Source organism: Myotis nattereri, assembly GCF_964212035.1.
Source record: "Myotis nattereri genome assembly, chromosome: 1".
Lineage (NCBI taxonomy): Eukaryota > Metazoa > Chordata > Mammalia > Chiroptera > Vespertilionidae > Myotis > Myotis nattereri.
In genome coordinates, this window is record NC_138075.1 from 32,353,533 (window position 1) to 32,930,248 (window position 576,716).

The following is a 576,716-nucleotide window of genomic DNA, read 5'->3' on the forward strand; positions in this document are numbered from 1 at the left end:
GCTGGGGGGGGGGGGCGGGGGAAGGCATGATGTCACAACTGCATTATAAGGAAGCTAATGATTGTAGAAGAAAGGTACTCGTGGCCTCCTTTTGTTCTCTTTCTTTACCTTGTGACATTGCAGACACAAGTCCGGATGTTTCAGGTCAAATCTAAAAGGGTTGAACAGTTTTCTTGAGAAACCCAGTTCAGGATGACAGCTCACCGCCAATTGGCTGGCTCGAGACCCAGCAAGTTGGGAAGATCACACCAGGTAAGCAGTCTGTCCCCATCACATCCAAGTTCTGATCATGCTACTCACAGGCGGAGGGTTGAAGAAAGTCCCTTATTCCCAGGCTCGTTCAATTTTCTATAAATCCCTATAATAGTCTGACTCTAGAAATAGGTACATTGATGATACAGTGATGGATTCACTGAGGGTTGTTATAGGTCTCAAAAAAAAAATGAAACATTTAGTGAGTAGGATGTTTGTTTAAAGAACACTTTTTATTTTGCAGAAATTGGGAATGCTTTAACTTATTTTAGTATCATTTATCCATTTAATGTGCATCCTAAATGTCTCTGGCTATGTCATTATTTTCAGTGACATGTAAACTCTAAAGGGCAAGGATGATGTCTGCTTCATTTATTTTTTAGAGCATCCAGAACAATAATACCATGAACATGAAGTTTTCAATCCATTTGTATGCTGCTGTTGCAGATTTGAATACAAACTGTGTCCCATACTCATAAAGAACACTATTTCATTTTTAGTTTAGACTTTTAAGAACCAGAAATCATAGCATTATATGTAGCACAAATGTATACTTAATTAGTTTATTTTAATTTTTAAAGTATCACTATTCATTGATTTTCTATTACAAACGTCTGCTCAACGAAGAAAATGTGAAAAATGCTGAAAACTGTGTAGAGGAGATCCAATGTCATCATCCATTCCTGTGCTGGATGATAAATCACTTTGAACATTTTGGTATTTTTCCCCCTAAATGATTCATTTTCAAGTGCTATTAATATTATCTAACCCTTCGCTCATTTTAAGACTTTCAAAACGATTCTTCTCCCTGCGATTTCCATCCTTTCAGCTCGTGATCCAGTGTTCTTTCCAGGAAGAATTATTGCTTTGTTATTTCTCACTGTATTGAATTGTATTGTGAGTTAAGGGAAAGAGTGTGCCATGAGCTACTAGTGGCTGACTCCTGTTTCGAAGGAAAATTTAATCCATCTTGCCCCAATGCATCTGTTGTCCTGAGAGCTAGGTGAACTACCTTTGACTGTTTCCCTAGGATTATGTCACCCACCGAGGTAACTTTCTGTTTCAGTAGGTGATGTTAAGAAACAAAACAACACCCTTTACGTGGATCAGTTTTGGAAAATAGAGACCTGCTTTATCTCCCAGGTCTTTGATGTGTTCAGTGGTTCCTGTAAGGATCTGCCTCTCTTTTGTGTTGATTGACAAGACCTTTCCTATATATTTGAGCAGTCAAGCAGCCCAGTAACAGAGGGTAGAGACATTTCCCCAGAGCGAGCTTCTACCACCCATTGTGACTTGCCGAGACCTTGGGCAAGTGTGAGCTCAAGAGAAGAGTTGGCTTCCGCAAGAGCAGGTGAGTGCATCTCATCTCTGTACCCTCCTTCCTCACGAGGGGAAGTCCAAAGAGCCCTGATAAGGCGACAGGTCAGAAGCAGGAGCTGGGAGATCCGGTTTGGAAATAAATAACTCTGCACCCTGTTTTAAGTGATAGTGAATTGGGGGTGTTCCATAAGTGCCATGTCCACGCTCACTTTAACATCCAGGTATGTTCTGTGTAGTGGGCCGAGCGTGAGGGAGGGATTCTGGCTCCTGAAAGAGCCCAGGAAATGACCAAGCTGCAGAGAGGACAGACTTACAGTGGACTGGGATTATGTGTTAGCACCCTCGAGCTTTCCATCATCTGGATTTAAATGGAATCACAACGAGGTGCCATGTCAGCAGAGGCACAGAGCGGAGGCATCGTGCAGTGAAGGGGACACGCTGTTATAGAAGGCCACCAAGTCAGGTGCGGGTTTCATAATATCTGTGCATGTCCAGGCTTTGTGGCGGGTTGGGCTAGTAAAAATATAGAAGGGCGTACAATTACTATTTACCTGCCTCCCCACCTCGATTCCACATCCATCCACGACACTGAAAATATAATTTTAAGCAAACATGTAATATGGCAGCAAATACAGTGGTTCTGAAGAAAAAGAATGTGTGTGTATCCATGTATTATCTTAGGATATGCGTAATTTGGGGTGTGATTCATATTTTGTGTTCATTTTGAAGAGACCATTGGAACAGCTTTTTTTTTTTTTTTTTTTTTTTTTTAACACCCAAGTCAAGTCCAGCAGTTGGGCCACAATAAGGAAAAGCCTGAGGTTGCCCCTGGAGGGCTGGGTGTCCAGTGAGCACCTGGGCCCATGGAATCCATACTGGAGTCAGTGAGAGGAAACGAAGGGCCCCTGTGGTGGAGTTCGTGGGCACCTGCAATTTCTCGGCTTATTTCTTCTGAAATGCTAAGGGCCGGGTCCCTTTGGTATCAGCCTCGTTGGCTGCCCCACGGAGGGCAGCTGGATCAGCTAACAGACTCTCTTTCCTCTCCCTCTCTCGGGAGCAGCATGAAGCTGGCGTACCTGTTCCTCGGCCCCATGGCCCTCCTCCTCCTGGCTGGCTGCTGCTGTGTCCTCAGCACCTCCAGCGGGAACCTGCACACCTTTGTGGGCTGTGCCGTCAGGGAGTTTACTTTCCTGGCCAAGAAGCCGGGCTGCAGGGGCCTTCGGATCACCACCGATGCCTGCTGGGGCCGCTGTGAGACCTGGGAGGTGAGTTCAGGGCAGGCCCACTTGGCCTGATCTCTAAGCATCTGCTTTTTCCTGCGGAGTTTAAAAAAATACCAATTATTTTCCTGGCTGGTGTGGCTCAGTGGTTGCGTGTTGACCCATGAACCTGAAGTCTAGGTTTGATTCCCTGTCAGGGCACATGCCAGGATTGTGGGCTCGATCCCCAGTAGGGGGTGTGTAGGAGTTAGCTGATCAATGATTCTCATCATTGATATTTCTATCTCTCTTTCCCTTTCCCTTCTTCTCTCTGAAATCAATTTAAAAACTCACACAATTATTTGGCGTGCTCCAAAAAAACCCACCAAAAACCCTGAAAGAAACCCAATCTTGTCCCTCTAATAATGCATTGGTAAAATTAATAATTTTATTTGCGTGTATCTGTGTATTTGGGAATCATCTCTGGGAGGTTAAGACGTGCTATTATTCTACCCACTTTACAGATGACAAGGAGGAATTTGAGGGATGAGTAACTGCAGAGTCATGTTTATTCCTGTAGTGCAAAGGTGGGAATAAATTCTTGGTCCAAGCATGTAACCAAAACTCTCACAGTGTTCTCCCAGCTGTGATGAAGCCAGCCAAGGGACAGCCCTGAGCTGTATAGCAGGTGAGGGTGGGTCCTCAGTCCCTCCTCAGTGCTTCTCCCAAAGCCCTGCCTCCGTCCCACCCACCCACTCAGGATTATCACTGGCAGAACCATTAAGTTCCTTTATACTGAATTATATTCATTCCTTTCAGCAGCATTGCATTTCAAATGGGGATAAAAATCTCAAAGTTAGAACCCTATAGGGCTGTGATGAGGATGTGTTTGCTGGGTGAGAAGAAAGAAGGCTGTTCGGCACCCCATCAAATTACACTGAGTGACTGCTAACTCTTCCCCCTGAGCTCTGAATTGGTGATAATGAAAGACCAGCTCTGATCTTGTCACCAGCTCAGAAGTCATTAAGGACCACCCACTACTGCCAATTCAGTGCCCAACTTTCAAGGTCTGTAGCAATGTGACGCCTGGCTCTTTCCCCAGCAGCTATACATAGCCTGAGGTCTGGCCTTGTCAGATTGATTTTTAAAGGTTTTATTAAACACCCTTCATGAGATCTCACCTTCGGTTCTTTTTGTATCCTTTCTCATCCCCACCTGTCATCATCAGACTTCTTCTTTGAGGCCCTTCTTCAGAGCTGACTCCTTCCCAGGGGCCTTCTGACTCCCTGGTTGGCCTATGACTCTACCTTGACTTGCATCTTACTTCCTTGTCCACAATACAACTCTAGATTTGAAGTTTTTTCAGGATGAATGCTTGCACCTTTTACAGCTCTTGTCAAAGTCATGTACGAACAAAGCATTCATAAAGACCTGTTGCTTTACATGGGATTGACCTCTCCCTGGAGTTATGGTGTTAATCCTCTCGCTTAATCAACACCAACTGTTTAATTAGAAGCCCTTGGGCGCCACGAGAGGACACTGCCATTAGGAAAGCTGTCCTTCTGTTCAGGGACTCGGACAGCAATCTGCTGTCACTTAGACAAACGATGGCCCCACGACAGGGATTGGGTTATGGTGATGAACCTCCGAATTAAATGAAACACCAAATTAGCTCTATTTTTGCATCATTTAGGGGCTTGAGACCTAGTAGCCAAATGAAAATGTAGTTGCTAAGGATACTGTGGCTGTGACTTGACATCACACATTCTCAGGGAACTTCGACACCTTCTCATATTCAGGGTTTGGCCTGGTGGTGACCCCTCTGCTCCAATTCCACTTGGGGGCTCTTTGGAGCTCTTTCTGGGCCCAAGTCTCAAACCACCATTTCCCTCAATTCTGTCTTCTCCTTCTTCATTGATGAATGTCTTTAATTGGATCATGGTCACCCACAGGAGGTCACAGGAGAAACGGAAGCAGCAAGGCCATTAGAGACAGGATTCTCCTTGATGCTTGCTAGCTTTTATTTATGCCTTTATTGTGCTGTGAAAAGGGAGGTTACTTATAGAAAATAAATAAAAGGATGAGCTTTACTTTCCCAGCAATCTGAACATTTCTGAGATAAAAAGCACTTATTTTTGGTAACTTAACTGGGAGCACATCTGAAAATAGGATGTTCATGATGAGAAAGTGGCTGCATTTACTTTGAAGGTCGAACGTTGCTGAAAATAGCCTTTGCTCATGGCCTAGGTTTAGGGTTTCCAGATTTAGCGAAAAATAAACCCAAAACAGAACAAAACCACAATGCATTAAACTTGGATGCCAGAGAAACACAACTTTTGGGGGGGATAAGTCTGCCCCATACCGGCCTGCTCTGGTTGTGTTGGCTGTTGTCATTCTTTTATTTGACCATCTAAGGCAGTGGTTCTCAACCTGTGGGTTGCGACCCCTTTGGGAAACACATATTACAGTGGTTCTCAACCTTCCTAATGCCGCGACCCTTTAACACAGTTCCTCATGTTGTGGTGACCCCCAACCATAAAATTATTTTCGTTGCTACTTCATAACTGTAATTTTGCTACTGTTATGAATCATAAAATAAATATCTGATATGCAGGATGTATTTTTATTGTTACAAATTGAACATAATTAAAGCATAGTGATCAATCACTAAAACATTATGTAATTATATATGTGTTTTCTGATGGTCTTAGGCGACCCCTGTGAAAGGGTCGTTCGACCCCCACAGGGGTCGCGATCCACAGGTTGGCAACCCACAGGTTGAGAACCGCTGATCTAAGGGAAAAGAGGCCAGGGCCCTGACTAAATAGTCAGGTATTGCATGTGGAAAACATTCTTGCGGCACCTCGGTTGAAAAGCGCTGTTCTAATGGCTCCCTGTTTTCTACCTGTGGGGACAGAAGCCCATTCTGGAGCCCCCCTACATCGAAGCCCACCATCGAGTCTGTACCTACAACGAGACCAAACAAGTGACCGTCAAGCTGCCCAACTGTGCCCCGGGGGTCGACCCTTTCTACACCTACCCCGTGGCCGTCCGCTGTGATTGCGGGGCCTGCTCCACGGCCACCACCGAGTGTGAGACCATCTGACGCTGGCGTGGCCTGCAGCACGGGTGGCAGCCTGGAGCCTCGCAGACCCACTGGCATGGGCAGCACCAGCAGCGATGACCCCTGGATTCGAGGACTGTTTAATTTGGACCACACTGTGGAGGAGGTTGCCTGTCTCCCTTGGCTTCAGCTCAGGCACCAGGCCCGGAGGCAGCACACAGCCAACAAAATGCAAAGCCACATCTGTGCCTTCACTAGAATAAGTTCTCTGGTTCACACACCTGCAAATGAATTTTCCTCTACCTTGAAGCTCAGGACATAATTTGTATAGCACCATCATGAGTTTATAACATGCCAGTGGTTTCAATGCAGTGGGCGTAATTAGGAAATGAGGCTAGGAAGTCTTTAAATTCTCATGTCCTCCTTAATGACTGGCCTCCAATAGATTTATGACGAAAGGGCCAGAAATCAATAAACCACTGCTTTAGCCCCCTGCCTCCACCCCAAATCCCCCTGCAAGCTTCCTTAGAGAAAGTCCTCCCTCTCCTGGGAACTGGGCAATTATTAAAGCAGGTAGGGAAATGGTAGCTCAAAAGGAAAGGAATCTGGATTTGGGTGATTTTTTTTTTTTCAAGCAAAATTCCCTGGGTCCCCTCAAGGTCCTTAATAAAGAGGCTCCTTTTCAATAAAAGTTCTCTGAAACAATAGGGAATGGCAGCTATCATTTGCACTTAAAAACTTACAAAATTAAACTCATGTTTTTAGACTCATGGGGTGCTCTCCCAAAGCTATGCCCCAAATGATGAACCACAAATATTCTTTCCCATTTAGCCTATTTGAAATTGAAATTGTAATTTCTTTTAAACTCAGAAAAAATGTTTGTAAGGGGTAAGACTGCGTTGCTGGCTCGGGGAACGTGATTATGTAGCTGTTGCCCTCTCTAAAGCCTCTGGCAGCTGGTTCTCTGGCTCTTTTAAAACTCTAGTGCTTTGCAAGTGTCTTTAATTCTGACATTTTGGGGGTTGAAATTGACCTTGTTCCTTTTCCACAATATGCCGTAAGAATCTCATTACTGCAAATAAAGCCTGTCTTCTGTCTTTTGAATTGATGAGAACTTTCTGAAATAGTTTTTAATACACCTGGGACAACAATAACAAACCCTCTTTAAAATGAACCATGAGGTTCCTTGTACCTTCATGTAGGATGTTGTGTTTAGGAAGGAACACACAGAGCCGGCTGGGTAGCTCGAGTCCCTGAAGTTTCTATCCCTGACGCATCACCGCTGGGAGCCAGGACTCCTCTCTGAGTGGGGAAATCAAGGAGTCCCCATGAAAACAGGAAAGCAAAAGTTGGGAAGATGGTCAGGGATTGGGATGCTGAAGCGGACATCCGGGAGCAAAATCCACCCCCCTCTTCAGTGCAGGTCTGTGTTGGGAGGCAAGAAAGTCAACCGTAGCATGACAAGTAGTTGAGTGCCTGGGGCCTCTGCGCGGACGGTGGGCGGTGACAGGGGATAATACCGGGTAGCGCCCCTCACATGTTCTCAACCCAACCCTGGGCACGTCCCTCTGGACTTTTTGAGAGAAAGGGCTGCTTCTTCAGGAAACTTAGGGTGACGAGGCAGAGGTTATGGCTGGCCAGAATTTGAGAAATTCATCAGTAAGGGCCCTGGCAGTAAACAAATGACACACTGCAGTGGGACATTGAGGAGAGTTTGAGCAGAGTTAGGGAAACCAGCAAGGGCTGTGAAACACTTCTAAACACTTGTTTAGAAGCAATGGGCAGCCCTAGCTAAAGCAGTGGTCGGCAAACTCATTAGTCTGCAGAGCCAAATATCAACAGTACAACGATTGAAATTTCTTTTGAGAGCCAAATTTTTTAAACTTAAACTACATAGGTAGGTACATTGTTATTAACTTAATAGGGTACTCCTAAGGCTTAGGAAGAGCCACACTCAAGGGGCCAAAGAGCCGCATGTGGCTCTTGAGCTGCAGTTTGCCGACCACGGGTAAAGGAACAAGAAGGGGAAGTGACTATCAGACCCAAAGAGAACTGTAGGAGAGGGACGCATAGGAAGATGCAGCCATCACCACACTGAGGCCTGGTGGGGAGGGAGGCTGGCACACACCCCACCTCACTCTGCTCGCATGCCTGGATCTCCTGCCGAATCAAACTGGAAGGCAGGGAGTGAGGGAGCCCATTGACCCACTCCATAGATGCTGGCCTCCTGGGAAGCAGGGGCTATGTTCACCTGGAAGGTCCTGTGGACACGCCCTTCAATAGGCCATACAAGGGATGCACAGGTGAGGGGCGCGGGCGTCATGGGAAGCTGGATCCTGGAGGTCCTTTGTAGACGGGGTGATGGCAGGAGAAACTGCCCTGAAACCGGAGCTTCCCAGTGTCAGGGGAAGGGAATGGGGTTCTGGAATAACAGACCAGTCGTGACACGTGCCGTAAGCAGCGTTATTGCTGTACCGGCAGCAGAGAGCCTGGCAGCCAGGGGCCTCCGATCTGCAGGGTCTCTGGGGCTGTTCCTAGTTCGTGGTGTTCAAACACTTCCACAGTAAACACACATTGTAATCAGAAAAGTTATTAATTAACAGGAGGAGACCATCTCTGTCAGTGCTCAACTCAAATCCTTTCAAATGTCTCTCTTCACCTTTCCTTTCTCCTTCTCTCTTCCACTCCCCTCACTGCCACAAATATTTATGAACTCTAATTTTGTGCGAGGCACCGTGTTTGGGAAATAAAGCTAAAAATATTGCTGCATTGCATAGCTTTCTGGCCGTAAGCAGGACCCTTTTTATTAATGTTTTGTAATTCTTGTGTCGACCACACTCAGAGGCATTGCTGTTACCCTTCTTCGGGTGATGGCTCCAAAGCTCAGAAAGGCCAAGCACCTTGCCCCAGAGAGACAGCGGATAGACAGCACGCGCCAGGCTCCTCTGACCCAGAACCAAACTCTCCCTACGGAGCTCGAAGCCTTCTTTCTCTGAGTCATTCCTGCCCCAAGAAGCCTTTACATTTATTGCTGTCAGCCTCTCTCCCCGCGGATGAGCAAGTTCGCAGTTTCTTCTGGAGGCGCCTAATGCAGACTGGGGTTGTTTTAAGGAGGTTGCAAATTTTCTCTGGTTTCCTGTATAACCTCTAGGAAGACAATGCTTTACTGTTGCTCAAATCACAGCTGATACCAGGAGAGACTGAGCGGGGCGGGGGGAAGGAGCAGGGCCTCGAAGGGGAATTCGGGGAGACTGCTGCTGAGAGGAAGGTTGTGTGCTGGCAACTCGCTGCCCCAGTAATGTGAGCGCTGGCTGTAAGGGGATGATGGCCCGTGCTTGTAGGGGAGCGCTGGATAAAACCAACTCTCAGCAGCTCCCTACCCTGGGAAATACGTTTATTTTGCAATTAACAAAAGGTAAGGGGAATTTCCCGGACTCCCCCTCGCAAGAGCATGTTGGAATGGAGAGTATGGATTCTCACAGCTCATTCCACTTCTGGGTTTATTAGCTCCATGGGTGGAGATGAATGTGATTGTTTGAAGGTCGAGGCTGCATGGCTGGTTGTAGCGCTTCTGGAGTGAAGGGGCTGCTAAAGGCCTCCGAGGAGATGGTTTCTATTAAAGGAACAAGAAATAGGGAAAGGATGAGAACAACAGGAGCAGGTGCAAAGCACTGTGACTGGGTGAGGCAGAGACTTGTCTCCAATGGAGAAGAATGTGAGGGGTTATTCTATTCTCTGTCCCAGGTCCTCATTACTTGGAGTAAAACAAATAGTTCCTAAAGTTTTGGCTTTGTATTTGCCTCTAAGTTCTTCCAGCTGTGCCATTTCTTTAGCATACTGGGTAACTGAGTTAACAAAAACGACTTCCTGACACACAGAATCAATTACATGCTTTGACCTTGATTGCTAAAAAACTGGGGCTTCTGGCCCAGCTGGTGTGGCTCAGTGCTTGAGCGTTGACTTATGAACCAGGGGGTCATAGTTCAATTCCCACTCGGGGCACATGCCCAGGTTGTGGGCTTGATCCCCAGTAGGGGACGTGCAAGAGGCAGTCGATTATTGTTTCTCTCATCATTGATGTTTCTATCTCTCTCCCCCTCTCCCTTCCTCTCTGCAATCAATAAAAATATATTTTTAAAAAATTGGGGCTTCTGGAAATCATTCAAACCTGCAGTACAACCACTTCCCAAAAGCCAACCAACCAACCAGACAACATTCCCCCAAAGAGAAAAAAACATTTTATTTTAACAAAGAATATCAATATTACCAAAATGAGAATGGTAACTTTTGGGGGGGTGATGTTGAAGATAGGATTTTCAGCAAGGAACAGATGAAAACATCCCCAAGTTGCAAATACTATTATACAACTTAAAATCATTTGAAGGAACATCTGTTCACCTAAAATATACTATACACACAATAAAGGATATAGGTGCATCATAAACGGCCATTATCTTGAGAAAGTGTACATGCAGGATTATGCACTTAAAATAGACATTTAACCCTGTTTGTTTGCATGTTCTTTCTACAGGAAACGCATGAACAGACCATGCCCCTCACTGTGTTGGTCACGCAGATGCCTGAGGTGTCTCCAACACGGTGAGGTGCAGCTTCAGAGGAAGGTGAGCTAAGCTTCGAGGCGCTTTCAAACCTCCAACTTCCATTTCCCTCTTGGAGTCTGCATATGGAAATGAAAACATTTTGGGGGACCAATGTTCCTGCGTGGAATTAAGACATCCAGACTTTTAAAATATGTGGGAAACATTTTTAAGATGAAGATTTTGCTCAGCTTTTGGCTCCGGCTTGTGCGAGCTCAGAAGCTAATGTTGAAACACCTCCCCAGTTGAAACATAAGTACCAGGTAATGAGAAACCGAGTCCAGCTGAAATCGGCTGCAGATTTCAGCATTAACAAATCCAGAGCCAACTTCAGGACACAGCCAAAGGAACTACTGTAGCACCCGTTCACTCATGCCAACCTCTGGAAGCTGCAGACAGGTGGAGGGACAGAAGCCAGTGGGCTCTGATTGGGGGGTCTTCTTCTTTAGCACTTAATTCTTCCTTTTTAAAAATGTATTTTTTAAATTTATTACAGAGAGGAAGGGAGAGGGAGAGAAACATCAATGATGAGAGAGAATCATTGATGGGCTGCCTCCTGCAGGCCTCCTACCGGGGATCAAGCCCACAACTGGGGCATGTGCCTTTGGCCAGAATGGAACCTGGAACCCTTCAGTCCGTAGGCCGACGCTCTATCCACTGGGCCAAACCAGCTCGGGCAGCATTCATTATTTCAATGTGCTTCATTCAGTAGGAACATTTTTATTCAAATGAAGAGAGGCTCTCAGATATCTTGGACTGGGATTTCATGTTATTGTCATAGTAAAGGGACAGTGACTCAAACATTTAAAAATTACAGGTAAATAGATCCTTGAAGAGAGATTGATTATGGATGCCAGTTCTCTTGCCTTATTCATTTCTCCTGCAGGAGATAAACTAGACTTTGCTGTATGGGCTGGGGAAGGAAGTGGCTGTGGGTGTGCAGGGCCGTGGAGGCTGCCGGAGGGCAGGCAGTCCCCGTGTGAGACACTTTTGGCAGCTCGCACCAGTGGTTATGAGCAAGCAATCAGCGGTGCACCTGCAATAATGAACATAATCCTTGGTAAGACTCCGTTTTGGGGTTTGACTAAACCCTTCCAAGAACGCCAGCCACGTTGGGTAGCCAAGCTGCTCCCAGATGTAAACACTTTCCCAGTTTAAAAGCCTTTCAGTGTAACAGCATCTTGAAGACAAGTGGGTTCCTGTAGCCGAGAGCGTGAAGGCAGACCTGTCGGCAGGGCCAAGGGAAGCTGCTGCAGGGAGCAGAAGCCGGCCCTGGGCAGAGGAGGTGACGCCGTGAGGACTGGGTGTGCTCAGTGACATCAGGTGCTTTTTCTGCCATTTCCAGGGGCAGAGGGAGTGGCAACCCTCATGCTCTTTCTTCGTTTGTTTGAAGGGAGGTAGGATTTGCCTTCAGAACTTCTCCAGCAACAGTGGAAGTTGAATTAGAGACGGTAGGCTTCAGTGTGTGTGTGTGTGTGCAAGTGTGTACTTTTAAAAGGGCTCTTGTACACAAAGTGGGATGTCAGCGGGAGAACAAAGCTGTTCCCTGTGATGGTTAGTAAAAACGTGTTGACTAGGTGACTACAACTCTGGCCTGTGCTCGGGCCTGCAAACAGAAAGAACTCTGGGGAACGCCCTGCTGAGAGGGCGAGCAGTTTGCAGTCAATCTATTCTGGCATCTAGAGCGCTGTGTCTTAATGAGGTTTCACCAGAAACTTTATGCCTCAGAAATGGGTTTTATCTCCACTTTCTAACTTCATGTGATATGAATCTCTCTTATTTCTTCATGGAAAACCATTCTAGGGAGCATTTTTTTTTTTTTACCCCCCTATAAACACCAGAAAGGCGTTCAGAACAGCAGTCCTTCAGAGTTAGCAGATCTTTCTCTTTTGATTCCAAAACATGCCTTTTCCTTTTCTGCAGCTGGGCAGCACATGACAAAAAAAGAAAGGGCTTCCAAAAGCCTTCTTATCCATCCAGGAAACGAACAACTCAAATATTAGTTTAAGGAATACCCAGAAGGTAGCATCTGAGAGGCAAGCGAAGCTGACGGTTTCTTCAGCAGGTAATGATGTGTCTGGATGTAAAGACTGGTGATAAGCATGGTTGTCTCATAAATCAGCATTCTCAAATATCACTGTGCCCATGAATCACCCAGGGTCTTAGTAAAATGCAGATTTGGGCCTGGCCGGCATCTCTCAGTGGTTGAGCATTGACCTATGAACCAGGAGGTCAGGGTTAAATTCCCAGTCAGGGCACATGCCCAGGTGGCAGGGTTGATCTCCTGTGTGGGGCGTGCCTCTAGGAGGCAGCAAATCAATGATTCTTTCTCATCATTGATGTTTCTCTCTCTCTCTCCCTCTCTCTTCCTCTCTGAAATAAAAAAATAAAAATAAAATGCAGATTTGGATTCATTAAGTCTGGAGTGGGCCTGAGGTTCTATAGTCCTAACTAGCTCCCAGGAAATGCTCACGTTGTTGTTTCCTGGACCACATTTTGAGTAGCAAAGGGCTAGACAATGTTCCCATTTTCTCAGAGGCCTGGGGAAGGCAGTTTCCTTGACTGGTTGCTGGAGACACCCTCAGACTACCCAGAAATGAAAATAGGAGAAAAGACGAATGACTTAAAAGTCAGAATATGGCACAAAACAAATTGCAAGGTTAAAGAGAACATGAAATAAGATGCCATTGATTGTGATAAGTGGACATAGAAAAGCCATTACGTAAGAAGAAGATTGCGAGAGAGCCGACCCTGAGCAGGTCAGCCACTCTTCCCTTGTCAGGCCGTTTCCTCTGTGGAGATGACACGGGGAGAAACAGGGGCTGTTTCAATTGGGATAAAATCCTGCTGAGATGTCCTTACACAGCAGTTGCTGTTTACTCAGAGCAAAAACAATTTAAGTCAGGCGATGAGAAGAATGTAGAATTTTGAACCTTCTGGCTCAGGGCTCCTCTAGGGAGAAAAAAAAAATCCAATTCCTTAAAAATAATTGATTTAAAAAGTGGTAGTGGGCGGTACTTTCAGGTATTTACAAAGCTGCCACAAACATATCACCTTGCTATGGAAGAGTTTTTACTATTTCTCCAAAGAATTAACATGAACTCAAAAGACTGACTTGTGCAGGGTCCCCGGGAGGCTAAGTGGGCTCTGATGGCCTCTGGGCAGGACGCGGTTCTGGGCCTGGGGGACCCTCTCAGATTGCCCCAGACATCACATTCCTAAAACAGGGATCAGAACCTGTTCACCAATCAAAGATGACTGCATATCCTGGAAGGCTAGGAGGACGTGGCTGAAAGTGCAACAAAATTACTTCAGCTAGAGAGTATCCTGAAGTTTCCGAGTCACCCCAGAACTCAGAACAAAGTGAAATGACCAGGGTAGAACATGTTTAAAACACACGCACAAAATGACTCTGGCTTGTGATAGGATATTCCCTAAGGAGAAAAAAAAAAATAGATTGTGACCAAGCTTAATCATGCATCCCTTCCTCTGATTTCCTGTGGTGGAAGTTGAAAGCCAAGAACTGTTGTTGAATTTGCATCCCGCGAATTCAGAGACGAGCCAAACCCTCCCGGACGGACGGAGGACAGACGGACGCACTCCTGCCCCAACGCAGACAGCTCTCTGGGGAGCAGGGCCAAGCCTCTGCCGCCGCCGGGAGTGCCTCTGTGTAGAGACTGGTGCTTTCATCTCCTTTCTGGTCTTCGTTGGCCATGGAAGCACCATCCATTGTTGCTCTGTCTCATATGTGTGTGCTCCGTTATTGCTGCTGTGCATTTTACATGCCATGTTTCCATTCAGATATATTTTACTGGAGATGATTAAACATCATTCATACAAAGAACTGTCTTTACAGATATCCCGAAGTCATCCATTCAGGTTTCGAGTCATGTCCATTCCCAAGGAAACTTTCAAAATGCTTTATTCATTCATATTTCTCCACGAGTTTCCCTTGACTGCCTGTTCTGTGTTAGCAGAGACAGTGTGAGCGTTATGACTTGCCCTGATGCTAAAGAGCCCCCTATCCCCCAAAACCCAAAGAGCATTGCCCAGCATTTTGTCCATTTTTAATGCATTGTGGGGTGGGGTCATCGAGAATTATCACACAATTTACCCTGTTGGTTGACTCTGTCTAGATACTGGGAAATATGGAACGCCCTCCCTTCTTCCCTGTTCCTCTAGAGACCAGGCAGAAATGAGCAATTCTCTGGGAGAATTGTCAGGTGTGTGTGTTTGTGCCTTGTGTTTGGTTTTAGCTTTCTCCCCATCCTCTAAATATTTCCTTTAAAAAAAGTACTTAACTTCCTTTGTAAGAAACGCAGTGTCCCTGACCTTCTCATTTCTTGTGTTCCTAATGGTCCTTGAAATGAAAACACTGGGTTGAGCTTCCTGATTTGTACTTGTCAGCCTGCACAATGGCTCTTAAGAGAATACCTAGTGACCTGTGGCATTCTCTGTTGAGAGAAAACGCACATTTTGCATTCTGGCATCTAAACATAGGGGTAGATTTAAAACCAAAGACATACATGGTTAGGTAATCATCTCCAGTATGGTATCGACATTCCTTCAAAGCAAAACCTCAGTCTCTAACCTTCCATCACGTTGCTGTCATGGGTAAGTTTGCCTTTAGGAATGCAATACTGCATTGTTAAAGGCTTACCTCAAGTCAAATGTTTCTTCTTGAAGACCTTCCACTTTGCGAGATCATTGCTCAGAAGACCTCAATGCTCTAAATAATGACATTTTTTGGGCTTCAATTTCTGGGTTTAAATTTTTAAATTTTCTCCTTAAATTGTGAGCATAGTTGTGATTTATTCTTTACTACTGTTTATGTTTTATTTCATTCGTGGTGGTTCTGTGAAAATAGTATATGGTTATATTCACTTCATCTGGCACTTACGGACCAGAATCTTCCAAATGGTTCTTTGCATATCATGATCAGACATATTGTTATCAAAGTCTCATAGCTAAAACTCCCTTCTTGTCATATGTGTATGACTTATTTTTTGACTTCTCAGTTTAGTGCTTCCTGGTTTGGGGATGCTGTAGTTATTACAGTTATTGAGTAACTGTTCTTTGAGTATAACTTTTCTTGGCAGAAATCAGCCCAGATTTATTCCTTTGACATAGCTTTGATTTGTGTCTTAGTACTTTTGTATTTCTAAAATAGTTCAAATAGTCCATTAATTCTACCAAACAACCAATCATCTGATTGAAAAATATCGGTCAAACTAGTTATTTGAACCATTAGAGTTGGATTACATTACTGTATACTGTGCAATTAAATTAGGATTATATTACATTGTCTACTGTGGATTTCAGGCATATCATATGTCAATCAAATTCTTGTCTCTAGGTTAGATGGATTACCTTATGTATATTGACCTGAGTCATGTGTTTGAAATGTGGCTGGGATCTATAGGAAAAACAAATGCTATTCCAGTAATATACTTACCAATGTCCAACTTAATATCTGTGATAATGATATAGTATGGAGTTGAAGGGCACTGGGTGGGAAGTAGAAAAGCAGAGATCTGTCCCAGCTCTGTTACAAAATGTCTTCTCTAACCCATCTAGGCTTAAGTTTCCTCATCTGTACAATGAGGGGCTTGGACTATAGTTTCTGAGGCCTCTTCTAGCTCTGAAAAGTTAACATCTACCAGCAAAGGGAAATGGGTTGTCCCTTCTTGACTTTGGAAAATGGTGTAGAACATTAAAGGACACTTCTTCAGATTTCTATGCCTCTTCTTATCTTTGGTTGTAGGATATAATTGTATTCAATCTTCCGGCAGAAAATACTTTTTCATGAAATGAACTACCTCTTGCCATGAAACAGGATAAATGAGTAATTGGTGTAATGATACTAACTCATTTAGGTTGCTTTTTTCTTCATTATTTTATTCAATCATTACCTCATAAGACCTCTAGGAGCCTGTGTCCCACCCACACCTAACAGTCCCTCCAGGTTCTGGTTCCAGGAGAGAGCGAGTGTGACCTTCCCCCTGTGACGGAGGTAATCCCTGTGGCCCACGAGGGAGGGATGGCCTTGGAACCATTTGCCTGTCAAGTGTACACATCTGGACAATTCTCCTTGGCTGAGCAAACATATTGCTCTCCATTTTTCATTCATATCAGTGAAAAGTGAGAGGCCCTCCAATAAGATATAACTATGCAATAATGTAACAAAATTGGCTAATGGCACTTCATTTATTACAGGGCTAAATGCTCATTACTGTTCTTAAAGAATGAATTTATAACCTCAGCAGAGTTAAGTTTATACATGGTTGATTTCTTACAAAGGTAGAAAGTCCTTGTTTTCTAGTCAAGCTTTGACTTACAAAACTTTCGTTTTCTTTTAGGTTGGTGTGTGTGTGCGCGCATTTAAGAGAATGTTGAGCAACTAGATGGGAGAGAAGGGATACAGAGTTTGAAATGTGGAAGAAGGGAAAACACATTTCAGAAATTGTAAAAAACCACACAAAATCCAAAACACTGAGGGGGTGTCATGGAAGGCCTTAACAGAGAAGACCCACTCCATAAGGTCCTATGTTTATGTGCTTCCTGCAGGGGCTAGAAAGACTGGATTTTCCTAACGGAAGGAGTGTGAATCTGGAAATTCTTAAACTAAAATTGGTGTAATTTCATGCTGCAAAGAGGCACTTTGCTTATGCAATTGAAATAAAAAATAAAGTGCCTACCTGGGTGTTTCTAGGGTAATTGTAGGCAAATGAGAGTAATTAGAAGCCTCTGCAGTCTGTAATTAAAAGCTAGGGAGTAACGAACTCTGTGATAAAAGATCCCTGGATGTTTGGGAGAGACGTACAGAAAGGACACCAATCCTTTTTGGAGGTTTTTACTTCCCTAAGGCCAAAGTTCCCGTTCATACTATGAACACATGATTTTGAAAAGCAGAGTTTGGTCCTCACAGATCTAGCCTCTAAATACACATTTGGGACGATGAGTGTGGGAAAGAGGGAGAGGCAATATTTTAGTATCAGTTATACTTGGAAAATGACATTTAAATAGAATGGGAGCTTACATGGGGGCAAGCTGAGAAGTTCAGTTGTCCCCCCTTATCTGTGGGGTACACATTTCAAGAAACCCGAGTGGATTCCTGAAACCAAATCCTATGTATATATGTTATGGTTTTTTTTTTCCCCTATACACACATATCTTTCCACTTAAAGGAAGCACTTTACAGCTTCTCTTTGGCATGTCCAAATTGCCAACGTCACTGCTCTTGCGCTTGGGGCCATTATTAAGTACAATAAGGATGACTTGAACACAGCACTGCTCTCTCATGGCAGCTGATCTGATAACTGAGATGGGTGCTAAGTGGCCAAGGGCAGGCAGTATATGCTGTCCGGTGGATACGCTGGGCAAAGGGATGGTTCATGTTCTGAGTGGGACCGAGTGGATGGTTTGTGATTTTATCACACTACTCAAAACAGCATGAAATTTTAAACTTATGAGTTGTTTGTTTCTGGAATTTTCCATTTAATATTTTCAGATAGCAATTAACCATGGTAACTGAAATGGCAGAAAGCGAAACCACAGATGGGGGGGGGGCAACTGTACTTTCAGTTGAAGCAATAGGAAAAATTAAGCCTCTTTGCTTAACTTTTGGGGACTTTTAAACGCTTACTTTTTCACGCCCCATGGCCAGACCCTTCGTTTAGATCAGGTTATTACTGCGCATGGGAGAAAGGGTGAAGGCAAAGGAGGTAAAGGGAATGCAATGGGGAAGGGAGGGAGCAGGAAAGTCCACTTTGCTGAATAAAGAATATTTCATATGATAAGTCTGCCATATTCTCCCCCCCCCCCCAATCATTTGATTGAAAAGCAAAAATACTACTTTTAAAAACACAGCTCATTCCTAATTTGCCATGACGATATATAATACAGAAAAAATAAGGCTACCTATCAACATAAGCATTTCCAGGGTGAATCTTTGGCAAAAATGTAACCAGCAACAATTCATTCAACCAGGTTCCAAAATCATGGCCCTGAAATTTCCAAAGTCTTAACTCAGAAAGGTTTTCTTGTCTCTTCTTATAGTCAGGCATTCAGAGGTCCAAGTTGGTTCTAAAAGCTTTGGTAGAAACAGGCTGAAGGTAGAAATGAAGACAAAATACTTTGTCTTTAGGCTAATTTGGTATGGATTTGTAAGGCCCGGGTACGCTGGCAAATTAGTAAATTTCCTAAAAGAACACCAGTGACTAAGCCACACAGGAAGAGTAGCCGACTCAGTAAAAGAGGTTAGTACTGCAGTGCCATGTTTTGTAAAATACATTGAGTAAGGCCACCAGGACAGGAACCAAGCGTCTCTTCTGGTTTTCCCGACGATTTCCCATCAGCCGCACGTTTGCGGGAGGGGGCGATGCAGGACAGTCTTTGACTTGGCTGACCCCGCTCCGCATTCCCGAGGGCGCGCAGGGCGGGCGCTGTGGCTGCAGGGAGGGCGTGGCAGTGGCTGGCTAGTGGCTGTGCGTGGAGGCTCAGGGCGCAGAAGAAGCCCGCGGGTGCAGGGTCCCGCCCTCCTCAGGGCCTTGAGCTTGGTCGCAGAGGCTGGCTGTCCTTCTGGCCCGTAAGTGGGGTGGAGGCGGGTCTCACTCCACCTCAGATAATCGAACAGCAGCGGTGACACCCGGAGCAGCGTTTCTTTTTCTTGGGGTGGAAAATGGTGAAGATGGCTTCATCAAACACCGCCTTGAGACCTTTCTGAGTCAGGGCCGAGCATTCCAGGTAGCACTGTGCTCCGATCTTAAACACACAAGAGAGAAAGGCATGAGAGGAGAGACAGAAAGGCACCCTGGGGTCAGCCCTCCGCCCAGCCAAGGGCTGTTGCAGCTGGTTCCTCAAACAGCCTGGGCGGTGGTTTGGATGTTTGTTTGTTAAGCCTCACGCGAGGATATGTTTCCATTGATTTTTGGAGAGAGTGGGCGGGGGAGAGACAGAGAGAAACATCTCCGTGAGAGAGACACATCACATTGATTGGGTGCCTCCTGCACACACCACAACTAGGGAAGGGTTATTAAGCCTGCAACCCACATACATGCCCTTGAACATGCCCTTGACTGGAATCGAACCCTGGACCTTTCAGTCCGTAGGGCAACACTCTATCCACTGAGCCAAACCAGCTAGGGAGGTTGTTTTGTTTTCTTTTGCATTTCACTTGGCCTCTGCTATTCTGATTTTTTGTATGTTTATATCTTTTACTTTCTACCATTAGCAATAAATGGTTATGAACCACTTTTGGTAAGCAATGCATTCTGAAAGTCATCCATAACCATTTATTCCTTGTATAAAGTTATGAAAATAGAGGATTGTATTATGGTCTCAATATATTTTGTGAACAACAGGTGTGAGCATCCTCTCATTTGTACCCCGAATGTATAAATTGGGTACAAGTGAAATATATTTATCGCCTTCTGTACATGGTAAGGCAAAGTGTCAACTTGATTGATAAAACATGAGAAGAGAATGGGTATATGGTTTTACAGGTCATTCTTGAATACAATGCACTTCTGGTAAGGTGTCTCTCAGCAAGGTAATATCCAATTGATATTATTATTTGGTTTTGAGATACTTTAAAAGGCATATTTTTAAGCAGTTAAAACACCCAAAGCATGAAAAAATAAAAATCATAAAATGCACTTGCTAGAGACAACCTCCTTGTCAGTAGACAGTCTATGCATATTTACAGATAAAATAGTTTGTGCTTGCTTAGAGCTTTATTTCAAAGCCTTTAATGATTTCATACTATGGTATATTTGATAATCACAAAATCCCTGTGAGAAATATAAAAACTCAGGCCAGAACTATAGATTCTCATTAGAAAAACTGTAGGGCAAAGCAGACCATGTTTTGCCATCAACTTCATGAGGTACGTCATGAGAGGGTGACCTGGAGTTTTAAGTTCTCACAAAGTCAGTATGAGCCAACAGTTTGATGTGGGCCTTTAATATTAAGGACATATAGAGAAATGCTTCTATAATATGCTTCATATTACAAGAATAACTGAAGAATTAAAGCAGGTTTAGAAGAGGGTAGCTGAATGGTGAGCTCCTAGAAACCAAAGCAGATAAATGACTCAACCAGGGTAGCAAAACCACATGTCTATTAGGGCCAGTAGCTGATGCCAATGATAAAGCAGGGCTGGTGCGAGACGATAGGGAGTGGTGGGGATTGCGGCGTGCTGTGAAGTGCACACCACCTCTAGAGTTGGCGGTATTACTCAGCTTTGGGCAATGTTGCCATGCAGGAATGTTGGTTCACTGTTGCCCAGCTCTGTATTTTTCAAGAGGAGTTGGACATTTGGATTTTTAGTTAATGTTTACCAATTTTCAAAATGCTCTGTGGGCCAAGCAAAACACTGACGTGGGATATCTTTGGCAGCAGCTGGCCAGTTTGTAATGTGTGGACCAAAGAAATTTATGGCTTAGCTTAGAACAGAGTGGGAAAAGCTCCAGAAGGAACATGAACTGTTTAAGGACATCCAAATAGAAAGCGAAAGAACTAGACCCAGAATCTGGGTCTCTTCTCTGTGTGTTTTTTGCCTTGTTCCAAGACAGAAACTGTGACCCTTATCACTCAGCCAGAAGCTGGTCAAGTAGACAATCAAAGAAGTGAGGTTGTGCACTCACTTGAAAGCCCACAGATATAAAACTAAGCATGAAATAAAATTGTTCCGATTAGGTTTAGATATGCACTTTTTTTGGGTGTGTGTGTGTGTGTGTGTGTAAAGAATGGTTACTATCTGAGCCAAAGGAGAATATCCAAAGAAAAGATATTGGATCTTGAAGCTCGATTTTATGGCTTTCATTTGACCATGGCTTTCATTTGACCATGGCTTGACCTTTGAATTAGAACATAACTTTTGTTTTTTAATAATGAAAAACAGTTTCAAGAGAGGGATAAAAGGTAGAGAAATTTTCTTAACAATGCCATGAAATGTCATTTATCACATTTTGGGATTGTGTCCAGTGCTCGATATAAACACCTGTGAAAAGCACACTACCCTAGTGAACGTGTCAACCGAATGACTGCTTGAAGTGTGCTAGCTCTTGTCAGTCATCCTGAAAACTGCCCCGAAAGGGCCCTGGGGCCATTCTGTCTGGAATACCTCCTCACTAATGATCCCGAGCCTCAGCAGACTCTGGAAATTACAGGAGAGCTGGGCTGAGCTCGGCTCACACGTGGGGTTCTGGGCTGTCTGGTCCTACAAGATGGGCCAGGACACTCTCTCCTTCTCCCCCACGGTGCTGCTGAGTGTGTCACCATTTGCCTTTTGATGGTGCAGGAGGAGCCCAAACTTGTCTTTTCCAATTCAGACATTTCTGAAGATAATGAAATAGATCAAGGAATTACTGTGTCACTGGGTCACTGTAACATTATTTTGTACTCATGTATCCAGGAAGAGTAGCAGGCAGATTATGGGTGTGATTTGGGAGCCGTGTGTGAGAAACAGAACCCAGTTATGAGGTGAGTACTGTTAACCATGTATCAAGTGCTGTGAGGGTCAGAGGGAAGAATGCATCCTGGTGCAGGGAAAAGGCACAGCCATGTGATACGGATTGCTAGCAAACAAACACCCTCCCCCCCAACTAAAACAAAGCATACCATTTGCACCCTCAAAGATGCAAAGGGAATCTGTCTCAAGGAAATATTGCTTTTCTCTTCAAAAAAAATATTTTTATTGATTTTCAGAGAGAAAGACAGAGAGAGGGAGAAAGAGAAACTTGGATGTGAGAATGAAACACCTGTCAGCTGCCTCCTGCATGACTACTGCTCATGATCGAGCCCACAACCTAGGCATGTGCCCTGAATGGGAATCGAACCAGCAACCTTTTGGTGCACAGGACAATACCCAACTAATGGGTCACACTGGCCAGGGCAAATATTGCTTCTCTACAGCAGCTATGGCCTCTGCTTCTTGGTGCAAAGTGACCTACACAGACATGTATTTAGATTAGAACCAACCTATAAGAGCTTAGGATTTGCAGACCCTTGTTTAGATACACATGCTAGCAATCTGGAACATGCCTCACCAAGAGGATTTCTTTTCAGGAAAATAAAAAAGATTTAGGAATGTAAACTGAGCGAACACTTTTCTAATCAATCAATCTCTCTCTCTCTGTCTCAAAGCTTAATATGCAAATTGTCTCCTCGGGAGTTCAACTGAGAGACCAGGAGTTTGATCATTCGCTATGATGTGCTCTGACCACCAGGGGGCGGTGCAGGATGAAGGAAGGCCTCTGCCAGCAGCCTGTAGCCAGGGAAGGGAGGCCCCAGCTGGCAGCCAGAAGGCCCTGACTGGCCCTGGTCACCGGCCAGACCTAGGGACCCTACCTGTGCATGAATTTCATGCACTGGGCCTTCAGTAACTTTATAAGCTGGGACATTTATCAGAGGTGTGCAGAACATACAAATATCTGATAAGAAGAAATTGAAAAGAAATAAACAAACCCGCAATGACTAATCAAGTGGAAGAAAACTTAGTCCTCTTTCCAGGCTGTCCTTGCTGAGGTACAGAATAAGGGTGTGACTGGAAGGAATAGAGGCAAAGAGGTTTTTCCAGCTGTAGACATGTCTGAGAGGGCACACAGATTCAATAACAACTACAGTTTGCTGAGCCAGACCTTGTGTTAAATTAGGTAATTTAATCGTCCACAAGAACCTTATGAAGTAAATCTATCACCATCCTCATTTGCAGCTCATTTGATGCCCAGAAAAGGTTAGGGAACCTTCATCAGGCCTCAAAACTGAGACAATGATGGAGGTTTGAATTTGTTTGTTTCCAGAGCCAGAGTCTTAACCACTCTGCTGGGCTGTGTCTAGCCAGCGTAAAGATGTGGCTGAAAGAGCAAAAGTAATGAACAAATAGAGAAGGAAAGGAAAAGTAAGGCATTTCCTATAAATGGAGAGGAGAGGTTAGTGGAATAAACAGAGTAAGCTGGAATCTAAAGGAACGGCTAATAGCATGGAGGTTCTTTTTTTCTTATTTAAGAATTAGAAATGATACACAGAGAGGGCAACTTGAGAGCCAAGAAACGGAAAAAGAACTGAATGGCTTGTGTGAGAAAATCCATCTCTACAAATCAGTATTATCATCAAATTCTGAAAGAGGAAAAGCGTTTGTTAGCCCAATGAATCTGCTATGGATTTTTTTAAGACTGTACAGAGGAGATTACCAACTCAAGGGCAGGTAATGTGAGTGCATTCCTTGAGTCTGTAGGTAATATGGAGTGGTGGGAATTGTGGCAAACTGAAGACTCACAGCTTGTCTAAAACACTGTTTAAAACTTGTAGTTGATCTGAAAATGCTGGCTACTTAGGACAGACCTGATTTTTTTAGAAGCCAGAACTGTGTACATTTATGTAAAGTTTTCAAATTGTTCAACATTGGCCACTAAATCACATTAAAAGTATCTGTGTGGACTGATCAAAAGATTTATAGGTGAAATTTGGCCCATCACTTGCCAATGTGCTCCTTAGGCTTTAAAGAAGTGGTTCTCAACCTTCCTAATGCCGTGACCCTTTAATACAGTTCCTCATGTTGTGGTGACCCCCAACCATAAAATTATTTTCGTTGCTACTTCAAAACTGTAATTTTGCTACTGTTATGAATCGTAATGTAAATATCTGATATGCAGGATGTATTTTCATTGTTACAAATTGAACATAATTAAAGCACAGTGATTAATCCCCCAAACAATATGTAATTATATATGTGTTTTCTGATGGTCTTAGGCGACCCCTGTGAAAGGGTCATTCGACCCCCAAGGGGTCGCAACCCACAGGTTGAGAACCACTGCTTTAAAGGATGCTTTTGCATGTACTGGTCCCCCTATTTGAAAATTTTCTCCTCAGTCTCCTATGTTTGTCCACCTGACAAATATCCTTGTCCTTTAAACCTGGCTCAGATACTGACTGCTCCAAAATTTTTTCTCTGAATTCTTCTCCCCTGAATGAATCCGTTACTCCCTTTTCTCTAGTACATGCGTTGTATTTATTCAGTTGGCATGCTTTTGTTTGCCTGTCTCTCTGCTCTTCTAGCCTATGGGCCTTTTGAGGGCAGGGGCTATCTCTCTCCTCTCTGTAACGCACACCTCAGTGATAAAGTGACAGGTTTCAATGCCAACAGGAGAAAGAGGACATGGTATATAAAACCAACCATGGAGGGTAGCAGTGACTTTTGCCATCAGGGGGAGAGTAGTGAAGCCTACAGTTGATGATCATGGCTGAACGTCGATTACAGGATTTTTGCAGCAATTGTGCTGCTTTAACCCCTCCCCCGCCCCCAGTGCCTATTATTAACCCAGCAAGAAACAGTGTTGAAACAAAGAGTAAGAACAACAACATATAGGCACAAGGTGAAGAAAGTGGCAGGAAAGGGGGTAAAGAGGCCAAAGACAGAAAAAGGGAAAATGGTAAGTGTTTTAGTAAGAAATACCTTAGGAAGACTGAGCTTAGAAAATCATTTTTAGGTTGTATCAGGCAGAATTGGGAAAGAGACACACAGAGAATTATAATCTTAGAGCTAAAGTGTGGCAAAGCTCCTGGCACATATTGGGTATTCAGTCAATTATTGTTGAATATATCTAGCAATGTGGGCACACACAAATGAGCAAAGGATGGGAAAAGTAGGCTGAAGATGAGAAAATGCAATGATGGAAAGAAGAGGGAGGATCAAACAAGTACAGGGATAACAATGAATATTTATTATAAATTGGTAGAAAGTACTCATGTAAATGTGATTGACTTTGGCGTGTAAAAAATTATAAATATATATGATGCAAAGATATCTTTAAATATGAAATGCTATTTGAGAGCAAAAAGAGATGATAGATGAAAAATGCTTTGGAAAGTGAAAAGTACTGAACAAAAGGAATTGGATATGAAAAATGTCAACTTGCAAAGTGTTTAAGGTCTGGGGAGAATATGCACATTAAATATGGGCCTTAAGTCTGGCTGGTGTTGTTCAGTGGTGGAGCACTGACCCAGGAATCAAGAGATTGTGGTTTGATTCCCGGTCATGGCACATGCCCGGGTTGCAGGCTCAATCACTGGAAGGGGGCATGCAGGCGGTAGCCAATCAATGATGTTTCTCTCATCGATGTTTCTATCTCTCTATCCCTCTCCCTTCATCTCTCTATAAAAAAAATCAATAAAAACATATTTTTTAAAAATATGGGCCTTCAGCATATAAAAAGAAGCCCTGAATCTAAGGATTTCTTTTCAGATTAGGGGAGGGGAAAAGGAACGTTATGGTTAAAGCCCACTTTCATATCTCAGCTCTGTCACCTTCTAGTGGTGTGGCTTTAACTACTCTGGGTCCTAGTTTTCTCTAGGAAAGTGGAGATAATAATATACACGCCTCAAGGGGTTGCTGTGAGGATTAATGAAGACAAGGCATGTAAAGCATTGGCACCAGGCCTAGCACACTGCGCACACACCATAAATGCCAGATGTTATTATAAACTGCTTGACAGGAAAGTGAGGCAGCAGAGAAACTTAAAGCATCACTATAATTACATGAATTGTGATGAAACAAGTTAAGCTCTTGTTTGGTTTTCTTCTAAATTGGATCTTGTAAGCTAAACATTATTCTCTCCGTATCTGGCAGCAGATTTGTATGGAACCACAAAATACCCCAAAGAGCCAAAGCAATTCTTAGAAAAGAGAATGAAGCTGGAGGTATCACACTACCTGACTCCAAAATTATATTACAGAGCTATGATAATTAAACAGCATGGTATTGGCAGAAAAACAGACACACAGACCAATGGAACAGAATTGAGAGCTCAGAAATAAAACCACATGTATATGGGCAAATAATTTTTGACAAAGGAGCCAAAAACACACAATGGAGAAAAGAAAGTCTCTTCAATAAAAGGTGCTGGAAAGTCTCTTCAATAAAAGGTGATTTGGAAAGCCAAATCCAAAAAGAAAGAAACTATTATAGTTTGTCTCCATGTACAAAAATTAATTCAAAATGGAACAAAGACCTAAATATAGGATCTGAAACAATAAATTACATAGAAGAAAACATAGGTACTAAACTTTGGACCTTGGTCATAGGGAACATTTTATGAATTTGACCCCAAAGACAGGAGAAGTAAAAGAAAAAGTACATGAATGGACTATATTAATCTAAAATGCTTCTGCACTGCAAAAGAAACCACCAGTAAAATAAAAAGGCAACCAACTGAATCAGAGAGGTTATTTGCAAACAACAGCTTCAACAAGAGGTTAATATCCAAAATATATAAAGAACTCATACAACTTAACACCAAACAAACAATCCAATTTAAAAGAATGGGCAGAGGACATGAATAGACATACAAATGGCCAACAGATTTATGAAAAGGTATTCAATTTCACTAGCTATTAGGGAAATGCAAATCAAAACTACAATGAGAACCACCGCACACCTGCTAGAATGGCCATTAGCAACAAGATAGGCAATAACAGGTGTTGGAGAGGTAGTGGAGAAAAAGGAGCCCTCATTCACTGCTGGTGGGACTGTGGACTTGTACAACACTATGGAAAACCTGGCAGTTCCTAAAAAAATTAGGAATAGAGTTACGATATGACAAACAATCCTGCTTCTGGGTATCTAACAAAAAACCCTCAAAAACAGTTATTTGCAAAGATATATGCATCCCTATGTTAACTGCAACATTATTCATGGTGGTCAAGACATGGAGAAAACCAAAGTGTTCTCGATAGAGGATTGGATAAAGAAGATGTGGTACCTATACTAATAAAAGTGTAATATGCCAATTAGACCAGATAGACTGGACATCTTCCGGTCATCCGCTCCTCCTTCTGGACAAAGCCACAGTGGCAGGGGCTGAGGCAGAGGTGGTTAGGGTGATCAGGCCAGCAGGGGAGCAGTTAGGGGCGATCAGGCCAGCAGGGGAGGGTGGTTAGGGGCGATTATGCCAGCAGGCAGAGGCAGTTAGGGGTGATCAGGCTGGCAGGCAGAGGTGATTAGGGGGAATCAGGCCAGCAGGCAGAGGCAATTAGGAGCAATCAGGCAGGCAAGCAGAAGGGTTAGGGGTGATCAGGCAGGCAGGCAGGCAGGTGAGCAGTTAGGAACCAGCAGTCCCGGATTATGAGAGGGATGTTCAACTGCTGGTTTAGGCCCGATCCCTGCAGGCAGTCGGACATCCCCTGAGAGGTCCCAGATTGGAGAGGGTGCAGGCCAGGCTGAGGGACAACCCCTGTGCACAAATTTTGTGCACTGGGCCTCTAATCTATAATAATAAAAGCATAATATGCTAATTAGACCAGATGTCCTTCTGGATGACCTTCTGGACAAAGCCAGGGCTGTGAGGGAAGCCTGGGTCCCGGGTGCCAGAGGGAAGCTGGTACTGGCAGCCAGAGGAAGGAAGGCCTACTCTTGTATGAATTTCGTGCATTGGGCCTCTAATATATACATAATGGTGTACTACTCAGCCATAAGAAAAGGTGGAATTCTGCCATTTGTGACAACATGGATGGACCTTGAGAATATTATGCTAAGTGAAATGTCAGACAGAAAAAGCTAAGAACCATATGATTTCACTCATATGTGGGTTATGAAACTCATAGACACACACAAGAGTATGGTGGTTACCAGAGGGAAGGGGTGGAGGATAGTAAAGGGGCCAAACATATAAAAGAAGCCCCAAACCTAAGGGTTTGTTTTCAGATTAGAGGAGGGGGCAGAGGAACGTGGTGGTTAAAGCCCACTTTCATATCTCAGCTCTGCCACCTTCTAGTGGTGTGGCTTTAACTACTCTGGGTCCCAGTTTTCTCTAGGAAAGTGCAGATAATAATATACACACGTCAGGGGGTTGCTGTGAGGATTAATGAAGACAAGGCATGTAAAGCATTGGCACCAGGCCTAGCACACTGCGCACACTCCGTAAATGCCAGATGTTATTATAAACTGCTTGACAGGAAAGTGAGGGAGCAGAGAAACTTAAAGCATCTCTATAATTACATGAATTGTGATGAAACAAGTTAAACTCTTGCTTGATTTTCTTCTAAATTGGATTTTGTAAGCTAAACATGATTCTCTCTATATCTGAGAGCAGTTGCTAGGAGAAGCTGGCAAAAGGCAATAAAGTGGTGAACTCAGCCATTGTTCCTAAAATAAGTATGAAATGAGATGGGAGGCTCTGGAACGACTTCTTTTCAGAGGGAAAAAACAACTCCCCAAGTGAGAAGTCAGGCTAGGAAGCTGATGATGGCGGGAGACAGGCCTAAAGCAAGGGATACGGAAACTGCGCTCCTTGGAAAAAACCCTGCTGGTGCTGAGCATTGGGACCTTGTTGTGAAAAATGTGCAGCTGGGAATCACATACAACTATTTGTGGAGGCATATATTTATGCGCCTTTGTAAGGTCATTTAAGCTGGATGTTTGAGGAAAAGGTAGAAGAACCTATAGACATATCTACCCATTTTACAGGAGGGAAAATAAATAGTTGGAGGAGAGTTTACACAATGGTCAGGTGCGCAGGTGTGACGTCCGCAGAGCTGGAATAGAATTAATTGTTGGTGTTATTATCAGCTGTGTAAATCAAACTTGTTTGTCTTCCTAAGACTCTGTTCCCTCACCTGTAAGATGGGACAAACCCTATCTGCTTGGAAGAGTTATCATGAGGCTGAAATGAGACAGCTTGTGAAGTGCAGAGCATATACTAACAACTGCGAGAAAGGCTCACACTGGTAGTTGACATTACCATCCACAGAAGTAGGAAGCGTTCAGTCCCTCAAGTATTTGTGAAATATTCTCATGAATCACACCCATAAAAACAGAAGTTATTGAACTGATTTCTATTCAAGTGTATCGTGATTAGTTTTGGTGCCTATAAGAAAGTTTTAATAAGAGGAATGCATATGCTTTTGTTAATGAAGCATTTGTAGTTAATTTGTTCTTGATCAGTTTAAAAGGGTAGCTCCTATTTCTGCTTGGGGCATGCATTTTTCAGGGTTAGTTTCTCTAGAAAGTAAAAGAAATGTCTGAAATCGCTGGCCTGGGTTGATGGATTTGTGGCTAAATTAACGAAGGGTGGATTCAGCTTATGAAAAAAGATTTATAATCCTTTTGCCTATTTTAGTGTCTGTTTTTGCACACATCTCAGTGGTAATCGGGAGACAAAGATTTGGTGTCTGGCAAATAGCTTTTTAAAGTATTCCCCCGCCCCACCCCCACCCCCAACTCCCCAAATCACTATTCATGTTAAGAGTGAAGAAAGGTCTGAGAAAACAATTCCAGCTGTGAGCGAATGGCTGTTATCTGCAGCTTGGATTCTCCAACTAGTTACCTTTCGGTCTCTTTTACTCCACTAGGTGCTGTTTGTGACACCAGCCAGCTTCTCTAAGTGGCTGTGCATTCTGTGGTGAGAAATACTGAACAAACATAACCCTGCCAGATGCTTTACCTAAGTCTCTCCCAAGAAAACCACAAAATGCCTTTTATGGGGTCATTTAAATGAGTTACACCGATAATAAGCAGTGAGATTTACAAATACATATCTAATGACTCTCTTTATTCATACTAATATGGCAAATGGATATTCTAGAGGTTGCTAAATCACATGCTAAGTGCCTCAGCTGTTTGAAATTCACCAAGTTTCTTTCCTTAATGAAAAACAGATAATGCTGGCTGACAAGAACGCCAACCAAGTGGTCCCTTCTGGCCTGACTGGGACAGCGGGGAGAATATGAAGCGAGCGGAGGTTCTGAACACAGTGCACTTTAAGCGCAAAAGCCTACAAAGCACATGCCTCCCAAAGCGTACACCAGACTCTTCTCGGCGTGCAAAATTAAATTCCAACCCGACCCTACCGCCTTGGCAAGCTTCACGCCGTGCTCGTAGGTGAGCGGTTTCTCTTTCATATACAGCAAACGGGCCAAGGTTTTGGGGTCATCACGGAGATCAATCTGGCAAAAAACACACATGTGATAAACTCATTCTTCTTCTCAGGCATGACCAGGTATTTTAAACTGCGACATAATAGATATCTCCCCTCCCCCCTTGACATCTATGAAATTGATGAATTTTCTCTAAGGAAGCCCACACACATGCCCATATTAGGTCTGACCAGGACAGCGACTTCCTTGACAATGTACGCATCAGGCTTTCCTTGTCCTCTCCCCTTCAAAGCAGCTACCCCGGGGGCTGAGGGCTTTCTCCAACGATTCGGTGGCGGTCTCAGATGTTTTTGAAATTTTCTATTTATTTCTTAGAGCATTCGATAGGACATACAAGATAACTGATCAGTCTCATTACCTTACAGTGATGCTTAGTTGGTCCCACACTATATTATTCATTTTTAATAGTTTATTTCCTGGCAAAAGAGACATATGTTGGCTTTTTTAAACCAAATCTCTGCCCTCACAGGGATGAGGGTTTGCCCACGGTGAGGATATTCTAACAAAGATGCTGCGGGCTCTGAAGGAAAGTCCTAAGGAGAAATTTCCAAAGGGTTTGTTTGCTCAAGGAATAAGCATTCATCTCTTCAAAGGCAAAATGACTCTGAAAGTAGCATGTGTGTTTGGTTAGGTTTTATAATTTAATTAAATATTTTAGCTGCTAGGAAATCTCACTGTGTATGAGAACCCATGCATACATGAATGGGTGTGAATGTGGGCCCATGCCCTTCAGTATCTTTCCTTTTTGTGTCTTTGGGCTAGTACTTTGGGTTTAACACAAAGCACAAAATCTATTTAAAACTATAAAAAGTTGAAACAATATTTAACACCCGTGTGCAATTACTGTTGGAAATCCATGCAGCGGAACTTCATTAGCTTTCAAAACACTTTAAAGGCGTTCACAGTCGCAGTTTTGTTTATCTGGAATATCTGCCTTCACTTTGTTCTAAGGTCTGGAAGACCCAGGGGCTCACAGGTAAGAGAGAAGAGTGAATCTGTTTGCAGGAGTGTCACCAAGGCTTTCCTGTCATAATATGACCGTTCTGATTGCTGGGGTTACTTTGATATTCACACCTATTTTGTGACTTTCAAACAATCATGAAATTTAGATGATATAAAAAATAACAGCTGATAAGTATTAACATCCCCTCTTCAGTCTTCTGGCTCAGGGCTGGAGAAGGGTGCCAATTTCAAAAATTACTTGGTTATCTATATATATAAAAGGCTAAGTGACCGACCGTCCGACTGTCCAACCGGCAGACCGGTTGGTACATATGATACGCACTGGCAATACTATATAACAAAAGCCTAATATGCTAAGTGTCTGACCGTTCGTTCCACCATACGACCAGTCACTATGATGCACACTGACCACCAGGGGGTAGATGCTCTGACTGGTAGGTTAGCTTGCTGCTGGGGTCCGGCCATTTGGGACTGGGTGAGACAGGCCTGACATGCCCTGGAACCCTCTCTTGGTCCCTCCCCAGCTCTGATTGGCCCAGATAAGGGAGAGACCAGCCAGACATGCCCTGGAGCCAATCTCCTTTGGTCCCTCCCCAGCCTCTAAAATATTTCTTTTAATTAATTTCCTTTCAATGTGCATGAATCCATGCACCGGGGTCTCTAGTTTAAGAATAAAAAGCCAAGTGATTCATTTTTAAAGGTCACATTAAAATGCCCTGTTTCACATTAAATAGCTCTATTCTTTTCAACTATGGCTAAATAATTATGCAGACCGTAAGAACGGCTGTTTGCAGGATTGATCTCTCTGAGATCCTCTTCTACAGTGTTTGGTAGAAAAAGGATGTTCAAGAGATCCCCAAAGGGCCTTCCCTTTGTTTTTGCCACCCTCCCACCCGCCCAACCCGCCCTGCCATCGCCGCCTTTTATTTAACCTGGGTCCCGATGAGGACGTAAGGCACATGAGGCATGCAGTCCTTCAGCTCCGGGACCCATTCCTCCTGGACGTTGTGGTAAGAGGCAGGATTTACAACCGAGAAGCAGATCAAAAACACATCCGTGTTGGGGTAGGAGAGAGGCCTCAGCTGGTTGTAGTCCTCCTGTGGGGAGAGCAGAGAGGGTGTACAGCCTGGGGAGGGGGGTCCCGTTTGGTGCAGTGGAATCCTGACACAGGCAAGATTCCATAGACCCCGTTCCTTCCCCTGCCCCGGAATCTGGTGCTTGCTTATGTCACTAGAAATAAAGGAGCCATCAGTTAGGAGACACCTTTTTGTTGTGTGTGGAGATGATAAATTGCTCCCTTTTAAGATGAACTTTAAAAAAATATTTTTAACAGCCTTAGTGAGATAATTTACATACCATAAAGTTCACCCATTTAATGCGCATACTTCAATAAGGATTATTGCAATTCTGTCACATTGGAACTGTGTTGTACTGAATATGTTTTTAAATTAGTGGGCCATTGGCCAAGGCATAGAAACTCTCTCCTTATACAATTTTTAAAAGTTGCATTTAAATTTAACTTAGAAGAGCTAACTAAAATGCAAAACAAAGAGTTGAAGAATTATGTTGTGTGAAGGTTTAGAGCTCAGAATTTGGGATTTGTTTCTAAGTCTACCTACCACCATAGGGTGGCCTAATAAATAAAATGCCAGTTTAATTGTTTTCTCCCTAGAGACTTTTCCGACCAGAATATGCTAAGAATGCTCCTTTCCAGGCCATAACCTACAACTGTTTATGACATCTGCCCTTTTCATGTATTCCTCACACCTGGGGTGTCATAAATGGAGCAGGATCTTGCTGATTTTTCCTCATGCCCCACTTGTACTCTGTCCATGGCAAATATTCCATAAATGCTGTTGACTGATTAGATGACACTGGTCTTCAGTGACCTGCAAATGAACACATGGCTTTTCCATGGGTCACTTACTGCAACAGAATCATCTGGGGAGCTTTAAGACCATCCTGATGCCCTGTTAGCCAACTACCTGCCCTTACCCACTCTCCTACTCTGGGGCAAATTAAATCAGAATACCCGGCTTGCATATCTGGGTATTTGGACTTCCTTGGTCTGGAGTTGAGAACAGTTGTTTACATCATCATCATCATCATCATCATCATCATCATCATTATCTTCACCATCAGCTATATATATATAATCAAGGACTCATTCCTAAAGGCATTGTTTCAAGCACTTACATGCATTATCCCATTGAGTCCTCACCACTGGAATGATGGTACCATCACTGTCCACATTTCATAGAAGAGGAAGTTAAGGTTAAGAGAAGTTCAGCAACTGACAAATGTCACAGAACTATTAAATATAAGGATGGGATATTTAGCCTGAATCCAACTCTAGCTCTTAATCGTGACCACACGATTTGCTTCAGAACTTTAAGTGGCAGATTAAACATTTTCTTGAAAATTCAGTTACCCAGGAATCTTAATATAGACTCATGCTTTACCCAGGGAGCGAAGAAACTTAAGAGACCACAGGGTATATATAGTTATCTATTTCATGGCCTGCATCTATTAGAAAACACCACCAGATGGCAGCAAACACTGTATTTTTAAAACCTCAAAGCCAAAAAACAAAACACAACCGGGAGGAATGTCACAGCAAGATGAGGTAGGAGCAAATAACTGGTAGTCGGAAAGGATCATGTTTATTTGACTTTCTACCCAGAAGCTATCAAATGAGTCCCTCCAGCTGAGGGGCTTCTGACCGTGTCCTTCATTGGACCTTATCCTGCTCTGTATTCTGATCTCTCTTCTGTGGAAACGTTCGTCTTGCTGGGTTATTCCCTTTAAAAAGATGTATTAAGTGCCTCCTGAACATCTGTCACTGTGAAGGATGCTATAAAAACTATAGAAAGTGAATAAGAATTGTCAATCCAGTCGGGGGAAAGAAATGAAAATATGGGAAACAACTCAATTTCTGTGGAAGTGAGACGGGTGAAGTATTTCTTGTTCTTTGTTAGCTCCATGATCACAGAATAATGAGAATCTTGATTTGACTGAATGATCTGACAGTCAGTACCGTGGCTCCCGAAAGCATGGTCCCCGACCAGCAGCATTGGCATCACTTGGGCGCGTGGTGGGCATGTCCACTCCAGGCCCCGCCCAACCCTCCTGGAGCTGAGGCTCTGGGGGAGGGGGGCTGTACCCTCAGTGTCTCTGTGTGCCCTCCAGGTGACTCTGGAATCGTGTTTCAGAGACACGGGTTACCATGCTTCCCTTTCCCCTCAGCCGATTTTGTAGTTTAAGAAACCCAGGCCTAGACAGATGCTCTAAGTGACTGTATTGGGACTAGAGAGCAAACATACCTTTAAAGAAGCCTCACACCTGGGCCGTCTGGGCTCTTTCAGCCCCCATTTGCCACTGGCCAGAGCTGTGAAATGTGGCAGGGGTTGGGGGTTAATAACAGGGACTCCTGGGGACTGAGAGCCGGGCAGTGGGAGGTCGAGGGATGTGAATGTGTACCAGCTGATAACTTCAGTGGCTTTTACTTGTGACGGAGCACATTGTGAGCCTAGACTGGAGGCTGAGATGGTGTAAAGGGCTGAGAGGAGTGGATAAAGAGTCTAGCTGGTATTTGAAATTGAGAGTGGAAGACCAGTGCTTGAGTGCTTCTTGAAGGGACAGTGTTTTAATCTAAAAGAACAACTCAGATGGGGCTTTGGAGGGTTAAAGTGGACAAAGAGGCTGGGGTGAGGGCTGGGGTGGGAAATCGGGGGAGGGTGTTACGGGGGGATCTGGAGCAAGGTAGGCTTTGTACTTCCCACCTAACTTCACCCCAAGGCAGGGGAGTGTTTGGTCTGAAGGCACACCTGGTGTTCTGGGGCGAGTGTGGGTGACTATTAGAAAAGCTCAGGGACCAGCTTAGCATCAAATGGTGCAGGTGGCGAGTAAGACCATTAGACCAGCCCTCCTCAGACTTTATACACATTTGAATCCCCCGGGACCTCGTTAAAGTGCAGATTCTTATTCAGCAGCAGGTCTGGGATGAAGCCCAAGAGCTTGCGTTTCTCACCACTTTCCAGGTCAGGCTGACCCTGCTGGTCCCGGGACCACACCTGGAGTGGCAGGGACAGTGCATCGCACATTCCTTCCGCCCTGATCCCCCAGTCAGTTGGAAGTAGGAGTCTGCTTCCAAGTCTTCTGGGGTTTAGGACATTTATCCCAGATTTTCAGCACAAGTCTCATTTTCACATTATCCCACAAACACACTCATAGCTGTCAGGCTTGGCTTGGAAAATCTTGGCAACATACCTAGGGCGGGAGTGTGGCGCAGCGCTTAAGAGCATGGGCTAGGGAGGCACATTCTCTGGGTTCAAATCTCACCCTGCCGGTGACTACTGTGTCATCTTGGGTAAGTTCTCTCTGCCTCAGTTTCTTTATCTATAAAATGGTTGGTAATAGTGTTGGCCTCATAGGACTCTGATGGGTACAAAATGTGTTAATATTTGTAGACCACTGAGAACAGAGCCCTGAGTGTAGTATGTTCTTTAGTAGTCAAGAGTCCATCCTCCATCCCATGCCAGCGATCCTCATTGGATAGCAGCACTGAATCCGAAGTGAGCTTTTTATAAACTGAGTAGTAATGAGACCCAATTGTTTACATGCTCTGGTCGAAACTCTGATTCAACGTCCCTACAGATTCATTTTTCAAAATTTGGGGGGGAAGTAAGATCGTGTCCTAAGGTTACTTGTCATGTGGGGAGACTGCCATCTAACCCCCAATTTGCACACTTCTAAAACCACATTGAGATGCGTGTGATTAAGAAAGGGTGGGTTACTCATTGAGAAAAAACAATTATTTTGAGGTTTTAGGCAAACTTTCCATGGAGGATTGACGCCAGGTCCTGTGCTCCAGATGGCCCCACTGGGTGAGCCAACAGCGAAGGGGAAGACTGCCATCCTTCCAAGTAGACCCTGGGTTGCCATTAATGAAGCCCAGCTGTCCTTGGCACCCCCCTCCCCACATCTGTTTCATGTCTCTGCAGCCCATTGGGAAAGGGGGCTTCAGAAACCAGGACTGGTGCAGGCCTGGCTGAGGCATGCAGCTGATCACCTTCCTGCTCCCACATGCTCATGGTCACTGGTGACAGATAAGCTGCCGTGGGCTGTGGTTTCTCAGTGACACACCCATTCTGTGCTTGCCCACGTGCCAATCCTGCGGGGCTTGCATCAGGGAACTCTGGGATGTACCCTGCTGAGAACCAGACTCCTGACACCAAAAGATTCTTGTTCCTCCCTGGCAGCGCCACCAACAGCCACTTTTGCAGATGTTGCCTTTGAGATATGTCCATCCTGGAGTTTGGTCCGAGAGGCCTCAATCTGAGCAGTGCTTTGCCCATATGTAAGCCAGGGCCTACTCAGAGAAGGAGGCAAGATGTCTTAGTACCATGGCTGGCTCCACTCTAGGTGGTGGGAAGGGGTGGGAGGACGCTGGGCGCAGAGCCATGACCTGGGAAAGACCCCTCTCCTAGCCTGGCATTCCTCAGCCTGAGAAGGGCCAGGCGTTGCTCCAGCGTCCCCACCCCAGCATCCTGCTCTCCACTGGCCTCTCACGATGCACTCTAAACAACAGGCCTGCAAGCACGTCATGGAAAAGTCGGCTCTCGGATTCTTTGAAGCTGAGCCAAAGACCTGAACTCTAGAGATCCCTTTCAGAGAGATGCTCAGAAATACACTCCTAGGGGCATGTGCCGGGCAGGACGAGGCGGCAAGACCTCGAGGGATCTGGCTCACAGGCCTGGCCTTATTGCCTTTCCAGTGTGAGCTGAGGGGCAACATGCAGAGTCACCCTGAGAAACAGCCCTCATTTCATCGTCTAACCCAGTGATTTTCAACTGGTGTGCTGCAAGTATTTTTAAAACAAGCAATACCTGACTAGTTAGGGGCACTGACACTTTCCCCTTAGATTGTCAAATAAAAAAGTGACAAAAGCCAACACAATAGCCGTCCAGTGTAGCTGAATCAAAATTACACCTATTTTTTTTGTCAGATCGGCAAAAAGTGTAATATAGTCTTTGGTGTGCCCCAGATTTCTGGTAATTAGTTTATGAGATGAAAAGGGTTGAAAATCTCTGGCCTAGCCTAATGTTTGGAATTCTAACTGATGAAGCAGAGTTCTGAAGACTGTTTGTAAAAGACTCTACTCCAAGTCCAAATATTAGTTTGTTTCAGGCTTTGGGGAGAGAGCTAATCTCTAACAGCAGCTGCCATGTGCTGGCAGTGTATGTGTGTGACTTCATTATGAACTGTCTTTATAAAGCAAATGCTTGTCTGGGTTGTCAAGGGCTGGGTTAAAGTCTCAGTTGTGCCCAAGGCCAACAAAGTGTGGCCAAGTGGTGGAAATCAGGTCAAAAGATTTGTTCAGGGGTAACTTTGAGGGTAGAAATAATGAGTTCCTATCAATTTACCTTTCAGAACACGTGCTTTTTGAGGTTGGTTTCATCAACTTTGACCCAGAGTTAGCTCAAGCAAAGATGCGGGACACTGCTTCTTGGTTTATTCATGAAATAGAATTATGCACAGCAAGCCATCTTGCTGGGAACTCTATAGCCAGGTTCAGTGACTTATTTCCTTTTTGTGGTTCAAAAAGGAATCAAGTTTGAGATCACGGCTCTTTCTTACTAGCAACTCTGGCCAAATGAGTATTTTTGAGTTTGTTATAGATGTTCCTTAGCCACATGACTGCAGCAACATTACTAGAATGTAACTGAGGAGGTGACTACTCTATCTGAGGCAGGGAGTGGAAATTTTGGGACAATGCTTCTAAATTAAATTTGTTATAAAGACTGATTGGCAGAGTCATAGAACCATGGGAATCAACTCAGGTAATATTTTTCACCCCCTCTTCCTAACGCTAGAAACCATGCCTCAACCACCAAGGACTTCTAGAGGAGTGCTTCTTGAATTTTAATGTGCACATGAATCACCTGGGGATCTTTTAAAAATAAATTTTAGAATGTGGTAGGTGGAGGTGGGGCCTGAGATCTGCATTCCTAATAGGGTCACTTGTGACATGGATGCTGCTGGTCATTGGACCATATTGTGAGTGACAAGGATGATGTACAGACCAGTAGCAGTATCACCAGGAAACGTGTGAGAAGAAACTGGGGCTGGGGCCCAGTGGCTGGTTTTTGTGTGATTGTGATGCCCGTTCAAGTTTGAGAACTGGTCTACAAAATGAACTACCTGTCATCCTTAGTGTAACAAATTTCAACATTTAATAATCCTTTACTGCTGAAAGGTTTCCCTTAGGTCTAGCTTCAAATCATTTTGCTTAATTACTCTATTCCTTTTAGCCTTTCTTGGAGTCATCTTTTTTATTTTTAATCCTCACCTGATATTTTCCATTGATTTTCAAAAAGAGGAAGGGAGAGAGAGAGAACAGTAATTGGTTGCCTCCTGCACGTACCCCTGTTGGGATCAAACCCACAGCCTAGATCAGTGATGGTGAACTTAAGACACATGTGTCAAAGGTGACACGTGAACTCATTTTTTTGGTTGATTTTTCTTTGTTAAATGGCATTTCAATATATAAAATAAATATCAAAAATATAAGTCTTTGTTTTACTATGGTTGCAAATATCAAAAAATTTCTATATGTGACACGGCACCAGAGTTAAGTTAGAGTTTTTCAAAATGCTGACACGCCGAGCTCAATAGGTTCGCCATCACTGGCCTAGCTCGTTGCAAATGCAAATGCCCTGATTGGAAATAGATCCCACAGCCCTTGTGATGCACGGGATGATGCCCAACCAACTGAACCACTGGGCCAGGGCTCTTGGAGTCATCTTTTAAAGTTCCTAACCATAGAATTTGAGGCCTAGAGGAAAATGTAAGACATGTTCTGATTCTTTTTCCTCATGTTTTACGTTCCCCTATGAGCCTTGTCTACCTCTGAGCTTTCAAAGTAGCTGCTGGAAAACATTAAAGTGAAAGTTAAGTTGAAGAAATACCTAAAACCATTTGTTGTTATATTTTATCCGTGCTCATCACTTTCCCTGGTGTCAGAGGTTTAGGTCATTCTGCTTTCTTCAATTTGGTGTTTAAAGATATTTTTGCACTGCCTTAGAGCTTCAACTCCTATACTAGTATTGTCTAAATTTTTTTTCTATAAAGGACAGAGCAGTGGGAAAGAATTGAACTCCACACAAGCTTTTAAACCATTTTATTGAATTTGAAATTAAATAGAGGCCTGGGGAGGTTGTTCTGGGGACAATTAACGCATAGAAGCTAACAATTGCATGGACTGCTATACAAGAGGGAGGGTATGAGGGGCACAGAGCACTGTTCAGAAGGCACGGGAAACAGAGGTTTCAGAGTCAGGCAATAATTCTCGCTGTACAGAACTTTGCAAACTGGATTTAATATCTATAAAATCTGACTATAGGGGAGAAGGCTGTAAACTCCTCTTTCTTTAAGGCTTTGAGTCCCTGATGAAGGGGAACACACCAATGATTATGTGATTGGGTTTGGCAACTCCAGACCAAAGAGCAGCGTACCCTTCTTGCTGGAATGCTTTCTGGTGGAGGAGTAGCCAAGTATGAGATGCACTGAGGCCCCTGTACTTAGCTCAGAGGAGACAAACCAATTTTCCCATACTGGGCATCTGGGGGTATCCTGTCCTAGTTCTGTGTCTTGGTATTAATGTGAGTTTCCACTTCCTGAGAGTAGATGGCCCAAATAGCCATCTGCTGATGAGTGGAAACTGGATGCTCTTAGAAGCCTTGAGTCTGGAGCTAAATTTTCTAGGTTCCCCACTTCCTAGACCTGCCCAACATTAGCCTTTGATGTCCCACAGACATTTGTACAGTGGTCCTTGAATGCATACAAAAAGCCCAAATAAAATTCCATTTACTATTTTTTTTTCTAGTACAGAGCTTTCAAGTTGAGCAGAAAGACATATATCCAGATAATTGGGGGGTGGGGGGCGGGAGACAAATGTACTAGTATAACTATAAATAACAATTACCAGGAAACTCACAGTGGGAAAGAGTATGGTCAGATGTTCACTCCAAAGGGCTTAAGATGTAAAACTAAACAACCCACTGATTCTGACCTTAATAAATGACCCTTAATAAATGACCCAAGACATATGGTAACAAAAGCTCTATCATAGAAATTGGCCCACAGCTATCAATTGCTTAACCACTTCCTCTCCAACCCATGAATTTATAACATTAGAAACTTTTCATAATGAAGTATAGGGTGTTAGGAAAGAAAGTGATGGTGGCATTTTCACCAAGTAGAGCAGTGGTTCTCAACCTTCCTAATGCCGTGACCCTTTAATACAGTTCCTCATGTTGTGGTGACCCCCAATTTCATTGTTACAAATTGAACATAATTAAAACATAGTGATTAATCACAAAAACAATATGTAATTATATATGTGTTTTCTGATGGTCTTAGGCGACTCCGGTGAAAGGGTCGTTTGACCCCCAAAGGGGTCGTGACCCACAGGTTGAGAACCACTGAAGTAGAGCATGTGCTAACTGATTAAGTGTTGAGAGTTCGAGTTCATTTCTTTACGTTAATGGTTGGCCAGGTTTTCCAACTTGAAGAAACATATCTGACAGAGTGAGAATATTTCAAAACTCTTAGAGAATTGAGAGTCAACTTCTAGTTATTCAGTTATTCACTTCTGGAAAACATCTAGTTCTGGCTTTTCTTTCTCCCAACACTTAGTCTATCTTCTTCCTACCCCTCACTCACTATCCCCTATCTCATTCTGAACATTTTCACAGCTCATTAGGCAATTCAAATAAAGGGTGGGCAAAGAATATAATGCAAAAATATAATGGGTGAAACTCAAATTTGAAATTGACTCGGTAATCCTAGATCTGGAATTGGTATGGGTAGGAAGAACTTGAGAGTCTTGGCCAAATACATTCTTTTGGTTATTGTTAGCCATCAATCAATGAATGAATTATTATTTTCCTATTAACATCTTGAATCATGAATGGTTTGGTTTTTTGTAATTATAAATATTTTTAAGATATTAAGAATATGCTTTGGTTGTCATTTAGGTAGATAATAAATTTGCCCCCAATGATCAGAAGAGGTAATATCTATTGAATGAACCAATATAATAAAAATAAATCAAGATAATAATAAATCAAGATAGTAAAAATATACCTGTCCTGCCGTGTCATACAGTCCGAGCAAGTGTTGCTTGTCTCCCACGGTCACAGTAACTAGGGGAGAAGAGAAGAGGAGAGCCCATAAATACAAGCTTCAATCAGGAGCCTTCACATTTCTCTATGCCAACATCTCTTTGGGCAGCGAGGATAGGCATATGCCTCATCCATGTATATTCTAAACCAAGATGACAGCATGATTTCCAAATGAAAGACAACCTTGCGCCCTAACCAGTTTGCTCAGTGGATAGAGCGTCAGCCTGTGGACTCAAGGGTCCCAGGTTCGATTCTGGTGAAGGGCATGTACCTTGGTTGCAGGCACATCCCCAGTAGGGAGTGTGCAGGAGGCAGCTGATCGATGTTTCTCTCTCATCGATGTTTTTAACTCTCTATCCCTCTTCCTTCCTCTCTGTAAAAAAATCAATAAAATATATTAAAAAAAAGAATAGAAAGACAACCTTGGGCTGCAGGAAGAGTGGATGGGCTGAGCCAAGTCCAAGTTTTTCAGATGAGATTGTTATTGGGGGAAGTTGGGGTATCATTTTCCCCCTGACTGCCAGGGTTGGAGTCCTTATGATATCTGGAGAAAAAGAATTTTCTGAGACTTGCATGTGAAGATGAGTGATTTTTATTTGCATGGGATTACATCCCTGGGTTTCTAAAGTCCCATTTCCCTTAATCCAGTCCTGGAAGAAGTATAATTGGGGTTATAGTAGTAGAGCTAAAAGCAAAGCCAGTGCCCAGGGTTTCCTTTCCATGTTGCAGCGGGGTCCAGTTCAGCATCAGGTTAATTTCAGTCCATTAGTTCATTGTGTGTGGGGTCCACATGGCCTGCAGGTGAGCCAGGAGAGCACCGCCCCCCTCCCCACAAAAGAGTCCCAAGAGGACAAAGAGAGAGAACTTCTTTGTTCAGGGGATTAAATATTCCAAAAATCTTGCCCTTGCAGTGGCCACACCCATTCTGGCCAATGACCTATTCCAGGTGTGACTGACAGGAAGTACCCTCCCTATGTCACCCCAACTTTACTGGGCATTTGTCTATCTTCCCTTGCTGGACCCCTGAGGGGTGCAAAATTGTAGCTTCCTGGCAAAGCTGCCCAAATGACATGCCTATAATACTTGGCCTTCCCTTTGCTCTTTTCCTGTTATTAATAACTAGATTAATTACAATGATATCAAGATGAATATTATTGGTGACACTAAGGCACTCTGTAGACTTCTCATTGATTCTTATTAAGCCTTAAAATATCAAGCTCCTGAAGGAAAAAAATGCTGAACTTTTTATTGGTTATTTTTTCATTTTGTTTGGTTTGAGCCACCTTTCAGGACACAGAATTGTGTAAGCAATCTGTTAGAAATGTCTGTTTTTATCTGTCTTTGAAATGTTAATAAAAATCCCCAAAACAAAGAATATTAACCCAACTGCATATTTTATAATCTATAAGGCAAAGCAAATAATGAAACAAGATGGACTTCATATTTATTTTAAAGAAGTTTCTTAAGTGGAATATTCCTGTGCTTTAGCTCAACTGGTTCATTATAATTTTGAAACTCAGTTGCAGGAAGACATGTTGTATGGGTACAGTTTCACATACCTAAAGGGTGTGTGTAGAGTGAAAAGTGGAGAGTTTGATTTACCCAGCAGGCCTACTGCTTTGCCAAACAACTGTATCCAAAAAATGAGAAGTAATAGAGGGATACCATCCACTCTGAACATGTCTGGAAATGAAATAAAGTCTCAACTTGAAACTAAACTGAGATTGAACAGATTGAATGCATAATACACTTCTCTTGGTGAGTGGAAAGAACAAACTTAGATTTCTAAAAAAATATTTAATTTCTCTTTGGAAAAAAGATATAAAATAATAAAGGAGAATGTGATTTTTCCTAGTTGATTAAAAACTGCAAATGCAATGTAAAGGTGCCTTCTACCATTAGCTATGTAGGAAAGAGAAACTGAATTAGCAATCTTTTATTTTTATTTACTGATTTTAGAGAGAGAGGAAGATAGAGCTAGAGAGAGATCTATTTGCTGTCCCACGTATTTATGCATTCATTGGTAGCTTCTTGTATGTGTCCTGACTGGGGATCAAACCCACAACCTTGGTCTATTGGGGCTGACACTCTAACCAACTGAGCTACCCAGCCAGGGCTGAATTAGCAACCTTTTAACCAGTTAACTGCCACGATATTTTGAATTTAATTAAAAAAGGTCCACCGCTTGCGTCTATAGACGCCTATGGTGTGCAAATGGTTAAAACCCTGTCTCCAACATATGCCAGCCAAATTCTCTAGTCTGCTGATTTGGTACTGATTTTACTTTTATTTATTTTCAGATTGATGGGCTACATGTATGCAAAGTACTTCTTAAGGGGCTCATCCTTTGCAAAGCACTCGTTTAAAAGCACTGCCTCCACAGACACTGGGGATTTTTTTTTTTTTTTTTTTAAATCTACACAAGTCCACATGTGTTAAGTTTGACAACATCGCTGTAGCCACTCAGCTTTTAAACGTGCACTTTAACGTGGTGAACCCAGCTCCATCCAACCCTGGTGACAACACTGGCAGAAGGGATTTTAAACCTTTTTACGTCCTTTCAAACGCCAGGCTAGGGTCGGGAGTGAAGGTGAGCCGGCGTGGCCCTCACTCTTGGTCCTGCTCTGCTTGCTCTTCCTGAATGCTTTTGCTGAAGTCCAGCCCTATGTTCCTGAACGCTGCCTAAACGCTTCCTTTCGTGGCCAACTCACTACCTAGTCTCGGATCAGGAACCAAGGGAAGAAATCCAGCCATTTCCAGGAATTTCCTACCTCTACCAAGCCCAGGGCATCCCAGGGCAGCTGTTCCAGGGACGCCCGTGGGCCATGCCACGACCTCCAGGCCCGGAGCCTCCTGTGGCGCAAGCCCTAGCCGCTGTCACCCCAGGCTCCACCGAGAGCTGCAGACATTCCTGAGCAATGGCCCTGACCTTTGCCACGGGAGCCCTGAAGCTCCTGCTCGGGTTTTCAGAGAACCATTCCCTCAGCCCGCTTGTCCCCAGGCCTCCCCGTTGGCAGCGGTGGGGCCAGCGCCAGCCCAGGAAGGGTGGGCACGGGCCGAGAGCCTTCTCTTCCCTCTGGCCTCCCCCCTCCAGGGGCCTTTGCGAACCTGGCCTCTCAGTACAGGGAGTAGGAGGCCTGTCGGAGCGTGGAGAGGAGGGGTTACCAGCAAGATGTGGTGCAGCATAGTAAACGCCATGCCAGGGCAGTGCGCACAGGTTAGGTCGAGCTCGCAGGAGGGGTATGACTGTGCGTGCGTAAGTGCGTGTACGTACGTGTGCATGTGCATGTGCATGTGCGTGTGCGTGTGCGTGCTGTGGGGCGTGGGAACGCCAGAGGGGCACTGCTGGGTGTGCGCATGCGCACTGCTGGAGCGCGGTCAGAGAGGGCTCTCCGGAGGAGGTGTGTGAGCTCAGGCCCCAGGATGGCCACAGGTTCCCCAAGGTGCATCTACCGAAGGGATAAGGGCGGTCCAGGAGCCACCAGGGTGTGCTGGGGGCGGGGCACGGGGTGGCGCACTAGCTCCCTGGGGTGCATGGGGAGATGGGGCAGAAGAGGTGGGCATGCAGGGTGGGGCTATGCTGATTCACGAATGCAGCCTTTATTCGGAAGGCTTTGTTGATCAATGAAAGCCCCCAATTCTCCCCCCCCCCCCCCAGAAAGTGAAAGAGAAGGAATGAAAACAATATCCTTGGGTTCTGGCAAATGGCGGGAAGATGGAGGGTGTCATGTTGGAGTAGAAGTGGTGTGGTTTTCAGCTCTGCTGGGCAGTGGCTGTCTCCTCTGTGTGCTTGGCCAGCTCTGCTGGAAGAATCGAAAGGAAGGGAGCAGGGCTTGTGCCCCTGTCTCTGGAAGTTACTTTTATTCTCTCTTTTCTGCCCTTTCATTTTCCCATTCTATCGGAAGATACGTGGATCGCACAGTTGATGGCTATATCGGAAGATACGTGGATCGCACAGTTGATGGCTAGAGAACATCTAGGGACAGCCAGAGACAGATCCAGGCGTTCATCACAGATGTGGGTTGTCCAAATGGCTTTGTGAGCCCTTATCTTGGACTAGCAGTGGAGGCCTTATTGTTGCCAACAGGCTGCAGTGTCCTCTGAGGCCCCTCAGTTTGGAAATGAATCAGCCACAGCAGCACAGAAGGCAGGTGTGCCCTAAAATGCTAACAGTAAATGTATTGAGGTTGAAAGAGTAGGATCTAAGTCAGGTGGGTCTCATTACAATCCTGCCTTTGCTATTCGCTGTCTTTGTGACCTTGGGAAAGTCACCTAACATCTCCGAGCCCCTGTTTCCTTATTTGTTAAAAATGGGGATAACGTTGCCTACCAAAGGGAGGACTTGTGAGAAGGAAATTAAATGAGAAAATGCCTTGCACACAGCCTGGCCCATCCATAGTGGGTGATGAACAACTGTTCTTTTCTCTCCTTCAGCAAATGCTTATTAAACCTCTTCTAAGGACAAGTCTCTCTTGCTCTCCACTGTATACCCAGTGCACATTAACTGGCACATAATAGGGTCTTAATATTTGTGAATTACTGGTCACTTTCTGTCCTAAACAGTAGCTATTTAGATACTTGTCTTATATCTCCAACTGGACAGGAAGGTCCTTGAGAACAGGATTCCCATACCCCATGTCACACACAGTACGCACACAGATTCTGGCAAGCGTAGTAAATGCTGAACACAGAAATGGAACACCAGGGGCAACTCAGGCAGAGGAGAGTCCTTCAAACTGTGCAGACCTGCAGTCTGAGGCTCCTGGCAAGGCCTAACTGCTGGGAAGTGCCCGCAGCCAGCAAATCTGCCTGGCAGACAGCAGTCAGGCTGAAATCCCAGATCACCTTCTCTTCTCAGACTCTTAGCGTTGTTTCCGAGTTTAGAGAGGTTTTAAAGAGAGTGGGTTATATGACATGCTCAGACGGTTCTCTCCACAAAGTGTGAAAGTTTTCAGTGACCCGTTAAGTATGTAAAATGGAGGCCTTCTTTGTAAACCTTTTGCTTCCTTGTGGTTTTTCTTTGTGCAGATTGAAGTGGCCTCTGTGAGTTGGAGTGAAGTCTAAGTCCTGGCTTTGATTTCTTTCACCCAGAGAGAACTTACCCCCCTCAGCAATTCAGCCACCTCACAAAACTCCGTGTCATTTGCAGGATGAGGACGTGTTGTCATTCCCTGTAAACCAGCTCAGCCCACCAGTCTAGCCCATCAGCAGCAATAGGAACCTGGTTTAAAGCCCCTTTCTTGCTGGCTGGAGGGCTGGCCATCTCAGCTGCCAAGAATGGGCTTTTGAAATCCATCTTGTGAATATATCATGAATCCTGAAAACTCGAAGGCTGAAAATGTCAGGCCACTTAGGAGGAAGCCTTGAAGTGCCCTTCCATTCCCAGCATATAGCCAGCTGACTGCATCACTCATGTCGACTGTATTCTATTTGGCAGGTAGAATGAGGCAGACCTGATGAGGTGGGTGGATGTAGTACCATAAAGGTGCTATTTTGGAGGAAGAAACACTAGATTATAGACATAGCAAGAAATAGAATTTTAAGAAAGTTAATAACATGACTCTCATGGAAATATAGGATGAGGGTATGTCAAAGATTTATGAACTCAATAATGAGAGGACCAGTAAGATGATAAATCTTGTTCAAAGGGCATTTTGAGGAAGTGGGCATACATAGGTACTTAAGAAGCAAAATGTTAGAATAAGATGGCTACATTCAATAAAAAACTGGTTACTGTCCTGTGGAAAAGATAGCCTTTGGTGTTTTCTTTTATACTAAACAGTAAATATTGGCATCTCTACCCAACAAGATTTACAAGTTAGCATGCAGCTTCAGAAAGTCTAAGCTTTTAGTTAATAGTAGAATCAAATGAAGGTGTATTACCCTAGATTGTTACTTCTTGGGGGAGGGTGTTAAACACTGCCCTAGCATGACATTGGACATTGGAAAGACAATTGCATGCACTTTGCCTTATATCGAAGTTTCAGATAATTTTTCTCCATACCTGAATTCAAGTCCCTACTTTACTACTCATTTGGAGATATGCTGGGCAACTCTGTATGTCTCCTGAAAAATGAACAAATCATGTTTACCCTAAAGATACATAAAAACTCTTTATACGTTATTGAGAAGTCAGGGGGTAAGCATCACAGCAGCTTGTCTGTGTCTGGGGGTGGCAAGAAATGGGGGTTTAAATGGAAACTCACAATCCTGACCCTCATCATACTTGCTGATTGGATATCTTCAGCAGCATCCATTGACCACCGCCACCCCCCGCACCCCCTGTGCGCCCCCCCCCCCCCGTCCTCCTCTGAACTGACCCTCATTCGCTGCTCTGCTTCCTTCCTAGAAGATCTTGTCTGGGACTGACTCACCTGGCACCAGTGTCCACTCTTGGGGGAGCTTGTGTGTGTTTGTGACCTGGTTTAAACCTCCCAAATATGCATGCACATTTTATAAGGAACCATTTTATAAGAAGCCTCTGGGATGAGAGTCACCTCAAGTTAAAATAAGTTAGAAGCAAGTATGAAACTAGAAATAAACAATACATTTTCATAAACAGGAATGATGGCAAATTCCTTCCTGGTGAGGTATCCATCTCACATACATGATCCTCCTAATGTGGCTTGAAACCCTTCTTACTCATCTGCATGGCTCACCTCAGCCTGCTCTTTTCCCTTATTTGCTAAGAATGCTTCTTGTTTTCTGAGCAGTGGACTGTGTGTGTGTGTGAAATAAAAGTTGCTTGTGGCTCAGGGAAGTCTCTCATTTGATAGGCTGACACGAGGTCCTGTTTCTGTAGAACAAAGAATGAGGAGAAAATCTAATAAGCTTCCTGAAAATCTGTTAGGACTCTGAGCTGAGGGCTTGCTTTTGTGAGGTCTGTGTATTCATCCTGCAGTAACGAGAGTCCGTTTGAACAGGGTAATGCATCTGCCATGCATCCTCCCTCCCTGGTCATGTTTCTTTGATCTGTTAGGTATGCCTGTAGTTATTCCAAGTTGAAACCACCCGGAATTTAAGACAGAAGAACTGGTTGGAGCCCTCAGCTTATTGTGAAATAACTCTGGGGCCTTGAGCAAGTCATAGCTTCCCTATGTCTACATTTTTTTTTTTTTTTTTTACTGGCAGAATGGAATTTACTGAGGAGCAGAGGAGATCATGAATATGAAAATTTTGTACACCAAAGCTTACACAAATGTAAGGTGGCATACGGAGCACATGGCTTCTTAAGTAACAACACTTGGGAACAGAGGTTGCTGGAATGAAGTGGCACTGATTCTGGTTGTGGGAGGCTGTTCAGGAAAGATCTTTCCTTGCCAGTACTTGTTTGATGATGGAAGAGGAGGAGGGAAGGCGTGGAGAAAAGAGAAGGGGAGGACTTGGAACTGACTGGGGATGGGGCCAAACCGAAGACAGAGCCATGATTCCATGACATCCACATCCTGGAATTTCAGAGACTTGCTTGGCCTCACCCTTCCTCCCTCAACATTCGCTTGGTCTCCATGTCCTGCCAATTCTACTTGCTAAGTATCTCCAGAACCTAACTCCTCTTTCCCATCTCTGTAGCTACCTCACTGCAGCCCCTTACCCCCATTACAGAGGGCTCCCGGTCCACATTCATTCTCCAGACTCCATCTTCTGTGCTGCCTTTTCCTCACTGCCACCAGTCCCACAGCTGTGGCTCCGTCGTCTCTAAGATACAATTCAAATATGTACCTTCAAGAGTGCACGCAATCTTTGTAATCTGGCTTCTGGTTTACCTTTCCAGATCTCTTTTATTTTTTACTGTCCTACAATCCAGACTGATTGCAGTCTCTGTTATACTCATGATGCCTTTGCTTAAGCTGTTCCATGTTCTTGGGAAAAGAAATTCTAGAATGCTTTCCTTACACTTGTCAGCCTAGACAACTCCCATGACCTGGAAAACTCACTCCCATAACTCCTCTTTGATGCCCGCCAAGTACCTTAAGCCCCCTTTCCATGCTTACTTGCCCATTGGGCCATAAAGTGCTGTGCGTTATTCATTCTCATGTTCCAGCATCTAGAATGGGCCTGGCACGCAGCTCCATAAATAGGGGTTGAGAGACTGACAGTGCATTAAACTTCAACCAAACTAGAGGTTTTCTCCGAGGCATCTGTTTTCTCTAGATTAATCTTTGGCATTTCCTAAAGGGTTACCATGCGTGTTCCTGGACACTAAGGGGCAGGATGGAGTCACCAGCGATGACATCCTACCTACACTAATGCTGGCCTGCTTGTTGTGAGGGGATGCCATGGAAACGAGGCTGTCCTGAATGGCCTCTGTGCTTGGGGCACTTTCCCACTTTTCCAGGCAACTTTCACCAGCTCCAGGGCTGCCGACCCCAGGCCAGTGAGGCAGGGCTAGGGGCAGGGCTCCTGCCAAGGTGTCCTGTGGGTCACTGTGACTGCAAGTTATAGTAGTCAGACTTCCTGGCGGCAGCCACAGAGTACAGGGAGCGGTCTTTTCATTAAGACTTTGGGAAGAAGTGACTGCATTATAAATGAATCCTGCGTGTGGAGGCTTGTGGTCTGCAAACCAGAGCATACTTTTTTTTTTTTCAGGATCCCCTGAATAAAGAAATCTTAAAAAAATAAATGCAAGCTCCTTTAGTCATGTTCATACATGGCTAGGAACCCACAAGAATCAAGCTGCCATTGAGGGATGGTAGAATAAATACCTAAATTAGAGGCAGAAACTTTAGGCTTTAGCCTCCACTTTGACTGGTAATCTAAATGCACCTTGGCAGCCACCAGGGGAGTGAGTTAAAAACACAGATTCCCTGATTGCACACCCTACCCCCAAGATTCAGAGGAAATAGGTGTGGGGTAGGGTCCAAGAGTCTGCATTTTGATCAGATTCTCCAGGTGAGTGATTCAGATCTGAACCTCAGGCTCTTCATCATTAAAATTCTGAGACTAATAACTCAATTACTCTATAGTATTCCATCCACTTTAGACAGGTTTTGTGAATAATAGATGAAGTAACGTAAAGGAAAAAAAACCTTAAAATTTATAAACTCCTACAGAGAGATTATCTTTCTTATTATATCTGTCTCACAGTACAGAAGTAGGCAGTCTGTTTGTAGCAACTCTCTCCCCTTCTTGTCTAGAAATAATCACAGAAGAAATTCAAACACCAGGTGTTGATGTAAGTGGAAGAGTGTGTTCCTACCAAGAGTTTTTAAAGAATTATTAGGCTCATAAAAATTCTATCAGGTACCAGCTATAACTAGTTAGAAAAAATGATGGAAAGTATTATTTTTACGACAACAACAAACGCTATAATGTGTCTAGTAATGTGCAAGACCTTTAAGAGAAACAGCACAGGAAGCACTTTGTTGAGCTACATAAAGGAAGACAGATGGGGAAGCAGCTCATGGTCTTGGGTTGGAAGCTCTGTGTTGTAAAGATGTTACACCTCCCCAGTTAATAAGTTGAAAGTAATTCTGATAGGATTTTTGAGTTTGGGAGCTTGACAGAGTGATTATATTTGGTACATAAGCATGTTTACTAATCAATAAGGATAATAATTCAGAAGCAAATAAAGAATGAAGACAACTTATAAACAAACACAGGGCCAATAAATACTGGAGTAAAAAAAAATTCAAATTAAACAAGATGAAATCTTTGGCCTGTCAAATTGACAGAGACAGTGAATGAGACGCAGTGCTGGTGAACACGTGATGATGCGGCACTCGCATACCACTGCAGGAAACGTAAATTGGTTCAAGTGGTCTGGCAAACTGGCAGGATAGATCGAAGGCCTAAATGTGGGTCTATCTTTGACTCAGCAAGCCTTTTTCTGCAATGTACTCTCAGTAGTAATCATCCAAGTGCACAACAATATATACAAGTAAAGGCTGTTCATCAAGTGTTTATTATAGCTGACAGCTGGACACAACTTAGATATTCAAGAGTTGGTGATTGGTCCTCATCAGTTATGGGGAAACTTACTATGTAACTTTAAAAAAATATTTTTATTGATTTCAGAGAAGAAGGGAGAGGGAAAGAGAGATAAAAACATCAATGATGAGAGAGAATCATTGATTGGCTGCCTCCTGCACCCCCCACACTGGGGATTGAGTCTGCAACCCAGGCATGTGGTCAGACCTGGAATCAAACCGTAACCTCCTGGTTCATAAGTTGACACTCAACCACTGAGTCATGCTGGCTGGGCTATGTAACTTTTTAAAGAATATTGGGGAATGTGGTAAAGTATTGAGGATATAATGCTAGATGGTAGGAGATAAAATTCTACATTGTATATGTTAATTAGAAAAAGGATATTTGGGTGCCCAACAATTGTGGTTATGTTGTTGTTATTACTGTTATATACAGATTTGATTAAATGTCATCACATTTAAGTTAAATTGTCTCTCATCACTTGACTTCTACCAATTCTTCTTGGTCCTCTCTGATTTTGTCTTAGGCTTGTCTAGATTTACTTTAGGCTGTAGGGCCAACCTTGTGTTTTTATGAGTAGAACATGTGATGAATAGGTCTGCTGCAGTGCAGATTTATAAACCATGTATTGCAGAGCAGCTTATCTTTTTCAGAGAATTATGATGAACCACTAATATTTTACCTATACTTGCTTTTGGAAGGTACCAAGGAAATATTGTGCATTCGAAGATGCTAGAATCTGCCAAAAACACATTCACTGCATAACGAAAGAAGTATATGAGCTGTAAAGACAACAGCAGTAAATTGGTTCTAAGTATAGCCCTTTATTGACAATGTCTAGGCCTATCAAAATGAACTAATCAAGTGAATGAATATTTGGAGTGTGTGTTTCTGCTCTCAATAACTTCTTTTCCACAGTATTATAAGATAATTTGGAGATCGTTAGGAGATTGTTTCTACTGTGCGTGGTGGTTACTCTAGATTATACTTACTTGTCTGCCTGATTGTTACTCAGGATCCTAGCATTTTATGTATTTGTAAGTTTTTCTTTTTATTTCATTTAGTTTAGTCTAATATCCCTAACCAGAATAGGTGTTCTTTTCTGTAACTATATATATTTTTTTACTTTTTAATATTTGTTGGTTAATTATGATTAAAGAAAGATGTATGTATGACAGTTTGAGATAAACCAGTTCTTGGGTCCTTTCTGCAATGAATACTTGGGAGCCCATCTTGTAACTTTAGTTTCTCAAAGTTTATATAAGGTAACATCTACCACTTTTATGTCCTTGTTTACATATTTTCCCAACAATTGTTTTCCCTCCAAACATCTAAAAATAAAAGTATATTTTGGATGCTTATCAGCAATGTAAGGTCCATGGCTAACCAGTCCTGTTAAGGCGATCCGGTGAAAGGATACACTGAGTGTTGGTTACCATTGGAACCTATGTTGAGTATTGTCACTCAGAGCTAGGAGGCCTCATGAAGTGCTTGGCGCCTGGAGTCACCTGTGTCAATGAATTAGCAAGATGAGGCTTTGAATTCTTACCTCTTAGTTTTGCTGATGTTTTTCTGTTAGGTTTTAGGTGAAGTACAATCAATCTAGTAGAGTTTCTGTGCATTTTCAAAGATTTAAAAAATATAACAGATAAGTGGGGACCCATACGGTCTGGTCTCAGTATAGCTTCACATTCAAGGACACAACACTAACAGCCCAAATTCCTTCGAACCATTCTGACGTTAAGAGAAAGAGCAAGACGCCAACGGGGGGTTCAAGCTTCTCAGTATTTTTCACAGACTAGTCCAGCCTTGACCCAGCCCCCCTTCTGTGACTGTTCTAGTCTTCTCTCTGCCAACCTGAGAAAGACTAGGACTTGGCCGGTGCTCTCCTTTGGGCTTTGGACGAGAGGGAAGCTGAGTAGCCAAAGACGTTTTCTCTCCTCGTCTGAAGGGGGCGGGGTTGGGGGAAGGGAAGGACTATAGGCATTTATAATTTAACGAGTGGCCTAGTGCACGGAGTCTTGCACATTGAAGGAAATCAATTAGACGAAATATTTTAATATCACTATTCACCCTTTCTCTATAATAGAAGTGTCAACCAAATTCACTATCGACAATGACAGATTGAAACACATGTGTGCAATTGGCGCCAGCAAGAGCTTTATGTATACCAGGGGCTCTCAGCCTTCTGGCCCTTTAAATACAGTTCCTCATGTTGTGACCCAACCATAAAATTATTTTCGTTGCCACTTCATAACTGTAATGTTGCTACTGTTATGAATCATAATGTAAATATCTGCTATGCAGGATGGTCTTAGGTGACCCCTGTGAAAGGGTCGTTTGACCGCCAAAGGGGTCATGACCCACAGGTTGAGAACTGCTGATATATACACTGAGCGGCCAGATTATTATGACCACCTGATGTTTGTAGGCAAATTAGCTATAATTTTGCGCTGAAGTTGCTAGAGGGCCAGACCATTATAAATAGGGAAGCAGGTTGTTTACCATGACAGTAGACAGATCACAAGAATTTTTGTGTTTTCTGTTCTAAGGCTTGTGGCCAATCACGAGGATTCTTTAAAAAGATATTAGCTTTAAGAACATGTAATAAATAACTTCAAAGTGCAATGGGTATTTAATTTTAAAGCGTGCCTTTAATATTTCTGTAAAACGTTATTTGTACTCGTTCAATAGAAACTTATCTGGCCACTGGGTAAAGCTAGCAATACAACTACTGCTCTGCAGTGTGTTAATTAGACCTGCTTTCTGATTTAACTAAACTTTTTCCAGCTAGGTGAAGCACCACAACTTCTCTTTCAGGTAGTTGTCAGCAACACAGCAGTAAATATCAACATGAAGCAGATTATTATTGTAAATCACACAGGGAGAATAAAGGGTAAAATATTTAACTGCAGCAGTGTTTGACTATATTAGTATTCTGTGCAGTGAGAAAACCTGAAGTCATTTTCAAGGTCCACCATTTCTTCTTTTCTGTTGGGTCAAGTTTCTAAGCTTTCTAAATCTCCGTTTTTCTGACTAATGAAAAGAAAATAGGATTCCACTGAGTCTCCTATCTGCCTACTCCAGGACTTCTGTGAGGATCAAATGAGATGAGGCATGGGAAACCGCTTCACAGACATTTGGTTGAACTGTAAAATGTTTGCACCTGGCTATAAAGCAGGTCGTGTTCCTGGGCTGAAGAAATTCCAAGGAGGCTAGTCGCTAAGGAGAGGAAGCTGGGTGTTGCTATGTGACATCATTATCCAGCACCCACAGCCACTGTTTCTGTCATGGAGTCTTGGCAGCATCGGCTGTGATTTGGTGGGCTGTCACTATGGGTTGGTGGCGGGGTCTGTGTCCCACTTGGGGGAAACTGAGTGTTGTTTTGTCAGTGCCAGGTCTGCGGTGCCATTTCTCTGTAAATAGCCAGTGCACGTCGTGGCAGCTCCTGTGTTGAGCGTCTGCCCCCGGAAGTCAGTGCACGTCATAGCGACCAGTCAGACAGTTGGACACTTAGCACATTAGCCTTTTATATAGTATACTAGAGGTCCGGTGCACAAAAACTTGCGCACTGGGTGGTGGTGGTGGGGAATCCCTCAGCCCGGCCTGTGCCCTCTCGCAGTCTGGGACCCCTCGGGGGATGACCATCTGCTGGCTTAGGCCTGCTCCCCCGGGGATTGGGCCTAAGATGGCAGTCAGACATCCTTCTGGCAGCCCAGGAGCCCTCAGGGGATGTCCACTTGCCAGCGGGAAGCAGGCCTAAGCTGCAGTCAGACATCCTTAGTGCTGCTGAGGAGGCGGGAGAGGCTCCCACCACCACCACTGTGCTGGCAGCCATCAGCCTGGCTTGTGGCTGAGCAGAGCTCCCCCTTTGGGAGCACACTGACCACCAGGGGGCAGCTCCTGCATTGAGTGTCTGCCCCCTGGTGGTCAGTGTGTGTCATAGTGACCAGTCATTCCCAGTGGTTCTGCTGTTAGGGTCAATTTGCATATTACCCTTTTATTATATAGGATAGATACCCTTTCTGTGTCTCCAACACTTTTTTTTTTTTTTGCAGGTCAAAGACTCCTTTTCCAAGCTCTCTTAGGATACAAGCATCATATCTTTTTCCTGGAACCTAAAGACACAGAGCAGTTTACACTACCACATTGTCAAGGACCCTTGGGTAGTTGGGACTGCAGTTCCTACTAGACCAGAAGGTTCAAGGTTCAAGAGTAGAAAGGGGAATTTGAGATAAGATGATGGCCATCCTGAGCTATCACCAATTGGTCAGTAGAAAAGTGAGATTGTACCAGTGGAAGCCATGCGGACATGGGGTGGGGAGTGCATGTGTGGAGGTCTATAAAATCTTAACTTGATCAGCAGTACCCTGTTAAGTTAGGCATTCAGGACCTCATGTGGCTGTGGAGCTGTGGAGGAGGGGTATTCAGTGGCTTTGCCAGTAACTGTAGAGAAATTGTAATATCAAAGAGGAGAAAAAGAATTTGGATTTGCTGGAGACAAGGAGTGGTGGTGGAAGTGAGAAAGAAGATGGAGAAGAAAGAAAGGGGACTTGGGAGGGGTGGGTTACTGTAATGAGAACCAACCTTTGGAAGGCCACTGTGGGCTCCACTGCAGGGCAGATTCCAGGAGCTGGTTTAGTCTAGATATCTAGGTTGTTTGGGTCTAGCTCGGAACTTCCATGATATCTCTAGGGTTGCCCTAAACTGGCCTTATTACCAAGATTGCTTTCTGACCTGTGGCCTCTCTGTACTTTTCTCATTCTTGACCTATCACTCTCCAAAGGGAAAACCCAAACCTGTTCTGAAGGAATATTAAAGTCTTGATTTGAACTGGTTGTGGCAGGAAGAGTGATTAGGTCTGGATCTGGGCTCAGCTCTTTCATGAATAACTGTCAAGGGGGCCTGGGACTGGGTGATAAAGAGATGCTCATCATTTCTGTCTAGCTTATTCTTTTCTGCATGGAATTATATGCTCCTAAGCCCTGGCCTCCATTGAGGGCACTGGTAAAGGGAAAATGGTAGATGAAGGATGTTGCAGAAGACCTAAGTGTTTGCCTAGTGAGCAAGCCTGCACCAACATGTCTATAACCTTCACTGTATTCTGGTGACCCACCTTGTGATGCTGGTGCTTCTCCCTCCCCTTCCTATCATGAATTTATGATAAGGGCTGTGATAGTTCATTTTATGTGTCAACTTGACTGGGCCATGGGGTGTCTAGATATGTGGTCAAACATTATTTTGGGCATTTCTGTGAGGGTGTTTTGGGATGAGATTACAATTTTAATCAGTAGAGTACAGCAGATGTCCCTCCATAATGTGGGTGGGCCTCATCCAATTATTTTAAGGCCTGAAACAGGAAGGAAAAAAAAGGCTGACCCTCCTATGAATAACAGGGAATTCTCCGCCAGATTGCTTTGGGACTCCATTGGTACCATCAGCTTTCCTGGGCCTTGAGTCCGCTGACACAGCCACACTGCAGATTTGGATCTGCTAGTCTCTATAAGCACGTGAGCCAATTCCTTATAACAAAAGTCTCTTTCTCTATATATTCACATCCTATTGATTCTGTTTCTCTGGAGAACCCTGACTAATACCAGGGCTGTGTGATAGGACTGCACCGTCTCTCAGCTAGAGGACAAGTATCTAGTACATTGGCCCACTGTAGGGGTTTAACAAATGGATTTAACAAATAAAAGGATATGTTTAGTCACGGAGCTTTTTAGGTGAGAACTGATGCCAGTGCCAGTTGATGTATAGTGTGGTGGGTAAGGGACACAGGGATGAGCTGTGGAAGCATGAAGCTGATGAATGAGGTGTGAAGATGCTTTTCAAATGCCTTGCTCAACAATGACACAGATCATCCTTCTGTTAATGGTGGAGGAGGCATCCTTAGTGAAGCCAACGCAGGAGGCACTTCTTCAGCCACCGAGAAATGTGGCTCCAACACAGAGACAGAAAAGATAGCACACGGAGCAGCAGCCCTTCAGCTGAGTGCGAGACAGGAGAAAGCAGGGCTGGAGCTGTCTTCATCCTCTGCTGCCGCTAGAAGGTGCATTTGAACCATGAGGATGGTGGGTAGGGATGGGCGTTGGGGTTGGGTGCTGATGGTGGATCTTGTTGAAGTGCAGATGCTGATTCAGTTGGTCTGAGTGGGGCTTGAGAATCTACATTTCTAATAAACTCACGGGTGGTGCCCCAGCTACTGGTCTGCAGGCCACACATAAGTGACAAGGCTTATCCTTTCTTTAAACATGGCTCTTTGAGCCCCTCAGGTGGTTGACAGATGTGACGTCTACTCCACTAAAGCAGTGCAGGAGGAACGGACTCTAAGCAGTAGCAGGTGTGCTCGCTGTCACCTGCCCACTCACTGGTCTTCAGAAATTGAGGGGTCAAAGCCGAAGGCATCTGCTCTCAGGGACGCCTGCAGAGAGGGCTGCCGCTTTCTGCAGCGGAGATTTGAGGCCGGGAAGGGACTTGGGCCAAAAAAGAGGACTGTAAACCGACGAAATTATAAACAAGTAATCTTGAGGCCCGGAAAATGTTGCCTCACTCCCCTGGGTCATCATTGAAGGGAAATTGACCTCAAAATGTGAGAGCATGAGTAAAGGAGGGAGGCAAGCAATTTGGGCAAATGAGACCATAAAAAGGGCTGATTTTCTCAGTCATTTATTTCAATATTTCAGTAGATTGTACCCAGCAGCTTGGAGCATAATAAAAACTAATGTGTTTCCTTCTATATGGGGATTTCTGAGTATCTTTTTGGAGTTCTGTGACCTCATTTACAAAAGTGTGCTTCTGGACCTTAGGAAGCACCCACTGCTTGTCTGTCTGCCTCCTAAGGACATGGGTGGACATGGTAAAGTCAGACTAGTTTATCTTCTCCGGCAAGCTCCCTTCACCCCAATTTCTCCTCTCTGGCACTGTGATTAGTCTCCTTTCCTTTTCTCCCTTATCAAAATCTATCTTCTTTGCAGTTCCCTACACACTGAGGTTCTGCAAATGATTAACTGTGAACTCCTTACACCAAAGACAAACCTCTAAGGCTCAGCATGCTGTCTTGAAAATGATGCACATTCAATGGATACTTGTTGAATGAATGGATAGCTTTAGATGACCCCCACCCCCAAGGAGGATATTCATTTTAGAGGATCATGACAAACTGCTACAGCTCTAACTGGGATCCCAGGAGCAGCTGGCAGGCTGGCGGGGTGAGGGTAGGGGGTTAGTGGGGAGGGGGAGAAGTTTGTGGAGACTTGCAGCTTTTCTAGCACTAAGGAATAACAGCAGGAGGTCCTGGAGATACTTTCTGGCATGGATGCCAGGATACAATTGTAGAATTGAAAGTGATCAGTTCTAGAAAACAAGGAAAGCTATTGAGCCCATGGCTTGGTCTCACTCCAAGACAGACAGTGATGGAGTCTGGCTAGTTCCCAGCACTGCCAGTTGAGACGACCCTGATTCAGTCTTGAGGGACAAAAGCAGCCATTGAGGGTGTCAATTTCAGGGCCTGAGGGGAGCAGCCCAAGCCCTTGACCCTAACCTCTTCCAAGTAACGGGCTCCAGCATACTCGAACTGCCATGCTGCTGGGAGGACTGTGGGGAATGTTGTGAGAGCTGCACACTCTGCTTCCAAATCTGACTTCCCATCCAAGCAACAGAGAGAAAGATAGCAAAGCACACCTGCTAAATACCTTTCAGGAAAAACACCGAACAAAACTAGTGAGAATAAATGAACACTAACCATACCTCTTCAGACAAATCTAGTTTTGCTTTTAAAAAAATAAAGTCATCACATTGGCTGATCCTTGAGTGGTCAGCAAAATGTTTTCTGTTTTAGACTTTGGTCTGAGGGTCAGGTCTTCTGGTTCGCCACGAGGTACTGCATTTGTAACTAGTTGTCTTAGTTATATGACCCCAGGAAGAGTGAGAAGGGAGTAGCCCATCAATAAGTGCTGACCCATGTAAAAATAGAAATGGCTGGGGGGAAGCAGAGATAGGGAAGAAGGGAGCAGTGATCTAAACCAGTGAGAAAATACTAAACAAATGATTTAAAATATCTAAAACCTACATGCTTTTGAAGTACAGTTGACCCTTGAACAATGGCAGGGTTAGGGGTCCAGATCCCCACACATTTGAAAATCTGCCTATAACTGTTGATTCTGTAGTTAAGTCTCTGCATCAGGGATTCAACCAACTGCGGATCGAAAGCAGTATTTTTGATCTGTGGTTGGGAATGCATGCTTGGGAGTGCGAAGACATTGTTTTCCATTTATGGTGAGTTGCATCTGTGAATACAAAACCCTTGGATTCGAAGGGCCACATGTATTTATTGAAGAAAATCTGCATATACATGGACCTTATGCAGTTCAAACCCCTGTTGTTCAAGGGTCAACTTACTTAGGTGAGTGTACTTTTAGAAGATGAGGGAATTAAGAATTGCAGGCAAGTGGCAGCTGAATGCTCCTGATTAAAAGCAAAGTTTTGTTGTTTGCATGACACTACGCTGGATTCTAAAGACTTTCACCTTGGGAATTATAGAGGTCTTGACCTTTTGGTCAAAGGCAAGAAGAATAAACAATATGTATATTAAAAAATCTAGAGCTAGCAGTAGGACTAGAAAAATTGTCTAAAAATCCAGCCAAATTAATCTTAAATAGGTTTGGGGAATTTCCTAATTTCTCTGTCAAATATTACCTCATCACCTTCCTGTTGTTAAGAGATGCTTCTTATCCCATCCTCATATCCCTGTTAGGGGGCTGCTGGAGTTCTGGGGATGAGAATGGAGGCATGAAAGGAAAGAGAGGGAGAAGAAAAGAGGAGAGAGGGAGAGAGAGAGAGAGAGAGAGAGAGAGAGAGAGAGAGAGAGAGAGGAAGGGAGGGTCTTGGGAGATCATAGAGAGGGTGGTGAGTTCCAGGCAGGAGGAATAGCAAATAGCTTCTTTCATCAAAGCTGCATGCCAGAGGGCTATTGATTAGGAAGCAGTGACATTTTTCTTAGGGTTAAAATCAATTGTAGAAATATCCCTGGACTACTTTTCCAGGGTGAAAAAGTATTTTATATCATGTCTTCAGAGTGAACTGTTGGAATACATGAATTGGCTTGAATAGATGGTACTGGACTGGTAACAGTTCTTTGATATGGTTTTAAACACATGCCTAATTCATACCTTGGCATTCCACAGGGACCTAATTATTTAGTGTGACAATGGTAGACAGAATAATCCATACTCCCTCTCCCCCAGCAAAATAATTATCCACCTTCTAATTATCCCAAGCTGTGAATAGGTAACCTTATATAGTAAAGGAACTTTGCAGATGTGATTAAGTTAAGGATTTTGAGTTGAAGAGATTATCCTTGATTACTTGGTGGTCAGAATGGAAGAAGGGGTGAGAGGGGTGTAAAGGAGACCATGAGCCAAGGAATGAGGGCAGCCTTTAGAAGCTGGAAAAGGCAAGAAATAGATTGTCCCCTAGAGCCTGTAGGAATGCAGCTCTGCCTACCCCTTGACTTTGGCCTAGTGAGATACATTTCAGGTCTCCAGAAATGTAAGAGAATAAGTTGTGGTGATCTGTTCAGCAGCAGTAGGAAATGAATACAGGGAAGTTTATATGATAGACTATCTACCAGCTGAAATAAATGCTTTGAAGTGGATGATGTTTGGGGAAGAGGATGTCCTTTCCCTTGGCTTAACGTTTCCATGTGAAGGGCGTCACTTAATGTTAGCACTCGGACCTGCTTACTCCAAGGGGAGTGGAGACGATGGAGAATGGTCTGTTGGTAAATTCTGGAACAGTAACTGGGCAAACATCACTTTCCCTTTGAAATCTGCCTGCCTAGGGAAGTAAAAGCTCTGTTCTCTCTCTGTGGATACTTAAGCCTTTGTTTTCAGTGCTTTTTGTCATGGATTAGGAAGCCCACTGTTACCCATGGTCCTGAGCCCATCTGGTCTTTTTCTGTTTGACTCTTTTTTCTCTCTCTCAAGCAGGAAAAAAAAAGTGTTATTTTTTGACTCTCCTGAAACACAGTTCATCACATAGATATTATCTCTTTTCCTTGAGTAACTTATTTGTCATTATTTCATTTATTTACTATGTCTTGCTTAGTTCTAGAGAGTATTTAAGATGGCTTATAAGTACATTAGAATTAAAAATGAGCAGAGGAAAAACGAAGGATGGATTTATTGGATGCAACTGGAGTAAGATTAGATACAAAATACATATCGTGAGAGTGTTCTGGTGCTGGCACGGGTGAGCTTGGGGAGGGCCAACATTTGGCTCTGAGCTTCTTATCAGTCAAAGCAAAGAGGGTTGCCTAATTGGGTAATGATTTGTAGAATCATAGAATCAAAATCAAATGATTTATGGAATATGGCAGCAAAACACCAACTGGTTACTCAAGAGAAGCATAACTCTTCCCAGAACTGATACTGTGAAAAACTCTTTCCTATGGGTTTTTGTAAAGAGAATACTGACAGAATGTAGTCGTTTTGAGTAAATAGGGCTATCTTGTCCATAAGCTATTTCTGACAGTATTCCTCAGTGTAAGTAAGTGCTACAGTAAAGACATATCCCCCATTGCATTGAGAATTTATTGAAAATCTACTCTGGGTTGGGGAAAGGTTGGTGCTGGGGCATACATGGGTGAGCAAAACAGGATCATCCTTGTCTTCAGGGAGCTTATGGTCTAGAGGGGAGCCAGATACCGTACAAGTAATGCCACACGATGAAGGTATAAAATCAGGCACTAAGACAGCGTAAGACAGGGGACTCACTTTAGATTAGGGGTGAAGGACAGTCTCTTTGAAGAAGTGACATATAAGTTGAGACCTGAGTAGTAACTAAAGTGAGCAAGCAAAGAATGTGTGTGTGCGCAGTGAGATCAGGTGGTCGTGTGTGTGTGTGTGTGTGTGTGTGTGTGTGTGTGTGTGTGTATGTAGAATATTTTAGGCAGAAGAAAACACATTCAGAAGCACTGAGATGGAAAAGATGGAGGAAATGAAAGGTCAGTGTAGCCAACATGTACTGAATGGGGTGGCGGGTGGGAGTGAGCAGACAGTGGCCTGGAGAGCTTGTGTATATTGTAGCATAAGCAGTGGAAAGCCTTTGAAGGTTTTTGAGGAAGGACATGACATGTTATAATTTATATTTTAAGAAGCTCAACTCTGGCTGCTGTGTGACAGCAGGCAGGAGAGAATTAGGAGACTGTTGCAGGGGCCCAGGGAGAAGGTGATGGTGGCTTAGACCGAGTGGTGGCAGTGGAGATGTGATGTGCCTGTGGTGGTGGGGGCAAAAGCATGCACAGATAGGTGCTTGCTGTTGATCCAGAAAACATTTATCCCTATTGCCGAACTTGATTGGATCCTAAGTCAATTTTAACTGTTTCTTAGTGGACTATAGCATTTAAATTGGTTGCAATCACAAATTGGGCATGTTTCCTAGGAGAGACATATCTGTATCTCTAACAAGGTTCTACTTAGAGCAGTGTCTCTCAACCATGCCACACCCGGGACCAATGAAAACAGAATCTCTGGGGCTGAGACCTAGGCATAGATATATTCTAAAGCTCCCCAAGTGCTTCCATTATGTGGCCAAGATGAAGACCCGCTGATTGAGAGCAGTAGATTGACGATGAGGGGTGACATGTGAGTTAGAATGAAATCCAACATTCAAGATGATAAACAAGCTGGAGAAGGAATATTTTTACTAACGTGAGCCAACCCTTTACAGTTTTCTCTAGCCAGCTCTACATGGGAAAAATTAAATTGTAATTAGCTGAGGAAATGAACATCCTTGCAAACACTGTATTTCAGCATCTTCTGTCAAATTTATCTGAAACCTTGAACTTTATAAATAACTGTGAATTCTTAGGAACTGCATGAATCAACGTGCGGGCTAATTGGACTTGAAAGGTTTCATCTCTAAATCATTGCCAGAGGCCAGCAGTTTTGAGCATATGGTGGCTGCTCAGTGGTAGTTTTGAACAGAACAGTCGGCCTGTATCCTGTTGCTATGGAAAGATTCCCAGGGCTACACACTTGTTAGCCTTCATGTATCAGAACTGATGCATGCATGCTCTGAGCTGGTGGGTTGTCATCATCCTGCCAGTTCTTCAGAGGCTACCAGTTCTGTAAGGACAGGGAGTGTAGTGTATGTATCTTGTTCCTTCCAGAGTCAATTTCACACCTTCCTCTGTTTTCTAAAAGTGCCCGGAACTTCTCAGCGTTATGCAGTGGGCTCTGACTGGTTGTAGGTCTATAACGTATATCATGATCACATTAATTAGCTGAGTGTTGGCTCATGACCCAAGTCAGACCAGTTGGTATCAACAAGACTCAATTCAAGGCCCTTTATTTGAGCTGTAGGGGAATGGATCCTTTTTCTGGTTGGAAGTGAATGGGCAAAAAGGTAGATCCAGGAGCTGCTGGTAGCCATTTAGGAACTGTGAAAAGAAATATCCCTGAGAATGAGCCAGTCCTAGAAGGTAGGGCTAAAAGATGTTGTGCATGTCATGTACAAAGCTCCATCCGAAGCTAGGACTACCCTGCAACTTGCAATGATATAGGGACTGTGGCCCCAGCATGACAGCAAATGTTTGTTGAGTGAATGAATGGTAAACAGAGAAAAGAGAAGGATGTTAGGAGATAAAAAGAAATCAGTGTTGAGTTTATGTAATTGCAGAAGAAAAGTACATTATCTAAGAGGCCAAACTTTTATTGTTTTTCTGACTCTGAAATCTACTTAAAATAGCAAAATATGGAATTTCCTTCTGACTATCTACAATGGCAAAGGGAGCTAACATGGGAAAGATCAGTAATAAGTAATAAATCTGGCTGTGGGATGGACAGGAAGGAGCAAATTCTTTTTCCATAACACTAGTATCAAGGGAAATCTGACTCAGATTTAGGCATGTAAGTCAGTGACTTCCCAAACTGAAGTATTTTATCATTTCCTCAGCTTTACAAATGATTCACTTCATTTAATCATCTTCAATTTGACTTAAATTATTAACACTTTGCCCATATTTGAATTTGTAGAATCACCATATCATGAAAGAAAATATGTTCATGTGTTTCAATATACTTATCAAAAGATAAACATGTCTAGTCAGTGAACTACATCATAACTTGTTATATCCTAAGTTTTTGGGGGCTACAAAGATACTTAATATAAGAAATCTGTCTCATTTCACTCATTACATGTGGGTGAGAAAACAGCAAAAGAAAGATCTACCACCAACTTCTCTGATGATTTTTACCCAAGGATGTATTCATATATGAGAAAGAGACAATTCACTTTTATAAATGGGAAAAAAGATAGTTTGTATTTGCCAATGGAAGCTTATATAGTCTCTTCCCAGACAATATACAATGAAAATATCACCTTTTCTTCCTTTCCTGATTTCTCTCTCTCTCTCTCTTTTTAACCTACTCACAACACACTAGATTCTAGGCCTGCAGGAAAGAGGGAAGCAGAAACAGAATGATAAAAAGTGGGTAGAGTCTGCAAAGGATAAAAATTTTAATTTCAAATTTCATGCTTTGGAAATCTAAATACATTTGGTGAGCAGGTAACCGCCATTGGAGATGCTGCCTTAGAACTCTGTACTAACTATAGAACGGGCCCTTGTAAGTCCACTGCTTAAGAGACTTGTTGAGGGTCTAAGGCAGCAGTTCTCAACCTGTGGGTTGCGACCCCTTTGGCGGTTGAACGACCCTTTCCCAGGGGTCGCCTAAGACCATCCTGCATATCAGATATTTACATGACGATTCATAACATTACAGTGATGAAGTAGCAATGAAAATAATGTTATGGTTGGGGTCACAACATGAGGAACTGTATTTAAAGGGCCAGAAGGTTGAGAACCACTTACTAAGGGGACAGTGTAATGCCGAGTGTCCACACTGAGAGAACCTCAGTGTGTTATTTCAACACAGTTACATGAACTTTCGCTTAGTCTTCAGTCTGGTTACTCTATCTCCGCTTCATCAAACAATACGGGCCAAGAGCCATGTGTCTGTTGGGAGCCTCCCTGGTGATCACTAATTCTTTCTGAGCCCAGCCTTGCTCTGCATCCCCTTCTAATTCTGTCTCCAGACCTGTGACATGGAGCTTGGTAGCAACCCAGAGGAAAAGTTAAAAGGAATTTATCACTCCATTTCCACAAGGGCTGACTCTAAATCTTCTCTTATAAACCTGCAAACAGATTGTGATCTGAATTTGTCAAGCTGAATTTGCAACTTGGAATTTATTCCCCCTCATCCCTCAATGTTTGGGTTTCTAGGCTAGTCCACAACAGCACATAATAAAGCTGAATCCTTAAAAGCAGTAGAAAGTTTTCTTTTTTAAAAAAATTGAAGTTATTTGGGTGATATTGCTTAATAAAATCATATAGGTTTCCGGTGTAAAGTTCTGTAATATACCATCTGTATGTTGTATTCTGTGTTCACCACTCTGAGTCAAGTCTCCTTCCATCTCTATGTATCCCCCCTTTACCCTCTTCTACCTTCTTACTCTACATACTGTTATAGAAGAAAATTGTTAAAAATGTACCTTGAATCTTAGTGGTGAAAGAAAAGCAAGGTGCAGGAAATAGGAGGAGGACGGTAACAGGATTAACACTAGCTAACATTCCCTGAATACTTGCTATGTAGGCACTGTGCTAAAGCGCTTTACCTGAATTATCTCATTTAATAGTTAAGGAAAAAGAGTCTCAGGTTATACAATTTTTCCAAGAACACACTAGTTGTAAAAGATCTGAGAGTGGAATGTACGTTGGTCTGATTTCAAAGCCCAGGCTTTACCCACTATGTGGCTTCTGTAGAGATTCTGAAGAAAATTCTGGAAACTTACCAGGCTCTTGATGTCATTGGCTTATTATTAAGTCCAATTTTCCTAAACACTTAAGACTTTTTTGATTTTTTTTTTATTGCATGCTGTGCTTATTTTTTAGCTTATACATGAAATGTTAGAGGAGAGACTAAAAGAGAAATATTTTGAAGACCAAGATGAAAGATGGGGTTAGAGATGAGTGGTGAGAAGTAAGAACATGAAGAGAAGGCAGGAGGGGAAAGTGAGTATGTGAGAAGGTGATAGTAAACAGACATGGGGTTGGGCCCTTTCCTGGAGTTCAGCCCAGTTCCTTTGGTTGTTGCTAGCGGAGAGCTGGGAGGAGAGAGGAAGGAAGGGTAAGACTTTCCTAAAATGGGTCTTTGAAACATGGGGAATCCTTGTATTAACTATGGATCCATGCACTAACTATGGGACCTCCTTTGGGTTTATGGAATGGTTACATATCATCTATGTATAGCTACACAGTGAATTGCTGATTAAACCAGGATTAGAATCCAGGTCTATACAAATTCAAAGGCTGGGCTCTAACCATTTTCTTCTTTTGATGTCTCTGATGGTCTGAGCTACTGTGTGTGACTGTGGATATCTGGATGTCTTCTGTGACATCCCTCCCATTGGTGGTTATGGATCTTACCTTTTCCAGACCCTCTGGTTTATAAGCATTTGCCCATGAAGAGATCATAGACCCAGATTTATACACTGGTCTATACTTAGGTCAAATTTGGACAGTTTAAAAAATATATTTTTCTCAGTAATATATTCTGTGTATTAATGTGGCCAATGGAATCTTCTGCCTTTTTTTCCAATGAAGCAAAGCCATCTTGAACTTTTTCCCATTGTTGAGCTTACACCGTAATGACTCAAAGGTAAGAAAAGCAATGTTGACAAGTGACAGTACTGAGAGAGTATAGTTCAGTGATGGCGAACCTTCTGAGCTCGGCATATCAGCATTTTGAAAAACCCTAACTTAACTCTGGTACCGTGTCACATATAGAATTTTTTTTATATTTGCAACCATAGTAAAACAAAGACTTATATTTTTGATATTTATTTTAAATATTGAAATGCCATTTAACAAAGAAAAATCAACCAAAAAAATGAGTTCACGTGTCACATCTGACACGCGTGTCATAGGTTCGCTATCACTGGTATAGCTGCTTCAGTACCTTAATACATACAAAGCTCTTTAGAACTCGATGGAAGCCCTTTGGGTTTGGTGTTTCCACAGATGTTATTGAGGTGATGAAGAAATGTTTTCTTTTTAGTTATTCAGTGACTTGATATTATGCTGTGCTGGATCAATTATTTATTAATAATTGATAAGTTGTTCAATTTTATACTTTATATGTTCAATATTATACTTTTTTTCAGAAAGGGTCTAAAGGGGCTGGCCAAAACAAATACAAGATTTTGTTCAAGTAAGGAAATCAGGTGAAAATAAAATTAATGAAGGAAAACTTAAGCGAAGGCAAACAAAATGTATACAAAATGCACCATCTTAGCTCCTGTACACTGACTCATGAGAGGCAGACATAAATTTGGTCCTGCACTTTCTACAGTCAATGTGAAGAGGGTCATAGATGACTCTCAAAGTTTGTATAGGTCTATTATGTAGTTAAGGACACAGATGTGCTAACAGGGTCACACAGCTAGTAAGTGCTGGACATTGTATTTAAGTTCTTGTCTGTCTGACTCCAAGGCTCATGCTATTTTCAGTAAGCTGTGCTGCTTCTGTGTACACACAAATACCCATGTGTGAGCGGACTCAATCAGAGACAAGGATGACATCAAAGCTAAGGCTTTGCATGCTTGAAAATGCCTTTATTTGTTGAAAATTAATTTTTATGTAGTTTTGTGGCCTTGGGAAAATTAATTAATGTATTTGAGTTTGTTTCCTTGTTTTTGGAATTGGGATCTAAATACCTTTGTGCTACTGGTGTAAGGACTAGAGATAATGTGTATACATATTGCTAATATAATGCTTGATTGAGATTTGACAGGTGTTCAAAAATGATAGCTGTTAGTAAGTTCCAAAGCTGTGCCTTTTAAACCAGGCATTGCCATGGTTTGATCACATTTCTAACAGTCTCACCAATGCCAAAAATAATAGTAATAATAGCTAAAACGTATTGTCTTCTTGTGCTAATAGCAAAGCATTTTTTTTCTGGGTGTGTTGTATCTCAGGCACTCCACCCCAAAGCCCCTGAAGACAGAGCTCTCCCACCCCCTGTTAGTGACAGTGAGACTGAGGATGAGAAGTTAATAGAACCATCTGTTTTGGAAATGAATGTTGTATGTGTCCGAACAGGAATAGGTGCTATAAATCGATGGGTGCTATTCAATTGTAGGAGTTCACGTATAAAACCTGCTTGTTATGATACTACCCTTTTTAGCATCATTTCAAGTGATAGCACCTTTTAGACAGCTGTGTAAATGACTATGTTGTCTTAGAAGAGTCTGTGACTCTCACAGCCCAATTCAGAGTAGTTGTTGTTGTGTTTCCCGCATCATGCTTCTCAACCTTCTGGCCCTTTAAATACATTTCCTCATGTTGTGACCCCAACCATAAAATTATTTTCGTTGCTACTTCATTACTGTAATGTTGCTACTGTTATGAATCATAATATAAATATCTGATATACAGGATGGTCTTAGGCGACCCCTGTGAAAGGGTCGTTCGACCGCCAAAGGGGTCGCGACCCACAGGTTGAGAACTGCTGTTTTAAGGAGTCATGAGTTAAGCCTTCCTCAGTTGCTGGGGAGTTGTTTCATGGCAATATTTTTCAGGGTGTCCTTGCCATTTAGGCAAAAGATGATGTGGGTCATGGGTAGAATTCTTTGCTAATGCATCGGAAATACCAAGTTTCATGCCACCATGTCATTCCAAAGAGCAGAAGAACAGGAGGAGCTAGCCTGGTTCTCATGGGTGGGTCATTCCAATTGAGAGACTAGTTAATGGTGCCATTTGAGTTACCTCAAGACATACAGGGAAGAAATAATTTTCTTTTCTTAGCTTTTATTAGCACTTGTTCAGATTGGCAGTAGGGAGAGACTGAAGGTATATTTCATCACCTTTTTCCTTGGAAGTTATTTTTCAGATTACTTTAAGTTTAAATTAAAAAATATTACAAGATACATGGAACAGACTGACATCTGTCAGAGGGGAGGGGGAAGGGGGAACTGGATGAAAGAAGATGAAGGGATTAGCCAAAGGACATATATGCATAGCTCATGGACACAGACAACAGTGAGGTAATGGCCAGAGGGAAGAGGGGTGGGGGAGCTGAGGCTGGGTGGAGGTGAGCAAAGGGAGGGGTAGAAATGGGGACATCTATAGTCATGTCAAAAATAAAAATAAAGTAAAAAATTACAACAAGGAGAATTACTATAGTTCTCCATTAGGCCACCCTATCATTTTGAATATTTCTATACCCCTAGAATCCAGTGGGTTCTTTGTGTTTGGCGGTATCGATAACGCAGTATATGACCTCTATTGATTTGAACTGTAAAACTCAATAGAAAATGAACCTTTATTTTTGTATTGTTTGTCAGAGTTTTTCATTTATATAAAAATAATGTATATAGCAAATAATTGTGGCTATTTCATGTTGCATCTCTGAGTTATCTGTCTTATATAACCACAAACATAACATAACTGCTTGCATGGGTCTGTTGACAGTTGTATTTACTTTGGATAAGAGCTTACGGATTTTTCTCACAAAATGGGAGTGGGGAATGGCTTATTTACAGAGAACGATGGTGATTGCTTATGTGTGCCTTTCTATCAGGACCAGGCTTCTCATACAGGCAGAACAGAGGTACGTCTTCCTGCAGCATCAGCTCCCAACAAAGCAACCAAATAACACTTCATTTTCACATTAAAGCAAGAAGGCCATTATGGGGGAGAATATCAAATTCATATGGATATTAGAGATAAAACATGGAACATCAGAGAAATCTTTTACTTGCCATTACTGGATATACATTCCTCTCCTGCTCCCCCTTTCCCCCCCACCAAAAGACTACATTTGGTGGAAAATTTTGAGAGGTACTGGTGATTCTACTATGACCCTTTTATTCACTTGAGGGTAATGTGGTTTTTAAAAATAGTATCCTTATACCACTTATTCATTTAATACCATGGGATCTCCTGGCCCAAATATAAATGAGCTTGACATTTAGCTACTGAATCAACCAGTGCCTGCAGGGGATCTGCTTCTGCAGACCCCCTGCAGGCCTCAGGCTGACTTCCTAGTTGGCGCTGGATGCCAGCCTGCACTTTTTCCCTTTTCAGCTCTTAACAGCCTAACTAACTGCTCTGCAGAGTTAACTGGGCATTGATGTCCCTGTCGGTGACAAAGCTGCAGAAAGCACATAAAGGTAGTTCATGTGAGTGTCTTTTGCTTGTACTTGCGTTTCTTTATATCAATAAATCCTAAACCCTCCCTTTGAAGTGACCCCAAACAATTGGCAAGTCATTCTTCTGAACGTGTGCCTAGAGACAGGGGGGACAAGTATCTGTTTAAAAATTAAAAATAGACCAGCTGGCGTGGCTCAGTGGTTGAGCGTCAACCTATGAACCGGGAGGTCACGGTTCGATTCCTGGTCAGGCCACATGCCCAGGTTGCAGGCTGGATCCCCAGTGTGGGGCATGCAGGAGGCAGCTGATCAAAGATTCTCTCTCATCCTTGATGTTTCTATCTCTCTTTCTCTTTCTCTCCCTTCCTCTCTGAAATCAATAAAAATATCTTCAAAAATAAAGCTGACAAGTCATTGATGAGATTAGAAATCTCTTCTTCTCCCCCTCTTTCTCTTGAGTATTTATGACTGTACCAAAGACCTGGGAGGATGCTAATGATTTTTGGTCTTTACTTTTCAGAAGCTTAGAGGACAGAAGATCAATACTATTAGGATGGCTTTGCATTTTTGACTCACAGTTTAAAAATGCACATTAAAAAAAAGAACGTCGATGGCCAATGACGGTGGAAAGAATGCACATGTAGCGTGGCCCCCTGGTGTGCTTGCCTGGCCCCTGAGCAGCATTTTGTGAGCCACCTGAGAGCTGGCAATAACTTCACAGAGACTTCCCTGTGCAGCGTTCTCGCTGGCTGGGATTTATATAGATTAGTCATTATTTTTCATGAGCACCCTGGGAGGAAAGCAAGTGAAATATTGAGAGAGGACTTGCCATGGGTTGAGTCAGAAATCAAAAGCTTTAGGTACTTCAGTCCATTGTGAACACGCTCTTAACAAAACACAGTTTTTATCTCATGGAACCATGATCACAAATGGGAAAACAAATGGGGAGGAATCCCATGACAAATGTCTTAGTTACATTAACTGAGTTGAATAATTTGCCTTGAACATTCTAATTCCATGGGGAAAGTCCTGATATAACTTGATCTCATTATTTTTTCCTTGTTCTGTAAAGCTCGTAGGTATTTATGGAGTATCCTCTGTGAGGCTTAATAACAAGATCCTAAAGTGGTCCTCCAGTCTGTGGGCTTGTTTTCTTCTTGACAGCTGCTGCGGCGTATTGATCATCTGCTCCCTCCCTCACTGCTTCTGCTGCATGTCTCATGTAAATATTCCAGTATCTTTCATTTATCCACTATATCTATTCTGTTGCCTGGAGGCCTCCACATCTCCAGTCATATCATTTTCCCCCTCTGTGATCAATCAGCCAGCAAGTATTTATTTGTTATCTTGTTGTTGTGGCAGGCTTTGCAGGAATTAAGCTATAATTTCTAAAGGAATGGGGAAGACTTCAGTTCAAATTGCTTTGCATAGCAACCAATATAGTAATATTTCATGCCAAAAAGTACTAACTGGGCCTGGCTGGTGTGGCTCAGTGGTTGAGCATCAACCTATGAACCAGGTCAGGATTCAGTTCCTGGTCAGGGCACATGCCCTGGTTGTGGGCTCGGTCCCCAGTAGGGGGCGTGCAGGAGGCAGCCAATCAATGATTCTCTCTCATCATTGATGTTTCTATCTCTCTTTCCCTCTCCCTTCCTCTCTGAAATCAATAAAAACAATATTTAAAGAGTACTTAATAGTTTTGATGAAAATAATAAATACATACTGTAGAAAAGGATAGGATCTTTAATTTCTTTTAAACACAGCCACATAAAGACTATTCTAGAAAGAAAGTATTTTCTTATACTCTTAATATTAAGACATTTTATGATTTTTAAACCATGAGTAATATTTATTTCTTCCTATTAACCAAATCCAACTCCTTTATGGTTTTCTCAATGGCCTTATTTTCAATATTATAAATTATTCATTTGATCATTCTTCCATACTTTCATAGTACTTACCATACAGAATAAAATTATGTGACACTTTATAAGGGAAATGCAAGTCAGGGCCATTATCCCTGAGGACTGGAAACTGACATTCAGATGGCCACAAGGTTTCTATTTTAGTTCTTCAGGATTTCACATCTGGTCTTTCAGCATAGAGCCATCTTGTTTGATACTCTCCCCTTTCTGCTGCTCTTAATTCCAGAAAATATAACACAGGTTGGCGAAAAACCTTCTTGTTTCCTTCCCCTAGTCATCTTGAGAGGTCTGTTTTCATGTCTCTTTGTCCTGCAAGTAGTCACCAGTGCCCATCACAGAGAGACCCATCACAAAATTACAGCCACAGCACCCTGCCCTGACTCCCTTAACCCCTGAAATAGAGAAAAGTCCTTGACAGATGCAGAGGGTCAGATTCTGACAACTAAATTGGTGGTTCTGGTCAAAGCAACTTTCAGAAACAACTTGTAGCCATTTTAGTTCCCCAAAGGAGTCAGTAAAAGTATTTGGACTGCTGACTTCTAATGCTCTTAGAATGATATGGGAACCACAGAAATTCTGTGAGGCTTGCCCAAAGTTTCTCTGGTAACATGGGTCAAATTTGTTGGATGAACTCTTCTTTCTATTTCTACTTTGAAATGATTTATTATTCTTTGAATAAGTTATGGCCAGCAGTGTGCAATGACGTGGAAAGACCATGGGCTGAGTTTGGGTTCCCAGACCCCCAGCACCCATCCTAGGCTGTGACAGGCTGTGTGGTTTTATGGTCTGAGCATGGGATGGAATGTCAACTCTGCTACTTGCTTGTGTGTGATGTGACCGAGGACACATTTCTTAATTGTGCTTTATTGTCCTCATCTCCAGAAATGGAGAAATCAGAGTTACCTCCCAGGATATGTATGAATGTCCCCATCACAGTTCCTGAAGCGGGAACCGTGTTCCATAAACTCCAGGGTGATCGTATCATCATTCTAAGCATGACTGAAAGCACACAGCTCAAGACTTTCCCTGGCCTTGATTTCTCAAACGTTCATGTTATATGATCTGATGATGACTGCAGCTTGAACAATTTCCACAGCTTCCTAAAGGTGGTCTTCTCTGAACTCTGTGATTTTCCTTTGCCCCAGGAAAACAAAGAAACAGATGAGCAAACAAGCAAAATATTGGAATGACCTTTAATAACACTTCTAAGATGGACTCGACTCAGCTTTCTAAATATACCTGAACTCTGCAGTTTTCCCCCTAAGGTCTTACTTATGAGTTATCAAGAAAAAAGTTTCTCCTACATGAAAGATTTGTCATGCTAAGCTGGAATCTGCTGCTGGTGGAAAACAAGGCCAAGAGAGACCCATTGCAGAGATCCATTCTCAACCTTCTGGCCCTTTAAATACAGTTCCTCATGTTGTGACCCAACCATAAAATTATTTTCGTTGCCACTTCATAACTGTAATGGTGCTACTGTTATGAATCGTAATGTAAATATCTGATATGCAGGATGGTCTCAGGCGACCCCTGTGAAAGGGCCGTTCGACCTCCAAAGGGGTCGCGACCCACAGGTTGAGAACCGCTGCCTTAGAGTGAATCTAAAATGTGTTGAGCACAGCCTGGAGATTGCCAGTGCTTGGCAGCTGTAGGACCAGCAGGACAAAGCAGGGTGGGGGGCCAGCCAGGCTTACGTGGCAGGGAAAATTCCTTTCATACCTAAGTTGTACTTGCTCAAGAATGAGAAGCATGTGAAAAATCCCCTGACCTCACTGTGACGTGTGATAACAAGACCCGTGTGATGGAGATGGTCCGAAGATACCCAGCAATTAATTCAGCCTAACCTGCAAATGCAGTAGAAGTTCACAATTAAATCTGACTTACAAAATGTACATCTCCATTTCATCAGCATTTCTGTCACATCTCTTGTTTCTACCGTATTTGAATACAACTTTGGAGCTGAATTAACCTGAAGCTTAACAAGTGCATACTTGGAGGTTTTGACTAATTGAGCACTAATTGAATGCTATGTTATACAACTCTCTCTTGCTATTGGCCTACAAGGGAAACCAGGAGAATTTAAGAAATACTAATGACTCTCAAGAGCAGATCTGTTTTAATGTTTAAAATGAAAGTTCCTAGGAACTGGTAGTGATCGGACATTCATACTATTTTAAGTGTTGTGTAGCATACTTTGGAAACTAAAGGAAATTATTCTTTGTGAGTTTAAAGCTTTTTTTCTCTCATGAGATAAACCAAACTGGTTGATGTTTTGGCAGATCATACTTTTGAGCTTATGTCATCTTGTTTCCTGTTAGCGCCAAGCTCTTTCTTAGCAATAGAGAGACTCTGGTTTTTTTCTCTTGCTCATATTTTCTCTCATTTCTGTAGACAAACTATATCTCATGAAACACCCTCTTTTGTCTATTCAGTGTTCATTGAAATAAGGTTTCCGTGTGTGTGTGTGTGTGTGTGTCTGTGTGTGTGTGTTTCAAAGTTCTCTCTCCAAAGAGAAAGTTCCAGACCCTTCACTGCTTTTTGGCCACAAGAAAAAATTCCATGACACATACGGACTTGGGAAAGAATATCCCAAAAGGCATTCAGCTGGGTCATCTACCATCACAGCTGGTTCACTTAGCACATTTCGTTGACAAGGCTGTTTTAGAAGCAAAGGAACTATGTCAAGTGCTTCATGAGACTTGCATCCTCTCAGGACCTGCAGCCTCTCTTGGAACTTGCTGGCCATTTAAGAGATTCTCTGGAGTCGCAGTAAGGAGAAAGGACGTGGAAGTGGAGATTTGATGTATGTAGAACAATGTAGAAACAGTTTAAACTCTTTGTGAGCGCTGTGTTTAGCTTTTAAAACATTGAAATAGTTAAGAAATATGTTTATGAAGGAAAATTTCTTCTATGTGTCCCATATGCAGACTTTTCTCTTGGGAAATTATTTAAGAAAAAAAAGGATATTTTTAAAGAAAGTAATACATTTCCTTTCTGTGTTGAAAATAATTCTAAGCTGAAGTCTTTCGGTAGGTTCTAGAGTAGGGCTAGGGAAATCAATATTCTGATTTAAACACAGGTCCAGATATAATAATCAGAAACAAGCCACCCCTGTAGTGTCAACTTCAACAACACACTGACTTATGTCTAATCCCAAATGACCATCTCAATTTGAAAAAGTGTGTGTTGCAGCACAGGGCACAATTATCATTAAAAACCACACAAAACTTTTTTTAAAAAAGGATTTTATCCCAATTTTTTGTTTTGAAAGATTTGAAACATACTGAAAGGTTGAAAGCATGAACTCTATCACCCACCTAGATTCAACAGTGTTAACATTATGTCACATATGCTTTATTTCTCTCTCTGCACACATTCCCTCCTCCCCCGAACCATTTGAAAGTGAATCGCAGACATGGTGACATTGTACCCATAAGTACTTTAGCAGCATCTCCTAAAAATAAGAACAGTCTCCAAATAACCACTGTCATTATATACTAGAAAGTTACCCACAAAACTGTTATCATACACTAGAAAATTAACATTAATTTTCTCATAGAATCTAAAGTATTCATATTAAAAACTCCAAGTTTTTTTTTTTTAAAGTCAGGACCCAATCTGGTTAAAACATGGCATTTAATCTAGAGTGGTTTCTACCTTTGTTCCTACCTATGATAGTGTCTACTTTATTTTATTTTATCTTTTTAAAATAAGAGTCCAGGCCAGTTTCCCTATGGAAAATATCACATGTGGAACTAGTAATAGTTTTGATATGCCTTTCAATAATTTAGAATCGCAGAAGTAGCAGCCTAAGAACTTAGTTTAGTATATCAGTAAACCTATAGTTACCAAAGTGGTAAATGCTTTCACAATATAGAAACCACAGGAAATTTAGATAAAAAAGAATACATTTGGCAGGAAACATAATAGTATTTTGGGATCACAGTGTTTACAAGTTTTCTGGTTTTTAAATATTCTACAATCAGAAGAAAGGGAACTAATTTCTTTACCAGGCCATCTTTCCTCAGTGGACATGTTTTGCAAATGGCTGAGAATGCCAGTTTGAAGCCTGCAAGAAACACTGTGGTTAAAGAAAACAGTTATTTGTACAGCAGATAGTTATCTGTGGGAACAGGGACCTTCACCTTTCTACCCACATGTACAGGTTCATATACGTTTTTTAGAAGTGGTTCTAAGAAGTAGACTGCTTTCCTTGTTGCCCACTTCCCAGGCACTCGAATGTAGCTTTCTCCCTTCTGCTGTTGTCTGAATACTCCTTGAGATGATAATCTAGCAAAGTGTAGCTGGGGGGGGGGGGGGCGGGGAGGGAAGGGGGGAAATAAGACAGCTTTTCCTATCCATCCTGAATTTAACTGTAATGAGCGCTTATGAAAATTAATCTTTTCAAGTATCAAAAAGGAAGAAAGTATGGCCAAATACCCAAGAATGTAAGAATTTACTTGAGGCAGGTAGTAATAATTCTCTAGTTGAAAATGATTTAATGAAACCTATAGTGTGGGAAGGCTTTACCAAGAGAAAGAAAGTGTAGGTCTAGAAGGGACCCCAGGAAGTCATTTCATGTCATCCACTGCCTCAGGCATGTCAGTGTCCTAACCACCCAAGTACTGTCATTTTCTGTTCTCTCTACAGAGAGAGATTCATATATACACACACTCCATAAACTCCCATCCTCATTTCAGCGTCTCATGAACCAAACCAAGTTAATATTCATTCTATACTGGTTTAATATGTGGACATTTTGTGTTGTGTACTCTTCCCTGGATATTGGAAACTGACCAGAGTCAGGGAAAATGCAGCCTAGGAGATCAGATGTTACAGAAGAACACAGAAGTTGGATTAAGTACCTCTTCCACATGAAACACACACACAATAATAGCAAAGCCACAGATAGTTATTCAACACTGACGCAGATGTTGACACATTGGCCCACTTCATCCTCATGTCCTTGATGAAATAAGTCCTTATCATGTCCCCATTTTACAAATGAAGACACTGTAGCTTAAAGAATGTAAGTGAAGCCAAGACGAAACTGCCACTGAAAGACAGAGCTGAGTGTCTAATTTAGGTATATTTGATCCAGAGCACATCCTGACTACCTTTGTGTACATGCATTCCTACCATGGCTGTGCAACATAGTTATAGGATGAAATTTCGTAAAAGCACGACTAGTTCTTTGCCCACATAACCAGGAAAAACAGTAGTTCAAGTATGGCATGTTTTACAGAAAGTAATTTTGATTTGTTTGAGTAGTTGTAATATCACCCAGCAAGATGGTTGGGTTCACTGAATTATGAAATTGTTCAACTTTTCTGTGCTTATTCATAAGTATGCTCTAATATCTACTATAAAGGACTCAAAAAGTCAGAGCGAAAAGGTAGAGATTAATAAAAAATTAAGGAAAAACCAAGATATAAATAGAAAGATATAACTAGAAAGTGAAAACGCTTGTAAACTTGAATCATTCACTCAAAAGATATTTATTGAGTACCAAGCATTCTTTTAAATGCCAGAGATATAGCCCTCATCGTAATGGACAGATGGTAAAGAAATGTGCTGTGCGAGCGCATGCATATGTGTGTGTAATATATTATGTGGTGATAAGTTCTGCAAGATAAGTGGAAGTAGTTCATTATTATATAGAAAGACTGGGGAAGACCTTGCTAATTAAGTCACATTTGAGTAGATCTCTGAAGGAAATGAGCAGGCCAGTTGTATGGCTATTGGGGACAGAGTACTAGGCAGTGGGAACAGCAAAAGCAAAATCTCTAAAAGAGAAATTTACTTACAAGGAACAGCAAAGAGACCAGAATGAGTGGAGGAGAGAGAGTAAACTTAAAAAAAATACCGCTAATATTTTTTCTTTTATCCAAGTGCATCATCTTGTAGCTCCCATAAAGTGTTAGATAAAAATGGTAATAGGGGAATCCTTACCTTATTTTTGACTTTAGTGGAACTATTTCTAGCCTTTTCCAGTTAAGCATGATCTTGGCTTTTGGATTGAGATAGATAAGCAAAATACCCATGTGTAAGTGGTCTATTGCTGGATGAGAAACCACACCAGAATTTAGTGACTTAAAACAATGAGAAATCATTATCTCAGGTTTCTGTGGGTTGACTGGACTTGGCTGGACAGACTTTCTATTTTACAATATGTCAGTTTGGGCTGCAGTCTTCTGGGAGCTTGACCTGGTTGGAGCTTCCAAGACGGCCCACTTCTATGTGTGGTGGTTGGTGTTGACTTGTCAGGGAGCTCAGCTGGCACTGTTGATCAGAGTTTTAGTTCTCATTTTGTTTTTTTCATATGGCTTGGACTTCACAACATTGACATCTGGGTTCTAAGAGAAAGGAAGTTCTGGATTTTGATGTATCAGAAAATCAATTCCTCTTCATTCTCTTGGTCAAAACAGGTACAGGACCAGTCCAGATTCAAGGGTTGGGGAATGAACTTCACCTCTTGAGGGTGGAGTGACATAGTTATACAGGGAAGAGAGAAATTTGACTATGGTCATCTTTGGGGGCTATCATATAATCAATTCCCTATTGTTATTTAAATAGAAGTGTAAGGATTAATTATTATAATTCTTTTTCAGTCCTCATGAAGATGATCATACCACTTTTCTCCTTAGGCCTATTAATTTTATTAACAGATTATTCTAACAATAAAATATCCTTAAATACTTGCCAGAAACCTCTCTTGCATCTGCCTTTATCTGACTCTTCATGAAGTACTTAGCTTCTGTGCTCTGGACCAGGTCTATGGAGGCTTCTGACATCTTCAGATTATTCTCTTTTCTGGACTCTTTTATGTACATGGGCTATAGATCTTTTCTAGGTGTATCCCTCACTATCTTCAAAAAGTATACTTTTTGTTGGCAATTTTTGAGACCTATCACTAATAGGATCTCTCTCAGCTTCTTTCTACTCCCTTTGTTTCATCTGAGAATTCTGTTGTTTTAGGCATCATTTAAAAACATTTTGAAATATATGTCCTGATTTTACTGAAAATACAGTTTGTATTTTTGTTTTCTATTTTTTTTTTCTTTTGGAGGTTTTCAGGAAGAGAAAAAAACTAGATTTTTTCAATTATGGTTATATCAGAAGTCTCAATGAAATATTACTAATTTTACAGAAGTAAATATCAAAATATTAAATTGATTTTCACAAGCTCTGAATAAACATTTTAGAGTTGAAATTGCTTGAGAAGGGAAAGATTTTTGGTATTTATGAAACTCAAGGATGAGGTTATTATATGTTAATAATTTATCTTCTTTGGTAACAAATACAGCCCTTTTCTGGAAAGATAGAGGCAATTTATATTGCTCAGGGGAGAATTTATCTCCTGCCTCAACTTCCAACTATAGCTTAAAAATGTACCAATGATAATTATATAAGTGAGAAGAGTTGTTTAAGTGATAGTTGGATGCAATCAGGGAAAATGCTTTTTCTTGATGGAGTGCAGGGGTTGAGGAGGAATAAGGCTGGGAGTTAGCGAGAGTCCCCAGGATGTGGGTGTGGGATAAGGGTGCTCTTGAACTTCAGAAGTCGGAGAATGCTAGGGAAATCAGAAAAGAAGCAGACAAAATCTTTCAAACAACCAACTTCTGCATTGATCCCAGTAGGGACTAATTGCACTTATTAACTACTTAGAATTTGGTATAAAGCAGGCCTGGATTTTTGCAGTAGGCAATAAATTGTTTGAGGTATATTACCAACAGTAAACAGTAAAATTACAATTATGTCTTTAGAATAGAGTGCTTTAATATCCAAATGTTCTTACTGTGAGTCTTTTTAAGGTAATAAAAATGGATTTACATGCTTGATTAGAAACTATTTTTTCTGGTACTGCAGCTGGATGGCTTGGGCTGTGGAGACCCTTATACTCCCCTCCCACGTCTGCTGCTGAGATAACGCCAGCAGTTCTGAGGCGTTTCCCACCCACAAAAGCAACAAGCAACCTGTGTGCGTGAGGTACAGCACACAAAGCAGAGATCTCTGGTCCTGAGCCTGATTTCTGGCACTGGAGCATCCATGCTGCTTAGGCATGTGTAGAGGAATAAATAAGGATTGATTGCATTCCTAGGGATGTGGTCCTGGGGAACGAGGATGTTTGGTTTTATGCCGTTGCTGTACCTTGTGACTAATTACTTCTTATGTCATTCTATACTTGTAGTGCATTTAATAAATTGATTTATTACAAATAAGAAAAAATAGCATTGGATAGTGTTTTCTAGCACACAAAATGTTTTCATGTGCATTATGTAATTTGTAATTTCTTAAGGATGTTTGGCTAATACAGATTAGTTGCCTGGGGAACCTTACAACATTGTTATCAAGAAGACAGGTTACTTCCTAGATAACTTGGTTTCAATACGAAATTTCATGTTAGAGAGAGTTATAGTGATAATAAATTTGCTCAACAAGATATTTTTAGAGGTACTCAGGGTAAAATTGAACTATAAAATGAGACTATAGAAGCTTTAAGAGTGTTTATGGATAATACCATCTTCTCTTAAAACCAAACAAAACATGTTGCAGTCTATTTACGGGGATGAGGTTGAACCCTGATCTGGAAAAGCAGAATTGTGTAAGGGCAATACCTGAGGAATATTAATATACTAGTGTCCCGGTACATGGATTTGTGCACATTGAAAGGAAATTAATTAGAAGAAATATTTTAATATCGCTATTTGCCCTTTATCTATAATAGAAGTGTCAACCAAATTCACGATCGAAATTGACAGATTGAAACACATGTGTGCTATTGGTGCATGTGCGAGTCAACTTAGCCTTTTATATATATAGAATAAACTTGCTTAATTACCTGCTTTCTGATTTAGCTAAACTTTTTCCAGCCCAATGAAGCACCCCAACTTCTCTTTCGGGTAATTGTCAGCAACACAGCAGTAAATATCAACACAAAGCAGATTATTATTGTAGATCAGGCAGGGGGAACAAAGGGTAAAATATTTAACTGCAGCAGTGTTTGACTATATATTCTGCACAGTGAGAAAACCTGTAGTAATTTTCAAGTTCCACCATTTCTTACTTCTTTTCAGTTGGGTCAAGTTTCTAAACTTTCTAAATCTCCATTGTCTTGCTAATGAAAAGAAAATAACATTCCACTGACTCTCCTATATACCTACTCCAGGACTTCTGTGAGGATCAAATGAGATGGGAAAACGCTTCACAAACATTTGGTTACAGTGTAAAATATTTGCACCTGGCTATAAAGCAAGCCGTGTTCCTGGGCTGAAGAAACTCCAAGGAGGCTAGTCACTAGGGAGAGGAAGCCAGCCATTGCTATGTGACATCATTACCCAGTGCCAACAGTGACTGTTTCCAGGCTGGGCTGGGCTGTGGGCCGCATTTTGCGCCATGGCAGCGTCAGCTGCGATTGGTTGGCTGTCACTCTGGGGTGGTGGTGGGGCCTGTGTCCTACTTGGGGGAAGCCAAGCGTTGGTTTGTCAGTGCCAGGTCCGTGGTGCCGTTTATTTTTAAATGGCCAGTGCACATCATGGCATCTCTGCATTGAGCGTCTGTCCCCTGGTGGTCAATGAGCATCATTGCTACTGGTCAGAGGGAAGGACAGACACTTAGCCTTTTATATATATATAGAGAGATATATCTCCTTTCTTCTTTTTCCTATCAAGAGAGTTAGGGTCTCTCTCTCTCTTCCTCTCTCTCTCTCTCTCTCTCTCTCTACTCTCTCTCTCTCTCTCTCTCTCTCTCTCTCTCTCCCTCTCTCTCTCTCTCTCTCTCTCTCTCTCACACACACACACACACATACACACACAAACACCTCTTCTCTAAGAACATCTAGTTTTCTCATGTTACATGCATACACTGATCCAGTAGAACAGGACTCCAGGCAGATCCTGCTTTTATTTATTTATTTATTTATTTATTTTTTAAAATTATTATTATTATTATTATTATTTTTTTTATGAGAGAAATACTTTTATTTGGTCTATAAACAATCTTTTTTTTTTAATATTTTTTATTGATTAAGATATTACATATGTGTACCCTCTACCCCCCCCTCTCCCCGCTCACCCCCTCACCCCCCCGTTGTCCGTGTCCATTGGTTAGGCCTATATGCTTGCATATAAGTCCTGTGGTTGATCTTTCCCCCTTGCCCCCACCCTCCCCTACCTTCCCTCCAAGGCCCGACAGTCCAATCAATGCCTCTCCGTCTCTGGATCAGTCCTTGTTCATCAGTTTATGTTGTTCATTATATTCCACAAATAAGTGAGATCTTGTGGTATTTATCCGCTCTCCAGTTCCATCGATGCTGTGGCAAATGGTAAGAGTTCCTTTTTCTTCTTCCTCTTCTTAAAGAATACCTTTCAGCATTTCATATAATGCTGGTTTGGTGGTGATGAACTCCTTTAGCTTATTCTTATCCGTGAAGCTCTTTATCTGACCTTCCATTCTGAATGATAGCTTTGCTGGATAAAGTAATCTTGGTTGCAGGTTCTTGCTATTCATCTCTTTGAATATTTCTTGCCACTCTCTTCTGGCCTGCATGGTTTCTGTTGAGAAATCAGCTGACAGTCGGATGGGTACTCCCTTGTAGGTAACTGACTGTCTTTCTCTTGCTGCTTTTAAGATTCTCTCTTTATCTTTTGCTCTTGGCATTTTAATTATGATGTGTCTTGGTGTGGTCCTCTTTGGATTCCTTTTGTTTGGGGTTCTCTGCGCTTCCTGGACTTGTAAGTCCATTTCTTTCACCAGGTGGGGGAAGTTTTCTGTCATTATTTCTTCAAAAAGGTTTTCAATATCTTGCCCTCTCTCTCCTTCTGGTACCCCTATAATTCTGATGTTGGTACGCTTGAAGTTGTCCCAGAGGTTCCTTACACTATCTTCATATTTTTTGAATCTCTTTTCTTTTTTCTTTTTCGGTTGGGTATTTTTTGTTTCTTTGCATTTCAAATCTTTGACTTGATTCTTGGGATCCTCTTGTCTGCTGTTGGAGCTCTGTAAAGTATTCTTTATTTCAGTCAGTGTATGCATAATTTCTAATTGGTCCTTTTTCATGACCTCCATGGTCTCACCATACTCCTTGAGGGATTCATTAAATTTATCGGCGGTTTCCATAAAATTCTTGACAAACCTTATAAACGTGGCCTTGAACTCTATGTCCAGTCGTCTGGCCTCCTCCGTTTCTGCCAATTGTGACCTGTTTCTTTGTCTCCGCATTTTGGCTGCTTCCCTGTGTTGATAGAGTGGCCTGCGCGCCAGGTGTCCTGTAGGGCCCAGTGGCTCAGCCTCCCCAGTTACCTGGGGTGGACACTCTTGGTGCACTCTTGGTGCCTCGCTTGTTGTAGGATCACTGGGAGGAATTGACCTCCAGGCCAATTGGCTGTGGGAAGCAGCTGTGTCTGAAGTGGGAGAATGGACCCCCTCTGACCACTGGGTACAGTGGCTCCTGGATCTAAGGAGGTGCTAATTCAGCCCCTGCCTGAGGCCACACAGCAGGAACTACAAAGAGGCTCAGCTGTGAAGCAATGCAAGCCGCTGCGGGGCCTTGGGCCTTCTCTTGGAAGTTCCGGGTATTATTTTTTTTTTTATATTTTATTGATTTTTTTTTTTTTTACAGAGAGGAAGAGAGAGAGAGAGAGAGTCATAAACATCGATGAGAGAGAAACATCGATCAGCTGCCTCCTGCACATCCCCTACTGGGGATGCGCCCACAACTCAGGTACATGCCCTTGACCGGAATCGAACCCGGGACCTTTCAGTCCGCAGGCCGATGCTCTATCCACTGAGCCAAACCGGTTTCGGCAGATCCTGCTTTTAAATAGCACCTCTCTTGGGGAGTAAGGTGTTACCTAGTCATGGATTCCAGGGACAAAGTATTTCCTCTATTAGTCTTTTTTTTTTAAATATTTTTTTATTGATTAAGATATTACATATGTGTACCCTCTACCCCCCCCACCCCCCCGCTCATCCCCTCACCCCCCCGTTGTCCGTGTCCATTGGTTAGGCCTATATGCTTGCATATAAGTCCTTTGGTTGATCTTTCCCCCTTGCCCCCACCCTCCCCTACCTTCCCTCCAAGGCCCGACAGTCCAATCAAAGCCTCTCTGTCTCTGGATCAGTCCTTGTTCATCAGTTTATGTTGTTCATTATATTCCACAAATAAGTGAGATCTTGTGGTATTTATCCGCTCTCCAGTTCCATCGATGCTGTGGCAAATGGTAAGAGTTCCTTTTTCTTCTTCCTCTTCTTAAAGAATACCTTTCAGCATTTCATATAATGCTGGTTTGGTGGTGATGAACTCCTTTAGCTTTTTCTTATCCGTGAAGCTCTTTATCTGACCTTCCATTCTGAATGATAGCTTTGCTGGATAAAGTAATCTTGGTTGCAGGTTCTTGCTATTCATCTCTTTGAATATTTCTTGCCACTCTCTTCTGGCCTGCATGGTTTCTGTTGAGAAATCAGCTGACAGTCGGATGGGTACTCCCTTGTAGGTAACTGACTGTCTTTCTCTTGCTGCTTTTAAGATTCTCTCTTTATCTTTTGCTCTTGGCATTTTAATTATGATGTGTCTTGGTGTGGTCCTCCTTGGATTCCTTTTGTTTGGGGTTCTCTGCACTTCCTGGACTTGTAAGTCCATTTCTTTCACCAGGTGGGGGAAGTTTTCTGTCATTATTTCTTCAAAAAGGTTTTCAATATCTTGCCCTCTCTCTCCTTCTGGTACCCCTATAATTCTGATGTTGGTACGCTTGAAGTTGTCCCAGAGGTTCCTTACACTATCTTCATATTTTTTGAATCTCTTTTCTTTTTTCTTTTTCGGTTGGGTATTTTTTGTTTCTTTGTATTTCAAATCTTTGACTTGATTCTTGGGATCCTCTTGTCTGTTGTTGGATCTCTGTAAATTATTCTTTATTTCAGTCAGTGTATACTTAATTTCTAGTTGGTCCTTTTTCATGACCTCCATGGTCTCACTATACTCCTTGAGGGATTCATTAAATTTATCGGCGGTTTCCATAAAATTCTTGACAAACCATATAAACGTGGCCTTGAACTCTATATCCAGTCGTCTGGCCTCCTCCGTTTCTGCCAATTGTGACCTGTTTCTTTGTCTCCGCATTTTGGCTGCTTCCCTGTGTTGATAGAGTGGCCCTGCGTGCCAGGTGTCCTGTAGGGCCCAGTGGCTCAGCCTCCCCAGTTACCTGGGGTGGACACTCTTGGTGCACTCTTGGTGCCTTGGTTGTTGTAGGATCACTGGGAGGAATTGACCTCCAGGCCAATTGGCTGTGGGAAGCAGCTGTGTCTGAAGTGGGAGAATGGTCCCCCTCTGACCACTGGGTACAGTGGCTCCTGGATCTAAGGAGGTGCTAATTCAGCCCCTGCCTGAGGCCACACAGCCGGAGCCATGAAGAGGCTCAGCTGTGAAGCAATGCAAGCCGCTGCGGGGCCTTGGGCCTTCTCTTGGAAGTTCCGGGTCTGCTTGGCTGGGCTGTAGTTAGGTACATTCACATGCAAAAGCCTCTGCTGCAGCCTGGGTGGGGCGGGGTCTCAGGGAGTCAAAAGGGAGGAGAAAGAAGCTATGGCTGATTCTCCGCGCCCGGAGTCGTGCGTCTCAGTGTCCCGGTAACGGCTGCAAGCACCTCTGAGGGAAATCCGCCCTCAAGTTCGCCCGCTGCCGCCTGACAGAGCAGCCTCTCCCCGTATGAGTCCTGGGTCCCAAGAGACTTCCCGGAACCGTAGTTCAGAGCAGTCGGGAGCTTGTGATTCAAAAAGACAGCCGCGTCCTCAGGTGCCACCCCCTTTCCGCTCGCGCGAGCCGCCGCCGTACCTCTGCACTCAGCCTCCGCAGCTCCTCTGGCTCTCAGCGTGCTTTTCTTTTCTTCTAGTTGTAGAAATTACACTCAGCCAGCCTTCCTGTTGTTCTGGACGATGTTTGCTCCGTCCTTTGGGATATTTTTCAATTGTTGTGGGAGGCGACTATTTCCCGGTGTTTATCTATGCCGCCATCTTAGTTCCCCCCCTCCCCCCTATTAGTCTTCATCTCTAGAATATAAGGATCTTGTTTCTGAGACTTGATATTGAAACAAGAAAAAAGCAGAAATTTGAAAAATAATAGAGGAGGATTGTTGTCTGTACCCAAGAAAGGATCCTGATGGATCCTTGTGGAAAAAGTACAAGGACTTGAGCCCGAAAGAACTTTGTCCTTGAAAAAGCACAGAGACAGTTTACGTAATTTTCTCTTTCCATAGATTTGATAGGCATCGCTCAGGAGTGGACTTGCATTCTTCCTTCTGAATCACTGATTAACTCACCGAGGAAGAAAACTCCACCCTTCTTCATTCCTCTTCTATCACAATGTAATTTCCATAACTGAGTTTCTGTGATTCTCACATATACCATTAAAATACTTCTTACATTTTTTCCCTTAATAAAGGATAACATTTAAATGGTATTAGCATGAAATCTGGCTAATCAGGAGCTTCTTGTCAAATTAATACAGCATTGCCTTTCTTTGAGAAGAGGGGCCTCCCTTTCCTCAGAGGGGAAGCAAAACTCATGTACATACCAAAGCAAGTTTAGGGCCCTTCAAAAAAGAAGTAGGAGAACATGCAAAGACTCAATACGAACCAAAACCATTTTAGTGTGGCTCTTTCTTGAATACGTCATATATCTTTTAATAGTAGATTATTGATTTTAAGAACCATGAAAAGAAAAAAATGCATTAAATCTTCCAAAGTCACCACTTTTGGTTACTTCATTTAAAGGTCGTTGGTGCCCTTTTACAAAGAAGGAGAAAAATGTGAACAATTTTTAATGGGCCAAATGGGTCATTCTGTGGGCTGATTCATCTCAACCTAAAACTGCTCCACTTGGTGCTCTTTTTCTCTGGGTTTTGAGCTAATTGCAGGGTTTGTGAAAGTAACCAGATGTTGGCTGTGAAAGTGGAACTAAGTGCCTCTGTCAATGGAATAGAAATTCTCTTCCCCATTTCGTAGGCAATGGTCTTCACTGTTCACGACATGGTGACAGATGGGAAAGCTGAGGCAGTGATAATTTCACAGAGGAAAGCTATGATGGATGTACTAGCTCCTTGTTACAGTGAAGGCAAATAAAATGTGTTTTTTCAAATGATGTGTAGATCCTTTGAAAGCTATGAGTTGATTAATCTATATTCCTGACCTCCTTCCATAGCTTCCCTACTACTGTAAGCGCTAACACTTGGATATCAGTTGAAATTTTGGAAATGACTTGAGGACCCACACATATAAATAGGCACAATGTGAAATAACTTCTTTTACTGTGTACATTACTATGCTTCAGGCTAGTTTATAATGTGGTAGGGTCCAAAGTAACTCTTATGACCTCTTGTAGATAATTCAGGGTTTGTGTATAGGTTGGCACGAAGATTTATTTTTGTATCCAGAAAAATCCACTGAGTTCTAGATGACCTTGGACCGAGTTCTAGATTACCCTGGAACATTTCCTTTTGCAAAACTGGAATTCAATCTGTGGTTACTGGTGAAATTGCTAAATAGCGTGTTTGGCTGATGTACACTACCCTTAAGAAGGTTTTACTATGTTAACGGGCAGGAAGTGAATGAAGCATAAAAGTCAGGATGATTTGTAATCTGCTACATACAAATCCCAGTAATACTAGCTTGTCTGTTACAATGTCAGCATGAGTATTCACTGCTATAAAACACAGTGCTCTATGGTAACCACAGGGACCAAAATGTTTCCTGTAATACCAAAACATGTTTCAACCTAAGAACACATTATTTTCCTCATAACAAGGGGAAGAGACGTAAGATAGTGGTGATCAAAAAGATTATTTAGTCTAGACTTCTATATCCTGTTAGGGCTGCACCTAACCCTGTTGACAAGATACCCATTCCTGCCAAAAAATTACAAAAGCTACTGTGCGCTGGCTATGGGTTTGAAATACAAGTTGTTTGTGATGGACTTGAAGTGAATTCTTGAGGAGCTTCCCATTAAAAATGGGAAAAGAATGGGTTATATATTTAATGGGCGTTGGAAAGGTCTGGATGTATTTATTATCTCAGGATGACAAGGATGAAAATTTCCTTGGTCGTCAAATACATTAAGACTCATTATTCTGTGCATGATAATGAGGATTTCACTATCCTTGCTGAACTTGAGTGAGAGGAAGTGGCTTTGATCTGCCACCTGATTAATTTCACCTAAAAGGGAGGCTGGTATAGAGAGTTATTAGGAGGGTAAATGAATGAAAAGAATAGTGTAAAACCTCTACAGCAAAGTTTGTGCCTAATGTTGACACTTAAGATTGAATATTCACTCTGTCTCTTTTGAAAGTTTTGGTTAAAACCTGTTTATTTTTGAATATTCTTAAGGCTCTTATTTACCATCTTGAACTATTGCAAGTGTCATATGAAATTCATTTTAGTTGAGAAAAGAAGCATTTATGGCTCATAGAGCAAGCTAATCCAATATGATCGGAGGGGAGAGAGCATAGCCATTCTTCTCCTAACAACTCTTACTTTGACAAGTATAAAGTGCCCCATTATTAATATATATGAACATGTTCATTGAATTTCTTGCAAGCATGCCAGCTGAAAATTAGTACACTTTCTAGAGAATGAATGGCTGCAATTTATAAACATCACTTATAATTATTAAGAGGCTTATATCTGATATATATTAAGGAGATTACTGACTTAATGTTTTTTCCCTTAATTTATCTCATTATTTGAAAAAAATTGTACAGTATCTACTTTAAGGATTTAAATTTTTCTTTTTTTGCCTGTAGTATATGACATCTGAAAAACAGATATCAAATAGAAATCTTTAATATAATTGGGGAAACAACTTTTTGCCTAGTTAAATTATTCAGAATTCATAAGTTTGAAATTTGATTGGAAGCAAAACCTTTTGGAATTTTTTTCCCTAAAAAAATAAAATTGTTTTATATGTTTTAAACAAAGGCAGTACAATATTTCAGAATGTATGTTCATGATGCTTAGGATATATCCTTTTAGGATGTGGGAGGGTTAAATTCATCATAGAAAATTATCCTGACACTTCACACAGGCTTACTAACTTTAGTGTATTGCAGTGGTTAAGACTGTGAGATGCTTGGATGTCATTCATTAATTCATTCATTCATTCTATTAAGCAGTCATTTATTCAGTAGGCATTGCTGGGTTGTAGCCTCATTCCCAGGCACTGGGGACATAAAAGTAAATGAGACAGAAAGAACCTTGTCTTCATGAAGCGTACATTCTATGATGAGATAAGCAATGGGCAATTAAACAAACAACATAATGACTACAGAGGGAATAATCAGGTTTTGAAAGGGAGCCAATTTAATCAGGGTGGTCTGGCCTCATTGAGGAGGTGACATTTGAACTAGGTAGATTTGAATATCCATTCTGACACTTAGCCATGTGATGTTGGACAAGTTACTTCTCTGAGTTTCAGGTTTCTTGCCTACGAAATGAAGATACTTATTACCTGGAGATAATGTTAGGCTCAAGAAAGATAGCAGTGGTAACACAGGGCTCGACACATATTAAATAACTAGCTAATTACTATTTTATTAAGAAACTGTAAATATTGCTGCAAAAGGATCAGGAAGCAGGTTTGTTCCTTATGGTGCATTCTGCTTCGGCCGCACAGATCATTGTTTCTCTGTTGTTGGCAAGTAGAATCACATTCTAAGTCCTCATTTACTAATTTGCTTTAAAAAAAAGCTGGAGAGGCTCCAAAGGAAGGCTTGGTTCCTCACTAGCAAGAGTGCTTATCAATTGGTTGTTCAGATAAGGTTGCCTGAGTCCCAGTTACGCAATTTCTGCCTCTTCCATAATTTACACGCCGTCTCTTTCAGGAACCAGATTCTAGTCCAAGTTGAAACTTTTTGGACTCTGAGAAATTGAATTTTAGGCGACTTTCCATCTTTTTCTCCTTTTCTCCAAATGTGAGGTCAAAGCATGAAGAACAGAAGGGTTTGCAGAAGGGAAACAGAAGTTTCTGTTCATTTCACAATAGTAGAGTTGGATGGAGATGGAAGAGCTATAACAGTGTCCAAGACAGACCCCCCCAACCACCCCAAGGATTTCAGGCCCCTTCCTGTTTTTTAAGACTCCTTTGCTCCAGAGGGTAGGTGTTCTCTGATTTCCCTCAGTGACCCTTCTGAAGACCTCAGTCTTGCTGATTATTGTTTTACAGGCAGCAGGCTCAGCCAACAGCCATTCATACTAGTACTTATAAAGCCTTGCTAATCAGGACTGCGGCTTTTCTCCCAGCAGCTCATGCTTGGTGCACCCAAGTTAGCCTGGTTAGTCTCCCTCCTGCTTGGTGCCCCCAAGGTAGCCTGGTTAGTCTCCCTCCTGCTTGGTGCCCCCAAGGTAGCCTGGTTAGTCTCCCTCCTGCTTGGTGCCCCCAAGGTAGCCTGGTTAGTCTCCCTCCTGCTTGGTGCACCCAAGTTAGCCTGGTTAGTCTCCCTCCTGCTTGGTGCCCCCAAGGTAGCCTGGTTAGTCTCCCTCCTGCTTGGTGCCCCCAAGGTAGCCTGGTTAGTCTCCCTCCTGCTTGGTGCCCCCAAGGTAGCCTGGTTAGTCTCCCTCCTGCTTGGTGCCCCCAAGGTAGCCTGGTTAGTCTCCCTCCTGCTTGGTGCCCCCAAGGTAGCCTGGTTAGTCTCCCTCCTGCTTGGTGCCCCCAAGGTAGCCTGGTTAGTCTCCCTCCTGCCCTGGTTTATAGTCCCCAATTATCTCTGTTCTGAGTCTCCAAGGCTTTCCCAGCCTCCCACCAGCCTTCTGCCAACATTTTCTAGTTCTCAACCTTGTATGTTCTCTTTCGTTCTGGGTCTCTATGTCCCAGCCATTGGTACAGATCTTTTTGGCAAGCACTCTGGTCCCTCATTTAGGAATTTCCTAGCTGTTTTTGAGCAGCTCTGAAGGCCTCTTCTGGTTTTATACATTTTCTCCTGTTAGAAACTATCAAGTCAAGAAATTATATATATAATTACATGTTATATTTATTTATAGAAATAAATATAAAATTTGTAGTTTTATATATATACACACATTATTCATATATAAAATTATATATGTATAATTTATATATGTTAAATGGCTTTTTTACTGATTGATGGTTGATTATAGAATTGTGCCTCTTAACTTGATTTATAGGCACCTTTATAGCATAAAGAAGGGGTTTTTGAACTTGCTAAATTACATTAGATCAAACTATGAACTTACAATCTCCAGATGGTTTTGAACCCTAACATGGGAGTTTCGTAGGGTTCATCTGATCAGGAATGCCTAAGGTTGTTATAGAAGTTTATATTTGCAGCTCTATTTCTTAGTGGGTCTGGTGTAGCAGCCCTGGATGACCAAAGACTGCATTTTTAACAGGCAGGTTTTTCTGATGACCAGGCAAACTTAAGAAATACAGGCGTGTCATTTGTAGTTGAGTAAACACCTGACTAAATGTGATGCTTAGGGAAGTTTATATTGTTATGTGGGTCTAGTGTATTTAATGTAAAATCTATTAAAACTGGTTTTCTCTTTCTTTGGGCCTGTAGCTCACCTCTCTTACAATTATGTGTGGCCGAGGGTCTAACTTCTCTCCAGTGAAACGTGAACAGAACTGGGGTGTAAGCAGCTGGTGGACCTGGCCCACCCATTACTCCTTGCCTTCACTCCTTCATGTCCTTTCATCTCTCACTGTCTAGGTACAGAGCACTACAAAGTCCTAGGCAACAGCAGAGTCACAAGATGGGAAAAAGTCCACCCATGAATGACCACATGGAATGAACCATCTCACCAATGTGAATACTTGCTCAGGTCTGTGATCTGAGCAAGAAATAGAATTCTAACAGTTTAAATCACTGTATATTAGAGCCTATTTGTTATAGCATCCTATCCTATCTTGTGTGCTGCCCTCATTAAAAAAAACCACTTAAAAAGTGTTGGCTTAGCCATTAAGTGGCAGGTGATAAAAAAAACAACAACACAGAACAGGCTGGAAAGTTAAAGATCTATGATCTTCTGTGGAAAAATATTTTACAAGGCTGTTTGTGAAACATGGAAGATAAACCTAGTTCATGGAGAGTTTATAACACTCAAAGGAAAGGTTGGGAAGTACCAGAATTCTTGCTGTGTTTAGCAAGGTGTTACAAGGAAGAAAAGAGCTGAATTTGTTGTTTTTAAAGCAGAGATAAATAGAACACATATTAATGGCCTTATACAATTGGAAAGTTGATTGTTTTTAAAAGATATTTATTTATTGTCCTGACTGGTGTGCTCGTGATTAGAGCATCATTCCGAGTATCAAAGGGTTGAGGGTTCGATTCACGGTCAAGGGCACGTGCCTGGATTGTGGGTTTGCTTCCCCCTCCCCTCCTCACAACCTTGGCACATTGGGACGATGCTTTGACCAACTGAGCTACCTGGCCAGGGAAAATTGATTATTTTGGGATTCCACAAATAAAAGATACAATTAAAAAAGGTTTGAGCAAAAAAAACAAACAAAACGGATTTGAGCAACAATATTAATTTCTCCATTTAAATAGGAGAATCATCTCTGGGTCAGAGATAAGACCCAGCAAGTATTGCCCTTCTATCTAAGCCTACTGCTTCATAGGGCCTCCAGGTAGCCAAGGTTAATTTGAGAGCAAAAGGCATTGGTTAGAGGAAGCAGACAAATAACACATGTTTAAGAAATTATGTCTAGAAAAGACACTTTAGTCTTAGATGTGGTTGCTGACACATGGAACTTACCAGAAGCCCAGTAAAATTTGGAGAGAGTTGTATTTCCAAAGAAACGTCAAGCTTGGATTAAATATGCTATGACTACAAAAAACACACACACCCAAAAACCACTTGAGCCCCCAAACTGCACAAGTAAGAAACAGGCTCTGAAGTTGTGCAGCCCCCAAGGAAAACATACCCTCTCAGGTCCAATTCAGATGTGAGTCCTACAGGATAATGGATGAGGAAGAAAAATCTGAAGAGCCTCGCCAGAGAACGTCAAGAATAATGGATGAAGGAATGCCTCTCAGACAACGGCAATAGGATCAATTCCCCCCACTTCCAGGGCAGGGTCTTCCCTGTGTTTGCCTTCAGGGTCTGTTATTGCTATGTGCCACCCATTCTTCCCTTTTCTGAAAGGGGACTGGAATATTTTGGTTATCCCATCCCCACCTGTCATTGTCCAGGGGGTGATTGCGCATATAGGACAGATAATTAGTCTTCCATTGGACCCCAGGAGCCACATCTCCATCAGATGGAAAGGACAGTGTGCCACCTGCAGACGCTGGACGTTGACCTGCTTCAGTGACAGGATGGGACCCCGGGTGGTTCCTCTTAGGAAAAGGGTGAGTTTGTTTTGCCGGTGGGAAAAAGTGTGCAAGGGAATTTGGTGACTGGAGAGTCTGATGCAGGCAGAGATGGCTGGTTTCCACCAAAATTTATTCTTCCCTCTTTTGGCCACGTAGGTGGGCTTCATTTCCCGGCCTCGCGTAGGGGGAGGTGTGGCCTTGTCACTAAGCTATCCCCTCCGGAGTGCTACTAGAATTGATGCCTGTCACTTCCAGACCTGGCCCCTAAAACTTTCTATTCAAGCTTCTCCATGTTCTTTCTCATTAGGCTGCTTGGGTGCAGATAACTGGAGATCCTAGGGTCACAGGATGCAAGGAGCCCAAGTCCCTAGATCACCACATGGAAGAGAGCAGCCCCACTGACTTGAATGCCCGCCCAAGACCATGACATAGCAAGGGACACCCTTAACTGCGGTGTGAATCCCTTACATGTTTGGGTCTGATTGTGATAGCAGGCTAACTAACATTCGCTTTTTGATTAATGTTATTAGCGTAAACCGATACACTGCTGACTTGTTTGTTTACTGTTTCATGGCCTTCACTTCTTCCTTTGCAAGGTATCTGACCTTGGGCAAATTGGTAAATATCTTTGTGCCTTGATTTCCTCACTAGTAAAACTGGGAAAATAGTAGCACCTCATAGGGCAGTGATGGCGAACCTATGACACACATGTCAGAGGTGACAGCGAACTCATTTTTTTGGTTGATTTTTCTTTGTTAAATGGCATTTAAATATATAAAATAAATATCAAAAATATAAATCTTTGTTTTATTATGGTTGCAAATATCAAAAAATTTCTATATGTGACACGGCACCAGAGTTAAGTTAGGGTTTTTTAAAATGCTGACACGCTGAGCTCAAAAGGTTCGGCATCACTGTCATAGGGTCACCGTGAGGAGGAAACCATCGATGTATGAAAATACAAGTGGGACTGAAGGACTATAGGAGTGTACAGTTGTCATTATTGCTATTAACATACACATTCTTATGGTGTTTGGGTTTCATAATTAATACTACCACATACTGAGATTGGGAATGCTGAACACCCTGAATGAAAGCTGTATTGTGAACCAAGACAAAATGCTGAGTGAATACGCATGAATCAGCTCTTTTTGTTTCGTGAACATTGGGCAAATCCAAAAGTTCAGAGTATCAGGAATGATGCCAGGCTCTCCATGACTCACAGACGGTCCCTACTGAATTCATGATGGGATTTATCCTGACTGCGCTACACCCGGAAAATTAACTGTTTGGATTCTGCTAACATACCCAAGGGGTGGTGTGGATTTTTTGTTTGTGGGAAAGTAAGTTTTCCGCCTGATCAGAACCTGTATCCTCACACAGTGGGCAGGGTCTCCACAGACCTATGTGATCATGTGCTCATGATCGATGAGAGAGACAGTCTCTGTTTTCTTCCCTGTCCTTTCCCGAGAGGCCTTGTGTTGTCCACCTTTACCTACATTTGTAAAACAGGCCGACTGTATCCAAAAACATAGACACCCAATGTACTGAGCCCAGTTTGCTATTTGACTCACAAAAAGAGAGAGAGAGAGATGGCAGATTTTGGGAAAGCCATCCCAGAGATAAAATACTGTTTACCTGAAGCCCAACCTCAACGGGCAGTTAAGTAGTAAAATTTACGAAGCATTTCCTAGCTGGTCAGCGAAGGGAGCCAAGCTCTGTGGAACTAGAAGCCTCAGTTGCTGGGAGCCTGTCCACTGCAGCCTGAATTGGTTCCAATCCTTGATTTGTGGGCAGCTAACACTGGGAGGTAGGCAGGTTCTCCAGGTGCAGTTTCTAAACCTGGGAGCATGGCTTTTCCTGGGTCACTCTGGTCATAGATATTTAATTTTCTTTCTTCTTCTTCTTTTTTTTTTACTCCTGAGAGAAGCAGTTCACAACTTACCACCTCTGCACTATACTTTTGCTTTCTGAGTGTAATTTCTACCCCTGGAGCCTCTGACCCTGATGGGTCTCATAGGCATCGCAGTGTAGACTGTGGAAGGAACTAACCATATAATTCCTGTCACTGTGCCTTTGGTGTAGCCTCCATGAGTCCAGAAAAAGCATTAGACACACATCACAGTGCCGTAAAAAAGAGATATTGGGGGTTTGGGTACCTACGAGACTGGGTTTTGAGCATCATTACATTTAGAAGGAATAGAGTGAATGATTCCACTGGCCCATTCTTGTCTCCCCCTTCACTAATTTCTTTTAGATTTGTGTCTAAAGTTAAAATCCTGGTGATTTATTTTAATGTCCCATGAGAGTTTGTTTAGGTTTCCTTTTGGCTTACAAAACATGACCCATTCTCCAGAGACTCTCAGGTGTCTTTAGAAGGAACAAAAGAGAAACGATTGAGTAAATGTTCTCTAGTGGGCAGAACTGTGTCACAGCCCTGTCTAGGCCTGGAGCTTTTACAATTTTCACTTTTTACTCTCTTATGTTATTTCCCCCCTGCAAATTGGACCCACCCCTGCTTTGGCCATTAACGTTATGACTGAATCTGCCTTGGACCCATCACCATTTAATTAGGTGGAAAAAGTTAGAACTGACTTTCAGATCTCTGTGAAAACTTCCTTTTACATATCACTCAGTTGATAGAGCAACTAGATTCCTCCCCTTTTCCATGAATTGTGTTAACTTCCTGCATAGGCAGCCTGAGTTTGCAAATAGTGGCTTAAAATGAGTTTCCAAACACAGGTGGTTTTCGACAAGCGGAATGGGTGATAGAAGAAAGAGCCACAGACAAAATCAACTCTGACTCTGAGAGTGATGGAAATGGTGCATGAGGTACATCTTTTCCAGATTTCAGCTGAATGGGCTTATTTCACACACCCACAAACATAAACATACAAATCACGGTCACAGTCTAACTCAACATGCAGTCTGACTAAGCTCAAAATGAACGTGCTATCCTTTTGTCATGTCTTGTGAAATATTATTTGCTATTGACCCGTCTCAGGGATGGGTTTGCTACAAAACTCAAAGCTATAGACAGGATAAAGTTAGAGTGGGAGAAGAAATGTGGTTGTTCCATGGTAAGATGAGAAAGCTCTAAAGGTTGTTAGGGCATGTTGGGCCATCCTGAGGGGAATGGGGAGCAGGGCCCAGACATATTTCTTAGGTATACCTATAAAAGGCATGGGTGACCCTTTCTACCATCATTCTACTGCCCCCAAATTTTAGTCCTAGCCCTTAGTTGAACTTGGGGCTACTCTGGAACATGCTCTTTACATAAGAACTTAAGTGTTTGAGTGTTCTATCCAAAATTTAGGCAGGCTTTTGGATATATGTAGGAATTTTAGTACATCCCATTTGTTACCAAATGAATTTACACATTTAGACTTACATATTTGATAGATCTGATATTGGCTACTTAGGTTAAGCAAATTCAATGATGTATATGTATCACAATTCCAGCAGAGATGAAATGATTATTTAATATGTGAACAAAATAGTTCATATGTTACATAATAAATATATTAATTTTATATGTTCATTCCTAAAGAGATATCTATGGGATCAGCAATTTGTTCATTTATTCATCAAAGCTTTAATGGACCAGGAATTATCTTGGAACTAAAGGGCCCAAAATAGGAAGGCATACTAATTCATTTATTCAATGCTTATCTATTGAGGGCCTATGTTGGGCTCTATTTTAGAAGCTGAGGGTAGAACAAGACAAAGTCTTTGCCCTTATGGAGTATACATTTCAGTGTGGGATACAAATGGTAAGCAAATATAAGTATAATGCCAGGTAGTACTAAACATTATGAAGAAAGACATAGCAGGATGAGAGGTTAAAGAGTGACTCTGCAGCCCTAGCTGGTTTGGCTCAGTGGATGGAGTGTTGGCTGTGGACTGAAGGGTCCTGGGTTTGATTCCAGTGGCAGGCACAAACCCGGGGTTTCGGGCTTGATCCCCAGTAGGGGGTGTGCAGGAGGCAGCCAATCAATGATTCTCTCTCATCATTGATGTTTCTATCTCTCTCTCTCCCTTCCTCTTTGAAATCAATAAAAAATTTTGGAAAAAAAAAGAGTGACTCTACATGTGTATGAATGTGTTAACTAGCATAGTCAGTGGAAGTTGAGGAGGATCTGGAGAAATAGTGTCAGGCTGGATACTATAGAGGAAGAGCAAATACAAAGTCTCCCAGGGAGGACAGAGTTGAGTGTGTTTGAAGAATATCAAGATGGCTGGTGTGGCTAGAGCAGAAATACCGAAGAGCAGAGTTAGTAGATGATGTTGGAGAGATAACAGGGACAAAGTCATGGAGTGCCTTGTAGACCATGATCAATGATGGGGTCTGAGTGTGATGGGATTGGAGGATTTGGGGCTGTGGATAATCCCCCTGCCAGCTGTGTGTAGAACTGACTATAGGGGACAATATTAGAAGTAGGGAATCTGGAGGTGTTTACACTAGTTTGGATGAGGAATAATGGTGGCTTGGATAAGAGTGAAGGCCATGGAGGTGGGGAGAAGTAGTCAGGTTTGAGATATATTTTGAATGTTAAGCTATTGGCAGAGGTTGGATGGAGAGGAAGGAAGGCATGGTCAAAGGAAGAAAGAATTTAAGGAGAGTACCAGCGTTTTTGTTCTGAGCAACTGGGTTCATGTGTTTCTATGGGGAAGCCTGCGGGGGAAGTAGATTGGGGGAAACAAAAAGTTCTGTTTGGGTCAGGTTAAGTTTGAGATGCCTGTTAGATATCCAAGTGGACAGTTGGATATCTGAGTCTGGGTCTCAGGAGGTTATTGGGGGCAAAGTACATATTTGGGAGTCATCTGTGTCTAAGTAATATTTAAAGCCACAACACAAGATACAATCAGCCAGGGCATGAGTGTAAATAAAGAGGGCCAAGGACTGAGCTCGGAGGAATGCTGGCACTTAGTGGCTGGGAAGAGATGGAGGAAGCAGCAGAGATGGAGAGAGATCTGCCAGTAAGGGCAGTAAAGAGCAGGAGAATGTGGTGTCTCTGAAACCAAGTAAAGAAAGTGTTTCAAGGAGAGTAACAAACTATAAGAAAAGACTCCAAGAGACCAAGTAAGAGGAGGACTGAGTACTGAACACGGATTTGGCAAGACATGACCCTTTCCCTCAAGAGCTCACAACACAGTGAGATTGGGAACCTAAGATAAACTGTTATCCAATGGTGGAAGTTGTGTTCTAGAAATGTTAACACATTTCTGGAGATGGGTTGAAGACGGAGCAAGGAGCTCCCGTTGGAGAGTCAAGGAAAGCGACGTGGAGGAGATGTACTTTCGGATTCTGGTACATGGGAAAAAGGGGAAATTATTAAGTCTCATAAAACTGAAAAAAAATTTTTTAGTTGGTTATTGATTTTTCTATAATCACTCATGCACAACTGATATTTCCTCTCCCAAGTGAATATCCCGCTATTATAATTCCGTGTGTACATATTTATCAATTATCAATACTCATGATAACTATAAGGCCAGTACACATACTCCATCACACCCTACTCCATTTGGAGGCTACTCTTGGAATTATATTTTTTCTTTGTTATAGTCTTTATCTTTTAGTGATATTTTAATTCCCTTTTAAAGGTGTGTGTCAGTGAAGAAACCCTATTTTAATTATAATAGCTATGATGTACCTACCACCTACCACCGTAAGGCACTGTTCTAAGAACTACATGTATTAATTTATCCCCCCCCCCCAAAAAAAAAGAAATCCTAATACCTCGGTTATATCTTTTATTCCTTCTGTGATAATTGAGGCACAGAGAGGTTGAGTAACTTGCTCAAGGTCACACAATAATGGCAGAGCCAGTCAGTACAAGAACCAGGCTGTCTGGCTTCAGAGCTTACCATTTTGAGTGGTATGCTATACTTCCATCCTTACTATTATATCTCTACCTTCCTGGAGTGGGCATCTTTTAGGGAAACCTATTCAAGGGATAGGCTGTCTTTGACTTGAACTACAATTTTCTAAAGATTCAGTAAATCAGTTGCATGCAGGTTGTCATTTCAGAATAGTCTGGTAGGACACAGGAACTGGATACCGGTTACTCCACATGAAGAAGAGAGCATTATTTAGTTTAGTTTTGTTTTAACAATTGGTTATAGATTCTCATGTGTAAGAATTTAGCTGATAGATTTAGAGGATGGTGTTAAAAGGAGCTAGAGTCTTTGTGATGGAGGAGATACCTCTATTGATGGAAATGTTCACTTAATTACTATCCTAGATGTATTGGCTCATGTCTTCATTTCCTTTGTAATCTAATTGAAAGCATATGAAAAGATTGCATACTTAAAAATGTACAAAGTGCCAGGCCAGTGTGGTTCAGTGGTTGAGTGTTGACCTATGAACCAGGAGGTCATGGTTTGATTACTGGTCGGGGCACATGCCTGGGTTGCAGGCTCAATCACCAATGAGGAGCATGCAGGAGGCAGTCAATCAATGATTCTCTCTCATCACCGATGTTTCTATCCCTCTCCCCTTCCTCTCTGAAATTAAAAAATATATATTTTAAGAAAAGGTACAAAGTATAAATTGGAACAACAATTTTTGGCAATGCCTACTATGTGCAAATGATTGCACTGGGTATAGTGGCTGTGATTTCTTGAGAGCTAAAATCATTGAGTAGCCAAAATCTTTAAGATGCATTGATGTTCAAATAACAATAAGTATATGCACAATTGAAATATAAAATAATTCAACTCTAGTGGAATTTAGTGGTAGTTCAGCCTTTGATCTCTAATGTTTTTGGTTTTGTTTGTTTTTTATTGGCTGACTTTATCTGTAAAGATGGTGTTATTCTCTTTCTTTCTACACTACACTGTAATTGCTTCACTCAAGGATGGGGATGGGATACATATGTTTCAAAAACACTTGAAACCTCTTCCTTTAGGAGATTTTGAGTTCCACCTTTGATTGAAACGTTCTTGAAATTAGGCACCAGCCAGTTTTCCTTTTCTGGCAGAAAGAGGATATGGAATAAGTAACCTTACAACTATCCTAGTAACTTTAAGTCACAGACCGCATAGTTTCATAATTTATTCTTTCCCCTCAAGGTGAAAGCCTATCTGTTCTTGTCTTTATTCTATTCTCATTAAAATATTCTTCCCTGGGCATAGTCATTATCCTAAATAATAAAAGGCTAATATGCAAATCGACTAAATGGGAGGTGTGTGTGGGGGGTGAGTGACCAGTGCTATGATGCACACTGACCACCAGGGGGCAGATGCTCAATGCAGAAGCTGCCCCCTGGTGGTCAGTGCACTCCCACAGGGGGAGCACCGCTCAGCCAGAAGTCGGGCTCATGGCTGGCGAGTGCAGTGGCGGTGGTGGGAGCCTCTCCCGCCTCTGTGGCAGTTGGACACCCGCCCCCCCTCCGCGCCCCCCCCATCCCCGCCAAGGGCTCCCGGACTGTGAGAGGGTGCAGGCCGGGCTGAGGGTCCCCCCTCCCCCCAAGTGCACAAATTTCATGCACCGGGACTCTAGTATTTTCAGAAAAGCTTAAGGGAGCCCGCATTCAAATTTGCTCTTAATTTCTACAAATACAGAAAACCGGCTGGGAAATGGACACTGTGGCTCTGTCCCTGTCTGCTCTGTAATATTGCCATAAGCCATGTAAGCTGAGGAGGGGCGGGGAGCCTTAGGTGATTGTTTAGCTCTGGAAAGAAGCTACTTCCTGCAGAAAGAGGCTTCCAAACAGCCACATAACAACAAAGCCAACACTCACACAGGTTTCCTGTGGGCCGCTTCCCCTCTGGGGAGTCTGACCCAGAGCCAAGGGGAAGGAAATGCTCCTCTTACAAAATCTCTAATCTCTGACAACTCACCAAACCGCTCACTATTTTAAAAAGTTATAAAATCGAGGCTGTTGTGAACTTCTGAAGAATTTCATGAACTTGCTTTTAAGAAATTAAATAAGACTTGTTTGGGAAACTAAGAGAAAAAGAGTAAAATGGAAACATTTAGATAAGAGATCACATTGATAAGCAGTCACACTACAAACTTTCGAACGCTTAAAAATATACATACCTGGAAGGATTAAGTCGTGACTACAGTATGTTAACCATCACGCTTTAAATTATCTTATCCCCAATTTTGTCCTTTGGGGACAGACTTTAAAAAGTTTCAGATTTTATTTTATCTTTATTTTTACTTTGTAAAACCTATCAATTAAAAATGTTTCCTTTCCTTCAAGATACAGATCGCCTGATAGATATTTAAACCCTTTCATTACTCTCCCCCGACCCACAACCCCAAGAAAATCAAAGCATAGTAGTACAGCACCAATTGTTACAGCAACATGACAATTCTGCTGCTTATTATTCCCAACATTTTCATTTCTGAATGGCCCGTGGTGAATATAGGAAAAGTGGCAAGAGCACTTCTTTCAACAGTTGTGTGGTTAGTGGTGATTTCTTTTCTTTTCTTTTTTTTTTTTAAGAAATTGCGATGCAATTACACTACATTTTAAAATATTCCCAATAAAAAAAGTTGATGAATCTCAGGCGCATTTCAGGGAATTTCCCCAGTATTATTCACTTGATTTAACGGGGGAAAAAAGTGTTACAATACAAATCGATGTTCCAATTGTTCTCCTAATAATTCCAGCAAAGTCCTTGGTTGTATGTTATGCTAAGGTACTTGGGTCTTGCCAGGCCCGCACCCAATACTGACACGAGAAACCGGCCCGGCCCCTGGGAAGTCGGGGTGCCGCCTCCCGCACCACGCACCCCGCGGGCAGGGACCGGCCTCCCGCCCGTCTCTTACCTGCATAGTGGTCGAACACGGTGGGCACGTACTCCTCCGGGAAGGCGTCGTTGGCGTAGCTCATCAGCAGGCAGGTCTTCCCCACCGCGCCGTCCCCCACCACCACGCATTTCAGCATCTTCTTCTCCTCGCTGCCCCCGCAGCCGCAGCTGCTGTCACTCTCCTTGCAGCTCATTCTCGCGGCTCCAGCTGCTGCCCCGGAGCGGCCGCCGCGGCTTCTCCCGCTTCTCCCAAAGCCCAGGAAGCACCAGGCTTGGGATCACTTTGCTTTACTTTGGGTCCCCGGGATCCTACAGACTTGTCGCAGGCAGCTGGCACATGCCCTCTGGCTCACCATGCTGGCAAAGGAAGGTGACACACACTTGGGAGAATCAGGAAAAGGGTCTGTCCCGTTTCCCTAGCACTGTGAGTCCAGAAACCCTCATTTTCACAGAGGACTAGGAGCTTCCTGGCAGTCTGGAAATTTCAACAGCCCGCGGGTTTCACTCTGCTCTCCCCCTCTCCAGCCTGGCTGCAGACACGGGATTTTGCTGAATCTTCCCCATTTCCCACTTCACAGCTAACATGGAGGAGAGCTGGGCTTTTTAATGGAGTTTCCCCCTTGCTTCCTCCAGCCTGCCGAGTGTCAGGAAATCATGGGTTTCCTGCTGCATTCCATATTAGGAACCGTGGGCTGGGGAAGGCTGCAACAATGGGAGCTCTGTGTGCGTGTGTTTGTACTTGTGGGGAACGCTGCCAGGACCTGGAGTGGGAAGGCACTAGGGGTCCCACTGCAGACTCAAGCTGTCAGACTTCCTGTTCGTCCTCTGCTGGGGAGGCTGTTTGCCTGTGGCTGGCTGGGAAGAGGCTGATGAAAGGGTGGAAAGTGGGGAGTACTGTCGGCCACAGAAAACAGGGGAATGGTGTAAGTGAGCAGGGAGAACCACACCAGCCCTTCTAGGATAACATATGACATCATCCCTCGCTGAGTCACCAGTTAAAAGCTCTGTAAATTAAAAACGGACAGTTCTTCACATACTTAAATGAGAAATCTTAAGCAATTCCTCCCTGCAATAAAGAGAAAAAACACACCCAAAACCCTTCCAGAGTTAGTTACATTGTTTCAAAGGGAAAGGTAGATCATAAGTGTAAGATGTGCATTCAGGTTTTTTTTTTTTTTAATGGATTTTTTACAGAGAGAAAGGGAGAGGGACAGAGAGTTAGAAACATCAATGAGAGAGAAACATCGATCAGCTGCCTCCTGCACACCTCCTACTGGGGATGTGCCCACAACCAAGGTACATGCCCTTGACTGGAATCGAACCTGGGACCTTTCAGTCCGCGGGCCGACGCTCTATCCACTGAGCCAAACCGGTTAGGGCACATTCAGGTTTGTAAGTTGCCACCGTTGAGCACGACGCTCAAACAAATGTGTACTCCAGACACAAGCATTTTTATGGTCGTAGCACATAAGAAATCCATCAGCTGTGGCGCATTTGCATCTTCTTTTTAGTGAATAAACACACATGTGCTTGGTTCACCCTGACTCTGGGAAATGAGTGTGTGGGACGGCTTTATTGATTTGCTTTAGGCCCCCAAATGCTGCTTTTACTTGGAGGGTCCCCTTTTTGATTTAGCCCCATCCCCTTGGGCCAGCCTGGTTCCCGTCAATTACAAAGGAGCCATTGGCAGCTAATTTATTTGTCTGTTGGATCACTCAGAATGAAGCCCCTTTGAAGCTCTGCGTTTGATTAACGTACTTGGTTTTAGAAAAGAAGTGGAACTCGGCAAATGATTTTGGCAAATGGGTCAAGTCCTTTTTTGATGGAGCAACTGTGTTTCTTTGAGATTTTTGAGCGCTGATTTTTAAGTATTCAGAATATCTAATTGATTTGAAGAGGTTTCTGTGTGTGTGTCTCTGTGTGTGTGTGTGTGTGTGTGTGTGTGTATGTAGAGGGTGGGAAAGAAGTCTCTATATATCCACATATATATATATTACTGTGTAATAGATACAGCCCAGATTTCTTCTACAGTTACATTTACCATAGTGCTTAATGTCCCAAAATCTTTCCTATAAGGGGCTGGTGTTTCAGTCAGGTTACGGTGTATCTACTAGGTTATGTTGCCATGACAAACAGCTCCCAATACTCTGTGATATAGAATAACACGTGTGTTTCTTGCTTACGCATCTGTAGTGTGTCTTTTTGTCACCTTCATTCTGGGATCTAGGCTGGTGGAACAGCCACATGGAGAACATGGACGGTAATCTCGTGGCAGAGGAAGAAATCAATGTGGGAGGTGGCACTGGCCATTAGGCTTCCTCCTGGAGACAACACTCAGTTGTCTACTTGTCAGGTGCTGTGCCTATGGGTTTGCCTGTGTGTAGGCGACTGCCTTTTCCTAAGCTCTTGTTAGAAAGTCTTACACGGGCTGACCACCCAACCTGACCCTTCTCAGGGCTTCAAACTGGGCCCATCTCTCTCTCAGTTGCTGGGCTGGCAGCACCCAGGTTCCAGGATGGCTCCATCCTGACTGCAAACCAGAGAGTGTTTGTGGGACTCTTGTCCAGGGGTCACAGGTGGTTTAGAAAACCAGAGGTCACTTAGGTGAGGTGGAGTTAGCAGTGCAAAAGTTGAATGGTTTATGCGTGGTGCCATTCTGAAGCATTTGAAAGCACCCATTACTGCATGTGATCTATATACTTGTGTTTTCATCCAGTTTACCTGAAACATCTGGAATATGGTGTAATGAAATTGCAGTTTGAAAACTTGTATTTTTCTTCTAGAAAATAGGCTCAAGTGTGAAAGTGGCAGCCAGATAAATCTGTGCAGGTAGAGGAGTGACTGACAGTGTCGAGAACTCCATCCTGAAGATGAACAAGACCACTTTGAGCGCAATGTGCTGAGACATGTTTGGCAGACCATTGAGGATTTCTGCCTTTGACCTTGTCCCTGAGACATGGCAGTGAATGTGACCTGGGGTAAGTACACCATTCAAATACCATGTGCTCAAACATGGCTGCCCAGCCTGAATTCCTCTGTTACAAATAGGTCCCAACCCACTAAACACTTGGTCTGGAAAAAAATTGAGAAATTAGATCAGGTAACTTTTTGCTACATCCATGTATAACCTAAACCTTGTGCCATCAGACACAGATATTCAAGTTCATGTCCATTGCCATGTGAACTGCAATTTAAGAGACAATTAGGAGACTTGACGCAACCAATTATGGGTCTTTTACCTCTGACTCAGAAGGTTGGTACATCTGCCAGATTGCATCGTATGCAAACATGGGTCAAGGCTGTTGAGGATGTGGGCTATATTTCTCAAACTTGTTTCATCATTCTTACTATCCCTCTCCCCCCCCCCCCACCATTGAATATGTACAGGGAATAATGTTTGAGACATTCATGTAAAAATGGCAGAAAAGTTAAAATTTTAATAGCCTGCTTATTATATGGACCAATTTGCCCATGTAAGAATAAATCTTTTTAAATATTAAAAGATCCACCTGAAGCAGAGTAACAGAATCTTAAAAAAAGAAAAAAAAAGACAATTCATCATTGTCCTTACAGGTTCACAAGTTTAAAGACTTGTGATTTCTTGCCACGGCAGAATGGTCAAGAATGTACTTTAATTCCCAAGGTTTCTAGGTATGAACTTAGAAGTGCTGTAGAGACCGTTTGCCACAATGTCCTTTACCAGATGCCTGTCCTTCAGGATCCTGGCCATGTGGAATGATTGGGGAGTGGTTTCATAGCCATTAATTATGTGGTTTACCTCAAGCACCAAGTTTACACAAACTTAGCAGCACACGGTGAAGTCTTGTGGGGCGGCATTTCCTGCTCATTCTAAGAGGCCTTAATTCCTTGGCTCCCTCTTGTCCTCTGAGCTTTGGCAAATGCCAACAGCACATGAATTTTGCCAAATGCCAACAGAACATGTTTGTATACAATTCTGACTCCTCTGATGGCTCCCGGTTTTGGTGTGACTTTGAAAAAAAGAGCCCAGACTTCCTCCTCTATTTTTCTTTCTTTTGTATTTGAAATTCGAAGCTATGCAGGGAAATAACGCAATAGGATCAGATACGCTGATTCTGGATTGGCCTCTGCCTAGGAGACTGCTTCAACTCTAATCTTAGGAATGTGCCATATTTCCTAGGATTCCGGATGCCCAGCCAGTCATCATGCGTCACCCCCATTCCAGAGTCAGGCCTCTGGTGGTGGTGGGAATGATGTGAGGCAGGAGGGGCTGCTAGTTGTAGGAGTTCTGACCTGAATCTCCCACTGGGCCCAAATCTCAGGATCAGTTGGGCAGTGTTCAGACTTAACATACTGTCCTAGGACTAGCCTGGACAGGAACCGCCCTCCCCAGGGGGACTGAGTCATTGCCTTCAGGGACACTCATTCCTGAACCTCGATATAATTCTGCAATTGATGCCGGTGTAATATAGCTCCCCTCACAGTTATGTTAGAAAGATCAAATGAGCGTTTTAAGAAGCAGAGATTCTTTTTTGAGGCAGTAGGGTAAGCCATTAAATCCAGGGTGTTCAGATGCCACCATTCTCCCCTCCGTGACCAGGGTAAATGTCATCATGGCACAGGTTCTAGCTGGATCTGGACATGGCCACCAGATCCTTCTCAAACCTGTGCTCCAGGCGTCTGTCGCAGACTGATTGGCATATAAAGTAAAATCCTTTTCTAACCCTGATCAACCTGCACCAGTTGCAGAAAGTAACTCCTTTTTTATAATCAAGGAGGAAGGAGAAAAGGCAGATTCGTCTTCTAACATTTACTACACTTGATCTTAGCCAAAAGGCTGAGAAACGATGCATCTTCTAACATTTAATGAACAACTATTGTATGTTAGACACTGTGCTAAGAAATTGTGTACACTTATTCCATTCAGTCCTTTCAGTAATCAGGGCGGCAGGTGTCACGATTTCCATTGTTCTTAAATGGAAACAGTCTCAGGCCCACGTCACAGAGGTGGTAGGTTCAGTGATGAAGCAGCGGTTCAAGTCCAAGTCTGAATCTGAAGGCCATATCACACTTGCTCATCAAGCCTTTTTAGAATCATTGTTAATAACCACTTGTTTTTATGATTTTAAATGTAGTGTATAGGTTTGGGGAAATGGCTGAAAGTACAGTTTACCATTTCTACAACAGATATTCCTTGAGTACTTACCAAGTACTGGGGATATTATGGTGAACAAATCAGATTTAAAAATTATTTTCCCATGGAACATACATTCTAGTGGGAGAAAGTAAATAATAAATAATGAGAGAGTAAATGTGTAAATTATCTTCATAGTGCTATGGGAAAATAAGACTGTAGCAAGATAAGGATAATTGGCTAGAGAAGAGGGCTGGGCCCTCAGAGACTGGACGTTTAATAGGGGATGTCTGATATGTGGGGGAAGAGTGTGTTATACAGAAGGACTAGCTAGTTTAAAGGCCGTAATGTGAGAGTATCCCTGAAATATCTGAGCTCCAGTGTGCCTTAAACAGAGCGAGTGATGGATAAAGCGATGCGGGGGGCGGGGTTGGGGGGGGGGGAAAGCATGGCGCCAGACTGAAGAGTCTTTTAGGTCATGGTATGGACTTTGGCCAAGTGTGAGGGGGAGCCACTGAAGGGTAGGAGCAGAGGAGTGATATGATATGATATGATCGGGTGTATTTTAAAAGGATCACTCTGGCTTCTGTGAAGATTGTAGGCTGTGAGTGAGGGGAGGATGAAAGCAAGGAGCTCGGCTGTAATAATCCAAGTGAAATATGGTGGTGGTTTGGACCAGGGAGGAAGTGGAGAGAAGAGGTCATATTCTGGGTATACCAATGGTCTAAAGGATAGGATGTAGGTTATGAGAGAGTAAGAGGAGTCGTGGATGAATCTGAAAGATTTTTTTTTTCCTGAGCAACTAGAAAGATGGAACTTCCATTAACTGAGGCTGTGAGTAGAGATTTGGGGGTAGGGAAGACCAAGACTTCAGTTTTGGGGATGGTGTGTCTATTAGGCAAACAGGGAGATATATGGGCCTGGATTTCAGGAGAGAGCTGGGCTGGAGATGTAGATCTGCTTCCCTGAAGAAAAGAGAAACCTCTTCAGGTAAGAGGAGCAAAGGAGATTGAGGAAGAGCAAGGAGAGTGCCTCCAGGAGGAACCCCATAGAGCAGGGATGGGCAAACTTTTTGACTTGAGGGCCACAATGGGTTCTTAAACTGGACTGGAGGGCCGGAACAAAAGCATGGATGGAGTGTTTGTGTGAACTAATACAAATTCAAAGTAAACATCATTACATAAAAGGGTACGGTCTTTTTTTTTTTTTTTAGTTTTATTCATTTCAAAGGGCCGGATCCGGCCCGCGGGCCATAGTTTGCCCACGGCTGCCATAGAGTGTGGTGTCCAGGAGGCCAAGCAGGGAAGGTGTTTCCTAGAGGCGGTAGTGATCAACAGTGCCGAGTGCTGCTGACGTTCAAGAGGAAGGAGGATTGACAAGTAACTGTAATGGGAAGGTAGTTTGTGATCTTGACAAGAATGGTTTTGATGGAGTGCGTGGGTACAGAAACCTGACCGGAGAGGTTTAAGAGAGGAATCAGAAAAATTGGAGATATTTTTCTTTCGAAGTCCAGAATAATAGCACAGTTTTGGGATGATGGGAATGTGTTAATAAAAAGGGAAAAATTGATGTCGGAGATAGGGAGAGAATTGTGAATGAGAGGAAAGGTGTTCACAAGATTTTGCAATGAGGGAAGAGATAAAAGATATTTCTTTATGATCTAATAATGACAGTTTTCTGTCATTGAAACATTCTCAAGTGGTTTGCTCAAGTGGTATATTTTAGTGATATCAGAATCTCAAATAGCCTGATCCATTACTTGAAAGCTGGCATATCAAGATTTTTAATGTTAAGGTTAAAATAATGGGATTTGTTATAAAGAGAATGATCTTCAGCAAAAAAGGCTTCATTGCTATGAGTGTAATTTTTTCCCTCAGTCCATGATGATGTTCTTCACTGGTTCCAGCAAGAGAAAAAAGATTAAGTGCTGTTGGAGTATTTTGAAAATCATATCAAAGTGCCGTAGGAGAACCTGAAGAAATGCTGTCAGACTTGGATGCTGTAAGAGTGGGGTGGGAATTGGTTCAAAGTGCTAACCTTTCTTTCAGCCTTATGTGTGATATGTTCCTTGAGTTAGCATCTGACAGAGCTTTGAAAGTGATCTTCAGTGAAAATCATGCCACAAGTTTTGGATCTTCTGCTTAATTCAGTTACGGGGTCTCTGAAAGATCCATCCTAGATTGCCATTCCTGATATCCACATTGTGACTTAGGATTTTAAAGTTTATTGGAAAGAAAATATCAGAAAATAAACCATCTATATGTGGACGGAAACTGATCTAAGTTGACATGGAATTGGATGTCTTCGTGAAAAATTGTGAACAATATTCTACTTCTCAGTTATACATAACCATTATTGTTTTTATTTTTAAACTATGAATTTATTATCTAATATTGGGATAAGCCTTTGTTTCTTTTCTTTTTTAAAAATGTATTTTTTTTATTGATTTCAGAAAGGAAGGGAGAGGAAGAGAGAGAGAGAGAGAGAGAGAGAGAGAGAGAGAGAGAAACATTAATGATGAGAGAGAATCGATCAGCTGCCTCCTGCATGCCCCCCATTGGGGATCGAGCCCACAACCCGGGAATCAAACTGTGACCTCTTGGTTCATAAGTTGATGCTCAACCACTGAGCCACTGGCCAGGGCCTTTTGTTAGTGTTTTTAATAAAGATTCTCCAGTTGTTGTATTGGGGAGAGAGGTACAAATGTGGAATTAGGGAGATCGATCAAAGGTTGGTTTGTCTACTTGAGAGATGATGGTTATTTGGACTGCAGTGGTGGGAAGGTAGACAGTAATATTTAACAGTTATTGAATACTTACTATAAGAATCCTATGAAATAGATACCATTACTGGTCCCAATTTTATAAGCAAGGAAACTGAGGCACAATGAGGCAAAGTAACTTACCCAAGGTCACACAGCTATGAGATAAATATTGAAATCCAAGTAATCTTATTCCATAAATCACGACGTTAGTCACTAAACTTACTTGCCTCTTCTAGATGGAGATGAGAAAGGTAGATAAAGATATATTAGCGATAGGAACAAGAGGGCTTGATATCTGATTGGTTATGAGAGGCGAGGAAGGTGGATAATGGAAAGATGACTTCTGGAATCGACTAGAAGGATTCAATATTAATTGAAGCAGAGGAAGACTGGAGGACATGCAGATTTGGAGGGGAGTTTGATAAGTGCAGGGGGATGCCTGTGAGACATCCAAGTGAAGACATATAGTAGGTCTTGGCCCATGTGGAATTCAGCTCAGGAGAGTTCTGGGCTAGAGATATCCATTTGGGAACTGGCCGTTTACTGGAAATTACACTTGAGCTTTGAGTTGGCCCACAAGTAGTGCAGTATTTGCTATAAAGTGCGGCCCAGTAATATGCTGAAGGAATGGATTTGTAGTGCACCGTATCTATATATATAAAAGCCTAAGTGACCGTTTGACCGTTCAACTGCTGACTATTTGACCGTTCAACCGCTGGACCATTCGACTGGTAGCTATGATGCACACTGACCATCAGGGGGCAGACGCTCAATCCACAGGCATGGAAACATGGAACAGACTGATGAATCTCAGAGGGAAGGGGAAAGGGGGAGGGTGAGAAGAGATTAACCAAAGATCTTATATAAATCCTAAAGGCCCAGTGCATGTGCACTGGTGGGGTCCCTCAGCCTAGCCTGTGGGGATTGGGCCTAATCTGTGCACTGGGCCTCCGACATCCCCTGAGGGGTCCCAAATTGCGAGAGGGTGCCGGCCAGGCTGAGGGACCCCACCGGTGCACGAATCTGTGCACCAGGCCTCTGGTATTATAATATGGATGTTAGGTGCTTAATAATGTGCACTCAAAATAGTCTCACTCCTCAGGAATTTCCAATGAAACAACTGTGAAAGAAAAGCACTTGAAAAATATCCATTTCAAACATGGGCATTACTACTTAAAATGTTTAATGAATAGCTCTAATGATCTGTATTTTTATTTTGCTAAGACATAAACATAATTTTTTTTAAAGTTATAGATCTCACCAACATTATTAATCAAGATGGTATTGAAAATAATAATTTCTTTTATATTCTAAAGTATTAATAACCTCATGTTTTAAAAGAGTTATACTTAAGCATTTTTAAGTTTATTAAATTTAAAGAAGAGTTATAAAAATAGTACAAAGAACTCCTATAAATTCTTTATCCAGATTCACCAATTAGTAACATTTTGTCACATTTGCTTTATTATTCCTACTCTCCTTATATATACACTAGAGGCCTGGTGCATGGAATTTGTGCATGGGAGGGGAGGTCACTGAGCCTGCACCCTCTTGCAATCTGGGACTGCTGGCTCCTAACTGCTTGCCTGCTTGCCTGGCTGACCACCCCTAACCACTCTGCCTGCCTGCCTCACTGCCCCTAACCACTCGCCTGCCTGCCTGATCACCCCTAACCACTCTGCATGCCTGCCTGACCTCCCCTAACCACTCACCTACCTGCCTGATTGCCCCTAACCACTCTGCCTGCCTGTGTGATGCCCCTAACTGCTTGCCTGCTTGCCGGATCACACCTAACCACTCTGCCTGCCTGATTGACCCTAACTGCTCACCTGCCTGCCTGCCTGATTGCCCCTAACCACTCTGTCTGCCTGATCACCCCTAACTGCTCAGCTGCCTGCCCAATTGCCTCTAACCACTTGCCTGCCTGCCTGATTTCACTAACCACTCATCTGCCTGCCTGGTCACCCCTAACTGCTCACCTGCCTGCCTGATCATCTCTAATCACTCTGCCTGCCTGCCTGATCACCCCTAACTGCTCGCCTGCTTGCCTGATTGCCCCTAACTGCTTGCCTGCCTGCCTGATCGCCCCTAACTGCTTCTGCCTTGGCCCCCGCCACCATGCTCTGTCTGGAATGACGTCCAGAAGGTCATTTGGCTGTCCAGTCTAATTAGCATATTATGCTTTTATTATTATAGGTAGCATTTTCTGAACTTGTGTTGCAGACATTATATATTCTTACTTCTAAATACTTAAGCATGTCTTTCCTAAGGATGAGCTCATTTATCAAATTCAGGAAATATAACATCTTGATAATTTGCAGCCCACATTCAATTTTCTAAATAGCTGTAATTGAAAAATCACCTTACAACCAACAATTTCTTCAGAACAATTTCCCCTTCAATAGAGGATCCAAACTAAGAACCTGCTTTTCATCTAGTTATCATGTATTTTTAAACCTCTTTTAATTTGGACAGTTTCTCAGCCTTTATTTGTCTTTCAAGATGTAACTTTTGAAGAATATAGACCAATGTTTTGTGGAATGCTCCTCACTTTAGGTTTATGTGATGTTTCCTTGGGGTCAGATTCAGGTTATGCGATTTGGGTGGGACTATTGTAGTAGTGAGGTGTATTCTTAGTGGATCATGTCAGGAGGCGAAGGTGCCAGCTTACCTGAGTATTGATGATGTTAACTTTCGTCACTTGGTTAAAATGGTATTTTCCAGATCTCCCTCATAATAAAATTATAATTTATTCCTTTATAATATTAAATTATCTAAAAGAGTTAAATTTTGAAGTAAGACTTGCCCCCTAAAAGCTATATCTACAACTCGAGATCTGGTTTGTTAATTGCCAGATCTCCAGGAGGAAGATGCATTAGCATCCAGATTATTTAACATACATTTCCATTGCCTTATTTTCCTTCTTTACGTGGATTTTAATATTCTCAGTGCCCTAAAATTTGGTATTGGCTTTTTTCCTTGTCCCCCCCCCCCACTCCTTTTTTTAAAAAAGAATATTTTATTTATTTTTAGAGAGAGAGGAAGGGAGAAGAGAGAAACATCAATGTGAGAGCATAACATCGATCAGCTGTCTCTTGCACACTCCCTACCGGGGATGGAGCCTGCAACCCAGCATGTACCTTGACCTGGAATTAAACCAGCAACCTTTTCTGGTACATGGGTCAATGCCCAACCAACTGAGCCACACTGGCCAAGGCTTCCTTGTCTCTTATTCCCTACACTTAGCAATCTCAGAATGCTAAACACACCTTAAAACATCAAGAACCTACTCATATAAATATGAAGAAATATACAACTGAGCTTATTTTCATTTTATTCTTGAGTTAAATGGTTATTCTCTCAGGCCTGTTAGCATCAATTTTAACACAAATTCTGCAGCAACCATTAAAAACATGAGAAAACAACATATTTGTGTAAAGCTTTATGCATATTTTATCCATTCTTATTTTATAAACTTCAATGAGTCATCCAGTATGAATTTTGGCAGACTAGTGTGAAATAGTACAGTTCTGTGTTTTTTCATTTGATAACATTGGGACACATTTTGCCTTGTTACACATCTGTTCAAAGCTTGCAATAAGTTTACCAAAATTCTTGCTGTATAAGGGCAGCTCTAAATGAGATTTCAGAGAGAATTCGTTTCAAGCATAAATATTTAAATAAAGCATTTGTGCTTAATTCTCTTTCATGAAAATTGGCTTCCTAGTCCTGTGTTTCCAGTTATTTGACCCTCAAATGAACTCCATTGGGTCAAAGACAATAAGGGAAAATTTGTTCCATTTAATCACATTTATCTTCATGATTGATCCCCAATGCAATGGAATGAATGAACCACATAATAGAAAGTATGTTTTATCTCTTAAGTACTATTCCAAATTTGCTAAAAATCAATTGCCTTATTTACTTTTAAGAAATTAAAAATATTGACTAGCCAAGTTGAAACAGGAACCTCACTTCATTTGGTCAAGAATTAAAATTGGAAACTTCAGAAATATACATTGCTAATCTGAGCAACTAATCCTAGTCCAACAGTAGGTTGGATGCTTTGAATGCTCTTAGATTCCTTTTCAACTAAAGTCACAATTGCATGAAATATTTTTTTTCATAGCCTTGAACACATTGTATCTTATAATAAGTTATAAGAAATTTCCTTGCACAACATTATTGTAGACTGTCTTATAGTATTCAACTGCAGCAAGATACTTTTTCTGTAGGGGATTATTGAAAGACCCTAATAATTTTATATTGTTCTTATCATTTCCTCTTTATGAAAAGAATATAAATTAATTCCAAATTGACCTCAAGCATTATTTAAAACTAAGGCTGAGAGGGTATATTAGTTAGATTAAGACTAAGGTATCATAACAAACAAACTGAATAACAATGTGACTTTAAGAGCACAGAAGCGCATTTCTCTCGTGTTGTAGTCTAGTGAGTCTAGGCTGGTGGGCAGGTCAGGTCCACATACTGATTCAGGGCACCACACTCCTTTTTCTTGTTTGTTTGTTTCTGCACTGTTATCTAGGATATTGTCTATATTTGCTTGGGTGAAGGTAGGTTTGGGGCCCATCCATGTTCCAGTCCTTTATAAAGGGAAGAGAGCATGAGGAAGTATATTTCCAATGACTTTAAGGTCCTGATCAAGAAATGGCACACCTTTATCCCGCTCACATTCTTTTGTCAATGGTCACTAAATGTAAGGGAGGCTGGGAAATGTAGTCTAGCCGGGCAGTTGTGTACCCAGTGAAAACTGTATTACTATGAAAGAAGGGGTGGACATCTAGCTCCACAGAGGGGACGGATAACTTGCCTAAGGTCACACAGCTAGTAAGTGGAAGAGTAAGTGGGATTTAAACACAGGTTCTTTAAATATTGGGTTTAAATATTGTTTCAGTTTTTATTGTTGTATAACAATGATCCAAAAAGGTAGTTATTTTTCATGATTCTGTGGGTTGGCTGGGTGGTTCTTCTGTTACCTGGAGTCACTCAGGTGGCTACATTCAGCTGGCGGGATTGGTTCAAGACTGGGCTCCACTGGAGTTGCAAGTGCGGTGCCTTGATGTTCTTCTTTTGGCTTCTTGGCTAGCTTGGGCTTTCTTACAGCACTGTGTTGTTAAGGAAGCATTCTAACCAGGAATGTCTAGGAGCATGGAAAGCCTGGCATTGGAGCCACACATCTTCACTTCTTCTGCATCCTTGTAATAGATTCAAGTCAGAGGGCCAATGCAGATTTAAGGAGAGGCTCCTGAGCTTTATGAGTGGAAAACTCAGACTGCAACAGGTATACAGGATGGAGCTACTGCTGTGACCATCTTTCTAAACAATTTATAACAAATACTAGGCAGTTCCACTTCTCAAAACCGAGGACTGTAGGAAAATTATAGCCCAGGAGATCCTCTGATTCAGGTCTGAAATTCATATAAGAGATAGGATCTGTGGTCTTCCCTTTTTCATTCTGCCCTAAGGGAAGGTCATGACAGAAAGCGCAGAAGATTAGATTAAGAGGCTGAAAAAGAATGTCTGGTTTTGAATGGGTGGTGCACACCACTGGCTTCCTGTGGCATTATGTTACATTTTGGGGTGTGTTCAAGGAACGAGGCGGCTTAGTTGATATGTCTTAGAGGGCACTCGAGGTTGGGAATAACTTCATCTGGGGTATGACCAGGAGATGTTCCCTAAATAAAAATACCTGGATCTTAGGGCTAGGCTTCTGTAAGAAGCAGAGAACCTCTCTAGAGCCAAGTAGAGGGGCCAGAGTTGTTTCAAGTAGGAGTCAGGGATCTGGAAGGCAGTCAACAGTGGGAAGTAAAGTTCATTGGGGACACTGGGCAAGGGGATCATTTGGGGTTGGGAGTATGGAAGAGGGGGAGATTGAGAAGAGCTGAGACCTCAGATGGGAATCTGAGATAATTACTCCTGAAATTTTTAAGGGTAGTGAGTACGTCCCATTTATCCTTAGAGGCAAATGAGTGTTAAGCATTTAGTAGATAATTATAGATGTTTATTTAAGTAAAGTAATTTTATACTGAAGAAGTGAGAAAATTCCTAACTAATGAAGTCTAGTAATAGGGGGTGCTAACAAAAAGGCCAGGAGGCTAGTTGGTAGTGAATGGTCAGAATTTGTGATTTTGAAAATCAGGGGGTGCTTAAAAGAGCCATGATTCCTCTCTGCTATGGTCTCTCATCTGATGGGAAATACAGCCTCTATGTGCCCATTTATGGGGTCTTGTAGGACTCTCGGGAAAAACCAAATTAATGACATAATGGGGCATTTTAAAGAGGTTTACAATTTATACTAAATTGTATAGCTAAATTCCCAAATCTTGAAGTTGGATCATGCCAGTTGTATTGAATTACTGACTTTCAAGAAGTAGTTCCACATTTTTAAGCCTCTTTTGATATGGTGTGCACCAATTCTGTAGTTCTTTTTTGTCCTTAGTTTTACATGCACTATCAAATCTAACTTTTAAATTTCCTCCCTTTTTTGTCACTGTGGTTTATCAGTTTAGGCAAAGTAAAATTCCTGTAGATTTTAGTGAGCAGCATTGCTAGCAGCTGTTAACTGGCTCTTATGTATACTGTCTAGTGTTTAAGATTTGTTGATTATATTAAAAAGTTCTGTATGGTTGAACCAAATTTGGACACATATACCAAAGAACAGTGATGTAGCCCTCGAGTTTTTGTATAAATTGTCTTTGGGGTTTCTATATTCCAGGGGTATAGATGAGAATCAGGCTAGAAAAACCTTCTCCTTCTGGTTATGAATAGAATAGGAACGATGTTTGCTCCTATGGTAACAATGACAACTAAAAACCCAGATTAAATTAAAATTATTTTTGTATGTAGAATAAATGATGAGGAGTGAACACAGGGAGCCTTAAAGAACTTTCTGAGAAAAAGTAAAAACAAAATAAAAATTGTATATTCAGTCATTATATTATATTCAGTGATATATTAAATATACTATTACATTTAATGACATAATGCAGATATATTATTAAATATCTGTATGTTTATCAGTAAACCCTACTTGTAATAAATCTGTGTTCTAATTTTTTATTAAAAATTTTGTTGTTGTTAATCCTCACCTGAGGATATTTTCCCATTAATTTTTAGAGAGAGTGGAAGGAAGGGGGAGAGACAGAGAGAAACATCAATGTGAGAGAGACACTTCAATTGGTTGCCTTCCGTATGGGCCCCGACCAGGGCCAGGGATCAAGCTTGCAACCAAGGCACATGCCTTTGATTTGAATTGAACCCAGGACCCTTCAGTTCACAGGCCAATGCTCTATCCACTGAGCCAACCTGCTAGGTCAACCCTGCCTTTATATTGCTTAGTAATCTATGTTGTAGTGGAGTAATGAGAAAGCCACAGATAAAGCCACAAGAATAATAAAAATGAAACCCTGTGGTTATCTTAATACAAAATTCTGGACATAATCATGTATATTCACCGACCATGCTGTAGTGTTCTGAAAATGGGTATCACTACTCTATTTCCATGTCACTTAGTACTACATATACCATGCTAGTATATATTACTTTAAAGGTTAGATAGTGAACTGCTACACAAATATAATAATTCAATCCTGAGTCTTGAATAATTAGATTGTTTTCTACTCATCATTATAAACAAGTACACATCTTTGTGTTCATTCCTAATTATTTTTAGGGTAGATTTTTGGAGCTTAAGTTCCTTTTGATATATATTCATTAATCTTCCCATTGTCTGCACCAGTATAATGAACTGTTGCACTGTAACTTTTTCCTTTATAAAAATTACCTGGAAAAAATGATGGTCTTTTCTATTGTTTTGTAGGCACATTCTGAACCGGGAAATGTGCTGTTTTGGATTTTAGAAAATCTAATCCAAGACAAAAGCATTGTTTGAAAAAAAGAAGAAAGGTTATGCTCCAGTGGAAAAGTCATGGCTCAGGTTGACCATCATGCTTCCTTCTTCCTGTTGACTGGGTTTTACTGGAATCATTACATGGTGTATTATGAGGGGAAAGAATGAGAAGGAGATAGTGGATAGTAGCTAATAGGATGAAGGGAATGCATGGAGACAGAGTCTAGGAACAGGGCAAGGCAAATTGAATGAGTCTGCCATGGTAGGAAGAATAATGGCCTCAAAGACGCCCACATCCTAATCTCCCGAACCTGCGAATATGTTACTAGTACATGTGGTAAAAGGGACTTTGCAGATGTGATTAAGGTATGGATTTTGAAATAGGGACATGACCCTGGGTTATCTGGGTGGGCCCAGTGTAATCACAAAGGGCTTTATGAGTGAAAGAGGAAAACAGGAGAATGGGATTCAGAGAAGGAGACAACAACAGAAGTGGAGGCCAGAGCCATGCCACTGCTGGCTGGAGGGGCAGCCTCTAGAAAAGGCAGGTAACCGAGTCTCCCCAAGAGCCTCTGGAAGGAACACAGACCTGCCAACTTCTTGAGTTTAGCCAGGGAGATCTAATTTGGGCTCCTTACCTCCAGAACTTTGAAACAATACATTTGCTTTGTTTTAAGCCACCAAGATGGTGGTAATTAATTATAGTTGAAGTAGGAAAGTAGTACAGATGCCAAATTGAATGGGGGGAGGGCGTTAGGAAGTTATGTGATTTGGAAGAATGTAAGATGTTAGCAAAATGAGTTTGATGTTTGAATGGAGAGACAGTGATGAAGAAGGTAAAAAGTATGTGTGAAATGGCAGGGAGGGGGTAGAGCAAAAGAAGGTTGTTACGACCCCATTTTTTTCAGCTCTATGTGATTTTCCTTCAGAGCACTGCTTGAAGGTAAATATATGTTTATGTGTTATTTATTTAATCTCGTCTTTCCCTCTAGATTGCAAACTCTATGAGGGAAGAGGATGTTTTGATCATCATAATCCCCCGAGCAGAGCTGAAATAGATAATAAAGAACAATAAAGACTGGAGTGAATGAGTGAATTGGAAGAAACCAGTGGGTAAATAAGAAAGAATAGAAAAATCTATAAGCAGGGACTACTAAAGTATGTCCCTAACATACTTAAATGTGATACTTGTCAGATAACTTGGGCTAACATACAGCAAAAGGCTGCGTCCATCTGTCCATCCATTTGTCCATCCATCCCGTAGGTTAAGTGGTTAGTAACACAATCAGTGAGGCGAGGGTTCAGCCAGTTACTGTGTGACCTGGGGCCACGTTATTTAAATCTTATTTTTGGCCTGTGAAAGAGAGACACTGATAGGGTTGTTGTAAGAATTAGATATAAAGCAATTAGAATAATTCCTGACACATAATCATTGATAAATATTATTCATTATTATTTTAGTTGAGTTAGATACATTTTGCTGTAGAAAGAAGACCAGGCCCACCACTTTATCCCTGAGTGACTGTGGCAAGACTTCACTGTTCTGGTTAGGGGAAGGGATTGTTCTAGACCAGGGGTTCTCAGTCTTTAATGCGAACAACCCAAAGGTCTTTTGAAAATGCAAATTCTGGAGTGAGATTCTGCATTTCTGAGAAGCTCCCAGCCAATGCTGATGGTGGTGGTTCGTAGAACGCACTTTGAGTAGTTGGGCGCTAGACAACCTCTAAGGCCCCTAATAGCTTCATTATCTCTGCTATTGATGCCACCCTGCTGTTTCCCAGGCTGTGCATTCCTTGCAGTTTGCATCAACTTTTTCTTTCTCCTCTTTGCCTAAGTCCAACCCTTTTTCACTGATTCATTTCTTCTTTGAAAATGTCTCTTAAGTGTCCACTGAATCTAAATGATGTTACAATGATTTAGAAAATTGATAAAACTACTCAATGGTGGAGCCTTTAAAAACTGTAAAGAAGTGTATAAGTGTCTAACCACTATGCTGTACACCTAAAACTAATCTAAAATATTATTGGATGTCAACTATAATTGAAAAATAAAATTAAAAAAGAAGTATTAACATGATAAAACTTGTAAAATTTGCAACCCATGAATATGACCTGGCCAGTGGGGCTTACTTGGTTGGGTGTGGTCCTGTGCGCTGAAAGGTGGCTGGTTCAATTCTCAGTCAGGGCATGTGCCCAGGTTTCAGGGTCGATCCGGTAGTGAGAGTACTGGAGGTGGCTGATCTGTGTTCTGCTCCCATGTTGATGTCCCCCCAACCTCATTTCCCCTCTCATATGATCTATACACACATATATCATGTATGGTTATATCTAAAAAGGAACTCACCACCTCCCCCCCCCCCACCCCCATTTTATATACAGAGAAAAAAAGGGCAAGAAGGAAATGCTCCACACGGGCTGAGTTTGGATGGAAGAAATACTGTTCTCTCTGGGTATGTATTATTTTTTCTTTTCTGTAGTTTCTTTAATGAGTATGTTTCATTTGGAAAATGAAAACATTGTTTAAAACAAATTATGATACTGGAATTCTTCCCACTTAAAGGCATTTCTGGGACCCTTAGGGACTGTTGCCCTCCTTTCTCTCCTAAATATCTATGCCTCTTTTTCATTCTTTATCTTCAGGCTTCGCTGACAACAAAAGTCCCTGCTCTCCAAAAGGATTTTTCACTTCATCTCATCTGTGAATAGAGACTTATCTCTCCCCCCCGCCCCCCCACCAGGTCTAGCCTGATGGAAGGGATTAACCTCTTTCTTAAATGATAACATGGGTACGGAAGGCCAGTCCCCACACAGCCAGGTCTCACTTCCAGTGGCTACTGAGGCCTTGCTCCGACTCCTTTAGGGTCGGCCTCACGTAAAAGGAGAGGGGGAGGCAGTGGAAGGATGAAGTCAGATGTCCAAAGACAGCTTATGCCAGAAGCAACTCGAGATGCAACTCCACAGCCGGGAAGCAAGCCAAGCAGCCAGCCACGTCCACAGCCGCTGAGTCTCCAAGGGGAACAGAGCTGTAGAGCCAGATGTTACTTCCAGAAAAAATTGCTGCATGAGACTTGGCCTCTGAATGGTGCATCTGTCCAACTTATCATCTCCTTGGTCATAGATAATGAAAACTCTGCTGGGAGGGCCTGGAAAAAAAAAAACCAAAGAAGGAACATAACCCAACAATGAAAAGAAAGTCACGGTATATATGTTTTTGCCAAAGCATTTATTTTGGAGTTCCTCAGATTTCTCAGCTTGGGTTCATATTGACATATCCTTTCTGGGAGGAAAAATGTCTGTCGATCAGCTTCGAATGCACTCTCTGCTTGATTTTACTTTTTATGTCCCGTAGGGTATGAGGAGGAGACTGGGTCATACCTTAGAGGAGAGAAGAAAAACCCTTCCCTCGCCCCAGATTCTAGACCTTTCCAGAATAAATCTTCTCTCACTGTTGTGCCACTATACTTTCCAGGTCTGCTGGCTTTGGTGGAACGGCTTGTTTACTACGTGATGAAGAAGGAGGAGGCTAGAATCTTGCCCGTGTTCCACACACGAGGCTGTGCCCTGCGCACGTCTGTGTTCACCTGGAGTGGCATCTTTTTACAAATAATACAAAGATGCTGCTCACTGGCCAAGCGCTGTGCCCACAGGTTTACCTCTGTGTAGACGGATGCCTTTTCCTAAGTTTGTGTTATAAAGTGTTATACAGGCTGATAGCCCAACCTGACCCCCATCTCAGGTCTTCAAACTGGGACCAAGTTCCAGGATGGCTCCATCCTGACTGCAAACCAGAGAGTGTTTGTGAGACTCTGTCCAGGTCTGGCCCCGAATTTTTTTCTCTGCTCTGATCTGGGAGGTTTTGCCCTGAAACCCACTTATACTTAAGATATAGAGCTTTTTCTTATTTTCTGAGCTAAATTGATAACTCAGACACATGCCTGGTACCTTGGTCCCTTTAGAGAGGGGGACCTGTCTTGGTCTGGTCATTGGCCTACCAGGGGTTCAGCAATGCTCCTGCTCCCCAGCCTGGTTGGTGATCCTACCTTTCTGCTTAAATCTCATCATATGACCCTCTCCAGGGCAAAACTCCTCCTCCTTATTCTACTTGCCTGTTTGGATGCTTCTGTGAATTTGTGTTATGTTCTGGAAGTCAACAGCTGCCTGTACCACTTCCTATCCCTGTTGCCTTAAATCCTCTGGGCATCCTATTCTGTTCCACGGGCTGAACTTGTCCTTGAGGTCTGGGTCTCTCCATTGGTTCAATGTCTTTTCTTTCCGAGGTTGCCTCATCCTGCTGATGGATGAGGACACATACCCGGCCATCCTCTGAGAAGTAGCACTTAGCTCCAGGAGGGGATAACTTTATGTGAGCAAACAACTGCTTATATGTTATAATGAATGCACCTTTCTAAAAATACCTCTCTACCAGGTGCGCAGTGTCTGAATTCTACCAAAGACATTGCCCCCTCCAGGAGTCCTCTGCAAGGGTAAGGGACAGTGACCAGTGAGTCACAAATACCTATGGCCATGAATTAGTAACACCATTGTGTGGAGAGTGGCTATAGCGTTTGGACAGGTTCAAGCCTCGGACCAATGAGAGGGCACGGTCCTCCTGTGACAAGGCCACGTGTAGGTCCCAGCTTGGAGGGCAAAGCCCTTCCAGCACAATTATAGCCAAAGGCTATGGTTGTAAGCTTGACCTTATGGCCCGAACCTGTGGCCCCAGGTGGCTAAGCGATGTAGACTGTGGGAGGTGCAGCAGGTGCTGCCAAAACAAAGCCTGATAGAGTTCAGCTGCATGTAATTGAGTAGATTCGAAACCCGCGAGAACATTATAAACATCTTGACCACGTCCTTGCTTTGCCTTGTGGGATCTGACTATAAAATAAAGACTCAGCTTACAGGCTGTGTCACTGTCTCTCCATCTGAAAACTGTTCCACCTAGCCTCAGCGATACTCTCTTGTTTGTTTTCTTTAATCCTTCACCGCCCCTCCTCAGGTTCATCACTTGCCGTGCTGAGTGCGGTTCACCATTGTCTCTCCTAACTATAGGAATCCGTGGTGGCAGGCTGGCACAGGAGGTTTAGGGAGAGCCGAACAGAAGAGGCCTGTACAGGAACAACTAGAGGTAAGTGCTGAGGACAACTTTTCCCATTTTTCTGCCTTTACCTGGTCTCAGCCCTGGGCTGGCAGCTCACAAACCTTTAGGCTTTTGTGGTTTGGCACATCATGGGTGTAGAGCAGGGGTGGGCAAACTTTTTGACTCGAGGGCCACAATGGGTTCTTAAACTGGACCGGAGGGCCGGAACAAAAGCATGGATGGAGTGTTTGTGTGAACTAATATAAATTCAAAGTAAACATCATTACACAAAAGGGTACGGTCTTTTTTTTTTTTTTTTAGTTTTATTCATTTCAAATGGGCTGGATCTGGCCCATGGGCCGTAGTTTGCCCAAGGCTGGTGTAGAGAGAAGATTGGAGAAAAACATTGTCCTTTAGGATCATTGGAAAAAGAAACAGAAACAGTATTTGGGTGTTATTTGGAAGTAGGCAGAAAAGCTGAGGAATGAGCCATAACTAAACCAGTTCACTAGACCATAATGTAAAATAGGGACCTAAAACATGGCCGTGTCTGACATACGTTAGGAATAAAGGTAGGGGAAGGATGCAGGTTCACAGGTAACTGAACTACCAATAGTTCGCACGTCTCTCACGTTAAACTTGCACGTCAGTGTTCACACTCAGACCTTCCATCGCAGCTCACCTCTCCAGGACAGCCTAGAGCAGTGGTCGCCAAGCTTTCAGATCTCACGGACCACCGGTTGGCAACCGCTGGCCTAGAGCACCTCACCTCCTTCATGTTCATAGGGCGATATAGGCCGATGGGAAGAGCCTAATATCTGATAGGTCACTAAACAGGAGTTGAAAACTTTCAGGTGGTTTTCATTCTGGGAGGTGGTGATCCAGAGGGGCTGGAACCTGGCTTTGGTGTCAGCCAGGACTGGTTCTTTCTGATCCTGGCTCACCCTCGTACTGGTTGTATGTACTTGAGTACTTGGCCTCGGCCTCACTTTCCTCCTCTGTGAATGGGTACTATGTCAGAGGGTATTGGGAGGATTGCATGGAATCATGTTATCACATGAGACGATACTGCAATGCTCCACACAGAATGTCCAGAAGAGGGTTTTTGAATGGTGCTTCTGTTTTGGAGGAATTCCCTGTTTTCCCAGAAAACAACCTGGTATTCCTGTCAGCAGTTTCTTGGATGTCCAAAGAGGTCAGAAAACTTTCAGTTTTGAATCTTCTGGCATTTGAGGATGTGAAATACAAAAGTAGATATATAGTTTGCATGATTACATTTTAACACATCAGTGCTGTTAAAACACACACACACACACACACACACACACACACGACTGTTATTCATATGATCCTGTAACCGTACAGGGTGGTCTGGAAGGGACCCAAGTTTAAAATTGGGTGGGGAAAGTATTTCAGTTCTGTTTGTGTCTTTCTATAACTGAATGTTTAACCTTATTTGGAAATAAGGTGAAAAGTCTAAATTTGAGGCTTGGGCTATTGGCCCTCCTAGGTCCTCATTTGATGAACCCCAACTGTCAGAGAAATCTGGGCTGCACAGACCACTATTCCATTTCTGCTGATAGAAAGCAGAATGCCTGCTGTTTTCCTGTCAGTATAACCTACACATGCGGTTTAGGCTGAACTCATCTTTGTTTCAGGAGAATCACAGTGTGTGGCACAAGCCCTGGACTGGGAGTGGCACTGCTGAAGGTTTGAATCCATGGACCAGTGTTAGGAGATGTGGGAGGTGCTTCTCTCCTCCAGGCTCCGGTGCCCTGTCATTCGAAAGAAAGGGCTAGAATTAGATCTTCCTGAGGTGTCCACTCTGTAACTGTGATCTCGTTTGTGCATGGAGTTTGCAGTGTGCATGGGGCACACTTTAAGGTTGACATGATCTAGCAGAGTAAAAGATTTATCTCACCATTTTCAGACCAATTAAGTTAATTATAAAAGGTAATAAGTTGGTAGTTAATCACTAAGTTAATTATACGACTCCTTGGAATAATCATTTAATGGTTATCTTTAGGTCTATTGATATCTTCACAAGAACGAAAACATCAGGGAAAACAATGAATCTGGAGATGAAAGGAGTAAGAAATCAAATATGAAAAGATCTATGGTTAGAAAGGGACCGATCTGGGGTAAAACACAGCAACCCCCAGGTCTTCAGATACAACTCCAGATCACATCAGATGTTTCTCCATTCAGTCCTTCACTTATTTTTAGCTTTATCTTCCTCTCCATCTACCTTTGACCATTCATTATTCCACTTTCATCTTTCTTTTTTGTTATGTTACTCCTCACCTGAGGATATTTTTTCCATTGCTTTTCAGAGAGTGGAAGGGATGGAGGGATGGAGAGAGAAACATCGATATGAAAGAAACACATTGACTGGTTGCATCCTGCATGCACCCTGAACACGGGTGATAATTGAACCCACAACCCAGGTATGTGCTCTTGACAGGGATTTGAGCCTGTGACCCTTCAGTGCATGGGCCGAGGCACTAACTACTGAGTGACACCAGCCAGGGCTTATCTTTCCATTTGGTTTATAAGTTCATTAGAGGCCTGTTGCATGAAAAGATTCGCGCAATAGGCCTTCCCGTCCCCTGGCTGCTGGCACCGGTTTTCCTCCGGCACCCGGGACCCAGGCCTTTGCTCCGGCCGGAGCCGCCTTCAAGCCGCCTTCAAGCCTTCGCTGCTCCGGCCGGAGCTGCCTTCAGTCTTTGCTCCGCCACTTCGTGCCTATGTATGCAAATTGACCGCCATCTTTGTTGGCAGTTAATTTGCATACCTCACTGATTAGCCAATGGGAGGCGTAGCAAAGGTACAGTCAATTACCATGTTTATTATTAAATAGGACGGTATATATAGAATGACTTGACTTAAATATATTGTGTAATGATTACCACAATAGTTAATGCCCATCACCTCATAGAGATGCAGGGGAAAGGAAAGGTGTTCTCCCTTGTGATGATAACTCTTAGGATCTACTCTCTTACATTTTAAAATTTATACAATATAAGGTTTAAAGTGGCATATATTGGAAGATTCTTGCACAAGAGAAAAATCATTTATGAAACAGTTATGACTTAATTGTTTCTCTTTGCCAACAGTGATCAGTTGGAAAGTAGAAAGATATTTTCTAGTAAATAACTTACATACTTGGACATGCTTAACTATTTAGATGAGGGAGGAGAAAAAAGTATATAACTTTATTTAAAGAGAAAATTAAAAATCTACATTTAAGGTGTTTTTGTGAAAGTAATTTATATATTAAAAATAAGAGAGATATGTACTCAGGGAAAAACATTAGAAGGAAAACAAAAATTATGCTGTGATTTAAAAAGTTTGAGAGAGAATATAGCCAGAGTCATTTAATAGAGTTAATTTCTTTAGTTTACTTGAATAAAAATTCCTTTTAGCTGGAGGAACAGATTTATTTATAAAATACTGTTCACATAAGTTTTTCAAAGATGGTGGGATATTTACTATGATTCCAGATCAAGACAGATCTTATGGTGGGTTATAGGTGTGTCAATCATGGCTCTCAAACTTCACCCTTAAGAGTTTTATTCCTTTAGGTTCCTGGAAGGTATGGTCCTTTATTTTTTAGTCTTTAGTAGAGGCCCAGTGCACTAAATTCATGCACTAAATTTGGCTGCTGGCTGCCAGCTGCCGGCTGGGGCCTCCCTCCCTTCCCCCGGCCAGCCCTGCCTCCTGGTCAAACTCCCGGACAACTCTCAGTCGAGGGGACAATTTTCATACTACACTTTTATTACATAGGATTCTTTTGAGGGCAAGGCATGGACTGGAGGAGGAGACAAAGGGGCATAATCCCCTCTATTTCACCAATGTAGCTAGAGAGCTGTTACAGGAGCTGTGTAGAAGGCTAAAGGCAGAGAAGCCGAACAATGACTTGTTAATTCAAATTCTGAGGGTTATCTTGATAAAAAGGGCAGGGAACTCATTCTTGGAGAGTGAATGCATAGATTCCAGGGAAAGGAGTAATGACCCGAAGTGCATGAAATACTTGGCATCATCATTCATAGAGATTTCCTTTGTTCAGAACTGAATCCAACCTACTGTCTCGGGAAGTCACGGAGTGAATCTGAGGAACTAAAAGTTCAGTTCATGCCTTTGCCTAGGGGGTCAGTGGGTATCTCTCTCCACCTAGTGGCCAGTGCCTCCCAACCACAAAACTAAAAGACAATTGGTTATTATGGCAAGGAAACAAGTGAGGTTTTTTGTTTTGTGATAGCAGGCTATCAGATCCTAGAATGAAGAAGATAATTAAGCATATGTTTGGAAAAACCAGTGGGCGGATTGATAATTAGGTTGGCTTGCATGGTTTCCATTGTGCAGTGACATGCTTTGCATTCTAGTGGAGCATGAGCTGTGAGGGATGGTTGCTGATTACGTAATACAAATGGAATTTAAACTTGTGGCCAATTTCATAATATCAGTTATTCACATGGTAAAACCCACCTTTTAAGGATAAAGATGAGACGAGATTTAAAAAATCTTCAATTATTAATTTGACATGAATTTTTAACATGAATTTTGGATAATCAGTCTCAATTATTGAGCACACTAGAGGCCCAATGCATGAAATTTGTGCAAGGGGCTCGGCTCTCACAGCCCCGGCTTCATCCGGAAGGTCGTCCAGATGGTCGTTCTGCTGTTTGGTCTAATTCGCATATGAGCTCTTTATTATATAGGATTGTAAGTGCTCAATAAAAGCACTTACTGAATTGAATTTAATAGATTCCGCTGTGCCTCAATTTTTAAATTGCTCTTATTGTTTCTATTTTCCCCAACTAAAGTCATATTTCATTAAAAACAAATATATCTTTTTATAATATGCAAGTAATGAGCATTTTTCAGTTGTTTTCATGCTGGTCTTGGCAGACTTTGACACTGTTGAATACTCCCTTCTAGAAACTTTTCTCTTCCCCTCTCCTCTGGTTGCCATGACACCACCCTCTCCTGCTTGTCTCCTACTTCCCTGGCAGGGTTATCTTTAGTGTGCTTTCCAGGGTCACCCTCCTTTCATGGCCTCTTAATACCACCGTGGCCTGAGAGCCTATCTTAGCCTTCTTCTTTTCTCCATTCAACTTGTCTTCCTCCAAGATCACACATGAATATTTGAACTCTAATGCAGATACTGGTGGTTCCAAAGTCTCCATTTCCAGTTCTCACCCATTCTTTCCCGAGTTCCAGACACAAACTCCTGTCTGTTACATAGCTCTACCACGACATCCTGCAGGCACCTGGGGCCCTATGCAATCCTAACTAAGCCCATTATTTTGCACCCTTCTGCTGCTTGTACTCTTGCCTGCATTTCTTATCTGATACGTGTCATTATTCAGTATTCTGGACCCAAAGGACAAATGGTGTTTGTTTTCTTACAGCACAGCAGGTTCTGATAACAAAATTAATATTAATAGGAGCTGTGCTTTATTAAGCAATTACTATTTTCCATACGTTGTGCTTAGTATTTCACACATTGTATCAGATAATGCTGGAATCCACACCGTTCTGCCTGCATCAGCTTGATTTTAGTGTAGCTGTAGTGAAACGTTCTATTCTTGTTGCCACCCTTTCACTTCAAGAACATACCCACCCCAACTTTCCTGCCTCTGGGCTTCGTCTGAAGCTGGGAAGGCTGGTCAGCCAGTGAACGAGCCAACTGCCAGGTTGTGAGGAGAAATTAAAGCTCCCAGGAGTGAACCTCAATAAATTAGGAGTGGGAGTTAGTGGATAAGTGTCCCCAAGCTTCTTGCAGAGGCACAGTGTTGAGTGCCATTCATTAAGGTACTTCAGAAGACCCCCTGCAGGATTGAGCCCTGGTTGCCCAGTCAGTAACGTATGGTTAGTGGGCTTGGTTTTCTCCCTCCCTTGCCCCACTCTCCTTGTGTCCTGGGAGCACCTCCTAAACAAGCTCCCTGAACCTGAGTCCTGTCTGAGACTCTGTTTTTTGGGGAGAGCCCAAACTGAGACACACATTTAATCATCACAACAGGCCTTCCTTTGTGATAATATTAGCAGTAGCCCCATTTTATAGATGAGAAAACCGAGGCACAGAGAAAGTGACCAAACTTACCCAGGGTTATTCATCCAGTAGTTGAAGAACTGGGATTTGAGCATTGGTAGTCTTACTCTGGAACCTTCCATCTGCTAAAACTGAGATCGAAGGGGCAAGTGAGAGAATAGCTGGGCAAGTGTAACTGATTGGCTGTGATATCTGCAGAGCACTCACTATTCCTTCAATGTCAAGAAAGTGTGTGTTTTTTTCTCAGCTTGTTCCAGTTTGGTGATGAGAATTCTCAGGAGATTTTTGGTTTATCTAGTAGAATGGAAAGATTCACAATGTTAATGAACAGTGCTTCTAAAAAGAAAACAAAATAGATGCGTATTTTGACAACTTTAAAAGATATTAATGTTGTACAAGGAAAAATATGCATGATTTCTGAAACTTTTGATATATTGTATACTTAAAGTTAATGCTTGGATGTTCTTATGAATCTCTCTGCTTTAAAAACAGAGGAATCCAAAATGTTTCCATAACATGAATAATCAGCTTCATTGTTAAAAGGCATTTTTAAATGTAGATAAATTGTGATCATTTATACTAATGTGCGATAAGAACATTAGAAACATTAGTGGTTCCTCATGAATTCTTACTATTTCAGACAAAGGGAGAAATAAAAAATGGGAATTCATTTACTTTAAAGTAGCAGATGGGTTTTGAAATATTATTTGAAATTGGAAATAGAATGAAGAAACAGAACCGCATGTTGCCCTAGGGCTTCAGATACGTGATCTCCTTCCACTTTCTTACAACCCTGTAAAAACTGTTGTAATTTTTCTCATTTTATAGATGAGGAGTTAAATTTAAAGATTGGACACACTCCCTTTAAGTCATACAGTTATTAAGTGGGACAGCTGGGATTTAAACCCAGTTGAGTGGCTACTTAAACAACACTCTCATTACATTGCCTGGGAAATAAAATATATGATCAGGATGCAAGGATTTTGTAGATGCAAATTTATAATGAGAAATCAAAATGTAGAAGTCTTTCCAGGTTGTATGATATGACACCTGAGGCAGAGGATGTGGTATAGGATATGCGCAAGCACCACTTTGATGGACCTTAAATTAATGTAGACAGTGACCTCCCTTGGAATAGCTACCTTTAAATTTCCTCCAACATTGTTCCCAGCTTATAGCTGTTTTTAGAGCACAGCATCTGAGTTAAGTAGCAGTGACAGAGATCATATGGCTCTCAAAGCCTAATATACCTCAGGTACTTTACAGAAAAAGGTTGTTTATCTTTGTTCTAAACTATTTGGTGGCTGGGGGTGAGACTTAGAGCATTGGTTTCCTATGGCTTTGTTTTCTAAAAATCATTTAAATGTTCAATGCAATTACAATGTACACTCAAATACTAATGTGCTTGTACATTTTTTGGTACATGTTACATTTTCTTCTCCATTTTCAAGATCACACTATCTTGAAACTTCTATCTTTCAGAGTCAGCTCCAATAATAGAGACAGGGATGTGAAAACAATTCATACCAGGACTGAGTCATTCTTTGCAAGCAATTTGCCTGGTAGGAATCTTATTAACAGTGGTAATGATGTTGTTGTTTTTATAGGTATAGTTTTTATTGATTTTTCTGTTTTAATTCATTCATTTCTGCGTTGCCGTTGTTAATGCCTTCCTACTGCTTTTTTTGGGGGGGTTTATTTTGTTATTCCCTTACAAACTTTTGAGCCCTATGCATTATTTATTTTCCTGTTTTAATGGTTAAGTATGGGTTTTGATATGTAATTTATTTTGTTACTGTTGCTTTCTAAAAGTTCTATAATTTCTCTTCATATTACCTGTTTGTCTTGTGAGATCAGGAATTTTTTTTTCTGGGTAGAAGAGTCTTCATTTTCTGAATTTGTAATTAATTGCTAGTTTTCTTTCATCATTATTAGCTAATATTATCTATTTCTGTTTACTTCTTAGAGATTTGTTAAGACTTTCCTTATAGAGTAATATGCAATCATTTTTAGTGAATGTTCCATAGGCACTTGAAGATAAGATATATTTTCTATTTCCAGACAGAAAACTTGGTAACATATCAATCAGATCTACATTATTGATGATGTTGTTTAGGTATTCTGTGTTCTCCATTTTGTTCAAATTGATCTTAGTCAAAGGGAGATAAATTTAAATCTCCTTTTGTTAGTACCTCATTATATCCTTCTGTAATTTCTGTTTTATGAAAGTAGCTACTCTGCTTTTTTTGTGGGTATAGATATGGAGGAAAGTTAGAGCAGCTAATGGGGAAAAAAAAGCAGCTCCCGATAGATTGCTGACAGTTGGTATCTTGCCTGCCTCTTATAGCTAGGCAATGATGTTCTGCTGTTGAATGCATATTTCACAGGGTGCCAACATCAGACGCATGTTGACCATGATAGGATTGAGTATGACCAAGTAAGACCAGTCCGTAATCATATGTGAGCAAAGGCAAAAATAAGAACTTGTACAAATCAGAAAAATGACTACATATGTCTGCCCCTCCCAGCTATCTTGAGTGACTGCTGCTTCATTACTGTGTTTATTAGTCAGGTTCTCCAGAGAAACAGAAATAGTAGGATCTATATAAACATGCAGAAAAAGGTTTAGTGTGAGATATTGGCTTACATGATTATGGAAGCTGAGAATCCTATGATCTGCCATTAGTAAGGTGGAGGCCCAGGAAAGCCGGTGGTATAGTTCTGGTCCAAATCTGAATGTGAAGGCTGAGGAATGGGGCTGGGAGGAGGGCTAGGGGGAACAGGGAGATGGTGCACGCCAGTGATGTAGTCCTGGTCTGAGTCTGAAGGCCCAAGAACCAGGAGCACCAGTGTCAGAGGGCAGGAATGTGCGTGTGCCCAGCTCAGGAAGAGAGTAAGTCCACCCTTCTTCCGCCTTGGTGTTCTATCCTGGCCCTCCACCTGCATGCTGAGAGTGATTTTACTCAGGTCACCAATTCAAATGCTGATCTCTTCTGGAAATACCCTCACTGATACACGTACCCAGAAATAATGTTTTACCAGCTATCTGGGCACCCATTAGCCCAGTCAAGTCAAATAAAATTAACCATCACTGTTACCAATGAAAGCTTTAGCCCTACTGTGTATTCTCACCGCCTAGATAGACATCATTAAGATACCTGGTCATAGAATTGTTCCTATTTGCAGACACCATCCATCCAGAGCTAAACCATACTTCCCTAAACCTTCCTCCTAATCATCCAGCAGGCCTCAATCCTATAACTTGCCGGGACACTTGGGGTGTGGCCTTCCTTGTTTCAACAGTGTCACTAAAACCAGCTGGTTGTTCTGTCTTCATTGTGAATTGTACCCATTGGCATTCATATTACAGTCACAACCTCTGCTTTTTAGGTATGTTTTTCTTTATCTTAATTATTTAAAATTAGTTTCAGGCATATCTTTTGTATATAGTACAGAACTGGATTCTGTTTTGGGAGACTATCTAAAAATCTTTTCCTTTTAATAACTTACTTAAGCTTATGTACATGTCTTGATAGACCATGTGTGTTTGGCCTTAGTTCTGTAATTTCATATTATGTTTTCTGGTTTATTTATAAAAGTTTTAAAAACTTTTACTATGTGTACCATTTTTCTTCTTCCTTTTCCGATTGCACTCTTTCCCCCCCCTTGATATTTAGGAAGTTTTAATTTTAAATCTGGGGGCTGCCTTTACCTGATACCCTCATTCCACTTTTATTTAAAACAATAACTATTCCCACATGAGAAGCAATGAAATCAAGCTCTGTTCTCTTGCTCAACCCCTCTCTTCACCTCTAATTTTAATAAATCTAATGTACCTCTCCGTTTGCTGGAGTTTGCCCTCTACAATTTTCCTAAAGAAACTTCCATGTGAACAGTATTTCCTGAGCTTTTGAAACTGCAAAACTATCATCAGTTCTGCTTGTTTGCACATTAGATATTTGAGAGTTGCTTACTTGCTAAAATTTACCAGTAAACCAAAATCCATGCTCGTGGTGATTTGCAGTCCCTGGTGGGTGTGTGCAGGGGCGAACATTTGCCACCTGATGTGCATGTCCCAGCCGAGGGCACACAGGGCTTCCCCTTCTGGTTTGAGCTTTCATCATGCAGTCTATTTAGCACCATTTTATTTTTTATTTTTGTTGGTGAGTTCAGTGTTTTAAATGGCCCTTAAGCTGTATGATGAAGTGCTGTCTGGTGATTTTAAGTGCAAGAAAGCTGTGAAGTATCTTGTAGAGAAAATACATGTGTTAGGCTTCGTTCAAACATGAGTTATATACTGTTTGCTGTGAGTTCAATGGTCTATGACCTTCTAGTCCTGACTTAAAAAAATAAGATGTTTTTGTACTCCTTTTCCCCTCCCTCTACTTTATTTTTCATTTTTGGTTTTCTCATTTCAGTCTTCTATATCCTCACTGTGCTTTTTATGGTGTCTGGTCTTCCTTTTATTCCTTATCATTTAGTCTTCATTTCTGAAAAAGCTTTGTTTTTTTCTCCTATTTCTTTTCCGAGTTGAGTGTTGGTATTGCTCCTTTGTAGTCCCAATTGTGGCATAAAAGCTTAACGTTCTCAGTTGGAATGTTAGGTTGTACTTTTTATCCACTTTGTGTCAGTATTTTTCTGGTTGTTTTCATTGTCTCTAAGAAGGCTTTCTTGCTCTTTTCATCTTTTTTTATTTTCCTGGTAGTATCTTTGTGTGAGTATAGAGAATGTCTCCGTCATCACTCATAGTTTAGTGAGGTAGTTTTTTGTGATGTTTAGCAGGAGCTCTTGTGGAAGCCGAGCCCCCGGGTAGATTTCTAGGCTCATAGCTCAAGGGCCTCCTCTCTGCGGCCCTAGCAAACGACTTAAAGCAGGGCCTCTTGTGTGGTCCCCTCTTTCTGGCATCAGCCTTGGGCTCACCTAGAGATAATCAACAAGAGATAGAGCCTCCAGGCAACCCATGCTTTTGTAATTTTTAAATGTGCTGGCTCTTTCTGAGATGATTCCTCCTCAGGCCTTCTCTGCACCCTTTATCCCTCCCTCCGGTTCTGCTCCATCTTTGGGCAGCACTTATTTGAAGTTTTATGATGTTTCTTTCTCCTAGGTTCATTGAGAATAAAATTTATGAGTTTAGTTTTCATTTTTCTTGCTGTTCTTTATGCTGGGAAGCTTCAGAACGAAGCCACAGTTGTGTTCCTACCGAACTCTTCGGGGTTGATGGTTCACTTGAATTAGAATCAATATGATATAGTGCTTGTTTGTCCTCAGATTCATTTGGGTTCCAGTCTTGATTCCCGGTCCCCCAGACCTGCAAGCTTGTCCCGAGGCCACAACTGAGATGATGAGTAACAGTTGGTTCGAAGAAATGTAGAGCTAACAATTGAGACTAAAACAGATTACTTTGATTTTATATTTATTTCTCTTTTATGCTGAAAATGTTGCTTCCTAGTGACATTTCTTACTTATTGTACTTAAAAAGCAACACTGGCAGCATTTTCACTAAAAAGAATACAGCTAAATGCTGTTTGCAATTCTGTGGCCCTTTTTTTTCTGTCTTTCATATACATTCCCAGAGAATGATAACTCAAAATATGTTTTTTTTTTCAAAATATGTTTTAAAATATGTTTTAGAGTCACTCGAAATAATTTTTCTTCATATGTTCCTATTATCAATTTGGTAGATTATTAGGTACATTTTTTTCAGTGTATTTGTACAGAGTATACTTTTTAACGTCTACTTTTTAAAATTATGTAAAAACATCAACATGGTTCCAAAATCAAAACAATAAGCAAAGTACATTCAGAGATGTAGCTTCGTCCTTGTTGCCTGCTCCCTTGCTCATCCTCCCCCATAGGGAACACTTTACTCATTTTTAGTTTATTCATCAATTGTTGCTTTTTTGATAAATACACATATTTGTATCTCCCCATGTTCATTCTTAGATAAAAGGTATCATATAATAAGTATTGTTCTGTGATTTGATTTTCACACCACGCCATAGCAGTATATAAAGTCTCCCTCCCTTCCTCTCTCTCCCTTGCTTTCTACCTTCTTTAAAATTGAGGTATAACAACATATATACAGTAAAGTGCACAAATCCTAGGCATTCAACTAATTGAATTTATTTCATACGTATGCACCTATGTAACCACTACAAGATCAAGTTATAGAAATTTATCACCACCCCAAAAGGCTCCCCTTTGTTCTCTTCCCAGTCAGTATTCCTAAAGAAAACCATTATTTTGATGTCTATTATCACAGGTTAGTTTTACCTATTCTAGACATTCATAAGAATGGAATCATACAGTATGTAGTCTGTTATACGTGTAGGCTTTTAACACTATGTCTGTGACACTTTATATTTTTGAGCATTTAGTAATATGCTCTTTTTCAGTACTGTGTAATATTCAATTGTGTGAATATACTACAATTTATTTATCTATTCCATTGTTGATAGGAATTTAACCATGTCTAGTTTTTTATAGAGTATTTTATTTTCATACGCATGACCAATTGTTCAAAAAACTATGGCTTCACTGAATTGCCTTAACATCTTTGTCAAAAGTCTGTATTTCCATGAGGCTATTTCTGGAATCTTTATTACTTTGGTCTGTGTCTCTCCTTTCACCAGAACTTTATTGTCTGGGTTACCAGAGCTTTATATTGTCTTGAAGTCAGGTAACAGGAGTTTTCTAGCTTTGCTCTTCTTTTTAAAAAATTGTTTTGACTGCTTTAGTTCCATTTCCTTTCATATAAATGTTTGAAGTAGCTTGTTGTTACCTAAAAAAAAAAAAAAAAAAAAAAAAAGCTAGGATTTTTACTGGGATTGTTAGACTCTATAAATGAATTTGGAGAAGGTTGACAACAATTATTGTTTTCAAATCCATGAATAGTGTTTATCTTTCCATTTATTTAGAACTTTTTGACCTAATTTTGATTTCTTTGACAGAGGTATGTAGTTTTCAACCTAAAGTACCTCTACATATAATGTTAGATTTGTACCTGAAGTGCTGTTATAAATGGAACTGGTTTATTTTATTCCTTTTTTTTATGCTTAAGGATTTATTTTTATTGTTTTTTTCAATATAAATTATTTAAATTATAGTTGAAATACAATATTAAATTAGTCTCAGGTGTACAACACAGTAATTAGACATTTATATAACTTACAAAGTGATCACCCTATTATGACACCATACATAGTTACTGCAATATTATTGACTATATTAATGGTAATGTTTCTTTAATCTCAACTTCCAATTGTTAATGGTATGTACAAAGGCATTTAATTTTTGTATATCGACCTTGTATCTTGTGATCTTGCAAACCTTAGTTCTAGGGGCTTTTTAGGTTGGGACTTTTCTGCCAAGACAATCATGTTGTCTGAGAATAGATGACAATGTATGGCTGTTGTTTTTTTCTTGTCTTATGGAATTGAGTAGGAATTCTCTTCTTTATGCTCATACTCTTCATATGGAGTTTAGTTGTTAGTCAGTGACTTGAGAGGAATTCATACACATATCAGGGGGCCACCTTCCCAGAGTTCCCTTCCCTCTGTGATTATAATCTACAAGTTCTAGCTACTTTGATTGCCCAGGCTCAAAACTTTTTCTCCATAGTTCACTGAGATCTACATATTTTTTCTGGGTATCTACTTGTCTGCTTACAGGAAACATAAAGCAATCTCAGGGAAAGAGCCAGATGAGGTGGTAAAGCTTGCCATCTGTACCTTCCTTCCTTTATGCACCAAAGCCCCTCAGACCCTGCCTGTACTCATTGCCTGCAGTTATTTTTAAGTATTTGTCTAGGTTTTGTAATGCTTTCAGTGGTTAGAATGTCCCAAGCCGAACCCCAAAGTATGAATATGCTCACAAAATACCCAAGCACTCTAGGTTTTCCTGAAATCTCCTGATAATATGAGTGCTTAATGTCAGTATTCTTATCTTTGCTCCTGCAGTCTGGTCCAGGTATTTTGACAACATCCCAATCTTTTATTGCCCCAGGAAATTACTCAAAAGCATTATTGAGAAAGATTCCAACCAAAAAGTTGCTTATTCCTGTTTCTAGCTGAAATTTCTATTGCCACTCAAAATTTTTATCTTCGACCTTGAGACTCTTGCCATTTTTTACACAATGCCTTAAAACTGCTTCCATTTGTCCAATTTTCCTCCTAGCCAAGTTTCTCCAAGTTGCCATACATGTTTACCACTTTCTGGCTTGCTTCACACCTTCCTTTGATGACTCTCAGTGCTTGCATTCCCAATTTGATTTCTGACTAGTTTGTTCCTGTCTTTTTCAAATTACAATTTTACCTCCCACGTTCTGGGCCCCACATAGAGTGGACATTTCTTCAAGGAAAGGACTTTGTCATCTATATATTTTGTGCCTATCTCAGATCTTAACAAAATCTGTTGGTTCAAAGCTACTCCGTAAAAGTTCTCACCAGTTAAACCATAACTTTATAGAATATCGCCTTTTAGTTGCTTTATGCATAGTTTTTCAAGATTATTTTTTACAGATGCCATTGGTGTTGAGCCCAAAATGAACTCCTTCTGTAAACAATCTGAAGCACTGAAGCTGCTGCAAGGGCACCATGAATAGGGTTGGTGTCAACTGCCCAGGTGGTGCTATAGAACAGACTTTACTGACATTTTCTCATGACCTTTAACTTCCAGGGTTTATAATTGCAAAAGTGAAATAGAATGCAAATTCTATTTCAGAAACTCATAATGCTGTTTTGGAAGCAGTTAGTAGTGCAGTATGCATGTTGCAAGTTGTTGTAGAAGAGCTAGGCTCCTGGGTCATCTGGTGTCATGACTGGGGTGATGGTGATAGTCATTCTGCCATGCAAAGTAGCGCTCCTTTGTGCTCCATTAATCCTTTGCCATTGGCCATCTTGTGAGCAGATTAATTGTGGTAGAAAAGTGCGGATGCTTTATAATGAAACTCAATTTATTCTGGAAATGAAGACCATAAGTGAATATTTTTTTTTCTTGTAGTTCTGATAGGACTTCAAAGTGAGAGACAGAAATAAATGTTAGGAATATCTAGAATTTGGTCCTAGAGATTGAAAATGATCACAAGCTCTTTGAATTACATTTCTGTTAACATTGGGGCCTGTTCCCTGTTCTCTCCACATTGAGGCTTCCTCTGTTGTCAGAGATTAATGTTCCCTCTTTATTCATGCAAAAAATTAAAGAGACATATAAATATGAAATATGTACTTTTCATTAATCAAAGTTTTAATTCATCTTCATCACAGACCTCAAAAGACATACATTGTTGGTGAGAATTAGAACTATCTGATACAGCTAATATGAAGTGGTAGGTAGCCTTATTTTAAATACGTAAACATTTTTATGGTAATCTTTATTTTCATGCTAAATGAGGAGTTGTGTGATGGGTGATGATACTTTCCCAATAAGAATCACTCTATTGTTGTTATTTTAAAAATATCTTTCCTTCTCTTGGTGGAAATAACATGAGTATTTTTGTTGTTATTGTTTTATTGTTTGTTTGTTTTTTTGTTAATCCTTACCCGAGGATATTTTTCCATTGATTTTTATTTTTTTTGAAAGAGTGGAAGGGAGTGGGAGAGACACAGAGAGAGAAACATGGATGTGAGAGAGACACATTGATTGGTTGCCTCCTGCATGTGCCCAAACCATGCCCCAACTGGGGCTGGGGATCTAGCTTGCAACAGAGGTATGTGCCCTTGACCCAGAATCAAATCTGGAACCCTTCAGTCTGAAGGTCGATGCTTTATCCCCTGAGCCACACTGGCCAGGTCGACAGAGTATTTGGTTGGAAATATTAGCCACATAGAGGGGTAGAAGGTGTGTCCAGGTGAAGGAAAATGGAGCTAATTTATTGTGATAATACAGTTGGAACTGCAGTGCTGTAAAGGACATAGAGATGATCTCTTCATGATTCTTAATGTACAGGGGAGGAAAACTGAGAATGAGAGTAGTAGTGGACTTGCATGAAGTCCCACCAACAGTTGGCTGATCAGGGATATAACCAGGAAAGCTACTCATTATCCCCTAACAATGGTCAGTACCCACACTTAGTGCTTGGGCTGCTCTTCAATGATGGGAGCTCCCCTAACCCCTCAGGGTATAGAGGAAGGGTTGATGGGAGGAATTCCTGCCTACGGTGTTCCATGACCCAAGGAACCTAGGGCATTCATACTTTTAACTGTCTTTATGACAAGGTATAGTAGTAGGTCAAGTGAGCACCTATGAAGGCACCTCATTCTCATGCAGGGTGTCTGCCAGTTCCCCTCCAGCTGCCTCTTCTCACACCTGTTGAGCCAGATCCTGTCTCTAAACCAGGACACAGCTCATGGGGTATTTCCCCAGAGGTAAAAGTGGAAGCACCGGCAACACCAATTCTAACACAGCTGAATTTTGCTGACTAGTGCCAGTTGGGTTGGCATTGTAAATAGAGGCAAAGTGGTCAAAAGTAGGGGTGTCTGGTATTTAAAAAATCTGTGGAAATTACAGAAATGATATATGGTTGAAAAACATTTAAATATCACCAAAGAAATCTCTTACTCTATCCTTCCTTCTTTGCTCCATGGTACCCACTGGCATCAGATTAATGAGATTCCAGCTTTTTCTATGTGTACAAAAACAAAAGAGTTGGGATTTTATTTTGTTTTTATAAAAATGAAGCTGTATTCTGCATACCTGATTTCCAACCCCCCTCATCCCTAACATTTTTTCTTGGATTTCACTTCATATAAGTACCTGGCTACATAAGAGTCCATAGTAAGGATATTCTATTATATATTATAACATTTCTGTGTTTAAGGGCATATCATTGCCTCTAATTTTTTACTTACAAATAAATACTAGAATGAATATAGCATTTCCTTTTGCTAAATCTGTAGAGGTTGAGTTTTTTGGCCAATGTATTTAGACATTTAAATTTTTCTAGATATAGTCAGTTCTTGGGGATTTGATAAACAGGTGAAAACCAAAGTAATGGGATAGATCTATGTAAAAGGTCTGAGTGTTCTGAGTACCAGAACATCTACAGGTAGAGAGAAGCTAAAATATTTGGCTTCTCTCACTCCTTCTGCACCAGAGCCCTGCAAGACCAGACTCAGACTTGGTGATTTGCTAGGAAGACATACAAGATTCAGAAAAGCTGCCGCAATCAGCAAAGGTAAAAGGCAATTAGGGTGAAGTCCTAGAGAAGTGAGCATGAGGTTTGTCCTTTCCCAGTGGAGTCACCTGGACACCCTTAATCCTCCCAGTTATCTGTGTGATAACATGTGCAAAGCATTGCCAACCAGGGGACTTACCTGAGCCTTGGTGTCCAGGTGTCTTGGTGTCTTGGTGTCTTGGTGTCCAGGGTTTTAGCTTTATGTTTCAGGTCAGTCTCATAGGTGTGCAGCACCCACGTGATTCACCTCAGTGACTCAGTTTCCAATCCCTCTGAGGTCAAATGGTACAGCATGACCCAGGACCTCAGGCATACACAAAAGGCATTTATCATTAGTCACATTGTTAGCACAAATCAGCTGGTCAAATGGATGCAGCCTGGCCCAAGGCCTCAGGAACATAAAATCACTCTTATCCAGCAGGCTGTTCTTTTTTCTTTATTGATTAAGGTATTACATATGTGTCCTTATCCTCCAATTGCCCCTCACCATCCCCCCACTCATGCCTTCACCCCCCCTGTTGTCTGTGTCCATTGGTTTAGGCTTATATGCATGCATACAAGTCCTTTGGCAGGCTATTCTAAGGGCTCTGAGGTTGTCTCCTTTGGAATGTGCAGGTCTTGGGCAACCAGGCCCAAGTTAACCCTCTACTACACAGGCTCCTTGTACTTTATTGGAGGGATTCTTTCATCATAGGTCCTTATGATCGTATTAAGGCTTGAAGGGGAGTTATTAAGGCTACTTGGAGGATGTTTGATCATGTTTTAATTTTAGGACTGAGTAATTTCTACTGCTTCATAAAAGGGAGCTACATAGTGGGGTCAGTGTCTGACCAGGGCTGACATACTTGGTTTGAGTTCTAGTCTAAGCAAATCCTGAATTTGAGTCTGGAGAGACCACCATTTCAATTCAGATCAGGGATTTGCACATAGGAGCAGAGTAAGACTTTTCAGGGCTGGAAAGGAAGTGATATGAGTCTAAGGGAAGATGTGCTTTTGGGGTATTGATCCTTGGTCTGGTGCGGAAGAAGTGATATTAACAAATGCTCAATATCCAACATTAGGTATTCAGAATATACAAACATTTGTTGTATATCTTCTCCCTGCAGATACCATGATATCCAAGGGTTGACAGAACCAACAACTGGTGAATGTGTTTAAGCTACCCGTCTAGTGCCTTGTTACAACAGTCCCATCAAATTAGTGTACCTCCAGTACCTGCCTCTTAGGGCATTTCTGCCCTGTCCTCAAACTCCAAGGCATAGACCTTTCTACCTTTTATCTTTATCTTATATTTTCCTATTCACCAGTCACTCCATAGAGTAAATGTATTTGAGTCAAAACAATAGGTCAATACAAAGTCATGTTAAGAAAATAATTGGATAGGTGGCAGGTAGACTGTAGCCAAGGAGTCAGCGAAGAAGAAAAATAAAGAATACAATAAGTAGAACAGTGTCCATTATGAAACCACGGCACCATTCAAGACTATTCAGTTTCAAGTAGGTCACTGGTTGGGATGATAAAGAAGGAGAGAGAGAGCTGATTCTAACATCTTTGTCCTGGGGTAGTTTGTTTCTTCAATGAATAAATGACTAAAACAATCCTCCATTATATTAACACTACCTTACTGATAAGTTTTGACATATAGTGATTTTATTTTTGTTACTGTCAATCTGAAATAATGTTTGTGATCAGTTTTCCGGCTTACAATATTTTATGCTTTATATAGTTGGCATAAAGATTTATGGTAGTTTGTTTCTCTTGTCAACATAAATTTGTCTCTGTGCTATTTAAGTCTTTGTCTGTAATTGGTATGTGCCTCTGGCTTACTTTTGGTTTCTGTATACCTGATAACTATACTGACATCCTCTTGTTTTTGGTGTGAGGTGCTCCCAGTTTGACTCCTGGTGTCTGGTAGGCATTCATGTGATGTGTTCCTGCCTCGCTGAGGCAGGATCTTATTGTGTTTTTACCACCTCTGACTCCATGAATCATTGCGATACATTAAAAATTGTAATTCCCAGCACCTGCTTCACACAGAGCTGCTCTTCCTTTCTCTACTAGCCTCCAAGGTTTTACACACAGGACGATACCCTCAGGATGAAATATGCTGCCCTCGTGCTCCTTTCCTCCAATTTCCTAGTTAGTTGTTTCCTTGAAAATGCAGCCTCTGACATGTGTGGAAAGCGATATAGTACAGTTGAGAGTGGTTAATCTGCAGAGTGGTTCCATTTTTGCATTAATGGAATTTTTGATCCAAAGACAACAGTGGGTATAGTGGACATTACTTTGCCATCCCATTTGTATTCTCTCTTTTTTTCTGGTATCAAATTCATTTTTTTCCCTATGAAATAAATACTTCTCTATTCTCTGATATGGGGTGGGAATAGGGAAACAGTTATTTCACTAGAGCACATTTTCCCAAAATGATGCCTTCGCAGAAAATTAGATACATTGAGAAAGTGGCCAAGGTGTAGCTTTGCATATCCTTATTCTCCCTGTGGGTAGAACCTCACAGTCAGTGATGCTGTTGACTGTCCCTGTGCTTTCTAAGGAGTTCCTCTCCCCTGGTTCTAGGGAGGAGGCAGGTGGCTGTGGCATAGCAGACCAGAGCATTGCATGCTCCCCTGATCACAGTCACTCATTCTAAGATGGGATGTGACCAAGGCAGAGCCAATGAGACATAATGTTCCCAGCTGAGAAAGAGATGGATGTTTTGTTCTGCACTTGAGCCCAAGAGAATATGATCCTGGAGCTGCTTAGGGCTCACCACATGGAGCCAGAGAGCCATTCCATTCAGCGAACACAAGAAAAACAGTCAAACATGAAGAGGACTTGAGTCTTAATGATATTACACAATCCTCTAGCTTGATCTCAGCCTGAAGTTTTATGCTAATGTGAGTTGGATTTCTCTTATTTGGCAACAAAGAAGCATTGGCTGCTGTAGTGGCAGAGTGTCTCTATACCTTGTTTTCGGTCTTGTGCCTATGCTTCTGGTAGCCAAGTGTGACCTGTAAGTCACCAATTATTTCTCTTTCCTCCTTTAACAACCTCACAGTTCTTGAAATTCCTTCCAAATTCTTAGCATACATTATCAGTCAGCCCTGGTTTTCTCTTTCTGGTCCTTGTAAATATTTAGTGGGAGGTTAGTGAAAGTTAATGAAGGGCACTTGGATGCATTTTTAAACTGGAATGGTGATGCTGATGGTTGAGCTTTATCAAATTCTCATTTAACAAACTTTCCCAGTTATCTAACGCTGGTCCCTTATTAATTAGGCTTTTTTTTTTCTTTTGGTTTGACCACATGTAGCAGAAAAACCAAGTGAGAGCAGCTTAATCTAATTTTCTCATGTAATGTGGAGCTGGAGGTAGGCAGTGTAGGGATGTCAGGGTGTCATTAGGGACCTGTCTTTCTGCTCAGATATCTCAAGTGTGGATTCTCAGTCTTAAGGGTGCAGGGACTTGACAGAATTTCAGACAGAGAAGAATAAGACCAAGGAACAAATATCATGTGTCAGCTGAATGAATACTTTAGGAGAGCATTCTTGGAAGCCCTACTGAATGACTTCCACTTATTTTTCATTGGCTTAAATTGTCACATGGCCATTTCTAGCTGCAAAGGCTAGAAAATACTCTTTCTTTCTTTCTTTCTTTCTTTCTTTCTTTCTTTCTTTCTTTCCTTCTTCCTTCCTTCCTTCCTTCCTTCCTTCCTTCCTTCCTTCCTTCCTTTCTTTCTTTCTTTCTTTCTTTCTTTCTTTCTTTCTTTCTTTCTTTCTTTCTTTCTTCTTTCTTTCCTTTTTTTTTAAAGTTCTTTTATTGATTTCAGAGAGGAAGGGAGAGGGAGAGAGAGAGACAAACATAAATGATGAGAGAGAATCATTGATCGGCCACCTCCTGTTTGCCCCCTACTAGGGAATGAGCCTGAAAACTGGAATGTGCCCTGATCAGGTTTGGAACCATTACCTCCTGGTTCATAGGTTGACACTCAACCACTGAGCCACTGGCTGGGCGAAAGTACATTTTCTTAATTGGGTACACGGGTGCTCTTAATAATGAAGTAAGAACTCTATTCCTTAGTAAGAAGGAATGGAGTTAGGCAGTTGGCTATATCATCTATAAGGAGAATAGATATTGATTGAATAGGTAACCAGAAGTCTCATCTATGGAATCCTTAATGCAACAACCCTTTGTGACATATTAACTGCCCTGTATCTATTCCTGTATTTTTTGGTGGTTATAAATATTCTCTGAAATTTTTGTTGTTGCTTTTGGCCTTGTGTCTCTTTCCTTCAGTGCCCTGTTCTCTGAGGTCTCTAAAGCTCACACACAAGTCACATATTGAAGGATATTAGTGGGTTGCAAGTTACTCATGTTTAGGATGGTATTTTACATACTTAGGCTGGACCAGTGGTCTGGATGGAGTCAGCTCTACTATCCTCTGAGAGTTGGTTGTTGAATTGTTCAGGAATTTTGCAAACTGGCTGTTAAAGCCATAATTAAGTAATAAATTATGTGAACTTACAATAAAGTGAATTACATTAAAAATATAGGAAAAATACCAGAAACTCATCACTTCTTAATTATTTTACTCCGTAATTACTGTCTATGTTCATGATGTTATTTATGTTTATTTTACCTGTATGGTGAAAATTAAATAATAGTGTGGTACTGTGCATTTCTTCCCAACTTTGCATTTAAAGACACCATGTTTGTAGGGACCATGGTGGGAATTTTTATATCTTGGACATCAATAAATCCTGAGTTAGTATTTTGTTGATTGTCTATCTAGACCTAAAAAAGTGATGGAGAAAATGTTAATAATTCAGATAAAACAAGTGTGCCGTGTTTTTAGCTGTTTCACTGTAAATAGCACAGAGAAACTGAGAAAGTATTATTTCAGTGTTAGGAAATTGTCTGGTTCAGCAAAGTTGTTCACATAAATGACAAATGTGAAATTTCAATATCTTAATTGTTTCACATTTATCCTACTCGCCAATAGTAACCAAAACATCAACTAAAATTCATGTCAGAATTACACCAAGAGAACTAATTGTTAAACATTAGACAGCAAACTGTGGCTGCAACATAAAGGGGAAGGAAGTCATGTTTCTGATTGCTAGAGTTGGTTTATGTTAGAAAGAAACATCAACGAGCCTGCCTTACTTGTGGTGTAGGAGTCAACACAACATCACTAGACCTGGACTCTACCTTCGACCTGCCTCTTATGCCCACATTGAACCTGCTCACTGAATCACTTCTCTAATATTCCTTACTTTGTGTGTGCTTTCTTAAATCCAGTTATCCTTATTTAATACTTTAAATAATATATGGTTGGTAGATCCTATGTGGCCACTCAGGCAGTGTGCCTCTTGGACAGTCACTAGTGTCCACACTCAGTGTCTCCCAGCTCCTCTTACCTCTCACTACTTGCTGAGAGATTGGCATTTGCAGAGCTTCTCCTTAGCTACATTTCCAGACACCCTAAAGAGCAAGCATGCAAGTTTGCATTGCAGCCTTCATATTAATCTGTATCCTTCTTACAGTGTACCTGGGTACACCAGCTTCTCAAAGAGTTGTTACTCTAAGGAAAACTATTCAAACTAAGTTGAAGTTTGTAGTTAGCTATTCTGAAGATAAGAGATGCAGCAGGAATCTTTAGAAAACTGGGTAGAGAAAATTGGACATGGTCCACCAGCTCAGTAAAATGGCTTTACTGAATCACTTTTCTTACAAGGTCATGATATTGTTAACTACTAAACTGGTGGTGTTTTTCAAATTAATAGAGACAAATCTCATTCATGTAGATGCCACTAATTTGAACAAAGGCTGGTTTGGAGTTTACCTGTGCGCCATTCCTAAAGAACAAAGATTACCAAATGAAGAGTCAAACAAGAAGAGAGGAGCAAGAGTACAAAAATTTTCCAAGTACTGTAGCAGAATACTTGTAAGTATCATATATTACAAATTATAGCTTGTAGTCTGGAGAGAAAGTGAGAGTCGAATCATTATGGGGCTTTCAGGGTCCCCTAAGGAGCCGAACTTCATCCTGTAGCTGTGGAAAAAATTGTTAAGGAAGAAAATAACTTTGGATGTTTGTTTTAGAAATATTATCATAGTTGTAGGAGGGAGGATGGATTATAGGGGCAAGTTATACCACCAAAGGATTTACTACAAAATGAGGAGGGTAGCTTGCAGGGAGCAGGGTAGAAAGGAGTAGGTTCGAAAGAGATCTACATAGGTGTTGAAAGTGACAATATTGACAACTTTTTGATGTATAGGTGATGAAAAGAGAGGGCAGAACATGACTGGCCAGGTTTCTGGCTTGGGCTCTTCATGGATGGGAAGATATTTCACGTGGGGAACAACTGAGAGAGAGCAAGTAGGGGGTGAGTGAGGGGATACTAGGTGTTGGGTGTAATTTTTAAAGGCGTAGATTTAGAGGTGCATGTGGAATATTTATTTATTTATTTATTTAATATATTTTTTATTGATTTTTCACAGAGAGAGAGAGAGAGAGAGAGAGAGAGAGAGAGAGAGAGAGAGTGAGAGTCAGAAACATTGATGAGAGAGAAACATCGATCAGGCGCCTCCTGCACATTTCCCACTGGGGATGTGCCCACAACCCAGGTACATGCCCTTGACCGGAATCGAACCTGGGACCTTTCAGTCTTCAGGCTGACGCTCTATCCACTGAGCCAAACCGGTTTCGGCGCATGTGGAATATTTAATTGGTGATCACCAGTGAGTGATTGCAAGTTCAGATTTGAAATGGGAGAGAAGTGCTGGGGATAGAAATTTCTGTTCATTAGCAAGTTGGTAATCAAACCCAAAGAAATAAAACATGTGAGGCAAAAAGTATAGAAAGCAGAGATTGTAGTAAATCAACATTTAAGAAGCATGTAAAAGATGAGGCCACAGACAGATGGAGAAGGGATTTTAGGGAGAGAAGGAAAACCAGAGTCATAGGACAATAACTGCCTATCTCATTCCTTGAACACTACTTCCTGACCAGGTGTTACCTTCACCTGGAAGCGTAGTGCCAGCTATCCTAAAAGTTTGGGCTCTTTATTAATTAGAAAACTTTTTGAGATTCATATGGATATGCACAATACATGCTAGAGCTCAAATAAATACTGATTTGTTTTCTCAAAAAAAAAAAAATTGGGGCTCAAGCAAATTGTTACCAAACACCCTTATCTTTGGTTATTGATGTCTTGAATTTGGTCTATTGCTTTGCCTTGAGACTTGGGTTCCTGAAGATGTCCTGTTTTACCAAGATATTTGGCCAATATATGACTTAAATAAATTACATAATCTCTCTGTAATTCAGTCGCTCATTTGGAAAATATCAGATAGATCAGTAATTTTTAAATTCCTTTTTTAAAGTCATAGAATTTTTTTCTCAAATGAAATATTTTGTGGAGCCTCAATGTAGTGAACAGAAAAAGGCTATCGCTGTTTTGTTTGAAGTTGGGTCAGTTGTGAACAGGAGCTCTGTCCTTACATATCAAGTTACCCACCTCAAAAATGTTTTTAGAATTAATGTTCAGCCTTTGCTTGTAGACCCAGATCCTGATAACTCACTTAAACGGAGAAAATGTGCTTTGGTCAACACCAAATATTTCTGAACTTTGACGATGGTGAATATTCGTTTGTGGCAGACACTGTTGGTTGCCTTTTCCTTGTCAATTCCATTTCTCATTTCTCCCTGTCCCTCAATTTTTTATTGTTGGCAGAGCTCTGTTTTTGTTTTATGGTTTCCTTTTACTGCTTAAGAAAAATGATCTTCTTCCCAGCCCCAAAGGATAAATGATAATTGGCCTAATTGAGGTGATCTTCCCCCTTTTCTTAGTGATTTGGTTAGGAATGGGTAGGGCATATAACTCAATCTTGGCCTATAGAACTGAGGGTAATTTTACTGAGGGGCTTCTTGGAAAGGTTTCCCTCATTAATGCAAAGAGCTGGATGGAGGAAATAATCCTGTTGTTAGCTGGATGTTGTCATCTACTTGTGATATCTGCAATGATACCAGTCATTCTGCGACTAAAGGGGATGGTCCAGCTCATGCATGCTGAGCATGTATAGCAGAGAGAAGGAAAGAACCTGAGTGTTTGAAGATGTTATTCTAAAGCTGAAATAATTGACCTGAAGCTGACTCAAAGTTACCCTATCCTTGATCTTGTAGATGTGTGACATAATACAATTCTCCATTGTTTAGACCTTGCTAGTTGGATCATCCATACTTGCAGCTAAAATGATCATAGTGGATTCCACTGCTCCCTGGTATAAAGGTGATGATACTCAAAACCCATTCATCCTTTGATACATTCAGTAAGCATTCATGAGCATGATGTGCCAAGCATTGCCTAGGTGCAGAGGATACAGTAGAGAAGGGCACAGGGATGGAGCTGACATCATGGGATGGTGTAAAAACAGAGAGAAGCTTAGTGTAGCCATAGCATAGCAAGTAAAGGGGAGGAACACTATGGATGCAATCAGGGCAGGGGGCATTCTAAGAGGAGGAGTTATGTGCAAAAGCACAGAACATAAGATAATATTGGTTTGGGGAACTAAAACTTTAAAAAGGAAACCAACAGTAACTATAATTGTATGTATGGATTGCGCACACAGTTTGGGGCGGACGGAAGAGATTAATGCTTAGAAATAAGGCTGATTCCAGGGCGAGTATATGGTTAATCATGTATACTACATAAGGTATTTAGATTTTGTGCTGTAACTCAGTTTGCTCGAACCCATGTCAGAGGAAGCTTGGATGCTGACGCGAGCAGGACTTTAGTTTAAATTCAACAAATAATTATTCAGAACCTATTATGTAAGCTCTGGGTAATAAAAAATGAGGCCAGACTCCCTCTGACCTCCGAAATGATCATCTTGGTAGTGAACACGAGACATGCAAACCAATAACTTCAGTACAAGGTGGAATGTGAAGCCAGAAGACTTTGAAGCCAGGAGATGTGGGAAATGAGGATGTTTCAGGGAAGGTGGGTGCAGAATGAAAGGCTCAGAGGGAGTTTTTGTGAATGTGCATGCGAGTGACTTTATTGTCTGTGAGACTGTCAGCAAGCGTGGGGTGCGGTCAGAAAGGGATGAAGACCGAACTTGTGAACACATGAAAGTCACTCTAGGAAATTGAACAACTGAAGACCTAGATGTAAAACTGATACATTAGAGTCAAGGTAACGATGTCACCACATAACATTTGGTTTTATGAAAGAATTCACCATAGACTAAGTAAGCAGTGCTCTCTTCAAAGACCAGAGAGAATGTTATTTAAGACCTTTTCTTTATACAGCTCGACAGCTCTCACACAAAAAAGGCCTTCTGTCAGCTCCACACACATGACACTAGCATTTTCACTTCACAGGTGCGCGTGGCTATACTGTGACATCTCATTTCCTGAGCCTGCAACTGTCTGAAACCAAAGACAAGTAAGGGCCTGCACTGAGGAGGATAAAAATGTAGGTAATGAAAAGAGATTAATAGCTTGAGCAGGTAGTTGAGTGGCTGCTTTAGGGGAAGCTGATCACTTTACTTCATAGGATAAAGATATTGTGATAATGTTGGTCAAAATCTGCCCCCGGGGAAACCAACCGCTTTTATCTTTACTGCTGTTGGTTGGCAAACCATTAGACTGTTTTTTTGTGTGTGTGTTTGTTTATTCTCCACTAAGTCTGGATAATACTATGAGCATAAAAGAGCAAGGTTAAAATTAGAAAAATTTTGAATTTACTTTGAAATCTCGTGGCACTATATCCTAAAGGAGAAGAAAAAGCACACTTGAGTTTTGACAAAACTTAGCTATTTTGCTAGAAAAAGTTGGGAGATTCATAATGTAAAACAGAGACATTATAATTTTGATAGTCTGGGATTCAGAGCACATGGGAGTAAGTTACTAGAAAAAACCTCTTAATACTCCTTTAATAACTGGTTCAAAGTGTCTAATTTTTACATGCAGAATTAAAAGGTGTGTTGGAAAGTGGTGTGGTTTTGGGGAATTCAGGTTTTGTTTCTCACCTGGTCCTTGTTCCCCAGGAACTGTATAGATCGGAGGAACACAGCATCATGTGTGAGTCTGTATGTTTAAAGCTTCTGCTAAATTGGATTTTTTGGTACAAATCTCGCAGAGGGATTTGTGGAATCCTTTCCAGATATGATATTCCATTATTGTAAAAGCTTTACTGCTCTTATCTTTGTGGGCAGAGGGTCAGAATGGACTGCATGTGCGGATTAAAATCAGCCAGCCCAGGAGCAGAATGAGCTGGGGTGGATTACACAAAACATTTTAACAAACGCTGGAGGTCCTGGCTTGCCTTTATCTTTTACCTCTGAGATTTCAGCAAATGTTCCAAGAACATCATTTGGAGGAAAGCAGATATCAGATACAACATTCCAGTAGCCACGAAGACTGAACTTATATAAAACATTGATCTTATTTTCAGGAACCACTTAACTTTAAAAAAAAATAATAGTAGAAATACTTTTTAGCTCTTCCTGCATTGGAGAAACAGGGCACCCCAAGGCTCTGACCTATACTCTACACTTTCCCCTCTGTCTCAAAGGAGCTCATTTCCCTTCCCCAGCTTCCTATGCAACCTGCAAGTGAGGATGTGGGCAGCTTCCAACCACACCTCTGAGCCGGCCTTACGTCCTGGGGTCATCCCACTGCCTGTGGTGCTCTGATAGAAAGTTCTAGAGCTGCCACTCATCCCATGTGACTAAAACCTGGACCAGTCCCTTTGTTACTAAATTGTTATTGCTAAAGGTTTTGTGGGAAAGTATTAACTGAGGCTATTGATAGCATGGTCTGGGATTAATAGAATACTTTTTTCTCTCACGTGTTGCAACCTAAGAACTGTATTGGCCTGCCAGTGCCTCTGGAGAATTAGTAAGAACACCTCTTGCCACCTCCATTCAAAAAGACAGATGTTATCTGTGCAATTAAATTATTAGTAAGTTATAAGTAATTAAGATTTAATAAGAGACAGTTTAAAACAAACCAACCAACCTCAAATTACAGTGAGCAGCATCTGACTTTTGAAGTTGGTAGCATAATTCCCATAAGTGGGAGAAATAAACCTCTACATGGGAGCTGATGGGGGAGAGGGAAAGAAAAGAGAGGAACACAGACCTCTGTCCTCTGGGCACATAAATCAGGGAACCTAGAGAAGATGGTCCATTACTGAGCCAAGCCACAGGGAGCAGAGAGCTACTGTGTTTTGCAAATGAAAGAGGGGGTTGGGTCTCCAGAGGGTTCCCTGAGGAGGAGAGTTGGGGAGCAGAGAAGCATGAAGCCTTTAGGGAATATCTAATGTTTAGATTATGTTTGACCTGCAGTACATAGCACTCAGCCTTCATGCCTTATGTTTTGGGTAGAAAACAAAGAACAGGAAGTTAGGTTGTTTTTTCTCTGACACAAGACAGGAAGGGCAGAGTAAGTTACTAGAAAAAACAACTTCTTCTACCACTTCTCCTCACCGTCCTGCCTCACTTTGGAGAATCCCTGGCAAGGATGTGCAAGGGAGCCCCCCTTTCACTGCGGCTGGGGTGGGGGGGGGGGTGGATGGGGGGGTGAGAAAACGCCTTCCTAAGCTCCAAGTGCCTCTGAGTTACACTGGGCTGTAGATGCCTGCTTGTTAGGCATTTTCAGAGGGAATTCTAGAAATGGGAATGGAGACTGTCCTTAGAGAATAATCTTTGGAGCCACCCTGACCTGGGCTGGAATCTTGGATCTGAAAATATAAAACTCTGTATGACTATGGGCACATTTTAAGAGTTATTTTTTTAAAAGTTTGACTTCTCACCTATGAATCAGGGACGATGATACTTTTCCAACAGTGTTGTACTGAATTCTGTAATATTTGTTAAGCAGGTGGTGCTGAGTTTGATACGTGACAGGTATGCAGTATATGGGACCTTATATTAATGCCAGTAGGTTGGGTTTCTATACTTAAACTTCAGGAAGTGCTAGAGCCGAGGCAGGAAGAATCATGGGAGGTGGCTCACCTGTTTCTCTTCTCCTTTCTCTCCTCCTTTTAAATCTTTATTATCATCTGTATTCCCTGCCCTGGCACTGACATGGAGTAAGAAATTAAGTCGGGAGGTAGTTTCAGGTGGGGAAGGAAGAAAGGAAAGGGGTGCTTAGCAGCAGAGAGAAATTTCCTTGTTCTTCTGGTCAAGGCAGCACTTCCTGTGCTCATTTGACTGACAGAGAGGGATGCTCCCTCTACCTGACCCTACTCCAATCCACCTGTCCCATCTGGCACCTCCGTGTACCTCTATCTCAGGCACTGTGCCTTTCTAACAGATGCCTGTTGGACGGAGGGTGAGGAAGGACAAGCCATTCTAAGTTATTGGTTCCCTGCTGTTGCTACTGATTTAACACACACAGTGTGTCCATGGCGCCCACTTCTGCTCTTGGTGCTCATTTCCTGCCACCTCTGGGTCCCTGGTACTATCTTCATAGAGGTTTCCCATGGTTTTTAGCCTTCTGAGTTCTGTTAACTTCTTCCTGGCTCAGTTCAAGGACAAGAAAGCCAATGCTCTGTGTTTGTCATCCTTTCCCCTCACTCCCTTTGGAAGTGTTCTTTTTTTGTATCTCTGATTCTGTTCAGATGGTACCCAGCCAGTGAAAACATTTAATTTTGTAATCAGTCTTTTAAATTTGAACAAGTCTCAGTATTATGGAACCTTGGCTACATTGATTAGGTTGGAATGGAGGGTGACTGATTTCAGATAAGGAGGAGCTCGATTAGGTGGTCATTCCGTGTATTAGAGAGAGATTTTTTAACTTGTGAAAGGAATCATTTTCGAAAAATACTTGCAAATTGTCCTGCAGTATAATTTGAGAAAATCGCAAAGTGTCAACCTTATCACTGGCTCTATAGGATGGGCAGTGTCCCAACCATAGAGGTGGAGACATGGTTTTTTTATTTTTTTATTTTAAGATCACAATAAAGGTGTAAAACAGATTATGAATGGGAAAGTAGTTTTTAAAGCATGATGTCAAATACAGATACTTTAAAAATTACTCATAGTAAGAGAATAATTACTATTACTTGATAAATGTGTTCCTACCATTTACTGGATACTCTGGTTTTTAGAACATTTTTACCTGCACTTAATGCAATGTTGAGGAAAACCCCCACACAGTGTTAAAAGTACTTGCTTCTAGTTTGAGCTTCCACAGTAAGCTTCCTTTTTATAGCTGAGGGGTCTATCCCACCAATGAAGGGTCTTTCGCACTACGCCACATACTCTAGGCCCCATCCCTGGCATGTCAGCCCTTTCTTGTGTCTAGATTTGGGAAAACCTCTTTTTAATAAATGACATGCATGCCAACATTTTGCTTACTCTTATGACAATGATCTAATTTATTTGACTTGATCTGTCATCAAGACTCCAGCTTGGGCTTAACACTTCATGTTCACCTTGAAAACTCATTTTACCACATCAATGGGTTTCACATTCAAGGTTTGTGTGGTCCCCCATGTAGTGTATTTGCCCTTATCTGTGATCACTGTTTAAAGAAAGTCCCCCAAAGGCTCAAGTCAGTCATCTGTCAAGAAGGTTAACCTTGGTTAACTCCTTGAATTTGTTTGCAGGACAACTGGCCTTTAAGAGATGACTATACTAGTACCAGTTGCTTTATTTAGTTCAGGGAATCTTCAAGAATCTCGTTCTATGAATTTTGTTGCTATGATTTAGTAGGATTGTGAACCTCTAGAAGTTATAACGATGCTCTTTTTAAAAAATCCTCACCTGAGGATATGTTTTACTGATTTTAGAGAGAGGGGAAGTAAGAGGGAGAGGTAGAGGGAGAGAGAGAGAGAGAGAGAGAGAGAGAGAGAGAGAGAGAGAGAGAGAAAGAGAGAGGGAGTGAGAGGGAAAGGGAGAGAGAGAGAGAGGGAGGGAGGGAGAGAGAGAGAGAGAGAGAGAGAGAGAGAGAGAGAGAGAGAGAGAGGAAGAGAAAGATATGAGAGAAATATCAATTGTTTACCTCTCATACACACCCCACTGGGGATTGAACCCACAACCCAGGTTTGTGCCCTGACTGGGAATCAAACTGGTAGTCTTGGGGTGCATGGGACAATGCTCCAACCCACTGAGGCACACCGGCCAGGTCATAACAATAATAGAGGCCCCATCTATCTACCATGATTTAAGCTACTCCAGGCCTCAGTGCAGCAAGATTCACAGTAGTCTAGAGACACTGCCTGGCCTAACAATTATATGATCCTCTAAAGAATGTTATACTTAATTGGAAAATAAAACACATCACAGCATCATTATAGTTTCTTATAGTTTTCTTTTATGTTCAATATCGTGACTTTGTAGAACAGTGTCTCTCTTTGATCTATCTGTAAAAAAATGTTTACAGATAAATCCCATGTGTTCATGTTGGAATTTAAGAGGTCAAATGCTACAAGTTTCAAGTGGATGAAATATGAACTCTTCAAATCTGTGTCTTAAAGTAAAATGTCTTAAAGAGATAAATTCCTAAGAAAGATGCACATTAAACTGCAACTTGTAATTTATTTTTTGTAGGAAGACAGCCATGGGTTATTTCAAGTTTAGATCATTTTATTTTGAATTTCTAAATATTCTCTGTGGTTTTCCAGGCACTTTGTTTTTGACTCCATATGTTCTTCAGTATTTTTTCAACTATGAGTTGGTGGCTTGCTTACTTTTGTGATGTCATACTTTTGTGAACGTAATAGTGTCTTTCATTCTTCTTACACAAAGGGGGTCTTACATTCACTGAGTATTATATGCTAGGTACTGTGCTAGGGGCATTGCCTACATTATCTTATTAGTCCATAGGAAATGCATTCTTCTTCTTCTTATGCAAATGAGGGGAAAAAGAAAAGAAAAAGAGGTTGCAACTTGTCCCAGCATAACTGTAAACAAATTAGTATATCACAGCACTTGGATTTGAATTTAGATGTTGGAGTCTGACATTTATGAACTTTCTACTAATCCACGTGTGGGAAGAATGTTTTAAAGAAGTCATCAAGTTATAGCAGTGTTCATAAATCTGGTGTGTGTATTTCATTATAGCTTGACAACTTGCAATAAAGATTTGAGGCATCTCAGAGTTCCGGTGTGTCTTGAGACCACAGTTGCAGAACCTGAACATGGACATGGTCTGACATGTACCTGCACCACTGCTTAGACAGCATGGACATGCTTCCCCTCACATGACTTTGGAAACAGAGATCCATCTTTAGGTGTTTTCCTCTGCTGACATCTAGTCCAGGGGTGTCATTGCTAAAGAATGCAAATTGGAATTTAGAAAACTCTAGGTTACCATGAAATTCTGTCCTGCTGGTATGACTTTTAATCACCATGGTGTTACCAGGTAGGACTGGCCCCAGAGCAGGTCTGCCTTGGGATGGCTGGTAATGTGTAGGTTCTTGACTTTGTGTAGGAAATATTTCACAACAAGAGTCCAGGTGATTTTGAGAGTATGTTTATTAAAACCGTGGACAGTGAAACAAAGGAAGGGCTTAAGGCAGAAGAAGCAACAGGAAAGAGAATATCAGATAAAAAGGGGGCCTTGGAGACAGGTTCAGGGTTGAGACTGGGATGAGCTGCAGCTTCCCACTGCTCCCCTTGTTGCAAGTCTCATGGAGTCCTTGGAGTTTAGGAGAACGGGAGGAATAAGGCATGGGTATGCTATTTCTTTGGCCTGCCAGAATCCTAGGGAAGATCTATAGGGGAGAGTCTTAACAGAATATTCATTTGATTTCCAGGTGTGTCCTTCAATATGTTGATTCATCAAAATGTGCATCTTTAGGGGTCAGGGGTTGTTTTCTGGATAGTTTCTTGAGGAAGGACCAGGACCAAGGCTGTGCTGCCCCAGAATGCTTTGGAATGTATAAACCATTTGCTCATAAGAGTACTTGGTTAGGGAAGATAAAACCCTGTGATTCATTAGTTGGCTGCAAATTGCTCCAATTGTTTAGCCTTTAATTATTTTGTCTCAGTTTCCCTTAGTCCACTTACCAAGGAATTCCCCAGGTTTCTTACTACCCTGCCTCAATGCGACTTAAAGTACATAAAGTATGTCTGCATGAGATGACGCCAGTGGTCTAGTTATAGACAGTTTTAGAAGTCAGCGCTCAGGACCCAGTTTTGGCAGTGGTCCACATCTCTCTTGGAAGCAATAGGAATCGGGAGGTTGGAACAATGGCAGGATTAGCCTTTTCATGCTCACTCACATTTTACACAGAAGAAGATTTTAATTAGCGAGGATTTAGGAAATGGGGGCTTTTTTAGGAGCTCCAAATTAGTAAGGTGGTATGTAAGTAAAATAACCTGGACAATACGTGGCTCTAAAAATTATTACAAATCTACCTTTGCCCGAATGAAGAGGAACTGATCACATAAAGTGTAGTAACTTCCTCTGCAGGGGAAATTTATGTATGCATTTAGATGGCTAGAGAGAAGTAGATCCATCCATCCATTGATTCATCAATCCATGTGTAACATAGAAAATTTAACAGCTGTAATAGTAAAATGGAATAAGTAGTACTAATAACTGGATAAGAAATTAAATGACCTTGATACTTGCAGTGACTCCAATAAGGAATTATCCTTGCTTTAGTCTCTTTTGTGCTTAAGGTCCTTCATCAGTAGAACAGTGGTATTCGTGTTTTTATAACTCTCAGAGAGTCAGGAATCAGAAGTTCTACTTTTATTCCTAAAACTTTTCCCACCTGTAAACAAAAGGGTAAATCAGAGGATCTTTAAGATCCCTGTAAATAGTACAGGATAAATGGAAAGAGCTAAGATTTAAAAATCTGACCTATGTTTGAATCCTGGCTTTATTCCTTTCTAGTTATACAACTCTTCTGTGCCTTGGATTTTGTCTGTAAGATGGGAGTGTAATATTATTTCATATGGTTGATGGAAATATTAAGTTAGACTAACAAACATAGCTTAGCACATTGTTAATAACAAGGGATTTTTTGGTGTCTTTTTTATGACTCTAAGGACTAATTGAAATACTAAAAGTTAGTATTATTATTGCTCTTGACTTTAATATTTCAGATGAAACTGGTCAAAACATTTAATATTACATGGGCCTATGGACAAATGCATTGCGATAAGCCATGGTTCAGAGAGAGAGATATCTTACTGGGCTGCCGTGGAAATTAAATAGGTAAAACATTTTAAAGTGATGTGTTGATTCCTCCATTCAAAAAATATTTAGTGCTGGTACCATGCTGGGTACACACTGGTGTGTAAAACTGGACGAGGCTCCTGTCTCCAGGAAGCTTAGACTCTAGAGTGGGGACATTCATTTTCAAAGTAGCACACTTCTCTAGTCCCTTGTCTTGGAACTTAATTAATCTGGAGAATTAATCCACATTGGATCCTAAGAGATACTGGGTATGGTAAGCTTCTGGTTACTCAGTATTGAGTCTGTCCTTTTGATTTAAGGAATCAGGAGGTTCACTCAAGATCCTGTTCACCCCAGTTTATCTTGAAGATATCTGTGAGCTGATAAAGGAAAGCAGACAAGAACTGAGGTCACCGTAGAGATTTGAGGACACCCTCTACCTCCTCATGGCCTGCCATTATCTCTCAGCTCATGGAGTCTTCTTGTTTCTGCTGTGGGTTTTTTGCCTCATAACATTAACTTCCCATGACTCACTGTGACTGGCAAGACTTCATGGCTTTGTTCCAGCTTTTGCTCACATTAGCAGTCTCATTATCTTAATAATGCCTACTTAAAATTTCTGAATGGCAACTTGGATCAACTCACCTTTTAGCTTCAAGTTACACCAAAGTCTCTGACCAACATGTGGAATGTGCTCTCCAGTCACTGGCACATTTTTCATTCTCTCAGTTGTGGCCAGGGCTGCTGGACTCTCAGAGAAGCGGTGAGTAGGAAGACCCTGGGGTGTCTACTGTGGCTTATCAGTCCACAGAATAAAGCCTAGATACAATATTTCTCCAGACCATCTGCTTTGTATGCACTGTTAATGTACATGTCTGTTCAGGTACCTGAGCTTGGGAACATGAGGCTGTGAATAAGTTACATACGGAAAAGTTGCTGAAATGTAATTAATGGTCACTTCATTGAAAAGTAGTCCATGAATATTTGGTCAGTAGATTCTATCGCTTGGTTAGTGACCACCCATCTGACCAGCTTTAGGTATAATGACAAAACTGAATGTGCAAAGTGGAGAAAAATACACTGGAATGGTAATGTCTCTGAGAACCAGGTTTGTTCTTAGGGTCTTACTGTCCAACCTCTTCATATCTGAGGATGGTCTCACTATTTCAGTTCACATTTGAGAATTAATTTGTTGAGGTGTAATATTGGAAATCACTTCTTTATACAAAAGCAAATATGAAATGAACAAATAAATTATAGAAAATAAAAATAGCTCTAAACCTGCCACTGAGCAATAACCACTATTTAAATCTTTGTGTACATCATTCCAAAAAGAGGGAAAGAATGTGTGCAAAACATGTACTGTGACATTCATAAAATTGGATTATACGTTTCATACTTTTGCGACCTGTTCCCCTCACAATATTTCTGGAATTTTTTTTTCCAATTCTCTAAATGGTCTTCTATTATATCTTTAACTAGAGGCCTGGTGCACAAATTTGTGCACAGGTGGGGTCCAGCCAGCCTGCCCTGTCCAGGGCCAATTGGGGCCAGCATATCCTATATAATAAAAGTATAGTATGCGAATTGTCCCCTTGACTAGGAGTTGTCCGGGAGTTCGACCAGAGGGTGGGGCCGGCCAGGGGAGGGGAGGGACGTCCTGGTTGGTGGTAGCATCAGGCAGCTGTGGGGAGGGAGGTAGTATCAGGCCGGAAGCTGGCAGCTGCTAGGGACACTACCAGTGCATGAATTTTGTGCACTGGGCCTCTAGTTTCCTATAAATAGAATAATATGTAGTCATTTATGACTGGCTTCTTTCACTTAGCATAATATTGTCAAGATTCATCCATGTTCATATTAAAATTTCATCAGTTGCCCAAGACTGATACTAATATTTTTTCTTCGTTCTAATCCAGATTCATGCAGTGCATTTACACATTTAGGATTGCTATGATTTCTTGATGAATTGATCTGTTTACCATTAAGAAATGTTCCTCAAATATATATTTAAAAGTTATTGTTATATTATTATTGAGTTTGGAAACTCTTTATATATTCTGGTTACAAGTTTTTATAAGAAATATGTATTGCAAATATTTGTTTCTGGTGTGTGGCTTCTGTATTCATTTTTTGATAGTATCTTTTGATGAGAGGAAGTTTTCATTTTGATAAATTCTAATTGAATATTACTTTTACTTATGATTTTTCCTTTCTATATCCTAAGAAATCTTTGCTTATCTCCATGTATCAAAGACATATTTTAAAATTTTATTTAACAGCTTTTCCTCTGCCTCCTCCCCTTCCTCCCCTAGCTCCCTTACCTTTAGCTTCCTCACTCCCAAGTTCCAAGGGCCCTTCCTTTACTTCTATAACTTGTTCCCTAAGTCGTTTCTTCTAGGAATTACTGCTTCTACCTCTGTGATTTACCAAATAAATGTTCTCTAAAAATTTTATTTTTGTTTAACAGCTTTACAGTTTTACAGTTTTATCTTTAATTTAACCCATCTCAAATTATTTTTGAATTAGGGGTTGAGGCTTATTTTTTTTCCATATGGATATTTACTTGTTTTCAGCACCATTTGTTTTTAAAAAATACTTTTCTTTGCCTATTGGGTAGCTTTGGCACTTTTGTTGAAAATCAAATGACCACAAGATTTGGGTCTATTTCTGTGTTCTCTATTTTTTCTGTAGATCTCTCGCTTTATTCTTATGCCAGTGCTATAGTCCTGATTATAATACTTCGTAGTATGTTTTAATTTCAAGGAGCTTAAGTTGCCCAACTTTACTCTTCCCTTTCAATATAGCTTTGGATATTCTAGGTCCTTTGCTTTTTCATATATATTTTGGCAAGAGCTCACCAGCTTCTACAAAGCATCGGCTGGGATTGTAATTAGAATTGTGTTGAATTGCTATATCAATTTGGTTATAGTTGACATCTTAATATTATTTCCAATACTTGAACATGATATATTGCTCCATTTTAGTTAGGTATTTTTAAATCCCAGCAGTAGTTCAATTACATTGCAGATGTGTCCTATATCTTTTGTTAAAGGCATTACTAATTATTTAATTTTTGATGCTATTGTAAATCATATTTAAAAATATTTCTGTTCCAATGGTTTGCTGCTAGTATATTCACCTTATTTTTGTATGTTGACTTCCTACCCAGAGACCTCACTAAGTTTATTTAGGATCATTAGGATTTTCTATGTAAGCAGTCATATAATTTGCGAATAGATTGTTTTCTTTTCCCCCCAATTTTTCTGACTTGTGTTTATTATTTATGCCTCTTTGCACTGGTTAGGGCCTCCATACAGTGTTGAGCAGATGTGGTGAGAGTAGAAGTCCTTGTCTTGTTCTTGATCTTGGGGAGGAGCATTAAATACTTCAGTTATATATAATGTGAGGGTATTAGATGCCCATTATTAGGTTAGAAAAGCTGTCTTTTCCCCCTCATTTGCAGATACATAGCTATTGAATTCCATTAAATGCTTTTCTGCATTGATTGATACAAGCATGTATTTGTTTCTCCTTTATTTTCTTTAACATGATGAACATCAGCAATTGATTTTTGAATGTAAACCAAACATACATTTCTAGGGTCAACTCCACTTGGTCATGCAGTATTTTCATTGTTTTGTTTTGCTGGATTTCAGTTTCTAGTTGTTTTTAAAAAATTTTGTAACTATGTTCCCGAGGGGATATTGGTCTTGATAAAGCCAAAGAAGACAAATTCCAGGCCCTTTTATAAGTTTGTAATGCCTACATTTAAATTTGAAAAGCGGTGAGAAAGGTGTTGAAAATTTTGAAAATTTGTATGGATTTACACATAAAGAAAAAAATGCTTACAAATCCTCTGTTGCAAATTGTCACATAGATTAAACTCACAAAGAATCAAACTAGAATTTGAGGGTTTTTTCTTTTCTTTTATGTAGCTAAATTCTGTATTTTCTTGAATATTCTTAAATTATTTTGAAAAAAGGACTAATTATTTTTTTTAAAAGTTAAAGTATTAATAGTTATGATTGCTTATTTAAAAATATTGCTTATAACTATATTTTTTATCATTGGACTTATAACTTATGTTCTTATCTTTTCTGACAAGTCTTCTTGATTTTGCCTTTCCTAAATTCAAACCCTACATTCATAATAATAAAACTACTAGGATGGCCTTTATGTCTAAATAATCTTTGAGTTTCCTGGAATGGCCATCAGGAAACACGAAGATTTTCTCCTACTTTATCCTTACAAAAGAGAGTGTATAGGAATAATTATGCTTGCTTGGCATTCTCAACATCTTAATTAATTCAAAACTATTGTGAGAGCTCTTCTGTTGATCAAACATTGCATAAGGGAACAATACATGAAACCAACAAATCAAGAGAGAGTTTCAGCCTTCCTAGGGTATTTATGCATGAATAAAAAGTGTTAATATGAATAGATCTCAATGATAGCACATCTTTCATATGAAAGTAAACATTATCACCTTCCTGTACAATATCTCCAGAAAGGCTTTGTTTCTAGGTTTTAATATTCTTTTAAATCAGGGGCAATCATAATACAGTTTATGGGATAAATTAAAGGCCTAGGGGTTTGACAATTTTCTCACTTTTCATAATATAATCTTTCTCCCAGCATAATCAGTGACTAAATCTTTATAAAATTGATTGTGTTATAGCTCAGTAGAAGGCTCGCCTCTCCTCCACTCTGGTATTTTTAGTTGTTATGATACATTAACTAGAGCACTTGGTATTTAATTTTATCATCCATAGGGGTTTCTGCCCCTTCTTTAAATTCACCTAAAGGCCTTTGGTGTAAGATTCAGACCTGGAATGTGTCTTCTGGAAGGAATACCAACATAATCTGAGTAAGGGCTGCAACAGGTTCTCTCTCTTTCTCTGTGCCCCCCATGCTCCCCTTTTTCTCTCTCTCTCTTTCCCTTTCTTCCTCTCTCTCTCTCCCTCTCTGCCTCTCACTCCTCCCTCACCTTCTCCCCGCTCTCTCTGACCCTCTCAGGATGTTCACTTTTGGAAATCTGTGACCATGTTGTGAGGAAAACATATCCAATATCCAGCATTAAACATTGGACAAGTGACTGAGCGAGCTTTACAATTATTCCAGTCTCCTTCAAGTTGTCCCAGCTGATGCCCAGTAAAGCCACGAGCTGTCTTTACCAACTCCTGCGCAGATTACAGATCCAAGAGCAAATTAAGTGTTGTTTTGAACCATGCAATTTTGGAATAATTTGTTTTGCTGTCATAATAACTGGAATTGAGTTGAGTTCTGGAATGTAGTAAGTGGAGCAGATATAGGGAACACATGTATAGGTAGCACTGACATCATGATCCCCACCAGGTGCCTGAGTCAGGACATCCAGAGCTGTTTGGTTTCAGAAGCAGAACGACAACATAAAGCAGGTTGCTTCCTTCCCAGATCATTGGCACATGACTCCCAGATTCCAAGAGCCACTGATTCCAAGAGCTTCTGTGCATGTTTTTGCTTTTTATCCTCTTTTTTTTTTTTTTACTGTTATACCTTTATGAAAACATATTAGTAGGCAGCACTGTTCTTTAGTTACAGTATTCTCAAACTCTTTATTCTTGACAATGACCAGATAGGTGACTAATTCTTTAAATACTGCAAAGTTGAACAACTCATACCTAATTGTTACCTAAGGAGGATCCAAATAAATTAAGGGAATATTTGGGATATGCTTCAAATTTTAATTATAATCTTTGACCCCGGAAGAGGTCTACAAAATGGCTTTGATATATTAGAGAATTATAACTCAGGGTAAGTACCACAAGAAATCTGTGGAGGGCCATTTCTACATATTGAAATAAACATGGATTTTTCGTAAACTAAACATAGCTTAAACATGGATTTTTCAAAAACTAAACATAGCTTAGCCAATTTGATAAATACAAACAGGTATAAATATTGTTTAATTTGAATTTAGTGATTACCCCCTTCCCCCAGCAACCCTCTCCTCTGCTCAAAGCCAGAGAGTGGTCTGAGAATGAGAAATGGCTCCAGCCTTTGCCCTTCCTTCCTTCCTTCCTTCCTTCCTTCCTTCCTTCCTTCCTTCCTTCCTTCCTTCTTTCCTTTCTTCCATCCTTCCTTATCTCTCTTCCTTCTTTCCCTTTTCCCCTCTCTCCTTTTTTCTTTCTCTCCTTCCTTTTAGGTACCAAAATAGCTGCCTCAGTTCTAGGCTTCATAATCTACCACTAGGGGAGAGAAAGAATGCTTCTTCCCAGGAGTGTTCAGTCAAGTCTGTTCACATCTCTTAGTTGTAAGTAATGTGGTCATCTTTAAATGAACCATCATGGGAAAAGTGGACAGGGAATGCTGATTGACTAAAGCTAAAGGGACTCCTCTCCTAGAATTGGTGACATAGTGCAGTTAAGACAATCTGTACCCTAGGACTGAGGTTGGGGATGGATTCTGCCAAAGGAATTTAGGGTACAATTGAGAAAGGAGAGGTAGCTATAGGGGGATGCATTTTAGAGAAGGAATGAATACACACACTATACATCTACTGAGTATTTACTCTGTATCTGGCACTGTGATGGAAAATGCTGCTACTTTTTTTGGCAGCCCTGCTGGCTTTTCCCCTGTTTTACACGTAGAATCTTGGACAAAAGAGAATGCAGAGAGAGTAAGAAGAGGATCCGCCCCGCCACCCCACCCCAAGTATGTTAAGGAGGACATGTTGCTAGCATAATCCTGAATATTGTTGTGAGAGCGTGAACCTGCTTGTAATTTAGACTAGAGTCTTCCATTTGATTTTTATTACCATGGACAGCTAAGTTATGTTAGTTGTACTTTGGGAAGCCACCTTTTTCTCCATTTAGACAGTGCTTTCTGTTCCCTTCCATATGGAATATAGTTTAAAGCAGGATGGATTTTGAGCATTCCTGAACAAAGGGAGTGGGATTTTTGAATCCGACATATGGAAAAATTATTTTAAATCTTGTAGGTGGTTCCAGCTTTTTAATCCCTGGTTTTATTTGAGCCTGATTCACCTTATCACACATAAGGCAAAGTGATTTGAGGAGTTATTAATAGACTAGAGGCCCAGCCCGTGAAATCTCACATGGTAGCCTGCCGCTGGTCACAGCCCTGCCCACCCACCCATGGCTGCTCCCCATGTTTGCCACCCCGTCCTCCCCCACCCCCCCCCACTGCCTTGCCGCTCTCACAGCCCGGCCCACCCACCCGCCACTGCTCGCTCTGTTCACCGCCCTGCCCACCTGCCCGCTGCCCTGCTGTGCTTGCTGCCCCACCCACCTGCTGCCCACCTTGCTGAGATCAGAGCCTGTGGACTGCGGGGGAGGAACCGAGAGGTGCTCAATGCACCTCATGGTGACCGGTCGTTTGGTCGTCCTGGTCGTCATGGACACTGGCTTTTTATATATATAGACTAGAGGCCCCGTGCACAAAAATTTGTGCACTCGGGGGGGAGGGGGGTCCCTCAGCCCTGCCTGTGCCCTCTCACAGTCTGGGACCCCTCGGGAGATAACGCCCTGCTGGCTTACGCCTGCTCCCGGGTGGCAGAGGGCAGGCCAAATCCCTAGGTGCAGCCCCTGGTCGGGCTCAGAGCAGGGCCGATTGGGGAGTTGGGGCGCCTTCCCCTGTCAGGCACAGAGCAGGGCAGACTGGGAGGTTGCGATGCCACCCTCAGTCATGCTCAGGGTAGGGCCGATTGGGGGGTTGGGGCACCGCCCCCTGTCACACTCAAGGCAGGGTCGATGGGGAGGTTGCGGCACCACCCCGTCATGCACAGAGCAGGGCCCATCAGGGGGGTTGGGACTCCGTACCCTGTCATGCACAGAGCAGGGCCAATCAGGGGGGTTGGGGCGCTGCCCCCTGTCACGCACAGAGCAGGGCCCATCAGGGGGGTTGGGACTCTGTACCCTGTCATGCACAGAGCAGGGTCAATCAGGGGGTTGGGGAGCTTCCCTCTGTCATGCACAGAGCAGGGCCGATTAGGGGGTTGAGGAGCTCCCCCCTGTCACTCAAAGAGTAGGGCCAATAGGGGAGTTGGGGCACCGCCCCCTGTCACACTCAGGGCAGGGCAGATCAGGGGGTTGGGGTGCCGCCACTGTCACACTCAGGGCAGGGCCGATGGGGAGGTTATGGTTCTACTCCATCACACACAGAGCAGGGCCCGTGGGGGGTGGGGGTTGGGGGGGTTGGGACACCGCCCTCTATCACCCACAGAGCAGGGCCAATCAAAGGGTTGGGGCACCGCACCCTGTCACACACAGAGCAGGGCCGATCAGGAGGTTGAGGCGCTGCACCCTGTCACACACAGAGCCGCAGGGCGATCAGGGGGTTTGGGCGCTGCCCCCCTGTCATGCTGATCCTGGTGCCGGGAGGCCTCTCGGCTCCACTGATCCGGGTGCTGGGAGGCATATTACCCTTTTACTATATAGGATAGAGGCCTGGTGCATGGGTGGGGCTGGCTGGTTTGCCCTGAAGGGTGTCCTGGATCAGGGTGGGGGTCCCCACAAGGGTGCCTGGCCAGTCTGGGTGAGGGGCTGAGGGCTGTTTTCAGGCCGACTGAAGCTCCCAACTGCTCCTTTTTTTCTTTTTCTTTTTTTTTTTTTATTCTGGGCCAGCTTTAGCTCTGGCTCCAGCTCTGAGGCCTCTGCTGCTGAAAGAAGGTATCTGGTTTGTTTCGGTTCTATAATCGAAACAATGTATAACTCCAGCTCTGAGATCCCGGGCTCGCTGAAAGCAGGTTTCTGGGGTTTTGTTTAGCTTCTATATTTGTTACAATGTTTCTTAAACTGCAAGCTCAGAGGCTGGCAAGGCAGGCGGGTAATGTTGGAGTCCTCCGTCACTGAAGCGAGCAAGCCTCATGTTAGTTTCAAGCTGCCTGGCTGCCGGCTGCCATCTTGGCTGGCAGTTAATTTGCATATCTCGCTGATTAGCCAATGGGAAGGGTAGCGGTCGTATGCCAATTACCATGTTTCTCTTTTATTAGATAGGGTTATAAAGCTCTATTGTGTTAATCCATATAATCTTACTCTCTGGAAATTTCATTCCAAGTACTCCTTTCCAAGGTTCCATAGGTACTTGAATGAAGATTTCTTAATTTTTTAAATTACATTTTGGTCAATCTTTCCATATTTTGAATGTAAATCATAAAAGTAAATGTGTCATATAGTGTCTGTTTTATAAGAAGATAAGAGTAATTTTCTTTGTATTTATTTTATGATTTTTATTTTTTAAGATATTTCTGAATATCTGGTTCAGATTTCACAAAATTTAAGAGACATCAATAGTAAATCACAAAATAAATAGGAATCTTACTACTGACAGTTTAATTTTATGGATTCTTATTGTGGGCTGAATTGTGAGCCCTCAAAATTTGTATGTTGAGGATATAACATCCAGAACCTCAGAATTATGATTGTGGGCCCTAGTACAGTCTGACTGGTGTCTTTATAAGAAGAGGAAATTTGGACACAGGATGTGTGCGCAGAGGAAAGACCATGTGAGGGCACGGTGAGAAGGTGGCCGTCTGTAAGCCAAGTAGAGAGGCCTCGGAAGAAAACAAACCTGCCCACCGACACCTTGATCTTGGACTGCCAGCCGCCAGAACTATGAGCAAATGAATTGTGGCACTTTGTTACGGCAGTCCTAGCGAAGTGACATAATCTTCTGTAAGTGTATCTAAAGCCAGGTTATTTCCTTGTGAGTTTAACTGAGGTCAGGGAATATGATGGATTCATCTGTGCTTCATCATAGGAGGAGTCTGGCCCAGGGTAGGTGCTGTGGAAGTGTTTGTTGAATTGAATAAACACAAACTATGTTTTGATCACGGCAGCGGCAGAGCAGCTGGCCGCAGCCTGTCTCTTTTCGGCTTCCACCTGAAGTTTCCGAACTGTTGTTTGTCTGCTTCTTCCTAAATGAAAATGGCTGTTTTCGTTCTTTCTGATTATAGAGGCAGTTGTGAAAACACACGCGCATATATAAATGTGTGGTCCTAGTAAGAATAATCTGCTAATGCATTCAAGTGTGATTACTTAGTTCCCTAAGTGAAACCCAGGAGCCCATCACTGAAAGTAACCGCCATTCAAATTTTGGTGTATATATCTCACAAGATTTTTTTTTGTCATATCAATATTGTTATTAATTTACTAGTAGCCTGGTGCACAAAATTTGTGCACTTGAGGGGGGGGTCCCTCAGTTATTAAACATTTTACGGCACAACACTGACCACATTGGTGGTGGTGGTGGTCTTGTCAGAATGTGTTATATTATGCAGATGAAAATCTATTTAAACAGATTTGATGTAGATATTTTCAAAGATGGAAGAATTGTCCCTGTCAACTATTTTAGTTGATTCATATCTTTAGTAATTGTCATCATTGCAAAGTTTTCAGTCCCCATATGGATTGCTGGATATAATAGGCCATGTGCTGTCCCTGTCCTTTGTAGCCTTTGTTACCTTAAGGACTCTAGTTTTCCATTTATATGTTTAAGTACCAACCTTACCGGCTTAAAAATGTAAGCTTTTAACACTACTCTCTCTGTTCTGTATCCTTTCGATGAAAAGTGGAGTTGGGTTGCAGCACAGGAGAGAAATTCAGAAGGGGAATATTGAAGTAACGACTACAGTAGGAGAAGAGGGAACCTGTTTCCCTGGCCACAGGCGCTGGCACCCTGGCCCACAGGTCTGGTAGCTTCTCTGGGTGGCTGCAGCCTGGGACCTCTGGCTGGTAGCTTGTCCATCTCCTGGGCTGCAGCCAGCCCCAGGTGCTGGTGCCTGGACCAAAGGTGGGTGGCTTCTTCTTCTGGGGGCTTCTTCTTCTTCTGTGCTTCCAGGGAGGGTAGTCAGTTAAGTGTCATGCAAAAATAGGCATCACCAATTGCAGAAGCTGGGTGCGGGGCAGGGAAGCAGTGGCCGGGGATGATGGGGGCGGCCGCTTCCCTGCCCCTGCATCGGCTTCTGCAGTCTCTGTCGCTGTCTGTGTCTGCTTCCCTGCCCCGCACCCCCCAGGCTTCTCCAATAACCCGCTGGTGGCAGGGTAAAGGTGGCCTCCAGAGCCGACCTTTGCCCTGCTCCCTGGCTCTTGCCTGCGCCTGTGTTTCTGATCACTGTCTTCCATCCTTCCCCTTTCGCCTCCCATCATTGCGAGTATGCAAATTAACCGCCATCTTCGTTGGCAGTTAATTTGCATATCGCCCTGATTAGCCAATGGGAAGGGTAGTGAAGTTATGGTTAATTACCATGTTTGTCTATTATTAGATAGGATTTCTACCTAAAAAATAAAGACTTTTCTATAGCATTTGTTGTTTACATCACTTTGTGTTCTTCCCCTTATCACTTCACTCCCACCTCACTTTCTTAGGGTTTCTTGAGCTTCCCAAATTTCCCCACCCGAGGCCTGATACACGAGCTCTTCCCTCCATTGGGACTGCTCTTCCTTCTATGCTTAGCTTCTTTCCCTCTAATTTGCAGCTTAAATATGACCTCCACAGAGAGACTTTTCCTGAGCACTTAATGTAAAGTGTGTCCCCCTTTACTTCTTTCTTTCTTTTTTTTTAAAATATATTTTATTGATTTTTTACAGAGAGGAAGCGAGAGAGATAGAGAGTTAGAAACATCGATGAGAGAGAAACATCGATCAGCTGCCTCCTGCACATCTCCTACAGGGATGTGCCCGCAACCCAGGTACATGCCCTTGACCGGAATCGAACCTGGGACCTTTCAGTCCACAGGCCGACGCTCTATCCACTGAGCCAAACTGGTTTCGGCTTTACTTCTTTCTTTGATCTCAGTCTCTTGTTTCTTTGTTTTTTCTTTCTTAGAACTTCTTTGACTTGCAAATATGTTGCTTGTTAATTGTTGTTGGTTTTTTTGGTTTTGTTTTGTTTTGTTAATCCTCACTCTGATATTTTTTCCATTGATTTTTAGAGAGAGTGGAAGGGAGTGGGAGAGACAGAGAGAGAAACACATGGACTGGTTGCCTCCTGCACGTGTCTGACTGAGCCTTCAATTGAGGTATGCACCCTAGACTGGGAATCAAACCCCTGACCCTTCAGTCTGCAGGCTGACACTCTAACCACTGAGCCAAACTGGATAGGGCTTGTTAATTGGTTTTCTTGCTTATTTTCTGTCTCCTCTTCTACAAGTCATGGGTGGATGCCAGTGCTGAAGACCCTTAGCCTGTAGGTTTAACTTCACTCAGAGGCAGTCTCAGGACCCACAGAAACATGTCCCCACCAGATATGGCCTTGCTGCCCTACAGCCAAGGTGCAGTGACTCTGGAATGTGTGCTAGGGGCTTGTAGCTTGTTGAACTGTAATTTTTATCTCATCTCTTCTCACTGAGCACCTAACCTATATAATAAAAACCTAATATGCAAATTGACCGAACGGTGGAACAACTGGTGGAATGACCAGTTGCTATGACGTGTACTGACCACCCGAGGGCAGACCCTCAATGCAGGAGCTGCTCCAGCCCGTAGGCCCTAGACCAGCCAAGGCAGGTGCTAGCGGAGACCCCCTGATCGCCCCGCCGGTCGCCCCACTGATTGGTCCCGATCGCCAGCCAGGCCTGGGGACTCTACCGATGCACGAATTTCGTGCATTGGGCCTCTAGTTCCATATAATGAGGCCTCTGCCTTCAGTTTGAGTTTGAATTTCAATGCCAGCACTAATGGTTCCTTGACCATAGATAGCCATTCCCAATCCCATCCCCAGCCATTGGCTGGGTGCTGCCTCTAATCCGACAGAGCTCTTCTCTACTTGTTCTTCTATCCCTCCCTGCCTGTTTTACCACCTGACAAAATATATTGCCACTATCTAGAGCTTTCTTCCATCCTTCACTCCCAGGTACACATGACACCTACACTGGAACCAAGCTCTCCCTTTGGATATTGGGATTTGGACTGTTCGCTCTCCAGTTCTATTGGAGCCAACCTATGGAAAGAGGAGTTTGTAGCCAAATAGTTCTGAGTTTGAATTCCGGTTCTGACGCTTACTAGCTGTGTGACCTTAGGGAAATTATTGACTTCTCTGAGTCTGTTTCACCATCTGGAGTGTGGGCTAAATGATATCTGTCTTTAGGAGTTGTGAGGATTAGTGATTACCTGTGACAAGCAGCTAATGCAGAGCCTATTACTCAAGCCTCACCCTGCCAGCTGCAGCCCCCTGTTCCTAGCTTCTTTCTCCCATGCCATTGCCCAGGATGCCGATTCTGGCCCAGGTTCACAGAGCTGCATGGGCTGTTCTTTCTCTCTTGATCTGAGCTGAGCTGACTTCTTTAACTTTCTGAGTTTCTGTTTTCTTTTTGGCCCATATTCTTTAAACAAAAACTATTTTTTTAACTGCCTCTGGTTTACACTTCTGAGCTACTTTGATCTATTCTTTCTAGCATAAGAGCCATTTGTTCACTTTTGAATGTAAGATGCATTCCATCGTGTTTTCAAAGAACCCTATAGACATCTCCAGAGAAGCTGGTCTGGTCTCCCAGAGATGCTGCACAGAGTGGATGGCATTCGTTACCTTCACATGCAAAAGATGTTCTTAGAGTTGGGAACAGTTCTTGCCCAATTTTAAGGCTATAACAGTGTTTTATACTGCAAACGGAATGTAACAGAATGGCCCTTTATGGTAAGAATCTTTTTTTTGCAATGACTTTTTAAATGCACCATTTTTTTCAAGGTTACAATTAGAATTACATGACCATATGACTTCTCTGGAAGGCACAAAGCTGCTCTCTGGAGCCCAGCCCCCCTCAGACACCTTGCCATGAATAATTTGAAAAATGGCTGGGATCCCATATGTTTCTTCATTCCGCCTAGATAGAGCTGACATTTGGGGATTTATTCTTAGAGTTTGCGTCTTTGAACATGTTTGGTTCAATTAGTCTACTGAAGCTGAGGTGGCATAAACTGTTTTTTAAAGAAGTGGTACCATATTCAGAACTGGATGTTTGAGACACAACAGATGGGCTTGTGATCCGGCTAGATTACCATTTATCAAATTTACAGTAAACCTAAGTGAATCCATAACATCTAACCCAGTTCATTAGAAAAGTAGATGCTCAAGCAATGCTAGTTAAAAGAAAATGAATAATAAACAACTAATAGCTGGTATTCTATTGATGTGGGGAAAGGAGAAAATTTAGATGAGTTGGAAATTATTTAATCTGAGAAGGTCAGATGTACTATGGAGTAAACTGTTGCTAATTTTATTTCCTGAGATGAAAGGTCAAAACTGCTTTACATAATTAAGGCTACCACTTTTGAGTATCTACTGTTACGGCTGTCTCTTGTTTGTATTTGTCTAGCATTTCTATTCTTTTTGGGGAACTATGCCTGTCTCCATTGTCAGTGAGATTATCAAACATGGTTGTGCCCAGCACATGCTGAAGGCTGAATCAGGTCCTGTATTACATGTCCCCTGCAACTGTTCTCAGTGTGGCCATAGACATGTAGACATATGACACAGGTAGACCCCATTAGGGTCTTCCTCTAGATCAGCGGTTCTCAACCTGTGGGTCGTGACCCCTTTGGCGGTTGAACGACCCTTTCACAGGGGTTGCCTAAGGCCATCCTGCATATCAGATATTTACATTACGATTCATAACAGTAGCAACATTACAGTTATGAAGTAGCAACGAAAATAATTTTATGGTTGGGTCACACCATGAGGAACTGTATTTAAAGGGCCAGAAGGTTGAGAACCACTGCATCTAGATTGAAAGCTAGCTATTGAGAAGAGAGGTTTCTCTTTGCACTGGGATGGTTAAACCCAGAGTTGATGAATCTGGGAACTAGCATATAGCTAAATGTTTAGTGGCTGACTTTGGCTGACTTTCAAAAAAAATGCATCGCATGCATCTATATATATAAAAACCTAAGCAACCTTTATGACCGAATGACCATAATGACTGGTTGACCCCTGGTGGTCAGTGTGCTCCCACAGCCAACCTCCTGCAGTCCTTCCCACCTGCTGGCCGGCCCCCTGATAGGCCTCGATTACTGGCCAGGCCAAGGGACCCCACCTGTGCACGAATTCATGCACTGGGCCTCTACTACACATATAAGCATATTTAAATTTATTATAAATTCTCATATGAAAGATATGTAACACATAATTTTTAAATAACATTAAACTATTCAGCATCCTTTATTGTAAATTCCACATAGGCCATTGCTACTCACAGTATAGTTTCACTGATTTTTGCCTGACTCTTGATGATAATGCAGTTCCAACATGAACATTGGTTGGTATTTTCTTTTATTTTAATGATAAGAATGAAATAGTGAAGATGTGTGCTAGAATTTACACGCTTGCCAATGATGTGAGTGACTTCTTTGTTGAATTGGATAATAGTTTTTGAAAACTGGTTGAATGTTTCCTCGGCTATTTTGTTGCTATTTACAATGTATTCGCTATACACATGAACACTTTTAAGTTTAAACGGCATTATTTATAATCTGCATTTTCTCCATCACTTTCTTAAGTATAGATAATCAACAAAGCAATGAATACAACTCTGATTTGTAGCATTAGCTGATTTCCATGGCTGACTTCCTGTTTCCAATGTGATAGCACTGAACATGGGGTTGGAAATTGGTATGCAGTAGCACACACTACAGAGAATTTACCCCATACAGACATAATAGATGCAAATAATCTCAAGAACATAGATAATAGTAAAATGTGGTAACATAATTAGGAAGTGATAAATTTTGAGTATTGCCTTCATTTTTAATACAATTTATTTAATTGCCAAATAACGTAATTTAATGCTTATTAGTGATTATGTTTAACAAGCTACTTGCAAGATCTCTGAAAATCTGAAAGTTGGCTCTCATAAGCTGGTCCCAGTACACTCCTGAACATGGGGCTGTTGTTGGGTGGACACTTCCCCCCCAAGGTGGAGAGGGCCTGTTTGTGAACAAAGGCTTCTCCCAGGGAAAGCACTGCTGAGAGAGACCAGCAGATGGGATCGTTCCCAGGGATTATGTCAGTTTTCTTTTTTGTTCTTGCTAGGTGGACCACTGACTAGTCCTGAAATGTGGAGAACTCTGTTTATAGTACTTACTTTCATGTCTTGAATGGCTGCACAATGAAGGTATTGTCTCCATTTTACAGGTGCAGTATTTTTGTTTGTTAAATGCTGTCTCATTTAATCCTCAGAACAATTTATAAGATGTCTGGATACCTGTTTTTCTTTGTTCTAATTTTTCTGATAAGCTGGGAGAAGTTAAGTAGCTTGCTCCAAGGTGGGATTTAAGTCCTGCTCTGTCTGACTGCAAGGCAACTTCCTCAGCCTGCGTTCTCAGCAAATGCAGGGTTACTCAGCAGTGAATAGATCAGCATCTATACAATGACTAAGCTTTAGGTCACAGGAAAATCTGTTCACTGGCTTCCTCTACTTCTCAGCTCCCTCTCCTGTTTGCCAGGATTCCTTGGTGCCCCTTTTCTGCATTTCTCAGGTACTTCACTATTTAACCCTTGTGTTCTCTCAAACCTAGAGATGTTACAGCTTAGGGAAATAAAAAGTGGCTCCTCCCCACTAAAAAGAGTCAGTGCTCATCTTCTTTCACAGATGAGCACACTGAGGCATAAAGTCCCTGGCCCCAGGCATGGAGGCACCTGGAACCAGACTCACTGCCCTGCTTCCTAACTGATGCTCATTTCCTCTGGCTGACTGCTGATAGGAAAAGTACTTAAAAATACCACTGTCTCTCCCCAGATGAATTCTTCAAATGCCAAAAGGAAGTTATGCTTTGGCCATTATTAATGCCCCATGACTCAAAGTTTACAGGGCATGATAATCACCTGGAGAAAGGCGATTTTATCAACCGTTCTGTCAATACCCACAAAAACGTGCCTGAAATTTGAAGAATTATCCTGAGTGAAAGAAGGCAGATAAATAAGAGTACACACTGCATTATTCCATTTATATGCCATTTTAGAAAATGTACACTAATCTATAGGACAGAAAGCAGTTCAGTGGTTGCCTATGGGCCAAGAAGGAAGGATTGATTGAAAGGGGCGTAAAGAAGATTCTGGGGGTGATAGGTATGTTCACTACTTGATTGTGGTGATTTTTTAACATTACAGATGTTAAAACTAGTCAAGTTCTACATTTTGTTTTTTAAAAATTATATTTATTTAAAAAATAATTTTCAATTACACTTTGGTTATAATATAAATTAATAAATAGTATATTAATTTCAGGTGTACAACATAGTGATTAGATATTTATATAACTTATGAAGTGGCTACCCTGGTAAATCTAGTGCCCATCAGACTCCATACTAGAGGCCTGGTGCATGAATTTGTGCACAGGGAGGTTGGCCGGCAGGCCCAGATCTAGTTGTGTAGATGTGCTGAGGTAGCGGCAAGCAAAGACCACAGACAGAGTGCCCCAAAGTGGCCTGAACACCAGCTATGCTCTGCGGTAGAAATACAGCTCTACTTTGCTGCTGGCACTCAGGCTGCCTCACTCTCCCTGGGGCAGAGTTGCTGACAGACAGACTGGCTGTCTCTCCTACCTCAGCCGCACATTTTCTTGGGGCTCACCCCCAAGCATGATAGCTGACTTCGGCCAATGGTGGCACACTGCTGTAGGAGCACTAGCCAATCAGCAGTTGGGAGCCCAGAACGGTGCAGGGCCAAGCTAGAAGTGGATGATGGAGCAGAAGGGTGAGTGGAGTGGTGTGGTGGCAGAGGTAGGATGTCGGTGGTGCTTACTTTACATCTTTGCAGTTAGGCTGCTGCCTTGCCCCTTCTGCCCCCATCTGAGCTGCTACTCTGTCTTGATCAGAGTCGTCACTCTCCTCCTGCAGGCTTCCTGGACCCAGATTCTCCGGTGCCCGGAGCCTTAGCTGGGGGATGGGGGGGACCACGGGAGGTTGACTGTGGGAGCGCACTGACCACCAGGGGGCAGCTCCTGCATTGAGAGTCTGCCCCCCGGTGGTCAGTGCATGTCATAGCGACCAGTCATTTCTGTTGTTCTGGTTATTCAGGCATATCGGTCACTTAGGCTTTTATATATATAGATTATTGACTATATTCCCTATGCTCAAATTCTACATTTTAAATATGTGCAGTTTATCTCTCTCTTTTTTTTAGAAAAACAAATTGCTTTATACTTATTTCTTGGATGTTTTATGTGTGTCTTTTTTCTGACCAGACTTTTGATTTTTAATGATCTATTTAAACAACTGACAGTGAACATTAAGTAGAAACATCAGTCAGTAACATGAAATATTAGTAATGAAAAGATAAAACAAAACCCCAAACCTGTAACTCACTAATGAGTCATAAAATCTATAGCCTTTTCCCATGCTTCTACTTACAAGTCAAAATATATAGTGTAGAAATCAATGACTATATATTTCTCATTATATATACATTTTCCACTGACCTTTATTTTAAAGATCTTTTTGAAATTTCTACACAGTTCTTGAATTTATCAATTAAACAAATATACATTGCTAGGCATACATGCAATAAAAATACATTCATTCATTTGCTTTGTGATAGACATGTACAAGAATGTTAGAGCAGTTTTATTCATAGTAGCCCAAGCTGGAAACTTCCCCAAAGCCCATCAGTAGTATAATGGATAAACTGTGATATATTGACACGATGCAATACTATAGAGCAAAGGGAATAAATGAGCTATAACTACACTTAACAACATGGATGGTTTAAAAAACTTAATGTATTGGAGTGACATTTGTTAATAAAGGTGTATAGGTTTCAAGTGTACAATTCTGTAATACATCATCTGTATATTGTGTGAATTGGTCAATTCTAATAGAATTTTGCTTACAATTAAAACAACATACAATCATCTGCCTGTTCATTTATTCATATCTAAACATTTGGGTCATTTAGATTTACTAGTAAGAATTCATAATTTAAGCCATTTTTGTAAATTTAGTTTTTTTCATTTGAATTATCCCCTGACCCTATATCATTGATATTCCAATGTGATGTAGGGAAAGGACACTGGACAAGATGTCAGAAGCACTGAGTTGGGCCTTGACTTGCCACTTACTGGCTGAGGACCTTCTAAAAATCACATTTAAAAAGATGTGAACAATAGGAATAATTATACCTGTTCTAGTAATCTCACAAGATGCTATTGAAAATAATGACAGATTTTCAGTTATGATTAGTATCCATAAATTCCCTTGGCCATGTGCTCATTAGGTTCTTTATAGATCTTATTTTGTATAGCTCTGTATTCATACCAAGAAGATTTTTAAGAAAGAATATTTTCTGATCATATTATGAATGATTTTTTCTCATTCCTTCAAGTTCTTTTTCTATATTATGCTTTTTGTATTGTGCGGGTGATATAGTTTTGATGTAATCAAACATGGTAATCTTGTTATTTATCATTTCCTATGCTCCAAAAATAATTTAGAAACCAATTTTAAATAGTTTTAAGTGTTTAAGCTGGCAATGTATTTGGAATTTATTATAGTGTATGATGTAAGGTGTGAGTAGAAATTAAAAATTTTAATTCGACACTAAACATTTCCTAACAGCACTGAATAATTAATAAATTGATTTATTTTGTGGCCTGCATGTTCTGGGCACTGAATCAGGGCTAAACAAACATATATGCAGAAGACACCATCTCTGACCTTAGGGAGTTCCCAGTGTAGGGCAGGAGACAGGTAGGTAAAACTAGCTGTAGATGTGATATAATTTCAATGGGGTACACTTTCTCTGCTTCCTGGGTGACCTCCAGGGCATGCAAGAGTCATTTTACTATGTTCACATCCACATGCCCACTGATTTCTGGGGACTTTTTCTATGCTAATGGACATCCCATCTCTGTAGCCACCCAACTCAACCTTTTCTTCTCTACAGCCTTATTGTGTCCCTTGAGTTCTCTCCAGGAGATGGGGCAGATCATCCTGTCTTGACTCTCATAAACCTATTGGGTTTATTTTGTTATTTTCCTTGGAAATCCAGGACTGTGCCCACATGGCAGCAGAGACAGAACTTCCTTACTCGGCTTCCTCTGCAGCTTATCTCCCTTCCCATAGCACAGAGAACTTTTTTCTCATTAAGACTGAAAGTGGGAACATGTGAGATAGCTGGTTCTGATTAGTTTTTCCCCAAAGCTTTTGGGAAACAGTATGATGCAGTGGTTTAAGAGGATGGTTAGGAATCTAGACTCTGAAGACAGGATACATAATCCTTGCTGCATCACATACCAGTTTTGTGACCCTATGCAAGTTTCTCCTGTGCCTCCATTTCATTTTGGTTCACTGGGAATAATTTAACACATACTGTAATACCTGGCACATAAATGCTTAATAAATATTTGCTGAACTGAATGAAATTCAATTTTACTCTATTAAAATTAAATGAATTAAATGAGAAACTGCATGTACTTAGAATAGTATGTAGCACCCGGTAGAATACACATAGCTTTTATTATAACAACTAGAGGCCCAGTGCATGAAATCTGTGCATAGGTGGGGTCCCTAGGCCTGGCCTGTGATCAGGGCTGATCTTCCCCGCCTCCCTGCCTCCCCACCTCCCCACCTACTGGCCTCCTCCTTTCCTTTCTGCCCACATGCCACCACTGTGCAGTTCCTGCCTTCCCTCCTCCCACACTCCTCATTCCCTCACTGCCCATGTCTGCCACTGCCCACCCCAGGTTCCCTGTCCCAGTCCAGGGCCTGGCCCCGATTGGGTGATCAGGGCCTGCCAGCTGGGGGGATGGAATTGGGGAGGGACCTGGGAGGTTGTCCCCTCCGGGAAAGGGGCCTCATCCGCTGCCACCCACCCCCAGTTCCCTGTTTCAGTCTGGGGGCCCGGCCCCGATCACCAATGGGGCTGCAGGCTGGGGACAGCTCCTGCATTGAGCGTCTGCCCCCTGGTGGTCAGTGAGCGTCATAGCGTCTGGTCATTCCGGTTCTGGTTCTGTGGTAATGATCGTGTAGTTATATATATATATTTTTTTCTTATTGTATTTCTGTTTTTCTAATGCTTAGCTTTTGAAATTCAAAAGCCAGGAAGAGGGGAGCATGGTGAGGAGCAATGGTGCAATGATAGCAGAAAGTAACAAAAAATATGGGGGTAGGGGAGCATTTATTAATATTTCAAAAATATCATCTCCTCATATGCAGGGTTCTCTTACCTAGGTAATTTAGTTCTGGCCTTTTCTCTCCCCAAAGCATCTTTTTTTTTTCTTTAAAAGAAATTGAAGTGTAATTGACATATAACAATATCTTAGCTTCAGAATATAAGGAAATGATTTGATATTTGTATATATTGTGAAATGATCAGCACAGTAAGTCCAGTTAACATCTGTCACAATACATAGCTGCAGTTTTGTTATGTGATGAGTTCCTAAAGTATCTTGTATACCAATTACACAGAGATTCCATCTCCTAAAATACTATGTCACTTTTTTACTCTAAACATGTCTTTCATTGCTACAGAATAAGCCCAGATTCATTAAATTGGTCTCATGAATCCCTAATTGTGCCTCCAATTCTATCTCCCATTTCTCTTTGTTAAGTCCGAATTATCTACTTTCTGTCATATATCATAAGCTTTTCTATTATTCTGATTTTCCTTTTTTTCTAGTTTCCCCCCTAGAAAGTCTCTCTCCTTCTTCCCACCAAGGACACCCATCAAGGAGGCAAATAGAGGCTGAAATATAGTCCATAATCATCTCACCTGCAGATGTCCCTCCCTTGGTCCAGTGACTGTCCGAAGGAGACATCTTCTCCCAATTCTCAAAAAGATACCAAAGTGGCAGCTCTGGTGAGGTGACACCTAGGGTTTTAGTGATGTTTGTTATTTGTTTGTTTTTGTTAATCCTCACCCGGGGGTAGTTTTCTATTCATTTTTAGGGAGAGTGGAAGAGAGAGGGAAAGACGGAGAGAAACATAAATGGAGATAAACACATCAATTGGTTGCCTCCTGCATGAGCCCTGACCAGGGCCAGGGCCAGGGCCAGGGAGGAGCCTGCAAGCAAGGTACATGCCCTTGACTGGAATCGAACTCAGGAACCTTTGGTCTGCAGTCTGACACTCTATCCACTGAGCCAAAAGGGCTAGGGCTATTTTTAAAATTTATAACACTGAGGGCAGTGCTGCAGGAGAGAAAGAATATGGTGGCATTAGAAGAAGACACAGGAAGGGCTCTTTACCTAAAGTCTTGGAGAATCAAAGAAGGCCTTTTGGAGAAAATACCTAATCTGTGTTCTGAAGAATATGCTTGGTGGTATAGAACATACGTGAAGGAAGAGAGAGAACATGGTAAGCATAGTTGACCCTTGAACAATGAGAGGGTTAGGGGTACTGACACTCCCATGCAGTTGAAAATCCATGTGTAACTTTTGATTCCCCCAAAACTAAACTAGTAGCCTACTGTTGACCAGAAGCCTTACTGTCAATTAACACATATTTCGTATGTTATATATATTATATACTGCATTCTTATAATAAAGTAAGCTAGAGAAAACAAAATGTTTTAAGGATCTTTTATCCTTTGAGACAGCATGGATGAACTTGGAGAGTATTATGCTAAGCGAAACAAGGCAGTCAGAGAAAGATAAGTATCACATGATTTCACTCATGTGGAATCTAATGAACAAAATAAACTGATGAATAAAATAGATCCAGACACATAGAAGCATGAAATAGGCTGACGAATTTCAGAGGGAAGGTGGGGGTGGGGGACGAGTGGGGGGAGATGAACCGGGGAATTTATATGCCTATATGCATAGCCCATGAACACAGACAATAGTGTGGTGAAGGCCTGGGAGGGGTAGGTCTGGGGTGGAGGGGGCCAATGGAGAAAAAGGGAGACATTTGTAATACTTTCGTCAACAATAAAGATGAATTTTTAAAGAAAAAAACAATCATAAGGAAGAGGAAATATAGTTTTTATCTAGAAAAATCACATAAAAGTGGAACCACGAAGTTAAAAACTGTGTTGTTCCAGGGTCAACTGCACAAGGAATAGAGAAGAGTGTAGGGAGCAAGGACATAAGAGGATGTGGGGTTACAGTGGAAAATGAGAGTTGAGACTGGATAGGGAAGCATGAGTCATACAGGAAAGGATAGAAAAAAAAGGACTAGCTAAGGGTTTTAGACTTTCACCTGGGGGCAAAGAAAACCTTGGGTGACAAATAGATTTTTGTTTTAAGAGCTTTAGTTATAGTGCAGGGTGAGGAATGAATTGGGGTGGAGCTTGGAGACAGAGATTGAGAGGAATATGGCAGGAAAATGCAGGAAGCAGGGAGACAAGTTGGAGGACTTTTGCAGTAATCCAAGTGAAAGATGAGATTCTGGCACTGTTTGTTACTGTGCCATAACCTAGTCTATCCTGACTGTTACAGATTATGAACTTTCCTTATGTACAGGGAATTAGGGGAATAATAATTCTCAATCCTGACTGCATAGGAGGGGCCTTGCTCTCGAGCAGTGCCAACAGTGATAGTGAGAAGTAAATACTTTTAAGAGATATATGGGAGGTAGAATGCACTGGGTTGGAATTGGGGGGATCTTTAAAGAAGCATTGAGGTTACTGATTGTACAACTGGGTGGATGGAGATGGCGCTCCTGAGATAAGAATCACTGGAGGGGAGGAATTTGGATATGTTGAATTGCCATATAGAGAGACCCACTCAGCACATAGATATGTGTGTCTAGAGTTGCAGGAAAGAGATGTGTTTGGAATCCAGAAATTTGTGGATTTCTGTATATTTTCATCTTCCCTAACAGGATTAGGGCCAGCAATCTCTGTTTTCAAACACATTACTATCTATGCAGCAAAACATATCAGTATTTGCAGCAAATGGGATAAAGAAAGAGGACAAATAGCTGCATAACAATTCAGGTCAGGCTTTTCCGATGAATAAGTTTGTGACAAATTTATGAAAAAAAGTTTAGGATTTCAGAGTTTTCAATTTCAGGAATGTGGATAGAAAAGTATCCACTTGCACTATCTCATTTAATTCTTATGCTGGCCATTTGCGGTAGACACTATTACTATTCTCTTTTTACAGACAAAGAAACTCGGGCATAGAGGCCACATAATCAGTATTCTGATTAAAATGCTGAAGTTGCCGAAACCGGTTTGGCTCAGTGGATAGAGCGTCGGCCTATGGACTGAAAGGTCCCAGGTTAGATTCCGGTCAAGGGCATGTACCTGGGTTGCGGGCACATCCCCAGTTGGGGATGTGCAGGAGGCGGCTGATCGATGTTTCTCTCTCATCGATGTTTCTGACTCTCTATCTCTCTCCCTTCCTCTCTGTAAAAAATCAATAAAATATATTAAAAAAAATAAAAATAAAATGCTGAAGTCACATAATCAGTATCAATACCAGGCAGTCTAAGATAGGAGAATGTTTCAAGGAGAGAGGAGTGGTGACATGGTTACATGTCATAGGCAGGTACAATAAAATTAAAAATGAAATAGCCTCACTGGATTTGGCAATTCAAAAAATGGCCTTTGGGAAGGCAGTTTCAGGAAAATAGTGGGGTGGAGGCCAGTTTCTGGTGGGTTAAGGAGTGTGTGGGAGACAAGGGAAGGGAGACAGCTACTACAGATTACTCTTCTGAGAAATTGACACAAAGGGGTGGAAGAGATGGAGCAAAAGCTAGAGCGAATTTAGAAAAAATCAGCAAATTAAGAAAAAATTATTTAAAAAATGTATATTTGTGTTGATTTCAGAGAGGAAGGGAGGGGAAGAGAGAGATAGAAACATCAATGATGAGAGAGAATAATTGATTGGCTGCCTCCTGCACTCCCCCACTGGGGAGTGAGCCCACAACCTGGTCATATACCCTGATTGAGAATGGAACCGTGACCTCCTGGTTCATAGGTCAATGTTCAACCACTGAGCTATGCTGGTCTGGCAAGAAAGCATTCTTAAAGCTTACAAAATGTTGCAGAGAGAGGAATCAAGGGACAGCCAGTAAAGTGAGGTCCCTCCAGAGGTTACAAGAGAATAGGATTCAGAGCTCTGGTGAAGCGATGGTGAGGAAATTGCTTCTTGTTCATCCAGAAGAAAAGGAAGAGAGAGCCAAGGCAAGAAGTTTAAGGATTGACAACATGACCCGTTCTCTGTGAGTCATCTTCTGAGACTGAGAGGTGAGAGGGTGACATCTGAGGTGTGGAGAGAAGAAGCTTTGAGAAAGCTACTGTAGAGTATGGAAGGACCATTGATTAGGGATGGGTAGAAGAATTGGGCTTCATTGAGAAGGGCAAGCTGAGTTTGGAGACCTTGAATTTATTGTGCATCAGCCTTGGAGGTTTTGTGATGCTTTCCTGAGATGTTCACCAACTACAAGTATGGAGAAACTCACAAATGGATATATTAGGGTTGGTCTTTGCTGGGTAGGTATAACCTACCTGGGAGTTGAGGGTCTTGGCACAGTTTCTAAATCCCAGAGTGCAGCATTGCTCTAGAACAGAGATTTCTAACCAGTGTTGCTGCAAGACATTTTAAAACACATAATACCTGATTACTTAGTCAGGGGCACTGACCTCTTTTCCCCTTAGGTTGTCAAATAAAAAATGACAACAGCCAACACAACATTAGCCATCTGGTGCGAATGAATCAAAATTGTACATATTTTTTGTCAGACTGGCAAAATATATATATTTCTTTGGTGTGCCACAGAATTTCAGTAACTAGTATAAGTGTGCCATGAGTTGAAAAAAGGTTGAAAATTGCTGCTTTAAGACAGTGGTTCACCACCTTGGTGCACATTGAAATCACCTTGGGAACTTTAAAGCTACTGATGTCGGAGTTACATGCTCAGAAATTCTGACTTACTTGGTCTGGGAGCTGTGGCCTGGATGTGGGGATTTTTATAAGCTCCTGTGTGATTTTAATGTGCAGATAGGGGATTATTATTCCCCTAATTTCCTGTACTGAAAGCAAGTTCATAACTTATATTAGTCAGGATAGCCTAGTCCAGTGGTCGGCAAACCGTGGCTCACAAGCCACATGCGGCTCTTTGGCCCTTTGAGTGTGGCTCTTCCACAAAATACCATGTGCGGGCGCACGTACAGTGTGATTGAAACTTCGTGGCCTGTGCGCAGAAGTTGGTATTTTGTGGAAGAGCCACAACTCAAGGGGCCAAAGAGCCGCATGTGGCTCGCGAGCCGCGGTTTGCTGATCACTGGGCTAGGCTACGATAGAGTAACAAATAGTGCCAGAATCTCAGCGTCTTAGCACAACAGACATGTATTTCCTGCCTATATAATGCCAATGGCAGGTCTAGGTAACTCTTCTGGGCAGCTGCTCGCCTTGTGTTCAGCATTCCATGGTCACTGAGGAACTGAGTACTGGCTCTCATCTGCTTACACCTCACCTCCATTCATATTTCATTGACCAGAACTAGTTTTTGGCCACAGCTCATTGCAAGGAGGTGGAAAAGGCAACTGGATGTTGGTGAACATTATTCATGACCAACACCTCCAGCTTTTGTTGTAAATGGAAAGTATAAGGTGATAAAAAGGCTTATTTACTTACAAACACTTACATAGTGCTTGTTACATGCCAGATATGATTGTAATGGCTTTCAAATAGGAACTCATTTAATTCTCATAACAGCCCTGCTAAGTAGGTAATTTTATCCCCATTTTATAGAGGGGGAGGTTGAGGCTAAATAATTTGCCCTAGGTTATATAGTTAGTAAGTGGCAGATGCAAAATTAAATTCCAGGCAGTATGGGTCCAGAGTCCAAGCATTGAACCTCTCTCCATATAGTACTACATCTTTATCCTGCTTTTGCTCAATTTAGATTCAGGAATGGGGTGCTGAGAGGGGGGAGGAAGAAGGCTATAAGTGTAAGCGGGTCTTTGCATGCAGAGGAATTGAGCAATGTCTGGATATTTCCCTGCTAGAGCTCGGGTAGGGCTCTGGGGGGAGGCAGAGAGTGAGACTTGGGGAATGGGCTGGGGAGGAGGAAATGGTTTGAACTGATACTACTGCTAAAGAGACCAACCCTGGAGGCCAGGATGGAGACCAACTTCTGGCACTTTCCTTTTGTCCTTTCTCTCTTTCCTCCCCTATCAGAGCCACCCATTTAGCATTCAAAGATTGTACTAGTATGTACCTCATACCTTTGCCGAGGCTAGCTCAGAAACAGTGCAGGGATGGGGACAAAAATCATCTCCCTGCAGAGTTGTGGGTAGGCCATTTTCACAGAAGGGATTAAATATCGTCAGACCGTACCTATTTCTAACGCATTTCCGAGAGTTTACATGTAATTACAGCCACTGACATACTATATTTAAAAATTCTCTAAGGAGGGGTGCTTGATAAAAGAATCCTCCAGCCAAGCAGCAGTAGTTAGAAACCGTCACTGCTTAATATATCAGCTTTCTAGGTCTTCACTTCTGCTTTAGCTGCTGTTAGACAGGAACCTACCTGCAGCTCAGCCAGCTTTCGTTCATTTCATGGCTGTGACCTGGCAGTCAGCGGACACCTCTGGGTACTAGAACTCTTGGTTCTCACAGACAACACCACTCTAATTGCAGTTCCTCAAGAGAGGAAGAAAGGACAAATGATTCTGCTTTAAAATGGAATGTTTGCCCTAAACAAACAAAAAGAAATCCTCCGTGTGACACTGAAGCCTTTAGATTCCCGTCTCTCACCTGTGAAGTCTTGCAGTTTGGGTATAACATATGGACTCTGTCTGCAAAATGCTTTTGGAATGCTGTATTGGCACCTTGCTGCCATCTGCCAGCACATGGGCAGCAAGTCCATACGGTGCCGCTCCATTTTCTTAAATTCTGTTTTGATTATGAGCTGTTGCAAGTTGTCAAGGGTTTCTCTTCCCTCTAGCGCTACAAAATGAATGATGGCAACAGAGGTCACTGGATGTTGCTGGTTATTACCACATAAGCCAAAAATCAGATCATTTTCTATTATTTACAAGGAGCTCTGGCTACAGGGTCAGGAGACCCGATTCTAGTCTCATTGCAGCCTCTAAAGCACCGTGTCATCTGGGACTAGGCACTTCATCTCTGAGTCTGTTTCTTCCTCTGTGAAATGAAAATTTAAAACGGATTAAGAAAAGTGTGTCAACCAAGGATTTGATACTTATAATTCCAATTTTTACAACAATTAAAAGAATCCAAAAGTTATAATGCTATGCAGTTATTAAGGACAAAGAAGAAAGGATAAATGCCATTTTAATTAAATCTGCAAATGTCAACGAGCAGGAAGTTCTACCAGTAACTGTGACTATGTCTTAATGGAGTCCGAAAGAGTTTCCTCTTTGGGAAGTGTGAGCTAATACACCCACAGAGGAGTGATTTAGAGCAGGGATATTTATACTGGATGGGAAATGCTGGGAAGCCGAGGTTTTATATTAATACCCAGAAGCAAGAGTGGGCAGCTGGTGAGGTGCAAAAAACATAGATTTGAAATATTTCCTTTTAATGTTGATGATGGATTTATCATATCACATTAGAAGTCTAGGATAGCAATCTATAAGTTATATATGCACATACTTTAAAAAGATTAGCCTGCCTGTTCACCACCCCAGTCTATGAATCGTTGAATAGTCTAGGATAGCAATTTTCAACCTTTTTCATCTCACGGCACACATAAACTAATCACTAAAATTCTGTGGCACACCAAATTTATATATATATATATATATATATATATATATATATATATATATATATATATATATATTTTAGAGGCCTGGTGCATGAATTTGTGCACAGGTAGGTCCCTTGGCCTGACCTGCGATTGGGGCCCATTTGGGCTGGGCCAGTGGGGAGAGGGGGCAAGGGCCATGGGAGGTGGGCCAACTGGCCCACCCCTGATCAGGTTGATCCGATCATGGGGGCTGGCTGTCTGGGGGGAGGGGATGTGGGTGACTGGCCAGCCAGGGAGAGGAACTGTGAAAGGTTGGCCACCGGCCCCCCCATTTGGGCTGATTGAGGCTGGCTGGCTGTGGGGAGGGACTGGGGGAGGTTGGCCAACCACGGGAGGTTGGCTGTGGGAGCCAACTGACCACCAGGGGGCAGCTCCTGTGTTGAGTGTCTTCCCGCTGGTGGTCAGTGCATGTTATAGCAACCGGTCGTTCTGGTTGTTCGATCTTAACGGTCACTTAGGCTTTTATATATATATAGATTTTTGCCAACTTGACAAGAAATTGATATACTTTTGATTCATTCACACCAGATAGCTATTGCTGTGTTGGCTGTTGTCCTTTTTTAATTTGACAATCTAAGGGAAAAGAGGTCAGTTCTCCTCACTAAGTAGTCTGTGCTCCTCACTAAATTTTAAAAATTCTTGTGGCACACAGGTTGAAAATTTCTGGTCTAGGACCATGATGTCTGTATACTAAGCTAGTGACCATGAGCACAGGTCATCTAAAACTTACCCGAGGTTTTTTTGTGTTTTTTTTTTAAACATTTTTATTGATTTCAGAGAGGAAGGGAGAGGGAGAGAGGCAGAAATATCAATGATGAGAGAGAATCATTGATTGGCTGCTTCCTGCATAACCCCCAATGGGAATTGAGCCCGCAACCTGGGCACGTGCCCTGACAGGGAATCGAACTGTAACCTCATGGTTCATAGGTGGATATGCTCAACCACTGGGCCATGCAGTCAGGCAATGGAGGTTTTTAATTTGCATTTCTCTGATGATTAGTGACGTTGAGCATCTTTTCATATATCTATTGGCTATTTGTGTGTTCTCTTTGGAGGTTGGGTGGGGATGTTGGAGGGATTGAGCAAAAGAGAAAATAAAAAAGAGAAAAAGCTCATGGACATGAACAACAGTGTGGTGATTGCTGACAGAGAGAGGGGGCAGGAGGAGGTGGAGGCGAGTATAGGGGGGATAAATGGTGATGGATGGAGACTTGACTTGGGGTGATGGACACATAATACAAGTGTACAGATGATGTGCTGTAGAATTGTGCATCTGAAACTGGTATAATTTTGTTAACTAGTGTCACCCCAATAAATTTAATAAAAAGGAAAAAAAACACCCAAAACTCACCCAAGGGGAAAATCCAACTATTTAAGGACGCCTCTCCAGCTACCCTCTGCTTACACACACCCTGTCAACTGCAGGGAAGGAGCTGTAACCTCAGCTGCATCTTTGACTCCTGCAGGAGGCAGGCGAACCACAAGGATCCAGTTTGTGCCCAAGTCCCTTGTTATTCAACTAAGACACCCGGTGTATTAGGAAGGCATTCTAGCTGTAGGGAAGATGCTTGCACAGTGCACCACCAGCAGTGCTTGGGTAGAAAGCTAAAATAGCCTACTGTTATTCCACAGAATTTCTTGATTTTTTGGTGGAAAGAATCCTAGCTGAACAAACTGCTCTTTGCCTCCAGTCAAACTCTGGGTTTGCTCAGCTGCCTAAGCTCTGTGAGAGCAGAGGAAACAAATGACCCCAAGCTAAAGCCCAGATCCTGGTTATGCATTTATGTCTCAGCCACAGACGAGGGCCCTGACTCTGGGGTGCTCAGGAGACAGAGTGATGGTAACTGGAGCCCCATGGCTGGTAATCTAGGGGGTTCCAAAGTCAGGCACCGCCCCTCCCTTCTTTTCCTTCAGGCTGTGGTCTGGCACTGAGCAGGAGATATTTCCTTCGACCCCCGCCCCAGGGATTCCCTGTGCTTCTGGGCAACGTAGCCTTGACCATTTCTAACAGGCATTACCAGCATATTCTGACCCCAGGAAAGGGGACACCCTGCCCAACTTTCCGTTTGCCTTCACTGTTTCATGCTTTCCCCCACCAGCAGCCTCTGACCCCGCCTCAGTGCACGTTTTGCCCCCCCCCCCCACCTCCCCCTCCCCCCGCCTTGACCCTGCTTATGCAATCGTCGGTTTTCAACAGGTCCAGGTGGAAAGGAAGTCTTCGATCGTTGCTTCTTAGACTGGAGCATGCAGTATTTACCTGGAAGGCTTATTGAAACAGATTGTTGGCCCCTGCCCCTCGTCCCTTCTCTGCCGTAGTAGATAGAGCCCCGTAATTTGCATTTCTAACAAGTTTTCTTGGGAGGTGCTAGCTGGTGGGACCACTTTGAGAACCACTGTCTTGGATAAAAAAAGATGCCGCGGTGTGAGCTCCTTTTCTCTCTTTCTCTCCCCGCTGCCTTCTCACCTATGCCATTTCCCCCTCTCAGTAGTAGATTTCGCCTTTTGCACTCCTGTCCCCGGTACGGGCAGATAGAGGGTTGTTAGGGAGGAATCCTGTGGGCACTCCCAGCCCTGCTCAGCTTTGCTCCCACCTCTGTCCCTGGTTTCCATCGCAAACGCTGCCCGCCCTCTCTGCGGTGGTGGGAATCATTCACCCTCTTTCCCTACTCCCAGCGTCAAGTGCAATCTGTTCAGCAACTTCGCAGCGGTGGCCGGACTCGCCCGCGCTCCAGCGCTCGCCCTGGGAAGCTCCCCTGTGCGGCCGCAGCTCCTGGCGCCAGACCAGCCTGGGGCGCAGGGGCCATTTGCGTGCGGGCGCTTGGCTCCGCTCCGCCGCGGGGTAGGGCAGGCGCGGGCGCTGAAAGCTCCAGCCTTGAGCTCCGCGAGCAGAGCCCCAAAGGGGGGAGGGGGCGCAGCAGCGTCAGGTGGCTGCTCTGCGTCCCTGCGCGCCAGTCAGTCCCTGCTCAGCGCTCAGCCTCCGCGGAGCCGGAGCATCTCCAAACCCGTAGACGGGTTTGGGGCTCGAGACCCCGCGGGAGAAGCCGAGAAGTGATCCTTCCGACTGCCCATTGCCCTCTCTGGCTCCTGCTGCTTCTCCCACTTCCTCTCCCACTCCGCGGCCCCTGGACGGCGAGTTTTGCCTCGATCTCCGGGGAGAGAGGAGTGGACCCGAGGCGCGCAGCCCGGCTGAAGTTGGGCTCGGCGGGGCAGCCTTGATCCAGCTGCGCGAGGCGGGTGGGCTGGGGCCGGGGGAGAGGAAGGCGCAGTGAAGGGGTCTGGGTCTGGCCAGGGGAGACGGGAAGAGGGGCGCTCGAGTTGGCTCTTCCCGCTCCCCCGCCCCGGGGCGCGGGGCAGGGGGAGACATGCTGAGCCCGCGCCCCGGCGACGGCCACGGCGGCTGCAGCCTCGGCAGCAGCTTGAGCAGCAGCACCGGCGGGACAGCGACAGCGGGGGCGGCGCAGGCGCATTGTGCCCCGCGGAGCCTGCAGTTCCCGAGCCCCGTGTGCGGCACCGCCACAGTCCGGGCAGCGGCGGCCGGGGGAGCGCTACTACCATGAACTGCCTGGTCCTCCTCCCCAGAGCTGCTCATCCGGGTCGGGCTGGAGACACAGTCTGGGGACCCCGCCGCCGCCGCCGCGCCCCCTCTTCTTTCGGCTCCATCTTCTCTTCCACCTTTTCCTCCTCTTCCTCTACCTTCTCTTCCTGCATCCCCCCCTCCCCCGCCGCGGATCCTGGCCGCCGCTCTCCAGACCCAGGATGCCGGGGGGCAAGAGAGGGCTGGTGGCACCGCAGAACACATTTTTGGAGAACATCGTCAGACGCTCCAGTGGTAAGAAGAGTTGCAGTTCACAACACCCCACTGCTGTCCTGCCCACGCGCGCCCCCCATCCTCCCCATCCCACCCCTCTCCCGGAGCCGGTGGGGGATGCAGACAACCCTACCTGGTGGCTTCAGCTACCAGCTGGACCTGATTTGGGGTGGGGGCAGGAATGAGGTGGTGGTGGAAAGTGAGTGGCATACCCTCCTCCCGTGCGCACCCCCTCCCACCTGTCCAGAACCAGGAGCCGGAGGGAGCTAAGGGGGAGCTGGCAGGGTGTAGGCACGTCTAGAGAACAGAGTTGAGTTTCAGTTTGGTGAGGGATGTTTTCTTGTCCATCCTCTTCCCACACCACCCTCCCGCACCCAAGGAGGTGGCAGAGACGGAACAAATTCTTAGAGTTTAGTTAACCTCAGTGCAAGGTTTCCCTCAAGTTGGGAATGACTGCAAAAGTGGCGACTTCATAAGATTCAGTCTGGCTTTTGGGCCCAGTGGGTACCGCTGAAGGGAACCTTGGACGAGGGAGAGGAATTGAAGTTGGACCTTATGAAGAGGGGACTTGAACAATGGGAAGACAGTTACCATGGTCACATTTGTGTTGAAAGTTTCTTTCTTTTCTTTTTTTAAATTGTGCATTGACTTATAATGATTCATATGATATTTGATTTGACTTAAACAGGAGCAATGTAGAAGGGAAGCAATAGCTTCTGTGCTTTTATAATAACTGGAGAAAGAATTTTAAAAATGCCATTTTACCTTGCTACTGATGTGAAGGTTTTCTTACCTTAAAGTGTCTTTAAAATACCACCATTTATGCATTTATTTCCTCCAAGATGCTCCGAATGGTGATGCTTATATAGTTCACATTTTAAGACCTTGTAAACTTTGCATTTTATGGAAATCTCTAGATCTTCTACTTGTTTTTAATTCTTTTACATAATTTTCAAATTTTATAAGGAAGATATGTAAAGTATCCTTTAAAGTGTCCCCCCCCCCACCCCCACCCCCCTTTAGAGGCCCGTATTTTATTTTGAGATCCCTTGCTTGGAGAATTACGAGAGAGACATTTCTGCATATTGATTAGTGTAGAGCTTAGAACAAAGCAATTGAAATCCTCTCTGTATTTCCATAACTGTTTATTTATTCATTTGCTCATTCATTAAAACAATATATTTTTGGGTGCCTTATACAACAAGACACTCTGTGGGGTCCTTTGGATAAAGCAATGATTAAGACACTTCAGTTCCGAAGAAGTTCCCTGCATAGTGGGTAAGACCAAAGCACCCTCAAATGACAGTAAATCATTAAATATAATTATGCTTTCCCTGAATTAATAGAATATATTATATTAATTCTTATATGAGGATCCCTTCTAGAACTAGGTTTGCACATATTTCCCCTGATTTGGGGACTATATATATTTAAATGTCCCAAGCTATTTTTCATAAAGTTCTGACGTGTAAGTTTATTTCTTCCACTGTGGTCAGTACCTGGTACTATACAAGTCTAGAGTAGACTTTCTGGGTTGAAAAAAAAAGCGAATTGGCCTGATCTAATTTAAGAAACCTATAATATTTTTTTAGCCATTGCAGTGTAATTTCAAATGTGTTTTTGATTTCTATGATGATATAAAGTATAAATTTACAATGGTAGGCAATTTCTATGTTTGTCTATTACCTTTTTGTATTCCTATTATTCAAGACCTCAAGTACAAGGGGATATTACTGTTAAAACAACCAGTTTGGGAAATTTGAAGGTTATTAGAATTAGTTATTTAAAATACGTGAGTCTTATTTCAGCTTTCTCATCCCCTTGAGTTATTTCAGAATAAAGAATAAAACCAAGGGCTCTCTGATGCTCTACAGGGTAACCAGAAGGTCCCAGTTCTTTGACTGAAGTTTACTAATACAGCATCTTTGAAACTTCATATACAGACCAGAACTGTGAGCGGGTTTTTAGATTACCTTTTATTTCAGACATACCATGAAATTGAGACTTACCTTGTGTGGCTTAGAAATATCTGCTTCTGTTGCCTCCATTTTACTTCTGCCATCTAAATGAGTGACTGTTCTGTCTTTTCCACATGTCATGCTTATAATGCTTCATTGGTTCAATGGTTCTTGCCATGGATAACACCTAGTTCAAATGGAAATTTATCTGTTTAGGCATTTTACATACCATCTCTAAGTGCTTATGAGTAACTTTTAATAACACTACTCAAAAGCTCTGAGCTGTGTTTGAAATGTGTTAGGTACTTACGGTTAGTATATGCACAGGTGTATGTAATAAGTACTGGAAAGTCTCAGAACCACTCACATAGGAAGAACCCTGGAAAATAAGAATCACAGTATTAAATTGGTCTACATATTCATGTGAGGGTTCCATTTCTATATGATTTGGCAGAGAAATAAATTCATTCTGAGAAATTGTTTAATTGAGATTAACAGAGAAAATGCTTTTCAGAATTCTCACAGATCGAGTTCATCTCAGTGAAGATTTCACTATTCTCTAAATTAAACATGTCAAACTCACAGCCCGCGGGCTGTATGTGACCCACAATGAATATTTTTGCGGCCCAGCCAATATAATGGTGTGAGCAGGTATTTACAATTTGAAAGGAACTTAGTCTCCTGTCAGATCCAGGATTACTGACATTCACCTTGGGTCAGTTTTGAAGTAATCACTGTGAATAAGATTTCCCTCAAAGCAGGAAAGATAGTAGCAGAGAAGAGATGCAAGTGTCAAGAAGAAAACATTAATTTTATCATTGCTCTTTTTTAAAAAAAATATTTTATTGATTTTTTACAGAGAGGAAGGGAGAGGGGTAGAGAGTTAGAAACATCGATGAGAGAGAAACATTGATCAGCTGCCTCCTGCACACCTCCCACTGGGGATGTGCCCGCAACCAAGGTACATGCCCTTGACCGAAATTGTACCTGGGACCCTCAAGTCCACAGGCCGATGCTCTATCCACTGAGCCAAACCAGTTAGGGCTATCATTGCTCTTATTCTTTTTTTTTTAATGCTGTACTTTTAAAAATAAACCTACATTTCTATGAAAATTGAAGCTTTTGTTTTTTTGCGGCCCACATGAACTTAAACCTTGTTTATTTGGCCCGTGTTAGCCTTTGAGTTTGACATGCTTGCTCTAAATTAACAACATTGAAAGCGAAGTGTTGGTAGAGCTTTAGTGGAAAAAGAAAGAAAAGGAGGCAGTACTCCCAATATGTTTAAGAACTGGAGAGATAGCCTGGGATTGTCTGTTTACCTTTACCCCTTGAAATGCGTGTCTTTCTGATACAACATCATTTCTTTCTTATGAAAAGATCAGATCTTTTAGTGAGAGTCAGATGACATAGAGACATATCCATAGAGATGCACACAGATAAACATATGGACCAGCGTTCACCTAGATACAAAGATAGATGCAGTAGAAAACCCTCTCTTTCTCACACACACAGAAATGTAGAAAGAAACAGAAATACAGAGGGAGGGAGGGAGGGAGGAAGAGAGATTAGACATGAAAGGGAAACAGACACAAAGCAAAAACAAAACAGGCTTATTTGTCCATGGATATCACTAATGAGCTGAAATCTCAGCCAATTAGAAAACCATCAGAGAACCTCTTGATGATGCAGAACCAAAGAGCAAGGAGTGTGGTATATTTGGGTATACTTTTTAAACATGAGGCATTCCTAATATAATTCCAAACTTCTCAGTTGCAATTTCCCAGAATAATGGTGCTATATTCTGTGCCCTAGAGTAGCACTGTAGCCTATTTGCTACAGTTATTTCATACCTCCTGATGTGGGATTTTTATTTTCCTTATTTAGTTAACTCAGTCTGTTATGGGAAGGCATTTCAGATTATTACTGGTGATTCAAAGTCTGTAAAATAAAATAATGAGGGCTATTGAGTAGGATGGATACACACACACTTTATAGACAAATACCAACATATTAGAGATATACTGAAACTCCTTCTTTCAGTTTAAAGATAAAAGGCAAGATCATTTTAGACCAATAAAAGGAATTCACTGATTCTTGGTATGTGATTCCAGTAGGTATAGAGAGCACATTATTACTCCAAGAAGTTGTAAAGGTCAAAAGTATAAAAAGCAAGGTTTAGATACATTATTTTTTTGGCTAGTAGCAGGAATAAATTGGTAGGTAGAAAAAGTTTGGGAACTATATAGTGAGTTCATAACACCATATAAAGTCTCTGGCCCAAAGTGCTATTGACCAAATCTGTGTCTGGAATATTATTAGGCTATCTTCCATTATTTTAATTTCAATTATTTGTGCAAGCTATTCATCAACATATATTAGGCTGTAAGGAGCAGTAAGCTCCTGGGTAAAGGGAAAAATTACTGAAATAAAACAACAGTTTTCAGGACTACTAGGTGGGAATTTTAGATTAGAGAACAAAACAAAACATTTCCAAGGTCTTCAATCTGATTATATCTTTGGCAGCACTTGCTATTCAGATGTCTTTGATTCCTTGAGAAGTCGGCAGAAGTGGTTATTTTGGGTGATGGTGAACTAGGTTGCCATTTTGAAAAATTATAATTTTGAAAATAATGTATTTTTATTAGAAATGGTGAAAAAAATGGGTATTTTGGGTATAAATTTCTTGATATTTTTTTCTTGGAAGATTTTCTTGAACATCGAAACCACTATTCAGGAAATATTGATAAAACCATGTAGTGTTTTAGAAGCATTGGTTTACTCAGATATTATAATGTACCTCTCCACTATGACGATATCATAGAGGTTGAAATTATACTGACAGCTTCCTAAATAATATTTACAAATAAGCCAGAGGATTGTCTTTTGCTTTAGAGCCCACGCTGCATTATATAACAAACGCAGCACTTTCCTGACTAGAGAGCTGGTTATCCCAGGACACTGTCGTCTTCATTAGAATTGAAGACGTTCACTGTTGTCTACCTTTTGCTTGCTTCCAGAAGTAGGGTATGCACAAAATCCATGTACCTAGCCATCTTTTAACTGCCCTACTAACAGAAACATACACAATATTTTTTTTTGATAGAAGGGAGCAGCTATGAGTCTTTTGACAGTCACTGCTTAGATTTCCCAAAAGAAATCCTTTAGTGTAGTCAATATTTATCTCTGGCTTTCATTGTTAACAATAGCTGTTTGCTAGCATGGACAAACAATATGTCCACGTTCTCCAGGGTCTGGCCTAGGAAAGGGTCCTATGTATTCTTCTCCAAAGCTCTGTAGTTAGGATTTACCACAAGAGGTCACTATAGGTGCTGTCACAGGTGAACCAAGGACTTATATTTTTGTTCTGTTTTCTTTCCTTTCCCCCCTCAAGTTTGATGGGAGGTTAAAATCAATGTTGTTAGTTGTTACCCTTAGAAGAAAATATTTAAAATGTAGGACATAGGAAAGTAAAACGGAGAAAAGTATTTATTTCTTTTAATTATGACAATCTTATTTTAGTTGATGGTGACCAGTGTTTTGTGACTGTATTAATGGGGTATTAATAAAAACAATTTATGTGAAGAAATAAATTTAAATAAATTTTAGACTAGCGGAAGATTTACTTTAGCAGATGGTGGTGATAGATATAAAATATAAAGAAAATGCCACATAAATAATGTTCACACTAGAAAGATGAATATACATACATGAAATACAGTCCTATTCTGTACTCAGTGGAAGAGGGAAAATAGATTTTGGCAATTTAGAGACTGCAGGACCAGCCTCAGACCACCAAGTTTAACTTAAAAAATCAAATAACTCACTTGGATTGAGGAGGAAAGTTAACCTTTATCCTGATCTTCTCTAGAAGTCTTTTTTTTTTGTCTACCAGCGCATATATATATATATTTTTGGGGTGGCGGCAAATTAAAGCACAATGAGTTTATTTTCACCTAGTTATAGCACTGAGAAAATAGAGGAGTTTTTCAGTGAAGCTTAAATAATCCCAGAATGAAGTCCCTTAAAAACAACTCCCCTCCTTTTGCTTGATCCTCATACTCTTTTTAATTAATCATTCATTAATTCAACAAAAATGTATTGAGTGCCTACTGTGTGCTAGACACTGATCTAAGCACTGGGGGTGACTAATGAACACAATGATAGTGATTTTTTTTAAAAAAATGTGAGGGCAGTGTACACATTGGTTAAGAGCTATAGGTTCTGGAGGTTTACACTAGAGTCCTGGCTCTGATATTTACTAGCTCTGTGACTTATGTATCTGTACCTAGTTTTCTCCTCTGTAAAATACAAGTAATAATAGTACCTAGTTTATGGTGTTGGAGAGGTAATATGTGCAAAGTGCCAAGAACAGTGTCTGGTATATAAGTATTAGTATCAGTGCTGTTAGTTATTATCATTATTTAGATGTTTAAATCTTTGAATGCACCATCTGTAATTAATGCCTTTACTTCTTGGTCACCCTTTCCTTTTGTATCTGTTTTCAACTGATTTCTCCTATACTGTAATGTTGAAGCTTCCTAGAGGGTTACATACAAGTGAGCATTCCTATGAATCTAAAGGCCTTTTATTTGTTCGTATTTTTCTGGCTTCATAGGATTTGAGACTGTGCTCCACTACCTTCTCCATCTCCATGTTCACCTTTTGGATTTCATGTCTGTACTTCCTCCTGCCCTTTTCCTTGGGTTCTCTTTCTGTTCCCTTTTGCCTCTCCTTTTATCCCCTCCATCCCTTCTTTTTTCTCCTCTCCTCCCTTCTGAAGAGTGAACAGTCATCCATCATCCGGGTTCAACCTTCAGCGGTCTTTCTTACATCTTCACCCTCCTCTTCAGAGCACATTTGTCCTCTGTGCTGGCTCTATCCTCTCCGCGTTCCAGTCCCGGGTTTCCAATGGCCTGTACAATTTCTCCTCTTATACTCTCACCAGTCACCTAAAACTCAACATGGCCAGAACTGAATTTATCATTGGCTTTGGCTTCAAACAGACTTAGTTTCTTTGGTATTTCCCCATTTTTGTGTAAAAGGTTTTGTGATATAATTACCAATCACCTGGGTATAAATTAATTAACTCATTCTGCACACAGCACTTATGGAGGGTACAAAAGAAATACATGGCACCCTCCAGGAGTTTAGGTGGTTAAGAGTGCCATCTCAATATGCCAAGGTTGCAGGTTCAATCCCCAATCATTTATTACTTTTTAGGAAGAGAGGGGAAGGAGGGAGGGAAATAGAGAGGGAGGGAGAGAGATGGAGAGGGAGAGGGAGGGAGGGAGGGAGGGAGGGAGGGAGAGAGAGAGAGAGAGAGAGAGAGAGAGAGAGAGAGAGAGAGAGAAAGATACTTATTGGTTGTTCCACTTATTTTGTTGCTTCTTATTGTGCCCTGACCAAAGAAAGAATTAGATATGGAAAGACATTATCCTACTCATTCCTAAAACAATCTCTCTCTCTACTTGAGCAACAATAGTCAAGGTAACTGGTAATCTTTCTGGAACTCTGTGGAGGTATTTTCAAGTTCAAAGAACAGTGCTCTCAACAGAGCAAAGGCATTTCCATCTTGATGACACAGACTTCTGTCCTGGCTTGAGCCTTTACCTACAGTGACACACTTAGACTCTCCAGGATTATAATAACTACCTTTCAAGGTCACTGGCAAAACTCAGCAAAGCCACAAATGAGCAGATCTCGCACTGTGCCTCATCATAGTAAGGGTTTAATAAATATTCACCTTTTTCTATTTTCTCTAAGTAAGGTAAGTAAGGTTAGGTAGGTTTTCTTTTTTCTTTTGTTTTCTTAACCTGAGGAAAGCAAAGAATTAGGAGTTGATATTTCCATAAACTGGTGGATCTGAGCTTAAAAAGCATTTGGATTCACTTTATCAAGGTTGAAGAAAAAAACACAAAAAGCAAAAACAGACAGACACCCCTTCTCTATGCAACACACGTCTATTACTTAGAGCCAAAGAAACATCAGTTCTCCTCACCTCAGTAAGTGGCAGAGCTAGGAGAAGCTGAAGAAGGCAGAAATATCAGCCTCTTTTTGTAACTGACCCAGTGACGTCTAACCAAAGGAGAGAAATGAATTAAATTTGTGATCTCTAGCTCCTAGTGCATAGATTGTAGAAATTAAAAAAAGGGGGACAAAGCTTCAGAAAATTAATTGGATAGTAATGTATTTAGAAAAGCCTTGCTTGTTTTTCTACCAGGTGTGCAGATTAGACTAGTCTTTTTTTTATTTTTTATATTTTATTGATTTTTTACAGAGAGGAAGGGAGAGAGATAGAGAGTTAGAGACATCGATGAGAGAGAAACATCGATCAGCTGCCTCCTGCACATCTCCCACTGGGGATGTGCCCGCAACCCAGGTACATGCCCTTGACCGGAATCGAACCTGGGACCCTTGAGTCTGCAGGCCGACGTTCTATCCACTGAGCCAAACCGGTTTCAGCTGGACTAGTCTTTTAATTGAAATTCTTCATAGTTATCTTGTCATTAGTGTTCCATTGCCTCAAAAGGTTAACTTCAAAGAAAATATATAATCCCTTCAGAACACACACAATTCATTTGTAAAAACGAGGTTTGTTTATTTGCAGGATTGAAAAATGATGCTGAATCATTAAATATGCAATACTTTTTCCCTTGATAAACACATTATGACTGATTTAGCTTTTATCCAAGATTATATAATTAGTGAATGTCTTATGGCTTTAGGTATTTTAAGAAATTTTATTGTAACAAAATCCAGTAAAAAAATCATCATTATCTGTATTTAGGTAAAGGTTTTTTTTGTTGTTGTTGTATTTTGAGACTATGAGTCCTATAAGCCATTATTGCAGTCATATTTTCCTTCTAATGATTCTGACCAGTGTTTTTTTAAAAGCCCATTTTCTTATGCACAAAACACCAACTATTAAAAGTAGTAACTTTGAATTGTTGAACATTTTTTGGTGTGTTTTGAAATTTTTTTATAACAAAATTGCTATTATTCCTACCACTAGAATTTCAGAAATATGAAGTACCTCATGCATTCTGAACCTCTTTGGGTTAGATGTAAAAATAATGCCATCAAAGAAACACGGAAACTTAAAAATGTACCTTTGATCTCGAAGGAGATGAAACATGGAGGCATATTTTTAAATTTGATGACAGCTGAACACATTTGAATAAATTAACAGATTTTTTTTTTTTGGCGTATTTCAAACTCCCACAGTGATGGTCTGCCTAATGTTGCCAATATTACTATATAATAATTAGTCTCACTGTGTCACTGTCGACACACACACATTCACACACACCATCCTATAAAATAAAAGCCTAATATACTAAGTGTCCAACTGTTCATTCCTCAGTTCGACCAGTCACTATGACGCGCATTGACCACCAGGGGGCAGATGCTTCGGCTGGTAGGTTAGCTTGCTGCTGGAGTCCAGCCGATTGGGACTGGGCGAGACAGGCTGAACACACCCTGGACGAATCAGTGTACTGGGCCAGTTTCAGCCCAATCCCCACAGGCCAAGCCGAGGAACCCCACCAGTGCACGAATCCATGCACTGGGCCTCTAGTTATATATATTTTCTTGTAGAATGTTAGGATACAGGTGTATTGTAAGGACAGGAAAGATAGAGCCTTTTATTCTGTTATTGATATAGTAGAAGGCAATGTACCCCAGAGAAATCAACATTGTGGATGTGGTCATGGCATATAAATTATTTATGCTTTTGTTTAGCCACATGTGCCAAGACTCTATTTAACCCAGGAATTATTTTGTTGTTGCTGTTCTATGAAACTTAAATATATGTATAGATAAAGCTCACCCAGAAGCCAAGATTAAAAAATAATATATACTCATGATTTAAAACCACAAGTTTCCAGAGTGCAGGGAAATCTGCTATTTATTTTATTTTATTTTATTTTTTTTTTTAAGAATTGTCAGTTCTTCAAAGAAAAATATCTAGCATGGTCCTTATTTATATTCCTGACAATGTCTAGCATTGCTCTAATAATTATTCATTGTGATGTGACTTTAAATAGGAATCAGAATATTTATATTTGATTTGATCATGTAACAAGTATTTGCAGGTATATAGACATATTCCCTGATCTCATGGAACTTGGAATCTAGTAGGAAGAGAGGCATTCAAAAAAATTGACATCAAATATATCATTACAAATCGTGTAAGCAATTTGAGGAAAGAAGGGAAGGTGCTGTGATTAAGTGTAAGAGGGACTAATTTTGTGTGGGAGATGGTGTCAGGGAAGGTCTTTCTAAGGAAGTTGTGCCAAATTGAGACCTAAAGTAAGAGGTATCTAGGTGGTAAGCGGGCAGAGGAGGATTTCATGCAAGGAGAAAACATATGAACATATTTATATTTGATTTGATCATCTAAAAAGGAGAGAGAAAGTGACTGGTTAAGTTTGTGAAACTCAAAGGCCAGTACAGTTGGATTGCAGTGGACAAAAGAAGAGTAAGATGGGAAGCAAGGGTGTGGGTGTCTGCTGGGGTCCAACCCCAGCAGGTCCAGGGGTCCCCAAAGGTGTGGATGAAGTCGGCGAAGAAGGAATGACACAGAGACAGCGTTCAGTTGATCAGCAGTCTAGCCAGGATCTCTAACCAGGATCTCCAGCCAAGTTCTGGTCTGGATCTCCAGAGAGGTTCTGCCTAGGATCTCCAGCCAGGTTCTGTGTCCATATTCTCTTGCTAGGTTCTCCAGCCAGGTTCTGTAGACATGTTCCCTCACTAGGTTCTCCAGCCAGGTTCTGTCCAGGTTCTCCAGCTAGGTTCAGTCACCAGGTTCTAGTCAGGTTCTCTTGCCATGTTCTATCCAGGTTCTGTAGCCAGGTTCTGTCTCTAGGTTCTTCAGCCAGGTTCTCTCGCTAGGTTCTGTCTCTAGGTTGTGTGGCCAGTTTCTGTCCAGGATCTTTTGCCATGTTCTCTCCAGCGAAGTTCTTCTGTCTCTAGGTTCTGTGTAGGTTCTGTCTTCTAAGTTCTGTCTTGTTACATCTGTATTTATACCAGTTGATTCCAATCCTATCAATCTCTATTCCAAAGGTTAGGGCGTTTCTTATCTCCATTCCAGGGAGTAAAGATTATGTAGCTTAAGCATGATTGTTCATAGTTAGAGTGATTAATTACCCACCTGGCACTTAGTTAGGAGGTTTTATTCCCTCCCTAACTTCAGGGGAAAATCCCTACCTGGGGAAACAACCTTTCTCAGAGCCCTTGGTTAAAACACATAGTGCCAAGAAGGTGAGCAAACATATTAAGAACAGTATGCCATATATGCCAGGTCCCTTGAAACAGCAAGCATGGACTGGCTCCCGGCAGGTGTCAATTAGGCACCTGGCTATTCAGGCCCAGGCTTTTGCAATATAGCCCAGTGCAGTGGTCAGATCTGACCACAAGAGTAACCTGTTGTGTAACCACAAGTTGGATTGGAGGGAGAAGGAGGGATGATAGGGGACCAGCTAGGAGTCTATGACTATAGACTATGACAATAGTCCAGGCAAGAGATGAAGGTGGCATGGCCTGGGATGGCAGCAGTAGAGATGAAGAGAAGTGGATGCATCTAACATGTTTTTGTTCTCTCTCTCTCTCTCTCCTCTCTCCTCTCTCCTCTCTCCTCTCTCCTCTCTATCTCTCTCAGAATTATTAGGTTTAGTGATATATTGGATGTCATGAATGAGGGAGAATAAGGATAACTTTCAGGGTTTTGACTCAAGCATTTGGGGATAAATTGATAGATCGAGGTATGGAAGATTTCCCTGAGATGGGGGAGAACTGAAGACAGCCAGATTGGAGTGATGCTTGTGGAGATCACCTGCATCATCACTTTGTCATCTAGCTTCCTTTTCATTCCCTTGAAGTAAAAAAGAATGCAACCCAAGGGAGCCTTATAGTGTGGCCATGTACAGAGGTGATTCTAATTATGGACATTCAGAAAAGAGTATCCCAGGCCAGGCAATTAGCTTAGTCAGTTTATTCTCGTGGATTAGAAAATGTAGCTTCAGATTTTAATAAGAGCCCCATTCAGTTGAGAAACTAAGTAAGTTGTTAAACAAAACCAAAATCCCAAACCAAAACCTGACTTTGTAATGAATATTTGACAGTCAGCATTGTCGAGATACCCTCTTCCATCAATCTCTTATAGAAAATGTTAGTGATTATTGCTACCTGGATTTTATTGTGTTGCTTTTAAGCTTCAAATTTCTCTTCTTGATTTTTGGAATGTGCATTTTGTAGCTTTTTGAATCAGAGGATTGTGGAGGTTGGGGTAACTTGGAGCTTGAACACCTGCCCTCAAGTCCCTCTTGGAGGAGCAGGGATCTGGGAGAGCAGCTTGATATAGCCCCAAGCCAGGTTCCATTTCCCTCTGCTGGAGGGGCTCCGTGCAGGGTTTTAGGGTTTTTGGGATAAGAGTGATGATTTCTGGCTGGTGCTTCCCCAAAGTAGGACTAAGTGAGGACAGTCAGTGGGAAAATCCAGTTGACTTTCCTTGGAAGCCGCCCTAGACCTTGGGAAAAATTTAAATGAGCGAAAGTGTTTTATTCTTTCCCTTCACCTGCACTCCATGTCTCTTTGTCAGCACTCTAGAATTCTTTTGTATGTCTTAGCACTTCTTAAAATATCTTAAAACTTCTCTGTGCTAGTGTTCTGCATTATATCCCCAGGGCCATTTGCATAACAAAGACGGGGTGGGAAAGGGAGGAGGAGAAAGATTTAACCTTCCTCCCCATCCTTAATGTGCATGAAATTTCTGGATTGGAACACACGGTTTTCATAAAAGCAAAACAAAAATAAACCCACAAAACTGTCCAAATCATGTCAGATACAGGTATTTTTGGAGCAGCTCAGAGGAAAACATTCTTTTATTGGAATTGTTGTAGACAGGAAAGAGACATTCACAGACTTTCATTGACTGCATATAACTTCTCTTCTTCCAGAAATTTCTATCAGCCGAATTATTGAGCAGCTTGCATATGATCTCCTTTAGGAATGGAAATAATATGCAGAAGTATTGAGTTGATGTGGTTATTTTCTTATTGTCTGAAGGAATAGTACCGTAAAAAGGAAGTGCTTCTTTTATATTATAGCAAAACAAAAGCTTAGACAGCAGTTGGGAAATATAGCGGGATACAATACCAAGTCTTAGACAGTGAGGCCTGGTCCTGGTGTTTCCCTCATCACACACCCTTTTCCCAAGTTCGCTGAGTCCTTCCTTTAACTTCCCTGGCCTGCTTTCCCATTTATAAAAAGGAAGGAAAGGATGCACAAGATGAGTGCATTTATGAGCTTGGGGTCACCTGATGGTCTTGCTAAATTCCGGTGGGGGTGGGTCCCACATTCTGTATTGCTGATAAACTCCCAGGCGATACAGGTCCACACTTTGAGTAGCAAGGTACTAGATTAAAGTTTTCCAAAGCTGCCTGAGCATGAGACTTTCCTCCGTGCCTGTATTTTTTTGTGTTCTACCCAGAGGGAGTCTGTTCAGCGTGCCTGCATTAGAGTTTAGCAATCTGTATTTTTGACGCTCATCCCAAGATTCCCTTGCGGCTGCCAGCATTTAGGAATTGTTGCGGTAGTAAATTAGAGCTTCTCCACCCTGGCTACCCAGAAGAACCACCGGAGAAGATTTCAGAACAAATACTGATGCCTGGATCTTATTATTTCTGTTTCCAGTATCAACTCTTTACTCTATTGCTTATTTCCCCCTTGAGTGTTGTCACAGTTCTCTGGTTTTTAATTTTTATTTTTTGTATGCCTCATAATTTTTAATTGTATACTGGCTGTTGGGGTGACACATTGTAGAGATTTTTGATTTAATTATTTTTCCTCTGAAGAGGGGTGCATTTTATTTTAGCAGGTAGTTAAATTATTGGTGGGTCACCTTGATTATGATTTTAGCTGTGTGTGTGTGTGTGTGTGTGTGTGTGTGTGTGTGTGTGTCTTTGTGTATGTATATGAGGGAAGGAGAGAGAGAGAGAGAGAGAGAGAGAGAGAGAGAGAGAGAGAGAGAGAGATTCACTCGTCTATATTTTTTATCTTACTTAGACCTTTATCCTGGGACTTCTTTCCTACTCCTAAGCATGGCCTTCTGTGGCTTAAATGGAAATCTTGAGGAATTTACAAAGCTTCTCTAGCTTGATAGGAATGAACTCTGAAATTTGTCTTGTAGCCTTGGGTAGGCTGTGAAATTTCTGCCTGCTTCTTAGCCTTCTAGTCATTTCTAGACTTGAGTTCCTTAGTAGTCTTATCCTGTGTATGAACAGATAAGAATTTGAGGTAAATTCATGTATAGATTTATGGCTCTTTATGTCAAAGCATTCTCCTTAACTTTAAGCTGCTCTGACAGCCCCAAATTATGACCTTTGACTTTTCTGCTTGAAATCTCTCACTCAGGAATTGTACAAATTGGGAAGTGTTCACAGGGGAATGGACAATTCAATGAATGTTGCATTTAATGTACTTCCTTTTATTCAAGGATTTGTATTTTTCAGTTTCTTCCTACCTTTGTTTGGTTTTCAGTGCTTTGAGACAGATTTCCCTTAATATTTTGTCCTTTACTTCTTGATTTAGCATCTATTCTGCTAAATGGTAATTGGTTGTCACGTAATTGTTTTACTGAATATGTAAGTGTTTTGAGAGTAAAGGGTATGGTGTGTTGATCTCCATTCTAGCCAATTAATAGTGCCCTTTACTTAGCAGCTACTTAGTAAATGTTGAATCAGAATTTAAACTTAAAGTTCTCTACTCATAAGTTAATTTATCTTTTTAGTACACTACTCTGAATATAAGTTCAAAAGAGTTTATTTCAGGTAGATATTTTGAGTATTTTGAAGTGAAGTATTCCTTTTAAAAGTTGTAATCTTTTAAAATATTTACTTTAAAGTATTTTTCATTTTTATATCTTAATATTTTAATTTTAATTCAGTCTAAATATTGCTAAAGTTATTGCCTAAGACTATTGGACCTTTAATCAAGGTTGATATTAAAAGGTATTATTTTTATATTAATTTTTATACATAAAGAAAACCACTTCTTTATGCAAAATAGATCAGAGATGGTTCTTTATTTAGACTAAAGAGAGTTTCCAAATTTTGTGTACCATATGGTCGAAAATAACATCTTTAAATAATTTTATTTTAAAAAAAGAACTCTTCAATGTTATTTTAAATTAGACTTTTTAAGATTAATCGAATTTATTCCATCATGTCCAAAATTATATTAATAGAATTTTTGGAGGAATCACCCAAGTTTGCCTCTGTTATCAAGTCCAATATTCTCAATTTGTGGAGAAGTGACTGTAGCCCCAATCTTAATAAATTAACCTGTTTTTAGGTATAATTATTATAGTCATTAACATTTTAATATTAACCATACTTTGTCTTCAGTATACTTGAACAGAAAGAGGTATTACATAAACTGACTTTTCTGTTCAATGAAGTTTTTAGTTTGTATACAGATCTTGTACTTACTGCAGATCTCATTTGATGATCATGCTAAACTCATTATGTCAGCTTCAAGAATAGGTTTTATTATTTGTACCATAGAAAACCATAGTTGCATTTGTCTATCTTTATGAATTTGTTTTTTTGATTATTTGAAAGAAGTACATTGATAAATGAAGCTAAAAACGTCCTTTTTTTCTTTCTTCTTCAGAATCGAGTTTCTTACTGGGAAATGCCCAGATTGTGGATTGGCCTGTAGTTTATAGTAATGACGGTTTTTGCAAACTCTCTGGGTATCATCGAGCTGACGTCATGCAGAAAAGCAGCACTTGCAGGTAGGTAATAGAACAGCTCAGGAGCATTTTCTGAAGTTTAATGTTGAATATGGCTAAAAGGCTTAAACTGATTTAAACAGTGACATAGTGGTCTATAGTAATAATAGAGGAATATGCAAATTGTCTGGAACACCATTGCAGTAACAGTGATGACCCAATAGCAGGCTGCGTGGGGCGACAAGGCCAGCAGGGGGGTTAGTGAAGGACAACCAAACGACTGAACAGCAGGCTGCATGGGGTAACCGGGCCGGCAGGGGGGTTAGTGAGGGATGACCAAATGACTGAACAGCAGGCTGTGTGGGGTGACCAGGTCGGCAGGGGGAGCAGTTGGGGGCAACCAGGCTGGTGGTGGTGGGGGAGCAGTAAGGAGCGACAAGGCCAGTGGGTATGTGTGTGTGTGGGGGGCGGCAGTTGGGGGCAATCAGGCCAGCAGGGGTGGGCAGTTAGGGACAATCAGGCTGGCAGACAGAGGCAGTTAGGGGTGATCAGGTTGGCGGGGGGGTGGGGGGGTAGTTAGGGGTAATCAGGCAGGCAGGCAGGTGAGCAGTTAGGAGCCAGCGGTCCCGGATTGTGAGAGAGATGTATGACATCCCCCAAGGGGTCCCGGATTGGAGAGGGTGCAGGCTGGGCTGAGGGGATCCCCCCCCCCATGCATGAATTTTGTGCACTGGACCTCTAGCTTATAATAAATATACATTTGGTCTTCAACCTAAGTCCTGGCACAGAGCTCCTAAAAGGCTTGGCATTAGAACAATAAAGGTGCCTTTTGTTATGTTAATAAGGTGACTATTGGAAAACCCTTAGATAATCTGAGGTTGAGGATGGGGTGCCAGGAGAACCAACCACATGATTAGAGGGAGGTAACTTTTAGTATCCCCCACCCCCATCATCTAAGAGAGGGGTTGGAGGTTGATCAAATGCCAGTGGCCAATGATTTAATCAGTGGAAACTAAATAATGAGGCCTCCATAAAAATTCAAAAGGACAAGGTTTGGAGAGCTTCCTGATTGGTGAATATCTCGAGGTGCTGGGAGAATGATGTGTTCCTCACTCTTTCTCCATACCTTGCCCCTTGCATCTCTCCCATCTGGCTATTCCTGAGTTATAGCCTTTTAAAATCAGTAATCTAATAGGTAAAATGTTTCTCTGAGCTCTGTGTGCTGCTCTAGCAAGTTAATCAAATCCAAGGAGGAGGTTGTGGGAACCTCTCATTTATAGCCTGTCCTTAGAAGTACAGGTGACAACCAGGGCTTGTAACTAGTGGCACCTGACGTGTGTGAGTGGGGGGGCTGTCTTTTAACCCGTGGAATCTGATGCTAGCTATTTCAGAGTAGATAGTGTTGTGATTGAGTTGAATCATAGGATGCCCAGCTGGTGTCCCAAGAATTGCTTGTTGTTGGTGTGGAGACCCTCCCACTTGTACCACACACACTGGAATTGGTACCAAAACCTATTTACTCACATGCAAAAACTATAGGGTATAACTATAGTTATATTAAAATATTAAGGAGACTAAATTGTCAGTAGAAATATACAGCTGAAGAGCCATTGGTGAAAACTTTTGCAGAGAGAAGGATTTTTGCATATATGTGAATGTATGAATTCATCCAATAAATATTTTTTGCCAACCTATTATGAGCCAGGAACTATCTGAAGTGTTGAGTGATCAAAGGAGCATCCTACCTCAGGGAAGCACTGATGGGTGCTAAAACTGTCTTGAGCAAAGTAGGGGAAACAATTCCCAATCAAGTAGGACATGGCTCATGAACACTTAAAGAACATCAAAATAAAGTTCTTAGACCCTGTGTAAATCATACATACTTTGTAAAGTTCGTACATTATACCATTGCTATTTTGTTTGACTTATGTAAAACAGATTCTGGCATTTGTATTTGTAAGAATTCTTTCAAAATATGCCATATCTGTGAGCTTAAAGAGTGTATTGCAAAAAAGATCATAAAAAAGAAAAGGAAATTCTATGTAAGGAACCAATTTAGAACTGACAGCTTTTCACAATATTTCAATACTGAGATGGGATGTGTTTCCCTTGAGCTAATTTTTCCTTAAAGATCTCACTTAACTAAGCACCAAAATCATGTTATTTTAGAACTGTGAGTGATCTGAATTATTTTCTATTCCAAACCTTTTGTTTTTCAGAGAGGAAGACTGAGGTGGAGTTTTGTTATGTGATTTGTCCATGGCCACTCACTCAGAGTTGTGACATTCTTTTGAGTTAATAAAGCTATTGTTATAATAACCATAACCTGCATGTCATTTTCCATACGAACTATTATAAACCTACTTTTGCCCACTCCTGTTCATTCTGCTTCTTCACAGAAGGCAAGGATTTCATTGATACCATGAGTCTAAACCGGGCTGCACAGAGGAATCCCTTAGAGAGGTTTTACAAAACACAGATTCTCATACCTCGCCTCAAACCTATTGAACCAGAATCACCCAGGGTGGGTGTGTGGGGGGCAGGGATAAGTACTTTTAACTGTCAGCTCAGATGGTTCTGATGCTTATCTAGATTTGAGAAATAATCTGTTGAACCATCTTCCTTTTTCTCTATTAAATCATTCTCATATCAAATCTTCACTCTCTGGTATGAAATTGGTAAACAGGCTGATGAAAAACTATGGCCCCTTATTGAAAAACTCAGTAGTACTGATGACTTTTGTGCCTTTTTATCTGTTGGGTAGATATTAGCTCTTGGCCTAGCAATTTTGCTAAGGTGTGTGTTGTAACTTCTGGGAGGTTAAGGTTTGTATTGAACATCTGTCTCCCTTATGTCTTAGAAGGGTTTAGGGTAGAAAAAGGTTAGTTTTATGCTAGATGTTACCTGTGGAACAGGCTCTATAGAAAATTCTAGGGAATATAGAGGCTCCCATACCCATTTCCTCTTCTTGGACTTTAGACATCCCATCATCATACCCATGCCTATTTCAGGTGCCTGAAGGTATTTATGATTTTCTCAACAAGATATGGTTTTCCTCCTATGACTCCCATTAGTTCATCATGTGGCATTATCATCTGGCCTTAAACTAACTAGCTTTCCTTTTCCCTTGGGTTTTTATTGCTATTGTTTCTGTTGTCATTTTTGTTGTTCTATGTGGATCTATTGTGAAGTCCATGCTTCCCGTATATCTATGCCTCCACACCTGTCCCCCTCGCCCCCCCCCTCCCCATTTTCTTTGGCAGGTGCAATTTTTTCTACAGAAAGTTCACTTAAAAAGTGCTGGCATATTATACAGCATTAGCATATTTTATCTTCTAAAAGAATTGTTTTTTCCTTGCTAGCACCAGTGCCAGATTATAAATGCGTCAAAAGTAAGGATTCCATCTTGCTCACTTTTGCATGCACTGCAGGACACAGTTCAGTGTTTTGTGTCAGCATTTGTTGAATTAGATTGGCTTGTTTTGCAATAAACCCTGACCTAGACCTCACATGCCTCCATATAACATGCTTTTATTCATTGTATTTCATCCCAAGTGCTATGGTATTTAAGGTGGGCGAGGGAGCAGAGAGCTTTGGATTATGTTATTCTTTTTCATTTTTCATTGTGGGAAGATGTCTTGCCCCAAGCTCTGTTCACTATTTTTAGTGACTATTTTCAAAATGTTAATATTCTTTTTTTTTAAATAGTATGTTTTTATTGATTTTCAGAGAGAGAGAGAAGAAAGGAGAGGGAGAGAGATAGATAGAAACATCAACATTGATCCGCTGCCTCCTGCATGCCCCCTACTGGGGATTGAGCCCCAAACCTGGGCATGTGCCCTGACTGGGTATCAAACCATGACCTCCTGGTTCATGGGTCGACACTCAACCACTGGCCAGGCCATATAGCTTTTTATTTTTTATTCCCTGTGTAAATCTATGAAAGCCTTTGAATATGAGACAGAGGAAACAAGGAGGAAAGAAGAAAATTATATACACGTTTAGAACTGCAGTGTTAATGGCTAAAAGTTATTGTAGAGTTTTAGAATAACTGAATTCCAATTGAATATAGAGATAAATAATTTGACAATGAGGATAGCCTTATAAATAATTCAAAGAATTTTATTGATTATCACTATCAATGATATAAGAATAAGAAAATACAAATCCGTGAGTGTCAGTTTGTGTGGAAAAAATATGACACTGTATTCTGGAAAGAAAAGAATCTTCTCTATATAGAAGTTGCATTAGATGGATTAAAGTAGTAACTGGGTAAAGATCCCAGGTTTTATTGTTTAATTGTTCAAATATGAAATGTTTTATCGGAAAATAACAATAGCAATTTATAATTTTACAATATGAAGAGGCTAATATGTATTATTTTTGTTTTCTTATTTTTTTCCTTTCCAACCCTTCCTCCATCAGACCAGATGCACAAAATCTAATGAAACATATCTTCAGTTTGTCTCAATATTATCATTATACTCCCTCTGGGAAGTTCTCTATTTTATTAAATTTTCTTTTATTTTTTTCCCTTTGATCACATCCCTTGTCCTCTTTTACAGTTATTCAAAGTGTGTTTATTGTATGTATTTCTAATCTGTCTCCTATTTGTTTATTAAATATGTGTATTCTTAAATGTTGTTGCTTTGTGCTTGTTTTTAAGACCCACGCAATTCATACTGTGCAATAAGATTTATAGTTTCTTACTTTTTTCACTCAACATTATGTTTTTGGGAATTTTTTTATCCTCATTGGAAGAGTGAGAATATTTTTTCCACTGATTTTTAGAGAGAGTGTGAGGATGGGGGGAAGGGGAGAGAGAGAGAGAGGAGAGAGAGCAAAATATTGATGTGAGAGAGACGTGCTCTTTACTGGGAATTGAACCTGAGATCCTCAGGTTTGCAGACTGACACTCTAATCACTGAGCCACACTGCCAAGCGTGTTTTTGAGATTTTTTTATGTTGCTATATACGATATCCTATTTCATTATGTTTATTGTATAGTGCTCCTGTGTCTTCATAGCCTTAATTTTATTTATCTATTTTGTTAGTCATGAACCCCAACTTCTGACATTTTGCTGTCTCAAACTACTTGGAGATAGACATCCTCATACACATCTTCTTGTGGCCCCATGTGAGAAGTTGTCTGTCTTTGTCCAGAAATAGAATCACTGGATAGTAGACTGTATATAGGATTTGTACATTAATTACTCTCAGATTGCTGTCAAGTGGCCTTCTGTTTCCAAACTCACCACCATGAGTAAGGGTTTCAGTTTCCCTACATCCTTGTACTTCATAGTAGCATCTAAATTTCTATTTTAATACATATGATGTATTCTATGTATTGTCTCATAACTAAAATTTAAAAAATTCTCATGACACTTTAGGGCTCCTAGAATTTAAAGTCTAACCCATTTTATTGTGTAATAATTGCATTTCAAGCCTTTGGATTATTTGGATGTTTACTGAACACAAAACATATTGCATGTATAATGGAGATTATAGGTTTTGGGGGAATGGATCTAAAGCATATGATCTTACCTCATGAGCCCTAGGAAACCCTGACATTCGAGACACACTATCACAGGCTAGGTAGAAACCACATCAGCATTTTAATCTTTTATTAACCTGAAACGTTAAAGGCCCATCTGTTGTTGTTTTTAGGATAGAGGGGTGAGGAGAGCAATCATGTAGGTGGGGAGGATTGGAGTAGATAGATGCTTTCAAAATCATTTTTTTTTTTCCTCGAAGGGCCCACTAATAATTCTTTGTCCATGCATCAAATTAGAGAAGGAAGCAGAGGTATTAAGAGACACTTTATTGGATGTATTTCACAGGTAGTTTTACTAACACAGGATTATCTCAGCCAATATGAGCACATTACACATGATGGATCTCAGTCAGTCTGGTTCCATTTGGCTGCGGTCTCTGCTTTGCACACAGTGGCACTGAGGGGAAGTGTTGGAGAGCCAGGTGCTCAGTGATGCTTATGCTCCAAGAGTTAGAGATGTCCAGGGCTATCCCTCCCTTCCCCCAGTTACATGTCACGGGTCGACTCTTTATGACTATCTGAATCCTTCTAAACCCATATAACTTAATGGACTGTGAAACATTTTGGTTACAATCTATGATACGAAATAATGCTTTGGTTTATTCCAAAATTATCTGTGAGATTTTGAGAGCTGTGTTCTTATTTGTTTCTAAATTCTCCTTCTACTCTCCCTCGCAGGCCTCTTTTTGACCCCTGGGCTATAGATCTCAGCCCATCCTCCATTAACTCGGTGATGATTTCACTGTTGTGGCTGGTTCTGAGCTGAGGACCACATTTGCCAGCTAACTGCATTAAGTCAATCTGTGATGAAGCATTTGCTAGCCTGTGAACTACACACACTGTAGATAGTATTATTTTCTAGTGGTGACTGAATGTGGTATTTTAGTTCAGGAACATTGTTCAGTCATTAACAGATTGAGCTAGATGGCAGAACTCATGATGAGGTTGTACATTCTTTTTTAGTTTGGAAGTTCCTTTGCCCCTTGAAAGTCTATCAACATTATAGCCATTCTTACTGCGAGTTCTCATAATGAGACTTATTTGTGAGATTTCGATGGCAGAACAAGGGATCCAGGAATAAATAGTAAATGCTGCTATAAACCGAAGTCACCTGACCCCAGAAGTTTCCTAGGACAGAATATACATGAAAGATATATTTTTTTTCATTCTAGTTTTAATTATATTGTGAAATTTAATACATATTTTTGTGTTGAATAACTCAAACAGTGTAAATCATGGTACCTGTTCCCACAATCATAAGTCAATAGAGAAGATGTGTATAAAAATATAGAACAGGAGACGGAAGATGGCGGCGACACAGGCAGACGCGTCCCAGGTCCCGTCCCGGAGCCAATGGAGTGAGCAGCTGAAACCAATAACATCCACCCCGAATTGGCGAAATTGCTCAGCTGGTGAGACAGTTTGCAGCCGGGAAGAGCAGAACTCCACTGTGCTGAAGAGAGGGAGAGGGTGCGGAGGAGTGGAATCTGGGGAGAGACTGAGGAGAGAAGGGGGGGCGGGAGAGGTGGCAGCGAATTGAATGCTGAGACACCCCTGAGCCCAGGACTGGGGCAGCCATTCTCTAAAAGATATATTGACACCTGCTTAGGCAAGCTGGATATGGGTTAGGCCAGGCCGGAGGAAAATTTCTTCCTTACTTTCAAGACCAGATCTCACCACCACTTAGTTGTGTGGCAAGAGAAGTGGCCAGATAACCCAGGAGCAGGTCCTGGGTTGAGTTTATGCTTCAGCCTCATGGGTTAGCAAAAAAAAGAAGACACAAAATGATGTGCATACCCTTTAAGACTCAGTGACCTTGCCCATTAGCAGGTGTGGCCCAACCCCATTCTAGAATTGTAGGGACACTAGGGAGGGTGGTGGGGCTGGAGTGGCCTTCTAACCCCACTCCTTAGAAGCATTCCAGTAATCACTCAGCCATTGTACCGCACATTCTAACTGGCAACTTCAGGTGCATTATTCTTTAGACCTCACTCTCTGAGCTGAGTTAACATCATCATTTTACTGATGAGGAAATGAAGAACCAGAGGGGTTCTGTCCCTTTCTTGTGAATCATAGTCCTGCGAGTGCAGTGCTTCTATTATATTTCTACTGCTCAGTGTTACCGCAGAGATAGATCGCTTCTGTGCATTGCACGTTCCCCTCCAATAAAATGAACAGTGCAGTTGTAGATGTCATTTATAATATCAATGGAACAATGTAAGAGTCAAAAGACTCAAAAAAAGTATTCAGATTGTAACAGTGTGGGATTGTTTTCTTAAAATGCCTTTGCATTCTTAGGATAGGAGATTTTAGCATTGGGAGGGCTAACATGATGAAGAATATACTATGGAATTTTCATAGTTTACTTGAAAAATTGCTGGTTTGCATTTTCTCTTCAGATTTTTGGCTGAATCAAATGTGTGTTGTAAGTGGTATTATTACATCAATTTTAAAACAATCTTTTTTTAAGTTGTACCTTAATTTTCAATCCTGTTAGTTTATTTTTCAAATTATTATCCTATTTTCATCCTGCATTTTCAATTATAATATTCAAATTTCCCTCCAAGTTTTTCTGGTGACCAGTTGTGAATATTGTGTTTTGGTTTATTGAACTATAGAACCCTGACATTTAGTAATAGGAGTAAAATGGTTTTTCTTTTATGTTTCTTAAGACCACAAACATTTAGTTAGCTTAATAATTATTTTTTGTTCTTAATGTTTTCTTTATATTAAAGAGTGTTTAGATTAAAAACAGTCAATTATCATTATTATTATTTAAAAAACTGATTGAAAGGTTCACCTGTCTGTAAAAATATTATTGACAGTATTAAACTGATGTTTTAATTTTGGAGGGTGGGACTTTTTAACTGAGGTATTCTAATTTAATTATAATGCCTTCAGGAGATTTTCATAAGACTCACATGAGCTGAAACCCAGGATTTAGACAGGAGCAGTGGCTTTTCAATGCCATCTTACAGCAGGCACTGAAATTTCCTTTGTTAGTTCAGCTGTGAGATTAAGGAGTTAGAGTCTGTTATTTTATTATGAGATTCTCATTATTTTACTATCATAACAACACTAAAATATCTTTTAAAAATAAAAGATAGAAATATTATAATTGAAAATGCAGGATGAAAATTGCCAGGGCAATTTTTTGGTCTGCTACATCTACTTCCTTTCATTTCTTAGTTTCTAAAATTCTAGTTGTGTAGGTTATTGTTACCATGAGATTGGCCTGAGTTACTTCTAATTTCTAGAGATATGGCATTGCTATTGAATCCTGCCAGTCTTTGATTGATCTTGCTAACAAATTGCTTTTCAGGTTGTAAATTTCCCAGATTGATATATTCAGGGGCAGTTTTCCCATGAGGATAATGAATCTTAAACTTCAGGGGCCCCTCCCGTGAGTGGGTGTTGTTTAAGGTTCTGTGCCTAATTTTGTTTTATATATTTTTCCTTTCCTTAAAGGCGGTCCTAAAATTGTATAAGCTTCAGGCCTGCCACACTTGGATTTGCCTCTGGCCAACAGGCTAAGTCATTGAAAACTGGAACAAAAACAATCATAAAGATATATTTGAGTTTTCAAAAACATATTCAAGGTATCTAGCAGTAGCTCACAGATTCCTTCCTGTTGGAAGAAATGATCTAGACAATTATGTTAACTGTATATCTAAAACCAGATGAACAACTGATGATTGTGAACGCACTGGGGACAGAGTTTTAGAGGCTTGTAGTCCTTGACCAAATTCTGTTTTCATAGATTATCAGACTTTTGGTGAATTTCTTTTAGAAAAATAGATAATTTCAAATATTAGGACAATTTTGTGGGATATAGAAGTTCACTCTTTAATCTGTTTTCTATGTTTCTTTAACCATAGTAATTATATATGCCTCCTTCAGTTTTCCTCCAATTAGCCATAGTTTTATGTATTTAAAAAATCCTCATAAGTGATGAAAATGACAGTATATTATATGTGTAATATGAACTTTTCACGTTTCATTGTACACAGGAGATAAAAAAGACTGCAAGCTGAAATGATGTAATACTATCTTAATACTCAATGGAAAAATTATGATTGTTCTATGACCTTTAACAGTGTCAAAACATTGAAAACTCTCTTTCTATTGGTTATAAATACATAGAAATGAAAGTAACTGGAAAAGTAATATTTAGTATACCATGATTCAGAACATTAAATTAAAGTGTTTCATTTCTTTGTAAAACCTATCACTTGTAATATAACTCATGACATAAACAGAGCATTTTTTCCTAACTCTTTGCAAATGTTAATAATCCTTTTTAAGTTTGAATCAACTTTAACTCCCTTTTTCTCCCACGGACACTATTGTGAACTCTCTCCTGGGTTTCTTTAATGTGAAGCCTCCCCGCCTCCCTCCTTCCTTCCTTCCTTCCTTCCTTCCTTCCTTCCATTTTTAATTTGCATCACTTTCTCTGGGAACCCTTGATCCTTTCATCCCAATCACTTTTGTGACTTCTGTTGGTAAGTTCGCCTTCACTCAGTTCCTCTGGCTGCGTATCTAGAGTCTCTCAATGGCAATAATGTCAACATTCCCACATTCATCTTTTTCTTCTCTCACCTTGTTTATGTTTGATTCAAATTCACTTCAGCATTATGACTTTCACTTCTTGATGGACTTTAATCTTTGATGGCGAATTCCTGCTTTCAATTTCCATTTTTATAAAATGTCATGTGGATTTATCACAGAGAAACAAGGAGGCAACGTATCTAACGTGCTCTGCTTCTGTGTGTGAATTGAATAACAGATGCACAGTGACCAATGCACAGTTTTGAAAAATCGAGGTGATTGGTCACCGATTATGATGTGTTATCTGTTACTCACCAGTGATTTGTAGACTGAAGAGCTAACATTAAAGTCTAAACTTTATGTGATTATTCAGTTAATATTCCTTAGTAACTGAAATATGAATGGTGCTGTTGGGAAACTGATGTTCTTTAACGACACCATAGTAATAAAAATCTGTACATATATGAACTGTGTAAAGCGAGGATTGCTTTTTGCTCTCTTTCTGTAAGTTTGGAGTAACTTCTAATGCTAGCGTTTAGCAACAAATTTAACAATAATGACAAAAATATGGTATAAATATTTTAGTTCACTTTGTGGGAGCAGCATTATATTTTGTAATTAAATTTGATTACTTAATCAACAAAGACAAGGATATGATTTTATGTAGCATTTTAAAAGCAACACAAAACTGAAATGGATTGTTTCCCCCCAGTTTTATGTACGGGGAATTGACTGACAAGAAGACCATTGAGAAAGTCAGGCAAACTTTTGACAACTACGAGTCAAACTGCTTTGAAGTTCTTCTGTACAAGAAAAACAGTAGGTATCTAAATTATCAATAAGATGTGCCAACTCTTTATTAATGTTATGTTTTGGTAAGTAGTAGTTGAGCTATAGTGTAGAGAGAATATAAAACTTTGTTCCTTCTCTTGGCAAGTAAAATTAGATAGGAAAATTAATAATTGATTCTGGCTATGAAAAGCAACCTGTTGAGGAATGGAGGTAAAGCATGGCGCATTTTAGATGTGTGTGTGTGTGTGTGTGTGTGTGTGTGTATGGTGGCAAATGTTTTGTAATTAATACTCATGATTATGATTTTATAGTTATGTGGCAGAAATTTAAAATGACAGAAATTTATTTATTTTTTTGTAGGGTTAAAGAAAAAGGTGATTAGCATCATTGGGTATCTGATTACCATTCTATAAATACTTAGGTAACATGTGAATATAGGCTATCTACTTGAGGTGAATCTGCTAATAATGCCTTTTGCTGGACTCAAACTCTTTTGTGTGTAACTAGTGGAAGTAGTCATTATTTTATTTTTAAACCATTATTATTATAATTATAATTATCATTATAATTATTGTTATTAAACCTTTAGAACAGGCCATTCACATCTGGTATATTTTGCGAGCTATTCTCTAGGATGAGCTTTGTGAGTGCTCAGTTATCTATTCTCTAATCACACAAGACATCATGGTCTGGACTCTCCACCAGAGTTTGGAGGAATAAGCCAACCAAACAAAAAACTGACTAGGATATTCGTCAGCCAAGACTCCCTTCTAATTCATTTTCTTTGAATAGTTATTTACTTTTATTCCTTTTTTGCTAGTTTCACAAGTTGATTTTTCTGTTTTAAAATGAACAGTCACTTCACAAGATGGATTTATTTATTTAGTGTTAATAGTACATGATAGCAAAGCCAATTATCATCTTCAGTGGAAATAGATGCAGTTTGGGACACATTCTAACTTCAACAGGAAATACTTGCTCCATGCTCAGTGTCTGTTGGATCTTGTGGAGCAGAATTTATTCTCTCCACTTTACCTCAAACATTTGTTCTCTGTGGACTATTTGGAACTAAACTTAGGTCTCTCTTTTTTAATTGACAGACCAGCATAGGGATAACCACAGCACAGTAGTACATTGGTAATGGAACATTAGTTTTTAGTGATTTTACCTAGGGAATGTCTTAACATCTTATATTTCATTTTAGAATCAAGGCTGAGAGGTATTTCTCTCTGAAGTCATACCCAAATGTCTGTTGGTTTGTCACCTAGAAAACAATCCATTGTGAATGATCAGCTCTGTCCTCTTCAAGAGAAATGTCAGGTGTTTTCTGTTCTTTTTTTTTTTTTTTTCACCAGGGCCAAATACATATTGACAATTCATAGTAGATTCTTATGCCCCAATCCCCTTTCATTTTCATATAGTACTGTTATCCCTTAAATGACTTAGATATGTCTCAAGTTTAGCAAATCATTTAAAAATATTTCATATTATTTCACTCTGACATTTAAGCAAAATAAACAGATCTTTGCCTGATTTTGAAACATCAGAGGCAAGCTCATAGTTTCTGAGTTTCTCAAAAATACCTTAGTGGAAATCCTGTTTGTTTATATCCTTTAAATCATGCGAGTAATGAATCGAATTTTGCATTTCCAAAAGTCTCCTTTTGAGGTGGTTTAGATAGTTTGCTTTACTTTAATGGCTTGAAATAATGATCTGACCTTTGTTCAGGCGTGTCTGGTTCTTTTCAGATAAGTATCTATGTATGTTTAGATTTCTGCTTAGAGCTAGTAAGAGACAGAGCCCATAGCACTGTAGATTAAAGCTCCTCTCAGCTGTGCAGCATATGCATTGAGTTTATCCCCTTTAATATGAAGGAAAGATATTATCCATGTACTATAATGGAGTTCTACTATACTTAAAAGCAGCTTTAAAAAAATCTTGTAAATAGTTAGCTGAAGCTTTTGAATATCAGCTGAAAAGAGTGTATTCGTGTGACTTTTAAAAATGTTAAAAGGAAAAGTCACATGTCTGTAGAAAACGGCTTTGGGGATGGATGCCTGAAGGCCAACACCTCCCATTACTTTCATTAAATAATTAGGTTAAACACCATTTTGCCAGTGAGGAGATTGAGGTATCCTATTTAACAGGTGTCACGATTGACATTTCAGTTTGCAACCTCTATTCTTTAGGCCCATGGCTCTGATTAGCAGGGGGCTGTTCCTACTGTTGGAAAAGAAAAAGTGGCTCTGAGATGATGACTGAAAATGGCTCTTACACAAAGGGCAGAACTGTGATATCTGGGTTCATTCCCAATAATCAATGCCAGGGCTCTGCCTTGACCTTCCAGCAGCTATGGGCCTCTCTGCTTGGCCCTCCCAGGTACCCCCTCAAATTCAGAATATGGATATTTCAACAGCCACTCAGCAAGTACTCAGCCTGCTTGCAGAGGTATGACCTATACTTCAACTTGAAAAAAGTCCACCATGATATCTGAAAGCAATTTAAAAAAATAGCTCTGACTCTATACCGCAATTTGAATTGTTGCTGTTTTCATAGATATGAGCTGTAACGTCATCTCTTTCTGTTCAGATTTCCAGCAGATCTTGGAAATCAGCTTATGCTTAATGCCCCTTTCCCTTTGTTTATGACCCTGCTGCTGCAAACTCACTATGTTGTAACAGCCATAGGCCATGTGTCTCTGGCGACTGGGGCTGGTGATTTATAAAACTGCTTATCACTCACAGTTCCCGGACACATTGTGTAAAATCAGAATCAGAAAACAAAGAACAAGCCTCTCTGGAAAATGGTGTAATTGTTTCTGAGATCCTTGCCTCATCCTGTAGTCATTTTGGAAGGGACCATGTCTTTTCATAGGCCTCCTGGTGTTGCAAAGAACCTGGTTGTCTAAACTGAGTATTCCCATTGAAATCTCCTCTCTTTAATTCTCTGACTTCTTTTTGTTTGTTTGTTAATTCTCACCCGAGGATTTTTTTTCACTGATTTTTAGAGAGAGTGGAAGAGAGGAGGAGAGACAGAGAAACATGGGTGGGAGACACATCGATTGCTTGCTTCCTTCCTGCAGGTGCCACAACTGAGCCTGTAACTGAGTACTCTAACTAGCTGGGAGATTCTCTGACTTCTTGAACTTCTTGTCTAAATGACAAAACTCCCTTTTATGGTGACATTATTATGTGGTTGATTTTTTTTTTTTTTGCCACAGTATGGTGGCGCTTCTTATTTGGTTTTCATTGGTAGCCACCCACAGGCTATCAAGTCTCACCTAGAGACTATTTATAGCTGCACAGCTCACCTGTACTTCACCGCACACCTGACAAAGCCTTTCATGTCTTTAAGGCAGAATATTTGGGGAGGCTTTACTGCACTGTGGCTTAGAGCTAACAATGGAAAATAAGTCTTTTTGATTCTGAGGGAACATTCCTTCAGTGTTTTATTGTTTAATGGATAATTACTCCTTTGAAGTCATTTCTCTTATCTTCAGATATTTATTTGACATAATGCCAGTTCTGATTGGTCCAGAACTTAAGCACAAAACTGTCCTCCGTGGTCTACAAGAGCCACTGTTTGAACAACCTGGTGAGAGTCCAGCCTCCTGCTTTGAGGGAGGGAGGGAGGAAGCAGTGGCTCATAAAGACACCTGAGTCTCTCAAGGGCTGGGGATAATTTTCCCTCCTTTAACGTTGTTTTAAAGGCGTCAGGTAGAGCTCTGCGTCCACCAGCCTTAGTGTCTCTGATGCGGGGGTACAGTCAAAGCCATAGAGCTATCTTAGAAGTCTATCCCAGCATTTCAGATGTTCTTCCCAGAGAAATACTTACCAGAGCATCAGGTATTACTGTTGAAGTCAAGTGGCACTTCTCAAAGTGACAAAGAGAAGGCCCTGGAAGTGGCCACACTTGGTGAGACTACCTGAAGGAAGCTGGTCGGAGCAGCAGTGCATGTGTCACTTCAGTAGCGAGATTGCCTTTGTGCTCCCGCGTTGTGAAATGACACCCTGGCCTTTACTTTCAAGTTTTGGTATTTTGTGTCGAAAAATACGTGTATAAATAAATTTATTATTATTATCATTATTCTTTTATTAAAAATTTTCTAGTGTTGACATTATTGCAGAAGTCCTCTTCTCCCCCTTTGCCCACCTCTACCCTCCCCTGCCTACCCCTACCTTGGCTGTTACCAAATTATTTCCTGTGTCCATGGTATATGCATACATGTCCTTTTTAAAATATTTAACTTAATGTCACTATTTTTATTGTTGACAGTATTACAGATGTCTCCCATTTCCCCCCTTTTTGCCCCCCTCCACCCAACTCCTGCCCCAACCCAGACCTTCCCCACGCATATATGTTTTTTAGCTATTTCCTTCTGTTTGTTAATTTTTGAGCAACTGGTAGTTGATACAAAATTGAAGTTTTCTTGAGTCCTTTTTAGCAGTTAAAATACTGTTGTATTGGCGTTAATTCCCGCATAGCAGTTGGCAGCTGAGGTGAGAGGAAAGGCAGGGGACCAAGTCGTTGCTGAGGCTTTGCCACACTCTGTTGTCCTTGCTTCCTCTTTCAGGAACTCCTGTTTGGTTTTATATGCAAATTGCCCCAATAAGAAATGAACATGAGAAGGTGGTCTTGTTCCTATGCACTTTCAAGGATATTACATTGTTCAAACAGCCAATAGAGGATGATTCAACAAAAGGTAATTTTCAAAGGAATTACTGCTCTTCAGAATTTGCCTGTCTTTTAAATATTTCATTGTTATTATTATTTTAACAAAATCTTTCGGTTGAACTCAAGAATAAAGTTGTACTCCATGACTCGTACACATTCATACTAGTCATTGTCTGGATCATTTTTCAATCATATTTTTGAATGGAAATAGCAAGTTGAGATAACAGTTACTTAAATTATAATAAGGGGAATTGAAAAAAGACATAAAGAAGAGATTTCTCAGAGCATTATTAATTTAGGATTGATGTAATGGGAGTTTCAGCAACTTAGAACACGGTGAGTTTTAGAAACAAAAATTATAACTTGTGGGATGGCTTGGGTGAAATCTTACTAGAACACAGTTGATTAATTTTTGCTAAATTTATTAGAGTTTGATTAATTGACCTTTTCAGGTTACTTTTCACCTTTTATTTACTTTTTAAAAAATATATTTTTGTTGATTTCAGAGAGGAAGGGAGATGGAGAGAGAGAGAGATAGAAACATCAATGGTGAGAGAGAATCATTGATCTGCTGCCTCCTGCACACCCCCTACTGGGGATCTAGCCTGATACCCAGACATGTGCCCTTGACAGGAATCGAACCTGGAACCCTTCAGCCCACAGGCCGACACTTTATCCACTGAACCAAACTGGCTAGGGTTACTTTTCACCTTTTAAAAATTGGGTTGTTGTAGATTCTCTTGGATAGATGTTGCTAGATTATGTAAAGAATAATTTGGTTATCAAGAGAGTGCCTAGAAAATGAAAACATTCTCATCAGAATCTTATTAACTATATTCAGAGAAACTGCTATAGAAAACAGTAGTCAGGGGCATGGGATTTTACTCCCTTTGCTCTCATTTTATTCTCTTCAATTATGTTTAAATTAGAAATTGGTGTAATAAATGAAGAATTTAAAAAACCCTTAGGAAAAGTTTTTATGCAATGTGTTTAATAATCTCTTAGAAGACTAAAAATTAAATGTCTTCCTTTTTGCATTTGGCAAACATTGCCTTTTCTTATGTCTTAAAAAAATTGGCATAAAAGCTTTAATCTTTCCAACTGTAATCATAATTGTAGAGAAATTGCACTGCTCTTATTTCCTGCAGATAAAATCATGTGTATATTACTATAGCTGCTCAGTTTCTGGTTAGCATCAAATTGCAAGGAATATTTTACAATGTGCAAATCATTTAAAGCATGATATAAATCAATTCACTGTTGAATTTCTGAAAATGTGTGTATTAAATCATCTCCTGAAAGAATGAATAAAGCATTCACATTTGGACCTGTCCTACCTATTCCTATGCCTTTACTCATATACCCAGTGTCTAGGAAGTTTAGGATAAATTCAAATGTTATTTTTTTTTAAATATATTTTATTGACTTTTTACAGAGAGGAAGAGAGAGGGATAGAGAGTTAGAAACATCAATTAGCTGCCTCCTGCAACCCCCACACTGGGGATGTGCCCACAACCAAGGTACATGCCCTTGGCCAGAATCGAACCTGGGACCCTTCAGTCCGCAGGCTGACGCTCTATCCACTGAGCCAAACCGGTTAGGGCCAAATGTTATTTCTAATATAATAGTCTTCTAATGGAATAATTTTCTAATTATGCTCATTTGTTTGTTTGAAAATTCAAAGTTCTTCATCCAATAGCAGCAGAATACCTGTTCTTCTCAAGACTAAATGGAGTGTTCATTAGGTAGATCCCATTCTGGCCATAAAACATACCTTCATAAATTTAAAAGAGTAGAAATCTTACAAAGTATATTCTTAGACAACAATGGAATTAAGTGAGAAATCAGTAACAGAAAGATAGCTAGAAAATTTCTAATGTTTGGAAATTAATACATTTTTAAATAGACCATGGGTCAAAGAAGAAGGCTTAAAATAAATCAGAAAAATATTTTGAACTAAAGGAAAATAAAACTCAACTTATCAAATATGAGGTATGCAACAAACGTGGTGCTTAGAGGGTAATTTATAACATTATATGCTAATATTAGAAAAGTAGAAAGATATAAAATTAATGACCTAAGCGTCCACTTTGGAAAAGGAAGCCAAAGAAGAGCAACTTAAGTCAAAACAAGCTGAAGACAGTAAATAAATCTTAGAGCAGAAATCAATGAAATAGAAAACAGAAAAACATTAGAGAAAATCACTACAATCCAAAGCTGATTCTTTGAAGAGGTTATTAAAGTTAACAAACCTCTAGCTAGGCTAACCTGAAAAATGGAGAAGGCACAAATTAATAATATCAGAAATTAAAGAAGAGCCATCCATGGACATTAAAGCATTGCAAAAAAAATGGGTGTGTGTGTGTGTGTGTGTGTGGGCAGCTAGGTTGGGGAAGAACGGGAGCATATGTAATTCTTTCAGCAATAAAGATTAAAAAAATACTTCAAACAACTCTACAGCCACCACATTGGTAATTTAGTTAAAATGGGACAATTCCTTGAAGATACAAACTATCAGAACTCACACTAGGGGCAATAACATGAATTGTCCAATAGCTATTAAATAAATTAATAAACTTCCCAAACAAGAAAATACCTAGTGCAGATGGTGTTACTGTCAAATTCATAGTCTCTTCCAGAAAATAGAAGTAGTGAGAACTCTTCTCATTCTATGAGGCCAGCACTACCCTCACACCAAACTCAGAAAAAGATAATATAAGAAAGGAAAATTACAGACCGATATTTCTCATGAATATAGATGCAAAAATCCTCAACAAAAGAGAATGCAACAATGTATTAAAAGAATTACACACAATGATCAAGCGGGGTTTAGTCCACATATGCAAAGCTGGTTCAACATTTAAAAATCAATCATTGTAATTCACTATATCAACAGGCTAAAGAAGAAACGTAATATGATCATATCAATTTGCATAGAAAAAGCATTTGACAAAACCCAACACCCATTCATGATAAAAACTCTTAGTGAAGTAGGAATGGAGAGGAAGTTCATCAACTTGAGAAGGGAATGTCTATGAAGAACCTACAACTAAGAGCTGATGATACCTATTGTTTTCTCTAATTTACAGCAAGTGATGTCATGGCACAGCTAATGTTGGCCAAAATGAGTATAATACTTTCTCACAGTTTTGATCTGCTGAACATTAAAGGTGATGTCAGTAACTTTGTAGCCTATCTATGGAAAATGAAAGTTGGCAGCATTTTCTGATGACATTGGGGGAAAGGGTGTAAATATTTAGGATTGAATTTTATTTTTCAAATTAATGTGTCTCCATTTTCCTGCCTCCACCTTCATCTCTGCATTTGCACATCAGAATCACAGAGTTCTTTGTCAGGAGTAATCTCTTAAAATGCATAATCCATTCTTACAAAAAATGAATAAACTCCAGACAACACAGATCACTTGATTTTGAATAATGTGCTTTTTAGACATGCAAATTAGATTCCATAGGAAAAATCTGACCCCATTGTGGAAAGGATTCAACTATCTCTAGTGCCAGAATTTTTAGAGGAAGAGCTTATTTTGAATAGACGTTTATTTTGAGACTCCTCCACACTTTTCAAGTACATAACAGATTGCTGAAAGAAGTATTGCACAGGTAACTATGAATGGTGTATATGAGTAACTTTCTATTGAAGTAATCATCCTACTATTGCTATAAAACTAGAAGTATGCAAAAGCAAGTTTTGAAACTTAGGCAAAATTTGTATCTTTCAGCCTTTTAAGTTGAGTAAAGGGGACCATGGAACTTTTGGGAAACAGCAAATGAGATTTTGTGATAAGACCATAATATCAAAATGATTTGGGGCTAAAGAACTGAGGTTGGAGACAAGATTACTTTTCATTCAGCTGTGGGTTAAACAGAGTTACTTAACACATTGCGGACGGATCACAAGAATTCTTGTGTTTTCTGTTCTAAGGCTTGTGGCCCAATCACGAGAATTCTTTAAAAAGATATTAGCTTGCAAGAACATGGAATAAATAACTTCAAAATGCAATGGGTATTTAATTTTAAAGTGTGCCTTTACCATTTATGTAAAATGTTTTTTGTACTTGTTCAATAGAAATTTCTCGGGCCACTGGGTAAAACAGTAAGACCACTGGTCCGCAATGTGTTAACATGAGCCTTTTCATGACTCTTCTAGGACTATTTTATTTTCCTTGTTTATCTATTTTATTCATTAAAAAAACCCAAAGTACAAGTCGAGCACACAGTATGGGGCAAGCACTATTCTAGGTCCTGGAAATACAGAGTTCCTTCCCTCGTCTCCTAATAGGTGGGACAGACACACATATGTATAAAGTGGAAGTTTTCTTCTGATTGTTTCTATTTTCTCAGTAATGTAGGATTCATGTTATCAATCGAGAGCAAAGATGGGAAAGGAGTGAGGAAGTGTTAAAGGTGTGAGGAGAAAGGAGTAGGTATGAACAGTAATCTGTGAGTGTGGAGAAGAGAGTGGGCAGAGGCAATCTATCAGGTTTGTGAGCAGCACTGATGTCTACTTGAGGCCAGTAGTCATGAGTTTCACTAGTATCTGTGAACATAATTATGTGTTTTACTCCACCCGTGTTAGGTCAAAGGTGTACAGATATAGAAGTAGGTGAAGAGTTGGATTTAACCAGAGTTGGAATTTGGTCAGGTGAGTAAGATGAAAAGAATCAGGGAGCTCAAGGATCAGGGAGCAGGATCAGAAGGTCAGGGAATTGAGGATGCTTGCAAGAGAGTAGGTTGAGAGTATTTGCTGAGGATTTAGGAAATAGTGTTTTGGGATGCAGAAAGACAAGTGCATCCACATGCTGGCAAACCAGAATGCAACTTTTAATCCCAGAGCAAGGACGTTTTACTTCTTATTGTGAAAAGGTGTCGTGATTGGAACAAGGGCCCGAGTCTGTTGAAGTTTTGCCAAAATTGATTGGATTGACATCAATCTCCTACTTCTGGTACTTTTTACCAAGAAACATATGGTTGAAAGACTTGAGTACACTGGCTAAATCTGAATGTTACTTCTGAATGGTATCTGGGATAGTGACTGTAACTGACAGCAGCCAACTAATTTGAGTGTATCCCTTCTTCAAAATGAATTTTATGATCACCAAAACTTCATGCTCAGTTGATTTTTGCCTTTAAAATGAATGGCACCAAGTGATGTCAGCAATACCTTTGATTTATACCGTGATGGATGGTAGCAAAAACCATTGGAGAGGAAGGAAAGCAGTTTGGATGAAGTAGTTACTATGTGGCAGGAACTTTATAGTCTTTATCACACATTTTTATAATTCTGGAAACTACTGTTCTTATCTCATTTTACTGTTCAAGATCCTGACACTCAAGCCTCACTGATTTCCAATCCCATGTCATCTCTATGGCACTGTGCTGACTCATTCTTTCCAGTGGAAACTTATTGTTTGGGTTTAAAGATGTCCATTTTTCCCTACAAATTTTTCACCTTAATGGTATTTTCCCCCTGCTCTTCTTTTTAACAAACAAAACAAAACAACAACAACAAAAAAACCCACAACCCAAACGAAAACAAGCACAAGTTGAGAATACATTGGTTCTGACAGAATTTTACTGTTTTGAATCAACAGAATTTACTGAAAATAATACAAGGGGGCAAAGTGTTTTTGTTATCTTTTGTTCCTGGTATTGAGGTCTTGGAACTGTTGCTCAGGTAATCAGTCAGTGGTACTCAATACATCATTTATAATAATACAAAGGAGAAAAATTACAGCCAAGAAATCCATTCTGTTGATTAGCCATATGTGTTCTAAAAGAGATGGCTCAAATCTCTGCCCATTTATACTGTATAGTATTTTCAAACAGATTCCAAAATTGCCAAAACACTTACAGTGTGAAATGTCCTGTGCCAAATAGTTATGGCATCTTTGTGCCAATAATTGAGACAAAAATTTTCTGTAGGATGAAAATAAGGGCAAAAATAGCAATCTTCCCCTGTGGGAAGCCAATGATTTTCTTTAGAGAGGAAACAACAGATGAAATATGAGTAATTATACCATGTAGTCTCTTTGGCCAAGAGTATAATTGTTTACCTAAGCTTTTTTTCTTATGGATTAGAATCTTGTGTTGCAGTCCAGTAGATTGATTTAACTGCCTCTGCAACTTCCTTTTATTTTTAAGATTAAGCAGTCCATGACATAGAGGTTAATTGCAACCCAATAGAGCTAAACTAATGTTTTATTAAGAAGGAGTTGGCATCCTGAGCTTTTAGGAGAACAAATGTTCTCATAATACCATGAACAACTTACAGAGCAACTATTAGGCTCTTCATATTCATCTGTCTGTTCACATTATCCTGTATCGACCACGTCTAAGTAACATCAGCGAACTGTGCTGAATAATCAGTCACACAGTTAAGTCTCTGTAAAGGTGAGATCAGTAAATATATCTCTGGGAGAAGTTAGAACTGCTGATGTGTTTTTTTTCCTCTGACCTAGACAGTGTGGCTGCTCAACTTTTTCAAAGTTTGTACCATGGGGGTTGGTGACAGATCAAATGAACTAATTTATCTAATAACATAAGCAGTTCTAGACGTGTCCAAGAGCACAGAAGGATAGGCCTAAGGAAATTCACTGTGGCATTGTTAGTGACAGTGAAAAATATAGAAACCACTGATAAGTGCATGAATAGAACATATGAATAATCAGGAGTGAGCAAATGCCTAATTTTCTGAGATGATAAAGGTGGAGGCAAGAATCAGTGTCAAGTGGGTGGGTGTAGAGGTGGAGGGATGGAAGGGAACTGGAACACTGTCATGTTTCCTATGGCTTTTGTTTCTTCAGTAACTTATTTGATGAGGTAATCTGCTGAAAGTGAGGAGAGGCAGCTGGTAAAGGGGTCTTGAGAAAAATGATGACTATTTAGGAATGAGGATTACAAATAAAGCCCTGAACCTAGGAAATGGGGGAACACAAACCATTTGATAATTTGTATTCTTCCATGTGTCATTGAACTTATTCCTTCAGTATATCCTCAATGTTTTTTCCAAAATATTTTCTGGGTAAACATTATTATGCACAGGGGATGAAAATAGGCTGGTCTTTTAATCCAATACTCAGATGTACCAAGGGGTATAATATCACCTGTCTTAGAAATATGAAACTTCAATAAGTAGTATAAGATTGATTTGGAAGTTTCTAAAAAATATTCAGTGCAATTATAATATTCAGTTGATGTAAGAAAGAGAAGTGACCACAAGGAAATATTTGAGTACATATTTTGCCAACATATAGCTACTATGATCTTAAGACGTTCTTGTCACTTTTGCCCAACAAAGCAAAACCAACCCTATACAATGCAAAGGGAGCACAGAATTTTGTGGACAGCTAGCCATGCTGGCTACTGGGACTGTATAATAGATATGAGCAAAACTCAAAGGTCACACATAAAATTACTTATTACTTTACAGCCTCACTTGAAATATATGATGAGTCTAGATAGAAGTAAAATACTTTTGGTTGATACTTGTCATTAGTTCTGGATGTTATGTTATTTCTGAGATCATTTGAATATTATCAAGAATGTTGATTATGTGTGAAAAACTGAGACTTTCTCTTCTTATTTTTAAGGTTGGACCAAATTTGCCCGGTTGACACGGGCTTTGACAAATAGCCGAAGTGTTTTGCAGCAGCTCACGCCAATGAATAAAACAGAGGTGGTCCACAAGCATTCAAGATTAGCTGAAGTAAGTGTGAGATTAACTTTGCTTTCCAAGGTGGTGGTGGTGGTACATTACCCCCTTCCCAAATGATTCAGTATTGATATTTTTGGCTATTATTTTACAAATGCTTATCTGATAATTTATTTTTCCCTTACAGAGTTATAGAAATTTCAGATATTTCTTTTTATTTTCTCTTACTTTTGAAATTGGAAAGCAGTTCATGACATCCCAGGTGATGTCTGTGGAGTGTGAGGTGTCCTCTGAGCAAATGAGATAGGGAGTTCATGCATTCATCCATTTATGGATGCAGCACATACATATTGAGGGTTTGCTCTAAACTTGGTACTCTGCAAAGGAGGTAGGTATGAAATAAGCAATGGGCTCTATCATCAAGGAGCTAAAAACCTAGCGGAGGAATCCGGTAATGGGATCGGATAAATGTTATGACAGGTGCAGTGGGAGCACATGCGGGGCTCTGGAGAGGGCTACCTGAATGAGATGATAGCTGGGCTGGGTGAATCTTGAAGGAAAAATATAAGAGGCAGGTAAAGAGAGGCCAGCATATGCAAAGGCTCAAAATGAGATAGTGCGATGACTTTGAGAGTGACTTCAGTGTGGGTGAAGTTAGGTGGGGAAGGAAAGGTTAAGGTGGTATATAGTGAAACAGTGGTGGTTGGTGTCCCATATGCCAGGAAAGTGACATGACTGCATTCATGCTTCAGAGAAACCTCTTAATGGGAAATTGGTCCCCATGGTTTCCTTTGCAATCCCATATTTTTGTTGCATTAATTTAAAAAGGTTATTCTAAGAAGAGGTCCATAGATTTCACCAGATTGTCCAAAAAGATCCAGGGAGAAAAATGTTTAAGAACCCCTGCTTGACCTAGTGGCTCTGTGCTGAATGGGTAGAGAGGGAAACCAGTTAAGAGTTTCTAGTGGACATTCAGCTGGGATGACCATGGCTTTAATCAAGGGATTCCAGAGCAGAAGTGGGCAGATTGCAGACACATCAAGATCAGAGTCAACATGTTTGTTGATAGATTAGAATTGAATGTGAAATAAGGAGATGAGTCCAGGTCAACTCTGTGTTGTTAGTGTGGACAACTAGGTAGATAGTAAGTGCTGTTGGTTAATAGAATGGTAAACATAAGAGGAGAAAGAGAAGGTTTGGAGGTAATGATAATGAGTTCAGTTTTGAACATACTGAGTTTGAAGTATCTGGCAGGAAATCTGAGTGGAGATTTATGGGTCAGGCCCCAGAGGGATATTTGGGTTTGCATTGTAGGCCTTGGTGTCATCTTCACAGATATGGCTGCCAAAGCCAAGGATTAGACCATGTTACTCAGAGTCAGTGTATTGAAACCAGAGAGAAAAGGAATGAGCACAGAACTCCGGGGCAGCTCAAAGCTTTGTTGTTCACGTGTCTTCTGTAATAATAATTTGTCTTCCTGATATGAAAGATGCCAAAAAAGCTGATCAAGGTACCAAAACTATGCTTAGCATTTACTGGGGATTCACAAAATATTCTGAGATAACTGAGAAAAGAGAAATTAAATGCATGTGTTCATCAGTTTGTTCTGCTGGAGAAATGTTGAGTGTTTCCTTCCATGTTCTGTGTGGAGTAGGGTTCGGTATCTGAAAGAGGAGCCGCACAACAAATGAGAGAAAAAGACACGAGATAATTTTGCAATATTGGGGGACCAGGCGGCCAAGTCCCAAAGGACTTCCACCCATGCTCAGGCTGCTCCAATCTTTTATTGATCTGGAGTAGCCCTTAGGCAGGTGACCCCCCCACTAACAGGCAGACTAGCCCATCAGCAAGGATTTACATAATAATAAATGGGGGAGTAGTTTCAGCTACCACTGTGTGGACAAACAGAGGTGGCGCCTAGCTCCGAGCTTTGCTAGGGCTTCAAAGGCACCCAGCCTTGGGGGGGGGGGGGTTCAGGGAGTTATCTGTCTATGCTTATCAGATAGTGAAGACAATAAACATGTGGCAATAAACAGTTTCCCACAAGAAAGGTGAGTTGAAGTGCACAGGAGTAACTTTCTTCATTAGCTGAAGATATTAGTTTGGATTGGAGAGGGTTAGGAATTAAGTATGTTCCTTGAATTTAAAGGGTTCTGCACTTGTTCTTGGACCATAGCTGACAGAGGGACTTGTATTGTTTTCTGCTATAAATAGACCTGTTAGCTTGGGGAGAGAGTCATACTTTTATGAGCGGACATGTTTATAAAAGCCCAAATAAGACTTAGCACTGAATATTAACTGGTAATAATCATCACAATATTTTAAAAAAGATGATATGCAATTGGTACAAGATTTAAAGTAGATAATTGGATACAACTTCCTTTTTCAATAATGCTTGTTACTAAGTACTACTCATTTTTGAAGCAACTTTTTTTTTTGGCCTTGAGTTGTCTGTTTCTTTCTACAAATCAAGCTGAAGTATAGGAGTTTGTTTCTGTGACTGCTGACTTTTATAGTCATGATTCTTTCTGGATCTTAACTACACCCTATTTAGAGCTTTTCTTTTTTTGTTAATACATTGGACAAGAACAAGAGGAAAGGGACCATGAAGAGGAAAAGGAAAATTTTCTACATTAACACCCGAATCACTCATGATTTTTTTTTTCTCTCTACATCAAGTGGAAAGTTTCTCTTCCGTTGACAGCTCATCATTTTTACTTTTATTTTTGAGGAACTCTCATTCTGGTTTCTTCTCATCTGATTTTTTTTTGCTTTGCTTTTTTGATTATTGTTAGTTTCTTTATCAGTCACCCCTAATTCACAAACCTGAATCAGATACAAAACTACTTTCTGTCAGGACTTAGCCTTGGTTTCAGAGAACATACAAGAAAAACAAGGTTCTCAATATATTTAGTCAGATATCCAAGGACTGACACAGAACAGGCACCAAGTTAGCACAAAGATATTGTCTTTTCAGGTGTTCTCAGGACCTTATAATTTGCTCAACCAGAGTATTTGGACTTGCTGTTGAATTTCAATAGCTCTTTTACTTTCCCCAAGATATTTAAATTTTATTTTACCTCCACTGGGACATCTAAATTTGGAGCTGGTCTCCAGTTTCAGGGATCCTGGTCTCCATGTAGGCAATGCACCAATTTTCTAGATGCACTGACATCCTGCTGATTGGCTTCAGCTTCTCCCTTTCATACTAGGTAGAGGCAAACATACCACTGTCCATGGTTCTGACTCTATTAGCGTGAACACTCAGATATTCAGAGAGAAAGAATGTATCTGTATTGATACAAAAATACACCAGAAAACTTTATTTTATCTACCCCCCACCTAAGGCTTATTGCTTAGGAAAGTACAAATGAGAATAAAGAGTTGTTACTGAACTGCTTTATAAGAAAGCCCCAGTAAGGGAGTTAAGATTAAGGTAGTGCTCTGTATGTGAGAAAGATCAAAGCTTAAGCATATACCCCTTTAGTTGTTGTTGCCATTCTTTTTCCTCTTCCTCTTCTTTTCTTCTTTTTTTTTTCTCCTCCTCTCTCTCTTCATAGCATTTTGGAATCACTTTATATATGCAAGTCACTGTCTGAAGAATGGGGTTCTGAATGTCTAAAGAAATAGAAGATAATGGTTTACTTTGGACTGTAAATTATAATCACTTGGAAAGGTTCTGAAAACCCACACAAGAATAACAATTATTTTCTGCGGTGGGGTATAGGTATGAGTATACTGTGCTTTAAAATTTCTTCAGATGATTCTAGTTTGTAACCAGATTTAAGAAATACTGTACTCACGAGTGATCCCATTCCATCTCTAGAGGATACATCCTACATTATTCCTGGGTACCAAGAAGAGTGGATTTGTCTTTCTGTTAGCAAATCATGTAGGGCCCGCAACACTGTCGGAGCTCTGTGGGATGTTTGATTTCTATTAATAGTTGAAGGAAGAAATGAGCTTCAACTCCTTTTCACAATTTCCAAATTCTAGGTTCTGGAAAGCAATGCTAAATCCTGTTACCATGCCCAAGACTTCCCAGACCTCCACTCTTGCTCTGTCCTCTGCTTTTTTGGGTGTGTCTTTACTTAGACCTAATCAAAGTAAGTCAAGGTTCATATAACCTTGCACTGAAAAATTTTCCATTTGTCAAAAAGGTATGGAGAAGCAAACTTGAATATTTAGTTTTTTTCCCCTTAAGGGAATTTAAATCTGGATTGGAAACACAGTATTCTTTTAAGTCCTGATTGAAGGGAGAAAAGGAAAAGATAGGCTATAACATTTTTAACCCCGATATCACTGTGCCAGTTATTAGGGCCTTTGCTGAGTCCCACTCAACAACATCACCAACATAGGGTTCAGCAAGGCCATCAGAATTAAAGTTATGCTCCCTGAGGTGCTTAAGATGTGTGAATAACAGTGAGTCACCCAAATAATTGTTGGACAGTCAGTGAGACACATGTGATTCCACGCATACTTGCCAAGTGAGTGTGCAGAAGGCACTCCCAGAAGTGGATGTCCAGCAGTGCTGTGGTCAGGGTTGGTGTTGGAGGAGGCCATTGAGAAGAAGTGATTGCTGTTTGACCCTTCAGCTGGACCTGGGCAATTGGTCCCCTTCCCCTGTCCTTGGAATGTATGTTCTGTCTACCCTTCCCACAGTGGGAGCCATTTTTAAGGACATAGTCTTGAGAGAGCTCTGTGTTAAGACCATCAGTACAGCGTGCATGACTGAGCCCAGTGCAGGTCTACATGTAAACTTTCAAGATTCTGATGGGTAGGTGTAGATATCTACTCATCTGCAGTCACTCAAGATGAGCCTTGTGCAGAAGTTCCCTTGCTTATTAAAACTGTCACCTACCATCTGGAGTGGTCTGCCTCTTTATTCGGTCTCTTACCCTCTGCATATGGTGCCCGAATTTGTGCATCAATAGTTGGCCACTGGAGAAAAAGCTGGATGGAGCAGCAGTCAGATAAACTTTGGTAGAAGGATTGGACTTGGGATGACTTCCTTTGAACAAACTTTGGTAAAACTCAGGAGAAGAAGGAGATGGAATTATAGGCGTGACTGGCCTTGAAACCAGAAGTCATGATAATGGGCTGTGGTTTGACTGCCAGTAAGTTTGAATTCATTACTGACTGTGCAAAAATGTCCACATTACTTATATGTGCATTTTCTCTCTTTTTTAGGTTCTTCAGCTGGGATCAGATATCCTTCCTCAGTATAAGCAAGAGGCACCAAAGACGCCACCACACATTATTTTACACTACTGTGCTTTTAAAACTACTTGGGATTGGGTGATTTTAATTCTTACCTTTTACACCGCCATTATGGTTCCTTATAATGTTTCCTTCAAAACGAAGCAGAACAACATAGCCTGGTTGGTGCTGGACAGTGTGGTGGACGTTATTTTTCTGGTTGATATTGTTTTAAATTTTCACACGACCTTTGTGGGACCTGGTGGAGAGGTCATTTCTGACCCCAAGTTGATAAGGATGAACTACTTAAAAACTTGGTTTGTGATCGATCTGTTGTCTTGTTTACCTTATGACATCATCAATGCCTTTGAAAACGTGGATGAGGTAAGTTTCTCTCTCTTTGTTTTTTTTTTTTTAACACGATGGATCATGTTTTGAGAAAATTAAGATAAAAGGAACGTGTAGATAATCAAAACTTCTTTTTATCTACCAATGAGTTTTTATCTGCTTTTTCTACTTGATTTCTGGTTGAAAAGACTAATAACTAGGAAAATGGCTGAGGTTGGAAGTTGTGGTTGGGAGAATTGGAGGCTGTGGTTGGAAGAGGTGGAGCAGAAGAAAAACAGCAACAGTGGAGTCAAATACAGTTCATGAAATGGGTCATTGATTGAAAGTTGATTAAATACATGTATTTACTTTAGAAAACTGTAGCATTTTAAAACTCCAGATATCCATAGCTCTTTTGTTACCATATATACTAGATATATATAGTAGCAGTGGTTGGATTAACATAAGAAGAAAACTTTTGTGGCAAAGTAGTTTTGAATTTTTGCCTTTTTGGTTTCTTTATAGCTTTTTCTGTAAATGTATCTAAGTTTATTTTCAGTGAGAGACTGTATTAGATGTCTTCTGATATCTTGTCTAATTGGAGATTCTGCTAATTCAGTGTTATCCGCACAACAAAAATACTTAAAACATGTATATCTTAAAACAATTTCATCTGGAGTTCCTTAACCTCTAATTTAATAGTGGATAATTTAAACTTGCTACACCAAGCTAATGCAATGCAACCAGTTGTCTCAACTAATAATATATAAAGGAGCCACTATAGCATATATCTGTTATTAAAATGTGTTCATAATGATATTACACACTTAATTTCCCTGAAGATTCTAGTCTGTCCTTGAAGACTGTCAAATGGAAAACTCTCCACTATGTTGTTGTTGCTGTTGTTATTCTATGTGTGTTGGGAGGTAGACTAAACTTTTCTTCAGTGACTTCCCCCCCGCTCCCATAAAATTTTCTATTTTCAATCAACTTTAAGTATATTTAAAAACCTATTTTGCCTGAATGTTACATATAGACATTACATCTTGATACTGTACATGTAATGGTTAGTTTAAAAATTATGGTGAAAAAGGGATCATAGTAATTTTTTTCCTAACTAGGGATTTTACCTATATCAAGCAATTAAAGGTACATTTATTTCTTTCCAGTTTACCTTCTGGAAAGGGTTGAGAGGAATTGGTTTTAAAATGCTAATCATGTGATAAGGAGATAATAAGCAGAATTTATATTAAACTCACTAAATGGATTAATGTATTAAAATTCATACATTCAGATTTTAGTTATTTAGAACATAGACATAAAGATTTCAAAAAAAATAATCAAAGGATTGATTCAATTCATAGGAAAGAAAATACATTAAATACATTACATAATAAATGCATTTGGTATAATATATAAATACATCAGAAGATCCTCAGCCTCATTCATGTGAGGAAAATACAAAGTAAAATAACAAATGCCACTGACATCCTATTTTTAGTAATCACATTGTTAAGATCAAATGGCTGCTAGCACGCGAGGCTGGTGAGCACTGTGGCTAAGGAGGTGCACTGCTCACACCTCCCTGCAGCAAGACTGCTGCCTGGAGCACACCTAGTGTCCTGCAGGATCCGCTCTGGTTTGGGAAAGCCAGCTGTTACCAGCTTTCAAACTCAGCATTCAGTGAGTCATCACACTGGCACACTGGTGGCTTGAAACTGCCCAGAGTGGAATATTTACACCCAGAAAGCTGCAAATGCTACAAATACAGACTTTTTTTTTTAACTTGCTGTAGAACCGGTTGTTCATCATTTACCAACACACCGCTGAACACAGCTGAGGACAGCTGCCGAATTTTCTGATCTGCTGAGGTTCACACATTGCAGCCACATTTCCCCAAGGCGAGGAATTTCTCCAGTGACTAAGGATGGGGGTGACATTATAATTCACCAATTCCTGACCATTGTAGAACTCCCTATTGAGCAGTTTTTGCTCTGGACTTCCCCTTTATGGGTACTGTAGTCTGAGGCTGTTGCTACCCAATCGTTCCTTCCCTTCTTTCAGGTGTCAAAACTGCACCGTGGTCCTCCCTCCTCCCTTTATCCTTCCCAGGCATTTATTTCAGTAACATTTGTGCACATCTAACCCCGACTTGGCCTCACTCCCAGGGGACTTGAGTTGATAAAGTGATGGTGTGGGCACGCCCATACGTTGCTCCAGGGAGTATAAATTGGTAGAACCTCTATGAAGACTAGTTGGCAATATTTGGTTTTATAAAAGAGCAGAAGCTAGAGGAAGCTACTTTAAGTTGTTTGGAGGATTCTTTTATTATTTGCTTCCTTTGTCACCAAACAGTAAGATTATGTACCTACCTCTTGGCTTTTCAGTTTTAGGTCTTGTCTTTGACTTCTCACTATGGAATTTGAGGTTTTTAACCTTCTTTTCCCTCCTGTCCTCACTATATGCATGCACTATTTCCATCACCCCCTTCTCACAATATAGATTTATCCTTTTGGTTCTATAGATAGTAGGTTTTTATATCATTAAGATTACAAATATGCTACTTATAACTACATTTCAGCTATGATGCTCTGGTTACTTTTCCTTTTATGTACTTTCCATTTTCCTGAGAGTTGCTAACCGTTTTTATCATTTGCTTGTCACTAATCTCTCTATCAATTGTCTAAATCTCTCCTTATTATAATAATGAAAACAATATTCTATCAACATCATTTTCTTAAACAAGTATCTCTTCTTTCTACTCTCCCACCATATTGATAGTTTAACTAGCTATAATATTCCAGGCTAGAGATCATTTCTCTTCATACTTTTGCAAGTCATAATGCCACTGCAGTCTACCTTCTAATAATTCTGTTAGCAACTCGAAGCCATTGTGATTTCTGATCCTTTACACCTGATCTATTTTCTTTTTCTGAAAGTTTGGTGTATCTTTTCTGTCGCAGAGTTTTGTAACTTACTCATGAAATGCCTTAGTGTGCGTCCATTTTCATTAGTTTTCCTGAGCACTGACTGGGTGGTCTTTTCAATCTGGAAAGAGCACGTCTTGATTTCTTCTTATGTTCTTCACCTTCTCCCCCTTTTTTTCTGGTTTTTTTTTTTTTTTTCTTCCAACAATCCTTTTATTTGGATATTGTACCTACTGGACTAGTCCTATAATTTCCTTCGTTTTTGTTCCCCTTTTCTATTTCTCAATGTTTTATCTTTTTGCTATATGTTCTGTGAGGTATCCTCAATATTATTTTCTAGGTTTCTTTGTACCTAATAAAGTTTTTTTTCTTTTTTTGCTTACGGTCTATTGGCTTGATACTATCATGAGGCTGGGGGGGCAATAAGGGGATAAGGACACATTTGTAATACCTTAATAAACAAACGAAAAAAACTAAATTCAATTTGGCATATATTTCTATCCGTTAACTTTTTACCATTCTAGATTATTATACTGTAGCTGTATTTTTTATAAATAGTCTATAGATTTTGAACATCTCCCTAATTGGCAGATTTAATCTATGTAAATTTAATGAGATGAATTACACTTTAATTTACTTATAGGGTATATTATTTTCCATTTTAAACTGCTTTTTCTTTGCTTTTTTCTGTGTTTTTGATTTTAGTTTTCTTCCTCTCTGTTATGTTTTGGGTTGATTGAAGTTTTCTTTAATCTCCTGGGTCTCCCCACTGGTTTGGAAGTTTTTCTAATTGATTACTCTTAACATCAGGACCAATATTTTCACATCAATATTTGACTTATTGTTGTCTTCTCTGTTCTCAATAATTCAAGGACCTCTGTTCATTTTCTCAACTTTCAAATTTTTATTGTTTTGTACTTTGGTTCCACATTTTTTTAACTTTTTCTTTTTAGTTATTATATTATTGTCTTATTTAATTACAGTATTTATTTAGTGTTATCCACATGTCTACCAGTTTCTTTGCTGATACAATTTTATATGTTTTTGGCCTTCTATTTTTAGTTCAGTTCCTGTAGGTTGCCTCTTCACTATCTATTACATAATATCCAACTTTCTGGAACATACTTTTTACAGGAAGCCTTCTTACATTATCCCCAAGCAACTCTAATGAATATCTTCACCATATTTATCTTTACTCATGTGTACATTCACATATTGAAATTACTTTTTTAAAAAAATATTTTATTGATTTTTTACAGAGAGGAAGGGAGAGAGATAGAGAGTTAGAGACATCGATGAGAGAGAAACATCGATCAGCTGCCTCCTGCACATCTCCTACTGGGGTTGTGCCTGCAACCCAGGTACATGCCCTTGACCGGAATCGAACCTGGGACCTTTCAGTCTGTAGGCCGACGCTCTATCCACTGAGCCAAACCGGTTTTGGCTGAAATTACTATTGTTTTGTTGCTTTATGTGTGTTCATGAGCACTGTACCAGTTGTCTGGTGACCTGGGTGTTACGCCTTCTCTAGGACATATTTGTTGTGAATGGTTTCTCTGGCTGTCAGTCCTAACTGTAAAAAAAAAGAGAAGGAATGCCTGACTGACTTATATCACAAGGTAATTATAAGGAATGAATGTGAAAAGAGACATGAATGAATTTTGCTTGTAGAACTCTTCCTGTCTGAGGGGATATTATTATTTCATTTCTGTATGTTTCTTTCTTCAGCTTGATTATAAGCCCTGTGATGGTGCAGAATGTGGTCCATCTCCTTGGTGATCCTTTTTGTGCTCTGAGTACTTAGTGGTGACTCATTGACTTAAAGCATTGAAGTGTCAGCAAGGTTTAGGAAATTGTACAATGACATAAAACAAACTAGAACTTAGCAGTGAGGAAGTGAGCTAATGGTGGCTTGGGAAAAGGCGAGTGTGAGTCTGAAAATCACAGTGTGATCCTTTAACATGATGCAGGTCCACAATGACTTAGAGGCCTTAATAACACTCTTTATTTTCAAGACTGTCTCAACTGCTGTGCCCGCTGAAGGTAATTTGATTTACCAGGAATTCATGAACTGGATATGTGACTTTTTAAAAAAGAGAACTGGGAGGCAGGGAAGACAGCGTCCATTAAAGAAAAGCATTCTGTTTGAAAAGAAGTAATGCAGATTTCCTCGAAACCATAACGGGGTAAAACATGTTGTCACTGCATCCAAGCAATAGAAACAAGCTGCCTCGTGGAGTGCATTTGAAGACAGCTCTGGGAAGTCCAGAAAGCATGATTTCTGGGAGAGGAGAGAGAGCTGAGTTAGAGAACATCAGAAAAAGATGGGGAAGCTGCAGGTAATAGGCTGTTTGGTAGCATAATTGGGCTTAGAAAACATACTTGGGGAATTCAGAGGACAATGAGTGGTATCTGTAAGTGGTAAACATGACAAACTAGGTCAGTACAAGTGGCAACTGGGAAAAACATAACTCCTCATGCATTGTTTCAGGAGGCAAAATAAATGGGTCAGTGACTGCAGAGTGGAAATATATAAAAATATTTCTAATTTTCAGAAAAGTTTATGGTAATTTTCTTTTTAAAAACTGTTTACACTATTACAGATGTCCCCATCCTCCTCACCCCTCTTTGCCCATTACACTCAGCCCTTGCTCTCTCTTCCCTCTGACCAACACCACACTATTGTCTGTGATCTATGGGTTGTGCATATACAGCATGTCCCCCCCAAATGCATAAACACTTTAACAGCTGATAGCTCAGTTTTGAAAATGAAATGTATTTTAATAAACATTGCGTTTATAATTATTCAAAGTGTGTGTATACATTTTTTGGGGACATCTTATATGTTCTCTGGCTAATCCCTTCACCTTCTTTCATCCAGTCCCCCCTTCCATCTCTCCTCTAACAGCTGTTGGTCTGTTCCATATGTCCATGCCTCTGTTTCTATTATGTTTGTCAGTTTATTTTGTTCATTTGATTCCACATATAAGTGAGATCACATGGTATTTGTGTTTCTCTGACTGGCTTATTAATAATTTTAAAAATTTTAAATGAATTATGCTGGTCAAGTGTCTACCTGCATCACTTCATTTTAGCATATATGTTTACATTGGACATTTTTATTTCTTATCTAATCATCAAAATAGGAATTGTAACTCAAAGAAGCTATTTATGTTTGTAGATTTTAATGACTTTTGTCAGCCTAGAATCTTTTTGTCCTTTTCATTGAATCTTAGACCCTCTTCCAAAATAGTGTTAGAAATTGCCATTCAATACAATTTGATTGCCATTTTTTCCCATTAAAGCTTATAGATAAATAAAAACAATGTTGGAGTGGTATAGGTAGGAATTATGTAATTTTTTTTAGTTTTTCTAGTTTTAATCTTATTGAATCCATAGAAACACTGCCCAGTCCACCTTGGAATTGACTGATTTTTCTTATCCGTGAATTTGCCTAGCTGGTAAGAAACTTTATATTTAAGGGCAATTTTAGGTTCACAGCAAAATTAAAAGCAAAGTATAGAGACTTCCCATACAGAGTTTGCTCCCATACATTTGTAACTTCTCTCATTATCAACATCCTCCACCACATCTATTTATTACAATTGAACCTACATTGGCACATCATTATCATCCAAAGTACATTGTTTACATTGGTGGTGTACAGTCTTTGGGTTTTGACCAGTGCTTAATGATATGTATCCATCATTATAGTAATGTACAGAGTACTTTCATTGCCCTAAAAATCATCTGTGTTCTACTTATTGATTCTTTGTCCCCTGAACCCTAGAACCACCTGATCCTTTTACTGTCTCCGTAGTTCTTCCTTTTCCAGAATGTCGTATAGTTGGAATCATACAGTTTGTAGCCTTTTCAGATTGGCTTCTTCACTTAGTAATGTGCATTTAAGGTTCTTCCACGTCTTTTCATGGTTATGAACTCATTAAAAAGAAAAACTACTGAATAATATTTCTTTGTCTGGATGTACCACAATTTGTTCAGTTTGTTCATCCAATTACCTACTGAAGGATATCTTAATTGCTTTCAAGTTTTAGTAGCTATAAATTAGCTGCTATAAACATCTGTGTGCAGGTTTTTGTGTGGGCATAAGTTATCAATTCATTTGGGTAAATATCAGGAATATGTTCAGAAACTGCCAAAGTATCTTTCAAAATGGGTGTACCATTTTGTATTCCACAATGAATGAGAGTTCCTATTGGCCCACATCCTCACCAGCATTTGATGTTGCCAGTGTCTGGATTTTGGTCATTGTAATACATGTGTAGTGCTATCTCACTGCTGTTTTAATTTGTAATTCCCTAATGATATATAAGGTTGGACATATTTTCATATGCTTATTTGTGATGAATATTGTCTTTGTCATGTGTCTGTTTAGATCTTTTGCTCATTTTGTAATTATGTTGTTAATTTTCTTATTGTCAAGTTTTAACTCTTTGTATATTTTGTGTAATAGCCCTTTATCAGATATATCTTTTGCAAATATTTCTCCCAGTCTCAGCTTGTCTTCTCATTTTCTTTTTTAAATATATTTTTTATTGCTCTTAGAGAGGAAGGGAGAGAGAGATAGAAACATCAATTATGAGAGAGAATTATTGATCGGCTGCTTCCTGCACACCCCACACTGGGGATCGAACCCGCAACCTGGGCATGTGCCCTGACTGGGAATTGAACTGTGACCTCCTGGTTCATAGGTTGACACTCAACCATGCTGTACAGGCTCATTTTCTTGACAGTGTCTTTCACAAAACAGGGTTTTAAATTTTAATGAAGGCCAGTTTATTAATTTTTTTCTTTTATGGATTGTGCCTTTGGTGTTATATCTGAAATATAATCGCCATACCCAAGGTCACCTAGATTTTCTCCAATGTTATCTTCTAAATGTTTTATAGTTTTTTGTTTTACATTTAGGTTTATGATCCATATTGAGTTAATTGTCATGAAGGGTGTAAAGTCTATGACTCTATTCATCTTTTTTTTGCATTTGGATGTCTAATTATCCCAGCACCTTTTGTTGAAAGACTTCCTTTGCTCCATTGTATTGAATTTACTCCTTTGTCAAAGATTAGTTGACTATATTTATATGGGTCTATTTCTGGGCTCTCAATTCTGTTCCACTTATCTATTTGTCTATTCTTTCACTGATACCTTACTGTCTTGATCACTGTAGCTTTATAACAGGTACTGTCTGTCCTCTGACTTTTTTCTTCTTCAGTATTGTGTTAGCTACTCTTCACAATTTTTTCCTCTCCATATAAAATCTAGAATTAGTTTATCACCAAACACAAAATAACTTGCTGAAATTTTGATTTGGATTATGTTGTAGCTATAGATCAAGTTGAGAAGAACTGACATTTTGCTAAATTGAGTATTTCTTTCTATGAACATGAAACATAACTCCATTTATTTAGTTCTTTGATTTCTCTCATCAGAGTTTTGTAGTTTTCCTCATATACATCTTATATATATTTTGTTAGATTTTTATCTAAGTGTCTCCTTCTTGTAGACAATAGGGCATTATCCTTTAGCCACCATGTTCACCTCTCTTTTCATGAGTTCCTTTCCATTAATATTCTTATTCTCTAATATATATATATTCTTTCTGTATGTTTAGGGATTGCCTCAGGGTTTATTTAGGTCCCCACGCTGGGATCTCCCATTGGAAGTGTAAAGCATTGTGAACAAATTAATACAAAGACAAAAAAAGGCACAATCACTAAACTCAAATGTACCTACCTTTTAGTCTGAGAGAAAAATTTATTTGCTCACACACTATTCAAGGTTGTGAATAAAAGAGGTTGTAAGTAAAAGAGGAGTCAGTATGAGGGAGGAAATGGGGAAAGGATTGGAGAATGGGTAAGAGTCAGCTACAGGTTTCAAATTGGAACACGGTGGCAATGGTCTGAGCTGTTAAGTTCTATTCCAGGTGCAGATGGATGGTATTGAATGTTATCAAGGATAGGTAATAAATAGACATCTTTCTTATATTTGAAAAATCTGGTTATATTCCAGGAATATATTCTTTTGCATGAGTTTTCCACAGAGACAAAGCAGTCTGTCTAACTGAGGGAATTAGCTCTGGTAGGGTAGGAAGTAACAAGCAATGAATACAGCAATAAGATTCCTTTATTTGATTTTTTTCTATACATGACTAGAGATTTTTATCTGTACTGACCTTCATGTAGGATGAATGCTTCCTATTGTTAAGCACTAGGTAATGATTTTGATGTAGGGGCAAAGAAGGTGGAAATACATTGCAATTTGTATATTATGAGTATTATTTACTTATTTTTCCCTTAACTAACTATGGGTACTCGCATAGAAATTGCTCTTTACTGTTTTCTACATAGTCATTATTCCTATGCTTGAGAATATATCATTTCCTCACTCTTCTTTGAAGGAGTTTCTAAACTTTCATTCCTACTCCATTTGGTCTTTTTATGACTTTATTTTATTCCATGATTTCATTTATGCTTTCACATAACAAATACTAACTGACAAGAAACATGATTATCTTTATATTGGAATTCTTCACCTTGAAGAAATCTGTTTTTTAGGCATTGTGGATAAAGGATTAACAAAAGCATTTCTCTGTCTGCATGAGAATTTTACCTTTGGTCAACTGTCTTCCTTTTCCCGCAGGTAACTGATGAAGGAAATATGTTATCTATGCTTCTAGGACAGTGGTAGGCAAACTGCGGCTTGGCAAACTGTGGCTCGCGAGCCACATGTGGCTCTTTGGCCCCTTGAGTGTGGCTCTTCCACAAAATACTGACTTCTGCGCATGGGCCACGAAGTTTCAATCCCACTGTACATGCGCGCCTGCATGTGGTATTTTGTGGAAGAGCCGCGTGTGGCTCGTGAGTTTGCCGACCACGGTTCTAGGCAATGTTAGGCATACTTTAAAAATACCCCTGATCAGGAAATTGCATATGGGCTGGGAATAACTTTTAATGAACTATAAATAACCTGATGAAGACATCATAGTTAAGAATTCCTGAATAATACAAGTGTGAGCGTATCCCTGTGGACTCTGAAAGCTATGCCTGTGTTATTATTACAAGTTTGGATTAGGTGGAGCATAAGGCATCAAAACCTAGATCTCCAAACATTACCAAAACAACCTGTTGATAAGACAAAGTTGAGCAGAGTTTATTGTTGGCCATTACAAGGGAGAACACTATCTTACAAGTATTTGGCAGTTTCTCAGAATAGAAAAGGAGAGACTTTATTGGGAACTGGAAGTTTGATTTATGATGGGTCTTTCAAAGGGAAGGGCTGGGGAATAGGCTTTATTAGGATTGGGTAAGGATTAAGACTCATGAAATAATAGTCCAGGGTTGGTGGAAACAACAAGGCGAAGATTTTGAGGCATTGGATTCAAAGAGTCTTTAGGTGTAAACTGCCTGTTGATACTTTCTACGTAAGAGTTAATCAGTCTTTGGGAAGTTCCTGTAATGAGAAATCCAGCCATTTTTCTGGGCATGGTCATGGAGTCCGGGAAAAGTAACGCCACGCTAAGGACAACAGGCCTAGCACAAAGCCATGTTAACAGCAAGTTATGGTTTCAGTTCTGAGTGGACAAGCTGAGTGTGAAGTTAGACAATTTTAGTTTTAAGGCCTTTAAGTCTAGATGGTTTCAGTAGCTGCCAATCGAGTCTCATTTTTCCACTTCTGGGTTGTCCCCTGGAGGAAAGAGCACAAGCAGCACAGCTCTGTGGGTCTCTGCACAGACAGTTATGAGGCCAAAGCCTGTGGAAGAAGATGCCTGATGCGGCCCCACTGATAAACAGCGATTTCTGCCCTATATCCTCGGAGTCTACTGAGAACCAGTATGGCCTATAAAGGCTTGTGAGTCTGAGTGCTCACTTGGTCAGCACTGCAGACACAAATATGGACTCTATAATTAAATGCCTGGTGTGCATTTTTTTAAAGAAGATGTTAGTTTTCAAGGTGATTTGTTTGTGTTTAGGTCATTGTGTCAGTAAAAATCAGCATTTTCAGTTACCTTCCCATAGGATGAGATATAAGTGGCCATACTCAAAAGTTGTTGTTTGAGCCTTTGCAGATATTGCAGTTGCTTTGGCCACAGTGAAGAAGAGGCCTAGATGACAGGAGCTCGTGCGACAATAATTTTATAATAATTACATCTAGACTAGCAGACGTTTTTACCCAAATAGAATCCTGCTGGAATTTTAAAACCAGTTGTATTTCTTGTGTTCAATATTGACATCTAACAATTAAGTTTAATAAATAGCATATCTATTTAAAGACAGTGTTACCTGTATTGGTAAAGACATTAATCATAATTAGGAAATACCATCTCCATGTACTGGAGTCTGTCAGTGAATAAGATAAAGTTATGTCACTAGAACTGTTCATTTCTGCTCTTCGTGTATGTTAAGCATACATTAAAGCTTTAAGCATATATACATAATTTCAAATAGCAATATGCTCTACAAATAATAGTACAAGGCATTAGAGAGTAGGTAATGACTGCAGTGATCAGCATTGAGTGATGTAGGAAATCTTGTAGTGAGGGCTAACTGCAGCTCTTAGGTTAGGAATTTATTTCAGTTGCAAAGAAAAGAGACTCAAGGGACCTCAAATGGTGGGAGGTTTAATATAAGGGTGGATTTTTTTGAACATTGGAAAAGAAACAATGGGGCCTAAGGAACTAGTATATGGTCCTGGACCATGGCAGCTCTGGGAACCTCAGCACAGCCAAGTTGTAATATTAGGGACGTGAGCCCGAAAGTGGGCACTAGGTCGAAGGGCTGGGAAAAGAGGGAAAAAACCTACAGAAATAGAGCTACTCTCTGACCACTTTCTCCACATGCCTCACACACTTGCTTTGCCAGTTTTAAAAATTATATCCTTAACAATTTGTCACCTATTACCATAAAAATGGTTGGAAAAGAGTCACTTTTAGAAAATAGTTTTGGAAGACATGACCATTCACTCTGTTCTATAAGATGTCCCAAAAATCCATACACACACTTTGAATAATTATAGAGGCAGTGTTCATTAAAGTACATTTCATTTTCAAAATTGAGTTATCAGCTGTGAAAGTGTGCATATATATTTTTTTGGACGTCCTGTATTTTTGCAGAGTTTGTAGGTCTTCACTTGAGTGTCCCCCTAGTAATGAGGTTCACTTAGTCCTGTCAATATTCTTATCTATTTTCTCTTTAATGACTGCATTCTTACCTTCTCTTCTTTTTTATCTCGTGGCTCCCATTCCTGAATCTTTCTAGCTTTCACTACATCATGGCCACATCAGCCTTTCTCTAACTTAACCCTCACTGCCTTCTGCACCATTTCCTCAGCATTTCTTGGACCAGTTATTAATACTATAAAACAAGGGTCTTAACCTATTTAAGGATGGAGATAGATAGAGGAAGTGTCTGAGGAGGTGACAGTTAAGCCCAGACCTGCAAGATTAATAGGAATTAGATGCATACACAAAAAAGGAGTGGTTGGTGGATTAGGGAGAGTGTTTTAAACGTTATGTTTGGAGACCCCCAGGTGAGAGAATATGACATTTTTGAAGAAAGGAAAGAAGTTTCTTTGACTGGAGTACAGAGAACAAAGACAGAGAAGTACAAGATGACACTGTAGAAGCAGGCAGGTTGTGGTAAGGAGTTTGGATTATTGTAAAAGCAGCAACAAGTTATTGAAGGATTTAAAGCATCCATCAACATGGTTTGCTTGTACATTTATCATAATGTTTAGGTGATATACTTTTTTTAGGGTGCATGTTTTGATCATGCTTTATATTTGCTGTAGACCCAATGGATATCAAAGAGAGAGTCTTTTCCACGAGAAGCATAAAAAAATTTAATGCATTATGGATATGGTTGAACATCAATGTCCGTTCTTCATCTTTCAATCTATCTGCTGATGCCACCATGTTTTGAAAAGAATATAGATTGGCTAACATAAATTATTTAAATTAAAGTCTTCTACTGAAGCATGTTAACTAATGCATGGAATAATGAGGATTATTTATTTCCTCATGGATCTTTTGGTAGCATGAGTTGGAGAAGTGAATTCTGAATAGGAAGAAGATAATAGAATTTGTTATCTGGGTTAGAAGTTCAGGTAACAAATGTAGTTTTCAATTTTCTTTTAGTCTGTAAATTGTGCTGTACAAAAGGAAATAGAAATGGACTATGTAGTCATCCACGTATAAAATCTATTTAGAATAAGAACCCAGTGGTTTTGAAATGGAGTTTATTATTGTTTGATAGTTTTCATCTAGTTGCCTGATATAGTACTATCTGTGAAGATGAAGTAACTATTAATTATTAATTGTAACATTAGTGCTAGAGGAGTAAGAAGTTACTATGAGAGATTAATATATTCATTTTTTTCCCAATAAATATTTGGTGCTTACTACATGCCAGAGAGCGCTAGAGAGCGTTCAAAACAATGTTCAAAGGAATGAGCATGATATGAGCACATAATCACAAATAGACAAATGTCAAGAAGGGAATGTATGTGGTCCTTTGAGATTATATGATGAAATGACCTGACCTAGACTGGAGAGGAACGTTTCTCTGAGGAAGCAGTGACTGAGCTGAGATCTGACATATGAATAGAGCAAACTAGGCTAAGGACAGGGGCATAAGACAGTTGTAAAGCACTCCACTTAGAAATAATAGCAAGTGCATGGACTTCCTGTTTGAGGGGGCATAGCATATTTGAAGAACTGAAAGTTGAACGGAGCATGAGCTTAAGAGTGTTGAAAGATGAGGTTAGAATGGTGAGCAGGGGCCAGACCATACAAGTCCACGTAAATCAAAACAGATTCTAAACAATGGAAAGATAGGGGATGATTGGTGTGTGTTTTTGTTCACAATGCTAGATCCCCAATATTTAGAATAAACTCAGTAGACATTTGGTGAGTGGATGAATGAAATCATGTATGGCAACTTTTTTTTTTTTTTGCATTTAAAGAATGAGTTAGAGAAAAATAAATAAGTCCTTCTTGGGCCATTCTTTTATATTTCTGAATGTACCACCACATTTCAAAAGTCGACCTAAGTATGCAGCTTATTGTCCATCCTTATATTAAACGTCCATCCTTATGTTAAATCTCTCATCACTTGAGGTCACTTGAATATTTTTTCTTTGCAATTAAAAAAAATCCTAACCTAGCAGCTGCATTTAGCTCAGTACATGCTTTCCTACATCACTCAATCCTGATCATCCCAGTCATTATCTATTCCCTATTGCCTTGTATTATTTCTATTTGTAGAGCATATTACTATCTGAAATTATGTATATGTGTTTTAAAGTTTTAATGTATGTTTAGAATACATGAAGAGTAGAAACGATCAGTCCTAGTGCAGGTACTAATGTTCTTCGTTAAATTACACATTATGCTCTAGTCCCAGTGAGTTCCAGAGTGTGGTCAGACCATGACGTGGTGAGGAGCAAGGGGCCTGAAGCAAGACTGCCTGTAGTTGAATCTTGGCTCCTCCTCTTACAAGCTGCATGAACTTAGTCAAATTACTTACCCTATCTGGGCTATGTTTAATGATACCTTTCACATAGGGTTGTTTTGAAGATTACATTTTTAAAATACATATAAAACTCTTAGAACAATACCTGGCATGTAGTAAGCATTCAGTATTATTATCACCATGTCTGTCTTCCAAGTAGCAGTGAATGATCTTGTTTTCTGGTTAGTTTACACTGTGAGAGGGAGTATATGGTACAGGATTGTTGCCATCTTTATTACATCCTTCTATCCCTGTAGGTCCAACTATAATTCTAACCCAGTCTCCTTCCTCCCCCACCCCCATTTTCTTCCACATTGCCTAATAGTATATATTTTTTAGTTTGCTTTTTCTGACAGTCCTTTTCTAACTATATCTTATGTATCTCCTATAGCTGTGGTCTGGTCAGTAGAGAAATTAAAGAGAATTTCTCTTTCATACTTGATGCCATACCTTTATACAACTTAAAGCTACATTGCCTGCTTTGTTGTCCATATTTTATTGCTTGTGTTGCAATTTTTCCCCTTCATTTATTACATGTATTGATGGCTTAACATAATATCATATGCCATGATTTGTAATGGACACTAGATCCATTCTTCAAGGGGTTTAGAATTTCCTGGGATGCCAGGCATACAAACAGAGACTTGTAATAAAGTGTTATTGTGACAATTGTTATAATAAAGATGTGCAAAGGTGAATGCTAACACAGAGGAAGGACACCTAACTCTCATAGTTATAGAGAGGGGAGGGTATGATAATGAAATGGTGGTGGTAGGGTGGTTGGGAAGAAGTCAGAGTAATGCACATGGAGGAGAGAGTTTGTCATAAGCTGTACATAAGACCCTAGCCACCAAGAGTGTGGGAGGGACAAACGTTTTCAGAAGAGGGTACTGCTTGTAATATAAAATGAACCAGAATGGACACTTTAGGAGCTACATATTGCTGAGGGTGATAGAGCATAGACAGCACAAGGAGGAGTTGGTGGGGGAGATGCTGATTAGGCAAACAGGTACCAGGTCCTGATGGCTTTCCCTGTCACAGTAGAAAGTGAATCCTTAATCCTATAGCATTAAAGATTTTAGATCAGGGAAGGACATGATTAGATTGATGTGATTTTAAAGAACACCAGGCTGCTCACCTGTATAGTGTGATCTGTGAATTAAAGGAAGTGAGACTAGAAGTATAATTACTAATGGAGAGGCTATTCCTTGTCACACAAGTAAGAAAAAAATGAAGTCCTGATGAAGGCATGGCCTTAGAAATGGGAAAGAAAGGAAATTTGTGAGAGATTTAAAAGGTAGATATGGCCTGGCTGGTGTGGCTCAGTGGTTGAGCATTGACCCATGAACCAAGAGGTCCTTGATCAGGGCATATGCCAGGGTTGCAGGCTTGATCCCCAGTAGGAGGCATGCAGGAGCATCTGATTGATGTCTCTCTATCATAGATTCTTCTATCTATCCCTCTCCCTTCCTCTCTCTAAAATAAATACATTTTATAAAAGGTAGATATGTATTGAGCACGTGGGCACTTTGGTGGTAAGATCCTCTGGACTTGATAATCAGCTGTATGTGGCAGAGAACAGAGGAGCTGAGGCTTAGGCCCAGGCCTGAGGGTATGAGTAGATAATTATGTCATTAAGAAGAGTAGGAGATAGAGAATTGACTCAGGAGAGGAGAAGGCTTCCCTTTGGGACCTATCACCTTTGAGCACCTATGGGACATATAAATGGAATGGAATGCAACTGAAGGAAATTGGCTTCTGTATCAGGAACACATTAGAGAATTTTGTGCTAAGAAGTGAACCTGTGATTCTTCCATCTATAGAAGTCAGTTGAAACATTGATACGCATTAAATCAAGCAAGAAAGGGCTGAGGGTAAATCATAAAGAGATCCTAACATAATAGAAGCATGGAGGAGGGTAGCCCTAGAACATGATTTTGAAAGAAATGTCAGTTGGGCAGTTGGCTAAGACCCAGGAGAAAGTGGTGGCATAAGAACTATGTCAGAGAGTTTACAAAATATTTTATAATATTAAGTGGTGTTGGGCATGGCTATAGAAAATGTGATTTTCTATTAAGTGGAGTCCAGAGCAGGTGCCCCTCTGGGTGGACTGCCTCCTTTTGGAAAAAGCTGCCTACATCAGAGACCAGGAGAGAGTGTCCTTCCATCTTTGAGGCCTAGGCCTAGGAGGCCCTCATATTTCACATTCCTGTTGAGAGTTGTGACTGTTTTTTAGTTTGAATAGGAAAAAAATTCTTCTTTCTTTTTAGAGAAAATAATTTAGGTAGAATGACTTTTTTCTGCAGTGTTTAAACAGAGGTACCGTGTTTTCTTTTAAGGATTTTATTTTTATTTATTTATTTTTTTTAAATATTTTTTATTGATTTTTTACAGAGAGGAAGGTAGAGGGACAGAGAGTTAGAAACATCAATGAGAGAGAAACATTGACCAGCCGCCTCCTGCACATCCCCCACTGGGGATGCGCCCGCAACCCAGGCACATGCCCCTGACCGGAATCAAACCCGGGACCCTTCAGTCCGCAGGCCGACGCTCTATCCACTGAGCCAAACCGGTTTCGGCTTCTTTTAAGGATTTTAGTTAACTAGAGAACAACAGCAACACTGTTTTTTTTTGTTGTTGTTTGTTTGTTTTTTCCCCATTTAACCCTGAGTTTTCCATGCATTTTGGCTATGGGTTTCATTAGAGCTGAAGCAAAGCATGTTTATCTTAATGTCCCCAGGGCCCAACCTGGACTCTTGGCTTATAGAAAGTATCAACAAATACTTATTTTTGCCTTTCTTGTTTATGGTTACATAATTTCAATTTTTAGGGCTTCCAGGTTCTTTTGAATCTTCTACCTATCAACATCTCATGTCATTGAATTATGCCAGTTCACCTTCTGAGGCTTATTAATGCTACTCTTTTGATCTGCCTAAAGTTTAATATCTTTTCTCTCTCCCCAAGTGTGCAAGTGAAATGAGAACTTATCTTAAGGCTTTATTTATGCCACAGCATCGGAGAGTGGAAGTTGAAATAGAGCCAGGCTTAAGGACATCAGGGGTGAAACAAAAACACTGCCAGGATACTTCTGCTGCCCTTTCACTTCCATAAGCGCTCTATTTCTGCTTCTCTTCGTTTTCTTTCTCTTTCTTTCAAGTCTTTATTTACAAAAATGTCAATTATATAGCGTATAGTATAACCAAATGCCTTTTTAACCTTTTTACCTTAACTGTCAAGAACTTTACGATGCCATAATTTAGAGTCTTATTAATGTAACATTGGTTCCACTACCCTAACCAATTCCTCCATGTTGGTCAGAAATAAGCTGAGAGTAAGTTTAGGGAGATTCCTTGCATTCCTTCTGGGAGACAGAGTTAGCACTAACGATATCATGAGACTTGGAGGTGGTGGTCAGATGAGAGGCTTCCTGGATCACTGCTCTATCTCCCATCTTCGTATCAGGGATGCATCTATCCTATCTTCCCAGGTGGCTTATTATAGGCTTCTAAAAAAACACACACAAAAACAACCAACAAAACAAAACAAAACACACACACACACACACACAGACACACACACCAACTATGGGACCTATTGAATGAAGAAAGCCTATGCTATATTTCCATTTAGATAATGTTATATTTGGAATTTTAAGCTTCTCAAAAAAATATGATTTCGCTGCTGTTCCCTTTTGATATTCTTTTCTATGACTATTGTTGGAGGATGATAAGATTTGGTAGGTTATGTACCTATTCAAGGTTAATTCTTCACTTTCTCAGAGCTCTACAAATTTAGTGCTTATTATGACTGTGGTGGGAAGTAGGGGAACCAACAATGACATTTGCCTGTTCTCCCTGTATACACAGAAGTATTTCCTGTGTGCTTGCCTGTGAGATCAGGATTCTTTTTTCAGACATTTTTCAGACATTTATTATAAAGTGAGAAATAAAAATAAATCTTCTAGAGGAAAAGTTTTATAAAAGAAGAAATAAAATGTCTGAACTCATCACCCTATTTTTATACTCTGTGTATTGAATTTGAACATGATTCTCCTTTGTTTTTATTCTGTGCTATTTAAACTGCACTTATGAAAAGATATTGGGTCTTTCTTAGCTAATGAAATGATTTGTGTAATAATTGACAAATACCTTATTTTTGAGTAGGAAGGAATCAGCATTTAAAAAACTTATAATTTCAGCTTTTTTGTTGATATAAATAAAGTCAGAGCTATATTAAGCTTATGTTCTTAGTATATAAGTGGTTGATGATCAAGTTCATGAAGGTGAGCCATTGTACTGTTTTATTTTTTGAAAGCGTGTCTCATTTCTTTTCAGGGAATCAGCAGTCTCTTCAGTTCTTTAAAAGTGGTGCGTCTCTTGCGACTGGGCCGGGTTGCTAGAAAATTGGACCATTACCTGGAGTACGGAGCAGCAGTCCTCGTGCTCCTGGTGTGTGTGTTTGGACTAGTTGCCCACTGGCTGGCCTGCATATGGTACAGCATTGGGGACTACGAGGTCATCGACGAAGCCACGAACACCATCCAAATAGACAGTTGGCTCTACCAGCTGGCCTTGAGCATTGGGACTCCATATCGATACAATAGCAGTGCAGGGATATGGGAAGGAGGACCCAGCAAGGATTCACTGTACGTGTCCTCTCTCTACTTTACCATGACAAGCCTTACAACCATAGGATTTGGAAACATAGCTCCTACCACAGATGTGGAGAAGATGTTTTCGGTGGCCATGATGATGGTTGGCTGTAAGTATCTCGCTTTCTTTAAACCATTTTCTTCTTTACAAACGATTGTTGTTGGCAGTTGTCCAGGCTCTAAGCTCTGTCAGGATTAAAATGAAACTGCTTTGTTTTCAGAAAGGTGTTTAATCCATATTATTTGCATCGGTTTACTTTTTATTCATCTTTAGAAAATAAAAAAAATGCAAAATGATGTATCTTACTTTTTAGAATATATTAGCCCATTTAAAACAGTGTGGACAGAGCGATACAAACACTGACGTGGAAACTGCTGTTTTATTCTGTTCACAGTAGCAGAGCTCATTCCAAGGGAGACCAGCATCCAGACAGGCAGCATCTGGCGCATCCCACAGGTTTCGCTAGCAGCGCATTCAATTCCAGAAAAGCAGACAGGAGCTCTTGTGGGATACGTTGTTTAGAAAAAAGTTTATCTAGTAATAGAATTGCTGAATTAAAGTTGATTTCTGGATACAGTTTTATGCAGGTTTTACAATTAAGACTAGTAAGAAAGGTTTATAAATCTAATTTCCATTACAAACACTCTAGGTTGGATATATGCCTATTTGAGAGAATGCAAGGATTAGTAAATATAAACCTATTCAGCAATGACAAGAGTAGCTAGGATTTAGCATGCGTACCTGAGTACTAAATGCATTGAGAGTGTTCTTAGGAGTAGAATGTTCTCCAAAGCAGCCAAAGACCATGTATTCTACACTCGGAGAGATCGGATGATGACAGGTCAGATCACTAAGGAAATACATACCCAAGAAGCTGTTATAAAAAAGATCTTAGGGAGTAGTCACCACTATTCACACCTTCAAATTGACTTAGGTGATTTGTCCAAATCTATTTCTGATACCTAAAGTAACCTTAAGATCATTGTACTGGAATTTTGATTAGTGTTATTAGCAGCAGGTAAGCCTTTGGATCCTGGTCATTGGTTTTTTGTCTAAGGCATCCTTTTTATGGTTTTACATTGCAGGGTTTTACATTTCGACTCTGACGGGAAAGATGTTAGAATCCAGGAGTGTCAGCTGGCCTGTGAAGGCTCAATATCTTGGGTTTAAGCAAAGTAGTTTTCAGAGTTCCCAACGTCTGAGAGCTATTGGAGCACCTAGGCTAGTAGCTGTTTAGCTTCTGTCCCTCTACCTCCTTTGTACAGGCATGGAAACATGAACTCATGGGTTCTATTTGCTGGTTAAAGGTAACAGAGGGAGAGTGAGAATTCCAAGTGTTGTTTGCTACAGAGGCTTTTAGGAGAAAAAAAATGTTCTTACATTCAAGGAGATCCTGAGGATTAATTAAACTGTTGCCTACATACCAAAATGGTAAGATGTATTGGCAAAAAGGTGCTTTATAAATTCAGAAGACAACATTTTGTCAAATGTAGCATTTATTGCTATACTACTTTTAATATTTAATTAATTTTGCCTTACACATGAGCATAATTTGATTTTTTAAAAATTTATTTCAAGTAATTATATATTCACTGGAAGTTGCAAAGACAGTACAGAGAGGGCTTTTGTGTTCTCCACCTGGTTTCCTCCAGTAGTTACACCTTATAAATCTCTAGTACAAGACCCACACTGACATTGGTGCAAGGTGTGTGTATAGTTCTGTGGTGATCTATCACGCGGGTAAATTCCTGTCACCACCACAGAAATCAAGATACAGAATAGTTCCATCACCACAAATATGTCCCTCATGTAACTGATCTATAGTCACACCCACCCCTTCCCCCAAGCATGCCTAACCCTTGGTAACTATTTATCTGTTCTTCATCTCTATACTTTTTTTTTTTTAATTTTGGGAATGTTATATACATAGAATCGTACAAAATGTGACCTTTTGAAATTGGCTTTTTCCACTTAGCATAATCTCCTGGAGATCCATCTAAGTTGTTGAGTATATCAATAGCTCGTTCCTTGATATATCTGAGTAGTATTTCATGGTTTGGATATACTGCTGTTCAACTGTTCATCTATTTAGGGGCATTTTGGTTGTTTCCAGTTTGGGGCTATTATAAATGAAGCTGCTATGAACATTCACGTACAGCGTTCTGTTTAGACATAAGCTCTCAGTTCTCTGGGATAAATACCCAGGAATGTGATTGCTGGGACATATGGTAAGTGTATATTTAGTGTTTCTTTTAAGAAATTGGCAAACTATTTTGCAGAGTGGATATACTAGCATAGTTACATTTTTTCACAAAAGAATAACAGGAGAATAAAATCTATGGAGAGTTGAAGGGCACCATTATCATTTTGTTTCTCAGGCCCCAAACCTGGAAATTATTCTAGATACCTGTTTTTATCATGTGTTTCTAATCATAACAAGCTCTGCTGGCTTTACCTTCAGAATACATTTGAATCTTTCCATTTCTAAACCTGCCGCCCAAGACCAAGTCACCACCATCACTGGCCTGCACGTTTGCAGTAATCTCCTATGTATTCCTTCTGTTTCTACTGTTGTCTCACATCTCTACCCACAGTGGCCCTGTTAAGTAAATGAGATCACACCATTTAAGTAAATGAGATCACATCCTCTGCTCAAATCATCTCCTGTGTTTTTCAGTGCACATAAAGTAAAATTCAGATTTTCTATGCCTGCTATCAAAGCCTTACTGATCTGACCCCTTGTCTGCCTCACCCACTTCACTTTCTCCCCTTGTTTATTCTGCTCCATCCGCGTGAGCCATCTTGATGTCTCTGCACAGCAAGCTGAGTCCTGTCTCCGGGTCTTTGTGTTTGTTTTCCCCACTGCTTATAACACCCCTGCCCTGTGTTATGTCCTGCATTCACGCAGACCTATACTCAGATTTCCTCTTCAGAAATTCCTGCCAATGCTGCCCTACTAGAAAAACCACCCCGATGCCAACCGCCTTTGTTCTCTGCCTGTTTTCCCTTTTTCTCCTTCATTGTATGGACCAAGTCCTGAAACCACATTGACTCTGTTTTTCTTTTCCATCAGTATGTGAGCTCCATGAGAGCAGTTGTTTACACCCAACTTGTAAACAGTTTTTAATATCATGCTCAATCTATACTTGCACAAATGAATGAAGTTGGAGATGTCCCTGATGGTCATAGTGAGTTCTCCTGTCCTTAAGTCCACTCCAGTTAGGTCTCTGACAAAGATACATGCCAGAAAAATGCAGTTTTTGAATTTTGGCCCCGATTCCTTTGTGGAAGCCTTGGTGAGCTCATCTGAAAGTCTGCCTTTGGGAGTGCAGTGGTCCCTTTAGCTGGATTTTGCCCCACCCTAAGTCTCTTGGTAGGCCTAGTCAGTAGGAGCTAGTCAGTAGAAGCACCAACAAGTCCTTCACCACTTTTTACTATTTACCTCCAGAATCTACCTATATTGGAAATTTTCACATAGATTCAGTCGAGTTTTCAAAATTTCATTTGATTCAGAATTGGTCCCATTCCTTCTTGACTTCATATGTGGCCAATTATATTGCTATATGTACATTTTCTTCTTCTCTTTTCCTTCAGTTCCTATCTTGATTTTATGATGAAGACCTGGTCTTAAAGTTAGGCCTTTTACTGAGTTTTTGCTATATCCTTTCAACATCTGAGTGGTTGTTTTCTGTTTAGAAACCAATTTCTGACATCTTTTGCCTGTTGATTTAGGTTTTCTTTTTATGTCTCTGAATAAATTTCAATTGCTATAGCCAGAGTGTTCCTAGGAGATGCATTTTAATTTCCTTTTTTGACCTGGGTCGTTAGTAATTTTATGGCATGTTTCCTTTGCAACAACCTAAGAAGATAATAGAAAACTGTCAAGACCTGTGCAGTGTTATAGTAACTTCCCACAGTTCCAAAATTTATTAGATACACATGCACAAAACATCAACCAAATTGGCAGTTGTAGCTGTTTGCAATCTTAGTTTAATTTTTTTCCTACGATAACGCCAAGGAAAATAGACAAAACAAACCACCAGTGTTCCCAGAACCACCCAGAACCAGTATGTGTTATCAGCCATAGATGTAGCCAGGGATTTAGTGGTAGTAGTGTGTTGTGCGTGTGTGTGTGTGTGTGTGTGTGTTTGAGAGAGAGAGAGAGAGAGAGAAAGAGAGAGAGAGAGAGAGAGAGAGAGAGAGAGAGAGAGAGAGAGAGAGAGAGATTGGGAAGGGGGGAGGAAAGTGAAGGAGAAAGAAAACAGAAAGGCTGGTGCTTTTGGTTGTGCTAGGATTCTAGTCAATCCATGCTGGGTGTTTGAGAAGCACCACTTGTAACCTTATAACTGAGAAAAATGTTTTATCAGAAGATTGTTGGAGCTAAGAATCACTTTTATTCTGTTGAGGAAAATAATCACTACTTGTAAATGGTAGCCTCTTTTTCTGAAGAAAGTCACCTGAAAATTTCGTGCCTTCCAGCAATATTTAGAAATTTCAACGGCAGCACTTTCAGTTCCTGGGTCCTTTCTGACAAATCTTCAAGTAAAATTTATGACCGTGGCCTCCCTTCAATTTTGGTCCCCTGGTGTCTCCTTTTGATCCCTTCTGTGTCAGCAAGATCGCAACATATTTTCCTTCCTTGCTACTGAGGACTGTTTTTTTAGACTAAATCCTTTGTTCCTACATTTGCCCAAGGTGGAGAATCCTCCTGCTCAGATTCCAGAACTGGAAGGTTGTTTGGATCTTCTCAGAATATGTCTACCACCATGGATTTCCTACCTCAAATTTATCTGTTTTCAGTTTTAGCATGCTCTGTGCCTTGGCTGTACTGCACGGCTCTGGTAGCAGCCATTGCCATTCCTGGATAGTCACCGCCCCCATTCCTCTCTATCTGCCCATTCATGAATGAACCTGACTACTCTGCTGATGGTCACGAAATTCACTACCAAAGGGCTTTTCTGAAAGAGGATACTTTTGCAGTTTATTCTGCAGCACTTGCAGGAAATAAGCATTTTTTTTTTTTAGATCAAGATGTGGGTAATCTCTTCGGTAATTTGCACAGTAAATACTTAATGATGCCTTTCTGCAATGTTTTTAAATCCATTTCATTTATATAATCTCATTATTGAGCCCCTAATAATTTTTTTTCTAAAGATTAGCACACTGACTGATTTTACTTCTGTTTAGAAAGCGCCTTATTGATCTGATAATTTGTTTTGGTGTCTATAAAAGAAAGGAATGGGAGTGTGGAACTTTTTGATATGATTATCCTTTTGTCTTAATATATTTGATGAATCTTCTAAAGATTTATTAAGAAAATAAATCTTTACTTAGTTAGTTCCTTCTTCATTACTAACTAATTACATAATTGTATTTTAGTTTAATCCAACCATTATAAAAAACTATATTTTTGCATCTTTTATTACAGTTTAATAAAAAAGAAACATAAATAAAAAATAGAAGTTATGAATAACTTTTGGCCATAATTATTTGTGTTCAACTGTAAATTTCTCTCTCTAAATATACATATATTTTCTTCTGCTATATATAATTTATTTGTTTTATTTTTACACACTATTAAATAAATTAATAAACATGTAAACAACATATTTCAAAAGACTAGGTTAGACTTTGGGTATTTATAGGGTGTGGGAAAAGTAGGTTTACATGTTGTTTGTATGGAAAGTACTACAATAAGTAAGTAATAAGAAGAACAAACTCTGTTTCATGTATTCACAACTCTAAACCTACTTCTGCACCACTCTGTGTTTTACTTAAAAGCATTTTTACTCTTTCATTTGTTGCCTGCTTAGTTGTTAACCTTAGGCAGCCTGACTAACATGGTATTGGATAATGAGAACCTGTCCCGCTAGGATGCCATTCAAACTAAGTCTTTAAAAGTAAAACGAAGCAAAACCAGGAGCTATAAATACAAAATTGCCGAGGTTACATTGGTAGACAGGACACCCAGTCATAATAATGCTAATTGCAGTTTTAAAATAGGATGTAATTGATGATAGCTTGGGCAGTGTGAGAACTTTCTGTAAATGACTGGTACAGTGTACAATGCAGAAGCAAATGTTTAGTACATTTAGAAGTATAGCAGGGCCATCTGCCAGTGGGATATGTATGAAGGGAAATTTGAATCTCCACATAGGTGGTTAAGTGCTGCCGGGGAGCACTTAGTTACACACTGGCCACTCAGCATCATGCGGAGGAGACTCATGCCATGCATCGCATCATATTCTCCAGTTGATGAGCTCATTTAGCATCCTCTGTGGAGTTCAGATGAAAGCCAAGCTGAGATAATGGGCATTTCCCTTACCCTTTTCCATTGGAAGAGGAAATAAAGAGAAGCTAGTGAGACTCAGAGAGTGGGAGAATCTATATATATGAAAAGCTAAGTGACCAACCATATGTCCATCTGACCGACTGACCAACCGGCCAGTATATATGACACACACTGGCAATTTAACAATAAACGTTCACTGGTGCATTTGTGATACATATAAAGCTCTCACTGGTGCCAATTGCACATGATCAACCGGCTGGTACATATGATGCACACTGGCAATTGTTCAAAACCTCTTGATAGCAGTTTTAATTTAGGAATGGATATTATTGAAATCCTCTGTGAAATGATTTGTAAAGGATCTATTATTGAAGCTACCTTTGGAAATAGTGTATCTATAATATTAAAAATATATCTGAACGTGCGATTCTTTGTCCTAAAAATTAGCACATTCATAAATTGAAGAAATTTTGGATATACTCAATGGAGATTTTCACACCTGTTTGAGTGATGATTCCATCGATTCAACAGTTGATGCCAAAAAGGAAAAATTTCCCATCAAATTTCTTAATAATATTACTCCTTCGGGAATGCCATGTCATAAATTAAAATTGAAAGTAGGTGTATTAGAAAACTGTGGTACATCTACACAATGGAATACTATGCTGCTGTAAAAAAGAAGGAACTCTTACCATTTGCAACAGCATGGATGGAACTGGAGGGCATTATGCTAAGTGAAATAAGCCAGTCAATGAAAGAAAAATACCACATGATCTCACTCATTTATGCATAATAAAGACCATTATAAACTGATGAACAAAAATAGAGCAGCATCAAACAGACTGTCAAACTACAGCAGGAAGTCTGGGGAGGGCTGGGGGGCAGGAGAGGAGAGTAAGAGATCAACCGAAGGACTTGTATGCATGCATATAAGCATAACCAATGGACACAAGACACTGGGGGGATAGGGGAGGCCGGGGGAATGTCAAGGGGGGGGGGGAAGGAGACATATGTAATACTCTTTGTAATACTTTAAGCAATAAAACAAAATTAAAAAAGAGAAAGTAGGTGTAAACATTATGCTACTGAAAAATCTTAATAGTAAATGGGGTCTTTGTAATGGTACTATATTTATTATCAAAATGTTGTGACCTAACATAATCGAAGCTGAAGTATTAACAGGATCTGTGGAAGGAGCAGTTGTTTTGATTCCAAGAATTGATTAGTCCCCATTTGACACTGGCTTCCCATTTAAATTAATTTGAAGACAGTTTCTCGTGATGCCAGCATTTGCAATGACTATTATACATCACAAAGAAAAACTCTAGAAAGAGTAGGAATATTCCTGCCTGAACCCATTTTTGGACATGGTCAGTAATACGTTGCTTTCTCTGGCATTTGAAGAGCGTGTGATATTAAGTTAAAGTTGTAAATACTTCATCACAAGGAAAATTAGTCAAGCACTCTGAAAGTTTTTTTTACTCTTAATGTGGTGTACAGGGAGATATTAGAATAAGTTTAATCAATTTATCAGTCATTGTTTTTATCAATGTTTTTATATCATGTCTTTTTTGTTGTTATGTCATGTTTATTTGTTAATCAATTTATCAATCATTGTTTTTATCAATGTTGTTTTTATATCATGTCTTTATTGTTTTTATATCATGTTATTGTTTATTAATCAATTTATATATTATTTTAATATACATTTTACTAATTTTCTTGCATCTCTTGCACTTATAGAAAAAGGGTAAATAGCTATATTAAAGTATTTTGTATTTTAATTTTATAATACTATATTATATATACTATTTTGACGTAATTTTTTTACAGTAATGTAATTACCGCACAAATCTTTTTTCTAATTAATCTCCTTCCAATGTGCGTGAATTCATGCACTGGACCACTAGAATAAAATGAGTTGAGGACAAAGGCCTGTGTGACCTTGGATAGTCTTTGAGTCTCTCTAAGTATTATTTTTTTAAATTGTGAAATATAGGAGTTAAAATAAATGCCTTTTAAGGCCCCTTTCAGTGTTAACATTCTACATATCTAAGACTCTGTTAGTGAACTTCTGCCACTGTCCATAGAGTTGGGCTGGTGGTGTTGGAGATGAGGTTAACATGGAAAAGAAACATGTGTCATTTAAAGGCTTTAGGGCTTTTCACGTGGATTGCATACCTTGTTTTATGGAGAGTAAGGTGTCTTGTATGGAATATGTTCAGTAAAGAGTTAAGAAGGGAGACTGTCAGGGAATATTATAGAGAAAAGATAGGTTTTGAAAAGATAAGTGTTTTTTCATACAGAAATTAGGAAGCTAGGAAGACTGGAAGGCATTTGCCTCAAGGGCAGAGAAAGGGGGCTGGGGAGAGTGGGTACACCATGCCAGTGGGGACTGTGAACGCTGTCTGGCCCAGATGGATATCCAGGTGGGTTTAAAAGTGAGTTGTTACCCTTTTCCAATTCTAAAGTAATTCCTCTGCAGATTTTAGTATGAGACTCAGATACAATATCAAGTTATATGTTAACTTTTCCTTTCCCTTGCCATTGTGGTGTAGGTAGGAAATGGAGTGTGAACATGCCAATTTTCATTTCTGGTTTTAGTTTTAGCCAGATGGAGAGTGCTTTAAGCTTAATGTTTATTTTGGAAACTGGGTCAATTCTTTGTGCCTACTTTACCCCTGCTTGTAAAAAAGATTTTTCCTTTTTCCCCCTTTGTTTTTTAATGAGCTGAGTATCCTGTGAGGAAAACATTTTGTGGAGCCCAAAGTACAGGGCTATAGAAACCTTTTCCATGGTTTGGTAGTTTCAGGTATGTAGTCCAATAGTTAAAATTAGACCAAGAGATGTGCATTTTAGCTCCTGTTTCTTATTCAAAGCAGTACTTGCATCTTTTTCAGGAATGTTCGTTTGTACTCATGTTTCTTTTTATGCCTAGACAAGTTTTCACAAAGGCCTCTCAGATTCTGTTAAGGTTGAGTTTTCCCAAACAACAAAAGGAAGTTTTCTCAGTGGCCTATAAGTAACCTGGTCTCTTTGCTTGGTCTCTGGAACTACCTGTGTCTCTGTATCACTCAAAACTATTTAATTCATTCAGCATTGTCTCAAGTGTTCTAATAGGTATTGGTATTAGGGAAACAAACTAGATAGTTCCTGGCCCTCAATAAGTTAGTGGTAAGTGAGTGTCTGACAAGGAAATCATGGAATCCTCTCTTTTTCTCCCATTTTCTCCATCCCCATCCCATCTCTCTTTATACTGTAAGCCAGTGGTCGGCAAACTTGTTAGTCAACAGAGCCAAATATCAATAGTACAATGATTGAAATTTCTTTTGAGAGCCAAATTTTTTTATAAACTTAAACTATATAGGTAGGTACATTGTTATTAACTTAATTAGGGTACTCCTAAGGCTTAGGACGAGCCACACTCAAGGGGCCAAAGAGCCTCATGTGGCTCGCAGGCCGCAGTTTGCTGACCACGGCTGTAAGCTAAGAGCTAAGACTATGAACAGGTGAATAGAGAAGCTGGGCTAAACTATAAGGCTGGTAAATGCCGGTTTTGTGTTTGTCCTTTTTTTAAAGATAGAATTTTTATCTTAATGTGTGGTTGTTTTACTTTATTAAATATATTCTTATTGATTTCAGAGAGGAAGGGAGAGGGAGAGAAAGATAGAAACATTAATGATGAGAAAGGATCATTGGTTGGCTGCTTCCTGCACACCCCACTCTAGGAATTGAGCCTGCAACCCAGGCATGTGCCCTGACCAGGAATCGAACTGGTGGTCTCTTGGTTCTTGGCTCAGTGCTCAATGCTGAGCTATACTGGCCGGGCTCCTCTTCTTCATTGTATATTTAGCATAAAGCATTGTGCCTAATTGATAAGTTATGTTCATTAAACATATATAGAATGAATGAATCAATGAATAAATGAATGAGTGGAAGTTCACCTAGCTCAACCTGAGGAATATAGGAAGATTGTAAGAGGAAGTGACTTAAGCTCTGACTACAAATGAAAGAGGTAAATGATGCAGAACTTAGGTACTTTCCAGGTAAAGAGATACATGCAAAGGAACAAAAATGAAATGATTTGGCCTTTTTGTGGGACTCTTTTGGCTTGAGGGGAATGTAGAAGTGGATGGGGAGGAAGGAAGAAAGCAAGATGTTAAAGGCCTGCATGGCATGATAAAGAGTTTGTCTTTTATCCTAAAGGTTATGGGATATATAAGAATTTTATTCTACAGTGTGAAAGATGGGTCAGAGGAGATAAAGGCTATGGGCCAATAAATCAGTTAGAAGGCAGTTATCCAAGAAGATATAAACTAAAATGGTAGGAATATGGAAAAAGGTGCAGTTTTATATTTGGCAATATATTTTTTTTTCTCTAAAGGCCAGATATGAACTCTCTAAGGTTTTGTGGAGCCTAAGGTCTCCATTACAACTACTCACCTCTGCTGTGGTGGTGCTAAAGCAGCCATGGACATAAATGAATGAGCATGGTGTGTTCCAATAAAACTTTAAACAGGTCTGGCTAGTTTTGGCAGATTAGCTATAGGTTCCCACTATTCAGCATAGACAACATGGTTTGTGAAAGGACAATGGATTTTAGAGTCAGACAAACCTAGGTTCATTTTTTTTTAATACTTATTATGAATTTGCATTTATTATTTAAACCATCATCTAGAAAATGAAGATAATAATCCCTACATTGCAGAATTATTTGGAGTACTCCAGAAGATATTGCATGGAAAGTTCCTGAAATATTTTTTACATTGTTATTGGTGAATGGATGAAGGTGTTGGATATGGTAGAAGGAAGAGTTCAAAGGACTTGTAGATTTCTGGCTAATTCAGCTCAGTGAATAACAAAATTATTTTTTTGAGATAGAAAAGAAGGAGCAGATATTACTGGGGGGAAAGGGTAGTTCATTTTTGGACATGTTGAGTTTGAGGGCCTGTGGGTCATTTGGTTGGAGATCTCCGTATGTTCGGCATTTACATGTGTGGTTGGGGTTCCAGAGATGTGAGCCATGGAGAGATCTCTTTAGGAGTCACAGTGTAGAGAAAGTAACTGATGTCAAAAGAGTACAGGATAGAGTCAGAATGAAGCTGGCCAAGTGTGGACACTTGAGGAAGGAGAGACACAAAGAGGTTAAGAAAAGAACCCAGAGAAGAAAAAGAAAGCATGCTGACAACGGATGAGAGAACTTCAAGAAGGAAGTGGTAACAGCAAGACCAATTGGACAGTGAGTCAGGAGAGATCTGGCTGGCATTGGGTGGTCCTTCTTGACCTTCAATGAGTAGTTTCATTGAATAGTTGAAGGGGGTTTGTCTTTATGGAATCTAAAACTTTTTTTTCTATGTGAGGGAAAATAATTTTATTAGTAACCATTAATCTAGTGTAGGTAGATTTTGTTTATACAGTATTTTTTTTTACTGCAAATTTGCTTTTACTCTGAATCAACTTTCAAGTTCAATAAAATATATTTACATTAGATTATATCTCACTTTCTTTTTTAAAAAAAATATATTTAATTCTTTATTGTTTAAAGTATTACATAAGTCTCCTTTTCCCCTCATTGACCTCTCCCTGGCTGCCCCCACACCCCAGCAAATGCCCATACGCCCCTACTGTCTTTGTTCATTGGTTATGCTCATATGCATGCATACAAGTCCTTTGGTTGATCTCTTATCCCCCTCACCCCCACCTTCCCTCATAGGTTGGATAGTCTGTTAGATGATTCTATGACTCTGTTTCTATATTTGTTCATTAGTTTATGTTGTTCATTATTTCACAAATGCGTGAGATCATGTGATATTTATCTTTTCCCGACTGGCTTACTTCGCTTAGCATAATGCTGTCCAGATCCATCCATGCTGTTGCAAATGGTAAGAATTTATATAAAATATATTTTATTGATTTCAGAGAGGAATGGAGAGGGAGAGAGAGAGATAGGAACATCAATGAGAGAGATTCATCGATCGGCTGTCTCCTGCATGCCTGAGCCTGTAACCTGGGCATGTACCCTGACTGGGAATTGAACCATGACCTCCTAGTTCAGAGGTCCACACTCAACCACTAAGTCACGCCATCTGGGCTGAAATCTTACTTTCTAAAAGAAGGTGTTTTACTCAGGAGAATTTTCTTACTGATTGTTTCAAAATTATTTGGTGAGCTTCCAATAAATTTAGTATTGATTCTTATGAATGTGTATATTGCCTTTGACAGGTTATTGTTACTTGGCAGGTGAAGCGGTGTTCTGCTAGACAAAAACATTGGGGGAGGTCTTACATAATCCTTACATATGTGGTATTGAGGATCAGCTGACATATGATTTTAATTTTGGTTAAAATAAAATTCTTAGAAAATTTTTTCACAGGTTGAAAGTCTAACAAATCCATAGATGAATTATTTAGAACATGTTAAAATAAATGTTATACCCAAAGGCCTCTATGCAGAGATTTAAGAATTGCTTTGGTATGCTCAGAAAGTGGAAAAATTTTTAGAGTAATTTCTAAGCCAGTTTCTAAGTGACTGCTTCTTTCCTACTTATGTAATATTTACATAAATTGTGATGACTGACTTAAGTTTCCTTGGGAGTTAAGGTTCCTGCCACAGGGTCCTGGCAATGGGCTATGTGTGTAAGTGAGATTTCTATAGGATGGCACTATATCCAAGTTGATTCTTTGGAAATACTGGAGGCTTAAAAATATTCTCATTGAAGTTAACTCTGGAACTACCTTTTTGATCCTGTCTTCTTTAAAGTTGAATTTATGTTTAACAACTCCCAAAAGACTTAATCTGCGACGATCTAACTTCAGAGCCTTATGGATTTAAAATGAATGTAAGGGAAAGTCACTTACACTCATGCCTCTGGTTAGACTTTGGCAAAGGAGACAAGTTGACTCTTCTAATGAGACTTTAGGGTGGAAGCCATGGATTTTAGGAAATTTTCTCACTGCCTATGAGTTTGCCTGTTAGATTCTTTAGAAAAGGCCTCAAAGAACCCCCATAGGAGGTGTGATTCCCCAACTCCTTGCCCTTAGGAAGGCCTCCCTAGAGAGTAACATAATTTGTTCTGGCCTCATACATACTCTCACACTCTGGATTCCATTGTCCCTTATCCTTTTGCTGAACCATGGCCCCCAAATTCCAGATCTGGATGTACTGCCTCTTTTGCTACTGTTCCAAGATCACAGAGCACTATCTGGAGTAAATTACACAGTCGTATGAACAGGTGCCACTAAAATGCACGGTCCACAGTCTCATCACTTGCCTCTTATTTTAAGCTCATCTCCCTCTCACATTTGTTGAGCAGTTATTCTTATTCAACTCTCACATGTTTCCTTCCCACGTCTCCTACACCCAGGACCACCCTTCTTCATCTCAGCAGATGGTCTTTCTTTTATTTCTTTGAAAAAGAAAGTGTAGCTGAAGTAGACACACATTCCTCTCATTCCTGGCCTTCCTCTGACAAAAGAAGGGTGGGGGTGGGAGGGCAAGGGGACAGCCAAACCACACAAGCATCTGGGTCAAAGTAGTGGCTTTTCTTTTAAGTCAGTTGGGAAGACTTTGGAAGGTTTTGGTTCCAAGAGTGGCATGTTTTGCCTTATGTTTTATAAGGATCAATCTGGCTGCTGTGTGGAATTGAGACAGTAACTGGTAACTGGTCAAGGATGGAAGAGGGCAGATAGGTTAATAGTCAAGGTGAGAGATGATGGCAGTGGTGGTCAGAATTGGTTAGATTCTGGAAAAATGGTTAGGACCAATAAAATATCCTATATAATAAAAGAGAAGCATGTAAATTGACCATCCCTTTGCTACACTCACCAGCCAATCAGGAGTGAATATGCAAATTAACCCGACAAAGATGGTGGGTTAATTTGCATACACAGGCACCAGGCAGAGAGCAGAAGTGGAAGAGCCAGCAGCTTGGGGGCACGTGGCTCCCTCGGTCACTCCCTTGCGGGGACATGGCTCCCTCTGTTGCTCCCAGCACGGGGAGCATCAGGAATTCTGGGAATAGTAGTTCTGATTGCAGCCCCAGGACCGAAGCAGAAGTCCAGAGCACAGGGGCCACCAGGAATGCTAGGAATCATAGTTCTAGTGGCAGACGGATCTCCTAAACACTAGAGCAAAGTGAGCCCGGAGCAAGTTACTGTTGCAGTGGAAGATGGAGGGAAAGCAAAGGTGAGAGACATAAGTAAAATCAGAGTGTCTAGGAAAAATTAAAAGGAAGATATCCTAAAACTTCCAGGAAATTTCCACCAATGAAGCAAAGAAAAAAAATGCCTCTATTATTCTGTGAGCAAAAAACCAAACTGGGTTGGGAGTTTCAGACATTTCGCTCATATGATTGCAAAGGCAGACAGAAACTCCCAGATTGGAGAGGGTGCAGGTCGGGCTGAGGGGCCCTCCCACCCCCAATGCATGAATCTTTGTGCACTGGGCCCCTAGTGAGAGTATAAGAGAGAATGAAGGTCAGGATTTACTTGAAGGCTTTTGGTGCAAGCAACTGGTGTGATAAGTTGGGGATGGCATTTGTCATGTTAAGTGGGCAGTTAATATATCTGAGTCTAGAGTTCTATGCAGTGGTCCAGGGTGAGGACATAGATATGCCCTTCTCTCTTCTGTATTGTCCATTTCTCTCTCTACTGGCTCTTTCTTATCAGCTCATAAACATGCTAATATCTCTTCAATATTAAAAAATACATCTATGAATAAAACACTCAACGCTGCACTCTTTTACCTATTTACACATCTGTCTACCAGTTTTTCCCCCTTTAAGTGCTTCCTAAAACGTGTCTTTACTTTCTCACCTCCACTATTGTAAGTGGACGTCTTCTGCTATGCCACCTCTCAAAGTACATTTGCTAAATTTCACAGACACGTTCTATCCATGTAGAATCATCTCTCTTAGCTTCTTTGATGTTTATCTCTCCCTGGTCCCCCTCCCACTGCTCTGGCTATTCTCTGTTAGCTTTGCAGGATCATTTTACTCTGTCTCTTGAATATTGATAACTGTGATATTGGGAACAAATTATTGTCAGCCTCTTGAGAGGCTGAGCAGTGTCTTTTTTTTTTTTAAAAAAACTGTTAACATGTAAGTTTATTTTGTTCCCAGTTGTTTTTGTGCAAACGTTTTTTAAGATAAATTTAAATTCTTTATTGTTAAAAGTATTACATGAGTGTCCTTTTTCCCCTGTTGACCTCTCCCCAGCCACTCCCACCCCCCAGGACATGCCCTCACCCCCCTATTGTCTGTGTCCTTTGGTTATGCTCATATGCATGCATACAAGTCCTTTGGTTAATTTCTTACCCCCTCACCCCCTGCCTTCCCTCATCGGCTGGACAGTCTGTTCGATGCTTTTATGTCTCTGGTTCTATTTGAGCAGTGTCTTTCTACAGGAGCGGCTTAAGGGGAGCCAGCCAACTTCCAAATAACTCCCTAACCACTTGTCCCGAAGATCCCTGCCTTGTGTGTTGGTCTTCCCTCCCAGAGGCCCCTGTGCAACTGCCAGTTGAGTCTCTGAAATGTGTAATTCTCTAGCCCCTGTCAGCATACTGGCACAGACTGAGTTTCAAACTAGCTCAGTGTCACAACGAAGAGAAAAGAGATGCTGAGATTTCAGAGGAGGATGGAGAAAACGTCCAGAGCATGAGGTACTTGTTGGCAAGCAGGGGTGGGAAGGACCTATGATGCTGCTGCCGGAAGGGGGAGACTCTTCAAGGTCTCTTCTTTTCCTTCTTAGCTCTGTGGAGGGAAAAATAACCAGGGATTGATAATTCATGCCCCTTTTCTCTGCTTTCCTGCCATGAGAACTTTCTTCCCCAGTCTATCTAACGAGTCCCCGTCCTCTAAATATCATTATCCCTTTATTATGGTCTATAATTATACTTTTTAATTTTTTCTTTATGTACTTGCTATTTGTCTCTCCAACTAAAATGGGAGCCACGAAGGCAGGGAGCTTGTCTGTCTGGTTCAACTCTGTATCCCTGGGGTAATAGGAGCATTGTAGGTGCTCGCTCCATAAATTCTTTTGAATGAGTGAATCGATTTTGATACTCCATATTTGACAACTTCTAAATTCAGAGCAAAGCAAAACCACACTAGTTTTCCAGATCTAAGTATTTTAGTGGTGGCTTTAAATGGATATACAATGAACTTAGTATACGAATATGTGGCTGGCTTCGTTTTTCTCTAACAGAGCTCACTGAGTTTGTGACTTCCCCCTTTATTGTTTTTCAACTTTCAACCTGTCCTTTGATGCTGCATCTGTCCTGTGATTGTACGGTCACTGTGCCTGTCATGTCCCAGAGTTGTGGCTAGGAAGCAGGATACACTTCTCTGTGGCTTTTAGATTTCCCATCAACTTGTTTCAGGTTTCTTTTTTTCACCTTATGTTTACTGCGATTCTCGCCACCCTCCACCCCTTCACCACCTGCTATGTTTTCTGGCAAAAGAGCTAAATTTTTATCTATTAAACAAAACACAATGAGCACAACAAGAACAACAAAAGCCATTTGCTGTCTCAAGGGCATGACACTTTAAAAGGAAATCTATACTTCGAAGATTATTGTTTTGGCTATGCGCTTAAAAAAAGTCTAATTTGAAACTCAAAGCTATGTTGCTTTCTTCCTCCCCTCTTAAAAAATTATTTTTATTGTTGAAAGTATTACAGATGTCCCCCATTTTTCCACTTTGTCCCCCTACCCTTTCTTTGTTCTCAGCTGTATGGACACTGCTCTTGTAAAGTGACGGCCACTGTTTTAGTGGGAAGACAGAAGAGGGACCATTAGAACTAGGATTTATGAAGACAGGAACAGCGTGTGTGTGTGTGTGTGTGTGTGTGTGTGTTCATGCGTGTGCGCCCACGCGCCCACGTGAACATGTGTGCTTATATTTTCCTCATTCTCAATCACGAGTGAGTCCTGGCCTAAATGAATTTGTTGAACACCCAATCTCTTTTTGTTCATTGGCTACATATAGAAGGGAAAACCCTGGGAAATTAAACAGTTTGGAAACAACTGTCTGTTCCATAGAATTTGATGATGAAAGTTTGTATATTCTCTTCTCTAGAGGCAACATAAGGTTAGGAATGTTTCAGTTTAGATCAGAAATAGAAATATACTTTATTTTGTTACCTGCTAAAGAAATAAAACCATGTAAGTGTGTGTGTTTTAGAGAAATATGCATTTGAAACAAGAATGTTCCTGCACTCAAAGGGACATTTCAGTGGCTTCTGATGTTTGATGAGAGCCCTCCTATAGCTATGTGACGTTAACTGCTAACTTAGTCTTTAGAGAGAAAGTTCCAGAGGAGAAAAGTAATGGGATTGTAATGGGATTTGGTTAATATGACAACACTAGAGAAGACAGCTGAGATAAACAGGAAGAGGCTCAGGGTCCACAGAGAAAGGGAAGGAAATCCCAGATATTTTCTGAATTTTTGGTTTTCCTGCTTTCTTTTTAATTTTATCTGTGTGATATCCAGTTTATCTGCCTGTTTTTTTTAAATGTAATGTTTAGATCAAAGTAATACATACAGATAATTTAAAGAGCAAAATAATGCTAAAAGGTTTATTTAAAAAATGGTTCACAGTTTTCCATGTCTTTTTCCACTTATCAGAGACTACTTTAAAATATTTTCACCTTTTTGGTGATATTTATCTTTTTATTTAACCTAAATAACATGAGTATTGAGAGGATTTTTAGTTTTTGTCATTATCTATTGACTTCTGTCTTTAGAAGGTGAAAATCTAGTTCTCTTTCCTGTCCCTTAAATACCACTATATACACATACATACATATGCCAATTTTCTATCTTCTCAGTATATTTAGATCATAATCTTGATGATCAATACTCTGTCTTCATTATCAGGACTATGTAGACACTATTTATACATGAGTTACCTGAATACTATCATTATTTTTCTGAGCAACATTTGGTTTTCCCTAGGATAATTATTGTGATTAAAATTTTCTTCTTAGTTTTACACATACTTCTCTTTATTTCATTTTCAACCTCTTTTCTGTTGCTTAAATCTCATAGAAAATTGCTCATATTAGGTAGTGATCAACTTCTCATCTTTTTTTTATAATTTTCTTTTTAAAAACTACATTTTTTATTAATTTCAGAGAGGAAGGGAGAGGGAGAGAGAGACAGAAACATCAATGATGAGAGAATCATTGATCACCTGCCTCCTGCTTGGGATCGAGCCTGCAATCCAGGCGTATGCCCTGACTGGGAATTGAACCGTTGATCTGATTCATAGGTCAACGCTCAACCACTGAGCCACGCCGGCCTGGCATGTTTTCATCTTTGGAGGCATTTTCTTGGAGGCTTCGGACTATCTCTAGTCTGGATTAATCACTCTAAGTCTGACCCACAGTTCTCAGCCTAACTCCCTTCATTCATGATCTTCAGGAATCCCTTTGCTTTTCTCCTGTTTCCTATGTTTGTTTTGAAGCAACAATTCTTACAGTAGCCTCCAGAGAAAGGATGCAAAAATAATATTTTTTTGAGATTGTACATGTCTTTAAATGTCTCTCATTTATCCTTAAACTTGATAGTTGATCTGAGCAGAGATTTAAGTTAGAACTGATCTTATGACAGAATTTGAGGCATTCTTCCTTTGTCTTTGGGTTTTGAATGGAATTATTCTTGTATTTTTATATTTTAAATCTAAAAGTATTTACTTTTTAAAGTGAGATATAATAGACATATAACATCACATTAGTTTCATGTATATAGCATAACGATTTGATATTTGTATACATTGCAAAATGGTCGCTACAATAAATCTAGTCAATATCCATCAACTTAAATAGTTGCAAAAATTTTTTTTCGTCTGATGAGAACTTTTAAGATATATATATTTTCAGATATACAATATACTATTGTTAACTATAGTTGCCATGCTGGTAAATAACATTCCTATGACTTATTTATTTTATAACTGGAAATTTATACCCTTTGACTCCCATCACCCATTTCCCATCCCCCACTCCCACCTCCGGGCCCACCAATTTGTTCTCTGTATCAATGAGCTTGGTTTTTGTTTTTGTTTGTTTGTTATATTTTAAAATTTCACACATAGATAAGATCATATTTTTCTTCCTCTGTCTTATTGGTTTCATCTGTGTTGTCGCAAATGGCAAAATTTTATTTTTTTATGGTTGAATAATACTCTATTGTATAAATATACCATATTTTCTTAATTCATCTGTGGATAGTCACTTAGGTTGTTTGTATATTTTGGCTATTGTAAATAATGCTGCAATGAATGTGGGGGTGTACATATCTCTTCAAGGCAGTGTTTTTCTTTTCTTCAGCTAAATACTCAGAAGTGAATTGCTGGATTTTATGGTATTTATATTTCTAATTTTTTGAGGATGCTTTGTAATGTTTTTCCCTAGTGGCTGTATCAATTTGCATTCCCACCAACATTGCGCAAGGGTTCCCTTCCTCCACATCCTCACCAACACTTGTTTGTTGATTTATTGATAATAGCATTCTGACAGGTGTGCCTTCATTGTGGTATTGATTTGTGTTTTCCTGATGGTTAATGATGGTGAGCACCTTTTAATGTATCTGTTGGCCATCTATAATGTCTTCTTTGGAAAGATTTATATTCAGATCTTCCGCCTATTTTTTAATTGGATATATATATATTATATATATATTTGCTTTTGAGTTGTATGAGTTCATTATATATTTTGGGTGTTATGTCTTATCAGATATATGAATTGCAAATATTTTCTTACATTCAGTAGGTTGCCTTTTAATTTGGTTGATGGTTTCCTCTGGTGTGCAGAAGCTTTTTTAATTTGATATAGTCCCACTTGTTTAATTTTGCTCTTATTGCTTTCCCTTAGTCAAATATATTCAAGTCTTGATTCTTGTAAATAATAGGGTTTTCTCTCTCCTTCCTTTTTGGAAACCTTTAGAATCATCTTTTGGTAAGCAGTGTTATGAAATACTATGGGTGATGTCTTTTTCTATGGGTCTGTTTTCATCCACTTTTAAGATTCTCAAAGGGCATGTCTCATCACTTGGAAACACCTATTCTTCACTCCTGGGACATTTTCTTGAGTTATTTATTGATACATTTCTCCTTTTCTCTTCTTTATTGAAACTTTTATTATTTGGAAGTCGGATCTCTTGGCTCAATTTTCTCATCCCCATTTTACAATGTTCTATGACTTTTTCTTTATTTCGCTCTATAGTCTGGAAGTTTTCCTTAGGCTCAGTTTCTAACCCCTCTTTGAGCTTTTATTTTTCTTACCCTACATCAGTTTCCAAGAGCTTTAGAGTTTTCTTTGTATTCCTTCTTATAACATTCTGTTTTTTATGAGTTCAAACTCTATGTTCTCTCTGAAAATGTACGCTAGCTATGTCCAGTTGTCATATCCCCCATAGTCTGCGGTTCCTTTAAGTTGATTTTTGGGTTGTTTTGTTGGTTTTGGTCTGTTTCTCATGTTGGGAGCTTTATGAAGTTGTATGAGAATCCTGGCTGTCTTTTTATAGCTGGACTTGTGACTGTGGCTTTAATGTAGGGAGATCTGATTGGGTTATTTTGTGGGGAATATTCAGCATCACACGTTTTATGTCATTTCTTTGGGGCTGCCAGTTTCCCCAGAGGGAAATGTTTTCATATTCCAGGCTAGAGAATATAAGCCTTGCTTCCAGCTTCCTGGAACTGAATGGGGAAATCGAGCTGGGGGTGTGACATTCATGGTGTCAACTTTCATATATGCCCCCTGATTTCAGTGTGGTACCCCTACTTTCTGCTGTTCCCCCAGTCCAGAGGCACGCTCCAGTCTTCTGCTGAGGCGTGAAAAGGAAAACTGCTTGGCTCCGTGGGATTCAGAGGGCATCTGGGAGATGGATAGTTATCTGCTTCTTAAACAGACTTTTAACCAATCTTATAGTCTCAGCTCCACCTTTGTTCTACCCTTCCAGAAGTACCTGGTGGTAGCAAGTCCTGTGATTTTTGGAGGTTCTGTAGTGCAAATCAGATTGTTTCTTGGCTTTCCCTCTGCTGGTTTAAGTTAGTTACTATTTGTCCTATGCTTTTTAGATTTCACAAATTTGTTTTATGTTTTCCTATTCTCTTGTCCTTGTGGCTTTATGGTTTTTAGAAACCATATTTATTGTTATTTTGTGGAGTTTTGAGAGGAAGCAGAGGCAAATACGTGTGGTCAACCTTCCATCTTTGGCTGAGCCTCTCTGCCTCTTTGCCTGGTTCTGTCATTTCTGCTGGTTCTTACTTCTCTTTCCTTCGTTTATTATACAGATTTATAGAGCCCTTGATCTAAAAATTCCCACTACTGCTTACCATTTTTCTCTTGGTTCGTGGGGCGTATCCCATCCTTGCTAGACCCATTAGTGGTCCATTGCTATACTATCCGTCTACTGCACCTGTAAGTAAGTCTGCTCCACTGTCTGTGTGGCCTCTCCGCTGTGCTGCGTGGTCCCTGACCTTCGGGAGTCCTGTGCTGCTATAAAACCTCTGCTCCATCATTCTCTCTGGCATTCTTCCCCTCTGTATTCATTAGAGCCACACTTTCTTTTCTACCATGTCACTTCTCAAACCCATCTCCAGCAGAACATCTTCCCCAATTCCCTTCCTGTATAGACTAACACTGTGATGGTCACACACGCTGTCATCAGCTAGATTGAGTCAGGGTGGTCTAACCTTTTCACGTAGGTTTATACTTTGGAGTTATAGGATGGTTTGAAATTTACCAGCGTCATGACTGAAGCTGGACGTAAATACCTTCAATTTCTTAAAGTTAGGATTCCATTACACTCTTAAGGCTAGATATGGTCCACAGTAAAAGAGTGAGAGGAAAGCCACACTAAGTATTGTCGGCGAAATTTAAAGCAATCGGGACTACAATGCCTCTTCTGCCTTAATAAACAGCATTTGATAGCCCACAGTGAATTCAGCACAGTGATGCTTGGATTGTGTTGATAAACCTGTTCTGGGTGTTTTCCAGTTTGTGTTTGGCTGAAATACTGGCAGCTGGAACACTTTGCTGAGGCACTCTGTGTAGGGTGGGAACACATGTGCCCTTTGGTGAAAGCTGCTTTGCAGCGAAAATCACTGGGATTCCTGTGAAGCTGTATCTTGTGAACACTGCCTTTGAAACCTTTGGCTTGATTCTCAAGTAACTAGGTTTATAGAGCAAGGGCCTACTGGGTGAGCATGTCTCACTATTGTGGTGTGAGGAACTTTTCTGTTGACAGAACTTTGCCTATGTAAGTTTAATGCAGGGGAAGACTGACTAATAAAAGTCATCATAATTAGTGGTAAAAAATAAGCTTTAAAAGAATCATGGTTAAAGGCTGTGTCCCCATTAGAAGTTGAGTAACCAGAGTTTCTGGAATAGAGTGAAAAAGAAAAAAATGATGTGGGGTGAGTTCAGAAAATAATAGGACCTGGTCATTCAGGGCTGGAGACCATGTTATTCTGTGGATGGGAACCTGTAGAGGGTTCTGAGGAGGAAATGATGAGACCTGGCATGTCAACAGGGTCACTCTGGGCACCATGTTGAAAATAAACTAGGATGACAAGGGAGAGAAGAGATAATTCAGGGAAGCTCTTGAATAATCTTAGTGAAAAATGATGATGGCTTGGACCAAAGCAGTAGTAGCACAGATCATGGGCACTGGTGAGGTTCTACTTATAGTTTGAAGGTAGAAAAAACATTATTTACTGACATATCAGATGTGGGGCATTAAAGACATAGAGAAATTATGGATGATTGCAAGTTATTTATTTTTGGCATATGCATCCTAGGGATAGAGATGATTATAGGGAAAGAAGAGGGTTTCTTGGGAGGGGGAGGATGTGGTAGAATTAGGAGTTACATTTTGATGAATTATGTTAAGTTTGAGATGCTTGTTAGATATATAAGTGAAAATGTCTTATAGGCAATTGGACAGAGAAGTTTGGATTTTAGGGGAGAGATTCTGCTGGAAACATCCATTTGAGAATTGTTGGTATAGAACTGGTATTTAAAGTATGGTTGAGAAGGTGGGGGTAGGTGGGTGAGTGGGGAGAGATTAACCAAAGAATTTATATGCATATATGCATAACCCATGGACACAGACAATAGTGTGGTGAAGGCCTGGGGCAGGGGGATAAAGGTAGGAAGGAGGGGTTCAATGGGAGAAAAAAGGGGACATCTGTAATACTTTCAACAATAAATACATTAAAAAATAAAAATAAACAAGATACATTAAAAAAAAAGTCTGGTTGAGATTGGTTGAACCCTCAGGATTGAGTGTAGGTGAGAAAGAGGTCTAAGAACTAAGCCCTGGGCCATTCCCATGTTTAGGAGTCAGTTAGACAAGGTGAAACCAGCAGAGGCTGAGAAGGAGCACTTAGTGAGACAGAAAGGAACCTAGGGGCAGTGTCCTGTGGGCCAATGAGGAAAGTGTTACAAGGAGAGATGAGTGAGCAGCTGTGACAAGTGCCATAGGTCAAGCAGGTTGAGACCTGGGAATCAGTATTGGATTTTGCAGTCTGGAGATCACTGATGGCCTTGAGCAGACTGGATGGAATCATGGGGACAAAAGCGGTTACCTCTTTAAACCTCAATTTTCTCATCTCTAAAATGGGGTATCATTACCATGTCATAGGGTTGTTGTGAGAACTAAACTAATTGATTCATGTAAAGGACTCAGAATTGTGCCTAGCATGTTGTAAATGGTAAATATTTTTATTGCTTTTAGACACCTCTATTTAGCTGGAAATTAATTGCCAAACATGGTTCTTTTGGGAGGTCATGCAAATTAATTAAGAATCCACATAACTGAATCAGTGTCCAGTGCAAACACCTCCCTTCCAGGCTATCATTGAAGACCTTGTCCAGTATCTCACCAAAGTGTGGGTAACTCCGCACAGTGTGGTAACTCTATCAAACAAGAAATGACATGACTTCTTTCTCAAGGTCACATCCTAGATCTTAAAGATCATGCCTTTTGTTTCTATATGCTTATCATTCTAAATTTTATCCAAAGAAAATGCCTAAGTTTACCAGTTTCCTATTGGAATTCACAAATTTTCTTATTCTTACTTGAAAATTACCATTGGGTTTGCCTCATTAACTGATATTTTGCCAACTCTATCTTCCTTAAACATAGGTGTCAGGGACACAATTATTTCTTTGGCAGGTCCTCCAGTGACTTGGGATGAACTCTGATGGAATCAGAACACACACACTCTTTTAGAGCTATTAATGTTTTATTTTTTATAAATCAGCTTGTCTCCTGTTGGGTTTATGTCCTCTCTCAGCAATGCTCATTATAATCTAGTCTGAATGTCATTCGGCTTGAAGTAGAGGGCAGGCTGAGTGGGAGTTGACTTGTGAATTCCATGTGTATTCCATCAACCCAGACACAAAGCCCAAGAAGCAGGTGCTGTGGAATGAATTGTGACTCCCCAAATACACATGTTCAAGCTCTAACTCCCATGCAGCTATGATGGAGATAGGGCATTTAAGGAGATGATTAAGGTTAAATGAAGTCAGAGTGGTGCCCTGATCAGATAGAATTGTTGCCCTTTTAGAAGTGGAAGGGACAGGGCTCTCTCTCTACCATGGGAGGACATAGCAAGAAGGTGACCTTCCACCGTTAGATTCCTGGTCAGGGCACATGTCCTGTTGTGGGCTTGGCCCCCAGTAGGGGACATGTGGGAGGCAGTAGATCAATGATTCTCATCATTGATGTTTCTCCTCTCTGAAATCAATAACAATAATGCAAAAATATATAAAATAAGGTGACCTTCTGCAATCCAGGAAGAAGGCTCTCACCAAAATCCAATCATGCTAGAACCCCACTCCCAGCCTTCAGAACTCAGAGAAAATAAACTTTTGTTTTTTGAGCCACCCAGTCTATGGTATATGGTTATGGCAACCTTCAATAGTAAGTCAGCTGAACTCTTCTTCTTTCTCTCCTCCTCCTCCTCTCAGCTGAACTCTTCTTCTTTCTCTCCTCCTCCTCCTCCTCCTCCTCCTCCTCCTCCTCCTCCTCCTCCTCCTCCTCCTCCTCCTCCGCTTCTGCTTCCTATTTGCTGTCTTTAACATTTCTTTAAAACATTAGTGTTTGTTTTTGGAGTGGGGGGGGGGGTAGAAGACTTTAAATCTCCTAACGATGTAGTTAACCATCTGCATTGAAAAAAAACCATCAGTTGGCTATGAAATACTGTCAACTTCTTTAATTGCATCCCACATAGTACTTACCATCTGTGTTTTATAAATTGATCAGAACACCTATGAAGATACACCCCTAGTTTATCAAGCTCCTTAGCATTGAATTCCTTTAATTTCCTATAATTAAAGGGTAGGGTAGCTGATGCAAGCCTACCCTTCTTGCAGTCCTTGCATCCTTTTCTTTCCCCTTTCCCCCTTAGCTTTATTCTGTACTAACAACTAGCATTTTTTCCTGCCTGAAACATTTTGAAATGTTTACTGTATGGTATTTCAGGACACATTCAGGAAACATTCATCCAGTATTGATCAGTATGTAGTCTTTGTAATTTTAAAGCTTGTGCAAGCCTATGGAGGCAAGAAGAAAGCTTATCTATTTCTCTGGTTTATGCACTAACAACAACAAAATGCCAGTACCTGTGAAGTCTTTTCTCTCATTGTTCCAGATTTTGTTTTTTAAGGTGGGCATTTCTTTCTTTTCTAATATTGTATCAGAAAGCACTAAAACAGTAAGCTATTATTTGTAGTCTCTGGAAATCCGTAATTGGAAATCTAATGTCAGATTCCAGAATTATGTCTACACAGGTTGACTTGAGGCTGCATTGCAGCCACATGGTCCAGACTGTGGACCAACCATCCCTGTCCTACAGGCACAAAAGAGAATGGCTACTCATTGGGAACTTAATGGTTTAAAGACAATAGAGGTATCTGCCAGAAGCAGTGGAAGGGGCTTGCTTAATACTTTAATTTCTCTAATTTGTACCTGTGAAATGCAGAATGAATACACATCTATCTTATTTATATCTATACCTATATCTCAATATAACATTACTCAATTTATTATATATAAATATACACTTTAGGCTGACACAAATCTGTTGTTGAAGAATATTCATTATGGTACTCAAGGGGAAAAAATAAAAGTGCACTGTTGGAGAATTTCAAAGAGGAGGAAGAAACATTTAGAAGAACAGTTAAATATGCAAGCTACAGTTTACAACAGAAAGCCCATATGGTTTAATGCCATACATTAGTTTGTTTTAAAATTTTTGTGATTCATTTTCAACTTAAAATGAATATGAGCTTTAATTAGTTTTGAAGTGAGCTAGGGAGGCATATGTCTTTTGGTAAACACAGAATAATTTGGTAAACAGCCAGTGTGATGGGCGGCGGGGGGCGGGGGGGGGGCGGGCGGGAGGCTGTTTCAGTGTGAATATGGTATTCTCTCCCATATTCTTGGTGATAGGTCTAAATTTCAGTTAACCACCAACATGGGGTCCTCAGAGACCCAGGCCAGCCAATCCTTAATGTGTTGAGAATGTGGTTTGTTTTTCTTATTACATTTTGCTTAACTGAAAAAGAAAGAATTTTTAGGTTTTCATTAATCTATTAGTCAATCAGTCAAACACTTATTCGACATATTTCATATTGACGTATATTTACTATGAAATAGAAATGTATGTGTGGCTTCAGTGCCTGGATATATCTCTGCCTGTCTATCTATCTAACTATCAACATGGGTATAGATATAAATAGAGATATTTAGGCCTAAGGATACAAAATCAATTAAAATCTGTTTTCATCCCTCTATACCTCAGGGATATCAACTTCCTTATGTAGTTGAATTTGGAAGAAGTAAAACTTGGATACCTCAATGTACTTACATAAGGTGGAAACCAGAATGTTTATCTTCTGCATCATTGTATCCTGGAATAAGCCAGAAAAAGAGTGCCCGGTTATAGATATAATCATATATTCCTATGTATGTCACAGAGTTGCTATGAGTACAAATAAAAGAACACATGATGAGCATATTTGAAACTTTAAAGGACAAAAAATGATTGTTGTTATTCCTGGAATACTCAAAATCCAGCTCCTATGTGTCCCTGTTAAAATGGGGCAATTTAATATATATTTTATTCATCATATATGGGTCCAGAAGGCTGGTAAGTGAAAGGACCTGTCCTTGTCCATTCTGAAATCAGGTGATAACCAGTCTGATAGATAACAGGCAGGTCAGTCAGACTCGTTCAAGGCCTTGAGAACAGCCACTGGGATGGGTAGAGGGCTGTTTCAGTGTGATTCTCTGGCATTCGGCTTTCCCCAGGATGGTTCTCTGCTCTCCATGGGTCCAGAGATGTACACGTCATGGACATGAGAAGTTGTGCTGCTTAGTCGAGATTGTCCCGAATGTTGATGACTCAAAACTTGATCAGACCCGGCTGGGTCATCTCTGAGCCTTTGTCAGTCACACTCAGTTTCCAAGCATTTTCTTCTTGTTGCCACCAGACACTGTACATTCAGTTAGGGTTTTGAGATTCTATTCACAAAGTCATGACAACACAAATCATACTGTACTACATTTTAAAGAACAAGTTTAACTTACCTTCCATTTCTTTTGTGAAGGGATAGGTTTTGAAACCCTTATTTTCGATTTGCTTGGGATTAATGATTTTTGTTCTCAAGGGAATGAAGGCGAAGCCCTCTGTCCCTGACACCGTGTTTAACTGCGGGACACACTGGGCCACATTTGACTGCTTTCTGTTTCTGAACCAATGTGAGCTTCTCTAGTCTACCGTGGAAGATGTTTTGCAGCAAAGGATAAAAGTAAAATAAATGTCTGGGAAAGCACTTTGAGATAGCTAAAGCGAGAGAGCCATACAAAAGCACACAGGCAGTTGTAGGAATGACAAATTAATTAATGCACTTAATTGCTTTATGGAAATAAACAGCTCTTTTGCACAAGTTTTGGGTGTGTAATGAGAATGTTTCATAAATTTATAAATGAATGCATAACCTCTGATTTACGGAGCTTGGCTAATGTATCTCTCTATATTTTTAAATTGTGTTTTCAGACAGTATTTTTCTTTCTTATTGCGTAAATCCAGAACTGAGTTCCCAATGAGATAAGTTATTATAAGTAGTTAGGGAAGAGAAAGAAAACAAATTATTTTAAAACAGTTAACAGCTTTGAACAACTTATTGCTATTTCAGATTTCATGATTCAATGAATCTTGTTTTCAAGATTGTAATTTTTATTTCTCGCTGGAAACATACCCTGAATAACTTTTTTTTTGAAGATTGTCTAAGAAACACAGAACAATAAGGTCAGAGGTTTAATAGTTTTCCTGGAGGCTTGACGATTTCTGAGGGGTCATCTCGGAACTGGGGTCACCTTATAAGATAGGTGAGCACACACAGGTACCACCCTGTAAGCTACATGAGAATTTCTGCACCTCATTGTATGGCTAGCACTTGGCACACTTGGTACATTGGAATAAATGAATGAACAAATTAACTCTCACCCCTCCATCCCTGCTTTAACTTGTGAGGTTCTGATTTTCCTTCTCCAGTCAGAGTTCACTAGAGGAGTTCCAGAGGTGAGGTAAAATATTCTCTGGGGGCTTCTGACCTGTTGCTGCTTCCCACACACATCAGCACCCTGCTCGTTCTCTCCCTATAATCTGCCTTCTCTTCCCCAGTCCTCTCCACCATTCTCCCCAGGCCTCAGGCTCCCCGGTATTTTTATCCAAGTGGGAGTCAGTGTCCGAAAATGATGGTCAAGGACCAGTCTTCAGTTGCCCACGGAATTGGAACAGTGATCAGAAACATTGCCAACCCTTTTATGGAAATGGGCGAGCGCTCTGAAAATTGTCATGCACTGTATAAATGTAACGTATAAGTAATAGTTTTATATAGTAGTTTATTGATTTGTCAAAGTAATTGATATCACCTTGCCAACTTGGACAACCTCAGATATCCTGGGACTCTGGCTGGTATGCCTTCCTAAGCCTTTGTTGACCTCTCTCTGTGTCCTTGGTTTGGAGATGCTATATTTAAGTTTAATCACGTTCAGTAGACTATTTGACCCTTTGTATTCTGAGAGAGAGAAAATGATTTGTCTTCTCACAGTGCCCTTAGGTGTCATGTGATGAGCAGGTAGATGATAACAGTAGTAAAGGTTTATTTACCTCTGTAATGGGCAGGGATAATTCTACACAGTATCTCATTTTACAATGAACAGCTGATATTTTTTCTAGGATGTCAGGTGTGAAGCTAAGTGCTGTCTATAATTTGACTTATTTCATCCTCATAATAACCTTATGAGTTAAGTTATATAATTACCCTCATTTTACAGAGTAGAGGAAAGTGAGCACAGAGAGGTTAAGTAACTTGCTATTAAGACCAGGAGTCATTACTCCCAGATAGTAAGACATGAGACTTGGCTAAGCAGTCTCACTGCAGTCTAGAATGTCCTTTTATGTTCTTTCTTTTATCCCTGTGGATCCTAGAATGCTTTTCTAACTTTATAAAACATAAAAGAAGCCTAGAGCAGTTATATTATTATTGAAATACTAGAGGCCTGGTGCACAAAAATTTGTGCACTCGGGGGGGAGGGGGGATCCCTCAGCCCAGCCTGTGCCCTCTCAAAGTCTGGGACCCCTTGGGAGATAACAACCTGCTGGCTTAGGCCTGCTCCCGTGTGGCAGAGGGCAGGCCCAATCCCTAGGTGCAGCCCCTTGTCGGGCTCAGAGCAGGGCCGATTGGGGAGTTGGGACGCCGCCCCCTGTCACGCACAGAGCAGGGCCCATCAGGGGGTTGGGGAGCTCCCCTCTGTCACACACAGAGCAGGGCCCATCAGGGGGTTGGGGAGCTCCCCTCTATCACCCACAGAGCAGGGCCAATCAGGGGGTTGGGGCGCCGCCACTGTCACACTCAGGGCAGGGCTGATGGGGAGGTTATGGCTCTACCCTGTCACACACAGAGCAGGGCCCGTGGGGAGGGCGGGGGGGGGGGGTTGGGGCACCGCCCTCTATCACCCACAGAGCAGGGCCCGTGGGGAGGGGGGGATTGTGGTGCTGCACCCTGTCACACACAGAGCAGGGCCGATCAGGGAGTTTGGGCGCTGCCCCCTGTCACGCTGATCCTAGTGCCGGGAGGCCTCACAAATCTGCTGATCCTGGTGCCAGGAGGCCTCTTGGCTCCGCTGATCCTGGTGCTGGGAGGCATATTACCCTTTTACTATATAGGGTAGAGGCCTGGTGCATGGGTGGGAGCCGGCTGGTTTGCCCTGAAGGGTGTCCTGGATCAGGGTGGGGGTCCCCACTGGGGTGCCTGGCCAGCCTGGATGAGGGGATGATGGCTGTTTGCAGCTGGTCACACACCCTTCAAGGTAGGGGTCCCCACTGGGGTGCCTGGCCAGCCTGGATGAGGGGATGATGGCTGTTTGCAGCTGGTCACACACCCTTCAAGGTAGGGGTCCCCACTGGGGTGCCTGGCCAGTCTGGGTGAGGAGCTGAGGGCTGTTTTCAGGCTGGGGGTGACTGAAGCTCCCAACCGCTCCTTTTTTTTTTTTTTTTATTCTGGGCCAGCTTTAGCTGTGGCTCCAGCTCTGCGGCCTCTGCTGCTGGGAAAGCGGAAACCCTCGGGCCCAGACTTGTTTGTGTTCTACAATTGAAACTCTGTATCAACTCCAGCTCTGAGATCCCGGCTCTCTGAAAGCAGGTTTCTGGTTTTTGTTTTTTTTAGCTTCTATATGTTACTATGTTTCAAACTGCCCACTCAGAGGCCTGCAGCGGCAGGCCGGGAACATTGGAGTCCTCCGTCACTGAAGCAAGCAAGCCTCATGTTCAGTTTAAGCTGCCTGGCTGCCGGTCGCCATCTTGGCTGACAGTTAATTTGCATATCTTGCTGATTAGCCAATGGGAAGGGTAGTGGTCGTATGCCAATTACCATGTTTCTCTTTTGTTAGTGTAGATCATCTCTAGGGGAGTAGCTATAATATTTGTTTTCTAATATAAAAATAGCTTTATTTTTTTTCTGATTATAAAAATAATTTAACTTGTGAAGAAAAATGAGACAATACAGAAAATACAAATTAGAAGTTAACAATCACCTGAAGCTCCATTACCTAGTGGTATTTGGGTGAATATGCTTTCTGACATTTCTCTGTGTACATGCATGTATGTATGTGTGCATGTATATATGTGTGTAAATATGTATATGCACGTATGCGACTATACTATGCATGTTGTTTTCTAACCTATCCCTATGCTCATAATGTCTTTTGGGGATGTCTTTTCTGTGGCAGTGACTATAAGAATATACCTTGCTCTGGAATGGCTATATGGTGCTGCCTTATGTGGCTATACCTTACTTTATGTAAGTGATCCCATATTAATAGACATTTAAATTAATAAACAGTATCATGATAAACATGATTTGCACAAATCTCTCGGTGGGTGGACAGTTGCTATTTGGGAGCAAATTCCTGGAAGTGGGATTGTTGACAGAAAGGATATTCATAGTTTTTATTTAGGTGTACAGTGCCAAACCAGAGAGGTAGTAACAGCACTCTACTAATGTATTTTGAGTATGCCCATTTCTTTCATTTCTTGCCAATGTTGTTGTTTTTAATTTTAAACATTCTTTGCCTGTTTGATAGTTGAAATTTTTTTGCTTTTATTTATAATGCTCAATGTTTAGTGAGGTTATTATGTTTATCGACCATTTGTGTATGTTTTGCAAATTACCTATTGATGTCCTCTATCCATTGTTTTTATTAGTGTGTGGTTTCTATTTTTATAGATTTTTACCATTTTTACATATTTTTCCCAGATAGTGGTTAGTTTTTCAGCCTTGTTGTAGCAGTTTATTGACTTATTTATCTATTATTTGCCATACAGGAATTTTAAATTTTTATGTGGTCAAACAGATCTCTTTTTGTATGGATTCTTCTGGCTTTTGAGCCATTTTCTTTGTTTTTGTTTTGTTTTGTTAATCCTCACCAGAGGATATTTTCCCATTGATTTTTAGGGAGAGTGGGAGAGAGAGGGAAAGACAAAGGGAATGATTAACTTACCCCAAATCACACATCTAGTAAGGATTGGAATATAGGTTAGTCTGCTGTCAAAGCCATGCTTCCTGCCGTGGCACGACACTGTGATCGCTTAGTATGTAGAAAAGCAGAGGAATAAGAAGGTTAAATGGCCTGTCGCTTGCTGAAATGTATTCCCTTCTTTTGATAGAAAGATTAGGAAATGATCCTTGACTGTTAATATGATGCTTCTTGTAGTAATCAGATTCCAGATCAGTCTTTTGCAAAGAATTTCAGTGGAAAAGCAATTACATGTTAAAAGAAAAGAGACATAGGAATGTTAAGGTATTAAGAATAATGTGGGCTATGCCTCGGGTTTTACGAATTAAGAGGATGATGTCCAAGTAGTTAAATGAATTTGTGAAAATGGGTCAATGAGAGAGCACCGCATCGGAATGCTTGGTCCATTTTCAAGCAGTCACACTGAGCAGATTCTTCCCTCATCTCATTTCCAGTAAGTAGTCAGAGCAAGTATTAAGCAGGATTTTACATGTACAATTAGAAAGGATTTTATGCCTGGTATTATACTGGATTTTGATGCAGATGAAGTATTCACAGAATACTTTCAGTCTTCGGGTCAGAATTCACTGTTAGAATAAAGGAGTATATGATTTCAGTTGATATCACATCACAAGTTATAAGCACTTGTGTGAATGAACTGATATTTTTGGCAAGCACTGTATTTGAGACAATATGAAAAGTAAGTTTTTTTCCCCTTTTATTCCCCCCCCCCCCCACCACCAAGGATATATTTGAGTCGGGAGGGTGTGATTCCTGGTTTTGCAATGAGATGACCAGAGTTCAGTGTCAAGCTAGCCAGAGAAAGACAAATACCATATGATCTCACTTATATGTGGAATCTAATGAACCAAATAAACCAATGAACAAAACAGAAACAGAGGTATGGATACATGGAACAGACTGACAGTTGTCTGCCAGAGGGGGATGAGGAGGAGACTGGACGAAAGAAGGTGAAGGGAGTAGCCCCAAAACATATGCATAACCCATAGACACAGACAACAGTGTGGTGATGGCTGGAGGGAAGTGGGGGCTGGATGGAGGTGGACAAAGGAGGGGGAAATGGGGACATCTGTAATAGTGCCAACAATAAAAATAAATTAAAAAAAAGGCAAAAATATTTGGAAATTCAATGCAGAACAAAAAAAAGCTACAAAACATTGTAAAGCTATGTAATGGGAGTGAAGCACATCTCCTATGGCAAAACATAGAGTCATTGCTCTCTAATCTATCCTCTCATGGCAGTTAAACATTTTAAACTGCAGTGCAGGCTCAAATTTTTGTTAGTTTGTATTCCTATTTCGTTGCTATAAATCCTCAAACCCAAATTTCTTGCATTTCTAGAAAATGAACTACGTTACCTCCAACACGAATTGCTTCTAGATCTTCCAGGACTCTTTCTGAGTGATTGAGTTGAAAGAAAATTGCCTCCCTGTACCATGTGGGCTCTGCTATTTTTACCTTTGTCTGGACTGTTTCCCTTACAGTTGCAGTAAATCAATCACTCGCTGGGATGGAGAGCCATAAAGGCCGAGAAGACTGTTATTTGGGAGTCTCAGCATTTCTTTGGCCCATGACACAAGGACAGGATATTGGCATGACCCTCTGTTGAGTCATGGTTCTCTCCTCGCTAATCAAACCCTTCAGTTCCAGAGCTTCTTTGTATTCTCAAATTTCATTAGAAGTGTTTTCCAGCCTGTAGAGTTCCAGAACGGAATCCAGGGCTCATGGGGCAGTGGGAAAATATTTTTTTCTCATCAAAAAGACAGACCAGGCACCTCAGTGGCAGAACAGATTTGATTCTTTTGGTATTCTAATAAAAAGCTTTCCCCTGAAGTTCATTACTCCTCACATCAGGGTTGTTCTTTCTAGTAAAGTAAAGCAGTGATCCTAAGACGAGGCTGATTTCTTTTTTGACATGTTGTAAGGAATAACATGAAGGAATTTGGATACCCAAGAAATTTTTTGACCTTCTTGTTATTTGTGTTCTCCTTTCAGTAATATTTCCCCAATTAACCAATTATTCCCGGTATGGTTGTTAAGAATAGGAACATTTGGCACACTTGGATTCAAATCCTGGCTTTGCTACTGACTACGTGGGTGGCTTTGGGAAAATTGCTTATTTTTAAACCAGTTTTCTCATTTATCAAGTGGGAGTTATGATAGCTTTCTCTCATTAAAGTCACATTTAAGATTAACTGAGGTAATGAACATAAAATGCTTTCATTGTACCTGATATCAAATAAGTGTTCAATGGAAAGGGAATCTAGTACTATTACTAGGCACTAATTGTCATAAATCTTGATACTTTCATAAACAGCTAACCTTTATGAATGATGTTTGGCATAACATTTCCCCCCATTACACTTTTACTTCAACATAAATTGAGGGCCTGCTACATGTTCAACATAGGGATACAAAGAAGAATAACATATGGCTCTTGAGAACTTAGGAGATCAGGAAATGATTGTACCTTTACTTTTACTTCCTTCACCTATTTATTTTCCTGTGTGACTTTTCATGGTATTTATAGCCCTTTAAAAGCCTACCAGGAAAGAGTATACACATACTACCTGTAAGAATTCCATTTCTTGCTTTGGTGTTTAGTCACCAGATTTCTTCTAAAAATGACAGTAATTTTGGAAACTAACTCTATTTAGTGTGGTGTATACTTACACATATAGTTTCTACTTTCAAGAAATAGGGAAAGAAGGATTTAGAAGATTATGCAAATTTATGTAGTGATTTGATGGCATTAATTTAGTACAGAGAAAATAGAGAAGTATAATTAGTTATATCCAAGGAATTTGTAGGAATAAGACTTTGGGCTAGTTAACAAAGTCACAGAGCCAATTAGGTAAAAAAATTGTTATGGTATATTGCTTAATTGGAGCAGGGAGATCTCTGGTTGAGACCTGAGGCATATTGATCTGATTCCATAAACATTTATTGAATGTTTGTTCTGTGTCAAGCACTGTGTCAGCTCTGAAAATACAAAGGTGAATATGAGAAAGACCCTGTCTTCAAGGAATATCAAATCCAAAATCTAATGGGAATTTGCCTGATAATTTATGCTTGAACATTCACTTTTTGTCTATTTTCACTGCTCAAATGGCAAGGTACACACATTTGAAATGAGAATATTCTCCTGAGTATTTTATCAAATGGGTTCACTCTTTGTAACATCTCAGATAGCAATGTGGCAGAGTCAATTGCCAGGTTATGAGGGGTACTCTGTATTTCTACATATAACTACTATATATTTTAATCCTCACTGGAGGATAGTTTTTAGAGAAAATGGAAGAGAGTGTTGGAGGGGGAGAGAGAGAAACATCAGCATGAGAAAGACACATTGATTGGCTGCCTCCTGCTCTTGCCCAGACCAGGGCCAGGGATCAAACCTGTAACCAAGGTATATGCTTTTAGCAGAGAAACTGTGACCCTTCAGTCCACAGCCAATGCTCTAACCACTGAAAAACAAAACAAACAAACAAACAAACAAAAACCAGCCAGGGCTAGAAGTAGGTGAGTCTTTAACTGTAATTTCAAATTGTTTCTAATTCTTTATGTAGTAAGAGAAGGGAACAAAAAGAAAATATTTAAAAAAACAGCTTCATAATAATTTCTAATACATACTTTTTTTAAGTGTAATCATACTTCATACTTAAGCTGAAAAAATGACACACAGAAAGAAAGGTTGGGTAAATACATGGTATTGATCATTTTAGACGGTCTAACATTAAAAGTATTATTTTATTAATTTAAAGTCAGTTTCTAGCTAGTCCCACAGACTGGAATAAGAAGCGATTTTTCTTAAAAGACTTCCGGGAACTAAGTCTGGGTAGGTTCTTATTATGACAGATGCATTCTTCTTCTACATCCTAACTTTCTTAAGTATGGTGGTGCTGAAAAATGGGCTATTCCTTTGCAATACTGTTCTTCCTCTTCATAGCTTATTATCTGAAAATTAGAACTATTGATAATGGATAATATTTATAACTTGTTGCTTCTTCTTCCTTTTTCTCCTATGTCTACTGAGCACTTATTGAACACAAGACATAGTACTATTGGGGAAAATGAGGCATGCATAGAACTAATGTTACTCTTAAGGTCAAAGTAGTAGGTATTATAATGTAGGTGCCCTAGTACTGTGTAGTTATAATTCTGCATCCTTGCTTCTTGGCTGTGTCACCTTGGATTAGTTCTTGATCTTTCTAAGGTTTTGTTTCTTATCTAATGGGTTGTTGTGAGGCTTAAAGGCATATACTCATTTGTCCATTCAGCAAACATTTGTTGAGCACCGACCATGTGTCAGATACTATTACGGGCTCTTGAAATACAATAGTGAACTAAAAAAGGATTCCTGCTCTCATGGAGCCTGCATTCTAAAAAAGGGAGACAGACACAAATAACAGACATAGTAAATAAGGAAATGAATAGTATATTAGCAGATGATAATAACAAACAGATGGAAAAAAGATAAGTAGAGTGGGATCTGAGCATTTGGGGGTGTGGGGGTCAGGGAGAGAGCCAGGTATGTTCATTGAGAAGGTGGTGATTGAGGAAAGACTTGAAGGAAGTGAGAGTTACCTTGTGCATATCCTGTGGAAGTGCAATCCAGACAGAGGGCATAGCTAGTGCAAAGCCCTGTGGTGGGATTGTTCCTGTCCTGTTAAATCTGAGGAATAATGACGAGGAAGCCACTGAGGCTACAGAAGTGTAAGGAACATGCCTTACAAGTGCGTGAGCAATAATAGACATGAGTGAATTATATCATTAAAGCAGCAGAGGCTGAATGAGCTGAGGCAGGCATCATTGTTTTGTGTGGAACTGGTGGTACCTAAGATGTACCTTAAGGGAGAGACAGGATGTAGACAGTGCCTGAGAATTAGCCTAAATTTTGTTATTTAGTCCCTGCACTAGGACTTTACCCCAAACTGTGTTGCCATCACAGTAATGTGATCTAACCAAACCTCTTGTTTTATTGCGAAAGTTTGGGCATTGTAAGATCACTCTCCCATCTATTTCCCACATGTCCCTTATGCGTCTTCAAAGACACTTGTCAGGTAATGTGAGAAGAGGGAGAGAAATGAAGAGTTTTCCTTCTCTTCCAATGAAATGAACAATTCTGGCCACCTGTATTATAAAGCTTCAGTGTAACCTCCTGTTTTATAAAGTTTTATATAAAATCATAATTTTAATAGTCTGTTTTGAGCTCTCTCTTTGATAGAGGCAAGTTTTACTTAATATATTCAATGATTGGAGTTCTATGGTGATACAGAATTCCTATAGCATTATTTATATCCTATCCTTATACTGTTTTTCTCTCTCTCATGTCCACCTCTCTCTCTCATATCTTTTAATTTAAAGGGGTGGTTTGAGGGCCTCCAGAAATTAGGCCAATGTGAATGATGGCTCACCATGACTAACTCAATAGAGATGGAGTTCTATTTTTGTAAAAGGAATATGGTTAACATCTGAAGCTCTTTATATATCATTAACAAATTTAATTTTTTATAATAACCTTAGATATATTTTTCTATTTTAAGGAAACACATTAGAGTGGTGTTTATCTACTCTCTGTTTATTTCTCTCTGTTTGTATCCATTAGCAGGATTTTTTTTGGTGAATGTGTTTTTGTTGTTGTTGATACGCTCCCAGACTTAAGGATGAGGTGAGAATTCATTCTTGATTTTCATACACAAAGTGAGGGATTTTGGTTGGGGGAGGTTTGAGGCTAAAACTGTTGCTCTTCTCTCTAAGACTCTATGAGCATATTATTGAAAGAAAGCCAAGAACATTTTTTTAAAACCTCAGGGATGTATTTCAGCTCTACATTTACTTGAAAGATGAAAAAAATTCTTTGACAAACTATGTTATTTTAGGTAATGATTATGAATCATTAAGAAACCAAAGCTTCTTCCAGTATGCATTAAAAACCATTTTGCCTTCAATTTTATAATGTTTTTACTCTTTAAGTTCTCCTGAGAACTGTAATTATTCTAGGTGGTTATATAAATTGAATTTAGAGAATTCCTATTAATTAGACAAGCCATTGCTTTATTACCTACATTTCTGAATCAGCTGCCCACCACTACTCCCCAAACATACAAAATTTCAAATTTGCTTTGATGTGTGGTCTCTTCTTGATTTATGTCACTATTGATTACTTCTGGCTCATTTTATCTCCTAGACCAAGAAGATGCATTAGATTTATCCTGAAGCTTCATTTGTCCAGACAAATCACTGTCCCAGCCACTCCCCTCATGTATTTTTACTCCTTAGGAAGAAAGTAAGTAACTAAGCAGCAATTTAGAAATCATTTTCAGGTAGATGTTATCAGAAATATAGATACATTTTTTAAAGTAATCTCACAATTTAAGGGAAGAAAAATTTACCACATTTAGCAATTTATATTTATAGCTGATTTCCAGCAGGGTTGTAGTCCTAAAAAGACAGATATACCAATTGGTGAAACTTAAAGGGAAAGATACCTTCATATGTATAAATTATTTTAACTTTAAAAAAGTAGTTGAAGCTTTCTATTCCCTTTCACTTTTCTGCTCAACATGGCTTATAAAAATGATTACTCTTACATTTAACTGTGCTATATTTGGGAATAAAGTTTTCTTTTGAGGCAATTATTAAAATAAATCAAGTTATAAGAGAAACTAAAAAATAATAGAGCAAGGTAAGAGAATGGAATACTGGATTCTGATTTAATTCAGCAAACATTCTAAGGACTCTAAGACAAAGAATAATACTATTCAATTGTCATCAATCAAATTTTAATGTATTCTAAAATTTTAAAATAATTATTAATACCAAATTTACTGAGTGCTTATTATGTTAGGGACATTTTAATACATTTTATTGTTTTTGTTTTAGCTTTTTTTTTTTTTTTTACATGTACCATCTCATTAAATACAACAACCCTAAGAGATAACCAGGCTTAGGTAAAAATAATTTTCAGTAAATCTTTTCCCTGAAGCTTTATTGAGATGTAATTGACATATAATATTGTGTAAGTTTAAGGTATACAATGTTGATGAATTGAAGTATGTGTATATTGTGAGATAAACAAAGGAGAGTGTGAAGCACATTGTGTTAACCCTGAGTTTTAAAAAATTAACTAGATAAAAGCCTTTATCTATTAACCTAAAATGCTTAGTTTTCTCATATATAAAATTTTCACATGTAATGAGCCAACTTCTCTATTTTTATTCTATTTTATTGACCAAGATGTCTATTTCTGAACTAATGACATATTATTTATTTATACATCTTTGTAGTATATTTTGGTATTTGGTAGGACACAATTCCAGGCTTTGGTTATTCCTGAATGTTATCTCTTCTATATGAATTTCAGAATTATCTTGTCAAATTCAATGAAAACATTCTATTGGACTCTTTTTTTATATTTATTGATTTGCAATTATTGTACCAGCCTTGCATCCCTGGAATAAATCCCACTTGATCATGGTTATGATCAATTTAATATATTGCTGGATCCGATTTGCTAATATTTTGTTGAGGATTTTAGCATCTGTGTTCATCAGGGATATTGGCCTGTAATTTTCTTTCTTTGTAGTTTCTTTATCTGGTTTTGGAATTAGGATAATGCTGGCAGCATAAAAAGAGCTTGGAAGTGTTCCTTTCTCTTGAATTTTTTTGGAATAGTTTGAGGAGGATAGGTGTTAGTTCTTTGAATGTTTCGTAAAATTTATATATAAATCCATCCGGTCCAGGATTTTGTTTGCTGGAAGTTTTTAATTACTGCTTCAATTTAATCTGTTGTTATTGGCCTACTCAAGTTTTTGGAATCTTCTTGATTGAGTTTTGGAAGATTGTATGTTTCTAGGAATTTGTCCATTTCACCCAGGTTGTCCAGTTTGCTGGTATATAGTTGCTCATAGTATTGGCTTCCAATCCTTTGTATTTCTGTAATGGCTGGTGTTATATTGCCTCTTTCATTTCTGATTTTATTTATTTGGGTCCTCTCTCTTTGTTTCTTGATGAGTCTGGCTAGGGGTTCATCAATCTTGTTTATCTTTTCATAGAACCAGCTTTTGGATTTGTTGACCTTTTGTACTGTTTTGTGTGTTTTTTTTTAGTCTCCATGTAATTTATTTCTGCTCTGATCTTCATTATTTCCTTCCTTCTATTTCCTCTGGGCTTTTCTTGTTGTTCTCTTTCTAATTCATTAAGTTGTAGGGTTAGATAGTTTATTAGTTGTTTTTCTTGTTTCTTGAAGTAGGCCTGTGAGTGCTGTGAACTTCCTTCTCAAGACTGCTTTTGCCATGTCCCATTGGGAAGTTTGCTGAAAACTTCCTCTGAGCATCTCTCACTGGTTTTAATATTAGCACTCTTTTATTGTACATTTCCTGTTTCCAATTTGTCTTTTATTTATACACTGGAGGCCCAGAGCACAAATCTGTGCATGGGTGGGGTCCTTCCAGGCTGCCCTGATTGGGGCTGATCTGGGTAGGCCGGCCGGGGGGAGGGGCTGCGGAGGTTGGCTGGCTGGCTCCGCCCCTGATCATGCTGGTTGGCCAGCCACAGTGCACATCCCCCCGCTGGCCTCCCCCCCTGCCAGCCTGCTTGCCGCCAATTGCCTGCTTCCCTCCCCTTCTGACCTTCTCGCCCCCAGCTGCCCCCCTGCTGGTCTGATTGCTCCCAACTGCCCTCCCCTCCTGGCCTGATCACCCCTAGCCACCTCTTCCTCAGCCCCACCACCATGGCTTTGTCTGGAAGGATGTCCGGAATGTCTCCCAGAAGGTCTCCCAGTCTAATTAGCATATTACCCTTTTATTAGTATAGATGAGTTATTTTTTTAATTAAATTTTATTGGGGTGACATTAGTTATCATGAACATTTAGGTTTCATGTGTGGATTACTAATTTACAAAATCTGTATACAGGACCATGTGCTCACCACCCAAAGTCAAATCTGTCACCTCATATTAGGACCCCTTTCTTTCCTCATCCCCTTCCCTCTGGCACATGAGCTATTAAAAATCACTGTATTTCCTAGTTAAAAAATTTGCATTGCTTTTTAATGTTATTTTAGTTGTTAATTTTATTTCATCCTGCCTAATGAATGTGCCTTTAATGAAATAAGCTCTTTTGGAATATGATGTATTTGTCTTCTGTATGATCAGTTTTCGAGGCTGTCTCTATAATGTTTGAACACAAAGTATATCTTCTTATCTATCTACCTATCTATCATCTATCTAATCTATCCATCTATCTATACATGCATATATACATTTATACAAGCAAAACTTATGTATATGTAAACCTGTTAATTAAATCTCCAATATCCTTAAATATTTTGGTCTATTAGCTAGAAAGGTATATTGCAAACACAAAATGTTTGCAGATTTATTAGTTTTTCCTTGTATTTGAATTACATTTCTCTTACCAATTATGTTGCTTGCTTCATCAAGGTTTTCTCTGTTGATTGTTACTTTTATCAACATGAAATACTGCTTTTGGTTCTTGTTTTTGCTTTTCATATTGCTGCTGCTGTCTCTCCTTCCTTTTCTTCTGCACATCACCATTGCATAGCTTCTTTTTATTAACTTTTTGGGTATCTCCTTTTCCACCTTTAATTTCTACATTCATCTGAAAAGTTGCTTTAGATATATTTTTTATTTCCTTTCAATAGAATTTGGAAAAAGTTGTATTTTAAAAGTTGAATTAATATAATTATATTTAATTTGAATTTTACTTTTTAGGAATTATTTTGTTTGTCATGCTATTTACTCTCCCTCCCATGTCCTGAAATTTGCTGAATTGAGTATTTTGTTGTGTTTGTTGTAGTTGTTTTATTTACTTCCCCTTTAATTACTTGAAAATTAAACATTTCTCTGGTTGGCATTCTAAATTTTTAATGCACATACTTGCCCTCCTTTTTTCCAGTTTTATTGACAAACAATTGACACACTTTGCTACATAAGTTTAAGATGTACAACTTGATTTATATATATTGCAAAATGATTATCTCAACAGATTTGGTTAACACCCATCATCTTATATAGCTACAATAAAAAGAAAAGGAAAACTTTCACCTTGTGATGAGAAATCTTAGGACCTACTCTCTTAACCATTTTCTTGTATACAACACAGCAGTGTTAATTATAGTCATCATGCTGCACATTACATCCCTAGTACTTCTTAACTTATGATTAGAAGTTTATATCTTTTGATTGCCTTCTTCCAATTCTCTTTTCCCCATCCCCCGCCTCTGATAACCACAAATCTGATATCATTTTCTTTGGGTTTTGTGTTTGTCATTTTGTTTACTTTTATAGATTCCACATCTAAGTAAGTTCATACAGTATTTGTCTTTCTCTGACTGACTTATTCACTAAGCATAATGCCTCAAGGTACATCCATGTTGTCACAGATGGTAAAATTTCTTTATTTTTTTTTAATGGGTGAATAACATTCCATTGTATTTGTACCAAATTTTTTTAATCCACTCATCCATCAATGGATACTTAGATTGTTTCCATGTCTTGGCCATTGTAAATAATGCTGCAATGAACATAGGGATGCAAGTATCTTTTTGAGTATATATTTTTTTATATATTCCAAGAGTAAAATTGCTGGATCATATGGTAATTCTAGTTTTAATTTTTTGAAGAACCTCTATACCATTTTCCCTAGTGTTTGCACCAATTTACAATCCCACCAACAGTGCACAAATTTCCTTTTCTTTGTATCTGTACTAGCATTTGTTATCTTTATGATGATGGCCATTCTAATAAACTACAGGTGTTTAATAGGTAAGGCTTTATATTTTGATATGTATTTTAAGTATATAGGTTTGATTTATATATAAATACATATTTAAAATACATATTTGATTTATGTAAAATATGTTTTTAGTAGGGTTCAGAATTGATTATATGCTATTCCACCATGTTTAAGAAAAGCACTCTAGCATTATTTCCATTTCCCCCCCTCTTTTACTTATCTTTTGTCAACTACCATGCTGCCATCATGTAGAATTTATTCCACATTGTTGTCATTATTAACAGCCACTTCTTATTTACAGTTGAATCTTGGAGCTTTGTGTTCCTTCTTTGTTTAGATGCTGTCTCCCATGGTGTAGGGGTTCATAATAGTGTCCCTGAATCTGAGGTTTGCTGAGGGTTCCTTGTCTTAGTTTGAACAATTCTTTTTTGTAATTTCTAGGTATTTGGGGTGGAGAAGAGAGACCATAACATGTTTTAAGGCTGCCAAAAACTCATGAAGCATGTTCGTGAACAGAGGGCAGGCAGGTGTTGGAGGGTAGACTTATCTGTCATATTGTTGCTAGTCTCTGCTCCCCTGATTACTGAGTAGTTGACCGCATTAAGCTGCAAAATGGATATAATAGCTGGCTTGTGATGATGAAAAGAATTGAAGGATGACAAACAGGTTGTATTACTTCATATTTGATGCTTAATAAAATTGGTTTCTTTTTTATTTTTAGGTCAAATAAAATGAAATAGGTTACTTTTCTACAACTATGTTGTAAATATATGGAATCTATTACCCCCAAAAGTTTATTTGTATACATAACTAGGCTTGAAAATCAATTATATAAGAACTTGGATGATAGATTCATAATGACTTATTGAGAATACCCCTGAGACACCTGGGAATATGTTCCCAATAGTATGCCTTAGTGATAGATGACCTTCATGTTGCAAAATGCCCTCATGTGACTCTTACATTGGCTTTTAGTTGATCATGGAGTTACTTATGATGTTGTTATGTAGGGTAGAGGTCAGAACAAGTGTCAGATGTTGATATGCTTTGAGCCTATCACTTGCCAGCCCATCCAGACAACCCAAACTTGGGAACTGCTGCCTGCTTTATAGAAAATATATGAATGAGTAGGGAATTACAAAAAGGTGACTTAGTATCAAGATCCTACTTGCTTTTAATTTCCTATATTTGTTACTCCTTGTCTCGGTATGACTCTCAATCTCCCATCCCTGTAGGGATTCCTGGATAGCAGTTACTTGGTTTCCTGTCCTGATACTGATCTCCTTGGATTTCAAGCCCCTTATAATACACTAACCTTGGCAGTTTCCCTTTCCTTTAAGATACATGATATTGTCAACATGACCATCATGTGAGAGAAAATAAAAATGCATGATAACCTGGCTGATGTTGCTCAGTGGTTGAGTGTTGACCTATGAATCAGGAGGTCATGGTTTGATTCCCGGTCAGGGCACATGCCTGGGTTGTGGGCTTGATCCCCAGTAGCCGATTAATGATTCTCTCTCATCTTTGATGTTTCTATCCCTCTGTACCTCTCCCTTCCTCTCTCTAAAGTCAATAAAAACATATTTTTAAAAAAATGCATGATAAAATAGGAAACAGTCAGTGTGGTACTTTGAAGACAAATCATGGCAGACTTACTTCATTTTCTTCTTTGATAGATTGACAGGCCTCATAAACAATGGGGAGTAATGGATAAGATCTATGTTGCTTCCTTGTAATCACTCCTGAAATGTTCAGGTGCGACTGGGCCATATTTTATGTTTCCATATAGAGAAGAAACACAGGGTCACTGTCACTGGGCCTGATTAATCGCCCTGTTTCCCTGAGTTTCTGCATCCAAGCCAGCCTGCTAGATAAGTTGTGCTAACAAAAATAAGGGCAGCAGAATGAAATAAAGAATCAGAGTGAATTCTGTCTATCTAGACCAGTGGTTCTCAACCTTGGCTGCACATTAGAATCACCTGGGAATCTTTTTAAAATCCTGATTTCTGGGCCTCATCCTCCGGAAATTCTGTTTCTTTGTTACTAATGTTATGGCCTCACCCCATACCAAAGAAACAGAATTTCCGGAGGATGAGGCCCAGAAATCAGGATTTTAAAAAGATTCCCAGGTGATTCTAATGTGCAGCCAAGGTTGAGAACCACTGATCTAGACAAACCAGGAGAGATTTCTTACATGAAGGAAATTGTAGTCAGAATTATAGGAAGGAGTTGGGATTATAAGGTTAGAAAAAAAATTGGGGCTTGAAGATGCATACTGTATCTTAACAAAAAATTCAGGGAAAATTGAGAAGGTGTTGTAAATTATGCAGTGAAGGAAACAATTTTTATTTTTGAGACACCTGAGGTAAGGTGTTTGAGAATGCTTTGAAGTGGGTTGGAGTCTAATTCCCTCTTAAGTTCAGCAAAATGTCTTTACAAATATGTACTTTTATGGGGAATATGGAATGAGAAAGGATATTAATGTCACCAGAAAATGAGACAAGAAAAAAAAAAGTCTTAATATTAAAGGGAAAGCAAACAAACTTTCTAAGTTTTATACTATATATGGTGGGGGAGTAACCCATATATGTGAAGGGTGGTCCATTCATTTACTCTTTATGAGTTTAACAAATTCAGTTGGAAAGCAAAGGGGGAAAGCCCAGCTGTGTTCTGTTTATTGTTAAACACAGAGATGAATGGGTTTCATATTTTCAGTTTCCAACCATTTCTTTTTTTTATAAAAGGAAGATGGATTATTCTCATTCTTTCTGGAAACGATGAACAGTGTTGACCCAAGTGAAATATAGATCTGTGTAACAAAGAAAGTGGTTTTGGTATAGAATCAGCTCCTAAGCTTCCTCTACATCTGAGCTCAATCACTGTTTCATTAAAGGAGTTTTCCTTCACCTGTGAGGCTAGGTCCGCTCAGCCTTTCACAAACTTACAACACTACGGACATGTGTCCATCTGTGTGTAACACTTGTCTTCATACAAAGGTTATATTTGTGACTTTTTAATTTTATTTAGATGGACTGACAGCTTCACCGAACACAGGAAATATGCAAGTTCTGTCTCACCATTTTCTAACTGAAGTCTAGTACAAGATCTGACACCTAGTAGACTTTCGATAAATGAATGAGACAATGAATGAATGGATGTAGTCAAGATATTAAAATACTGAAAAAGAAACTGAAAACAACCCCCCCCCCCGCCCCCAACTATTAGGTTGAATCAGACTGCAGTCATTGCCAGGAAAGGACTTTTCATGTAGAAAATCTACAGCAGGTGTGCTACCTTTTTGAGTAAGGGAGGCAGTTTTCCAAACATAAGGAAGAGGCACCGGGGTGGAGAGTAGGCAGTGCTGGCACATTCGGAGTGGGTGGCAGATGGATGCAAAGTGGGCCTGGTTCCAGCTTCAGTCTCGGCTCAATTTCAGTAACTGTTCCTGAACATGTTTCTCTTTTATTGTCCTATTGAAGGCCCTTTTTAAAGGCACTCTGCAGGTCCTTTTGATACAGCAAGTGAGAGTGATCAAAGCCCTGAGAACTAGGCATCATTGGCACACGGTGGAAGCTGGTTGCAGTAGTACTTCTTCACTTTTCTGAGCTGTCAGTGGGGTTACCGAGCAAGAAGTGAGGATTCATTTACTGGAGAGCAGGAACGGAAACAGGGATTTCACAGCAATTAAACACATTTAGCAGAATTATTTTCTGACCTTTGGCAACTTCACAATTTTGTGGCTTCCTTTTTGTTGGGAATGTCTAGGACTCTTATCTAACATCTCTCATATTTTTTGTTGTTGTTCCCCCAAAGTAAAAGAGAAGGAAGGAAAGAGATCTTAGCAAGGAAGGGAAAAATAAGATGAAAAGAATCCAAGTGTTCATCTTGTAGTCATTATGAAACCAAGTCCAGGATGATGGTGGCTTTCACAGGAGACATGCGTGAGTTTCACCTTCTATGACCTCGTTCTCTGTGCCTCATTATTTCCTATATTCATTAATAATTTTGTTACTGGGGTTAGTATTCAAATGTTACCAAGTATTTTCCCTTTTGTTTGAAGCTCAAAAAAACCCCCAAGAGGTTTCGTTGTATTTCAAAAGAATCTGATGAACTGGCGAGGTTTTGAGATTTGGAGATAGGATAAGAAGGGACATTGTGGCTACTCATTTGAACTTCCTTAGAAAGGAGATAGATATTTCTTCTGGCCTAGTATGGATACAGTTCCATCTGAGCCTGGATGATCAGTTTGATAGCTTTTCAATGACTCCTCCAGCTATTTGATTCTGTGAATGATGCTAAAAAAATAAACTGATACTCAGAAATGCATTTAGATAAGTGGCTGGTAAATTTTGAAACTTATAAATAAACGTTCTTTACATTGTAATCTAAGTTACTGTAGTTCTATTTTTTAAAAACCTTTTCCCTCCTGAAAAGCAAAGCTGGAACATGTAAGCTAATGATTACTGTTGGTTTGCAAAAGCCAGACATAATCAAATTTCAGATGTAAGACCTCCATTTGGATGGTGGTAAGGGGGAAATGAATTGAGAAAATTTGGAATTCAGCATTTTTTATTTTATCAAAGTCTGGACCAGTGATTATCATTAACAGCCACTTAAGCTACACTGTGTCATCTGTGAAATATATGAGAAATGTTTTTCTACCTGATCTGAGGGCTTAATTTCTGTGGAGTTGGTATGTGGGTGTGCACACGTGTGTGTGTGTGCACACACGTGTGTGTGTGTGCATGTGTGTGTGAGGTGACTCACAGTAGCCTCTCCAGATCAGGGAAAGTGTGACTAATGAGGATACCACAGGGAGCTGGGTGGGGTGTGTACTCCGTGTGTGTGTGTGTGTATGTGTGTGTGTGTGTGTGTGTGTGTGTGTGGTTTTGCTGCAGATGAGAGGATCTCTGTGGTTGGGTGGGAAGAATCAAACATAATGCACCCCACAGTCTAATTAACTATGCTGTTTCTACCTAGCTTTCATTTGCTTTTGCTTCTGTAATGATAGCATGAAAGTGAGATCATATGGCTGAAGTCAGTGTGGAGACCTGTCACTTGTGTAAAACATCAGATGCATTCATGTCAAGGAAGGGAAAATACAGTGATTATGAGTAAATATTCTGGTAGCTTCCTTTATGATGCTTAGAGTTTACTTAGACTGATACTATTTTTCTATCAGTACGGAAACAAATAATTCTTGACCTCCTGGCATTCTTAATGAAGATGATGTGCATTTCTGAGGGAGTTGCATTTCTGACAAATTCATCCCGGAGTAGTCTTGGAATATTTTTATAGGACTGCCGTCATTTTTAACATATTTGAAAACCATATTCTCAGTGGTAAATAAATGTTGTAATTCTTTAAGAAACTGATGTAAGAATGATATTTTTTTCACTTAAGAGAACAGCTTATGATCTCCTCACTATCACTATTTGCTGAATAATAAACAAACATGATATAATGATATCATTTATGCGTGACATCAAATCAACTCTTTAGTATGAAACTATTTCTAAAATCATTAGTAACCGTACATTCTGTATAACTCTGATAAGCCCCAAGAGCAGAGCCAACCACCCAGTCATCTATCCATCCATTATTTTTCTAGCTACTGCCTCAGGCTGTATGAATGATGCATTCTAGTTTCATCTTTGTCATTGTAGCATGCTCCCAGATTATGTTTTCTGAGCTCACAATGACTCAGCATTCTACTTAGGCTAATAGAGTGCAAGAACTGAAGAGAAGAGTACATGTTGTCTGAATAAACTTCTTCATGAACATGAAGTCCGGAGATACAAAGTGCTAAGATGATGATACCCAGACTCTCTATACTCACTTGACCTGCCTGCCTTTCCAGCCTTCATTGTTCCTCTCCAATCTCAGAAGAGAGTGCCTGGTTTTGCACTTTGTATAAATGGATTCATATACTACATGCGTTCTTCTGTGACTTGCTTATTTGTCCCATCTGTATATGTTTTACATTTATTCTTGATGCTGTATGAGACAGTTTATCTCCCTACCCCCGACTGATGAATAGTGTTCTTGTGTATGACTGCTACAACTATTTTTTTATGTATGTTGTGTGGTACACATTATAATTATCTCTGGTTTTATTTTTGTGTCCAAACAATGCTTTTATAAACATTTTGTACACATCTCTTGTTGCTCATGTGCAAGAAGTGTGTGTGTGTGTGTGGCCATGTCATGTCTGTGCTCTTGGCCAACTTTGCAAGACGATGCGAAATGTTATTTCATACTGTTTTACCAGGGGTAAATGTGAGGTCTCATTCCACATCACCACCTGATAGATGAAAAATGAGGTCATTGTGTTTTCAGGTCACATTTCTCTGATTACTAATAGGGATTTTAAAAAGATGAGAATCATTTCATGTTTCCTATTCTGTAATCAACCTTTTCAAATTAATTTTTATTGGGTTGTTTGTGTTTTAAATTGATTCATAAGAGTTTTTGTTCTTTTGTTTTTTCTATATTCTGGATATATCCTTCGTTGGTTATAGATACTGCAAATATCTTCTACTATGTTGCTTATCTTTTTATTATTTTATAGTATGCTATGAATCATCTTCATTTAATGTGGTCAAATAAATTGTTCAGTTTATGCTTTTGCATCTTGTTTGAGCTCATAGAAGTATTCTATATTTTCTTCTAAATGTTTTTAAACATTTTCACTTTTATTTAAATCAGATAGATCTGGAAATGTATTTTTATTCAGATGTGAGGTAGGGGTTTATTTTAATTTTCCATATCTAGATAGTCAATTATTTCAGTACCATTTTTTGAATTGTTCATTCCCCCCACTGATCTACAAGGTTACCGGCTTCATAGATCAAGATGCATGGATTTGATGAAGTTACCTGTTATTCCATGTATCTATACCACACTATTATTTATCAAATATGTATATAGTGCTTAATGTGTGCCAGGCATTGTTCCAAGAAAGTTAGAAAGGTTAACTCATTTGATCTTTACAGGGAAGGTACTCTTACTATTTCCACTTTATTGATGTGGCAACTGAGGCACAAAGGGATAAGTTAACTTCCCCAAGGTCAGTTTTTCAGAAAGTGGCAGACCCAGGGTTGAACATTATGCTACCTCTCCAGTACTAACTTGTCTGTTAGTACTAGAGGTTTATGATTAATACTAGAGGCCTGTGGGGCCCCTCAACCTGGCCTGCATCCTCTTCTAATATGGAACCCCTCAGGGGATATTGGACTGCCAGTTTAAGGTTGATCCCCACAGGTCAGGCTGAGGGACTCCACAGGTGCACGAATCTGTACATCAGGTCTCTAGTATGCATATAAGATCTTTGGTTAATCTCTTCCCGTCCTCACCCCTCTCCCTTCCTTCTGAGATTCACCAGTCTGTTCCATGTTTCCATGCCTGTGCGTTGAGCATCTGCCCCCTGGTGGTCAGTGCACATCATAGCTACTGGTTGAATGGTCCAATGGTCCAATGGTTGCTTAGGCTTTTATATATATATACTAGGGGCCCGGTGCACGAAATTCGTGCACTGGGTGTGTGGAGGGGGAGAGTGTCCCTCAGCCCAGCCTGCCCCCTCTCACATACTGGGAGCCCTCAGGCGTTGACCCCCATCACCCTCCGATCGCCTGATCGGCCCCTTGCCCAGGCCTGACGCCTCCGCCAGAGGTGTCAGGCTTGGACAGGGGACCCCCATCTCCCCCCGATCACTGGCTCTGGCCCCCGCCCAGGCCTGAGGCCTCTGGCCCAGGAATCATGCCTGGGCAGGGGACCCCCATCTCCCTCTGATCGCTTGCTCCACCCCCCGCCCAAGCCTGACGCCTCTGACCCAGGCTTCAGGCCTGGGCAAGGGGACCATCATATCCCCCCAATCCCTGGCTCCGCCCCCCACCCAGGCCTGATGCCTCGGCCAGAGGAGTTGACCCTCATCACCCTCTGATCACCAATCACCGGATCGGCCCCTTGACCAGGCCTGAGGCCTCCGGCAGAGGTGTCAGGCCTGGGCAGGGGGCCCCCAGCTCCCCGCGGTTGCAGGCTCCGCCCCTGCCCAGGCCTAAGGCCTCTGGCCTAGGCATCCTGCCCGGACAGCGGGGACCTGCAGTGGCAGCGGGGGGCGCCGCGATCGTGGGCTTCGCTTTAGGCCCAGGCAAGGGACCCCTAGCTCCTGGGACAGCCAGCTTCGACCGTGCCCAGCTCCCATCGCTGTCTCCACCCCTACTTCCTGCTATCACTGGCCAGGGCGGCAAAGGTGCCTGATTCTCTGATCATGGCTGGGGGGCAGGGCAAAGGCGGCCCCAGGGCCGCCTTTGCCCTGCCCCCCAGCTCTTAGCTCCCCCCTGGGTTTCAGATCACTGTCAGTGGCAGGGGGCTTCTTCCTGCTTTCCCTTTCGCCTCCCTGCATTGTGCCTACATATGCAAATTAGCTGCCATCTTGTTGGCAGTTAACTGCCAATCTTAGTTGGCAGTTAATTTGCATATAGCCCTGATTAGCCAATGAAAATGGTATCGCCGTATGCCAATTACCATTTTTCTCTTTTATTAGTGTAGATAGATTAACAAAAACCACCCTGTGCTGCTTCTTTCAGTGTGCTATGACACTTTGTGGTATATTCTCTTCCATGTAAGACTTAGATCAGCAAATAAACTTATATATACACACAGGAGTACCAATAAACTTAATAATTTGATTTTATGCTGAAACTATTGATCAATTAATAGAGAGTTGGCATCTTAGGATATTGAGTGTGGTATGTCTTTCCATGTGTTTCTAATTTTCTCCATAAAGGTCTTACATGTTTATTGTTAAGTTTATTTTAAAAACACACACATATATATGCTTTTATATACATTATTATATATATAATACTTTATAATATATACATATTATACTTTATGATATATATTTGTTGTGAGCATCACAAGGAAAAACATTTGCATTTGTCTCTACCAGTGATTTTGAGATGGAGGTCTATTTTTGTCTATTATTAATACCAGATTTATTTAATTGGTATTTGTCTAGCATATAATTTTTAGCTTTTAATCTTCAACCTTTCAATGTTCTATGATCTTTTGAAGCCCATAAATAGCTCATAGTTGTATTTTTTAAAAATTCACTATGACAATCTTGTTTTTATATTTTTATTTTTAAAAAAGATTTTGTGCTGATTTTAGAGAGAGAGGAAAGAAGAGGGAGAGAGAAAGAGAAACATCAATGTGAGAGTGAAAAATCAATTGGTTCCCTGACCAGGAATTGAACCAGCAACTTTTCTGTGCATAGACGATGCCCAGCCAACTGAATCACACTGGCTAGAGCAACAATCTTGTTTTCAACCAAAGATTACAGTTCATTTCCATTAATTTTAATTACCAATACTTTAAAATTTGTGTCTATACTCTTTGTGCTTTCAATTTCTAATTTTTCTGTTTCTTTTTGTTGGGTTTACCTTGGATTGAGTTTTCCCCCTCTCTTGTTTTGGGAGTTACCTCCATATTTATTCTTGTAGTGATTTCCTTAGATATTTGAATGTATATGTTTAGCAAAATCTATTGTAAATTAGTATCTTTACTTTCCTCAGTGGAATATTACAGACTTATAATATAACCACTCATTTCCTTCTGAACTTTTTACCATTGTTCTAGTCTTTTAGTTCTATTTAGTATCTTTACTTTCCTCAGTGAAATATTATGGATTTACAATCATACCCACTCATTTCCTTCTGAGCTTTTTACCATTGTTCTAGTCTTTTAGTTCTATTTAGTTTTTAATGCCAGAAATTATATACTGACTAAAGCATACATTATACTGAATATTTTCCTCTTATTTTCTAAAATGTAATCTTAGAATTTAACCCTTTATTATATAATACTAGAGGCCCGGTGCACGAATTCGTGCATGGGTGGGGTCCCTCTGGGTGGCCTGCAGGGATTGGGCTGAAACCCTCAGTCCAACGCTGCCTGCAGCTCCTTCCTGCCACTCCTGCTCATCCCGGGCCCACTGCGCCTGCTGTGGGCTTGTGCCTAATCGGGAGAGGCTTGCACTGCTACAGTAGTGCTCACCAGCCATGAGCCCTGTGTGTAGTGCCCTCTCAAGGGGAGTGGCCTGTGGGATCGGGCTCAAACCGGCTCTCCGACATCCCCTGAGGCGTCCCAGATTGAGAGAGGGTGCAGGCCAGGGTGAGGTACCCCACTGGTGCACGATCAGGCCAGGAAGGGACTGTGGGAGGGCTCCAGAGCATGTGTGGCTCATCTCGTTCAGTCCTGATCGACTGGACCCCAGCAGCAATCTAACCTACCGGTTGGAGCATCTGCCCCCTGGTGGTCAGTGCATGTCATAGTGACTGGTTGACCAGTTGAATGTCTGCCCCTTGGTGGTCAGTGCACTCATAGTGAGTGGTTGAGTAGCCTTAGCATATCATTAGCATATTATGCTTTGATTCGTTGTTTGGTTGTTCTACAGTTTGGTTTATTTGCATATTGCCCTCTTATTATATAGGATAATATATTACATTATATTCTCAAGTTTGTGTCACAAACATATTCTAAGCTTTTTAAGACCAAGTATCTGTTTTTTAATTAAACAAACAAACAAAAAAAACCCAACTACAGTGCCTGGGACAGTTCCAAATACTTAGCAGGGGCTCAATAAATACTCATTGGCTCATTGACTTAGCATTCAATTATACGCATGAGTTTTCATTAAATGAGAGATTTTAACATCAAAGTTAAAAGACTTAAATATTTTTTTCTGTTGCAGTTAGTCTTGGTTTCCATACTTGGTTTCTATAGGACTAATTCAAGGGAAAGCTTCAATTGCCAAGTCAAGTTGGTGTGAGAAACAGTGGGTAGGAAGAAGGACAGAAAGAAACAATGGGGAATGTGAACAGTGTTGCTGCATTCTGTGACTGTGTGAAAAGAGGAAAGCTAATATGGTTCCATTTTTAATTTGTTACTCGTCTACCTTAGTCTTTACTTTTCTACTTACTGACATCTATAAATCCTCATAATATTTCCATTCTGTAGATGAGGCAGTGATCCATTTTATTCCTTGGCCTTGTTCTGGGTCAAACAAGGTCATGATAGATCCACGACAAAATTCATACCTCTTTTCTTTCTCATCCATGCTGCTCTTTTCTAGTATTCCAGTGTCTTTCAGATAAACAGCTTCAGTCTTATCTTTTTCACTTGGTTCATCTAGAAAAACATTTCTTTCCCACTAATAAAAATACTTTCCTTGCCTTACAATATGTGTTTGAAGAATAGGTTAAAAATAAACCCAAATATTACTTAAGGTAATGTAATAAGGGACTCCAGATCAGATGTCTGTTACTCATTCTTTATAACCTCTGGCTAGAAGCCATGCTAATCAAGATTTATTGCTATTTATTTCCCAGACTGCTTGCTCAGAGGACTCCTGCATTGTCTTCAGTCAATTTCACTTTGCTTGTGATGCCAGTAAAGCATAAGTAAAATTTGAAAGACTGTTTGCTATTGGGAATGGGGGACCACTACCATAAAGCAATTTAGTGATCAAAATTTGTCAATTATTCTAGTCTTGGCCATTATTCTAGTCTTCAGTTGCCCTTCGGTTGCTGAAGAATAATTTGGAGTTCTTACCTTTCTATAATTGTTTTCTTCTAAAGAGAGGCAGGGTGCTTTTTATCTACATTCATCATATGTGGCTGTGTGATTATTATTTATATAATTTTCAACAATTTAAAAAATCTTCCATTAATATTATTTATTGTGTTGTTACCCAGATGATGGCTTTCTCTGACTTCCTGTAGATCTTTGTTTCTGAAAAAATCATTCATTTCTGATCAGAATGCCTATAAAGAAAAGGGAATTCACTGCATAGTCTGTAAGTCAAGTAGCAGGTTATTGTGTAAATTCTGTTGATGACTGGGCAACATAAGCCATGTGGACTATAAAACTGACTCTGAATCTACCTCACGCAGACTTTTGAAAATGTGGCTAGATCTACTTTTCACTTTTCCTTTAAGGACACTCCCCATGGTAAGAGGAAGGTTAGGGGAACCTTCTCTCATCATTCCAGTATCCACTGGCAATGTAAAATTAAGAATTAATGCATCTATATCAATAGTAGGCCCTTATTCTTGAACTTTTCCCTCACCCTCAAAGCATATTTACCTCAATTATCTGTGATTTGCCATCAAAAGTGAATCAAAGTGTTTCACTATATTAATATAGTGTTTTCAATGTGGTCAAACATGTAATTTTGTTTAATACATAGCTTATAGGTGTAATGACCTGTTGACATTGCAAATAGAAAGAAGGATTTGCTTGGTACTACTGATGACTGTTACTTCTGCTCTTTTTAACTTGGTCTGAGTATTGCCATCAGGGAAAGCAATATTCCTGGGCCTGTTGCTGTAGGTTCCCTGTTTCTGAACATACCTGTAAATTATTGCATTGAAGACTCAGCTGAGGTTTCCATAGTTTCTGCTCACTGGAAAAGCTTATGGTGTGAAAGTTATTTCTTTCTTCTATGCCCCCAAACTTGGGCTCTGTTTTTTCTACTATAAGAGTAAATTAAGCCTTTGTGTAAATGGGGTTAAGTATTATATCTGCTATAGGAATTCATAGAAAGGGTTCAATGTAGGCTATTCATGCAAGCTAAAAAGAAGTGTTCCTTAATAATGCTGATGAACCCTTATAAGGCAACTCTTTGGAGTATAAGTCCTGTCACCAGATTCTTATGGGGAAAAAAAGCATTAAGTCTTCTGGTTGTCTTAAATTTTAATGTCTTCTTATCATATCTCTGAACTAAGAAAACTGTGACTGTTGATGCTGCATATAATACATTTTGATTTGTTTTATGACCCTTTTCTCACTCAGGAAATGCTTTGCTTTATTCAAATCCTGATGCTGAATGAGTTATTGTTAACTAATGAATTCCTTAATTTGTATTGATAGTACAAAGATTAACTTTGTAGGATAATACATCATCAGAATCTTTCTATAATTTCCTAGGATCTGGAAGAAAATAAAACAACAAAGGATATTTATAGTTAATGTTAATACTCCAAAATATCTCAAAATAGATGTAGGAAAGAACCCTCCTATCTTACATGTCTAAAGTGTCAAGGTTTATTTAAAACTATTGCCTCGGTGCACTGATTCATGCACATTGAAAGGAAATTAATTAGAAGGTGGCTGGTGGGGTGCAGCTGGGCGAGAGCTGCCCTGGAGCCAACCTCCCTTGGACCTTCCAGGCCTGCTGCACCTGGGGCGGTGCCATAGCTTAAAGGGTGTCTGCGGAGTGAGTGGGGTTCCTCTAGCAGGTGGGGTCATCCTGGTCTCTGGGGATCAGGCCGAAACTGGATCTCTGACATCCCCTGAGGTGTCTCGGATTATGAGAGGGTGGTTCTTGGGTTACGCACCCCGAAATCTGGCTCCTGCCTCTCTGGTTCCGCGGTGCATCACCTAAGAACTGCCACTGCCAAGTCACCACAGCTCGGCAGCTCCTACGTTGAGCATCTGCCCCCTAGTGGTCAGTGCACGTCATACCTACTGGCTGGTCGTAAGTTTGCTTAGCCTTCTATATATATAGATGTTATTGAGCTCATGGGAACTATATATTTGTAATTTTATCAACTTAGTCTAAAACTAAAGAAAGGCTGAATGTCAAGTTTCCCCCCATTATTAATTTCCGTATTATGAACTTAAGCTTCTATGCTTTGTTCATGAATTATCATTATTTTATAGGCTTGGTTATCTATAGATTTAAAGCAGTAGAAGTGAGGGAAATGTATTCACTAAGAGTGTTAGAAATTAAACTAAGAGGAGTTATCTTTTGAAATATCTGAAAAGTTTATTGAGCATTGATTAATTTAATTTTAGTGCAATTAATGAAAATCAAAGGTGGATTCATTTAGTTAAGGGCATCAGATGAAGGAAACTGTTCTTTCTCTATAAAGACCTAGTGTGAGAATGGAGAATGACTTATAATTAGCCTTTAGCTTCTAGTTTAGCAAATGGTCAGACAGATGCTATCTGAATGTTAACTCATGTTAGATAGCTTTTGTTTTAATACAGTGAAAATAATTACCTTGACTTCTAGGTATTCTAAGGATGCAGTTTGAATATACAGATAAAAATAAAGATAGAATAATGTGATGCAATAAGAAAATTATATTAATTCAGTGGTGCTGTTTATAGTGATGGAGGAAATCTATTTGAAGTGGTTGGGCAAAAACATTTATAATATAAATAAACAAGAATGAAGGGAAACATTTGTATCCCTTAGTTGAGGACAGCTTTTATTACTTACCAGTCTGAACTTTTTTCTTCCCACTCCCATACCTCCAAGGATGTGTATATTTCTTCTCTTTAATCCGTAGATTCTGTGTACATGTACAGGGTGGGGCAAAGTAGGTTTACAGTTATGAGTACATGAAACAGAGTTTATTTTATTGCTATTGATTATTGTATTATTTTCCATATGAACAACTGTAAGCCTACGCTTGGCCCCATCCTGTATGTTTTATGGTGTGTGTGTGTGTGTGTGTGTGTACGTGTTCAGAGTGTAAGGTTATAGTATTAGGGGTGTAATGTGTAGTTTCAAGTCTTAAGACTCCTATTGATTTGATGACTGGTTGATCCATGACATTTTTATGGCCTTCAACTACCAATTTTTCTGCTAACCTTCTAATGACTTTCTGAACAACTGTCTCCAATACTCATGGATGATTAGCTTATCTCCCATGTACTTATATATGCCACTGAGATCCACTGGCACTAGGCAGGATAATTTATTATCACACAGAATTATTACTGTGCGGAATTTAGTACTTAATGAACCAATTTTATCTCATATCCAGAGCGTTGTAGGTGCTGCAATAGTCTGTGTCATAATCTGCCCTGGCCTAATGCTTTGTGGAGATTTCTTCTCAAAAATCAGAGAGGCAGAGCAGTGGGACCTGGGCTAGCACTAAAAACCCAGCCTTGCCCTGTCAGTTAATGTGATTATTGGCTGCTAGACGACTGCATCATCTTCCCCCTGCTTCTGGGTATGTGACTCTTAGTTCTTGACTTTCCCTTTGCTTCCTGTCACTTGGCTGTGCTATTCCTGTATTTTGCTCCCTTACAATTGATCTTGATTTCTTCTGTGTAGTCTCTAGATCTTTCTAGGCTGGGACACCAGCCACCACGTGCGTTCTGCTAGAATGTAAGCTCTACAAGGGGAGGATATGCGTTTAATTTGTTCAATGCTATGCCCTCAGTGCCTAGAACAGTGCTTGGTAGGTGTCAGGTTCTCAGTAAACATGTGTTGAATGAAATTTGTTGACCTTTGTCTCTATTATTTGCTTTCCTCTAACTCTCTGACCTTCGCATTTTCACGAGTAGCCTTTGTCATCAGGTGTCTGACTTATGTAACTTAAGGGTGATACAGGAACTCCAGACAAAACCCACTCTGTCTCTGACTCAGGCACATCTAGCCACCACTAGCCTATGGCAGTTTATTGCATAATATGCCTAAGGACATTAATGTTATAAGGTATTATCATTATTAGAGTGTGTTGCAGCTGGTACTGAAGGATAAATTAATGTCTGCAAGTGACTTTGTCTTCTCCTAAAGAAGATGTTTTCATAACTAAGAGATTGTTAAGTTTTGTCAAGAGCAACTTCAGAAAATTCTTAGAGAAGTGGACTTATTTCTGTATGCTGTCTAGTTGAGTTGGGGTCAGTGATCTTTTGTGTGATATGAAAAATAACCTTTGGGAAGATCCAAATGGATTATGCAAATGGGTGACAGCCATTCTACAATCTTAGGACATCTATAGGTAATAATGATGCTATTGTCTAAGTCCAGATGTACATAGACACTTGCTAATAATATCTAGTGATACTATTTCTGCCACTGAGAATCTAATAGTTTTCTGAGGGAACCTCAAAATTATATAAGTCTGAGTCTTATAGGAATGTATATAAAATTACATTCCAACTTAAAACCATAGAAATATAGATCTTAGAGCTGAAAAACACCTTAATATATCAGCTATCTCAGATGCCTGCCTACAGGAGGGTTTTTTGAATTTCATGCAAAGCATCCATATGAGACCCATAGAGGTTGAATGACTTTCCTGCCAAGGGTGACATAGTAAAGCTTTGGAAGGAAACATATATTATCTATTGTTATAATTTAAAGGGAATATATATTCCCATAATTTCTGTTTGAGTTTTTCTTTCATAGAAAACTTCAAAAACAATCTGTAATGTCATAAGCACATCTATTTATGATGTGCACAAAACTTTGTAGCTTCAACAGAATGGGATTAGAGGATAAAATGGAATATTTTTCCATTCTTCCAGGCAGAGGGCTTATGCTCTTGGTAAGACAAAGCACAGTAAACACAGGGTGGGGCAAAAGTCGGTTTACAGTTGTGAATATGCAAAGTGCAGCGTGTTTTTTATTTGTTTTTTTGTTTTGGTATTATAATTATTATATTATTTTCCATATTAACAACTGTAAACCTACTTATGCCCAACCCTGTATTTTGTCCTACTTGTTTCTTATACTTCTGTGTTTTGTCTTCTTACTCTGGAAATACCTTATAGTGTCCAAACACTGACCTTGAATTTCATGAGCCACACAACTTCCAATCTGAAATTTTGAGCAGTCCTCATTTGTAATTACAGTCTGTTGCAGAAGCAGAATATCTAACTAATGCTATTTTGCTTCTTTCACAACCAAAAGCTGATTTGGTTTGTATTACTTTCCTGCCATTGCTGAAAAGACCACACAAGCTGAGTTGTATAGTTCTGAAGTCCACCTGAAGTCCAGTGTGGCAGATAAAACTGATTAGACTGTCTTTTCTCAAATCTACCCAGTGATACTAGTAAAATACACATATCACTTAAATAAGACAGCATAATAACTTATATAAGGAAATTAGGAGCAAGGTGGCTAATTATGTAATGTCTCTTAAAATGTCCTTTCTGCCATTATCAGAGGTAGAGGATTAGGTAAGCAAAAGTGGCCCTTTGTTTTGTACTTTCTATGGCTAGATATATTATTTTACCAATCTTGAAAAGTACAACTTCCCATATCATCACACTGTCAATCTACTCATCTCTATAAATTTTCTATGATTCAACTATCTCATCTAATAATCTTAACTGTTCTGGTATTAGCTCCTCCCCTCATTTTTTTAAATGATATATTTTTATTGATTTCAGAGAAGAAAGGAGAGAAAGAGAGGGTTAGAAACATCAATGATGAGAGAGAATCATTGATCGGCTGCCTCCTGCATGTCCTCCACCGGGACCAAACCTGCAACCTGGGCATGTGCCCTGACCAGGAATCTAACTGTGACCTACTGGTTCATAGGTTGATGTTCAACCACTGAGCCACACCCGCCAGGAAGTTTAAAAAATACAGACATATAGTAATTTACAAATTTTGTGCCTTTTTAAAAATGCTTCATAAAATTAAGCCTATTCTATTCTGTACTCTGAAAGGAAGTACACATCCAACCATGTGAGTATGTTAGCATAATGCTCATGTTGACAAGAACCATATTTTTTCTCAAAAGTATGATGGATGAAGCTAGTTTTGCAAAGAGCTCATGACCAATTTCTTTCAAGGTTCAGTTCAAATTTGACAGCATGAAGAATTTCATGTAGCAAATGGGAAATGTTCTTTTACATTTTCAGCTAGTATGATACTCATTTTGGCCTTCCACGCACATCCATACCCAGTCCTGGTTAAAGATATGGGAGGCCCACTATGCCAGAGCTCTGGTGCAGCACAGCCATTGAAGAGAGCACGTGTCTGTAAGTGTTCTCAACACCATGCACCCTGCAGCATTCTGCTTTTTTGGGGGGTCAGTTTTAAGTGCAGACCATATGCATAATAAAAACAATCAAAGTACGAATTTGTACATGCTATGAGTATTGCAGTTTTTGACCAAACTGCTTCATGCTTGGCTGTCATCTTTTGGGTTGATGGGTTTCCAGAGAAAACTAGCTGTGCAGGCAGGGGAAGGTTGGGGGTGGGGTGGGTAAGAGATCAACTGAAGTACTTGTATGCATGCATATAAGCATAACCAATGGACACAGACACGGGGGGTAGGTGAGGGCATGTGCTGGGGGGTAGAGGAGGCCAGAGGGATGCCCGTGGGGGAAAAAGGAGACATATGTACTGCTATTTGTAATACTTTAAACAATAAAAAAAAATAACAACAACAACAACATCCCACAGCTGTGCAATTTGAGATGTTTCGGTACATCTGTACCAAAGTTGCAGCCTGAAGATGCCCAGAATAGTGATATTCGATATGTGTGTGTGTGTGTGTGTGTGTGTGTGTTTTCTCTGCAGATGCTAAATTTTCAGGAAGAGAAATGTTCAGCTTGAGCAAACATGACTAATAATTGTTAGATGTTTACTTGCAAACAGACAAGTGTTGGCAGCACAGAATCCAAAACAGAAATTATGGGACTTGGGGCTTCTTATTTTCCTCAGGGCCTAACCCTTTCTTCTAAGATTCTTTTTGGAATTTTAAACATTTTATTTATTTGTAAAAGAATACAAAATAATACACTTTACCTAACTTTGTATTTAATTGTGCTTCTCCCACGTGATGATAAATAATCATTCTGAAACACAAATGGATACTTGTGTAATGATCCTTACCATCCTGTCAGCAAACATCTCTCTTTATTCCCATAACATTTTAAAATACTTACTTGTTCAACTTCTTGCTACCTCTACTGGAACCTAACTCCCCTGAAGGCACAGACCATGTTATTTTGTCATTGTCTCCCTACTGTCTGCTGTTATGTGTTTGGAAAATGTATAATGAATGAGTTATACTATTTTTTAATACTTATTAAATTTGTTTTTGTACTTTAAATATTTAAAATTTTTGTCTTCAAGTGTGCTATATAGGATAATTCTCCATTGGTCAGTTCTCACTTTACCTAATCATGTGAAAAATATTTTCCTAAATCATTTGATAAAATCCAGTACCCATTTATGTTAAAAACTCTCAGCAAAATGGGGACAGAGGGAATATACCTCAACATAATAATGACATATATGACAAACCTATAGTTAATATTACAGTATATTCAAAGGACAAAAACTGAAAGCATTTCCTTTAAGATCAGGAACAAGAGAGGAATGTCTGCTTTCACCACTCTTATTTAACACTAGGGGCCCAGTGCACAAATTCATGCACCTTGAAAGGAACTGTGGGCCATGAGGCTGCAGTGGGCACAGGGGTGGGTCTTGGCCCATCCTCTGTGCCCCTGCCCAGGCCTCCCACCACGGCCCTGGGTCCTCTGTCTGCTGGCAGCCCTGCTCCCACCACCACCACTCCCACGTGCTGAAGGCTCTAGCTCCTCTTGCACCTGCTGACAGCTTGTAGCGACTGGAGCCAGCGCCAGCAGTGGGTGCTAACGGGGCTGGTGTCCTCAGCAGTTGCAATTGGCGGCTGCTGCCCCGATCAGCCCTCAGGAACAGCGGGGGGGGGGGGGGTGGTGGAGAAACCCTAAGGGGAGATTGGGGCTGGCCGCTGTCACTTGCACCCATTGATGGCGCTGAGCGATTGGGACCGGTGCCAGGCGCCCGCAGCGGGTGCAAGCAGTGGCTCTGGTGCCAGCTGTGGCTGTGAGCAGGGCCAGCACCAGCAGCGTGTGCAAGAGGTGGCTCCCAGCCCTGATCGCCCCTCAGGAGCAGGTGCGAGTGCCTGGCGGGACTGCGGCATGTGGGAGCAAAGAATTTTCAGTAACCACCAGAGGCTTGCCCTAATGACAGTGACCAGCACTCTGCCTTGGTCTGGCGCCTCCACTCTCTTGCTCCACCATCCCACTGTGGCGAATGCCCGCCATGTTTCATACATGCCCCCTGGTGGTAAGCGCACATCATAGTGACCGATTGTTCAGTTGTTCTGCCATTTGGTCTATTTGCATGTTAGGGATTTATATAGATAGATAGTACTAGAAGTCCTAGCCACAACAATCAGAAAATAAGAAGAAATAAAAGGCATCCAAATAGGAAAGAAAGTAAAATTGTCATTATTTGCAGATGGCAGGATACACTAGAGAACTGTAAATATTCCACCAAAAAACTACTAGAACTGATAATTGAATTCAGTAAAGCAGCAGGATACAAAATAAATATCCAGAAATCAGTTGCATTTTTATATATTAATAAAGAACTATCAGAAAGGGAAAGTAAGATAACAATCCCATTTATAATTGCATCATAAAAATAAAATACCTTGAAATACATTTAACCAAGGATATTAAAGACCTGTACTTGGAAAATTATATGACACTGAAAAGAAATTGAGGAAGATATAAATAAGTGGAAGGATATACCATGTTCATGAATAGGAATTAAAACAATTAACATGTCCATACTACCCAAAACAATCTATAGACTCAACACAATTCCTATCAAGATACCAGTTGTATATTTCACAGAGCTAGAACAAATTTTTCAAGAATTTTTGTGGAACCACAAAAGATCCCGAATAGCCACAGCATTCTTGAGAAAGAACAAAGTTGGAGGAATCCATGCTACCTGATATCAAACTAAATAGAAGGCAACAGAAATCCAAACAGCATGGTACTGGCATAAAATAACAGATAGATCAAATGGAACAGAATAAAGAGCACAAAAATAAGCTCATGCTTTTATGGTCAATTAATATTTGACAATAGAGGCAAGAACATATAATGGGGTAAAGACAGTCTCTTAAATAAATGGTGTTGGGAAAATTGGACAAATACATGCAAAGAAATCAGACTAGATCACCTTATTACACCATACACAAGAATAAACTCAAAATAGATTAAAGATTTAAATGTAAGACTCAAAACCATAAAAATTCTAGGAGAAAACATAGGCAGTAAAATCTTGGATATTTCTTATGGCAATATTTTTTCTTATATATCTCCTTGGACAAGGGAAACAAAAGAAAAATTAAACAAATGGGACTATATCAAACTAAAAAGTTAGTAAAAAGACAACCTACTGAATGGGAAAAGATATTCAACATGTTACATCTGATAAGATGTTAATATCCAACCCTTATAAAGTATTCATACAATTCAATACCAAAAAAACTCAAATAATTCAATTAAAAATGAACAAAGGACCGGAATAGACACTTCTCTAAAGAAGACATACAGATGCCCAATAGACATATAAAAAGATGCTCAACATCACTAATCATCAGAGAAATGCAAATAAAACCACAATGAGATATCACCTCACATCTGTCAGAATGGCTATATCATCAATAAATCAACAAACAAGTGTTGGTGAGAATGTTGAGAAAAGGGAGCCCTCATGCACTGTTGGTGGGAATGCAGATTGGTGCAGCCACTGTGGAAAACATTATGGCATTTACACAAAAAATAAAAAATGGAACTGCTGTATGACCCAGGGATTCCACTTCTGAGAATATATTTGAAGAAACCTGAAACATTGATTCGAAAGAATATATGTACCCCTTTGTTCATTTTAGCATTGTTTACAATAGCCAAGATTTGGAAGAAGCCCAAGTACCCATCAGTAGATGGGTAGATAAAAAAGCAGTGGTACATTTTCACAATGGAATACTACTCAAGGGTACAAAAGAAAGAAATCGTACCTTTTGCAACAGCATGGATGAACCTGGAGAGTATAATGCTAAGTGAAATAAGTCAGTCAGAAAAAGACAAATACCATATGATTTTACTTATATGTGGAATCTAATGAACAAAATTTAAAAAACAAAATAGGAACAGACTCATAGATACATAGAACAGACTGACAGCTGTCAGAAGGGAGAGGGGTTAGGGGACTGAGTGAGAAGGTGAAGTGATTAAGCAAAAAAAAAAAAAAACCCAAAAAAATACCCCCAACCAAACTAATAGACACAGACAATAGTATGGTGATTACCAGAGGTTGGGGAAGGTAGAAGAGAGTAAAAGGGGGCATAAATGGTGATGGAAGGAGACTTGCTTTTGAGTGGTGAACACACAGTACAATATACAAATGATGTATTATAGAAGTATACACTTGAAACCTATATAATTTTATTAACCAGTATCACCCCAATAAATTCAATGAAAATTTTAAAAATGTGTGTTACTATAAGAATGTTTTTTAACTATAATTCTTTAATGATTATTTATGAACCTTGCCACTAATGAAAACTGATAGATAATCTTAGTTATAAGCCTTTACTTTTCATCATATTCTTGGAAAATACATTTTTTTCTTTATATATTCTTCTAGAGGCCCGGTGCACAACATTCATGCACTGGGGGTGGGGGTCCCTCAGCCAGGCCTGCACCCTCTTGCAGTCTGGGACCCCTAGGGGTATGTCCGCCTGCTGGCTTAGGTCCGCTTCCCCCGGGGATTGGGCCTAAGCCGGCAGTCAGACATCCCTCTCGCTGTCTGGGGCTCTCGCAGTCCAGGGAGAGGCTCCCGCCACTGCTGCTGTGCTCGCCAATCATGAGCCCAGCTTCTGGCTGAGCAGTGCTCCCCCTGTGGGAGCTTACTGACCACCATGGGACAGCTCCTGCATTGAGCATTTCCCCCCTGGTGGTCAGTGTGCGTCATAGTGTCGGTCATTCTGCCGTTTGGTCTATTTGCATATTAGCCTTTTATTATATAGGATAACATCATATCTGTACTATATTCTCAGAATATGAGATATAATAACAATTATAATTAACATAGTTATCTTTGATCTAAAAGGAACTTTAGATATCATGCAATCCAAAGGAAAGAAAATTAAGGTTCAGGGAGATGACATAACTTGTCTAAAACTATATTGGTTGGTTTTACTTTTAATTATGGTATGTTTGGTTATATACTTTTTAAAAATGTGGTGGTATTTTAGGACTCTTTTTCTGAGCATTAAGATAAAGCATTGAAATATAATTACTATTATTATCCAATTCATCCTTCAAGAATTGGTCTTTATTTTCATTCCTTAAAATAGAATACTTTTTTTTAGGGATTTGAGATCATCTTTTTTTTTTTTTTTATATTGGCATCCTATAAGGTTATACAAATAATTCATATATTAATTATGTGTCTTTGTTTTCAATTATTTTTTTAAATGAAAGCATCCAGTTTGCATCTAAATTCAATTATTTCATACTGATGTGATATAATTTTGTGTTGCAGAACTCAAATGAAAATTTCTGTACTTTGAACCTGCATTGAGTCAAACTTACATTTTAATATTTTCACCATCAATTTTTTCACTTACTTCCTTATTATCTAGTCTTCTATGCCTTTGTGTTTGTTTTTTGCCTTTTTAAAAATAGCTAGCATATTTATGGCATATTTACATCCCCTACATTTACCTACTTCAGTGCTGGTTAAATGGCAAGGCTAGAGTAGTCATTTTCATTTCTAAGTCAATTGTTTGGAATGCAAATCACAGAGCAGGGAAATCAGATTTTAACTGTGGGCTATCCACACACTGACTGCTACTACTATTATATAATCAGCACATTAAAGGCTTATTAGGATTTTGTGAGTTATTATCCAGTTTTATTATAATTTCAATCTGAATATTTTTAAAATTCCAACACAGAAAATATGCCCTTTCTTCAGTGTTGATGGTTCTCTAAGCGGCAAAAAGAGCTGAGGCTGTCAGGTTAGTTGCTTTGGGGACTAGAAACTGTCTGAATAAGAGCAAGCACCTGGCTATGATTCTATATCCAGATATTCTAAATTGGGAGCAAAGGACATTTGCCCCCATTGCTTAAATATTCTTAACTCACACTCCTCCAGCTTTACTCTTATGAGCCATTTATCATGGTGGTGGTGATGGTGATGTGATGACGATGGTGATTGCTATAATACATGTCCATGGTGGAAAAAGGAACAGCAGAGTCTGACGTGATAAGTTTCCCCCCACCCTCAGTACCCCATCATTGCACAGACATATTTAGCATTATTAATAGCTTCTTGTGCATTCTAACAGAAGTTGTATCTATCTACAAGTATATATTTCATTTAGCCTATCTCAATCTCAGTTTTCCTCTCTGTATATGTCACCTATAGGTCGAGTCTTAATGAACACTGGATTGCCAGAATCCCAATTTTAAAATGTCCTAGAATTTTGATATAAATATTTACATTTCATGAGTAGCAGTAGCAGCAGGTACCTAAGGGACTAACTCATTTACTAGCCTTCTAAATAGGGCAGCTCATTTTTCTTAGACACATCCTAGGCAGTTGAATTCTCCTGAGATTTGAAAAATGTCCAATTCTTACTCAAAAAGTTGTCCTGACTGGATCAAGGAGTTAAATGGACAATGAGGAGTGGGGAGTGAACCACACCTCACAGAGCAGAATGAAAGCATCTGCTGCTTATCTCCCAGATTGATGAGTGTAGCTATTTTGGAAGAGTGAGTACTAATTAATCCATTAAACAGTTCCCACTGTGATTCCTCAATGTAATTTCGGGCTGCTAAACTGATGTTTGGAGACTTAAAACCTAACCACAGAAACTTATCACTGTAAGCTAACATCCCTGTAAGAGAAAATTTTCAGGGGTGTTAGAAAAATTTCTTAGACCATGTAGTAGAAAGGAAGTAGAAAGCGGAAGGCTCTTGTTCTGCAGAAGGTTCTTTTAAAAAATTAGCTTAGTTTCCCAAGTGCTGATGAAGTTGACCAAATAGAGCTAAAGTTGCATGTTTTATTAATAAAGCCTTGATTGGTTGTGTATTTGTATCTGTGTCTAATTCTGGAGAGTTATGCTGCTCAATTAAAATCCACCCAGGAAGCATGTTCAGTGTGTACAGTGTTCTAACGATAAAACAGATTTAGTAAGCTGCATTAAAAAAGAAAAGGCAAGAAATGAACATTTCAAACTCTGTTGTGAAGCAACAACTGGGGGCATCAGAATGGTGGCATTACTATTCCAGAGAGTATATTACACTATAGGTTAGAACCAGGAGGGCGTGTGGTCCCACTTTACAGTCCACTATACACATGTCAGCATGTGGACACTGTCAAGTTATGTGTTACATATATTAAGCATAAATCTGATTAGCAAGGAGCACATCCAGGACTTACTTTTCACCATCTTCTAAAAATATATCCATGCTTCTGAGATGTTTCCAAATGAACAAATACTGCACTAAATTTATACAGACTGTTCATTATTGAAAAAAATTGGGCACAATGAGAAAGTTCCCACTAAGATGATGAAATTCTTCACAATCCTCTCATCTCTGCTTGCCTACAACCCACTGGCTTTTTATCTCTTGCTCTTGTCTATCTACATATCATCATTTACTTTCATTTTAAAAATTTATGATCATATGTAGTTTCTGGATTATAGTTGGTACTCAATAATTTATTTATTTTTAATCTTTATTGTTGAGATTATTACAGATGTCCCCTTTCCCCCCCACTGCCCCCTTCTAACTGATTCCCACCCCACCCCAGGCCTTCGCCACCTTATTGTCTGTGTCCATAGGTAATGCATATATGCTTATAAGATCTTTGGTTAATCTCTTCCCACCTCCTCCCATCCCCCTTCCCTCTGAGAATCATCAGTCTGTTCCATTTCCATGCCCCTGATTCTATTTTATTCACTAGTTTATTCTGTTTATTAGATTTCTTATTCATTTATTTTGATTTTTACATTCAATTGTTGATAGATATGTATTCATTGCCATTTTTGTTGTTCATTTTTTTATCTTTATCTTTTTCTTCTTCTTCCTCTTCTTAAAGAATACCCTTCAACATTTCATATAATACTGGTTTGGTGGTGATGAACTCCTTTAGCCTTTTCTTGTTTGTGAAGCTCTTTATCTGACCTTTAGTTCTAAATGATAGCTTTGCTGGGTAGAGTAATCTTGGTGGTAGGTCCTTGCTATTCACTACTTTGAATATTTATTGAGTAATCTTATATTGGTGTTTTTGAACTCTATATCCAGTAGTTTGCTTTTTTCTATTTCTTTCATTTGTGACATGTTTCTTTGTCTCTGCATTTTAGCTGCTGCCCTGTGATTTTTTCTATGTACTGGGTAGAGCTGCTATATCCCCTTGAGTTGGTAGAGTGGCCTTGTGTAGTAGGTGTCCTATAGGGCCCAGTGGTTCAGCCTCCCCAGTCACATGAGCTGAAAACTCTAGGTGCACCCCTTTGTGGGCTGTGTGCACAGTCTTGTTATTAGTTGAGACTTGATTGCTGTTGGTGTCATTGGAAGAAATTGACCTCCAGTCCAACTGACTGTGAGGACCAGCTGCGACTACAGAGGGAGTTAGAACTACAGGACTTGCTTCAGTGGGGCTTTGGTGCTCACTGAGTCTGTGCCTGAGTGTGTTGCTTATGGATGCGTAGAGTTGTAATCTGGTATGGTCTGACATTGACCACTGGGTACACTGGCTCTTGGGTCTCCAGGGAGGTGCAAAGTCAGCCACTGCCTGGGACAACCCAGCAGGAGCTACAGAGAGATCTGCAGATTCCTCCTGTTTGTATCAGGTTTGGGAGTGCCCAAACAAGGCCCAGCTGTGAAGCAAGGCAGGCTGGTGCTGGTGCTGCTGTCGGATCTTGGGCCTTTTATTGATAGGTTTGGGGCTCCCCAATCCAGCTGCATCTTGTTTGAGAGATTTTAGCCTGAGCAAGGACAGGCCTTTCAAATGCAAAAGCTGCTGCAGGCAGCTTGGATGGGGTTGTAAATTGGATGAGGTGGGGTCTCAGGGAATCACCAGGGCAGAGCAAACAGAAATGGCTGCCAGTCAGCCCTGAGACCAGGAGGTCCCAGCATAAGAACAATGACCCCTGTGAGCACTTCTGTCTGGGAGAAAGTCGCCCCCAAGTGTTTGCCCCAATGCCAGACAATCCAGTTCCTCATCATGTGTGTCTGTGTCCCTCAGAGCCTTCCCCTGATGCTGGAGCTCAGAGGAAGCAGGGCCTTGTAAGTTCAGTTTGTGTGCTGGCCCTTTAAGAACAGTTGGGTCTTCAGTAGCCTCTGTGTTACTGAGCCCCAATCCACACTGGTTTTAATAGCCTGTAATTATGGGGACTTCTTTTCCCAGCTCTGGGACCCTGGGCTGGGAGTCTAGTGTGGGGCTGGGACACCTTGCTTCTCACAGGCGGCCTCCACAAGATGATCTCCCTCCTCATTAAAAAAACAGCACACATGGGTATCTGGGCATTGGACCAGCCTGTTCTGGGCCTCCGCACCTTTTACCAGTATCAGTGTGCTTTCTTCTTTACTTCTCTAGTTGTAGGACTTCCATTCAGCCAGCTCTTTGGCGGTTCTAGATGGTGGTTGTTCTGTATTTTAGTTGTAATTTTGATGTGGTTGTGGGAGGGGGTGAGTATAGGCCAGCCGTGGGCAAACTACGGCCCGTGGGCCAGATCCAGCCCGTTTGAAATGAATAAAACTAAAAAAAAAAAAAAAAGACCGTACCCTTTTATGTAATGATGCTTACTTTGAATTTATATTAGTTCACACAAACACTCCATCCATGCTTTTGTTCTGGCCCTCCGGTCCAGTTTAAGAACCCATTGTGGCTCTCGAGTCAAAAAGTTTGCCCACCCCTGGTATAGGCATTTGCCTATGCCACCATCTTTGGAAACAACCAATAATTTATTTGTTGAGTGAGGATCTTTCTGGCTGTAGAATGCCACAATATCCTAACTGGTGTGTCCATTGAGATGAGTTTCTCATTCTGCCAACACTGAAAATAAGATCCTTGTTTTTACTTTTTTACATTTTGAAAGGACCTTTAAAATTCAGTATAGGGTTTTCTTTTGGAAAAAATTTTCACAATTTCTTATGAGATGTTTTTCCCTTTAATTTTGGGAATGTGGAGTAGTATGTATAAGTGCATGAGTGTGTCAATACGTGCATATTTTAAATAGATAGAATTTATAGCTGTAATATTTAATTGCAACCACTAATAAACTGTTTTTTAAGTGCCATAGTCTTTTCCACAGAAAATACATTTACATGTAAAATTAACTTCTAATAAAGAAGCTGTTAGCATGCCCTTGATTGTGAAAACATGAGTAGGAATTGAGATAAAATGTTTAGTTGTTCAGTGTCTCTCACATATTATCACCACCAAAAACTTCTCTGAATATGAATCTAGATCAATAAACTGCTGATAGATAATTTTTTAAAAATGCAGCTTGTTGTGGAGCAGATATGTAATAAACACTGCTTAGTGTACCTGATTAAATACTCTTTAATAAGACTGTTCTCATGCAGCAGAAAATGGACACTAAGTCCTGGCCTGGCTCTGTGTATTTAAAATTGTTATATGGGCTATATTATGACTACTAGTAAAAGACATGGATGACATTTGCTTTTAAACAGTACTAAAAGCAGAGCTATAAAAATAGGCTTTTCAAAATATACAAAGAAGAGACAAATTATATGGAAAAAGATCAACAACTCTGATAATAAACAAAAGTGAAAGCTAAAAAAAATAAATTCCAAATTAAATTGTCAAAGGCATAGTAATTTTAATGCCTATCCTGGGTAGAGAGCAGAATGAGATAATGTATCACACTAGAGGTAGGTATACAAATTGCAGGAAGGTTTTTAATTTCAAATTTCATGTCTTCAATAGATTTTCAATTTCTCTGTATTCTTATGGCCGCTTGATCAATTGTGTCATTTCAGGAATTTATCCATTCTACCTAAGTGATTGATTATTGACATATTCCCATTAACAATATACAGGGAGCTGACAAAATTCCACTATTTCTTTCTATAGAATTGTAGCTTAATTTCTTGAGTGTTTTGTATGTTGTAGCCTTTGTGCTCAACATTTTATATGCATCATGTCATCAAGTTCTTCCAAAAAGGTTTACTATTATCACCATTATTATTTTTATTTTCTTTGTTAATCCTCACCTTAGGATGTTTTTTTCCATTGATTTTTTTTAGAGAGTGTGGAAGGGAGGGGGAGAGACACAGAGAGAGACACATCGATTGGCTGCCTCCTGCATGGGCCCCAACAGAGCCTGGGGACCAAGCCTGCAACCAAGTATGTGCCCTTGACTAGAATCAGATCTGCAAACCCTTCAGTCCCCAGTATGGTGCTGTAACCACTGAACAAAACCAGCTAGGGCTATTACATTATTATTTTTAGCTGAGGAAACAGAAACTCAGAAATATTAAATAACATTTCCAAGTTTACAAACTAATGTGTGGTGCTTTTGAGATCCAGAAATCCTAAGCTCTTAATCTTAACAGCGATTTTAGAGAAAAGAAACACATCTATACACAAGGTACTCTTGCTTTTATTATTACCTTTTTTGTGTGAAGTTCAGTTCTTCTATGGTAATAAACACACAAGGAATGTCTTCAGCAAAACCTCACTTCTTCAGGAATGAAGTTCTTAGAGGCAAACTTTATTCTTCTGTGGGAGGATTTTTTTAGTTTAAAACAAATTGTTTTTGTTTTTCTTTATTATTAGCCTCAGGAGTTTCCAGGCCTCAGGCATTTTGCAAGCGTAAGAGTTATGGGTATTGAGCCTCCTAAAACACCTCGTTATGCTAGAAGCCTGGGTTCATCATTAATAGTAGAGAGCTACAACCAGCTCAGCATGAACCATCCTGGAGCATGAACCATTGGTAGACCTACGCATATGCAGAAATCACTTTGTGCTGTAAGCAACAGACTTGTGGTTTGTGGAGTCTAAGTGCTGCTCTCATTTAGTTACTTCTACACTCTGTCCCCTAATCCTTTTATTTGGGGAAAAGTATTGAGGAGGACTTTAAGCATTTATGGTAAATGGATATGAAATTTTATTACTTTCTTGTACTCCAAGTCTTCTCAGAAGAGCAAAAATAAGTAAGAGTTTGATTTCTTTAAGTGCCTCAAGCAACAACAGTTAATGAAATTCAAAGAGCATTGAATTATTAAACAATCATACTTCCCAAAAATAGTATTTGTGGTTTAGCCAATTGGTCATTTTTACTGAGTGCCCAAGGATTATAACATACTGATACATGCTTGCATCTTTGATTTGTGTATAGTTCTCATTTTCAGATAAATCATACGAATTTGCCGCAATAATTACAAAAGGAATTTATTTCATGCATCAATAGCCCCATTTTAGGCCAATAAATTAGTAAAACATGAAGAACTATCTAACCCATATCCACCCTGTAGTTAATTAAGCAACTGAGTTTTCCATTTCTTTTGTCCTCCCCCCAAAATCCTAATATTACTCAGTTGTTACAGTTGGCACATGATCATTGGCAAAGAGGGCAGTAAGGAGGCTGCTGTAGTAACTCAGCTGAGAGATGATGAGTGCCTAAACCTGGGCAGAGGAAATATGGATGGGGAGTAGAGACAGATTTCTCACCCATCAGTGGAGACTAAGGCAAACCCATGTTTGTCAAAAGGATTAAATGTGAATGTGAAAGCACCTATAAATTATGAAAGCTGGGGAATCTTATGTGGCTTCTTTCTTCTTCTTGACAGTGTTAATGACAGCTGTCAGCCTTAGTCACCCAACCTTCATGTAAATATTCAGGTTTAACCACTGTCGGCTTTATGGACTACCTGCCAGGAGCCCTGAAGATCTTTTTCATCACATGCTTATTGTAGTTGACATTTCTGCCACAGTGATGTGCCTAGTGGAATGAACTTGGTATGGCTTTATTCCATGCACGTCAGACCTTGACAGTAATGATTTATTGAAAAGGTGAACATTTGGTACCAAGTGTTATCAGGAAAGAATGAAGCCTGGTAATGTGGAAGATAAAGAAGAACTTAGTAATTCATCAGATAGTGTTTCATGGGATATACAGTGTTTCTTGGGGTACACAGTCTTGCAAATTAGAAAGATGAGGGTAGTTTTATCAATAAAAAAATTGAAACCTTTTAAATCAATGCCATTTCTGTTGCTCTAACAGGTTGGTGTTGCTCCATTCAATATAGGCAGTGAACTAAGTTTTACTTCCTAGCTAACTCCTAAGGAATAGTTTTGTAGCCAGCATACTCAAAGTTTCTATGAATCATAGTTCTTAAAAACCATAAGTGGAGTAATATATTCTGATCTTTAATCTCCAAATGATGGATTATTTTCATCATATATCATCCCATGGGTTTGTTCCTCTAATCTATATATATAAAAGCCTAAATGACCATCACAACCGAATGGACGACTGAACAAGCTTTGTGGGGCGATTAGGCCAGCTGGGGGGTCAGTGAGGGGCTACCAAATGACCGAGTAGCAGGCTGTGTGGGGCTACCAGGTTGGCAGGGGGGTCAGTGAGGGGTGACCAAATGACCAAGCAGCAGGCTGCTTGGGGCAACCAGGCCAGCAGGGGGGTCAGTGAGGAGCACCCAAACGACTGAGCAGCAGGCTGTGTGGGGTTGACCAGGCCAGTGGGCAGGGCAGTTGGGAGCAACCAGGCTGGCAGGAGGGCAGTAAGGGGTGACCAGCCGGTTTGGGGGGCAGTTGGGGGCAACCAGGCCGGTGGGGTGGAGCAGTTGGGGACGACTAGGCTGCCAGGGGGTGCAGTTGGGGGTGACCAGACCAGCATGGGGGGAAGTTAGGGGTGATCAGGCAGGCAGGCAGGTTAGCAGTTAGGAGCCAGTGGTCCCAGATTGTGAGAGGGATGTCCCCAGGATCGGGCCTAAACTGGCAGTTGGACATCCCCAAGGGGTCCTGAATTGGAGAGGGTGCAGGCTGGGCTGAGGGGACCCAACCCCCTGTGCACGAATTTCATGCAATGGGACTCTAGTCTATATATATAAAAGCCCAGCGACCTGAATGGTGGAACAACCAGAATGACTAGAATGACTGGTGGCTATGACGCACACTGTGGCAGCCAGCCAGCCTGATCTGGGTCCTGATCGGCCTCCCTCCCCACAGCTGGTCCAGCCCCCAATTGGTCCCCATTGGGGCAGGCTGGCCAGACCCCACCTGTGCACAAATTTGTGCTCCAGGCCTCTAGTTTGCTAATAATGTGATTGTCTTATACATGATACTCTCTTGGTGATTACTTGTTCTAAGATTCAATTATGTTTTAACACAGGATGGGATGTTATCTTCAAAATAAGTCAGTGAAATACCCTTTCATATGTAAATCCATGCTAATAGTGCATGTTAACTTCAATTAATTTATGGCTGCAAGCAATGCACAAGTTCTCCTAGAAAATGCACAGTTTGTGGAAAATATACTATCTTGTCTACAATAAATTTATAGTTTATGTAAAGAAGTAAAGTTACAAAACTATGAATTGATTTACAAAAATAATTGGGAAGGTACAGATCAATACAACAGAAGATAGTACAGACTGAATATGCAGAATGCCCAGATATGGCCAGCCCTTCCCAGGCGCTCCAAGACTCCAAGAATGTGTGTTAGGGTTCAGGTACTCTGTCTTGCTGATTCTTCCTCAGGTCTTTTGGTTAATCTGCCAGCCCCTGGTGTATTTCTGATCCTTAACATTTCCCTCTTCACAGAGATGCTGACCAACCTGGTAGCTTATTTGCCCAGTTTTAGTCTCTTTTTCACTCCAGGACAACTTTTTATAAACCACAGAGTAAGCTTTTTCAAATAGCATTTTATCCCTTATTCAACAAACACTGACTTTGGAGTCATAAGACCCACAAATCCTAGTGGCAGGGGAATGCACGGAGTCTGTGCCCCAAATCCAACAAGCCTTGGCTAGAGAAAGTGCTGATCCATGCCAACTCATGTGTTGTCCTTCACCTTGCTCCCCGCCATTACCTATATCAGTGATTTTCAACCTTTTTCATCTCATAGCACATATAAACTAGTTACTAAAATTTTGCTGCACACCAAAAAATATATCTTTTGCCAATATGTCAAAAAAAATGGGTATACTTTTCATTCATTCACACCAGATGGCTATGTGTTGGCTGTTGTCATTATTCTTTAAATTTGACAATCTAATGGAAAATAGGTCAGTGCCCCTGACTAAATAGTCAGATATTGCATGTTTTAAAAATTATTGTGGCAAACCTGTTGAGATTATACTTTGATCAAATTCAAGTTTGGCCTCATGACCTGTCACGTTTACTCTTGTTCTTTCTTCAGGGAGACATTTCATGACAGTTTCTCCTGTACCTCTACCCGTGACACTGGTTGATGTAGCACTAGTAGTTTTTAGATTTGTGAAAATGGGTTTCTCAGCTGCTGGCCTGCATTAGCATCCTAGGATTGTGGAAACAGTCCCCAGTATGTCCTGATGTCTGTACCTCCTGCCTTCTGCCTGCTGCAGTGATTGTAAAATGGTTTTCTATAGAGATATGTAAAAAGTTCATCCTTAAGAAGTTTTGATCAGACCAATGACAAGTAAGCAACTAACATTGGCTACAACAGGTCTTCTATGGGATGGAATGATTATTATTTGCAATATTAACCTTAAAGCTCATATAGATATTAGGTAATGTAGCTGTTGAGACTAAATTCTGGTCTTATTTGTTTCCTTATATTTATAACTAGGGGCCCAGTGCACGAATCCGTGCACCTTGAAAGGAACTGTGGGCCACGAGGCTGCTGTGGGCACAGGGGCAGGTCTTGGCCCATCCTCCGTGCCCCTTCCCAGCCCCTCTCACTGTGGGCGCTACTCCCCTGTCTGCTGGCAGCTCCGCTCCAGCCACTGCCACTCCCACATGCTGATGGTGCCAGCCCTGCTCGCCCCCACTGACAGCACAGAGTGATTGGGGCTGGCGCCAACAGCAGGTGGGAATGGCAGCTCTGGCGCCAACAGAAGGTGTGAGTGGGGCCGTCGCTGGCAGTGGGTGAGAAAGGCAGCTGTTGGCCCTGGTCACCCCTCAGGAGCAAGAGGAGGTAGAGAAGCCCTGAGGGCTATTGGGGCCAGCAGCCGCCGCTCACACCTGATGGCTCTGAGTGATGGGGGCTGACTGGGCACCAGCAGCAGGTGCAAGCACTGGGTGGGATATGGCGTGTGGGAGCAAAGAATTTTCAGTAACCACCAGAGGCTTGCCCTGATGACAGCGACTGGCACCCTGCCTTGGTCTGGTGCGCCCCCTCACCTGCTCCACCTTCCTGCCACAGCCGATGTCTGCCAAGTTCCACTTTCTGCCACCTGATGCTGATGCCTGCCCTGTTCCATATGCGCCCCTAGTGGTCAGCGCATGTCAAAGCGACTGGTTGTTCAGTTTGCTTGTTCTGCCATTTGGTCTATTTGCATATTAGGGATATATATATATATATATATATATATATATATATATATATATATATATATTAGAGGCTCGGTGCACAAAAATTTGTGCACTCGAGGGGGAGGGGGGTCCCTCAGCCCGGCCTGTGCCCTCTCGCAGTCTGGGACTCCTCAGGGGATGACCACCTGCTGGCTTAGGCCTGCTCCCCGGGGGATTGGGCCTAAGATGGCAATCAGACATCCCTCTGGCAGCCCAGCAGCCCTCGGGGGATGTCCACTTGCCAGTGGGGAGCAGGCCTAAACTTCAGTCAGACATCCTTAGCGCTGCTGAGGAGGCAGGAGAGGTTCCCACCACCACTGCTGTACTGGCAGCCATCAGCCTGGCTTGTGGCTGAGCAGAGCTCCTCCTATGTGAGAGCCCCCTGACCACCAGGGGGCAGCTCCTGCATTGAGTGACTGCCCCCTGGTGGTCAGTGTGTGTCATAGTGACCAGTCATCCCTAGTCTTTCTGCTGTTAGGGTCAGTTTGCATATTACCCTTTTATTATATAGGATAGAGGCCTGGTGCACGGGTGGGGGCCAGCTGGTTTGCCCTGAAGGGTGTCCTGGATCAGGGTTTGGGTCCCGCTTGGGTGCCTGGCCAGCCTGGATGAGGGGATGATGGCTGTGTGCAGCTGGTCACACCCCCTTCAGGGTGGGGGTCCCCACTGGGGTGCCTGGCCAGTCTGGGTGAGAGGCTGAGGGCTGTTTTCAGATTGGCGGGTGACTGAAACTCCCAACCTCTCCTTTTTTGCTTTTTTTTTTTATTCTGGGATTTATTTACCTTCTATGGCTGCCACTGGAACTGAGAGCCGGCTTTAGCTCTGAGGCTCGGCTCCAGCTCTGAGACCTTGGCTGCTGAAAGCAGGTATCTGGGTTTGTTTGGCTTCTATAATTGAAACACTGTTGCAGCTCCAGCTCTGACGGCTGAAAGCAGGTTTCTGGGGTTTGTTTAGCGTCTATAATTGCAACATAGTTGCTTAGACTAGAGCTCAGAGCCGGGCTGCGGCAGGCGGGGAACCTTGGCTTCCTCCATCACTGGAGCAAGCAAGCCTCCTGTTCACTTCAGTTGCCTGGCTTCCGACCGCCATCTTGGTTGGCAGTTAATTTGCATATCACCCTGATTAGCCAATGGGAAGCGTGTTGGAGGTACAGTTAATTACCATGTTTGTCTATTATTAGATAGGATATATATATATATATATATATATATATATATATATATATATATAAAATAGTAACTCCTTATGAAGGTTTATAAATCTACCTTTCTGAAAAATGCAAATAACTTTTTTTTCTAAAAATGGTTTATGCTTATTACAAAAATCAAATATTGCAGAAAAGTTTAAAGAACATGAAAATCACCAAAAATACTATTGTCCAAAGAGTGGAGTTAAGTAACATGTTTGTTTTTTTTTTCAAACAAAAACACACCATTAATCTTTGCTGATATATGCCCAGAAGCCCCATCATCCTCATCTTAATGGTTTCAGTTGTATTGTTGTGCCATTACTTGCATCACACAATCTTCATTTTTGAACATTTTAATTTTTTTCTCATTATAAAAACATTTCAGTGAACATTTTATTGCACTCATTTTATAATGCTACCATATAACTTCCCAGAAATGGAATAATTTGGCTAAATGGTACAATTTGAATTTTTGATCCATACTTGGTACAGGCATATCTTTTTGATTATTTTCTGATAAAACCTTTTTCTACAATATTACAATATTATTTATATTACTTTTATAAACTGTTCAGTTTCAACAATGGATATACCCAGATTGTAATATTCTTGGAATTGATTAGCAAGTAATTTTTGATGTAGCCATAGTCTTTGTGATTTTTCACATCTTAATAGAAAGTTTCCCTTCCATCTCTTCAAACTGTCAGGTCAGAATACTTTGACAATATTCTTAGTCAGATGAGATCTGGGACAGTTTTTATGTACTTGTTGTCTACTTTGCTACATAAGGAGAATCTTTTAAATTTAATTCAACTTCTGTTTGTATGTGTTCTTTAGTTACATGTTCAGAATGATGCTGTCAATATATAGAATTTAACAACTTTAAAAGGTTCTTGCTTTTAAGAACTTCATTGAATTTATAGCAAAGTATGTTAACATATATAAAGGAATTTAAATATATAAAGCAAGGCATATCATTCCTATTTTAAGGAGTGAGGTATTGATAGGTTCTGTCTGAGAATAGGAGAAGTTCCTTGACCTGTAATAATCAGAGAAGGTTTTATGAAGGAGATAATGAGCCATGAGAGTGGATGGGATTTAGGAAAGGAGGGCTTTCATAGGGGAGAGATCAGTTATCTATTGCTGTGTAAGAAATGACTCCAAAACATAGTGAAATAATACCGCCATGATTTATTATTTCTCATGACCCTATTGGTCGAATGGGTTCTTCTGCTCCTCCTTCCTGCGCTCCCTCTGGCAGCTACATTTACTTGGCACCTCAGCTGGGGGCTTGGTTCCACTGGCACCACAAGGATAACAAGACCCCTCTATCCTTGCTGTCTTGCTCAGCACAACCCAGGCTTTTTCAGGAATGGTGGTCTCAAGACAGTATTACAAGAGAGTACAAGTCAAACATGAAAGTTCTCTTAACGTCTAGCTTTGGAAGTTGTATAATATCATCTCTGCCACGTTCTATTGAGAGAAATGAAGTCAAAGCCAGCACAGATGAAAATAAATAGATTTTGGTGGAAGAAGCAGAGAAGTCTCCTTACAAAGAGATGTACATATCAAGATAGGAATAATTTGTGGCTATTTTGAGATTCACCACAAGGGAACTGCATGAACAAATATTTGGATGCAAGAATAAATTATATTGAGAGTTAACAAGAAGATAGGTGGTGACACTATTTCTCAGAGGATACAAGGAGCTCTTGGCTATTCTACAGGTATTGTTCTGAGAATCACCAACAGTTTATTTAGGTATAATAATGTGGCTTGGCACAAAGTTGTTTCAATATTATGTCAAGTTATTATATTTAGTACTTCCATATTAATGTAAGCATAACACCTACTATAAGGAAATGTAGAAAGAGTAATGTTATTACTCTATTGCTTCTTTTCATATTTTAGTGCTAAAGATCAGAGAAATGATTGAGAGTATCATTACTGAAAAGTAAGGATTACCGAAAAGTATTTAAAATATATGTCTAGTACAAATAAACCGAGAACAACCATAAATTTTTAAAATTCAATTTTTCACCATAGTGAAACTGCTGGATTCAGTGTACATTCTCATTATTTTTCTGTAGCTGATAAAGCTAGGCTTACAACTAGGTTGAGCAGGTAGATCTATACATCTTATAATTTGAAGGACATAAGACTATCTCTGCATCAAATCATTGGGTTGCTATGGTATCTAAATCTCACCGCTGTAGTTTCCTTATTTTGTATTTTAATGTTTTTGAAATAAAGAGATACAGTATAAGAGCTTATAAATATCCTGAAAGTACCACATATGTCATTATCATCTATTCATCAGATCATATTATAATTGAAGTCTGGGTGTGTGTGTACACATGTATGAATGGAGATGATAGAAAGAAAATGTGCCTTCTCCTAACCTAAGAGAGGAAAGATATTAGGAACAAAATAGAAGCACCAAAAAACCATAATCCGCTACATAACTTGTGAAATTTTATACTTTCAGTTGTTTCTTGAAACTATAAAAATACCAATTTTTAAACATAGAAAATTAAAACAAACAAAATCTTAATTGGAAAAAAAGGGTCCATTATGCTATCTTTTCCAAGTTGGAGTACTGTTCCTTGTGTTTGTGCTGACCCTTGCCCATCTTGATGTCATCTGACACAAAGATATCTTCTTTGTGTCATTTATATTAAGCTAAAGTTTTAGTCTTTTTTTGTAACTGTGATTTAAAAAATAATGTCAAAATGAAAGTATTTCCTTTTCCTTCTGGCATGTCTAAGTGACTCTATCAGCAGTCTGTCTATGTGCCTGTTTATTTCCCAAACCCTCATGTTGATTCTTCCTCTGCTTCTTTCTAACTTGGTTTTAGAATTCCCGAGAAACATGGAAGGCTGACCAGTGTCCCAAGGTTGACTTATCTAAGAGTACCCTCATTTAAAATTGTGTTCAGTACCGAAGACAGCCCTCCAAAGATGTGTGTGTGTGAGAGAGAGAGAGAGAGAGAGAGAGAGAGAGAGAGAGAGAGAGAAGAGAAGAGAAGAGAAGAGAAGAGAAGAGAAGAGAAGAGAAGAGAGAGAGGAGAGAGAGAGAGAGAGAGAGAGAGAGAGAGAGAGAGAGAGAGAGGAGAGAGAGAGAGAGAGAGAGAGAGAGAGAGAGAGAGAGAGAGAGAAGTAGTCTGTACCAGCTGCTGCTGGGTTCATCTAAAGATAACATACAATTTTAATCTTTGGTTGCCTCTGGTTGACTGACAGTTGATATATTTTGGGACTTCTTGTTTGACTCATAATAAATGATTCTGAAATGATGAGATCAGTATTCATTGACATCTATTATTATTGTTCCTCCTATTTATAAGGCTTTGTTCTATCTTGCCCAGTTCATCTTTATCAGAGTTACAGAAACTTCTATAGCTGTTTAAGCAATGTGAGTGTACTAGTTTTATTAGAATCAAAAAAATTGTGCTAGATTATAGAGAATAAAGAAAATTGATTTACTTACATAAAGATAGAGTAACTATCATAGAAGGATAAAGTGGAGATAAAGCTATATTGATCCTTTAATTCTCTGTTTTTACGAATCATTAATTTCTCATAGTTCTTTTGAAAAAACAACCTTCTAACATCTTTCCACTTATCCTCCCCTTTCCCTTTCTAATATCTTTGATCTTATATTAGTAATTGATTAATATAAGTTCATGATTAATTTTCTAAATTGACTCTTTAGGGTATATAGGAAATATCAATAAGGATTGCCACTAAAATGAGGCTATTTTAATGGAGCCAGTTGTATGGTAATCATGGGGTCAGCCATAAACTGGTGCAATCTGTCTAATTTATGCAATAATTCGTTAAGTTCTAGAATGTGCCCCTTCTGTGCCCCAACTTATCTAATAGCTGACAGTTATTAGTAAAAATGATTCAATCAACTTGCATTACCTGGAATTCCCCATTCAAAATTCCAGCATCCCTGAGGGATAATGTACTGTATTTGTTTCTGATAATTAATACAACATAAATAAATTAATGAGATTAGTTCTAACAGGATAATTGACCTACTTCAGGTACTAATGGGGCATAAGTTAAGTGAAGACTTGGAAAGAAGACATGTCTGGCTCAATAGTGGATGCCCAGAGGGAGCCTACATATATGGATCATTACAGAAAAGCATCCAAGGAGATCAGGAGATGTTATAAAAGAGCAGGAAGGAAAGCAAGACTCTGTAATGGGAAGTTTTGAAGATCAGCTTCTTTACTTTGTTCTAAAGCCAACTAGAGTTATTTCAAATGTTTTAAGACACTGTGTGATACACATGCAATCACAGATGAGCAGAACATTTTCCTTTCACACCTTAAATACCATTATTAAATGTGGACTTTATGCCCTACCTGGTTTGGCTCAGTGGATAGAGCCTCGGCCTGCAGACTGAAGGGTCCCAGGTTTGATTTTGGTCAAGGGCATGTACCTTGGTTGCGGGCACATCCTCAGTAGGGGGTGTGCAGGAGGCAGCAGATCGATGTTTCTCTCTCATCGATGTTTCTAACTCTCTATCCTTCTCCCTTCCTCTCTGTAAAATAAAATATATTAAACGTGGACTTTAATGAATATAAATAAAAAGGGCAATGATGACCTCTGTGGCTTTAAAGGTTACCAGAAATGCATTCTCATATTAATATTTGAAATTGCTCAGTCTAGGGCCAATGATTACTTGCCAAGGTTTAGAAAAGAAAGATAATTAGGAAAAGTAAATGTCAGATGTCATCATGAAAAGTCTAAAAATACAAATTATTAATAAGGTAATGAATGGATGCGGCTTGACCTCTGGAGCAAACAAAATGAAGTGACTGGAGAACATCCTTTCTTCAGAGACCTGCGTATCAACATCTTGTCTGTTAGCATGTGCAATCATGGGAGTGGAGGCTGTTACAATTAATTTGCTAAACATAGATTTTTTGTTGACTCTGAAAATTGTTTAACCGTGAGAAATAAACTATAGTTTTTATACTTGGAGTGATTATAAGTTTATTTGTGGATTTTTGTAAACTATGAAAAGGAAAAGATTATTAGCCTTTCTTCAAAGATTGTCATTTGGAAGAATTAAAGACTAATAATAGTTTTCTGTAGGAACTAGTGGATACTAGTGGAGCAGGGATTATGTCTATCTTTTTTATCATTGTATCACTGGTGGCTGGCATACTAGTATCATAGTATTTATTATTCAATAAATATCTACTGAATGCAAAAATGCTTGAATGAATAATGAAATCTATGATTTGTGTTATTGCATCATTCAATCTTTCTACCTATGCATCTCTTTGAAAACATTAAACATTAATTCATGACTTTAATGCGTATATTATAAAAATAACAGGCAGTTGTTAGTTTAAAAGATAAAATACATTAACATTTTAGAAAGCACTTTTCAAAAGGTACTATTGGTGCCCTAACCGGTTTGGCTCAGTGGATAGAGCATCGGCCTGTGGACTAAAGGGTCCCAGGTTTGATTCCGGTCAAGGGCATGTACCTTGGTTGCAGGCACATTCCCAGTGGGGAGTGTGCAGGAGGCAGCTGATCGATGTTTCTCTCTCATTGATGTTTCTAACTCTCTATCTCTCTCCCTTCCTCTCTGTAAAAAATCAATAAAATATATTTTTTAAAAAAAGGTACTACTGGGCTCTGATGTGCATGATAAGAAGCTCACTATCCTCCTCTCCCAGGCTTCCTACCAGGTTAAGAACAAATCTGTCTTTATTAGGGTTTATTATTATGGTTGCATAACTAATCAAATTCAGTGGCTTGAAACAAGAAAAGCTATTTGTTTTACCCATGAATCTACAATTTGTGCAAGGCTAGCAGGCCATGTGGTGTCAGCTGGGTCGGTTTGAATGAGTCTGAAAAATCCACTTCTTAATTGGCTCAGCAAGCTGAGCTTACCTGGCTGCTAATCTGATGTTGTCAAGCTACTTTCTGCACATGCAATCATAAGTTGATGGAACATTTTCCTTCAGAGCTTACCTATATTATTAAATATGAATATAAGTAGAAAAAGAAGTGATGGTTGAACCACTGTGTAGCCTCAGTGTTACTTTAGTGTCTTCTCATATCAGTATTTTAAATCGCTCAGTTTAAGGCCAGTGCTTAGCTGGAAGCTCAGCAAGGCTATTGACCAGGGGCCCTGATTCCTCTCCAGGTGGACCTCTCTAGAAGAAGGCTTGGGTTTCCTCACAACATCAGAGCCAAACTCCAAGAGCAGGTGTTCTAACAGTGAAGAATTGCGAGATTCTAGTTTCTTTTTTAAAAGCAATATATTTTTATTGATTTCGGAGAGGAAGGGAGAGGGAGAGAGAGCTAGAAACATCAATGATGAGAGAGACTCATTGATTGGCTGCCTTCTGCACACCCCACACTGGGGGGTTGAGCCCGCAATCTGGGCATGTGCCCTGACCGGATAGCAAACCATGACCTCCTGGTTCATAGGTTGACACTCAACCACTGAACCACACCCGCTGGGCAAGATTCTAGTTTCTTTAAGTATGGGCCTAGATATTGGCATATGATCTTTTTACTATATTCTATTGTTAAAACAGTCATATAGTATACTTAGATTCAAGGGCAAGGGATATACATCCTGCTTCTCAATGGAAAAGGTATCAGAAAACTTGCAGCCATTTTTATTCTATCATAATTATCTTCTAAATAATCCCTTTGTGGTGAGTAAAAAATATATACAAGACTTTTAAATAAGTCATTTATTGTTGTGTATTCCAGAATTACTGAGACTCTGAGTATGTTAAACTTGTAAAATTAGCCTGTTTTAAGTTTCCTTAAGCCTAAAAGGTTGCAGGATAGCATATAACAAGAGCCTTATCAAATTTTAACAAATTAGGCTAATTATCATTATTAGAGTATATGAATTGACTATATAGCATCCGTTTCAAAGGGTAAAATTATATACCAGGACTCTACAAAACTGGCCAGGCCAAGCATGAGCATTTATATTTGATGAATGACAATAGGTCTTCCCAATTTATTTATTATCTTCATATAATCAGGACATGTATTATCTTTCCTTCTAAATATTTTATTCTCCTATCTGCATCAATAATGTATATTTCTCCTATATTTTTGTATCACCAGAGATTGTGACTTGAAAATAGAATGTGTCTAAAAACTATTTTCTAGGTTTTTGGTGTATGAATTTACTGGGAAAAAAATTTAATACCTGCTATGTTTCAGGAATTGGTATGTGTTCTGGAAATACAGCAGTTAGCAAAAAGGGAAAGGGCTGTACTTGCACTCAAGGAATTTGCGTTTCTAATGGAGAAGGTAGATAATAAACAGACACTAAATTAAAATGTGGTGTAAACTGAAGTAGTGATAAATAGAATTAAGAACATAGGCATAGTAAGGGGATGGAGTGTGATACTGGAGGAAGAGGATGTTTAGACAAGGAGGTCTGGAAAGGGTTCTGTGCTGAGGTGGTTTTTGAGCAGAGACCTGAATGAGAAGATATAGACCAGGTGAAGTTCTCACAAAGGCTGTTTTAGCAGACAGAACAGCTAGTGAAGGTACTCGGAAGAGTTAATGTGTTCAGAATGTTTGAGTAGCACCAAGAAGGCTAGCATGACTGGGGCAAAGGGAGTGAGATGACTGGCAGAAATTATGATCAGCAAGGGAGGCAGTGCTCTGATTATCTTAGACTAGGTTGAAATTAAGTCTATGTGTGAATATATATATATATTCCTTTCTGCTGCATGAAATATTATTTGGAAACTGTTTCCATGATGATGATGATGATGATGATACATAACAATTCATAAATACTTACTATTATACTTTCTTTTTTAACTTGTTTTGTATGAGTTACCTTGGATATCTATCAGGCATCAAAGAAGATGTGTGTGTCTATAATTCAGGGCAGAGGTATATTATCATTGAGACAAGCTGCATGTTGGATACATGTGAATTTTCTGTGCTCTTTTTGCAACTTATTATAAGTAAAAATATTTTTTAAGTATATATACACATATACTTGAACCTCTTGCCTTAAATTATGACCTTGTTTAGTCCTCTCCAGTATAGGGCACCATACTCACATGAAAATGAGAGTCAGAAGCGTATAGCTTTGTAAATATGCCAAACTTATTGAGATGTTGATTACATTCTTCATTTATTAATGCTGCAAACTTTTAATACATTGGCAGTTTTCTTTATATTTTATTACTTAAACTTTTCATTTGAGCAGAATGTACGCATATTTAATGTACCCACAAAGATGAAATGTGTGGTAATTTGTTACACATAAAAGCAGTAGTAAGACACTTTGGCAAAAAGAACATATTGCAAACATCTTGGGGAGCCAAACAAGTTAAATATGTCAAATAATAGGTAGTTCTGTGATATTTATTGACAACTTAAAATAGCTGGGCACTATTACAACACATGATTGTAGCATTATTTCATTAATCCCTAAAATGCTTTTTATTTTATATTTTTATTGATTTCAGAGAGGAAGGGAGAGGGAGAGAGAGCTAGAAACATCAATGATGAGAGAGAATCATTGATCGGCTGCCTCCTGCATGCCCCACACTGGGGATTGAGCCCACAACCCGGGCATATGCCCTGACCAGGAATCGAACTGGTTCATAGGTTGATGCTCAATCACTGAGCCACACCAGCAGGGCAAATGCTCATTATTTTAAAAACATAAATTCTCCTTGCTTCTCTTTTCTGAAAATGTAAAATAATACTCATTATTTGAAAAACATAAATTCTCCTTCTCCTTTCTGAAAATGTGAAATTCCATATTTTACATGTATTTTTCTATCATTATTTTACATATTATTTCTGTGTTTGACTTTCTTAATAACACAATGGTGGAATAGAGATGTTAAGTCTGTGATTACCTCTATTTTTAAATATAAATATTCCAAAGGTTGAAAGACCCAGTTGAGAAATGTCAGCACCATATTATTCTTGCTCAGTTTTAACAAAACATCATCTATCTTGAAAATTACCTGCACTGTCATCAAAATTCCTAAGTAACAGCAGCAACACCAGCCTAAATACTGATAAAATTACAGCTTCCTGATGTGCAATTGTAATTTGTTGTATTCAGAGAACAATTGTTCTTAAAAAACCCCACATGATTTTCTGAAAATATGTTAAGGATGTTAAGTTGCACCACTAGCTTGATTTTATATCACCTCCGTCAAAAGGAATTTTGGTTGACGAAATGGCAAAATGAAATAGCCCATACTTTGTTTAGAGGAATCATTTTTTTTTTTTTAATGCTTGGAGGATGTAGAATGGAAGTGATCATTGTCTGATAGTCCACTTATTTGTCAAATGCTTATGGAATGTATGTGGTTACTAAACATTGTGTTCACTGAATACTAAGGTGAATAAAATATTGCTTGCTTTGAAAAGAGCTTAGTGTTAACCAAGGGAAGGGATAGAGTGGGGGTTGTGTGCACTTGGGGGCATGGTCAGTTTGGGCTGAACTCAGCGGCTTTTCAGAGCTTTTACAAGATCAGGTAAACATTAGTAGCCTGACCAGATGTGGGGAGAGAAGGGTTGGTAAATTATGGGTTGAGGAAGGGGATCATAGTCAGGGGGATTATAAAACCCTCTCCCATCATAGGCTCCTGTAGATAAATAGCACTGGTCTGCAAGCTGGCTTTACTTTTAATTAAAATGATGAAATAAAACAATTTACAATACTGGTATACTGACATGAATTTAATAACTTGAATTTTCAGGCACTCCAAAGTTTCCTTTTAGCTGTTAATTCCAACCTTGTTTCTCTTCAGAACTTCTAAAAACGGAACACTTTAATTCGTCTTCAGTTCCTATATTTCTTATGTTATGTCAACAATATTTATAAGTAGGGAAGTGTTCCAAAAGCTGGAAGGAGCAAGCAATGAGAAAGAACATACATTTCTAAACTGGATCATCAATCCCAGAAAATTCAAATTGGTCATTCAGGAGCACAAGGCTGGAGGATGACTTTAGATGCGAGGCTAGAATTTCCTAGGAAAATTATAATTTTGGAGCATTTAATTCTTCACAAAATCTGTTAGCCACTCTCATGTTTTGCCACATTGACCAGAGTATTATATACGCATGTTTGTCCTACTGTAGGTAACACTTACTGAATTAATACCAAAAACCAGGCACTTTTCTCAGGGGTTAGCATGTATTAGCTCCTAAAGTTTATAAAGACATCTCTGTCACACTATTCATTGATTGGGTCAATATTCACATTTTTTTTTTCCACTTGGGATATTTGTTTCATTTTCATCATTTCTTCTCTTTCAGCTCTTCTTTATGCAACTATTTTTGGAAATGTTACCACAATTTTCCAGCAAATGTATGCCAACACCAACCGATACCATGAGATGCTGAATAATGTACGGGACTTTCTGAAACTTTATCAGGTCCCCAAAGGCCTTAGTGAACGAGTCATGGATTATATTGTCTCAACCTGGTCCATGTCAAAAGGCATCGACACAGAGAAGGTAGGGGTTATCATTATTGTTATTTATTTTCTATTTCAATAGGATTCTCAGATGCCTGTAGTTTTCCCACTCACATATTGCTTGTATAATTGCTTCATAAATGTTACTCTATTTCATAAGTAACATATCAATCAATCATATTATTGAATGCTTAGAAGGTGCAAAGCACTCAACCATTAATCATCAATTAGTACTAGTCATCACACTCAATTTAGAAATTGTGGGTTCTGAAACAGCTAATTACTGCATTTCCATAAAACACTCTCATTGCCACTCAGAGTAATTTGCTACATTCCTCTAAAACTCTAACAGGGCTGCCATTTCCCCTGGTAGATTTTATTCTTGATTTTTTTCTTTGACCTTTTTGCCCATTTAAAATTTAGAAAACAACTTCCTTGCTTATAAACTAAAAATAATTATGTTTGCTATCCTCCCCTAAATTCTCTCCCCTTTCACATGTTTCTAAAGCAACTTATAATTCTTTGTTTTTCCCACACAAATCTATAAGATGGACACTATCCTCCCCATTTATTTGATATCTCTAATTTCTTGCTTGTATTTTCATGAAACCTTTTTAAATGTTTCCCATCCATCTCATATTAGGGGCAAAGAAAGGACCGAAGGCCTCCTCACAATAAACAAAACCAAATTTTAAAAACTTCTCACTTTCTACACCCCACTGACTCAGGTCAAATATAGAGGATGACAAATAGGGCTTGCACACAGGAGTTTTAGAGAAAACTGGTCGTGAGCTATTTTACTTTATAAGCATCAGTGGAGACTTTTATTTCTAGGTACTGATTTTTGACAAATGATAATGGAACAGCACATTACCTTCCTTGCCATTTCCCACAAACTTGATTTGTTCTCTTAATTATATGAGGTTGAGTTGTAGTTTTTCTATAAGACCTGCTCAACAAGTACCTTTCAAAGTAAAAGGGAAAGAACAAACGGGCAAAGTAGATGTTTAGTTAGGGGAATGTCATGAAACAACAAGCAGATAGTTTTTTAAGCCAGATCAGGCATTGTTAGGAGCAGATGGTTGAGCGGATGTGTAGGGAATGAACATGGAATGTGAAAATTGAGGGAGAGAAGCCTGCTGATATACTCAAGGGTAATTATATGAAAGAATCTTGAAAGAGGATGGCATGTGCTTGTCTTAACATTTTACAAGATAAATTTGCTATTTAAATGGCCACTTAAAGTGGAAAATGTGACCACAGAGGAGAAAAGGACAGATTACATTTCCATGGAATTTGATTAATGTATAAATGATTCACTATGTGGTTAGTTGGGAGGGTATCCAAAGAAGGAACAGAATCCTCCTCAGGGGTGCAGGTGTGAGTCGGTGTTTAAGATGTCAAATGCAGGAGGTCCTTTGAGGTCCACCTTTAGTGAAACTGAGGTCACGAGGGAACTATCTACTTTGTCCATCACCATCTCAGGTAGAAGCTTTTCTTCTAGAAAGTTCAGTGATGTCATATGGTAGATGACAGAAACACCAGTGAAATGATAGAATAATGGCCTTTTACATTAGAAAAGAGCACGACCCATAGACTGTGCTTCTCCTAGAGGACCTGTTCAACTGCCTGCTTTATGCCATTGGTAGGGTCTAACACACTGGCATGGAGTGTTGGCATGGCACTGCCATGTAGCAGAAGGTGATTTCTGGGTTCCTACTATTTACCATATTTTTTGGTTCATAAGTTGTGGTCATGGAAATGTGCTTCTGATTATCCACTGGAGTATCCACTGGAATAATAATTAAAAATAGATGGAGAGGCTAATATTAAAAGTGAAATAAAATTTTAATTCAAATGAAAGTATTTTTAAAGAAATAAGTATACATATTAAAATGAATTAGCTTTTGGGTAAGGAAAAAAATCATGGTTGTGCCTCCTAACTGAATGGGGAATCTTTGGATAGATTATGTCTAATAGAAAAAGCAGATTTAAATGACTGGTAAATATGTAAGTTTTGCTGTGCATTTTTAAAAACATATCTACACTTATTTTAATGTAGCAGCAAACTCTCCAGGCCTTTATTAATTTCTCCTAGCCTATTAAGAAAATTCCCACCCAGATGCATAAGAACTAACTAACAGCACTGTAAGTAAGGAGACATATGCCAAAGTCTTGGCTTCAGAGATTTCCACTAATTTCATAGGCAATGAGGGTGAATTTTAAAAGTTTATTCTTAGGCTACCCACCATATGCTATACCAAACAAGAAAAAATAAAATTGGGCCAAAACCGGTTTGGCTCAGTGGATAGAGCGTCGGTCTGCGGACTGAAAGGTGCCAGGTTCGATTCCGGTCAAGGGCATGTACCTTGGTTGCAGGCATATCCCCAGTAGGAGATGTGCAGGAGGCAGCTGATCGATGTTTCTCTCTCATCGATGTTTCTAACTCTCTATCTCTCTCCCTTCCTCTCTGTAAAAAATCAATAAAATATATTTAAAATAAATAAATAAAATTGGCATCCAGATGTCTGGGTTAGTAGTGAACCTAAACACCAAGGGGAAGACCCATATGCCTGTTGGGCATTTAGTTATTTGACAAATAAATAACCTAACACACAACTTTAAAATACTATAATAAAGTATTGAATTATAGACCCAACAATTAGTAGCCAAAACAAAGAGGGAGTAGATATCTCAGAACTAGACTTTACTATGGATAAGAACCATTTATAACTTAAAGGACCATTGCAAAGATGGAATTGACATATTATTTAATATAATTATAAAATGAACTAAAAATCTAATAAAATATTTAATGAGAGTCTTTGCACATGACCTAACATAAATATCAGAAAGACTCAGAGTTAAATGTATAAAATAAGAAACCATAAACAATTAGAAGAAAATATGTAAATAACTTATTTTTGTATGTATTAAAGTGATGTAATACATAAGAAAGTAATTAGTAAATAGATTTGGCTAGAAAATGTAAAACTTCTCATACCAAAAACTATGAAGATGAAAATGAGAGTATTTGCAATAAATACCATAAGTGAAAGGTTACTTAATATGTAAGGATGATTTTATAAATCAATAATAATCAAGAACAAAAATGAGCTGAACACATAGAAGATAAAAATACAAATTACTAATCTATATATATATAAAAGCCTAAGCAACCGTTCGACCGTTCGACTGTTCAACCAGTAACTATAATGCCCTGCACCCTCTCGCAATCTGGGACCCTTCAGGAGATATTGGAGAGCGAGTTTCAGCCCAATCCCCACAGACCTGATCCAGACAGGAGGGGCCCTGATCCCTACAGGCCCAATCCAGACAGGAGGGAGCCCGATTCCAGGGTGCATCGGAACCGTCCTCTCGCAATCCGGGACCCCTCGGGGGATGTCAGAGAACCAATTTCGACCTGATCCCCAAAGTTCAGGCCGAGGGACCCTACTGGTGCACGAATATGTGCACCAGGCCTGTAGTAAGCATATAGGAACATCTTATTTTCACTTGTAATGAATTAATATTGAAACAGCAAGAGACCAATTTTAATATGTCAAAGGGACAAAGTTAATGCCCAATTTTAGCAAAGGCTGTAGTGCCTGACACTGTCATATAGTTTTGGTCTGTGTATAATTTGGTATGGCATTGCTTGAAAGAAGTTTGACCAAGATAATACCCTAAATTTGGGATATTCTAGAGCTCAGTCCTGTGCCTCTTCCTCTTTTGACTATATTCTTTTCTTCAATGATATTCAATCCAATTATTTTAAAAATTTATGCAAACACCACCAAAATATACATACTCACCTTGGACCTGTTCCCTGAACTATAGACTTTCCTGTCCAATTGCCCATTCATGTTCAATGAAATTATCCAGAAGTGAACTAAACATCTCCCATAAACATGCTCCACTGATATTCTTCCCCAACGCAGTTAATGGCAACTCCACCCCTCAGGTTCTTAGAATGAAATTCCACTTCCCCCACAATAAAACCTCCATCAAATTTTGTTGGCTCCACCTTTAGTTCTTACCACCTTTATTACTATTACCTTGTCCAAGTTACTATCATGTTCTGTCTGGGTTATTGTGTAGCCAAATAACTATGCTTTTACCTTTGTCTCTTTATGGTGTATTTTAGCACAGCAGCCAGTGAGCTTATATGGCTTTCATAATAAAACTTTCTATCTACCTATTTATCCATACATATATATTATATACATATCTTTACTCTAGGATTTTTTGGTAATAAGAATGAAATAGATTGAGCTTATTAAAAATATAAGGGTGGAATAAAGAAAATGAATGGCTGATGACAGTAATGACATAAATTCTGTAATTGTAGAAATAAAATATTAGAAATATGAATATACTAGATGATGTAACTTTAGTAAATAGCTTCTCAATTTTCACAAAATATCCCCTATTTGATGTTAGAGACCTCTGTTAGATCTCCTATTCCTCAATAGTCAAATACTTATCTTACTATATTTCTTATCTCACATTTTGTTGACTACTTCTTTCAAATATTTTATTAATGATGTCACCATACTTAACTATGAGTACATAATGAAAAAGATTGGAATATAATGTATCGAAGCTAAATGTCTTTGTTCTGATGTCTCTCTTGTTAGTTCAAAAGAGCTATCTTTTTTGGTTGCTAGTACAATAGAATTTAATGATGCCTTGCAGCTAATTACAGAAAAACCTTCACCCTGATTACTGAGATTTCCTTCTATCATTTCTACATAGTTTTATAGATTTAAAAAAAATTCAGCTTTAACCCACCATCAAATTAATCACTGTGATTTAATTCAGTCTTAACTTGCCTTATGTGAATAATGTTTTCTCTAATTCAAATTGTGGCATTAAAGTACTGATGTGGGGATTATAGCATTTTTATCATAAAAGGTAGCCTTAGGCAATGTTTTTTTATTTTTACATATAGAATAGTACCTAGATTAATTATATTTGGTTGAAAGTATTTTATTGACTACTAATTACAATAGTTACTCTAGATCATTTTAAAATTTAATATTCAAATCCATCCCTTGGGCTTTGCTACTTGCTGACATTCTGTGCACCTAGAAGACAAAAGAAATGGGTGCAATGAATGAGAATTTAAAAGGAAAGAGGAGATCATAGGAAAAAATAAAAAGGATGATGGATAAAGCTCAAAAAATGTATCCTACAGTTTGAAATTATTTTATTGGGAAATAATTAAACTAAAGTAGATGGCTAGGGACTTCATTGTTAGGTTTGGGGATTGTATGAAAAAATGTATGACTTTGTATAATGTATAGACCACATATTTCTCATCATGCTGGATTTTTTTTCAGTTTGCTTTGTGGAATGAAGCTTAAAATTAACTGTATCATCATTTTCTAATTTTCCATTGTCTTACTTTTTTTTTCTAATACTGTATGTAGTTTGGAAAAATCAGTAGAAAAAGCTCTTCGGTATTCATTTCTTGTTTCATATGTTTTGTAATAAGCATAAAATATCAGTTGGAAGATCCCATTATATGAAAAGTTCTATCAGAATTATGCAAAATATTCAGGCAACATTATGCCTCTAGAATTAAAGAAATTTATATTTTGAATATTTAAAATTCTTGGGTTATTTTTAAACCTAATCTATCACAGAAGCACTCTACTTCTTCCAAATACAGTAGGCAATATATTATTTCTACAAGTAGAAGTAACTTCCTTTTAATCAGTTTATTTTAACATATATATGTATATATATATTAATTTAGAAAAGCATGCCTAAATATTTCTTCCTATTATTAAATGTGAAAAACAGGGATGGCATTCTTATACATACATGGCATCCTTTTCTTTTTAAAAAATATATTTTTATTGATTTCAGAGAGGAAGGGAAGAGGGAGAGGGAGATAGAAACATCAATGATGAGAGTAAATCATTGATCGGCTGCCTCCTGCACACCTCCTACTCGAGATTGAGCCCACAACCTGGGCATGTGCCCTGACCAGAATCAAACCATGACCTCATGGTTCATGGGTTGATGCTCAACCACTGAGCAACACTGGCCGGACTGGCATCATTTTCTTAATTCAATATTTAAATACTCAAGAGGTTCCTATAACAATGCATAGCTGAACTCAAAAGTGAAGGCAGCACCTTCCCAGAAGACGCCACAGACAAATGTGCTGGGTTCAGTGTACTATGTAAATATATAGTGAATATATATTTACATGTGAATATAGTGAAAGGAAGCTGAAATGGTCTTAAGATGCATTAAAGCACTTTTATCTTCAGATCAAGAGTGGCAATAATCATCCCAATACAGTCAATGTTAATCAGATTATAGGTAAAATATTGTGTTCAGCTTCCAGCTGGATATTTTAAAAGAAATACTATCAAGTGGCCACACACTTACCAGAACGTAAGATATAAAGTTCTGGGAACCTTTTTATAAGTCAAATAGTTAAAGGAAATATGAATATTTAGTTTGGCTAATTGAAGACGGGGAGAGTTATGACATATAACTTAAAATATTTGCAACAACATGGATGGGCCTTCAGAATATTATGCTAAACGAAGTAAGTCAGAAAAAGCTCAGAACCATATGATTTCACTCATATGTGGAATATAAAACTGAAATTCATAGACACAGACAACAGTATGGTGGTTACTAGAGGGAAAGAGCGGGGAGGCAAATAGATGGTGATGGAAGATGATTAGACTTTGGTGGTAGGCACACAATGCAATATACAGGAGACATATCATAGACTTGTACACTTGAAATCTATATAATCTTATTAACCAACGTGACTCAATACATTTAGTTAATTTAAAAAATTAAAATTTAAACAATATTTGAAGTATTTAAAAATGCAATGATCTGTCTCCTTCAGGAGAAAATGAACTACCTGCCAGTAAGGATGCAGGCAGAATGTAGTACAGATCCCCACACAGATTGCATGGTAATTGTGTCTGAGTGCTTTTGAGTACTATTACATATCAGATGTTGTTTATAATACAAACACATATATTCACAGGGTCCAGTATAAGAAAATATAGGAAGGAGACTTGACTTTGGATGGTGAACACACAATACAATATACAGATAATGTGTTATAGAGTTTTACACCTGAAACCTATATAATTTTATTACCACAAGAAATTCAATAAAAATTTAAAAATATAGGCCACAATTCTGTAATAATTCAATAATTATTTTCCCTGATTTTTAAAATTAGTACATCTAAATACAATAGTTTTGCAAATGAAACTAACTGTTTTTTCCTAGGTGATAGAATAAAGACCATCTTAAAAAAAAATTATGAGGACCCAGAATGCCTGATAGGGCTAAGCCAGGCCAGGCCCATGGGACAACTGGCACGTTTTTCCTATAGTCTTTAAATAGACATATAGTAATCCTGAGAGACTATGCCTAGTCTGTCATTACAAAGAACTATATTCCTCAGTCTGTAGTATGGAAGCATCATGCCCCAGGTATCTGAAAGCCGTGACATTTCTCTCCCTACCTAAACATATCAAGGGAACTTAACTATCGTCATATCCACACATGCTTTTCAGTTGTTACCTACTGAAATATTACAGAGTAAGTGTTCAGAGTTACTTTTGACATTTCTCTTTTCTAGCTGACCTTCAGGCCTTATCTGAAAAGGTAGACATTATCTGAAACCTCAATTTTATTTTTCCTTTCATGTATCAGGCATTGAATAAACTAAGACTCATGTGTATTAGAAACATTACAAGTAAATGAGAACTTTAATATTTGCTATGATAGGCATTTGGAACATGCAAATGTGTGTGTGTGTGTGTGTGTGTGTATCTACACTAATAAAAGAGAAACATGGTAATTGGCGTACGACCGCTACCCTTTTCATTGGCTAATCAGCGAGATATGCAAATTAACTGTCAGCTAAGATGGCGGCCGGCAGCCAGGCAGCTTGAAACTAACATGAGGCTTGCTTGCCTCAGTGATGGAGGAAACCAACGTTCCCCGCCTGGGCTGCAGGCCTCTGAGCGGGAAGTTTAAGAAACATTGTAACAAATACCGCCGGACTTCAGCCAGCAGATTAGCAACATTGTAAGCAAAGGCCAGAAACCTACTTTCAGCTGCGGGAGGCCTAAGAGCTGGAGCCAAGCCTCAAGGTAAAGCTGGCCCAGAATAAAAAAAGAAAAAAGAAAAAAAGGAGTGGTTGGGAACTTCAGTCACTCCCAGCCTGAAAACAGCCCTCAGCCCCTCACCCAGACTGGCCAGGCACCCCAGTGGGGACCCCCACCCTGATCCAGGACACCCTTCAGGGCAAACCAGCCGGCCCCACCCATGCACCAGGCCTCTACCTTATATAGTAAAAGGGTAATATGTCCCGCAGTGCCCAAACCCCCTGATCGCCCTGCGGCTCTGTGTGTGACAGGGGGCGGGGCCCCAACACCCTGATCGGCCCTGCTCTGTGCCTGATGGGGGGAGCTCCCCACCCCCCTCCCCCCTACAGGCCCTGCTCTGTGTGTGACAGGGGGCGGGGCCCCAACCCCCTGATCGGCCCTGCTCTGTGCCTGATAGGGGGGAGATCCCCACCCGCCCCCCCAACGGGCCCTGCTCTGTGTGTGATGGGGTAGAGCCATAACTGCCCCATCGGCCCTGCCCTGTGTGTGAGAGTGGCAGTGCCCCAACCCCCTGATCGGCCCTGCTCTGTGGGTGATAGAGGGCGGTGCCCCAACCCCGTGATGGGCCCTGCTCTGTGTGTGACGGGGGCAGTGCCCCAACCCCCTGATTGGCCCTGCTCTGTGCGTGACAGGGGGTGGCGCCGCAACCTCCCAATCTGCTCTGCTCTGTGCATGACAGGGCGGCGCCCCAACTCCCCAATCGGCCCTGCTCTGAGCCCGACCAGGGGCTGCACCTAGGGATTGGGCCTGCCCTCTGCCACCCGGGAGCAGGCCTAAGCCAGCAGGTCGTTATCTTCCGAGGGGTCCCAGACTGCGAGAGGGCACAGGCCGGGCTGAGGGGTCCCCCCCTTCCCCCCGAGTGCACAAATTTTTGTGCACCGGGCCTCCAATATACATATATATATATATATATATATATATATATATATATATATTATAAATTACTACTATATAATATACTAGAGGCCTGATGAATGAAATTCATGCAAGGGCTCGGCCCTTGTAGTTGTGGCAGCTTGCCTCGGCCCTCGCAGCCCCAGTGTCACCTGAAGGTCGTCTGGAAGGATGTCTGGAAGGTCATTAGATGTCCAGGCAATTAGCATATTAGGCTTTTATTATTATAGATATAGTTTGTTATGACTTTTGGCATAGTTTACGAGTGTTGCAGTTCTAGCTTTACATTATTGTTAGCTAATGTAATTATTAGTCACCATTTTGTGTGTCAGGTAATAGACAGCATTAGTTTTCTCCAGTAAGGGTAGGGAGATGTTATACAACTAAGTTAAATACCAAATGACTCAAACCTCTCTCTAGGAATTATATTAAGTGCATTCTTTTTATGTACCGTGTTGAAATTATTTTAGTGCAGTTGTTATATAACATGTCTTTGCCACTAGCCTCTGAGGAAGGGACAAATGAATCATTTAATTGTTATAGTACAGGAGTAAGAAGTAGGAGTTGTCCATATGGGGCCATGGATGACTTGTTCAGTAGCCTGGCTTTACCATGAGGAGTGCGTTCCATGGTTCTGTGTCCACAGCTATGATGGAGATACCACCACCCACCTCACTTACTTAGCTGGGGATGAAAAGTGCCCACCTAGCACCTGCATAAGATAAGCAGTAATAAGTGTTAGCAAATAATGTAGGCAATAGTGGTTATAATCGATTTCTTTCTTTACCTGTTAGAAACTGCAAGAAGTAGGTCATGCCAGGCACCATTTCTAATCTTAGTATTTGCTTACCATTTGGTACGTACCGTTGTCTTTAAATATAGATGAAAATGGAACCACAGTTGGAGAGTAATTTGGGTGAGTAAAATATTTCTACATACATACACACTGAAGGCAAAGACAAAAATATAATGTGGACTTTGGGGAAAGTGTAAGCCATGAATGAATCCACATGCTCAGACTACGTCATAGCATGAGGAGGTGTTTGTATCTAACCTGCTGTTTTGTTCTGAGCTGCCTTGATTGATTCATTTTCAAACTCTCACTAGAATAAATCTACAGAAATGGTTATTGAGACACCTACTTTTGAATGAAATTCTAGTGCTTCCCACACAGTTTTTTTTCAGTTTACTGGAAAAAGGTAGGATTATGCAGATGGTTGGATTTTACAAACTGAACTTTTTAAAAATGATATTTTTACTTGTGTAATTTCTGCTGTTATTATCTGACTGTTTGTTATATTTTATGTTTCTTCCAGGGCTTTGTGGTTTTCTACTCCCCACCCAGTTTCCCATCTATTTTATGGTTTTTTATGATAAAGCCTAAGAGGTGCCTGTCCGTTGGCTTGGGAAGATTGCTTTTGATTTGGGATTCATTTATAGTCTATGAAGTACTGAAAAGTCTCTTTTAGCTCCTTTACTAGTAGTGCCAAATAGCCATAGACATCTCTGTCTGACAGAGCAGAAGGCAGCAAGAGGGTGGAGAAAATAGAGCAAAATAGATAAATGTAAATATAGTTATGTTAGAAAAAGATACCTGTGTTTGTTCATTGCCCATTGCCTCAGATGGCACTTCATGCCTTGCTCCTGGCTAGTCCCTGAGTGAAGGAGAGGAACACGTGATGGCATGAACTGGAGGCTTTCTCTCAATTTTACTTTTCATAGTCTTGAGACCTTCAAGCATTCTCTTTTTCTCTTGTGTTTGCATTCTTTCTCATTGCTTTATGTCTTGAACTTTCTTGAGGAAATCTGCACTTTCCTAATTTCTTCTGGGGTATGTCTGAGATATAGAAACATCTATTAAGGGAAGGAGCTATATTATCATAGAATTTCTATATAGGAAAATAGCCAATATTAAAAATTTGTATCGATATCAAAGGGAACTATGGTTTTGTAGGGTATCGCAGTAATTGCTAAGGAGTGGTAAATTAAACACAATTCTTGCTCTTGTATTGCTCAGAGTCTAATGGGACAGGAAAGAGTTAGCAACATAAATAAACATACTATTCCAAATTATGAGGATGCTTGAAATACAGTACAGAGAACCATGTGAGATTTATAAAAAAGGGGAGAGGGAGTGAAACTAATTTAGGTTGGAAGAATATAGGTTAAAGCAATAGAGAAAGCAATAGAATTGGGACATAAAATCTTGTTAGAAACAGAAACTCCCCAAGCCTTGGCCACATTTATTTTGTTTGATTTTGTGAACATATATTTATGTTATAAATATATACTATGTTAATATTTATATTCCATTTAAAGGATATGCCATATTTATCAATCTCCTATTATTGGATATTTAAGATCTCTAATGATTATATTAAGGTAAACATTGAGAATGGCATTTTCCAGGTCAAAGGGCATGCATATTGTTTTTATCTTATATGATTTTAAAAGTTTACTTCTTTTAAAAGGTCAAATGAGCTATAACAAACATAAGTTTACATGTGTCCTTTATTATAGTAACATTGCTAATATCAAGCATTCATCTTTTTAATTTTTATGAATTTAATAGGTCAATAGTCTTAGTATATTTAATTTTCACTCTTATCAATACACTAGAGGCCCAGTGCATGAAATTCGTGAATGGGTAGGGTCCCTAGGCCTGGCCAGTGATCAGGGCTGATCAGGGCCTTCCAGCTGCCAGTGGGACCTCCCTTCCTGGCTGCCAGCTGCTGGTTGTGGGCTGAGGCCTGCCTTCATTCCGCGCTGCCCTCTGGTGGTCAGCACATGCCATAGTGAGTGATGGAACTCCTGGTCTCCTGGTCAAACTCCTGAGGGGATACTTTGTATTTTAGCCTTTTATGTATATACTAGGGGCCCGGTGCACGAAATTCGTGCACTGGGTGTGTGTGTGTGTGTGTGTGTGTGTGTGTGTGTGTGTGGGAGTGTCCCTCAGCCCAGCCTGCCCCCTCTCACATACTGGGAGCCCTCAGGCATTGACCCCCATCACCCTCCAATCGCAGGATCGGCCCCTTGCCCAGGCCTGACGCCTCCGACAGAGGCGTCAGGCCTGGGCAGGGGACCCTCATTTCCCCCCATCACTGGCTCTGCCCCTTGCCCAGGCCTGATGCCTCGGCCAGAGGCGTAGACCCCCATCACCCTCCGATCGCCTGATCGGCCCCTTGCCCAGGCCTGACGCCTCCGCCAGAGTTGTCAGGCTTGGGCAGGGGACCCCAATCTCCCCCCAATCACTGGCTCTGACCCCCGCCCAGGCCTGAGGCCTCTGGCCCAGGAATCATGCCTGGGCAGGGGACTCCCATCTCCCTCTGATCGCTTGCTCCACCCCTCGCCCAAGCCTGACGCCTCTGACCCAGGCTTCAGCCTGGGCAAGGGGACCATCATATCCCTCCAATCCCCGGCTCCGCCCCCTGCCCAGGCCTGATGCCTCGGCCAGAGGAGTTGACCCTCATCACCCTCTGATCACCAATCACCGGATCGGCCCCTTGCCCAGGCCTAACGCCTCTGGCCAGCTCCCTGCGATCTCCCGCTCTGCCCCTGCCTAGGCCTAACGCCTCTGGCCAAGGCATTAGGCCTGGGCAGGGGACTCCCAGCTCCCTGCGATCTCCCACTCTGCCCCTGCCCAGGCCTAACGCCTCTGGCCGAGGCATTAGGCCTGGGCAGGGGACCCCCAGCTCCCCGCGGTTGCAGGCTCCGCCCCTACCCAGGCCTAACGCCTCTGGCCGAGGCGTCCGGCCCGGGCAGCGGGGACCCGCAGATGCAGCGGCCCGCGATCATAGGCTCCACTTTAGGCCCAGGCAAGGGACCCCTAGCTCCCGGGACTGCCAGCTTCGACCGAGCCCAGCTCCCATCGCTGGCTCCACCCCTACTTCCTGCTATCACTGGCCAGGGCTGCATAGGTGCCTGATTCTCCGATCATGACTGGGGGGCAGGGCAAAGGCGGCCCCAGGGCCGCCTTTGCCCTGCCCCCCAGCTCTTAGCTCCCCCCTGGGTTTCCGATCACTGTCAGTGGCAGGGGGCTTCTTCCTGCTTTCTATTTCGCCTCCCTGCATTGTGCCTACATATGCAAATTAGCCGCCATCTTTGTTGGCAGTTAACTGCCATCTTATTTGGCAGTTAATTTGCATATAGCCCTGATTAGCCAATGAAAAGGGTAGCACCATACACCAATTACCATTTTTCTCTTTTATTATTGTAGACTAGAGTCCCGGTGCACAAAAATTTGTGCACTTGGGGGGGAGTGGGGTCCCTCAGCCCGGCCTGTGCCCTCTTGCAGTCTGGGACCCCTCGCGAGATAAAGATCTGCTGGCTTAGGCCTGCTCCCGGGTGGCAGAGGACAGGGCCAATCCCTAGGTGCAGCCCCTGGTCGGGCTCAGAGCAGGGCTGATTGGGGAGTTGGGGTACCGCCCCCTGTCACACTCAAGGCAGGGTCGATGGGGAGGTTGCGGTGCCACCCCCTGTCACGCACAGAGCAGGGCGGATAGGGAGGTTGTGGCCCCGCCCCCTGTCACACACAGAGCCGCAGGGGGATCAGGGGGTTTGGGCGCTTCTCCCTGTCACACTGATCCCCGTGCCGGGAGGCCTCGCGGCTCCGCTGATCCCGGTGCTGGGAGGCATATTACCCTTTTACTATATAGGATAGAGGCCTGGTGCATGGGTGTGGCTGACTGGTTTGCCCTGAAGGGTGTCCTGGCTCAGGGTGGGGGTCCCCACTGGGGTGCCTGGACAGCCTGGGTGAGGGGATGATGGCTGTTTGCAGCTGGTCACACACCCTTCAGGGTGGGGGTCCCCACTGGGGTGCCTGGCCAGTCTGCGTGAGGGGCTGAGGGCTGTTTTCAGGCTGACTGAAGCTCCCTACTGATCCTTTTTTTCTTTTTTTTATTCTGGGCCAGCTGTAGCTCTGGCTCCAGCTCTGAGGCTTCTGCTGCTGAAAGAAGGTATCTGGTTTGTTTTGGTTCTATAATTGAAACAATGTATAACTCCAGCTCTGAGATCCCTGGCTCGCTGAAAGCAGGTTTCTGGGGTTTTGTTTAGCTTCTATATTTGTTACAATGTTTCTTAAACTGCAGGCTCAGTGGCTGGCAAAGCAGGTGGGGGATGTTGGTTTCCTCCGTCACTGAAGCAAGCAAGCCTCATGTTAGTTTCAAGCTGCCTGGCTGGCTGTAGGCCGCCATCTTGGCTGGCAGTTAATTTGCATATCTCGCTGATTAGCCAATGGGAAGGGTAGAGGTCGTACGCCAATTACCATGTTTCTCTTTTATTAGATAGGATAGATAAGTACTGTAATTATCCCCAATTTATTATTATAGAATTTGGGCTCTAAGAGATTACATGACTTGCCTTAGGTCACACACAATAAAACTTGGATTTGGACCAGGTCTGCATTACAGAGAAAATGATCTTTATTAGTTACTATGATTCTTTTTTTTTTTTTAATGTATTTTATTGATTTTTTACAGAGAGGAAGGGTGAGGGATAGAGAGTTAGAAACATCGATGAGAGAGAAACATCGATCAGCTGCCTCCTGCACACTCCCCACTGGGGATGTGCCCGCAACCAAGGTACATGCCCTTGACTGGAATCGAACCTGGGACCCTTGAGTCCGCAGGCCGACGCTCTATCCACTGAGCCAAACTGGTTAGGGCAGTTACTATGATTCTTATTGCATATTATTATCTGGTGGACAAGTATCTCCTTATCACACCTTAATTATTCCTGTTTTTTCACATGTTTATTTTTTCAAATAAAGTTTCTTTTCCCTTCCCAATCATCATCTTCCTACACATTGAAAATAAGTCCCACTAGTTTTTTAGTGGAATTGCACTCTCATAATCTCAGAGTTAAACATACAGCAAAGGCCATCAGAAAACTTATACAGGTTGGCTGCTCAGATGAAATATGACAGGCTCGTGTGAAGGAATTCAAGACCTTGGGCATAACTTTTCTAATGCTGAGTTAGAGGTTCCACTCCTAGAACCCAATGTGAAGATCAGAGGATTGCATACCTTGGGTACAAACTGGAGGTAATATAGGTGAGGTATGATGAACAAAATGCTAGATCAACAGTAAGGAGACAAGTTCTAGTCTCCCAGTCTAGTTGCCATATTCAATCACTTAAACTCAGTCTCAGAATTTATATTCTTTCATGATCTTTACATTTCTAAGATTCAAATTTAAATGTATATTTGGGAAGATTTTGTGAGAAGTACACAGGAAAAGTCAGAAGATGGAGTCTGAACTAATAGTTTAATATTATAATCTTGTATCAAACTTTATCTTGATAATAAATGAGAAATTAATGGAAAGCAGCCTTTCCAGGGGGAACCTGTCATTATTAGAAGAGAAGCAAACCAGCACAGCCCCCAAGTTATACCTAGTGGTTTCGATTAAGATCCCTCTTTTCAAATGGCACAACTTAAAACTCCAGTCCATTCAAAGAGACTTACATGTTTAATCTGACAGTTATTGCTTGGCTTTAGAGTGCCTTCTAAAGTAGAAAAATCAATGGTCTCATAATTTTCGCATGTTTTTAATGACTCATACATTTCAGTAAATTACAGAGCACAGTACAATTAGAAGTAATTCATTCATTCAACCATTCTCAAGATAATTGAGAACCGTTTTTTCCATATGATAAGGAAGCAAATAAAACTAGAACCCCAAGCCAACATCCTTTTTACTGTAAATGGTAATACTTTATTATCATTTAAATCTTCTGTTAGAAGAGTTTTGATTTAATAATGGCTTATTAACTTCATAATAAATATTGTGTGGTTAAAGGAAAGGAAACATCATTTTTAAAAGGAGGTAAAAATTCTCTATGTTGAGAGCTGAGGCCTGACAGGAAGTTTGGTCACGAATTCATAAATATTTAGATAGATATTGATGGACAGGTTAGAACTTAAAGATCTGTTTCTTGTTCCAGTATTTGATAATAAATTTTGATTAAGTCCTTACTTACAGTACATTGTTCCAGGCTCTGGGATGACAATGATGAAGCAGACAATTCCTGTCACATAGGACGTGCAATCTAGCAAGATAGATGAAGCCAATTTTTCTTCCTTTGACCTACTGATACTGTTTTACCTCCATTATATACTTTTTGTAAATATTCATTTTCATTTTCTATTTCTTTCAAAATTGGAATGAATTCAACCTAAGAAAAAAAATATTGAAATTCCTGTTGTGCTGTATTTGAACCTAGGAAAGGGAAATGTGTTTGCTATTCCACTGCAATACTAGATACCTAGTACTGTGATTTCACAAATAGGCATAAAGGTGCTGACAATCCTAGGAAAGGTATACTTTAAGTCACTCAGCTATTTGGCCTTTCTCAATATGTTGCTCAGATCTCATTGATATAATAATATAGTTTATTGTTGTTGTTAAAATATCTTACTCATCCAATAGACTAGAGACTTTGAAGGTAGTGGCTGTGTAGTTATGTGTGTGTGTCTGTATCCAAAAGACAGCATATTTCTGGCATTCATAGGTGATCAATGAATCAATGAACCAATGAAATAGTACTAAGCAATGATAGAACTGTTTGAGAGCACTTTGCAAACCTCTGTGAACTTAGGGAAGGAGTTACTTCCTTTTCTTTGATACTGGTGCCTCAGTTTGTTAGATTAGGTAGAATTTACAAACCTAATGTAAATAAAGGATTTTTTAAAGGGAAAACAATTGTATAGTTTATTCAGTTGAAAAGCATTACCAAGGGCCAAACTCTTTGTCTAAATGAAAATTTTAACACAGTTTTGTAGTGTTCTGGGCGTTTAAGATGAAGCTAGAATATTTTATAGAGAACTCTGTTATAAATTACAAGGTTGCAAATTGATTTCCCAGAGCAGAGTTTTTTGGGCCAAAGCCCTTGGCTTTGTGCTAGAGGCTAATGCCTCAGGTCAGAGGTTTGGCTTTCAATCTTCTTGGGAGCAGAAGGACAAACCACAGTTGTCCCTGGTGAGATTCAGCTAATCTTCCTGTCAAGCTGGCACATGTAAATCCAAGGCACACAGACAGTTCTGCTACTGAGAGGCTTTCTCAAGGGGTTTTTGCTTTATGGAAAGTAACACAGGGAACCGGTGCTAATGGCACCAAATGCAGTGTCCTGTTGTCACCTGATGTTTGGGGGGTTGGTTATTTGGAGGGCTATTAACTCTCTCAAAGGGAAGGACAAAACTTCTAGCTTTGGCTAGTGCAAATTTTAGCTTTAAAAAATATTTTGAGATAATTTTACATTCACAAGCAGTAATAAGAATATAAAGAGACTCTATATATCCTTTGCCCAATTTCTCTCAGCTAGGAATTTGACATCATAGGAATCATCAACCTTATTCAGATTTCACCAGTTTCATGTGTACACATTTCTCTTCCTCTCCTCTCCTCTCCTCTCCTCTCCTCTCCTCTCCTCTCCTCTCCTCTCCTCTCCTCTTCTCTCCTCTCCCCTCCTCACCCCTCCCCTCCCCTCCCCTCCCCTCCCGTCCCCTCCCCTCCCCTCCCCTTCCCTCCCCTTCTACATAACTGTCACCACTCAAGTTATTTTTATTTTTTTTAAATATATTTTTTGATTTTTCACAGAGAGGAAGGGAGAGAGATAGAGAGAGTTAGAAACATCGATGAGAGAGACACATCGATCAGCTGCCTCTTGCACATCCCCCACCGGGAATGTGCCCGCAACCCAGGTACATGCCCTTGACCGGAATCGAACCCGGGACCTCTCAGTCCGCAGGCTGACGCTCTATCCACTGAGCCAAACCGGTTTCAGCACCACTCAAGTTATTAAAGAACATTTCCATCACCAGGATCTCCTGTGTCATCATCTACTGCCCAAACCACCTCCCTCTTCACCCACCTTCCTACATCCTGGCAACCACTAATCTCTCCTCAATCTCTTTAATTTTGTCATTTAAAAAATGTTATATAAATATAATCATGCAAAGTTTTGAGATTAGCTTTTTTTCATTGAGCATAATTTCCTAGAGATTCACCCACATTATTGCCTGTAGTAAGTTTGTTCCTTTTTATTGCTGAGTAGTATGCCATGGCATAGATGTACTACAGTTTGTTCAACCATTTACCTGCCGAAGGAAATTTATGTTGTTCCCAGTTTGGGACTATTACAAACAGAGCAGCTGTAAACATTCAGGTGTAAGTTTCTACGTGAACATAAATTTTCATTTCTCTGGGATAAATGCCCAAGAGCGCAATTGCTGGGTCATCTGGTAAGCACACAGTTTTGTAAGGAACTATCATACTCCTTTTCCAGAGTGGATGTACAATTTATATACGTGGCATATGAGCAATCTAATTTCTCTGCATCCTCACTTCATTTAGGGTTGTCGCTATTTTTTATTTTAGGTGGGCAGTGATCTCACTGTCTGTTTAATTTGAAAGGGTTAATGATGTTAACATATTTTCTTGTGCTTATTTTTCACCTTGTATATTATTTTCAGTGAAACATCCTTGAAAGATCAGTCTGAGGCTGAAAACCAGGTGACACAGGCTTTATTAGAGGAAAGACCTGCCGGGCTGCCTCGCAAAAGGAGAGCAGTAGCCCGTGCAGTGGTTAGAACTCTTTTTTTAAAAGGAGAATGAGGAAGGCATAAGGGCTTGGGGTACTTGGCGAGAGCTGGTTGGTTAGTCAATGTATATGTCCATACAAGGTGTTCCTTCTGAGTTGGGACCATATCACATTTACAGTAAGTCATCGCCATTCCTGGGACGGGTGAGTTTAGTAATTACATTCCAGGGAAAGGTGAGTCTATCAATCCTTCCATGTCTTTTGCCCATGTTCTGAATGGATATTTTTAATGTGAAGTTTTAAGAGCTCTTATATATTTTAGATCTTTGTCTTTTGTTGAATATATGATTTGCAAGTTTTTTTTTTCAGTTTGTAGTTTATCTTTTCATTCTCTTCAAGTTTTATAAACTTACATTTTATTTTTAAATCCATGATGCATTTTTAAAAATATATATTTTTATTGATTTTAGAGAGAGGAAGGTAGAGGAAGAGAGAGAGAGAGAAACATCAATGATGAGAACCATTGATAGGCTGCTTCCTGCACACCCTCTACTAGCGATCGAAACTGCAACACAGGCATGTGCCATGACCGGGAATTGAACCGTGACCTCCTGGTTCATAGGTTGACACTCAATGGCTGAACCACACCAGCCGGGCAAATCCACAATGCATGTTGAGTTTATTTTTGTATAAGGTGTGAGGTTTAGGTTGAATTTTTTTTTTTCCCAGTGTATGTCCAATTTCTCCAGCACCCTTTCTTGAAAATGCTGTATTTCCCCGACAATACTATACAGTCTTTATTATTATAGCTACATAGTATGTCATAAGATTGGGTAGGGTGATTCCTAGTACTTTGTTTCTTTATCAATGGTCTTTGCTACTCTAGATCTTACCATATATCTTCTGATATAAATTTTAGAATAAGCTTTCTGTCTATGTCTATAGCAAAAATTGCTGGGATTTTGATAGAAATTGCATAAAATTCACACATCAATTTGGTGAAAATTGACATATTTACTATGTTGGGTCTTGCAATTAATTAAAATGATATATTTCTCCATTCAGTTAGGTGTTGTGTGATTACTTTCATCAGTATTTTGTATTTTTAAGATACATATCCTGTCTATGTTCTGTTAGATTTATACCCAAGTACTTCATTTTGTGAATTATAAATGGAATTTTGTTTTAAATTTTGATTTCCATATGTTCATCATTACATTTCAGGTTTTTGAATATTTCTTTGGCATTAAGCTCTCATCTATTGCCTTTCCTTAGAGTTAGCACTCTCACCTCCAGCAAAATTTCTATCAACCTTCTGTCTTTGATTTGCCATGGGCAGAAACCAGGTCATAGCTGCAGGATCTGGGACTCTGGAAGGGTTGCTTGCAGCATTAAGTGACATTTGAGAGTGTCTTTTACATGAAAATTCTACATGCTCTGTGACAGTCTTTTCTCCTATTCACAGGCATTATTACTTACTCTGTTACTTATGGCTATTTTCTGGATGATAAGAATTACGATAGGTTTGATTTATGACTAGTGTTACTGACATGTTTAGTTTCTCAGTTATGATGACAGTGGTGACAAATATTAATGTAGGTAATACACAAACCAAAATTCATTTATGGCTAATTTCTTCCAAATGCTTTAAATAATGTTAATGGAGCATGCTATATCAAAAAGATGATGGTTTGGTTTCTAGGATATTAAAGAATACTAATGACCTTTAAAGGTATTTATATATACCTAATAATAGACAAACATGGTAATTGACCATACTTTCACTACACCCCCATTGGCTAATCAGCACAATATGCAAATTAACCACCAACAAAGATGGTGGCTAATTTGCATACTGCAGGCAGGGCGGGTCAGCGCCATCCTGCCTGCCCCGCCGCCATCCGGGACTGCTATTTGCCACCCGGGGTGGTGGGGTGGGACAGCACCATCCCATCTGCCCTGCCACCATCCAGGCCTGCTATCTGAGACCCGGGACAGTGGGCATCCCGTGTGTGACCTGACCCAGGGCAGCCGGGTGGGGCAAGTGCGATCTGCCGGCCCACCTGTCCGCTGTCTGGGTGTCCTGTGTGCGACCTGACCCAGGGCGGTGGGGCGGGACAGTGTGGCTCCTCTGTCACCCTAGCTTCCTCATCACAGCTCCCTTGGGGGCCTAAGCCTTTAGTCGGCATCCCCCGAAGGCTCCCTGGCTACCAGAAGGATGTTTGACTGCAAGCTTAGGCCTGATCCCCCAGGGAGTGGGCCTAAGTCTACAGGTGGACATCCCCAAAGGGGTCCTGGACTGCAAATGGGTGCAGGCTGGGCTGAGGGACATCCTCCCGCCCCGAGTGCACAAATTTTTGTGCATCAGGCCTCTAGAGTGTATATATATATATATATATATATATATATATATATATATATATATATTTAACTTTTGTCAATATAGCCAAGTAATTGAAGTACCAATTCACTTCCACCCACAATGTATGTGAGGAACTCATTCTTTTAAAGGAGCTGGGAAACCTCATTTGTCTTAGGTAACTGTAAAAAAATCATGGTCAGGTTATTTCCAATATTATTTCCACTCTGGATAATTAATCAAATATATTTTAAAATATATTTCTAATTTTAGAAAATATTTCTAATATTTTTGATAAATAAGAAATGTATTCTTATTTAGTCAAATATATGCATATTAAAAAGCACAAAAATAAGATTGAGAATGGAGAACAATAGAAAATCTAAATGTTCAGAGCCCTCACTTTGGAAAGTTAGTGACCCCAAACATCTGCAGCTTTATTTAACAAGTTAAAAAATGGTAACAATTTTTTTCCATTAGTCACAATACTGCAAAACCAGGACCATGAACAACTTGATAGAATTGGTTCTCTATAATTTTAAACAAAAAATCTTAAGCCTTACTTTTGTACATGGGGTCCATTCACAGGAAATTTATCTCTAAAGTGAAACACATGAATTTTAATCTATAATCTCTCACTGGTCTAAATATGACCTTTCAGTTTAAATAAAGGATGTTAATGTACTTTGGTTTTATTTCATTTCATTGTTTCTGAGTTAATTCCTTGGAGGTTTTGATAACCCCAGAAGTTGGAAGACATATATTCAAACAGCTGACTCTCCCTTGGTGCACATGGCTATGGGGTTAAGGCTTTTTAAAATTTTATTTATTTATTTTTAAATAAGGTGAGCTTTCTTTTCTTCCCATTAAATGAATGAGAATTGAATGCCTGTAGAGAACTTTACTTCATTTATTGGTATTCTTTGAGTACTTCATTCCCAGGAAGGGTTGTAAAAATGTTTGATATTTAAATGTCATTTGCCTGCCTCTTCCCATGGATTTTTACTAACTTAATACCAACCCATTGGATTGGTGAGGAGACATTAATCAGCAGTACATAACTTAATTGCACCAAAAGAATCAATAATTTTGAAGAATGTCAGTGGTAGCTGCATTGCCTAGCAAAATGTTGTTAATGCATATATTCCTTTGTCCCAAGAAAGAAAACAGGGGAATCTTTTTCACTTATTAGCAATTGTTACTAAAAATAGCTGACACTTTATTATTCCTGATTATAGATAATCAATACAATAATTTACTTTAGAGCAGTAATGGACCTCAAGAGGGAGCCTTGTTTAGTTGACTACTTTTAGGCACTTAAAGTAAAATTATCCCTATCAGCCCCATTTTCACATTAGGAATTGGTTATAGGTTGATTAAAACTGACCAGTCTGTGGTCATTGAACTAGGGCACAGTGGCAGGAGACTACCTCTGGTAAGACTAAAACTCTCCAGCTCTCTATGTCATTACACTATATAAATCTACTTCTCTTTCACATAAAATTGCCTTTTCTCTTCAAATGCCAAATGGAGATTTTGTGAGGATTATTAAAAATACTAGGATACTCTCATACACTACTGGTATGAGTGTAATTTGATATACCTGTTCTGAAAAGCGATTTGTCAAGAGATTTTAAATGATTTTATAGTATTTTACCCATTAATTTTACTTCTAAAAAACCTATCCTCAAACAATTAGTTATCAATATAGGGTACTTATTACAACTTGATTTATGAAAGGGAAAACTAAAAATCTTAATATCCAGTTATAATGCAGTGGTTAAATGAATTGTGTTCAATTATATAATGGACTATTATGCAGTGATTCTAATTATATTTTTAAGTCACTAGGTCGTGTCATGGGAAATGATTTAATGTGATATCGGGTGGCTATGGCAGGAAATCAACCTTTAGAGATTTAAATTTTATGAAAATGGTATATAAATATGTATAAATAATGCAGAAAATTTATTTTCTTCTTTATGTTTTTTTATTTCCTATATGGAGTATAATGGTTGTTAAAATACATTTTTAAGTATATTTAAAGAATGAATAAGAGATGAGAAAGCCTTCTTCTTTTGCCTTTCTCCAGACAAACAATTTCTAGAGGATCTTGATTCAACTCCTTGGCCTCTAATTAAAGTAATTATGCTCAGTCTTCTAAGCTTTCTCTAAATTACTAATACCACAATGGATGAAAGTGATGGGGGAAGGGAATTAAGGAGAGTGAGATTTACCAAATGTTTACTCTATACTAGTATCTAGCTAAGGTCCTTTTTATAAATATACTAAAACTCATATTTCTAATAAGATGACTTCCTTTTGGCAAATATTAATAGCATAAATAAATGATTTACCAATGAATAGTTATGTCTTTACTGACACTCTAAAACATAATACATTTATTGGAGCTAAAATTAAAGGGTTTAGGAATGAAAACAAATTTGCAAAGAAATCTAGGCAGTTTTGTGGTGGTGGTGACATTCGTGATTTCTTAATAAGTAAACTTAGTTTGATTAATTAGACACTAAATGATTTTCAGAAATCACCATTTATATTTTTGTACTATTTAAAGAACCAGAAAACATCAGAAAGTGCCAGATGTTCTATTTTATTCCTGGTTGTGCTTCATTGAGGAGCATGGCTTAAGAGTGGGCAGTCAAGAGTTTTGGGTTTTGCTGGTAATTTATGGAGAGGCCTCGAGCAGATCTCATAACCTTTATGCTATACATTTGCTTCATTTGTAAAATGGGGCATTAGGCTAGGAAGAGTGATTTTTTAAAGCCTTTCCTGAGTGGAAGCTCCAGCAAGGCAGGCACTCTGAAGTTTTTGCTCTTGGATCTGGGTGGCCTGCATAGTAGCCAGCATGTAACTAACACAGGACTAGCACTTGTTAGCTATGAGTTAGATGAATGGCTGGATGTGCCCCTGTGGACCCCTGCCTGGGAGTCTACCGTCCCATCAGAGCTTCATTCAGCATAATTCAACTTGTATCAGCTTTATCTATTAGGCATAAGGAATATTTCATTATAAAAACCAAAGAATGACTTTACTGCTGAAAGTAAAAAATTTGAAATCCTTAGGCTGAAATCCTTTCAACTCTGATAATTCAATGTTACTATTGTGTGCTATTATTTAAAAAAAATGGAGATCACAACACTCTTATTCTCGTTTTCCCTTTCTATGCGTTACCAATTCTATGATAGAGCTGTTTATAAATTGAACTTATGGCAAAGAGAGGGATGGTCTGTGCTTTGTGGATGAATCAGAGGTGACTAGGCAGAGAAGGGGATGATGGGATATGACAGGCTGAAGGAACAGCGTGTAGGAAGGCAATCATGAGAGGGTATGGCAGGTTCAGAGAGCGAGAAACACTGTGTGGCTGGATGCAGGGTTGGAGCAGGGTAGTAAGAGATGTGGCTGACGGAGGCTCCCATCGTAAAGAGCTTGCGTGCTTGGTTAGGACTTTGGCTTTACCTGGGGAAGCAGGCCATTGGATATTTTAAGAGAGCAAGGTAAAATGATCATTTTGTGTTGTACTAAGTGTTCTCTAGTTGCAGTGTTGACCGTTAGATCTTTGGAGCCAGAAGGATGTCTGTTAAGATACCTCTTGATCTTAGGTTTAATGGGACTGGTATCATAAATAATTTCAAAAGAGTTTTCTTTTCCCGACCATGTCCTCCCACCCCCCACCCCAGGAATTTATTTGCAGAATTCTAAAAATGATTCCTTATATGCATGCAGCCATAGCTCTTCCAAAGAGAAAACATATTGTCTTAATTAAGAATCAATTTTAATTTATAAGTATCTTGATATGAAGAGGGGATAAATAATCAACACTAGAGACAAATAAAAGTCACTTTAACTTAAATATTTTCTACTGAAATGTAATTTCATTTGTTTATAACTATGAGATACCCATTAGGTAACTTACAAGAGATTGGCTATGACATTCAAAGCCAAGTGCATTGAATTGGGATTAATGGGCCAGGTCTTAGTGACACCTTGAATGATAATTTTATCACTTAAAACTAAATTTTTACTACCTAAGACATTTATTAGTGCCTTCATTTATAGAAAAAAATAATACTATACTCATATTTGGATGGCAGACACACCATGTAAGGCACATATGCTATCTAGGTATGGAGACAGAGGTGTGGCTCTGGTCTATTTAACATGAAGTTTTAACTTGTTGGTTTATGACATCTGGACTTTAGTATATACCACCAATCAAAATGATAAATCAGTGTCATAAATGAAGTAAAACATAAAGGAAAGATCCACTTAAATTAATAAAAATTCTCTTTGATATGCCACTAAACAGAGAATGTTGCTAACATTGGAAAATGTAATTTGCAGCATGAATCCTGAAAGAATTAAAATAACATAAAATGACTATTACCAAAATGAATCTAAGACAATGAAAATTCTGCAAAGTAAATGGAATAGAAGAACTATTCATTTTTCCATTAAGCTATTCAGTGTAATGTTAATGTGTGTGTACTTTAAAATTATTTTTACTTTTTTGCTTTCCTAGCATTCATTTTAGTTTCAACTTGAGAAAAATATTAACATTAGCTAGTCCTTGAAATAACTTTAGATTCATGCTGAAATATTTTCTTAATTGTGCCTAAATCTCATCAAACAGTCAAGATACATAGTTTAGAGAGGGGTAGAAAAGGAAAAATAGCAAATTGCTTTTGTAGGGAACTAAAGTGACAATAAACTTTGTAGGGAATACTCATTTTCAATAAGGTTAATAAAAACTATCATTTCTTTAGCCCTTGCCATGTGCAAGGCTAAACTGGGCTAAGCTTAAGCCCTTTCATTTAACTTTAGTAATGAGCCTATGAAATAAACACTATCAACCCATTTCACAGATGAAGTTTAGAGCGACTAAATACCTTGGGTTACAGAGGTGGTAAGTGATAGATTTGCACCCTGACCCATCCTCTGGAGCACAATCTTCTATGCTACCTCTAAGTCATAAGTAATGACTTCTAAGCAGCACATGTCCCATGTCACCTGACGATGCCCTGTCATTTTTTCTCATTGTGTTATAATTGTCTCTTTACATACCTAACTCCTCCTGCTACATGGTTATCTACTCCAAAGCAAATTCAGTGTCATATTTATTCTTCTAGTTCCAGGGACTTAATGCAGTGGTATACCCCATGGTAGCTATTGAATGAATAATGCTGTCAGAAGTCACTAAACATTAATATATTAAATAAAATATTACATTGTTATGAAAAGCAACTGATTTGGAAATGAAGTGCCAATTGCTTCTGAAGCTCTGCTAGGCATTCCTTTCCCTAAAGATGAGATTTCTTCAGAGAGCTAGGTTGGCTGAATTGCTGTTACCTATAGGAATTCAAAGGAGTATGAACCCCCCCGCCTCCCACACACACACAGATATACTATATATGTAAAATGATATATGCAGTTTTAAAAATGGTTAAGGGAAGGGATACTGACAGCATAATTTAATTAAGGTCTTGACATTTATGATGGACTTTTCTACACAGGGAAATAACCAACTGTTCATTGATATTGAGCTCCAAATAGAAGGAACAATCAGGGGATTATTTTAACCTTTAGGTAATTTTTAAAGGTTAAAATGCAATTAGTGTAGGAAAGAAAACTATTTTATAGGAAAACATTACTCAGTGTAACTTAATGGGTGATGGGGGATCAGCTTAGACTTCAGCTTGATGGATTGAAAGCCTAGCAAAGAAAATAATTTCTGATTATAAAAAATAGTTAACCAAGGGAATTGGGAGAAGGTTCTAAGCGAGCTTGCACATGTATCTTTAAATTGGGTAGTACTGACTTCTACATCCATATCTTGCTGGATGATGCCCTGGTTAAATATGAGGATAATGTCTATTTTAGTCTGGGTCTTTAATTGCCTTGTCTGAAAGCTGTCGGCAATCAAAGCTCCCTAACCCTGGCTCTTCTAAGGGATGCCTAGAGCTTGAATTCTGCTGCTGTCCTCAGCAGTCTTTAGGAGTCAAAGGCCAGAATGCAAGGGCTGCCAGCAAAGATGATGTGCCCACTTTACCGGCATTGACATTTGCAATTGCCCAAGCCCTACAGAAGGCTGGTGGATACACTTTTAACTTCCTGGGTATAAATTCATCTGCAAAATAAAACATTTGAGTGGAAAAATACACAGAAAAAGTGGAGTTATAGCAGCCAGTGATAGCAAATGAAGTCACAAGGGTGCTTTTGTTGATTTTGTTTTCTTATAACTGGTTTCTATAAATCCACCTCTGATGTAGAATATAGTACATTATCCTGAATTTTAATTTAGTTATAAAACATTCTAAAATAGAGACTAGACTAAAATGAATGTTAACGCCCTATTTTAGTTGGCCCTTGGGTGAAGTTATATTATTATTATTATTATTATTATTATTATTTTTCTGAGACTCTTCCTGACGACCTCCAGACTATGTTTCACTACGTGGTACTGTATTGAAAGAGTCCGTTGCTCATCAGCCCACCTCACCGGATTATTATTTGGTCCTTGAGAGCAGGACTGTGTCTTTGAACTCTTCCTTCCCAGTATCAAGTACAGTGTGTCACAGACTTTGTCATAGTCCATAAATATCTGTGGGATGACATTTTTTTTTCTGAAATAGCCCCTTTCTCATTTCTTCTCACTTATTCCTCTTTCACGTTCTTCAGGTTCTCTCCATCTGCCCGAAGGACATGAGAGCTGATATCTGTGTTCACCTAAACCGCAAGGTGTTCAATGAACACCCTGCCTTTCGGTTGGCCAGCGATGGGTGCCTGCGCGCCTTGGCGGTGGAATTCCAGACGATTCACTGCGCGCCCGGGGACCTCATCTACCACGCCGGGGAAAGCGTGGATGCCCTCTGCTTTGTGGTCTCAGGCTCCCTGGAAGTCATCCAGGATGATGAGGTGGTGGCTATTTTAGGTACTGTGAACTTTCTTAATGTAGTAGCAAATGCGTAACAGGTTTAGAGATTTTGCTTCTCAGGTTTCTTAAGAGAAATTTCCTTTGCTTGCTGACTTTGGAAACTGGGTCACTGATCAGACCATAAATCTTAGTGAAAACTAGTAATGCTGCTTCAGCAAGGAACGTTATATTGGTCTCAGCCTAATGGGCTACATGAGGGTTGGACTACACTTTCTTTGGCAACAATAGGATAGTACCTTTTAGACTAGAGCCTGACGGTGGCTGTACCTCCATGTTGGTAAGTGTGGAAATGGCTTGTGGAGTGATTGTCAGGTTAGTAATCTAGAATGGTGGTCTCAGAGGGGCAATAGAACCTGTCTAATTCAACACTTCCCTTGAGAGATGAGCAAAGTGAGGCCCAAAAATGTTTGGTGACTTGCCCAGCTAGTACATGAGTGAGGACTCGAGTACAGATCATCTTACTCTAAATCTTTTCACCTCATCACAGCGGACCTAAGTAGTGAGCTGAAAGTGATGAGGAAATAAATGAATTTGACCCACTATATTGGAGTAATCACAATGCAAGTAGATTTAGGCTTTTAAAACTGGTTTTGTCCATTCACAAACCAGGAAAATTATTTGGCTAATAATAAATTCATTCAAAAATTCAGAGACCTAGTAATTAGTTGCACTAACAAAAAAAGGCAGTGGCAATACATGTACATGACAAAACATTTTTTTAAATTACATGTTTGGGGACAGTGTAATATATGTATTGGTTGAACAAATGCTAAGTGATATTTTAGATTATTTTTTTTTTTTGCTCCGATATCAGCAGCAAGTTCATGAAGCCCACAGAGCTATAAAAGGAAGCAATAACAAAGTCAGAGGAGAATCATTTCTGGCTTTTTCCTCAAGTAAAATAAGTTAGAATTGCAGGATGTCAACTCCATTTTGATCACATTTTTCCTGGCTTGTGTCTCATGAAAAATGAGCTCAATTTTAAACTATTGGATTTTTTTAGCTTCTGAGGTCAACCTACCATCGCTTGAAAGCCACTTATTCTCGTTAATACCAGATTGACTGATGTGTTTTAGCAACTGCAAAAGCAAAATCCAGCACAGAAAGGAGGAGCGGATCTCAAAAAGCCCAGTTACCTGGCAGAGAGGAACTGAGCACTGAGAAACGGCGACCCTCCCAGGAGAACAGGTCCTCGGAACTGTGCAAGAGTTAGAGGCGATGGTGGAGTGGCAAACGGCTGAACACTGTTGTTTGCAAACATTCTTCTTAACTGTTTAGTCAGCGCTGTGCGTGCTTCATGCTACTGAGTGCTTGTTCGGTTCTGTTTCCTGGAGTATAAAGGAGTTGTATGTAATCTTTCATAGCAAGTGCACATTTTGTCAGAACGATCCTTTGTGGTAAAATGAAGCCTATCCATACTATAGCCATTCTTGTTTGCTTACAGAAGAGGCTAAGACACAAGCCCCAAACAGCTGTATTTTCTTTTCCTGCATGTTCCTGTCAATGGCAGGTGGGAGAACAGACATCCAATATATTATCCTGAGGACTGTTGTGATAAATGGCTCAGCTGTGTGCTCATGCCATTTGCGTTGCCTATATTCTTCATTGGTAACTTTTTTTTTTTTTTTCTAAAAGGAGGGATGGAGAAAGCCCTGAGTTCAGTGCTGGGTCTGTTAAGCTGCAATCATTTGCTCAGTGAGACAGACAGAATGCATTTTCTTTTTGTTTTAAAATAAAATGGTAGCTGGTTTTGCCTAGTGACACAGTAAAAATGAACACAGGGCTTCTGGGTATCGGGCCAATTTCATCATATTGCTGTCACATTTTATTTCCTTGAGTGTGTGCTTTTAGTTTATCCCCCTCAAAAGTCTTGGGAGTCAGAGACTTTTCATCTCTGGGCTTAATGAGTAAAACTCTATGTACACCTCTTTGGCAACCTTTCATTTGCCTCTAATAAGGATTAGTTCAGCCAAAAAGCAGTCAGAAGGTTTTTGTTTAAAAAAATGTTTTAAATCCGGAAGTGATCTTCCCAAGGCAGAAGTAAGCAGGAGAGGTAGGGAGGCGAGGTGCTGACAGAGACTGCAGAGGGGCCGGCGGGGTTGCATAGGCCCATGAGACCCAGGATGACCCTGTCCTCTCTATCAGTCTGTGATTTGGATAATCTGTGGAGAGACAGATGTGGAGACAGGCTTCTGGAGCTCCTCTCAGTGTTGAGCCTTCCTCCAGTCTAGGTTTAGAGGAGAGGCGATCTGAGGGGATTGTATGCTAGGATTGTGGACCCCTGGTGACTTTCTGCAGGAGAGGGGGTGTGATGCTGCCAGACAGAGATGACTGCACTATGTGCCTCAAAGAGTGAGTCTGCCGTGACTCAGACCCACCCTGTGTTCACACAGTCTGCAGGCTCCACCTTCCAGGCAGCTGTAGCTGGGTATACACTGCTGCCTGTACTTCGCTGGAAGGGCCTGCAACCTGCTAGAAGGGCCTTCCCTAACTCAGCCAGCTTCTAGACTTGCAGGTCATCACATGGGCTCCATTTCATGATATCTCAGGGTGGTTTCATTGAGAATGCATGTTTTGTTTGTATTGATTTCAGAGAGAAGAAGGGAGAGGGAGAGAGATAAAAACAATGATCAGAGAGAATCATTGATCAGCTCCCTCCTGCACACCCCTTACTGGGGATTGAGCCTGCAACCTGGGCACGTGCCCTGTGCAGCAATCGAGCCATGACCTCCTGGTTCATGGGTCCACACTCAACCACTGAGCAACAGTGCATGCTTTCAGACTATTCTAACTTAAAAAATACTTCATCTTCCTTAAAAATGAGGGGAGGGGCTTCTTTAATGGTCATGGTTGCTTAATGTTTTAAGAAAGAAAGAGGAAAGTTGTCACTCCTGACATTTTGATGACCATTCCTTCCCAGCTCCTCCTGTGTTTTCTTCTCTTTCTCCTTCCTACTTCTCCCCTCCCCTTCCTCTGTCCTTTGCCTCCTTCTCCTTCTTGTCATTTTTTGGCTGCTTATTTTTGGAATAATTGCAAACTTAATGAAAAGTTCCAGAAATTATCAGGGTGCAAAGTTTGAGAAATATCTTTAGGTTTTCTACCTTATTAAGTAAGTTGGTTAGGTCTTCTATACATTTACTTCTTTCCTATCCTTGAGTGGGGAGTGGCATGCTAGAGTGTCCTTTGTTAATGTGCCTGATCTATGTCTCTTTGCACCTCCTGTAGTTTGTGCTTTGTAGTGATTGTTGCTGTGCTTTTTGGTACACAGATATTCATAACTTTTTCATGAAAAATTGTGGCTTGGAACATTGAAATATGTCCTTTTTCATCTTGTCTAATGATTTTTTTTTTTTGCCTTGTAAGGATTAAACAGAAGCACATTTGAGTACACTTGGAAAAATGAGAATTTGTCTAAGTTGGTCTGATAGTAGAAATGTGCAGGCCCTGCTCTCCCTCAATACTGATATTTTGCTGGTTGAAAGGAAGAGAAGGAAGGTCATTTTAAAATTAATTAAAACTTCTGGATCCAAAAAACAGGTGCAGTTTTATTCTTTTGGATCCTTGCCCCTAAACAGTCTTTTGGTAGGTGCATAATTCTTTAGTGTGTCAAAAGTCCTACGGTGTTTAATGAATGAGTTCTGAAGCATCACTAATTAATGGAAAGTTTAAAAATGTAGTCAACAAATACCTTCTTTTTTTTTAACGCTGCAAAATGTTTTTCTAAATAGGGCATATGAAGATAATTGCAGTTCATGTCTTTTTTCAACTTGAAGCTCTTTCAGTTCTTACACCTCCACTTTTTCTTGACCTTCCCACTTTGTAAGAAACACAAAGAATTCTAAATTCAGTTCATGATGCATAATATTTTATATTCTTTCATATCTTCTTGCTTGTTAGCTCCAACCCTATAATTACCTAATGTGAACAGATTTACGGGTATGGCTAAAATAGCCGGGTTCCTTCTAAATGACTGAATGAGGTGTATTGTACCTTCTAGAGACTATAAAAATGGCATTTCCCCATTAACAATAGACTCAGCTTCTAAGATATTTGTTTTGCTGCATTCACAGTTTGTCCTTTCTGTGTTTACTGATTATTAGAATCATATGATTGGAATCATTAATCTAAGACAGTCTGTATCTAAGTATTTCAATTGTAACTTCAAATTCCCAAGAAAACTATGCTTGTTTATATACCATTTGGATGGAAGGACTAGATATTGTTATGCGGTTGCGGGGAGGGAATAGGAGAAGAAGGAAAAGATAGAATGAATGAACTTAAGAGTGTAAAAAGGTAATTTCTAGTACCTGGGTTAAGATTTCATTTTAATTAGAATCAGTCCATATCTTATAAATATTTGTGCATAACCAAGGAAAACTTATAAATTATGGTTCTCAGAATTAAACGTCTGCTTCTTATTTTGATTCCAAAAAGAACATCTGAGATGTGAATGAATAATATTTTGCTATTTTGAGAACCTGTGAAAATGTGACTTTTATTCTGTGCCTAAGATTTCTTTCTGAATACTTGCTGTTAGAAGTCAAGTGCTTCACACTTTAAAACCTTAAACGGGCTTTTCCCAAGCCCTAGAAAATTCTTTTGGCATCCACATTTCTATGTTCTGAGATGCTGAACTATGAACTGGATAGGGTTACTCTACATATTATGATGATGACTTTAGTTAATTCAGACATTTTTATAAAGGGCAAGCTAGTATTCGGTTTTAAATATGTATGCTTGTTTTTAAACTTTCCAAGTTGTGCTTATAACATCATTTATCCATGGCTCAAATTGCACACTCTAGAGATCCTCAGCCTACAGATTTCTGGATATAATATGAGTCTTTACAATCTGGTAGTTTAGATTCAACTTCAGACTTAACCTTACCATCCTTAAAAACGAAGTCTGTGTATTTCATCTCCTAGGTATCTCTTTATCCTATCTTTCTATCCCTCCCCATGACCACTGCTCTTAAAATTTTGATCCCAGGCTGTGGCTGCATCTGAAAGGCCTGTCTGCTTGCAATCTGTCATCAGCTCCAACCTCCAGTTTTATGTTCTGCTAAAATATAATTTATCATGTCAGTTTCCTCAGTTGGATAGGCTTTTTTAGCAACTTGACTATAAAATGTAACTGGTAGCATGCTTAAGTAACATTGAAAGTTCATAAATACATTTTGATTTTTAATATTTCCTATCAAAACTTTTAAAGTATAAATGCCCTTCAGGCCCCTTTGAAAGTCTGTCTGATTTGGATACCAATAATTATTGAGTACTCATTATTTTACATGCATTATTACATCAAGTCCTTTAATTAATTCTGTGAAGAACATGCTTACTAAAGTTATCTTATGGATGAAGAAACCAAAGCTCTGCAGTATCAGATGATTCACCCCAGGTTACAGCTAAAACATAAGTGGTGAGCACAGGATTTGAACCCAGATATGTCTAACTCTATGCCCATTCTCTTAACCATCACATTACAAATGTGATGCCTTCTTTAACAGGACTTTTCAAGTACAATTTTGAATTTATACAACTATTTTGCTTAAACTTGACAGAAAATAGAGGGCCTAGAATTTTATCAGTTTGTTTCCTTTTATGTAAAAAAGGGTCTGTAACAACAGTATTAAGTACCATTCCTGTGTATATTATAAAAATTCTTTACCAAACATTACTTGAGTATAAGACCATTAATCAGCTACTAAGTACCTAAAAATATGGTCCTCTCCCTGGTGACTAGTTTACTACCAGGCGAGTGTGTAGGACTGGGGAGACCTGACTTAGAGTGTGAATCTCATGAACCCTCAGAACATAAGATGAGGAGGCTAAGTTCCGTGAGTGGGCTTTTCATCTGGGTCCTGGAAGAGTTCATATGTCATCTAGTTTGTAGGGATTAAAGTGGAAATGAAGCTCTCAGGATTGCTCCAGGAATTCTCAAGAATGCCACAGATCTTTGCAGCTCTTCCTATGAGAAGGTGGAGCCTCCTTTTCTACCCCTTGAGTCTGTCCTGGTCTTGTGACTTGTCTCAGTGCTTACGCTGAGTCCTCCCCTCTTCCCTTAAGTGCTGATGTTCTGTGGTTAGGGTGGGGCAGCTTGGCCTGCTTTTCTCAGTGCTCTTTTGTTTACCTAAGGCCCTGACATCTACTTGCAGAAAGCTTCACCTGCATTTTCCCAGCCATACTTGTTCTAGTCGTCTCTCATCCACCATTATTTTTAATAGTTGTGCTATATGTAATCATTGTCAGAGCATGTAGACATGCACACTATACTTTTAACTTTACTTAGTCTTAGTTCTACAAGTAAGTATTAGTTATTGCTACCACTAGGCTTTGTGTCAATGTCCCTTTAGGTATTTTGATTATCTGAAACATTTTCACTAATAAATTCCTGAGGAAATATCTATGGGAACAATAATGAGTTCTTTTATGTTGGTGATAATAGTTTGTGTCCTGTATACTTGAAAGTCAGTTTTGCTGGATATGAAATTCTTGATTCACATTTCTTTCCTAGAGTATCTTAAATAGATCACTCCTACTTCACTCAAATCAATAGGCATATTTTAGATCTTTGCTTTACTACCATCATCTCTGTTGTATCTTCTTCTCTTTACCCTTGTTGTCACTGCCTTCACTCCTGATGAGGTGGTTGTGGAGATAAGGTGAAATTATATGCATATAATCTGTGAAATACCATATTATGTTTCACAGTGAGGTAGGTAGCCTTCCACCAGTGCTCCCTTTTCCACTCTTCACCCTGTCATTATTTCTGTTCTCAAAGTACTAGATAGGTCATGACTCTCTTTACTCAAAAACTTTTAGTGGTTTCTTTTTAAAACAGGATTAAGCAGAATCTGTTGCAGGGCATTCAAAGTTCTCACTATTGAGTCCCACCTTTCCCCTCTAGACTTGGCTCTATCTCTATGTCCTGTAGGTTTCTAGGATAGTGGACTAATGTTGTTCATCACGCCCTGGGAAGATCGGGCTTGTACTATTTGTCGGTCACAAATACTGCCCTTCCCCTTGAGGCTCAACTAATGATTAAACTCAAACATGACCTTATTTGTGAGTTCTTTCCCGAATCTCCTCAAGTCCAAAACAGTTTATGTTTGTGGGCTTTGCCTATCCTGGTCCTATAGGACTCTCCCTCCCCCCTGTTTTGTAAAACTTTCTGGCATGTCTCTTTTACTTAGAAAATTAAAGACTCTTAAGAGCAGGGTTTTTATTTCTTGCATGCCTCTATCCCCACACAGCACACAGCACGTGTTCCAGTTTAAGGTTAGCATTAGGACACTGGACGCATGAATTAAATGGGGTGAATAGGGCAGCCATCATTTCTCCCATATGTGAAAGTAATAAGACTTTGTTATACGAATATTATTATAGGCATCAACCCCAAATCCTTTCTAGGAAAAGAAAATAGAAGAGTTTCAAGATGTAACTGTTTTTCAATTTAGTCTTTTTCTTGGATTTTTAAATAATATGCTATAACTTTCTTGATTTGGGCACATTAGTGTTAAGAACAAATTAAGAACTAATTTGTTCTTAACACTAATAGTGCCAAATTTAGGATTACCAGCCTGTGTATTACCATATTATTTAACTTCTTAAAGGTGGTTATCATCATCCCATACGAGTAAGGATACTCTATTTTTTTACAACTATTTAATAAGAGGTATTTGGCTCATTCTTTGTGTGTTTAAATAAAAATCTATAAGCTTAACCAGTAAGTTTTTTTTTTTAGTAAATAAGAATTATTTTACCTATCTAAAAGTGTCTATAAGTTTGCATTCAATATAATTTTTCAACAGAATGGCTTTGGACTTCACTCATTGAGGATTGGCAGGCATCAATTCTAAATATTTTAAAAGATTCTATTCTAATAAACCTATATAGTTTTAAAATTTTAATACTCATCAGCTTATTTCTGTTATTTTCCTTGAAAATATTACTTTATGACACTTGCTGTTTGTAAATACTCAAAGTTGTTAAAATTGTATAATTTAAAAACTCATACTGTTGTTTATTTATAAATGAATATATTTTACGCATATGTGTTGATAATACACTTTATGAGCCTCCTGCTATAATCAATTAAAGTGAAGGGATGCCTAATAAATGAAATGGATTAAGTTCATCCTAGAGAAGAATCATCAAATAGTGCTATCACCATATCCCACACACACTCACTAAGTAACCTTCAAATGCTATATTTTTTAGGGATTTGTTGGCTATATTAGAAAGCTGTATCCACTGATGAATAACTGAGATAATTTGTATTCATTTATTTTATCCATGTCATTAACTCACCAAATAATGTGTTCCATATTTTAAAATATACTCTGGCTGTAAAACCAACACCTCAGGAGACCATAATCTCCAAGCATACCATGATCTGTATTACTCCTCTAATCAAGTTGTAACGCTGTCTCTATTTTGTCTTTACATTTTTCAGTTTCCTACTCTATGAATGTTTCACATTTGCTTCTATTTTGCAGTTCTGTGTTTTCTGTGGTTTAGAAGTTAAATACTTCATCAGACTTAATGCAAAGAACTGAGAAACTATAAATAGACCAGACAACAACTTTCTTGTTGAGTGTGAGCTTTTCTACTAATTTTAAGGCTTTGAGGGAAGGTTCGTTTTCTCAAGCTCTAGAATGTTTATAGCTACTACTTACATTAAGTGGGAGCTGACCTAAAAACTAGCATCAGATATTCTGCATTCATCAAGATGAACAGGAGTTCCCAGCCCTGGAAGTGTGCAAAATCTTTGTAATGGAGAGATGGGTACTTCTCTACTGGATATTCCGTGCATAATTTCATATCTCCACAACCTGTGGCTTCTTACAGATCACTCACTGTAAATGTGCATACTATTTCTTGAATAACTGTGAATTGAATGACTATTAGGTGATAGAGATAAATGGATAAGCACATTTTGAAATGGCTGATTAATTTCCAAGTAATATATTGTGTATGAAAATGGAAATTCTATGTTATAAAACAATTAGTATTTCTTACTATGTAATGCCTGTTTTAGGGGGAGTATAGGGGATAAGTTTTACTTTGATTGAGTCAGTTAACTTTTCTGTTACTTTTCAACCTTATAATGGGATTTGGAATTGAGGTCCTAGATTTTAAAGTTCGTGTGTGTGTGTGTGTGTGTGTGTGTGTGTACAATGAGACATTGACAAAATATTATCTTGAAAATATAATTTGATGATTTTGAGTTGACTCACTATGGAATTATAGATGTAGAGAAACTTTAAGTGTTATTCTTTGTCTATCCAGTTCCCTTTGGAGTCAAAGGAACAGATGATGATTCAGGTTCAGTAACCTGATGTAAGCCACACTTAATGGCAGAGCCTCAATTCTACCTCTAATCTTGCATTTTCCAGTTTTTTTTCTCCCCGTCTTTCCTTTTCTAATGTGTATTTTTTCTTTAATAAATATTTGTTGAGCTCTTGAACTGTTCTCGGCATTGAGGTTAATGGCAGTGGTCAAAATATAGAGAAAATTCCCTGCCCTCATGTGTTTATAGTCTAGTTAATTCTGTTCACTCCACATCATAGGCTTTTTATTTCTCCAAGATACTAAAAGCATAAATTATTCAAATTTAAAACTTTTGATAGAAATATGGTAAGGATTTTCATTTCATCAGTGAGGTAAAATAAAATATGTAACAGACTTTTGAATGCTTTCATAATTAAAAATAGAAAGGGGAAATTTATGTATTGAGTATATTTTACCTATTGATGATGTACTTATCATCAATGAATATTTATTTATTATTTCATAGGTTTATGTACATATTTTATTAATTTAGTTTTATTTAAAAGTGTAAGGAAAAACATCTGTGAAAACAGTTTGCTATTTTTAAATTAAGTGTATTTATTAAGGGACATTTTGGAAAACATAAAGTAGAAAGAAAACAATAACATCATTTGAAGCTGATTGCTATAATTATTTAAATACATTCTCTTTTTGTCTTTTATCCCTTTTGATTTTTTTAAAAAATATATTTTATTGATTTTTTACAGAGAGGAAAGGAGAGAGATAGTCAGAAACATCGATGAGAGAGAAACATCAATCAGCCGCCTCCTGCACATCCCCCACTGGGGATGTGCCCGCAACCCAGGTACATGCCCTTGACTGGAATCGAACCTGGGACTTTTCAGTCCGCAGGCCGACGCTCTATCCACTGAGCCAAACCGGTTTCGGCAATCCCTTTTGATTTTTAACACAATGTGTCAATTGACAAATTAATAGCAATATAATATACTATATAGAACAACATAGAATAATAAAATACAATATACTTTGGTTTTTATCAAGATTATTTTTCTTTAAGAAAATAAGAGGTAGACAATTCATTTAGTCTTGGAGTTTCACTTTCATTTTTATGTACTTTATGATAGCTTTACCATAATCATATTTTTCTTTTTTAAAAATTTATCATTAGAAGATAAGCATTTTTTTGCATTTATTTCAAAAACTAGTTTTAATTCTGTATGAATTGATGATAGGTAGATAGACAAGTTTCCATTGTTATTGGACATTTATTTATTTACTTATGCCAATCTGGGATTGTGCTTAATAACACTACAATGAATATTACATGTATTGGTTCTCATTCTTTTGATTGATTCCCAGAGGTGAAATTAGCAATAAGTCAAAGGCATTGATTATTTTTATGGTTACTATACATAAAAATCAAATAGTTGAAAACCAATGAGCACTTATAAATGGGTGAGAGGTTGTATTATGAGTGATCATTTGAGAACTGGTCACAGAAATGAAACATAAAGAAATATAATCCTTTTCTATCTGTTCAAAGACTTCCAGTTCCCCATATAGAAAGAGTAACAATGATGATAGAGGAAAAGAAATAAGAGGTAGATCAAAGCAGCCCTTTTAAAGACCTGTTATTTTCATAGTACCATGGACTCCGATAATATAACACTTGTTGATCTCTTCTATTAAACAACAATACATATAAATTATAAGACTAAGTAAAATCTACCCATTATCCCATAATGCAGAGAGAACCTATCATTTTAATGCATTTGCTTTGTGCATATGCATGTTTCTGGCATATGGGATAAATGTATAAAATGTGGTCATACTATGTGTATGACTTACTATCCTGCTTTTATTATTTTACATAATGTGAACACTTCTCTGTTGCTTTTTTTTTCCAATTTATTTAGTGGCTGCATAATATTCCATAATTTATTTATTCATTTATATTTGTCCTATTTCTACCTTTTTTGGGTATAGTAAATATTAATTCAGTGAACAGTTTTTAAGTAAATTGGTAGTTCTAATAATGTAATTAGAATAAATACATATAATTAGAATTATTAATTGAAAGAGAATGCCATTTCTGAAATTTATCTGTGTAAGTGGAGGTAAATTTTTATACCTAAAGTCTCCTTTAGGTTATCACGATGCTCTGTAGCCTTTCACACATTATTTGGGTCTCAGATCTATGATTATTCTTTTTTGGACAAATTTATGGCTATCAGATGGTAGTTGAGTTGTCAGTTTCACTAACTAAAAGAAATTTTTGAGGTTTCAGAAACAAGTGAAATTACTCAATATTAAATAAATATCCATTATGTTTATTTTGTGCTGACCATATGATTACATGGTGATTTTAATCACCTCCTCAATAATAACTGAGAATGCTTTAGTGCCTTGTAATTCTCTAAGGATGTCCAAACTGCGTGTGTGGGCAAGTAATCTATAATCTCTCTCTCTCTCTCTCTCTCTCTCTCTCTCTCTCTCTCTCTCTCTCTCTCACACACACACACACACACACACACACACTTCTATGGTTACATGTTATTTTTTCTTGCTGGTTGTCTGGCTGGTCTGACTTTGATCTTCAGGATGAGAACAGATATTTGCAGAGAGTAAGTCTTTGGCAGACTACCTGTAAGAAGATTTTCCCACCTGCCTATGCCAGGGGCTTTTACTGACTGCCTCAACAGGAAGGGCAACTAAGTACTCTTGATTTGGGATGGTGAATTGTTGACTTGAGGTCACCAATTGGAATGAACGCTGACGTGTATAGTAGACTTGTATGTGATTGCTAGAATTTAAAAAAAAACATCCACATTTGACTACAGTAGGGGATTCTTCATGGAACTGTTCATGGCATAATACATCTGGGTCTCCACGTTTACCCAACTCAGTTCCTTAGGCTCTGTAATTGTGTATGTGCGCTCTTGGGCTGCACCCTGAAGACTTGTATAAGTTTGACTTGGTGGAGAGAGAAGAGCATCCTTGGAGACTAAGTTGTGGTAAGTTTTAGTCTGCCTGGAGCACAAAGCTTAGTTGCTGAATAATCTATGTTTAATATATGTTGAATCAGTTCCAGATTTATAAAGGTTGTAACAGTAGATCTTGTATATTGTATTTTACTGTCATCTGTACCCGAAGGGACAGAAGGGATGAAACTAAAAAAAAATGTCCCTTGCTCCTTTTGGTCAGAATGGGATAAGTCAAGGTGGCAGAAGATAATGAAACTTTGTTAAAATGAGGTTTTTGGTTTCTCCATCTGATCCAACTTATTCATATCACTTTAGATTTCCATCAAGAACTGAATTCAGGGTGAATGCTTCATATATTCTGTAAAAGTGGTGTAAATTGTTATATGTGTATAGATGGGGTCCCATACTCAGGCTTGAAATTACCCTAGGAGATCAATACCATATATGAAATGGAATAAAAATAGTAGTTAGCATAGTTACTATCCTAACTAGTGTAGATGCTTGAATGCATATCTTATACTATTTTTCAGGGAAAGGCGATGTATTTGGAGACATCTTCTGGAAGGAAACCACCCTCGCTCATGCGTGTGCCAATGTCCGGGCACTGACATACTGTGACCTTCACATCATCAAGCGAGAAGCCTTGCTCAAAGTCCTGGATTTTTACACGGCGTTTGCAAACTCATTCTCAAGGAATCTCACTCTTACTTGCAATCTAAGGAAACGGGTATGTTATCTGGATCCACTTTCCCTTTTATTATCCAGAGGGATACTATGTCATGCTTTATTAGTGGAGGGTTGGAAAGTTATTTGATTTTCAGGAGTACATTCTCAGCAATGTGAAGTGACATCATTTTCTTTCCCCTTATTTATCTTTTGTTTACTTTTTAAGGGGGAAATAGCACCTGAATATATGGATAAAGATTTGAACCATTACAATTTAAGATGCAAAATGAAAAACAGACTTGAGGAAAAGCAAACAAGCTATACTATAATATAATTAGTTAGTTCTCGGAGTTTATAACTGCTAAAATTACTATTAGTGAATCTTTCTCTATTATGTGGATTTTTTAAAGCTGGTAAGTTTAATCAAACTGGTTGTCTTTTATATACTCCTGTTTCATTTTTAAAAATTTTTATTGATGAGTGAGAGAGAGAGAGAGACCGAGCATTCATTGGTTGCTTCTTATATGTGCCATGACTAGAGATTGAACCTGCAAACTTGGCATTATTGGGACAACACTCTAATTAAGGTACCTGGTCAGGGCCTGATTCATTCTAAAACTTCCTTCTGCATTAATTCTTTTTTTAAAAATATATTTTATTGAGTTTTTACAGAGAGGAAGGGAGAAGGATAGAGAGTTAGAAACATTGATGAGAGAGAAACATCGATCAGCTGCCTCCTGCACACCCTCTACTGGGGATGTGCCCGCAACCAAGGTACATGCCCTTGACCGGAATCGAACCCGGGACCCTTGAGTCCACAGGCTGATGCTCTATCCACTGAGCCAAACCGGTCAGGGCATTCTGCATTAATTCTTATTTCCCATTAATTCTTTCCAAGCACACTATCTCTAAAAATAATTATCCACACTGACATGTCCTACAAATAGGTATAAGGATTTTTTTTACTTTGCACTGCTGATGCAAATATAATCTTCATTGCCATTTTATTTTTTTATTGATGGTGTGACACATATTTAATTTGCATAAAGAAATCTCCTAGGTCTGATTTGTAGGTCCTTGGACATTAGATAAGGCTCTTTTATTGCTAAGGATGAAATATGCATTTGGATAACTGCATGAAAGGAATTTCATATAAAATGATTGCCTGTCAACTGTGGTGAAATATTTTGAAATAACAAGCCTTCCCTTCTACCCCATTACACAGAACCTTCCCTGTTGTTAACATGGAGGAAAAAAGTCAATTCAAGAGACAAATTAACTTCTCTACTGTAGGAACAGAGAAATGACAATAAGCAAATCAATGTAATTCCCTACTCCGGGTTCTAAAGGAGAATAAGGCTGCAGCAGCCATATTCATACTAGCTGTGTCACGATATTTTGTTCTGTCCTTGAATAGCATTTTTGGTCTCTATTTTTGTTAGCAAATAGTTATTGAGCATCCACAGCCTGCAAGACAAAATGTAAAGAGCTGTCAGCAGCACAAAGACTAAACACAGAGTCTTTATGTCAAGGAGCCTGCAGTCAGTTGTGATTATTATGTGAAACAAATTTGGGAAACATCTATTTGTGCAAGCAATTGAAAGTTAAGTTAGTGATGAATGTGGAAGAGAGGTACCATATATAAACTAAGGGTTGCTTATGTGTTAGGGAGCTCAGAGTCCCTTTAAGTAGTAAGCAAAATTATGTCTCCTTTGGTGTATGCTCTACCTTCTCCAATGACAGATTCCTTCTCTACAAGGCAGTCTGTTAGATATTTGAAGCTCTTACATTTTAAGTCTTTTACAATCTAAGTTTTGCTCATTTTGGAATCTTTTCACTTACTGCAAGATTATCACAACTCCTATCTATGTTGTTACCGTCCTTGTTACGGTGATCTTATTTGCCACGGTCCTCCTCAAAGCATGTTGTTTACATAGAATCTCATCTGATGTTTATCATATTCCTGTGGGGAAAATAGGGCCATTATTTTCTCTTCAAAACACACAAGGAAGGAAACTCAGCCCCAGAGGGATTAATATCTAATCACTAATTGATATATTTACAATGCATAGACAGATAATTAAGAACTCACCAAGAGAAAATAAAATTTGGTTCTTCAAAATGAATTCATCACAAAGCTCTATTGTCCCTTTTTCTCCTTCATACATCTGAGTATGTGCTTATCACACACTCACACATGTGCACACACACACACGTGTGTACACATACACACAGGTTGTAAGAGTTGAGTACACATACCAGCTTGGTTGCCTCTGATAGAAAGAGAAGCTAGAGACAAAACCAAGTAGTTTTTGTAAGGAGATCCGAGAAAATATACTTCAGTGATTCATGAGAAGAGTTACCATTTTGAGAGCCTATTTTATAGCCAGGTACTTCAACATATTTTACATATAATTACTAACCTTATTAAATGTCAACTACCCACAGACAACAAAACCCTGTATAATCTATTTTATCGATGAGGAAGTAGACACACTCTCAGCAATTTACAGTTTCTCGTTCATTCAATCATTCCCAAATGAGCTACTCATAAAATTTTTTTATTCTTATTGCTATTATTGTAAGGTTTTTTGCAATTAACATTTGTTGTGAATTGTATAATAAAACTCTGTCTTTAGTGTGCTACTGACATCTCATAGCTGTCTTAACCATACTTAAAGGTGTGCTTTGAGTAAATTGGGGGATCCTATTGTGAGAGCCCTGATTTAGAGCCATTATTGGGTACAGTTCTGGCCACATGAGCAGATCCAGTGGCTGAGTGAGAGGCTTGTATGGTGTGCAGTTCTTGGTGGCTGCCACAGGGAGGCATGCCACAGTGCTTTAGCTGCTTGCCTTTATCCCCATTAAGGAAAAATAATATTTTTGTTTTGCAAATATGGCTCTCACTAAACATCCTTAAGCCCCTTTATATAAAACTGGTAATTTCATCCAACAACCAGAGCAGTGGTTGGCAATTTTTCTGTCAAAGACCAGAAAGTCGATGTTTTAGGATCTGAGGGCCATATGGTTTCTGTCTCACTCCTCACTGCTGCCACTGCAGAGTGACAGCAGCTGCCTTAGCTTGGGCAGCCATCACAAAGTACCACAGACTGGGGGCCTTAAACAGCAGGAATTTATTTCTTACAGCTTGACCTATGTAAGTCACCTTTCTCTGGAATGCCAAAACGGTGTTTATTAACTTAAGGACCAACCCTTATGTATGGGTCTGAGAAAGCAAGCAGCACACCCAGTAGGTGATATCTAAATTTTAAAGGATTCTAATCGGACTTTTAAAGCAGTTTTTGCACTTTTGCTCATTCCGCCTAGTGCTTATACAGTGCTGTTTACGATTTGTATACAGGCGTTAGCACAGCAGGTGTGACTGCTGTGCTTTGAAAGACGTGCTTGTGCAGTGGGCCCTTGGCTGGCATCTGGGAACTTGAATTTCAAGAAGGTTCCCAAAACTGATAAGAGTGGCTCACTGTGCCCAACTATTTATTCAAACAGTGTGGTTTATGCTTAGCATTTATTTCTAGGAATCTGGCTTTGGTGTGTGCCAGGCATGTGACCAGCTTCCAGTAACAATACTGGAGACCATGTTCCTAGTGAGCCTCCCTGGTGGCGACTTTCCCACGTGTTGTCAGGACTTGTTGCTGAAGGAATAGAAAGAGGACCTTTGGAGGCTTGTGCTTAGTGGCCCCTGGACTTCACCCACCCACTGTTTCCCTTTGCTAAGTTTGCCTTGTATCCTTATGCTGTAGAAAGTCAAAGCCGTGACTATATGCTAAATTCTGTGAGTCCTCTTACTCTTAGCAAATCATCCAACCTGGGTGTGGTCTTAAGGACCACCAATGCATCATTTATAAAGGTTGATGAGAAATCTGTATTCTAATCAAGTCTGCAGATATTTTGGTAATTTCACCATAATCCTTTCCCCATAAAAGATGCTGACACCTACTGAAAGTATGCTTTGTGAGTATAGAAGAAAGAAGTACTAAAAAGTTGGTGGGTATATTTGTTCACAAGGCTGTCAGCAATATTCCATTTCTTTGAAACCTAAAATAAATGCTACATTAGCACTTCTAAGAGTCCGGGGCCACAAGTGCATTCTAAGTGTCGATGATCAATGTGTCCTGCAATTCACATTAATTCTCGCAGCTAGCTGCGTTCTTCATCGACGCACGAGCCGAGTGATCCACCGCTAAGTACATTAGCACTTCTAACAACATTAAATGTGGCTGGGAATTTTTATTATTTCTAAGTATTTTCTTCACTTTCAAAATAGCCAGAACATATTTTCCTCCAGAAAGACTGTTTAATAGGATGAGTGAAGAGTTTTATTTGTTATTTTCTATACCTCTTCTGGTGAGACACTTTGATAAAGAGTGGCACAGAGAGTATTGGCTGGCTCAGTATATGTTCAGTATACAACCATCACGCTCCTACTGTGTGACTATGGGATTATGGAGGTAAAAGGCCAAGGGCCTGCTCTTCAGGAGCCTGCAATCTAGTGAGTCAGGTGAAAACATCATACTAGAGTCAGATATGAGAGGGCTACCCTCAGGGCACCAAGGGGGCATAGAGGAGATGAGTCTAATTCATCCCAGGAGATAGGCAGGGATTCCAGGAGGTGATGCAATGCTGGAGTTAGAATTTTATTTCAAACAGAGAAATATTCTAGAGCAAGGAAGGATCTTGCCGATTGTCTAGGTCTAATATATTTTCTTTAAAGATGAGAGAACTGAGACCCAGAGAATTGCATGATTTGCTCAAGTTCACTTAGGTAATTAGCAGCAGAGGTGGGGCTGGAATCCAAGTCCTTTTAATCCCATGCTGGCTGTATTCCTGCGGTTCAGCCCAGATTAGAAGCCTTATGTAGAAGATTGTGAGTAAAATGCAATACTGAATTGTGTTCGTTTTTAATAGGGAAGAAGGAAAGTATATGGTATGAGTTTGTATGAGATTCATAGTTTGATCTTAGAGTTTTGCACACTGATTCAGAATAAAAGTAATAGTGGAGCCAAAAAAGAAATCTGTACGTAGTGTTCAGAGCACTTTCAAGAATCCCAGGCTCAGCATGAGCCATTGTATATGGTATGGCCACAGCAGGTATGTCACTTTCATTATGAAAGGTCTTGTTTTAGTAAAAGCATGTAACTTACATATAGTATTGTTCAAGTGATATTACTGAATATGGAAAATCTGGCTTTGCTGATACTACTGTGTTCTGATGTACTCTTTGCTAATAGTTTTAAGAACTATTCTGACTGGTGCACCACCTACTATAAGCATTTATAAAAAGAAATTTTCTCACATTAAACAAAACCCCAATTTTTTATCTTTGTTTTTTGTTATTTTTTGAGGTTAGCACTTTCACATTAGAAATTATGAAAAAAATATTGGCAAATTTACTGCCAAATGTAGCAATTATGAGTACTAAAATTTTGTTAAGTTTTTTAAAGGGGAAGAAAACATAGGAAGGAAGAAAAAAAGAAAAGAACAACAAGTATTTTCATGTAGAGTTGGGAAAATCTGAGACCTGGTTGATAACAGGAAAAGGAATGAGCTGGTGGTGAGAACAATTCTTTGTTAGAAATGAGAATTATGATTACTATATGGCCACTTCCAAAAACTCAAATATTTGATAACTGAAATTTAAAAAATAATAACAAAGATTGAACATGTCAGTATAGGCTAAAATCCTATATAATAAAAGCCTGATATGCTAAGTGTCTGGTTGACCGGCCAGCTGTTCAATCAATAAAAGCATATTATGCTAATAATATGCTAAGGCTGCTCAACCGCTTGCTATGATGTGCACTGACCATCAGGGGGCAGACACTCCAACCAGTAGTTTAGCTTGCTGCTGGGGTCCAGCCAATCAGGACTGAGCAAGATGGGCTGGACATGCCCTGGAGCCCTCCCATGGTCCGTTTCCGACTGGCCAACCTCCCACATCCCTCCCCGGCCCGATAGTGTACTGGTGGGGTCCCTCAGCCTGGCCTATGCCCTCTCGCAATCAGGGACCCCTTGGGGGATGTAGGAGAGCCAGTTTTGGTCTGACCCCACAGACCAGGCTGAAGGGACCCCACTGGTGGACAAATTTGTGCACCGGGCCTCTAGTTGTATAATAAAGCAGGTTTCCCTTTTGAAGACCATATCCATTGTGTTAGTGAGTATAAACCTCTCTTGTGGTCATGGCCTGACCATGATTGGCCATGGTCTTCATTCCATGGTTTCCCTGAATTTGTTGCTGATGTAATCAAAATTTTGTAGTCAAATAGCTCCAGAGAACATGTTTCTAGTACATCTACTGGTGTCATGGAGTGGAGCCCACTGGACATTGATCATAAGTAATGCCAAACTGACACTTGTCCATTAGTTGTGGTCTTTAGGAAAGGCCTCCATTGTTGCCTCAGAGACCCAGCTTGCTTTTGGTTTATACTCATTTTTATTGATCATCTCTTTATCCCTTAGTTCAAGACATAGGCTAATCTGGGATCTTTCAACAATATTAATTTAACCCTAGTATTAGTCTGCTCAGACTTCCATAACAAAATAGCACAGACTGGATGGTTAAACATACATTTATTTTTCTCACAGTCTGGAGGGTAGAAATCCAAAATCAAGGTGCAGACAGGGCTGATACCTGGTGAAGGCTCTTTGTGTTACAGATGATTAATTGCCTTCTCACTGTGAGCTCACATGGCCTTTCCTCTGTGTGTGCACATGGAGAAAGAGAATGAATTTCCTGGTATTTCTTCCTTTAAGGACACTAATCTTATTGGATCATGGCCCTACTCTTTTGACTTTATTTAACCCTAATTTCTTCCTTAAAGGCCCTGTCTCCAAATACACTTACACTGGGGGGCTTAGGGCTTCAACATATGGATTTGGTGGGAGGACAAAAACATTCGGTCAGTAACAACCCCATTTGTTGTTTGTTTTAAAATTTAAAATCAAGCCAGCTGAAATGGGTCTGCTTTATTGGGGATGTACAGTAGCATCAGCATTCAGTATTGATTTTTGTAACTTCTGGGCAATGCATAATTAACAAGACTAGCAAAATGTTTTTGTACTCCTACAGTGATTTAAGAAAAGATTCTCATTTAAACTTAAAAAATTTTCCCCAGAATGATTAATACAAATTGAAAATTGGTAAAACAGAACAGAGAGGTACTTGCAATATCTCTTTTAACCCATAAAACCAGAGTCCTTTCTCACACATGGCACTGTTCTTAAGTAGAGAGCAGTTGAACCCAGCTGGCAATTTTATAGCTAAGTATAGCACCAATCCTGTATTCTAATGTTCCAGGAGTAAGAAGTAGTGGTTCAGGCTCACTCTTGCATCAGAACAAGCTAGCACTCAGTAACTGTTTTTCTTTCCAGAAAGCATTTTTATCATGGTGAATCTAGCAGCACAAACTACCTTTTTTTTTTTCTTTTCTGTGAGCAATGAAGCATCTCTATAGCAATTATCTTTTGTGGATGGAAAACACACTAGAATTGGATATGAAACAGGCCTAGAGGACTTGTTAGATGTACATGTGTTGCAGTCAGCATGTATTTCAGTACTGGCATCTTGAAAGATGCACCTAGGAATGTAATAATGGGTGTTCTGACTTCACTAATTTCCGTTCTTCCCCCTGATGCCCATGTTGGTATAACATTTAAGCCAAAATGAGAGCATACTCCTTCCAGAAATCCATAATATTCCAATCCCATGAAAAAGAAATCACTTAAGACATTGTCCACAGTTGGGACAAATGATAGTGTGGTTTCCGTAAAACTCTGAAGTAGTCCATGGTATCTATGCTTACTTCTCTCATAGAGTTGATTGTGGTAGCATGGTTTCCTATTTACATTTTTGTTTTTTCACCTAAACAAAGAGCTCCATAAAGTAGGTATTTCCTGTAATCCTGTTATTGCAATAAGCAGAAGTGCTTGCTATAATTGAGTGAATATGTCAATGAATGAATGAAATGTGAACAGACATGCCACCCAGCACAGCTTTTATCAATAATGACTAGAATAACAAATGATATCCTGGACAACTTTGGCAAAGAATCTTATGAAATAGGATTATGAAAATGACCATTACTAATTCATGTTAAATCACAATTGGAGTTAACTTGTAGCTGCAGTTTCTCACCTGCAGATTCTGCCACAAGGTAGCAGCTTGTCATGTGCTTTCAGAATAGTACAACAGTTTGGACACAAATGTTAAGTGAATTAAACTCACATGATGCCAGGGGCCGGGATTTCCAGAACAGTACCCTAATCTCATTCTAAAGGACGTACCACACTAGACTCTGAGCAGACAGTAGTTATAACTCTCATGACCTCAACTGATCATCAGGATTGCAAATTCACTGCGCACTGCTGGACCTGTTGGCAGTAGCTCTGCTCGCATGTTTGAACCCTCTAAACTGAGCTGCATCCACACTGATGTAGCTCACTGCCTGGCAGTTTACACAACACGGGGAGTGAGTTAAGAGAGATGAGGTGACTTGCTCCTGGCTACACAGCTGATAGCTGCTCTGAGGTTCCAACCTCAGTTTCTCAGCTCTGAGCTGGCTCTCATTCCGCTGATGGTGGTAGAAGGAGGCTGACTTTCAGCAATTCCAGGAGTTTGTCTTGTGCATTTAAATGAAGCAGAGACCTATTTATGCAGTCTTTTGAGCCCTTCAGCTGCTTCTATTTCGAGCTCGCTTTTGGTCTGCTTCCAGATGGAATAACGATGTTTCCACATTTAGTTACCAGGACATAGGTTCACAGAACTCTCACTCTTCTATGATGCCTCCAGTTCTTTAAGGACAGTTTCCCAAGTTTCAGAGTGAGCACTGGATTCAATAATTTACCAACGTACTCAACAGTAAATTATATTATCTGTTGTTCGACAGTGCCTCTTTTAAAAAACTAGAATTTATTCTGAGCACAAGAAAATATGTATTTTAGCAGTAAACAAGAAGGAGATGAATAAGCAGTTAGTAGACAGAAGAGTACTTATCTAATGTAACATAAGGGGTAGATATTTTATAAGTTCTTTTTCTTGGGAACCCTCAACATAGCAACAACCCATGCTTAGGTGCAATGCTTCTGCATTTGTTTTATTTTAGGGCTGAATCGTACCTTAAAATAGTGCTTTACTAGGGGCATCATAGCTGATGCCAGACTATTCATTTGCAACATGTCTACCACGTCTTAATTCTCAACATATATTATTTTACCAGGGACCACTGGAAGCATGGTGCTATAGCATACCATCTTTATTTAAAGGAAATAACCCTTTTGAATGAAAAAGCAAGGATTCCTATGAAGAATGAAAGGCATATATTATTTTCTCCCCTAATGCCCTTTGGTGTTGTTTTGAGTTTGAAATACATGCACTTTTTAAATACACGACTTATCTCCTTATGTCTCTTTTTACTTCTCTTTTCTGGAAAACAAAGTCAGTGGATATTACCTGTGCTCAAAAAAAAGTTATATGTATAATATTAAACTTGTATTTGTTTATGGACTATTATTTCAGTATATTTTTAGGCTGAGTTCTTGGGGAAGGGTCCTTCCTCCCCAAACCCCAACATAACGCCTAAATTTGATTGTATAGTTTGTCATTGTAGAGAGTTCTTCCCTTCACTTTTTGAGCTGAATCCATTGACTCAGCCTTTTCTGTTCTTTGAGGTATCTGAGAAAATCTACAGCACAGTAGACACACATTATAAAAGCTTCCTTGCTGCTTCTGAGGAGTAGCTTTGCAACACTTTACAAGCAGGAAATATTTTGAGAAGCATTTAGTTACTTGGAGGAGGAGTTTCAAGATGTTTATAGTGAATTCAGTATTACTGTGAGTTCAGACTGTTGACGAAAAAAGTAAGATAAATATTGTAATAACACATGTCAATTTATATAGAATAGAAGGCATTTTAAGCATTCCATACACTTTGCAAATGAGAAAATAGAGACTGTTCTGTGTTTGGATTGCGTTCTGAATAGTTGACTATTATGACCAAAATGGCATCTGCCTTCCGAGAATGTCCATGTTTCCCCCTCCACTGGGAGGTGCATTTCATAGATTTTGATATTGCAATCAAGTGGTCTTTTCCCAAAGGAATCAAATCAAGTCATTCTATTAAATAGCCAGGGACACTCAGATGACCCAGCAGGGCTACAGTAATTTCATCCAGAGAAAGTCCTTCATTTCTGCCTTTTCTTTCTGAATCAGGTTACACCTGGTTCACCCAACATTTTTAGAGGTTGGCACTTGACTTCCCTGGGGTTTGTTCTGTGTCCACAGTTTCATCCTCTGGAGAGTGATGCCATTGGTAGAGCTTCAGTCCCTTAGGAAACAAACACTCACAGTGGGAATTGCAGAATGAAAACTCTAACTGCTAATTCTGCACGTAAGAAGCAGCCAAATTTCCCTAATGGCAGCACATGGAGGTAATGCAGGGCATTGGACCCTGGCCAGGAATTTGCTTCCTTCTTTTAACAGGTGCCTTAGCAACTGCTTTAGATATGGTTGTGGAGTGCATCGTAGTTCCAGCACATTCAATGGGTAGTATGTCACACAGTCCTTTGAAAGTTAGTTTTCCAGGACAGGAAGATACATACGCCTTCTTGAGTGAGAAAACAGTGTTTCCTACTGCTCAGAAATGCAGAAACCAGGATGTAGAATGACCTGCTTAGCCATTGTGGAGGGCGCTGTTTCTAAGGAAGGGCCTGCTGCGCCCGCAGAAAGCAAACCCGAGAGATCAGCTCCAGTCTGAGGGATGTAGGACTCCATCAGATGAGGCTGACTGCCTGCTTGTTAGCATTAACATTTCCGCACCTGGCTGTCACAGGGTGGCTTGTTACTGGATGAAATCACAGGCCAGGAGGACATTCTCTGGGCTGTTGGGATGGAGGAGGGAAGTGGGGAGCAAAGAGAGTGACTGACAGGCCTGATCCCCTTTATGCTAACACAGCTGACTTCTCCAAAGTATTTGCAAAGTAGGTCCTAAAGCGGATGTTGGCTCTCCTGAGAAGAATATGAAAGTAGATTTGGGTTTGGTAGCTTTTCCACGATGAAAAATCTCTGTTGTTGGGTTCCTGTGGCATTCTACTTAACCCATTCCTTTAGAGAGGTGTTTTTGATTGTGAACCAGCAATTCTGTGATCTTGGCAACATTAATGAAGGTCAAGCAATGCAGAGAGAGAGAGAGAGAGAGAGAGAGAGAGAGAGAGAGAGAGAGAGAGGGCTTCAAAAATTTTAAATCAATCAGAATGAGTCTGTCAGCAGAATAGACTTACAACAAATATAATTATATGGAAATGTATCTGATGCTTGATGAGTAAGCCAGCTTTACTATACCAAACAGAATAAGAGACTTGAATTTCCAGCTTTTGAGCAAACTTTATAAAACAAACTTATCCATCCTTTTCTGGATGCTTAGGTACCTCTGTATTTTCCATGGTTAAATATCTAAATCTCAGGAATAAAATCATAATTAATGCCATAGAATTTAAAATTAACCAAGAATTTTCACATTGTTCAGAAAAACCTACCCAAGTTCTAAACCTGCTACTTTATTCTCGATTTCAGACAGTGGAGGTGTTTAGTACTCAGGTGTTTTCTGGTTTGTCAAACATGCAGCTGATTAATTTTGGTTCAAGAAGATTAGAGATGCATTTGACATCACACCAAAATGAAGTCAAACTAATAAAAGTGACTAGGGCAGTAATAAAGTCAAAGTATAGCCACTCATATAGCAACAGAAGTTATTTTATATGGACAGATGGGGCAACGATATTCTTTATTGATTTATAAAAATACTTTTTCTCTAAAAACTAAAAATTTGAGATAAAAAATTTCAGTGAAATAGCAAGATAGAAAATGGAAGTGAACTTGGAAAATATATTACAAGGAAAATGATATGAGTCACTTGAATTGCTATTATATAAAAGACTAGAGGCCTGGTGCATGAATTGGTGCACGGTGGGGTCTGGCTGGCCCCACCCCCAGTGGGAGTGGAGTGGTGGTCAAGGGCAGGGCCGGCTGGGGGGAAGGGCCACAAGTGGTTGGCCATCCGACCCTGCCCCCTGCCCCCTGCCCCCTGGTTGAACTCCCTGTTGAGGGGACAATTTGCATATTAGCCTTTTATTATATAGGATACTGGTCTCCTTATCCTGTGACTTCAGCTCCTCTTCAAGGATCAGCTTGGCCCTACCTTCTCCATTCCTCTCCCCATGTGCCAGTCCACATGATCTCTCCTTTCTTCATACTTCTGTAGCATCCACCACTGTATTTTTTTATTTAATAGTTGCTATATGTTGCTTTGCAGGGTATGTGTATTGAATAGATGCTCTGTTCCCATATGCTGACTGTTAAGTTCTTAGAGATAGAGAAATGTCTATTCTCTCATACATCCAACTGCTCTTTGTACTCCAGCACTCTGAAGACATATGTTGATTGAATGGCTGAGTGATAATGTTGCAGAGTTAATTAACTAAAAGCAAAGCTTTCTGATAGTACATCTGGATACCCCTGGGGGAATAGGTATTTCCAGGAAAGAAGCAGGAAATAACAAAAAAATAGATTTCTGATATATTCACTTTTTTAATTCTGAAAACCACTGGGCTAATTTTAGAATTATTATTACTTTTTAAAATTATTTATTGTTTAAAGTATTACACGAGTCTCCTTTTTTCTTCCATTGACCTCTCCACCACCACCCCATCCCCCAAGCACAAGAATTATTTCTAATAAAACTTTACAAAGGTTACATTTTTGAGGAATTAGAGAATTCTTTGGGAAATTAAAAAAAAAATTAGACTTGCATTGGATTATTATGACCAAATAACATTTTAATAGTTTAAAACTTGCTCCAAAGTAATGAGAAATTGTAATATTGAGATTCTGCAGAAGACACCTGAATTATTTATTTTCAAGCAGCATTAGGTATTCAATTTAGATGAATGTCTAATTGTTGTTTTGGTGAAGGGAAAAAGAGGAAACTTCTCCCAAACACATAGCTCTTTCTCTCTTAAACAACTGTAGGCAGGAGAAGTGGACCATTGCTTCCACCCAATTCAGAAATATAGAGCAGTCCTGTTTACACCCATGGTCAAGAAGCATCTGTACTCTTTCCTAGGGAATGTTCCAAGATCTCACTTCATAAGGAATAGAATTCCAGTCTGGGTTCAAGTGTATGATCTTGGGCACATGAATTTACTCACTATGCCTTAGTTCATACACTTGTAAAATGAGATGATAATAGTCAATAAATCTATATGGGAGTGCCTCTCAATGCCAAGCGCTTTTCTAAATACAGAATGCCTATAAGTGAGTAAAATGGATGTGCCCCTGTCATCATGGGGCTTAGGGTCTAGTACCTATCTCATAGATATGTTGTGAGTATTAAGTGCATAGAAACTACTCCATGTGAGGTCTTAGTAAAGGTTAGCAGTGATGATAATGATGGTGATGGAAATGGTGACAGATATTCGTGCAAGACTGGTGCTCAAGAGTCTCTCCCAAAATTCTAGCAGAAAGAGGTTAGGCTGGAATCTGTCATTCACTGGTGATCATAAAGTAAGGGAAATGTTAATGAGGCACACAAGTCTGGTCTCTCTTGAAGCTAGAATCCCCCTCTTATAAGACAAAGGCAAAATGTAGAGGCAAGAGTTCTATATGCAAACCAGTGGACATAAGACATTGGGGGATAGGGGAGGCTAGGGGACTGTCTAGGGCGGGGGGATAAAATGGACACATATGTAATACCCTTTGTAATACTTTAAGCAATAAATTAAAAAAAATAAACAAACAAAAAAAAAGAGTTCTATATCAGTCATGGAATGTGCAGAGAATTGTGAAAATGAACACTTCTACGCTTGCCAGAATAATGTTGAGTTTTTCCAAGGAAATGGCTACTTCTGTTCACACAAAGCAATATATACCTCCACCGCTTTCTAAACTCCGCACATTCAGCATAACCTCTATTGTAGTAAAAGCTCAAGTGTGGTCCCTAACATTTGATAGAATGATTTGGCTAATGATACACATTAAGAGAACAGGCAGGGGTCGTGATATCAAATCCAGTTCTTAGCACTTTTAATGCATGGATTGCATGTCTCTTAATCTAGGTTAATGAGCAAACTTCCATGTTCTGTTTTGCTGTGTGTGTAAGATTAGCAGTTAGCCAATTTAACTTAATCTAAACCTTGCATTTTAGCTATAGGTTCTAAACTCATCCTACATTATATCTATCAAGATTGGCTATCTGAACACTCTACTATCTATTTGAGTACTGTCCTCTTAACCATGCCCCGTGGCTATTAAAGCAGAGTTATTATGTAAATGTGTTCCTCTTAATGGGAGACACTCAGGGGAAGCATTGGGAAAAATGGAAGAGAGCTTTTCCAATCTGTGTTCAGTATTAACCCAGTAGTTTTATAAAACAAGAGCTAAGTTTGCTCTTTTATTTAGAACCTCAAGCTAAATTTAAATTGCACTTTTAAAATTAAAAGGCAGCTGCATTTTGTTTTCATAAAAATTTAATTTCACATGCCCTCAACAGTATGGCGTTTTTGAAGGACTTAATTTTTTTAAATGCTATTTGCATCTATTCATTTACTTTTGAAAGAACATAATAAAGACAGGCCACTAGTAAGGGAAGAAAGAAATATTGCTTGGACAAGCTCATTCCACTAGTCAAATTTGTCAAAGAAAATGTGCACTAATATCTTTCCTTTTTATAATATTCCCTGTAAGAAAAAGTCACTCATTTTATTGATGTTTGACATTTTGTAGTAAAGGTAAAATTCATTTTTAATGAAAAATATTCCACAGGGTTATTAATTAAGAGAAATGCAAAAAGAGAGAACTGTCATTTAAAAAGAGCAACTCATGAATTAGAGAACATCTCTAGTTCAAAATACAGCTCAGTAAAGTTCTCTCAGGATTGGGGGTTGGCTGGGTGTGGGAATGACTTGCTCCTTGCATCCTGTATCCTGGATGCAGAGGACCTGTGTCATCTGGGTCTGAGATGCTTTTGCATCAAAGTTTTGATAAATTGCCCTGGCAAGTGTGGCTCAGTTGCTTGAGCATCATCCCTCGTGGCAAGTTTGATTTCTGGTGAGGGCACATATCCAGGTTTCAAGTTCGATCCCTCATCATGTGTGTACAGGAGGCAGTTGATCGATGTTTCTCTCTTACAATGATATCTCTCTCTCTCTCTCTCTCTCTCTCTCTCTCTCTCTCTCTCTCTCTCCCTCCCCCTCTCCCTAAAATCAATAAAAATATATTTTTAAAAAGCTTTAGTAAACATAGAGAAATAGCTCCTTGAGTTTATTGCTTAAATCATTTATTATACTTCTTATTTTGGGTTCATAGTTCTCACAAAATGTAAACTACTTGAGTGTCAAAGATTGTGAATAATGTAATCATAGCACCTAGCGTAGTACCTTGTACTGTAATGTTTTAAAAAAGCCGGCAAGTGAGTGAATCAATATTTTAGTGTCTCCTGTTTGGAAGAAGACTGAATGTAGTCATTATTACATGGATTTATATCTCCCTAACATAAATAATATCTCTCAGAAAAGATTAAAGTAGCTAAATTATTTAACTTGGAGCCAGGTCATAAGAAAATGGTAATGTAAAATTCCCCTTTGATGGTTTCATACTTTCGTGCCACCTCCTAGATCTTCTAGTCTTGCCTCAATCCCTCCTCTCTATACTTTATTTTCCACTAAGCTTTTTGGTATCCACTCTTCTGTTGCCCTGGACATCTATCTTTTGGAGCATGGTAGAGGTTTGAGGGATCCAAGATATATAGCCCCTATGTCTATCCCATATTTGGAACCAATGGAGAAATCAAAATATGACTATCATAACTGGTAAAGATGATTGGAGATAATGGCCATAGGGCTTTACCAAGTGAATTTTCTAGTACTTAACTCTGAGTCAGGCAGTTTTACCTCTCGGGCACTGGTCTGGCTGGGTAACAGCAGCTCTCCCCCACAAGGGCAGAGCCTGCTCAGATAGCTCACTCCATAGTAGATAGGCCCAAATGCTTCGTCTCTGCAGGAAGGATGGCTTCCAAAGGGGAGAGAAAGTGGCTAAGCTCTGCTTCTTCCAACCTCCAACCAGAGGGGACACTCCTTTTCTGGGGAAAAGAAAGTGAATAAAAGGTGGAGGAAGATGTTAGGAATATTAATTAGTCTTATAGAAGTCTCTCCATTTGCATACATAATGAGGGGAGAGTAAGTATCTCCCTAAATGGAATCACAGTACTTACGATTTATAACATATAGGTATTACATCATATGCATAAAATACAGGGTATCCCCAAAAATGTTTACACACTTGAACAGCTGATAGCTCAATTTTGAAAATGAAATGAATTTCAATAGACACTGCCTTTATAATTATTCAAAGTGTGTGTATACATTTTGGGGATAGTCTCTATATAAAATTTATAAGGCATATAACATTATATACATTTATAACATGTATAACACTTATAAAATACTTTTATAGATAGAAATAGAACACACATACACACATGTGAAGACCACACACATGTATTTATACTTTAAGAAATTGCCCAATATCCACCAGTGGAATTCCAGGCAAAATGACCTGAAGAATTGCAGGTAACCTCACGGAGATGCCATGGGGCCATGAACATTTCGGAGTATGGCTTGGATCACACCACAGGGAAGAGTGAGGATTATGGACTAAGTACATCAGAACCACTTGGGTGCTTTTTCAAGTTACAGATTCCTGGGCCCCACTTCAGATATTGAACGATAGTTATCAGGTATAAAGGGGTAAGGGCTCACTCCAGGTGATTCACATACAGACCATGGTTGGAAAGCCATTGGCAGAGAAGCAACTGCCTGACCTTAAGGTAGTGCAGAGGATTAAGACCAGCTTTTGTAATCCCCTATTTCCCACTGAAAGGAGACAGAAAATGGCTAAGCTACAAGGCGAGTTATTTAGATTATGAATTAAGATCCTTCTGATCCTAAGGGTGACCAGGGAAATAGCTGCTCTGATTAGGATTGTGCATAATTCTAAGTGTGCAGTATGTCTTACCCAGAAGTTTCTGGAACTTAACCCATATGAGGACATTTGGTCTATGTGGGAGACAGGCACCTACTATTACCTAGTCAGTCTTCTTGTGGGCTTCCATGATGAATACCCTAGCCCAGCAGTTGGCAAACTGCGGCTCTGGAGCCACATGTGGCTCTTTGGCCCCTTGAGTGTGGCTCTTCCACAAAATACCACTTGTGGGCGCGCACGTACAGTGCAATTGAAACTTCGTGGTCCATGCACAGAAGTAGGTATTTTGTGAAAGAGCCACACTCAAAGGGCCAAAGAGCCACATGTGGCTCGCGAGCCGCAGTTTGCCCACCACTGCCTAGCACGTCACCCACTCTCAACCCCCATTCAGCCTTTATCCTTTGAATCTCGCTGGCCCCTTGCCTATAACCAAAGCCCCTTTTCCAAGAGTTTAAGTAAAAGTGAATAAAATACGTGATTAGTTCTCTGAAGGTTTTAAATCATGTGTCATACTGGTATTAAATTTATACTTGTTTAGAGAGTAGATGAACTTGGCTTTTGAACATTCCATACAATGTTAGATATTCTGATAAAATACTGCTTTTGATGGAGAGTCAAACTCAACATTGATCCTAAAGTTGTCTTTTCTACACAGTAACCTCTTAAAGTATGAGGACAGTTGGTTACTCTTGAGAAGGAACATTGCTGCTGCCCTGCTTGGGCTAACACAGGCTTGAAGATGGGGGAACTAATGACTTGTTGCGACTTTCCACCTCATGGACTTGTGATCCACATAGAAAAACCGAGTAACCAGTCACTAAATTGATTTGCCACAGTAGGTAACTATTGTATATCAAAAGCCTGGAGATTTGACCTTACCCTTATTGAAAACTTCCGTAATGTGTGTCCTACAGGGAAGCAAGTGGTAAAGAACTTCCTCTGCTAAACGCCAGGTCAGAACAAAAGCTACATTGCATAAACCTGCTGATATTTCCTTGGAAGGACGTACCGTTTACATTCTCCCCAGCTATTTACCCAATTTCCTCCCTTTTCCCTTCATTACACCTTCTGCCCAACAGTCTTTTGGATTAGAAGGTGTTCTGAAAGCTATGATGATTTATTTAAAATCTTTTCAAGAAGTCTGATTTCTTAAGCCTATGGTGTGGAAAGAAAGTCCCTACTGTTAGCCATTTCTAATCAGAGGAGGTTTTCTCAGAGGCTTTGAATGATGAGTTTGATAGGTGATCCATCATGGTTTCTGACCATAGTGTGAAGTTTGATTCCAGTTGCTAAGGGACTCTGTTTTCATTTAGTTTTTCTGCTTGTTATTCCAGAATATATAAGCTCATGTGGTTATAACTTCCTTTCCTGAAGATATGGTCAAGATATGAAAAACTCTTTTTGTCAGTGTTTAATATCCCAGACCATAATAAGTTCTCGTTCCCTCTCTCTCTCTCTCTCTCTCTCTCTCTCTCTCTCTCTCGATTTAATGTTGGAAGGTGCATTTGCCAGTATCTGGGTTATTTGTGATAATATGGATAAAACTTACCGACAAGGAATTTAAATGTCTGAATTTTAACCACAGTAACATGTCTAACTCGTCTTGGGTGACCACCTTAACCTCTTGTGCCTCATTTTGATCATCTTTAAAATTGGAATACTTATACCATCTGATCTTTCCATAGCTCTTACAGTTTAGAAATCTATTTAAAATGCAGCATCTTATGTGTTCTTCAGGGAACATATAATTGTCTTCATTTTATAATTGAGAAAACCAAGTCCTATGTAAGCAAAGTAACCTGCCAAGATCCCTCAGTATTAAATGGCAAAATAACACTTCTGGAAATAAAACAGGTCTTCAGAAAGTTTACTTAATTTTTCCTTCTATAAATATATCCTCCAGAGCTTAAGGAATTATTGGAAGGAATAAGTGAGGTAGTAGCAGGAGGATTTTTAAGCAATCAATAGTTATATAAATGTAAGTTAATATTTAATAAAGCAGGACTATTTTTTTAAATATATTTTTATTGATTTTTTACAGAGAGGAAAGGAGAGGGATAGAGAGTTAGAAACATTGATCAGCTGCCTCCTGCACAGCCCCTACTGGGGATGTGCCCGCAACTAAGGTACATGCCCTTGACCAGAATCGAACCTGGAACCCTTCAGTCCGCAGGCCGACACTCTATCCACTGAGCCAAACCGGTTAGAGCAGGACTATTTTTTATTAATGAAACCCTTCAGTGTTCTTATTTTTCTCTTTAGTTTCCTGAGTTAGAAAACTTCAAAGCTGATATTGGAAAAATAAATAAATATAGAGGCTGACCTTTGGATGGCAGTTGAAAAACTCAACTAGATTCTTTATTTCTTGTGCTCACCAGCCATCCAACCACGCTGAGGCTGTTTCTCGGCTTTTGTATTGGGTAAAGACTGCCCTGTCAGCTCCTAACTGCATGTGGGAACTCTGCAACCAGCTTTCTCTTCTTTGCTAAAAGAGCTTTTTTTTCAGAACCTATGTCATTTTGACAAATTTCTAGTGACTTCCAAGGCCACGCTTAGGTGGAACATTAGCCATTGTTCAAATTAATAAATGCCTGTTATTGCTCTCGCCGAAGCCACTTAGAATTGTCCATGTGAGGAGACAGGTTCTTTGCAGATTGAGCCCTGCCATTCAAAGCGTCTGCCCTTGTGGGTTTTGATTTTGGCCTAATGTTTGGAGTTCTCTGTTTTCTCTGACTTCAGTGTTTTAATACATATAGCCTGTTCCTCCTCTGTAGCAATCACAGGGGCTTTTATTGCATCTTAGCTACTCTGGAGAGTGACTGCTTAGCTTTCCATTGTGCTCCCCAATATGTGAATTTCATGTGTACCATATAGCGACAATACGTCTTAAGTCTCAAATGTGCCCTCCCAATTTAGTGAAATCAGTCTAACTATTTTTCATGATGTGATGGTAGACAGATACCTTAATTTTATTTATGTAAATTTTAAAAAGAAACCTGTCTACACGTTTGGAAGTTGTAAGTTCACCTTAGGTTGTGCAATGCTACGGCTACCATTGTGGCTTTATGTTGGAATATTGAACTTTCTACCTTTAATCCTTTTTTTATTTTTTTAAATTAAATATTTATTGTTGAAAGTATTACTTATGTTCTTCTTTTCCCCCCATTGACCTCTTCTACCCCTCCCCAGCCCGCACCCCAAGCCTTCACTACCCTATTGTCCGAGTCTAAGGGTTATGCATAAATGAATACACGTTCTTTGGTTGATCTCTACCCACCCACCCACCTATCTCTGCTTTCACTCTGAGACCACCTTTAGTCTTTTAAAAATAAGGAGACTGCTATAGATGGAAAGTTTGTGTCCCCCCCCCATAATTCATATTTTGAAATTGAAGCCCCCAAGGTGATGATATTAGGAGGTGGGGCCTTTGGAAAGTAATTCAGTTATAAGAGCAGAGCCTTCATGAATATGGTTAGTGCCCTTATCAGAGAGGCCCAGAGAGATCCCTCACATCATTCCACCATGTGAGGCCAGAGAGAGAAGGTGGTAGGTAAGGACAGAAAATGTGTTCTTACCCACCACGGAATCTACGGATACCTTGATCTTAGACTCCTCAGCTTCCAGAACTGTAAGAAATAAATTTCTCTTGTGTATAACACTGCCATTTTCTTATTTCTTTGTGTGTGTGTATGTGTGTGTGTATGTGTGTGTGTGTTATAACATCACGGACAGACTAAGACAGAGATCCGTATCCAAACAACAGATATTATTGAGTGGCTACGATGTGACCAAAAGTTGCAACAGAATAAAAAAATAATGAAGTGGAAAACCTTCTTCTGAGCATCAGTTTTATTCTCAAGATTAATTTGCTCAGATTGGGAGTGGAGTTGAGTGGGAACACATCCAAAGATCTGTTTCTGCATGGATATGGGAACATTATGAACACGGTGCAGAAGGACCATTCCCGCCCAGCAGTGAGGCCCTGCGGCCAGTGTGCACAGAAAGGCGGGCTTGTGTTTGGATACAGCTGAAGCAGGGCGTCCTAGAGCAGTGATTTTCACCCAGGCTGAACTTTTGAATCACTCTGAGAACTTTGGACAAAAGTATGATGCTGGGCCACACCCCTAGAGATTCTCATTTAAATTGGTTTGGGACAAAGGTAGATACCTTTCCACCCTCCGCCCCCCTCGCCCCAATCCTCCCGTTGAATATGTTCCCCAAGTGATTATAATGTGCAGCCAGAGTTGAAAACCAGTGTGTTAGGTCAGCAATTTTAAAACTGTGCACAAGGGTCACCTGGGAGGTATGGGTTAAGATTCAATTCTGTGGGTCTCTGCCTTCAAAGATTCAGCTTTGATTGTTCTGAAGTGGGACCCAGGAATCTACCCTAAATGATTATAATTTGTGTGCTTCTTAGAAAACACTGAGAAACACCACTTGTGAGCTTCAAGTGCTTGTAAGCTGATTGGCTGTCTGTGGGAACCAGACTAGAGATTTTAGTTCACTAACAATGAGTGTCTAACTCAACATACCCAGATAGCGGATGGAAAAGAACGTAGCAGTTTCTCCCTTCTTATTTTTAAAAATATCTTGCCCTCCTCCCTCATCTATGACATTATATTTGCTGTGCAAGAGCTTGTCACCTTTTGGACAGAGACTCAGTCTGTGTAATCTTTAAGAGTTTCTGCTTTTGGTTTTGTGAAAATTTAACTGAACTATTTTTATTCACTTTATTTAGGATTTTACTTATTAAATAGAATCATGACAACTTATTTAGATTGAAGTCTGATAATAAAACCTATAAGACATAGAGATGTTTCAAAAATCTAAAGTGAGTTGAATCACGTACTCTAGGGAACCTTGTACTCTTTTGGTACTTATGGCATTAGCTATCCTAAAACTTCTAGAATAAGCTGTATGCTTTTTCTGCCACCAGTTTCTCAGTGTTATTTTGTTTAATTCTAACAGGCCCTTGAGGAAGATATTACTGTTCCAGTTTGTTATCCTGAACACTGGGATCCACAGGGGCTAAGACTAAGTGCATCCCAAAGGTTGTAACCATAATAAGCAGAAAAGATAGCATTTAAATCCCATGGTCGTACTTTGGGGTTTTTTCTTCTTCTAAACTCTCTTTAGCTACAGAAAAGTCATAGATGATTTTGGCAGAACAATTTACAGTGCATTTAAAGCTTTTAATTTTAAAAAATGCTGCATTTTTTCTTTGCACAGATATGTCTTAAAACACAAATATAGAGGCTATTGTAAAATAAAAGCAGAAAACAAAACTGTATTACTGCATATTGTGGGAAAGAAGGATTAGATGAATAAAGACATTCATAGAAAACTAGGGGCCCAGTGCACAAATTCGTGCACCTTGAAAGGAACTGTGGGCAGTGAGGCTGTGGTGGGCACAGGGGCGGGTCTCGGCCAATCCTCCATGCTCCTGCTAGGCCCCTCCTGCCATGGCTCTGGTCCCCTGTCTGCCCGCAGGCCCGCTCCCATAACCGTGGCTCCCATGCACTGACAGTGCCAGCCCCGCTCGCACCCGTGCAGTGATTGGCACCAGTGCCAGCAGTGGGTGTGAGTGGGGCAGGCGCCATCAGTAGGTGTGAGTGGTGACTGCTGCTCTGACAACCCCTCAGGAGCAAGGGGAGGTGGAGAAGCCCTTAGGGGCGATCAGGGCCAGCAGCTGCCTTTTGCACACGCTGATGGCAGCAAGCAATTGAGACTGGCGCAGGGCACCAGCAGCGGGTATGAGAGGCGGCTCTGGTGCCAGCAGTGGGTTCGAGCAGGGAGCGGGGCCAGTCCTGGCAGCAGGTGTGAATGCTGGGCAGGACCATGGTGTGCGGGAGCAAAGAATTTTTAGTAACCATGAGAAGCTCACCTGCTCTACCTTCCCACCGTGGCCGACGCCTGCCATATTCCATGCTCTGCCACCTGCTGCCAAGGCCACCATGTTCGACGTGCACCCCCTTGTTGTCAGCACACGTCATAGTGACCAGTTGTTCGGTTGTTTGGTTGTTTGATTGTTCCGCCGTTCGGTTTATTTGCATATTAGGGTTATATATATATATATATATATATATATATATATATATATAATATCAAATTTTATTAGTTGAAAGTTTCTTTTTTTCTCTCTATTTCTCTTTCTCTCTCTGTGGATAAATTTTTCAAAGTTTAAGTAACCTGCAACCTTCACTCTGTGGGTTAATACTCCTCTCCATGCCTTCCATTGTCATTGGGTGGTGGGAGGGGACTAAAGGTCAGGTCCTATAAGATGCCAGAAGAGATACAAAAGCTTTTACAAACTAAAATCTGGGAAACTCCGTCTTAACTTCAACTGAAAATTGGCTTCCATTCCTTAAAAGAATGAGCCATGGCATATTAGGTCACTATCTACAGCCTGTATTACAAAGTTAGAAGGGCACTCCATCTGCCCTGTTAAGAGCTGTCCGTGATAGCTTTACCTGCTTTGTAATCTAGCCTGTGGATAGAGCAGGTTCTTGTATTGACAATCACCCTCCCCTCTGAAAACACAAACAGTCCTTTTTTCTCCTACATCTGAAGCATGAAGTTCCTTAGAAAAGTTCTTAAGGAATAGTGCAAACCACTTCATCTATCACTACACCTGTTTTGCTAAGAAAATTCCATTATAAGTCTTCTTCACGTAGCAATCAAACCAGTTTAGGATTATAATGTTTGCCCTAAAAATGTGAGAGGGATGTTGTTTAGATTTATATGTATTTTCCGGTTTTTCATACTCAAAGAAATAAAAGCATATGTTGAAGTGACTTCTACTGAAAAATAAAATGTCTGGAAATTAGCAGATTACGTTTAGATAAGTAAGTAATGGAAGCCAGAAATGAGACTATTAAAAGCTTCCCGTGAGTTCTTTGTTTTAAATTGCTAAACCAAGCTCATTAGTCTGTATTGCTCTAAAGAGACAAGGGGAAGGCTTCACCTGTTAATGGATATTAATTTCATTCTTACTATTATCCAGAAGAGATTCCTTGACACTAAACAATCAGCTGTGTAATGTAGAATTAGCCACACTTCACTTCTACCTCCATATTGTATATCTTTTATTTTATGCATTGCTTGTCAAAATATATGAATGACAGATAAGCTTAATAAAAATAAACAAGGAAGGAAATCAGAATGAGGCTGAAAAATGGGGACATTGTCCTTTTGGGGTTACATCTCTTGAATATCATGTTCTTCTCTAAATTATATTTGCAGCCCAGGAAGGCATTTTCAGGATGAGGTAGAAGCAAAGGAAACAGTGGGGGAACAAAATAAGGAAATGGTGAACAAGAGGAGAACAATAGATTAAATAGTAACTAGAACATGTAGATTGAGCAGCTAGGCAAGATATATTACACACACACACACACACATACACACACACACACACCAAGGGTGGACAATGGACAGATGGAGCATAACAAGAATGAGTCCTTTTGCAGTCAAACACATCCTTAAAAATGCCCGTATACACACCTCCTGTATATTGTGGCCAGTGGTTATTAAAACAATACATTGATACCTTGGTCCATGTAATGATTCTATCACAGACTGACTCCTACTTGATCTTTCTTCTTTGGTTTAACCAGACCTCATACTTGTTTCCCTTGTTTAAATGTGTGATCTGTAGGAATGGGAAATAGCTTAATTATTTATATGGTCTGTTTGTCAAGAGAAAGAATTCTTGCTGATTCACATGTTAAAACATTACCACCCCACCCTTCCAAACCACCATCTTTCTTTGCTAAAAGGTTTACATTTGATTATGTTTTATGTTTATGGCCTACCTACAAATTACCATTAAATTGCTGTTGTAAATCAAAGGTAATGTTCTATTGGCAATCTTTGAACTAAGCAGCAAACTTTTCATTCAATAAGGTCTCTGCAGGTTTATATGACAAAGCGCAAACTCTCAAATCCCATGCTCTGGTCTTTTTCCACTTGTACTGTTTGCACAGAACTTTCTCACAGAATTATTTCAATCTGCACAATAGTGTGTGATTGAAGACAGCAAGCCTTTGGGACTTATAGTTTCAATGGGTCACAGAACTCCCTGTCAGATTTCCATTAGGAGAGCAAATAATGACGTTCAGTAGACAATAATTTAGATATTCTGTAACACATTGACAAATAATTTCTTGGGTTTTTTTGTTTTTTGTTTTTTTTTCAAGTAATTTAAGTGTTACTTTAGTACTGACTTCAAAACTTTGCTTCTAAGAACTCCTGTATGCCTTGGCCAAAACAAAACAAAACCCTTCAAACAAATAGTTTTGTCATTTTGACTAGAGGATCTAAGCCTGAGGTTCAAATGCAATAAAATTTCAATGAAATAAGACTAACATTTTCCATGTCCTGGATAATGTATATTCTTGAGACAGGTTTTATAAGTTTTATCCAAAAATAAGTGTATGACTCCCCTCCCCGCAAGAGTTTAAAGACTTCTTTCGATACACCACTGTCTTGGACTGTGTTGCCATAGTATAATTTGTATTGAAGGGAATGTTTACTATTGACATTATTAATTCCAACAGATTAAGGATGACCCCTTAATAGCTACATTGCCCCTTTAAACCTGCTTACAGATAGAGTTACCACACATCTATGTAAATTCTTCTTGGACCTTTTTATTGCTCCTGTCAAGTTGCTCCTTCTGCCTGGCATGCCCTTACACCCTCCCTACGTCTCTTCCTGTTGAAGTCCTTTGTGACCCAACTAAAATAGCACCATCTCTTACACCTCTTCCGGAGCCCCTCAGCCAGTTTCCCTCTTTGACAATGCGCTTTGAGAATTCCTTTTATTAGAGAGCCCTTATAGTTTGATTTGTATGGAAGTCCTATATGCCTTGTAAACTACTAAAAGAGAGATCACGTTTTATTCATCGCTGCTCCCTCCATCAGGCACAGTGCTTCACCCTCAGTAGATATTAAAGAAATGCTTCCTGTTTAACTGTTGGGTGAATATGAACCTGATACCAGATCTCTTAAGGGAGTGGAATACAAAGTATACATTGTCCATGAAATACTTATTCGGCAGGAGTAAATCATAGTGCACAAGGTAAATTAAAGAAACCACAGTATGATGTAATAAGTCCCCACTTAACGTTGTCAATAGGTTCTGTGACTTTAAGCAGAACGACACACAAAGAAACCAATTTTACCATTGTTTAATTGATGTAAACAGAGTTAAGTTCCTATGGCTTCTGATCAACATTCTAATGAATTGATGTTGAGTGAACCAACGCTATTTGAGGACCTGCTGTATTTTAAAAATATTTTCTCTTTCCTTTTTTTTATGAATGATGCACTTTCTGACTATAGTGCCGAGTCTCATTCAGTCATAATGAGCTCTCTGTGGCACCAAGAAAGCTTAACTGTCCTGCATTCTTAAGTATTTTTATATCTGCAAGTGTGTTCAGTAAATCTTGGCAAGTAATAGCTGTTAATAATGCACATCTCGTTTCACAGCTCCCACTGTTAAAAATGATTTCAGTGGTGCTCAACAGGGGCTCCTTTTACTGTCTCTTTTTGAGAACCTATTTCCAGGAAACCTGACATCATAACAATTAAGAATGTCATCTTTTATTACTTACCTCTTAACATACAGGACCACTTTCATTCTATAAAAATAAATAGATCATTTTAATAACAGTTCATATTTATACAGTACTGTACAGATTATAGAGGTACTTTTACATGCAGCATCCAAGTTGATTCTTAGAACAGCACTGTGAAGGAGATGGAGTGGATTTCATTGCCTTCATTTTCATAGATTGCTGGGGTCCAACCCAACGGGTCCAGGGGTCCCCAAAGGTGTGGACGGAGTCAGCAAAGAAGGAATGACACGGAGACAGCGTTCAGTTGATCAGCAGCCTAGCCAGGATCTCCAGCCAAGTTCTGGTCTGGATCTCCAGCGAAGTTCTGTTTAGGATCTCCAGCCAGGTTCTGTGTCCATGGTCTCTTGCTAGGTTCTCCAGCCAGGTTCTCCAGGTTCTCCAGCCAGGTTCAGTCACCAGGTTCTAGTCAGGTTCTCTTGCCAATTTCTGTAGTCAGGTTCAGTACAGGATCTTTTGCCATGTTCTCTCGCTAGGTTCTGTCTCTAGGTTCTGTTGCCAGTTTCTGTCCAGGATCTTTTGCCATGTTCTCTCCAGCGAAGTTCTTCTGTCTCTAGGTTCTGTGTAGGTTCTGTCTTCTTGGTTCTGTCTTCTAAGTTCTGTGTGTCTTGGTTCTGTCTTCTAAGTTCTGTGTTGTTACATCTGTATTTATACCAGTTGATTCCAATCCTATCAATCTCTATTCCAAAGGTTAGGGCATTTCTTATCTCCATTCCAGGGAGTAAAGATTATGTAGCTTAAGCATGATTGTTCATAGTTAAAGTGATTAATTACCCGCCTGGCACTTGGTTAAGAGGTTTTATTCCCTCCCTAACTTCAGGGGAAAATCCCTACCTGGGGAAACAACCTTTCTCAGAGACCTTGGTTAAAGCACGTAGTGCCAAGAAGGTGAGCAAACATATTAAGAACAGTATGCCATATATGCCAGGTCCCTTGAAACAGCAAGGATGGACTGGCTCCCGGCAATAGATGGGTAAATAGACCCCAGGCTGGTGAGTGATTCAGTGGGATATAGAACCCAGGCATTCTGACGTCAATGGCAGCCAATGTTCATTCTACTTTGTGCTACCTTTAAATACTAGAGATAATCTACTTATGCACTCAACGGATCCACCTCATGCATTTTTCATGTGCCAGATACTGTATGTTCTAGGCACTCAGTGTATATCAGCGAACAAAGCAAACATCAAATCTTTGTTGAAATTAATGTTGGGAAGCCAACAGATAAATAAGGTGATGACCATTGTGGAGGAAGAGGAAGCAAGGAAAGGGATTGGAGCACTTGTAGATGGTTGCAATTATATGTAGGATAATTTAAGCCTCGTCAAAAAAGTGATGCTTGAAAAAGACCTAAAAAAGATGAAAGAGTAAGGCTTAGAGGTGTCCAGAGGACGTGTAAGTAGAGGAAACAGCAAGTGCAAAGGCCCTGAAACAGGAATTTTTCTTAATGCGTTTGAGGGACAGAGAGGATACCACTGAGACTAGACTGTGGTGAGCAAAGGAGAGAATAGTGGGAGATAAGAATAAAGAAGTAGAATCGTAGAGTCCACTTTAAGGACTTTGGTTTCTACTCTGAATAAGATAGGAAGCCATTGGAGAGTCTTGAATAGGAAAGTAGTAGGGCATGAAGCTCATTTTAAAAGTTTCACTCTTGCTTCCATCTTATATATTGAGAATAGGTTATGGGGTTGGGGGTAAGATATAGAAATACAGAATAAGAGATCAGTGAGGAGGCTATTACTACATCCCAAGCATTGGTGGTTGCATTAGTTTTCTAGGGCTGTCTTAAAGCACCAAAACCTGGGTGGCTTATAATAGAAATTGACTACCTCACAGATCTGGAGGCCCAGTATCTGAAATCAGGGTGCCAGCAGGGTCATATGGCCTCAGATAGTTCTAGGGAAGAATCCTTTCTGGCTTCTTCCAGCTTCTGTTGTTTGCTTGCAATCTTTGGCATTCATTGATTTATAGGTGTATCACTTCAGTGACAGCCATCTTCTCCCTGTGACTATTCACATTATCCCACTGTGCATGTCTGTCTTTGCCTAAATTTCTCTTTTTTAATGAAGACACCAGTCATATTGGATTAGGGTCTACCCTAATGACTTCATTTTAACATGAAGTCAAATACTTTTGTAAATACTTCTGTAAATACTTCTAAATGAAGTCACATTTTGAGGTATTAGGAGTTAGGACTTCAACATATCTTTTTAGAAGGACACAATTCAACCCCGAACAGTTGCTTAAACCAGAGTGGTATCAGTTAGAAATACTAGGCAACAATATTACTGACTACTTGGAGAAATATAGTATAGTATAGTGACTAATATAAGTACTAATTAGCAGTTATAATTATCTCTGTTATTAAAATTGTTATTATGATCAGATGGTCACAGTAGTCACAGTTACTAGTGTGAAGGATAACAAGTCCATATTTCCTTAGGTGATGCATTAGGAAAATGGTATCAGTGAAATTGAGGCACCTCAGGCATCAAATCCCTCTCTTTAGTTCCAAGCATCTCTAGGGAACTCATGCTCCTCCTCACTAGTCTTGCCTCAATGTACTCTACCACCTGCTCTGCCCTGTAGCCAGGGTCGCTTTCACTCCTGAGCCCCACCCAAGTCACTTTCTACAACTCCAGCATACTTGTGAGCTCTTTATGTCACCAACATTGATTTGATCATATCAATCCTTGCTTTGGATCCTACAAGTTCTTGTGCCAGAAAATCCTTCTCCCACTTTTCAAACTGAACATCATTAAACTTCATTTCCTAAAGGACATCTAATGGGGTCTCAGGTATAGGATTGGATTACCGCTGTAAACCTGTTGACATGATATCTTCCTCAGTCTGAAGATATAAAACAAGCCTGGTCTTCCCCTCAGGACTTGTCTGCACTTTTCTTGATTTCAAGTGAATGTAGGACCTTACTCTGGTATATGGCTGCTGCATGTAATACATCAGTTCTGGTTGGAAAACTGTCCTATAATATATCAAAATACTAATTTTTTCATGTATATTCAAAATGTTTTTTCTAAGTAATGACACTGAGGTTAAGTTGTAACAAGATGCTTATTATTAATACTGCCTTTCAAGTATGAAAATTGATGATAAATATTTGTCTTAATTTAGATCACTGTGCTCTACAGTTGTTAAAAGATGACCAAGTCATGCTTCCTGCCTTAGAGAACTTCTGAGTTTAGTAAGAGGGAGAGATGCTAACAGATCATTTTAATATACTACCTGAAATTCTCCAAGAGATTTTGAAGTGTTCTAGGAGCCCAAGTGTGGATACTTATAAGCAGAAAGACAGTGCAGAAGGTATAATGCCAGTAGATGAAGAAGGGGGTGGGGTAAATAGGGGCAAGGGGAGGGGTGTCCCAGAAAAGAACGCTGTTTAGGCTAAAACTCTAAGGGCACAATCAAACAACATGGTCAACAGTATTTGGGAAAAACAAATAAATTTAAGAAGTCATGGAGGCATACAATATTATGACTTGACTAGAGACTATAAGCAATTTGATATTAATAACACACAAAGCACAATACATGATAGTTCCCCTGCTGAGGATATAGGTGATGGTCAGGACAGGAAGAAAGCACCTGTGTGCCTTGAAAAACTCAAATTACAGCCTTTGAAGGGTCTTCAGCTGTGGAATGATGTGGTCAGATTTTCATTTAAGAAATTTCTCTCTGGTGGAAGTATGAATGATAATTTGAATGAATCACGACTGGGGAGTGGAGAAGAGAGAGGAGTCTAAGATGACTCAGACTTCTGATTGAATAAATGGAGCCATTATCCTAGAGGAAAATAGATGTAGGAGCAATTATGAATATAAGCACATGGTATAAGGATAATGATTTTAATATTAACTGTCATTGAAATATACAGATAGTTGTGTCTAATATGTGGATAGCTAGGTTTAGATCATGTTTCACTTAGGAAAAGCATATGATGTTAAAAGAGTATTGGACCAAAGACTGAACTATGGGGAGCACCAGTGTTTGAATGGATAATAGTAAGAAGAACCTGTGAATGAGATGTAAAGGGAGAATATAGTGGATATCATGGGTGCTAAGGAAGTATATCTACTAGAAGAATAGAGTGAGCAACAGTGTAAAATGCAGAAAAATGTCCAGTAAAGTATGGACTGGAGAATAACCACTGTATTTGTCTACAGAGATCAATAATAATGACAAGAGAGAAAGAAAATTGTTTTGTACAGGGATGGTGGGACAAAATCTAAGTTGTTCGGGTTGATAACTGAATAGGAAGTGTGCAAGTAGTGTCTATATAAACTGTTCTTTCAAGAAAATTGTATCAGACTTGGACCCAGCAGCAGAAAAATGGCACTCTTATTGGATAATTAAAGGAAGGCTAAATAAAATGCTTATGTATAAAGTGTGGGCAACCCTGTGGTTTCTCTGGATAAGGGATAGCACTACCCATGGGCTAATTACAGCACACCATTATGATCCATTGGCCTAAACAGATAAGAAAAAGGAAATAGAGGATGATAAGAAGGAGAGGAAAAAAGAGGGGGAAAAAAGAGGGACTAGGGAGAAAGATAGAGAAAGAAACCGTGTCAAAAAGGCTGACTGACACAAGCTATGGCCTTTAGTCAGTGAATTAAGGCAGCCCATGGTGACACCACAGAGAGGAGCTGAGATAATAAAGACCCTCATCCTCTCTCCTTTCTTTCTTATCTCCTCTAGTGTTTCCCACTGGCCTAACCCAACTGGAAGCAAGGCAGCAAATAAACCCATTAATGTAGACATATAGGCCAGTATCTCAGGGAACAGAGCAGAGTAGGAAAAGGTGGGGAATGGATCTGGAGAGGTAAATGGAATATGTTTAGTATAAAATTAGTTTAAGTAAAGAAGTAAGAAGATATTAAAGTAGCTGAAAAGTCAAAGGAAGGATTGAATTTTGTGAATCTTTTTTCCCCACCTCCACCAGGATAGAGAAATGAGCTAAAAGCTGGGTAAAAGGTTAGCAGAAAAGTTAAAGCTAATTGGAGGATATAAAGGTAATTGATGAAGAAAAGTCCTAGAATATTCAGGTGCTCAGATAAAGAGTCAAAATGTTTACAGAAGGAAGAACATTTCATTCTCTCAGATTGGAAAGGAAAGGCAGAGGTATAATAGTATTGAATGTCTAAGTCAGTGGTCAGCAAACTGCGGCTCACGAGCCACATGCGGCTCTTTGGCCCCTTGAGTGTGGCTCTTCCACAAAATACCGCATGTGGGCGTGCATGTACAGTGCAATTGAAACTTCATGGCCCATGCGCAGAAGTCGGTATTTTGTGGAAGAGCCACACTCAAGGGGCCAAAGAGCCGCATGTGGCTCACGAGCTGCAGTTTGCCAACCACTGGTCTAGGTGATGAGGGGAACAGAGGCAAGAGTCAAGAAATTGAGTGAGCTGCCCCAATTTTCTCAATGAAGAAGGCATAATCATCTGCTGAGAGTGGGAAGGTGGAATCTGGGTTAGTTTTGAGGAAGATTATATTTCTTTGAAAGAGTCACTTGGGGAATGGGGTTAGAGAGAGGGTAGGAGAAGAAATTGACCAAGAACAAGATATATCCACTGAAAGACCGGATAATGTTGGAGATCCTGAGCTATCACTTGTACCCTGTATGTATGATGGGTTTTTCTCATTTACTGGTGTGCACACAGCATCCTGACTATGTGAATCACAATGGCCAGTTGAAGGGATGATTCAGGATCCTGGTTTTATCAGATTAGTTCAGTATTGGGGCAAAACCACAGAAAATGACGCCACTGGTGAACATCCTTCAAAATCCATCTTATACCACTGAGATCCTTTTATTTTCTCTCTCTTCTTTTGGGTGCTATTTTTCAAAAGTATATTTGCAACATATTTAAATCCTTGATAATGGTGTTCTTAGAATATTTCATAACATTTAGATAAAATTCCCATAAGTATTATAATTAGCATGTTCATGCTCAGTTCAACATATTTATTCTGAAGGTTAAAACAAGGCATATAAATACAATTAAGGTTTGAATTTAAATAAAAATTGCACTACATTTATATATCCACATTCCATGTGCAAACCATCAATGCTGTTTGTTAAATACACGTAGCTTATAACTAAAAAATAAATGCTGTGTTTCAAAAGGAAGGCAACTATATTGAATTATTGCAGTGACATTTTCTCTTTATTTTTTTTGTTTTTCCAAAAATATAATAAGTTTTGGTCAGTAATTATATTTTCAAAATTCCAAAAAATTTATTTTTTACAAATAGAGTAAGTGAAAAAAATGACATTGTTGGAAGAGTGTCACATACTATAACCATCTCCCAACTCCCACCAATCTATACTTATTCTTTGGAATATGTTAAATGTCACCCAATTGGAAATTGCGCCTTTGTAATTTTACTCTACCTGCTTACTTACCAAGGAAACTACATATGGGTGTCCTTGAATCAGGGATGAAATCTGTCAACCAATAAAGACATATTTATTATACATTAATGTCATCCCAGTAGAAATGAAGATTTCTGTGAGTTTATGTTATCAGATTCATTTAACAAATAAACACTTCCATGTTGTTGTTCTTGATTAGATGTGAAAAGAGGTTTCTTGATTCTGTCAATACTAAACAAGATAAAACAATTTGGAAGGTTTTCTTTACATATAGTGAAGAGTAATAAAAGAAAAGAAGAGACGGGATAAGAATCATGTAATTTGGTTGCGTGTGGCGTTGATTGTAGTAATTGATCCATGGTGGACATTACTGCTGTAAAGTTATTGATCTTGCTGTCTTGCAACCATTTTCCCCATAACTATCAAAGGCGATAAACTAATATTATCTATAGGAATCACTGCTTCTCAGGCAATTCTTAAAATTAAATAACTATACTTTAGCAGCAACTTTATTTTGGCTTTAGTAAAAGAAGGGTCAGAAGATAATACTTTATCCTCATGTCTCTTCTGGCATACAATCCATTAAGTCCAAAACTATATTTTTATTTAGAATAAGAGCAAATGCCTAGGAAAACAAAATATTCTTGCAATGTCTAGAAAGAAAAAAAACAAAACACCCTGATTTTCATGCAAAGTGTAGATTATTTTAATTTACTCTTTGATTTCAATTCGATAAAACAATATTTATATGACACTAAGAGTAAATCAAACTGGAGATTTGCAAAGTCCTTCAGTTTCTTTGTAAAGGAACTGCCAGCTACTAAAATCAATAACCCCCAAATTTTAGTATCTTAACACAATAAGATTTCAATTCTCATTTAAATATCAACCCAAAGCAAGTGTTTGGTGGGAATTCTTCCACTGAGTGATCCAGATACCCAGGATCCTTCCAGTTTTCAAATGCATCATTGCTTAAATGCACTGGTCCTTTCTTTCCTACTGACAACAAAAGAGTGGATCCTGCAAGGAAATTGTACTATCCCTGGATATGATGCACATCATTTTTGCTTACATTTCCTTGACTAGAGCGCAGTCATATGACAACTCCTATCCCTAAAGGAAGCTAAGGAAGTGTCATCTAGCCTTGTGTAAGGGAAGCAGAGGAAACAGTTGTGATAAATTAGTAATCTGTCACAGAGATTGACTATGTGTCTTACCCTTCTTTCCACACCTAGAACACAGAGTTGACAATAGCAAGTCTCATCTAGGCATTGTTTGTTTTCAGCTCTAAGTTCAGGATCTACAGGATATGTGTGATCCTCTTCTGGAGGTCTGATAGGCAGGAGTTTGTTTTGGGACATGCTATTGGCTATTGTAAGTGGCAATGTTGAGTAAGTAGCTGGATATATATGGTGTCCATATGTCCCACTTTAGCCAGGACAATTGTCTTGGGGATCAGTCAATGTGTCTTACAAAAAGAATGGGAGGTGGCGGTCAAGCTAATCATGTTGATTAAGTGAAGGTCAATTAAAAATACGCTGGTCTGTTGTTCATTATACTCCATAAATGAGTGAGATCTTGTGATATTTATCTTTCTCTGACTGGCTTATTTCACTTAGTATAATGCTCTCCAGTTCCATCCATGCTGTTGCAAATGGTAAGAATCCCTTCTTTTTTACCACAGCATAGTATTCCAATGTGTAGATGTACCAGTTTTTTAATCCACTCATCTGCTGGTGGGCACTTAGGCTGTTTCCAAATCTTAGCTATGGTGAATTGTGCTGCTATGAACATAGGGGTACATATATCCTTTCTGATTAAACTGATGAACAAAAACAAATGCAGAGACAGAGAAGCATTGATCAGGCTGTCAAATCTCAGAGGGAAGGTAGGGTAGGATGGGGGTAAGGGGAAGAGTGCCGGGAGCTGATCCATGCTTGCTGTTTCAAGGGACCTGGCATATATGGCATACTGTTCTTAATATGTTTGCTCACCTTCTAGGCACTATGTGTTTTATCCAAGGTCTCTGAGAAAGGTTGTTTCCCCAGGTAGGGATTTTCCCCTGAAGTTAGGGAGGGAATAAAACCTCTCAACTAGTGCCAGGTGGGTAATTAATCACTTTAACTACGAACAATCATGCTTAAGCTACATAATCTTTACTCCCTGGAATGGAGATAAGAAACGCCCTAACCCTTGGAATAGAGATTGATAGGATTGGAATCAACTGGTATAAATACAGATGTAAGAAGACAGAACGAGGAGAGACAGAAATTGGCACAGAACCTACACAGAATGTTCTCTAGAGACAGAAGAACTTCGCTGGAGAGAACATGGCAAAAGATCCTGGACAGAAACTGGCCTCAGAACCTAGAGATAGAACCTAGCGAGAGAACATGGCAAAAGATCCTGGACTGAACCTGACTACAGAAATTGGCAAGAGAACCTGACTAGAACCTGGTGACTGAACCTGGCTGGAGAACCTGGAGAACCTGGCTGGAGAACCTAGCAAGAGACCATGGACACAGAACCTGGCTGGAGATCCTAAACAGAACTTCGCTGGAGATCCAGACCAGAACTTGGCTGGAGATCCTGGCTAGGCTGCTGATCAACTGAACGCTGTCTCCGTGTCATTCCTTCTTTGCTGACTCCGTCCACACCTTTGGGGACCCCTGGACCCGCTGGGGTTGGACCCCAGCATATGGCGCCCGAACAGGGACCCTTAGATGTAACAAGACAGCAAGACTCAGAACTAAGAAGACAGAACCAGGAGGCACAGAACCTACACAGAACGTTCTCTAGAGACAGAAGAACTTCGCTGGAGAAAACATGGCAAAAGATCATGGGCAGAAACTGGCCTCAGAACCTAGAGACAGAACCTAGCGAGAGAATCTGGCTGAAGACCTGGCTACAGAACCTGGATAGAACATGGCAAGAGAACCTGACTAGAACCTGGTGACTGAACCTGGCTGGAGAACCTGGACAGAACCTGGCTGGAGAACCTAGCGAGGGAACATGGCTACAGAACCTGGTTGGAGAACCTGGAGAAGCTGGCTGGAGAACCTAGCAAGAGAACATGGACACAGAACCTGGCTGGAGATCCTAACCAGAACTTCGCTGGAGATCCTGACCAGATCCTGGCTAGAGATCCTGGCTAGGCTGCTGATCAATTGAACGCTGTCTCCGTGTCATTCCTTCTTCGCCGACTCCGTCTACGCCTTTGGGGACCCCTGGACCCGCTGGGGTTGGACCCCGGCACTTGTATGCATGCATATAAGCCTAACCAAAGGACACAGACAACAGGGGGGTGAGGGCATGAGTGTGGGGGGGGGCATAGGGGGGGATAAGGACACATATGTAATACCTTAATCAATAAAGAAAGAAGATACACTGGTCTGTTTAGTATCATGCAATACAAATACCCAATAGAGAACGCATATCTAGAATATATAAAGAATTGTTACAGATCCTCAAGAACTAAGACAGATATATGCATTTGCATATTGTATTGAAAATTACCTGTTGATATATATACCTTGATTCTTTACCAGACTGTAGGCAGCAAACTTATCTTATCCATGATTGTATTCTCGGTATCTATAAGCCTGTAGGGAGCAGCTCCCATAAAGTTTTGATGAATTACAATAAACTGAATTACCCCATTGCATTGTAGTAACATACTAGTGAAAGGGTCTACTCCTGCTACATCCTTGAGGGTGGGACAAGGTCTTATTTATAAAGTAAAATTTAATTGAAATAAAGCTCATACATTGAAAAGTATATAAGCCATAGTGTACTGCTTGAGGGAGTTTTATAAACTGAACCCATCCATGTAACCTAGCTTGAGAACAGTACAGGAAACATGTAAGCCCATTCCCTCCAATCCCCAAGATTTAACTACTGTTCTGCCTTTTAACACTTTAGTTTTACCTCTTTGTTATTTTTAGAATTAAATAAGTTGAGTTATACATTATGTACTCATTTGTATCTTCTTTCATTTAATATTACTTTTGTAGGAATCACTCATGTTGCCTGTAGTTGTAGTTCATTAATATTAGTTGTAGTGGTTTCTGTTGAGTGGATACATATTTCAACATATCCATTCTACTCTTGATAGACATTTGGGTTTCCATTTGAGGCTATTATGAACAGTGTTACTACAACATCTTTGCAGATGTCTTTTTAATTCTATAAGTACAATTTTTTTTGGGGGGGTGTTATATACCCTCGATTGAAATTTTTGAGTGTTGTTTATCCTTAGCTTTATTAGGTGCTCACGAAACAGTTTTCCAAATGGTTGAATAAATTTGAACACTGACCAGCATCTTATGAATATTCAGTTTTTCTGCATTCTCATTAACACTTGTGGTTTCCTTTTCCATTTTAACTATTTAGTGAGTATGTAAGGGTAACACATTTGTGGTTTTAAATTATAATCCCTTGACAGCTACTTAAGATGAGCACTGCTCCATATATTTAATAGCTATATATATATATATATATATATATATATATATATATATATAATTTTTAAATAAATGTTCATTTTTCTATTGGACTTGAGTATTTGTAATAATCCTTTCTATATTTGTTCTTGAGTATTTGTAATAATCCTTTCTATATTTTGGATATGAGTCCTCTATTGGGTATTTGTATTGCATTTATCTCCTTTCACTCTAACTTGTCTTTTGGTTCTCTTCATGGTATTTCTCAAAGAATAAAAAGTCTTAATTTTAATGTAGTTTCACTTACTCTCTTTTCTCCTGAATGATTGCCACTTTTTGTTTGCTGTTTAAGAAATGTTTTCTTACTCCAAAATATTAAAGATTTTTCTCTTGTACTTTCTTTTGATAGGTTTATGTTTTTCACCTTCCACAATTGGATCTACAATCTGTTTAGGGTTGATTTTTGTGTATAGTGTGAGATACATACAGGACATCAGATCTGCCAGTGCCTTGATCTTGGACTTGCCAACTTTCATAACTTTGAGAAATAAATTTCTGTTGTTCATGAGCCGCAAAGTTTATAATATTCAGTTATAGAAGCCTGAATGGATTAAGACATATGCTAATACTATAGACATCTTAATTACTATAATTTTTAGGAATAAAATATGAACAGTATAAGTCAGTTTTTTGTTCTTAATTAGTATTGCTTTAGCTTTTGTGCTCATTTTGCATTTTTATATAAAATGTAGAATTAGTTTGTTAAGGTCTTTAAAAGATTCTACTAGGATTTAAATTTGTTATAATTAATCAATTAATGAATTAGGGAATCATTTCTTCCATCTTAACATTAGTCTTCTAAACCATAAACCTGGTATATCCCTGCATGTATTTAAGTCATTTATTTTTGTGTTCTCTGCACCTCGTATGTGCCTGGAGCTCAGTCGACCCTTAAAAATGTAAACTCTCACATTCCCTCTCCTTCCACCCGTATGTCCTCAATCAACTATGAACTCTCATATTTTCTCTTTTTTATCATGTGATCCTCAACTGAAAATAGTCAGTTCTCTCCTCAGAGATTATCTTTCCCTCAGAGCGAAAACTCTCTGAAGTATCAACTGGGCTAATATAATTTGTGCTTTCTAAGAAACAGGGCAAAAACTCTTCTCAAGTTACTCTATATTATGTTATTTATGTTAGTAGAAGACAGTGCCTCCAATTACGGTAATATATGGAGTATGAGGTTCTTCTATCCAACACTAACAAAATTAGTTAATAATAAATAGAATATGACTGTAGGAGATCTGTCTTGACTATATAAAGATACTTATAAATAGAAAAATCACAGATACATAGTTTTAATTAACAAATGTTAGATTTGGTGCCAACTACATGGTTATATTTATACTAGAGGGCCAGTACACGAAATTCGTGCACTTGGGATGGGGGGGGGGGCATCCCTCAGCCTGGCCTGCACCCTCTCACAGTCCGGGAGCCCTTGGGGGATGTCTGACTGACGGCTTAGGCCTACTCACCATGGAGAGCGGGCCTAAGCCATCAGTTGGACATCCTTAGCGCTGCCGCAGAGATGGAAGAGGCTCCTGCCACCGCTGCTGTGCTTGCCAGCCATAAGCCTGGCCGGCTCAGGGCTTCTGGCTAGGCAGTGCTCCCCCTGTGGGAGTGCACTGACCACCAGGAGGCAGCTCCTGCACTGATCGTCTTCCCGCTGGTGGTCAGTGCACATCATAGCGACTGATCGTTCTGCTGTCCAGTTGATTTGCATATTAGCTCTTGATTATATAGGATAGAAAGTTTCAAGTGAAGTATTCATGCACAATTTTGTCACAGTCTGTGTTTCAATACTCTGCAGAGCTGAGATCTCTTTAATCAGACTTCCCAGTGATGCCTGTTGAGGCTTGACTTCTGTGACCTCTGCTGGCTTTGCTGTGTGCATATGCCTATGCACGTTTGTGGGCAGGTGTACCGGCCGATCCCAGTCATTTAAACAGCTCCACTCTTTTTTTTTTTAATTGTAGGATCCAGCTCTTGGCAATTGCTACACTAAAGAAGCAGCCATAGAGCTTCTCATAGTCTACTTTGACTAGAATAACTAATTGCAGTTCAGCACTGTAGGGACAGAGTTATTAGCTACTTCTTAACTCTAGACACTACAGTTCAATTTCTGGCTGGCAATGTTTGGAAGCAAAAACCCCTGTAATTAGCAGCACATTTTCATTATCTCTCAGCACAGCATGTGAAGCAGTTGCCTCCAGTAGAAGCAAAATCAAACAACATGCATCCTAGATCTATACTTGTTACTGAGGGTCATAAAAGCCTCAGTAGGGTTTGATGAAAGGAATTTTTGACACCTGTAAAATGAGGCAAGTGTGTTATCATCTGGCAAGAAGTTATGTTAGGAATGAGTTAAAGGGCATGCAGTAGACTGTCTTATTTCAAAGTGTTTTTGTTTGTTTGTTTTTTAGCTTTGGGTACTGACCTTGTATTTCATATATTTGAAGAACGTTAATGCTGAAAAGAAAGAAAACCTAAGTCTAACACCATCATCATTATTTAAAAGAACTAAAGTAAAAAATATTATGGGACTTGCACACAAGGTAACATAGCTGATTAGAGCCCTGGCTATGACTGGGATTCCAGACTCCACATGACTCTTCATTGCTCTTTCTGTTAGGTACTCTAAATCTCAATTCTAGAGGATCCTGCAAAGGAAGTTTTCGAGCTGGAAGTGGCACTAGTCACCAATTCTGTTCCTAGTAACCTTTTTCTAAATTAAACATCAAGTAGTGTATCTGATACAGTACTTTGCATTATCTAAATGTATTGAACACATTCTTCATTTGGAGTAGAGTAGAGGTGGTCCAAACAGGGAAAAGTCACTTGCATGGCTAATTTTGCTTCTATGGAAGTTCAAAAATCCAAGTGGTTAATGAAAGAGGAGAGATTTCTGCCCCAGGTAAAATCCTTATGCCACTTGTTAGGTGTAACTATTGATGTCTGTTTTACATGGAGTAGCTCTATCATCCTGTTAAAATAGAGAATGGTTTCCCTTAAATAGATCTTTAAGCACACCTGATGTGTAGACGGGCTACTTGGATTTGCCAAGTTTATACAGGTGGTCAGTGTCAGAGAAAGTATTGAAATCCTTGCCTCCTAACGGACGCCCCAAGACTTTACAAAAACATTTCACTGCACATTTTTTTTAAAAAAATACATTTTTATTGGTTTCAGAGAGGAATGGAGAGGGAGAAAGAAATAGAAACATCAGTGATGAGAGAGAACCACTGATCGGCTGCCTCCTGCATGCCCCCTACTGGGGATCGAGCCTGCAACCCTGGGCATGTGCGCTGACCAGGAATCGAACTGTGACCTCCTGGTTAATAGGTCGATGCTCAACCACTGAGCAACACCGGCCGGGCTTACTGCACATTTTGATCTAGAATGAATTTTTTCATGAGGGAACTGGAGAGTGGATTTAGAAACCAGGAAAAGTAAGGTCTAGGCCTAGCTGTGAATGACTGGTTGTATATCCAAGTGCCTAATCACTTTGACTCTTATGAGTTTCAGCTGTCAAATTTCACAAGAAGAAATACCCAAGAATTATTCCCTTTTGTATAAATTTGATTCCAACTGTAAAATATTGAAAAAGTAATCTATTATCTAGCTACACATTTCTAAATCTGTCTAAAAGATAATACTCCAATAGAGAAAACCTGTATTTCTCAGCAGTGAAGAAATTGTATGTGATCTTGAATAAAAGCTGCATTATTTTTCAGATATCAAATGCAAAAAGTAACGCATTTTAAAATAAATATGTCAGAGTTTGTTTTGCAAACAAAAGCTGCAGAAATTGTTTTTATTATGAAAAAAAAATCCTTAAAAGGATTATAACTGCTCTACCTGAGTAATTGTTTCCCTTGAGGCCCAATAATTATCTTACCAGGCGAAAGATACGGCCACGTGTTAGCTGTGTACCTGGGGACAAAGGAATAGTGTCACATGAGATCTAGTAGGTAATATAGTTGAAAGTGCAATGTAAACTACAAGATAAAATTGCACATAGCATTCGGAGTGCTGGCATGGAATAGCAGAAGGAACATTGGAATGGCCATTAGGAAATAGATTTCAGTCCCAGCGTGGCCATTTGCTGGCTAAGTGAGCTTAGGCAAGTCACATAACTTTTCTGACCCTCATCAGTCAAATAGGGATTATCATAATGGCCCTGCCTGATTTATAGAGTTGTGGGGAGAAAGTGAGATAACTATGCTAAAGTGGGTTATAAAATGGATCGATTTTGCCAAACGTTAAATAATGTTATTTTCTACTTGCATGCTGGAGCCCTATTACATATTCATATATATACCTCTCTCTCTGTGTGTTAAACTTCCAGCCTAGAATCAGGACTTTTGGCTTATTTCATTATTAAAGTGATTCAACGTCCTTTTTCATTCCATGTCCTTCTCTCAGGCCTTTGATCCTTTAGATACTTTGCATCTCTCTTGAATTTAGATCAGGAATCAGTCTTTTAGTCCAGTAGACCTATGTTGGAAACCCCACTTTGTTATTCATTGGCTGTATAGACTGAGGGGAGGTTTTTAAAATCTCTTTAAGCCTCGGTTTTTTCATCTATAAAATGGATCATCATGCAAATTAAATGAGCAAATAATCCATGGAAAATATTTAATGCAATCCCCCTAATTCTGGCATTTTTATTGCAATGATTCTAAGATGGAGTTAATAGCTACTCTGACCAGAATAATTATGTTGTCAATGACAGTGTAGTCTAATGGGTCATTTATGGGATTGGGGCTGTATTCTTACATATCTAACAAAGCAAAATGGTGATGCTTTTCTCTATAAGTTTTGCTCCTTTGAAATTGAGTGTGCTAAAATTCTGTGGTGAGAACTTAGGAAAAAAATAATATTCTAAATGTGCAAATGCTAATAAGTAGGTGGCAATTGCAATGCTACTAGATATTAGCTTACATAGCAAGAGTGGGGCTCTGCCACCGTTTATTCTAAAATGTGTAGTATTGACTTAGCAGGAGTCAAAATAAGTAAGGAAATTGATATTTCAGACTTGGAAGGGTGGAGACAAGTAATTTTCAGTGACAAACCATTTGGTAAAATTGTTATCTGTGATGTCCTTCTAATGTGATGGCTCTTTTGAAAGATGATAGAAAGCAGAATATCACTAATGAGTGGTGTTTGGGACTGGTTACATTTAGTAAGCCATGAGAAGATGACATCAGGCAAGGGTTGGCTGGCTTATAAATAAATATGGAAAAGAATCAAGAATGGAGGTGGGGGTGGGGGTGGGAAATAAGATTGAAAAGTCATTGCACAGAAAAGTCCTTTAAGGCAGCGGTCGCCAACCTTTCAGACCTCACAGACCACCAGTGGTCCGTGGACCACCGGTTGGCAACCGTTGCTTTAAGACTAAGTTTTGTAGCAAAGATCAGATAATGAAAGTGATCGCCCATCAAGCCTGGTGGCATCAATGTATCTGCCAGTATGGAGAGAGACAGACACATGAGGCCAAGAAAGCAAAGGATTAAATCAGGCTTGAGAATTATGTCTAAGAAAGAACTCTTTGTGAGGTTGCAGTATATGGAATTCACTGTAAATAGATCAGAAACTGACTAAAATTTCTGAGAGCATTATATTGCTACAGAAATCACAAGTGTGTGTGTTTTTTTTAACTTGTATTTTATTTATTTTTTTATCTTTAATTTCTTTATTGGTTAAGGTATTACAAATGTGTCACAAGTGTGGTTTTAAGAAATTGTTTCACTATGTGAGCCCCAAACCAAACCTTAGGCTCCCAAATTTGCACAGACAGGAAGTAGCTGAAATAGAACAAACTCTTCAATCCCTGTATCGGGTCTGACTATAGAATAACATGGACAAAAAAAGATGCTCTAAAAAGATGGAATCAGGAGCCACAGAGAACAGTAGATGAGAGAGCTAATTCCAGATAGCAGACTGAGAGACTAATAAAGGAATTTACCCTACTGCCTATAAGGGGGCCCTTCAAAGCCTGGCTGGCACATTTCATCACTGCTCTAGGCCAGTGACTGCTGAGCCTCTCAGCCATTGATCCCTGCCTCCCTGCCTCCTTTGATAGCAGTGTTTCGTCAGTTATCCCATGCCTGCCCCACTGTTGTATGTTGTGCATGGGGGCATATATCTGTGTGCACCTAGCGGGGGTCGGGGGGTGGAGAGCTCGTCTTTCTAGTTTGTGTATTACCATTCCAGGCTTCCTCATCTCAGAAGATGGCACTATTATTTATCCTTTTGCTTATTAGACTAAAGATAGACTTCTTCAAAAATTTCCTCTTTTTCTCTCAAATTGTTCATGTAGCCCATCAGCAAACCTTGTCAATTTTACTGGCAACATAAATCCAGAATCTGACCACTTCTTACCTTTATTTCTGCCTCCCTGGTCTAAGTCACCATTATGTCTCACACGAATTATGCAAAAAACAAACAAACAAACACACAAACAAACAAACAAAAAAAAACAAATGGGTTACTCTATCTATCCTTCCAACCTTACAGCTGATTTCCCCACAGCAGCCTGGGCGAGCCTTTCCCATGCCTTTCCCTCATGTTAAAACCCAGAGTCTGGCCTGCTACCCAACCTCCTCTCCCATCACTCTCTCCACGTTTAGTAGCACCCACTTTGTCTTCCTTACTGTGTCTCAGGTATAGGAAGCGTTATCTCTCCCGAGGGACCCTCTCCCCATGCTGTCTGCATGACCTGCTTCTTCACTCCACGACTCTCTGTGCTCAAATATCACTTCCTCAGCCATTCTCTATGCCCTTACACACTTTATTTTTCTTTGTAGCTCACATCACCTTCTGACATTATAAGAAATATCTAAAGGGTTTTGTTTTGTTTACTGATGTTTACCTAACTCCAAATCAGAGAGTAGAACATGGTAAGTGTTTAACAAATATAATGTGAATGAATATCTTGTTTGCTGCTGCATCTTACCATTAATAAGTGTCATGGGGTAGGTGCTGTAGAATACACTGGACCCAGTTCCACCGGGGGCATTAAGAGAAAGCCTCCTAGCAGAGGGCTTCGTGGATGCTCAGCCTGTGCAGCTGTACAGGGCCTTGCACTGAGAAGCGCCCTGCTCCTGGCTTAATGCTCTGCTGTTACTATCGTGAAATTCATCACTTTGAATAGGGAGCCCTGCTTGCTTCTGTTTTAAATATATTTTTATTGATTTAAGAAAGGAAGGCGGGGGGGAGAGAGAGAGAGAAAGAGAGAGAGAAACATCAATGTTGGGAGAGAATCATTGATTGGCTGCCTCCTGCACACATCCTACTGGGGATTGAGCCCGAAACCCGGGCATGTGACCTAACCAGGAATCAAACCATGATCTCCTGGTTCATAGATCAACCCTCAACCACCGAGCAACACCAGCTGGGCCCTGCTTGGTTTTTATTGAGGTATAATTCACTTGCCATACAATTGACCATTTTAAAATATAAAATTCATTGTTTCTTTGTATATTCACAAAGTCGTGCAACTATCACCATTATCTAATTCCATAACGTTCTCCCCAAAGAAATCCCATACCCATTAATAATCATTCACTATTTTCTACTACCCCCTCTACCCCATCCCTGGAAACTATTCATATACTTTCTAACTAAATTTGCCTATTCTGGCCATTTCACATAAGTGAAACCATACAATATGCGACCTTTTGTGTCAGGTTTCTTTCACTTAACATAATGTTTTCAAGGTTCATCCATGTTGTAGCATGTATCAGAACTTCATTCCTTTTAATGTCTGAATAATATTTCATTGTATGGATATATCACATTTGATTCATCAGTTAATGGATATTTGGGTTGTTTTTACTTTTTGGCTATCATGCATAATGCTGCTGTGAACATTTATATACAAGTTTTTATGTCTCTGTATGTTTTCATTTCTCTTAAATATATACCTAGGAATGGAATTGCTGGGTCATTTGGTTACTCTATGTTTAACTTTTTGAGAAATTGCTGAGCTGTTTTCTACATGAGGCTGGACCATTTTATATTCCTTCCAGCAATATGTGAGGGTTCCAAAACTTTGCTATACCATGCCAACATTTGTTAATTTCTGTTTAAATAACACTTGGTATTTTTTTACTATAGCTGACTTTGTCTTCCTTCTTTTCTTATTTTTTAAATGAAAAACCTCTAGTAATCGAAACATATAATGATCAACTTTATTCCAGTTATGCTAAACTCAGTAATGGAGTTTGTAATCTATGTTTCATTTCTTATGAAAAATATATTTTCATATTTATGATAGCCTGGAGAATTCATATTAATGAACTTTTATATGGTAAAGGAAAATGTGGCCTAGAACATTTCATTAGTAAATTCAGGGATTGTATCAGTAATTCTACAATGTTCTGCATTTGCATCTTACTAACCACCTTCATCCACATTAGCAAAGTCAAAAAAGTATTACGTTTCTTCCTTTTTTCTTTTCTTCCTTCTGTGGGGGAGGAAGTGAATAATAATTTTCCTTCTACCCTTATTGGCTAAAAATAAATGACATATTAACAGGAGAAAAATAAAAGTCTAATAACAAGTATACCTCTCGTATACATGTATACCTCCTTAAATAACATTTCCAGCTAACAACAAAAGAAAATGCTGGGGAAGTGGGGAGGCCAGTTATTGCTGGGGGTGGGGGGGTACCGAGAAAAGCACAGTAAACAAGGCTAAGTTGTTATTTAGATTTAGATCAATGCCTCTCCATTGATAAAGAGTTTCTAGAGATTTAGAATCATCTTTCTCTTCCTCCTACAAAGAGGGAGACACTCTTACAAGAAGAGATTTCACTTACAAATTGAAATGTCTCTTATAAAAGGATCACTTCTCCATTTTCAGAACTTCTCCTGTTCCTGATGTTTCTTAAAACAACCAGCTCAAGATAGTCCTTATGCCAAAAAGACATATTTTGGGGTGATACATTTTGTTCCTTCTTTCTTTCCTTCCTTCCATCCTTTACCTCCCTCCCTCCCTCCCTCCCTCCCTCCCTTCTTTCCTCCCTGTCTCCCTCCCTCCCTTCCTTCCTTCCTTCCTTCCTTCCTTCCTTCCTTCCTTCCTTCCTCTCTTCTTCCCCTCTCCTGCTCTACTCACCCCCCTTTCTTCCTTTTTCACATTAATTAATTAATTCCTTAAATTTTATTTGGGACCAAAGAAGCTGAACTAGACATTAACACATCATTTTTATTACCAAACAGAAAGAGTTCCTCTACCTGATTTTACCAGGGTCAAACACTAAGCATCGAAAATTGCAGTGGAGAAATTAGTAACTTTATTTGCAGAGCACTAAGCAAGGAGAACAGGAAAGCTATGACTCTAAACCTGAACTCCTGTTCCTGGGTTCCGGGCATTTTTTAAGGAATTAGGGGAACACGTGTGTGGAAGCACTGGCTGGGCAAGTTTTCATTGGAAGACCTTGGAGCTTGTCTGTTTATGGGAAGGGGCTCCAGCACCAAGAGGTTCCTAGACAGTGGACCCTTTGCTTTTAAAAGCGTTCTGGTGTTCACAGTCTGGTTATGCCCCCGTCCTTTGGTTCTGTGGGACCAGAGTCCAGAGTCCACGTTATAGCCAGTTGTAGCTTAGTGTTTAGTCCAGGTTTAGTCCATGAATCCATTGTAGGAGTCCCACATGGCTGTGCGTGAGGTGGGCACAAGGGAGAGCAGCCCCCTGTGACAGGAGTCCCAAGAGGACCCAGGGCCTGTGTGTAAGAGAGAGAGTGAGAGAGCAAACTTCCTTTGTTTGGAAGTTTAACTATTTAGGTTTCTCTTGCTTGCAGTGGCCACACCCATTCTGACCACTAATTTGTTCCCAGGTATGACTGGCAAACAGGTAGGTACCTTCCCATGTCACTCAGACCTTCCTGGGCATCCATCTAAACTGCCTTTGCCCAGTGCCTTTCCCCATCAATCAGCAGGGAACAGACTTGGAGAGTGTTAAATGCACTAATTGGTAAAGCTGTAGACATGGCATGTCTATACTCTTTGGTCTTCCCTTGCTCCTTTCCATTTGAGCTGGTTTTGCAGTTACACTTGCCTTTGGAGAGCTTGAAGATAAATGAGTGGCCTAAGGAAAGCAAGGCCACCATATTTCAAGACAGTTTGATGAGTCATCCTTACTTTTCCTTCACACATCTCAGTTTGTTAGATGCCCATCAGCCACGGCTCCATCTCTGTGGCCTTTGTTAGAAAGAGCTTATAGCCTCTGATCTGGATATTTCAGTGGAGAAATTAGTAACTTTATTTGCAGAGCACTAAGCAAGGAGTGTTTAATAAATATAAGTCTTTGTTGTATTAGTTCAGGTTGGAATGGAGTGAAAGGACTAGAGTTAGGATTAGTGACTAAGTTTGTAGAAATAGTAAAAAGAAACAAAGAATCAAACCAACTAGACCCCATGAGTCAGATGAACAGGAGCAGCTGCTTGCTCACATGCCCCTATAAATTCATAGTCAATTCCCCAGACTCACAGATCCAGAAAGCGATGGGCCATTTGAGAGAAAACACCGCTGCTATCCTCCTTCAAATTATAAACCACTGAATCTATGTCATTAAACAAATTATTCTAACCTTTTTTTTCCCCCTGGCCTTTATGGGATTTCAAAGTTCAGTACACATTCAATTTACTCCATTTTGATATCACTTTTATAATCAAATGTCCTACTTTTGAAATGGAAAGCTCAGTTGGCCATGTTCCCTGTTAAGTTTTAGAAGCTTTTATCATTTAAATAAATTAAACCTTCCAGCATGGGCTTCACAGAACATAATGAAGCACGGAGAAGAAAAGCTTAAATGAAATAAACCTCTCAGATCATAGGAATAGTACATGCTATTGTGCATTCTACCAGTAGATGTGTGACAGGAATCAGCCTGATTCATGACTTTTCTTTTTTAAATTTGCCCTCAATTTTTTGTCGTGTTCATCAGCTATTTAATTTGCCATTGGTGGTGGTGATGGGGGTTGGTGGGGGGTGGGGGGGGGAGGGGGGACGAGACAGAGTACATCAAGTGAAAAGCCTCTGAGAAAACAACGAATATTGGATAGTTTTTAAATTTAAATTCCTTATTGTTGAAAGTATTAGATATGCCTCCTTTTTTCCCCACTGGCCTCTCCCTAGCCACTCCCACCCCCTAGCACATGCCCTCACCCCTCTACTGTCTGTGCCCATTGGTTATGCTCATATGCATGCATACAAATCCTTTGGTTGATCTCAAAATTGGATTTTTAAAGGCTGGTTTCTTTCAACACCACATTGATAATCATGCATATACATTTTTTTCTTTTACATGGTTTAATTCATTTACGTTGCTTTCCTATGAACTTCATTCAGATCTTTTAACATTTTTAAAAACTATTTTTTTGGGGGTGGGTTGTTTTTGTTTTCTAGAAATAAATCATTATCATTTCCATGTAATAATTATGTAGAATTTATATAGCTAATGTATTGAATTAACAGGGAACATTTTACTTCTGTATGACACCTTGCCCATATAAGAATCAATTGGATTATGAAAATTCTTAATTAATAAGTTTGCAGATTCTTCCAACTTCCAAAGAGTAGCATGCAGATTTTTAAAAAATCCAAATAGGAACATGCTATTTTTTAGGTGTTTAACAAAATAAAATGTATCAATCTTCCATCTATTACTAAGTTGAACCATTTTATTATATACATGATTAAATAGTTAAAAGTAAAAGGCACCTCTTAAAAGGAAAGATTCTGCAGAATATATTTGAGAATGCTCGTAATGATAATGTAGAATAATTGCCTTGCTATTTTTATGATGAAATGTGGCTCCTTAGTAATAAAAATACATTGTTATTCAAATTTAGAGTTAAGGGTCATAAAGTTATCTTCAAAACTATGAGGGTTTATAGAGAGGGCCTATTACTTTTAATGTTTTTGAAATACAGTGAATTACTTTAGGCATCCCTGCTGTTTTATTTTCTTATTTGTGACATAATGCATTCTTTGTAACAAGACAGAACACAAAGCTATTATACTTTACAGATAAGACATGGATCAAGTGATGGTGGCACCTCAGTAGATTATTAGTCTTTAATCCTTAAACACGATAAAATATTTTTATCTGTTTCTTTGTTTTTAATTTTAGTGCTTATATTCTCTTACCTCACATTAAGGAAGTGTCGTATTGCCATCAGCTGGGAAATAAATTCTTAATGGGTGTTACTACATCCTCACAATGAAACTGTTCTGCCTCAGGTTCTTTAAAGACTGATTTGTGGGTTGAAGCTCTGGACCTGGCTTCCAAATGAGGAGATAGGGGTGGGTGGGCATTATGATCAATTACAGGGGTGGGGAACCTTTTCTCTGCCAAGGGCCATTTGGATATTTATAACATCATTCACGGGCCATACAAAATTATCAACTTAAAAATTAACCTGTTATACTTGGTCAAACATTTAATTAACTCACCCTTAATGCTTTGGCAGGGCCAGACTGAATGATTTCCTGGGCCTTATATGCCAGTGGGCTGGACACTCCCCACCCCTGTATTATAATACATTTAGCATTGATTTATTGTTTAGACTAAGAGTGCAAAATAATAAAAGAACTATAAAACAATCTTCCTGTTTGTAATACTTTTGATGTGTAAACTGATCACAAACATATTTGCTGAATGTATGAAAAGGTTATTGATTTGATAAATAACATTTATTTATTGAGATCTTTCAAGGTAACAGACACTGTTGTAGGCATTAGAGATATAGAAGTTAACAAAACAAAGGTCCCTGTTCCCATAAACAAATGAATCTAGGTATTAGTGTTATCTGCGTCTCCACCTGTTACCCGTGGAAGTAGAGTTCCTGCGATGTTGCAAGGACAAGTGAACTTTATTCCTGTGGAATTAAGCCCCTGGCTTTCCAATGTCCTATTTCCCTCCATCCGCCATGGAAAAAGTCCAATCGTGTCTTCAGCAGGGCTAGGATTAAGATCCAGAGTCTCCGCTCCATATTAAAGTCCAGTTTAGTCCAGCATCTGGCTAGTTTAGATTGTATCCCAGCTGCAGTCCATTGTATATGGGGTTCACCTAGCCATGAGCTGTGTAGCTGCTTAAAAGCACATGGTGGGTGCAGGTCATGGAGCAAGAGGGTGCAATAGGGAACAAGAAGCAAGAGATAGAGGGAACTCCTTTGTCTGGGGATTATGACCAGGGCTTGACCAGTTAACCCTTCAAGATTTCACACTCTTGCAGTGGCTCTATCCCCCTAGCCAAGTATCTTTTTCCCAGATTAGACGGACAGACAAGCACCTTTCCTACTTCATCCCTACTTCACTGCACATGCACCCATTTCCTGCTTTGTTGGACTCCGTCCCCCAGTGATCTGTAGGGAATGGACTGGTGGTTCCCTGGGGAGTGTGAAGTTGAAGCTTCCTGGTGAAGCTGCCCAGATGACCATGATTATAATGTCTGGCCTTTCCTTTGCTCTCTTTCTGTTATTAATATTATTAACTAGCCAATAACATTACCAAAGATGGTATTAGAGTATAGGGAAAACCACATTCTTGGACCCTCTCCACTCCCTGCCTTTCACAAATGTAATAAATGTAATATATGTTAAAGCAAGTTAAAAGACAAGGGCTTCCATGAAGGGGACAAGAAGCTACCAATGGTGGCATGTATTTCGACTGCTGGGAGAGTAAGCTAGTCTACTGTCTGCCTTGGAGAGTGAGGAGAGTTTAGAGACCGTCTCATTTAAGCCTCTCTTCAGCTTTTTTGTCAAGGGTATCAGTTACTCAGCAAGCACAGGGATGGTTCTCCATGGCAAATGCTTTGTGACGCATTACCTGTTGGGTGTGAAACTCCCTATTTCATCCACTTAACTATTTGGGTTTTCACAAGGTCCAGAAGGGAGTGTCAGCGTTACCCTGAGAGATGTAATGAAGAGCAAACTGTTTGGAATCCGACTCCTTGGATTTGTATCCTGGTCACCTACTAGTTGTGTGACCACAGGCAGACCACTCAAACTTCCTGTGCCTTCGTTTGCTCTTCTCTAACGTGAGAATACTGGGAATTATTGCACAGAGTAGTTACGACAGTTAAATTAGAAAATAAATGTGTAGACAATCTCTTTGTTATATGTAAACTTCTTATAACTATTTCTCAACTAGTCACAATTTCTCTTCTGCAGTCAAAATATGCAAGATAAATTCAGTCTCCTTTAACAAACTCCATCTAATCCAATAATGTTTTTTAAAGTTAATTTTGTTTTAAAAGCCTGATAATGGTAAATAGGTGATCCAATTTAAGTGTTATTGTTTTCAGTGAGGCTCCAGTTCAAATTCTGTAGCTTGGGTAGGGCATTACATTTAGCAAAAAAACCCCAAAAACAAACAAAAAACAACAACAAAACAAACAAAAAACAAAGGGCCACCCAGTTAAATTTAAATTTTGAGTAAACAATAAATAGTTTTTAAAGTATAAATATGTCTGATCCAAATAAATAGTGTATACATTTTTTAGTATAAGTATGTCCTAAATATTGCAAGAATATCCTGCATTTTATTTGGCATCCCTATGTCAGGCACCTACCTATCCTGCTCCACTGAGAGTTTGAAATAGATCCTTTTTTCCCAAATGGGAAGGCTATTGCATCAAGGCTATGTCTATCAAAGGCTAAGTAACAGCCTTTAAAATAAATAAACAAAAAAGGCAGGAATTGAGTGTGAAGGAGGATGTGGCCAGTTATTTGCATCAGTCTCCTCATGTCAGTTCATAGATCCAAAGTGAGTACATTTTCGGTGATAGGGGATGAAACAGGAATAAAGTATCTATGTTTCCATGTTTGGATCTGTCGGGTCCCAAAGAGTGTTAATATCTTAAAGTCTTAGAACAAGCTCTGTTTACTTAGGAAGTGTAAGAAACATGTCAGCCCTTTGAAAAACCTCTAAGCACACGGTTGGAGCTTTGATAGCAGACTTGGAGATTAGTATTGCATCTTTTTAAAAAAGTGCCTCTAGAATGGGAAAAATATGCTGGTCTTTGCAGACAGTTATTAAATTTAGAAAATATTTATTTTAAATTTCCAATTATTAGTACATGATAAGCTGTTTTTAGTGCCTCAATCTCAATTTTTAAAATGTGCTCTTAGAGAAGTGCTATCTCCCTGAATTTTCTGTTAACAGTGACCATCATTAGTATTGGTTTCTGCTATAAAATCAATGATTAAGTGTTACTCCTGGAAACTGCTGAATCTTCAAGAAGTGATGAAAGTGGTTTCAAATACAAAGTGTTTTATGAGAGTTCAAGGGAGAGAACCAACATTTTTTTTGAGTGTCTTTCATATGCCAGGACTCTGTACTTCTCATATATTTCTAATCTAACCAACAACTAAATCAGAGGAGGTGATGGAGGTAAGTTATTTTGCTATTATCATAAAATTGTCTGATTCTGAAAGCACTTCATCTCACTTCCTTTTGAATTTTCCTTACAGCCTTCTCCTGCAGTTATTTTGTTCTTCAGCAAAAAATCTTACACTATTAAATTCACTTCTAACTCTGATAATATAAGTGGTAATGTCCTATATAGTTTACTATTTTTTATTTTTCTTGAAATTATACATTCCCAGTATTATTTTTAAAATAGATATTTTTCATGAAAGTTTGCTTATTTATTTGCGGATATACATCTAACATCACATGTACTATATATTTAATTTTATGTTTAAAATGTAAAAAAATATTGGAATTTGAAGATTCCAACCTCCCATTCAGTGAAAGTCTCACCTGGACAAAGTTCTTACTTCTCTTTGCATATTTTAGTAGTGTGAGGATCACGAGTTTTTAAATTATTCAATTAATAGATAGCAGCTTGAAATTAAGTGTATACATTCAGGTGATATTTACCTTCCAGATTTTTTTTTAAATAGATCCAAGTTCTGCCTTCTGGAGCCATATGAATACATTTACTCCTTCCTTATGCCCAACCCATGTCCTTTGTGGATAACCTGTCTAACTTTCCAGTACTTTTAAACCCTGGAAATCTTACTATTTGACCCTTAAACAGGGGATGGTATTAAAGTAGTTTTGAATCATATATATATATATACATACACTAGTGGCCCGGTGCATGAAATTTGTGCACATTAAAGGGGAATTAATTAGAGGAAATATTTTAATATTGCTACTTGCCCTTTCTCTATAATAGAAGTATCATAGATGAAAGAAAATTAGTAAAATGTATATGAAAATCTCCCTCCTGTCAGAGTCTGGGGCGCACTCTGGGACCCACAGTCAAGTCCCCGTCACCCGTGTGCACCTTGAAATCATGCAAGACCCAGACCAGGCCAGCCCAGCTCCATCAAGCCCTGCAGGGCGGGGGGTGCAGCCGCAGTTCCCTCGACCCTGTTGCGAGGGCATGAGGGTGTGACGACTATTTGCATATTAGCTCTTTATTATATAGGATATATGTATATATATATATATATATATGTATACATATATATATATGTATACATATATATATATATATATATCATACAAAAACAGTGACATTTTACAAGTAAATTTAAGAGATAAATATATATTTCTTTACTCATATATGTATATACACATATGCATATACTAACATATTTAGTATAACATATACTGATATATTTTCCATTAAATAGGAACATGAACTAGAAAGGCAGTATCTCTATTCAGTTGTTTCTTCACTACATTCACCTAGAATTAAGTAAGCTAAGTAATCTTAGTCAACTGCCCTATGTTGAGTTTTAAGCACACTGCTTGTGTTAAATAGTATGGGAATATTTTTTTCCATTCAGAAATGACCTTGCCCTATGTTTGAGGGTTTCCTCTGTAAAACCAAGCACATCGGTATGCCGTCACACAATTATAAATTCATCTATTTTTATCGTGTTTTCAATATCTCTGCCCCACCACAGATCATTTTCCGTAAAATCAGCGATGTGAAGAAGGAGGAGGAGGAGCGCCTCAGGCAGAAGAATGAAGTCACACTCAGCATCCCCGTGGATCACCCAGTCAGAAAGCTCTTCCAGAAGTTCAAGCAGCAGAAGGAGCTGCGGAATCAGGGCTCCTCGCAGAGCGACCCCGAGCGGAACCAGCTCCAGGTAGAGAGCCGCTCCTTACAGAATGGAGCCTCCATCACCGGCACCAGTGTGGTCACAGTGTCACAGATCACACCCATTCAGACATCTCTGGCCTTCGTGAGAACAAGCGAGTCCCTCAAGCAGAACAACCGTGATGCCATGGAGCTCAAGCCCAATGGCGGTGCTGACCCCAAATGTCTCAAAGTCAACAGCCCCATAAGAATGAAGAACGGAAATGGGAAAGGGTGGCTGCGACTCAAGAACCACATGGGAGCCCATGAGGAGAAAAAGGAAGACTGGAATAATGTCACTAAAGCCGAGTCTATGGGGCTATTGTCAGAGGACCCCAAGGGCAGCGACTCAGAGAACAGTGTGGCCAAAAATCCATTAAGGAAGACAGATTCTTGTGACAGTGGGATTACAAAAAGTGACCTTCGTTTGGATAAGGCTGGTGAGGTGCGAAGTCCGCTGGAGCACAGCCCCATTCAGGCTGATGCCAAGCATCCCTTTTATCCCATCCCCGAGCAAGCCTTACAGACCACACTGCAGGAAGTAAAACACGAACTCAAGGAGGACATTCAACTGCTAAATTGCAGAATGACTGCCCTGGAGAAGCAGGTGGCAGAAATTTTAAAAATACTCTCAGAAAAAAGTGCACCCCAGACCTCTTCTCCGGAATCCCAAACGCCACTCCAAGTACCTCCCCAAATACCATGTCAGGATATTTTTAGTGTTTCCAGGCCTGAGTCACCTGAATCTGATAAAGGTGAAATCCACTTTTAATATATATTATACATATATATTTGTTAATATCTTAAAGACAGTATATACATCTATATACAGAATGTGTATATACAGTATATACATATATATTTTCACTTGCTTTCAATATGATGAACACAATATGGATTTTGATATGTAAATATTGCATGTCCAGCTGGATTCTGGCCTGCCAAAGATGATTATTAAAAACATAGATATTGCTTGTACATTATGCAGTTGACTGCATGCACACTTTACTTTTATTTATAATCTCTATTCTGTAATTTAAAAAAGTATGATTTTTGTTAATTGAGGCAATGTAATATTTGAAGAATCAGGGTCCAACCTGCCAGTGTTGCCATGACAAATTTGATCTCAGGCTGAGTAGACTGCACTGTCATTTCCTCACTGTTCTGTTGAGTTAAAATTATAGATTAATGCCAAGGAAGAGTTCAACTTTGTAAACTATTAGAACCATTTCATGATCTCTTTCCTTAGGTTATTTTTCTGTAACTGAGTGTTAGGTTATTTTCCCCCAAGAGGCAATGTTTTCTCCATTTAAAGGACTGTTTTGTTGCCTGAGTCAGATAGCAGTGTGGGGTATTGAAAATTTATTGCTATGGGTTTTGTGCATGAATTGCATTTTTGCTCAACTATACCTCTTCTTTTTCAACATTATACTTAGATAGTAATCATTAACTTCTGTGTAAGGAAATCCCTATCCCCTCCGTCTTGGAGAACAGCTGCCATCTTGTAAGCTGATTTTATCAACCCCATAAACACAAAACTCTTAATATAGTGTATATTATTATAGAAATACTGCACCACAGGGTACAAGGGCCTTTTAACCATTCCTGTTAGAGATGCTGATCTTCTGAAGGTGATGGATGTTCTAAAGTTGTGTTTCTAAAAGTTGTTCAAGGGTGAAGTTAAAAGGCTCTTCACAAAGAAAGAAACAAACAAAAAACATTTAAGTAATTATATCAAAGTTTTACCTATAATGACTTAAATAAAAAAGAATGTAAAACAGACAAGTTTTGTAGCTTATCTATCACTTAGGAGGGATGAGACACAGGTACGGAATTGCTCACACATGATTCTGTGTGTAGCAATAACACATGAAATGTGGTTAAAAAACCCAGGAACAATTAAGAAGTAGATGTTAAATTGCTCAACTCAGATAACTGCTTTTCTATAATTTTATTCTGGTTACAGTTTTCTACAGCTTTTTTGCACACAGTTCTACTGCTGGACTTCTGCTGAGTTCATAGACTCCTGTGGCTCACGCAGACCAGTTAGGAAAGGGGGATACTAGAGACTGAATTTCAGAGTCTTTTCGGTCACAAATCCTCTTAGAAAGTGCCTATTATCAACTAAAAAAAGTCACAAAGAGTTATGTATAGCTAATCCTTTAAACGATATGTATTGGGAATCAAATACACATTCATTCCTAAGAACACAGAAGAACTCATTTCTCTTGACTAAAGGGTATTTTGTAAAGCTGGTTGGAGAGACATACTTTTGAATTGGTGCATGCTTGACATTTACCGGTGGGAGCAGGGCAGTTAACATTTGCATCAAGTTGAAAATATATACCAATTGAATTTGTACATTATTGGACCATCTGTCCCCAAGAGGATAGCAAAATCCAAGGACATATTTTGATCAATTGTACCCATTTTTATGAGCTTTTCTACCTATCTCACTGCATCCATAAACAAAACCACCAGAAACAAAACTTATCACAGTTAGACTGGAGAAGTGCAAAACAAAGTCATTTATTAAAAAGTTGATATTTTAGAATTTGTAGTAGAACTTCTTCACATGCCCACAAGATGTGCCTCTTTCATTCAGGAGTCTCAGAACAGATGTTCTGTGCCATGGGTTCCATTTTCTTCCCTTTGTGCCCATAACTTCCATGACCCATAATGGAAGTTGTCAGGGGACGATGTCTCCATGCTATGCTACAATATCTACCTACCATAGGCACATAAAAATGAGGTAATCATGGTATAAAACAGGGGTGGGGAAACATCTGGCTCATGGGCTGTATAAGGCCCACAGCATCATCTGATCTGGCCCTGCCAAGGCATTAGGGGTGAGTTAATTAAATGTTTGACCAAACATAGCAGGCTAATTTTCAAGTTGATAAATTTGTATGGCCCATGAATGATGTTATAAATATTTAAGTGGCCTTTGGCAGAAAAAAAAAGGTTCCCCACCCCTGGTGTGAGGTATCAGTCTTGAAATTGGGATTTTGTTGCTTTCAGGGTGAGGAGGGTACCTTTTTCTTGACCTCTGACATTTATTGAATTTCAGGGTACTTTTCTATTTAACTAAGTGTGAGACAAGCTTGGCTAAGCTTTTTAAAGGTGGATGAGTGGTAAAAATAATCGGAGTACAGAAAGTGGTCAGTTTAACTTTAGCCATGTGCTTCAACAAAAAACAGTTGCTGTAAAGCTGTAAGAGAATGACTGTGAAACAGACGGCCAGTGTAAAGCTGCAATCCATGCCTTTGCATATTAGTGGTGCATATACTAGTACTTGCTGTGTTCTGGCATTGACTCAGAGTTTCATCAAATTGACCTATAATATTATTGTTCACATATATGGGAAAGAAACATATGGTTTTTGAACTACTACAAGTGTCACAAAGGAGAGAAATGTATCAATTGCTTATTTCTGGTACAGTTATGACTGTGTTCTTTTATAGCCACCTCTGTTCCAGTTTGCACGACATGGTGAGCTGCTGAATGCACCCTGCTGTTTCAGCAGGAATGCATGTGTTCAGCAAACACTGTACATAGAGTAGTCTTTTAGGTTCCCGCATTCCTTAGGTCTTACCAGTTGAACTTACTCAGATTTGAATGAAGGGTGAGCACCTGCTTGAATATGTGCAATAATGATACAATCATGTTCTGTGTTGCCTCAACCAGCATAGACTGGAGATTCCCTTTGTGGGGGGACCAGATGACTGCATGTTTTATTCTTACACTGTATAGATGCTCTTGGTGCATCCAGAATAAAATTTTTACTATGATATTTCTGAACAATGCACTAATAGGAATAAATAGAAATGTATTTAAAATCTAGACATTTTCCAAAGCAACTTACACACCTTCATTATTTTTCTATGATAATATATAAGATCAGATGCTGTACCCTGGACAGGTGGGTGTAACACAATAGTGAAAGTCAAATAAAGAAGGAAATGTGAACTGTGCATCATAATGGCAAGTTTTATCAGCCTGTTTTAGGATATTATTGCACTAAATGTGATCTGGTAGATAGAGGAGCTTATAATAAAAGACAAATAGGCACACGAAAGGCAGATGACAAAGTTGAGAGTGTCCCATGTTGACATAAGTAGAACTTAGGATGGTTTTGGTATAGATGTTGAGTAGAGATGCATACTTCATTGTTAAAATGGAAACCTTTTATTATGGACACTGGTTTCATCTCACATTAAATATAGAAATATAAATGTCCCAAGAATTTCATCAAAAAATTTATGTAGATCAGAGAATTAGAAAATTTGGGGTTTTAAATTGCTCCTGGAGTACCCAGCACTTTAATAGGAATATGAATTATGACCACTAACTAAAGTGCCATTTTGAAATTTAATCTTATTGGAGCCTAAATGCCAATCACAGCTTCTCTTAAATTTAAGAAGATTTTGTTCACTTGTGCGATCTGGCCTGTATGTTGTTCTATTTTAAATAAATAAATTCTTTCAGAAAACATTTTGTTTTAATTAGTCTTTAGAGCAATGACTGTTTTTGAAGTGTGCACTGGCTGGTACTGGTGAAATTATTTGTCATTCTTAATGAATTGTACTATCTTGTATAATTTTTATCTTATAAGCTATTTTATCTATCTCTTTTCCAAAATTTTATGTAGCTAATGAGAACTTTTCTCTAGGATGTACATAATACATGGACAACTTTAAAATATGAATATTTTTAATGATGTGAATGTTGTGTTTTAATACTTTGTTATGTGTAAGAGTATTTCTCTTGTGGTCTTGATGGAAAGGGATAAAGGAAAGTTCAGTCTTTTGGAAAACAATCTGTCTATGATTCTGAATCTAGCTTTGCCATAAATGCAGTGTATCTTTGGGGAAGATACTGTTGTTTTTATTTTGTTTTTGATATGTTCTGGGCTTCAATTTCCCCACCAATAAATAATAAAATGAAGAGCTGCTCCCTTCTTATATCAAGACAATGTTAAGTGATGAAAGTCATCTTTCTCTCGAATGAAAATCACATTAAGACAAATTATCATTTTTAATTTTTTTTCATAGATCAGCCAAGATATGCTTTCCAAATATTCTAGGTTTTAGAGGAGACTTCTTTGGTCAGAAGGTGGTAGGGAAAGGCATGGGGGGCTAAATAATCATTAGTAAGAGGCATGTGAGCGAAAAACTTGAAAATTACCTGGGTATTTGGAACTCCTAATCAAATAAAAATACAAAGGACGAAAGTCTTTTGAGGGAAGAGAGAAAAATATATATGTAAATACGACTTTTTTCTTACTCTACTGAGTCATAGTGCTCAGCAGAAATTTTCAGTTTTGTGAAAAAAAGTAAATAAATTGGTGAATATTTAAAGTATAGGGCGCTTCAACTTTTTTGTATAAAAATAATCATGACTTGCTCAAGATATACTGTTTCACAACAGCAGTTGTTCTTATAACAAAATTCTTAATATTTAAAGAATTCTTTCCAATAAGCAGTTTTCCAGTGTGTACCTTCAATTGAAGAAAGTTAAGAAAAAGGTTAAAAACAAACAAACAAACACACATTTAATTACATTTTAAAAACACCCATGTTATTGTGTCCTTAGTGAGAGGGTTTGGATTTTAAAAATCATAATATATAATTAGTAATATTGGTAACTCAAGGAAGCCACTTTTATCATGTGAACATTTTATTTTTATTTTTAATATTTTTTTATTGATTTCAGAGAGAGGAAGGGAGAGGGAGAGAGAGATAGAGACATCAATGATGAGAGAGAATCGTCATTGCATGCCCCCTACTGGGAATCCAGCCCACAACCTGGGCATGTGCCCTGACTGGGAATTGAACCTGACCTCCTTTCGTGGGCTGGACACACAACCACTGAGCCACACTAGCCAGGCAAGATTTTATTTTTTAAAATGAGATTTGTTTTGTTAATTTTTGCTCATTCTACAAAGAGTCTTGTATATTAAGGGATACACTCAAAGGTATAGTCCCTTAATTTGCCATGACCCTTTGGGTAAGGAAAGAAGAGCACATAGAAACAAAGGAGAAAATTTTATGCACTTGAGGAGATATTGAGTTCTGTAATCTTTCCATCAAGTCAGAATTTAAAAACTGTTATACAATTAGGAGTTAGATGTTATTTTGAAAGCAAACACCATTTCTCAAGTTAAAGAAGGATTAGTTATACATGCCTGATATATTTGAGAATATTAAAGGAGAGTTAAAGGGGATTGGTCATTATTGACCGTGACTTTTTACTATCCATTGTAATCCTTTTGATTTATTTGCAAAATGGTCAGTGACATTTATATTTGTAACCACTGTGATAGGCCTATGGCATTCCAACTCACAGTTGCATTACATATGTATTCTACACATATGTAAATAAATATTTTCAATCAACTTGCTGTCAGCGTAAACTTTGTACTTACATTTCACATGTTGTTAGCAGCTTAGATAATAAAATCTCTTACAACTGTGGCATGACATTTAATGTTTTTCTAGAGGGTTGATATAGATCAATTTGACATGATAGGAAATATTCATCTTGGTCCAGGAAAACAAGTCAAGAGGAGATGTATGTGGGGTTACACAGAAGAAAAACAGTCAGGTTTGAAATAGGTTCTGGTGTCAGGCTAACATGAGCTCATAGGATTCCAAGTCAAGATTTGCATTTCCAATTTGGAACAGATATACAATGAGGATCATAAAGGAGGTGGCCATTTAGACTCATGGGGGTGTAAGTATGGTCATTGATAATGCTTATGGGTGAAATCAAATCAACTCTAGTGAGTTTATATATAATATTTTTTCATTGTTTTACCTTAGTTTTACTGGTGCACATTGCTTTAGATTATTTTTATTTTACACACTAGAGGCCCGATGCATGAAATTCATGCAAGGGGCTTGGCCCTCACAGCCCCAGCTTCATGCGGAAGGTCATCCGGAAGGACGTCCAGAAGGACATCCAGAAGGTTGTTCAGCTGTCTGGTCTAATTAGCATATTACGCTTTTATTATTATAGATACTTTATTGTGTAAGTATGTGCAGACCTCTCTATGAGAAAGATTGGGTAAGCCTGGATCTTCCATTAGATATAAAACACACACACACACACACACACACACACACACACACACATTGTGAATGGGCAACAACAACAAAAATGTTTGAACAGAAGCAAAAGTATAACATCCAGATTTCTGTAGTTATAACATTTTTCTGGCATATCACCAGGCAAAACCAAAGGGCAAATTCAGATGAATTCCCATGTCAGAGTCTTTAAACATTAAATAATGTGAATTACTAAATGCAATCTTAGGACTTGAGCAAGTTATGTGTTCAAACATTCAAATGTTGCATACATTCCTTAGTATCAGTTTTTCTCATTGTTAAGTAAAAGAGTGCTTACCTGAGATGTTTCTAGTACCCATTAAATGAATTATAAAATGTGGTTTTAACAATATAGCTACAGAATCATCTGCATTAAAAGAGACATGTATTTAGGTTTGCCATACCTCTTTTCTGTGGAATTTAGATTGTCAATGAATTATATTTCTCAAAGTTTATTTATCTTCACAAAACAATTACCCACATGCTGAATATTTATTAATATTTGTATTCTTTTTTTGAAGCACTTACCATTTACCTTTTTTCCCTCTGGAAAGGTATCTATTAATTTTCCACAAATCTACAGGTCTTTTATCTTCTGGATTTTACCCACCTTTTCTTATTTGGAATATTTTTAGAACTAGAGATTTAGATGCTAAAAATAATGATCTTATTAGCTATTCTGTTCCGGGAAATTTGAGTCATTTAGTATGTTTAACATTTAAAAATCAATAGATTTATATTAGGATAAAATGCTTACTCTGAATTTCAATGTTTTTATCTGACAAAATTTTTTTTTAAATATGTTTTATTGATTTTTTACAGAGAGGAAGGGAGAGGGATAGAGAGCTAGAAACATCGATGGGAAAGAAACATCGATCAGCTGCCTCCTGCACATCTCCCACTGGGGATGTGCCCGCAACCCAGGCACATGCCCCCGACCGGAATCGAACCTGGGACCTCTCAGTCCGCAGGCCGACGCTCTATCCACTGAGCAAAACCGGCTTCGGCTATCTGACAAAATTTAAAAAAATTTTCTTTGACCCTGGTGAAAATTTCTTCACTTTGGTTTTACAATAAAGGAATTTAATTTTTGATTATCACAATCTTGAAAATAAGTGGTAATGATTCCAAATGCTATAGTAAAAATCTGTTAAGGGCCATAAATTATGTGAAGATGAGAAGTGCTAAAAATTCTTTATTAATGAAGTAATTAATAGAATTATGATGCCTAATTATATCAAACATCAATTTGTTAGTGCCCATGTTAATCATTATTAATAAGTTAATCTTCAAAGCATTTTATGTCAAATAATTGGTTCTCAGCTATCCAGTGAGGACAAATAATATCATTTATCCAAGTCTAAAGGACACTAAAATACTTTGGAGTTCTAGTATTGTTCTTCTTTATTGTTCTCTACCTCTCAAAACACTTGGGGGTATACACAAACACACAAGACCAAACAAATCATCTTCAGTGTAGAGGAAGGCAGTTAACTTTTTGTTCTTTGGAGAGTACTTAAATTCATTAAATGGCATGATAGAGTTTGGGAATGTTTAATTGAGAAATTAAGAGAAAATAGGTAAACATTTATGTTGGCATACTTGTTTAGGTGGTACTAGAATTTGTAGTTGGTCCTACATTCTAGTTAATTCTGAATCATGTTATGGAGGGAAGGAGGATGGATACAAGCTAGAATTGTTTAATGCCTACTATGTGCCAGATGTTTTAAGAGTATTGGTTTGTATTCTAACTTGAGATTTTCTACCTTTTGATTTTTTATGACGAGACCAATGTTTTTGCATGCTTTATGAGAGCCAGGACCATTGAGGATTTGGACTGGGAACCAGGAAGATGATGAAGGCTGAGTGGAATCTATCAACTGCTTTACCTTCATGCTTAGAAGTTAAGTAAGTTAATTAAGCCTATATTTATTGAGTGCTCACTCTCTATTTACACTATGCTAACCACTTTATTCAGGTTATAAAATTTAATTATTGCAACAGCCCTGCGAAAGAACAGATTAAGGAACTTGCCAGGATAGCATAGCTATTAAGTGGTTGGGATTCTAACACAGTCAGGCAAACCCTAGGGAGACAACTTCATCTTTCAGAGTACTGACATTGCAAAGGCTATCTAGTTTAAATGCAAATTCCAAGTCTTTCAAGACATGCACTTTTAAAAGTTCCTGAATTGAAAATAAATTTTAAAAATTTACTTTCTAATGTTAACATATATGTTTGCTTTGTTCATAGTGAGTTAGAGTAAATGACGGAGGTTGAACTCGTAAGGTGCCCCATCCAATAGTGGAATTTTCCATCACTTCTCCCCACAGTTGAAAGGCATTGGTGGAGGTCAATTGCCAAATGTAATTATTAGTAAGAGGCAAGTTGTAGTCACTGGTATTAGCATTTCCTTTTCCAATTCAATTTTAACCTAAAAAAAGTAATACATGGTAGTCAAGGAAAGCAAGATATATTTGAGATTTTTTCCCTATATATTGTTTTTCCACTTTTAATATTGGGATTTAGATGAGACTCCAGAAATATTTTATTTTTAAAATTTGTTTTTTGACCCCCCTGAGTTTTAAGTAGATTAATACAGTCTTGGCCAAACCACTATTAAATGCATTATCCAAATGAACTATTTCTATTTTGAATGGCAATCTGTGTTATTTCCAAATTTAATGAGCCTGTGAATATTTACTTCAGAGAATTTAAAGAATTTTCTCTAATGAAAAAAATGTTAATTTTATGAATGTGATTTATTTGTTCTACCCTTTGAGAATGTTTTAAGCTAACATCTGTAGATAAGGAGCACAATAAGGTATTATGATCTTATACTCTGGAATCTTCAGCCCAAGCCATTTTGTTTTCACTTTAACGATAACATAGCCAGAGGTAACTATGGGAAAGACCATTCTACTTTTTCCATAACAGCTGTGGAGGACCTCAGGGATATCATACAAAGCTTTCTAAAGTTAGCTCATTTTCATCACTATGTTTTATATTATTCCTGCATTATTATTTAAATGAAGTTCTGACTTGCACTATATCTAAATGCACTTGGTCCAAGAACAATTGACCAAAAAGTACAGTTTTTGCCTAGACTTCTAGCTGAGAAAAAAAGGAAAGAAAGAGGTAGGAATAGCAGTTACTTTTTCTTTTTTAAAAAAATTACAGTTTACTTTAAATATTATTTTGTATTGGTTTCAGGTATACAGCACAGTGGTTAACTAGATACCTTACAAAGTGCTCCCCCCAGATACTTCCAGTACCCACCTGGCAAAGTGCATAGTTATCACAATATTATTGACCATATTCCCTATGCGGTACTTTACATCCCCATCACAATTGTAATGTGGTTTTGTGTGTGTGATGCTTTTTAATAGTTTTTATTTATTTATTTGGAGATAACACATTGTCATAACTCTTGTTAGATTTTAATGCATTTAACAAGAAAATGGAAGCATTTTGAATGGGGCTTTAATATATATATATTATATTGTTCTCCTACCAACCAAGTTTAGAACCTCTACTTCTGACTACCTAGAAGCACAGGCAAGGGCACTTAGCTGGTTGGACTGTATCTTCATGGCGTAAAGTCAAAAGATTTGATCAATCTCTCCTCATGAAGAAACACTGACTATTGAATGAAAAGTCCACACAAGGCTAAAATACCTATATTCTTTTTATTCTACATGTTGGTGACTTTGGATGCACTAGTTAATGGCATTTTGTATAGTATAATGAAATTTCTGACTATCACATTGTTGTTACTATGGGAATTAATCTTGGCAAACACGTAAATGTTTGCCAAAATTATTGGTGGGAACTGAGTTTATTAAAGATACCTGTACTATGATAGTGAATCAGTGGAGACAATTCATGCATTGGCCAAGGAAGCAATGCAAAAACTTCATGTGATGTTTTTTAATATCATTCTGCTAAGCTGATGCTAATCAATAAAGCAGATTGAGTATTCATAGTAACTAATTTAATTAATTCATTATCTTCCTCTGTAAATCATCTTTGATAGCATGAAATTTAACCTTTTCCTTCTATGGTCACACTCTCTATCGAATTAAGGAAAATGGGCTTTGTGATTAAAGCAACATAAAGGTTGTTGATCACAGAGCTGTTGGTGTCATGGACCCTTCATTTGTTCCTCAACTTTTTCCAACCAAAGTATGATGGGAAAGATTACAGATGAGGTTGAGATAGAGTAAACAGGAACAATAGCTAGCAAACTATGGAAAATCACAATAAAGATTCATTTTGAATTCCATGTCAAAGAAAGTTTGATAGACTTGAGTCTTTAATATTGGTATATCATGTCACACCCATGAATTATTAGTTTAAACAAAAGCCAAATGTACTTTCATTTAAAATCAAGATTAAGATTATTTAACTTATTCCATATTTAGAAAATAGTGGGCAGACTTGGTTTTTGTGATCTCTGCATGAATGTTTTCATGTTGTGATTCTAGAGACCCTTCTTCAGAGGGGGTATAAGTGTAATGCTTATGTGCTTCTCGTTTTGGTTGGTAGTAATGGCATTTTCAACCGAGTGGTCATTGTGCCCCTCAGAACCCATGCACAGTTAAAGTGAGACAGAACACACATTTCATCCTGGGGACAATATGATTGTTACCAATATGATTGAAATTGGAAAACAATTTAGAACCATTTCTAAAATGAAACACCCATTGTAGTTTATTAAAAAAGCAGTGAATCCTAAAAGTGCTTGGTACTCAGAGAATACAAATTAAATGTGTATATTTATATATTGAAGACTATACATTTATTTTTATTCTACATGTTGGTGATTTTGGATACACTAGTTAATGGCATTTTGTATAGTATAATGAAATTTCTGACTATCACGTTGTTACTATGGGAATTAATCTTGGCAAACACATAAATGTTTGCCAAAATTATTGGTGGGAACTGAGTTTATTAAAGATACCTGTACTATGATAGTGAATCAGTAGAGACAATTCATGCATTGGCCAAGGAAGCAATGCAAAAACTTCATGTGATGTTTTTTAATATCATTCTGCTAAGCTGTACTTGTTTTCTCTTCTCAAACTCTAACTCATGCTTAGCAGATCACTTTTTCTACTTAAAGGTATTGCAATGTGTAACATAGAAATTTTCTATGTAATGTTGAAAAATTACCCAATTGCTAAGAGAATGTGTGAAAATATTTTAGCTTTATGAATTAGGGTCAATTCTGGAATATTTGTGATCAAAATTTGATTAATTCTGGGAAGTTTATGGTGATTATTACTTTATTTAAAAATTGTCCTCCAGAAATAGTCATTTTTAAAAAGTGAATTGATTGTCAGGTGGAAGTTTTTAATTGAAAGAATTCCGGGTTTCAGCACAATAAACTCTATTTCATCAGGGAGGATTAGCTTTGTGTTTTTTTCACACTTTATTTAAATGTGAATATTTTTTCATGATACAGAATAAAATGTCATTTTATGAAACTTGTTTGAATTGAGTCTTTGTTGAAAATTATTGTTTTGATTCTGGTTTATTAAATGAAAAGCTCCCATGATAAAAACATGAAGCAGTGAATTCAGAGAACTCTGTCTTCTGATATATTAACTCTGATAATGTTATTTTAAACTCCTATTATACTTTATCTTTGATAAATTCTACTGTGACAGTATAAGTAATAAAATTAAAGAAGTGTCAGATCAGAAGTTAAAATTTTAAAACCCTAGAGGTAACTATGTTTGAATTAGAAGATTTCTGTATCCCATGAAAGATAATGATAAAGTCTACATAGAATTTTGGAGAAATTTTCATTTTACAATAGGGTTTCTTTTAATGGTTTTTAATTATATCAACCTATCAAAAATGTTATTATTTTCCTAACATTATGAATTTACCCCAGTCTGTGAAATTTAGAAGCATAAGGGCAGGATATATATGAAATAATAGAATAATTTCATTTTTTAAAGAAAATCACAAATGACTTTACCACGAAGCCTTGAGGCACTGAAAGGCAAGAGCTGAATAAATATGTAATATAGGATGACTGTTATATGAGAACTGCATATTTTTTCTAATTAAAGAAACACTAGCTTAAGGGATGCATTTTGGGCATCAATGAAGAATTATTCATATCTACTACTTTTCTACGCAATAGAACATTGTGGTTGGAGAACAACTAAATAATGCTTTGTCTTTGTTATAGGTATATTATGGTATATGTACACAAGGTAAGAATTCTAGAGTCAGCTCTCATTTGTACAGGAGTCAAGTATATGATGATACACATAACTAAATGGATCATCAAAGTGGTGGCATCCTTTCTACATAAATATTCAGTAATTAACACTCCACTCTTTGTCCTTTTCTTATCTTTCCTTATATACATGTGCACAAACACACACACACACACATACACATCAATAAACAGAGGCCCAGTGAATGAAATTCATGAACTCAGGCAGAGGGAGGGGCGTCCCTCAGCCTGGCCTGCTCCCTCTCACAGTCCAGGAGCCCTTGAAGGGATATCCGACTGATGGTTTAGGCCTGCTCCCCAGTTAGGGCCTAAGCCGCGGGGAGCAGGCCTTAGCCGTCAGTCGGACATCCTTAGTGCTGCCGTGGAGGCAGGAGAGGCTCCTGCCACCACTACTGTGCTTGCCAGCCATGAGCCTGGGTTCTGGCTGAGCTGCGCTCCCACTGTGGGAGCACACTGACCACTAGGGGGCAGCTCCTGAGTTGAGTGTCTGCCCTCTGGTGGTCAGTGTACATCATAGCAACCAGTCGTTCTGCTGTCAGGCCAAAATGGGCTCTCCGTCATCCCCTGAGGGGTCCCAGATTTCGAGAGGGTGCAGGCTAGTCCAAGGCACCCCACTGGTGCACGACCAGGGCCAGGGAGAGTCGTGGGTGGTTGGCCAGACAGGGAGGGACTGTGGAAGGGCTCCAGGGCTTGTCCAGCCCATCTTTCTCAGTCCCAATAGGCCAGACCCCAGCAGCAAGCTAACCTACTGGTTGGAGCGTCTGCCCCCTGGTAGTCAGTGCACATCATAGGGAGCAGTTGAGCAGCCTTAGCATATCATTAGCATATTACACTTTGATTGGTTGAACGGCCAACTGGATGACCCGACACTTAGCATATTAGGCTTTTATTATATAGGATTACATTCTTCCTTTGTAAATTTTGTGATGATACATCAGTGGAGAAAGATACCAATTTTCAAAACACAATAAAGCATGTTATTGCTTTGTATGAGTAAATACTCAAGTGCCAAATACCATTAAGAGAAGATGGAACAGAAATTCCTTCCTATGGAATATTTACTCCTGTGTGTGATGAAGGATAGAACATACTTGAACCTTCCACTCCTCAATCTTTTTGTGTCAGTACGGTGCTATTCCCAACCAGCAAGGAAGGCTTTGCTTTATGTAAGATTGTTGAAATCAGTCATACATAGTTTACCTATATCATGTCAGATCAATTTTGTTTAATCTACACAAATAAGCATAATGTGCTTTAATTGGATTAAATGAAGATGTGCCCAATATGAACAACCTGGAACAGACATTTTACAGCTGGAAGGCACTCTGGAAATGAATTAGCACCACACCTAACTTTGAGAAATGAAGAAACCAAGAATTGGAGAGAGTAAGTAATTCTCCGAAGTAAAATGTATAGTTAGTGGAAGAGTTGGGATTAAAATTCAGTTGTCTTGATTCCAAGTCCAATGTTTTTTCCACTGTATCATATAGCTGTCTGGGTTTTCCACAGTGTAACACCATGTGCTCATGCACGGGTGCCCACGCACACGTAAACGCATTCTAGCAAATGCTGCTGAAAACGTTGCTAGCCTCATCTCTGATTGTTGCTGAAAGGACAGTTGTGTGTATAACTATGCTACTTTAATAAAGGTATGTGTCCTTCATTTTCTTTTTCTTTATTCTTAAATATATTTTTATTGATTTCAGAGAGGAAGGGAGAGGGAGAGAGAGATAGAAACATCAATGATGAGAGAGAATCATTGATTGGCAGCTTCCTGCATGACCCCCCACTGGGGATCAAGCCCACACTCCAGGCATATGCCCTTGACTGGAACTGAACCTGGGACCCTTCAGTCTGCAGGCCGAATGCTCTATCCATGAAACCAAACTGGCTAGGGACTATTTTTCTTAAATTAAAAAATGCGATCTTACAAAAGGTGTACTCTCCCTTTGATACCAAGATTGTTTAGTATCTTATAATCATGACACCTAACAGTTTTAGAAACAGAATTAAATAGATAATCCATTTGTTGTATCTGGCTAAGGTGACCCAATTGGGAAATAATTAAGAAAGACTGGGAAAAGATTGCTTGGATACTGACCACCTCACATCAGTGTGTGAAGAGCAGAGACTGGACCTTCTGCCACTCTTTGCTCCTGTGGGCCCATGTGGGTGCATCAAACACTACTTCCCATCTTGCCTTATTCTACTGTTTTCTTGGGCCCAAACTTGAGTCTTTACGTGTGTGTGTGTGTGTGTGTGTGTGTGTGTGTGTGTGTGTATTTAGGGAGAACATTCTCTTGTTTTTTAAAATTCCTTGGAACTATTCCTATGAAAAGGGAAAATATATGTCTGTGACCATGGTTTATAAATAACAGTGTTCAATATGGTCAGTGGCTAGTGTAGAAGTGTTAGCATCTTGTCACCTGGAGTTATGCAGCCCAGCAACAAATATTGCTTTCATGTATGCTATGGTGACCTCACTGATCAAATTCAGTTGCACCCAAATTGTGGACATTAGGGTTGTGAATATCCTGTTCTCAGACCAACAAGATTCTGTTGACATTCTGTATGCTAATGACTTTTGAGTTACATAGTTTATGGATTGGCAGGCATGAGTTCCAGGAACAATAACCAGGTTTAGAGAGAGAGAAAGGAATTTCAGTTATTTCATGCCTTCTTTAAATTTCCTTGCTCTCCACTCTTAACACCTTTCCCTTAAATCTCAACAACTCAGGCAAGGAGAGAAGGGAGCAGATTTTCAGGATCCTGGTTCTTTTACTGTTACATACGCACACACCGTCTTCTGTTCCCTGCAGTTTTCCACTGGCCTTGAAACAGAAGAGAAGAAACACTCTGAGCTAGTGGCTGTGTGGCTCCCCGCCTGTCTAAGGAAACAAAGGAAGACTAAAGCAAGACATCCCACAATCCCCCATTAAACCTGAGAGGAGAGAGAGCAAGGAGGGGCTTTGTCTTTCTGCACATCAGCAGCAAGCAGGACAGGTCTGGGCTGGTGGAGGTGTCAGGCGCCTCTCTCCTCTTTCCTCTGCTAGTGGGTATTTCATTCTTTGTGTAGATAACTTAGGGGGGAAACATCAGAGAACGTTTTCCTACCCAGAACTCTGACTCCAAATCGATTTTTTATTTGCCTCAAAGTGACTCTTGGACATGCATGAAATATATGGTTTTCATATTAGACCTTATAGAAATAAAACAAATGTTAAAATTATTTTGAGGAGGACTTTGTAGTGGTCCAGTGTCTTTATAGAAAGTTATGATCTAATTTTTCAGGGTTTGGTCTTGTTCTAATTCTAAAGCAGGGAAAAAAACAACAACTAAGGTTTACCTTCACATAATGGTCTGCCTAGTCATATATATGGAATATTGCAAGTTCATGGCATCACCTTAGCTTCTCCCCTGCACATGTATCTATGTGTGAAAGCTCCCCAGGAGCATTGAGATGAGTGCAGGATGCTCTGATGATGTAGACATGAGCTACTTAAAGGAAAGGACTATGTTTTCTTCTTCCTTTACAGTTCCCTGCAGTGGTTAGAAGTGTGCACTGTACCCAGGACAGTTACTACAATTAAAAGTATTGAAAGAATGCTCGGGGTAGTTTCAGATCTATTATTTTACACTCACCTCTGTTTTGAAAAGCTTTAACACAGCTAACTCATGCAGGAAAGATAAAGCTACCACTTCTTTCCTCTTTGCATCGAAGATAAGTGAACCAACATAAATCACTCCTAATTGTCTGGCAATATGTATTATAAGGTCAAAAATTCCATATGCTGCCTTAATATCCCTGTGCCTCCCAAGGGCCCAAAATCTATCTGTGAATTCCCCCAACCCTGCCAAATGGGCAAGCCCTACCCCCATTGTCTCTAAGCAGGAAAAGCTCTCAGCTGACTAGTTCCCTGTTAGCCAGGATAGGTGCATTCCACCTGGTCCCCAGCCTAACAAGGATTTCACTTCCCTGCAGCCCATGAGTTGTTTTCAAACAAGCCAACCACATCCCCACGTGATAACCAAAGGTCATTTCACCTTATGGTTACTAACAAGCCTCCCCACCGCTCCCCAGCCCCTGCTTTCAGTTTCTGAATGCAATTCCAGTGTGATTCTACATGATATGCAATGTCTTCCATCTCCCCCAACTGTGAGTATAGGTGACTAGTAAACTCCTGTCTGTTTCATTTGTCCAGTGTTTGGTGCTGGGCGTTTGATTATCTTTACTCTTTAAATGGGGCATCCCTCCCTTTTCAACAGGTAATAGAATGTAATTAGGACAGAACGTTAGTTCAGTGTGTTGAACATAAGGTCTATAAACTAACAATGCTCATCAAAAGTAAGCACATTCTGTCTCTTCTTACTTTGATGGTTTCATTAAGTGACAATCTTTGTGTACAGTGGAGCTTTATACTCAAATGCGGTGATGAAATTTGATTGGGTACAAATTTTGGATATTGTCTTTTGACATGCAAATATTTCATAATAAAGGCAATTTGTTTAGCACGGAGGTCAGCCATGTAGTAAAAATCAGTCCCCTTTTATCCAATTTGACTACATAAAACAAACGTCTTTCCCTCATTCACTGTTTTTGCTGCTGGAATTTGCTGATTCAAAAAAAAACCAAACCTGTAATGATACTTTCCTTCCTACAAATATCTTCACTTTCCAAGACACTTACTTGGCATTTTCTAGGTATCAACAGATTTATAGTTACCTGGACAATTCTATGGTGAGAAAAATTATAGTATTTCAAAGCTCTTCTATGATCTGCTCTAAAGAGTTTTGGACTGATTGTTTAGACCATTAGTTCTCAACTTGAGGCAATTTTGCTCCCAAGGGAAATTTGTCAGTTTCTGGGGATATTTTTGGTTGTTTAACTGGGGCAGGCGTGCTATGGGTGTTTACTCTGTAGAGATCAGGGATGCTGCTAAACATCCTACATTGCATAGGATTAATACCCCATCCCAAATAAGGAATTATCTAGCCCCATTTATCCATAGTGCTGAGGTTGTGGGATATTGTGAGTTGTAACAAAAAATATGTATGTGGTCTTCATTCCCATTTCTGACACAGAGCTTACAAAACTCTTGGAATTTCCTATGTGATGATAATGATAAAGGTGTCTTTTATTATGTCAATGAGGTGACTTTTGGACTACATCTAAGGATGGTAGCTATTGCCATTGGAACCATCAATTTGACTAGTGGGTTGGAATTTTCTGTCCCACCACTGACCTCAGGGGAGAGGGGAGTGGAAAGGGGCTAGAGACTGAGTTTAATTAACAATGGCTAATGATTCAATGATTGCATTAATTATGCCTAGGAAATGAAGCCCATATAAAACCCGGAGGACAGGGTTCCAACACCTTTCATATTGGTGAACACTTGAAGATTTGGGGTGAGTCTTGTGCCTGGGGAAGGCATAGAAGCTCTGTGCCCTTGCCCCATACCTTGCCTGATGTATGTCTTCCATTGGGCTGTTCTGGAGTTATATCCTTTTATAATAAACAGGCAATATAATAAGTAAAATATTTCTCTGAGTTCTGTGAGCGGCTCTAGCAAATTAATTGAACCCAGGGAGGGGGCTGTGGAAACCTCTGATTTATAGCCAGTTATAAAAACTATACTGTCAATAATTTGATCCAAAATAGTGTCAGACATTGGTTCATTCAGAAAGCAGCCTTTGAGAACATTCCCAAAAACAGTCTTGGGGCTAAGGGATGGCTGACCCAAGATTTTTAACCTTCCAGTCTGTATATAAGCTCTACACCCAAAAATCCCTCCCCACCTGTCTGAACAGAGCAGAATCATATTCTGTCAGGATGGAATGGCAATTCTCAGTCCAGAGCTATAACTTTCAGCTCAGTATATCTGTTACAGGACATTTGTATCTTTTATTTAATTTTTAAGTTTTCACATATTTATAACAGCTTCTTTCAGTTGAAATTTGTAAAATAAAAGAAAGCTTTATGAATTCCTAACTATTTTGGAAGAATTTCCCACCCTTCAAATAACTCTTAAGTAGCTCTCAAATTCTGAATTAGCCTTTTTAAAATAGTACCCATGACATTATAGCTTAAATCAGAAGGAATAGGATAAATGTTGACCAAAGTGTCTTCTCTGGATGCACTAAGATCATTGTAAAAGAAAGGCACTACGCCTTAATTAGGTTGGAATTTCCCACCTTTCTCTCCCTCTTTTCCTTCTAAATTGTACTCAGCTTTGAAGGACTCTTAAACATGTATACATCACATACAAGTGAGTGGAAGAAGCTTAATAAATAATCTTACCTGAATAGACACCACTCTCATTTCTGTGTGAATGAGATGATTCCTAGAAATATTTCTTAGCCCTGCTAGTGATGCAGTTTGTTTGCAAATTAGTTTTGTCCGCCATTGGATTGCTGCAGATGTATTGGCGAACCTGTCGTTGGAGAAGCTTTATTGCCTCTTTACAAACAGCTTTTTGGAAATGCAATTTAAATAGCATAAAATTCGCTCATTAGAAGTTATCATTCAATGATTTTAGTAAATTTTTAAATACATTTCATTGATTTCAGAGAGGAAGAGAGAGAGAGAGAGAGAGAGAGAGAGAGAGAGAGAGAGAGAGAGAGAGAGAGAGAGAGAGAGAGATCAGTGATGAGAGAGAATCATTGACCAGCTGCCTCCTGCATACCCCACACTGGGGATTGAGCCCACAACCCAGGCATATGCCCTGACCAGGAATCACACTGTGACTTCCTGGTTCATAGGTCAATGCTCAACCATACATATAATATGTATGCTTTTATGTCAGACTTATTTCACTGACAAACTTTTTAGAGGTTAACCCATGTTGTTGCATGTGTCATTACTTTTTTTTTATTGCTGAATAGTATTTAAATGCAATTATATCCCGTTTGACCATTCACCAGTTTACAAACATTTACATTGTTTTCAGTTTTTGGTTATTGTGAGTAATGTTTCTCTAGTCTAAACATTCATACAAGTCTCTGTAAGGACATAATATTTTCTTTATTGTGAGTAGATGCCTAGCAGTGGAATTGCTGGGTCATATGGTAGCTGTATATTTAACTTTTAAAGAAAATACCAAATTGTTTTTTAAAGTTACTATGTCATTTTACATCCTCACCAGAAATGTATATGATGGCTTCAATTTCTCCACATCCTTGCCAACACTTAGAATCATTGGTCTTTTTGGTTATAGCTATTCTAATAGTTCTATAATGGTATTTCTGTGTGGTTTAAATGTGCATTTCTCTAATGACTAATGAAATTAAACACCTTTTATGTGGCCTTCCTTTTTTTTCCTTTGGTGAAATATCTATTTGAATATACTGAATTGAGGAAACATTCAAATCTCTTACCTTACCTTTGCCTCTTGGCACCACTAATCCCAGCTTCATGGGATGACAACTGATTTATGGGCTATAAGAATGTATCCTTTTCAGATATCTGAGTGACTTGATATAGGAAAGAGATGGAGGTAAGAGACACTAGTACTTTTGGGAGATATTAACTTGAAGTTGCAAAGCTACCTTAAGGCTTAATATGTTTGAATATACCAAGGAACCTACTTAGACTATTTCTTAAATGCAGCTGGCAAGTGCTGAAAAACAATTCTGGTGCCCAAAATTTTAGTCTCAAGAGATCTTCATCTTAAAAGCTTATTTTGAAAGGTAATTCAAGAGGAATTTATATGAATCAACTTTAGATTAAACTATAAAAAACCGCAAAGATAAAGCAACTTAAAAATTTGAAGATGGAATGGTCCAGACAATGGAATATTATCTCATCCAGACAATGGAATGTTATTCAGCACTAAAAAGAAATGAACTATCAAGCCTTGCAAATACATGGTTGAAACTTAGATGCATATTGCTAAGTGAAAGAAAGCAATCTGAAAAGGCTAACTACTGGCATGATTCCAACTATATGACATTCTGCAACAGGCAAAACTATGTAGATAGTAAAAAGATCAGTAGCTGCCAGGAGTTGGGTGGAAGAAGGGATGAATAGGTGAAGCACAGAGGGTCTTTAGGGCAGTGAAACTACCAAATATAAAACTATAATGGTGGGAGTGTGTCATTATACATGTCTCTAAACCCACAGAAGGTACAACACCAGGAGTGAATTCTAATTTAAACTATGGACTTTGGGTGGTGATGATGTATCAATATAGGTTCCTCAAGAGAAATAAATGTACCTCACTGGTGAGGAATGTTGATAACCGGGGAGGCTATGCAAGTGTGTGGGCAGAGGGTATATGGGAAATCTCTGTATCTTTTGCTCAGTTTTGCTATGAATCTAAAACTGCTCTAAAAATAAAATCTATTAAAAATTAAAGTTGTTTATCTAAGTAAAAGGTGTTCCTTGCAACCCAAGCAACTTTGTGTCTGAACCAACTCCCATTTACTTTTCACACTCTCTCTGTCAAATCTTTTATTTTGTGGAAAAGTCACTTGGTTGGTCCTGTGCACTAATTTCTTCAGCAGCCTGTAATAATTTAGAGGTGCCTGCCACTAACCACTCCACTTGATACTCACTGTTTATACCGCCTTTAAAGTTGCAAAATTCATGTTTGAAGCCTGTACTTTTTTTGGTGTTTGTTTGTTTATTTGTTTTTCAGGTAAGCTAAAATAAAAAAAAAATTCTTCTTTCTCTGTAAGTCAGGTGATGTAGCTATAGAACAATTCTGTATAACAGTAGTCTGTTTAGAACCATCATTGTTTGGTTCGCGAGTTTAAGAAACGCAATGATGTAGAATTTACTAATGCATATCCTTTCGATGGTGTGAATTGCAAATTCACTCCTGGAATATTATGAGGAAAAGATTTTTTTCTTTTGACTTGTCAGCTGTGGTTTATTCTCCCAGAATAACACAATGAGAAAGGGTTTGAACTGCTCAGAGCAGAACAGACTGGCTTGCAGTTTGAGGGACGTAGTGTTGCTCCAGACCAAGTCTGCGGGCCGCCTTTTCCCTGCAACATCTCCAGCCACAGTGCAGCTTTGAGAGACACACATTGAAAAGCGCTTCACGATCCTGGGACCCCAGACTGTGCTGCTTCTCAATATATTTGTTCTGTGCTCATACGGTGTGGACTAGGCTCCCACTAATTTACCAAATGAATTCTGTCCCCAGGGGACTGTCTGTGGCCTGATTCTGTGAGGGCTGAGACCACATCTCCTGGACACCTTGTGTCTCCAGGACCTGAAGGAGAGCCATGCATATGAAATATATTCAGTAATTATTTGTTGACTAAATGAACATTGAATGTTATCTTAACATTGTTAGATGTTAACATTGTGAAATGTTGAGGAATATCTGAGTACCTCACTGGCTCACTCCCAGAGAGACTACCTTCTAGCTCAGTATTTTTAGGTTTCTTTAAATTTGTTCCTTTTGGTGCAATATGGTTAAGATGAAGACACTGACATCATATATTCTGCTATGGTGCTAATAACATTATAGAATATACATAATCATCAATACATAGCTGTGCCATTTTAATTCTTCTGTAATTATTCAAGTGGGTTTTATTTTACAAAAATGCACTTGTTTTGTTCTATGTAAAACTACTATGCCTAAAGCCTGGCTGGCATGACTCAGTGGTTGAGCATTGACCTATAAACCAGGAGGTCACAGTTCAATTTCCAGCCTGGGTTGCAGCTTGATCCCCAGTGGGGGGCCGTGGGGTGTGTGTGTGTGTGTGTGTGTGTGTGCAGGAGGCAGCCAATCAATGATTCTCTCTCATCATTGATGTTTCTATCTCTCTCTCCCTCTTCCTTCCTCTCTGAAATGAATAAAAATATATTTAAAAAAACCTACTATGCCTAGAAAGGGAGAGTTACAGAGGTAAATCAGAGAGAGAGAGAGAGAGAGAGAGAGAGAGAGAGAGAGAGAGAGAGAGAGCGCTTGCCTTCAGGGGAACTTAGAACTCAGTGTAGGAAGCAGAGAGGTAAATACATAATACAAGGTACTGAGTACAAAGGGAAGGGCTGGGGTAGGAAGCAGAAAAATTGCTGATTGTGGGAAGAACCTTCCTGAATGTTCCAAATAGGGACACCAGTTTGTACTCTCAGGAATGTCGAGCTGTGAGCAGGGAAGCAGGTGGCAGAAAGCACTGCTTCTGAGTCCCAGTGGTGTGGTTCATGGACAGAGTGCACCCTGTCCCAGTCCAAGGCAGCTGAAGGATGTTAGAAATATATACACTCCCGAGATCTGTTGCATAGGTGTATTAATTTACTGTATTACCTAGGGTTTTTTCCAGAGTGTACTTTTAAAAAATATGTTTTTATTGATTTCAGAGAGAAAGGGAAAGGGAGAGAGAGATAGAAACATCAATGATGAGAGAGAATCATTGATCCGCTGCCTCCTGCAAGTCCCACACTGGGGATGAAGTCTGCAACCCAGGCATGTGCCCTGACCGGGAGGTAAACCATGACCTCCTGGTTCATACGTCGACGCTCAACCACTCAGCCATGTTGGCTGTGCTCCAGCATCTATTAATAGTTGGTTTAAGATGAAGTGTATGAAAACCATATTATTTTAGTAGATAGAAATTAGGTTGAAAATGTGTGGCCTATAGAAATAAAGATGTATCATGTTTTTTTCTGGCTTTTGGGAGTGTTACGCTATTCCAGAGTTTCACAAGGATTGTAGATGACACCCCCAAACCCATCTTTATTGTCTTTTAGTGAATGAAATTCACCAACATATAGTATGATTCTTTCAAGAATAGAGTTGCAAAGGCTATTGACTCCTTTTCAATTCAAACTGCACATTAAATTATTAATAATACATTCCCACACTTATTATTTACTCTTTATAAAATTAAGTTATAATTGAATATATTTTTAATTAAACTTTTTATTTTGAAATAAATTATAGGTCCTCAGACTGTTGTTATCTAGTACAGAGAGGTTCTGTGTATCCCTCACCCAGTTTTCTCCAATGATTATGTCTTACCTAATTATAGTGTAATATTAAAACTAGGGATTTGACATTGTCACAATCTGATTATTGTTCCAAGCCATCTTATCTTGTGAGTAGTTTCATGTAACCACCACTACAATCAAAATACAGAACTATTTCATCACCACAAAGATCTTCCTTGTGCTGCTACCTTACAGTCAGTCATACTCTCTTCCCTGCCATCCTAGCCCAGCCCCATTCCCTGGCAACATCTAATTTGTTTTCCATTCCTATAATTTTGTCATTTCAAAATGTTTTGTGAATAAAATCCTACAGCATGGAGCCTTATAAGACTGGCATTTTTCATTCAGCATAATGCACTAGAGATCAAGCCAAGTTGTTGTGTATATTAATAGCTTATCACTTTTTATTTTTTGCATTAGAGGTCCCATGCATGAAATTCGTGCACTGGAGGGGGTGTCCCTCAGCTCGGCCTGTGCCCTCTCACAGCCTGGGACCCCTCAGCAGACATCCCTCTCACAGGCCAGGACCCCTCGCTCCTTAAAGCCAGCTGTGAGCCAGGCTACTGGCTGAGCGGCGATTCCCTTGTGGGAGCACACTGACCACCAGGGTGCAGCTCCTTCATTGAGCGTCTGCTCCCTGGTGGTCATTGAGCATCATAGTGACCAGTTGTTCTGGTCATTCTGCCATAATACTCACTTAGGCTTTTATTATATAGACTAGAGACCCAGTGCATGAAATTCAAGCATGGGTAGGGTCCCTAGGCCTGGCTAGTGATAGTGATCAAGGCCGATCAGGGCCTTCCAGCTGCTGGCCAGGGTCTTCCTTCCGGCTGCCAGCCAGGGCCTTCCTTCCCCCGGCTGTCGGCTGAGGCCTTCCTTCATTCTGCACCACCCCCTGGTGGTCAGCACATGTCATTGTGAGTGGTCAAACTCCTGGTTGGTCGAACTCCCAAGGGGACAATTTGCATATTAGGCTTTTATTATATAGGACTAGTGGGCCGGTGCATGAAATTCGTGCACAGAGCAGGGCGGTCCCCTCAGCCCAGTCTGCACCCTGTCCATTCGGGGACCCCTTGGGGTATGTCCAATTGCTGGCAGTTGGACATCCCTCTAGCAATCTGGGACTGCTGGCTCCTAACCGTTCACCTGCCTGCCAGCCTGATCACCCCTAACTGCCTCTGCCTGCCTGCCTGATTGCCCCTAACTGCCTCTGCCTGCCTGCCTGATTGTCCCTAACAGCCCTTCCCTGCCACCTTGGTTGCCTCCAACTGTCCTTCCCTGCTGCTCTGATCTCACCCCCAACTGCCCTTCCCTGCCAGCTTGGTTGACTCCAACTGTCCTCCCCTACTGGCCTGATCTCACCCCCAATGGCCTTTCCCTGCCAACCTAATCTCACCCCTAACTGGTCTCCCCTGCCAACCTGATCACCCCTAACTGCCTCTGCCTGCCTGATCGCCCCTAACTTCCCTCCCCTACCAGCTTGATCTCACCCACAGTGGCCCTCGCCTGCCAGCCTGATCTCGCCCCCAACTGCCCTCCCTGCCAGCCTTATCTTGCCCCCAATGGCCCTCCCCTGCCAGCCTTATCTTGCCCCTAACTGCCCTCCTCTGCTGGCCTGATCTTGCCCCTAACTGCCCTTCCCTGCGAGCCAATTTGGTTCTGATTGGTCATTTTCTATGCCAGTCAGTGTCAAAAGCTCCGCCTCCTAGGCAGCCATTGGCCCCTCGCAGTTCACCCATATTTGGTTCTGATTGGTCAGTTTCTATGCCAGTCAGCATCTCTGGGCTTATCTCCAGGCCAGAGAGGTGGAGCTGATCAGCAGCCCTCCCCACCCTCCCCCCACGTGGAGGCCCAGAGAGAAAGAGAAAGAGAGGCGTGGATGATGGCAAAGCCTGGAGAGAGAGAGGCAACGGCTGATCAACAGCTGCCACGGAAGCTGCAGATCAGACCCTGCCTCTCTCACAGCCTCTCTCTGGGTCTGATCCACAGTCCCATCGGCAGTCAGTGTTGGGTCACTGTACTGGGGGTAGTCAGTGCTGGGGTGGCAACCCAGCACTGACTGCAGGACTGACCTCCAGTGTTCAGTCCAACCTTCAGTCGTTCATTATGGACCCTGGGTTTTTATATATTAGGACAGTATTCTGTAGTATGAATGTACCATTGTTTGTTTCATGATTGAGGGGCATTTTAGTTGCTCCCAGTTTTAGGCTATTTTGTAAATCAGGCTGCTATGAACAACTATGTAGAGACTTGTAGGAACATTATTAGTTGCATGTGTCTGAGATAAATGTTCAGAAGTACAAATTGCTGAGTCATATGGTAAGTGTACATTTTTACTTGAGCTCTTCTATTAGGTGTATAATGATACTTCCTGGTGGCCTAAATTTGCATTTCCCTAATTTCTAGTGATGTTGAACATCTTTTCATATGCTTATTTGTCATCAGTATATGAGAAGCCTCAGGAAAATGTCTTTTCATGTATTTGTCATTTTTTAAATTGAGTTGTTTTTTTCATGTTGAGTTCTGAGGATTAATTGCATGTTCTAATTATGAGTCCTTTGTTGGATGTATGGTTTGCAAATATTTTCCCTTAGTCTCTAATGTGTCTTTCAATCTGTTAATACACTCTTTGTAAAGCAAAGGTATTTAATTGTGATTAAGCTCAATTTATAGATGTTTTACAAGAATAAACACTTTTATTATGTGAGCTAAGATAGGAGGAATAGACTTTTATATATATATATATAATGCTGTGGAATCATGTCTAAGAACTCTTCAGGAAGTTCTAACCCCTGGAGGTTTTCTGAGTTTTACATTTAAATCTATGGTTCTATGAGTTAGTTTTTATAGAAGATGTGGATTTAGGTTGAAGTTTACTTTTTTGCCTATAGTTATCCAATTATTCCAGAATTATGTGTGGACATGTTTATCTTCTCCATCAAATTGTACTTACATCTTTGTAAAAAATCAGTTGGCCACACTAATCTACCCCATTTATTTATGTATCTATTGGTCTACTAATACTACATGATCTTGATTACTGGAGCTATATAAGAAGTTTTAAAATTGGGTATGGTATTTCCTTCCAATTTATTCTTATTTTTCAAAATCATTCTTAGTTATACTAGTTCCTTTGCCTTCACATATAAATTTTAAAGTAATCTTGTATATATCTATAAAAAGTCTTATTGAGATTTTGATAGAAATTGCATTAAATCTGTATATAAATTTTTTGGGGAAATCGCATTTTACCATGTTGAGTCTTCCAATCCATGACTACAGTATATATGTTCATTTATTAGAGATTTTTTAATATCTTAGCATTTTTCAATTTTCAGGTCACATCTTATATAAGTTTTGTTGACAATATGCATATCCAATCAATTTATTTATTTATATGTTTAGTGATTATAAATTGTATTATATTCTTAATTTAATTTCTAGAAATTTACTGACATTATATAAAACTATATATGTTTTTTTGTTATGTTTACCTTATATTCTGTGACCTTGCTGAACTTCTTAGTTCTAGGAATGTTTTTATAACATTCTTAGAATTTTCTGTATAGACTATCATATCATCTGTAAATGGGGGTAGTTTTACTTCTTTCTTTATTCCTTTTCTTGCCTTATTGCACTCGCTAAAACATTTGATGAGGAATGAAAAAAGACACTGAGTGGTTAATGCCATCGTAGGGAACAATGAGTTTAACTTGGCAGAACAAAGGATACAGCTAGGTTATCAAACTCTTGTATTAAATTCCTGATAAAAGTGGAGGAAGGGAATGGAGAGATGTTTTATAATCACAATGAAAAAGACCCCAAGTGACAGAATAAATGCTAGATTCTTATTTAAAAGAAAATTAAAGAAAGTAATATGACACATTAGATAAAAAAGCTACAAACCAAAGTTTTTCATAATTTCTTTTTTTTTACCTTTTCCTAAAACTGGAAGGTATCAGCCATGTTTACCATTTTTAAATTTATTAAAATTTTATTCTCATTTTACATTCTAAAATTTTTTAAGAGTCAGCAGAAAGTTTTCTTTCTTTTTGGTAATGGATTTGAAGTTTTTGTTTTTTTTAAAGTAAAAACAAGTATGCTTTGTTATTGTAAATTATTTTTACCTTTTCACACTTTTAATTTCTCATCTTTGTTCAACAATACATTTATACATTCTTATAAATTCTCCTTGTCCAACACTGGTCGGTTAGCTCAGTTGGTTAGAGCATCATCCAGATATGCCAAGGTTGAAGGTTCAATCCCAGTTAAGGGCACATACAAGAATCAACCAATGAATGCATAAGTAAATAGAACAATAACTGATATTTCTCTCTCTCTCTCTCTCTCTCTCTCTCTCTCTCTCTCTCTCTCTCTCTCTCTCCTCTGTCTCTAAAATAAATTTTAAAGTATTTAAAGAGTTATCAAAATTTTTCTTTATAGAAAAAATATTTTAGAGGATGTTTAAAGGAGATTCTTCAGACCAAATAAAGGATAAGTGACCAAGTAAAATATTTCTTAATAACTTATAAATATTGCCAACTTCTAGTAACCCTATTTTTTACTCACTATAAATAACAGTTGTTACAAAAATAAGGGTTAATTTTATCATATTTATGAAAGAGCTATGTAGGATGAAATTTTTGTTAAGTGGTAAAAAATTTTAGCAATCAATAGAGAGGCTGAGACATGGGGTTGTAATGGTTGGTTGAAGCATTGTCCTATTAAATAATGTCATAAATAATTCCTTCACATGCAGACTTGTCTCACTTCTTAGGGGATTTTGTTGTCATGGCAACAAGTTTTACAAGAGCATTTTCAGCTTCCGTAGTTAGAACTACACAAAAAGAGTTTGATACAATGAACATAGGTGAGCTTTAGTTATTATATTTGGATAAAAGCCCCTGCTTTATCACAGTCATATCATTAAAAATATTAACAATGTGACACTTCTTTCCTTTTCAAAGGAAGGCCATTTTACTATAATGTGTGTATTTTTTAATCTTGAGAAAATAAATTTACAGGGTTCTAAATTTTTCTCAGCTTAGATACAAGTAGATTGAAAGGTTATTTATGATGAGTAAGACATGATGATATCTAATACATGAAAGAACTTTGAAGTTATAGTCTACTTCTTGTAGAGGTGAATTTTAAAGAGTACTAGCAAGCCAAATACAGTTAAAAGCATAGTTTGGATATAAAAATACTGTTAGGAATGTGATGGTGAGCTGCATTAGGCATATTTTATCTTATGTGAAAATCTCATTAATATGAAAAACATCTCTAGCTTTCCTGTTTGCCTTTTGCAAATAGCTTCAAGATAAATGGAAACTATCTCTTCATGTTAAGTAAAAACATATACTGCTATACTATTGTTTTGCAGCTATGTATTTATTATCATCTTTAATCAACACAAAATCTTGGAATGTTCAGTAACATAATTTCTAAATAGAGAGATAAGTGGTGACAAATCAATATTTTGTGCTTTAAAAATATTTATTTAGTAGTCAAACTTCTTGAATAATTTCAAATTGTTGTTTTATCATAATAGCTGAACTGGACCCAAATTTTAGTGCTTCCCTGCCCATCTCCATGTCAATTTAAGAATGCTTTTTCTGACCCCTGATATAAGACTTCATTTTACCTTACTAAAAATGCTAATATTCTGAGAAGACATATTTTGCATGATCACCATAACCTATCAATTAGAATATCATGTACAACATATAATAAATTGCAGCTACAACTTCAGGACATTGCATAGCATAGTGGCTAAGAAAGAACCCGCCCCCTGAGCTAAGCCTTGCTAGGTTCTAGCAATAGCTCTATCACTTCATAGACTATAAACTTAGGCAATATTTTTTCACCTCTATGCATCTTGTTTCCTCTTATCCAAAACAGGACTGAGATGACTGTTCTAGAGCCTTCAGGGAATCATATTCCTTTCAGTTTTCTGATTTATCATTCCAAGGTAGGACGTTAATTCTCATTGTCAAAGGTGGATACTGGAGCCCCATTCATTTAATCTGCATTGGAAGAAGCAGATCTAGGGCTAAGAATGGAGAAGAAGAAGGGTTCCCCGACCTTTTAAGGAGACTACATAGAAATACTACACAACACTTCTGACTTCTCATTGACCGTGACCTAGTTCTAGATCCTACTTAGCTGCATGAATAACTGTTAACATGTTGAGTTTTTGCAGGGTGGCAAGAAGCTTGTGGTAAGTAATTTGTGTTATTATTGTCATGATTATCATCATTATTTGTTAGTTATTCTCATAGTGATTGTAGGGGACCGGAAGAAAATGAGGAGCTGGCAAAGAATACAGAGGAAAAAGGACAACCAAGGGGATACAATGGCCAGAGTGCACAGGCAGAGTTCCAAGACAGCCACTAGGGGTCTAGGATCATAACCTTCCTAGAGAAAGATGGCAGAGAAAAAGTGCCAATAGATTTGGAAAGCACATCTGAAATAGCAGATCTGGTAAAGGAGTGATAGCAGAACCCAGACTACAAAGGGTAAAGGGGTAAGGTGAATGTGAGAAAGTAGAATCAAGACCATTTATCCTCTGTATTTAAAAACTGGTACTAAAGGGAAGGAAAAGAATTAAGTTCAGTAGCATAAGTTGACAGCAGAAGGGAAAGAAGCATATTTAAGATTGGTTTGGTTGTTTGGGTGTTATGGAAAGGTGGACATGTTGTTAAGAGGTTATTTTATCCTGAGAGCCTTTTCAAGACTTTCTAGGCAAGCATTTTACATTTGGGTTTGTTTGCTTAATGATTCATAGCTATACCATCACTTAGATGAAAGGCAGCACTATTGTTTACAAATGGAGCCTTGTGGTAATCTTTTGAAGTTTTTATATGTGTAAGTTAAATCTTTATTTTCAATAAAACGTAGATGATAACCTAGCAGTGTTCTGTGTTTCAGTGTTCAGTGTTTTCACCATTTTTCACTCATCAACCAATAAACACTTACTGGTTCTTTGCTTTGTGTAGTCTTTGTGGGGTGCAGTGGGAGACACAAAGAAATTCTCTTTCGTTGTGTGCATGAGACAGGTGGAATCTGGGTAAACACACTTTCTAAAACCATGGAGAAATATACCTATGGCTTTTGAAAAAAACATACGTTGTGCTGCTATTTATTTATTCATTTTGGTAGGAGGTTCATATATTTTGCTTAAAGACTTTAAATTATTTCTGTGATATTTTATATTTTCCACTCATTAATTAATTAATTTTTAGCACGTATCTTTATTGTTGAAAGTATTACAGATGTCCCTATCCCCTCCATTGACCCCCTCCACACTGCACCCCTCCACCCCCAGGCCTTCACAGCACTATTGTCTGTGTCCACAGGTTATGCATATATACACATAACTTCTTTGATTAATCTCTTCCTACCCTTCCCTCCCCGCTTCCCTCTGAGATTTGTCAGTCTATTGCATGCTTTTATGTCTCTGGATCTACTTTGTTCATTCATTTATTTTGTTCATTAGATTCCACATATGATTCCCTGATTAATGTATTCAAAAATATTTAAGAGTGCTACAAATAGGTACACATATACACACACTTCAGTAATGTGACTCATTTGGGAAATGTCCCCTGAGAATTATAGAACTATCTTAAGAACTATATTTTTTATTTTTAAATATCTATCTTGAGTGGAATTCACTGATGAAAAAACACTTATAGGTAGATAACACATTAAACTCCGTTTTGTAAATATGACTTCATAATTCTTACTAGTGACCTGGTGCACGGATTTGTGAAGATTGGAAGGAAATTAATTAGAAGGTGGCTGGCAGGGCAGGACTGGGTGAGATGGGTCAGACACAACCTGGAGCCAACCTCCCACAGTCCCTCCCCAGCCTGCTGCACCTGGGGCAGTGCCATGATGTCTGTGGAGTGAGCGGGGTCCCACAGGCAGGTGGGGTTCCTCGGCCTGGCCTATAGGGATTGGGCCAAAACCAGCTTTCTGACATCCCCAGAGGGGTCCCAGAGTGCAAGAGGGCACTCTGCAAAGTTCCGCTGCTGCCAAGTCACTCCAGCTTGGCAGTTCCTGCATTGAACGTCTGCCCCCTGGTGGTCAGTGTGCGTCATAGATACCAGCCAGTCAGTCAGTCATTTAGCCTTTTATATATATATATAGATTATTTACCTACAAACAGTTTAAGGCTGAATTACAGAGCTACACATATGGGATTATCCTCATTGCCAATGTTTTGATACATGTTGACAAGCAGAAGAGAAGTGTTGTGGTCCTTTCTTTGCAGGTGCGACTGATAGTGGTTACCATCTGTGTGTGAAGCTGTGGCTCAGAGGATCAATACCCAGTGGTAGGGCTCACCATACTATCCTCATGTGCCATTGATCTTGGATTTGTGGTTGAAACCATTGCCCACTATAATATTCTTGAGAATCTGTATTTGCAATATTTATACTTAAGAAGTCAGGTTGTAACCAAAACAGTCTGCTGCTAACTATTCCTTACATCTTAATGAATAATGAGGTCAGTAGAAAGCCTGGAGATGCAGGTTTTATTGAAAACATGTTTGCTCACCACCACAATTATTACAGGTGTACTGGAGGCCAAAAAGTAAGGCCATGCATCACCTCCATCAGCTCAGTTGGCTAACCTGTACAACCTGTACAACCTCTTGACAAGACCTAAACTCAAACACAACTGTTAGGTATGGAAAGTATGTCTTTGGTTCTCTCAGGTGCTCCTCCTCTTCGTATCTCCTCTTGCCTTCTGTCCCAAGCCAAAGGCTTAAGTAGTCATTTCTCCTTTGCTATCTACCAACCGAGTGCCTCTGAGAAAGTAAGACTCACCTTGTTTCAAATAGTATTTGTATGTATGCCTGGTGCTATTCTAAGAGTTTTATAAATATTAACTCATTTAATGCTTATAACCCTATTATTCTATTTTTATAGATGATAAAACTGAGCCATAGAGATAACTCACTTGTCCAAAGTTGCCTAGCTAGTGCAATGATTTTGACCCAGGCAATCTAACCTCAGCACCTCATACAACCTTTCCAATTAAGATTAATTACTATCTCCTTTTCAGGGATATTTGTAAATATTCAACAAGTTGTACATAAGGTGACAAGAATAGTCTGGATTCACTTCTTACTTTAAAGAAACTTTTCATTTTCCATTTTGAATATAAATGTTATTTAGACAGGTTTGTTTTCTCTGCTTTAATAGAGATGAAATATTTTTGGATATTAATTATATTAGTACTTTTGCATCCAATCTTGGCAAGTTATTATTAAAATCTACCTGAAATAATGAACCATCAAGAAGAAGATAATAGGGTTAAGAATATTAGAGGCAGCTGTGAAATACCAGGGGGCCTTGAAAGTAGGCACCTCATTTTATGTGAATATATTATAAAACAGGCAGAAGATATTTGAGGTCAAAGACCAGGAGATGGAATAGATGAAAAGAGAGATGAAGGAGCCAAGTGAAGGATCATTTTAGGATGCTCAGAGGAAAGCACTGGATCATAAACTATGAACTCTGAAGGTGTCCTTCTGGCACAAGAATGCCACTACTATTAATTGGACACTAGCACTGTATAAGGAATTATATGTAATTTAATAGGATACATCTCCTATTGAGTTGGCTTAATGCCAAGAGATTGGAAGAAATGAAAGAAATGTAAGAAAATACAAAAGGAAAAAACATTTCGAAGGGAAACATTTTTTAATAGCCACAAGTTTTCTCTCATAATATTTATTCATGTGATTAAATATGACAAGGTTAAAACTAGAACAAAGTTTTAGTTAAATTATTTATCTAAATATGGCCTCAATGCAGATTAATATGTGAAACATCTTCCATTGTCACCAAGACACATTACTCTAAAAATAGCCACAATTAAAAAATGTGCTGTACTGTGGGTAGAAAATGTTATTCTTGCTGTGTCTTTAATATCTGTAAATGTGTTCTCTATGGCATATGATTCCCCAGGACTATGCTATTTCACCTTTGGTGAAGTACTTCTTTACCTCCTATTGAGTTGTTTGATTAGTTAAGAAATGAGGATTAAGGATGGCATTTGCTATAAAAAGTCAATAACAAAGACTTGAGACCCTTTCTAAAACTTGAATGAAAATTAGAAAAGATTCTTTAATGATAACTTTTATGGTAGCCTAGAAATGTAGAAGGTGAAAGAAGGGGGACAAAGAAATGAAAGTTTTGCTTTACTCAACTATGACTATGACTTCCATTTAAACCTTTTTTTCCCTAGGGTATCACACACTCCTATACACGAATGCACATTCTATATAATAAAAGGGTAATATGCAAATTGACTGAATGGTGGAACGACTGGTCTGCGGGGGGTGGGGCCAGCAAGCAGGTGGTGCCAGGCCAGCCAAGGTGCATGCCAGCAGACAGAGGGAGGGGACGGTGATCGGGGGTGGAGGCAAACAGTGGCAGTGGAGGGGTGATTGGGAGGAGGAGGGGGCTGGCTGCTTGTCAGCCTGTGCCGTCCCCTGATTGGCCCACCTGGTTGCCTCCTGCAGAGGGAGGCCAACCTGCAGCTTAGGCCCGCACAGGGAGTGGGCTTAAGCCATCAGTTGGACATCCCCTGAGGGCTCCTGGACTGCAAGAGGGCACAGGCCAGGCTGAGGGGCCTCCTCCCCCCGCCGAGTGCCTGAATTTTTGTGCGCTGGGCCTCTAGTGTAAAATATATAATGAAATGCTTTTGTATTATCCTAGTAACCAATCTTGTCTATGACCCAACCAACAGTGGTTGTATTTACAGATTCCCTATCATTAAAGAAGGCAACAACAGAAACAAAGAACTCCTGGATCCTGCACTTTATTTATGTGAAAGACACAGTCTAAAACAATTATTATTTGTGTGGTAAGTGTGCCCAACATTTTTATAATCTTAATCAAGGCTGATAGTTAATTTTTAGCAAAAAAGCAATTATTTTTCAAACATTACTTCTTATTAGTTATTGAGTACCTATTCTGCTACCAGAAAAAAAGTAAAAGGCATCAAGCTAATGGCGATAAAAATCACAGATGGCATAAATCATTTGGATCCCTAGGCACCATTCACTTAGCATTCAAACAAGGGTTGGAACAAGCTGACAGCTCTTCACCTCCTCCTCCTGGCTTCAGAGTATATTTGGACCACCCTGGATGGTCTTCACAAAGCAGCTGTGCAAATTGCCCTCAATCCAGAAAGCTGGCCATTAGCATGGGGGAATCTCAAAAAAAGAGAAAACCAAAAAACTCATGGACACTGACAACAGTGTGTTGATTGCTGGGGTGGGGGGTGGGATGGGAGAAGGTGGAGGAGGGTAAAAGGGGGATAAATGGTGATGAATGGAGACTTGATTTGGGGTAGTGAACACACAATACAGTGTACAGATGTGTTGTTCAATTGTGCACCTGAAGCCTGTATAATTTTTTTAACTAGTGTCACCCCAATAAATTCAATAAAATATCTTTTTGTAAAAAAAGAAATGCAATGAGTGAATATTTTTTACTTTAAGAAATCTTGGCTCTTCCCTATACAAAAAAAAAAAAAATCAAATTTTTGATCAGTTGGGACAGGCAACTATTAAAAGTGATAACTTACTCATGGCATGTGCAGAACTGATCACATCTATGCCTCTGAGGGCCCTTCCCACACTGGCTCAATTTCATTACTCTGGAGTGAGTGCCTGGCACATGGTGCAAACCATAGTCTCAGAACACGTCTTATTTTAGGCAGTGGTGTGAGTAGGGAATTTGATCCTTGGAGCAGATCATTTTTTAATTTCTTCTTTCTCTATAGAACAAAAATATTTATGGTAATAAGAATGTAATAATCAGAAATAATAACAATTTTTAGACTTTTTCTTTTATTTTATTACAAACAATTAACAATTAAAGTGAAAAACAAAATTTAAAGGAATTATTCAAATTCAGTAAAATTTCCCTATGAAATAAAAGTTACAATTACCAAAGAAAAATATTATATTCTATTGTTCACACTTTGACTGTTTTAAATTGTAAACACAAATAAAAATGTTATATACTTAAATTAATATGAATATATAATTACATAATATGTATTAACATATGTTATTAAAATGCAACAGTAATTGCAGGAATTGATTAGAACTCAGATGAACACTTTTTTTTGAGAGGAGTATTTGACACTGATGTGGTTAAGGACTGCCAACTAATGATGCTGATAAATGTAGATTCACTCTTAGTTGGTTTCATTATTCTTTTTTAATTACGTAGCATCAAAGTATCCCCTTAACTCCTTATTGCTGCCTGGGTTAGACCTCTCCCACCACTGGCATTGGTGTCACTTTGCTTGTAGAGGATTCTCAGTAGCTCATATTAGTATCTCTTATGCCCATCCATGTAACTGAAAGTATTTTAGCTCAAATGAGTGCTTTTTGGTGTATAGCAGCCAGTTGTTCTGCGCTCCCCCTAAGTCCTCCATGCACCCACACATAGCATATCTCTATCAAATGGTAATATGTGATCTTCCTGAGATCAGAAATTTTACTATAAATGTGTTTTTCCCCCATAAACTCCCTGTGAGAACTAGAGTTCTGTTTGATCTAATAGCTAGCATGAGGGATAAATGGATAATACTGATCCTGATGTGATTTCTCCCCAAGTTCCCTCTGGAAATCAGCTTAGCCCAATTCTCTAGACATCAAATTTCAGGATCAAGACACCTAGAATTTTTTCTGTGTTCCAAATTCAACTAGAAGACTGGTTTTCTTGGTCTACATTAAATGCATTGAAATTATGCAGAGATGAAAGTATAATGGTTTAATATTCATCTTAAAGCTGTTACCTCCGGTGAAGGAGAACAGAAAATAGACCATCTAAAGAAAGGAGCATGCATGAATATCATGTGAATAGCTTTCTTGCTGTTTAGGACCCAGTGAGCAAATAAAAGCAAGGGTAATAATTCAGAAAGACAGAGGATATTGAAGTGAATCATTACCAAAACGTGGCCTAAGCCAATATTGCTGAAGTAGACTCCTTTGAGAATTTATCATGTCTTGGCAGTGTGGGTTTTATTTGCTGAGTCTCAAAGATCTGTATTTACAGAAATTGTTATTGCTAAGCAAGGGATCTAATAATCCAAAGAGCCAGAAAGCTGTCATTACTGCATGTTTTCCCTTTATTTCCAGACCGGCTATAAATAGCATATAGCTGCCTGAGAGTCTTCTTGGACTTCTTTCAAAAGACATACATAAACATGGGGTGTGGGGGGGGAGTGGCAACAGGATACACATCTGTAATCTCATTAGCTTTAATATCCCATTGTGTGAATTCTGCAAGTATTAGGAACTCAAATCCAAATTTAATCAATTTGCTTGTTTATATACATGTTTGCAGCAAAAAAAAATATGGATATTCAACTGGTAAAGCACAACCTAATGTGGGATAATGGATCTCTATTATAACTACACTACAGGACCAGTGCATGAAAATTCATGCACTGGAGGGGGAAGTCCCTCAGCCCAGCCTGCCCCCTCTCACAGTCCGGGAGCCCTCAGGGGTGGGAGGTGACCTGGCGATCAGGGAAAGGGACACCCATCACACCTCTGCTGTTACCACTGCCGACACCACAAGCCTCGGCCGGCTCTGGTTACTTCAGCCTCGGGCAGCCCTGGGTGGCTGGGCAGCCATCTGAGGCTTGCCTGCACCTCAGGCCGGCCCTGGGCGGCTAGGGGGCTGAGGGGACTGGGGGTCTCCAGAGGCAGGCACGCAGAGGGGCCAAGCCCACATGGGGAGGGGCCCAGCCTTGCTGTGCCTGCCTCCTCAGCAGGGCTGAAGGGACTGGGTACCACCAACTTGTGCCTGTGGGCGCCACCATCTTTGAGGGCGTGGCAGTCAATTAGCATATTCCCTCCTTATTGTTTGTGGGAGCCACCATCTTTGTGATGGTGTGAGGGTCAATTAGCATATTCCCTCTTTATTAGCTAGGATCAGACTCATATAAATAATGTCTATGAAATTATTTTACCCCAGTGTAAGTAGTTTAGGAAAAATAAACAGTCTTTGAATTTAGGAATTTCAATTAATCATAGAATGCTTATACTCAACTGTACTAAATATAGGGTTTCTCAAAAAGTTTACACATATTTTAACAGCTGATAATACACTTAATTTTCACACCTTTTCAGATTTAACTGATTTTAAATAGTGAGTGAAGCCAGTCTAAGCTTTAAACAAAGCAAATTTATCCTAAAGTGCCACTATACTTTTTTTTAATGGCAATACATAAAAGATAAAGTTTATGGCACAAAACTGGCAACAGTCGAATTGAAGGTGCACAAATACTAAACCAAATGGTTCTTGATGTTTGCAATTCCATTGCTTTACATTATCAGCAGTGCCTACACCAGAACGGTCATCTGTTTAAAAACAGGCATTGACAAAATAATTATTCATTTCTGTAGATTTTTTAAATTTTGAAAATGAACTGTATGTTAATAATCACTGACTTTATAATCATTCAAAGTGTGTATACATTTTTGGGGGACACCCTGTGTAATGGTCATGAAAATGGGGTCGACATAGCTTCTTTATCTGTATAGAGAGTATATATGATCTCTCTCCCTAATTTACCTAGTACATCATACACAGTAAGTCCTCTCTTAATTTCAATATGTTCTGCAACTTTAGCAAATTTCATACAACAAACATAGTTTAACCATACGCTAATTGATATAAACAAGAGTTAAGTTTCTATGGCATCTCATCAACCTAAATGATGTTGAACAAAATGATGTTATTCAAGCACCTGCTTTAAACAAATATTATATATGTGAATCAAGAATCTAAAAGACACAGGTAAGTCACTTAATCACCATCCATTTTGAGGTTTAGGATTTATTTGTAGTTTATACACACATTCATATACAGTTTGTTTTTCAAGCCTACAGTTTTGTCACCTCTCCTTGTTCCCTGTTTTTTATGTTTTTGTTTTTGTTTTTTCCCCTAGCTGCAGGAATCATTTAATCAGTGTACAGCACTAATGGGACTAATCCTGACTTCCAGCAAGAGGGACCAGGATTTTAAGGAAAATATTTTATAGTTCAACATTGAATCAGTATGATCTGCCTCTAATCTGGCTTTGAACTTCAGCCCTCATGACAGGCTGGATCTTCATCTTTCTCGTACCTAAATCTCAACATCACTCATGGCTTCGCTCATGCTCCCTGGATAATGGTCCTTGGTTCAACCAAAAGCCCAGACCTCGAGGCATAAAGGACCATTTCCTGAACATTTCTCCTGCTTCTTCAGTGCCCAAATCTGGTCCTCAACTATTGGTTTGTTTTTCCCCTTTGCTCTGTTGTTTGAATTACATTGTATCCAAGTTTCCAAAATTTTAGACCTGCCTTGATTGACCTCTGAACCTGGTGTTTTCTGGTTCTTTTCTTGCTAATTACTTGCCCCAGCCTTAACTCTTCCTCTATGCTTATCAGGGTTTACCTTCCTGGAAAAACCTTACTAAGAATCTGGTACCCTACTATTGGGAATGTATTTCTAGATTCTTAATTTTACCTTGTTCATCTGCTTCTCAGGTCTGCCCTAGTCTAATCTATTTCCTTCTGGTCTTATCATTCTAGCCTTGCTCTTTGCTCTGAATTATTTACCTTGTCACTGATATTCCTAAAGTTGATGTTTAATGTATTTTGATTAGGGAGAAGTGGCCTTCATCAAGCTATGTGGCACAGAGTATACCATAAAGTTTGAATTTGGTGCCATAGAAACTCGTTAGGAATTTCACATAAATTGTTTATTCCAATTTATTTAAAATGATGTTTTGTGAGTTTTTTTTTAATTGTTGACACTATTACAGATATCCTCCCCCTTTTGTCCACCTCCATTCAGTCCCCTCTCTCCCTCCCCTGTTGTCTGTGTACATGGAATGTGCATATATAGTCTTTGGCTAATCTCTTCAACTTCTTTTATCCAGTCCCTGCATTCCCCTACCCTCTGACAGCTGTCAGTCTGTTCCATATATCCATGCCTCTAGTTCTATTTGGTTAATCAGTTTATTTTGGTTATTGGATTTCACAAATTAGTGAGATCATATGGTATTTGGCTTTCTCTGACTGGCTTATTTTGCTTAGCATAATAATCTCTAGGTCTATCCATGCAGTCCCAAAGGGTAAGAGTTCCTTCTTATTTTACAGCCATGTAATATTCCATTGTGAAAATGTAGCACAGAATTGTTATTCAATCATCTCCTGATGGGCACTTGGGCTGTTACCAGATCTTAGCTATTGTAAATAATGCTGCCATGAACATAGGGGTGCATACATTCTTTTTGATTGGTGTTTCAGGATTCTTAGGATATATTCCCAGAAAGCATCACTGGGTCAAACAGCAGTTCCATGTTTAATTTTTGAGGAAATGCAATTGAAGAAAGTATAGCAATTCACCTAGCACAGGGCCTGGCATACCTGCTGTGCTTGCTCAGAATTTGATCAGAGAAGCAAAACTACCAGGAATGAGATGAGATAATGGATTTATTAGAGGGACTTGACATGGTGTAAATGTGGGCATTGGTGAAACAAAATACGTATGGCTTTTGGTTTTTCATCTTTTTCTGGGCCTGAGATGAGCAGGGAGAAGAGATGGTGTGAAGTGGAGGAGAGCAAGGACAAGCTGGAACCCACGAGGATAACCTGGAAATGGAGCTGATCTGTCACCACCTCCAGTCCTGTAATGCTGGTGAGGCGGGTAACCTGCAGGAGAAGCTGACTCATTCAGAATCCTAACAATGCACCTGGCCCCGGAGTTGGAGAAGTGCAGAGAGGAGATCAGATGGACGCTAACAAGGTAAACCAGCTGCTCTGCAACAACATGCATGAACTGCACTAGCTGTGGACCCTACACTGACTGCCAAGCTACACAACACTCCCGATTTACTTCTGGATTCCATTTCCCCCACAAATTTCTCTTGCGGTCATCTCTAGTCCATAATTGTACAGAGAAGATAATTCTGGGAACGTGCTGCAAGCTTAGCTAAACTGACGTAGTACAGAGACACCATACCCCTTTTTGTCTCCTCACATGAGCTTGAAGAATACAGCTAAAAAGGTGTATTGAAAAATTATATATACATTATTTACATTTAAACATGACCTAATTGAATTAGCCATCTCTGATTTAATCAGCAGGGTCAGTTTATTCCATTTGTCAGGCAATTAGACAGCTGGTCAGCTTCATTTTAGTCTTTGTTCTTTAAGCTGGATCAAGATTTCAATTCTCTTTGCCACAGTTATTGTGTGCTTAGGGTTAATACTATCTTTGAGTCTCTAGCTACAGCAATTTTGTACTTCTTTCAAGCAAGGTGGGAAAATTGTTGGTTTGTGACATAGGAAGCCCTTTAAAGCTTCGTGGGTAAGTATAGAGGGATCACGCCACCAAACTTCATAAAATTGCTCATTTAATTGTTTTACTCATCCATGTCCACTGCTGATAATCCTGATATGAACACCATGCCTGTTCTTCCAAGGGCAGAGTTATTTTAGTTGTAGAAAGGTTTCCAAAGCTTTTTAAATCTGTTTGAGCTCTTGAAGGTCTGCAAGAGTGATGCATTTTTTTTTTTACCACATTAAATAATACATTCAAGTGTAAGTGGTTCAAAGTGAGAAACTAGAGAGAAGGGCACTGGATGAAGCAGCTCGTGCTGTGTCTCCAAGGTGACTGTTTGTCACGTAGCAGAAGGCCTGCCCCTGACAAGGCTGGCGATGGTGGCCTTGGCGGAGAGGGGTGGTGCAATCAATAGAGCCCCCTTTAGTGCTGTCACTCACAGACCAGATCTGACGAAATTCCTCAAAAAATTGAGCTCAGGTTTTGGGAGAAATAATTTGTTTCTGTGGAAGAAAAGGAAATAGCACACTCCCTGTATCAACTTCCAAATTTAAAATCAAAGATGTTCTGTAAATTTATTGAGAATGAATCTCTTAAGAACTCAGACTTGCAACACTTGCAAATGCATAGAGGGAGAAGAATCTGGGCAACACATTCTGATCAACCTCAAAACAAAAGGAGGATAGAATATTTAAATCCTACTTCAGCCACTTAATATCTATTTTCCCCCAAACAAATTCGTCATTTCTTGCAATATTTTAGAATGCCTAATTAAAGAATTTATCTCTCAGTTCTATGAATATTGATTCTGAGTTTAAGCACCACATGGAAATGATCCCAGTTGAATCATTTTATTTCCAGTTTCTATTAATTTTATTTTATTTATTGTACTCCATTTTATTTCATTTCTAGTTTCTGCTAATTTTATTTCTAGTTCCTGTTTTAAATTGATTTCAGAGAAAGGAAGGTAGAGAGAGAGAGAGATAGGAACATCAATGAGAGAAAAATCATTGATTTGGCTGCCTGCTGCACACCCCGTGCTGGGAATTGACCCTCACATGTGCCCTGACAAGGAATCAAACGTAACCTCCTGATTTATGGGTCTACGCTCAACCGCCTTGTCACACTGGCAGGGCTATTTCTAATTTCTACAATTTCTAGCAACAAGTTTATAACGTGCCATCTAATCACTTATTGAAGATAGGATACTATATTAGCAATTAATTATGCTCAAACACAAGCCTGATAAAGACCTTTCGTCATAGTCGAGGAAGGAATAAGAGAACCTGAAGTGTGGGAGTGGGGCCAGGGAGGAGGGGATGCCATTGAAATGTCCTGACTTTGGTGGCTGAGGAATACAGAGACAAAGCCAGTCTGGGTGTTTCTAGCTTGGCCCATTAAGTAGATGATCATGCAATGATCTGAGAAATGAAAATGGAGGAGAGGAAGCAGGTGGGAGATGAAAAGATCAGTTTGTAACCAATATCTGGAACTAACTGCACATCACTGGATCCATTTGCGGGAGTTCCTCGAGGCTTTTCCTTTAGTAGCCATTCTTCTGAGCACTCTTAACTTCTCACCATCTGCACTGAGTGAGGGGGATCGCAGCTGCTTTCTGTGTCTCCACAGTTGGGAAAACTCTGTGATGCTGTCAGCATTTCAGTGGTTGGTTGGCAATGGTTCAATTTGTGGGTGGATTTTATTGTTGATAATAATAGTGGAGTTGGCTGTTTTCGGGGCTAGTGATTTTTCCAGTGCTTGGCACAGGAAGTAAAATTGAAAGAGAATCTTAAAATCTTGTCCTTTTAAAATGTTAACTAATGAACTTCAGTTTGATGCTTTACCAGAGCCTGTGGGATTATGGGTAATAAAAACAGGAAATGTGAGTTTGATGTGGTGGAAGCAATGATAAAATTTGCTTTTTATGCACCTTTAGGAAATGCATAAATGTTCCAGGTCAGGCGGCACAGTAGCTGTCATAATGTGTTGGCATCTTGTCACTCTTGCATTCTGTCCTCCGTGTGGGTTTGTTCAGACTCTGCATTGCATTAGGCTGCTTCTTATTCGAATAAAACATGCTCAATTCCCTCAATACTGAACTAAATTCACTTGGGTATTTTTTTAAATAGATTTTTATTGTTTTCAGAAAGGAAGGGAGAGGGAGAGATAGAACCATCAATGATGAGAGAATCATTGATCGGCTGCCTCCTGCACATGCCCCACCTGGGGACCACACCCACAGCCCTGGCATGTGCCCTAACCGGGAATCAAACTGTGACTTCCTGGTTCTTAGGTCAATACTCAACCACTTATCCATGTCAGCTGGGCTCACTTAGGTATTTTTAATGGTAGTTTTTAGTCCAACTCTTGCTTTTTATGCCCAAAATTAGTAAACTCAGATCCATCAATGCATTGACAATTGAGATGCCCTTTACATTATTGTGTAATGAGTAGAAAATGGAGTTTCATGAATGCTGACTTATTGTGTGGACATTTTATAATGTACATTAACATTTTTTCTGTCTATAGAGTACAGTATAACTTGTAGTAGACTAGCCCTGTCTTTGCACACTTACTTTTGTATTATTCAGAATACTTGCCTACATATAGTATTCATTCAGAATATGTTATAGATGTTACTCTCTAGTTGAAGATAAATGGAGTGAGAAAGAAAATAGGGCTTTCTAAAACATAATTTGGAAAATTAGAGTTATATCTTTAAAATTATCTGAACATGTTATCTTTTAAAACCTTAAATTGATCCCCAGTTCTTGCCAAAACTATCTAATTATAAATAAAATTTTATGTACTTATCTTCAGTGTTCTCTTTGGTACCGTGTGCACCCCTTTGTTTCAATGGAAAGCCACTGCTCACTTAACTCTCTCTTATCCATCCATTCCTTTCACAACCACCACACCAGTTAGGTCTTTATCGTATCCTCTCTAGAACCACTGACAGGCTTCTTAATAGACTTCCTTCTAGTCTAGCCATTCCTCAGCATCTTATACCAGATTAATTTAAAAAAAAAATGACTTCGTATTATTCCACTTTTCAAGAACTGTCAGTGATCCCTATTACTATGCAGATATGACATTGAACTTTTTAGTGCCAAAAATTTTCACAATTCAGAACTATCTTTCTAATTCAATATTTGTACCACTCATCCCTTACAAACTAGGATTTTTTCAACAACATACCTCCTCTTTTTCTTTCCCCATTGCATTCTCTTGCCTAAAAAGCCCTCCCAGTGCCTCTGCTTATCTAAACTGTACCCATCCTTCAATATCCTGCTTCTAATCTCACCCCCTTTTTGAAATTTCCCTCAAACATTCTCTGACTTAATAGTCTATACCATATAGTTCTGTACCTAACCAAGTAATATTTTAACATACAGCACTCTGAGGGAGAAATAAATTTTCGCTGTTTAAAAACTTTTAATTATAGAAAAGCATTTTAATAATTTTTTGAGGAACCTCCATACTGTTTCCCATAGTGGCTGTACATTCCCACTAGCAGTGAATGAGAGTTCCTTTTTCTCCACAACCTCTCCAACACTTGTTATTACTCATCTTATTGATAACTAGAGGCCTGGTGTATGAAATTAATGCACTCGGGGGGAGGGGGGGGCGGGGAGGCCTCAGCCTGGCCTGAGTGCTCTTGCAGTCTGGGAGCCCTCGAGGGATGTCCGACTGCTGGCTTAGGCCTGCTCCCCACAAGCAGGCCTAAGCCAGCAGTCGGACATCCTTAGTGCTGCCACGGAGGTGGGAGAGGCTCCCGCTACCGCTGCTGTGCTTGCCAGACATGAGCCTGGCTTCTGGCTGAGCAGTGCCCCCCCTGTGGGAGTGCACTGACCACCAGGGGCAGCTCCTGCATTGAGTATCTGCCTCCTGGCATTCAGTGTGTGTCATAGCGACTGGTCATTCTGCCATTGGGCTGAAACCGGCTCTCTGACACCCCGAAAGGGTCCCAGATTGAGAGAGGGCACAGGCCAAGCTGAGGGACCTGACCAGTGCACAATCAGGGCCAGGGCCAGACATGGGAGGGCTCCAGGACATGCCTGACCCATCTCGTTCAGTCCCGATCGGCCGGACTCTAGCAGCAAGCTAACTTACCGGTCAGAGTGTCTGCCCCCTGGTGGTCAGTCATAGCGAGTGGTTGAGTGGTCTTAGCATATCATTAGCATATTACGCTTTGATTGGTTGACCAGCTGACCAGACAGCCAAACACTTAGCATATTAGGCTTTTATTATATAGGATAGCCATTCTAATGGTGTGAGGTAGTATCTCATTGTAGTTTTGACTTGTATTAGCTAGTAAAGTTGAGCATCTATTCAAATATCTGTGAGTTTTTTGAATCATGTCTTCATGGGAGAAGTATATATTCAGGTCCTCTGCCCATTTTTTAACTGGATTGATTGGTTGATGTTGAGTTGTATGAGTTCTTCATATATTTTGGATATTAACCCCTTACCAGAGCTGTTGTTTGCAAATATCATCTCCCATTCGGTTGGTTGCCTTTTTGTTTTGTTAGTGGTTTCTTTTGCTGTTCAGAAGTTTTTTAGTTTGATAAAGTCCCATTCATTTGTCTTTACTTCCCTTGTCTTTGGGATCAAATTCATAAAATCTTCTCTAAGACCAAGGTCCATAAGTTTAGTACCTTATGTTTTCTTCTGTGTACGTTATTGTTTCAGATCTTATGCTAACGGCTTTGATCCATTTTGAATTAATTTTTGTACATGGGGACAAACTGTAATCTAGTTTAATTCTTTTGCATGTGGCTTTTCAATTTTTCCAGCACCATTTATTGAAGAGGCTTTCTTTTTTCCATTGTGTTTTTTGGCTCCTTTGTCATAAACTATTTGCCCATATACACGTGATTCTATTTCTGGGCTCTCAATTCTGTTCCATTGGTCTGTGTATCTGTTTTTCTGCTAATAATGTGCTATTTTGATTATTGTTGTTCTGTAGTATAATTTGAATTCAGGTAGTGTGATACCTCTGGCTTTGTTCTTTTGTCTCAGGATTGTTTTGGCTATATGGGATCTTTTGTCATTCCATACAATCTGATGATTTTTTTGGTTCTTTCTTTAAGAAATGCCATTGGGTTTTTATAGGGATTGCATTAAAACTACATATTGTTTTAGGTAATATGAACATTTTGAATATGTTGATTCTTCTAATCCATCAACACATAATATCATCTTTCCAAATCATTACCTTTTTCAATCTCTTTTAATAATGCTTTATAAGTCACAGCATATAGATCTTTCACATTCTTTGTTAAGTTTATTCCTATGTATTTTATTCCTTATGTTGAAATTGCAAAAGGAATTACTTTTAAATTTCTTTTTCTGAAAGTTTATTGTTACTGTGTAGGAATGCAGTGGATTTCTGTACATTGAGGCTGTATCTTGCAACTCTACTATATTTGTTTATTGTTTATAATTTTTTTGGTGGAGTATATAGGGTTTTCCACATAAGAAAAAAGTGCACAAAGTGACACTTTTACTTCTTCATTCCCAATTTGGATGCCTTTTATTTATTACTTTTGTCTTATTGCTCTGGCTAGGACTTCCAGCACTATCTATACTAATAAAAGGGTAATATGCTAATTAGACCAGGAGACCTTCTGGACGTCCTTCCGGACAAAGCCATGGTGGCAGGGCCGTGGCAGAGGTGGTTAAGGGTGATCAGGCCAGTGGGGGGGGGGGCAGTTGGGGATGAGCAGGCTGACAGGAAGCAGTTGGGGGCAAGCAGGCTGGAAGGTGGGGGCAGGTGGGGGCAAGAAGGCCGGTGGGGGGCAGTTGGGGTGATCAGGCTGACAGGGGTGGCAGTTGAGGGTGATCAGGCCAGCAGGGAGGCAGTTGGGGATGAGCTGGCCAGCAGGAGTGGCAGTTGGGGGCAAACAGGCCAGCAGGGGGGTCAGTGGGGGCAAGCTGGCTGGAAGGGGGGGCAGTTGGGGGCAAGCAGGCCAGCAGGGGGCCAGTTGGGTGCTATCAGATGGCAGGGGCAGCAGTTGGGGGCCATCAGGCCAGCGGGGGGGTGACATGTGGGGGTGAGCAGGCCGGCAGGGGGGGCAGTTGGGTGCAAGCAAGACAGCAGTGGGGGCAGTTGGGGGTGAGCAGGCCAGCTGGGGGGGGGCAGTTGGGGGTGAGCAGGCTGGAAAGGGGGGAAAGTTAGGGGTGATCAGGCCGGCAGGCAGGTGAGGGGTTAGAGGCTAGTGGTCCCAGATTGCGAGAGGGATGTCCGACTGCCGGTTTAGGCCTGATCCCACTAAATTGGCAGTCGGACATCCCCTGAGGGGTCCCAGATTGAAGAGGTTGCAGGCCGGGCTGAGGGACACCACCCCCGTGCATAAATTTCATGCGCTGGGCTACTAGTATTAAATATGAGTGGTGAGAGTGGGCATCCTTGTCTTGTTACTGATTTTAGAGGAAAATCTTTCAGTAACAAGCTTTTACATAAATGGATGTAGTATCTTATCAAATGCCTTTTCTGCATCTATTGATAAGATCACATACTTATTATCTTTTGTTTTGTTAGTGTAGTGTATTATACTGATCTATCTGTGTATGTTGAACCATCCTGTACCCCTGGAATGAACTCCCAGTGCTGTCCCCTGAAGCCAGACACAACTAGCAGTACAGCCTTGATGTGTGAAGCTGGCTGGTGTGAGCTGGGGGAACCCGGCTGACTCCTTTATTGCTTTGCCCTCCCAGCAATGGCAACTGGAGGACTTCTGTGGCATCTCCAGGAAGCCCCCCTCTCCCCACCATTGAGGCACCTCTACCTGACCCTTTTTCTCTCAGGGAAAAGTGTTTCTGTGGCACAAGTTGCCAGGGTTGCAGGTAATGTGCTCTGCAACCCAACATGAAGGTTGAAGGAGGCGAGCTATGGGAGGTTAAGGAAAGGCACCTGGGATCCGTGTATTTGTTTCTCTGTCTGGAATGCCCAGTGCTGCCAGACAACTTGTGGCAACACCTATGTGCTTCATTGCTGCCCAGGTCACTCGGCTCAGCTGCAGCTCCTGCTGCCCCTCCTGCAGGAACGCTCACTAAATCTCAGCTCCTCTTGGCAGAAGGGAGTGCCATCCACACATAAGTCCTCCCCTCTCCAGGATTAACCCCGCATGAAGCTCCAGGCTGGAGAGCTGTGTCCAAAGCTCCTTTGAGCTTTTCTCCCTTCTTGCCTTTCTGGTTTGCTCCCACTTGCCCACCTTTAGGTGTTTCAATGCAGGGATCTCTCAGATGTGTTTGTGTGTTGAGTAGGGGAAATTGTTGAAACTTCAAGGGGAGAGACCAAGGGAATCTCTCACACCCTTCTCATTCTACTGATGTCACTCTCCTAAAATAATCTTTTGACAGCACTGCTTATCTGCTTTTAATTGCCATTGACACCTGAATGAATCCTGCAGGTGTCAGGAGGCACAAACCTAATTCAAACTTCTATCTTGACTTCCATGTTCATAACCATATCTACATCTGTATCTATATTCACATGTATATTTGTATCTCTGTTAACATTTCTATCTGTATCTGCATATATCTGTACCTATGGAAATATTTCTACTAGAGGCCCGATGCATGAAATTAGTACAAGAGTAGGCCTTCCTTCCCCTGGCTGCCAGCATTGGCTTCCCTCTGGCACCTGGGACCCGGGATTCCCTCGCAGCCCTGTCTTTGTCTGGGAGGTCGTCTGGAAGGACATCTGGTCTAATTAGCATATTATGCTTTTATTATTATAGATATCATATAAAAATGTTTATATCTATATACTGGAAAGGGTTCACAATCAAAAGATTTGTTAACAAACTCAACCCATGTTATGGAATGAGAAGAATCCACATTCTACTATTCATTTGGCACAAGCATACTTAGATATTAAAATTATATCTTTTCCACATTAGGTTTCTCATATTAGTTTGCTTTCTTATTAAGGAAGCAGGCTATATCCGCAATTAAGGAATTAGTGGAAACCTTTAACCAAGAGTCTACTCTGCTCTGGCATTGTCTAGCTTCCTCTCTTCTTATGTTATATAAATTACACAGATCCTCTCTGAGTGTTCTGTGCTGCATTTGTTCCCCATAAATCTATTCTGGGATGCTCAGTAAGTTTATCACTGCCCTTGCTAGGTGTCCTCAACTGATAGATCAGTAAATATTTTAAGTTCAATTTACACCCTTAATCAACCATAATACTAAGGAACTCCAGGTTCCTGTAAGATATTCTGCAAAAAGCCTGCCACTGGCCCTAACCGGTTTGGCTCAGTGGCTAGAGCATCGGCCTGCGGACTGAAGGGTCCCAGGTTCAATTCCAATCAAGGGCATGTACCTTGGTTGCGGGCACATCCCCAGTAGGGGGTGTGCAGGAGGCAGCTGATCGATGTTTCTCATCGATGTTTCTGACTCTCTATCCCTCTCCCTTCCTCTCTGTAAAAAAATCAATAAAATATATTTTTTTAAAAAGCCTGCCACTGAATACACGACAGCCACTGAGTACCCTGGGAATGACTGCTCTATATGCATCTCACCAGTTGTTTGAACTCTATGAGGTCTTTGGCCCGTTGCTTTTCTGTTCTACCCTTCCATTCTCTGAACTGTATTTTCTTTTCTATTTGGCAGATAAGAGCTTCTTCTTTAAGTTAGAAAAATAGCTTCCTGATTAGACTCAACTGACAATAGTTCTCCCCATTTTCTAGAAGGTAGAAATATGGACATCATGACTGTTTCAGCTCAGGGTATTCCTGTTAAACACACTGATATGTAAACTTTTGTTAGGGGAACATTTTGGATGGTGTTATAGCCCCAACTCCTTCTCAGGCAGCAAGAATATTTTATGCTTCAATCTGAAGAACATTTCTGGGTACTTACCACATGCCACATATTTTATTAGATGTTGGATAGTTTGGGTTTTCAAAAGGCACTTTCCCTTTTATTTGATGGCCTTACAGACAATGAAAAAAAATCAGTTGAATGTGGTATCTATCAGACCATTTTTCTTAAATTCATCCTCATCCCACCATCCTGTGTGACTACTGTTCCTAGGGTCTGCTGGGCTCTCTGATCATTCCTCCTTTGTTCCCATTGCAGGCTCCTCTCTGTCAATTTCTTACAAGGCCATGTGCTCCAACACACTATATTTTGTCTTATTCTCTCATTATTCTACATATTCTCCCAGAGTGACCTCCTGTACTTTATCCTGGTGATTGATGTAGATACTTCTAATTAAAATATCTCTCCTGCTTTCCAAACCTGTATTTTCCAATTTACTGGAAGTCCTTTCTTTTTCCACTCAATACTTTACTTTTTTTTCATTGGTACCTTCTATCTCCACCAAAGTCTGGCTATAACCCCAGCATGTCCCTCCACCCATCCTCTCACTACCTATGTGCAGCTAGTGGTAAAGTTCTGCCAATTCTTTTCTTTATTTCTAAAGTCCTCTCAAATTCCATCAAGACTTCAACTACACTAGCTTTGGCTCTCTTCTTCTCTTCCCTAAGATATTACCAAAATCTATTAGACCTTCTTGTCTCCTTTTGCCTTCTCTAATTCATCTTTTCACAAGAAAAAAAATCTTTATAAAAGATTTCATAAAACATAAAGCCAAAAAGTATAATACAGTATTCCTCTGATTAAAAATTTTTAATGATTTTCTATTGCCAATATGATAAACTGAAATTTCCTACTTGGGTCAGGCACTCCAAATTTTGACTCTATTTACTTCTGAAGTCTTATTTCATGATTCCACCTATCCCTACTCTCCCTCCCAAACCCAGCAACATATACACATTAACCCATTTTTGAATAACATGCAACTACTTCCATTCCTTTCCTCATGCCAGGGAATCCATTCTTCTACTTTCCCAAGAGAACACATCTTCATTTACTAAAACTGTTCATTTACTTTTAATCTTTTCTATTTGAAGTCTTTTTTTCTGCTTAATTTTGACCCCTCACATATTTGTACCTCCACTGTGCTGTGTACATAATTTCATAAAGCACCCAAGCTTCACTACTGAATTGTGTTTGCACATATATCTTCTACTAACATGTAAATTGATTGAGGACAAGAATAGATTTAAATTCACCTGTGAGTTCCCAGTACCTAACAGAGCACCCGTTCTATAGAAAACACTAACTACATGTTTATTGGAAGATGAAATGTAAGAATGATGGAAAGCTCATATTTATTTAATGTTGTTCAGCTACATATTTGTGTGTTTATAAACTTTTTCTTTGTGGGCATAAATATATGATTCTCTGAAGAATCTATACTAGTTAAACCTCCTTAAAGTTATTACTACTGTGATATGGATTTAGTAATTAATTTTACTCTTTTAGATGTGGTATATCCCATGTTAAACATTAGTTATTTTGAGTCAAAAGGCTCTGAAGTAGACATAAGTCAAACTTCTTGTTAGGCCTTGTTGGTGGGTACAAGGATTTTTTTATTGCCCCATTTCTGAATCCTCTTCCTATGTTTTTAAATTTTATTTTCAACTGAAGTTTACATTCAATATTATTTGTATTTGTTTCAGGTGTACATCCTAGTGGTTAGACAATCATATACTTTACAAAGTGATCCTCCCAATGTTTCAAATACCCATGCACCACTCATAGTTATTATAATACTTTTGACTATTTTCCCTATGTTGTGCTTCATGTCACTGAGACTATTTTGTAATTTCCAATCTATACTTCTTAATCCCTTCACCTTTTTCATCCAACCTCCCAAATCCTCTCCCCTTTGGCAATTCTCAGTCTGTTATCTGTATCTATAAGTCTGTTTCAAATTTGTTTATTCATTTTGTCCTTGAGATTCCACATACAAGTGAAATAATGTGGTATTTGTTTTTCTCTATCTGATTCATTTCACTTGGCATAATACCCTCTAGGTCCATCCATGCTGTCTCAAATGGTGAGATTCCATTCTTTTTGTATGGCCAAGTAATAGTATAAGACTTTGTGGGAGACAGGGCCTGAATTCTACTAAAGCTCCAGAAAACCCAGTTAGTTCAGATTCAGGCTTCTCCCATTCATGCGATCTAGCCTAGGCCAACAAGATAAAAATTGTACTGCTATTTAAAATTCAAAGGAGTGGCACAAAAAGCAGAGTCTTCATTCATTTATGCAGCAACCACACCCATTTCCCAGGTTGGTAGCAACAGCCAAGTTCATTTTATCTACAGTGGCAGAGAAAACAGTGACTTCACAGTTCCTGTGGTTCTGGCACCTACCAGGTCTTTCCTTCTTCTTGCTCATTTTCCAAGCCCCCGGCTCTAGCCTCCTGAGGCATTTCCCAAGTTACGCCGAACTTTTTGATAAAATCCTTCAGTTTCTGTCTTTCTGCTAACAAAATTGACTAATAACTATTGATGAATTTTACTTATGCAAAATTGTTTAAGTGGAAGGCTATGTGTAAGTATGCCTCTAATGTAAAAATTGATGTATTTAATTCACTAAATACATTGGGCATAGCTCTCCCAGGCGATGGATTCAAAGCAATATGTTCTAACATAACACCAGCGAGCAGACTCCGTGGGTAAACAGCATAAGTAATTTATGGACAATAACTATTGCTTTGCCTTCAGATATTTATCTCTTTTGCATGCCTTTCCCCAGGTGCCATCTGAAAGGGAATAGTAGGCAGCTAATGAAGGTGTTCTCTATGGAATTATAGGCAGCCTCAAGAATAAGGAATAGAGCAATTGTCTGCAATCATAACCAGATGTTGCAAGGCTCTATAAGTCTTAATGGCTGTTGTTTCAACATAGTTTTTTTAGGAGGAAAAAATCAATAACACTAAAATAAATTATCTATGGGAAGCATTTACTGGCCATTTTTCATGAGAAAAGTACTGTACAGAGACTTAATTGTGATCTTTGGATATAGTTTGAAAGTTAAAAAGCTAAAGGATCGTGTTTATACTTGCATGTTTGGCTCTTGTGAGAAGTTTTATGAATTATCATTGGGATATCTATAGAGCTTTTACTATTGAAAACTATGCCTGCTATTGGACTTTAAGCAACTTAAATATATGAAAGAAAAATTGCATCCTGTTCAGCTGAAAACAGGGTCTAAATGAAACAGATGTGGGGCCTCACGATTTGAATGTGTCAAAACTATAGATCCTTTCGTCTCTTTGAAATTGGACCTCTGGTGGCCACAAAAGTGAGCAATCTGTTCATAAAGCCATCCAGATATTTTTCCTCCTACTCAGATACCAGGTTCCTGGACAGGCCAAGCTGTAAATTAACTAGGATGTGCTGGCATCTTAGCCATGTTTTGTCTGTGAAACCTGGTAATTCCTGCCAGAGTTTCCCAAAGAATGGCCCTTGGACCACATGTATTAGAATAGCTTGGGCTGCTTATTAAAAGTGCAGATTTCTTGGTCTCATTCCATTCACTCTGTGGGTGTGGCCTGTACATCTGTCTATGATACTTCCTAGGTGATCAATACACTCTCTAAATATCAATCATTGATAATGTCTCTCTCCTCTTAGATATAGAGCATGAGACTCTTAATCTCAGGGTCGTGGGTTCGGGCCCCACATTGGGCGCCAGATGCTGGGGTCCAACCCCAGCAGGTCCAGGGGTTCCCAAAGGTGTAGATGGAGTCATCAAAGAAGGAATGACACGGAGACAGCATTCAGTTGATCAGCAGCCTAGCCAGGATCTCTAGCTAGGATCTCCAGCCAAGTTCTGGTCTGGATCTCCAGCCAAGTTCTGTTCAGGATCTCCAACGAAGTTCTGGTTAGGATCTCCAGCCAGGTTCTGTGTCCATGTTCTCTTGCTAGGTTCTCCAGCCAGGTTCCCCAGGTTCCCCAGCCAGGTCCTTCAGCCAGTTTCTGGCTAGGTTCTCCAACCAAGTTCTGTAGCCAGGCCCTGTCCAGGATCTTTTGCCAGGTTCAGTCACCAGTTTCTAGTCAGGTTCTCTTGCCATGTTCTATCCAGGTTCTGTAGCCAGTTTCTGTCTCTAGGTTCTTCAGCCAGGTTCTCTCGCTAGGTTCTGTCTCTAGGTTCTGAGGCCAGTTTCTGTCCAGGATCTTTTGCCATGTTCTCTCCAGCGAAGTTCTTCTGTCTCTAGGTTCTGTGTAGGTTCTGTGTCTAGGTTCTGTGTCCTGTTGTCTTGTTACATCTGTATTTATACCAGTTGATTCCAATCCTATCAATCTCTATTCCAAAGGTTAGGGCATTTCTTATCTCCATTCCAGGGAGTAAAGATTATGTAGCTTAAGCATGATTGTTCGTAGTTAAAGTGATTAATTACCCGCCTGGCACTTAGTTAAGGGGTTTTATTCCCTCCCAAACTTCAGGGTAAAATCCCTACCTGGGGAAACAACCTTTCTCAGAGAGGTGACCTTGGTTAAAACACATAGTGCCAAGAAGGTGAGCAAACATATTAAGAACAGTATGCCATATATGCCAGGTCCCTTGAAACAGCAAGGATGGACCGGCTCCCGGCACATGGCAGGCATCTTTTAACCACTCCCCTAACCATATTCTACACAATCCCTTATCTGGTACTTTCTCCTAATGCCTTTGGCTTTCTGTGATCCCAGACACTCAGAATTTGGCCATCATATTTCTTAAACTTTATCCCTTAATTAAAACAGCTGTCCTGGATTTTATCCCTATAGAAACTCATCTAAAGCATCTAGGAACTACTGACAAGCTACTGTGTACTAATATATACAGGCTGGAAAGAATTCCCCAAATAATCCTTCCGTACTGAGTGATACTCAAGCATTTAACAGAACTTCCCCTGTGCAAAAGCACCTGCTTGACTGCCTCTCCCGAGAGTCAATTAAATCAGGTATTGCAGCTAGTACACTTTATTGTTTAAAGTATTACATAAGTCTCCCTTTTCTCCCATTGACCTCTCCCCGGCTGCCCTCACCCCCCACAGCATGCTGTCACCCCCCCCCCCACCCCACCCCATCTGTGTCCACTGGTTATGCTCATATGCATGCATACAAGTCCTTTGGTTGATCTCATACCCCCTCACCCCCCGCCTTCCCTCATAGGTTGGACAGTCTGTTCGATGCTTCTATGACTATGGTTCTATTTTTGTTTATCAGTGTATGTTGTTCATTATATTCCACAAATGAGTGAGATCAGGTGATATTTATCTTTCTCTGACTGGCTTATTGCACTTAACATAATGCTTCCAGTTCCATTCATGCTATTGCAAATGGTAAGAATTCTTTTTTTTTACAGCAGCATAGTATTCCATTGTGTAGATGTACCACAGTTTTCTAATACACTCATCTGCTGATGGGCACTTAAGCTGTTTCCAAATCTTAGTTATTGTAAATCGTGCTGCTATGAACAAAAGGGTGCTTGCATCCTTTCTGATTGGTGTTTCTGTTTTCTTGGGATATATTCCTAGAAGTGGGATTACTGGGTCAAATGGAAGTTCCATTTTTAACTTTTTGAGGAAACGCCATACTGTTTTCCACAGTGGCTGCACTAGTCTGCACTCCTACCAGCAGTGCAAGAGGGTTCTTTTTTCTCCGCATCCTCTCCAGCACTTGTCTTTTGTTGATTTGTTGATGATAGCCATTCTGACAGGTGTGAGATGATACGTCATTGTTGTTTTGATTTGCATCTCACAGATGATTAGTGGCTTTGTCTTTATATGTCTCTCGGCCTTCTGTATGTCCTCTTTTAAAAAGTGTCTATTTAGGTCCTTTGCCCATTTTTTATTGTTTATCTTCCTTTTGTTAAGTTGTATGAGTTCCCTATAAATTTTGGAGATTGAACCCTTATTGGAAATAACTTTGGCAACTATGTTCTCCCATGCAATGGGCTCTCTTGTTTTGTTGATGGTTTCTTTTGCTGTGCAGAAGCTTCTTTTTTTGATATAGTCCCATTTGTTTATTTTCTCCTTAGTTTCCATTGCCCTAGAAGCTGTATTGGTAAAGATATTGCTACAACATATGTCTGATATTTTGCTGCCTAAGGAGTCTTCTAAGTTTTTATGGTTTCTCATCTTACATTTAAGTTCTTTAACCATTTTGAGTTTATTTGTATATGGTGTAAGTTGGTGATCTAGTTTCATTTTTTTTGCATGTAACTGACCAAATTTTCCCAGCACCATTTATTGAAGAGACTGTCTTGACTCCACTGTACTCTTGTCTCCTTTGTAGTATTATTTTTTAAATCCTTTGTATTTCTGTAGGATTGGTTGTTACTTTACCTCTTTCATTTCTGATTTTTATTTTGGTCCTTTCTCTTTGTTCTTTGGTGAGCCTGGCTAGAGGTTCATCAGTCTTGTTTATTCTTTCAAAGAACCATATCTTCGTTTTATTGATCTTTTGTATTTTTTTGTCTCTATGTTGTTTATTTCCACTCTGATCTTTATTAATTCCTTCCTTCAGCTTACTCTGGGCTTTTCTTGTTGCTCTCTTTCTAATTCCTTAAGTTGCAGGGTTAGATAATTTATTACCACTTTTTCTTGTTTTTTTCAGTAGGCCTGTGGAGCTATAAACTTCCCTCTCAGGACTGCTTTCACTGTGTCCCTTAGATTTTGGATTGCTATATTTTCATTGTTGTTTGTTACCAGGATGCTTTTTATTTCTTCTTCGATCTCTTTGGTAACCCAATCATTGTTTAATAACATGCTATTTAGCCTCCAACTGTTTCATTTTTTTCATTGTTTTTATTATAGTTGATTTCTAGTTTTATGCCATTGTGGTCTGAGAAGATGCTTGGTATGATTTCTAACTTCTTGAATTTGAAGAGACTTTGCCTGTGTCCCAATATGGGGTCTATCTTTGATAATGTCCCATGTGCACTTGAAAAGAATGTATATATTGTAGCTTTGGGGTAAAATGTTCTGAAGATGTCAATTAATTCCATCTGTTCTAGTGAGTCATTTAGGATTGATTTCTTTGCTGATTTTTTGTTTAGAGGATTTATCCAGTGGTGTCAATAAGGTATTAAAGTCCCCTACTATGACTGTATTGCTGTCAATCTCTCCCTGGATAGCTTCCAGAAATTTTATTTTTTTTAATGTATTTGGGTGCTCCTGTAGGGTTCATGTATGTTTACCAGATATACACTGAGTGGCCAAATTATTATGACCACCTGACGTTTGTAGGCAAATTAGCCGTACACTGCATCATATGGGATATGGAAGCCAAAGGACTGTTCGAACACCATTGCTATCTGCGGTTACCAAGATAAAACATCTCTAATTCACACAGGAACACAAGGGTTGAACAGTTGAGCACTGGAAAAAAGTCATGTGGTCTGATGAATCATGTTTCCAGTTGCATCATGCAGATGGCAGAATGAGAATTTGGTGGAAACAGCATGAAAGCATGCACCCCATATGCATGAGTACAATCCTTCAAGCTGGTGGAGGCAGTGTTATGGTTTGGGCCATGTTTTCCTGGCATGATTTGGGCCCTTTAATTCGTGTGGAACAACGTCTGAATAGCACAACATACCTAAGTATCTTTGCTGATCAAGTTCATCCTAACATGTTGATGGTGTATCCCAGTGGAGATGGCTTCTTCCAACAAGACAATGTGCCATACCACCACGCTCGTATTGTGCAGGAGTGGTTTCAAGAACATGAGGGAGACTTTACCTTGCTTAGGTAGCCCCCACAATCACCAGATCTCAATCCAATTGAGCATTTGTGGGAAGAAGTTAAAAGAGCCATCAGGCAGCTGGTTCCACAACCATCAAATCTCACAGAACTGGACAGTGCTATTCATCAGGCATGGTGTCAGATTCCTCGCATCGCCTTTCAACATCTCGTGGAGTCAATGCCAAGAAGAATCACTGCAAAAGAATTGAAGGCAAAAGGTGGCCCAACGAAGTACTGATGGGTTAGTCATAATAATCTGGCCACTCAGTGTATATCCTCTTGTTAAATTGCTCCCTTTAGTATTCTGAAGTGGCCTTACTTATCTCTTGTTATGTCCTTCACTTTGAGGTATATTTTATCAGATATAAGTATTGCTACCCCAGCTTTATTTTCATTCCCATCTGCCTGAAAACTTTTCTTCCATCTCTTCACTATCAGTCTATGTGAGTCCTTTGTTCTGAGGTGGGTCTCTTGTTGACAGAAGATATATGGGTCATGTTTTCTTATTCATTCAGCTACCCTATGTCTTTTGATTGGAGCATTTCATACATTTACGTTTAAGGTTATTATTGATGGGTACTTGTTTGTCACCATTTTTGTTCTTTATGCCTGTGTTCTTTCTTCCCTTCATATTTCTTCTTTTTACAGCAGTACCTTTAGCATTCCTTGCATTGGTGACTTGGTGGTAATAAACTCCCTTAGTTTGTTGTGTTTTTGTTTTTTGTTTTTGTTTTTGTCAGTGAAGCTCCTTATTTCAGCTTCAATTTTGAACGATAGCCTTGCTGGGAATTATATTCTTTGATTCAGTCCCTTGCTTTGTATCACTTTGTATATTTCATTCTATTCCCTTCTGGCCTGGTGTGTTTCTGTTGAAAAATCAGTTGACAGTCTAATGAGAGATCCATTATAGGTAACTTTATGTCTCTCTTTGGCAGACTTTAAGATTCTTACTTAGTTGTTGGTGTTTGCCAATTTTATTATGATGTGTCTTGGTGTTGGTCTTTTTGGGTTCATCTTGTTAGGGACTCTGTGTGCTTCTTTAACTTGTGTGAGTTTCTTCTTCCCAATATCAGGAAAGTTTTGTCATTATTTCTTCAAATAAACTTTCTATTCATTGCTCAGTCCTCTCCTCTGGTACCCCTGTTATGTGGATATTGTTTTGTTTCATTTCATGTTGTCCCAAAGCTCCTTTATGATCACCTCCTGTTTTTTAATTTTTTTTTTTTTTTACCAGTTGCTGATTTGCTTGGATGTTTTATCCTACCTTGTCTTCTAGCTCGCTGATGCAGTCCTCAGCTTCTTCTAGCCTACTGTTGGTTATTTCTACTGTGTTCTTTATTGCAGCTATATCATTCTTTATTTACTCCTGCTTCTTATTTATTTCTTTTGATTCTTACCCATTTTGTTGAATTTGTCTTCCATCCTTTTCAGCATCCTTATGGCCATTGCTCTGAAGTCTTTCTCTGACAAATCACTTGCCTCCATTTCATTTACTTCTTTTTCTGGTGATTCCTCCTTTTCTTTCATATGCGGGCTGTTTCTTTGTCTCCCCATATTTGCTCCTTTCAGGGTGTCAGGTTATGTGGCTCACTCTCTACCACGTTTTCCAAAAGGCACATTAATACAAATCGACAAGACACAACACAAAGGGAACAAAACATGAATGTATTCACAACACCAATAACCCCAAATAAAGGTGACCACCAGAGAAAAGAGAATTATGGGGGGAGAAGAGAGTGCAAAAATGATATTGAGAAAAGAAAAAACGGTAATAGAGAAAAGAAAAAGAAGAAAAAAGGGGGAAAACATACATATATGGGTAGAAAACTCCACAAAACAAACAAATAAACCAAAAAATGCCAACAACAAATACCCAGGAAAAAAAAGGAGGGAGTGACTGAATCTGAAGAGGTAGAGCTTGTATCAAGAAAGTAAGGTAAAAGAATTGAACGAATGGGGGAATGGCCACAGTTCAGTATAGAGGAGGTAGAACAAGAATGAGTTGATAAGAAGAAAAGTGAAAAACAAAATAATAAAAATTTCCTTTCTTTAATCTCTCTATCTATTTAATCATCTATTTTTGGAAAAGGAGAATAGAGTAGAGAGCAAATAGGCCTGAGTTTGGTGAGTAAAACTAATTAAGCAATTAGGAGAAGAAGAGAGCAAGAGAGGAGAGGATGAACAAAAGAAAAAATAAGTTGGCTAGCAAAGAAAGAGAAAAGAGAAGGTTGCATGAACTTTGAGCAGGGGAGAGGTAATTAGATATATGAGTAAGCCAATAGAGACTACTATAATAGTAATGCGTCAATAAAGCAGTTAAAGAAGATCAATTTTTAACAAGGAGTAAAAAGAAAGGAGAGAAAAACTAAAGCAGGAACAGGAGAAGAGAAATAGGATGAAAAAGACAGCAGTGAGGAAGAAAAAGTTGGCAAGAGGGAAAAAAATGAGATAAAGTAAAATAATGATTAAAAAATAAAAATAGAGCCGAAACCGGTTTGGCTCAGTGGATAGAGCGTCGGCCTGCGGACTGAAGGGTCCCAGGTTCGATTCCGGTCAAGGGCATGTACCTGGGTTGCGGACATATCCCCAGTAGGAGATGTGCAGGAGGCAGCTGATCCATGTTTCTCGCTCATTGATGTTTCTGACTCTCTATCTCTCTCCTTTCCTCTCTGTAAAAAATCAATAAAATATATTAAAAAAAAAATAAAAATAAAAATAGAATGTAGAACACTAATCCAAAACAAGATTAAAAAAAATAAAAATAAATAAGTAAATAAAAATAAATAAATAAATATTTTCCTTTTCTTTCTCAAGTAAAAGATAAAAAAATAAAAAAGTGAAGTAGAGAAGTGTCGTTCACTTCAGCTGTGTTTTAATGTCCCATGGGGGCTGGATTAAGACCCCTCTCTACTGTTCTGTCTAACACTTATCAGTTTCCTGTTAGGTAGTCAGCACCACGTTGAAGTTCCCAGTGATCCACTGCTCCTCTGTGTCTGTCTCCACAGCCTTGGTTTCAGGCAGGCGGGACCAATCTGCCTGCTTTGCTTGTCTGCCTGCTTTTAGTCATATTCACACAAGTGTCTATTTCTGACATGGGCTCTAGGTCAGGGTGTTGCTGTATTAGTTTCTGGGACCAAATGGCCCCTCAACCCAGTCCCCGAGGGTTCCTTGAGGGTATTCAGAATCTTTATTTTCCTGCAGAGCTCGAGGTTGGGTGTGGCTGCGCTGCTAGGTGGGGCTGGCTCTTTAGGAGAAAAATGGCTGTTTAGGGTTGGAGGGACTGGACTGTCCCAGAGCTGGAGTCCTGGTTGCCTCTCCCTGTTTTGCTCCCTAGCCTTCACAAAATCCTCCACCTGCACCGCAGCCTCAGTGAGTGTTTGTAATTGAAAGATCCTATGTACTGGATTTAGTGAGTAAAAGTAGGAAAACATAAAGACAGAGCAACCACGCCACTGCACATTTCTCTACCCCTGTCAGTGCGTGGCCAGTGCAGAACTTCAGGTTGCCTTTCTGGGAGCAGCCTCCCATGGCTGTGGGCTTAGATCTAGCAGCCCTGTGGACCCCCTTCCCCCGTCGAGTGTTATGTGTGTCCCCAAGGGACACAGCCTTGGTGCAGCACAGTTTCCGTCTGACCCCCTAGTCCCGGTGGTCTCACATCTCTCTCCAGCCCAGATCCCCTGTCCTACCATTCTCTAGGCATCCTCTGTCCTTGCCACGGATTTTTTCTCCAGATGTGTTTAATTTGCCAATTCCAGGTGGATGTTACTCAATTCAGCTGTTTCTTCTATCTGCTCTGTGAGAAGGCGCAGGACATGTCTGCCTATTCGGCTGCCATTTTGTCTCCCTTGGACAAACGTTTTAGGAGCACACGGCCAAGGAGGGTGGAGTGTTGGGTTCATGGGTTTGCAGCCGAGGCAGCAGGTCCCTGGCCCATGTGGCTGTGGGGTCCTGGGGCTCCCTGGGTGGAGGTGAGGCTGGGCTCCTAGGCACAGCAGCTCTCCCCTTCAAAATGGTGTGGCCTCTGTGGCAGAGCTGGCCGCCCCAGGAGAGAGATTGCAGCGGTAGCAGAGACTGCCCGGCCAGGAGAGCCTGGCCCACCAGCCCCCAACAGTCCCGTGGAATATAACTGTCCTTCAGTCACACACACACACACACACACACACACACTCATACACACGCACACACTCACACTCACACATGCACTCCCTTTTCGCTCCCTCACTCACTCACACTCTTTCCCTCACTGCCCCAAATGACTATTTTTATTGCTTAGCAAACAAATCCAAGATTGTGTTTACCTATAATGAAGCGATAGGTTGCTTGGTCAATTTGGTGAGGAGAAGTGCAAAATGGGAAGGGCTTGACCTTGGCCATCTAGAGGTCTAAACTGGAGATGGGAAGGAGGGAGTTGGCATTGGAAGCACAGAGGAGGAAGAGTGTGAAGGGGATTGACAACAGCTTTATGTGAGTACATGGAAGGGGGTGCTGACTGATTTCAAGTTCAGCTGACATTGAAAATGTGTGTAGTTTGAGTGTGTTAGTAAAGTCTCATCTTTCAATAAGTCTTAAAACTATTTTCTCTGTAAGTTCTGCCCATGCAGAGCTTGGTTCTCTTACCTTATAGTTCTCAGAAATTAGTGAAGCACACAGCTCCAATTTTCCATCTTTCTGTTCTTTGCTGAAAGCATCCATGTGGTGATTGTCTTATCATTGAAATTTCCCAAGTAAGATTTTCAAGAAATGGAGAAAAGATGTTTGCTTTTCCTTTGAAATGTGAAGCATGCCATTCTAGATTATAGTAGGAACCAAAGGCCCTTGATTTGATTTCATTCTGCCACAGATAAAGAACATCATGATTGTTTTGTTGCTTTAGTGAAAGAGAAAATTTTACCCATAGGCAAGAAACTATAGGCGAAAAAGTCAAGGGAAACATTATAGTTATTTTACAGATAAAGAAACAAAGAAGGCAAACTAATTTGGGAGAATGCGTCCTTATCTAGGATACATTTCATGTTAAATAGGGAAGTATGTTAATTCAATTATAAGATTTAGGGGAAAAAGTCTACTCTCTTTCTCCTCCCTGTTTTTTTTTTTTTTTTTTGCCTTTCTCTTTACTACTCTTCTCAATACCATTTGCTCTTTTCTAATAATTATTGTGAGGCCAACCAATTGCTTGAGTTAAAGGGTTAGGAATATTAGACTATTATCTGGGAGAAACTTCAATAACAAAATGTAGGGTCTGGGAAGCATGATAAAGAAAATGAATCTTTACTAATTATCACTTCAGTCCCAGGATAGCCTGCTAAGCATTAAAATATTACTCAAAATTAATCAAAAGACAATCAAACACTGCAGTTAGTATTTAAAAACTTCATTATAATTTTTTTAAATTTAAGTTTCCAACAATTTAAAATTTCAATCATTTTAAATACCCTACAGATAAGTCAGTCTGAAGCCAGCAATTCATGGAAAGCCTGAAAAAAATCCTTCATATTTCTAAATTATGATATATTTTAGTACTTCTTATTTGAAGCAGGATAAATTATCACCATGACAGATTACTTGCCTAAAGTCACTTGTATCTTTTCATTGGAGCTTTTGAGCTTTTAAATCAAAAGAATGAACAGAAACTATGGATTGAAAATATGCTAGTATTTTATGAGAACACTAGCAGGAAAAGATCAGCAGTTGATATGAGATTTCATGAAGCCTCCATTCAAAAAAGTTTCTTAATCAGATCAAAAACTCCAAAGTACCATCTATTAATACAACAGCCCAGCGACCCTTATGGCAGAAGGACCAGAATGAATGGTTGCTATGATGCGCACTGACAACCAGGGGGCATAATGCTCAACGCAGAAGCTGTCCCCTGGTGGTCAGTGCGCTCCCACAGCAGGAGCGCCCCGCTCAGTCAGAATTCGGGCTCACAGCTGGCAAGGGCAACAGCAGTGTTGGGAGCCTCGCCCGCCTCCGCGGCAGCGCTAAGGAGTGGCAAGCCAAGTGGTAAGGAGTGAGCAGGCAGGCAGTTAAGAGCAAGGGGTCCAATTGGGCCTAAACTGGCAGTCAGACATCCCCAGAGGGGTCCCGGATTGCAAGAGGGTGTAAGCTGGGCTGAGGACCCCCCTCCACATGAATTTCGTGCTTTGGGCCTCTAGTGGAATTATAAGAAAGCACATACTTGTATCCATCAAATAATATATAGCATGATTTTGGTATCAACTTCTGATTCTTTCTAAGGATTCTTCAGTGTGTTTAGGAGATGTATGTCTCTAAATTTTATGAGTTATCTCTCATGTTTCTAATTTTGAATTTCAGTGTTCCAAATTTACCTTCATAGCAGTTTGCTTTTGATATTGGAAGAGGGTTGATTCCATGATGGCCAGCCCCTGCAGATACCAAAATCTGTGAGTACTTAAGTCCCTTGTATAAAATGGTGTAGTATTTGAATATAATTTATGCACATTTTCTCATATACTTTAAACCATTTCTAGGTTATCTATATATATAAAAAGCCAGTGACCTTAACACCATCATGACCAGAATGACCAGAACCAGAACATTGCAGCCCCTCGCCCAGGCAGGCCTTGCCCCCCAGCAGGGACCCCTCACCCTGATCAGGGGTGTGGCTGGCTTGCAAACCACTGGCGGTCCCTCACCCAGCCTGGCCTCACCCCCAAGTGAGGACCCTTGCCCAGGTCACCTTTACCCCCCAGAGGGGACCCCAACTCTGATGGGGGCGTGGCCAGCATGTAAACCACCAACGGCCCCTCGCCCCCCAGCAGGAACCCCTCATCGCTATCGGGGGTGTGGCTGGCCTGCAAACCACTGGCAGCCCCTCGCCCAGGCTGGCCTTGCCCCCCAGCGGAGACCCCTCACCCCATTGGGGGCATGGCTGGCCTGCAAACTGCCCAAAGCTCCTCACCCAGTCTGGCCTTACCCCCCAACAGGGACCCCCACCCTAATGGGGGTGTGGCTGGCCTGAAAACCATCCATGGCTCCTCACCCAGGCTGGCTTTGCCCGCCCCCCAACCTGGACCCCCCACCCGGATTTGGGGCTCCCATCATGGTAGGCCAGCCAGTCCCCACCCATACACCAGGTCTCTATTCCTTTATAATAGAAGGGTAATATGCAAATTAACCCTAAAAGTGGAACGACCAGAACAACGGCTGGACCAGTCACTATTGAGGTGCACTGACCATCTCTCAGTCCCTTCCCCTGGCCATCAGGCACTGATCACCCTATGGCAAAAGGGGAACTGGGGGTGGGTGGTGGCAGGGGGTGGGGTCACCTGTGGGCAGCTGGGGAAGATGGCCCTGATCACAGGCCAGGCCTAGGGACTGTATCTGCATATGAATTTCATGCTCTGAGCTTCTAATCCTATCTAAAATAGAGAAACATGGTAATTAACAGTAACTTTGCTACCCTTCCCATTGGCTAATCAGCGAGATATGCAAATTAACTGCCAACCAAGATGGCGGCCAGCAGCCAGGCAGCTGAAGCGAAGAGGAGGCTTGCTTGCTCCATGATGGAGGAAGCCAAGGTTCCCCGCCTGCCACTGTTGGCCTCTGAGCTTGCACTCTAAGCAACTATGTTGCAATTATAGAACCTAAACAAGCCCCAGGAACCTGCTTTCAGCTGTCAGAGCTGGAGCGAGCAGGACCGCAGCAGTGTTACAATTATAGAACCCAAACAAACCCAGATCCCTGCTTTCAGCAGCCGAGGTCTCAGAGCTGGAGCCGAGCCTCAGAGCTAAAGCTGGCTCTCAGCTCCACTGACAGCCATAGAAGGTAAATAAATCCCAGAATAAAAAAAAAGAAAAAAAAGGAGAGGCTGGGAGCTTCAGTCACCTGCCAGCCTGAAAACAGCCCTCAGCCCCTCACCCAGACTGGCCAGGCACCCCAGTGGGGACCCCCACCCTGAAGGGTGTGTGACCAGCTGCAAACAACCATCATCCCCTCACCCAGGCTGGCCAGGCACCCAAGCAGGACCCCCAGCCTGATCCAGGACACCCTTCAGGGCAAACCAGCCGGCCCTCAACAGTGCACCAGGCCTCTATCCTATATAGTAAAAGGGTAATATGCCTCCCTGCACCGGGATCAGCGGAGCCACAAGGCCTCCAGAACCTGGGATCAGTGGAGCCGTGAGACCTCTTGGCCTGGGATCAGCGGAGCAGTGAGGCCTCACTTCCCCGGTGTCAAGCAGAGCCGCAAGGCCTCCTGGCCCCTGGAGCAGTGTGACAGGGGGCAGCGCCCAAATCCCCTGATTGCCCTGAGGCTCTGTGTGTGACAGGGGGCGAGGCCACAACCTCCCTATCTGCCCTGCTCTGTTTGTGACAGGGGAAGGCGCCCCAACACCCCCATGGGCCCTGTTCTGTGTGTGACAGGGTGGAGACACAACCTCCTCATCAGCTCTGCCCTGAGTGTGACGGGGGGAGTGCTCCAACCCCCTGATCGGCCCTGCTCTGTGGGTGACAGGGGGCGGCACCCCAACTCCCCTATCGGCCCTACTCTGTGCGTGACAGGGGGGAGCTCCCCAACCCCCTGATCGGCCCTGCTCTGTGTGTAACAGGGTATGGAGCCCCAACGGCCCTGATAGGCCCTGCTCTGTGTGTGACAGGGCAGCGCCCCAACCCCCTGATCAGCCAGCTCTGTATGTGACAGGGGTGGCGTCACAACCCCCTGATCCGCCCTGCTCTGTGCATGACAGGGGCAGCGCCACAACCTCCCCATCGACCCTGCCTTGAGTGTGACAGGGGGCGGTGCCCCAACCCTCCAATCAGCCCTACCCTGAGCGTGACTGGGGTTGGCATTGCAACCTTCTAATCCACCCTGCTCTGTGCATGACAGGGGGCGGTGCCCCAACTCCCCAATCAGCCCTGCTCTGAGCCCAACCAGGGGCTGCGGGGCAGGAACCTAGGAATTGGGTCTGCCCTCTGCCACCCGGGAGTGGGCCTTAGCCAGCAGGTCGTTATCTCCCGAGGGGTCCCAGGCTATGAGAGGGCACAAGTGGGGCTGAGGGATACCCCTCCCCCCCCCCCGAGTGCACAAATTTTTGTGTACCGGGCCTCTAGTCCTATATAATAAAACCCTAATATGCAAATCAACCAAATGGCAGAATGGCTAGCCGAATGACTGGTTGCTATGACATTCACTGACCACCAGGGGGAAGACGCTTAACACAGGAGCTGCCCCCAGCCCACAGACCTTGAACTGCGGAGGCAGTGGGGTGTGGGGCCAGTGAGAAGGTGGTGCCAGGCAGCTAGCCAAGGTGGGTGCCAGTGGGGACCCTTGATTGCTCTACTGGTTGCCCCGCAGAAGGAGGTGCCTGGTGGTGGTGGCGGGGGGCAGGGCTGGTGAGCGGTGGCACCAGGCCAGCCAAGATGGGTGCAAGCAGGGGCCTCGATCACCCCGCCGGTCACCCCACAGTTGGGCTCTGATCGCCAGCCAGGCCTAGGGACCCTACCCATGCACGAATTTTGTACACTGGGCCTCTAGTTTATAATAAATGCTTAATAAAATGTAAAACCTATATAATTAGTTGCTATTGTGTATTGTTTATGGAATAAAAATAAGAATAAAAACTTAGACATGTTCAGTACAGACACAATCATTGTAGGCCTAACTACATATAGTACATATCAGCAGCTTTTTAAGTATTTTCCAAATATTTTTGATTTGTGGTTGGTTGAATCAACAGATGTGGAACCCATGGATACAAAGGGTTAACTGTACTTAGGTAGCACTAGTACAGCAATTTCAAGGAAATTCTGTCTCAATTTGCATTTTCATAAAGTTCACTGTTTAAATGCATCATCTGTTTAATTTTTATTTTGCTTTTAATTTGCTCTACAGAGTCCAGAGAAAAATGATAACTAGACATGTAACTTTATTCTTTTACAGTGTAGTGTTTGTAAAAATGTCTACAAAGTTCCTATCCCAGAGAATATATATATATATATAGACTGCCCTACCTTTCATGAATAGAACCTGTTTAACCTCCTGCCCCTCACCCCACCATAGGGCAAGAATCACGGACACCTCGTTACCTCATGCTGCACTCTTAACACCCCTGCTGCCAGGATCAGCCTCGGGTACACCACTGAATTGATTCCTGTGTCATGAATGTGCTCTCTGTCCACCATGAAGAGCACCTTCCCATCATCTCTTAATAATGAATTTGTACCAAGATGTTAGGAAAGGTATTATCGTTTTTTAAGCAAGGTATTGCTTAGTCTAAAGAAGTGGAAAATAAAACTTGAGGCTTTGATATGTTGAGAAGAAGATATCTATGGACAAAAAAATAAAAGCATTTCTCCATGTATGTAATTATCCATTCTTTCTCTAAATATCATCTTTAGAAAGTCTTGCTGCTGCCCATGACTTGCCCTGCTGTGAAGAGGGGTACGATAGTTATTGGTCTCTCCCAAACTTTCATGTTCTTTTATTTGTAGACACAAAACAAAATTAAACTTTCTCATTTCCTTTATGTTAGGAGGGATCCTGTGACTTGCTCTGGCCCATAAACTATGAGCAGGAGAGTTCTGAGTCATTTTCAGGCAGCACCTCAGTCATCATGCTCCCTTTTCTCCACCTTTGCAACCACGGGAGCACAGAGACAGACCCTCTTAGCCTGGCCTCTGAGTGTGGATGATACAGAGCAAGGCTCCCTCCCCAGTGACTCATGATAAACAAGTAGCATGAGCAAGAAATATGCCTTTGTTGTTATTTTTTAAATAATATATTTTAATTTATTTCAGAGAGGAAGGGAAAGAGAGAGAGAGAGAAACATCAATGATGAGAGAGAATCATTGATAGGCTGCCTCCAGCATAACAACCACTCCTGGACATGTGCCCAGACCAAGAATCGAACCCTGACCTCCTAGGGCAGTGGTCGGCAAACTCATTAGTCAACAGAGCTAAATATCAACAATACAATGATTGAAATTTCTTTTGAGAGCCAAATTTTTTAAACTTAAACTATATAGGTAGGTACATTGTTATTAACTTAATTAGGGTACTCCTAAAGCTTAGGAAGAGCCACACTCAAGGGGCCAAAAAGCCACATGTGGCTTGTGAGCTGCAGTTTGCCGACCACGGTCCTAGGGTGATGCTCAACCACTGAGGCATGCCAGCCTGGCCGCTTTTTTTGTTTTTACACAGCAATTTTCAACCTTTTTCATCTCATGGCACACATAAACTAATTACTAAAATTCTGTGGCACACCAAAAAATATATTTTTTACCAATCTGACAAAAAATAGGTATAATTTTGTTTTTTTTTTATTGCTTAAAGTATTACAAAGGGTATTACATATGTGTCCATTTTATCCCCCCGCCCTAGACAGTCCCCCAGCCTCCCCTATCCCCCAGTGTCTTATGTCCATTAGTTATGCTTATACGCATGCATACAAGTCCTTTAGTTGATCTCTTACCCCCCTACCTCCTGCCACCTAACCCTCCCCGGCCTTCCCGCTGCAGTTTGACAATCTGTTTGAGGCAGCTCTGCCTCTGTATCTATTATTGTTCAAAAGTTTATAATGGTCTCTATTATCCATGAATGAGTGAGATCATGTGGTATTTTTTCTTCTTTGACTGGCTTATTTCACTTAGCATAATGCTCTCCAGTTCCATCCATGACGTTGCAAATGGTAAGAGTTCCTTCCTTTTTAGAGCAGCATAGTATTCCATCGTGTAGATGTACCACAGTTTTCTAATCCATTCATCTACTGATGGGCACTTAGGCTGTTTCCAGATCTTAGCTATGGTGAATTGTGCTGCTATGAACATAGGGGTGCATATATCTTTTCTGATTGGTGTTTCTGGTTTCTTGGGATATATTCCTAGAAGTGGGATCACAGGGTCAAATGGGAGTTCCATTTTCAGTTTTTTAAGGAAACTCCATACTGTCTTCCATAGTGGCTGCACCAGTCTGCATTCCCACCAGCAGTGCACAAGTGTTCCTTTTTCTCCACATCCTCTCCAGCACTTGTCGTTTGCTGATTTGTTGATGATAGCCAGTCTGACAGGTGTGAGATGGTACCTCATGGTTGTTTTGATTTGCATCTCTCGGATGATTAGTGACTTTGAGCATGTTTTCATATGTCTCTTGGCTTTCTGAATGTCCTCTTTTGAAAGGTGTCTATTTAGGTCCTTTGCCCATTTTTTGATTGGATTGTTTATCTTCCTTTTGTTAAGTTGTATGAGTTCCCTATAGATTTTGGAGATTAGGCCCTTATCAGATATGACATTGGCAAATATGTTTTCCCACACAGTGGGTTTTCTCCTTGTTTTGTTGATGGTTTCTTTTGCTGTGCAGAAGCTTTTTATTTTGATGTAGTCCCATTTGTTCATTTTCTCTTTAGTTTCAAGTGCCCTAGGAGCTGTATCAGTGAAGAAATTGCTTCGGCATATGTCTGAGATTTTGTTGCCTTTGGATTCTTCTAGAATTTTTATGGTTTCCTGTCGTACATTTAAGTCCTTTATCCATTTTGAGTTTATTTTTGTGTATGGTGTAAGTTGGTGGTCTAGTTTCATTTTCTTGCATATATCTGTCCAATTTTCCCAACACCATTTATTGAAGAGACTATCTTGGCTCCATTGTATGTTCTTGCCTCCTTTGTCAAATATTAATTGAGCATATTGGTTCGGGCTGATTTCTGGGCTCTCTATTCTATTCCATTGATCTATATGCCTATTCTTGTGCCAGTACCAGGCAGTTTTGAGAACAGTGGCTTTGTAATACAACTTGATATCTGGTATTGAGATCCCACCTACTTTGTTCTTTTTCAGGATTGCTGCAGCTATTCGGGGTCTTTTTTTATTCCAGATGAATTTTTGGAGAGTTCGTTCTATATCTCTGAAGTATGCCGTTGGTATTTTAATGGGAAGTGCATTGAATTTATAGATTGCTTTGGGTAGTATGGACATTTTAATGATGTTGATTCTACCAATCCATGAACACGGTATGTTCTTCCATCTGTTTATGTCTTCCTCTATATCTTTTTTCAATGTCCTGTAGTTTTCTGAGTAGAGGTCTTTTACCTCTTTAGTTAAGATTATTCCTAGGTAGCTTAGTTTTTTTGGTGCGATGGTAAACGGGATTGTTTTTATAATCTCTCTTTCTGAAAGTTCACTATTGGTGTATAGAAATGCCTCAGATTTCTTCGGGTTAATTTTGTATCCTGCTACATTGCCAAATTCATGTATTAAGTCTAGTAGCTTTTTGATGGAGTCTCTAGGGTTTTGTATGTATAATATCATGTCGTCTGCAAATAAGGACAGTTTTACTTCCTCTTTTCCAATTTGGATGCCTTTTATTTCTTCTTCTTGCCGAATTGCAATGGCTAACACTTCCAGTACTATGTTGAACAGGAGTGGTGAGAGGGGGCATCCCTGTCTTGTTCCTGTTCTTAGGGGAAATGGTGTAAGTTTTTGTCCATTGAGTATGATGTTGGCTGTGGGCCTGTCATATATGACTTTTATTATGTTGAGGTATGATCCTTCTACTCCCACCTTGCTGAGAGTTTTTATCAAAAATGGGTGTTGAATTTTGTCAAATGCTTTTTCTGCATCAATTGATATGACCATGTGGTTTTTTTCTTTCAATTTGTTTATGTGATGTATCACGTTTATTGATTTGCGGATATTGTACCATCCTTGCATCCCTGGGATAAATCCTACTTGGTCATGGTGTATGATCTTTCTGATGTACTGCTGGATCCGATTTGCTAAGATTTTGTTGAGGATTTTGGCATCTATATTCATGAGGGATATTGGCCTGTAATTCTCTTTCATTGTGTTGTCTTTACCTGGTTTTGGTATTAGGGTGATGCTGGCTTCATAGAATGAGCTTGGAAGTGTTCCTTCCTCTTGAATTTTTTGTAGTAGTCTGAGGAGGATAGGTTTTAGTTCTTCCTTGAATGTTTGGTAAAACTCCCCTGTGAAGCCGTCTGGTCCTGGGCTTTTGTTTGCTGGAAGCTTTTTGATGACTGCTTCAATTTCTTCCATAGTTATTGGCCTGTTGAGATTTTTAGATTCTTCCTGATTGAGTTTTGGAATGTTGTATTTTTCTAGGAATTTGTCCATTTCCTCCAGGTTGTCTAGTTTGTTGGAGTAGAGCTGTCCATAGTATTTTTTAACAATCATTTGTATTTCTGTGGGGTCTGTTGTTATTTCGCCTCTTTCATTTCTGATTTTGTTTATTTGGGTCCTCTCTCTTTGTTTCTTGGTGAGTCTGGCTAGAGGTTTGTCAATCTTGTTTATCCTTTCGAAGAACCAGCTCTTGGTTGCATTGATTTTCTGTATTATTTTTTTGGTCTCTATGTTATTTATTTCTGCTCTAATCTTTATTATCTCCTTCCTTCTGCTCACTCTGGGGTTTTCTTGTTGCTCTCTTTCTAATTCTTTGAGTTGTAGAGTTAGCTGATTTACTACCATTTTTTCTTGTTTTTTGAGATAGGCCTGTAGAGCTATAAACTTCCCTCTCAGGACTGCTTTCATTGTGTCCCATAGGTTTTGGATTGTTGTGTTTTCATTGTCATTAGTTTCCAGGATGTTTTGAATTTCTTCTTTGATTTCATTGGTAACCCAATCAATATTTAATAGCATGCTATTCAGCTTCCAGGTGTTTGAGTATTTTGGGTTGTTTTTATTGCAGTTTATTTCTAATATTATGCCATCGTGGTCTGCGAAGACGCTTTTTATGATTTCAATCTTCTTGAATTTGGGGATACTTTGCTTGTGACCCAATATATGGTCTATTTTTGAATATGTGTCATGAGCACTTGAGTAGAATGTATATTCCGTGGCACTGGGGTGAAGTGTTCTGAAGATATCTATTAAGTCCATCTGATCTAGTGAGTCATTTAGTATTGCTGTATCTTTGCTGATTGTTTGTCTAGAGGACTTATCCAGTGATGACAGTGGTGTATTAAAGTCCCCTACTATGATTGTATTGTTGTCGATCTCTCCTTTGATATCTTCCAGAAGATTTTTTATGTATTTGGGTGCTCCTGCATTGGGTGCATATATGTTTATCAGGGTTATATCTTCTTGTTGTATTGATCCTTTTAGTATTATGAAGTGGCCTTCCGTATCTCTTGTTATGGCCTTCACTTTGAGGTCTATTTTGTCCGATATAAGTATTGCTACCCCAGCTTTCTTTTCTTTTCCATTAGCCTGAAAGATATTTTTCCATCCCTTCACTTTCAGTCTGTGTGAGTCCTTTCTAATGAGGTGGGTCTCTTGTAGACAGCAAATGTATGGGTCATGATTTTTTATCCATTCAGCCACTCGATATCTTTTGGTTGGAGCATTTAGCCCGTTTACATTTAAAGTTATTATTGAAAGGTACTTGTTTGTAGCCATTTCTTTTTTTTGTGTGTGTGGCTGTTTTCTTTCTGGGATTTTTATTTCTTCTTTTTACACCAGTCCCTTTAGCATTTCTTGCATTGCTGGCTTGGTGGTGATAAACTCCCTTAGCCTTTTTTTGTCTGTGAAGCTTCTTATTTCCCCTTCAATTTTGAATGATAGCCTTGCTGGATAGAGTATTCTTGGATTCAGTCCTTTGCTTTGCATCACTTTGTAAATTTCCGTCCATTCTTTTCTGGCCTGATGTGTTTCTGTTGAGAAATCATTTGATAATCTAATGGGAGATCCCTTGTATGTAACTTTCCGTCTCTCTCTTGCAGCCTGTAAGATTCTCTCTTTGTCCTGAACATTTGCCATGGTAATTATGATGTGTCTTGGTGTGGGTCTTTTCGGGTTCACCTTGCTTGGGACTCTGGGCTTGTGTGACTTTTTTCTTCCCCACCTCAGGGAAGTTTTCTGATATTATTTCTTCCAATAGGTTTTCTAATCCTTGTTCCTCTTTCTGTTGTTCTGGCACCCCTATTATTCGTATGTTGTTTCGTTTCATGTTGTCCCAAAGCTCCCTTAGGCTCTCCTCCTGTCTTTTAATTTTTTTCTCCAACTGAAGTACAGTTTGGGTGTGTTTTGCTTCCCTGTCTTCTAATTCACTAATTCGGTCTTCCGCTTCTCCTAGTCTACTGTTGATACTTTCAACGGTGTTCTTTATTGCAGCTATATCGCACTTCATTTCTTCTTGGGTCTTAGTTAAGTTGTCGATTTTTTCATCTGTTTCTTCTTGCTTCTTGGATAAGTTGTCGATTTTTTCCTCCATCCGGTGTATGCACTCTAGGACCCTTATTCTGAATTCTTTTTCTGTCATGTTGTATGCCTCTGTATCACTTAGCTGCTTTTCTGGTGAGTCCTCCTTTTCTTTCCTTTGGGGATTTCTTTGTCTACCCATGTTTGATCTCACTGACGTATATAGATATTGAGTCGTTCAGTGGCTGCTCCCTAGGTGGCAGTGGCTCCTCGGGCTGTGGTTGCTCCTTGGGCGGTTGTGGTAGCAGCTGCTCCTCTGTTGTTAGCAGGTCTTCTGATGGGTGCTGTTCACAGCTGTTGTGGCTCTTCTGGCTGGTGGAGGGAGGCTTCACCCACAGCAGCTGTTCCTCAGACAGAGCATGTGGAGATCAGGAGGCCGCTGTTGCTTGGATCTGCTGCGTTGATTTAAAGGCACAAAATACAACACAACAAGGCACAACGTACCAGGCACTGAACACAAATGAATTACGGTATTAATAACCCCAAATAAAGATGGCCACCCGAGCTAAGAGAGTTGGGGGGTAAGGAAGAAAGAAGAGAAAAAGATATAGAGAAAAACAGAAAAAAGAGGAAAAAAAAAGAAGAAAAAGAAAAAAAAAGAAAAATAGAATGAAGTAGAAGAGGGGAGGAGACTATTCATATGAGGAGAAAACTCCGATAGAACCGCCACTAATCCCAACAAATTCCAGCAACGGATCTCTGGAGTGAATACAAACTACAAACAGCCAATAATATCAAGTGAGGCAAGGGAAAGCAGAAGCACAAAAATAACTGGCCGGGGGCGGGGGGGGGGGGGTGGTGGTGAGGAGGGGGAATGGGAGACAGAAAAAGAAAAAGAAAAAGCAGAACAACCTCACATACAATCCTTAAAGAAAAGAAAAGAAAAAAACACACAATATACTCAACAATCGAGCAAGCAACAACAGAACAATAGAGAAAAGGAGAGAATAAAAAATTTGGGTAGTGAAGAAAGATAAGGGAGAGGTGGATAAGGATTTAGAGCAGGTGATTGGAAAAGGGATATATAAGTAGGGTGAAATTTAGACAGGGCGTATGAAGAATAGGGAAAATCTAAAGCAGGAATAGGGTAAGAGAAACAGGACAGCAAAAGGGGAAAAGTGGGGAAGAGAGTTTTAGCACAGCAGCACAATTGAGGTAGAGGAAAATGATGCTAAAGGAACGATGAAAATAGAATGGAGAACCTTAGTCCCAAAATAAAATAAAGAGAAAATAAAATGACACTTTAAAAAAAAAATGGTAAAATGGCAGCAGTAATAATACTGGTTAAAAATAAAAATGTATTAATTAAAAGGGTAAAATCAGGTGATGAAAAAAGAAAATAAATGGTTTCTTAGTTAAAAGGTGAAACAATAATTTAAAAAATAATTAAAAAAAAATGGGCTGTAATGAAGGTGCTTCAGATCTTCTGCTCCTCTTTTTGGCACACCAGGTATTCAGGAGAATGTTGAATTTTCCTCTGATACACTGTTCCTCTGTGTTGTAAGCCACAGTCCTGATTTTAAGGCAGGCTACATTGGTTTCCCAGACAGCCCTTATCTGTATTTACAGAAGAGTCAGTTCGTGGCTCTGCCTCTGGGTGGCAGTGCGTCGGGATTGACCTCCGAGGGTATAGGACCTCTCTGACCAGGTGTTCTCTATTGTACCTGAAGCTGGTTTGGGAATGTCCTCCGCCCAGAGCTGGTTTCCCAGTAGTCACTCCCTGCTCTGTTTCCCAGGCTCCCTCAAAACAGCCTTCCCTTACAAGCTCTGTGACTGACCCCAACTGGGTAGTCCCTTGCACTGGGTTCAACAATCAAACGCACAGATTTAAGAGCCTGGGAAGTTGTGCGAACTTGCAAAGCTTCACCTTCCAAATCTGCGCGAAGTCTCTGCGCGCGCTCTGGCTCCTGGCACCGAGTAGCCGGCAAACTGGCGTAATCTGAGGCTGCCCGTTTGTGACCCGTCCAACTGTGTGCTTATTTATAGCGTTCCCTTCTGCCAGCAGCCCTGGGGGTGCCCTTCCACACTCGTGGGTCACGCTGGTTCCAACGGCCACGGTCTTTGTGGGGCGCAGAGCCCCCACCCCCCTGCGCGCGTTCCACTCTCCAACCTAAACTGCAAACCGCACCTTTGGGGAAAGTCTAACCTTTCTGTGGGGAGAAGCCGAGTTCCTCTGAGTTCACGTAGTCGCGCTGCTTGAGAGCCGTTGTTGCCGGGTTAGTAGCTGGTCTCTGGATGCCGGCGACAGTCACCCAAGATGGCACGGTCTCCGCGGCTGTGCCAGCGCACCTGGAGAGGTTTCAGCCTCGGCCTCTAACCGTTCCCTTTATCTAGGATTTCTCTGTCTTTCCTGGCTGCAGACTGTCTCAGCTGAATCTCCTCTGCTTATTCGGGCTGTATGCTACCCGTTTCAGCTGCCCGCCCTTATCTGCTCCGGGACAAGGCACCGACACGTCTGTCTAAACCTCCGCCATTTTCTTCCTCCAATAGGTATAATTTTGATTCATTAATACCAACAGCTATTGTCGTGTTGGCTGTTATTTTTTTATTTGACAATCTAAGGGAAAAGAGGTCAGTTCCCCTGACTATAGAGTCAGGTAGCACATACTTTAAAAATTCTTGTGTCATACTAGTGAAAATCGCTGTTTTAAGCCAATGATATTCTGGAGTGGTTTGTCATAACAAAAGCCACTAACTGGTGTAAGAATTACATTGAGTAAAATGTAAAATTTCTTCAGACAGTTTAAAACTCATATAAATATAAACTCTTGGTTCCATGCGAGAAGCCTCTTGTCATTCATAAGACAGGTTCTAAATTTATTTGGTTTCTTGTAAGCTATTTGAGTTGTTAAGTTCAGGCTTGATATTTGTACTTTATAAATCAACAAGGGTTTTGCTAGTATATATATTGATGAACAGAGAACTCTGGAAGCTGTTTAGGTAGCTAGCTTCCTTTTAGGGTAGACATGTTATCACAGAGAAGCAGGGCCAGCCATTTGGTTATAGGATAAGGGATCATTCTGATTTTCCATGCTGGGGGTCGGGGGAGGGATCCATTAAGATTCATTAATGGAGTAAGAAGTTGCAGACAGCTTTGCTGGCTGTCCCAGGAACCCAAGGCAATTTGGCCCTCGTATGCTTTGTGTCCCATCTCATTGCTTTCAGTTTTTGTTGTTGTTGGTGTTGTTTGTTTGTTTTTTAAAAATATTTTTTTTATTTATTTCAGAGAGGAAGGGAGAGGAAGAGAGAGATAGAAACATCAATGATGAGAGGGAAATCATTGATTGTCTCCTACACATTGGACCGAGCCCACAACCCAGGCATGTGCCCTTGAACGGAAACTTGAATGGAATCGAACCTGGGACCCTTCAGTCTGCAGGCCAATGCTCTATTCACTGAGCGAAACTGGCTAGGGCTGCTTTCAGGTTTTGGGCTTGGTTACCCAATGAGGATCCTGATTAGGCTGCACAGAGTTTAATGTGAAAAGCAGTTTCAGTGGATGGTAGGACTGTAGTTCTAAGCTATATTTCAAGTCAGAGATAAAAGCGATTTGGAGGCCTAGAATAGGTAGGAGTTATATAACTTAAAATATAATTGAGGATATAATGACTTAAAAAAACAAACACCCTAAAATACATGTGAAAAGGATAAAAGACCATAAGATTTTTTTTTCCATTATGTGCTTCTGAAAGGCTAGTATTTTCTCCTTTCTTCTCCCTTCATTATAGTCCCACGTAATTGAATTCCATCTTCTGCTCCATTAACCTTCAAAGAAGCTATGTAACAGGTGCCCCACTCAGGTAATTTCGGGGCCCTATAAAGATGCATTAACGATTAACCTTTCATCAATGCATTCAACATTTTTTGAAAGGACTGTCAGTAATTAATGTTGTTAATGTTCAATGTATGAGGAAAATAATAGCTGTAACTCTTACTGACACCTTGAAAATAGGCAACCTATTTATTGATCTGACCTTACAAAGTGAACATCTAATCTAGTTAGAGCAACAATTTTGACTCTATTTATAATGTATTCCTACCATTACTTGAGACTTTAAGCTATGGGACTTCTTATATCCTAATGTTAAATGGTACCTAAACCATAAGTAGACTGTTTTTTTTTTTTTAAAGTAACCTCTAGTATATAGATGTTTTAATTCCTGCAGTAGCTCCTGTGAATAGAATATGGAATCAGGACAGTCTTCACATTCTGGTCAGAAGAGCTGCCACTGTTATTCCTTAAAATAATAATAATAATAATAATAATAATAATACTCTGTATACTCTGCTGTATTTGCAAAAAAAGGCATTCAGTTTAAATATTTTTTTCTCCAAAGGAGATTAGCAGAGCACATGTGATGTAGAGTGCCCTATTCCAGGGCTTTTTAAGGACAGTATTCTGATCTCTTAGGCTTAACAAGCAGCTATTTTTTTAAGCTTGAGCAAGCAATAAAAGCACTCCTTCACGGGGCGAGTCTGAAAAGATCAGTCATCTTCACCTCAGAGGCATTTTGTTCAACTTGAAGTAAAACACAGAATCTAGAAAATAAACCTACTGGGCTGAATAAGGGGCAACATACACATCAGAAGCTCAGCTAATAAAAGCAGTAGGAGAAAATATTTACACATTTTAATATGCACAGTATTTTATTTTTTTTCTTGCAGTGTCACTGTGGGTGTGGAAGTTAACCTGTTCAAACATAAGCATCTGCTTGGAAATTTTATTAAAAAAAATATCCTATATAATAAAGAGCTAATATGCTAATAGTCATGACATCCTCACATCGTAACTACTGTTCAGCAGGAGACTGCGTGCACAGCGGGGCAGAGCCGCCACTTTGCTCCAGAGATGAGGCGGAAGCAGGGAGGCACCCAGGGAAGGCGGGACCATCCTGTGGCAGGGAGGAAGGGGATGAGAGCCCATAGCGCCCCCCCACCAGTCCTTCGCCACCCACCGCTCCCACTCAGCGCACCCACCTGCCAGGGGAAGGAGCACAGCTCATGTGCCGCCAGGAAGTGGTGCTCAAAACTCTGCAGCAGGTGGGAGGCTTCCATGCTTTCCTCCAGCACCATGATGGGGTGGAGCCACTGCATTGCTCTGGAGATGGGGTAGAAGTGGGGAGGCACCTGGAGGATGCAGGACCAGCCCAAGGCGACTGGCGGGACTGAGGGCGGGGCTTGAAGTGGCCAGAGAAGGTCGGAGAGATCAGGGGCAGGGCCAAGAGTGCTGGAGCTCTGGGTGTCAAGGCGGGATGGTGGGCGGGAGGGCCGGGTGTGTGCAGGTGGGCAGACTGCGCAATTTTGTGCACCGGGCCACTAGTATCCTATCTAATAAAAGAGAAACATGGTAATTAGCCATACCTCCGCTACCCTTCCCATGGGCTAATCAGGGTGATATGCAAATTAACTGCCAGCCAAGATGGCGGCCGGCAGCCAGGCAGCTTGAAGTGAACATGAGGCTTGCTTGCTTCAGTGACGGAGGACTCCAACGTTCCCCGCCTGCCGCTGCCGGCCTCAGAGCTTGCAGTTTGAAACATTGTTACAAATATAGAAGCTAAATAAATCCCCAGAAACCTGCTTTCAGCCAGCCAGGATCTCAGAGCTGGAGTTGAAACAGTGTTTCGATTATAGAACCCAAACAAACAAAATACCTGCTTTCAGCAGCCGAGGCCTAAGAGCCGGAGCCAAGCCTCAGAGCTAAAGCTGGCCCAGAATAAAAAAAAAAAGCAAAAAGGAGCGGTTGGGAGCTTCAGTCACCCGCCAGCCTAAAAACAGCCCTCAGGCCCTCACCCAGGCACCCCAGTGGGGACCCCCACCCTGAAGGGTGTGTGACCAGCTGCAAACAGCCATCATCCCCTCATCCAGGCTGGCCAGGCACCCCAGTGGGGACCCCCACCCTGATCCTGGACACCCTTCAGGGCAAACCAGCCCACCCCCATCTGTGCACCAGGCCTCTATCCTATATAGTAAAAGGGTAATATGCCTCCCAGCACCGGGATCAGCGTGACAGGGGGCAGCGCCCAAAACCCTGATCGCCCTGCGGCTCTGTGTGTGACAGGGGGTGGGGCCACAACCTCCCTATCTGCCCTGCTCTGTTCATGACAGGGGAAGACACCCCAACCCCCTGATCAGCCCTGCTCTGTTCCTGATAGGGGGGAGCTCCCCAACCCCCTGATTGCCCTGCGGTTCTGTGTGTGACAGGGTGTGGCGCCCCAACCCCCTGATCGGCCCTGCTCTGTGTGTGATGGGGTAGAGCCATAACCTCCCCATCGGCCCTGCCCTGAGTGTGACAGGGTGTGGCCCCCCAGCCCCCTGATCTGCCCTGCTCTGTGTGTGACAGGGGGCGGTGCCCCAACTTCCCTATGGGCCCTACTCTGTGAGTGACAGGGGGGAGCTCCTCAACCCCCTGATCAGCCCTGCTCTGTGTGTGACAGGGAGGAGCTCCCCAACCCCCTGATCAACCCTGCTCTGTGCATGACAGGGTACATAGCCCCAAACCCCCTGATGGGCCCTGCACTGTGAGTGACAGGGGGCAGCGCCCCAACCCCCTGATTGGCCCTGCTCTGTGCGTGACGGGGGTGGTGCTGCAACCTCCCCATCGACCCTGCCTTGAGTGTGACAGGGGGCGGTGCGCCAACCCCCCAATTGGCCCTACCCTGAGCGTGACTGAGGGTGGCATCGCAACCTCCCGATCCGCCCTGCTCTGTGCATGACAGGGGGTGGCGCCCCAGCTCTCCAATCAGCCCTGCTCTGAGCCCGACCAGGGGCTGCACCTAGGGATTGGGCCTGCCCTCTGCCACCCGGGAGCAGGCCTAAGCCAGCAGGTTGTTATCTCCCGAGGGGCCCCAGACTTCGAGAGGGCACAGGCCAGGCTGAGGGACCCCCTCTCCCCCCTGAGTGCACAAATTTTTGTGCACCGGGCCTCTAGTATACATATAATCAACATAGACACACACACACAGGCGCATGCATGCACGCACGCACACTTGCACACAGGCTCAGGAAAACTAGTATAATTTTATATTCTCTTGTAAGTTTAAGTTCCTAAACTTTTCTGATCCAATGAGCTGATAGTTTTTGACTCTGAACTTCTAGTTGACTGCCCTTTCTGAGATATCATTTGTGCTCCTTTAATCTTTATGCAGCTTGCATTTTGCTTAGCTAGTCAGCCCAGTTTTTTTTTTTTTTCTTTTCTTCATTTTGCTGAACAAAAAATTGGAATGTGGCCAATCTCCATGATTCAGAGGACTCAGGAGAGATGTTCTCCTCATAAAATAGTCATTCTACTTCTTCCGAGAAACCACTGGTGGTTCCTTTTAGTGTGTGTCCAGGTTAGTATTGTCTTGCTGTCAAATTTCAAAATCGTCTGTATTTTGAGATGGAAAAACCTCTGAGCTGGGTACACAGACAACTGGCTTAGCTAAGAAAGGAAAGTGAAGGACACCACCACAGCAGAAGCATAAGAACATCATGAGGAAGGAATTACAATGATCTCCTCAAAGTATTCAAGCTAAAGAAGTGGCAGCTATTGACAAGTCCCATCACAGATCATTGGTGATATTGCCAATTCACTGATTTCCCCCCTAAAAATGCTGTTTTCCTACTCCAATGGTGAGCATTTTGTAAGCTTTAAACAGTCAAGTATCAAGGTGAATAATCATGTTTCATATAGGTTAACTAAATTGAAAACAAAAGGCCAAGTCATTTTATAATACCAAATTACAAATACAACCTAAACGCCATCTGAAACAGAATGTAAGATGTATTTTTATTGGCTGTTGACATAGTAAGCAGGTATGAGAAACATGTCAGTTTAAGTGCATTATTTGATTCCAGTGATTAAGTATCTTCTGTGTGTAAGCCAATATGCAAGTTACTCTATGTACCATTATATGTGTAAATGAAAACCCATAGAAACAATATAGATGTTAGATAAGTTTACCAGGGCCTTCACAACCAGCATTGATTCAATAATAGTATTAACTTGAATGAACAATCAAAATTTACTTTTAAAATAATTATTAAAAGCAGAACCAAAAATGAACTTAAAAAGGAAGATAAGAGCCTTGACTGGTGTGACTTAGTTGGTTGGAGCGTCATCTGCTATACCGAAAGGCTGTAGGTTCCATCCATGGTCAGACCAAGTACAGAAGGCAACTGATTGATGTTCTCTCTTGCATCAATGTTTCTCTCTCCTTTCTCCTCTCTCTAGAATCAATGAGCATATCATGGGGTGAGGATTAAAAAAATAGAGAGAGAGAATAGAAACTCTTTAAAATAAAGCTACAAAAGTTCATTTAACACATTGGTTCAGAAAAATGCTGTTTATCATGATTGAATTTAGTCACATCTTACAAATACTGTACAAACAGTAGATAGTATAAACACCTGTTATTTACATTGATGGATAATTATTGATACCTTGTACATAACTTACCCTCTGAGCCTCATTTTCCTAGTGTGTGAAGTGTTGAAGGTGATAATCTCCCTATTCTATAGAATTAATGGGAAGACTGACTGAAGTAATGTACATAACACACAGTAAGCCAAATGTCCTGGACATAGAAAGTTCTTTCAAAATATGGAATCCAGCCCTAACCGGTTTGGCTCAGTGGATATAGCATCGGCCTGCGGACTAAGGGTCCCTGGTTCGATTCCAGTCAAGGGCATGTACCTTGGTTGCGGGCAGGCACATCCTCAGTGGGAGGTGTGCAGGAGGCAGCTGATCTATGTTTCTAACTATCTATCCCTCTCCCTTCCTTTCTGTAAAAAATCAGTAAAATATATTTTATATATATATATTCCAGCCTGGCCAGATTGGCTCTTGTTTCCTTCCACCTTCTATTTCCTGTTTCTATGGCTGCCTCCATCCTCTTTTCTAGTAACTCTTTCCTGACTCCCAACCTGATCATCTGGAGAAAAAGGCAAAGTTAAGTTCTAAATTAACCAAAAAAACACATATCTATTTGTTCAGTACACCTTTCAGTAAGACCTTCCAAATATCAGCCTACAAGTCTCTCTGCATGCCAACTAGCGGAAAAGCAGCCAATTTATATTTTTTAAAAAAATCACGTCTCTCTTTTCTCCCAACCCCTGAATGTAATCTATTGTTCTCACTTTGCCGGAATTATGCCTTCCCATACCCCTTGGGGTCCATATGGCCAACCAGAATGGCCTTTCTGAGCTCTTGTTCTGTATGACCCCTGTGTAGTACTCAGTACTGTGGGCCACATAGTCAGTTGGAATATTTCTCTCTGAATAGAGCAGTTGCTCTCAACTAGACTGAGGGGGGGAAGGACAATTTTGTTCCCGGGGGACATTTAACAGTATCCACAGACATTTTGATTGACTCAACAAGGGAGTGCTACTCCCTCAAGTGGTTGGAGGCTAAGGATGCTGCTAAATATCCTACAATGCACAGCTAGCTGCCCCGCTCACTGACAAAGAATTATCCAGCCCAAATGTTAATAGTGCCAAGGTTGGAAAAACCCTTTAGACAGGGCCAAATGGAAGAGAATTATTGAAATTTTTGTGGATCAAACTCCAAATAGGTTTAAATTATCTATGTGGTTTAAATTATCATAATTGGGTTGCAGAAATGTTCATTCCACCTCTATTTTTCACGTTGGCATCTGGAACCTAGGAGTTTGACACAATGGTATAAGCAGCAGGGAGAGCACATTGTGACCAGGCTCTGGGTGTGGGTCAGAATATAACATTAGGTGCTATCTGCCAGCTACAAATTTTTATGAGGTCTCCAGTCTAGATGCTTTTCAAAATGCTTTTCACCTGCTTACCATGATGTTCAGATTGTCAGTGGTATTTTTATTAGGAGTGCTCAAAATCCAGTTTCACGAATCTAATGATAGGGAATTTTCCACAAAGAGACTTGTGCTCCCATTTCTCCCCATGTCTGGCTTGGTTTGAAAGAATAGAATTCAGTTTCCTGGTCATCACTACTCAGGCATAGGGGATTTTTAGAAGGAGTCAGTTGCAGACTTATGAGAACAAAATTTAGTATATGTGGAATATCTGAAAAAAATACTCAGTAAAGTACAGGAAACTTAAACTTAATTCTTGATACAAAAATTGCACATGTCCTATTCAAATATTTTTGAATAAGATATAATATTTCCATTTTGATTCCAGAAATTGACATCAACAAATCTCTATTCTGAACTCTATGGTCCTTCTAAATTTCAGTACCTTTTCCAAAAGAAAAGGTTCCTACCTACCTTCAAGTTGCATTTCACACTAATTTTGTTTAGGAATCCTTATTTTATTCAAATCTGTATAACTATAGTTTTAAAAATATTTAGTCTGTTTCCAAGAGTCTCTCTGAAGTATAAGACTTGTACAATAAGAATGTAAAAATGTAAATTCAATGCAATGAAGCCCAATAATTTTAATTATTATACATAGGCAGTACTATAGTGTTAACTTTTACTAATAGTGCCTACAATAAAAATTATCCTTTGTACAAAGGATAATTATTATTATTATCCTTTATCCTTTGGAAAAAAAATGAGTTTCATTCAAGGAAAAAATCATATGTTAACAGGATCTGATACATGGATCTGATGCACCATGAAATTCAGCCTTTTAGTCAAGTAGAGAAAGCTTGCCAAAATGTCAAAATATGTTAACACTTTTCTTCACCTACTTCATGGCCTTCTGACAAATCCTATAGAACACAGAGCATTTAACAATCTCCATTTTTATTACAACTTCACTAACAATTAGAATCAATTCTATAAAGTTGACTTATGTGTGATCATATTTAATACTAAAGAAGCCTCATCAAGATCCCCTACTTCTACAAATGTCCTGAGGACTTCAATTTCTTTTTTGTCCTGTGTTGTAGAAACGCCTTATTCTCCAAAAATCTTACTGTTATACCCAATTTATCATTTCTTAACTTCCTATTGCTGTTATTTTCTTTTTTCATCTGAAATCCTCTCCCTCCCATGAAGTTCATTTTACCCCAGCTGTGGTATACCACAGGGATTAAAAGCATACAGCTTTGGGATCAGGCATTTTTGGATCTTAGTCCACAATTTGATATTTACTTCTTGATACTTGCGGCTTGATACTTGATTCAGACAAGATGGTTGTTTCTTCTTAAAGCATTGCATGCATGTTTCAAGCTAAAAGTAAAGAAAAGACCAAAAGTTAAAGTCCTTCTAGCCAGGCATTATCTCAGATAGATGCTTTATTCAGGGACCTTTGCTTATACATTGGCTAGAACAGTACCATCTCTAGATTAAGGAAGGACTTGAAATTGGTTTAGCTTGTTCCCCCTATTCATATTAGAGGAAACGGAGGGACTGAGAAAGAAGGAGTGTGTAAGAATCCTCGCTGAGTCTTCCTTCACTCTTTGCCATGGGAGGTATAGGAGGTGTGTGGGAGTTCCTCCAATGCAGAAGGCTTGATATGGGACCTTTATTCATTTGTTACCTTTCAGTATGCTCTCATGTATTTAAACTTATGTACTCTTGGTTAGGTGTATTTATGCCTTATCTTATATTATAATAGAATGAAATCTTACATGAAAGAAGCCCCAAAAGTGATTCTTGCAAGGAAACCATAATATGAAGATACTAGTAATAATTAAGAAAACACAAGCTACAAGAGGTTGTTATCACACATGTTCTGTGATTAAAATGATCGTGTTCCAAACAAATCATACTAGAAGTCAGGCAAAACATGGTGAAATTATCCAAAAGATTTAAGAATGAACCACACCTTAACTGTATATGGGATCTTGAAATACCTAGCATGACACCATTATGATTTGTCTGAAAACACTCAGAATTTAAAACATATAATAAGCACCATGAACACAGGACATAAAAAGAAACCTCTTCAACTTTTTTTTAGCAATGTTTAATTTATGGGACTTTTTGTCTATTAAACTTTTCAATGAATTTTATAAACATTTAGAATTTCCTTTTGACATTTTCTTATCTAATAGAAAAAAACAAAGAGACATCAATAGAGAAACACTTATTCCTTTTCCACAGCAATGTTGGCTGAAATGATATATGAAAAATAATATGGTGATAAACTAAAGTGCATTTCTCTGTCAGCAGGTACTATTAAAAAACTCATAAGGGAAAACATTGCTGCTGCAGAGTCAGATAAGGTATTATTTGGATAAATTATCCAGTGTGGGAGAATGGCTACAGAGTTGGAAAAAAGTTAAAATGCTTTAATATCTCTCAGCTTAAGACTTTTTTTTCAGATTCTTTTTCAGTAATGATACACAAATAACTGCATCTTTTGAACCACTAAAGGAATTAACTCAAAATTACAATGCCTTAATATATCAAAAGTTTATTTCATGCTCACCCTAGGTTTTCAATAGATCTAATGGCTTCTTCCCAAGGGAGCTATCTCCCAAGCAATGACCTAGAGATCTAATGTGCTTTCACTCGTGTGCTCTATCGTCTCAGCACAGGCTGCCAGGTCACTATAGCGCAGCGATTTTCAACCTTTTTCATCATTGCACACATAAACTAATTACTACAATTCTGCGACACACCAAATAATACATATGTATATATATTTGCCAATCTGTCACACACAAAAATAAGATAGATTTTTTTTTTAAATTTGACAGTCTAAGGGAAAAGAGGTCGGTGCCTTTGACTAAATAGTCAGGTATTGCATGTTTTAAAAATTCTTGTGGCACACCAGTTAAAATCACTGCTGTAGTAGGCAAAGACAGGGATGGATTTTCACGCAGGGGCTTCTACAGCCTTGGGCAGGAAATGACTCAGGTCACTTCCACTTACCGTAGATTGGCTGGAAGGACTTGATGGCTTCATTAATGCCAAGATGGTGGGAAGCATAGTTTCCTGTGTGCCCAGGATATAGGAGAGAAATGAATACCAATGACCACCAGTAATATTTTCAACTTTTAAGCAACATAAATTTTAAAGAAGGGAATGTGTAACCGTAAACATTATGGAACAGTTTCTTTGATAAAACAAGAACAAGATCCCAGAGCAAGATTACGAGATAGTACTATGTGTGAAATTCATTTTCTGCATATTTAACAGACAATAAATTTTAGCAATGAGGTTGAAGGCAGAGCATCACTGGTGAAGTTAATTTTAAAATACAAAGCATTCTTTGTTAAAATGATTATGTTTTCCATTGAGTTATCCCAGAACCTTTACAGAATATCAATTGACCATATTTGTGTGGGTTTCTTTATGGACTGAGTTATGCCATTGATTCATGTGTTGACCTTTGTACCAGTATCTGATGATTTCAACAAGAAAGGAAAGCAAACCATGGAAGCAGGGGAAACCATATAAAAAATTTCAGTAGTCCAGGCAAGAAATGATGATATCATGAAATAAGTGGTAGAATCAAAATTGAAAATAATTGTTCAGATTCTGAAAATATTTTTAAAAAGAACACACAAGATTTGCTTAAAGGGGCAATATGGAGTGTGAGTGAATGTGGAAGTAAAAGAGCAAAGTCAAGAATTTAAACCTTAATAATTAGAAGAAAGCTCTTTTTTTTTTCTCTAATACTGAAAACACTAGAGGAGAGGCAGGTTTGAGATCAATAAAAAGACATGTTCAGTTGAGTGGACATTAAGTTTCATAGTCCTCAAAGAGTGGAGTGGAGTAGAGATGTCAAGTAGCCAGATTGTGTGTGTGTGTGTGTGTGTGTGTGTGTGTGTGTGTGTGTGTGTGTTTTGAGACCAAAGTTCAGGGTAGAAATTGTTGCTGAAAATATATATTTAAGAATCCTTACTAAAGTGATACTATTAAAATTCATGGGGCTGAAAGAAGTAATCTAAAATATCTATACAAAACAGATGTGTGAGACTAAAACCTGGGCACACAAATGTTTAGAGGTCTGGGAGCTGGGTATTTAGAAAGATGTCTAACAAATCATAGGAAGTTATATGGAAAAGCAAAGAGAATGATATATATATATATAATGGATTATTGTTCATCCATGAAAAAGGATGGCATTCTGTTATTTGGGACAACATGGATGGACCTTGAGCATAATATACTAAGTGAGATAAGTCAGACAGAGAAAGACAAGTATTGTATGATATCATGTATATGTGGAACCTAAAAAAAATCAAACTTGTAAACAAACAAACAAAAAAAAACAGAGAGAAAAATGGTGGTTTCCAGAGGAGGGGCTTGAGGGATAAAATTGATGGTATTTAATGGTACAAACTTGCAATAAGTACTAAGAAAAGCCATAAAGATTTAATATACAGTATGTTGAATATAAAAATAATAGTATACTATAAATATACAATGTGATAAATACCCTTACAATGCAGCCTTATTACAATATATGAAATTGTACAAGTAACATGCTGTACATGTTAAATTTACACAATGTTACATGTAAAATTTATCCAATTAAAGTAGAGTTAGCCACTGTATCTATTAATGATTGCTGATAGGCTGAAGAAGATGAGGCCTTCAAAGCCACTGAAATTGAAATAAAGTCCTTTGCGGGCTAGTGGTGGTGATGACAGCCTGTTTAGGGTTGATTCAAGAAATAATGGGAGGAGATGTAGTTGAGATAGTAACTCCAGGGTTTTGCTGTAATAGGAATCACAGAAATGTGTATTAGCTGGCGTAGAATGTGGGGTCAAGACAGATTTCTATTGAGCTGGGATAGGTTAGGATGTGTTTGTACAACTTTGGGAATGATCTAGCACAAAGGTAAACATTGGTGATGCAGGTGAAAAGTGACAATTGCAAGAGAATATGATATTGAGTGCTCAGGTGGAGGTGCTGACAATAAGCCTCATAGAAGAATAAAAGGCATAGTGTTTGTGAGTGGGCTGATAGATTTGTCAGTGGTAGCATGCTGACATTCTCTTCTGGTTGCTTTTATTTTCTCAGTGAATAGGGAATTTATATCAACTGAACTTGAAGTAGGGAACAAAGGTGTTAAAAGTCCAGGAAAAAGGAGAAAATGTGACATCACCTATTAGGAGAGTAAATGAATGAATTGACAAAGGAGTTTGGGAAGATTACTGGGTGTCACTAGAGGCTTAGTGGACCACTTAGCTTGGTTGTGTGAATGCTCTTGTCATGCTCACCTACTCAAGTGCAGGTGTGGAATAAGTGAAGAATTGCATTTAACCAACTATGACATCTATGATGGCAAGAAAGAGAAGTCACAGAGTGGAGGGGGATGCCAGGAATGATTAGAAAGATATACCCCATTATATAGCTGGGAAAAGAGCAAAGTGAGTTGATGAATAAAAATGTAATAGGACTTACAAAGATGTAGACCAGTATTTGGAAAATACTTCATTTTAGGATTATGAAAGCAGTTTAGTGGGTCATGGTCAGCCTCTTAAAAGTAGAAAGGATGGAATGGATTACAGAACACCAGGTAGAAATATCATAGGTAATAGATGTATATGCATGCTGGGTTGCAATATAAAATTCATTTTTTTAATGTGGATCCTGGTCAAAACTCTTTGTAATCTCCCCATTTTAGGGAGGCTCTCGGTAAAAGCCTGGGTCATTAGGCTCATCTGTTACTACAAATACAGCTTCATTGGTCTAATTTATAACTCTCCTGTTTGGGAAACAAAAGCAGGAAACTTTTCAACTCTATTAGTCTCCAAATTATGGAACTCTAATTCAATTTAGATTGCAGTCAGGACAGAGAACATCTTTTTATCAGTGCCATAATCCTTTCTAGCTCAGCTTTCTGGCTGTTGAGGTCCAGTGTAAGCTCATACTAGTATTTCTCTATCAAGACATTCTTGCAGAAAGCATCAGGAAATAACCAGCATACACCAAAAAAAAATCTAGATTTCCTGCCATTTCCCCTAACACTGCAGCTTTAATGGGAACATGTTTTGTGTTTCAAGGTACAGCAGATAAAAAATTGGCCCAGTGTTTCACCACCACAGAACAAAGGTCACCAGTTCTCCTGTCTACAGTGCATGTGTCCTCCCTCCCAAGGCCCGGCTAAGTTAATTCTATATTGTAGCATCCTACTTCCCCTTACCAAGTTCTGTTTCAGGCAAGGATAGTAATTAGCCACATGCATCAGAAAATACAAATAATAGTCATTTAAACAAATGGGATTTTTTTTTTTTTTTTTTTTTTTTACTTTTCATGAAATAGAATAGCCCAGGGCTGTTAAAGCAACTCCTCAATGCCACCAACATCCAGAACCTATCTTTCCACCCAGCCATCTTTAGTTATTTATCTGATTTCTACCAGTTTATTCTTCTCTACTCAGCTCTTAACTAGTGGGCCCGGGGATTCTGCAAACTATATTTTCCAGCTCTTTTGGCAGCCAGCTTCTTGTTAAATTCAGATGGGAGATTCTGAAGTGGAAGGAAGGAAGAATAATTCTGATTCTGGCTCTGAAAGCATCAGCAGTTACCCTGGTAGCTGGTGGTTGTAAGAGTAGTGACCAGATGGTTGTGCATTCCCTCCAGCAGGCCCGCTCTTCCTGGATCCTGGCTCTGGCAGGCGTAGCTCTCTGTGGAAGTTCTAGCCCCTGCATACTAGACCATGCATGCAAATGGGCTCCATTATATAGATGATGGCATTTTTGTGTGTTTTTTTCAGGATGACATTGTTTCTTCCTTCTGCTCCTGCAGTCCTTTCAACATGTTTCAACTGTTTTTCTATTGAATACTCTCTGCCTGAAATACCTAATTTTGATTTCCTGTGTACATCCTGATTGCTATTGGTACCCATGGGAGTATCTTTGGAAAATATTATAAAAAAAAAGAATATGAATAAATAAAATGATGAACTCATTATTAGTGGAAAATATGATGCTGATATCCCATGGTGTGGTTAATTTTCACAATTGCTGTAAATATAATCTGTTGAAATCTGGGGAAGAATACCTATAGAAGACAGGGGTTGGGAAACCAATTGGACACTGACTCAGACTACCAGAGTGGTGATGATGGCAGAGGCTGTTGAGATACTTGGCTGGTTCTACATCGGAGAGCTTACACAAAGAAAAGAACAAGCGCAAGGCTTACGATTTTCAGCATCCATAAGACTGAGAGCTGAAATTCTGAAATACACTCAGAATTTGTTTTTATAGTTTGCAAAATACAACAGAAGTCTCTCATGTGAAAGTTAAGTCCTTAATTGGGATGGAGGGAGACCCTTAGAATGGAAATGGAGCACTTGGATAAAATCCGAGAACCAGGAACCCACCAATTTGCTGAGCATCCCTTGCCAGTAAAAGAAATCCTTCCTCCTCTATTAATGCCAGTTGAAGCAGGTAACTTGCAAGAAGTTGCTCATGCTCCCCTGATCCACTCCACTAGCCCTAATTACTTCTAGACCCATAACTAGAGCCATGGTAGAGGAAGCTCTAGAGGAAACTTAACTTTAACTAGGATAGAGTTGAGTTTAAACTAAACAGAAAAATATTAATTTAAAATACAGTAATTGAAAGTTGAAAAATGTGTGTTGAAATGGATTCTACCATTCCTTGTTGAGCAAGCACTACTCAATGCCATGCCACCTCTCTTGTTGAGGTTTTATAGAGATTAGCTGTTAAATGGGGACCCAATGGATCTAATCATTTAGTGGGTATTTCCTCAGTTCCTAAATACAGAATTGGAATAAACACACCCATGAAATGGCAAAATTATCCCATTGTTCAGGAACTTCCCCTCTTTGTCAGCATGCAAACCAGAGTCTAGGCTTTATGTATGGGGACACAAGAAAGAGTAATGCCCTCATCAAAGACTTGAGCGTTTAGAGGTGATGACTCCTATCACGTTCTCACTTAACTGCCCTGTTTGGCAAGTGGATTATAGAGAATAACAATGGAGTATCATAGCTCCAATTAGGCAGTGATTTCATTTCACAGCTGCTGCTCCAGATGTGGGATGTTTATTGAAGAAAATTAACACAGCCCTTGAGAGCTGGTATGCATACTGATCACATAAGTGCTTTTTTCTCCTTATTAACATCAAGGACCACGAGAAGCTGTTTCACCAAAGAGGGAGAAGGCCATACTTTCCTCCACTCAGTTATAACAGAGTTTGGAGAACCTAGATCTACCTGACATCCCATAGATCATTCATTATGCTGACTCACCCTGAGGAGAGTTTGTGAGAAGTCTCCTAGAAGCGTAAAGAAGACAAATGGGGTCCAGACTGTGGGAAATGAAAACTCAGAGGTCTGTCTCCTAAGAAAAGTTTCTAAGAGTTCAAGTGTCTGGGGTTTGTTGGAATACCCCTTCCAAAGTGAAGGACAAGTTTCCTACCAACCATCATTTGAATTTTGGAAACAATATATACTAATGTGAGTGTGATGCTCTCATTTGCTGAGAACTGACAGTTGAGTGAGACTGGGAGCAAAAGAAGGTCTGCACAAGGGCCAGGTTGTATTGCAAACTATTCACTTAGGCATTTGACCTGGCAGATATAATGATGCCGAAATCTGTGCAAACAGGGATGTTGTGTAGACCCATAACTCCTGCTTGCTCCTAGGCCCACATAAAGACTTACTGACTGACCATGGGATACCAGATAGCCACAGAATCTGAGCTACTCTTCATGAACTGAATGATATCTAATTCAGCAAACCATATGAAGTCTGGGGAAATCCACACTCTGTTATTAAGTGGAAGTGGTATATACATTCTGAACCAATGGCTAAAGTATGGAACTTTTTAATCTGATAGTCAAAATACTACAATTTCAGGAAACAAAGAATGGAACTAAGAGAGGTTCTTCTGATTACTGCTTTCAATAACCTGCTCCCCAAAGTGTTGGTCCCTGTCCCTTAAAATTTGATCTCTACTGATTCAGAAATCTTAGTTCCCAAGAGAGTGTATGCCAGTCTGTATTAAATGCTTGGATCTGAACCTACATTTTTCTGCTTCCAAAGTCTATACTTGTGTCTGTTAAGTAAATTTAGACTCAAAGATAACTGCAAAATGTTGCAACTCCATGTTCTCAATACAACAACACAGAACACTCATCCTCAACATAATGGAAACTATGTCATGTGGACAACAAGCCCATTTGTTCTAGTTCCTGTTGCTGTGTATAGCCACCCCAAAGCAATGAAAGCTTTTAGTTTATTCATGAATCTGCAGTTGGGGAAAGGCTCAGTGAAAATAGCTTTGCTTCACTAATGTCAGCTTGAAGACTGAAGGCTAGAATTATCTGAAGGCTTGTTCACTCACATGTCTGACAATTGGTTCTGACTATATGGCCTTCAACCGCAGCTATGGCCATAGACTAGAACAATGCTAGATGGTCTCTCCATGGGCGTGGGCTACCTGACCACATGATGACTTGTTACCAAAGGGTAAGCATAATAAAGCAGAGCAAGGCATGTGAAAGTCGTATGGCCTTCGATGAGACAACCTCAGAAATCATACGGAGTTACTTCTGCTGCATTTCATTTATTCCACAAAGGCTGGCTCAATTTCAAGAGGAAGGGAAATAGACTCTACCTCTTGGTGGGAGACTAGAATGTTTCTAGAAGAACACGTGAGGCCAGAAATATTGCCATTGACTACTTTTAGAAAGTGTAATTTGCCATACCATTATTAAGGCTAATTGAATAGTAGAACTAAAACTTATTGGTATATATTCATACTCAGTCATGATTAATTCAGAAATTATGGTGGTCTTATGTCTATAACTGGATTCCATGGTGTGGAGAGTGGCTACAGTGTTTAGACAGGTTCAAGCCTTGGACTAATGAGAGGGCACAGTCCTCTCATGGCCACGTGTAAGTCCCAGCTTGGAGGGCAGAGCCCTCCCAGCACAATTATAGCCAACAGCTATAGTTGTAAGCTTGAACCTATGGTCCCAACACGTGGCCCCACATGCCTGAGTGATGTGGGCTTGATAGAGTTCAGGTGCATGTAATTGAGTAGGATTGAAACCCATGAGAATGTTGTAAACATCTTAACCACGCCCTTACTTTGCATCCTGGAATCTGGCTATAAAATAAAGACACGGTTTGTAGTCCCTGGCACTGTCTCTCCCCACAGCATCCAGTGGAGGCCCAGCTTTCATTCTCTTGTCTGTCTTTTTTAATCCTTCATGGCCCCCACTCGGGCTCACCGAACCTGGCTGAGCTGGCGCTGCACATAAGGTGCCCTGAGGCTGAGTATGCCATGGCCCTGCCAGCGCCACACATGGTGAATTCAGCTACAGGAAGTGGAAAAGATAAATGAATTGCTTATAACCTGGAGAGGGGAGTTATTGTTTATTAAAAATAAAAATTCCTTTCTGCCTCATACCCACTCCCCATTCTCCCAACCACCATTTAAAAAAAAAAGAGCCCACTCTACCTAATTTATCATATCTATTGAGTATAGGGCCCAAGAGTTTTTAAATGCAGCAATGATCTTTACTGCCCTCTTTGAGTAGGATAATACTAAATGTCACAAGGATAATTTTTATGAGAATATAGCAGCACCTCATTCCAACTCTATCATAATTTTTAAAGTAGTCATTATTAATTACCAAACCATTTTATAAAGACACAAAAGTTAAGAAAATATGAGGAAGTCATGTTATACAGAGAGGGTAAAAGTCAGTCTTACCATCATCTTTATTTCATCCCAGAAGTTGAGGATGAGATGCAGTAGTTTGATGCATGGCATGCCACATGAACACTGACACCCTGAAGAAGGAATAGGGATGAAACAGCATCAAAACTGGTGAATGGTACTCAGTATTTACCTGAGTAATTCCTTGACCCAGTAAAGCTAAGTTTCCCTGGCTCATAGGCTCTTGGCAACCTGCCCACGCAATGACTTAACTCCTCCCAGTTCCATAACCACCTTAAGTGTCATGGGTGATCCCTAGGAATGAGGGTTGGAGGGGAGGATACTTCATGTATTTATAGATGGTTCTCCTATGGTCTACCTCCTTCCTGTGAGAACTCTCATTTCCACACCAACATTGTTATCTCCCCATGTTCCCCAAACAGCAAGACCCCTAACATAGGCTGTGCCATGTGATATGTAAAACATGACAGGGTGGGGGAGCGGGGGAGGCCTCTGCTAACCACCCTGCTACATGCAGCCACTCTACTTCTCACCAGAATCTCATAAAACCAGTTTATTCTGTTTTCTCCTCCATTAGCTTTGCACACATCCAAAAGTTTGGACTAGAAATTGATGGCAGAGACCAATGTTTCTGGACTATTTAATCCTCTGGGAATTCCACAGCTATCACCCACATGTTTGATAGGGGGCACTTATAATCTATAGATAGAGCACCGGAATTAATCTGAAAAGTAATCATATTATTTTAAATCTTAGAACATATATACTTCTGTGAATAGGGGGGTTAAGTTTCTTATATGTGAATAAGGGGTTATGTTTTCTTAAGTTTACTTTTCAAGGCCTGTGTGAAGCGATTGAGGAGGTGACTCAATTGTGAATCCAGCAAGCAGAACCGATAAGCAGGGTCAGATGACCTGCCAGGAGTCAAAACATCTCATCAACATCATTTCATGGCCTGATGACAAAAGGACAATAGCTGACATCTGCAGACCCCTGGGCTGGATGTGCCCCCCTAGCCCCCTACCCTATATAATCCTGTCCCATGCACCATGCTGGGAGGGCAGGATTTGATGCTTGTAAGCATCCTGTTTTCTTGATTGGCTAGTCTTCCCAATAAATGCCTAATATGATTCAACCCTGTCTTCGATATTGGACACAGTGACAGGCAGCCCAAGCCCAACTGGGGGTTTCCCAGTTACATTTTTAGGTATGCCCAGATGTGTCTTAATCCCAGTTAAAGCTCAGTATTGGGTCTCTATTACAATACTTTCATTTCTTAACCTCTTTAAGTCTTTCCAATGTTCCCTAAATGTCATGTTGGGTCATGGGTAATGATGAGATTTGGTGAGACAGGCATGACTAATGGCCTGGAAGAAGAGTCTGAATTGTGGACTCAGGGCTTATTCAGGAAGAAAAAACACACACATAAAATTGGAAACAAGGATAAGCCAAATATGGGATTGTTGGTGAAGGCAGCTTGAAGCCTAATCAGACATGTAGGGACCAGTCACTGAATAATTACTTCCATTCTTCCTTCATCCCTTTACTTTCAATATAGAAGAACTCATAGGGACAGAAGTGGATTTAATGAGTATAAAGGTTAAACATTTCTAAAACATGAATTTTATTATATCTGTTTTTGATTTACATGTTTTAGTAGCTCCCCCATTGTCTTCTGAAAGGAAGCATAAAGTCCTAAACAGGGCCATGTGAGGACCTCCCTAATCAAGTCCTTGCCTGCCTTTTCAGCCTCATCTCCTGTAATAGGTGTCTAGGACTGCCAAGATGAGATGGCTTAAATAATAGATGCTAGTATTGATTTTCTCACAGTTCTGCAAGCCAGAAGTCCAAGATCAGTGTCATGGTGATTGGTTCCTTCTGAGGACTCTCTTCTTGGCTTGTAGATGACGCTATTCTCCTTGTGCCTTCATATGGTTTTTCCTCTTTGTGTGTCTGTGTCCTAACTTCTTTTTAGCGATTATTTGTATTAAATTATAGCCCACCCTAATTATCTTATTTAACCTTAATTACCTTTTTAAAGATTCTGTGTTCAAATACAGTCACATTCTGAGGCGCTGGTGGTTAGGGCTTCAACATATGAGTTTTGGTTGGACCAAATTCAGCCCATAATACCTCCTGTTAACCCTCCCTCCCCCCTTTCCCTCAAGACACACACAAAATTCTTTAGTTATACCTAATGTTTCTTTGGCTGTTTCTTACAAGTGCTGTTATTGTGTTGGAATGCTCAAAAAAATCCTCAAAAGCTTCCTCAAAAGCCTTCATTGCAGTTCTGTTCTTTGGATTATGTTCCCAAAGAACTTTCTATACAGTTCTATCATGTTGACTATCATTTGGAATTATACTAGTCTCTCTCCTTTACTTTCCTCCACTAGCTTATTAAAGGCATATGTGACCTCTATCTGCACATAGTATATGTCCCACAAACTTTTAATAAATTAATGAAAAGTTTATTACTTTATGTCTAACAACCAGGTGACAGTAACAATTAAGTTAAGGAGAGGGGCCATGCATAACATTCTGACTTCAATTTTTCCCTTGGCTAGGGCCAGAATGAGTACTACAAGAAATAGAGGTAAAAGGCTGCTATTATATTCAGAGTCTTATGCATAGGAGTAGGGTAGAGACAAGGCATCATGGAGGAGATTGAAGCAGCATGGACCCAGGTTGAAGCAGTCTGGGTCCAAATGCTGGTTCTACTCACTGGCTCTGCTTACTTTGTGACCCAGGTAAGTTACTTGACTTTTCTGAACTTCAGTTTTCTCCTTTATAAAAGTATTATTAAAAATGTCTATTTTGAATGGACATTGTTGAGACTTCAGTAAGATAATACACACAAGTATAGAAGATAATAGTTATTCAGACTTTAAAAATATATTGAGCCCTGGCCAGTGTGACTAAGTTGGTTGGAGCATCAACCCACATATGGAAAGATTGTGGGCTTGATTTGCGGTCAGGGCACATACCTAGGCTGTGGATTCAATCCATGGTTGGGACACATAGGGAAAAAAAACACCAATGTTCTCCCTCACATAGATCTTTCTCTCTCTCCCTCCTTCTCTCTCTAAAATCAATAAGACTGTCAAACTTCAGAGGGAAGGTAGGGGAGGATGGGCAGGGGAGGTATTAAAGAAATAAACAAAAGAAATTGTATGTATATAAGCATGACCAATGGACACAGACAATAAATAGGGGGTGAAGGCCTGGGTTGGGGGACAGGGGCGGGATGGGGAAAGACAATGGGGGAAAAAGGGGACATATGTAATACTCTCAACAATAAAGAATTTTTAAAAAATAAAGTAAAACCAATAAGAATATCCTCAGGTGAGAATTTTAGGAGAAGATATTGATAAAAGAAGTTTTAATGACATGGAAACATTCTAGTATTTAATGTAAAGACAGTAGAACAATTTTATGAAATTAAGTCTATGATATCAATTCAATTATGTAACAGAAATTACACACATGTACACACAGATACAGACATTTAGAAAGCAATAGAACCTGACTTGGGTTAACTTGGAAAAGAAATGTGTTGGGTAGACATGAGGAAGCTAACAGAATTTACAGGAAGGCTGAAGGATGGGATAGGGAGCTGGGACCCAGGGATGGGAGCAGTACGGCCAGGCCAGGTGTTGCCTGTAGTTCCACTGCTTCTGCATGCTGGTCTCTCGGCATCACCCACTTCTCATCTCTCCTTACATGTGCACTCCTAACGCCAGAGGCAAAGTCTCAGTGAGAAGAACTCTTGGCTGAGAGGAGGTCACATTCAGGAGCCCTAACCAGCAGGGTAGGAGGTTGAGAGGAAATCTGGCCTCTTTGCCCTTTATGATGAAAAGACTTACAAGTAGTAGATTCCTCAAAAGGAAGCATGGGAAGGTTATGTGATGCTAGGAAGGAGGAAAGACTGGGAGGAAGAGAAAGAGGACAGATGAGAGAAAAGGAGAGAGAAAAGAGAAGAAAAAAGAATAAGAGAAAGTACATCCTCTATTCTGATTTTATTGATGGCATGACAGAAGTTAAATAACTTCCTCTCAGACTTACGGATGATCGGCAGTGGAGCCAAACTTCAATACCAGGCAGCCTGAGTTCCGATTTTGTGCTTTTAATCATGCTACTGTTCTTGCAGTGCAGACTGATAGACCAGAAGCATAGATGAGAGCACGCTAAACACAAGTTTCTGCTTTTCCAAGGTCATTTTACTTCCTAGACTCTAGCATCCCAGAATTGCATACCTGTTTGATTTGAGCACTACCTCTGCTCCTTCAAAATACCATGTACTATTTGAGAAAACGAAGCACCTACTGCAAGCCAGAGAGGGAAATAAAAGCTGATGCTAACTGCTAAATAAAAGACAGTGATATTTTAAGGTAAAGCACACTTGCTGATAAGCAGCTTTTCTCATGGCATGCTGTCTCCCCAGTCAGGTGGGAGCAAACACCAGCCTAGAATGTTGCTTCAGTATCAAAATTATGTTCCTTGTATGCTTGAGCCACATAAAACAAAAAAACACAAACAAATAAACAAAAAAGCTTTGTGCTTTTTCTCATGAGTATGCCTTTCCTTGGGACTCTCTCCTCCCCGCCCCATGGATACAATAATCTACTTCCTATTCAATGTATTGCTTCCTATAAATTATTTTTCTCTCTAAGGTGAATTCTTTATTTCCCACTGTAGGATGGTATGTCTTCAGGAAGCAACTGAACCTAGGAAGAGAGTGCCCTTTGAGCTTGGCTATTCAAATTTTGGAGTTCTTTAACATCTCTTTTAGAAATTATTTCAGACTTACAAAAATGGCAAATATAATAAAAAGAATTCTTCCCTATCCCATCTTCACCCAGATTCCATAAATTTAACATCTCCCATAAACACAGTACAATAGATTTGTAAATTCAAGATCCTATTTGTCACTTTCTCTTTCTCAGTTGTCTGGACTTTCATCTCATAAAGAGAGTGACACTGGTTATTCAACTTTCCTTCTCCTTCTAAAAGACACTTTCACAATTTCTGTTTCTTGTGGCTCACGTACTGTTCACCATAAGTTCCCGAAAGAGTAGTTTTATTACCAAGGTGCTCAAGAACTTGAAGACAACTAAAAGCAGGATCTAAACAATTATCCCAGGAATTGATGTGATTCCTTGGAGGGGTGAGCTATAGGGCATGGTAGACAGTTCCTGCTTTGGATTCAGGAGAGCTCGGTTTGAACCCCAATATCATCATCTATTAACTCTGTAACCTTGAGCAAGTCATGTATCCGTTCTGAGCCTTGATTCCCTTGCAAATGAGAATACTAGAATGTGTTTCCCTGGATGGAAATTCAAGCTGGATAATGTGTGTGGTTGAGTTTGGAACCAGCGGGTGATATATAAATAATGGTGTTTTCATTGCTATGGAAAGTCTAGAAGGAGTCTTGAAAGCTAGAAGAGTAACCTCCAAGAGGAGCTTCCAAGGAGCCTTCCTGTATTCCAACAAACATTAAATTTTCTTCTGTCAGACCCAAAACCTTCCCAGGCAGTGGCCTATCACAGACAGTTCTGGGATGTTAGATAGAGGGATGCTCCCCAGCTGGTTCCTGGCCAACACAGCAATGGACCTCAATCGACTCCAGCAAAACAGCGGGTTGCTCTGCCCACACTGGGGCTGAGAAGTTGTAGCTCACACCATTCAGGGAGCACTGCTCTGCACATCTGTGCTAGAGTTGGAGGTGGGGAGGGGAAGGCTGCATAACACTTTGTGTTCTCACATTCTTTGCTTTGACTTAATACCCTCATCACAAATATAATCACACCAGTATCTATTCCTGTGAAGGAAAGTTTAATGTTGGTCTCAATTCCTGTACTTTAAGTTCACTGAAGGTGTGGAATGTCTATTTTTAACACTTTGGGGTTCTCAACACGACATGAAGAATCTGTCATAAAGTAGACACACAAGAAGAATTTACCAAATACATTTATGAAGAGCAAATAAAGTATTCTTGAGAATTGTAGTAATTAAGTGTAGTACCACAGTGACCATCATCTTGTATAGGAATGTTTTCCTTTCCTTTCAGTATCTGGTAAAACTGAAATCATGGGAGAGGGAGTTAAGAATTGATATGGATACAAGGTACAATGGAAACTTTGTCTTTTCTCTATTACATATTTAATCAGTTTTTTGAGCAGCTAATCTTGACTGAGGTAATGTATGGAAAATATATGCTAGTTTTTTTCTTTTGTCTGCCCTCCTTTTTAATTTCTAAAGCATAATACAGCAATGAGATGTTCAAGTTTAGATTTTCTCTTCAGAGATCCTTTAGGAAACCTGTCCTTTTAAACAAGACCCAGAACCTTGGGGACACTGCTGCAGAGTCCATGACATTCACCACTTTGGCGGGGAAAGAGACGAGCATAGAAACAGCTGGGAGCCAGTTAGGGGTGAGCACAGATATTTCCCAGCTCACTTTCCTATGTCCACATACAGACAATTCATGCAGCTAATGACAGATATAAACTTTGGAGAATTGTTTTCTGCAAAACACTTTCAGAGAGTGTCTACAATTTACCTCACCAGACATGAAATAGAATTTTTTTGGTTGTTAATTTAAAAAAAATGCTTTCTCAAACTTAGTCTGGCATTGATTGGGAGGACAAATGAATTTCAGTATCTCTGAGATACATTCTCCCCCACCATCCATATTAAAACTCCATCAGAAATCCAGAATTTGGGTTGTTGCATGAATTGGATTAATCAGATGATCATGGCACAGTGTTTTGCAGGCCTCCGGCAAGTCCCAAACTAATGGTTTACAGCTGTCACGGTGCACCAGGGGGGCTAATAAGAAAAGCTCTAGGATATCTGTTAAAGCAACTGGAATGCAAAATAAGAAAACCAAGTTGAGTATTCTGTCAGAGATAAGGGGCTGATTTAATAGAAAAGCTGGGGCTCTCCTGCCTCTCAGCCAAGGCGTGTATTGAGAGGAGGCATTACATCCATAATGCCTGGATACAGCTTGGGCTTCTGCCAAAATGCTGAGGGATATGAAGAGAAGCCATGAATGATTTTTACCACAAATATATAGTTAATATCTCTGCCCATTTGCAGATAGGCATGCTTATTTTTAAAATGCTACCTGGAATTTTGAGGCCCCTGACATTTTCTTTCACGTATGGTAAAGCTGAAGCCATTCTTTTTTTAAAAATCCTCTCCTGAGGATTTGTTTTTATTAACTTTATATAGAGAGGGGGAAGGTGGAGAGAGAGAAAGAGAGAGAAATATCGATTGATTGCACCCATCCCAACTGGGGATCAAACCCACAACCTGACTGGGAATCAAACCCACAAACTTTTAGTGTATGGGAAAATTCTGCAACCAATTGAGCCACCCACCCAGCCAGGGTCTGAAGCTACCATATTTTTTACATGTTTATTAAGCACACTAGAGGCCTGGTGCACGAAATTTGTGCATGGGGGTGGGGGACGTCCCTCAGCTTGGCCTGCACCCTCTCCAATCCAGAACCCCTCAGGGGATGTCTGACTGCTGGCTTAGGCCCCATCCCAGATATCCCTCTCGCAATCCAGGACTGCTGGCTCCTAACTGATCTCCTGCTGGCCTGCCTGATTGCCCCTAACTGCCTCTGCTTGGTGGCCTGATAGCCCCCTAATTGTCCCCCTGCTGGCCTGGTCGCCTCCTAACTACCCTCCTGATGGTATTTTCACCCCCTTACTGCCCCCTACAGCCTGGTCTCCCCCTAACTGTCCAGAAGGGAGAGACCCGGTCTAATTAGCATATTATCATTTTATTAGTATAGATGGATTGTGCCAGCTACCAACTTTGGAGACCAAGATGCTCTGGCCTCAGGAAACTCATAGTGTAATTAGAAAGGGTGTGAACAGACTAGACCAAGTGCTTTATAGAGGGAAGGGTTGCATCTTCATTTTTGTATAGCTCTAGCCCAATACCTGGCACATATATTCAGTTCTTAATAAAAACTAAAATTGACGAGAACTGAAATGGTGAGAGCTTCATAATACAGGAGCTAAGAGGAAGGGCTTCTAATATAGTCTAAATTGCAGAAATAAGAAAGGACTGGAGTCAACTTTCCAGAGGAAATACCATTTGTTTAAACAGAATTGTTAATGACAGGTGAGAGCTAAACAAACAAAGAGGTCACGATTATCCTAGGCAGTGGATAAACTTTGTTCAAGCGATGGCAGGAATTGAGAGAGGGGCAATTTCCTAGAACTAAAAAAACAGTACTTTGCTATGTCTGCAGTAAAGGTGGGTGGCAGTAAAGGTTGCTGACATAGGGTTGGACAGAAGGACAGGGACCAGATTTTGGAGAATGTCATGCTAATGAATCTGGATTTTAACTTTAAAGCAACTGTCAAACCACTGAAGCATGTTAAGCAGGAAACTGGCATGACTGGATTTATAATGTTAAAAGACCACGATGATAGCTGTGTGGAGGATTACTTAGAGAGACTATAAACTTGTAGGGAAAGTATGACTTAGAGGCTTTGAAATGATCTAGACACAAATTGATGGGGACTGGATAGAAGGCAGTGGCTATGAGGATGAAGATATGTGGACTGTTTGGGGTAGAATAGGCAAACCTGGTGATTCTATGCAGAGGTGAGATAGAGAAAGGCATCACATGCTCAGGGTTCTGACTTGGGCACCAGGGAGAAGGATAGCACCACTTATTGAGGTGGTGAAAACTGAAAGGAAGAGGTTTGGCCAAGGTGGATAATGGACACTCATTTATGTGAGGAGCTTGAAGGTCTGGGGCAATTCAAACTAAGATATCTAATAGGCTGTTGGGTGGTATAGCAGATTATAGATCATAAGAGAGCTCTGGGCTAATGATATAACTTTGAGTCATTGGTTCATAACTTGTCATTGTAGCCTAGAGACTAGATGCGAACTTGCAGAAGAGTACAAAGCGTGAGAGGAGAGCCTGGAAAGGAGCCTTACATGATCGGCAGAGGGAACAGAAAAGCTTCTCTAAGTAGCTTGTCTGGGAAAAAAAAGCAGCTGAATAAATTGGGAAAGAAATAGAAAAATGTGAGCATCTGGAATAGATGTATACCTGCGAAAGGAGTAGCACAACAGCACCAACAAAAGCTACATAAAGGATGGGTCAGCACCTTGACTCTAAGGATATTGTTTAATTTTACATTTATTGTCTCCAATACCCATCATTCCCTTATCATAGATTAAACTAGTGTAAGTGGCACCAGAATGTACCTGTTAGACAATAATAACATGACAGGAGAACCCCTAGAGGAAAATCTCTCCCATTTGGGAATCAGCGCCAATTGAGCTCACTCCTACCTTTCCTGATAAAGCTCCTGCTGCTTAGTTTGGGATGTGGGTTGTTATGGTGATGGGGGTGGAGTGGATAGAGTCTAAGAGGAGGAAATTGTAAAATATGCCATTAAATATAGAAGGACTTGAACTTTATATATCTTTGAGAAAGTGTATTCCTTGCAAAGGCTGTATTGAGATTTGCTTCAACTCTGCCAGGGGTGGTGATGGGCCCTGCATAATCAATAAGGTTTCCGTTGTCACCTCAGACACTGGGCAGTTTATGGATTTCCTTTAAATACATTTTCTGAAACTTTTTATAATGTTCTTTCTCTAATTAATTGGAGAAGTTTGCTATATAAACTTGACTTGACTTGTCAGCCCTGGCACTTAATTTGATGCCTATAGTCCTATGTTCAGTGACACTGGCAATCATCTTTAAAATGAAAATCACCGAAATGAATGTAGAATATCCACCTATTTACTGTATGCAGCTGAGGAGCCTAAAATGGCCTAGCTCTAATGTTAATTAAAACCTATATGTTTCCTGGCTGATTCTATTAATAAGTTAAATTCTTATTATAGACTAGAGGCCTGATGCATGAAATTCATGCAAGGGCTCGGCCCTCACAGCTGCGGCAGCTTGCCTCAGCCCTCACAGACTCAGCTTCACCTGGAAGGTCATCTGAAAGGACATCTGGAAGGTTTTTCAGCTGTCCAGTCTAATTAGCATATTATGCTTTTATTATTATAGATGTTGCTAGAAATAAACATTTAAATATCCTTACCTACAATAAAAAGCAGTAGAGTATAGATATGCATTAAGATAGAATAGTGAGGTCTTGAAACAAAAAGAAAACCTACAAATATTCCTTTAAAACATATACTCAAGCCTGGCCACTGTAGCTCAGTTCATTGAGTGTCGACCCATGAATCAGGAGGTTACAATTCCCGGTCAGGACACATACCCTCCTTGTGGGCTTGATTCCCAGTAGCAGGTATGTAGGAGGCAGCCAATCTATGTTTCTATCTCTCTATCCCTCTCCCTTCTCTCTCTCTAAAATCGATAAAACATATTTTTTTAAAAAATTATTAAAAATAAAGTCAAATAAAAGCAAAAATAAAAGGTTAAAGAACAATAGTTTTAAATAAAGCTATTTTTTTTAAAGTCGTTTAAAAAATTAAGCCACATTTTAAGGAATCCTTTTTACTTATTATTTTGCTGCCTCTCTACCAATCCTTTCAAGACAAGAGTTATTATCCCTATTTTATTGATGAGTAAACTGAAGCAGAGAGAGTGACCAGGGTCAGAGATAGAGAAGAAATCAGAATTCAAATCCAATCATTCATAGTAACCTGTCAGAAATCAGTCTATTGCATGGAAATGGAGAACTGGTGATTTGTAATTGTTATTTTTTTTTAATTGGGAAATTATACTTTTCCAAAGTGCATTAAAAGCCTCTGAATTACCAAATTTAGGGAACACATTTTGTCCAAATAAAGACACATTTAGGAGTGTGTATATGTTTGTGTATCTGTGTGTGTGTGTGTGTGTGTGTGGTGTGCATTAATTTAAAATTTCTTAACAATAAGTATATTACACAGTGAAGTCAAGCTATTCTACCCAAAATAATATTTATTTAAATAGTGTAACAAAAGTCCTACTTTAATTTTGTTTCTTTCAAAAAAATGTAGTAAATCAAACTTTTCTCATTCTTACTGGTTTTATGAACTTATTTGATATGAATATTCCAGGATAGGCAGTTCATTGAGTTCACAATGATCTAATTTCCACTGGAGCATATTTTAATAAACATTTTTGCCAGTGACAAAATGTTTTTCTAGGTAGATCTGAAGGTTTCCTTTAAATATACATGTAATTCATATATAATACATACATACATATATATTCTTTACATATTTATACATGCATTTATATATAGATAACTAAAGAAATGAATATATTGAATATATATATATATATATATATATATATATATATATTAGAGGCCCGTTGCAGGAAGATTCCTGCAAGAATAGGGCTTCCTCGAGCCGATCGTGCCACCAAGCCCCACCGCCCAGGGCCTCACATGGGGGTCTTGGCCACCCAGGGCCACACACAGGGGTCCCGCCATCCAGGGCCGCACATGGGGTCTCCTGGCTGGCAGCGAGGCTTAGGTGGCACACGGGGGCCCAGATGGCAGCTTGCGTTGACCTGCCCTGCCTGCAGTATGCAAATTAGCCACCATCTTTGTTGGTGGTTAATTTGCATATCACTCTGATTGGCTGATGGAAGTAGTGAAGGTACTGTCAATTAGCATCTTTGTCTTTTATTCGATAGGATTACAGGCCTGGTGCACAAATTCATCACCATTAAGGGCCCTCGGTCTGGCCTGCGGGATTGGGCCAAAACCGGCTCTCCAACATCCCTCTAGGGGTCCCGGATTGCAAGAGAGTGCAGGCCAGGCCAAGGGACCCCACCAGTGCATGATTGGGACCAGGGAGGGACCACAGGAGAGCTCCAGGGTGTGTCCCGCCCAACTCACTCTGTCCTAATCAGCGGGATCCCAGCAGCAAGCTAACCTACCAGTTGGAGTGTCTGGCCCCTCGTGGTCAGTGCATGTCATAGCGACTGGTTGACCACTTGACTGTCTGCCCCCTGGTGGTCAGTGCACATCATAGCGAGCAGTTGAGCGGCCTTAGCATATCATTAGCATATAGCGCTTTGATTGGTTGAATGGATGACTGGACGACTGGACACTTAGCAGCTTAAGCTTTTATTATATAGGATATATGAGAGAGAGAACAAAGACTGAGACTTAAAGAATAGAGGATGCTGAAACATTCTGTCTTTTATTCTGGACAGTTTCTTATTCTTCTAACCCATCATTTAGATCTATTCTGGGCCAACACCAACAGGAAAAAGTCCAATCAGATTCCAAAGTATACTAAAGATTGAGATGTTTATTCCTCTCCATGTGAAATGAGATATATGATATATTTTAGAGCAGGCTTCGTTACAGTCCTTTCTAAGAGCTTAATATTTATTGCTTGCTGTTAGTTTAATAATTGAATTTTACTAAGCCTACTGCTCATTTAAAAATCAACCACATTTTTTGCTCACTGAATTTATGGTTGACTAGGCATTTTCACATTAACCTGTCTTCCATGCCATTCCTTAATCCAAGAAAAACGTTTCAAATTTAACTTAAACACATCTGTGTTATTGTAATGTTTTGGCTAAATTAGAAAATCAAGCTTAAAATATATAATGGTAGTAGTTTAATGGTAGGAATGTTCATATATTAAAATATTTTATTTAACATAATTTATATTGACACTTTACCAATCCTATTTTTTTCTATATTAGTTATAAAATCACTTCATCAGTCTTCTCTCCCACCCAAAATTCATGCTAGTATCTTTATAGCCAATTTTATTGACGTATACTTTACATTAAGTATACTCTTTTTAAGTGAACAGTTTGATGAGTTTTGATAAATATGTATAACTGCATTTCCTTCATCCCACAAAGTTCCCCAATAAATCTTGGCTTAATTCTCCTACTCCCAAGCAACCAGTGATCTGCTTCTATCACTACAGATTTGAATTTCATGTAAATGGAATCCTACTATATGGACTCTGGTGGGGTTCCTGGAGGTACAATTTATGAAAGTGTGGAGACTCCCTTAATACTGGGAAATTTCCCCCCTTGGAAATTTTAACTCTCATGCTCTTCTATGTTGAGTCTCCAGTAATCCATCAATTACATTTTAAAGTGTTCCCACTAAAGGAAAAGAAAAGTGTTCCCATTGATACTGATACTGGCTCCAGCTGCAGGCTTCTACTCTCTCCACCATGTAATTCTTTGTATCTGTCAGTCTCCAAATTTCAGAGGAGCAGTTTGTCCTGTGACCTCAATTCTCTGATGGATCTAAGAAGAGTTGTTGATCTTTAGATGGCTTAGTATTTTTCTTGTGAGATGGGTATGCTGACTTCTAAGGTCTTCACATGTCAGCTTAGAAAATGGAAGTTCTCTTGTTACCCATTTTTGGGGGAGTTATCTGTAATTTTTTAAAAAAATATCTTTATTCTTGAAAGTAAGGGAATGGGAGGAGTAGGGGGTGAAGGAAGTGGGGAGGAGGAGTAAAGAGAAGATACATAAATGACAAATATCAGCAATATTAGGAATAAAAGAATGACCATCACTATAGATCCTATAGACATTAAAAGGATAATAAATACCATTTAACTCAAATTTTGCCAATAAATTTGTCATGAATCATTTTAAATGGAAAACCAAAGATCACCAGCTATTTGAGGAAAATAAACAGAATAAAATAATTCCAATGTGAAGCAACAGAACAAAATCCCTGAAAAAATTAGAGATAACTATGAGAAAAAAAAAATAATTCTAATTAGTATGCTCGAAGAGATTTGAAAGGATACTGCATTCTTTAAAAAAAAAAAAAGCTGATTGATCTGAAAACTAAGTTATCAGAAAACAAAAAAAGAGTTTTAAAAATAAAATATTTGAAAAAACAACAATCAACAGATGGGATTTAAAAGTACAGGTTCATTTCAGTATCCTAAAACCCATGCCAGCCACCTTGCAATTATGGCAAAATGGCCACAACAGGACTGAGATTAAGTGGTGGACTCAGTTCAATGTAAACTTATTAACATGCTTATTACTGTGAAAATAACCACAACATTTCTTTGTTTTTTCAAAGTATCATTTTAGTAAAGAAAGGAAAACACATTGCAAAATATTATGATTAACAAGATTTACTCCTTATATTCAAGTGTTTCCCAGCTGTGCATTCTTTGAGCTATTTTCCAATTACATTGTCCTATTCAGAGAGAAGTCTTTCAAAATGTAACTTACACCAGGAAAATATTAAAACCCATTTATTTAAGACAAACCTTACCTTGACCAATCTTGCTGCATCATGAGTCAGAGTTCAAATTAATTTTTATTTAGTTGCTTGTGCTTTTAAAGTAAAATTAAATAGCAGAACTGGAAACTTTGCTTGCATATTATACCATTATAAAATTAGAGTCAGTCCGTTAATAAATAATTGTTTAAAGATTGACAATAGAAGCAATAAATGAATTTGATTGCCTGGACAAGATTAATGAGCATGGAAAGTTTGCTTTGCATAAAATAAGATTATATAAACAAAACACTGATGAATGGTTAACACCAAGCCAATGTTTACACTAAATCAAATCAGTTGTGCTACTATAGACACAAGCTAATAAACTAGACCAGACTTTGTTTCTTTAGGGTCGTTAACATAAGAGTGTCTATCATGTTAAGTATGACTGATAATTACTTTTTATGAATCATAGTAATGAGCTTAAGTCATCAAAATGTCTCAGATAATCATCATTAGCATCTAGCATTTTATATATGCAAAATGCTTTGCAGTCAACATGTTTTTTCTTCAAATTATTGCTCCAGGCATTCTTGTGTCTTAGTCCAATCTTAGTTATTGCTGGTTCTCACACACAAAAAGGTTGTTTTCACAAGTTTCTTAATAAGGCAAGGTTTTGAAAATGTCAATGTTTTAAATGGTGCCTTTATTCAAGAGTTTTCTCATCACAATTATGAAAATAATATGGCTGAATATTAATATTATTATTTCCTGTTTCTTTGGGTTAAGAAGACTCTGGTGAAGAATGGCAGTTATGTATGTAATACATATTTCTATTGATTCCAATTAAGGAATTGTTTTTATTTTAAAATATTTCCCAATTTGGTTTTCTATCTCAATAATAGAATAACTGACATCAATGGTCAGGTTGAATATATGTTTGGAAAGCAAGAATCCTTACAATTATCCTTGAAACATGAACATACATATTTGGAATATCAGAAATTAGGAGAAACTTGCTTTTTTACTTTAATTTCATGGAGAAGGGAAATTCAAAGACCCACTCCATGAAGAGAGAAGTTGTAAACCTGGTAGCTGCAGGGAGTAATTTCATCAAGCCACAGCCTAGGATTCTAGTTTTCTCTGCAAGAAGGCTGACTGCTGGCCAAGATCCTTCATTTCAGTCCTCTCTCTAAAAAAACTGCATCTCTCTACCCTGAATTTCCTCATATTTTTCTTCTCTTCAATCCCTTCCCTGCCAAGTGTGTTAAATTAGATCAAATAAGTAAAAACTATCACAAGGTCAGCAAGTTTATAAATTGAATTAATTTTTTATGTTATTCTGAAGCAAAAATCTGAAAGCATAAATTCCCTCCTCAAGTCTTTTCATTCTCTACTTTGCTTTGTTATTCAGCTCTTTGAAATGCTATGGACACTAAGCAGATTTTCACTTTCTCTCTTCTTTCTATTCCCTCCACTTCTCTCATCAGGTACATTTGTCTATGTTGAGTCTGTCCCTAGTTACAGAGTATTATGCCCATGTCACCATTGGAAAGAGTGAAAATTGGACTACCAACCCACACATACTAACCAAAGAGCTTATACTACCTTGGGTGTTTCATAGTTACCACATATTGGGCTAACCAGTCACAACAGAGGGGTCTGAATGATCAAGGGCCTCCACCTGGGAATAGTCAGCAGACAGATTAAGGAACACAAGGAGCTTAAAGTCAAATCTATGCTGGGATGAAACATAGTGTGGGAGAGCTACAGTGACCTGTTAGGGAGATAGGTCCAGATTTCTACCTTTTAAATGTGTGAAAGGTAGTCTGTGTCATTTCAAATAACTAGAGTACTTTATGCAAAATACCAAAGTAGGTACCATGGAGGATAAGAAAAGGTGTATGAAATCTTTATAATAAAGAAACATTGAGACATTTAGCCAACTAGTATAATACAAAATAAGAAAATGTTGAACAAAATGCTACCAATTCTCTATGCTATAAATAGGAATGGAATTTTATCTGAGTAGTAACTGTTTTATAAAATAAATCACTAATCACAGAATGAGAAAAATAGACATAAATTTAAGCCAATAAGATTGATTATATGGAGCATGTCATAAAACAGAAGATGGTGACAATTTTTTATGAAACAAAATAGCAGTGGGTTTGTTTGAATAGAAACTTGAAAATGCTATGTCATGGTCCCTTTGAGTCCTGTCCTTTAATAATCATAACTATTAATTATTTTAATTATTATTTTTATTTATAGAAATATTTTATTAGTGTATTTCAATGGTGACAAATGTCCTGGACTATGGAAATGCATCAATTACCTATGTCATCTTTCTGTAATGTTTTCAACTTATAAAGGCACTAGAGGCCTGGTGCACAGAATTCATGCATGGGTAGGACCCCTAGGTTTGGCCAACAATCAGAACCAATCTGTGAGGCAACTGGCAGGGTGATCAGGGGGCCTCTACTGGGATCCATATTGGCTGGCCTGGGGCCTGCAAGATGAGGGCAGCTCCTGCATTGAGATCTGCCCCCTGGTGGTCAGTGTGCATCATAGTGACTGGTTTTTCCTCCGGGTGTTCTGCCATTTGGTCGATTTGCAAATTAGGCTTTTATTATATAGTATGAACTATGGAGGATAAGAATTGTATACAACTAAGTATCCATATACAATTATATGAATCATGAGTATTATAATAAAATATAATGATCCAAAGATATAGTGCTCATTTAATGATACACAATAATAGTAAAAATAAATTTAAAAGATCATCTGAAGTCGATGTAAATGGAAAATTCATTTCTTTTATGGGAACAAATTATTGGTTAAGTAATCATTATTTCCCCCACCCCCCACCCCCTCACACACACACATACATACACAAACACACATCAATTTGAAAGCAAAAACATTAAGAGCTATAAGCAATTTCTGTCATTCATTTTTTTGATAGCAATGTCCAGTTCTCATAATCTGTGCATTTATACATATATTAGAGGCCTAATTCATGCACAGGTAGGGTCCCTAGGACTGGCCAGTAATCAGGGCCCATCAGATTCCCCACCTCCCTGCCTCCTAGCATCCTAGCCTTCTCCTTCCCTCGCTCACTCAGTGCCCCTTCCCCGCAGCTGGTCACTTGCCATGTTCTGTGCTGCCCCCTGGTGGTCAGTGTACATCATAGTGAGTGATCGTACTCCCGGTTTCTGGTCAAACTTCTGAGGGTACACTTTGCATATGAGCCTTTTATATATATACTAGAGGCCCAGTGCACAAAAATTTGTGCACTGGTGGGGGCAAGGGTCCCTCAGCCTGGCCTGTGCCCTCTCGCAGTCTGGGACCCCTCGGGAGATAACGACCTGCTGGCTTAGGCCTGCTCCTGGTTGGCAGAGGGCAGGCCCAATCCCTAGGTGCAGCCCCTGGTCGGGCTCAGAGCAGGGCCGATTGGGGAGTTGGGGCACCGCCCTCTATCACCCACAGAGCAGGGCCGATCAGGGGGTTGGGGTGCTGCACCCTGTCACACACAGAGCTGCAGGGCAATCAGGGGGTTTGGGCGCTGCCCCCTGTCATGCTGATCCCGGTGCCGGGAGGCCTCTTGGCTCTGCTGATCCCGGTGCTGGGAGGCCTCGTGGCTCCGCTGATCCCGGTGCTGGTAGGCATATTACCCTTTTACTATATAGGATAGAGGCCTGGTGCACGGGTGGGTGCTGGCTGGTTTGCCCTGAAGGGTGTCCTGGATCAGGGTGGGGGTCCCCACTGGGGTGCCTGGCCAGCCTGGGTGAGGGGATGATGGCTGTTTGCAGCTGGTCACACACCCTTCAGGGTGGGGGTCCCCACTGGGGTGCCTGGCCAGTCTGGGTGAGGGGCTGAGGGCTGTTTTCAAGCTGGCAGGTGACTGAAGCTACCAACTGCTCCTTTTTTTCTTTTTTTTTTTTTTATTCTGGGCCAGCTTTAGCTCTGGCTCTAGCTCTGAGGCCTCTGCCGCTGAAAGCAGGTATCTGGTTTGTTTGAGTTCTATAATCAAAACACTGTATCAACTCCAGCTCTGAGATCCTGGCTGGCTGAAAGCAGGTTTCTGGGGTTTTGTTTAGCTTCTATATTTGTAACAATGTTTCAAACTGCAAGCTCAGAGGCCAGCAAGGCAGATGGGGAACGTTGGTTTCCTCCATCACTGAAGCAAGCAAGCCTCATGTTAGTTTCAAGCTGCCTGGCTGCTGGCTGCCATCTTGGCTGGCAGTTAATTTGCATATCTCCCTGACTATCCAATGGGAAGGGTAGCGGACGTATGGATAATTACCATGTTTCTCTTTTATTAGATAGGACTAGAGGCCCAGTGCACAAAAATTTGAGCACTCGGGGGTGGGGGGGGATCCCTCAAGCCTGCCTGTGCCCTCTTGCAGTCTGGGACCCCTCAGGGGATGACCACCTGCTGGCTTAGGTCCGCTGGCAGTCAGACAACCCTCTGGCAGCCCGGGAGCCCTCGGGGGGGTGGGGGATGTCCACTTGCCAGCAGGGATCAGGCCTAAGCTGCAGTCAGACATCCTTAGCACTGCTGAGGAGGCGGGAGAGGCTCCCGCCACCACTGCTGTACTGGCAGCCATCAGCGTGGCTTGTGGCTGAGCAGAGCTCCCCCTGTGGGAGGGCACTGACCACCAGGGGCAGCTCCTGCATTGAGTATCTGCTCCTGGTGGTCAGTATGTGTCACAGTGACCAGTCATTCGCACTCGTTCTACTGTTAGGGTCAATTTGCATATTACTCTTTTATTATATAGGATAGAGTCCTGGTGCATGGGTGAGGCCCGGCTGGATTGCCCTGAAGGGTGTCCCAAATCAGGGTGGGGGTCCCCCTGGGGTGCCTGGCCAGCCTGGGTGAGGGGCTGATGGTTTTTTTCAGGTTGGCCACAGCCCCTTCAGTGTGGGGGTCCCCACTGGGGCTCCTGGCCAGCCTGAGTGAGGGGCTGAACGCCATTTTCAGACTGGCCTCACCACCTTCAGGGTGAGGGGTCCTGCAGGGGTGCCTGGCCAATCTGGGTGAGGGGCTGATGGCTGTTTGCAGGCTCACCAAGTCCCCCAGTGGGGACCCTCACCCCATGAGGTTGTGGCCAGCCTTGGTGAGGGGCTGATGGCTGTATGCAGGCTGGCCACAACTCCCAGCCACTCAAGTACTCAGAGGAGGCTGGCTGGAAGCAGATATCTGGGATTTATTTATCTTCTATAATTGAAAGTTTTTGCCTTAAGAGGAAGCCACAGCTGGCCAGGGCAGGCAGGAAGCTTGGCTTCCTCCATCACCGGGGCAACCAAGCCTCCTGCTTGCCCCAGCTCTGTGGCTGCCGGCCACCATCTTGGTTGGGTTAATTTGCATATAGTCACTCTGATTGGCTGGTGGGCGTGGCTTGGGGTGTAGCAGAGGTGTGGTCAATTTGCATGTTTCTCTTTTATTAGATTAGACTAGAGGTCCAGTGCATGAAATTCATGCATGGGAGGTGGGGTATGTGAATACCTCAGCCCAGCCTGCACCCTCTCCAATCGGGGACCCCTCAAGTGCTGTCCGATTGCCCCCTAGATTGGGCCTAAATGGGCAGTCAGACATCCCTCTCATAATCCAGGACTGCTGGCTCCCAACTTCTTGCCTGCCTGCCTCCCTAATTGCCCCTAACCACTCCCCTGCCAGCTTGATTGACACCTAACTGCTCCACAGCAGGCCTGGTTCCCCCAACTGCCCTCCTCTGCAGGCCTGGTTCCCCCCAACTGTCCTCCCCTGCAGGCCTGATTGTCCCCAACCTCCCTTCCTTTCAGGCCTGGTCCCTCCCAACTGCCATCCCCTGCTGGCCTGATTGCCCACAACTACCCTCCCCTGCCAGCCATCTTGTGTCCACATGGGGGTGGCCATCTTGTGTGTTGGAGTGATATTCAATTTGCATATTACCTCTTTATTAGATAGGATAGCCAAGATTTGGAAGCAGCCCAAGTGCCCATTAGTATATGGGTGGATGAAATGTGCTGGTACATTTACACAATGTAATACTACCTGACCATAAAAAGGGAAGGAAATCTTATCTTTTGTGACAGAATTAAGCCAGTCAGAGAAGACAAATAAATATCAGGTAATTTCACTTATATGTGGAATCTAATGAACAAAATAAACTAGCAAACAAACAGAAACAGACTCATAGATACAGACTGAGAAATATTAGTGGGGAGGAGTGTTGGGGGCCTAGGTGAAAATTAAGGGATTAAGCAAAACACACACATACACGGACACACACATAGACTACACTATGATGATTACCAGAGGGAAAGAAGAGTGGGGAGAGTTAGAAGGATTTGGTAAAGGGAATAAATAGTAATGGAAAGAGTCTTGACTTGGGGTGGAGAACACACAATACAATATATAAATGATGTATTAAAGAACTGTACCCCTGAAACCTACATAACTTTATTAACCAATAACACCCAATAAATTCAATTAAAAATAAAATAATAAAGAGACCTAGTACTCTAGTACTTACACTACATTTTTTTTTAGATCAAAACTCTGGATCAGAGTCAAAAAAAGAGCCTAAATATAGAAAAGTAAGAAGACTGATAGGCTAAGACGGGCATTATGTCAGATGCAATGCAGAAAAAAGAACTAGCAGAAGAATACACACGTCTGAGAAAGAATGAATCATGGTGACTCGGCTGAGCAATTATCTGAGAATCAAACAAATTATAAGCAAGAAAACACAGAAAGCTAGCAAAAGAATTGACTCAACAATATCAAGATAAGATACCCAAATAAAGCAGTTGTTCTCGCTTGGATTAGAGATTTTTATCCCTAATACTTAGAAATTGCATTGTCTAATATAGTAGCTATAAGCCTCATGTGACTATTTAAATTAAAGAATATTTAAAAATCCAATTCTTTAGTTGCCTAGCTATGTTTTAAGTGCTTAATAACTGCACAGGGCTAATAGTGCCTTTATTGGATAGCAAAAATGTAAAATATTTATGTCACTGCAGAAAGTTCTACTATAGAGCACTGCCTCAAAAATATGAATTAATTCCACCATCAAACAAAAGAGAGTCATAATTTGCCGGGGTCCAACCCCAGCAGGTCCAGGGGTTCCCAAAGGTGTGGACGGAGTCGGCGAAGAAGGAATGACATAGAGGCAGCATTCAGTTCATCAGCGGCCTAGCCAGGATCTCTAGCCAAGTTCTGGTCAGGATCTCCAGCGAAGTTCTGGTTAGGATCTCCAGCCAGGTTCTGTGTCCATGGTCTCTTGCTAGGTTCTCCAGCCAGGTTCTCCAGGTTCTCCAGCCAGGTTCTGTAGCCATGTTCCCTCGCTATGTTCTCCAGCCAGATTCTGTCCAGGTTCTCCAGCCAGGTTCAGTCACCAGGTTCTAGTCATGTTCTCTTGCCAATTTCTGTAGTCAGGTTCAGTCCATGATCTTTTGCCATGTTCTCTCGCTAGGTTCTGTCTCTAGGTTCTGAGGCCAGTTTCTGTCCAGGATCTTTTGCCGTGTTCTCTCCAGCGAAGTTCTTCTGTCTCTAGAGAACGTTCTGTGTAGGTTCTGTGCCAATTTCTGTCTCTCTCCCCGTTCTGTCTTCTTACATCTGTATTTATACCAGTTGATTCCAATCCTATCAATCTCTATTTCAAAGGTTAGGGCGTTTCTTATCTCCATTCCAGGGAGTAAAGATTATGTAGCTTAAGCATGATTGTTCGTAGTTAAAGTGATTAATTACCCACCTGGCACTTAGTTAAGAGGTTTTATTCCCTCCCTAACTTCAGGGGAAAATCCCTACCTGGGGAAACAACCTTTCTCAGAGACCTTGGTTAAAACACATAGTGCCAAGAAGGTGAGCAAACATATTAAGAACAGTATGCCATATATGCCAGGTCCCTTGAAACAGCAAGCATGGACCGGCTCCCGGCAATAATTAGACCAGCTACCTACCTGGGGTTAATATTCTGACCACAGCACAGTGAGTCAGAGTCCAGATAGGGAATGGCAGTTATGCTGAGCAGAGGAGTCAGCTGTTTAGACATCCTGGCATCTTATATCATCCTATATAATAAAAGGGTAATATGCAAATTGACCTTAAATGCAGAACAACCAGGAATGACTGGTCGCTATGATGTGCACTGACCACCAAGGAGCAGACACTCAACGCAGGAGCTGCCTCCTGGTGGTCAGTGAGCTTCCACAGGGGGAGCGCCACTCAGCCAGAAGCCGGCTCATGGCTGGCCAGCACAGCAGTGGTGGAGGGAGCCTCTCCTGCCTCTGCCAGAACTAAGGATGTCTGACTAATGGCTTAGCATCCTAAGCCGTTAGTCGAACATCCTCCAAGGGCTCCCAGGCTGCCAGAGGGATGTCTGACTGCCAGCTTAGATCCGATGCCCCAGGGAGTGGGCCTAAGCCATCAGTTGGACATCCCCCTAAGGGTTCTGGACTGTGAGAGGCATAGGCCGGGCTGAGTCTCCCTCCTCCCCACCCCCCAGTGCACAAATTTTCATGCACTGGGCCTCTAGTTGGAATATATGGGGAAAGACACTGCACAGAGGGTTTTCTGGTGGTTCCTGGCAACAGGGTAAACTGTGCATGGGCAGGGCAAGAGAACATGTGGCTTACCCAATTGCAGCTGCCATGGGATTGTAGAAACCTTGTAAACATTTTAACATTGTGGGTATTCATTATAGACATCATAAAACCCCAACCTTAAACAAACAAACGAAAAAACAGCCCTACTCTAGATCTACCCTAATAAAGCCTAAAGCCATGACCTGCCCAGATATCTAGGGCAGACAGTGTTTAAATATTGAATTCTATCAAGTTAGACAGGCTTGGGAAATATAGTGAGGTTCTCAAATATCTTCACTAACAAAATTAAGTATGTGCATACACAAGTTCAAGATGTTCAGCCCGTAATCAAACGGTGAACTTGAACCAATAACACCATACGAGGGAAGATCACAGAAATCAGAGCTTCTAAAATAATTAACATTGTCCAGTACAAAGTAAAATATTAGACATTTATAAAATAGTAAACTGTGGCCAATACTCTGTAAATAGAAAGTAGTCTACTGACCCATAGTGACCCAGATGTTGGATTAATGAGATAAAGACTTTAAAGCAGCTATTATAAATAAACATGTTAAAAGAATTAAGAGGAAATATAGTCTTAATGCACATAATTATGCAAAATTTAGAAATTAGAATGGACTAACATAATCAAAAATATTTTTAAAAGAACTAAGTTCACTGTAAGACTAACCATAAAACTGATTATCAATATAGCTATTGATGTAAGAGTAGACATATAAATCAATGAGATAGAATAGGTTATTCAGAAATAGACCTATGTATACTGTGGTCTAGACCAATGCTACTCCAAGTATGGTCTGTGGATGATAAAGACCAACAACTCTGTTACAGACAAGTACTATAGTTGAGTGTAAACACTTAGACATTTTTATAGTAAGTTGACATTACTGTGACATCCAAGAGTATGATCAATGTACTTGTCTTTTGAACAGGACCTACACAAGTGCAGTTGTTGATAAAACCTTCATTGGACTTTTTCTCAAGTGGCAATAGTAATGAAATAAATACTAAAAATGAAAGTGATTCTGAAGAATAAAGACAAAGGTAATTCATTCAAGTTATATATATATATATATATATATATATATATATATATATATATATATATATATGCTGGATTCAGTTTTGTAAACATATTTGATGATGAAGTGAGAAAACCACATTGTACTATTTGCAGAGATATACTGACTAATGAAGCAATGAAACCATCAAAGTTTAAATGGAATTTTCACACAAACCAGTAAAAATAAGTTCATACAAATAATAATCTGAAAGAAATAATAACCAAATTATAGAATCATCTGAAGATTTTTAACATATTATATATAAATATTAATAATCTAAAATGAACTCTTTCAGTGAAAAATAGTTTTTATAAATTTTAAATTTTTATATTTTATGTGTGTTCTGACTATATTTTTGAAATGTAATTCTATGTCTAATGAATCTAATAAAATCAGGATTTTATATCATATATCTTATTTTATTTTTATATTAATTTATTTTTTTTGTATGCTACAGATGTATTGGTTTATGATGAATATGAACCCCAAACAAACAAAAATTTAAATATATCCACAGATAGTTTAAGAATCACTTCTCTAGGCAGCCTGTATATTAGCTTAGTGTTTCTCAGACTTTATTGTGCATAAGAAGCACCTTAGGATCTTATTAAAATACACTTTCTGATTCATTAAATTCATAAAACCTAGTATTCTGCTTTTGTAAATATTTCTCAGATGATGCTAATGGTGCTTGTCCATGTATTACACTTTGAGCCATTATATTTATCTTATATACTGTCTTACTACTAACACTGAGAAGTGTGGGTATGCCCCCCAAAAAAGAGTAGACTAGGAAACCATTAGTTATAATGTAAATTTTGATGTCTTAATTTGACGTGATATAGTGATATTATCAAAAGATCTTTGGAATTTTACTATAATAATCATGATTCTTTGTAGACACCCCAAAGGAAATGCTTTTACACTCTTTCTCGGGGCAATACTCTGTTCAGATATGCTAACGTCCTTTCACTTATGACTCTGATTCAAATGCTGGTCTTCCTTGATCTAGAGAGGGAGAGAATCAGCATCCATGGAGACGGCTGGCTTCTTCCACCCATAAACACCTCCCTCAAGGGTGCAATGTTATTGTGGTAGATAAACTTAGTGGTTCAAATGCTGAAAATAATTGACAATTTTAAAAAGGGGATCAGTTTGTATTTCTTGTTAGCAAAAACTAAGCATAACATAACAAGCAGATCCACAGGCTGAATAACACCTTCTCTGAACTTCACTATTACAACGTGATATCCACACCAAGAGGTTTAGGGGCCTACAGGTTCCAGTGATAGCAATGTGACGTGTACAAAGATATATCAGAAACAGAGATACCGTATATAAAATCCAGGACACATGTGAAATCACCCAACTCTGTGAAGGCACTGGATAATCATTCAAAGCAGGCAGAAACTGGAGAGGAAACTTCCTTTGAGAGATAGAAAAGATGAGACCCAGTTATAGTTATAAATTTAAAGGTTTTTTTTGTTGTTGTTGTTCAGATGTACTCCTTAATCTCCTCATGACTCAGGACATCAAAAAACTTCTCAGGATATCAGAAAACTATACATTTACTGGCTTTATATGTGAAAAGACAAATTTGAGGCTGATAGAGTGGAGAACAATTGTGAAGAATCTTAGAAGGAGTCATATAGATGGAAGTGCCAAAACCTGTACGTATAATGTAAAAAACAAAAAACGAAAAACAAAAAACAAACAAACAAAAACAGCTAAACTGTGCAATTGCAAAGGAGACACCGGACTCTGCAAAAGAGCCTGATAGAACTGAGGATATATGAGCAGGGAAGCCTGAGTTTTGAAGTATGAACCTAGCTAAGTTGATTTTCTGATAGAATAAGAATGAATCTTCAAAGGAAGATAACCAAATTCGGAGTTTCTACAATGTATCTGTCATAATGTTCACTATCCATATAAAAAAGCACGAAATATGTGAAGGAACAAAACAAGTTGATTTCAGAGGATTCGGTGGCCAAATGTTGAACAAACACCTCAAAAAAAATTACGTACATGAAAAATGTTCAATATTAAGTCACATCAGAGAAGTGAAAATTAACATCAATGAGACACTACAACATATTCATTAGAATGACTAAAAGTAAAAATCTTATATAGAAGTAATATTGATATTTTCTCGCATAACCTAAAACTGGAAAGAGTCCAAGTGTTCATCAATAGAAAACAGTGATACATTCATTCAATAGGATGATGCTCAACAATAAAAGAAACAAACTATGATTCATCCAACAATATGGATGACTCTCAAAAACACTATGTTGCCGAAACCGGTTTGGCTCAGTGGATAGAGCGTCGGCCTGCGGACTGAAAGGTCCCGGGTTCGATTCTGGTCAAGGGCATGTACCTGGGTTGCGGGCACATCCCCAGTAGGAGATGTGCAGGAGGCAGCTGATCGATGTTTCTCTCTCATCGATGTTTCCAACTCTCTATCTCTCTCCCTTCCTCTCTGTAAAAAATCAATAAAATATATTAAAAAAACAAACAAAAAAACCCCCACTATGTTGAGTAAAGAAGCATTACACAAAGGAGTGTATACTGAATGGCCGTATTTATGTGAAGTTCTAGAACAAGCAAAACAAATCACTGTTGAAAAAATACACGAGAACAGAGTTTGCCTCTGGAACCTGAATTGACTGAGAAAGGGCCTGAGGAAACTTTCTAGGGTGTTCGGTCTCTAAAGAGGGGTAGAGGTCAGACAGGTAGGTGCTGTTTACAAAATTAGAGAATAGTACATTTAAAAAGTCTTCATTTCCTTGTATGTGAATTTCATCTCAAAAGAAAAAGAAATGTGAACAAAGATGAAACTTTAGTAAACAGATGCACATTGAAGTACTGTGAGATAAATACACTGATGATTGCACTTACTTGGAAACACACCAAAAATTAAACAAACTTATAGGTGGATAGAGGGATAAATGGATGAACAGATATGCAATAAATAAGATATAGTAGGTAAATGTCGAATGCAAGTCTTAGTTATATGGTTTTCACTGTAATATTCTTTCAACTTTTCTTCATGTTTGAACACTTAATAACTAACTGTTGGAAGAAATCTATTGATGAAGCTTTATGAGATAATGTAACTACATTACAGAACAAGAGCAAAATTCTGAGGGAATTGTTTAGAACACCTGTCAGGGGAGACATTTCTCTAATGTGGGGAGAATCTGAAGGTGGTGGCGATATTGTTGCATTACACAACTGTAGGGGATACCAGTGAAACAGGCAGTCAAGTTAGAGGAGCTAGAGTAACAAAGGCACTATAAACCATTCATACTCACTTGCCTACTTTTATACCACTAGGTAAGAAATTTTATTTTCATAAGTCTAATATCACTTGTTCAAAACAATGCTTTTCTATAAATTTGATCAAAGAATCAACTTCTATTTGCCCAATATTTTTAAAATTCAGAATGTGAAGTTTACAAAAAGGGCACAAATTCAATTATGTAACTTAAAGATTTTATTTATGCATAGATTTCTTATTTATGATTATTTTAATTCAATGCATGTATATCATGCAATAAAGAAATAATGGACACAGACAACAGGGGGGTGAGGGCATGAGTGGGGGTATAGGGGGTAACGTGGCTATAAGGATACATATGTAATAACTTAATCAATAAAAAAATTTAAAAAAAGAAATTACTGAATCAGAACACTTTATTTTCTACATTATTTTGCAATCATTCTGAATACTTAGATTTGGGATTAAATAAAAATGTTTATATCTGATGCATGATTGAATTATCAGTTTTATAAATATATATTTGTAATCATCCAGGAAGATTGAATTCTACAATTTATAATCATATGTCTTCTTGTGCTTGTTGATAGGACTTCTATTCACTACTTTATTTCTTAGATGTAAGGACATGTACCTTAAGACTCAAAAGGATACACCAAACAGCGCTTTTTCAGACCCTTTCATAAATAATACATTAACAAGCTTTCAGAAGTTCTTAGTCATTTCTTCCACTTAAAAGTGAGAAGAAGAGAGGGGTGAACTAATTTGCAGGAGGCAGAATTTCTGTATTCTCTACTAACTCTATGAATTCATTCTTCTGAATCTCACAATGTAATGGCATATACTGCCTTCATTACTACAAAAGTACAAGGCTTTAAAACAAATAGTTTAGGGGATGCTTTTGTCTTCAGAGAAACCTAAGTCTGTTGCACAAAGTGATAAAGTTTTTAAAAGATGTTCACCAATATTTATGAGTATTTGCTGTAAGGTAGGGTGCATGTTGTAGAAATTGGCTATATTGCACATACAATTTACATAAAAGAGTAACAACACATTTATAGAGCTATACACATACAGAGTTATATCTACACTAATAAAAGAGAAACATGGTAATTGGTGTACAACCGCTACCCTTCCCATTGGCTAATCAGGGAGATATGCAAATTAACTGACAGCCAAGATGGCAGCCGGCAGCCAGGCAGCTTGAAACTAACATGAGGCTTGCCTACTTCAGTGACGGAGGACTCCAACGTTCCCACCTGCCTTGCAGGCCTGCAAGTTTGAAACATTTTAACAAATATAACAAATATAGAAGCTAAAAAAAAAAACCCCAGAAACCAGCTTTCAGCGAGCTGGGATCTCAGAGCTGGAGTCAGAGCTGGAGTTATACATTGTTTCGAACCGAAACAAACCAGATACCTACTTTCAGGAGCTGAAGCCTAAGAGCTGGAGCCTCAGAGCTAAAGCTGGCCCAGAATAAAAAAAAAGAAAAAGAAAAAAAGGAACGGTTGGGAGTTTCCGTCACCTGCCAGCCTGAAAACAGACCTCAGCCCCTCACCCAGACTGGCCAGGCACCCCAGTGGGGACGCCTACCCTGAAGGGTGTGTGACCAGCTGCAAACAGCCCTCAGCCCCTCACCCAGGCTGGCCAGGCACCCCAGTGGGGACCCCCACACTGAAGGGTGTGTGACCAGCTGCAAACAGCCATCATCCCCTCACCCAGGCTGGCCAGGCACCCCAGTGGGGACCCCCACCCTGATCCAGGACACCCTTCAGGGCAAACCAGCCAGCCCCACTCATGCACCAGGCCTCTACCCTATATAGTAAAAGGGTAATATGCCTCTCAGCACCGGGATCAGCGGAGCCGAGAGGCCTCCCAGCACTGGTATCAGCGTGACGGGGCAGTGCCCAAACCCCCTGATCGCCCTGCGGCTCTGTGTGTGACAGGGGGTAGGGCCACAACCTCCCTATCCACCCTGCTCTGTTCGTGACAGGGGAAGGCGCCCCAACCTCCTGATGAGCCCTGCTCTGTGCCTTATATGGGGGAGCTCCCCAACCTCTGATTGCCCTGCGGCTCTGTGTGTGACAGGGTGCGGCGCCCCAAGCCCCCCCGCCCCCGCCCTTACGGGCCCTGCTCTGTGTGTGACAGGGTAGAGCCATAACCTCCCCATCGGCCCTCCCCTGAATGTGAGAGTGGCGGTGCCCCAACCCCCTGATCGGCCCTGTTCTGTGTGTGACAGGGTGCAGCGCCACAACCACTCCCCCCCCCCCCCCCCACGGGCCCTGCTCTGTGTGTGATGGTGTAGAGCCATAACCTCCCCATCGGCCCTGCCCTGAGTGTGACAGTGGCGGCGTCCCAACCCCCTGATTGGCCCTGCTCTGTGGGTGATAGAGGGCGGCGCCCCAACCCCGTGATCTGCCCTGCTCTGTGTGTGACAGGGGGTGGTGCCCCAACTCCCCAATCGGCCCTGCTCTGAGCCCAACCAGGGGCTGCACCTAGGGATTGGGCCTGCCCTCTGCCACCTGGGAGCAGGCCTAAGCCAGCAGATCGTTATCTCCCGAGGGGTCCCAGACTGCGAGAGGTCACAGGCAGGGCTGAGGGACCCCCCTTTACCCCCGAGTGCACAAATTTTTGTGCACTGGGCCTCTAGTATAAATATAAGTATGTACAGACACATATGTTTCCACTGATTTTTCTTGTCTCCCTCCACCCCCAGTTTGATGCTAAGTAGCCAAAGAGAAGGTGAGTTGCAAGAAAAAAACTTAAAAGGAAAGGCCTCACCAAGCCTGGCCTCTTTGCAATTAGTTATAGCAGAAGGGAGCTGACTAATGGGGGAGAGGGCATGAAGCACAGTGGGAAGGAAAGGAGAGAATATGAGGCAAAGTGAATCAAGATTAGGAGCAGGTAGCAGAGGACTTCTCAGTGGAGTTATAAACGCAAGTTTTAGAAAACCCAGAATGAAGAGTCTACATTCCGTGAAATACTCTACCAAAGACACAATGAGGAAATTGCACGGGAAAGTGAGCAGTGCTATCGTTCTACAACTTATCCCCCTGAAGGTCATAGATGCATAGAGTATCGGTACAGCACAGAGGAGTAAGAGACAGCTGATCTCAGCCCATGCTCAACCCAGAGCACTTTCACAGAGACTGCAGGCTTGGTATCACCTTGTATTTGCTGTCCCCTTTTATCACCATGGACCCAATATTAAGGGAGGAAAAAGAGATAATGATGCTCTTTTTGTTTTTAGCTTATTAATTTAATTTAATTTTTTCCATCACCATTTATCCTCTCTATGCCCCCTTCCACCTCCCTTTTCTCTCCCCACAATCACCACACTGTTGTCCATGTCCATGAGTTCTCTATTCCTTTTTCTTTTTTGCTTAATTCCTCCACACACCACCAACACCAACCCCCAGCAGAGATACTGATGATCTTATTCAGAGATTTATTTATTTATTTATTTATTTATTTATTCATTCATTCATTCATTCATTCATTCATTTATTCATTCATTCAGGCAATAGGAGGAGGATTGTGATTGAAGGGAGGTTTATCTATGGGATCTGAACATGTTTTATGTAACCAGCTGAAGGATCAGTGCAAAAAAGAATAGGGACAATGCGGTGTAGTTACTGAGAAGGGCAGAAGGCTCATACCCAAAGCACTAGTGGAAGAAGTGGATTTAGATAGGAGGAAAGACACTCATGTATTGAAATAGAAGAAAGGAAAGAGATGATGAGTGTACAGTAGGTTGGGTTGTTGGGTTGGAGGCCTTGTGGGCTGATGGAGTTTCCCTCTGATAGCTTCAATTTTCCATGTGATGTATGAACTGAAGCTATCTGCCAGGAATCAGGAAGAGGTTGGGGAGATGGTGCATAATTCTAAAAAGAGTAAGGAGGGTATCATTGCAGAAAGTAGGACAGTGGGTTGATCAGGAATAAACTACTAGGATTGCATGGCATTACCAAGTGTTCATTTGAGATTGGTAACTGTGACTTTCAAAAGAAGACAATTGCTCTGTTTGGAGACTTTCTCAACATAGGACTAGTCTATTCTCTGATAGACCACTGTATGCCCTCTACACAGTAGGTAAAACCATTCTTCTCACATTTTCCTATGTTACATCATCGTCACTATCATCATCATCATCATCATCATCATCATCATCATCATCATCCTAAATCACATCTATTCTGTGACTAAGAGAAGAAAATGCCTCACTCTTCTCCTTTTATTACCTTTATCTTATTCATTACAATTTATCCCCCACCTCCACATCCCTAGCCCAGAAGCCTTCAGACATCAACAAAGGCATTCCTAAAGGGGTCACCGCCTAGACCAGTGATGGCGAACCTATGACACACATGTCAGAGGTGACATGCGAACTCATTTTTTTGGTTGATTTTTCTTTGTTAAATGGCATTTAAATATATAAAATAAATATCAAAAATATACATCTTTGTTTTACTATGGTTGCAAATATCAAAAAATTTCTATATGTGACACGGCACCAGAGTTAAGTTTTTTTCAAAATGCTGACACGCCGAGCTCAAAAGGTTCACCATCACTGCTAGACACTCTTTATACACTTTGATCTTGCCCTTCTTATCTCTTTTGACATATCTTTATTTCCTCCTTTTCAAATTTTAGTTGTTTTCCACTGTTGTGCTCTTGTCTTCTCACTCCTAATAATTAGTAAAGTCATTGTGCAAATTATCAGTTTTAGAAGATTCATTCAATAAAAAAGAGATAATGTTGTAGCTAAACAGGAGGGGTGGGGAGGAAGACCTAAATATTTTTCCATCTGATTTCAATCAAATTCAGCTTAAATGTTAGCTCTCTCTATGCTTAATATCCAGTTTCTGCAGCACCACAGCTCTGCAACATTCCAAAAGGAAAGGTCTCAAAAATCCTTTAACAAAACAACACAGCTCTCAGTCTATAATTCTTAGCCTTTCAAAAAAGTTGAATTTTAGAAGGCTGTTTAATTTTGCTGCTCTCCTCACAAGTGCCAAAGTCAAAGAAAAGCAAAGGAAATGGAGTAAGGGGGAAAAAAAATCTTACTTCTGAGAACATATGACTTTTCAAAAACTTTTAAAAAAACCCACTTATTTTTAAAGTTTTTAAATAAACTATTTTATACATATAAAAATTATATATACCATACATGGTACAAAAAAATTTAAAAACTGAATATTCATGAACCTATCACCAGCTAAAATACAGCATTCTGTTCTGACTTTTTCACGGCCATCTCTGAAGATATCTGCAGAGAAAAGGAAGTATATATTTTTAAATGGAATTACCTGGGACAAACTCCTGCCCACATGAAGGTGACCTCAATTACCCAAGGATGCTCTCAGTTAACCTACAAAATAATATGGCAGCCTCCTTAAATTACATGCCTGAAACAGAACTACAGGAAAAGAACCAGGCTCAGAAAATGGGTCCCTTGAAGCTGCAAAAAGCCCTGAGGTGCTCAGCCCCACCATTTTTCAGAGCCTAAACAACTTGGTAGAAAATAAATTTCAGGTGAGACTCAACAAAAAGTGTCCCTTGATACTGGCCCTGCTGAAAGAAGCCAGGATGAAACCCTGGGTTAATGGCTCTAACATCCACTCTGGAAGAATGCTTTTTATTGCTGCCCACCCAATGACATCCTCTTTTCTATAAAATGAGAAAGAAAACATGTCAGAATTTAATTACAGTTTATCTTTTTGTACCTATTTACAATTCTAAATCAAATGGAGCAGCAAGCCTACTCTGGTAGATGGTACTTGAGCCCTTCATATATGTTAACCCCAAAGTCCTCACAAACCAACTTCCAAAAATAGGTTTGTGTTTTAGTTTCCCATGAATGATTTCACCGTTGGGCCCCATGTTAAAAACATGCTTCAGGAAATAATAACATCTGTGTTGTTACTTTCTCTATAGAGTCTGACTGCAATGTGGGATATGTCAAAAGCTTCTTGAATATCCAGATTGCAAATTTCAACCCAATAATTAATACTATCAAAGTGTGGTTTATTTTCTCTCCAGTAATTTCTTTAAGTCTGATTTTTCTTTTTCAGTCTGAAGGACACCTTACATTCCCTAGGTTTAAGGGACCTGGAAGGTAGCATAATGTTAATGTTCATGCAATGAAAGGTTGTCCTGGAATTCAAGGGAATAACTAGTGGACATCATGGAGATAGTATCAAACTCCTCCTGAACAGTATATCCTATATAATAATAAAGAGGTAATATGCAAATTGACCATCACTCCATCACACCATCACAAGACGGTGGCGTCCATAGCAGAGGCAGGGTTCACATAACACAAGATGGCTGTGCCCACAGCGGAGGCGAGGTTCCCATAATGAGCCATAATGAATGATCAGCAGGGACCTGAGGCTGCGTGGCTGGGCCTGGGCTGGGGACCTGAGGCTGTGCCCCCTGCCCTATGGGGCTTGACAGGGGACCTCAGGCTGCACAGCCCACCTGGCAGGGCTTGACAGAGGACCTCAGGCCACACCCTCTGCCCTGGCACTGAGCTGGGGAACTCAGACAACATCCCCCAGCCTAGCGCTGGGCCGGGGGACCTGAGTCTGCACCCACCTCCTGGCAGGGCCTGATGGGGGTGAGGCTGGCCAGGTCTGGATCTTGTCCAATGGCGGGGAGGCTGGCCGGGTCTGGGTCTTGCACAATTTTGAGGTGCACACAGTGGGTGGGAACTTGACTCTGGGTCCCATGGTGTGCCCCAGACTCTGACAGGAGGAAGATTTTCATATGCATTTTACTAATTTTCTTTCATCTCTGACACTTCTATTATAGAGAAAGGGCAAATAACAATATTAAAATGTTTCCTCTAATCAAGTCCCTTTTAATGTGCACAAATTTTGTGCACTGGGCCACTAGTTAATGTATAAGTATTAAACATTGAACTTAACTGTTTATTAAAACTTGAGCACCAAAAAGATCACTTCCATATCTTACTCCTTTTATTATTTGTCTTTCTTTTCTATGTATATTTTATTGAATTTATTGGGGTTACATTGGTTAATAAAATTATATAGGTTTCAAGTGTACGATTCTATAATACATTAGTTGTATATTGGGTTGTGTGTTTACCATCCTAAATCCTTGTAAAAAATAATTTCAAATATTTATCTGAACAGAAATGAACAGTAGAAAGTGCTCTGGGTCAGGATTTCAAAGATGAGGATCTGTGGTCAGAGCAGGTTTCTTCATTGGCAGAATAAAAGAAATACTTCCTACCTGAGTGATTCCAGGGTTATTCTGTTCAGCTCCAAGATCACATGGTATGTGAAAGTACTTTAACCATTGCAAAAACACTATGTACACTTGGACTATAAGAGAGACTTCACCTTTCTATTATTATACCTTAACTTTCATCCTCATCAATTAAACTAATTCCCATTAAACTAAATTGATTTTTGTGTCTTAAAGACATATTTTTCGAATGTAATCTCATTTATGAAAAAATAAGAAGGAACAGAAAGTTATTAAATTTGTATAGGTAGAAAAAATGTGTATGTATTCATATATATGTTCAAACACACAAACATGACATATAGACTAGTAGAGATAGTGTATCTGAGGGTTCTCCAGAGAAAGAGAACAATAGGAGATATATAGAAAGACAGATAGATATAGATAGATAGCTATATAGATATAGATATAGATATAGATATAGATATAGATATAGATATAGATATATATGCCTGAGAAGTCTTCAAGTTGGAGATCCAGGAAAGTTAATGGCATAATTCCAGTCTCAGTGTCTCAGTTCAAAGGACTGGGAATCAAAGGAGCCAATGGTATAAATTCTAATCCAAAGACAGGAGAAGACTGATGACCTAGATCAAACAAATAAGCAGAGGGGGCAATTCCTTCCTTCTACTTCTTGTCCTATTTATGCCCTCAACAGATTGGATGATGCCCACTCACATTAGAAAGTAAAATCTACTTTATTGAATCCATCAATTCAAATGCTGACTTTGTCTGGAAACATCCTCACAGACACACCCAGAAATGTTTAATCTGGGCACCCCATGGCCCAGTCAGGTTGATACATAGTAAAATTAACCATCACAGATGAAATTAACAATTAATTATCAGGTTTTTCTATTCTCCCTATCTGTTCCTTTCCTAATCTTTGGTGACTTCAACAACTAGGTCTCTTTTCCTAAACTTCATTTAGCTTCATTTCCAATCCTTCCTGCCTGCTTCTGAATGGGTTAGGCTTGTACCTGGACATCATCTGATGTCCCAGACAAGGAATTCTATAGGCTTGTTTCTTATCTACCTCAAAATCTTCTGCATTTCAACACTCTATTTTGCCAAGACAAACTATGTAGCCCACTTATGTGCTCACCCTGACTCTTCTTAGATTCTCTCTCACACAACTTTATTCATTCCTTCTCCAGGTTTCTTTGACTTTCATGGACATTCTCTTGTGTCCTCACTTCTAAAAACTATCCCCTTTGACTCTGCTTCCCATTCAATATGCATCCTAAATCCCAAATGTCACAAAAAGTCATATCTGTTCACTACTTCTCCTTACTCAGTTTTTTACTCCCCAATCCACAGGAGTATGGATTTTGCCAGCACATTGTCTTTGAATATGTTCTGCCAATGGTCACCAATGACTATGAATCACTAAGACCAAATCCTCCTTTTTGTAATGCATCGGACGTGGTTTCCCCACAGCCTGGACCTACCTTTCTGGACTCATTGTGCATGTTCCCTCGATGGCTCCCCTTCTTAAGCTGACTATTAAATACTGGTATTATCTCACAAAGTTCTCTCCCTAGTGCTTGATAACATTTCTTTCTTTGGGTACCTTCATTAACTCTTATGCACCCATGCACACCTATAGCACTGGTTCTCTTGACATGAGATCAGAATTTCCGATCGTTGTCCAGACATCTTCACATCTGGCCTAAAACCCAAACTACTGACAACCAATACTAATTCTATTTCTTCAGTGTTACTGACAGCTGTTTTTTCCTTCATCCATACTGCCATTGCACTCATTTGAGGCCCCATCATTTCTTGTCTGGACTATTGCAATAGCCTCTAAAAGATCTCTCTCCCTCTGTCTGCAATATAGACACAAGCATTATTTTCCTAAAGCTCCATTGTGACAAATACTGGTATAGTTTCCCTCCTGCTCAAACTCTGCTAATGTTTCTTGATTTTCTATAAATATAAAGTTTACAATAGTTAGCATGTTATTTGAGCCCACTCATTTCATTTTTATCTCCCAGTAAAATATCTCCTTCTTCTACCCCACCCCACACCAGAATGTTATTTGTCATTCCCCAAATTTTCTAGTCTCAGGGTCTTTTGTTGGTTCTACTGTTACTTCTGTCAGAATATGCTACCTTAATTCATTATACAAATCCACATCTAGGTCCAATTTTGATCCTCTTAAATGATTCTTTAATTATCCCAATTGCAGTCCTTTCTCTCTGTTTAGTGTTTATAGGACACTTTCACCGAGCAGGCATAATTGTGACTTGTATGTGCTCTGTTTCTAGACCTAATTCTCAGCTCCCTTAAAGTGAGCATTTTAAAGAGAGAATTGTATTCATCTTTATATTCCTCCATAGTACACCTATTTTGTACAGCACAGAATTTTGTTAAATACATTTGGATTTGCAATGTCAATTATTGGAAGATTTTTGATGTCCCTGAGCAACACCGCAAAATGACCTTGCTTAACAGTTAATAGTCTGGTCACATGTGTGTAGAAATGCTAAATGCGGAATTCAAACTCTTTTTGGATATAGCGCACAATTCCCTTCACTTATAAAGTTCTTTAGTTTTTCAGGTGCATGTTAGCATTTTCATTAACACTATTTTAGTAATTGCTGAATAAGTATTTGTTGAGAAAATGTTAAATGAATATATGGGCACAGAGGTTCACTTTCTTTCTTTTGCATTTTGTTTTTTGGAAAGTCAAGGATTAAAAGGAAACTTTTCAGCCCAAGCTCTAGAGGCGGCATCTCTCTTTTACACCTGACTAATAAAGTGCTGCCGGGCTGGCTTCCAAGAGCTGTTTTTCTTGTCCCATGAGGCAGCTACTCCCCAGAGAATGGCTTTATTTTCTCACAGCTGTCATCTCTTAACCTTATTTTAAAAAATCAGATCTGTGGACAAAAACACCTGCTTGTCCACAGGTTCCTAGAGACAGGCTTTAGCTGGAACCAGCAGGAGCAGCGTCCCTTGTGTCATCATTTCACATGGATTAGCCAAGACTGCAGAGTGGTGCCCTCACGATTCAGCTACCGTTTAATCCAGAGTGTGCATTTCAGAGCCAGTCCATTGTAATGGTCGCTGTTTGTGACATCTCCTACCAGCCTAATTACCAGGTTGGAAATGCACACTCTGTATTTTGAGTTTCTGATTAAGTTCAAGTCATTTTTCTTCTAGCCACATACTGCTCCGCAGCAAGGCAACATTTCATTAACAATAAGAATGACTTTCATTTTTTTCTTCTATTTTTCAGCTTCTTGAGAATTCTTCTTTGAATCAAAATGCTAGCAAAACTTGATTTTGATTTCAACTCAGTGTCACTTTGATTTATCTCCCTAAGGAGCAGGTGAATGGGAACATACAGCAGGCAATAAAAATGTCATTCCACTTCTCACTCTCTCTTTCTTTTTAAAGAACACTCTCATTTTGGCTTTAAAGGAGCTTCTTCTCCAATAAGTCAAAGTACTGGTCTACTTGGGTAGATCTAAAAATCATCCAAGTCATTCATGACAACAGGATTTTACCAACTTTACTATTAAGACCTTTTCTCTATCAAGAATTAATATAAATATTTATGTGCTTTGTATGTTGGTAGGTCATTATATGTGTGTATATTCACACAGTCAAACATAGTCACACTATTTCATACTAAAAAACTTCAAATAAACTAAAATAAGGCAAAATATTTATCAGATCCACCCAATTTTTAATTAGTCTCACATCTTTGAGGTCTTGGATATTTTACTGCCCTCTCATAATCAGTTCCTTTATCTATAAGAAAAGGACAGTCTTACTGTAGGACATTTTTATGAACATGATGTGGTAACAGGTAAAGCATTAACATCAAACTTAGATTGCTGGGGCAGCCAGAAAATGATCATGATTATGATTAACAAAGTGTTGTCATGAGAAGTTGGAAAATTCATGTGCAACACGAATCGAGTATAGGTAGAGTCTCCATCCTAGTTCCAAGCTACCCTTTTACTGGGTGGGCTCTTCAGTTTCTGAGATCACTTGACCAACAGCAGAGCAGCACCTCTGCTCTGAGCACTGGAATGATCAGTACTCTAAGTTGTAAAAGAGATTAAAGGTCATCTAGCCCAAAAGCCCACCTACCCTCTTCTATATAAGCATCAAGTAAACTCTACTCAGTTGAAGAGCTGTTATCCAATCAATATAGGTTGGCTTTACTTTGTAAGAGATCATTAGGAAACCTAAGATTCAGTCCTGATATTTAATTTCCCAACACCTCTTTTCCAACAGTTAGATCTATTAGCTATACCTCAAAATACCTCAATAACTGGTCCTTTCTCATCACTTCTGTTACCACCTAGATAAAGCCACAACTGTCTCTCATCTGGGCTACTGCAATAGCTCCCCAATTATTCTTTCTGCTTCTAGTTTTGCCACCTTACATTCCATTTACCACACAGCAGCCAGAGTGATATTTTAAAAAAATAATTCAGAACATGGAAGAATTTTAAATTCAACCTCCTAATGACTTGTCAGGGTGTTTAGACATACTCCACCCATAACTTCTCAGGTCCCACAAAACCAAACACCTGGCCCCTCATTCTCATTTGTCCCATCTGATCTACACACGCCTTCTCACTGCTCTTCTGGCAAACCTAGTTCATTTCTGACTGACTTTTCTTAACCAATCAATTTAATTTCCCTTCACAATTCCAGTCTCTATCATATTATTCTGTTCTCTATTTTTCATTCTGTTCATACCTTTTTATTTATCTTTCTCTCTTGCACCTCTACTGTGACCTCAGAATTTGTAGCGGTACCTGAATCATGCAGTACTTAAACATTGCTCAATTAATGAATATATAAATGTTTTACATTATAATTACAAATACCTTCTTAAGTCCCTCCAGGACAAATAGTATATTTCACCCATCTAAGCAGCTCCAGCACCCAGAACTCCTCTCATGAAACATATTCTGTGGACAACATAGAATGCAAATGAGTAAACAAATAAGGTGGTGAGAAGTATTGATGATTAAGTATTAAGCATAATTGCATTCATTTCCTGGGGCTGCTATAACCAAATACTAAAAATTGGGTGGCTAAGAACAACAGAAATGTTTTGTCTAAAACTTCTGCAGCCCAGAAATCCCAAGTTAAGGTGTTGGCAGGGCCATGCTCCCTCTGAAGAATTGATTTCAGCCCTCCCTCCTGACTTCTGGCAGCTCCTGGACTGTGGCAGCATAAGTCCTGTCTTTACATGGTATTCTCCCAGTACGCACATTAAAGCTAACTCTCCTTATGTCCTTGTAATCTCTTCTCAATAATTTGCAAACATCTCAGGATCAAAGATCATGTTGATACCTCTCAATTCTATGGTTGGCCTTTAATATCTTTCTTTTAACAGCAGCAGCAGCAACACTTTTAGAGTTGAGTTTAGGCATTGTAGAACACAGGGCATTTTTTCTTTTCTTGGTACTAACATGCCATAATAATCTCACGTGGTTCCCTTTCACACCTGTGCCAATAAAACAAATGATGATAAAGCCAATACTGTGTTCTTCATAGGGCTTGTTCTAATCCCTGGGTCTTCCCATACCCCTTCTTTTATTTTAAATTCACATTTTCATGAGATGGATATAAAGCTAAAAGTGAAGAGGGTCATTTTATGAAAGAGAACAGTCAGGAATGGTTACAATGAACTTGTTATTCTTATTAGAATAAATATTTGGAAATGCTGTGTATTCCTACTGTTAACTGACCCCAGAGAAAATTGGAAATAAATTGCTCATTAGGGGGAATGACATTTTATGACACAGAAATTTGCTTTAAACATATCTTAGCATATAAATTTTGATATTAAGAATAGACTTTTCAAATGGACCCCTAAAGTAGAGATAGATAAAAAAAAAAAAAAAACTTTGAAAAGGACATGCTGTACCTTCAACCTTTCTTTCACCTCTCAGTTAACTAACCTGATCATGGGGTTCTGCTGGGTTGTTAATTTGAGCTATATTGGAGCAATCAGCAGCCGTATGTTTCCCCACCATTTCAAGGCATTGAGTAGTCTCTTGCTGACTTTTGGGTTTATAAGTCTTTGGAATGACCTTTCCAGGGAAGGCAGACTCAGAGGATGGGGCAGTAGGAACTTTTAAGTTCAGAAACTCAGCTGTAAGTGTCTGAGAATAAAGTTCCAGGGACAATTATATTTTTTCTAGCTCTCCTGTGACAGTCTTCAGGAACAACACGCACATTAGCCATAGAGCTATACTGTGCTGTGGAGTCACTGTGCTATGGAGCACATGCTCACCGAGGTATTTAAGTGCTGAAACTCAGAGAGCACTGCCAGTTGATAGTTCTACCAGGTGTCCGTAAGTCTGGAAACTTAGAGGATTTCTTTACATATGTACGCATCTACAGATTGAAGGTGTCCTTCATGACATTCTATATACTTGATTATGTTTTCCAGACTTTATGGACACTCTGTTTTCTTTTGCAGTTTTGCTGGATCTTCCAGGAACTTGCAGTGGTATAGGTTTTTCTTAAGGAAAATTGGCATTTTGGGGGTACAATTTTATTTTTAAAATAATTTCTATAGTGTTTATTGAATCCTAAACTTGTGCTATCTTTCCTGAAGACAATTTGACAATATAATATCAAAAGCCTTAGCATGTTGAATCTCCTATGAATAAATGCTCGGTCTTTAGAAATTTATCCCAAAGATATAATCATGGATGTGATTAAAGACTCAGCTATAGATAGATAGATAGATAGATAGATAGATAGATAGATAGATTACAACTACCACCCCCTCTTTTCAGGTATGAGGGTGAAGAACACTACATCCATTGTTTAATATTTTAAAGCACAGTGATTCTGACCAGAAGAAAGCCCTAGCAGCATTCCAGACTACTGTATTGCTTATAATATTAATCCCCTGTTCCAGAAAGTGAAAGGGGAAGGAGGGAGGAGAGGAAAAAATACTTCCCTTCCTTGGCCCACAGAGTGATTTACATTTTATCTCAATCTTCTGTTTTCTACAATGAACCTATTTTAATTCTGTAATAAGAAAAACTGTATAACATGACATTTTTGATACAAGTTGCATCTTTAATGAGATGTTATTTCCTGAAAGAATGTTTTTCACTCTGTATTTCCTTGGTCATAATTTTTATTACAGTAAATAATGTGCCATAATAGATACATATGCAGTGATATACTTTATAATTGATATTTACAACAAACAAAGGAAAATAAATGATTTTATAACTAAAAGGACTAGAATCAGGAAAAGCATAAAAACAAAGGAAATGTAATATGATGATGAAAAATAATATCTTAGATTTGAAATGAAGCTTATAGGTAATCTACTTATTTCATATTTCACTATCAAAAAGTAATTACCTTGAGTGCTTTCAGTGACATAGTATTCACTATTATTTATATTAGTATAACTACATAACCAGTATTTTTTTTATTACCAGTCGTTTATGGATTGTGACAAAACCTTTTGTATTAAGAGCCTGCCTCCTTTTTACCTCTCAGTCTAAACTTATAAATTCCTCCCAAAATGTGTCTGATGAGATGGATGCAGATGGGTGATGATCTTTCTAAAAGATATAGATTATTTATTTTTTCTCAAAAGATCAAATTTTCTGAACAGGGGTAGGCAAAAGCAGGTTTATAGTTGGGAGTGGAATTCTTTTGAAGCTATTGTAATAATCATAACCTGCATGTCTTTTTCCATAAGAACAACTGCATATGGAAATAACCCTAATGTAGTACTCAAATCCCCATATCTTCAATATTAGGTGCAATTCTACAATTTTTTTATTTATCATCAGGAAATTTCTTGATTTTTTCTTACATGAATAATTTATTTTCTTTTTATGTGCCTTGCAAGTTATGTCTCCCCCATTTTTTTATGTTGACTTTCCTATTTCTCTGAGTTAATTATTTGTTTTTTTATTCTCCTTCTTAATCATTATAGTTTCTACTTTCTTTATTCTATTAGTTGCTGTATTGTTGTGTAGCTACATCACAATACAGGGCAAAAGTGCTTTATTTAATTATTTTCTTTCTGTAGAAATCTGACTTATTCAGATAGCCCTTGTGTTACAGAGCTAATTCTACTATGTCTAATTTTCTCTCAAAATGTATATGGAAATCTCAACGTCTTATACAAATTTGTATCACCCAGTGTTCCATAGACAGTGTTGTAAAAGCAAGGTCTATCTCTACATAGGGTATGCAAGGGTACAAACTATATCCTTAAGCTATACTGATATATATATATATATATATATATATATATATATATTCCATAAATATATGTATTTATATATGATAATCAGAATTTATATTGAATCTAGCAGAATAGAATTGTTTCCTTGAACCTTTAAGAAACCCCACCATCCCTCAATATAAGCCAGACTAAGATGGCCACTTTTTTCTTTTTCACTAGCTAACTCTTGAACTAGTTTAATAGTTCTTCCAGAAGTAGGCTTCTTGTTCCTGCTGATAATTTCTTGGAAGTATTGAAAAGCTTTGATAAAAAGGAAAGTATTTTAGAAAATATTGTTAAGTGAAAAAATTATTTCAAAACTGTGAAATAATAAGGAAGTTTGAGTCACACCAGAGTACAGAATTGATCTTGCCAAGCTAATGCTCTGCGCATCTTGTGCAATTGCAGTTCTTATATCGGTAGGGTCACTTTTGGAATATGCCAAGAGGGGATGCTAATATATGCTTTTTCTTATAATGGTGTATTTGCTCTTAAAAGCCAAACATAAAATTACTTATTATAATTTTTCATGCGTCATCACACAAATATATATACTCTATCTGGTTTTAATTAGTAATTCAGATAAGATACACATTGACCATAAAGAACCTATTGGATTTTCTGTGTTGCTGACTTGCTATTTA

At 39.9% G+C, this 576,716-nt stretch overlaps 4 protein-coding genes across 4 annotated transcripts; 2 read left to right on the forward strand and 2 right to left on the reverse strand.

The window, feature by feature from the left end:
• Window positions 1–2,633: 2,633 nt before the first annotated feature.
• Window positions 2,634–5,877, forward strand: GPHB5 (glycoprotein hormone subunit beta 5; the record flags this gene model as incomplete). Its single annotated transcript, XM_081114472.1, has 2 exons — window positions 2,634–2,837; window positions 5,689–5,877. 2 exons carry the CDS (start codon window positions 2,634–2,636, stop codon window positions 5,875–5,877), a joined length of 393 nt encoding a protein of 130 aa, XP_080970598.1.
• A 10,746-nt stretch (window positions 5,878–16,623) lies between these two features.
• Window positions 16,624–103,342, reverse strand: RHOJ (ras homolog family member J). The gene is made up of 5 exons (XM_081090318.1): window positions 102,684–103,342; window positions 41,478–41,536; window positions 32,261–32,425; window positions 30,279–30,374; window positions 16,624–19,196 (listed from the first exon to the last, which is right to left on the reverse strand). Exons 1-5 carry the CDS (start codon window positions 102,856–102,858, stop codon window positions 19,053–19,055), a joined length of 639 nt encoding a protein of 212 aa, XP_080946444.1. The 5' UTR covers window positions 102,859–103,342; the 3' UTR covers window positions 16,624–19,052.
• Window positions 103,343–190,274: 86,932 nt separating this feature from the next.
• KCNH5 (potassium voltage-gated channel subfamily H member 5) lies at window positions 190,275–440,107 on the forward strand (the record flags this gene model as incomplete). The annotated part of the gene is made up of 11 exons (XM_081093539.1): window positions 190,275–190,347; window positions 205,956–206,079; window positions 216,831–216,937; window positions 221,484–221,612; window positions 229,194–229,309; window positions 234,446–234,838; window positions 253,571–253,997; window positions 342,718–342,917; window positions 370,533–370,785; window positions 383,596–383,792; window positions 438,242–440,107. The coding sequence occupies 11 exons, from the start codon at window positions 190,275–190,277 to the stop codon at window positions 439,187–439,189; spliced, it is 2,967 nt and encodes a 988-aa protein (XP_080949665.1). The 3' UTR covers window positions 439,190–440,107.
• Window positions 440,108–520,088: 79,981 nt separating this feature from the next.
• LOC308518616 (uncharacterized protein) lies at window positions 520,089–533,684 on the reverse strand. Its single transcript, XM_081090329.1, has 4 exons — window positions 533,452–533,684; window positions 525,678–525,740; window positions 523,950–524,027; window positions 520,089–521,088 (listed from the first exon to the last, which is right to left on the reverse strand). Exons 1-4 carry the CDS (start codon window positions 533,509–533,511, stop codon window positions 520,984–520,986), a joined length of 306 nt encoding a protein of 101 aa, XP_080946455.1. The 5' UTR covers window positions 533,512–533,684; the 3' UTR covers window positions 520,089–520,983.
• Window positions 533,685–576,716: the final 43,032 nt, after the last annotated feature.

Excerpts from the sequence above, each read along its gene's own strand:
- RHOJ (XM_081090318.1), bottom strand. The coding sequence starts at position 102,858 with ATGAGCTGCAAGGAGAGTGACAGCAGCTGCGGCTGCGGGGGCAGCGAG. Across the intron at positions 32,426-41,477 it reads TGTATGACACGGCAGGACAG|GAGGACTACAACCAGCTGAG; the intron begins GTATATTTTTAC and ends CTCTCCCCACAG. Across the intron at positions 19,197-30,278 it reads GCGTGAAGCTTGCCAAGGCG|ATCGGAGCACAGTGCTACCT; the intron begins GTAGGGTCGGGT and ends TGTGTGTTTAAG.
- LOC308518616 (XM_081090329.1), bottom strand. The coding sequence starts at position 533,511 with ATGCCATGCATCAAACTACTGCATCTCATCCTCAACTTCTGGGATGAA. Across the intron at positions 524,028-525,677 it reads GTCCTTCCAGCCAATCTACG|CTTGAAACATGCATGCAATG; the intron begins GTAAGTGGAAGT and ends CTTTACTTTTAG. Across the intron at positions 521,089-523,949 it reads CAAGCCGCAAGTATCAAGAA|AGAGAGGAGAAAGGAGAGAG; the intron begins GTAAATATCAAA and ends CATTGATTCTAG.